The 524,774-nt window shown below is 51.7% G+C and overlaps 18 protein-coding genes, 1 long non-coding RNA gene and 1 other non-coding gene across 46 annotated transcripts; 14 read left to right on the top strand and 6 right to left on the bottom strand.

Annotated features, from left to right (window-relative positions):
• Window positions 1–7,129: 7,129 nt before the first annotated feature.
• Window positions 7,130–10,837, top strand: LOC133766487 (uncharacterized). Its single transcript, XM_062200162.1, has one exon. The coding sequence runs from the start codon at window positions 7,130–7,132 to the stop codon at window positions 10,835–10,837; it is 3,708 nt and encodes a 1,235-aa protein (XP_062056146.1).
• A 3,929-nt stretch (window positions 10,838–14,766) lies between these two features.
• Window positions 14,767–26,691, top strand: CAMKV (CaM kinase like vesicle associated). The gene is made up of 11 exons (XM_062200161.1): window positions 14,767–14,832; window positions 23,660–23,768; window positions 23,884–24,015; window positions 24,168–24,242; window positions 24,426–24,564; window positions 24,701–24,821; window positions 24,961–25,036; window positions 25,121–25,257; window positions 25,416–25,494; window positions 25,734–25,821; window positions 26,113–26,691. The coding sequence occupies exons 2-11, from the start codon at window positions 23,674–23,676 to the stop codon at window positions 26,689–26,691; spliced, it is 1,521 nt and encodes a 506-aa protein (XP_062056145.1). The 5' UTR covers window positions 14,767–14,832; window positions 23,660–23,673.
• A 2,656-nt stretch (window positions 26,692–29,347) lies between these two features.
• On the top strand, window positions 29,348–53,772 carry TRAIP (TRAF interacting protein). Of its 2 annotated transcripts, XM_062200903.1 has the most exons (15): window positions 29,366–29,546; window positions 33,446–33,503; window positions 35,104–35,187; window positions 39,952–39,991; window positions 40,606–40,733; window positions 41,948–42,042; window positions 42,539–42,652; window positions 43,325–43,412; window positions 43,998–44,087; window positions 44,537–44,625; window positions 49,940–50,095; window positions 52,828–52,876; window positions 53,128–53,277; window positions 53,376–53,426; window positions 53,641–53,772. In XM_062200903.1, exons 1-15 carry the CDS (start codon window positions 29,449–29,451, stop codon window positions 53,770–53,772), a joined length of 1,422 nt encoding a protein of 473 aa, XP_062056887.1. In that variant the 5' UTR covers window positions 29,366–29,448. The 2 variants fall into 2 exon arrangements, with proteins under 2 accessions (XP_062056888.1, XP_062056887.1); XM_062200904.1 differs by lacking the exons at window positions 33,446–33,503; window positions 35,104–35,187 and having other exon boundaries at window positions 29,348–29,546.
• A 15-nt stretch (window positions 53,773–53,787) lies between these two features.
• On the top strand, window positions 53,788–76,381 carry UBA7 (ubiquitin like modifier activating enzyme 7). Of its 10 annotated transcripts, none has more exons than XM_062200896.1 (25): window positions 53,788–53,874; window positions 66,102–66,270; window positions 66,355–66,489; window positions 66,600–66,706; window positions 67,018–67,108; window positions 67,212–67,347; window positions 67,542–67,639; window positions 67,718–67,858; window positions 68,294–68,476; window positions 68,652–68,759; window positions 68,914–68,994; window positions 69,082–69,237; window positions 69,338–69,503; window positions 69,588–69,784; window positions 69,883–69,947; window positions 70,038–70,221; window positions 70,294–70,368; window positions 70,596–70,779; window positions 71,310–71,392; window positions 71,629–71,721; window positions 71,813–72,004; window positions 73,506–73,598; window positions 73,681–73,781; window positions 74,235–74,469; window positions 75,225–76,379. In XM_062200896.1, exons 2-24 carry the CDS (start codon window positions 66,124–66,126, stop codon window positions 74,362–74,364), a joined length of 2,946 nt encoding a protein of 981 aa, XP_062056880.1. In that variant the 5' UTR covers window positions 53,788–53,874; window positions 66,102–66,123; the 3' UTR covers window positions 74,365–74,469; window positions 75,225–76,379. The 10 variants fall into 10 exon arrangements, with proteins under 10 accessions (XP_062056880.1, XP_062056882.1, XP_062056885.1 ...); XM_062200899.1 differs by lacking the exon at window positions 53,788–53,874 and adding an exon at window positions 65,817–66,031 and having other exon boundaries at window positions 66,102–66,147; XM_062200895.1 differs by lacking the exon at window positions 53,788–53,874 and adding an exon at window positions 65,817–66,031.
• On the top strand, window positions 74,528–85,882 carry CDHR4 (cadherin related family member 4). Its single transcript, XM_062199953.1, has 18 exons — window positions 74,528–74,534; window positions 75,291–75,371; window positions 79,558–79,742; window positions 79,867–80,029; window positions 80,109–80,200; window positions 80,667–80,777; window positions 81,344–81,447; window positions 81,598–81,734; window positions 81,992–82,175; window positions 82,270–82,423; window positions 82,601–83,141; window positions 83,221–83,360; window positions 83,588–83,738; window positions 83,824–84,050; window positions 84,247–84,389; window positions 84,872–84,928; window positions 85,028–85,115; window positions 85,266–85,882. The coding sequence occupies exons 1-18, from the start codon at window positions 74,528–74,530 to the stop codon at window positions 85,377–85,379; spliced, it is 2,679 nt and encodes an 892-aa protein (XP_062055937.1). The 3' UTR covers window positions 85,380–85,882.
• A 4,037-nt stretch (window positions 85,883–89,919) lies between these two features.
• On the top strand, window positions 89,920–168,029 carry IP6K1 (inositol hexakisphosphate kinase 1). Of its 4 annotated transcripts, XM_062200890.1 has the most exons (7): window positions 89,920–90,085; window positions 101,005–101,123; window positions 143,661–144,010; window positions 153,575–153,785; window positions 161,233–161,414; window positions 164,188–164,363; window positions 164,832–168,029. In XM_062200890.1, the coding sequence occupies exons 3-7, from the start codon at window positions 143,788–143,790 to the stop codon at window positions 165,339–165,341; spliced, it is 1,302 nt and encodes a 433-aa protein (XP_062056874.1). In that variant the 5' UTR covers window positions 89,920–90,085; window positions 101,005–101,123; window positions 143,661–143,787; the 3' UTR covers window positions 165,342–168,029. The 4 variants fall into 4 exon arrangements, with proteins under 4 accessions (XP_062056874.1, XP_062056876.1, XP_062056873.1 ...); XM_062200892.1 differs by lacking the exon at window positions 101,005–101,123 and having other exon boundaries at window positions 143,661–143,883; XM_062200889.1 differs by lacking the exon at window positions 101,005–101,123.
• Window positions 168,030–168,409: 380 nt separating this feature from the next.
• On the top strand, window positions 168,410–171,233 carry GMPPB (GDP-mannose pyrophosphorylase B). 2 transcript variants are annotated; one of them, XM_062200887.1, is made up of 10 exons: window positions 168,410–168,529; window positions 168,622–168,755; window positions 168,886–168,966; window positions 169,056–169,104; window positions 169,237–169,379; window positions 169,551–169,709; window positions 169,795–169,873; window positions 169,946–170,073; window positions 170,649–170,831; window positions 170,894–171,233. In XM_062200887.1, the coding sequence occupies exons 2-10, from the start codon at window positions 168,627–168,629 to the stop codon at window positions 171,041–171,043; spliced, it is 1,101 nt and encodes a 366-aa protein (XP_062056871.1). In that variant the 5' UTR covers window positions 168,410–168,529; window positions 168,622–168,626; the 3' UTR covers window positions 171,044–171,233. The 2 variants fall into 2 exon arrangements, with proteins under 2 accessions (XP_062056871.1, XP_062056872.1); XM_062200888.1 differs by having other exon boundaries at window positions 168,411–168,529; window positions 170,912–171,233.
• A 15-nt stretch (window positions 171,234–171,248) lies between these two features.
• Window positions 171,249–205,703, bottom strand: RNF123 (ring finger protein 123). Of its 7 annotated transcripts, XM_062200881.1 has the most exons (39): window positions 204,926–204,988; window positions 202,054–202,171; window positions 201,719–201,803; window positions 196,836–196,915; window positions 196,601–196,695; window positions 195,463–195,517; window positions 195,265–195,350; window positions 194,963–195,049; window positions 194,671–194,738; window positions 194,420–194,545; window positions 193,936–194,050; window positions 193,747–193,851; window positions 193,240–193,365; window positions 193,030–193,122; window positions 192,879–192,952; window positions 192,021–192,138; window positions 191,747–191,846; window positions 191,500–191,561; window positions 191,287–191,358; window positions 190,982–191,102; window positions 190,225–190,326; window positions 188,955–189,061; window positions 188,525–188,723; window positions 188,051–188,196; window positions 187,723–187,806; window positions 187,041–187,148; window positions 179,152–179,329; window positions 178,025–178,099; window positions 177,789–177,876; window positions 177,608–177,695; window positions 177,437–177,521; window positions 176,077–176,216; window positions 175,795–175,983; window positions 175,633–175,708; window positions 175,423–175,507; window positions 172,048–172,190; window positions 171,820–171,914; window positions 171,658–171,743; window positions 171,249–171,574 (listed from the first exon to the last, which is right to left on the bottom strand). In XM_062200881.1, exons 2-39 carry the CDS (start codon window positions 202,133–202,135, stop codon window positions 171,445–171,447), a joined length of 3,954 nt encoding a protein of 1,317 aa, XP_062056865.1. In that variant the 5' UTR covers window positions 202,136–202,171; window positions 204,926–204,988; the 3' UTR covers window positions 171,249–171,444. The 7 variants fall into 7 exon arrangements, with proteins under 7 accessions (XP_062056865.1, XP_062056864.1, XP_062056861.1 ...); XM_062200880.1 differs by having other exon boundaries at window positions 171,658–171,914; XM_062200877.1 differs by lacking the exon at window positions 204,926–204,988 and adding an exon at window positions 205,323–205,703 and having other exon boundaries at window positions 171,249–171,914; window positions 202,054–202,234.
• On the top strand, window positions 172,807–175,155 carry AMIGO3 (adhesion molecule with Ig like domain 3). The gene has a single exon (XM_062200886.1). The coding sequence runs from the start codon at window positions 172,815–172,817 to the stop codon at window positions 174,330–174,332; it is 1,518 nt and encodes a 505-aa protein (XP_062056870.1). The 5' UTR covers window positions 172,807–172,814; the 3' UTR covers window positions 174,333–175,155.
• Window positions 205,704–205,789: 86 nt separating the features above from the next.
• On the top strand, window positions 205,790–210,298 carry MST1 (macrophage stimulating 1). 2 transcript variants are annotated; one of them, XM_062200883.1, is made up of 18 exons: window positions 205,790–205,898; window positions 206,557–206,704; window positions 206,787–206,899; window positions 206,978–207,092; window positions 207,171–207,307; window positions 207,383–207,503; window positions 207,626–207,744; window positions 207,883–208,051; window positions 208,158–208,288; window positions 208,372–208,474; window positions 208,582–208,718; window positions 208,809–208,844; window positions 208,942–209,062; window positions 209,164–209,241; window positions 209,376–209,522; window positions 209,597–209,703; window positions 209,805–209,944; window positions 210,064–210,298. In XM_062200883.1, exons 1-18 carry the CDS (start codon window positions 205,805–205,807, stop codon window positions 210,223–210,225), a joined length of 2,178 nt encoding a protein of 725 aa, XP_062056867.1. In that variant the 5' UTR covers window positions 205,790–205,804; the 3' UTR covers window positions 210,226–210,298. The 2 variants fall into 2 exon arrangements, with proteins under 2 accessions (XP_062056867.1, XP_062056868.1); XM_062200884.1 differs by lacking the exon at window positions 208,158–208,288 and having other exon boundaries at window positions 207,383–207,495; window positions 207,622–207,744.
• Window positions 210,299–210,651: 353 nt separating this feature from the next.
• APEH (acylaminoacyl-peptide hydrolase) lies at window positions 210,652–218,535 on the bottom strand. The gene is made up of 22 exons (XM_062200882.1): window positions 218,476–218,535; window positions 218,268–218,400; window positions 217,717–217,843; window positions 217,248–217,341; window positions 217,084–217,159; window positions 216,834–216,997; window positions 216,541–216,678; window positions 216,353–216,444; window positions 216,235–216,275; window positions 215,994–216,115; window positions 215,471–215,531; window positions 214,561–214,658; window positions 214,086–214,137; window positions 213,306–213,394; window positions 212,786–212,924; window positions 212,302–212,385; window positions 212,144–212,224; window positions 211,692–211,780; window positions 211,392–211,582; window positions 211,203–211,305; window positions 211,005–211,111; window positions 210,652–210,916 (listed from the first exon to the last, which is right to left on the bottom strand). The coding sequence occupies exons 1-22, from the start codon at window positions 218,485–218,487 to the stop codon at window positions 210,811–210,813; spliced, it is 2,199 nt and encodes a 732-aa protein (XP_062056866.1). The 5' UTR covers window positions 218,488–218,535; the 3' UTR covers window positions 210,652–210,810.
• Window positions 218,536–220,179: 1,644 nt separating this feature from the next.
• BSN (bassoon presynaptic cytomatrix protein) lies at window positions 220,180–331,189 on the bottom strand. Its single transcript, XM_062199952.1, has 13 exons — window positions 331,128–331,189; window positions 330,842–330,998; window positions 328,974–329,014; window positions 265,772–266,180; window positions 247,130–248,014; window positions 240,319–240,786; window positions 233,219–239,881; window positions 229,016–231,089; window positions 227,892–228,706; window positions 227,659–227,758; window positions 227,082–227,213; window positions 226,789–226,843; window positions 220,180–224,863 (listed from the first exon to the last, which is right to left on the bottom strand). The coding sequence occupies exons 1-12, from the start codon at window positions 331,187–331,189 to the stop codon at window positions 226,803–226,805; spliced, it is 11,847 nt and encodes a 3,948-aa protein (XP_062055936.1). The 3' UTR covers window positions 220,180–224,863; window positions 226,789–226,802.
• A 1,730-nt stretch (window positions 331,190–332,919) lies between these two features.
• On the bottom strand, window positions 332,920–338,486 carry LOC133766485 (uncharacterized). 2 transcript variants are annotated; one of them, XR_009866714.1, is made up of 4 exons: window positions 337,971–338,486; window positions 336,295–336,428; window positions 335,168–335,311; window positions 332,920–334,877 (listed from the first exon to the last, which is right to left on the bottom strand). It is a non-coding gene; the product is annotated as an uncharacterized LOC133766485 (long non-coding RNA). The 2 variants fall into 2 exon arrangements; XR_009866713.1 differs by lacking the exon at window positions 335,168–335,311.
• A 2,779-nt stretch (window positions 338,487–341,265) lies between these two features.
• Window positions 341,266–421,816, bottom strand: DAG1 (dystroglycan 1). Of its 3 annotated transcripts, none has more exons than XM_062200873.1 (4): window positions 421,771–421,816; window positions 412,837–412,893; window positions 362,642–363,041; window positions 341,266–346,092 (listed from the first exon to the last, which is right to left on the bottom strand). In XM_062200873.1, the coding sequence occupies exons 3-4, from the start codon at window positions 362,924–362,926 to the stop codon at window positions 343,693–343,695; spliced, it is 2,685 nt and encodes an 894-aa protein (XP_062056857.1). In that variant the 5' UTR covers window positions 362,927–363,041; window positions 412,837–412,893; window positions 421,771–421,816; the 3' UTR covers window positions 341,266–343,692. The 3 variants fall into 3 exon arrangements, with proteins under 3 accessions (XP_062056857.1, XP_062056856.1, XP_062056858.1); XM_062200872.1 differs by lacking the exon at window positions 421,771–421,816 and adding an exon at window positions 421,604–421,700; XM_062200874.1 differs by lacking the exons at window positions 412,837–412,893; window positions 421,771–421,816 and adding an exon at window positions 421,604–421,698.
• A 28,046-nt stretch (window positions 421,817–449,862) lies between these two features.
• Window positions 449,863–453,162, top strand: NICN1 (nicolin 1, tubulin polyglutamylase complex subunit). The gene is made up of 6 exons (XM_062200160.1): window positions 449,863–450,076; window positions 451,060–451,236; window positions 451,495–451,608; window positions 452,066–452,137; window positions 452,450–452,554; window positions 452,629–453,162. The coding sequence occupies exons 1-6, from the start codon at window positions 449,945–449,947 to the stop codon at window positions 452,668–452,670; spliced, it is 642 nt and encodes a 213-aa protein (XP_062056144.1). The 5' UTR covers window positions 449,863–449,944; the 3' UTR covers window positions 452,671–453,162.
• A 1,121-nt stretch (window positions 453,163–454,283) lies between these two features.
• Window positions 454,284–459,606, top strand: AMT (aminomethyltransferase). Its single transcript, XM_062200159.1, has 9 exons — window positions 454,284–454,380; window positions 454,480–454,647; window positions 455,125–455,205; window positions 456,122–456,253; window positions 456,632–456,710; window positions 457,017–457,162; window positions 457,933–458,113; window positions 458,469–458,624; window positions 458,732–459,606. The coding sequence occupies exons 1-9, from the start codon at window positions 454,291–454,293 to the stop codon at window positions 458,908–458,910; spliced, it is 1,212 nt and encodes a 403-aa protein (XP_062056143.1). The 5' UTR covers window positions 454,284–454,290; the 3' UTR covers window positions 458,911–459,606.
• A 51-nt stretch (window positions 459,607–459,657) lies between these two features.
• On the bottom strand, window positions 459,658–462,906 carry TCTA (T cell leukemia translocation altered). Of its 2 annotated transcripts, XM_062200869.1 has the most exons (3): window positions 462,454–462,897; window positions 462,070–462,124; window positions 459,658–461,229 (listed from the first exon to the last, which is right to left on the bottom strand). In XM_062200869.1, the coding sequence occupies exons 1-3, from the start codon at window positions 462,674–462,676 to the stop codon at window positions 461,187–461,189; spliced, it is 321 nt and encodes a 106-aa protein (XP_062056853.1). In that variant the 5' UTR covers window positions 462,677–462,897; the 3' UTR covers window positions 459,658–461,186. The 2 variants fall into 2 exon arrangements, with proteins under 2 accessions (XP_062056853.1, XP_062056854.1); XM_062200870.1 differs by lacking the exons at window positions 459,658–461,229; window positions 462,070–462,124 and adding an exon at window positions 462,131–462,290 and having other exon boundaries at window positions 462,454–462,906.
• Window positions 462,907–463,139: 233 nt separating this feature from the next.
• Window positions 463,140–522,130, top strand: RHOA (ras homolog family member A). Of its 2 annotated transcripts, XM_062200867.1 has the most exons (6): window positions 463,141–463,282; window positions 468,561–468,635; window positions 509,785–509,942; window positions 512,641–512,761; window positions 520,076–520,206; window positions 521,232–522,130. In XM_062200867.1, exons 3-6 carry the CDS (start codon window positions 509,787–509,789, stop codon window positions 521,403–521,405), a joined length of 582 nt encoding a protein of 193 aa, XP_062056851.1. In that variant the 5' UTR covers window positions 463,141–463,282; window positions 468,561–468,635; window positions 509,785–509,786; the 3' UTR covers window positions 521,406–522,130. The 2 variants fall into 2 exon arrangements, with proteins under 2 accessions (XP_062056852.1, XP_062056851.1); XM_062200868.1 differs by lacking the exon at window positions 468,561–468,635 and having other exon boundaries at window positions 463,140–463,282.
• On the top strand, window positions 514,953–515,084 carry LOC133767373 (small nucleolar RNA SNORA31). The gene has a single exon (XR_009866857.1). It is a non-coding gene; the product is annotated as a small nucleolar RNA SNORA31 (small nucleolar RNA).
• A 1,076-nt stretch (window positions 522,131–523,206) lies between the features above and the next one.
• Window positions 523,207–524,344, top strand: GPX1 (glutathione peroxidase 1). Its single transcript, XM_062200866.1, has 2 exons — window positions 523,207–523,508; window positions 523,758–524,344. Exons 1-2 carry the CDS (start codon window positions 523,266–523,268, stop codon window positions 524,115–524,117), a joined length of 603 nt encoding a protein of 200 aa, XP_062056850.1. The 5' UTR covers window positions 523,207–523,265; the 3' UTR covers window positions 524,118–524,344.
• The last annotated feature ends 430 nt before the right edge of the window (window positions 524,345–524,774 follow it).

Genomic DNA, 524,774 nt, shown 5'->3' with positions numbered 1-524,774 from the left:
TTGGCACAGCTCCAGCCATTGCGGCCATTTAGGGAGTGAACCAGAAGTTGGAAGACCTCTCTGCCTCTCCTCTCTCTGTGTAACTCTGACTTTCAAATAAGTAAATAAATCTTAAGAAAAAAAAAAAAAAAAAGGCAGGGGGTTTGAAGAAGCTAATGGCCAGGATCATGGGACTTGGAGCCAGTGCTGTGGCGTAGATGGTTAAGCCTCTGCCTGCAAGTGCCAGAATCCCATATGAGTGCCCCCCCCCTTTTAAAGATTTGTTTATTTGAAAGTCAGAGTTAAACAGAGAGAGGAGAGGAAGAGACACAGTGAGAGAGAGAGAGAGAAAGAGAGAGGGAGAGAGAGAGGGAGAGGTCTCCCATCCACTGGTTCACTCTCCAATTGGCAGCAATGGCCGGAGTTGTGTCGATCCAAAGTCAGGAGCCAAGAACTTCTTCTGGGTTTCCTACATGGTTGCAGGGGTCCAAGGACTCGGACTGTCTTCTACTGCTTTCCCAGGCCATAGCAGAGACCTGGATCGGAAGTGGAGCAGCCAGGACTTGAACCGGTGCTCACATGGGATGCTGGCACTACAGATGGTGGCTTTACTTACTATGACACAGCACCGATTCCCAGTGGGTGCCCTTATGAGTCCCAGCTGCTCCACTTCCCATCTAGCTCCCTGCTAATGCTCCTGAGAAAGCAGTGGAAGATGGCCCAAGTACTTGGGCACCTGCACCCACATGGGAGACCTGAAAGAAGCTCCTGACTCCTGGCTTCAGATTGGCCCAGTTCCGGCTGTTGTGGCCATTTGGGGAAGTGAACCAGCAGATGGAACAGAGATTCTCTCTCTCTCTCTCTCTCTGTCTCTCTCTCCTCCTCCCTCCTTCTCTCTTTGCCTCTGGCTCTTCTCTGTAACTCTTTCAAATTTATTTCAAATAATAAATAAATCTTAAAAAAAAAAAAAAAAAACACAAGAAGATCATGGGATTCAATCAGCTTTGAAACCAGCGCTGCCTTCCTCGCATCACAAGTCCTTCCTGGGATGTTACAGCCCAGACCACAGAGAACTAAAGCCCCCACCCACGCTCCAAGGCAGTAACCGTTCTGGCCAAGCAACGGATGCTGCTGACAGGTCCCTTAGGCCAGGGAGCCCCTTCTCCGAGGAGTAGGAAACCTTGGGGTAGCTCAGGCACCGCCCTGGTCTCTCTGACCCAGTCATCACTTGTGTCTTATTTATATAGTGTGTTTTCATTTTGTTTAAAGTCAGAGACCAGGATCTCCCATCTGCTGGTTCACTCCCAAAATGCCCACAACAGCCAGGTCTGGACCAGGTCAAAACAGGAGCCAGGAACCTAATCTGGGTCTAACACATAGGTGGCAGGGACCCAACTACTTGAGCTATCACCTTCCTCCCAGGGTGATATTAGTGTTATTAGCAGGAAACTGGAATCAGAAGCGGGGCTTGGACTTGAACCCAGGCACTCCTATATGAATTACAGGCATCCCAAGTGACATATTTTTTTTTAAAGATTTTATTTATTTATTTGAGAGGTAGAGTTACAGACGGTGAGAGGGAGAGACAAAGGTCTGTCGTCCATTGGTTCACTCCCCCAAATGGCCACAATGGCTGGAGCTGGACTGAAGCCAGGAGCCAGGAGCTTCTTCTGGGTCTCCCATGTGGGTGCAGGTGCCCAAGCACTTGGGCCATCTTCTACTGTTTTCCCAGGCCACAGCAGAGAGCTGGATTGTAAGAGGAGCAGCTGGGACTAGAATCGGCACCCATATGGGATGCCGGTGCCGCAGACAGGGGATTAACCTGCGCCATGGCACTGGTTCCCCCATGCAACATCTTAACTGCAGTGCCAACCCCTGTCTGTTCTTAAGGTCACTGCCACCTGCCCTGGGCCTGGGTTCGGTGAGGCCCCAAAAGAAGGCAAGTCTTCTCCCAGCCCCTCGGCTGGCCTGGCTGCTCTCCTCTGAGCAGGCTCGAAGCTGCGTGTGCTTCTGGCAGCACTGCCTTCCCCAACCTGTGCTGCTCCTGAATGGGGGGGGGGGGGGCTGCTCGCAGGAAGGGGTGAGCAGCTCACCGAGCCCCTAAACCAGCTGTGGGCTGTACTCAGGGCGGCTGTGCTGTTGCTCTCCCTTGGGGCTGTGCGTCTGGCCATCTTTCACGAAGAGTTACGTAAGCTTGAGTCAATTGGGGCTCAGAGCGGTTCATTGTGGGCTATTTTTAAGCTGCAACACATCACAGCAGAGGGGTCACTGCACCGCCGGCTTGCAGGGAAGGTTGTTTAAACATCTGTTATTTAAATTTCTCTGTGCCTTGGAGCTCAGATGCCACATCCTCCCGGCACTGATGGGTTCTGCCTTCCTCATCCCAGATTAGGAGTGGATTACTTCCCCCAACCCTGCCACACATCCCTAGGGCTGGGCTTCTCTGTCCCTGGCTGCTTCCTCTGGGGTCAGGCAGGGAGGCCGGGGACCAGGGAGCAGGTGAGCAGCTCCTTCACAACATGGTCCTGCCTCCGTAGAATGGGTGCATTCCAAAAGGAATGTCAGGGAAGTCCCCCAGGGTCTGGGGCCCGAAGTCACTTGGGTAGCTCCAGGGAGAGGTGGGCAGGAGAGGAAGGCACAGACAGGGCGCTGGGAGTAGAGCTGAGGCTGAGAGCCTGCCCCTCCCTGTTGGGGGCCTGGGTTCTTCATCAGGACCACGGGGCTTGAGTCACAAGATCATCCTGGGTGTTTCAGAAGCCTGCCTTTGCCTGGCTCTGCCCCTGCTGGAGTGTCCTCCCCTCTGCAGCCTCGGGGGACACAGGCCTGTTTGCCCTGGGAGCACTTTAAGGCTCCCTTCTGATCCTAAAGTTTTGGAGCTGCCCCGAGCCTTCCTAGGGGCACAGAGAGGGGAAGGCAGGTAGACTGGAAGCCGCCTCCCGAGAACTCAAGGGTGCAGAAAATAGGTCCGTGCTGGAGAAGCAGGTCCGGCAGTCTCGGCCCATCCCAGAGCTCCTGGTATAAGGCAGTCTTCTCTGCCCCTTCCCTTCTTGTCCTTCCTGCCACCTCTCCACTGTCCTTAGGGCCTGCTAGGTGGGAGGAGGGTACCCCAGGGTGACTCCACCCTCTCCCGCAGGGCTGCCTGGAGGGCCGAGGTGAGGGAGGAGTGGAAGGCGGGCAGGACTGGGACTTGCCCTCACAGAAGAGGCTCTGTCCAGCTTGGCCCTCAGACTCAGCTCCTTCCAGCTCCTCCTTGCCACCGCGCAGCCCTCAGCTTGGGGAATGGGCTCAGCCTGGGGGAGGGGCTCTCCAGGTTGCCATGGCAACGTGTTGGCCCTCCTCACTTCCCAGAATCAGAAATAGAATTGGACGCCCTTCTTCCTGGTGAGAGACTATTTAAAAACGGGGGTGGGGGTGGGGGTGGGGGGAGGGATGGGGTAGGGGGAGGGCACAGGGGGCTATCCCTAGGGGCTAGGCAAAAGGGGACTGGCCTGCTGCCCCTTCCTGCAGCTGGATGAGATGAGAACGTCCTTCAGCCAGCCAAAGACTGAGTGCAAAAGACTCAGCCTGGCCCCACGGGGTGAGCAAGTGGCCGGTGCTCAGCACCACCAGGTTCTTGGGAGGGTACTGGCTTAGTTGGCACCACCAGGGAAAGTACCAGAACTATCTGCTAAGTTATGGGGAGGAGGAGTAGGGCCTTGCAGGACTCAGCGGGGTGTGGGGCTTTCGGGCTGCAGCACCCAGAATGGAGTCACAGTGGCTCTATTCCAGCAAGGCCCATGCTCACATGGCACCCAGTGGTGGCACTACACTTCCTGATGTGTGGGTCCAGAGCGGTGACCCGGCTCTGGATTCTAGTTCTACTCCGCACTAGTGAGACAGACCTCTCTCCCACTCTGCCTTGATTTCCTCATCTATAAGAAAGGTGTGGTAGCCCAGCTCGTTGAATGGCCACGAGGCTGGGTTACACATGCTCTACCCTCAGCTGGCCCCAGGGGAAAGATCCAGTTGATGTCAGTCATTGTGATTATTCCTAGAGGAGGTGCCTGCTTCCCGGGAGTTGGGGGGGTGGGGGGGAGGCCACTCTCCTGGCTGCGTCCTGTAGCTCCTCCTTGGTTGGCAGCTCCTTCAGCCAGCTCTGCTTCCTGCCCCTAGGAGACCCTGGGCCAGCTGCTCACAAAGGACCCCAGGCCCAGAAAACAGGGCTATGCCTCACCTGTGCAGGTGGTGGAGGAAGACCCAGTGGTGAAACCAGCTGGGGGCTTTTAGGGCCTCCCTCTTGCCTCCCCACCCCTCCCAGCTCAAATGCCAGGCAACAACAAGAGACTGCTACCGGCATCTCTGTGAGGAACAAACAGCACACAAGAAATAGCTCGCCCAGGCCAGAGACAAAAGAAGTGAAGAGTGCTCAGTGCTCAGCAAGCGTGCGTGCCCAGGACACACACACACACACACACTCACACGTGGGCCACAGACCCTGGGGCCCAGCACCAGGGTTCAAGTTCCTCCTGGGTGTCCAGGGCCATCTGTCCCCCTTCACCGAAGGCAGCATCTGGGGGGAGGGGCGGGGCCCAGGGGCTGACTCTGAAAGGTGCAGGTACAGCACACCGTTGAGCCCTGGTCCTTGGCCACAAAGCCTCCCACCCACCCTGGCCTGCCACAGATGGTTGACCTCTGTGCAGACACACTGCTTCTGAGGGCAAACCCACGCTGCCTGCTCCACAACTCTGTTTCCTGAGCGACACAGCCCTGGACGAAAAACCGAGGATGCCCGGAGCTCAGAGCTGGGAGGAGGGAGAACCACGGAAGTGGGTGACTCTCAAAAGTGCTGCCTACAGGCAGCCACTGTGCCACAGAGGGTTCAGTTGCTGCTTAGGACACCCACATTCCATATCAGAGTGCTGGGGTTTGAGTCCTGCCTCTGCTTCTGATCTAGCTTCCTGCTGATGTGCACCTTGGAAACCAGGAAGTGATGGCTAAAGTACTGCAGTGCTGGCATCCCATATGGGCACCGGTTCTAGTACCGGCTGCTCCACTTCCGATCCAGCTCTCTGCTACGGCCTGGGAAAGCAGTAGAGGATGGCCCAAGTCCTTGGGCCCCTGCACCTGCATGGGAGACCCGGAAGAATTTACTGGCTCCTGGCTTTGGATTGGCATAGCTCCGCCATTGTGGCCATCTGGAGAGTGAACCAGCGGATAGAAGATTCTCTCTCTGTCTCTCACTGCCTCTGCCTCTCTGCAACTCTGCCTTCCAAATAAATAAATAAATAAATCTTTTTTTTTTTTTAAATACTTGGGCCCTGGAATTTTGAGCTCCTGGACTCAGCCTGGACTAATCCAAGCAAATTGCAGACATTTGGGAGTTAGCTAGCAGATGAAAGAGTTCTCTGTCAGCTGCCCTTCAAATAAATAAAAACAAAATGAAACAAAACAGAAAACCCTGCTGCCTAGGCCCATTCTGTGTCTGAAGACAGCTCCGATAGCTCTGGGCCTAGGCTGGGGGTCCTGGCAGGTCCCACTCCTCCCTGGCTCCCTTTTCCCCACCTACAAAATGGATCTTAAAAAAAAAAAAGAGGGGCCAGCGCTGTGGTATAGTAGGTAAAGCTGCCGCCTGCAGTGCTGGTATCATATATGGGTGCCAGTTTGAGTCCCAGCTGCTCCTCTTCTGATCCAGCTCTCTGCTATGGCCTGGGAAAGCAGCAGAAGATGGCCCAAGTCCTTGGGCCCCTGCACCCGCATGGGAGACCCAGAAGAAACTCCTGGCTCCTGGCTTTGGATCAGTGCAGCTCCGGCCATTGTGGCCATTTGGGGAGTGAACCAGCAGATGAAAGACCTCTCTCTCTCTCTCTCTCTCTCTGCCATCTGCCTCTCAGTAATTCTGCCTTTCAAATAAATAAATCTTTAAAAAATAAAAAACGGAGGGTGGGGCGGGACACTGTAGTACAGTGGTTAAACCGCTGTTTGAGATACTTACATCCCATATCAGAGTGCTGGTTCAGTTCCCAGCCACTGCATATTCCAGTCTGGCTTCCTGCGAATGCACCTGGGAGGCAGCAGATTTTGGCCCAAGTCCTTGTGTTCCTGCCACTTACGTGGGAGCCCAGATGGAGTTCTTGGCTCCTGACTTTGGTCTGGCCTAGCTGTGGCTGTTGTGGGCATTGTCGGGGGTAGACCTCAGTGGATAGGTCTCTCACTCTCTCTTTCTCCCTCTTTTTTGTGTTGTTCCGCCTTTATTTTAAAAGAATTGGAGGGTTCCTTTGGTCCAGTTTGTCCTTCCTACATGTGCAGCTCTGTGTCTGCTCGTACTCAGTCCTACACCCATTATGTTACCACTGTGTGGCCAGACCTGTGCCCACCATGCCCCCACTATGTAGCCAGTCTGATGCCCACATTGTCCCTACTGTGCCCCATCCCATAATTGCCACTTGGCTGGCCCTGTAGCCACTGTGACCTAGCCCCGTGCCTAGCGCTCTGGTCCCCTTATGGCCAAGGTGAAGCTGACACAATGGGATAAGAACTAGAACATTCTGACTTGAGGATTCTGAACAGAGGTCCCACCCCCACCCCTACCATGCCATCCCTACCCCTATGGGATACTGGTGCTGGGCTTCAGGGACATGAGGCTCTGGGGAGGGGGTTCTGTGAGGCACAGGCAGAGGAGAACCATCTGGAGCAACAGAGATTGCCAAGGAGCTACTGTCCCTGGAGCGGGAGCTGGGGAATACAGGGGAGGAGAGCTTGGGCCTGAGCCCGAGCCCCTCATTTTCTTCTTCTGTCTCCCAACTAAATGATAAATAGACCCCACCCACCACCCTTCAACAGAGCTGCGGGCTTCCTCAGAGTCTCCTCTGCCTACCTTTCTCCCTGGGTATACACTGGTCCCCCAAGGCACTGTTCTCACTCTAGGGCTGGCCTTGGCAGAGTAGTCACACGGCCGGTAAGGGGAGAACAAGCTGACCTGTGGCCAACTAACTTCACTGGGCTTCCTGGGCCTCTCTGCTTTCCAAGGTCTCTTGAGCAGGCCTCCTTTCCTCGGGGGTGGGGCCCCTGGTTTCCCACACTCTGTCACCCCCCAGGTCACTGGGAGCTATGATGTGTGGGGTTGCCATGGCAGTGAAGTGGGGGCAGGGCACCTAGGGCATGGAGCAGGACTATGGAAGCCACCAAGAAGGTGGGGGGCCCTGATCCATCGGGCCCCCAGGGCCACCCCTTGGTCAGCAGCCAGCATCTGGGGGGTAGTCTCAGAAGGTCCCAGGGACCATGGGTAAGCCCAGGATCTCTATACTTCAAGCAGGGTTTGTCACTGTCTAACGAGACTGTCATTGAAGGGGCCTGTGGCCCCATCTCCCAGGCCCACATCCCTGAGCCCATTCACCAGCTACTCCAGGACTCTGTGCAGGTCGGCTCCCAGCGTGACAGTGAGCAGGCTTCCCAGGATGCCTCGAGACTCTCTTCCACCAACCCGTTTCCGAGTCCCATCATGGGAGCCCAACAGCATCTCAACGTGGAGGAGGGGACCCTGTTACCTGTGTGCAGGCACAGTGGCAGCACCAGTGACGTGGCCCAGCATGGACCCTGCGGCCCCCGACTTCAGGTGCAGATTGGGAGAGAGGTCAAGGCTCCCGCCAAAGTCCTGGTAGGCTGGGGCAAAGGGCCCTGCAACCCCGACCAGATGGCCCCCATGGTCACCAGGAAGAGTCGGTGGCTACCCTATTTCCTCTCAGCAGAGGATGGTCTAGTCGAAAGCCAACGTCCTCTTCTGGCTCCAGCTCAGGCTCTAGCTCAAGATCAGGGCCAGGGCAAGCATCCCGGTCCAGCGCAGGCTCCTACCCTGTCTAAAACTTCTTTTCTGTCACTGGCTCCTCCAGTGACTCCAGTGGCTCCAGCTCAGGTGACCACTCCAGCTCTGGATGTGACCCCGACGCCCGCTGCAGCTGAACCTCATACCCTCGAACCCATGAATGAAACCAGTGCGGTCACCAAGGCCCTGTCTCAAGACCTCCTCCTCAGGAGGTGTGGCAACCAATGGTCAGTCCTCATGGAGTCCTCCAAAGTGGTCACATCTTGCCAGGACAAAGTGAATTTTCACTCTAAAGAGGAGACTTCCACTGTGACACCTACTCAAGAAACATTTGTGGAGCATGTCCAGGAGTGTGAGGTTGTCAAAAGGCAGGTGACACCTGAACCACCTGAGAAGTTGGTGGAGAAGCCCCCGGTCTACACCTCTAGGCCTGGCAGCCCAACACCAACTGCAAACGCCCCAGGAACCCCCAAGACCCAGAGGAGTAGCCAGGAGATCTGCAGTTCTCAGCCAGAGAAGCAGCCACCCAATATCTGCAGCAAGACCTGCACCAGTGTGCCGCTGTCTGCCTACCAGGTCACCTGCCACAAGCAGCCCCCACCCCAGTTTCCCAGAGAAGCCATTCAGATCCCCGCCTCCAGTGCCCCCACCTGCCAGCTCCGAGAAGCTGTGGAAGACCGTGTGCTGGTGTTTGATATGGCCACAGGCAATACCAGGATAGGGCTGCTATGCCATGACCCTATGGGCTCCCGGGCAGTGCTGGTGGGCCTCATGCCCAGCCCTCCATCCATCTATGCTTCTGACACTTTGCTGTCCACCCGGCCACTGGCCAGGCCCATCCTCTCCCCTGACAGCAATCACTCCAACTTCTGGTCCACCACGCCCATGCTATCCAGCCCTGTGCCCTCCAGCCTCTCATCTGGTAGTTACCGAGAGGTAGCCCTGGTTCCCAAGGAAGCCAGGCTCAACCTGGAGTCACGGGACTCCACTGGTACTGAGTCACCCATCAGAGTTGGGATGCTCACTGGGCCTGTTCCCCTTGGGATGCCGCTCCAGTTTGGTGAGAGGATACTGACACATGTCCCTGATCCTGGCTGGGCCAAACCTGATACTGAAAAAAATGAACCTAGTCGCACCATCTGGATGCTGGACTCCTCCAGGGTGCCAGATGCCCCCATGATCCAGGCCAAGAAACTACAGTGGATGAACTCAGAGTCTGCTTCAACAACCAACGCACAGCCAGCACCTGGCTCTTTGCTCCAGGAAGATTTATCCAGCCAGAAACAGAAAGAGGTTGTTACTGCTCACCCTGATAGCTCTCATGCCAAAGATGCTGGGCAGGTCTCTCATTCCGGTCAGACTTTCCTCAGTGGGCAGACCCTGCTTGCTGGACAGACACCGCTAACTGGCAAGCCCTCGGGCACCAAGCAGGACGCCCCTCCTGGCCAGCTCCCTCTCACTGGGCAGATCCCTCTTGCCACACAGCTTTCCCTCACTGGGCAGGTGCCCCTCACTACGAAGCCCCTCATCGTCAAAGAGTCCCCCCACTCAAGAGGGCCCCCCACCACTGGGGGACCTGGACAGCCCTCTGCCCAGGAAGGTGAGCCCTTGGACTTGCCTGCCCATGTTGGGGTGCTTCGGGTGCCCCTGGCCCCCGAGGAGACCTGTATCTATGTGAGCAGAGACAAGGCTGGCATCAGCAGCACCCAAAGCACCAGCATGCATCGGCTCTCATCCTGGCAATCTGGCAACGCCCATGGGGCGCAGGAGGAGCAGCTTTCCTTAATCACGTTTACCACACCTGGCAAGGTCTTGCCCATGGCCATAGTGGATGCTGAGCCCCAGAACGCCCGGTTCAAGCTGACACCAGAGGACATTACACACTCATCCATGGTCACACACCTCGGCCTGCTCCGCGGCGCCTGCTATGAGCTGGTGTCCACCATGGACGCAGTACCGGTGCAGTCACCAGTGCTCTGCCGCCACTCACTGGGCCCTTACCAAAACATGGCGGCTGTGGTGATTGACACAGGCACAGGATTCACCAAATGTGGACTGGCTGGAGAGGATCACGTCCTCAACGTGGTCCCTTCCCGAGTCCAGCTGCTGCAGCACCCAGTCCAGGGCCAGCCCCGGTACGCAGTACCCGAAAACCAGGAGGGCTCCTACCCGATGCTGAACAGAGGCGTGGTCTCTGACTGGGATGCGCTGGAGGTGCTATGGCAGCACCTGTTCTACTGCAGGCTGGGCGTGCAGCCCGAGGAGCTGGCCGTGCTCGTGGCCGACTCGCCCATCTCACCACGGACCAATCGAGAGAAGGTGGCCGAGATCCTGTTTGAGCGCTTCCGAGTGCCAGCCATGCAGACTGTGCACCAGGCCCTGCTGGCGCTCTATGCCTATGGGCGCACCACCGGGCTGGTGCTGGGCAGTGGCCATGGCACTTCGTATGTGGCGCCCATCCTCACTGGGGACCTGGCCCCACTGGACACCTACCGGCTAGATGTGGCCGGCGGGGACCTCACTGACTATCTGGCTCAGCTGCTGCTGGCCGCTGGCCACTCACCACCTAAGGCAGGGCTGGTCAACCAGATTAAAGAGGCCTGCTGCTACGTGGCCATGGATATGACGGCCGAGATGGCCCGTACCCAGGCCCAGGCCCGAGCGGACTTTGTGCTCCCGGACAAGCAGGTTATCACGCTGGGCTCTGAGCGATTCTGCTGCCCTGAGGCCCTCTTCCAGCCTAATCTGCTGGGCCTCAACCAGCCCGGCCTCCCGCAGTTGGCCCTACTAAGCATCAGCCGGCTGGAGGCCAAGCAGCAAGAGCAGCTGCTGGCCAATGTGGTGCTGGATGGAGGCAGCACCCTGCTGATGGGCTTCCCTGAGCGCCTGAAACAGGAGCTGGGCCCCAGTGCCACCGTGCTGAGTTCTCCCCACCGTGCAGTGGCCGCCTGGCTTGGGGGCTCCATCATGGCCTGTCGGGAGTCCTTCCAGAGCCTGTGGCTCAGCCGTCGTGAGTACGAGGAAGAAGGCCCATGGGCTATCTACAAGTACCAGCTGTAAGCACATAAAAGTTCTGGTTCTGCTTGCATTAAGCATTGTGGCGTGTTTCTGGAAAAGGGTGGTGTGCAGGAAGCAGGAGTCCAGATCTGGGACTCAGGGGCCCTGGCAACCTGCTCTTTGTGGGGAGTCCCATAGCCCCTTGGCTGGCATTGGCTCTGATCTGGCCTGACCTTTACTGCACCCCAAGGGCAACTACAGAGAGTGGCTGCTGTGGGTTTTACCCTGTTGCCCTGACGACAAGCGCAATTACCCTTGATTGCCAGCTAGTTGCCATGGCAATTTCAAACATAATGTAATAACCCACACAGCTTGGAGTGAGTCATGAGATGGGGGTTGGGGGAGCAGCCCCCTCCCCTAGCTCCAGAGGGAAAGACTGCTTGCCCTCCCCCATTTGGAGCCCTCTTCTGGTGGCTGAAGCCAACCACATGGACAACAGCTGAGCAGTTCCAAAGATGGCTGGGGCCTGCAGTGTTGGCCTTAAGGGAGGGTCCCCTCAGAGTTTTGGTCCTTGGGGGTGCTGGCCTGGTAATACATGGACTTCCTGGAGGCAGACTTGGCTGCAGCTCTATTCTGGAGAGCAGGGGCTTCCATGGTCTTGCCGGAGTAGGAGGGGGTCAGGGTACTGGCTCTCAGTCGTCAGGAGCAGGGAGTGGAAGGGGCAGGTTAAGTCCTAGGTCCTGGTCCTGGGTGGTGGCCCAAGCCGAGCTGAAGATGAGACTCGGGCTGCTCTGTAGCCTTTAAGGATACTGAGCTCACGTTTGATCCTGCCCCTCTGACTTTCTAGCTTGGGTGGGAGCCAGAGCCATAAGCTTCAGACTCCTCCTCCCCCAGCCTCCCAATCTGGCCAGCCCCTGCTTGCAGGGCGACCAGGGTACAGGCTTCCTCCAGAGGGGTCTCATAGAGGTTACTGGGCAATGCCGATGCCAATAGCCTCTGTCAAAGTGCCTCCCACCATTCCTCTGACCAGTGGGAGAGGGGCAGCAGTGGGTAGGGGAGGGTTGGTTAGCTAGAAGCCAGTCCCCTGACCCTGGCTGGTTCTGGATAGGGGGTGTGAATGAAGCTCAACAGGGACCCAGGCTGTGGCCTGGAGTTATGGGAGGGTGGCATTCAGCGGGCATTATTACTCCCTGTCCAGACAGAGCTGAAAACACCGAAGCTCATCCCACTGGCCTGCGTGAACTGGGCTGAGGGCCACACCATGCCCACGTATACTGGGCTGAGGGCCACGGCATGTCCTAGCCCCGTCCCTGGGTTCTTGTCTTCAGGTTGCCCTGCACAAACAGCAAAAGGCCTGTCTACCCACGCACACGCCCCAGAGCAAGGGGCTGCCTGGTGGGGTGCTGGAAACAGCTGATGGTGTTGGCGTCCCAGACCCTGCCGGCTGTTGGCATGGTTCAGCTGCTTCCTGTGTCCTGCTCTTAACAGCCTGTTTCAGCCTCCACAAAACTGAGACTTGTGTCAGGCAGGAAGGGGACTGGCAGCTCCAGGGACCAGCTACAGCGTCCATGTACACGTGCCAGGAAGCACGCCTGGGTGCCCGTGGAATGCAGACACACGTGCCCCTGGGCACTAGTGCACGCACATTGTGCTGTTGCCATTCTCCTCAGTGTAAGAGAGCACACACACATACACGTGTGCATGCACGCCCTACCATGTGCTCTCACCCACGTGCACACAGAGTGTGCACAGAACCCAGAAGAGGTGGAGTACTGCCAGCAGCAAGCAGTGAGCCACCCCTTTCCCCTGCCTTTCCGTCCCCATCCCAGCTTCTCCTCAGCCCCGATGCCTGGATAGCCATGACTCTCAGGAAAGAAAATGTGTGTGTCCTGTGTGGGGTCAGCAAACCATGGCTTGACTGTGCCATACAACTCACAGACCCATTGTTTTCAGAACAGTGGGCACTTGGCAGGGAAGGCCGAGCGCCAGGCCACTCATTCATTCTGTAGACGTTAGCTGAGCGTGGTGAGATGAGGTTCCTATCCAGCCACGGGGTTGGTGCTGTGACCAAGATCACCCAGAGCCCACGCTGCCCCGAGGCAGACACAGCCTGGCCCGGAGGAGATGACCCAAAGCCAAGGAAGGCTGTGAAGGGGGCTTCTCACCATCCCTCTGGAGGAAGGCTTTAAGTGGCCTTGTTGGGGCAGCCACTTCCCAAGCTAGCCTTCCAGCCTCAGCACCAGCTTCTTCCCTGGATGGTCCCTCCATCAGCAGCCATGTGTCGCCATGCAGGGGAACATCACTCTGCAAAGAGGAGGGTTTGGGAATGACCTTGTTTCTTCTCATCCCGAGGCAGAGGCAAAAGGCTCACTGGGTGGGGTTGGAAAGGACAAGACCAGCTCTAGACATCGAGAGAGTCAAGTCTGGCTTTTGGACTCTGACCAAAGGATGGTCCTCAAGGCTTGAGAAGACTGGGGCAGGCACTGGGCCCAAGTGGACCCAGCGCCTGCCTGGCAGGGGACAGAGCAATGGCCAAGGACATCCTTCAAACTTTCCTCCCAGCAGATCTGAGCCTCCAGGTAGGAGACAGGCTTGGTGGGGCACGGTGGCGCCACAGTTCTCCTGTGTTCCCGTACCGTAGCCCAGGCCACTTAGGAAGCTGCTGTTCTCACAGTGTTAGAGGGTGATTAGATGGGGAGGAAAGCAGTCTGTGTCACATTATACGTGACTTTCATAGTTTGGGAAATTCAGTGTCACAAAAGAGAGGGCAGACAAGGCAACTTTTTTTTTTTTTTTTTTTTTTTGACAGGCAGAGTGGATAGTGAGAGAGACAGAGAGAAAGGTCTTCCTTTTTGCCGTTGGTTCACCCTCCAATGGCCGCTGCGGCTGGCGCATTGCGCTGATCCGAAACCAGGAGCCAGGTACTTCTCCTGGTCTCCCATGTGGGTGCAGGGCCCAAGGACTTGGGCCATCCTCCACTGCCTTCCCGGGCCATAGCAGAGAGCTGGCCTGGAAGAGGGGCAACCGGGATAGAATCCGGCGCCCCAACCGGGACTAGAACCCGGTGTGCCGGCGCCACAAGGACAAGGCAACTTTTTTTTAATTTGTTCATTTGAAAGGCAGAGAGAACGAGAGAGATCTTCCATCTGCTGGTTCACTCCCCAAATGCTCACCACAGCCAGGGCTGGGCCAGGCTGAAGCCAGGAGCCAGGAACTCCATCCAGGTCTCCCACGTGTGTGGAAAGTACTTGAGCCACCATCTGCCGTCTCCCAGGGTGTCCACTAGCAGGAAGCTGGACCTGAAGCAGAGCTGAGACTTGAACCAGGCAGTGGATATGGGAGGCTGGCACCTTAAGGGTGACTTAAGTGCTGAGCCAAACGCCTGCCCCTGCCTGTGACTTATGATTGGGAGACTTTGGCTTGCAAGAGTTGGGGGTAAGGGAGATAGAAGGCTCTGCTACCGTACAGGGCTACATGCTGCCCACTTGCATACACCTTGTGTGTTTACCACTCGTCAGGGGAGGCCCCTGTGTACTGCCCAGCGACTGTCCATGTGGTCCCTCTACATGTGACCTGCCCTTTGAGTCAGAAACCCTCCGAACCCCCCCCCCCCCCGCCCAGATTACTGCCTGCCAAGATTTACGTGCAGCTCCAAGCCTAAGGCTTTCTCCCCATTCCCAGCCCCCGCCCAGGAGCCAGGAGGCCAAGGGGCTAAGGGAGCTGTTGAGAGCCTGGCTGGGGCTGGGCAGGCCAACGTTCACCAGCTCCGAGGCTAGCCAGTGGGCGCCTGCCCTCGAGTGGGACTCCAGCCTCCGGCTCCTCCAGGGTCGGGGCGGGGCCGGCAGAGAGGCCCCGCCCCCAGCCCGCCCCCGGCCCAGGGTGCGAATCCGGTGCGGGCGAGCGACTGGCGATGCTGGAGGTTCGTGAGCCAAAGCGGCTGCAGCTGGCGCCGCGTCTGCCCCGCGTGCCCGGAGCGGATTCTGCCCGCCGCCCACGGACCCCTCGGCGCCCTGCTGAGCCCGCGATCCTTTCCTGCCTGTGACCAACCGGCGCTGCAGGTGCGAGGCGGGCCCGGCCGGGCTGGGGTGGGGTGGGGGGCGCCTCCTGGATGCATGCTGTGGGATTTTGGGGAATTGTTCCCCCGGCTCCAGGTTCTGGGCGCAGAGTGCGCGGGGGAGCTGCGAGGGTTCGAAGTCCCCGCGGGGGCAGAACGCGCGGGCTCTGCAGATCCCGGGGGCGGCTTGCGGGGTCGGGCTAAAGTTCCTCATTGCCTCGGACAGCTCCAGGGCCCCAGGGGAAGCCTCTGCGGCTCCGATTGTAATAGCATTTAACCCTCGAAGATTCGTGGTGCCCCGTGAGGGTAGGGGCCTGAGCCGAGCCGTCCCTCCCCGCTCCCTGAGCCGCTCCGGCCCCTCCCAACTGCCCCCGGGTCCCCTCCCTCCCGCTTAGCAGTCACTAATTTCCATGACAACGGAGAGTTCTTTCTGGGCGACAACCCGGAGGGGGCTGGGCGGGGCTGCTGCGGGGTGGGGGAGGAGGCCCCAAGACCCCGGGGACTAGCAGCCCCCTAGCCACGATCCGGTTTTCCAGCCTTCACGTGAGGGCCAGCCTGGGGGTCCAGCGCAGCGACGCACGTGCGCGGTTTCGGGGGGAGGGGCGCACATGTTCCTGCTGGGAGCTGCGGGCTTGGTGCTCACACGTGTGCCTCCCGCATGTGTGTTGCTGTGCCAGCGGGGGCGAGCCAGCAGCACTGAGGAAGGGGGTCAGGGTGGCGCCACGGGGAAGAGCAGGGCCCTAGGCTGGTGGTGATGTGTAGGGAGGGGACAGATAAAGCCCTGAACTTCTGCCGTCCCCAGGCTGTACTGCCTGGTAGAGACCCTAGGCTCCCCATCCCCAAGTAGCTCTGACAAATTGCTTTTGTCTGCACCCCCCATGCAGAGCCTGCTCCACCAGGTTCCTTCCTAGGAGTAGGGCCCGCTGTCCCTCACCAAAACCTGAGCCTGCATTCATCCATCCCCTGGGCTGCCCCTCCCAGATGCAGGTGTTGAGCCCCCCAGGCCCACCATCAGAGACCTGGCTCCCTCCACCCCTGCCAGCTCCAGCATCTGAGACTCAGTTTACCCCACTGGGAGGTTTGTGTATCCCCTTCCCTCAGAGTCCAGCTGGTCTCCCCAGGGTGGGGTTAGGGTTCCTTCCATTCTCTCTGAGCTTTGGTATAGAGCACAGGCGCCTAGGCTGGCCCCTCAGGAATCTGCAGCCTCCCTTCCTCTCCACTCCACGCCTGCCCACACTCCCCAGCAGGCAGGCAGGCTTCCACCCTGGGAGGCCGTGGGGTCCCTGATCTCTGTTCAGGGAAACTGAGGCATGGGGACGGGAGGGGTGATGCGGTTGTTCTGCTGTTTCTGGGTTGCTTAGGGAGCTGTTTCTGGCCCTCCTGTCAGATCCGCTGATTGTTGGTGGGGTGGATGTGACAGGATTAAGCTGAGCTGTAAGAGAGGCTCTGGGGACCTTGGGCCTGAGAGGATGGCAGATGGTGGGTCTTGACTGGGAGATGGCTAGCTGGATGGGCCAGCTGAGAGGAGCGATGGATCGTGAAGGAGTCTTCATCTCCATCCTCCATGCTTGTGCCTTCAACACGTTGGATGTACCCTACACTGCCGCAGTGGCAGGGAGAGGGGCTGGGGAACTGTCCTGACTGGGGGCTGCAACAGTTGGCTTCTTCCCCACCAGGAGAGCCAAAGAAACTGGCTGCTTTTTGCCTGTGCCTCCCACACCAAGTTCAGTGTCTGGGGGAAATAGGAGGATTCAGACTTGAAGCTCCTGGCCCAGGGGTTCAAAAACACATAGCCATCGGGCCTTTGGGCTTTGACAGGCACCCATGGGCCCCTTCAGAACCCCCCACCCCCTCCACCTCCCTCCTGCCTCTCTCTTGTGTCTGTATCCCTTTTACCCTTCCATCACAGCTTCTGCTTTTATCTGTGTCTCTGCCCTCTCTCTCTCTTTTCTAATGTCTCTGTCTCTCCACCTCCCCTTCTTTGATGGGGACCAGGGTTACAAGAACCCATGGGAGCAGCAGCCAGACCAAAGTCTCAGGAAATCTTAAAGAAGGGACCTGGCCATCACCTCTCCCCTCCCCCTTGCCTGTTTTAAAACTTCCATCACCATAGCAATCCTTTACTCCAGTGCCTTCCTCTGCATTTCCCCTCCTCCAACCACAGTGGAGACTCTCCTCCAATAGATTCTGGGGCTCAAAGATTAGGACCCCAGGTGCCTGGGAGGGGCCAAGGAGCTGTAGACTCTGCCTGCTTGTTGAGGGTTGAACTTTTTGGAGGTAACACCAGACTCTCTAAGGCTGGGAGGGATCCCTCCCTCCATATTCCCTCATTAGGTTGGGGGAGAGTCAGCCCCAGGAGTTGTTGACTGTTTTTCGTGGAGCTTGAGGCCCAGCCAGGGGAGCCCCTACCCAATCTCCTGAAGCTGTTGGAAAGTGGGCTATAATCTTGGCCCTGCCTCCTGACACCGGACTTTGTGAGTGAGGTCCCCAAGTCCCCTGGTCTTCTGGGTGAGGGCTCGACTGTGAGCAAGGCAGGGCTTGGGCCTGGGCATGTCCACTGGAGCAGGAAACTCAGCCCCAGTCCCTGAGAGAAGGCAGCAGGGGAGGGGAGGGATGCCTGCAGGCTGGAGTTCACAGCTGCCACTAAATTGGGAGGTGTTGCCTACAGTCACTGGGAGGCGGTCAGAGGCCTCCTGGGCCCCTCCTGGCCTTCCTAGACCCACTGCAAGCTCTGCAGCCCCACATAGCAGGAGCCCAGGGCAGCGGGAAGCTCCTGTCTATGGCTACGACCCAGTGGGGAGACTATAAGTCCCTGATGAGGGGCCTCCTGGCTCTGTCCCATGTGGGCTTTTCCTGTCCAGACTTCCTAAAGATGCACTGGAGCCCCTAGGAACCCTTTGTAACTGCAGCACCGACCACAGAGGCTTCCTCAGGGTAGCCTGAGGCTGGATTCCCTGAGCCCAGTGGTCAGTCCCCAGGAGCAGGCAGAGACCAGGGAGCACTTGGCTCTCCGGCTCCCTGAGAACCAACTGGAGGGCAGTGGCAGTGGCAGGTCCTGTACTGCCTCCCACCCCCAGTCTCCCTTTGGGCAGCCCCGGATGCATGCTGTTTATTTCTTCTGCAGTGAGTGGGGGGAGCTGTGACCAGGGAAAGAGCTGCTGTGACAGGGACTCCTGTGCGCTTCCATGGCCCTGTGCAGACCTGCCTGAGGTGGGGCCCAGGTCCTGTGTTGCTGGGTGGAGAGCTGTTTCCTATTGGGTGTTGGGTCTGGGCCATGGGGGCGAGTTTGAGAAATGCAAACCTCTTTCTGCTTGGCCTCCCACTGCTCTTAGAACTGTCCTTCGACTGCTCCTCCAGCTTCAGGGCCAAGGTCCCCCTGATGTTCTTGGTGCACATACCCACAGCTTCCCAGCTAGTGTGAGTGGGTAGCAGATGGTAGAGTGGGTGGGGGTGGGACCGAGGTGCTAATTGCAAGCATGGCCCCTCTTTCTCCTCTTCTCACCCTAGGGCCAGTGAATGGTGAGAAGGAGTAGTAACTGGCTGAGATCAGTACAACCATGATGGGGGTGGGGGGTGGGGCAGATCTGTGCCTGTCCCAGCCTTGAGGCCTGCAGGACCTGTTGGTTCCAGGCTGATGTTACTGTGAGCAGAAGCTCAGCTTCCTGTGGTAGAGAGAGACCCCCCTGGGTGCCTGTGGCCATGAGTGCTTATGCATAATCAAAAGCTGGGGCCAGGATCAGGGACAAGCATATGTGAAACCTGCCACCCACGCCACGCTGGCAGAGCCAGGAGCTGTTGGAGTGGGGTGAGAAGTGGAGGTTGTGGAAGGTATCCCAGAGAAGGGCCATTTTGAGTCTGGCCTTGGAGCATCAGAATTGTTAGAGATAATTTGTTGTACAACCAACCTCCTAACACCAGAAATCGCAATGAGAGGAGAGATCCAGCCTAGGTCTTAGCACCTTGCTCCTCGGAGGCTGCTGCACAGGGAAGCCAAGGTGGGCAGCACCCTGGCCAGGCCCACACTTCCTGCCATTGAGGGGATGCAGTTGAGCTAGCGAGTCACCTGTTGGATGTTGAGGTAGTTGCCGATTTTTTTTTTTTAATGTTATAAATAACTCTGCCGTGACAAATAGGATTCTGATAGGAGGCTTTGGGGGAAGGGCGTTCCTGCCAGGGGGAATGGCATAAGCAAAGCGACAGAGCTGGCGCACAGGAGTTTCCTAGCCCTCCCGGGAGACCTGCAGGCTCAGGTGCCACCCTCCTGCCTCGTGCACGGCCCTCGGATTCCAGCCTCGGAAGGGAATGGCTGCCCTTTGGTGCCAGAGGAGGGCTGCGGTGGGCCCCTTCCCCCCGCCCCCCAGATGTTATGTGTGGAGCTGGGTGACCAGCAGTGGTGGGTGGCTGTGCCCCTGCTCAGCAGCGAGAATGGGATTCTAGCCTCAGGCTCTTCCCCAGCGCACACAGGAGCAGGGCTGTGGCCATGGCAGCAAAGACACGCAGTCGGCGACAATCTTCAAAGCCTCTCGTTTGCCTCTGCAGCGCCTCACAAGATGGCTTAAGCTCTGGTTTGAATAACACTTTTGTGTTTGTGTTCCGGGAGCCCCAGCGACCCAGATGAGGGAATGATGGCATTTGTTTCCTAAGGCTGATGGCAAATTTGGGTGTCTGGCCTAGAGATGCCTGGGAGGAAGAGAGTAGCAGCAGGGCTTGCGGTGGGGCTTGTCTGGGTGCCGGTCTTTGACCCTGGCTCACAGAGTCCCTGGTGTTAAGCTGCCCCCTTCCTCTGTTTTCTACTCCACTGAGGCTGTGAGTGCATCCAGAGAAGGGAACATCTAGGTGCCCAAGGCCCCTGCCCAGCAGGTGCTAATTGACACTGAAGGAGAGCATGACACAGGCTAGCAGGGGCAGAGCGGTGTCGTGGCTCCTCAGCAGAGCTTCCTGCACCGTGACCAGGCGTCCTCGGAATCGCACCTGTGGAGTCACCAACTCCCCTGTCCCTGAGCAAGTGTGCCAGTGCCTTCTGCTTTGGGTTCTGGAGCCAACCTGCAATCAGCACGATGAGGGTCAGGCCGTAACTGGCAGGGTTGCAGATACGGGGTTCCATGCCCCAGGTGCGCAGGGTGTGTGGAGCCCACGCAGCCAGCTGTCCCAGCCCCCTGCAGGCTGCAGCACTCAACAGGCTTGCCTTGCTCCTCCTGACCTTCACCCCTGTATGCTTCCTGACAAACCCTCCCCTCCTAGCCCAGCCCTCATGCTACGTCTTCCTCCAAGCTCTTCCTCGCCTCCCCCCACAGATGGGCATTCTCTCTTTGAGGAATCCCCCAAGCACTGCACCTGGATGCAACATTTACTAAATCAATCGAAGTAAACATAGCAAAAATTCTAATAGGAAAGTGATCAATAAAAGGTATAATCTGTCCCTTCACCATCCAATTCTTTGCCCTAATGAGGACTCTTATTTCCTTTGGTGTCTTTCTAGAAAAGAGTTTGTGCGTATATACCAGTATATGAGCTTTAAAAAGCTTTCCCAAATAACAGCCCCCTCTACCCATCATTCTGTCCCTTGCTTTTTTTTTTCCCCCTAATTTATTTATTTGAAAGGCAAAGTTACAGAGAAGCAGAGGCGGAGAGAGGGAGAGAGAGAGGGACAGAGAGAGAGTCTTCCATCCACTGCTTCACACCCTAAATGGATGCAACAGCCGGAACTGAGCCAATCCAAAGCCAAGAGCCAGGAGCTTCTTCTGGATCTCCCACACAGGTGCAGAGGCCCAGGGACTTGGGCCATCTTCTACTGCTTTCCCAGGTCTTAGCAGAGAGCTGGATTGGAAGTGGAGCAGCTGGGACTCAAACCAGTGCCCATATGAGATGCTGGCACCGCAGGAGGTGGCTTTACCTGCTATGCCACAGTGCCGGCCTCTTTCCCTTGGTTTTTCACTTAACTCTCCCATCATAGTACATTATGCTTTAAAAAAAATATTTTTGTGTGTGTGAAAAGCAGAATGAGGTGAGGGAGGAGAGAAAGAGAGACTTCCATTCACTGGTTCACTCACCAAATGGCTGCAACAGCTGGAGCTGAGCCAGGCAGAAGGTAGGAGCCTAGAGCTTCTTCTGAATCTCCCACATGGATGAGAAAGGCCAAGACTTGGGGCCATCCTCCACTGCCTTCCCAGGCACATTAGCAGGGGGCTGCATTGGAAGCAGAGTAGCTGGGACTTAACTGACACTCCTATATGAGATGCCTACGTTGCAGGCAAGAGCTTAGCCCATTGCACCACAATGCCCATACTATGCTTTTTTTTTTTTTTTCCTTTTTTGAGATTTATTTTATTGGGGCCAGCACTATGGTGCAGTGGGTTAAAGCCCTAGCCTGCAGCGCCAGCATCCCATTTGGGCACCAGTTCAAGTCCCTGCTGCCCCTCTTCCAATCTAGCTCTCTGGTATGGCCTGGGAAAACAGTAGCAGATGGCCCAAGTCCTTGGGCCCCTGCACCCATGTGGGAAACCTAGAAGAAGCCTCTGGCTCCTGACTTTGGATCAACTCAGCTCTGGCTGTTGTGGTCATTTGGGGAGTGAACCAGCAGAATGGAAGACCTCTCTCTCTCTCTCTCTGGCTCTACCTCTCTCTGTAACTCTTTCAAATAAATATCTTAAAGACAGAGTTACAGAGAGAGGTAGAGATGCAGAGAGAATGTCTTGCATCCATTGGTTCACTCCCCAAATGGCTGCAATGGCTGGAGCTGAGCCAATTCGAAGCCAGGAGCTTCTTCTGGTTCTCCCACGTGAGTGCAGGGGCTCAAGCATGTGGGTTATCTTTTACTGCTTTCCCAAGCCAAAAACAGAAAGCTGGAAAGGAAGAGGAGCAGTGGGAACACTAATCAGCACCTATACGGGATGCCAGCACTGCAGGCTGAGGCTTAGCCTACTGTGCCACAGTGCCAACCCCAACACACTATACATTTTAATGCTTACAAATTATTCAGTAGTATGGATGGCCCTTGTTTTTATCAACATTTTTATTGTTATTTTTTTAAAGATTTAATTATTTGAAAGTCAGAGTTACACAGAGAGAGGAGAAGCATCTCAGAGAGAGACAGAGAGAGAGAGAGAGAGAGGTCTTCCAAATGATGGTTCATTCCCCAATTGGCTGCAATGGCTAGAGTTGCGCTGGTCCAAAGCCAGGAGCTTCTTCCAGGTCTCCCACGCTGGTGCAGGGGCCCAAGGACCTGGGCCATCTTCCACTGCTTTCCCAGGCCATAGCAGAGAGCTGGATTGGAAGCGCAGCAGCTGTTCAGCGCCCATATGGGATGCCGGTGCTTCAAGCCAGGGTGTTAACCCGCTGCACCACAGCGCCAGCCCCAACATTTTTTATTGTGAAATATAACCCAATTATATGGTGTTTACCACATCTGTATGTATGTTTATTAATTATTATGGAGCAAACACCTGCTCAGGGTCACAAATAGACCTTCCAGGCTGCACTTCCCTTTCTTCAAAAAAGGAACTATTATCTGACTCTTGGTAATTATTTTCTAGCTTTTCTTTATAGTTCTGCTACTAGGTTTGTATTCGTAGACAACATAGATGAGTTCTCCCTGTTTTTGAACTCTGTTTTAATAGGATCCTATTATATGTATTCTTGTGTGTGTGTGTGTGTGCATGTAAGATTCAACATGGTGGGGCTAACATTGTGGTGTGGCAAGTTAAGCCACTGCCTGTAATGCCAGCATCCTGAATAGGTGCTGGTTCAAGTCCTAGCTGTTCCACTTTCTATCCAGCTCTCTGCTAATACACATAGGGAAGCAGCAGAAGGTGGTCCAAGTGTTTGGGCCCCTGCCACCCACATGGAAGACTCAGATGGAATTCCTGGTTCCTAGCTTTCACCTGGCCCAGCCCTAACTGTTGTAGTGATTTGGGGAGTGGACCAGTAGATGGACGATCTCTCTCTCTCTCTATCTGTAACTCTGCCTTTCAAATAAATAAATAAATAAGTATTTATTTAAAAAAGACTTGATATGCCGTTGGGTCCAGCAGCAGCTCTTTCATTCCCATTGCTATGCCATTATGTGAGTGTGCCACAATACACCCTGCTAGTAGAGACAAGCATGTTTCCTAAAGATCATGGCAAGTGCAGTTAAAAGATAAGCTTTTCTTGGTACAAAACTTTTTCAAATCTGTTCCTAGTTTTTCATAATATACATTTTTCATTACCGGTTTGAAAATCCGCTGTATTTGATCTCTGTCCGATTTTTGGCAGTTATGAATGTAGCCACTATGAGCCACCTTTTACGAGTGTCCTGGTACACACGTGTCTGCCTGTCTGTGGCGCATCCGTGAAGGGGGATGATGGCTGGGTCCTGGGGTGTGTTTGACATCTGTGGTTTTACCACACTGCTTCCCGATGGGGAGACTGGTCCTCTCCCAGCAGGGCTCATGTTCTCCACATCTTCACCAATGCTTGGGATCTCCAGACCTTCAGAACTGAGTATCTGGTGGGTTGGCCATTATAGTCCTCTTCATCTGTGAAGCAGCTAAAATTTAGAGAAAGTCTTGAAGTCTTTTGAGTGTCGATAATGGCAAAACTATCCCCTAAAACGTCAGTTTAACACATTTTTCATAAATGGGGGCTACTGTAGTTCAGGAAGTCAAACTAGGTGTCTGGATTTATGACCCAAAAAGCAGGGGTCAGAACTGAGTCTGCCTGCTCTCGAGCCGCTCCTCGTGCTGTCTCTGCCCCTGTGTGGCCCGAGCCAGGCTGGGATCTCTCAAAGCAGCCGCCATGTGGTGGGAGGAAGTGGGAGTAGCACAGCTGAGCCAGACCCCTCCTGCCCACAGCTTATTGCCTGGCAATGCCGTTTGGGTGTGTGACTCTGGGGGACAAGAAGAACTATAACCAGCCATCGGAGGTGACCGACAGATATGACTTGGGACAAGTCATCAAGACGTGAGTGCTTCAGGCCTGTCGGGCAAGGGCGGGTGGGCGGGCAAGGACTGAGGAAGGGGGACTGGGGTGCAGCCCGTGCTCAGCCAGGGCTGAGGGGATCGCCTGTTGGCTGCAGCGAGGAATTCTGTGAAATCTTCCGGGCCAAGGACAAGACAACGGGCAAGCTGCACACGTGCAAGAAGTTCCAGAAGCGGGATGGCCGCAAGGTGCGGAAGGCAGCCAAGAACGAGATAGGCATCCTGAAGATGTGAGTGTAAGGCCTGGGGAAAGGGTGGGCTGGCAGGGAGCAGGCAGCTGGCCTCGGGATTGGCCCGCCTCTGGCCGGTTAGTCTGCTGGAGCTGCTGTAGTGACCAGGGGTTTACCCAGCCCTGACTACTGGCTCCTTTTCCTGCTGCCAGGGTGAAGCATCCCAACATCTTGCAGCTGGTGGATGTGTTTGTGACCCGCAAGGAGTACTTCATCTTCCTGGAGCTGTGAGTGTGGGCCTGGAGTCAGAGAGGATTCCCCAGTCCCCAGGGTCTTCCCTCGTCCTGCCTTCTGCAGCTAAGGAAAGCCCCCTTTTCTGAACCCTTGGGGACCCAAATGCAGCCCACCCAAGTGCTCCTGCCCCACCCCCGATCCTGCCCACGCCGGGCTCAGGGGCTGGTGTCCCTCAGGGCCACGGGGAGGGAGGTGTTTGACTGGATCCTGGACCAGGGCTACTACTCGGAACGAGACACGAGCAACGTGGTGCGGCAGGTCCTGGAGGCTGTGGCCTACTTGCACTCACTCAAGATTGTGCACAGGAACCTCAAGGTGAGGCCAGGGCCAGAGTCAAAGGGAGTTGGGCAGGCTTGGGCTGGGCTGGGTAGCACTTTGGGGTCTTGGTCAAGCCCCTTATGTCTACTCATGTCTGCTTCTGGCCACCCCATGCCATTCCTGGCCGGAGCAGCTGGAGAACCTGGTTTACTATAACCGGCTGAAGAACTCAAAGATTGTCATCAGTGACTTCCACCTGGCTAAGCTAGAGAATGGCCTCATCAAGGAGCCTTGTGGGACCCCCGAATATCTGGGCAAGCAGATGGTGGGGCAGGGGCGGGATGGGGGGCAGCCTTTCTGGGTGGGGGGGAAGGGGTTCCCCATTCGAGGAAGTGGGTGTGGATGGTACTGGACCTAGTCAGACCTGATACTAACCAGCAGCATTGTTTGTAGCCCCAGAGGTGGTAGGTCGGCAGCGGTATGGACGCCCTGTGGACTGCTGGGCCATTGGAGTCATCATGTACATCCTGTGAGTAGACTAGCAAAGCAGCCTTGGAGCCAAGTGGAGTGGGGCCTGTGTCCGTGCTGTCCTGGGTGACCCTGCCCCACGCAGGCTTTCAGGCAACCCACCCTTCTATGAGGAGGTAGAGGAAGACGACTATGAGAATCATGATAAGAATCTCTTCCGCAAGATCCTGGCTGGTGACTATGAGTTTGACTCTCCGTACTGGGATGATATTTCGCAGGCAGGTGAGGAGGTGCCCAAGCACGTGAGTGCAGAGTGGTGGGGAGGGGGCCTCTGCTCCCAGCTTCTTCAGCTGGATTCTTCTGCCTCGCTGCCCATTCACCACCTGTAGACAGTGAGATTGGGGCACCCATGCCTTCCCCCTCCCTGGCTTTGTCCGCAGCCAAAGACCTTGTCACAAGGCTGATGGAGGTAGAGCAAGACCAGCGAATCACTGCGGAAGAGGCCATCTCCCATGAGTGGTGAGCAGGGCCCAGGGGAAGATGGATAGAGAGACCAGGGCTCTCTTGATTCCAGTCCCCCCCCCCCCAACACATACCTAGTAGCCCCGTCCTTGAGGCCCTGAGTGGTGATGGCAACCAGAGCTCAGCTAGCCCAAAGGTTCTGAATGGCTCTCCCTGGATCCCAGGGGGAAGGGCTTTGCAGGTTCTCCCCAGAGGCCTACACCCCTCAGGTCCGAATGTATTTCCACTCTTTCCAGGATTTCTGGCAATGCTGCTTCTGATAAGAACATCAAGGATGGTGTCTGTGCCCAGATTGAAAAGAACTTTGCCAGGGCCAAGTGGAAGGTAAGACTTGTGTAGCTCCCTTTGTTGGACTGATCCCAAGTGCTGCTTCTGGCACTCACGGTTTCTTGCCTGCTGCACGGCCCTGCAGCCATATATAAGCTTCGCTCGGGCCATCAGGTCTAGCTGTAGCCATTGTCATTATCTACGTTAGGAGTGCTGGGCAGCTGGGTCCTTGGCCCTGGGGTGGTCAGAGGCAGCTGAGAGCACCATGGAAGAGGCTGGCTTTGGCCCAGCCAAGGAATGGATCTGGCAGTTGTCACCCTGAGCCTCTCTCTGCTGTCTTCCTTTCAGAAAGCTGTCCGAGTGACCACCCTCATGAAACGGCTCCGGGCGCCAGAGCAGTCCGGTGCGGCCGCAGCACAGTCTGCCTCAGCCACAGACACGGCTACCCCTGGGGCTACAGGTGGGGCCGCAGCTGCGAGTGGAGCTGCCCCAGCCCCTGGGAGCAGTGCCACCCCAGCCACGGAGGGTGATGCTGCATGTGCCGCAAAGAGTGATAATGTGGCCTCCGCAGACCGTAGTGCCACCCCGGCTACAGACGGCAGTGTCACCCCAGCCACTGACGGCAGCGTCACCCCAGCCACCGATGGGAGCATCACCCCGGCCACTGACGGCAGTGTCACCCCAGCCACTGACAGGAGCGCTACTCCAGCCACTGATGGGAGAGCCACGCCAGCCACAGAAGAGGGCACTGTTCCCGCCACCCAAAGCAGTGCCACGCCAGCTACCAAGGCAGCTGCCACCACTGAGCCGGCTATGGCCCAGCCGGACAGCACAGCCCTAGAGGGCGCCACAGGCCAGGCTCCACCCTCTAGTAAAGGGGAAGAGGCTGCTGGCTCTGTCCAGGAGTCTCGGAGGGAGACCAGCTGAGTGGGCAGCCTGGTTGGGGGGTCAGGGGACGGGCAAGAGGGTGGGCAAGTAGATGAGGGGATTCTCATGTACATAGAGTCACTGGCATGATGCCCTCACTTCCCCACGCCCCCTGCATCCCAGTGGGGCGTACCTGGGGGCCACGGGAGAGTAGTCTCGTCTCCTGTGTATACGTGTGTGTGTGAGTGGTGGGCAGGCCAGAGGCAGGGCCAGCCCCAGCCCTTGCATGGATTTCTCGTGGCTTTTTCTGTCTTTTGCTAGCTTCACCAGTTTCTGTTCCTTGTGGGACACTGTTCTAGGGATACTCAGGGGGGTCCCCGCTCTCCTTCCCCTTTCTTTCCGGCCTCACCATTCCCCCAGGCAGGCCCTGCAGGTCCCATACTCTCCCAGGCCCTAAACTTGGTGGCCTTGCCCTGAGAGCTGGTCCTCCAGCGAGGCCGTCAGTGGTCTCAGGCTCCTGTGCATGAGGATGTGCGCCGTAGTGTGTGGGCTGCTCTAGGAGTGGACACAGGCTGGTAGCGAGGGTGCAGAAACCTAGGGCAGCATGCTTTAAGTCAAGACCGGTCACATGGCTGGGGGCACTGCTCGTTAGCTACGGGGTTCCTAAGAATTGGAAGAAAACGGTAGGAGGGTAGAAGTTTCCATCTTTGTCCGTGGGAAGTCCCTCCTAAGACCCTTGCGTTATTTGCCCTTCTGAGCCCTAAAGTGGGTTGCCCTGGACCCTGAACTTCCTGAGCCTCTAAGAGAAAGGAGGAGCAATGAGGGTGTGGCAATGAGACCTGGGAGAGCAGAGTATAGGCCCAGCCCTCAGTGTCTCAGCCTAGCTGGGTCCTTACCCTGGGCCACACAAGGAGAGCTGTTATTCCCTTGCTCGTCCTAGATGCCAGCCCTCACGGGCTCAGCCGACAAGTCCCCTCTGTACCAGGGGGCCTACTGCATGGCAGTACCTTGGGGGTTTGCTATTCACAGAGGCAGATTATTTTGTTTTGTTTTGTTTTCAGTTCATCAACAAAATGGAGAGGAACCTCCTCTATTTCTATGGCTTCTATCAGAGGCCCGGGTGCCTCTGAGCCATGTTGAGTTGCTTTTGCTGGGATGAGGAAGTAGAATAAGACTCGCCAGTTCCCTGAGGGAGGTTCCCGACAGGTGCCCTTTGTCAGACCCCACCACAGCCTGGACAGGCAGCCATACTGGTCCTTGCCCTTGCTCGGCACTTGTGGTGGTCCTGCCCTTCTCCCTGCATGCCCGTGGGTCTGCTCTGGTATGTGAAGGTTGGTGGGCTGTGTGCCTGCTGAACCTGGCAAATAAACGTCACCTGCAAAGCCTCCGGCTGCCCTCTTGCCTTTGCTTCCTCTGTCTAACCGGGGAGGAGCCCCTAGGAGGCAGTGCACAGGGGAGAGGCTGGGAGAAGGCTCACATGTTGTGGCTGCTGCTCAGTGCCCTGTGGGTGGCTTGGTCTGGGGTGAAGACCATCCTGATTACTCTGTTCCTCGATGATGGTGGGGGGTCCTCTGAATTCTAGAAATCAATGTGGGTGGTGGGTCCTGGGCTAGGTTTGGGTCAAGGAACACCCCGTGGGCTGTTCTGACTCCTGTTGACTAAGAAGTCTTTGTCTTGACCTGGGCATACAGCTGGAACCCACTCAGTGCCAGCTGCCACAAAGAGAAAACTTGCTCATGGCCAAAGCAGGCTTCCCTGGGCAGGAGCTCAAGAGGATAGGGCAGTGCACAAAGGTTCTTTTCTGCCGTGAGGCTATTAGTTGACTGCCCCTGTGAACACCTATGCTTTCCACATAGGCCCAAAGGATTACACTCTGGGTTTCCTCCTGGAACAGATCAGTTTTATAGTAGGGGGCTATGCCTAGGGTTTCTTATGGGGAGGGGGAGTAACACTGCTAAAAGGCCCCCAAGGAGACTTACCCCAGCCCAGATGGGCCTGGGTACTGCTCTTTTCTCCAGGAGGACCTCAAAGATAACTCCTCTGATGTAGGAATAATAAAATAATTTGTTAGTTCCTAGTCTTTAAACCATCTAGGCCTCCAAAATTCCAATCCTATGCCAGCTTCAGGCATAACAGTCCTCATGGGAGCTAAGCTAAAGTCAGGGTACTTCCTGCCTCACTTGGATAAACCCAAGGTTAGCCTGGGTGTCCTCGGAGGCTGGCACCTTTGTGTCCATTTTCGAGGTTCACTCAGAACAGAGGGCTGAGAAGGTGGGGCACTCTTTTGGTCCAGGAACCATGGGGTGCCAGCGCACCGTCCCTCACTGCCCAGAACTCGGGGGATCTGTTCTGTTTTCTTGTGGCCGCAGTCTCCTTGACTAGTAAAGTACAGAAAGAACAGAGCTGAGGGATGCAGGCCCCTATCACCGATGCCAAGCTCTAGCTTGGGACCACAAAACCTGCCTTGTCCTGGGAAAAGGTACAGATGGTGATGCCACTGCTCTTCGCCCCGATTCAAAGATGCGCTCCCGAGGCGCTGGTCAAGCCTCCCCAGACAGACACCTGCAAGCTATCGCGCGACACCACAGGGCTCTCTACCGCCCCCAGGCCTCCAAGTTCCGCCCCTGGTCACGCCCCCCTAGAGCTTGTCCAATGAGGGGCAAGCATTCAGGGCCCGCCCCGGTCCTGTGTTGTCATTTCCGGTCCGCTCCCGGAAGTCGCGCTGTGGAGCCAAATTTGAAGAGAGCGGGGTCGCGTCCAGGAAGCTGGAGCTGTCGCAGCTTCCTTGGCTACCTGGGCCTCTTGAGTCTAACAGTCATGCCTATCCGTGCGTTGTGCACTATCTGCTCGGACTTCTTCGACCACTCTCGAGACGTGGCCGCCATACATTGCGGCCACACCTTCCACCTGCAGTGGTGAGTGACCGCGGTGTCGGGGCCGTGGGGTGAGGGGTCTGCAGGCCGTCGGTCCCGGGAGCCCAGACGGATGATGAGGCTTTCACTAGACAGAGCCCCACAGGAGCTTCCCACCCTGGGCAGAAATGGGTCAGGGCAGGCTTCTGGGTAGAGGCAGTAGCTGAACCGCGCCTGGGGTTGGCAGGGAGGCGGAGTTGGTCGAGTGAAGATAGAGGAGGTGCTTCCTTCATCACCTGTGCAGTTATGCCTTCAAAATTATTAGCCTGAGAGGAGGTGAACTTTCTCCGTATTGAGGAGCCCTTTTATTTCTTCCAAATGGAAACCTGTTCGGCTTCTGGCTACCAGAGAGGGTTTTGTAGTGGTTTGCCCGATGGTTTGGAATGATTCTAAGCAGTGATCTCATTGGCCAGACACCTCAGTGTATTTAGCACGCCAACAGACCCAGCTTTACATGGACGGGGAAGGGCCAATCCAGGGGTACTGCTGATTGTGTAGGACCGTTCTGTTGAGTGGGAAGAACTTCCCGTGGACACACTGATTTAGAGTGCCCAATTAAAGAGTGCAGAGAGACCCTTGAGAATGGTGGTCCTAATAGTCACAGGAGGCTTCTAGGGCGAGTGGCCCCAGGAAAGAGGGAGCCAGGCATAGCCCTGAAGGCTGCTGAGCACTCCCTAATTGGAAAACTTTATATAGACTTGCAGACTGGTATTGTTAACAGCCAGAAGCCCAACCAGGCGGAGCCACTGGTATTTGGTGAGCCTGGAAGCGAGCTCAGCTCTGAGAATGCTTTAGTTACTGTTTGCATGCTCTGTTTTATAGTCCTTTTACTTTAGCTTTTCTGTGTACTGGTATTTTACATATGTCTCCTGAAAAAGGCATTTACTTGGACTTTTAGAAAAAGATTATTTGGAAGGCAGAGAGACTAAAAGGGAGGAGGACAGAAAGAGAGATCGTCCCTGCTGGCTCCTTCCTCAAATGACCGCAGCAGCCTGGATAGGCCGGGCTGAAGCCGGGAGCTCTGGGTCTCCCATGTCGATGGCAGGGACTCAGGCAGTGGAGCCATCATGCGCTGCCTCCTGAGAGCAGCAGCAGAGGGCTGGATTGGTGCTCTCGCCCCGGCACTCAGGTATGGGACGCAGTTGTTCCAGACAGTGGCCTAGCCCTCTGTACTACAGTGCCCATCCCAATTCTGTGTGTTTAATTTATTTTTTTAGAGATTTAATTTATTGGGGCCAGTGCTGTTCCGTAGGGGGTAAAGCCTCTGCCTGTGGCGCCAGCTCCACTTCTGATCCCGCTCCCTGCTAATGCACCCAGAAAAGCAGCAGAAGATGGCTCAAGTGCTTGGACCCCTGCACCTGCCTGGGAGAGCTGGAAGAAGCTCCAGGCTTCTGATTTTAGATTGGCCCAGCTCTGGCCATTGTAAGCATTTGAAGAGTGAACTAGCGGCTAGGAGATCTTGTTCTCTTTCTGTCTCTCTCTCTATATATAAATTTGCCTTTCAAATAAGCAAATAAATCTTTAAAAAATTTTTTTTATTTACTTATTTGAAAAACAGAGTGACCAGAGAAAGGGAAAGAGAGAGGAAATGTTTCATTTGCCAGTTTACTCTCCAAATAGTCAAAATAGCCAGGGCTGGGCCAGCCCAAAACTAGGAGCCAGGAAGGAATTCCATCTTGGTTTTCCACGTGGGTGTCAGGGACCCAAGCACTTGGGTCAGCTCCCACTGCCTCCCCAGGCACATTAGCCGGAAGCTGGATCCAAAATGGAGCAGCTGGGACTCAAACGGACATTCCAGTATGGTATGCCAGAGTCGCAAGTGGTGGCTCAACCCATTGCACCACGATGCTGGCTCCCCTCTGTATTTTAAACCAAACTCTTTGTTGAGAGTAAATTTTATTTATAGGCAAGTTGTGATGATAGTGCAGAGAGTTATCGTGTAACCTTCACACAGCTTTCTCAGTGTTAATATCTTACATAATCATGGTGTATTTGTTGAAAAAATTAACTCTGGGGCTGGCATTGTGATGTAGCAAATAAAGCTGCCATCTAAGATGCTGGCATCCCATATGGGTGCTGGTTCAAGTCCCAGCTGTTCCACTTCTGATCCAGCTCCCTGCTAATGCACCTGGGAAATCAGCAGAGGATGGCCCAGGTCCTTGGGCCCCTGCACCCAAGTGGGAGACCCAGAAGAAGCTACTAGCTTCTGGCTTCAGTCTGGCCCACCTCTGGTCATTTGAGGAGTGAACCAATGGATGGAAGACCTTTCTCTCTGTCATTCTTTCTGTCGGTAGCTCTGCCTCTCAAATTAATTAATTATCACTGGTATACTATTAACGAAACTATGGAGTTTGTTTAGATTTCACCAGTTTTTCTATGGTTTTTTTTTTAAGTTATTTTATTTTATTTATTTGAAAGGCAGAAAGAGATCTTCCACATACTGGTTCTCTCCCCAAATGCCCACAAAAGCCAGGGCTGAGCAAGGCTGAGTCCAGGAGCTGGGTTACCTATGTGAGTGGCAGGAACGCAGACATTTGACCCATTATCTGTTATCCCCTGCTGTATGCATTATGAGGAAGCTGAAATTGAGAGTGGAACCAGGACTCTCACACAGGCACTCTGAAGAAAAATGTAGGCATCGCAACCACCAGGCCAAATACCTACCCCAAGAAGCAGAATATAAAAGAAATTTCCTTAATTGTTTTTCCAGTTACCCTTGTCAACCTCCCTCCCACTCGTCTACATAAAGGTGACTATCATCTTGACTTTAACAGCATAGATGAGTTTTGTGTACATTTTTGCTTTTTGTAAATGGAATCATACATAATATATGTTTTTTCCCATCAGATCTCTCTTCCTCAGTGTTTTGTGTTTGTGATTCATCTATAATGTTCTTAGTTGTAAATTTATTCATTCTCCTTGCTAAGGTAGTATTCCATTGTGCCTGCTTAGCCTTAATTATATGTTGCACATGATATTTGAAAAGGTATTTATAGGAAAAAAAATCGAAGCCTAGGATGATGGTATCATCTTCTAGAGGTTTTTTTTTTTTTTTTTTAAATTTTATTTATTTATTTGAAAGAGTTACACAGAGAGGCAGAGAGAGAGAGAGGTCTTCTACCTGCTGGTTCACTCCCCAACGGGCTGCAACGGCCGGCGCTGGGCTGATCCGAAGCCAGGAGCCAGGTGCTTCTTCCTGGTCTCCCACGTGGGTACAGGGGCCCAAGCACTTGGGCCATCCTCTACTGCTTTCCCAGGCCACAGAAGAGAGCTATATTGGAAGTGGAGCAGCTGGGTCTTGAACCGGTGCCCATATGGGATGCCGGCACTGCAGGCAGCGGCTTTACCTGCTACGTCACAGCGCCGGTCCCAAGAGGACTTTTGTTTCTCACAGGTCCCTAGGGGTGGGAGAATCTGTTAGTGGGAGAACACATTAAAATTTAAGGGTTGAATTTTGCTAGACCATCCATCATCTATTGATGATTCATAGCTGACCTGTGGTTTGCTTTTACCACTGCTTACTTTTACTTCTGGTTGACCCTTATTTTGAAAATATGGTCTTCAGGGTCCCAGTTTAAAGTGAGGATGTTATCAAGGTCCCCATCTCTGAGGGACAATGTTCCCTCCCCCACCCCCTCCAGTCAAAGCCCAGAAGCTTGTCAGAAGAGTATGTCTGGACTGGCCAAAATGGACAAAAAAAAATAAGGGCCCATCGATCTGAATGCTGAGTACCAGTCAGATCTTGCCAGTGTGCCCTAAGGTTGTGTGGTGCTGTCCTCCTATGAGAGTAGGCATTGAGTTAAGGAAGAACAGGACAGACCCTGTTGTGGTCAGGATGACTGCCTGGCCTGTATCTCCAGCCAACCCAGGGCTTACCACTCTTGTTCTGTGTCTCATTCTAGCCTGATTCAGTGGTTCGAGACAGCCCCAAGTCGGACTTGCCCACAGTGCCGCATCCAGGTGAGCCTGTTATGGGACCACATCACCCAGAGATATCATTTCCTTGCCAGGGAGCAGGAAAAAGATCGCTGAAACTGAGCAATTTCTATGAGCTTTTTGACTCTACTTTTTTTTCTTAATTACCCAGGTTTAATTTTTTTTTTTTTTTTTTGCCAGACAGAGTTAGACAGTGAGAGAGAGAGACAGAGAGTTATAGACAGTGAGAGAGAGACAGAAAGGTCTTCCTTCCGTTGGTTCACCCCCAAATGGCCGCTACAATCAGCACTGCACCGATCCGAAGCCAGGAGCCGGATACTTCCTTCTGGTCTCCATGCGGGTGCAGGGACCTAAGCACTTGGGCCATCCTCCGCTGCCCTCCTGGGCCACAGCAGAGAGCTGGACTGGAAGAGGAGCAACCGGGACTAGTACCTGGCACCTCAACCGGGACTAGAACCCAGGGTGCCAACGCCACTGGTGAAGGATTAGCCAAGTGAGCCACAGCGCTGGCCACCCGGATTTAATTTTTAAAAAATATTTATTTATTTGAGAAGCAGAGCTTCTCAAATATATAAATAAATATTTATTTATTTGAGAAGCAGGGAGAGGGAGAGATAGAGAAAGAGGTCTTCCATCCCCTGGTTCACTACCCAAATGGCTGCAGTGGCAGGAGCTTTGCCCTTCTGAAGCCAGGAGACAGAAGCTTCTTCCTGGTCTCTCACATGGGTGCAGGGGCCCAAGCACTTGGGCGATCTTCTACCGCTTTCCCAGGCCATAATCAGAACTGGCTTGGGGCCAGTGCCGTGGCTTAACAGGCTAATCCTCCGCCTTACGGCGCTGGCACACTGGGGTCTAGTCCCGGTTGGGGCGCCAGATTCTATCCCGGTTGCCCCTCTTCCAGGCCAGCTCTCTACTATGGCCCGGGAAGGCAGTGGAGGATGACCCAAGTGCTTGGGCCCTGCACCCGCATGGGAGACCAGGAGAAGCACCTGGCTCCTGGCTTCGGATCAGCGCAATGCGCCGGCCGCAGCGGCCATTGGAGGGTGAACCAACGGCAAAAGGAAGACCTTTCTCTCTGTCTCCCTCTCTCACTATCCACTCTGCCTGTCAAAAAAAAAAAAAAAAAAGAACTGGCTTGGAAGAGGAGCAGCCAGCACTCTAACCAGTGCCCCAGTGAGATGCTGTTGCCTCAGGCGGAGGCTTTGCCCACAACACCACAACACTGGCCCCGACCCTACTGGTTTCAGACCAGTTGAGCTTCACTTGTGCCCGTGAGTAGTTCAGAATGCTTGTGTACACTTACAGATTGCTGGCAGATGCACTTGGTGCCTAGGCCAGTCTTCAGCTGGGTATATCTGGCCTTTTCCCCTGCCTTAGCACCTACAGTTGGGGCATCTTTGAGTGCTCGCCACATGGTTCTGCCATGACATGACTTCAGCAACCACCAACCCAGCAGTCCCAGCGTGGGCTACCTGCAGGGTTGAAGAGGTCTGCTGATTCCAGAGAACATACTTTGGAAGATCAGGCCTGGCGTGTGTGGCAGGCAGGCAGGCCCACATACAACCCTTTCTCCTTGCCCGTGACCCAGCTATGTAGTCATACTCTATCTTGTTTGCTCATCTAGGTTGGCAAAAGAACCATTATCAACAAGCTCTTCTTTGACCTTGCCCAGGAAGAGGAGAGTGTCTTGGATCCAGAATTCTTAAAGGTATCCAAAAATTTTTTTAAAGATTTGTTTATTTGATAGAGTTACAGAGAGAGAGAGATGGAGAGGCAGAGAGAGAGAGATTTTCCATCTGTTGGTTCACTCCCCAAATGGCCACAACAGCCAGAGCTGGCCCAGGCTGAAGCCAGGAGTCAGGAGCTTCTTCCAGGTCTCCCATGTGAGTACAGGGGTTCAAGGACTACATTCCAGGCACATTAGCAGGGAGCCAGATCAGAAATGGAGCAGCCAGGACTTGAACTGGTGCCAGTATGGGTTGCCAGCCTGCAGATGCCAGCCCAACCAGCTGTGCCACAGCTCTAGCCCCAAGGTACCCAGAATTTGTCTCATTCCACAGAACTGCAAGCTCTCTGGACATTTACCTTCAACTGTCACACAGGGAGGGTGCTTAGAGTATGGAGAGGAGATTTCGAGGAAGGGGCAAGGAGAGCAGGGGACAAGTGATGATGAGATGGTCACGAGAACAGTAAAGGAAGAAGGCTGCCACTGGACTGAGAGTGTCCACTTGGGATTCCAGGGCAGTTCTGAGCAAAGAGCTGGTACCCTCACTTTATGAATGACCTGCAGCCATCCCATTCAGTCCATTTTGCTGGTGGACTGGGAGTGACAGATCAGAAAACTTGCATCCCTAGCCAGGGAAGATGTGTCAACCCATTGTTCCCAAACCTCACTATACCTCAAAATTCCTTAGCTTGGTGTGAAGTTATATACCTGGGCCTTCCCAGACCAGGGACAGAGGGCGGGGCCTCTGAAGTCAAGATTTGCAGCTCAGGTAGAAAGCTACACTGCAGGACAGGATGAGTAGGTTCTCTCCTATGTCTTCCTATATCTTTTTTTTTTTTTAAGGAAAGTAGAGGGACAGAATGAGAGAGAAAATGAGATCTTCCATCTGCTTTTTTTTTTTTTGACAGGCAGAGTGGACAGTGAGAGAGAGAGAAAGGTCTTCCTTTTGCCGTTGGTTCACCCTCCAATGGCCGCCGCGGTAGGCGCGCTGCGGCCGGCGCATCTCGCTGATCCGATGGCAGGAGCCAGGTGCTTCTCCTGGTCTCCCATGTAGGTGCAGGGCCCAAGGACTTGGGTCATCCTCCACTGCCTTCCCGGGCCATAGCAGAGAGCTGGCCTGGAAGAGGGGCAACCGGGATAGAATCCGGCGCCCCGACCGGGACTAGAACCCGGTGTGCTGGCGCCGCAAGGGGGAGGATTAGCCTAGTGAGCCGCGGCGCCGGCCTTCCATCTGCTTTTTAACTTTCTAAATGCCCACAACAGCCTGGCTAGACCAGGCTGAAACCAGAAGCCTGAAACTCATTGCGTGTGTCTCACAGAGCCATAGTCTGCTACCTTCTAGGGTGCATATTAGCAGGAAGCTGGATTGGAAGATGAGCTGGGACTTGAACCCAGGCACTCACATATAGGGTGCCAGTATCCAACGTCATGTTAACCGCTATGTCAAATGCCTCCCCTTTCCTACTAGACTTTTATTTTTTTTAAGATTTATTTTTTTTACTTGAAAGACAGTTAAAGAGAGGCAGAGACAGAGAGAGAAAGGTCTTCCATCTGCTCCCCAGATGGCTGCAACGGCCAGAGCTGCGCTGATCTGGAGCCAGGAGCCAGGCGCTTCTTCCAGGTCTCCCATGCAGGTGCAGGGGCCCAAGGACTTGTGCCATCTTAGACTGCTTTCTCAGGCCATAGCAGAGGGCTGGAGCAGCAGAGGAGCAGCCAGGACTAGAACCGGCGCCCATATGGGATGCTGGCGCTTCAGGCCAGGGCGTTAACCCGCTGCGTCACAGTGCCAGCCCCCTTTCTGGCTTTCAAAGCTGGGTCTTTGAGACTGAAAGGCAACATCTTTTGATTTTACTGTTTTATATATTTTTTATTTTTATTTTTTTTATTTTATTATTTTTTTATTTTTTATTTATTTTTTATTTTTTCGACAGGCAGAGTGGACAGTGAGAGAGAGACAGAGAGAAAGGTCTTCCTTTTGCCGTTGGTTCACCCTCCAATGGCCGCCGCAGTAGGCGCGCTGTGGCTGGCGCACCACGCTGATCCGATGGCAGGAGCCAGGTGCTTTTCCTGGTCTCCCATGGGGTGCAGGGCCCAAGGACCTGGGCCATCCTCCACTGCACTCCCTAGCCACAGCAGAGAGCTGGCCTGGAAGAGGGACAACCGGGACAGGATCGGTGCCCCGACCGGGACTAGAACCTGGTATGCCGGCGCCGCAAGGCGGAGGATTAGCCTAGTGAGCCGCGGTGCCGGCCTGTTTTATATATTTTTTATTTTTAAAAAAAGTTTATTTATTAGGGCCGATGCTGTGGCTCACTTGTTTAATCCTCCACCTGTGGCGCTGAAATCCCATATGGGCGCTGGTTCTAGTCCCAGTTGCTCTTCTTCCAGTCCAGCTCTCTGCTGTGGCCCAGGAAGGCAGAGGAGCATGTCTCAAGTGCTTGGGCCCCTGTACCCATATGAAAGACCAGGAGGAAGCACCTAGCTCCTGGCTTTGGATCGGCATAGCTCCGGCCGTAGCAGCCATTTGGGGGGTGAACCAATGGAAGGAAGACCTTTGTCTCTGTCTCTCTCTCTCTCACTGTCTAACTCTATCTGTCAAATAAAAAAGAAAGTTTATTTATTTTCATTTGCTTAAAAGGAAGAAAAGTGGAGAAGGAGAGAGATCTTGCATTTGCTGGTTTACTCCCCAAATGTCCCCAACTTCCAGGACTGGACCAGGTCGAAGCCAGGAGCTTGGAACTTCATCTGGGTCTCCCCTGAGGGTGTCAGGGGCCTGAACACATGAGCCATCATCTGCTGCCTCCAAGGATGCATTACAGAGAGCTAGATCAGAAGCAGAGATGCTGGGACTAGAACTGCAATATCTGCTCTGGGATGCGGGTGATCCGAATGGTGGCTTAACCTGCTACACCGTAATGCTCACCACTAAGAGGCAACATTTTTCAGAGTTTGGAGCAAGGACTTGGAAGGCACCCTGCTAGGATATGGAAGAGCTGAGGAACTATGAACACTAGTGCAGCAGTCTTGGACTGGTGCCTTTTCCCAGGTGGCACCTATGTGCCCTTCCCTGTGGGCCATTTCCACTCCCAGCTGTTCAGCTTATACTTACCGACCCAGCCACAAAAAGCTCCTGTCCCCGTATCCTGGATAGAGAATTTGACAGCAAGCAGTTTATCCACTCGCTTGGGCTGGGCCTTAATACTGACCTCATGAATTTGTGAGTCTTGTGTTGACTTTGGAAGGGTGATTTGGGCGTTGGTGTTTAGTGCAGCAGTTAAACCATCACTTGGAATTCCTGAATCCCATATCAGAATACTTGAGTTTGAGCTCCATTTCCCTGTCAGTTCCATTTCTCCCTTGGAGGCAGCAGGTGATGGCTCAAGAACTTGGTTCCCTGCCACCTCTGTGAGAGACTCAGATTGAGTTTTGGGCACCTGGCCCCACCCTGGCTGTTGTGAACATTTGGGGAATGAATTAGCGGATGGAAGATCTTTCTCTCGCTGTCTCTTTTTCTTTCTCTCTGCCTTTCAAATAAAGCATGAAAATTAGAATAAATAAAAATTTAAAAAAAGAGGCTGGCGCCGTGGCTTAACCGGCTAATCCTCCGCCTTGTGGCACCAGCACACCGGGTTCTAGTCCCGGTTGGGGCGCCGGATTCTGTCCCGGTTGCCCCTCTTCCAGGCCAGCTCTCTGCTATGGCCCGGGAAGGCAGTGGAGGATGGCCCAAGTGCTTGGGCCCTGCACCCGCATGGGAGACCAGGAGAAGCACCTGGCTCCTGGCTTCGGATCAGCGCAATGAGCTGGCCGAAGCAGCCATTGGAGAGTGAACCAACTGCAAAAAGGAAGACCTTTCTCTCTGTCTCTCTCTCTCTCTCACTGTCCACTCTGCCTGTCCAAAAAAAATAAATAAATAAATAAATAAAAGAATTATCTAGAGGAAGCTTTGCTGGGATTTCATCCAGCAGCCACCATGGACCCTTGAACAAGTGTTTCGGCTCTGTAAAGCCTTGACTTTCCTGTTTATGGAATAGGCACCTCACATTCTCACAGATGTTTTGAATTCCCTGGACTGCTGGGTTTAATTCTATCTTGTTCTTTCAGTGGCTCTGCATGTGCAACTCTGGAAAATATGTAAGGGCTTTAGGAGGCTCACTTGACTGTCATGACAGTGTAGTAAAAACCTAGCACAATGAAGTTTCATACAGGGTGTGCAAACCTGTCCTGGCTTACCTCCTTCTGTTGGATTCTGGGAATGGAAGGTTTGTGGTACACAAAGCCAACTTAGGGCTTGAAGGGAGGTGGACTGGGAGGCAGATCCAGGGCTAGAAAGGAGTGGTGGCCCAACATCCTTGACCATTCCCATTGTGTTCCGCTGGCAAGTACCACTGATGCCCAGAGAGGAAGAAGCTAGGTCAGGGCCAAGGAGGCGATAGAAACCATTGTTGTTGAGATTGGTCACACAGGCCCAGCTTTGCTTCCCTGGTCCCTACTCCCTCCCTGGAGCCTTGCCCCTAACATTACTTTCCTTCATCTTACCTGTTTTTTGGAAAGACACAGTGGAGATAAAGCAGTGTTTCCCTCTCTGTTGTAGGTTTAGCAGAATCTTAAGGTACAGCAGGGTCCGTGTCTCCCTAGATCTACAGGCCTCGTTGTCCTATCCTTGGGCTCCCCACAACCTGATGGGAGGCCGTGTGGAGGCAGGCTATGATGCTTTTCTGCTGCTTATTGTGAATATTGCCTTTGCAGAATGAACTGGATAACGTCAGAGCCCAGCTTTCCCAAAAAGGTGAGTTAGCAAGCAACTAGGGTCCCTGGGAAGCCCCTGGCTTGGGAGCCAAAGGGAGGAGCCCTAGGAGGAATGCCCAGCCTTCTGGCAGAACTGGGGCTCTTCCTGCTTTCTGTGTCCAACAGTCCTGCTAGCTCTTGTGACTGGCAGAAAACGGGAGGGAAAGGAGGTGACCAAAGCTGCCCCTCCTTGACCAGGTGGACCTCTTTTCTCTGTCCAGGGCTTCCTGCCCAGGACTCAGCCTGAGAAGGGACTATGGGTGGGACAAAATATCTCTAAAAAGAGGGCTCAGATGCTGAGTTTCACAGAACCTACCTGAGTTATGGGTTAATGAACAAATTAGTCCCATGGAGATGGAGGAAGAGTAAAATTTTTTCCCAAGTAGTTCAAGCAGTAAAAAGAGGGCTTGCACCCTGAACAGTGGCTCTGGTTCAGCTCCTCTGGTTTGGTGTATGCCAGAGAGCAACAAGCTACCCAGCTTTCCCACATGAACTTGTTGCTCACCAGGCTCAGGGAGTACATACTCCAGGAGCCCCAGGGCTCCCAGTTCTCGTGAGTTCTCATGTTGCTGGGTGTCTGGGTCTCTCTCTTTCCTCCCTCCATCCCTGCTCCAGAGAGGGAGAAACAGGACAGCCAGGCCATCATCGACGCTCTGCGGGACTCACTGGAAGAGCGCAATGCCACTGTGGAATCTCTTCAGAAGGCCTTAGGCAAGACCGAGATGCTGTGTTCCACTCTCAAAGTAGGTTCCCAAGTTCTCTGGGCACAGAGTTGGTGGGGAGGTATGGCCCAGTCCTGGGCTCACCAAGCTGATCTTTTCTGCCTCAGTTGATACCTTGGTTTGTGCAATTGTAAAAGGGAGGTAAATTGCTTCCCTCCCAAACCCTCTCATACTGTACCTATCCAGCCCCTAAGAGAAAGGCCATATTGGCTGTGATTGTGGATTTTGTACTAGGTAGTTTAGAGAGGTAAGATTTTCCTAGCACTTCACAGAGGAGCTGCTCAACAAAGGCCTTCGTGAGGCTGGGCCACGTTTCCAAAAGTGGCTCATACTCCACAGATGAGGCCAGCTTGAAGAATCTTCCATTAGCACTCCAGTCCTTGGCTGGGCTGCTCTCTGGAGCCAGATCAAACAGCATCCCAGGGAGGAGCAAGGGCCTTTGAAGTCGGCTGTGCTGAGCTGACCAGACAGATCAAAGCCTGTAGAGCGAGCAGCCCTAGACCCAGATGAATTTTATATCAACCTGGGCCGGTGAGCCTCTTGCTCTCCAAGGGGCATGAGGCGATTGATCTGAACCCACAATTGATATTCTAGCCTTGTACGCAGGAGCAGTCCTTGCTGGATGCCATTTGAAAGGGAAAGGGAACCATCCTTGTGAGCAGGCCCCAGGATATTCACTGTCTGTTCCTGCTTGGGGGCTGGGCTGGATCACATGGCCTCGCCGGTGGGAGGGAGCGAATCAGCACCTGGCTGCAGAGCAGGAGTCTTTGATGGCATTCCCGGGTCAGAGATGGAGCGATCTTGTGCTAAGGGCTCCTGGCTAAGTTCTCTTATCCTAGCAACTTCCATGGGTCTGAATAGGTGATGGTAAGGTCTAGGTTTGGGGTCTGCACTTCTTCAGCTGCCTGCATAACACATACCATGAGACCTGGACCACTGAACCTTGACAGCCCACAATGGCCATGTGGATGCTGGCAATGGACTATGCCTATGTAAAATGTATCCCAGGAGGAAGCAGGCAGAGAGACGAGGAACCAGTTGGCCTAGGGCCTCTTAGCCAGATAAAGCAGAAACTAGATAGGGCCCAGCAGCCCTACGTCCTGTGGTTTAGGGATGCATGGTTATCAGCATTTTGAAAAGATAGTGCAAATGCTAGATGGTTCCACAGCATCTCCCAGTGACTTTAGCCCTCCAGGAACCTTCAGACAACCTGTGTGGGTGTGTTTGCTCTTCAGAAGCAGATGAAATACTTGGAACAGCAGCAGGATGAAACCAAACAAGCACAGGAAGAAGCCCGCCGGCTCAGGAGCAAGATGAAGACCATGGAGCAGTGAGTTGGAGCTGGGACCTGCTGTGTGTGTTTGCCCCCAGGGCCTCAGGTGATGGAGCTCTCAGGACTGCAGCTGGGTGTGGAGTTGGGTCACCTCTGTGCCTCAAACCTCTGTAAGCCACGGAGGGCTCAGAGCAGCTGAGAATGGGCACAAGTGTCCTTCTGTGGCCTCTGTATGGACTCTTCCAGTTTCTTTGGGAATCTTGCTACACTCATCTGACCCATTGCCTGTGACCTGATGTCCTGGCAGATCTTTGCCTCCAGGAAATCCCTGACCCTGAGGCCCTCTGTTGGCACCTCTTGCTCAGCAGCATCCCCAGGGCTGTGCTCAGCTCTGCTGTGGGGCTTCTTTCTCCATGGACACAGCCACCTGCTAAAGCTTCCTGGCAGCCCAAGCTGTTACCATAGCAACGGCAGCAAAGGGAGGCAGAGCTGTACTGGTACCTAGCTGTCAGCCTCCGGATTTCAAATGTCGTGGGCTGGGTATGTTTTTCAGGATTGAGCTTCTACTTCAGAGCCAGCGGCCTGAGGTGGAGGAGATGATCCGAGACATGGGTGTGGGACAGTCAGCGGTGGAGCAGCTCGCTGTGTACTGTGTATCCCTTAAGAAGTGAGTAATTTGGCCCCTCTCAACAAGCCCCAGAGGCCGGGGGACCCTAGTTGTGCCTCTACTGCTCATCTCTTGTAAAGCAGATGGAGTTAAGGGGCAAGCTGCCTGCATTTAAACTGACTCTGCCTCTTACCAACTATGTGGTCTGGAGCCAGTTTTTTGGCTTCTTTGACCCTCAGCTTTTTGAATGGAGATAGTAATAGACAAGTCTCCTAGGGTCATTGAAAGACTTGAGTGTGAACTAGAAATGTCATTTCTAAGGGAGCTGACATAGCTCTTTGAGCTCCAAGCCCCATTGTGATAATTGGAAGCCGTTTCCCATCAATGCTGTTACTGTCCTTGCCTGGCTTGGATCAGAAACTTTGTTCATATTTTTCACTGGGGGGGGGTGAGATTGGTGGGAAGAGGGCCACTTGGCTGACAGGCCTAGAGGGTCTAAGGCAGTGTAGGGGTATCCCAGTGAGACCAGGGCTTCCTGTACACCCTCTCAAGTCACCCTTGCCCAAAGGATAGGCCTGGAACAGTCACCAGGACACTCCAAGGCACTATGTGGCTTCAGACTAGGCATGAAAATGAGCTGGGGGTTGAATGGGGCCTTGTGTTGGGTTGATGCTGCGGGCTGGTCTGATTGGCACGATGTCCTGTTCTGATATCTCTATGGCCACTTTGCAGAGAGTACGAAAATCTAAAAAAGGCACGGAAGGCCTCAGGGGAGCTGGCTGACAAGCTGAGGAAGGACTTGATTTCCTCTAGAAATAAGGTAACTCAGCAAGCGGCGGCGGGTGAAGGGAGTGGTGGCTATCCTTTAGTCACACATGCTCAGGTCTTCTGAGCAAGTCTGTGGGACCTGATGGCCCAGCTGATTCCATGGGGCTGTCACCGGTCCTTGGTGGGCATTGGGAAAGACTGTGGGACTTGTCCACTTGGGGTAGCATTTCATGGAGGTATTCCCCCACATGTGTGCATGCTTATGCTCCCCTCTGCTATTCCTGGTTCCTGGTACACCTCAGCTGGTGCAGAGCACAGGCCCCAAATGTGATAGCTTCAGAGACTTGTTTTTGTACCAGGCCCAGTGTAAGAGGGCTCATGGAAGCTGAATCATCTGCTTTCACTTCTGGCATGGTGAATCCATGAACCGCAGGAGGGCAGGAGCAGCTTTGCTCCAGGGCAGCACTGGACATGCGTTGCCAGTCGGAGGCCTGGGCTCACACAACTGGGGTCTCCTCCCATGTCCCCATTGTCTGCTGGGCCTGAAGCTACTCTGACCACTCACGAGCAGCAGCAGATGGGGCAGGCCACATGGCCACCGTTTGATTTGTCCTTTACTCCCTATATTTTCTTACAGTTGCAAACAGTCTACTCTGAATTGGACCAGGCTAAGTTAGAGCTGAAGTCTGCCCAGAAGGACTTACAGAATGCTGACAAGGAAATCATGGTGAGGGAACCCCTAGCCTTATAGGATTGAGGGCTGATTTGTATCCCCTTCAAGAGCAGTTGGGCTGTGTCTGTCCAGAAACGGGGCTGTCAGTGGTGGTGAGTCTGGGTTTCCTAAATCTCCCCAGGTTGGGGTGGGGGATGGGTCAGGGTAAACACTTTGGCCCTGGTCTTGTCTGGAGTCTGGGCTTCCTTGGCAGAGAGTAAACAGTAGCGTTTCCCACTGTTCTGTACCTACATTCCTGAGATCCTTAGTTACCAAGAGCAGGCTCTTCAGCCCTGTAACTGAAGCTTGGTAGTCTCGGCCTCTTGAGCCTGCTGGTGGAGTTTCAGGCCTGCTCCATTCCCAGTGAATCTGCAAAGCCTTCATGTGTGCTGCTCATATCCTCTGAATCATCTTTGAACTTGATGCCTCAGCCTTTCTCTCACACTCTTCTTTTGTTCCCCAAGAGCCTAAGAAAGAAGCTAACAATGCTGCAGGAAACCTTGAACCTGCCACCAGTGGCCAGTGAGACTGTCAACCGCCTGGTTTTAGAAAGGTTTGTTGACCCTCTGGGGTGGTACAGGAGTTACAGACTGGGATAGCTCCTTGGTAAGGGTCTTCAGTCTTCCTGGCTTTGGTTGGCAGAGTGGCCTGTGTGGACGCCTGCCCTAGAAGCCAGCCAAGATTTAGCTGGAAAGCAGCTTTGAGGCAAATTCTGGGTTCTGACAAGGAGCGACCAGGGAAGGCCATAGAGGACCTCGGGTAGGCTGAGGCGGTGGGGGAGGGCAGGAGCACTGACCCTCTAGGGACATCCTGTTTATGGAGTGGCTTGCTGCAAGCTTCTCCATCTGCCCCCAATTCTGAAACATGAAACCACTGTTAAGATCCCTCTTGGGTTGCAGGAAATTGTGCTTTGAAACTGCCAGCAGAGGGCGCCAAGAGGCAGAGGCATCTCTGCCAGAAGTGAGCCTTTATTCCTCTTCCTGGGAAGAAATAGATTGGCTGAGAACATCCTCAGGGCTCTCTTCGGCCTGCAAGAGGACCTCAGCTGAGGACCTAGATAGAAAACACACAGCTCCTGTCAGTGACCCAGTCTTATTTGAGCCACTTTTCAATATCCTTTGGAGAATCAATATATTCTCTTCTCTACATCTGGTCAGTTGCTGGAACCTGCCCATCTCACTAACCCCTGTGGTACCTCCCCGCTCACTCCCTTGCACAATCTCCATGGGAGGTTTGTGACCTATTCCCTTGCTCTTCTGTGCCTCATGAATCAGCCTCAGAAATGTCCCTAAAACAACCCTGAGCATCACACTGTTCCCTGCCCCTGCCCCACCCCACCCCCAAGCACCTCCCAGGCCTCTTGGCCTATGCCTGGGAAACACTCACGGAGCCAGCCTTGTGGGCTGCAGTGAAACACTGTCCACATCACATAATACCTCCTCCCTCCCTGCCCCTGTACCTGGGCTCAGTCCTTTTCCATCTGGAAGGTCCAGCTGCCCTCAGAGCTCCCAGTTTGCCTAGCAGAAACAGCTGCCCTTGTCTGCATGGGTAGCACTTCTTAGGTCCGCTGCCATGGGCCACAAAAGTGCTTCAGAGTCCTGCTGGAGCCACGGCACCCCAAAATTGTATGGGCCATCCTCCACTGCTTTCCCAGGCCATAGCAGAGAGCTGGATCGGAAGTAGAGCAGCCAGAACTCGAACTGGCGCCCATATGGGATGCTGGCACTGCAGGCGATGGCTTTACCCACTACACCACAGCACCGGCCCCTTCATTATTCTTCAAGTCAGCAGGACACTCCGTCTGAGGAGCCTGCCTCTGTCCAGAACTGGGCAGGGTTGCCCATCAAACTGCAGGATGACTTAGTTCTCCTTTTTCTCCCACTATTTTTATTGGCATAAAATTTAGGGTTGCAAGTGTTTTGCTTTTAGTGTTTTCCTCCTCCTCTGTTTGAAAATATATATTTATTAAAAAGAGTGGCAGAGAGGAGAGAATCTTCAATGCTGCTGGTGCATTCCCCAAATGGCCACAACACTGGGGCTGGTCCAGGCCAAAGCTGGGAACCTGGAACTCCACCCAGGTCTACCATGTGGGTTACAAGGGCCCAATCACTCGGGCTATCTTCCTCTGTTCCCAGGCATATTAGGGGGGGGCTTGATCAGAAGAGAGCAGTTAGGACTTCAACTGCACTGTGATGTGGGATGTTGGTGTCACAAGCAGCAGCTTAATGTGCTGTACCACAATGCTGGCCCCCTTGTAACCATTTTTTAAGGATAGTTGTGCTTTTTAAAAAATATTTTATTGTATTTGGAAGACAGAGTGACAGAGAGGGAGAGACAGAGAAAGAAAGAGGTCTTTCTTACATTGGTTTACTCTCCAGATGGTAGCAAAGGCAGGGCCTGGATCAGGCTGAGACCAGAAGCCTGGAACTCCTTCCAGGTCTCTCATATAACTGGCATGGGCCCAAGTACTTGGGCCATCTTTTGCTGTTCTCCCAGGTGTGTTAGCAAGGAGCTGGATTGGAAGCAGAGCAGCTGGGACTTGAACCTGCTCCCTCATGGGATGCTGGCATTGTAAGCAATGGCTTAACCCTCTGCACCACAACATCAGCCCCTTCAGTAAAAAGAGTTTTGTGCCATTAAATATATTCTCATGCTGTGCAACCATCAGCACCATTAATCTCTAGAACTTTTTCATCTTCCTAAAATTAAATTCTGTACCCATTAAAGAGTAACTCCCCATTGCCCTCTTTCCCCAGCTCCTGAACCACTGTTTGTGAATTTGACTACTCTAGGAATCTCATATAAGTGGAATCATATAATATGTGTCCTGGCTTATTCTGGCTTATTACACCTAGCATGTCTTCAAAGTTTATCCATGTTGTAGTATGCATCAGAATTTCCTTCCTCATATTTTAAATTTGCAAGTTTTTTTTTTTTCTTGCTCTCTGAGTATATTCTTTGCAGTATACACTGTTCTTGTTTTATGTCCTCACCTTTCTGTTTGTATCAAGGTCAGTGTTTGTGTATCACAGCCTTTTTCTTGAGCTTGCCTCCCACTAGTGTCCTTGGCTGCCTACAGCCCTCTCATTATGGGAAACTAGGAAGGCTTCTTGGAAGCCCAACTTCTCTGGGGTGGGTTTAGGGGCAGTGTGCAGTGAGTTGGCATCACGCTGAGTCTTAACTGAACCCAGGATGCAAAAGGCTTTATTATCCGATATTAGCTGCCCCAGGTCACCACAAGTGGTTAGTTTTGTGTCTTTGGGAAAGGCTCTTCCATTTCCTGACCCAAGGTAGCAGTCTGACTGCCTAGTATTCTTTCAGTACAGATGTCAGAAGGGGTGGAGCCGATTTCACACCTTCTATCACTGCCCCAGTTTTCAGGCTGCTTTAAAGGCTCTATCCTTTTATTCACAGCCCCTGCCTTGTGCGTTCTGGCTGCTGTGTTAGTCTCCAAACCCCTGGCCATGCTCTTTCCCCCAGAATTTTGTGGGACTCTCTGGGTTCTGATTGTGGCTGCCCATTCCATTTGTTACAACAGGATTTCTGCAACAATTTTAGGGAGGCCTCAGGAAATAGACACTGCCCCAACTATAGAGGGGGATGTTAGGAAGACTTCTTATGGGTTTCAAGGGCCCCTGACCCCCAGACTGGAGAGTTGGGGAGGCCTATGCTTTTGGTAGGGCCTCCACAAGATGGGAGTTCGTGGAGGAAACACTGACTGGTCCTATGGCTCATAGAAAGTGGGTCTGCCCAGGGCCTCAGCTCTGTTTTGGAAGGCAGGCTTGGATCATCTGGCCCCATTTCCTGAGGCTCTGGCATGAGTCCGTGTAAGGTACCATGGGTGTATATTTCTAGAGTGGTGATGGTATCACCTGGATGGCCTCAAGTTAGCCTTCAGCCGGTGAAGGAACTGCTACTGAACTGAGGCTTTGCCTCCTCACAGGACAGACAGAACATGGAAAGGAAAAGAGTGGGCCCCAGGCAGGAAGGGAAACAGGCTTTAAGCTCATAAAGGAAGAAGGAGGTACCAGGAACAATTTGAGAAAACAAGAAATGTGTTCATGTGGGCCAGATGTGGGTGCAGGGGATGAGGGAGGCACTGAAAACTTCCTGAGTCTTGAGCTGATTGTTGTGAATGGCAGTTGGTGCAAATGACAGAGACTATGTTGGCTTAAGTCAAGGGTGAGCATGTACCTTGGGAACTGTTGGTCAAGGCCTGAGAGGGTAGTGGTGGGAAGTCTTGCCATGGGCCACTTGGAGGGTAAAATGACTGCACCCAGCCAGACCCTTGCCTGCCTCTTGAGTTCACCTTTCACAGCCTGAGCCTGAGCTTGCTTGAGTTGGTAAATCGCACAGAATGATGGAAACCATAAAAAAGTTAACTGCTGCCTTATGCTGTGGATCCCAGGGAGAAGCAAAATAACCCATTGGAGTTAGCATGAGGAAGGTTTGTGCAGCTTTCATTTCCACTTGTGGGCAAAGAAGAAGAATAGAGCTTCGAGGGCCTGACCAGGGAAAGGAGATGGTCCAGGTTCTCTCTGTGGCTTCCCCATCCAGATCTCACTGACAGTAGCTCCCTTCCCTCTGATCTGCACACCATAGTGGGAGTGGGCTCTAATGCAGCCCTAAAAGTTCTGAGGGAAGGAAAGAGGGGGTATCCTTGAAGCTCCTCCTGCCAGTCCCCAGGGTTGTCCTCAGATCTGCTCCTGCCAGGTCAGGTGGGCCAGAAGAATCCCACTGACCACAGTTTTCTAACAGAATTCAACTCCCCCCACCTTCAATAATATAAAAGTAAAAACCTGCCTGTTGAGAATTTGGAAAATATAGTTAGCACAGAGTAGTTACTGTTGGACATGTAGTATATTTCCTTCCAGTCCTTTTTCTACATGTGAAGGTCAGGATGGGGTTGAGGAGTAGCATGTACTCCAAATCATGTGATTGCATTCTGTTGCATATTAAATTCAATATACGAAAGTCTGGTGCTGTGGTGTAGCTGGTAAAGCCACTGCCAGCAGTGCCGGCATCCTATATAGGTTCGGTTCAAGTCCCAGCTGCTCCACTTCTGATCCAGCTCTCTGCTAATGCGCCTGAGAAAGCAGAAGATGGCCCAAGTAGTTGGACCCCCACACCCATGTGGGAGACCTGGAAGAAGCTCCTGGCTCCTGTCTTCGGCTTGACCCAGCCCTGGCCAATGCTGCCATTTGGGGAGTGAACCAGCAGATAAAAGATTCTCTCTCTCTCTCCCTCTCTCCCTCTCCCTCTCCCCCCGCCCCCGCCCCGCTTCTCTGCCTCTCTGTAGCTCTGCCTTTCAAATAAATAAACATATATTTTTTAAAAATTTAACATATGAACATTTCCCCATGTTCTTAATTTTACTCTCCAGAAATACTACTTTAATGCCTACATCATATTCAAGCTATAGAAGTGCCATCCCCCTAGGGAAGTCACATTGATGGCTTCATACCCATACTCATACCAATTGCCGTAACAAGTAGCAGCACTACAGGGGGACAGAGGGGAACAGGGCCTCATTGATTAGTGCAATGTCTCTGGCTACCCCCTTGCACTGCACACGGAGAAATGAGGCTCCGTGTTAAAGGGCAGTAGTCTTTTGTTTCCTCACAGGGTTTTGTCTCGGGTTTTGGTTGCTTGCTTTCCTGTCTTCTAGACATTCATTGGTCCTGTGACTGTAGAAGACTGGCCCAAGTGGTGTATTCTCTAGAGACCAGGGCTTCCCTGAAGGTGGGCCTGAGTCAGGAGGTGGTTTCAGGTGGAGCTGAGCCGAGCTGTCTCTGATGTTTGAAGGGCTGTTGTCCTTCTGGAGTGCCCCTGTGGTCCCAGCTAATTGGGCCCTTCTCTGTCTTCAGCCCAGCTCCTGTGGAGATGCTGAACCTGAAGCTCCGCCGGCCATCCTTCGGTGATGATATTGACCTCAATGCTATCTTTGATGTGAATACTCCCCCAGCCCGGCCCTCCAGCTCCCAGCATGCCCACTGCAAGAAGCCCTGCATGGAGAAAGCACAGTGAGTGTTGGTTCCTGGCACTGTCCGTGTTCTGGAGGAAGAATGGCTAAGGCCTATCTGCAGGCATTCCTCTGATAGCTCTGAGTGGCTGACGGGGCAGTCAGGGCTGCCTGGCTTTGGTTCCAGCCGACTCTTCTTCCTTCTTCTGAGCACTTAACCCGTGCAAAGTTCCTCTCTGGCTTGTCTCATTGATCCTCACCATCAGCCTTCAATGCAAGGTGTTGAGATGCCAGTTAGAGCACAGGGATCCCTGTAGGGGCAAGTCTGGGCTAGTGCTGTTCAGGTGTTGCTCCCCGTCCCTTGATTGCCTGCCCATCAGGTTCCTGAGCCAGGGATTCTGAGCTTCCTGTTAACATTTTGTGCCTTTAAGACTCATGCTTGAGACAGAATCTTCTTAAACCATAGAGTCAGGGCCCCATCACCCAAGGGAGTAGCCCAAAAGGGTAGGGCCAGCACCACGGCTCAATAGGATAATCCTCTGCCTGCGGTGCCGGCACACTGGGTTCTAGTCCCAGTCAGGGCGCCGGATTCTGTCCCGGTTGCCCCTCTTCCAGTCCAGCTCTCTGCTGTGGCCCAGGAGTGTAGTGGAGGATGGCCCAAGTGCTTGGGCCCGGCACCCCATAGGAGACCAGGAAAAGCACCTGGCTCCTGGCTTTGGATCGGCGTGGTGCCATTGGAGGGTGAACCAATGGTGAAAGGAAGACCTTTCTTTCTGTCTCTCTCTCACTGTCCACTCTGCCATGTCAATAAAATGAAATGAGCAGGCATGGTCTGTGGAGCTGCAGTGAGGCAGATGGGAACTGGACTATGGGTGTAGTGGGACTGGGAAGAGAGTCTGTTTCCTTGGCCAGGCGTGCCATGTGTGGTTCTTATGAAGACAAGAACTCTTCCCACTTATGCCTGAGGGTATATGCTAAGGAAATTTAAGGCTGATCAGATTTCCTCTTAATCAAAGAGTGAGCGTGAGAGAAAGAAATTGAGACGGTAGTCAGTGGGGGTAGAATAAGACAAGGCAGCTGGACTGACTGCCTCTTCCCAACTGGAGGGGTATTGGCACCCCTGCTATATGGGGCCCAGCCTCATAGCAGTGAGAAACAAACCTAGGGCTTGTGGGTGGTAGTCAGGAGCGTATCAGTGCCTGCTCCATAATCTGACTTCCTCTTCTTCAGCTGTGAAGATTGAAGATGGGCACCTGGGGTCTTCAGAGGCCCTTACCCCACTTTCATGGTCCGTGGGGCAGTGAGGGAGCGCAGGATACATTTAGCTCAGCTTTCCTAGAACCAGTAAAAGCAGTTTTCTCACAGCTGTCATGCAGCTTCATTGCAGGCTATGGGGACAACAGCATAGAGTCCAGAGTCAGCTGGTCCTGATCTTGTTCCTGTCCTCATGACATGAGGAGCCAAAGAGTCAGACTTAGGTGACCATCCTCCCACTTGCCTGGGAAAGTACCAGGAGAAAATATCCAGCTTCTAGGATCCCTAAGAATGGGGTGGCAACATGTTGCCCAGCTCGGGCTGGGAGTGAGAGTCCAGGGCCTGAGACCCTCCTGCACAGATCCTCTAGGGAGATGACCTGACTTTGTGGTCTCTGAGCACTTTGTGGGGCACCTTACTAAGGGTTTCATGGAGGTAGTACCTCTTTTCTAGGCAGACACGACAAGACCTGAGATCAAGACCTTCTGCCTCTTGTGTGACTGCTGCGCATGACTGGGTGGTGAATTAGAGTTTTGTATTGCTTATTAAATTTACATGGAGTTTTGTAAGTTTTTTTAAGATTTATTTATTTATTTGAAAGGTGGAGTTACTGAGACAGAGAGAGATCTTCCATCCACTGGTTTACTGTTCAAATGACCACAACAGCCAGGGATGGGCCAGGCTGAAGTCAGGAGCCTGAAACTCCATCTAGTTCTCCCATGATGGGTGGCAGGGGCCCAAACTATTGGGCCACCTTCCACTGCTTTCCTAGGCACATTAATAGAGAACTAGATGGAAAGTAGAACAGCCAGGACTTGAAGATGCTGGCATCTCAAGCAGTGGCTTAATCTGCTGTGCCACCATGCTGGCTCAGGGGTTTTGTAAATTTAGTGTTCATGTAAAACCTGAGACATGGTGATGATAACATGGACCTGGGAAACAGAATTTGGCTCAGGGCCGGTGCTGTGGCATAGCAGGTAAAGCCACTGCCTGCAGTGCAGGCATCCCATATGGTTCAAGTCTCAGCTGCTCCACTTCCAGTCCAGCTCTGCTGTGGTCTGGGAAAGCAGTTCAAAATGGCCCAAGTCCTTGGGCTCCTACACCTTCATGAGAGACCCACAAGAAGCTGTTGGCTTCTGGCTTTGGATTGCCACAGCTCCAGCTGTTGTGGCCAACTGGGGAGTGAACCAGCGGATAGAAGACCTCTCTCTCTCTCTCTTTCACTCTCTGCCTCTCTCTCTCTCTGCCTCTCCTTCTCTCACTGTGTAACTCTGACTTTCAAATAAATAAATAAATCTTAAAAAAAAAAAAAAAAGAATTTGGTTCTGAGTGGAAGTCACCAGAGTAGGACATGGTCCCGTCTCCCTGCCTCCACCACTCTTTGGCTGTGGCTGTCCATCTACTCCCGGACCTGCATTTGGGTTGGGGGAGCACTGACGCTTCATAGCCATGCTATGCAGTGGCGCCCCAAAAGCATGTGCTGAGCCTGGCCTTGATGTCTTGCTTACCCACTTTTGCCTTCATGTCTCGTTTTCACAGCTCTCCTGATCAAGACGTCTCCAAGAAGGTAGCCAAAGGCTCCAAGCAGGTAAGGGCTTCCCAGAAGCAGCTCAAATGGTCACCAACTCTTGTCAGCACTGGGCGTGGAGCTACATGTCTGGGAGGGCAGGATCTTCCTAGAGCCCTCTCACTGCTGACCCAGGACAGACATTTTGGAGTAATCCTTGGGTCCCTACCCAGTACCTTCCTGTCTGCTGGTGAGGCGTCAGAGATCCCAGTCTTGTTCCACTACCCTTCCTGCTTTGTGACCATCTGGTGCTCTGGGTCTCTCCCCTCTAGGAGCCCCAGCTCTTGCTGGGTGGCCAGCGCTGTGCAGGAGAGCTAGATGAGGAACTGGCTGATGCCTTCCCTGTCTTCATCCGCAATGCTGTCCTGGGCCAGAAGCAGCCCAAAAGGGCCAAGACAGAGTCCTGTCGAAGCACAGATGCTGTGAGTGTGGCTTCCCACAAGTGCCCAGGGGCCAGCCCTCTCAGGTGGGTTGGGAAGCCAGTCTCCTAACCTAACCTCATCTCTTCCTTCTGCCCTAGGTAAGAACAGGCTTCGATGGGCTTGGAGGCCGGACAAAATTCATTCAACCTGTATCCTTGTTCTGTGGTGGTAGTCTGAGCTGCACTGTGGTGCCCACATGTGCCTAACCTCTACCCCCAGATCCCAGCCTGCCAGTGCCTGCAGCCTCAGATGTGCAGAGCTGGGACTTGCTCCGTGTAGCAGGGCTCCCCACCCGCAAGCCTGAGCTCTCCTGCCCTGCATTCCAGTCTCCTCTTCAGGCCTCTTCCTTAACATCTCCTCCAGACTGACATTGCCATGATCCGCCCACTACCTGTTAAACCCAAGGCCAAGACCAAACACAGAGTGGGAGTGAGACCTCTGAACCCTCCCTCCCAGGCCAAGATGGACACTTTCCTGTGGCAGAGAGACCAGTGAATCTGAGCAGTGCTTCTGACTTGTAGGTCAAGGACTGGCCAGGCCAGGGTTTTGGGGGGATGGTCCCTCTTCACCAGTCTTGGGAGCAAGGACAGCAAGCAGGTGAGAGTGACAGTGACACCCAGACACTATGCTCTTGCTGCACTTACCCTGCCCCACTCCCATCAAGCTGGTCCTGTCTTTTGGAGCTTATGTGATCAATTCACTGTTCTTGTCAACAGCCCGTTCCTGGTTCTGGGATTCTATTTATAGCCATTATTAGATGTGGTTGGGTTCCTTCTGGTCCTAGAGACCAGGCTCATGTGTTGACTGGCTTTATGGACCAAAATGCTTGAGGACTTTAATCTTCTACCTGCCTCTGACCTGCTAGGCATGACTGGGCAATAGGGGATGGTGTGGGGAGAGGATCATGGAAGATTTCTATGTAAAATAAAGAAAGAATCTTCTTCCTGGCTCTGGGAGTATAAATGTGCACCCTTTAGAAAACTGTTTAACATGACTTTATTTTTTTAAGATTTATTTATTTATTTGAAAGGCAGACTAACAGAGAGGAGGGAGAGAAAGAAAGATCTTGTATCCACTGGTTCATTGTCCTAATGACCACAACAGCCAGATCTGGGTCAGATGGAAGCCAGAAGGCAGGAACTCCATCCAAGTCTCCCACATAGATGACAGGGGCCCAAGCACTTAGGCATCCTCCACTGCCTTCCCAGTTGAATTAGCAGGGAACTAGATCAGAAGTAGAGTAGCCAAGACTCAAATACAGCACTCTAATATGGATGCCGGCGTTGGTAATGATGGCTTAACCTGCTGTACTATAATGCCAGTGCCCTACCATGGCTCTCTGAAGCAAGCACATCACCCAGACTGATCCAGCAGTTCCTTAGGCATGTGCCCTTTCACAGGGAACAGGGAGATTTTAGCAAGAATGAGATCATGGCAACTTTGTCCACAGGCACAACAAAAGGCCATAAGCAGAAAATAAATGGGTAAACCAGGATCTTTCCCACAGCAGGCTCATAGCAAGCACAACAAATCACTAGTGTCTACTGCCCCTTCCTCCCCACCTCTAAGCCCTGACAGCCAAATTGCTAGTCTTTAGATTTCACTGGACTTAGAAAAGTCTATTGATTCCTTACAACTGGAATTTGAAACTGAATACACAATACCACTTACACCAAAAAAAGAGAAATATTTAGGTGTAATTCTTTTGTTTTTTTTTAAGATTTATTTATTTAAAAGAGTTACACGGAGAGAGAAGCAGAGGTGCAGAGAGAGAGAGAGGTCTTCCATCCACTGGTTTACTCCCCAATTGGCCACAATGGCTAGAGCTGGGCCGATTCGAAGCCAGGATCCAGGAGCTTCTTGCGGATCTCCCACACGGGTGCAGGAGCTCAAGAACTTGGGACATCTTCTACTGCTTTCCCAGGCCATAGCAGAGAGCTGGATTGGAAGTGGAGCAGCCAGGACTTGAACCAATGCCTGTATGGGATGCTGGCACTGTAAGCAGCAGCTTTACCCACTATGCCACAGTGCCAGCCCCTAGGTGTAATTCTAAGAGAGTATATTCAAGATCTATGTGATAAAAACTGTAAAATTCTAGCAAAAGAAATAAGACCTAAATAATGGAGAGAAGCTCCATGTAGGACCTTCAACATATCAGTTCTGCTCCAGGGAGCCCCAACATGGGTGTGATGGCATCGAGTTGCAGGCAGCCCAGGAGCTTATTGAAGCACCATGTCCAGAAGCTGGTGTGCAACACTCGGCCCAAGTATCAGGAGGGACGCTGACCCTGTGCTACCAAGTTGTACACAATCAATTTGGAGTCTCAGTACTTATTAATAACAAGGCATTCATGCAGTGGGAGCCATGAAGGAATTAGTTGAGCGATTTGCTCTGTATGGTGCAATTGAGAAGTGCAATGTTTAGATGAATACCCAGCAGAGGGTTTAACAGAAATCTGTCTAGAATTGGCATTTACAAAGTGCAAGGATGGCCAAGAGAAAAATGGATGAACCAGAGCTGCTTTGGTGGATTGCTTCACATATGCTATGCTCCAGAATTTGAAACAGTTGAAGAAACCAGGAAAAAGTTAGAAGTGAAGACAGCTATATAGCAAGAACCACTAAAAGTAAACGTAATTTCATCTATTCCAAAGCCTTCGGAGGACAAGCTGGAATACAAGTGCATACAAGTCACCCATTGAAACAAAGAAGGAGAATATGAACTGTTAGCAGAACAGTACACCTAAATAGAACATTTCTTATTTTTAGCCTTTAAGAGATTTTGCTGCCTTTTTTTTTTTAAACAGGCAGAATGGACAGTGAAAGAGAGAGACAGAGAGAAAGGTCTTCCTTTGCTGTTGGTTCACCATGCAGTCAGCACCATGCTGATCCAAAGCCAGGAGCCAGGTGCTTCTCCTGGTCTCCCATGGGGTGCAGGGCCCAAGCACTTGGGCCATCCTCCACTGCACTCCCGGGCCACAGCAGAGAGCTGGACTGGAAGAGGGGCAACCGGGACAGAATCCGGCACCCTGACCGGGACTAGAACCCGGTGTGCCGGCGCCGCAAGGCGGAGGATTAGCCTGTTGAGCCACGGCGCCGGCCTTGCTGCTAATATTTTACAATGCACTATTATGGTAATTTCTTTCAAAATATATGTCTAATTTCATCCAAAAAAAAAAAATCAGTTCTTCCCAACTTGATCTATAGATTCTACACAGTCCCAAAAAAGCTCTAACAAGTTATTTGACAGATATGGACAGACTGGTTTTAAAGTTTAACTGGGCAAGTGAAAGCCAACACAGTACTGAAGAACAAAGAGGAGTGACATGACCTGACTTTAAGACTTCAGATAAAGTTACAGAAATCAAGACAGATGTATTGGCAAAAGCAGACAAATAGATCCATGGAACAGAATAAAGCCCGAAGTAGATTCACACAAATACAGTCAACTGATCTTTGACAAAGGAATAAAGGCAATTCAAGGAGAAAAGGGTAGTTTTGGTGGTTTTTTTTTTTTTTGGGGGGGGGGAGGGGGTTAAGGGGTCGTTTAAAGATTTACTTATTTGAAAAACAGAGACCTTCTATCTGCTGATTCACTCCTCAGATGGCTGCAACAGCCAGGGCTGGGCCAGGAGCTACTTCTGGGTCTCCCACGTGGGTGTTAGGGGCCCAAGCACTTGGGCCATTCTCCACTGCTTTTCCCAGGCCATTAGCAGGAAGCTGGATCAGAAGTGGAGCAGCCAGGACACAAACTGACCTCCATGTGGGATGCAGGCATTGCAGGTAGTGGCTTAACCTGCTATACCACAATGCTGGCCCCAAAAGGGTAATCTTTTTAAATTATGTTTAAAGAAAAAATTGTGTCAAAGAAGATGGGGTAGGAAGGGGGACAGAAAGTTCTCAGAATCCATCCATCTACCGAAGAAGCCACTTTGGAAACCTGGAATCTTAATAGAACACTTTCAGTATCCAGGCGAGAGCTTGATGAAGAGGCTGGTTTATTTTAACTTTTCTCATAGCTGCAGCTACCCTGAGTCTACCCTGAGGCTGGCTGCCGGTGAAGAGCAGAGGTCCTGTATTCCCCTCCCCCACCTTTTCCCTATTGAAGGACATCTTGGTTGTTCTCAAGTTTCGGCATTACGAATAAAGCTGGTATAAATATTCATGTACAGAATTTTTTGTGTGGATATAAGCTTTTTAAAAAATTCATTTGGGTAAAAGACCTAGGAGCATAATTGCTGGGTTATAAGGCTATGTTTAGCTTTGTATGAAACTGCCAAAGTGTCTTCCAAAATAGCTGTACCATTTTGTGTTCCCACCAGCACTGAATTGGAGTTCTTTGCCAGCATCTGGTGTTGTCCAAGTTTTAGATTTTTAGCCTAATAGGTAGTGCTATCATATTATTGGATAAACCAGCAGTTCTCTGAGGACATACAATGCTGAATATCTTTCCATGTACTTATTTGCCATCTGGGTACCTTTGGTGAGGTGTGTGTTTGATCTTCTACCCATTTTAAAAATTGTTTTCTCATTGTTGAATTTTTTTTTTTAATTTTTATAAGATTTATTCATTTGAGAGGCAGAGAGGTCTTCCATCTGCTGGTTCACTCCCCAAATGGCCACAGTAGCTGGAGCTGAGCCAATCCAAAACCAGGAGCCAGGAGCTTCTGGGTCTCCCACATGGGTGCAGGGCCCAAGTTCTTGGGCCATCTTCCACTGCTTTCCCAGGCCATAAGCAGAGAGCTGGGTTGGAAGAGGAGCAACTGGGACATGAATTGACACCCATATAGGATGCTGGCCACCACAGGCAGAGTCAACCTACTACGCCACAGAGTTGGCCCCTGTTGTTGAGTTGTAAGAGTTCTGGCTGGCGCTGCGGCTCACTTGGCTAATCCTCTGCCTGTGACACCGGCACCCTGGGTTCTAGTCCCGGTTGGGGCGCAAGATTCTGTCCCGGTTGCTCCTCTTCCAGTCCAGCTCTCTGCTGTGGCCCGGGAAGGCAGTGGAGGATGGCCTAAGTGCTTGGGCCCTGCACCCGCATGGGAGACCAGGAGAAAGCACCTGGCTCCTGGCTTTGGATCAGTGCAGTGCGCCAGCCGCAGGACGTCAGCCGTATTGGCCATTTGGGGGGTGAACCAACAGAAGGAAGACCTTTCTCTCTGTCTCTCTCACTGTCTAACTCTATCTGTCAAAAAAAAAAAAAAAGAGTTCTTATATACAGTCATGGTTAACAGTGGGGTTACAGTCTAAGAAATATGAAAGGAACTTCCTCCTCGTGAGAATATGATGGAGTGTACTTAAAACTAAGATTGCTTCGTTGTTGCCAGGCAATGTAACTTGATGTGGGGGGAGGACACCATTTAATATGCAGTCAGTCCATCATTGACTGAAATGTTGTTATGTGACACATGAGTGCAATGTGGATGCCAGACCTTCATCAGATACATTTTCCAAAGATTTTCTCCCAAACTGTGGCTTGTCTTTTTTCATTGTCTTCCATAGACCAGAAAATTTTCATTTTAATGAAATACAATTTGTCAGTTTTTTTCTGTCGTAGTCATGCTTTTGGTATTATGTCTAAAAAGTCAACACCAAACTCAGAGTAACCTGGGTTTTACCCTGTGTTATCTTCTAAGAGATTTGTTTTACATTTAGATTACAGTCCGTTCTGAGTGAATATCCCCTGGATACTGAAAGTGTTCTAGATTCCAGATTTCCAAAGCAGTTGCTTCAGTGGAGGGATGGATTCTTAGAGCTTTCTGTCCCCCCCACCTACCCATCTTCCTTAACATGACTTTTTCTTTTGTAAATGTATTCATTTGAAAGGCAGAGTTACAGAGAGGCAGAGTGAGAGGAAGAGAGAGAGCACCTTCATCCACTGGTTCACTCCCCAGATGGCCGCAATGGCCAGAGCTGCACCAATCAGAAGCCTGGTCTCCCACGTGAGTGCAGGATCCTAATGACTTGGTCCATCTTCCACTGCTTTCCCAGGCCTCAACAGAGAGCTGGATTGGAAATGGAGCAGCTGGGACTAGAACCAGCGCCTATATGGGATGTTGGCACTGCAGGCAGTGGTGTAATGGGTAAAGCCGCTGCCTGCAGTGTAGGCATCTCATGTGGTTGGAGTCCTGGCTGTCCCACTTCCCATCCAGCTCTCTGCTATGGTCCTGGAAGGCAGTACAAGAAGGACCAAGTCCTTGGGCCCCTGCACCCGCATGGGAGACCTGGAAGAAGCTCCTGGCTCCTGGCTTCGGACTGGCGCAGCTCCAGCCATTGCAGCCAACTGGTGAGTGAACAAGCAGATGGAAGACCTCCCTCTCTCTGCCTCTCCTTCTCTTACTGTGTAACTCTGACTTTCAAATAAATAAATAAATCTAAAAATAAATAAAGCTAGCAGAAGGAAAGAAATAATAAAGGTTAGAGTGCAAATAAATCAAATAGAGAATAATGGGGCTGTGTTGTGGCACAGCAGGTTAAGTGGCTGCCTGTGATGCCAGCATCCCATATGAAACCTGGTTCGAAAATGCTATGAATAATTGTATGCGATTTTGCTGCCAGGCTGTCACCAGCTTAGCTCCTGATTCCAGCTTCCCGTTAATGTGCATTCTGGGAGACAGCAGATAATGACTGAGATACTTGGGTCTCTGCCACCCATGTGAGAAACCCAAATTGAGTTCCCGGTTCCTGGCTTTGGCTAGTACCCCCTACCCCTATCTTTTGTGTACATTTGGAGAGTGGACCAGTAGGTAGGAGATCTGTCTGTCTGCCTCTCTTTCTCTGCCTTTAACATAAATACCTAGAAGTTTTAAAAAGAAATTACCAAAAAAATTAGAACCTACTACAAATTCTATCAATCAAAATGGTGTAGTACTAGTATAAGGATATATATATATATATATATATATATATATATATATATGGAATACATTAGCCCAGAAATAAACAATCACATATATGTTCAATTGATTTTTTTTTAATCAATGAAAGGTAGTTATTTGAAAGGCAAAGTTACAGAAAGGAAGGGAGAAAGAGATCTTCCATCCTCTGTTTCACTCCCCAAATGGCCACAATGACCAAGGTTAGGTCAGGCCAAAGCCAGGAACCAGGTACTCCATCTGGGCCATATGATGCTGCTTTCCCAGGTTCGATAGCAGGGAGTTGGATAGGAAGTGCAGCAGCCAGGCCTGGAACCAGTGCTCCTATGGGATGCTGGCTTTGCAGGCAATAGTTTAACCTACAGCGCCATAACTCCGGCCCTGACAATGGTTTCTTAAGTATGACATTAAAGCATAGATAAAAGAAATAAATAGGCTGGCATCATGGGATAGTGGGTAAAGCTGCCTCCTGTAATGATGGAATCCCATATGGGCACTGGTTCACAATGTCAGCTGCTCCACTTCTGATTCAGCTCTCTGCTAATGGCCTGGGAAAAGCAGTGAAAGATGGCCCACACAATTGAGCTCCTACTACCCACATGAGAGACCTGGAAGAAGCTCTTGGCTCCTGGCTTCATCCTAGCTCAGCCTTGGTCATTGTGGCTATTTGGGGAGTGAAGCAATGGACAGAAGATCTCTGTCTCCTCCTTTCTGTAGCTCTGACTTTCAAATAAATAAATCTTTTAAAAAAATAAATTACAATTCTATCAATTTTAAAAAATTTCCTATGTCACACAGGACTTTCAAGAAAATGTTGAAAAAATATTCAATACAATTAGTCATTAAAAAATACAAATCAAAACCACAATGAGATACTACTTCACATTCACTAGGACAGCTATTATCAAAAAGATGGAAAGTTGGGGCTGGTGCTGTGGCACAGTGGGTTAACACCCTGGCCTGAAGCACCGGCATCCCGTGTGAGCGCCGGTTCGAGGCCCGGCTGCTCCACTTCCTGTCCAGCTCTCTGCTGTGGCCTGAGAAAGCAGTGGAAGATGGCCCGAGTCCTTGGGCCCCTGCACCCACAAGGGAGACCTGGAAGTAGCTCCTGGCTCCTGGCTTCGGATCGGTGCAGCTCCAGCCGTTGCGGCCATTGGGGAGAGAACCAGCAGATGGAAGATTCTCTCTCTCTGCCTTTCCTCTCTTTGTGTAACTCTGACTTTCAAATGAATAAATAAATCTTTAAAAAAATATGGAAAGTAGTATTGGCAGGGCTGCAGAGAAATTGAAGTCATTGTGTATTTTTTGTGAGACTGTGAAACAATGCAACCACTGTGAAACATAGTTTGGCAGTTCATCAAAATAAACAGAATTACCATATGATCCAGCAGTTCTGCTCCAAGGTATTCAAAGATACTTCAAAGAATTGAATTAGCAAGGACTTTAATAGGTATTTGCTCACCAGTGTTCAAATAAGCATTATTCACAATAGCTAAAAGGTAGAAGGAAGCCAAGTATCCATGAATGGATTAACAAAATGTGATCTATACACACAATGGAATATTACTTAGCCATCAAAAGGAATGAAATTCTGATATGAGCTTCAACATGGATGAACCTTATGAACCTTGAAGATATTATGCTAAGTGAATTCGGTCAATCACAAAAGGACAGACTATAGGATTCCACCATATTAGGTGGAATATTAGTCAAATTCATAGAAAGTAGATTAGACATTCCCAGGGAATTAGACATTCTAATTAGACATTCCCAGGGAATAAATTTTTTAAAAAAAGCAATATACACACACACACATGTTCCTATTTTAATGAAAGTTTTTTTAAAGATTGATTGATTTGAAAGTCTAAGTTACACAGAGAGAGAGAGAGAGAGAGAGAGAGAGAGAGAGAGAGATCTTTCATCCACTGGTTTACTCACTAGATAACCACAATGGCCTGCACTGGGCCAGGCTGAAGCCAGGATCCAGGAGCTTCATCCAGGTCTCTCATGTGGGTGGCAGGGGCTCAGGTACTTGGGCCATCTTCTGCTTTTCCCTGGACATTAGCAGGGTGCTGGAACAGAAGTGGAATAGCCAGGATACGTACTGACGCCCATATGGGATGCCAGCATTGCAGGAGAGGCTTGACTTGCCATGCCACAACACCAACCCCTTAATGAAAGTTTTCAAAAATTAAGAATGGATATTGGATTTCCTGAAACACTTTGTATAGCCTATTAGAGAGAACATTTTACTTCAGAGTCTGGTCCTGATTTCTTTGCCTGGTAATTCTGACACACTCAATAAATGTTTATTGAATGAAAACAAGAAAAGACCACAATAACCAAGGTGGTTTTTGCTTTTTAAAAATGTATTCAAGAGGCAGAGGGAGAGACAGACGGAGAATCCCCATTCTCTGGGTACCCCCACGAATGGCCACAGCAGCCAGGACTGGGCTTTCTAAAGCGGAGAGCCTGAGAACACAATGCAGGTTTCCCACATGGGTGGCAGGGACCCAGTCACTTGAGGCGTCCCCTCTGTGTCCCAGGGTCTGCAGTATCAGGAAGCTGGAGTCAGGAGCAGAGCTGGGCATCAGACCCAGGCACCCATATGGGACTTGGGCATCTGAACTAGCATTTCGACCACTAGGCTAAGCCCCATATAACTCTTTTCCCATATAATTTTGTTTAAAAGGGAATAAAGGAGGCAAGTATTGTAGCACAGTGGGTCAAGCTGCCACTTGGGATGCCTGTTTGCATCATGTATTAGAGTTCTGGTTCAAGCCCCAGCTTCTCCAATTCTGATCCAGCTCCCTGTTAATGCACTGGGGAAGCCGTAGATGATGGCTCAAGTACTTGGGTTCCTGCCACCCATGGGGGGAGATCCAGATGGAGTTCCTGCCTCCTGGTTTTGGCCTGGCCCAGCCCTCGCTATTGTGGGCTTTTGGGAAGTAAATCAGTGGATGGAAGATCTCTGTTATGCTGCCTCAAAATAAGTGAATCTTAAAAAGGAAAAAAAAAAAAAAAAGGAAATAAAATAACCAGTGTTAGCAATGATAAAGAGAAATAAAAACTTTTTTACATTGCTGGTGAGAACATAAGTTTAAAAAATTATTTTCTTATTTATTTGAAAGGCAGAGAAACACAGAGATATTTTCCATCTGCTGGTTTACTCCCCAAATGCCTGCAACAGCTGGGGCTGGGCCAGACTAAAGCTAGGAGATAGTAACTTAATCCAAGTCTCCTTCAGAGGTGACAGGGACCCAGTATTTGGGCCGTGGGTACCTCCCAGGATGCCCACTAGCGGAAAGCTGGAATCAGAAGCATAGCTGGGACCTGAACTGCATGTGCTCCAAGTTGAGTTTTAGCCTCTGTGCCAAATCCACCTCAAGAATGTAAGTTGTTGCAGCCATTGTGGAAAATAGTTTGATCAAAAAGCTAAATATAGGGGCCGGCACTGTGGCATAGTAGGCTAGGCCACCGCCTGCAGTTCTGGCATCCCACGTGGGCACTGGTTCAAGTCCCAGCTGCTCCTTTTCCAATCCAGCTCTCCACTATGGCCTGGGAAAGCAGTGGGAGGTGGCCCAAGTCCTTGGGCCCCTGTACCTGCATGGGAGACCAGAAGAAGATCCTGGCTCCTGGCTTCAGATCAGCTCAGCTCCAGCCATTGCAGCCATTTGGGGAGTGAATCAGAAGATGGAAAACCTCTCTCTCTCTCTGCCTCTGCCTCTCTCTAACTTTGCCTTTCAAATAAATAAATGTCTTCAAAAAAAAAAAAAAAGCTAAACAGAATTATCACATGATCCAGCCATTCTATACCTAGGTAGATATGCAAAATAATTGAAAGCAGATACTCAAGAACTTATTTAATAATGATAGGGACTGGCGTTGTAGGGTAGGTAGGTTAAGCCACCAGCATCCCATATGGGCTCCAGTTTGAGATCTGGCTGCCCTACTTAAGATCCAGCTCCCCGCTAATGGCCTAGGAAAAGCAGCAGAGGATGGCCTAAACCCTTGGCCCCTGCACCCATGTGGGAGACCCAGAAGAAGCTCTTGGCTCTTGGCTTCCATCTGGCCCAGCCCTGGCTGTTGCAGCCGTTGGGGAGTAAACCAGCAGCTGGAAAATTTCTCTGTCTCTCCCTCTCTAACCCTGCCTGTCAAGTAAATAAAATAAATCTTTTTTAAAAATGATAGCACAGGGGCTAGCGCTGTGGCACAGCAGGTTCATGCCCTGGCCTGACGCGCCGGCATCCCTTATGGGCACCGGTTCGAGACCCGGCTGCTCCACTTTCGATCCAGCTCTCTGCTGTGGCCTGGGAAAGCAGTGGAGGATGACCCAAGTCTTTGGGCCCCTGTACTCACGTGGGAGACCTGGAGGAAGCTCCTGGCTCCTGGCTTCTGTTCGGCACAGCTCTGGCTGTTGAGGCTGATTGCGGAGTAAACCATCGGATGGAAGACCTCTCTCCTCTCTCTGTATAACTCCTGACTTTCAAATAAATAAATAAATCTTTTTTAAAAAATGATAGCACAATAGCCAAAAGGTGGAAACAACCCAGATGTCCATCAGTAGATGAATGGATAAACAAATTGTGGTCTACAGATGCAATGGAATAGTATTCAACCATAAAAGAAAGAATGAAATATTGATACAGGTTACAACTTGGATGAACCTCAAAAACATCCTAAATGAAAGAATGTAGACAGAAAAGGTCATATTTTAAATGATTCCTTTTTTTCAAATATTTATTTTATTTTAAATTTATTTATTTGAAAGGCAGAGTTACGGAGAGGCAGAGGCGGGGTGGGGGGCCCTCATCCACTGGCCCACTCCCCAGATGGCTGCAATGGCCAGAGCTGCACTGATCAAGCCAGGAGCCAGGAGCTTCCTCTGGGTCTCTCACATGGGTGCAGGGGCCCAAGCAGTTGGGCCACCTTCCACTGCTTTCCCAGGCCAGAGCAGAGAGCTGGATCGGAAGTGGAGCAGCCGGGACTAGAACCGGCTCCCATATGGGATGCCAGCACTTCAGGTGGCAGTTTTATGTGCTGTGCCACAGTGCCGGCCCCTGTCATTCCTTTTCTATGAAATATCCCAAGGAGGCAGATCCCTAGAGACAGAGGCATACTAGTGTTCCCCTACAGTGAGGGTGGTGGTGGTAGTAAGTATTGAATGTGTTTGGAGTTGATGAAAAGTTTTTTAAACTAGAGAGAGGTAACACTTCTGCAACATTGTGGTTGCACTGAATGCCACTGAATCATGTATTTAAAAATAGTTAACTCTATTAAAAACAACAACAACAACTTGTGACAGCACTTGGTTTAGCAGTTGTGGAGTTTTGTGGAGAACTGTGGTCCATCCTCGAAAGGATTGTCCCCAAGTTCCATGAAGGCAAACAGGTGCACTTGTGAAAGGTGCAAGGATCTCTCTGTACTATTTTTGCAACTTTTGTGAGTCTGTAATTTCAAAGAAAAGTTTAACAGAAAAATAAGACCCTTGTGACTGTGGTTACCCTCTTGCCTCCCCCTCTTAAGTCTGACACCCAGAGATGGAGCTGTTTCTTGGAAGTCCTGGAACTCATCCCTGGCGACAGACCCTGAGCGGCCAACGACGTAGGGCTGGCATCTGTCCTGGCCCGAGGGGCGGGGCCAGGAGCCGGCTCAGAGTCTGGTTTCAGTTTTGTTTCCCCTGCGGCCTCCACTCCTTCCGCATTGGTGCCTGATTGCACTGCTGTAGCTGAGCAGCACTCAATGCACGGAGCCTGCTGACACCACTCGGCACACAGAACGCCCTCTCCGAGCGCTGCAGCTACTGTCCAGCCCGAGGCTGAGGATGTCCGCCCCGCGGCCCTCCCAGTTACTGGATGAGGAGCTCTACTCCAGGCAGCTGTGAGGCTCGAGCCGGGCGGGAGCGGGGCGGCCTTCTGATCTCTCCTGCCTGCCTTCTTTACCTCCACAGGTACGTGCTCGGCCCACCTGCCATGCAGAGGATGCGGGAAGCCAAGGTGCTGCTGTCAGGCCTGCAGGGCCTTGGGGCTGAGGTGGCCAAGAACCTGGTCCTGATGGGTGTGGGCAGCCTCACTCTGCATGATCCCTGTCCCACCTGCTGGTCTGACCTGGCCGCCCAGGTGAGGGCTCTGGGGAGTTATCGGCTCCCAGACCCGGGTGAGACAGGGGTCTCTGGGTTCTGATTGCACTGGGTCTCTCCCTAGTTTTTGCTCTCAGAGCGGGACTTGGGAAGGAGCAGAGCTGAAGCCTCTCGGGAACTCTTGGCTCAACTCAATGAAGCTGTCCAGGTGTCTGTCCATCTGGGTGACATCACCGAGGCCTTCCTGCTGGACTTCCAGGTGCCTCCCCCAGCCCCACTTTCCAGGCCACCCTAGCCCCCTCATCCAGCCCCCAACAGCAAGGAAGCTAGGCAAGGCTTTGAGCCCTGCTGATGATGGCATCCGCCCAGGTGGTGGTGCTGACTGCCTCAAAGCTGGAAGAGCAGCTGAAGGTGGGCGCCTGGTGCCACAAGCACGGGGTCTGCTTCCTGGTGGCCGACAGCCGGGGCCTCGTGGGGTGAGTGGCTGCTGCCAGCCCACCGCATCGCAGTCAGCAGCTGGCCCCCATGCTGTCCTCAGCTCCACGCTTGCTCTGGTGACCCTCCACCCTGCCCAAGGCCTGGCCCCTTCCCTATTCTAGTTCCCAGTCCCACCCACCTGCTTCCTCCTCCCCAATCTCTAGACCTGCTGCAGTTACCCTCAAATGCTCATGCCCAAGCCTCTCCCAGAATTCCTTTTTCTAATTCTGGCCCTCCGGGCCTGCCCTAGTGTCCCGTATTCTTAACCGCAACCTGCAAGCCGCCTCAGTGACCTTGCCACCCGCCCTAGGCAGTTGTTCTGTGATTTTGGTGAAAACTTCACCGTCCAGGACCCCACCGAGGCGGAACCACTGACAGCCACGATTCAGCACATCTCCCAGGTGGGTGCTGAGGTGTTGGCCTTCGCTAGCTGATCAGAGAAGCTGCCGAGGGCCTGAGGAAGGCAGGTACAGACACTTCTGAGCCAGGCCACCTCCTACCCAGGGCTGCCCTGGCATTGTCACTCTGCGAAGAGAGACTGTCACCCACTCCTTCCGTGATGGGCACTTGGTGACTTTCTCAGGCATTGAAGGCATGGTTGAGCTCAATGGCTGTGATCCCCGGCCCATCCGTGTGCAGGGTAAGCCAATCCCACCCCTACTCCAGGCTCAGTGCCCCAGTGCCTGTTGGGAGTGAGCAGTTGTCCTTCGGGGCAGGTTCTCCCTCCATTGTCCTCAGGGTTCAGCGATGTCTGGGACCCAGATGCCAGATGGGATGGGGCATGGGAACCACTCGGTTCAGCAGCCATCTTTACCAGGCTGGATCTGCCCCCAGAGGACTGGTCCTTGGAGATTGGGGACACAGCAGCCTTCTCCCGTTACTTGCGTGGTGGGACTGTGACAGAAGTCAAGAGAGCTAAGACCGTGAATCACGTGAGTACAACGGGAGCTTGGGCACCTTTAGGGGCCTGCAATGTTCTGGACCCACCCTGAGCCAAGTGGCCCATGCAGAAACCCCTGGAAACAGCCCTGCTGCAGCCCCAGGTCATGGCCTCGAGTTCCCAGCACCGTGCCCACTGCCTGCATCAGGCCTTCCGTGCGCTGCACAAATTCCAGGACCTCCATGGCCGGCCGCCGCAGCCCTGGGATCCTGTGAGTAGCCTCTTGGGCCCCACTCCCAGCCTCTGTCTTCTTGGGGTCTTGTCTGCCAGGAGGCAACAAAGACCACTCACAGATCCAAGCTGAGATCCCAAAGGCAGTTTCCTCACTCAAAATAGGGAAATGAAAAATGCCCACCACAGGAGGCCAGGTCCATAGGAAGTGCCAGGCACCACAGCCCGGGGACCCCTGCCACATCCCAGCCCTTAGATCCCGACTGGAGACTATACCCAGACTGGTGAAGCCTCCGGAGTCTCTGGTGCTCGGCAGCAGGTGGTGCTGCCCAGGCTGGCAACAGGGCCAGGCCTTCCCCCTCAGGTTATGGTTCCTGCTCTGTGGGGTAACAGGCTACATGGCCGCCCGACGCGTTTGAGCAGGGCTGTGGAGCTCAGGCTAAGGCGAAAATGCCCACAGAGTCCCACAACACAGGTTGATGCAGAGGCTGTGGTGTGCCTGGCCCGGGCCCTGGGACCACTCAAGGGGACAGACGAAGAGCCGTTGGAAGAGCCACTGGATGAGGCCCTAGTGCGGATCACTGCTTTGAGCAGTGCTGGCAGCTTGAGCCCCATGGCAGCCTTGCTGGGTGCAGTGGCTGCGCAGGAAGTGCTGAAGGTGGGCACAGGCACAGGTGGGGAGAGGGGAGGTTCTGGGAAGGTGGGGCGGGCAGTGTGTGCCAGAGGGCACCTGGCACCAGACAGTGGCTCTGGAGGCTGGATGTAGCCTCCGGTCAGCATCTGAGGGTGTGGGGAGGTGGCAAGGGCCCCCAGGCTAAGGTGCCAGCCCTCAGGCAATCTCGGGGAAGTTCGTGCCCTTGGACCAGTGGCTGTACTTTGATGCTCTCGACTGTCTTCCGGAAGATGGGGACGTCCTTCCCAAACCTGAGGACTGCATCCCGGTGAGAGCCTGGCGGGGGGAAGGTACGGCTTTGCTCAAGATCAGGGCAGAAACATGAGCTCTGGTCCCCTGGTCCTGATTCAGAAGGCTCCATGTAAGAAGATGCAGGGCAGGCCAGCAGCCGTCACTGACGGACCTCTCCGTGTGTCCCCTAGAGAGGCTGCCGCTATGATGGGCAAATAGCCGTGTTTGGGGCTGGATTTCAGGAGAAACTGAGCCGCCAGCACTACCTCCTGGTGAGCTGAGGGATGAGACCGCTGATGGGGAGCGTGTCTAGCAGGGGCTGGGGCAGGCCCTCTGGCTAAGGCTGCTCCTGCCGGCAGGTAGGTGCTGGCGCCATTGGCTGTGAGCTGCTCAAAGGCTTTGCCCTAGTGGGCCTGGGAGCTGGGGGCGGCGGAAGTGTGACTGTTGCCGACATGGACCACGTAGAACGCTCCAACCTCAGCCGTCAGTTCCTGTTCAGGCCCCAGGACATTGGTGTGAGTGACATCTCCCTCCCGTCCTGGTCCATGTCCCACAAGGCCCCAGTCTTCCCACAGGCCCCTGCCCTGACCCAATATCTTCTGGCCTGCTTCCCAGAGACCCAAGGCAGAGGTGGCTGCCGTAGCTGCCCAGCGACTGAACCCAGACCTACAGGTGACTCCACTCACCCACCCGCTGGATCCCACCACAGAGCATGTCTATGGGGACCACTTCTTCTCACGTGTGCATGGCGTGGCTGCTGCCCTGGACAGTTTCCAGGCCCGTGAGTGCCTGATCTGACCTTGGAGCTCAGCCTCCTGCCCAAGGCTGTGCCAGGCCCAATTCTGACACTCTGCCCCCTTGCCAGGGCACTATGTGGCTACTCGCTGCACCCACTATCTGAAACCACTGCTGGAGGCAGGCACAGAGGGCACCAAAGGCAGTGCTGCAGTGTTCGTGCCATACGTGACCGAGGGCTACAAAGCCCCGGGCTCAGCTGAGGACACCTCTTACCCGGTCTGTACCGTGCGGCATTTCCCGAGCACAGCTGAGCACACCCTGCAGGTGGGAAGCACCCTGGAGATCCCACCCCACGCGGCCCTGCCCCCTAGCTATGCACTTGTTCCCCACCTGACACCTCATCGTTCCTCCCTCCGCCACAGTGGGCTCGGGATGAGTTTGAGGGACTCTTCCGGCTGTCTGCAGAGACCATCAACCGCGCCCGACAGTAAGGACACCAACAGAGGCGGGTGGAAGGCCAGGGCTACAAGCACCAGTGTCTGCCGAGCTCAGCCTCAACTTCCTTCTCTGTCCGTAGGGCGCCCCCTTCCCTGGCAGATATGGACGGGCCACAGACACTGGCCTTATTGCGGCCAGTGCTAGGTGTCCTGAGGGCACGGCCACAGACCTGGGAAGACTGCGTGGTGTGGGCCCGTGGCCACTGGCAGCTGCGCTTCCACTATGGCATCATCCAGCTGCTGAGTCACATCCCCCCTGATAGAGTGGGTTACTGGGGTCGGGGGGCTGAGGGCTCAGAGGGACCAGACTGAGCACAGCAGCCTCCGTCTCCCTAGGTGCTTGAAGATGGAACTCTGTTCTGGTCGGGTCTCAAACAGTGTCCCCAGCCCCTGGAATTTGCCATGGACCAAGTGAGTGGAGTCTCCTAGGGAGCCCCAAGATAGAGATGTGGCGCCTCAGAGCACAGAGAGGCACCCTCTGCATTCTGCAGAGACGCACACATGCCAAGAAAGAGCCTGGGTGTCCCCGTGCGAAGCAGAGGCAGGCAAGAGATCCACAAGTGGACAGTGACCCGTCCACTTGTTCCCGACGTGCCTGCCTGTAACATGGCCCTGCCCCTACTCCCATGTGGCCGCAGGAAAACCACCTCCTCTTCGTGCTGGCAGCTGCCAACCTGTATGCGCGAATGCATGGCCTAGCCGGCTCACCGGGCCTCACTGCACTCAAAGGGCTGCTGAAGTCGCTGCCACAGACTGACCCTCAGCTGCTGGCCCCCATCCTCGCTATGGCTCCAGAGCGGGCTCAGGCTTCTGCTGAGTTTGGTAAGGCCCCTGGCTCTGGAGCGCTCCTCCCCCAGTGCTGCCATTCAGCAGCCTGCCCTGTCCTCAGCCTGTGCTGAAGAAGGAAGTTGGGACCTGGGGGCCCTAGTGTCACTTTAGCACCTCTCGGGCTCCTTCTATGTTCGACTCCATCCTCTGGACCTCAGTAGGTCCTTCCTGCTGCTGACACCTTGTCCCAGTTCTGGCAGATTCTCAGCAACAACAACAATAGAAAACAAAAACAAAAACCCATCGGGTCCTTGGAATTGCCCAGCTATGGTCCCTAGGAGAGGAGTCACATAGTTCACATGTGTGTGCACGTATGCAACATGCGTGCTCTCTCTCTCTCTCACACACACACACACACAATTGGGGCTCCTGGGGAAGAAACTGCAGCATCAGAGAAGAGGTTACCTGACTTGATCCAGGAATTGTAAGCAGCAGGCTTGGCAGTGACCGAGAATAGACACCAGGCTCCGGAAGAGGACAGAAGCTAAGGCTGAGGACTGCCCCAACACCCCTTCCTGCGACAGGCCCTGAGCTGTTGAAGGAGTTGCAGGAGGTCCTGGAAGTATGGAGCGAGCACCCTGCTCTGAACCCTCTGATGTTTGAGAAGGTGGGCACTCAAGTGGGGGCGAGGAGCCAGGCTGAGGGGATTGTGCAGGAAGGTGAGCAGCCAAGAGGGCGGCTTGGGGGCCCCTTGGCCCGGGTTCTTCTGGAACAGTCCCCTCTCCCTGAGCCTCAGCCTGGTTCTGTGATGGGTGGGGAGAGGGCGGGTACCTCCACTGAACTGTATGTAGACGTGCGCCCCGGCACCCACTAAGAGAAACGGATGTGATTCGGCTGTCACAGGATGACGACAGCAACTTCCACATGGATTTTGTGACAGCAGCAGCTAACCTGCGCTCTCAGAACTACGGGATCCCACCTGTCACTCGGGCCCAGGTAACCCTGCCCCTTGGGGCTCATGTCAGAAGGTGTAGTCAAGCCCTAGCCCTACACCTTGGGCCCAGATTAAATCTCCTGTTGTTGGCAGGGCAAGCAAATTGTGGGCCGGATTATCCCAGCTATCGCCACCACTACAGCAGCAGTGGCAGGCCTGGTGGGCCTGGAGCTATATAAGGTAGTGGATGGGCCACGGACCCTCGGTGCCTATCGTCACAGCTATCTGCACCTGGCCGAAAACCGCCTCCTTCGCTGGGTACCTTCCGCACCAGCCATCCAGATGGTGAGCCCTTGACACCCCAACCAGACCCTCATGAGGCCAGGATTTTCCTCAGGCCTACTCAGTGGAACAGGCCCCACCCTAGCTGCAGGCTCTCTCCTGAACCCAGACTGTGGGGGAGTCCTCAAGACTCCCTCCAGCCTTTCTCCTGCTGGGAAGCCAGGCTGGGACCTGTCAGACACAGGAAACAGCCGTCAGCCATGCCCCCCCCCCCCCCAGCCCTCTAAAGTCCTGGGTCTGGGGGAGCTGCAGCTTTAACTCATTAGTGGAGCCAGACATCCCCCACAGCCCCTCCTACCCAGGAGTACCCCTGGGGGAGGTGGTGGGGAGGAGGGACTAGGCCCCAGCACCAAAAAAAAGGGTCTGTCTGCCCCCTGCACGGCCTCTCCAAGCTGTGTTCAAGAGCAGCAGGCTTGCCACAAAAGGGGGTGAGGGCTGCAGCCCTAGTGGGGAGGGTGCGTGTTGTGCATTAATGTCACAGGTGTGGGTGCACCGAGATCTGGGCACCCCTGGTGTGTGGGCATGGAGGGAGCAAGCTCGCACATCTGTGTACCAGATGGGAGTGCATGGATGTGCTTGAGTGTACACATGGGTGTTCCTGTGAGTGCAAGCCCAGGAATGCCTCCAGCCGTGTGCTCAGGCTCTGCAGCAGTTGGCATTTCCTGAGGCACAGGAGGTGGGGGTGGAGGGAATGCCCCCACCAGGAGAGAGGGCAGAGGTCATGGTCCAGCCCTGGGCTTCTGCTGAGCAGCCCGAGGGTCCCTCTGGCCACAGTACACAGAGCCCCTCTGTGAGGTGCCCCACCTCTAACCAGCACACAGCCTGCCTTTGTCCACAGAGGGGACAGGGAGGGGGAGGAGCAGGAGTCCCATCTTGCCTCTAGCCTAGTCTCAGTTCGACCCTCGATGTGTTTCCGAGGGGGGCTGCCAGGGCCCTTGTGTCCTGGCTCTGGCTGCCTGCTGCCCTTCCGTACTCAGCTCTAAGCACCAGAAACCCGACTCTTGAAACAGAAGGAAAGTGGAGACAGGAAGAGGGGCCTCTAGGGACCGTGTCCCCTGGTGGGATCTCTGGCCTAGTGGGTCCCTGATGGTCACTGTGCCCTTAGCACCTGGGTGCCCTGGCAGTAAGGCTGGGGGAACAGGATGTGCCCCTGGCTTCCAGCCTCGCATCTGAGGAGCCAGCAACTTTATCGGAGATTGCAGCAGCCTCGCTCTGGCTTCCTGAGGAAGCCCCACCTCCTCAGCCCCCCCAACACAACTGGCCTGTGTGATGGATAGTCTGTTTCCCTGTGTGGGCCCCCCGGCCCCATTTCCTGTGCTGGCCCCAGCATGGCCGGGGGTGGGGGCTGAGACTCTGGGCCCAGATCCCACCTTCCACCCCCACCGCTGGCTCCTGCTTCCTGCCTCTGGTCCAGCTCCTCCCCTAGGAAAAGCTGCTAGTAACGGGATAGGGGTTGGGGGTTGGTGTGAGAAGCCTCTCACTCCTCCCCATTGCCACCCCCTAGTTCCAGAGCCTGGAGTGGACCTGTTGGCGCCGCCTGAAGGTGTCTGCTGGGCAGCCCGAGAGGAGCCTGCAGTGGCTGTTGGCCCATATCCAGGTGTGCCCTGTCCCCTCCCTGCCCAGCCGTGCCCCAGCCCCAGCCCCCATGGACGCACCCGGAAAGCATGATCTCTCTCCAGGAGCAGCATGGGCTGAGGGTGAGGATGCTGCTGCATGGCACAGCCCTGCTGTATTCAGCCGGCTGGTCACCTGCAAAGCAGGCCCAGTTCCTGCCCCTCAGGTGAGCCCATACCCGGGACCAGACCCACCTGACCATGGAGGGTGAGGAGGGGGCCGCACAGCCTCTCCTCTTCCTATCCCTATTCTGGGCCCCTCACACCTTCCTGAACTATTCTTTCACCAAATGGAGCTGGCAAATGGGCTGGGGGCGGGGCAAGGGCTGAGACTGAGGAGGGGCCCTCAGGAGCTGCCTGCTTGGCCAGCCCCACTGGCTCCCCCACCCCCTGCCCAGCCCCACCCCCCACAGCCCACTCCCAGGGGACCCACAGCTTCCTGCCTCCTAGGGCAGCGCCAGCAGCTCCTAAAATAGTTTCAGATGTTTCCTGTCTTGAGTTGCTCCCGCTCCTTGCTTCTGGCTGTGGCTCCCGATGGCTCACCAGCACCCTCTGGTCCAGGCCAGGTTGCCCTCTGTCTGCCACAGCTCACCTACCCAATAACCCTCTCTTCCCACCAGGGTGACAGAACTGGTTCAGCAGGTGACAGGCCGTGCACTTGAGCCTGGCCTTCGGGTGCTGGTTCTGGAGCTGAGCTGTGAGGGTGAGGAGGAGGACACTGCCTTCCCACCTCTGCACTATGAGCTGTGACGAGGCAGCTGCTGCCGCACCGTCCAGCTCGACCAAGCCCTGCTTCACCAGCCTTGCTTCTTGAGCCTATAGTAGGCACTCAATAAATGCTCACCGAAGAAACGTGTAAGTGGAGAAAATGGACAGAATCCCATGCAGTAACACACACAGGCGTGACACGGACATGACAGGTACCCTCTCATGACTCGTTCGATCTGCCTGCCTGCCTGAGCTGTGCCTCGCAGGGCCGAGGCTGTCTCCTGGAGCCTCAGAGATAAGAGCCTGGAAGGTCTAGAAAAAGGCCTTTATTGCCCCCAGCTGGAGGATAGGGTCAGAGGTAGCTGACATCATTGCATATGATGGGCTGCCGGCTGCGGCAACTCATGAGTGCTGCAAATCGTGACACGTCCGTGGGCAGCTCGGGTTCTGGGCGAGGCGGGCAGGACAGACGCTTTCCTGCCATAGCTGCCCGCCGGGCCCTGGCCAGCCGGCGCCGCAGCTGCTCAGAGAGGCCAAGGAGGAACTGGGGGGGCCGAGCGCGGGCACGGGGTTCACCTCTATCACCCGCCTCACTTGCTGCCTCGGGCAGCTCCATCCAGTTATGAACCAAGTCAGCAAAGCAGTTGTCCCCTAGCACTAGGGGCTGGCGACTGCGACCCCTGTTCAGCAGGGCTGCTGTCCAGTCTTCCGCTTCCAGTCCCTGCCAGTGCTCCAGGCAGGCATCTGGGGTGGACTTGGGCCGTGGACGGCAGGCAGGTGGTGTACGGGCTACAGATGCCCTGCTGGGCAGAACGAGGCCACTGACGGAGAAGCGCTGGCTATGAGGGGGCCGTGGTGGGGGTGCTGGGCGCTGGAGTACAGGCAGCTCTTCCTCTCGCCAGGTGCTGCCTGACACCTCGGAGAAGCCAGAGTCCCAGTCCAGAGCGTGCTCCCTGGGGCCCCCTGAGGCTGCACCCTGGTCTTCGGTCACCACCGCTTCCTCCTCCTCCTCCTCCTCCTCCACACAGCAGCTAGAGTCCTCTTCCAAGGCATCTGACCCCCTGAGGGGGTGGGTGGTGGTCTGCACACCTGGGCCACTTTTGGGAGGTAGATGCAGGGGGCCAGGCATCGGTGGTGAGCCTGTGTCCCGGCCACACAACTGAAGTGAAAGAGAGGGCAGAAGTCGGGGGAGTGTTGCTTGTCACCCTGGCTGCCCGGCCAAGCCAGCTCTAAGAGCAGAGGGTCCGGGAGAGCTTGCTAGGCCTTCTGGCGTGGGCAGCAAGACCGCCTGCGAGCACAGGGCCAGCATGGGGGCGCTGGCATGAGAAGCTCATGTGGCTCCCATTTGCCGACCTGGTGGCAGTCCGGCATGCTGCGGCACGCTGGGCCGGGCAAGTCGGCACCCGCCACCAGGCCGGCGGGCAGGGTTACGGGCCTGCATCGGGAAGTAGGTCCTGCCAGGGCCCGGGTGGGGGATGCGTACCGTGCCTCTTAGGGGGATTCAGCTCCCCAAAGCCCATAGCGGCTTTTAGAGGAAGACAGCGCTTTGATGGTGAGGAGTATGGTACGAGGTGCAGGACGGCCTGGCATGAGAAATGTCCACAGCAGCGCTGGCACCTCCTTAGTCCCTTGCCTCCCGTGCCCCGCCCCAAAGGAAGTCCCCCCCTTCCCTCCTCCCCAGCAGCGTGGCCAGCTGGGCGGCTGTTACCTGATGCCCAGCGCAGCTCCCGGCCCTCCGACATCCGACATCCGACGCGGGCCATCTGGGCCATCTGCCCCGCACCTCCCCGCCCCCATCCCGCCTGGGAGGGGCGCTCGGGACGATCCCCTATCCTTTCATTGTTCCGGCCGGACGGCAGCCGGGCACCCCACGCAAGTCCTCAGGAGCCACACCCGCCCGCTCCCCAGCCTCACCAATTCCCAGCGCAACTGGTTCAGGAAGCTGTCAAGCCGAGCGCTGTGCATGTCCACGCCGGAGCCCCCGCCGGGCCTGCCAGCTCCTATTCGAGTCCCGGCGGGAGCGGCGCAGAGAGGGCCGGGCCGGCCGGCCAGCGGCGCCCGCACCCCGCGCCTCGCTCCGCGGCTGCTAGGTCTGTGTAGCGCCCGCCGCCGCCGCCCCAACATCTGGCAGCCGCGCCCCGCCCCCATAGGCTGCGGCGCCGGACGCGGGGCGGGGCTGAGACGGCCCCGCCCCGCTCTGCCGGGCCGGGGGCTCGGCGACGGCTCGGGCCAGGGCGGGGCTGCAGCTGGAAGCCGGACGGGGGCGGGCTTGGGACCCCTGGACGCTCCGCGCGACAGAGCTGTCCCTGCGTTCACTGCTGGACGCTTCCCGCGGTGACCTCGGCTTCCCCATTTGTCCCATGGGGAAATACTGGGCGCTCCTACAGTAGGGCCCCCCGAGCTGCGCCCACGTGTGGGCAGACCCACTCGGAGCCTGGCCCGTGCCCGAAGCCGGCTTGCACAATCCCTGGAAGTGATGTGAGCGGGGTTCGGCCCTTCTGAGGACCGCAGGACTTCGCGCCGTGCGGCGGGCCCGCCCCCTAGTGGTGAGCGGCGGCCGACGGCGAGTGCCTCTCAGACCGAGGGCCGGGGCGGGGCTGGGAGAAGACGACCCTGGATGCCTGGAACCGGCAGTCTGTCCTCAGAGGCCGTTTGAGCAGAGGTTGGGCTCGAGGGTAGAGTCCCCCTGGAGAGACTGGGCATATCAGCAGGCGGGGAAATGCCCTGAAATGAGAGAGATGGGCCAGCTTGGAGGAGGGGACACCCAGAAGAGGTGATATCCAGATGCAGTCCCAGGGCGACCCTGTGGCATAGCGGATAAAGCCATCTCCTGCGACGCCGGCCTCCCATATTGGCACCGGTTGGTGTCCGGGCTGCTCTACTTCTGATCCAGGTCCCTGCTAATGGCCCGGGAAAAGCAATGGAGGATGGCCCAAGTGCTTGGGCCCCTGCACCCATGTGGGAGACCCAGATGGAATTCCAGGTTCCTGGCTTCAGCCTGGCCCAACCCCTGAAGTTCCAGCCATTTGAGGAGTGAACCAGTGGATGGATGATCTGTTCTCTCTCCTCCCACCGCCCCCATCACTTTGTCTTTCAAATAAAAATATCTTAAGTAAAAAAAAAAGGGGGGGGGAGGGGGAGGTAGAGTTTGGCCTAGTGGTTAAGACACCCAGGTCCCACATCTGTGCACCTGGGTTCTATTCCCAGCTTTAGCTCCCTATTGTGGCATCCTGCTAATGCAGACCCTGGGAGCCAGAGCTGACGGCTCAAGTAATTGGGTTTCTGCCCTCCTTGTGTTTCCAGTTCCTGGCTCTGGCCCTGGCCCAGCCCCTGCCATCTCAAGCATTCAGGGAGGGAACCAACCAGAGATGGAGAGCATTCTTCCTCCCTCCCCCTCCCTCCCCATCTCCCCCTCCCTCCCCCTCCCCCTCCCTCCCCCTCCCCCTCCCCCTCCCTCCCTCTCCCTCCCCATTTCCCTCTCCCTCTCCCTCTAACTTTGTGTGTCTGTGCCTGTGAAGTGAATGATGTTTTAAGGAGCATCCTAGGCAGAGGCATCAGACAGTGTCAAGGCACTGAGGGGCAGGCGTGGGGGTGCATTGGGTTAAGTCTGGCACTGGAGGCCTGCATCCCATCGCTAACTGCCAGTTGGAGTCCTAGCACCACCGCTCCTGTTCCAGCTCTCTGCTAATTCTCTCTATAAGGCAGAAGGTGATGGCCCAAATGCTTGGGCCCCTGTCACTTGTGTGAGAGGCCCGGATGGAGTTCCTGGCTCTCCTGGCTTTTGCCTGGCCCAGCCTAAGCTGTTGCAGCCCTTTTTGGAGCAAACCTGCAGATGGAAGACTTTTCTGATTCTGTTTTTCCCTTCCTCTGTCACTCTTTAAAATGAATAAATCTTTTTAAAAAGCCAATTAGATCTAAAAAAAATGAAATAAATACAACAAAAGGACAAATCATAAAGATGCATCTCAATAAATGTTACAACCTGCAGACACCTGTGCAGCTGCCGCCCAGATCAGGAGAGAGAACACCCCTCGCCACCCCAGGAACTTACCTGTTCCCCTCCAGCTGATAGTCACCAAACATAACCATTCTTTGTTACTGTCACCACGGGTTCCTTTGGTTTGTTGAAAGTAGAAAACTTCTGAGTGATTTGGTTGATAGGCTCAATTTTTAAAAACTTTTTCATCTTTTTGAAAGGCAGAGTAACAGAGAGAGATAGAGGTATCCTCCAACTGCTGGTTCACTCCTCAGATGCCTGCAAAAGCCAGGGTTGGGCCAGATGGAAGCCAAGAGCCTGGAACCCAATTAGGGTCTCCCATGTGGGTGACAGGGATACAAGTACTTGGGCCATCATCTTCTACTTCCCAGGGTGTGCATTTGTAGGCAGGTGGATTAGAAATGGAGGAGCCAGGATTCAAGTAGCACTGTGATATGGGATGCAGGCTTCCCGTGCTGCGACTTAACCACCATGGTAAACATCGGCTCCTGGGCTCAGATGTTATGCGCAGGTAGTGTTCTAATGGGGGGACAGCAGGAGTTCGGAGCAAGGGAAGCAGCAGGTCTTGGGCTCAGTTTTCCTGGGCTCTGTTTGTGCTCTGTCTCTGAGGGCTGCGTGACCAGTGTAGACCCGTTTCCTCCCCTCACAGCTCCTTAGGGCTGAGCTAATGAAAGGGAGAATTCACAGGGGAGTGTGGAAAATGGGATTTCCCAGGCTCTGGAAGCTTGCCGGGGGGGGGACCACAGCTCCAGCACCAGGAATGGGCGGGGCTGGAGCCTGCAGGCCCAGGAGCTCCGCCTGCCCAGCTGTGTTTGAGCAACTGACCTGGCAACGGTTTGGGCCTGGTGGACACCCTCTGCTGCTGTCTACCCTGAGGCCACCATGTTGCTTCTCGGGCTCCTGGTGCTGCATTTTGCTCTGATGGTCTCTGGTGAGGATCTGGTGGGTGAGGGAACCCCAGGTTTTCCTCAAAGTCTCAACCCCTCTCCGATAAGGTCCAAGAGGGCAGGGGCTGGGGGAGAACCAGGAAAGGGTTAAGTCTGAACCCCTGACCCTCACTCTTTAATTTGACTGCTTCAAATTCTTACTCCCCATGTGTGAAAGTGTCAGGGGCCAGGAAGGGCCTTGGCTGCTTGAGCCCAAGATAACTGCCGGGGTCCTGGGGCAGAAGGGCGGAGCTGTATCCATGGAGCTGTGAGCGCAGAGGGCCTCCGGCCTGAATTCTCTGCTCCCCACAGACCTCAGCGGCCTGCCCTGGTTCATAAATGTCTCTGAGAGCCAGGGTCCGGGCACTGTCCTGCAGCCGTTCTCCTTCAACTGCTCCTCCTCCACGGCCAGCCTGGAGTTGCTCAGCGTGCAGCCACCCACCACCTTCTTCAATCCACCCAGTCTGACCAGGTGGCAGGGGAGCTACGTGGGCAAGGTAGTGTCACGGGTACACCTGAGGACGGTGGGGGCACAGGGGCAGACCGGAAATCCCCAGAGCCAGCAGTGGTAGGAGGGGCTGGAGAGCCTGCACCCCACATGGCACTGCCCACCCACCACAGGTGACCTTGAGCAGCTCAGCTCGGCTGGACGCCCTGGAGGTGAACCACTATGAGCTGCAGCTGCAGTTCACGTGTGGCAACCAGGTGACGCGGGGGCCACTCTCTGTGGATGTGCAGCGGGACCCCAGCCGTATCCGCTGTGCTGGTCGGTTTGCCAGCCCAGGTGAGCCCAGGGGCAGCAGACAAGGGGGCAGGGGCAGGCGCAGCCTGAGCAGATCCTCCCTGACCTGCCCTCTGCACAGCTGGGGAAACCATTCAGGTGCTGGAAACAGTCACGCCTGGGGCCCGGCTCTACACTCTGCTACTCCCAGGCTTAGAACTCCAGGGCGCTCAGGTGAGCTCAGCGGTGCGCAACAGAATGATGGGGCCAGGGAGAGCGAGCCCAGCCTCTGCCTGGCCAGGCCCCGCCTGCAGAGGGACCCTGCAGGACACAGCTGAGCCTCTGAATGATGTGTGTTCCGGGAGAGAACCACCGAAGGCCGCCCATCTCCCAGTTACACAGCTCTTCCTGTAGGGACATCCCAGGGACTGTGTTCTTTCTCTTACGTATTCTGAGTTCTCCGTGACAATTCTATCACTTTTGTAATCCAAAGAAGAAATTAGTTTAAAAGCAAAAGAGTAGGGTTAAAAGCAGAAAGGACAAAGGATTAGGGCCAGGGCTTAGGCTGCGGTAAGAGTCACCAGCAGGGCATGGGAAAATTGTGTGTGGGCAGGTACCTGCTGGGTTGTTGGAGGATCTTGACAGGGCTCCTTGGGGCACTGGAGGGTGGGTGGGGTCACCTGCATCTCTGTTTTGTCAGATGAGCATTATCAGTGCTCAGGACCCCCCACACTTCCCTGGACCTTTCTCCATCAACGAGCAGGGATGGCTGCGAGCACCGCCTCAGGGCCTCAAAGGCCAGGCTCAGAAGGTGAGTATGACTGGCCCCTGGGGGTACCCACGCACTGGGCGGAGCCACCAACTTCGGGAAGGCTTCCTCAGCCTCCTCCTCGAATATTGCCTCTCCCAGACCTCCTGCACCCACTCCCCTATGCTGGCTCTGTCTCCTACCTTGTCCTGGTTCTGTGCTGGGCCCTGGAGTTCTAGGAAGCAGAGGGCACCCTGGCTCTAGGATCTCACAGGCCCTCTACTAGCAGGGAGAGGACACTGGATAAAGTGGCCAGTGCAGTCTGGACAAGCTTAGAGAAATTCCCTTCTAAGAAGTTCCAGCTCTCAGTGACTGGCTCTGGGCAACTCTAAGGTGGTAATTCCCATCTTAAACGACTCCTAGCTGTGTTTCTTGGGACTTACAACCCGGTCCGCAGGTGCAGGGCTGGAAGGGATACTTGTCAGCAGAGTGACAGATCCTAAGAAGGGGTGAAAGTTGGGGTTCCTTGAAGTGCTCCTGAGGGGGGCTACCTGCTTGTTGGGAGATGTGGGTGTAAACGTAGGGGAGGCTGCACCCTGTGGTTCTCTCCCATTCTGTGTGCACTGCAGGTCTTCCAGCTGCGGATCTCAGTATCCCTTAGACAAGGCCAAAGCTGCCAAGGGATGGTGACAGTGAAGGTTTTGCCTGCTCCCTCCAGCCAGGTCTCTTTCCTGTAAGCGTCCCCAACCTGGATCAGTGGGAGAGGCAGGACCTAGCACCAAGGAATCAGGAGTAGGGGAGAGTGTATCCCCGCTCCCCTGGGAGGGGAGCCACAGGGAAGGAGCCTGTGGACCCTGCTGAGAGGGCCCCCATTTTGGTTCAGGCAGCAGGCCCAGAATATCACCATTCCTGATAACCTGGACCCTGGGAGAGAGGTGTTTCACGTCCAGGCACGGGGCTCCGACGTGCGCTACGAAATCCTCTCCCCGGTGCCCAGCCCGTTCTACTCCATCGGCCGCGGTGAGGGGCGTGGGGCTGCGGGCACTGTGATGCCTCTGTGACCAGCCCAGAGGTGACCCTTGCTACCTCCTCACCCTCCTGAGAAAGGAGGCCAGAGCCAGGGCTGAGACTGGGGTGACGTTGGGTTTTGTGGGCCTGGCCTTGGAGGAGAGGTGGCAGGAGCGATCAGCCCCTTCTGGATGAAACCAGCGGGAATGGTGAGTGGGAGTGGGGCAGGGCTGAGCTCTGCGTCGCTGCCCTCCCACCTTGCCCATCAGCCGACGGCGTGATCCGGACCACTGCGTCCCTGGAGCTGGCTCGTGCCCCAGACGCGGCAGTCACCAGGCTGCAGGTGAAGGCTTTTGAGCGGCTCCAGCCGTGGGCCGGCGCTGAGCTCGATCTCACAGTGATCGTTCAGGCGGCCAACCACTGGCCCCCACGCTGCTTCCCGGCACTCCTGGTGTGAGTACGCGCTGGGCTGTGGCGCGAGGCCGGTGGGTGGTTGACAGCCAGGCCAGACTCCCCGCCTGGCCACCCACCTGCCCTACCCTCCCAGGACTCAGATCCCTGAGACTGCACCTGTGGGCATGGTGCTGCGCACGCTGGACTGCACTGACCCGGACGCTGCTGACACCATCCTCAACTACCAGCTGTGGTTCCACAGCTCTCTCAGCCCTGCCAGCCTTCGCCTTCGAGACAGTGCCCTGGAGGTGCCCGGCCCCTGGCTCCCAGGCCCACTCGCAGGATGCTTGGGGCCAGAAGCCTTGGATGGGCCAGGGGGCTGGGGGAGGGAGATGGTGGGGGAAGGGGCCTGGCAAACGGCAGCCAGGGTGGCTCACGGCTCCCTCAGGCCTTGACTGGGCCTCCTCCTCTGGCCCCCTGGCCAGGTGAATGCCACCCTGGACTGTGACGCTCCTGGGGCCTGCATGCAGCTTGCAGCCTCCATCCTGGTGCTTGATGGTGGTCAGCCCCAGATGACCAGTGAGTGTCCATGCCCAGGACAGGGCTTCCCCATTCCCCACTTCCCATCTGCAAAACAATTTCTCTCCCTCTTTAGAAACCAATGGGGCAGGATCCTCTCCAGTGCAGACCGCAGGGGTATCTTAGACTCCAGCTGGGGTGGGCTTTCTTCTCCAGTCTCCCTCCAGACCATCTCCCTCCTTGGGCCCCCAGGGCAGGGCTGGGCATCCCAGGCCAGATTTCTGACTGTCAGATGGCCCCCAGCTGAGGTGCCAGTATTGGTGATGGTGACACCCGTCAATGAGTTCTCCCCAGCCTGTGTGCCACAAACGTTCCGGGTTCGGGAGGATGCAGGGCCCCACACTCTGCTGGGCTCCGTGGTAGGCACAGATCTGGATTACCCACACAACAGCATTGAGTACTACGTCTCAGGTGGGCCTGCCACCTTCGCCGTGGACCGTCTCAGTGGTACTTCCACCCAAGGGCTGGGAGGGAGGGCTGGGGCCAGCTTGGCTCCGCAGGCTGAGGCTGTGGCCACCCCCTGCAGGAGAGGTTCAGCTCCTGGGGCCTCTGGATTATGAGCAGCAGAGGTTGTACAGGCTGGCTGTCCTGCTGATTGACCAAGGCCAAGACCAGGACCCCACTTACCAGCGCTCAGGCTCCTGTACCATTACCATCGAGGTGGAGGTGATTGAGCCCTGAGGCCTTGCGAGGGCCTGGAAAGACAAGCGTTCAGATTGCCCTTTGGCGTTCTGCTTTTCCATGCTGGGCCTCAGTTTCTTCCACTGGTTGGCTGGAAGGGAGTGGGAATGATGCCTAGGCTCTGGCTGTGGTGGTGGTGGGGAGTCCGAGGTGCTGGCCTGGGGGCTTGGGGAGTGGCTGTGCCCGTGCCTAACCTGGCCGCCTTTCTACAGGACGTGAATGACCAAGCCCCTGAGTGTGAGCCCCCCTTTCAGGAACTCACCATCTACCCTCCCCCGGGCCGTAGCGTGGAGGTGACTAAGATGTCATGCCAGATCCCCCAGGAGCCCCAGCGCCTGGCCTTCTCCTACAGCATCGTGAGAGGTGGGGTCTGTGGGGACACCAAGGCTCTGGGAGCCGGGCAGGCCAGGCCAGCCAAGGAGCCCTCCGGTCGCTTCTCTGCTTTCAGGGAATAGCCAGAGGCGATTCAGCCTGCAAGGGGCAGTCCTCATGCACAGTGGCCCTGTGTTGGGGCTCCTGTGGCCAGAGCAGCCCCGTACCTATGAGCTGCTTATCCGTGTGGTGGACACAGGCCCCTCCAGCCCCCACCTCAGCACCACAGCCACCGTTATTGTGCATCTCGTTCCCTGGAGGGCCAGCACAGTGGCTACCAGCACCCACAGAGCCACAGTGAGGGTATCGTCAGGCCCTCAGGGTGTGGGAGAGAGGACCTTGGAGGGGGGTGAGAGGTGCCAGTGTGTCCAGTGGAACAATGGGGAAGGCATTCCAGAGAAAACTGTTGATTGTGGAGAGACTGATGTGGAAGAATGACCCTGGGGTGTAGGATGGCCGGACTTCTGCCAGGGCAGTGGTGAATTTGTGCCCCTTTCAGGTTTCCTCAACGATGACACCCCTGCTTGTGACAAGCACAGAGGTTGTCTGGCAGCCAGAGCCCTGGTTTGTGGTGGTACTGACAGCGACTGGTGTGCTTGTCCTCTTGGCTCTGAGCTGGCCCCTTAGCAAGCTCACCCAGGGGTAAGGCTCCTATCCCTGAACCCTCTGCCTGTGTCTGGCCTGCCATGGCTGTAACAGGTGGTCTCACCCAAGATTTCATGACAGTGCCCACACTGGTGGGCAGACAGACTGAAGCTGAGGAGGGCCTTTCCTCCAGAGGCCTTCTGATGAAAGAGAACACTAGGAGGAAGAAGCTCCCCTCGCTGGCAAAGTCCAGTCTTGGGGTGGGATGGATGGGGAGGAGGCTCTGGCCTTGGTCTGTTGTCCACGGGGCATTTATCTCTGTTCCTGACCCCTGCCCTCCACTTGAAACCTGCCTGTCTCCTGTAGGCTCTTAATTCCTTGTGGGTATAGGACTGAGCCCAAGGAAGAAGGGTGACAACGCCAGCATCACATACAGGCATTGGCTGGCCCCGACATAAAGAGACAAATGAGTGGTGCTAGCTTGTGGAGCCAGCAGGCTTGCTTCCCTCACTGTTTGGTTCCTCCTGCTGGCATTTTAGGTTGACCCAAGTGCTGCAGGCACCAAGCAAACCAGCCCAGGCCCTGTGGCTGAACAGGTCAGTCTGCTTTGCACTCCCATGGCTGGGGGCCTCCCCACTTAAAACTCAGGCTGAGCTCAAGCCTTGTCCTATACTCCTGTTCCTCCTCTTCCCCAGCATCCAGGGAGCTGACGGGTCCTTTGAAGGGTTCATGGAGGCACCGAGGATGGAGCTGCCCCAGGCACCAAACGGCATCATGAGCTTGGTATATCAACTCCCCATCCCAACCAGGGGACACTAGATTTGTTCCAGGCACTTCCCAGCCCCTGCTGCCCTCCCTGCCTCTCCAGGGTGGGCCTCCATCTACTCCCCTGTGGGCAGGGTTCAACTCACCCCACCCTCTCCTTCTCTTCAGCAGCATTTTGATGGCAGAGCACAGGACTCTTCCCAAACCCTTTTACACAGGGGCCCTCAGCTCAACTCAGGATTTCCTGCTACCACCAAGCACCTACCACCTGCTTTTTCCTGAATGGGGTATGCTCTCACCCCTACTCACCCTTCAGCCAATTTGTGCCAAATACCAGTGGGACCTGGTCCTGTCCATGGTGGGAAGGGAGATGGTGGTCAGGGGAGAGGCCCTCAGAGGCACCAGTGGCACCAGTGAATGGTGACAGAGAAGTCTGATGCTGGCCTAGGGAGCCAGTGTCCAGTTATAGAGGCTCAGACCTGAGAATCCGCTGAGGGGGAAGGGGGAGGACAGGGTGAATCCCAGGCGAGGAGGAGGTCACATCAAGGGTCCTGGAATGTCTTCGCTTCCCCTTGGGCGGGGGACAGTTCTGCTGATGCCAGCAGGGCCCTCCCCCTCTTCCTGTTATCTGGGCTTGGGTACAGGCCGAGACCACCTGTTCAACATGCACACCAGAGCCCGGCGCTGGTTCTGAGGCCAAGCAGCTGCTCCACTATGGGTGGAATTTCTTTTTCCCGTGATCATGGGCTATGTTTCCAAGTTGATTCAATAATAAACAAAATTGCAAACAGAAAAGTCCCAGCCTTGTCAATGCCTGTGGGAGAAGTGCTGAGATCTGTGCCTCCTTGTTCTCCCTTGGAGAAGCACTCTTTGGGTGCACTCTAGGGAGAAGCAGGTTATTTTTCTTGGAAGAAGGCATTGTGCCACGTAAGAAATGACGGCTATTACATTTGTCATTGTCTGAGGGGCCAGTTCATTCTTGCCTGCAGAGGCCGCTTGCTTCCGTTTCCTACTAAGGGGAGCACACTATTGCTGTTTTTTCTTTTTCTTTTAATAAACTTATCTTTTAATTCCATTTTCCCACAAACTTTTGAAGTTTATTCATTTTCATTGTATTTGAAAGGCAGAGAGACAGAGAGAGAGAGACACAGAGAGAGAGGTCTCTTCCAATGGCTGGTTCAGTCTCCAAATACCTGCAGCAGCCAGGGTTGGGTCAGGCAGAAGCTGGGAGTCGAGTGCCATCTGGGTCTCCTGTGTGGGCAGCAGGGGCCCAAGCACTTGACCACATCTGCTACCTCCCCAGGATGTGCCTTAGCAGGAAGCTGGAAGTGGAGTAGCTGGAATTTGAACCCAGGTGCGCCAACACTGGATGCGGATGGCCCAAACAGTGACTTAACCGCTGTGCCAACACCTGCCCATTGTTGTTTTCTGAGTGCACGTTGCCAGCTCTGTGTAGTTTTCTTGGGAAGACTCCGGAGCTTCTTCTCTGAGTTGAGTAACAGGACAGACTTAAGGACCCTGTAGTTTGGCTGCTCCTGGTGGGATTGATGGAAGCCCCTTTCTGAGAGGTGTTCCACTTTCTTCCTGATATTTCTCCTGCTCCCTCTGCCCTTGACTCTCTCTGTGCTTAGCTGAGGTGGCCAGGTTGCCCACAACAACCTGTAGGAGGGCAGGCTTGCTGGACACAGCGCTGGCCCCCTCCCCATGCCAGCCTGGCGTCAGGTCCCAGGCTGCTAGTAGCTTTCAGTTACCATGAATGTGATGTCCCAGGTTATCTCAATCTTCCCTGCTCTGTCAAGTCTGTAGCCTGAACCATCTCAGGGTCCTGGAGGGCCCCCCTTTCTGAGCCAGGCGCAAGAAGAAGCTGAGGCTCTTTTGGGAGAAAAACCCCCTTCATAGGTCTCCCATCAAAGTGCAAGCGTTCGAGCAGCCCTCGGGGACAGCCACGGGAGCAGGGTGATATAGAAAGTGGCTGCAGGTGGATTTTCCTGCTCTAAGTGTTACAGGAGCTGGCTGGAATGCAGGTTCTTGCCTTCCCATAAGAAAAGGGTCTCAGATGTGAGACAGAGAGTAGTGGTAAGCAAGGCAGCAAGTTTCAACGAGGAAGGACATCTGTCAGAGCAGCTGGGCACCTCTGCAGACAGAGCTGAGAGAGTGCCCATTCGGGCTGGTGGAATGCATGGTCACAAAGCTTAATGAAGAGAATGCACCTGACAGGCCACGGGACCCTCAACAGAGAACTGGGAGCTGAGAGCTGGGAGCACAGCCTGCACTCAGATGGCTGCTGATAAGCAAAAGGGATCCAGGGTCTTATCACCATTCTCCCTCCCTCTAATCTCTTCTCCTGGAAAAAACAAAAACACTTGCTGGGGGTGAAACAGGTGAAACTCCTCCTAATTTTATCACCTGATGATGATGACGATATCAAACTGGGTAGCCCTCTTGGGAGTGGGCAGAGAGGGTTTTCCTGGAGTGCTTACCTTGGGGGGAAAGCTAGGACCACCTCTAAAGTTACTGGGTTACACTTTGTTGTGTAACACACTGGCCTGCTTCCACCGCACAAGGTCTGAAGCTGCTACTTGTGTTTGCTTTCCATAGGTGCTGTTTTCTTTAGGCCCTTTTCCTACACAAAGGCTTATTCCTATCTTTCTACCTACCATAAGGGCTCATTTAATTTTTAAAAAAGATTTATCTATTTATTTGAAAGGCAGAGTTACAAGGAGGCAGAGAGAGAGAGAGAGAGAGAGAGGGAGAGAGGGTTTGTTTTTTTTTTTTTTTTTTGATAGGCAGAGTGGACAGTGAGAGAGAGAGACAGAGAGAAAGGTCTTCCTTTGCGTTGGTTCACCCTCCAATGGCCGCTGTGGCTGGCACGCTGCGGCAGCTGGCACTGCAGGTGGCGGCTTTACCCGCTGAAACACAGTGCAGCTCTCATTTTCTTTTTTAAAATATTTATTAATTTACTTGAAAGGCAGAGTTACAGAGATGCAGAGGCAGAGAGGTGGCAGGTGGGGGTGGGGAGAGTCAGTCTTCTATCCACTGGTTCACTCCCCAGGTGGCCCGGCCCCCTTCTTAAGTAGGAAGTCAGAAATTGAGCTTCTATGCATGTGTGAGACAGGCCTGAAGACCAGCACCTACTGCGGAAGCTCCAGAAGCCCAGTGTCTTGCACCTCAAAGTCCTGCCCAGACCCTGATAACCTCCCAGGTGCTCCCAGCCCTTCCCCCCAGGAGAGCTCCCAGGAGAATTCTCTCTCAGGACCAAATGGTTTACCTGACCTGATAACATGGGGCAATAAAACCTTCACAGACGCCCTAAGGGAAGCCCCTCTACACTGCCCAGCTCCAGCAAATCTGGGGAGGAATTTGCTTATTTTCACCCAACAAACCCTTCCGCTAGTACTTCCCATCCTTTGTCCTGGAGTGTGTGTGTGTGTGTGGGGGGGGGGGGGGGGGGAGGTGGGTAAACAGACTCCCTTAAAAACCTAGGGAGTCCAAACAGCAGCTCAGCCCTCTGCCTCTGCTGAGCCATCTGTCCGCCTGGCCTGCCCAGGTGTGTTCTTTCCATTCAACTATGTGACCCCGTTCTCCTCCAGTCCGAGACACTGGGCGCTGTCTCTCTCTGTTCTGACAGATGCCCTATCTCCAATAAAGCCTTATCATTTCGCTGTCTCACGCCTGAATTCTTTCTTGTGTGAGCACAAGAACCCCATGGCTTCCACAGCCTCTTCTCCAGTGACAGCCTGAGCTGAGCCAATCTGAAGCCAGCAGCCAGGAGCTTCTTCCAAGTCTCCCATGTGAATGCAGGGGCCCAAGGAGTTGGGCCATCTTCCACTGCTTTCTCAGGCCATTAGCAGAGAGCTGGATCCCTGGCTTTACCCGCTACACCACAGCACTAGGCCCCCTTCATTTATTCTTTATCTCTAAGAAGCTCAACATATGTCACTTTACAGATGGAGCAACTACGTGTAAGAGAGGCTAAGGCTCACAAGTCAGAGTTACCTACTGGGCATCTGGGTGTGGCCCCAAGGGGTGTGACTGCATGAAGTACATTAACTGAAGTTAAGCCCCAGGTTAGATGCTGTGCTTGAGAAATAAGGGATGATCAACTTCCTGCGACTCCCAGGTGTGCCTTGGAGGCAGGAACAGGTAAGACGCTCTCAGGCAGAGATGTCCGCCGTGTGCCGGGGCTTGTGTTAGACTGAACTCCAGGCAGGACAGTGTGGGTAAAGTGCCAGAGGCTGCTGGGACAGCGCCCAACAGCGGCGCTTGTCGCGGGTGAGGGGCAAGGCTGACCAAGACGCCAGGAAGAGGTCCGTAAGAGAGGTAGGAGACCCAGTGCCTTCACTTCAAGAGGTGGCGCGACCTTGGTGGTGGGCTCCCCTCTCACAGCCCCACAGTGCAGCAGGGGCAACAGCCCCCTTCGGGTGAGTGACAGAAAAAAAACAGCACACCACGGACATTCCCCGTGTGTGTGTGTACGTGTGAAGATGCCGCCAGCTCCTCACGGTGCACACGCACACAGATAAGCCAAGGGCGCTTTGGCCTTTGAGTCGCTAAAGATCCGCCGCCAGCACCTTACGGAATCGCGCGCATGCGCCAACTCGTGCCGTCACAGTCACGTGCCTCGGGCGTTCGGCACGGGCCTTGAGAGAGAGGCTCTGACTGACAGGCCAATCGACCTGTCAGCGAGAAGCACTTCCCCAGGCGTCGGGCAAAGAGACTGTTGATTGGGGATATCCTCAGTTGGGGGCGGGTTCTTTGCCATGTTGGTTACTATGACGCCCGGCCCCCGCCCCCTCGGCTGGCCGCCATCTTGTTGTTGATCCGTACCCAGTGGGCAGCGCCGGGAGCTGGACCGAGCGGCCGGTTTGGGCCGCTGCTGCGGGGCTCAGCCGCCTGTGCTGCCTGCCAGGGGGCGGGCCGAAACCTGGAGGCCCGGGGGCCCCAGCTCCCGTCGGGAGCCGCGGGCGTCTGCTGTCCGGGCCGGGCCGGTGAGTGACAGGAGCCGGGCCGAAAGACCAGCCTGACGCCCGCGGGGAGGGTGGCGGCCGGCGCGGGATTGGAGCGGGCGCGCGTGTGGCGGGGGCTTCGGCAGAGCATCCCTGCAGCGCCGTTCGAGCGTCCGGACTGGCCGTCTGCCGAGCTGCTCAGGTGCTGGCGCCGAGGCCGGGAGGACAGCCGGGGTGGAGGTCGGAGAGCCGGGCGCTCCGGGGCCAGCCGGCGGGATAGCGGGAAACCAGCTCTCTGCGGGAAGCCCGGGGCTCCGCTGAGCCGCAGCCCTGAGGCGTATCCAGTGCCAGCGTGATGCTCTCCGGAGCGTAGCGTCGGTTCTGGGTGGGACAGACGCGTACCTCTTCTAGGTATCGCTCTTGCGGTGATGTTCACTCCGCTTGAATTAATCGTAGACGGAACGCCGAGGCGCCCGCGAGCCGGGCAGGCCGGTGTGGCGGTCCTGGGACTCGGGCAGGGCCAAGACCCTCTGCCTCCTTCCCGAGACGCCCCGGGAGCCTCACGTGCTGCTTGGAGCTCCCCGTTTGTTTCCTTTCTAGGGGCCTAGTTAAATGCCCGAATTTTATTTTGGACATGATTTCTTTGGTTCTCGACGTCCGCTTTTTGGACTGTGTGCTTTAGGAGCAAGTCAGTATTTTACCTGTCTGAGGAGAGATTGTGCCAGTTTGATGAGACAAAGGAAATACAGGAGTGTTCGATTTGGAAAAATAAATGTGTTAGAATTGGAAAAATGAAACTTGTGGGCGGTCTTGAACTGGCGGGTTAACTTTTAGTAGTACTGAGTGTTTTCTGCGCAATGAAAACAGCCAGGCACCATTCCTGGGAGGCGCGAGGGTTGGAGATTCAGGGCAGAGTGTGTGTGTCTAGGAGGAGTTCTGACTTTTCCAAAACGCACTTTTCTGCCTTTGGCCACTTGGCTTCCCTGCACGGACCTCTTGTGTGTGCTCCGACAAGGCCTGCATGAGACCACTGAGAAGTCAGGCAACAATACTTTGTGCATTTCTGGTGGGATCTTGTCCCCTCTGATAGTTCGGTTTTGAAAGAAACCAGCTTCCTGGCCAGTACAAACTTTTCTTGAAAAGTAGGTGGTGAAACCGGAGGAGGCTGGCAGCTTGTTGCTGTTCTGATACTGTACTTGGAAGAGGGAAAAGTTGAGCCTGCCTGCCTGCCTCCCTCCCTCCCTCCCTCTTTCCCTCTTTCATTTTTATTTTATTTATTTGAAAGATACAGTTACAGAACGAGGTAGAAACAGAGAGAGGTCTTTCATCCGATGGTTCACTCCCCAGATGGCCACAGCAGCTGGCTCTGCGCCGATCCAAAGCCAGGAGCTTCTTCCAGGTCTCCCACGCGGGTGCAGGGGCCCAAGGACTTGGGCCATCTTCCACTGCTATCCCAGGCCATAGCAGAGAGCTGGATTAAAGAGGAGCAGCTGAGACTAGAACCGGCGCCCATATGGGATGCTGGCGCTTCAGGCCAGGGCTTTAACCCTCTGCTCCACAGTGCCGCCCCCCCCCCCCTTTTTCTTTTAAGATTTATTTTCTTTCTTTATTTCATTGACTTCCTTCAGGGCCATTTTCTGACTCTTTAATGATTTTTTAAGAACTTTTTAAAAAGTTGATTTTCATGTGCTTGAAAGACAGTTGACAGAGATACCTTTTTATTGGTTGATTTGATGGGGGTGGGGTGGGGTGGGGAGGGGAGAGATCTGTTCCATCTGCTGGTTCACTTCCCAAATGGACACATGGCTAGGGGAGATCCAGGCAGGTATCCTGCGTGGGTGACAAGAGTGTAAGTACCCCGGTCATCTTCTGCTTTCTCAAGGCACATTAGTAGGGAGTGGATCCAAAGCCGAACGGCCTAGACAGGAACTGGTGTTTGATTTTGGCATGCTGTCATTGCAGGTGGGATATCTTCCATCCACTGATTCCCTCCCCAAATGCCCTGCAACAGCCGGGAGCCTGGAACTCACCTGCAAGCACTTGAGACACATTGTGCTGCTGCCGAAGATGCAGGTGTAGGAAGCTGAGTAGGAAGTGGGGTAGCTGGAGCTCCTAGCTGGCACTGCGGTAGAATATGCAGGTGTCCCAAGTGTAGCTTAACTTGCTGTGCCATAACACCTACCCCAACACGGACTTTTATTTTAGGAGGTTCACAAGAATCTATTAAAGCCCAGCTAAGGGGGCTGGCGTAGTGCTCCAGTTAGGCCACTACTTGAGATGCCAGCATCCACCGTCAGAGTGCCCATTAGAGTCTGTTGCTCTGCCTTCAATCAAGTTCTTGATAATGCATCCTGGAAGGCAGTGGGTGATGACTCAAGTGCTGGGCCTGTGTAAGAGACCTGGATGGGGGCTGGCGCTATGGCACAGCAGGTTAAAAAGCCCCAGCCTGCATCCCACATGGGCGTCAGTTCTAGTCCTGGCTGCTCCACTTCCAATCCAGCTCTCTGCTATGGCCTGGGAAAGCAGTAGAAGATGGCCCAAGTGCTTGGGCACTTGCACCCATGTAGGAGACCCAGAAGAGGCTCCTGGCTCCTGACTTTGGATCAGCGCAGCTCCGGCCATTGCAGCCATTTGGGGAGTGAACCAGCGGATGGAAGACCTCTCTGCCTTTCCTCTCTCTCTCTGTAATTCTGTTTTTCAAATAAAGAAAGATATATCTTAAAAAAAAAAAAAGACCAGGATGGAGTTCTGGGCTCCTAGCTTTGGCCTGGCCCAGTCCTGGCTGTTGGTGGGCTTTTGATAGGTAAACTGCTCACTCTCACTATGCCTTTCAAGTAGATGGGAAAAAAAAAAGTGAAAAAAAATTTCATCCATGGTTTTATCCTGTGGTAGAGCTTCTGAACCAAGGAAGCCATTAGAATATCCAAGAGCTGGGGACCGGCACTGTGCTGTAGCAAATAAAGCCTCTGCACGCAGCGTCGGCATCCCGTATGGGTGCTGGTTTGAGTCCCGGCTGCTCCTCTGCCAATCCAGCTCTCTGCTATGGCCTGGGAAAGCAGAGGAAGATGGCTCAAGTCCTTGGACCCTTGCACCTGTGTGGGAGACCTGGAAGAAGCTATTAGCACAGCTCCTGCTATTGTGGCCATTTGGGGAGTGAACCAGCAGGTGTAAACCTCTCACTTTCTGCTCTGCCTCTCTGTAACTCTGCCTTTCTAATAAATAAATAAATCTTTAAAAAAAAATCCAAGAACTTTTATTGCTTTTGTTTAATGCTTTAATACCTCGTGAATATTTACGAGTAGCGGATGATGCTTCATTCAACATAGTTATTACCCGGAGGAGGCTAATAGTGCTGAAGTGAATGTTACAGTAGTGGACTGTTACAGTAGTGGACCCTCCATTCATCTGTAAACTAACATTTTTAATAACTATGGGTGGTGCCAGCATTAGCAGGGTAAAGATACTGCCTTGGACGTTGGCATCACATATGGCCACTGTTTCATGTCCTGGTTGTTGTACTTCTGATCCAGCTCCCTGCTAATTGCCTAGGGAAAGCAGTGGAAGATGACCCTAATGCTTAGGCTCCTGTCACCCACATGAAAGACTGGGATGAAGTTCCTGGCTCAGCCCTGGCTGTTGTGGTCATTTGGGCAGTGAACCAGCAGATAGGAGATCTCTTTCTGTCTGTGACTCTTCCTCTCTCTAGCTAACATGAATGAATGAATAAATAAATAAATAAATCTTATTTTAAAGAATGACCGTAGGGGCTAGCATTGTGGCACAGCAGGTTAACGCCCTGGCCTGAAGTGCCGGCATCCCATATGGGTGCAGGTTCTAGTCCCGTCTGCTCTACTTCTGACCCAGCTCTCTGCTGTGGTCTGGGAAAGCAGTAGAGGATGGCCCAAATCCTTGGGCCCATGCACCCGTGTGGGGGACCTGGAGGAAGCTCCTGGCCCCTGGCTTCGGGTCGGTGCAGCTCCGGCCATTGTGGCCAATTGGGGAGTGAACCATCGGATAGAAGACCTCTCTCTCTCTGTGTAACTCTTTGAATAAATAAATCTTAAAAAAAAAAAAAAAGAATGACAGTAAACACATTTCACAGACTGGAGATCCTATCTTGAATCAGCTGTTTCAGGCTTATGGGGTGAGATCTGTGTTCCGATGTGGCATTCAAGGAACTACTGCCCAGCTGGACCCAGCCTGCCTCCCCAGGGTTTTATTAGTCCCTACTAATAAATGGTTTTTAAAATATTCTGGATGTGTTGTTTCTTTTTTAAAAAAATATATTTACATTATTTGTTTGAAAGGCAAAGTTAAACAGAGGCAGAGAGAGAAAGTCTTCCATCCACTGGTTCACTCGTCAAATGGCCGCAACAGCCAGAGCTGGGCTGATTCAATCTGAAGCCGGGAGCCAGGAGCTTCCTCTGGGTCTCCATATGGGTGCGGGATCTGAACTGGATAGGAAGTGGAGCAGCCGGGACTTGAACTGGGATGTTGAAATGGGATGTTGGCACTTGTGGGTGGCGGCCTTACCTGCTAAGCCACAGCACTGGCTCCTCTTATTATTTCTTGGCACAGTTCCTCTTGCCAGCTGAATTCAGTGTCCTTTGCCTCCTTCTCCTTCACTTCCTCCTCCACAGTCCGGTTTAGTTCATACTTCTTTATGAAACGCCCCTAGAATACTTGAGCTCCTGGGGATATTCTGCTCCCTCTGAGCTGCAGTAGCAATATTGCCCTTGAACAAAAAATAGTATTTTTTCTTTTAAGAATAAAAGAATATAGGGGCTGGCACTGTGGTGTAGTGGGTAAAGCTGCCGCCTGCAGTGCCTGCAACCCATATGGGCACCATTTTGAGTCCTGGTTACTCCACTTCCGATCCAGCTCTCTGCTATGGCGTGGAAAGCAGTAGAAAATGGCCCAAGTCCTTGAGCTCCTGCACACATGTGGGAGACCCGGAAGAAGCTCCTGGCTTCGGGTCGGTGCAGCTCCGGACGTTTTGGGAGTGAACCAGCGGATGGAAGACCCCTCTCTCTACCTCTCCTTCTCTCTGTGTAGCTCTGCTTTTTAAATAAATAAATAAATAAACCTTAAAAAAAAGAATATATATATATATACATATATAGTGGTGGCAGGTGTTTGGCTTAATGATTAAGGCACTGCTTGAGATACTTGTAACTAGGCTCTCAAGTCCTGGCTCCTCTGCTTCTAGTTAGGCTTCTTGCTAATGCACACTCTCGGAGGCATCAAATGAATGTTCAAATACATGGGTCACTGCCATCCATGTGGGTGACCCAGATGGAGTGCTTTGCTCTTGGCTTCAGCCTTTCTGAGCCTTGGGACTTTGGGCATTTGGGGATTGAACCAGCAGAAAGAAGTGCTCTCTCACAGTCTGTGTCTCTCTGCCTTTCAAGTAAGATGACATTAGATCCCAAATTAAAAAAAAAAAATTTTTTTTGATCTTGTCAGACCTAACGTCTTTTCACAAAAGACTTTTTTTTTTTCCTACTTCAGGCAGAGTGGATAGTGAGAGAGAGAGACAGAGAGAAAGGTCTTCCTTTTTGCCGTTGCTTCACCCTCCAGTGGCCGCTGTGGCCGGCGCATCTCGCTGATCCGAAGCCAGGAGCCAGGTGCTTCTCCTGGTCTCCCATGCGGGTGCAGGGCCCAAGGACTTGGGTCATCCTCCACTGCCTTCCTGGGCCATAGCAGAGAGCTGGCCTGGAAGAGGGGCAACCGGGATAGAATCCGGCGCCCCGACCGGGACTAGAACCCGGTGTGCTGGCGCCGCAAGGCGGAGGGCGGAGGATTAGCCGGTTAAGCCATGGCGCCGGCCGACTTTTTTTTTTTTTTTTAAGATTTATTTATTTATTTGAAAGAGTTACACGGAGAGAGGAGGAGAGAGAGAGATAGGTCTTCCTATAAGTAAGTAGTAGTGTTTGTTGTCTGTCATCCCAGTGGTACCCTGACACTTCAGATGATGAGCGAAGCTGGAGAAAGACTGCAAAATGTAGTGTCTGGCTTTGGGCAAGAAGCAGTCAGACATTTTGTATTACACTGGATGTGTGCTTTTGTACTACTTCTCTGTGTGTGTATTTTTCAAGATTTATTTATTTGAAAGGCAGAGTTAGAGGAGGGAAGAGAGAGAAAGAAAAAGAGGTCTTCCATCTGATTGTTCACTCCCCAGATGGCTGCAACGACTGGAGCTGTGCTGATCTGCTGATCTGAAACCAGGAGCTTCTTCCAGGTCTCCCACGTGGGTGGAGGGGCCCAAAGACTTGAGCTATCTTCCTCTGCTTTCCCAGGCCATAGCAGAGAGCTGGATCAGAAGTGGAGCAGCTGGGACTTGAACCAGAGCCCATATGGGATGCTGGCACTGCAGACAGTGGCCCCACCCACTAACCCACAGCGCAGACCCCTGTACTACTTTTTTTTTTTTAATTTTAATTTTTTTATTTTTGACAGAGTGGACAGTGAGAGAGAGAGAGAGAGAAAGGTCTTCCTTTTGCCGTTGGTTCACCCTCCAATGGCTGCCGCGGCTGGGGTGCTGTGGCTGGCGCACCACCCTGATCCGAAGGCAGGAGCCAGGTGCTTTTCTTGGTCTCCCATGGGGTGCAGGGCCTAAGCACTTGGGCCATCCTCCACTGCACTCCCGGGACACAGCAGAGAGCTGGCCTGGAAGAGGGGCAGCCGGGACAGAATCCGGCGCCCTGACCGGGACTAGAACCTGGTGTGCCGGCGCCGCAGGCGGAGGATTAGCCTATTGAGCCACGGCGCCGGCCCCTGTACTACTTTTAATTACAACTTTTCTTCCCTCCCTTCCTCTCTTCCCTTTTTTTTTTTTTTTTAAACATTTAGTTTTTTATTTGAAAGGTGGAATTAGAGGCAGAGACAGAGACAGAGACACACAGAAAGGTCTTTCATCTGCTGGTTCACTCCACAAATGGCCTCAGTGGCTGGTGTTGAGCCAATCCGAAGGCAGAGATTTTTCCGAGTCTCCCACGTGCGTGCAGGAGCCCAAGGACTTGAGCCATCTTCCACTGCTTTCCCAGGCCATAGCAGAGAGCTGGATCAGAAGAGGAGCAGCTGGGACTCAAAATGGCTTCCATATGGGATGCTGGCAATGCAGGCAGTGGCTTTATCCACTATTCCACAGCGCTGGCCCCTCTTTGTTTCTTCCTTCCTTCTTTTTTCTCTTTCTTTCCCTCCCTCCCTCCCTCCCTCCCTCCCGTCCCTCTGTCTCTCTGTCCATCCGTCCTTCCTTGAAAGGTAGAGTTAGAGAGATATCGAGATCTTCCATCCACTGGTTCGCTCCCCAAGTGGCCACAGTGACTGAGGTGGGGCCAGGCCAAAGCCAGATGCCAGGAGCTTCATCTGGGTCTCCCATGTGGATGGCAAGGACCCAAGTCCTTAGTCCATTCCCATTCTCCACTGCTTTTCCCAGGCGCATTACCAGAGAGCTGGATTGGAAGTAGAGCAACCAGGACTCACCCCTGTGTTCCTAAGGTATGCTGGCATTGTAGGCGGCAGCTTAACCTGTGCCACACTACCAATCCCAAATTCCCTTTTCTATATCAGGATTTGAACAATAGATTCTGAGTGGGAAAATATAAAATATCTTTACTCTTTTATGAAAGATGATACAGATCAAGACTTTCATATTTCCTGCTATGGTTTGCAGTTAGATTTATGTAGGAGGCATAAAAAAGTGAATTTTATTGGGAACACACGTTCACTTCAGTGCTGAATCTCCATTAGGGACTTTTTGTTGAGTACTTAGAAACTCGACATCTGATCTGTTCTGTAAAAGTCTTACTTGTGGGGGCCGCTGTTGTGGCATAGTGAGTAAGGCTGCTGCCTGTGATGCTGCCATCCCATATGGGCACCGGTTTGTGTCCTGGTTGCTCCACTTCTATCCCAAATCCCTGGGGAAAGCAGCAGAAGATGGCCCAAGTATTTGGCCTCTGCCGCCCATGTGAGAAACCTGGATGTAGCTCCTGGCTTCAACCTGGCCCAGCCACAGCCATTGAGCCATCTGGGGAGTGAAGTAGCAGATGGAAAATCTCTGTTTCTCTCTGTCTGTAACTCTGCCTTTCAAATAAATAAGTCGTCGTCGTCTTTTTTTTTAAAGCTTATTTGTGGCTTTAGCTCATTTATTCCTCTGCCGTAATTATATAAAAAGAGGACATGGGAGCAGGTCTGGGTCTGAACATTTTTTAAGTCTAAAATTTAATGTCAATGAGTAAAAGTGCCTGAAGTCTATAAAACTCTGAATGTATTATGATTGAACGAACAGTTATTAAATGGCTTATTATGTAATCAGAAAGAGAATGACAAATGTTGATGGGGATGTGGTGAAACTGGAGCTCTCATACATTGTTGGGGTGATGTAAAATGGTACACCCACTTTATAAAACACTTTGATAATTCTTTCAATGGTTAAATAGCAGCAGGAGATGTGTCCCAGCAGTTCCTCTCCTAGGTATTTACCCAGGAGAAGTGAAAACATGTTCACACTAAAGTTGTTTTTTAAATGTTTATTAGCAGCATTATTCATTAGCAAAGGGAGAAGCAATCACGTGTCCATTAGCTGAATAGATAAAATATAGTATATACATAAAGCGGACCATTATTCTGCAATAAAAAGCATTGAAGTAGTGATGGCGTGGTATAGCATGAGTGAACCTTAAAATACACATGTGGAAGGAGCCAGACAAAGTCCACATTTATGTGAGTCCATGATGTGAAATAACCAGAATGGGTAATTCTGTATGATGGTTGTTTAGGGCTTAGGGGTGCTTAGGAATCTCTGTGGCTTAGTTCAAGCTAGTTGTTTTATTATCAGATCTCCAAATGCCTGTAACAGCCCGGGTTGGGGCAGGTCAGAGCCAGGAGCCCCATCTGGGTCTCCCATATGGGAGGAGAGACCCAAGTACTTAGGCCATCATTTGCTGCCTCTCAGGTGCATTAGGAAGCTAGAATGGAAGCCAAGGTGGTATGCCATCTCAGGCACTCCAGTATGGAATGTGGGTGTCTCAAGTGGCAGCTTAACTTACTGTGCCTAAACACCCGCCCCCAGTGTCTACTCTTTGACGTCTAAGCTGTGTCATTGTATTAGATTAACTTTTCAGCTGGATCAAGGCATACTTTCCACACAGCATTATGTATCCGTTTTAAGTATTCATGTAGTTAAATCGGTTTTGACAAATATGTATGCATGTAAATACTTCAGTGAAAACATTTTTTTAAAAGATTTATTTATTTATTTGAAAGGCAGATTTACAGAGAGGCAGAAGGTAGAGGGAGAGAGGTCTTCGTCCCCTGGTTGCAACGGATAGAGCTTCGCTGATCCAAAGCCAGGAGCCTGGAGCTGCTTCTGCGCCTCCCTTGTGGGTACAGGGGCCCAAGGACTTGGGCCATGTTCTACTGCTTTCCCAGGCCACAGCAGAGGTGGACCGGAAGTGTAGCAGCCGGGACTTAAACCAGCTCCCATATGGGATGCCGGCACTTCAGGTGGTGGCCTTACCCGCTATGCCACAGCACCAGCCAACAGTGAAAACATCTTAATCCATCACAGAAGGTTCTCTTATTTCCCTTTCCAGTCAGCCACAGCCTGTTTCCTTGGGCACAGCCATGATCTTTCTTTCACTGTAGATTAAATTTTACATTGTTTAGAGTTTCACGTAAGCAGAATCCTAATTTGCAGCCAATCTTTATGCATGGAGTCTGCGTTTTTGAGTTTGCCTATCTGCCTGCATTCCATATCAGAGTGCCTGGGTTCAGATCCTGACTGCTTCTGATTTTGACTTCCTCCTGATGCACATCTAGGGAAATAGCAGGTGTTATTTCAAGTACTTGGGTTCCTAACACCTATATGAAAGACCCACATTGGGTTCTGGGCTCCAGCCTGCAGCCTGACCCCATCCCTGCTGTTGTGGGCATTTGGGGAGTGAATTGTAGATTGGAAATTTCTTTGTGGACTCTTTCAAATAGTAATGAACATTTCTTAAAAAAAAAGTGTAAAAATGTTCAGGCTACACAGCTAGGAAGTACCAGTGCTGGTACATTGCCCCTGCTATATCATAAATAGACTTTGCCTTCCAATGTTAGTTTAAGCCCAGAATTTTTAATTAGAAAAATTTTATTTGAAAAAGAGACAGCTCCCATCCACAGGTTCACTCCCTAAATGGCCTCCATGGCCAGGGATGGAGTAGGCCAAAGTCAAAAGCCAGGAACTCAGTCCAGGTCTCCCATGTTAGTGACAGGGACCCAACTACTTGAGTCATCACCTGCTGCTTTTCAGGGTGCTCATCAGTGAGGAGCTGGAATCCAAAGTGGAGCTGGATCTCTAGCCTAGGTCCTAAGCACAGATTTCCACCCTCTAAATGATGAACTTGCCTTGCCTGCTTCATCACAATGCCTGCCTCAAATTTATTTATTTGAGGGACAGAGCTATCCTCGTATGTTCTGGCATTTTATTTATTTATGTTTTTAAAGATTTATTTATTTGAATGACATGTTACAGAGAGAGAGGGAGAGTCAGGAGGGGGGTCTTAATCTACTGGTTTACTGCCCTTTGGCATTTTATACCCACAATGACTGGGACTAGGCTAGGCTGTGGCTGCCACATGGGTGGCAGGAACCCAATTACTTTTTCCCCCCTTTAATAAAAGTTTACTTGTAAATGTCCAGTAGACTGCACAAGATGACACTTCATTCTAGCTATGTTTGGCAGAAGATGCTATGGAGGGAGTACAGATGTTTAGGAGTAGAATCAAGGGTCATCATCACTTCAGGCACAAGGAATAGCTTTATCTTTTGCCAGATTGCCTAATTCCACCTGTGGCCAGGGGGCTCTTCCCTGTGGCCTTTGCTTTTATCTGCCTGAGTTTCTTCTGCTCTTTTTGTTTTTGTTTGAAAATCTTATCTTCCTCATCCATCTCCTTGGCCTGTTGGGCCCTTTCCAGGGTTTGCGGTCTTCCAGGCCAGACATGACGCCTGCCATTGAAACTCAATTACTTGAGTCTTCATCGTTGCCTCCCAGAGTCTGCATTAGAGTGAGGAGTGAAACTGACATCAAACCCAGGTACTCCAGTATGGGACATAGTCATCCTGAGCACCATCTCAACTGCTAGGCTAGACACCTTTTTTATAGTGATTTTCTTAAGCATATTTGGTGGGTGAAATGTGAGCCTAGTTTTGAAACTCGGTTATCCTGACCATTCTCTCCTTCATACCCTATGCCTGTACTTCCTTACATCGTGAAAAAGCACAGAAATGGTGATGTCTCTGTTGTCTGAAAGGTTTTGGATTCCTACATCATTTTTCTTTTTCTTTTTTAAAATTTTATTCCACTACCTCCTTTTATTCTAGTTTTTTTTTTTTTTTTTTTGACAGAGTTAGAGACAGAGAGAAAGGTCTTCCTTCCGTTGGTTCACCCCCCCCACAAAATGGCCGCTACGACTGGCACTATGCCGATCCGAAGCCTGGAACCAGGCACTTCCTCCTGGTCTCCCTTGTGGGTGCAGGGGCCCAAGCATCTGGGCCATCTTCCACTGCCTTCCCGGGCCACAGCAGAGAGCTGGACTGGAAGAGGAGCAACCGGGACTAGAACCCGGTGCGCATATGGGATACTGGCACTGCAGGCAGAGGATTAACCAAGTGAGCCATGGCACCGGCCCCTCCTACATCATTTTTCAAACTATGAGCAAATGATCCCACAGTTACTACTGAGAGCACTAACCTCATTCAGCCTTGCAGCTGAGTAACTGAGTGATGCTGGCTTTGCGGACTGGACTGAAAGGACAGATGTTGGTGCTCTCCTAGGAAGCAGGCAAGGAAAGTGAATGCTGCTCTTCTGATGACTTTGTAGCTGTGGAACCTGACTTAAGCAAGACTTTGGTGTCTACTACTTTTTCATATTACTGAGTTGAGGATACCTACTTTCCCTACCTCACAGAGTTGGTTAGATGAAAAATTGTCAAGTGATTAACTTATTACTTGCTATAGGATTTTTTTAAAGATTTATTTATTTGAAGGAGTTACACGCAGAGAGAGAGAGAGAGAGAGAGAGAGAGAGAGAGAGAGAGAGAGACACCCACCGAGACCTTCCATGCAGTGGTTCACACAGCTACAATGGCCAGAGCTGGGCTGATTCAAAGCCTGGAGCCAGAAGCTGCTTCTGGGTCTCCCATGTGGTTACAGGAGCCCAAGTACTTGGACCATCTTCTTCTGCTTTCCTAGGTGCATTCACAGGGGGCTGGATCAGAAGTGGAGTAGCTGGGATGCAAACCCTGGTGCCCATATAGGATGCTGGTGCTGCAGACCATGGCTTAAACTTCTGTGCCACATTGCTGGCCCCTGTGCAGATTTTAACTTTTTTCAATTCTTAAATTTTTTTTTTTAGAATTGGTATTACCTCTTCTTCTTCTTCTTTTTTTTTTTTTTTACAGGCAGAGTGGACAGTGAGAGAGAGACAGAGAGAAAGGTCTTCCTTTTGCCATTGGTTCACCCTCCAATGGCCGCCGCGGTAGCGCGCTGCAGCCAGCGCACCGCGCTGATCCGATGGCAGAAGCCAGGTGCTTCTCCTGGTCTCCCATGGGGTGCGGGGCCCAAGTACTTGGGCCATCCTCCACTGTACTCCCTGGCCACAGCAGAGAGCTGGCCTGGAAGAGGGGCAACCGGGACAGGATCGGTGCCCCGACTGGGACTAGAACCCGGTGTGCCGGCGCCGCAAGGCAGAGGATTAGCCTAGTGAGCCGCGGCACCGGCCCAATTCTTAAATTTTTCTAAAAATTTATTTGAGTGCCAGGGAGAGAGAGCAAGTGAGCATTCTCTATTTATTTATTTGAAAGTTACATAGGAGAGGCAGAGAGAAAGAGAGAGAGAGAAAAAGTCAGTCTTCCATCTGTTGGTTCACTCCCCAATTGGCCTCAACAGCCAGAGCTACACCGATATGAAGCCAGGAGCTTCCTCCAGGTCTCCCACATGGGTGCAGGGGCACAAGGACTTGGGTTATCTTCCACTGCTGTCCCAGGCCTAAGCAGAGAGCTGGATCGGAAGTGGAACAGCCAGGACTCGAACCAGCGCCCATATTGGATGCCAGCACTGTGGGTGGCGGCTTTACCAGCTATGCCACAGTGCCGGGCCCTGTATTGAGTTCTAGGTTCCGGGTACATAGCTTTGCCCTGGATCAGTTGTGGCTGTTATGGGTATTTGGGAAGTAAGCAAGCCAGAGGATGGAGGTACTCTGTCTCTCTGCCTTTCAAATAAAATGCAAATGAATAAAATTTTTTTTTTTTTTTGGACAGGCAGAGTGGATAGTGAGAGAGAGACAGAGAGAAAGGTCTTCCTTTTTTTGCCGTTGGTTCACCCTGCTGCAGCCGGCGCATCTTGCTGATCCGAAGCCAGGAGCCAGGTGCTTCTCCTGGTCTCCCACGTGGGTGCAGGGCCTAAGGACTTGGGCCATCCTCCACTGCCTTCCCGGGCCATAGCAGAGAGCTGGCCTGGAAGAGGGGCAACCAGGATAGAATCCGGCGCCCCGACCGGGACTAGAACCCGGTGTGCTGGCGCCGCAAGGCGGAGGATTAGCCTGTTAAGCCACGGCGCCGGCCTTCAAATGAATAAATTTTTTAAAAAATGCGTTTTTAGTCAGGGACAACTTCTGTTCTGAATTTTTTAAAAAAGATTTATTTATTTGGAAGGCAGAGAGAGATATGAGTCTTCGATCTGCTGGTACATTCCCCAAATGGCTGCAACGGCCCGGGCTGGACCAGGCTGAAGCTAGAAGCTTCTCTGGGTCTCCCAGAGGCCCAAGGACTTGAGCCATCTTCTGCTGTCTTTCCCAGGCATGTTGTCAGGGAGGTGGATCAGAAGTGGAGCAGTTGGGACTCAAACCAGCATCCATATGGGATGTACTGCAAGCAGTGGCCTAACATTCTATGCCACAGTGCTGGCCCCCGTTCTGATTTTTTTTTTTTTTTAAATCACAGATTTGTTTAGCATGTTCTAAAACTTAATATAAATGGAGTCATACTATATGTATTATTGTGTTTGCTGCCTTTCACACAGCCTGATGTTTTTAATGTATCCATGTTGACGTCTGTATCTGTAGTTTATTGCTGTGTAGTTTTTCATTGCATGAGCACTTCAGTTCATTTATTGTGCTAATGGATATCTGGACTGTTTCCAGTGTTTGCTTTATTAGTGAAGCCTCAATGAAATTTTTTGTATTAATGTTTTTGTGTGCATAAACATTCATTTCTCTTGATGGGAGTAAAATTGTTGGGTCACAGGATAGATATACAAGAGTACTTTAGAGGGCCAGCGCCGTGGCGCACTTGGTTAATCCTCCGCCTGAGGTACCAGCGTCCCATATGGGCGCCAGGTTCTAGTCCCGGTTGCTCCTCTTCCAGTCCAGCTCTCTGCTGTGGCCTGGGAAGGCAGTGGAAGATGGCCCAAGTGCTTGGGCCCTGCATGCGCATGGGAGACCAGGAGGAAGCACCTGGCTCCTGGCTTCGGTTCAGTGCAGCGTGCCGGCCGTAGCAGCCATTTGGGGAGTGATGTGAACCAATGGAAGAAAGACCTTTCTCTCTGTCTCTCTCTCTCACTGTATTAAAAAAAAAGAGTACTTCAGTAAGTTTGTGGAGGGGCAGGCATTTGTTGTAGTGATTAAAATGCCACTTGGAACATCCACATCTTCTGTAGGAGTGTCTGGGTTTGAGTCTAAGCTCTGCTCTCGATTCTAGCTTCCTGTTTATGTGCACTGTGCCAGGCAGCAAGTGATAGCTCAAGTAGTTGGGTTCTTGCTACCCAGGTGGGAGACCTGGATTGGGTTCCTGGCTATTGGCTTTGGCCTGGAACAGCCCTGGCTTTTGAGAGCATTTGAGGAATGAACCAGCAGATGGGCTCTCTGTAACCTTGCTTTTCAAATAAATTTTAAAATTTAACAAGTTCATGGAAAATGCAATTTAAAAAAGGTGAGTTTTGGGTAGGCACTTGGCCTAGCAGTTAGTACACCTGTATCCCACATTGGAGTACTTGTGGTCAGCTCTTAGTTTTGGTTCCTGATTCTAGCTTTTTGCTGATGTCTACTCAGGCAGACAGTGATGATGGCTCAGATAGTTGGGGTACCTGTCACTTATTTGGGAGATCTAGATTGAGTTCCTGGTTCCTGGCTTTAGCCCCCTGTGTGTTGCAGGGATTTGAAGGCTAAACTAGTAGAGGGGAATTATCTGTTTCAAAAAATTTTTTTTAAAGTTAATTTTGTTGCAAAAATTTTAAAACTCCATTCATAGCTTTTTTATAGTACACATTTTGCACAGATTCTTTGAAGATCTCTTACACATGGAGTTAACAATTTTTTTTATACCAACTTACCTGTTTAAGAGTTATTTATTTCTGGGGCCATCACTGTGACATAGCAGATAAAGCTACCTCCTGCAGTGCCGGCATCCCATATGGGCCCCGGTTTGAGTCCTGGATGCTTTGCTTCCAATCCAGCTGTCTGTGTGGCCTGGAAAGCAGTAGAGGATGGCTGAAGTCCTTGGGCCCCTGCACCTGCCTGGGAAGACCCGGAGGAAGCTCCAGGCTCCTGGCTTTGGATCAGCTCTGCTCCAGCCATTGTGGCCAACTGGGGAGTGAACCAGCGAATGGAAATCCCTCCCTGAGGCTGAGGCTGAGGCAGAGGCAGGGTTCCTGGAACACAATCACTTGAACCATCACTGGTGCCTCCCAGGGTCTTCAGTAGTTAGCAGGAAGCTGGTGTCAGGAGCCAGAGCTGGGAATCAGACCTAGACAGTCTAGTGTGGGATGCAAGTGTCCCAACTACTAGGCCAAATGCCTGCTCTTATTTGTGTACTTTAATACGAAGCTGTAACTAGGGGCTGGCGCTGAGGTGTAGTGGGTAAGGCCACCGCCTGCAGTGCTGACATCCCATATGAGCACCTGTTCAAGTCCCAGCTGCTCCACTTCCAAACCAGTTCTCTGCTATGGCCTGGGAAAGCAGTGGAAGATGGCCTAAGTCCTTGGGCCCCTGCACCCGCGTGGGAGACCCGGAGGAGGCTCCTGGCTTCAGATTGGCTCAGCTCTGGTCGTATGACCAACTGGGGAGTGAACCAGTGGATGGAAGACCTCTCTCTCTCTCTGCCTCTCCTCTCTCTGTGTAACTCTAACTTTCAAATAAATCTTAAAAAAAGAAAAAAGCTGTAACTGTTTTTAAGATTTTATTTATTTGTTTATTTTTAGATTTTTATTTTATTAATTTGAGAGGTATAGTTAAAGAGAGAAGGAGAGACAGAGACAGGTCTTCCATCTACTGGTTCACTTCGCAGGTGGTTGCAGTGGCCGGAGCTAGGCCAGTCTAGAGCCAAGAGCCAGGAGGAGCGAGGAGCTTCTTTGATGCTGCCCATGTAGGTGCGGGGGCCCAAGTGCTTGGGCCGTCTTCTACTTTCCCAGGCCATTAGCAGGGAGCTAGATCGAAAGTGGAACAGCTGGAAATTTTACTGGTGCCCATATGGGATGCCAGTGCCACAGGCCGAGGCTTAACCTACTGTGCCACAGCACTGGCTCCATACTTAGAAGTTTTACAGTTTTAGCTTTTGCTTATAGATGTCTGACCCACATTGAATTACTTTTTGTGTATTATGTGAGATTGGGGTTATGGCTTATTTTTCCTCCCACATAATTATCTGGTGATTGTGGTACCAGCAACATTTGTTGAAAAACTTTTGTATTTATTATCTGTTGCTGTGTAACAAATTACTCCAAAATGTAGCTTAAAATAGCAAACATTTATTACCTTAATTTCTGAGGGTTAGGAATTCAGGAGTGGCTTCCCCAGTGGTTCTGAGTCAGTCTCTGAAGAAGTTAGATTGAAGATGTTTCTTGTAGTCCTGTGAAGGCTTGCCTGGGGCTAAAGGATCTGTTTCCAAGGTGATTTAACTCACACAGTTGTGGCAGAAGGCTTCCGTTCAATACAGAGGCCTCCGCACAGGGCCCTCAGAGTGTGATTGTGGCATACGGTTACCTACTCTAGAGTGAAGAATGGAAGAAGCCCCTTATATCTAAGTCCCACACTGTCCATTCTGCCATATTCTTTTTGTTGAAAGTGACTCACTAAGTTCAATCATATTCAAAGGAAAGAGCAGGGCTCTACCTTTGGGAGGAAAGATGTTAAAAAAATTACAACCACCAAATTTTGTTTTGCTTTGGTGCTTTTGTCAAGAAAGAACTGACTGTATAGGTATGGGCCTATTTCTGGAATCTCTGTCCTTCCTGTATGTTTACATGCTAGTACCTCACTATTGTACCTTTATAGCAAGTGTACAAGAAAAGTAGTGTAAATCCAATTTTATTTCTCTTTATCAAGAGTAACTCAACCATTCCAGGTTCCTTGTATTTCCATATAAAATTTAAAATTAGTTTTGTTGATTTGTATAAAAATACCCTCTGGCATTATGTTTGGGATTTCATTGAAACTGCAGGTTGATTAGGGCAGAAATGACATTTTTTTTTAAAATTGACTTATTTATTTGAAAGAGTTACAGACAGAGGCAGAGACATAGACAGAAAGGTCTTCCATCTGCTGGTTCACTCCCCAGATGGCTGTAACAGCTGGAGCTAAGCCGATCCAAAGCCAGGAACCAGGAGCTTCCTCCTGGTCTCCCATCCGGGTGTGCGTGGGGGGGCCAAGGACTTGGGCCATCCTCCACTGCCTTCCCAGGCCATAGCAGAGAGCTGGCCTGGAAGTGGAGCAACTGGGACCTCAATCAGCATTCGTATGGGATGCTGGCCCTGCTGGCAGCAGCTCCACCCACTTCACCATAGCGCTGGCCCCAGCAATGACATCTTAACAGTGTTGAGTCTTCTATACAAATGTTGTATCTCTCTATTTAGATTTTTGGTTTCTCCGTGCTTTGTTTTCGAGTAATGAGATCCCCCCCCCCCTTTTTTTTTTAAGAGAGGTAGAGTTACAGAGGAAGAGACAGAGAGAAAGGTCTTCCTTCTGTTGGTTCACCCTCCAGATGGCCACAACAGCCGTAGCTGCGCCGATCAGGAGCCAGGATCTTCTTCCTGGTCTCCCACACGGGTGCAGGGGCTCAAGCACTTGGGCCATCTTCTGCTTTCCCAGGCCAAATCAGAGAGCTGGATTGGAAGAGGAGCAGCTGGGACTAGAACCGGCGTCCATATGGGATGCCAGCACTGCAGGCGGAGGATTGATCTGTGCCATGCCACCGGCCCTGCCTTTTTTTTTTTTTTTTAAAGATTTATTTTTTATTTATTTGAAAGGCAAAGTTACAGAGAAAGGGAGAGACAGAGAGGTCTTCCATTCACTGGTTTACTCCCCGAGTGTTTATAACAGCCAGAGCTAAGCCAGGATCCAGAAGCTTCACCTGGGTCTCTTAAATGGGTCCAGGGGCTCAAGCACTTAGACTACCTTCTACTGCCTTCCCAGGCCATCAGCAGTGAGCTGGATTGGAAGTTGAGTAGCCGGGTCTTGAAGAAACTGCGCCCCTATGAAATGCCAGTATCACAGGCTGTGGCTTTCTTTTACCTGCTATGCCACAATGCCAGTCCCCACATATTTTGTTGTATTTATCCCAAGTTATTTGATTTTTTTGATGCCATTGTAAATGAACTTTGTTGTGATAACTATACATGATAAAATTCAACATTTCAACTTTTTTTTTTTTAAAGATTTATTTATTACTTGAAAGTTACACAGAGAGAGAAGGGAAGGCAGAGAGAGAGAGAGAGAGAGAGAGAGAGAGAGAGAGGTCTTCCATTCGCTGGTTCACTCCCCAATCAGCCGCAATGGCCAGAACTGCGCCGATCTGAAGCCAGGATCCAGGAGCTTCTTCTGGGTCTCCCATGTGGGTGCAGGGGCCCAAGGACTTGGGTTATCTTCCACTGCTGTCCCAAGCCTAAACAGAGAGCTGGATCAGAAGTGGAGCAGCTGGGACTTGAACCGGCGCCCATTTAGGATGCCGGCACTGCGGGGGGGTGGCTTTACCCACTATGCCACAGTGCCGGCCCCTCAGCCTTTTTTTTTTTTTTTTTTTTGGTAAAGATTTATTTATTTATCTGAAAGTCAGAGTTAGACACATAGAGAAGTTCTTCATCCACTGTCTCACTCCCCAGTTGGCCGCAATGGTTGGAGCTTCGCCGATCCAAAGCCAAAAGCTTCCTCCGGTCTCCCACGTGGGTGAAGGGGCCCAAGGACCCAGGCCATCTTGTACTGCTTCCCCAGGCTACAGCAGAGAGCTGGACTGAAAGTGTAGCAGCCAGAACTCAAACCGGGACCCATATGGGATGCCAACACTGCAAGCAGAGACTTTACCCATTATGCCACAGTGCTGGCCCCTTAACCATTTTTTTTTTTTTTTTTTAAATTTTTGACAGGCAGAGTGGACAGTGAGAGAGAGACAGAGAGAAAGGTCTTCCTTTTGCCGTTGGTTCACCCTCCAATGGCCGCCGCGGTAGCGCGCTGCGGCCGGCACACCGCGCTGTTCCGATGGCAGGAGCCAGGTGCTTATCCTGGTCTCCCATGGGGTGCAGAGCCCAAGCACTTGGGCCATCCTCCACTGCACTCCCTGGCCACAGCAGAGAGCTGGCCTGGAAGAGGGGCAACCGGGACAGGATCGGTGCCCCGACTGGGACTAGAACCCGGTGTGCCGGCGCCGCGAGGCGGAGGATTAGCCTGTTGAGCCACGGCGCCGGCTAACCATTTTTTTTTAAAGACTTATTGGTCGACATTATGGTGCAGTGGATTAAGCTGCTGCCTGCAGTGCTGACATCAATGGGTGCCATTCTGAATCAGTTCCCCTTTACAGTGCCTGGGAAGGCAGTGGAAGATGGCCTAAGTCTTTGGGACCCTGCACTCAGGTGGGAGAACTGAAATTAAGCTCCAGGCTTTGGCCTTGCCCAGCATCAGTTGCTGTAGCCCCTTGGGGAGTGAGCCAGCAGATGCAAGATCTCTATCTGTGTGTGTGTCTCTGCCTATCTTTCTGTAACTCTGCCTTTCAGACTAGATAGACAGACAGACAGACAGACACACACACACACACACACACCTCTTCCATCCACTACTTCACTCCCCACAGGGCCACAAGGGCTGGGGCTGAAACCAGGAGCCTGGAACTGTATCCTAGTCTGTCATGTGGGTCACAGGAACCCAAGTACTTGAGCCGTCTTCCTCTGCCATCCCTGGCCATCAGCAGGGAGCTGAATTAGAAGCAGAGCAGCTGGAACTTGAATCGGCACTCTGGTATGGGATGTGGACATTAAGTAAAGGCTTAACTTGCTGTGCCACAATGCTGACCCTGACATTCTAACCCTTTTTAAAATATACATTAAAGAGTCATTGAGTACATTCACACTGTTGCATAACCAGCGTCACTAACTGTTTTTTGATTAACATGAAATACTTATACATTTTTATGGGATATAGCACCATACTTCGTCATATGTTTACATATATACGCATGCAGCGTAACTGATAAATCAGGCAACTTGCCTTTTCATTTTCTTTTCTTTGTGCTTGAAGACTACCAGCATCTCTTTCAGTTCTCTATGTGGAATACAATACATCATTGTGTGTGAATCATAGTCACCCTATTATGCTGTGGAACACTGGAACTTGTCACTTCTGTGTGCTGGTGCCCCTTATCCAGTATCACTGTCTGTCTGGAGGACTTTTTCATTATTCAAAATGGAAACTTTTATTATACAATACTGCTCTCTATTTTCCCTTTACCCCAGCCCCTGGTACACTCTAATATGCTTTCTGTTTGTATGAATTTGCCTGTTCTAGATGTTTTATGTAAGTGAAATCATACAATTTTTGTTCTATTTTGTCTGGCTTATTTAGCAGAATGTTTTCAGGGTTCATTTATGTAGCATGTCTAGAATTTCATTCCTTTTTAGGCTGAATAATGTTTCTGTATAGATAACTTTTTTATTTTATTTGTTGACAGACTTAGGTTATATCTGTCTTTTTAGCTATTCTGAATAATGTTTCTGTGAACATTGTTGTATAGATGCCTGTTTGGATCCCTGCTTTCAGTTGTTTGGCTATGGACCTAAAAGTAGAGCTGTTGAATCATATGGTAATTTTGTGTTTAGGTTTTTTAGAAACTGTTATATTCTCTTCTATAGCTGCTACATCTTTTATTATTATTATTATTATTATTATTTTATTTGACAGAGTTAGACAGTGAGAGATACAGAGACAGAGAGAAAGGTCTTCCTTCCCTTGGTTCACTCCCAAATGGCTGCTACAGCCAGTACTGCACCGATCCAAAGCCAGGAGCCAGGTGCTTCCTCCTGGTCTCCTATGCGGGTGCAGGCACCCAAGCACTTGGGCCATCCTCCACTGCCTTCCTGGGCCACAGCACAGAGCTAGACTAGAAGAGGAACAGCTGGGACTAGAACCGGCGTCCATATGGGATGCCAGTGCCGCAGGCGGAGGATTAACCAAGTGAGCCATGGTGCCAGCCCCGCTGCTATATCTGTTTACATTCTAAGGTGTTACAAGTTCTCCACATTTTGTCAGCATTTATCTCCTAGTTTTTGTTTTGTTTTACATAATAGAGTATGAAGTATTTTATCATTGTGGCTTTGATTGGCATTTTCCTAATGACTGATGATAGGGAACATCTTTTTTGTTTTGTTGCTATTTGTAAATCTTTGGAGCACAATCTGTTTAGGTCCTTTGCCTGTTTTATAGTTTTTATGGAAACTATTAACATTTTTGTGGTTTTTCTAACAAGAGACATTGAAACTTCTCAACAAATCAGGATCTGGGTGGTGAAGCAGTTACTTTTTTTGTCCTTGGATTATTAGTTTCATGTTCTTATATTATTAGGGCAATCTATTAATAGACTTAAAAAGGGGGGGAGATGTGGGGAGCTGGTGCTTTAGTGTAGTAGGTAAAGCTGTTGTCTGCAGTGTTGGCATCCCATGTGGGCACCAGTTTGAGTCCTGGCTGTTTGACTTCTGATCCAGCTCTCTGCTATGGCCTGGGACAGCAGTGGAAGATGGCCCAAGTCCTTGGTTCCTTGCACCCGCGTGGGAGACCTGGATGAAGCTCCCGGTTCCTAGCTTCAGATCGGTGTAGCTCCGGCCGTTGGGGCCACTTGGGGAGTGAACTAGCAGATGGAAGACCTCTCTCTCTCTGCCTCTCTTCTCTCTATGTAACTCTGACTTTCAAATAAATAAATAAAAAAAAGAGAGAGAGTGCTCACTTGTTCTCTCTCCCTGCCACTCAAATAAATTAAAAAAATTTTTTTTAAGAATTGAAAAAATTGGCCGGCGCCGCGGCTCAATAGGCTAATCCTCTGCCTTGCGGCGCCGGCACACCAGGTTCTAGTCCCGGTCTGGGCACCGATCCTGTCCCGGTTGCCCTTCTTCCAGGCCAGCTCTCTGCTGTGGCCAGGGAGTGCAGTGGAGGATGGCCCAAGTCCTTGGGCCCTGCACCCCATGGGAGACCAGGAGAAGCACCTGGCTTCTGCCATCGGATCAGCGTGGTGCACCGGCAGCAGTGCGCCTAACCGCGGCGGCCATTGGAGGGTGAACCAACGGCAAAAGGAAGACCTTTCTCTCTGTCTCTCTCTCTCACTGTCCACTCTGCCTATCAAAAAAAAAAAAAAAAAAAAAAGAATTGAAAAAATTAAAATCTGCACAGGGGCCAGAGTTACAGAGACACAGATCTTCCATCTGCTGGTTCACTCCCTAGATGGCCATCACAGCCATCTCTGAGCCAGGCCAAAGCTTGGAGCAAGGAACTTTGTCTAGGTCTCCCGTGTGGGTACAGGGGCCCAAGCGTTTGGGGCATCTTCTGCTGCTTTTCCAGGCTATTAGCAGGGAGCTGGACTGGAAGTGGAGCAGCCAGGACTCGAACCAGAGTTCCTATGGGATGCTGGCATTGCAGGCGACGGCTTTACCCACCATGCACAGCACTGGCCTGATACGCTTTCTTCTAAAGTGAAAAGTTTTAGCTCTTATGTTGAGGTTTTTGATCCATTTCATTCTTTTTTATGTGGCTATCTAGTTTTCCTAGCACCATTTGTTAAAAAGACTGCCGTTTCTGCAGCTAAGACATGGAATCAACTTAAATGCCCGTCAACTGAAGACTGGATAAAGAAATTATGGGGGGCCCGGTTCTGTGGCATAGTGGGTAAAGCCACTGTTTGTAGTGCCATCATCTCATATGGGCACCGATTCGAGTCCTGGATGTACCACTTCCAATCCAGCTCTCTGCTAAGGCCTGGGAAAGCAGTAGAAGATGGCTCAAGTCCGTGGGCTCCTTTATCCACATGGGAGACCCAGAAGAAGCTCCTGGCTTCTGATTGGCGCGGTTCCAGCCACTGTGGCCAACTGGGGAGTGACCCAGTGGATGGAAGACATCTCTCTCTCTGCTTCTCCTTCTCTCTCTCTCTCTGTGTAACTCTGACTTTCAAATAAATAAATAAATCTTTGAAAGAAAAAAAAGAAATTATGGGATATGTACTAGGTGGAATACTGCACAGTGGTTAAAAAAAAAAAAGGAATCTAGTCATTTGCAACAAAATGGATGAATCTGGAAATTAGTTCTCCCTGATCTGTGATAACTAATAGAGCACCTAAAAGGAAATCTGTAGAAGTGAAATTGACACTTTAAGAAACAGGGTCTTGAACAGCCTTTGTCTTGACTGTGGAAGAACATTTTTTTTTCCTCCGTACTATTTCTTAAACTCTTTCTTTAACATAGATAATCGTATGTGTATAAGGTCAATTGAAAATAGATCTGAGTATGGCCAACGCCACGGCTCAATAGGCTAATCCTCCGCCTGCGAAGCTGGCACCCCGGGTTCTAGTTCTGGTCGGGGCGCCGGATTCTGTCCCGGTTGCTCCTCTTCCAGTCCAGCTTTCTGCTGTGGCCCAGGAGTGCAGTGGAAGATGGCCCAAGTTCTTGGGCCCTGCACCCGCATGGGAGACCAGGAGAGGCACCTGGCTCCTGGCTTCGGATCAGCGCGGTGTGCGGCCGCAGCGGCCATTGAGGGGTGAACCAGTGGAAAAAGGAAGAAATTTATGTCTCACTGTCTACTCTGCCTGTCAAAAAAAAAAAAGGAAAAAAAAAAAGAAAAAAAAATAGATCTGAGTAAAAAATGAGTGGGAATGAGAGAGGGAGGAGGAAGTTTATTAACTGTAAAAGCTGTATAGTTTTGCATACAGTAAATTTATGAACTTAATTCTAAGGGTACAGTTTAAAAACTTGCCATGGAACCCTAAATCTCATTAAGCTGGGTGGTAAAATTATCATCTTAAGTTTTAAAGTAAGGCCGGTGCCGTGGCTCAATAGGCTAATCCTCCGCCTTGCAGCACCGGCACACCAGGTTCTAGTCCCGGTCGGGGCGCCGGATTCTGTCCTGGTTGCCCCTCTTCCAGGCCAGCTCTCTGCTGTGGCCTGGGAGTGCAGTGGAGGATGGCCCAAGTCCTTGGGCCCTGCACCCCATGGGAGACCAGGAGAAGCACCTGGCTCCTGCCTTTGGATCAGTGCGGTGCGCGGCGGCCATTGGAGGGTGAACCAGCGGCAAAAAGGAAGACCTTTCTCTCTGTGTCTCTCTCTCTCTCTCTCTCTCTCTCTCTCTCGCTGTCCACTCTGCCTGTCCAAAAATTAAAAAAAAAAAAAAAAGTTTTAAAGTGATCATTTTAAATGTTAAAGTGATCATACAGATATGATGTTAAAGGGATCATATAAATAAGATCAAGTGTCTGATAATAGTAATAGATAGAATTAAAAAGGAGGGAATGTTCTAACATGGGAACCAGTCCACACAGCAGATTGACCTCAGAATCAACCTGTAAGGCACTCTGCTCTGGCTGAAAAGTCCATAAGAGCATTTCAGGCATGGAAAAGCTGAAACATTCTGGCAAAAAAAAAAAAAAAAAAAAAAAAAAATCCTATATGAAGGATCTCTGTGAGAGAGACCCCAGTGGAAATCTGTCCTCAATGAGTTTGTGTGTGTGTGCATGCACACACATATACTTAGTATAGAGTTGGTCTTCTGTGTATAAAGTTAATTGAAAATGAATATTAATGGAGAATGGAACTGAGAATGGGAGAGGGAGGAGGAGGTTGGGTGGGAGGGTGGGTATATTCCTAAAGTTGTAATAAGAAATTTATACTTATTAAATAAAAGGTTCGTTAGGGAAATAACAAAAAAATACTGCCATATCTTTTGTTTTTGTTTTTGTTTTTTAGATTTATTTATTTATTTGAACGAGTTACACAGAAGAGAGGCAGAGAGAGAGGGAGGGAGGGAGGGAGGGAGGTCTCCCATCTGATGGTTTACTTCCCAGTTGGCCACAATGGCCAGAGTTGCGCCAATCTGGAGCCAGGAACCAGGAGCTTCTAGGTCTCCCACGCGGGTGCAGGGGCCCAAGGACTTGGGCCATGTTGCACTGCTTTCCCAGGCCATAGCAGAGAGCTGGATCGGAAGTGCAGCAGCCAAGGCTTGAAACAGCTCCCACATGGGATGCCAGTGCTTCAGGCCAGGGTGTTAACCTGCTGCACCACAGCGCCAGCCCCGCCATTTCTTTCTTTCTTTCTTTTTTTTTTTTTAAACAGGCAGAGTGGATAGTGAGAGAGAGAGACAGAGAGAAAGGTCTCCTTTTTGCCGTTGGTTCACCCTCCAATGGCTGCTGTGGCCGGTGCATCTCGCTGATCCGAAGCCAGGAGCCAGGTGCTTCTCTTGGTCTCCCATGCGGGTGCAGGGCCCAAGCACTTGGGCCATCCTCCACTGCACTCTCAGGCCGTAGCAGAGAGCTGGCCTGGAAGAGGGGCAACCGGGATAGAATCCGGCGCCCCAACCGGGACTAAAACCCTGTGTGCCGGCGCCGCAAGGTGGAGGATTAGCCTGTTCAGCCATGGCGCCAGCCCCGCCATTTCTTTTTTAAAAAGATTTACTGCAGCTGGCGCCGGGGCTCAATAGGCTAATCCTCTGCCTAGTGGCGCCGGCACACCAGGTTCTAGTCCCGGTTGGGGTGCCGGATTCTGTCCCGGTTGCCCCTCTTCCAGGCCAGCTCTCTGCTGTGGCCCGGGAGTGCAATGGAGGGATGGCCCAAGTGCTTGGGCCCTGCACTCGCATGGGAGACCAGGAGAAGCACCTGGCCCCTGCCTTCAGATCAGCGCGGTGCACCGGCTGCAGTGCGCCGGCCGTGGCGGCCATTTGAGGGTGAATCAGCGGCAAAGGAAGACCTTTGTCTCTGTCTCTGTCTCTCTCTCTCTCACTGTCCACTCTGCCTGTAAAAAAAAAAAAAAAAAAAAAAAAAAAAAAAAAAAAAAAAGAAAAAATTTATTTATTTGAAAGAGTTACAGAGAGGTAGAGATAGAGTGGTCTTCCACCTGCTGGTTCACGCCCCAGATGGCCACAATGGCAAGAGCTGAGCCGATCCAAAACCAGGAGCCAGGCACTGCTTCTTGGTCTTCCACATGGGTGCAGGGTCCCAAGGACTTCGGCCATCTTCTACTGCTTTCCCACTTGCATTAGCAGGGAGCTGGATAGGAAGTAGTGGAGCAGCCAGGACTTGAACTGGTGCCCATATAGGATGCTGGTGCTGCAGGCCAGAGCTTTAACCTGTTACACTGCAATACTGACCCCAAGACTGCTGTTTCTCCATTGAATGAGTTGGCATTTTTGTTTAAAATCAACTAACCATATATGCGAGTTTTCCTCTTGGCTCTCCACTGTATTCCATTGGTCTTTTTTTATGCCAGTACTGTACTGTTTTGGTTACTGAAGCTCTGTACTTAGTTTTGAAATTAGGAAATAACTTTACTCTGATTTAGTCCATCATCTTCAAGAATGTTTTGGTTATTTCAGGGTCCGTTGTAGTTCCACATGAATTTCTGGATAGATTTTTCTATTTTCACAAGAAATACTGTTAGAATTTTTTTTTTTTTTTTTGACAAGCAGAGTTAGAGAGAGAAAGGTCTTCCTTCTATTGGTTCACCACCCAAATGGCCACCACGGCCAGCGCGCTGCGCTGATCCGAAGCCAGGAACCAGGTGCTTCCCCCTGGTCTCCCATGCGGGTGCAGGGCCCAAAAACCTGGGCCATCCTCCACTGCACTCCTGGGCCACAGCAGAGAGCTGGACTGGAAGAGGAGCAACTGGGACAGAATCCGGCGCCCCAACCAGGACTAGAACCCGGTGTGCCGGCGCTGCAGAGGATTAGCCTAGTGAGCTGTGGTGCTGGCTAAAATACTGTTAGAATTTTGAGGGAGATTGCATTCAATATGTAGATCTGCTTGGGTAGTATTATCTTTTTTTTTTTTTTAATTTAATTATTTATTTGAAAGAGTTACGCAAAGAGAGAGGTCTTCCATCCGCTGGTTCACTCCTCAATTGGCTACATTGGCTGGAGCTGCGCTGATCCAAAGCCAGGAGCCAGGAGCTTCTTCCAGGTCTCCCATGCGGGTGCAGGGGCCCCAGGACTTGAGCCATCTTCCACTGCTATCCCAGGCCATAGCAGAGAGCTGGATGGGAAGAGGAGCAGCTGAATTAGAACTGGCGCCTAATGGGATGCCTGCGCTTCAGGCCAGGGCTTTAACCCGCTGTGCCACAGCACCGGCCCCAAGTAGTATTATCTTAATATGGGGAATTTTCCTTTGTGTCAACATGTGATTTTTTTCTATTTATTTAGATCTTTAATTTCTTTCAGCAGTGTTTTTGGTTTTTAGAAGGTAATCTTTTACCTCCTTGGTTAAGTTCATTCCTAAGTATTTTATTTTTTTGAAGATTTATTGATTTATTTGAAAGTCAGAGTTACACAGAGAGAGAAGAAGTTAGAAAGAGAGAGGTCTTCCATCTGCTGGTTCACTCCACAGTTGGTTGCCGTGACCAGAACTGTACTGATCAGGAGCCAGGAACCAGGAGCTTCTTCCAGGTCTCCCATGTGGGGCAGGGGCCCAAGGACTTGGTCCATCTTGTGCTTTCCCAGGCCATAGCAGAGAACTGGATTGGAAGTGGAGCAGCCGAGACTTGAACTGGCACCCATATGGAATGCTGGCACTGTAGATGGTGGCTTCACCAGCTATGCCACAGTGCCGGCTCCAGTATTTTATTCTTTTATACTATGGTAAATGGAATTGCTTTCTTAATTGCCTTGATGGATGGTTCATTGTTAATGTATAGAAATGCATTTTATTTTTGTGTTGCTTGTATCCTGCAGGTTTTCTTCCCTCCCTCCCTCCCTTCCTGTAAAGATTTATTTATTTGAAAGGTAGAGTTAGAGAGGGACAGAGAGAGAGAGAGAGAGCGCTTCCATTGCTGGCTCAAATGGCTGCAACACTGGGACTGGGTCAGTCTGAAGCCAGGAGCCCCGTCCAGGTCTCACATGGGTACAGGGGCCAAGTTCTTGAGCCATCCTCCACTGCTTTCCTACATTAGCAGGAAGCTGGATTGGAAGTGGAGCTGCCAGGAGTTGAACCAGAGTCCATATGGGGAGACATTAACTTAACCTGCTGCACCACAATGCTGGCCCTCCACCTGCAGATTCTCTGATTCATTAGTTCTAACAATATTGTGTGTCTGTGTGTGTGTGTGTGTGTATAGGGGGGAGTATACATTTGGAATCTTCCTGGATTTTTATGAAAGATTATGTCATCTGCAAACAGATGATAGTCTTCCTTTCCCATATGATTTCTTGCTTAATTGCTGTGGCTAGAATGTCCCTTGTGATTTACTTACCTTTATTGTCTTAAAATTTTCACTTATTTGTGAATTTCTCAATTTTTCTTTCTTTTTTTTTTTTTTTGTTTTTGACAGGCAGAGTGGATAGTGAGAGAGAGACAGAGAGAAAGGTCTTCCTTTTGCCGTTGGTTCACCCTCCAATGGCCGCCGCGGTAGCGCGCTGCGGCCGGCGCACCGCGCTGATCCGATGGCAGGAGCCAGGTGCTTATCCTGGTCTCCCATGGGGTGCAGGGCCCAAGGACTTGGGCCATCCTCCACTGCACTCCCTGGCCACAGCAGAGAGCTGGCCTGGAAGAGGGGCAACCGGGACAGGATCGGTGCCCAGACCGGGACTAGAACCCGGTGTGCCGGCGCCGCAAGGCGGAGGATTAGCCTAGTGAGCCGCGGCGCCGGCCTAATTTCTCAATTTTTCTATTGACTTTGTTTCATTCTATTGTTATTGGCAAACTTTATGATTTTAGTCTTTGAAGTTTACTAGGGGCCGGTGCTATGGCATAGTGGGTAAAGCCACCACCTGGGGTGCCAATATCCCGTATAGGCGCCGGTTCGAGACCCGGCTGCTCTACTTCAGATCCAGCTCTCTGCTATGGCCTGGGAAAGCAGTAGTAGATGGACCAAGTCCTTGGGCCCCTGCACCCACGTGGGAGACCTGGAAGAAGATCCTGGGTTTGGACTGGCACAGCTCCGGCCGTTGCAGCCATCTGGGGAATGAACCAGTGGATGGAAGAGTCTCTCTTTCCTTTTGCTCTCTCTGTGTAACTGACTTTCGAATAAATAAATAAATCTTAAAAAAAAGAAATTTACTAAAATTTGGGGTTGCCGTTTGGCCTAGCAGTTAAGATGTCCCACATCCCATATCAGAATACCTAGGTTTGGGTTCTGGCTCTGCTTCTGATTCCAACTTCCTGCTAATGCATACCCTATGAGGCAGCAGGTGATGGTTCAAGTATTTAGATCTCTACCACCCACATAGGAAACCTTGGCTGAAATTCTCAGCTCCTGCCAGGCTAATTTCAGGAGCCAGGAGCTCCATCCTGGTCTCCTCCATGGGTGGCAGGGGCCCAGGTACTTGAGTCGTCTTCACTGCCTTCTCGGGCACATTAACAGGAAGGTGGATTGAAAGTGGAGCAGCTGGTACTCAAGCCAGCACTCCAATAAGGGATGCTTATGGGATTCCAGCATAACAAGCATCTGTTAACCCACTGTGTCACAATGCCTGCCCCTCATGTATGTGAGGAATCACTTGTCTCGTCATTTTAAATACTATTTGTTTCTTGGACCAGCATGCTGTATGTTTGCGTCCTAGCTGCTTTGCTTCTAAACCAGCTCCCTATAGATTTGCCTTGGAAAGCAGTGTAAGATGGCTCAAGTACTTGAGCCCCTGCCACTGACATGGGAGACCTGGTTGGAGTTCCAGGCTCCTGGTTTTGGCCTGGCCTAGTCCCAGCTAGTAGTTGCCATTTGGGGAGTGAGCCAGCAGATAGAATATTGGTCAACCTGCCCCGCCCCACGGCCTTTCAAGTAAATTAAATCTGTAAAGAAATTATTTGTCTTTGAGTCTCAACAATTTTATAATGTGTTTTTATTTTATAGTGTGTCTCATGTGGGTCTCTGAATTTATCCTGCTTGGGGTTGTGGGATTCTTGGGGTCTGTGGGTGTGTATATTCATGTCTTTTCCTCAGATTTGGAACGTTTTTGGCCATTCTTTATTTTTTTGAGAGAGAGTGTGTGCATGTGTGCTTCCATTTACTGGCTCTCCTCAAATACCTGCAACAGCTGGGATCAGGCTGGGACTAGAGTCAGTTTGCAGCAATGCAACCTAAGTCTCATGTTGGTGGCAGGGACCCAGTTACTTGAGCCATCATCTGCTGCTTCCCAGGGTCTGTATTTTAGGAATCTGGAATTAGGAGCACAGCCAGGAAATCAACCCCAGCACTTTGGTGTGGGAGATCAGCATCTTAACTTCTAGGCTGGCTTTCTGGCACCCTTTCTCAGAATATTTTTCTGCCTCTTTTTCTCTCTTTTCCTGAAATCTATCTTCCTTCCTTCCTTCCTTCCTTTCCTTCCTTTCCCTTCCTTTCTTCAGGCAGAGTGGATAGTGAGAGAGAGAGAGACAGAGAGAAAGGTCTTCCTTTTTGCCGTTGGTTCACCCTCCAATGGCCGCTGTGGCCGGCGCATCTCGCTGATCCGAAGCCAGGAGCCAGGTGCTTCTCCTGGTCTCCCATGCGGGTGCAGGGCCCAAGCACTTGGGCCATCCTCCACTGCCTTCCTGGGCCATAGCAGAGAGCTGGCCTGGAAGAGGGGCAACCGGGATAGAATCCGGCGCCCCAACCGGGACTAAAACCCGGTGTGCCGGCGCCGCAAGGTGGAGGATTAGCCTGTTAAGCCACAGTGCCAGCCCCTGAAATTTCTATACTGTATTTGTGTATGTTAGCATGTTTGATATTGTTTCACATGGTCTTCAGATTTTTTTCATGTTCATTCTTTTTGCCTCTCAGATGGAATAATACTGGTTGTCTTACCTTCAGGTTTGTAGATCATTTCTTCTGCCTGTTCAGATCTGCTGTTGAGCCCTTTAATGATTTAAAGCTCTTGTGTTCATGCTCTCATTGATTTTTTCTTTTTTTAAAGATTTTTAAGTTTATTTTAGAGGCAGAGTTAGAGAGAGACAACTCCTCTATCCACTGGTTCACTCCCCAATGGCTGCAATGGCTGGGGCTGGTCCAGGCCAAAGCCAGGAGCCAGGAATTCTATCTGGATCTCCCATGCAGGTGATAGGGATCCAGTTATTTGGACCATCACTTGCTTCTTTCCCAGGTGTGTTGGCAAGAAGCTGGATCATAAGTGGAATAGCCAGGGCCGGAGCCGTGGCTCACTTAGTTAATCCTCCGCCTGCGGCACCGGCATCCCATATGGGCACCGGGTTCTAGTCCTGGTGGCTCTTCTTCCAGTCCAGCTCTCTGCTGTGGCCCAGGAAGGCAGTGGAGGATGGCCCAAATACTTGGGCGCCTGCACCCTCATGGGAGACCAGGAAGAAGCACCTGGCTCCTGGCTTCGGATCGTCGCAGGGGTGTGAACCAAGGGAAGGAAGACCTTTCTCTCTCACTGTCAAATAAAAAAAAAAAAAAAAAAAAGGAATAGCTAAAACTCCAGTTAGTACTCTGATATGGGATGCCAGTGTTGTAAGTAGGGACTTCACTGGTGCAGCCACAGTGCTGGCCACTGCTTTGTAATTTTTTTTAAAAAGATTTATTTATTTATTTGAAAGAGTTACACAGAGAGAGGAGAGGCAGAGAGAGAGAGGTCTTCCGTCCAGTGGTTCACTCCCCAATTGGGCGCAACAGCCGGAGCTGCTCCGATCCGAAGCCAGGAGCCAGGAGCTTCTTCCAGGTCTCCCACGCGGGTGCAGGGGCCCAAGGACTTGGGTCATCTTCCACTGCTTTCCCAGGCCATAGCAGAGAGCTGGATTGGAAGAGGAGCAGCCAGGACTAGAACTGGCGCCCATATGGGATGCCGGCACTTCAGGCCAGGGCGTTAACCCGCTGCACCACAGCGCTGGCCCCTGCTTTGTAATTTTTTAAGAACTGCACATTTGAGTATTACATAGTGGTAACTTAATTCTGCTCCTTAGGGATTGGTGATTTTTTTGTTCATCGAATGCTAGAGCCTCCCTTGTGGCTTTTCAAACCAAATTTGCGTATATGTGTTCCTTATTGTGTGTGGCTTATGTTCCAGTGTCTCTGTGGTTAGCCAGTGATATATTAAAGATTTCCTTGAATGGCTGGCTCCCTAAAAAGGAAAAAATAAAAACAAGTACAGTTATCTTAAATTCCCTGGAAGCTGTTTCAGCCTGTTGGTGTTGAAACAGTGTTCATGAGCTTCCTTTTCCTGCTGCTCAGTGAGCAGAAACAGCTCTATCATCCATTAGATTTCACAGCCCTTGTATTTGGAGGTCAAGAGCCTTATTGCCTATGCTCGCTCCTTCAGGACTGCAGGCAGCCATGCCCACTGCCTCATGCCATGGAGCAGGGGATGGGAGTGGGGGTCTGGGTAGCTACTTAAAGACTTAAATTTGCCAAAATTTACCAGAATATTTATCAAGCTCTCCTTATCTGCATGTTTTCAGCAAGACCACGGAGTTCTAAAATGCAGTCTTGCCCTGTTTAACAATGTTTTGGTTGATGACGATAGTGGTCCTTGGATTCTTTCACCTAGTGATACCATAGCCATTCAGTTTGAGTACTGATGAAATTACCTAGCCATGCATTTCTCAGAATGGATGCCTGTCCTTAAGTGATGCATGACTGATTGTAGTCGTTTCTGCCAGCAGAAAACTTCCTGCTCTGCCATCTTCTATGATACCAGTCCTATGAATTGTTTTTAAATCTTGTTTTCCAGTTATTTTCTACCAGCATATGAACATGTAACTGTTTTTTTTTATTATCTTTTTTTAATTTTTTTTATTTTTGACAGGCAGAGTGGACAGTGAGAGAGAGAGACAGAGAGAAAGGTCTTCCTTTTTGCCGTTGGTTCACCCTCCAATGGCCGCCGCGGTAGCGCGCTGCGGCCGGCGCACCGCGCTGTTCTGATGGCAGGAGCCAGGTGCTTCTCCTGGTCTCCCATGGGGTGCAGAGCCCAAGCACTTGGGCCATCCTCCACTGCACTCCCTGGCCACAGCAGAGAGCTGGCCTGGAAGAGGGGCAACCGGGACAGGATCGGTGCCCCGACTGGGACTAGAACCCGGTGTGCCGGCGCCGCAAGGCGGAGGATTAGCCTGTTGAGCCACGGCGCCGGCCGTAACTGTTTTTATATTGACCTTGAATCCTATGAACTTATTAAATTTACTTATGAGTTTTAGAAATTGTTTTGTAGATTACTAAGGATTTTTATACAGTCATGTTATTTTTACATAGAAAAAATTTTATTTTTTCCTTTCTTGTATTTATGCTTTTTATTTCATTTTTTAAAAGATTTTTTTATTATTATTTGAAAGTCAGTTACAGAGAGAGTTGGAGAGACAAATCTTCTATTGACTGGTTTACTCTCCAGATGGCTACAACATGTGAGGCTAGGCCAGGCCCAAGCCAGGAGTTTTTCCTGGGTTTCCCACATGGATGGCAGGAGCCCGGGCTGCTCTTTGGGTATCTTCCTCTGCTTTTTGCGGGCCATTAGGAGGGAGCTGGATAGGAAGTGGAGCAGCCAGGACTCAAACCAGTACCCATATGAATGCCGTCATTGCAGGCAGTGGTTTTACTTGCTGTACTACAAACGCCAGCACCTTCATTTTTTTTGTTACTGTGCTGGCAGATACAGTGTTCAAGAAAGTTGTGAGAATGGACATCTTTGTCTTATTTCTGAGAGAAACATTAAGAATTCCACATTGAATATGATGTAGATTTTTCATAAATGTAGATTTTTCATAAATGCCTTTTATCACATGGGGAAGTTTTTCTGTTTATATTAGATTGTTGAGAGAGTTTATGAAAATTTGAGAGTCAGGCCGGTGCTGCGGCTCAATAGGCTAATCCTCCGCCTAGCGGCGCCGGCACACCGGGTTCTAGTCCCAGTCGGGGCACCGATCCTGTCCCGGTTGCCCCTCTTCCAGGCCAGCTCTCTGCTGTGGCCAGGGAGTGCAGTGGAGGATGGCCCAAGTGCTTGGGCCCTGCACCCCATGGGAGACCAGGAGAAGCACCTGGCTCCTGCCATCGGATCAGCGCGGTGCGCCGGCAGCAGCGCGCCTACCCGGCAGCCATTGGAGGGTGAACCAACGGCAAAAAGGAAGACCTTTCTCTCTGTCTCTCTCACTGTCCACTCTGCCTGTCAAAAAAAAAATTAAAAAATAAAAAAAATAAAAAAAAATTTGAGAGTCAGAGAGCTATATAGATAGAGAAGTGCTGGTTCACTCCCCACATGCCCCCAACCGCCTAAACTTGATCCAGGTCTCACTCGTGAGGGGGCAGGAACCCACAATTGTTTGGACCATCAATGCTGCCTCCCAGGATATTATCTGGAAGCAGAGCCAAGTATTGAACTCAGGTGCTCAGATGTGGGACGTGAATCTTTTAATCTCTAGGCTAAATGCCTACCTCTGTTAGAAGTTTTAAATGCGAAAAGGCGTTCAATTTTGATTTTCTTGTATTTTTGACCATATCTTATGTTTTTTCTCCTTGTTTCTGTTAGTATGATGAATAGCATTTTATTGATCCTTCTGATGTCTCAATCTTTCACTACCCACTTCATTACCATATATTGTGTATCATTGCATTTGTTGTCCTAAAAAATTTTTAAGATTTATTTGTTTATTTGAGAATCATTAAAGATAGATGGAAGAGAGAAAGATATCTTTGATCCACTGGTTCATTACCCCAAATGACTGCAATGACCAGTGCCAAGTCAGGCTGAAGCCAGAACCGGGAGCCTTTTCAGAATCCCTGACATGGGTGCAGAGAGCCAAACACTTGGGCCATCTTCTGCTTTCCCAGGCTATCAGCATGGAGCTGGATCAGAAGTGCAGCAAGCGGGACTTGAACTGGCCCCTGCTAAAAGCAAAAGATTTTTTGAAGATTTATTTATTGGAGAGTTACAGTGAGAGGGAAAGACAGAGGTCTTCCTTCTGTTGGTTTATCCCTCAAAGGGCCGCGACGGACAGAGCTGCACCGATCTGAAGCCAGGGGTCCAAGGAATTGGTCCATCTTCTACTGTTTTCCCAAGCCATAGCAGAAAGCTGGATTGGAAGTGGGGCAGCCAGGACTTGAACCAGTGCCCATATGGGATGCCAGCGCTACAGGTGGAAGATTAATCTATTGTGCCATGGTGCCGGCCCCTCACATTTTTTTTAAAGAATTTTTGTGTCTATGTTCATGATGGTTATTGATACGTAATTTTTTAAAAATTTAAGTAAGTAAATTTTTTTTGTTAACAGTGATAGTTGACTTCATAAAATGTTAGAAATTTTTCTTTTTCAATTATCAAAAAAAAGTTTGTAGATTGATTTTGTTTCTTCTTTCCAACCTAGAATGAATACAGGTAGTTGAAATTAGGATGAGTAACAAGACTTCTTGTTTTGTTTCTGTTTTGAAATACCAGATTTTATTCAAAAGATGTTACGGTGAAATAGAAATCCTCAGAGGGTAGGCACGTTCTCGTCTCCCAGTCACCTCTGCCTCAGTCATGTCAGTTTGCCCTCACTGTGCTCAGCCTCTAATTTAGTTGCACTACAGTAGGACTGAAATGAAGAAAAAGAATCAGATTTGATTTGGTCAGGCCAGAAACCTAGGTTGTGACAGTGGGCCTGGGACCATCCCCTTACTTCTTTCAGTGGTCAGAAACTTCTCTCTTTTGCTTTTGTCTTCAGTGAGAATGATGGTAGGAAATAAATCCAGGAAGCTCCCATTCCATATTTTAGACACCTCATTTTAAGTGCTGTGATACTGTGTGTGTTTTTTTTAAGCTTTATGTATTTACTTGAAAGAACTACAGAGAGAGGGAAAGATAGAGATCTTCTATTCGCTGACATTCTCCAGATGGCCTCAACAGCCAGCACTGGGCCAGGTTGAAGCCAGGAGCTCCCTCCTGGTCTGCCATGTGGGTGCAGGGGCCCAAGCACTCCTCTGCTACTTCTCCTAGGCCATCAGTAAGGAGGGAGCTGGATTGGAAGTGGAGCAGCCAGGACATGGAACAGTGCCCTAGAGGATGGCTTGGCAAGCAGCAACTTTATCCTCTGTGAAACAACACCAGTTCGGCCTCCTTGTGTTGCTTTTAAACCATTGCTGCCATATTTCTACACATCTAGCTTTTTTTTTTTTTTTTTTGACAGGCAGAGTGGACAGTGAGATAGAGAAACAGGGAGAAAGGTCTTCCTTTACCATTGGTTCACCCTCCAATGGCTGCTGCGACTGGCGCACCACGCTGATCTGCAGCCAGGAGCCAGGTGCTTCTCCTGGTCTCCCATGTGCGTGCAGGGCCCAAGCACTTGGGCCATCCTCCACTGCCCTCCCGGCCCACAGCAGAGAGCTGGCCTGGAAGAGGGGCAACCGGGACAGAATCCAGCCCCCTGACCGGGACTAGGTGCTAGTGCCACAGACGGAGGATTAGCCTATTGAGCCGTGGCGCCGGCCAACACATCTAGCTTTGACCATATTTAGATTGACCTATAAATGTGCTGGGTGAGACTTAGCTGATTCAGTTATTGCTCACCTGTACTTAGTCACAGTGCAGCCATTCCTGTGGCTTCTTGTTGAAGCATAATCAGGAGCAGAAAATGTTTCAGGTGGGAAGGATGGGACACTTGTGTTTCTCATTTTGATTTCCTCTAGCACTTCGGAGCTCTAACCTGAAAATTCTGTCCTTGAATACCCCTTCTCTCCCACTTAGCACAGTTGAGACAGCCATTTTCCAAAGGATCTTTACTAAAGAATGTATTTGAGGAAGCACAGATTTTTTTTTTTTAAGATTTATTTATTTATTCGAAAGTCAGAGATACACAGAGAGAGCAGAGGGAGAGAGAGAGTCTTCCATCCCCTGGTTCACTCCCCAATTGGCCACAACAGCCAGACCTGCGCCAATCCGAAGCCAGGAGCCAGGAATTTCTTATGGGTCTCCCATGTGGGTGTAGGGACCCAAGGACTTGAGCCATCTTGTACTGCTTTCCCAGGCCATAGCAGAGAGCTGGATTTGAAGTGGAGCAGCCAGGACTCGAACCGGCACCCATATGGGATGCAGGCACTGCAGGTGGTGGCCCCAGCACAGATTTCTAATATAGAAATCCAGCAAAAACAGGAAGGAGACTCACTGGACTCCAGAATCTTTCCTTGTCCTGAATTAATTCTGTGGTAGCTCTTCGTTGATGGGCTGGCGCATCTCAGGCCACCTCCAAGATTCCTTTCCTCCTTTCTTGGGATGCCACTGTTACCCAGCTTCTGTGATAGGACCCAGAAATCTAAATAATCCTTCATCTTTTCTCTGTGGTCAAATAATAAAACAAGCCTTTTTTGACTTTGTGTGTTACACCTCCCAGATTGTTCCCGGGCTCTGTACACAGTTCTGGATTCTAGTTCAGGGATGTTTCAACCCTGGTAGATTGGTAGGTTCAGATTGGCAGTCCTATTTAAGTCAAGACTGTTTCCTAATTTCCCTCCTCCTCAAAGGCAAGTGGCAATGGCAGTGGCATCCATCTGTTTGAGACAGTCCATGAAGGTGGAGGGAAATAGAGTATTGTCTCACCCTCATAACTGATCTGTATCAGCACCTGCAGTTTCACATGCAAAGGCAAGAATGGACTTGAAACTTGTGTTTAAGAAGGCATTAGTTCCTTCCCTTACGTGTTTTCTTGTTAGCTTTCTGATGTAGGTTTTTTGTTTTAAGATTTATTTATTTTTTTGAAAGGCAGAATGACGTGGGGAGAGCGAGAGTGAGAGAGAGCTATCGATCTTCATCACTGGTTCTCTCCTTAAACAAACACAGCATGTTTCTGGGTCTAGGCCAGCATGAAGCCAGGAGCTAGGAATTCCATCTGGGTTTCCCATGTGGGTAACAGGAACTCAAGTACTTGGGCTTTTTATCTGCTGTCTTCTGGACACATGATCATTAAGCTGGATCTGAAACATGGAGTAGGTGGGGCTTAAGCAAGACATTCATATAGGATGTGCGCATCCCAAGCTGGAACTTCACCCACTGTGCCCTAATGCCTGCCCTGCTGTAGTTTTTTGGCCCATGAATTTGAAGGTGTTTCATTATCCTTTCCTGTCAGCCCATATTGATGCTTGCTTATTTCTGAAGTAAATTAGAAGTTAGTTTTCGGCCGGCGCCGTGGCTCAACAGGTTAATCCTCTGCCTTGCGGCGCCGGCACACCAGGTTCTAGTCCCGGTTGGGGCGCCGGGTTCTATCCCAGTTGCCCCTCTTCCAGGCCAGCTCTCTGCTATGGCCCGGGAAGGCAGTGGAGGATGTCCCAACTCCTTGGGCCCTGCACCCGCATGGGAGACAAGGAGAAGCTCCTGGCTTTGGATCAGCGAGATGCGCCGGCCGCAGCGGCCATTGGAGGGTGAACCAGCGGCAAAGAGGAAGATCTGTCTCTCTCTCTCACTATCCACTCTGCCTGTCAAAAAAAAAAAAAAAAAAAAAAAGTTAGTTTTCATGAAATCCAGATTCATGCAACCCAAGTTTTATGTATTCTGTTATAGTGACTTATCATTGTGTTCTAAAATGACAGTAATTTTACTATTTTCCCCTTGGATTATATCAGATAATGAAAAACAATCAAAAACACATTTGCCAAAACCTTCAGGAATACTATTGCCACAGTTTTATTTAACATTCCGAAGTTAGCAAGCTTAACGTCAATTAAAACATATATATTTATTTATTTATTTGAAAAGCAGAGACAGAGGAAGGCAAAAATTTCCCATTTATTGGTTCACTCCCCCAGATGCCCACAACAGCTGGGGCTGGTCCAAACTGAAACTGGGAGCTGGTAACTCAGTCTAGGTCTGTCTTGTGGGTATCAGGGACTCAGGTTATATGAACCATCTCCTGCTGCTTTCTAAGGTGTCCATGAGCAGGAAGCTGGAATTTAGGAGTAGAACTGAAACATAAACCAAGATACTTGTTTATGGATGTGAATATCTAAAGCAATATTTTAACTTTTTTAAGAATATGATTTTTAAAGAACATGATACTTTGTCATACTTTGCATGCTTAAGTGGTACTATTTAACTTTAGGAGAGGTAACAGAAATGCTGGGTTTATAAACCAACTTTTTAAAAATTGCATTTGTTTTATTTTTCACCGGTTCATTCCTCTAAATCAGGGGCGTGAGAATCTTTTTTTCTTTTTACTTTTTCTTGCTTGCTTTTTTTTTTTTTTTGGACAGGCAGAGTGGATAGTGAGAGAGAAGAGAGAAAGGTCTTCCTTTTTTTTTTGCCGTTGGTTCACCCTCCAATGGCCGCCGCGGCCGGCGCATTGCACTGATCCGAAAGCAGGAGCCAGGTGCTTCTCCTGGTCTCCCATGGGGTGCAGGGCCCAAGGACTTGGGCCATCCTCCACTGCACTCCCTGGCCACAGCAGAGAGCTGGCCTGGAAGAGGGGCAACCGGGACAGAATCCGGCGCCCCAACCGGGACTAGAACCCGGTGTGCCGGTGCCGCAAGGCGGAGGATTAGCCTGTTGAGCCACGGCACTGGCCCTTTTTTTTTTTTTTTTTTTGACAGAGTTAGAGATAGAAAGGTCTTCCTTTCCATTGGTTCACCCCCCAAATGGCCGCTACAGCCAGGGCGCTGCAGCCGGCGTGCTGCGCTGATCTGAAGCCAGGAGCCAGGTGCTTCCTCCCGGTCTCCCATGTGGGTGCAGGGCCCAAGCACTTGGGCCATCCTCCACTGCCTTTCCGGGCCACAGCAGAGAGCTGGCCTGGAAGAGGGGCAACCGAGACAGAATCTGGTGCCCCGACCGGGACTAGAACCCGGGGTGCCAGTGCTGCAGGTGGAGGATTAGCCAAGTGAGCCGTGGCACCAGCTGGAATCTTTTTTTCTGCCAAAGCCATTTGGATATTTATAATATCATTTATGGGTCATAGAAAATGATCAGGTTAAATATTAGCGCTCCCCCCCCCCAAATGAATAAATATTAGCCTGCTATAGAGTTACTGAATTTCCCCAAATCCTGTCTGTGGTTGCTGTGGCAGAGCCAAACCAAATGATATCTCCAACCTTATACAGCTCATGGTCCACACATTCCCTACCCTTGCCCTAAATGCTCACAACAGCCAGAAATGGGCCAAGCCAAAGTCAGGAGCCAGAAACTCAATCTGGGTCTCTAACCTGAATAGCAGGAACCCAAGTACTTGAGTCATTGCTACCTTCTCAGGGTATGTGTTAGTGGGAGGCTAGATCAGAAGTAGAGCTAAGACTCAAGCCAGGCACTCTAATGAAGGGTGTGGGTGTCTTTTAACAGCTACACCAAATGCCTGCTTTTTTTTTTTTTTTTTTAATTATTTATTTAAAAGGTAGAGTTACAGAGAGACAGGGATGGAGAGAGGTCTTCCATCTGCTGGTTTACTCCGCAAATGGCCACAACAGCCAGGGCTGGGCCAGACCAAAGCCAGGAGCTTCTTCCAGATCTCCCATGTGGGTGCAGGGGTCCAAGCACTTGGATCATCTTCTTCTGCTTTCCCAGGCCATAGCAGAGGCAGCTAGATTGGAAGTGGAGCAGCCAGGACTTAAGCTGACGCAGGCGGTAGCTTTACACGCTACTGTGCTACAGCGCTGGCCCCCAAGTGGTATCTTCATTGCAGCACCAAGCAACCACCCCACATCCTTTGGATGGCCCCAGGGCTTGGCCCCTGCCTGCCTATTAAACCAGTTTCTTAGAAAATTTTGAGGTAATTTACAGAAACATGTGAAATATGAGGGTACTAATAATGCTTTGCTTTACACTATAAAAAGATGATCAAACACAAGTGAATTTGGCATTTTAACTGAGTTTGTCAGAGTACATTCTGGCTGATCTGCAGTTTTTGTCTGTACCTGCCTGACTGAAGAATCCAGTAACCAAGTATTGTCTTCCAGTTGCTGTGGAGACAGTGCCTTTCTGTTCTTAAAATAATCCTGACCTTGTTGGCCCCGTATCTGATTGCAGTTGTTCTTTGTTTGCCAGGGCTTTTATTCATTGCTACTTTCTAGGCTTGCTGTGTTCTTGAGTTAAAACAAATAAACAAAACAGAACAAAAAACGCTACATACATTATATCTCCTAAATTTGGTTCAATAAGTTCTTTGATCTGGGCCATCCTTTATTGTGAAGATTATTTGTATTTGCTTCATTTTACTGCCTTTGTTTCTCTTTTGTATCATTGATAAAATTATCTAATCCTGTTCTTCAAAAGCTATCTTCTTTTTCCTTCCATATTTTGCTTAGGTTTTTGTTGTTATTCTTTTATCTAGGTAACATTTACACTCCTTTATTCTCCATAAATCAAGTCTGTTTGAGTCAAAGCACATAATTTTATGTTGCCTTTATTTGCCAGTTTGGAATTGCCACTTTGTTCTTTGTAAAGCCATGTTAACTCTTTGTTCTTGTTTGGTAGGTCTAAATTAGAAGTTTATTGAATTCTTTGGGCTTTCGTTAGTTTTTTTTTTTTTTTAAACACTTTGTTTCTTGATGAATTTTTTTAAAGATTTGTTTATTTGAGAGGTAGAGTTAAAGACAGAGAGAGGGAGAGACAGAGAGAAAAGTCTTCTACTCACTGGTTCACTCCCCAAATGGCAGAAACAACCAGGGCTGGGCCAATCTGAAGCTAGGAGCCAGGTGCTTCCTCTGGATCTTCCACATGGGTGGAAGGGCCCAAGAGCCTGGGCCATCTTCCACTGCTTTTCCAGGCCATAGCAGAGAGCTGGATCCTAAAGAGGAGCAACTGGGACTGAAACTAGCGCCCACGTGGGATTTCAGCACTACAGGTAGAGGCTTAGCCCACTATGCCACTGCGTTTGGTGGCCCCTGAATGTTTTTCGTTATGTTACATACTTATTCTATATACATCTATTCCATAAATTGTAAACGTTCATTCATTTATTCAGGTAAATACATTGTGTGACCACTGTGTGCCAGGCACTGCTCTGGTAGAGTGAGCAAAATGTATAGTGAACAAAATGGACAGTGCCCTACCTTCATGCATCTAATATTATCATAATAAATAATAAACATCATCAGTAAGTGAAGCATATAGTATGTCAGAAAGGCAACAGAACCATGGGGGAAAAGGAAACCCCAAGATTAAAGGGGAGTGGAGAATGCGGGTGGGATTGCAGTTGGGAGGGTAAGGTAAACCTTGCTGAGAAGAAGCGTTTGATCAAAAACTTTTTTTTTTTTTAAGATTTATGTATGTATTTGAAACACAGAGTTACAGAGAGGCAGAGGCAGAAGGCCTTCTGTCTGCTGGTTCACTCCCCAAATGGCCGCAACAGCCGGAGCTGGGCCGTTTAGGAGCCAAGATCCAGGAGCTTCTTCCAAGTCTCCCACGTGGGTGCAGGAGCCCAAGGACTTAGGCCATCTTCCACCGCTTTCCCAGGTCATAGCAGAGAGCTGGATTGGAAGTGGAGCAGCCAGAACTAGAACCCCCACCCATATGGGATGCTGGCACTAGCGGCGGTGGCTTTACTCACTATGCCACACTTCTGGCCCCAGTCAAAGACTTTTTTTTTTTTGACAGGCAGAGTGGACAGTGAGAGAGAGACAGAGAGAAAGGTCTTCCTTTTGCCGTTGGTTCACCCTCCAATGGCCGCCGCGGTAGCGCGCTGCGGCCGGCGCACTGCGCTGATCCGATGGCAGGAGCCAGGTACTTATCCTGGTCTCCCATGGGGTGCAGGGCCCAAGCACTTGGGCCATCCTCCACTGCACTCCCTGGCCACAGCAGAGAGCTGGCCTGGAAGAGGGGCAACCGGGACAGGATCGGTGCCCTGACCGGGACTAGAACCCGGTGTGCCGGCGCCGCAAGGTGGAGGATTAGCCTAGTGAGCCGCGGCGCTGGCCCCAGTCAAATACTTTTGAAAGAGTTAGCCATCATGTGTCTGGGGACAGAGCATTGTAGGCAGAGCGGATGGCTGGTACAGAGACTAAGTACGAAGTGCTAAGATGGGAATATGCCTGGTGTTGCAGAACCGCAAAACCTGGATCTCTGCCCAGAATGCAGTTAGTCAGTTACTGGCACAGGAGTGATAGAAGAAAGTAGGTAGTTACTGTTGCAAAGCACAGAGCAAAACTGAGGGTGACCAGTCTTACAGACTGAAGGGGTTGAGAAATGTATGCCTGTGTGCAGGTCTCTGGTTGGTCCACAGTGTTTGTGGCCCTTTTTTGATTGATCAGTGTTAGAATCGCAGTTGTGTTGTTTTGGTAATTTTGATGATAGCAAACTGAGCTCTGGTCAGTATCAGGGCTATCTACAGTTGATTGTTAATTTTTGCTTAGGGCCTAGAGTTCCTGTAAACAATAACAAAACCCTTAAAACAGAACCTGACATCAAGACGTTATCAATAGGCTCATCAGTGACTTCATGAGTCTTGTGATCTGGGACCCTGTGAGGCTGACTGGACCTAATGTACCTCTCCCTCAATTCAGTGAGTTAATCTTAGCAGCATGTGGATTTGCTACCATCAAAGCAGGGTAAAGGAACTTTAAGCTAAGGGAGGAAAACAAAGACCTACATTAGAGACACTATGTAGGGACTTGGGTTCCCTGTGTGAGGAACAGCATGGAGGCCAGTATGACTGGAATGGGATAATCAGCAGGTGGCAGAGGGGTAGGAAATGAGGTCAGAGGAATGTGTAAGGAGTAAGGAGTTGGCTTTTTATTCACAGTGAGATGGGAGCCATTGTAAGGTTCAGAACAGAGAAAGTCATGTGCTCTGACTCTCCTCTAATCACCATGACTGTTGTGTTGCGAAAAGACTCCTGGAAGGCTGTAATAGAAGGGAGGCCAGTTGGTTAGACGTGAGAAGTGCTGGGGCGGGCGCTGAGGCATAGCTGGTAAAGCTGCCACCTGCTGGCCAGCATCCCATATGGGCACCGATTCAAGTCCTGGCTGCTCAACTTCTGATCAAGCTCTCTGCTGTGACCTGGGAAAGCAGTGGAAGATGGCCCAAGTCCTTTGGGCCCCTGCACTCGTGTGGGAGACCCAGAGGAAGCTCCTGGCTCCTGGCTTCAGATCTGCACAGCTCTGGCCATTGTGGCCAGTCAGGGAGTGAACCAGTGGATGGGAGACCTCTCTCTTTCTCTCCCTCTGCCTCTCCTTCTCTCTTTCTGTGTAACTCTGACTTTCAAATAAATAAATCTTTAACAACAACAAAAAGAACTGAAAAGTGCTAGGGATCATACTAATATCAGAGTATGAGTTGCCAATTATATTAACATATGCTTATTAATAAAATCAGAATATTAATAAAGCCTGTTAGTTCTTGCCTAATATTCAGAGAATTCAGAATACTGGCACAAATGAACGAGGCAGGATTATAAGTTTTACAGCTTTTTATTCTGTGAGAGAAATGCATAGGAGAGTGAGGGCCTTATCTAAAGGATAGAGAAATCTGGATTCATACTGAGTACCAGGAGCCAGCCACGTGTAGGAGCATGCAGGCCAGGAAGCATGGGGCAGGTGGCCCAAAGGCCACGCGCCCGAAGGCACAGGGCAGCAAGGGCCCACAATGGCAAAAGGACCAAAAGGGGCCAAAAGGGCTGGGCCCACCATGTCCCAGGCCTTTAAATCTACTTCCAAAGGGGAGTGGTTAATTAGCCTGATTGACTGGTGGGCACACAGGTATGGTCAGGAGGGGGTTATGAGGTCACAAAGGGGCATGGTGAAAGTGTGGTCTTCCAGCTCACAAACCTGATCAATTTTATTCTGTATGCCCACCCATGGCAATACCATGGCGGTCACACTGAAGATAGTAAGAAGTGGTTGAAATCTGGGAACATTCTGGGTTGATGCTTAATGGGGTTTGACAGAAGAATCCAGAGTGACTGCCAGGTTTTTGGTGAGACCAGCTGTAAAAGTGGAGTTGTGATTTTTATATTTTATGTCTTGTTTATGGAATTTTCCCTAATTTTTTGTAGAAAGGCATTTAAAATTTTTTTCTATATAAGTTTTATTTTGCACATTTACATACTTTTTGGGAATTCAATTTGGAGACTTGTTAGAGGTGGTGATGTAATTATATCTATGTAGATGAAGATATTTCAGAAAATTTGTGATGACATCGGAAGTGGAGCAGCTGGTACTTGAACCAGTGCCCATATGGGGTGCCAGCATTGCAAATGATGGCTTTACCCGCTACGCCACATCGCTGGCCCCTGTGGGCCTCCCCCCCTTTTTAAAGATTTATTTATTTATTTGAGAGGTAGAGTTACAGACAGAAGGAGAGAAAGAGAGAAAGGTCTTCTGTCCATTGGTTCACTCCCCAATGGCCAGAGCTTTGCCAATCCAAATCCAGGAGCCAGGTGCTTCTTCCCAGTCTCCGACATGTGTGCAGGGGCCCAAGGACTTGGGCCATCTTCTACTGCTTTCCCAGGCCGTAGCAGAGAGCTGAACCAGAAGGGGAGCAGCCGGGATTAGAACGGGCGCCTGTGTGGGATGCCAGCGCCTCAGGCCAGGGCTTTAACCCTCTCTGCCCCTTTTTAATATTTTTCCAGAGTAAGTGCAATTGTGGTCTCCATCATCATTTTGAACTTTGTTTAAGTAGGATTATACCACGTGATGAGTTTTGTGTCTAGATTTTTTGTTGCTACATCATGCCTGTGAAAGTCACCAGTATTATGTGTGATAGCAGTTCTTTTTAATTTCTATATAGTATTTAATTTCTATGTAGTATTCCATTGTGTGAATATGCTGCGATTTTAATGTTTTTATAGAATTAAGTATCCCATTTAATTTATGAATAATAATAAAAAGTGATAATCATTTCCCCTTACCAATAGCTCTTGCTTTGAAAATGGAAAACAAATCAATATACAAATTTCAGCAATGTCAGAAACTTCATTTTACTTGGAAGAGACATAATTCATTTTGGAGTTCAATTATTTGTTCACAAAGTTTCTTGAGGGGCTGGTGCTGTGGCTCAGGAGGTTAAACCACTGCCTGTAACACTGGCATCCCATATGACTGCCAGTTCAAGTCCTGGCTGGCCCACTTCTGACCCAGCTTTCTGCTAATGTGCATAGGAAAGCAGTGCAAGATGGCTCAAGTTCTTGGGCCCGTGCTACCTACATTGGAGACTCTAACGGAGTCCCAGGTTCCTGGCTTTGGCTTGACTAGCCCCAGCCGTTGTGGCCATTGGGGAGTGAATCAGTGGATGGAAGATTGCTTGCTCACTTGTTCGCTCGCTCACTCTTTCTGCCATTCAAATAAATCTTAAGAAAAAATTTGGTTACTTTAATGAGAAAGCCAATATACTATTTTTTAACTTTTATTTAGTAAATATAAATTTCCACAGTACAGTTTATGGATTACAATGGCTTTCCCTCCCCATAATTTCCCTCCCACTCACACCCCTCCCATCTCCCGCTCCCTCTCCCATTCCATTCACATCAAGATTCATTTTCAATTATCTTTATATACAGAAGATCGATTTAGTATATATTAAGTAAAGATTTCATCAGTTTGCACCCACACAGAAACACAAAGTGTAAAATACTGTTTCAGTACTAGTTACAGCATTACTTTACATTGGACAACACCTTAAGAACAGATCCCACATGAGGAGTAAGTACACAGTGACTCCTGTTGTTGACTTAACAATTTGACACTCTAGTTTATGGCATCAGTAATCTCCCTAGGCTCTAGTCATGAGTTACCAAGGCTATGGAAGCCTTTAGAGTTCGCCGACTTCGATCTTATTCCGACAGGGTCATAGTGAAAGTGGAAGTTCTCTCCTGCCTTCAGAGAAAGGTACCTCCTTCTTTGATGGCCCCATTCTTTCCACTGGGATCTCACTCACAGAGATCTTTCATTTAGGTCTTCTTTTTTTTTTTTTTTTTTTTTTCCCAGAGTGTCTTGGCTTTCCATGCCTAAAATACTCTCATGGGCTCTTCAGCCAGATCTGAATGCCTTAAAGGCTGATTCTGAGGCCAGAGTGCTGTTTAGAACATCTGCCATTCTATGAGTCTGCTGTGTATCCCTCTTCCCATGATGGATCGTTCTCTCCCTTTTTGATTCTGTCAGTTAGTATTACCAGACACTTGTCTTGTTTGTGTGATCCCTTTGACTCTTAAACTATCAGTGTGATCAATTGTGAACTGAAATTGATCACTTGGACTAAGGAGATGGCATTGGTACATGCCACCTTGATGGGATTGTATTGGAATCCCCTGGCACGTTTCTAACTCCACCATTTGGGGCAAGTCCGATTGAGCATGTCCCAAATTGTACATCTCCTCCCTCTCTTATTCCCACTCTTATATTTAACAGGGATCACTTTTCAGTTAAAATTTAAACACCTAAGAATAATTATGTGTTAATTACAGAGTTCAACCAATAGTACTAGAACAAAAAAAAATACTAAAAGGGATAAAGTATTACATTGTACATCAACAGTCAGGACAAGGGCTGAGCAAGTCACTGTTTCTCATAGTGTCCATTTCACTTCAATAGGTTTCCCCTTTGGTGCTCAGTTAGTTGTCGCAGATCAGGGAGAACATATATCTGTCCCTTTGGGACTGGCTTAATTCACTCAGCATAATGCTTTCCAGATTCCTCCATTTTGTTGCAAATGACTGGATTTCATTGTTTTTGACTGCTGTATAGTATTCTATAGAGTACATGTCCCATAATTTCTTTATCCAGTCTACTGTTGATGGGCATTTGGGTTGGTTCATGTGTCTGTTGGCCATTTGGATTTCCTCTTTGGAAAAATGTCTGTTGAGGTCTTTGGCCCATCTCTTAAGTGGGTTGTTTGTTCTGATGTTGTGAAGTTTCTTGATTTCTTTGTAGATTCTGGTTATCAACCCTATATCTGTTGCATAGTTTGCAAATATTTTTTCCCATTATGTCAGTTGCCTCTTCAGTTTCCTGTTTCTTTTGAAGTACAGAAACTTCTCCATTTGATGCAATCCCAAATGTTAATTTTGGCTTTGACTGCCTGTGCTTCTGGGGTCTTTTACAAGAAGTCTTTGCCGGTACCTGTATCTTGCAGGGTTTCTCCAATGTTCTCTAATAATTTGATGGCGAACCATCGGATGGAAGACCTCTCTCCTCTCTCTGTGTAACTCTCAAATAAATAAATAATTAAAAAAAAAAAGAGGTAGGCATTTGGCACAGTGGTCAAGACACTGCTTAGGCTGTCCACATCTCATGTTGGAGTACCTGATTTCCTTTCAGTTCCAGTTTCTTTCTAGGGTATACTCTATTTTTTTTGGGGGGGGACAGGCAGAGTTAGAGAGAAAGCTCTTCCTTTCATTGGTTCACCCCCCAAATGGCTGCTACGGCCTCTAGGGTATACTCTAGGAGGCATCTCTATTACCTAGGTCCCCACCACCCATGTGAGAGACCCAGATTGAGTTCACTGGCTGTTGGACCATTCAGGGAGTGAACCAGTAGATTGAAGAGCTCTCCTGTCTGTCTAAGTCGCTCTCTGCCTTTCTGAAAAAGTTGTTTTTTTTTTTTTTTTTTTTTTTTTTTTTTTTTTTTTGACTGGCAGAGTGGATAGAGAGAGAGACAGAGAGAAAGGTCTTCCTTGTTGCCGTTGGTACGCCTTCTAATGGCCGCTGTGGCCGGCGCATCGTGCTGATCCGAAGCCAGGAGCCAGGTGCTTCTCCTGGTCTCCCACGTGGGTGCAGGGCCCAAGGACTTGGGCCACCCTCCACTGCCTTCCTGGGCCATAGCAGAGAGCTGGCCTGGAAGAGGGGCAACCGGGATAGAATCCGGCGCCCCGACCGGGACTAGAACCTGGTGTACCGGCGCCGCAAGGTGGAGGATTAGCCTGTTAAGCCACGGCGCCGGCCTGAAAAAGTGTTCTTAAAAAAATTTAGGGGCCAATGTTAATGGCCGAAAAACGTTAATAGTGAAAAAGCTGCCGCCTACAATACCAGCATCCCATATCAAAACACCAATTTGTATCTCTGCTGCTCTACTTCTGATCCAGCTCACTGCTGATATGCCTTGGAAGACAGAAGAGTGCTTCAGCACTTGCCACCCATGTGGGAGACCCTAATGGAATTCTGGGCCCCTGATTTCAACCTGACCCAGCTCTGACCTCTGAATCCATTTAGGGAGTAAACCAGTGGATGGAGAGATCTCTTAACCAAAGTATCTATTTTGGCAAACCAAAACCTTGCTTGGTGCTATCGTTTTCCTGCCTTCCCTGGTTCTGATTCAGACCCTAACATGAAGAACATGAACAACCCAACAAAAGGAGACATAGTAATCAGAACACAGATCTAATGTATAATTATCCTATAATCTTGACTTCATTTCTGTTTTCTTTTTTAAGATTTTATTTGTGAGGTAGAGTTACAGTGAGTGGAAGAGACAGAGAGAAAAGTCTTCCTTCTGTTGGTTCACTCCCTAAATGGCTGCAATGGCTGGAGCTGCGCTGATCTGAAGCCAGGAGCTTCTTCCCATGTGGGTGCAGGGGTCCAAGCACTTGGGCCATCTTCTGCTGCTTTCCCAGACCATAGCAGAGAGTGGGATTGGAAGAGGAGCAGCCAGGACTAAATGGGTGCCCATATGGGATGCTGGCGCTTCAGGCGGCGCCGGCCCCCATTTCTGTTTTCTTTTTTTGAAGATTTATTTATTTGAAAGATGGTGTTACAGAGAGGGAGAGACAGAGAGAGGCTTTCCAGCCACTAGTTCACTCCCCAAATGGCCACAACAGCTGGGGTTGGGCCAGGTGGAGCCAGGAGCTTCTTCCAAGTCTCCCAGGTGGGTGCAGGGGCTCAAGCACTTGGACCATCTTCCACTGCTTTCCCAGGTGCATTATCAGGGAGCTGGATTGGAAATGGTGCAGCTGGAGCTCAAACTGGTGCCCATACAGATTTCTGAGTTGCAGTCAGCAGCTTTACCCACTGTGCCACAGGGCTTGCCCCCCCCCCCCCATTTTTCTTTTCTGAAATTTTCTTTTTAAAAAAACTTATTTGAAAGGAAATGAGCTAGAGATCTTCCATATGCTGGATTACTTTCTAAATGTCTGTAACACCTGGGCAAAACCAGGAGCCAAGAACTCCTTTTAGGTCTCTAATATGGGTAGCAGAAATTGATGTGGGGACTGGCACTGTGGTATAATGGGTAAAGCCACCACCTATGGTGCCAGCATGCCATATAGGCACCGGTTTGAGTCCTGGCTGCTCCACTTCTCATCCAGCTCTCTGCTATGGCCTGGGAAAGCAGTAGAAGGTGGCCCAAATCCTAGGGCCCCTGCACCTATGTATGAGACCCAGAAGAAGCTCCTGGCTTCTATCGGCTCAGCTGCAGCCATTGCAACCATTTGGAGAGTGAACCAGCGGATAGAAGGACCTCTCTCTCTCTCTGCCTTTGCCTATTTGTAACTCTGCCTTTCAAATAAATCTTTAAAAAAAAAAAAAAAAAAAAAAAAGGCCAGTCAGTGCCACGGCTCACTAGGCTAATCCTCCGCCTGTGACGCTAGCACCCCGGGTTCTAGTCCTGGTCAGGGCGCCAGAATCTGTCCTGGTTGCTCCTCTTCTAGTCCAGCTCACTGCTGTGGCTCGGGAGTGCAGTGGAGGATGGCCCAAGTGCTTGGGCCCTGCACCCACATAGGAGACTGGGAGGAAGCACCTGACTCCTGGCTTCGGATCGGTGCAGCACTCCAGCTGTAGCAGCCATTCTGGGGGGTGAACCAGTGGAAGGAAGACCTTTCACTCTGTCTCTCACTGTCTAACTCTGCCTGTCAAAAAAAAAAAAGAAGCGGAAACTGTTTTGATGGGGCCAGCATTATGGCATAGCTGGTAAAGCCACCCCCATCATCAATGGTGGCATCCCATGTGGGCACTGGTTTGTGTCCCAGCTGCGCCGCTTCCAATCCAGCTCCCTGCTAATGACCCAGGACAAGCAGTGGAAGATGGCTGAAGTGTTTGGGCCCTTATTACCCATGTGGGAGACCCAAAGAATCTCCCGGCTCCTGGCTTTGGCTTGGCCCAGCCTTGGCCATCTGGGGAATGAACCAGCAGATGAAAGAGATCTCTCTCTCTCTCTCTCTCTCTCTCTTTCTAACTTGACTTTCAAACAAATGAATCTTTAAAAAAGGAAAAAAAAAAAAAACTTGCATGACATATCACAAATTCTTCCTGTGGTGCCTGTGGCTGCCTAGATAACATCTGAGCAGTGGAATTAATTTATTTAAAAATTTATTTGAAAGGTAGATTTACAGGGCGAGGGGGTGGGGGACAGAGAGGTCTGCCATCTGCTGGTTCACTCTCTAAATGGCTACAACAACCAGGGCTGGGCCAGGCCAATGCCAGGAACCAGGAACTTCTTCCCAGTCTCCCACATGGGTGCAGGGTCCCAAGCATGTGAGTCGTCCTCTGCTGCTTTTCCAGGAGCTTTAGCAGGGAACTCGATAGGAAGTGGAACAGCCAGGAGTAGAACTGGCAACCATATGGGATCCCAGAGTTGAAGGCCATGGTGGCTTAACCTACTATGCCACAACACTGACCCCAAGCAGTAGAATTTAAGTGGCTGTTTTTTATACTTAAAAACCACCCTTTACTTCTTTCCTTGGCACACTCTTGCCAGCACAGAAGTCTATATTTCCATGGATTTCCCAGAGAAAATGTTACTGGGAAAGTAGTACAAGACAGGGAACTTGAGAACACATTACACAACTTGATGGCAGTTACCCTGTTACTTGAGTCATCATCTGCTACCTCCCAGAGTGTGTGTTAGGAAACAGGAGCTGGGACTCCAACCAGACACTCCAATATGAGATACAGGTGTCTTTCCCAAGTAATGTCTTCACTGCCACACCAAATGCCTGCCCTGCTTTGTAGTTTATGAAGAATTGTCAAGTCTTTTGCTAACACTTGTTTAATTTAAGTCTAGGAACATCTATGAAAGCTGTTGGTTCCTTGAATGACAAACTTCTTGAAATAAAGTTAGTGTCTGTGGGTGTTTGGCACAGGAAATGGGGCACCAGCATCCTCTGTTGGAGTGCCTAGCTTCAGGTGCTGGTGCTCCTGTGTATCCAGCTTCCTGGTAGTGCACATTCTGGGAGGCAGCGGATGGCAGCTCAAGTACTTAGGTTCCTGCTATCCACGTGGGAGACCTGTAGAGTCCTGCTGGTACTGGATGTTGTGGGGAGTCTGAACTGGGCAGTTGTTGCCGCCTTCTTTTTCCTGATTCCATCTTTGTGAAGTAAACTGAGAGTGGCCCGCCTGATGACTGTAACATTCTGTAGCTCTAACATCAACTCCTTAGAGCAGGTACTGTGATTACAGCACCTTGGGATCCCCGCATCCCATGTCAGATTGCCTCGTTTGAGTCCTGGCTATTCCATGCTTCTTCTTCTTCTTCTTCTTCTTTTTTTTTTTTTTTAAATTTTTGACAGGCAGAGTGGACAGTGAGAGAGAGAGACAGAGAGAAAGGTCTTCCTTTTGCCGTTGGTTTACCCTCCAGTGACTGCCACGGCTGGTGCGCTGCGGCCGGCGCACCGCGCTGATCCGAAGCCAGGAGCCAATCGCTTCTCGGCCTTTTGGCTAAGATCAAGTGTGAAGCCAGGAGCCAGGTGCTTCTTCTGGTCTCCCATGGGGTGCAGGGCCCAAGCACATGGGCCATCCTCCACTGCACTCCTGGGCCACAGCAGAGAGCTGGCCTGGAAGAGGGGCAACCGGGACAGAATCCGGTGCCCCAACTGGGACTAGAACCTGGTGTGCCGGCGCCGCAAGGCGGAAGATTAGCCTGTTGAGCCACGGCGCCGGCCTATTCCATGCTTCTTATCCAACTTCCTGCTAAGTCGTCTGGGAGGCAGCAGATGATGGCCCAAGTATTGGGTTCCTACCACCCACATGGGAGGCTTGAATGGCGTTCCTGGCTCCTGGTTTCAGCCTGGCCTAGTCTAAACTCATCTGTTGGGCATTTTGAAAGTGAGCCAGTGGATGGAAGATCTCCCTCTGTCATTCTGCCTTTTTTATAAATAAATCTTAAAAATCCTTTGAAGACTTTGAAGGGATCTGAGGAACTAGTAAAGAAAAAGAAAGTGGGCGTGTGAAAAAGATGTATGGTGGAGCCCAAAGTTGCACCATTCAACAGAAATTTACCAACTGCCTCTCATGTGCCAGGCAGTGTTATATGTGCTGGGGATGTACATAGTAGAGAACAGAACAGTCCCTGTTCTCACTCATGGAGCTCTTAGGGAAATGGTGATTTGCCAGGTGTTTTGATTGCCTCTTCCTCTCTTTTCTGTAGGACACAATAATAAGCTGAACAGCTCTGACCATTGACTTTCAGCTCACCAGAATCTACAACCTCAATCTGCTTTTGTGGCCCATGTGCTGCATCCTCTGCCCTCAGTGTGCAACCGGCCCCCAACGCAATGTGTGTTTGTCAAACCATGGAAGTGGGGCAGTATGGCAAGAACGCAAGTCGAGCTGGAGACCGGGGAGTCCTCCTGGAGCCCTTCATCCACCAGGTGGGCGGCCACAGCAGCATGATGCGCTACGACGACCACACTGTGTGCAAGCCCCTCATCTCCCGGGAACAACGCTTCTACGAGTCCCTTCCTCCAGAAATGAAAGAGTTCACCCCTGAGTACAAAGGTCAGTCACTGGCCAGTTTTGTGAGAGTAGCAGCCTTGGGTAAATGGGCTCTTGGCTCAGTTTTTCCTGTTTGCCATTTGATGTGATTGTACATGACTGTTGTCTCAAAGCAGTTAAGTCATTTTGTTTGGCAAAGCCTGAAACTAGAAGCAGCAACAATATCTTTAGACATTGAAGATTGAATTCATTGATAGATAAAGGTGAGAACAACAGTCTTAAGCCCTCTTGGTGATAGGAGGCTTGCGGTTGTCAGGGAGATTCCCTGTTTGGGGGTCCAGGAGAGACAGGGAAGTACTTTTCTGCACCAGAGGAGGACAGATTGATGCATTCCAGGATGGGTGGAAAGGAAGCTCCAGGAGCCTATCTTGAAGAGCTGATGAGGAGTTCAGAGGATTTGTGGGTCCTGGAAGTCACAGCATTTCAGGGAAAAACAGTTTGTTTCAAAATACAAACCAGCTTTATAGAAAAGAGCCCTATGAATGTCATAATTTTATTTTATTTTATTTATTTTTTGTTTTTTTGACAGGCAGAGTGGATAGTGAGAGAGAGAGAGACAGAGAGAAAGGTCTTCCTTTTTGCCGTTGGTTCACCCTCCAATGGCCGCTGTGGCCGGCGCATCTCGCTGATCCGAAGCCAGGAGCCAGGTGCTTCTCCTGGTCTCCCATGCGGGTGCAGGGCCCAAGCACTTGGGTCATCCTCCACTGCCTTCCCGGGCCATAGCAGAGAGCTGGCCTGGAAGAGGGGCAACCGGGATAGAATCCGGCGCCCCGACCGGGACTAGAACCCGGTGTGCCGGCGCCACAAGGTGGAGGATTAGCCTGTTAAGCCACGGTGCCGGCCCGTAATTTTAATTTAAAATGTGGTCAGTATCACTGTATATTCACTTTTGTGATGATTAAAAAAAACTATTTTTTTTTTTTGACAGGCAGAGTGGACAGAGAGAAAGACAGAGAGAAAGGTCTTCCTTTGCCGTTGGTTCACCCTCCAATGGCCGCCGCGGTTGGCGCGCTGCGACCGGCGCACCGCGCTGATCCGATGGCAGGAGCCAGGTGCTTATCCTGGTCTCCCATGGGGTGCAGGGCCCAAGTACTTGGGCCATCCTCCACTGTACTCCCTGGCCACAGCAGAGAGCTGGCCTGGAAGAGGGGCAACCGGGACAGGATCGGTGCCCCGACCGGGACTAGAACCCAGTATGCCGGCGCCGCAAGGCGGAGGATTAGCCTAGTGAGCCGCGGCGCCGGCCAAAAAAACTATTAAAAAAAAAAAAAAAAAAACTATTTGAAGAGTTAGAAAGAAAAAAAGACAAAGGCAGAGAGAGAGAGAGAGAGAGAGAGAGAGAACGAGAATGAGCTTATTTCTGCTGGTTCATGCCCCAAATGCCTGCAATGGCCAGTGCTGGGCCAGGCTGAAGCCAGGAGCTTGGATCTCCATCCCAGGCATGTTAGCAGGGAGTTGGATTGGAAATGGAGCCTACTGGACTTGAACTGGCACTCATATGGGATGCCAGCATTGTACTTGGTGGCTTATCCCACTGCGCCACAACACTGGCCCCTGCATTCTGCATTTTAACTTTTTCTTTTCTCCCTCTCTCTCTCTCTTTTTTTTTTTTTTTTTTAATTTTAACTTTTTCTAAGCTAAATGATTTCAGACATATTAATATCATCCTTAGGGGAGTTACAGTTAAGAAAAATCAGTTCATTTTAGAAATAACTTTAGTTTCATTAATTTTTAAAATTGTGGTAAGGTATATATAGCATAAAATTTACCATTTTAAGTGAATAGTGATGTTAAGTACATTTCTAGGGATGGTGTTGTGACATAGTGTGTTAAGCTGCCACCCCACTGGCATCCCATACCAGAGTGCCTGTTCAAGTCCCAGCTGCCTCACCTGTGGTCCAGCTCCCTGCTAGTGTGACTGGGAAAGCAGCAGAAGATGGCCCAAGTGCTTGAACCCCTGCCACCTATGTAGGAGACATGGATGAAGTTCCTGGCTCCTGGCTTTGGACTGGGCCCAGTCCTGGCCAGGAGTGAACCAGTGGGTGGAAGATCTCTTTCTTTCTAACTGCCTTTCAAATAAATAAACCTTTAAAACAAAACGAAAGAAAGTACATTCACGCCAGCGACGCGGCTCACTAGGCTAATCCTCCGCTTGCGGCGCCGGCACACCAGGTTCTAGTCCCGGTCGGGGCGCCGGTTCTGTCCCCATTGTCCCTCTTCCAGTACAGCTCTCTGCTGTGGCCCGGAAAGGCAGTGGAGGATGACCCAAGTGCTTGGGCCCTGCACCCGCTTGGGAGACCAGGAGAAGCACCTGGCTCCTGGCTTCAGATTGGCACGTTGCGCTGGCTGCAGCGGCCATTTGGGGGGTGAACCAATGGAAGGAAGACCTTTCATTCTGTCTCTATCTAACTGCCTGTCAAAAAAAAAAAAAAAAAAATCACAGGATTCTATAGATATGACCACTGTCCATTTCAGGAACTTTTTAATTATTTGAAATGGAAACACTGGACTTAGTAAACAGTAACCCAGTAACCTTTTTTTTTTTTTTTTTAAGTTTAAACAGTAACTCTGACCTGAGCCTCTGATAACCTCTAATCTACCTTATGTCTCTATAGATTTGCCTGACATTTTTGTCTTTTTGTGTTTGACTTATTTCATTTAGCATAATAATTTTTTTTTTAAAGATATATTTTATTTGTTTGAAAGACAGAGCTGCAGAGAGAGAGGTCTTCCATCCTCTGGTTCACTCCCCAGATGGCCAAATGGCCGGAGTTGCACTGATCAGAAGTCACGAGCCAGGAGATTCCTCCAGGTCTCCCACATGGGTGCAGGGGCCCAACAACTTAGGCCATCCCCCACTGCTATCCCAGGCCATAGCAGAGAGCTGGATTGGAAGAGGAGCAGCCGGGACCAGAATTGGTACCCATATGGGATGCTGGTGCCTCAGGGCAGGACTTTAACCCACTGTGCCACCACGCCGGCCTCCTTAGCATAGTTTATCCATGTCATAGCATGTATCAGAACTTGATTCTTTTTTTTTTTGGCTGAATAGTATGTCACTCTAAGTAGGTATCCATTTGTTTATCCATTTATCTGTTGATGTTGATGAACACTTGATTTGTTTCCACCTTTTGACTATTATGAATAATGCTGCTGTGAACAATAGCTTTGTGATCTGAGTCCCAGTTTCAGTTTTTTGGGGTGTGTGTATACACAAGAATGGAATCCCTGGGTCATACAGTAATTGTGTATTTACCTGTTAGCCGCAGTGACTGTATCATTTCACATTTTCTTTCTTTTTTTTTTTTTTGACAGGCAGAGTGGACAGTGAGAGAGAGAGACAGAGAGAAAGGTCTTCCTTTGCCGTTGGTTCACCCTCCAATGGCCACCGCGGTTAGGCGTGCTGCGACCGGCGCACCGCGCTGATCCGATGGCAGGAGCCAGGTGCTTCTCCTGGTCTCCCATGGGGTGCAGGGCCCAAGCACTTGGGCCATCCTCCACTGCGCTCCCTGGCCACAGCAGAGAGCTGGCCTGGAAGAGGGGCAACCGGGACAGAATCTGGCGCCCCGACCGGGACTAGAACCCAGTGTGCCGGCGCCACAAGGCGGAGGATTAGCCTAGTGAGCCGCGGCGCCGGCTTCATTTCACATTTTCACTAGCAGTGTACAGGGTTTCTATCTCTCCACATCCTTGTTAACGCTGTTTTCTAAAAAAAGAAAGAAAAATTATTTTCATTTTTATTTGAGAGGCAGAAAGACAGATGGAGAGAAATTTTCCACCTACTGGTTCACTCCTCAAATGGCCACAAAAACCAGGGTTAGGCCAGGCCAAAGCTAGGAGCCAGGAATTCAGTCCAGATCTCCCATATAGGTGGCAGGGATCCAAGTATTGAGCCATCATCTACTGCTCCCAGGATGCACGTTAGCAGGAGGCTGGTTCTGGAGTGGAGACAGGGAGTGGCTGCTTAACCTGGTACACTACAGGGCCTGCCCCCACCCATTGGTTGAATTTTAAAAACGCTATGATGTGTTAAAACGTATGTGCTGGAGTAATGGTATTTGGCCTTGTTAAAATGCCTCCATTCCATATTAGAGTGCTGAGTTTGATGCCCTGTTCGGGCTCCCAGTTCCAGTTTCCTCCCAGTGCAAACCCTGGGAAGCAACAAGTGATGGCTCAGTTGATTGAATACCGAGACCCAGATAGAGTTCCAGGTACTTGTAAGCCATTGTTGACAGCAGTTTTCACAGTTGTCAAAGGGTAGAAACAATGCAAGTGTCCATCAACAGATGAATGGATGAACAAATGGGATATATACTTGAAATAGCATACTGTTCAGAAAAAAAATCCTGATACTTGCTATGACATGGATGAATCTTGGAAACATTACATTAAATGAAATAAGGGCTGACGCCGCGGCTCACTAGGCTAATCCTCCACCTAGCGGCGCCGGCATACCGGGTTCTAGTCCCGGTGGGGCACCGATCCTGTCTCGGTTGCCCCTCTTCCAGGCCAGCTCTCTGCTATGGCCCGGGAAGGCAGTGGAGGATGGCCCAAGTGCTTGGGCCCTGCACCCCATGGGAGACCAGGATAAGCACCTGGCTCCTGCCATCGGATCAGCGCAGTGCGCCGGCCGCAGCACACCTAACCGCGGCGGCCATTGGAGGGTGAACCAACGGCAAAAGGAAGACCTTTCTCTCTGTCTCTCTCTCACTGTCCACTCTGCCTGTCAAAAAAAAAAAAAAGAAATAAACCAGACACAAAAAGAATTTACATGATTCAACGTACATGAAATATCATCAGTAGGCAAATCTGTAAATACCAGAAGTAGATTGTGTTACCAGAGGCTAGAGGAAAGGGGAAATTGGGAATTTAAGAAAGTCTCTGTGAGTGGCGATGTAAAATATTAATACCAAACAAAATTTTTTTAAGCCAATAGATTATATGATTCATTTACTCACCAAATCCAGGCACCGTTATGCCCTCCCCATTGTCATTTCTCCCCTGATCAGGTATGATGCTCTTTGTCTGCCAGTCTGTTGGAGTGCTCAGTGGTATATACTTGAGAACAGATTGAAGGTTTCTAGTAGAGCAATAGATGGTGCTACAAAACAGAAAAAAGCTAATTGTAAAAGGATACAGTAATGCTTAGTATGTGACTGTAAAATTAAAAAATTAGATTCCTCAAAATATAGCTCTAGTGAAAATGAAGAGGTATTTGCAACAGATGTAACTTAGAATTTGTTTCCAAAATACATAATAAAATAAAATATATGTAAATATTCAGGGTGGCAGAAAGACACAACCGTTACCTTCCACTGATTCACTCTTCAGGTGTCAGCAACAGGCAGGCCAAAGCCAGGAGCCAGGCCTCCCACATGGGTGATGAGACCAAGTACTTAGGCCATCTTCCCACTGCCTTCCTATTATGGATGCCTGAGTTGCTTAACCCATTGTACCACGCAGCGCAGCTCCTCTACATTCATTCTTGATAAAACAATAGCAGCAAAAACTGTCAGCAAACTAGAAATTGAAAGAAACTTCATCAACCTGATATAGAGCATCTGTGAAAAGTTTACAGTGTGCATGCTAGTTAATGATGGAATGATTGCCTTTTCCTTAAGTCCAAGTAATGAGATAAAGTTGTCCACGCTCTCCACTTTTGGGGAACATTTCACTGGAGGTTCTGATCAGTGTAGTTAGATGAGAAAACAAAGTAACAAGAATCAAGAAGGGGAAAAGTAAAAGGGTAATTGCAGACAAAATGGAATTCTGTCTTCATTAAAGGACTCAAAATTGACCTCTGGAACACACATGTTTTTTTAAGTTTAAGACATTAATTTACTTGAAAGGCAGAGAGAGGAAGAGGGTAAGACAGAAAGATCTCTTCCATCCACTAGTTAAGGCCTCAAGTTCTCATTACGGCCAGGGCTGTGCCAGGCTGAAACCAGGAGCAAAAGGAACACCATGCGGGTCTCCCCATATGGGTAGCTGGGGCCTGAGTACTTGGGCCGATATCTGCTGTTTTCAGGAGCATTAGCAAGAAGCTGCATTAGAAGCAGAGTAGCCAAGACTGGAGCCAGGCACTCTAATATGCAATGTGGATGTCTCAGGTTTTAGCTTAACCTGCTGCACCACAGCACCTGCTCTCTGAACATTGTTTCTTCGGTGGTTACTGAGGATTATTACAGCAAATAAGGAATAAATCAAGTTGGCTGGGGGTGGGGCAGAAGGGAGGCTGGTGGAAAGAATGGCTGTCACTCCTGGTCAGCTACAGCAGCCTGGGAGCTGTGTAGCAGCTGGGAGGACGTGTGAGATCAGAATGTGACAGGGCCTAGGAACCAAGTCTGATGACCACAAGGCTGTCTGGTAAAGACAAAGGTGCAGCCTTTGAAACCTCCCTCTCTTCTAAAGAGCCAGGATATTTGTGAAGCATGCGTTTAAGCAACATCTGGGGCTATAAGAAAGAAGAAAGGGGGCTGGCACTGTGACATAGCATGTGGCGCCAGCATCTCATATGGGCATCGGTTTGAGTCCCAGCTGCTCCACTTCCAATCCAGCTCCCTGCTTCTGTACCTGGGAAGTCAGTGGAAGATAGGCCAAATGCTTGGGTCCCTGCGCCCACATGGGCGACCTGGAGGAAGCTCCTGGCTCCTGGCTTTGGACCAGCCCAGCTCTGGCTGTTTGTGGCCATTTGGGGAGTGAACCAGCGGATGGATTTCTCCTCTTCTCTCTCAAACTCTGCCTTTCAAATAAATAGATAAATAAATATATTTTAAAAAGAAGAAGAAGAAGAAGAAAGAATCCATTTCACTTTGATGTTGGAAGGAATTTTCTTCTCCAAGGACCCAGGGATTGAATAGCAGTCCTCATTTGGAAGAAGAAATGGGCCAGAGAGAAGGATATTCTTGTCCTGGAATATTTACATACTCATAAATGCTTTCCAATAGTTTTCAGGTTATAGCAGCAAGAAAGTAAAAGTAGAAATATAGCTGACAAGCAAAAGGTAGGATGTGGAAGTTGGATAAAGAGCAGGTGGGTAAGTCCAGTGCCTGTGGTGCCAGCATCCCATATGGGCACTCATTTGAGTCCCGGATGCTCATCTTCTGATCCAACTCTTTGCGGTAGGCTAGGAAAGTGGTAGAAGGTGGTCTGAGTCTTTGGGCCTCTGCACCTGTTTGGGAGACCCAGAAGAAGACCTTGGCTCCTGGCTTTGGATCGGCACCATTCCGGCCAACTGGGGGGTGAACCAGCAGATGGAGGACCTCTCTCTCTCTCTCTCTCAATCTCTCAATCTCTCAATCTCTCAATCTCTCTCCCTCTCTCCCTCCTTGCCTCTCTCTCTGCCTCTCCTTTTTCTGTGTAACTCTGACTTTCAAGTAAATAAATAAATAAATATAGGCTGGCGCCGCAGCTCACTAAGCTAATCCTCCGCCTTGCGGCGCCGGCACACCGGGTTCTAGTCCTGGTCGGGGCGCCGGTTCTGTCCCGGCTGCCCCTCTTCCACGCCAGCTCTCTGCTGTGGCCAGGAAGTGCAGTGGAGGATGGCTCAAGTGCTTGGGCCCTGCACCCCATGGGAGACCAGGATAAGCACCTGGCTCCTGCCATCGGATCAGTGCGGTGCGCCGGTCGCAGCGCACCAGCCGCGGCGGCCATTGGAGGGTGAACCAACGGCAAATGAAGACCTTTCTCTCTGTCTCTGTCTCTCTCTCTCTCTCTCTGTCCACTCTGCCTATCAAAAAATAAATAAATAAATAGATCTTAAGGGAAAAAAAAGCAGGTGGGGCCTTTTTTTCTTTTGTTTCTCAAAACATTTTCAGGTTCGATTTCTGGGTATTGTATATATCTTTCTTGGTAATGATCCAGAAAACTGTGAACAACCTGTTTGACAAAAATAGATAAAATAAACTCTTTTCTGTAGGGATAGCATGGAAAACAGAAAGGTGTTTCACCTTGGAGATGCTGGGGCAGAAGGTTTGTGTGGTGTGGCTAGAATAACCTGATGCTGCTCAGTGCAGGCAGAACACATTTTTGGGACTACCTTGGAAGGAGAGGTGTTGATATCTATCTCCAGGTGACACTACCAGATCTAAAAGAGAACATGGGGGGCCAGCATTGTGGTGCTGTGGGTTAAGCCACCACCTGCAATGCAAGCATCCCATATGCATGCCGGTTTGAGTCTCAGCTGTTCCACTCTGATCCAGCTCCCTGCTAATACACTGAGAAAGCAGTGGAAGATGGCCTGGATGGAGTTCCAGGCTCCTGGCTTTGGCCTGGCCCTGCCCTGGCCATTGCAGCCATTTGGGGAATAAACCAGCAGATGGAAGATAGTTTCTCTCTATCCCTCTCTCTGTCTTAAGTCTTTCAAATTTAAAAAAGACTACATTTTAAAAAGATATTTATTAATTATTTGAAAGGCAGGCAGAGTTACAGAGAGACAGAGAGAGGTCCTCCATTTGCCTGGTCTCCCATGCAGGTGCAGGGGCCCAAGCCCTTGAGTCATCCTCCACTACTTTACCAGGCTGTAACAGGGAGCTGGATCAGAAATAGAGCAGCTGGGACTTAAACCTGCACCCATATGGCCCCAGAATATATCTTTTTTAGAAAGCATAAGAGGGGCTGGCACTGTGGGGTAGCGGTTAAAGCTGCTGCCTGCTGTGCCGGCATCCTATGTGGGTGCCGATTCAGGTCGCGGCTGCTCCACTTCTGATCCAATTCTCTGCTATGGCCTGGGAAGGCAGTAGAGTATGGCCCAAGTCCTTGGGCCCCTGCACCCATGTGGGAGACCTGGAAGAGGCTTCTGGCTTCAGATCAACCCAGCTCCAGCCATTGTGGCCATTCTGGGGGGTGAACCAGCAATTGGAAGACCCCTCCCTCCCTCCCTCCCTTCTCTCTCTCTCTCTTTCTCTTTCTCTCTCTCTCTGCTTCTGCCTCTCTCTAGCTCTGCCTTTCAGATAAATGAATAAATCTTAAAAAAAAAAAAAAGGGAAAGCATAAGAAAAAGAGGATGGGAAATATAGATTTATCCAAGTTCAAAGGTAAACAGAAATCTTAGTGTTGGAGTGTTTAATATATTCTGGGTCTGAGGCCAGCGCCGTGGCTCAACAGGCTAATCCTCCACCTTGCGCCGGCACACCGGGTTCTAGTCCTGGTCGGGGCGCCAGATTCTGTCCCGGTTGCCCCTCTTCCAGGCCAGCTCTCTGCTATGGCCCGGGAGTGCAGTGGAGGATGGCCCAAGTCCTTGGGCCCTGCACCCGTATGGGAGACCAGGAGAAGCACCTGGCTCCTGGCTTAGGATCAGCGCAATGCGCTGGCCACAGCGGCCATCAGAGGGTGAACCAACAGCAAAAAGAAAGAAAGGAAGATCTTTCTCTCTCTCTCTCTCTCTCACTTTCCACTCTGCCTGTCAAAAAAAAAAAAATATATATATATATATATATATATATATATATTCTGGGGCTGGTGTCACTGCAGTTGATATCTGTGTGCTGTGGGAAAGCATGTGTGACAGTCTATTGCATTGACCCCATCTGTGTTGCTGTTTGTTGACTGCTGCCTTTTTTTCAATAGGTGTGGTATCTGTCTGTTTTGAGGGGGACAGTGATGGTTACATCAACTTGGTGGCCTACCCATATGTGGAAAGTGAGACCGTAGAGCAGGATGACACACCAGAACGAGAACAGCCTCGGCGCAAGCACTCCCGCCGCAGCCTACACAGGTCAGGCAGTGGCAGTGATCACAAAGAGGAGAAAGGCAGCCTGTCCCTCGAGGCCTCTGAGAGGTAAGTGGGTGTGGAGCGAAGCTGCAGCTGTATGTTGTGTCCTCCTGGCGTAAGTATTCTGGGCATCCCTGGAGTCCTGACAGAACAGGGGAGCAGGGCTTGAAGTTGGGAAGGTGGCTGGTGTTCTAGGGCCACCCACACAAGTGTGATCTCTTCCGTGTGTTGCATTACTCCAGTGATGCCTCTTTCCAGATGTTTCTGTACCTGGCTTTGAGAGAGTAAAGCCCTCTCATTCCTCTGGAAGCAGGGATGCCCTGTGATGGTGGTAACCAGTTTCCTGGCTTTGTAGCTATAGGGTGGGAGGCTGAAATGCATTAGTGCACAGTGAGGCCCCAAATGCCTTCTGACCCACAGGCTGTAGAGTCCTTCGCACTAGTGTTCCCTAATGGTTTGTTCTCAGCCTGAGAATCTGATGTTAATCTTTTTTTTTTTTTTTTTTAAGATTTATTTATTTATTTGAAAGTCAGTTACACAGAGAGAGGAGAGGCAGAGAGAGACAGAGACAGAGAAGTCTTCCATCTGATGGTTCACTCCCCGATTGGCCATAGTGGCCGGAGCTGCGCTGATCTGAAGCCAGGACCAGGAGCTTCTTCTGGGTCTCCCACGTGGGTGCAGGGGCCCAAACACTTGGACCATCTTCTACTGCTTTCTCAGGCCGTAGCAGAGAGCTGGATTGGAAATGGAGCAGCCAGGATTCGAACTGCGCCCATATAGGATGCTGGTACTTCAGGCCAGGGCGTAAACCCACTGCGCCACAGTGCTGGTCCCTGATTTTAATCACTAATCCTTCCCTTCACCAAAATTAATTGCATTAGAAATTTATTTTTTTCTCATAGTTTATAAAAATAGTGTTTATGAAGAGTTATGGTTCTTGGTATTTCATGCAGGAATTAATGTAGACTGCTTTAGGATGGTTGTAATCAAAAGGACAGACAAGGGGTGTTGATGTGGTGTGGCAGTTAAGATGGTGCTTGGAGCACCTTCATCCCATCCCATAATTGACTACTTGGCTCAAGTCCCAGCTCCGCTTTCTGTGCTGCTTCTTGCTAATGTGTTCTGGGAAGGCAGAAGATAAGCTCAAGTACTTGGGCTCCTGCAACTCACATGGGAGTCTTGGATGGAGATCCTGCCTCCTGGCTTTGGCCCAGCCCAGCCTGGGCTGTTTGAGAGCATTTAAACCAGCTAGTAGAAGATTGGTGATCTCTCTCTCTCTCTCTCTCTCTCTGCCTCTCATCAAGATTTTTCTATTTATTGTAGAGGTAGAGTTACAGAAAGAAGGGGAGACAGAGAGAAAGGTCTTCTATCTGCTGGTTCACTCCCCAAATGGCCACAATGGCCAGAGCTGAGCCAGTCCAAAGCTAGGAGTTTCCTTTGAGTGTCCCATGCTGGTGCAGGGGCCCAAGTAATTGGGCCATCTTCCACTGTTTCCTAGGCCATAGCAGAGAGTGGGATCAGAAGTGGAGCAGCCGGGACTTGAACTGGTGCCCAAAAACCCAAAAAATGGGTTGCCGGCACCACAGGCAGAGGCTTTAACTCACTATGCCACAGTGCCAGCCCCTCCCTCTCTGCATTTCAAATGAATAGTTTTTTTTTGTTTTGTTTTGTATTGTTTTTTGACAGGCAGAGTGGACAGTGAGAGAGAGAGAGAAAGGTCTTCCTTTGCCGTTGGTTCACCCTCCAGTGGCCACCGCGGTTAGGCGTGCTGCGGCCGGCGCACCACACTGATCCGATGGCAGGAGCCAGGTGCTTATCCTGGTCTCCCATGGGGTGCAGGGCCCAAGCACTTGAGCCATCCTCCACTGCACTCCCTGACCACAGCAGAGAGCTGGCCTGGAAGAGGGGCAGCCGGGACAGAACCGGCGCCCCGACCGGGACTAGAACCCGGTGTGCCAGCGCCGCTAGGTGGAGGATTAGCCTAGTGAGCCGCGGCGCCGGTCTCAAATGAATAGTTTTTTTAAAATGACAGACGATAAAAGTGTTGGCAACAATGTGGAGAAATTTGAACTTTTCTACATTGCTGATGGGATTGTAAAGTGTTAACAGCCGCTTTGGAAGCAATTTGGCAGTTCTTTGAAATGTCAAACCCAGTAATTCAACCACTTGATATATGCCCGAGAAAATTAAATACATTTATTCACCCAAGACTTGTATATGAATATTCCTAGCACTATTTCTAATAGCCAGAAAGTGAAAACCACTCAAGTGTCTATCATCTGGTGAATGGATAAATAAAATTTGGTATGTCCATACAATGGAATATTTAACCATAAAAGGAATAGAGTTCTGATACATTCTGGAACATGGGTAAACCATGAAGACATTTGTGTTCTTTCACTTAACATAAAGAGAACATACTGTATGATACTGTTTGTGTAGTTTTCAGAACAGGCAAATCCATAGAGAGAGAGCAGTTTGGTGCTTACTTTCTGTTAGTGATTAGGAGGCCAGAAATAGTTAATGAATAGGGGACAACTGCTAATGATAACAAGGTTTACTTTTGGTGTGATGAAGATATTCTGAAACGTAATGGTACTAGACGAAGATTTATGTATTATGTATGTATGTCTATGATTGAAAGGAAAAGTGACAGGTGATCTTTTTTAAAAAAAATTTTTAAATAAAGACTTCATTTATTTGTAAGTCAGAGTTACAGAGAGAGAGGTCTTCCATCCACTGGGTCACTGTCCAGATGGCTGTGCTGATCTGAAGCCAGGAGCCAGGAGCTTCCTCCGGGTCTCCCATGCTGTTGCAGGGGCCCAAGGACTTGGACCAGCTTCTACTGCTTTCCCAGGCCATAGCAGAGAGCTGGATTAAAAGTGGAGCAGCCCAGACTTGAACCGGCACCCATATGCGATGCTGGCACTGCAGGCAATGGCTTTAACTGCTGTGCCACAGCGCCAGCCCCAGATGATCTGATCTGCTAGTTCACACCCAAATGGGTGCAATACCCAGGGCTGAGCCAAGAACTCCTTCTGGGTCTCCTACATGGGTGGCAGGGATCCAAGTTCATGGGCTGTCGCTTGCTGCTTTCCCAGGTCATTAGTAGGGAGCTGGAAAGAAACAGAGCAGCCAGAACTTAAACTATCATTCCAGTGTGGGATGCCGGAGTTCTAAGTGGTGGCTTAATCTGCCACAGCACAGTGCTGCCTCTGGTAGTGGTGATATTTTACAACCTTGTGAATATAGTGAAAAAAGAATCACTGAATTATAAAAATAAGAATTTTTTAAAAAAATAGTTATTTTACTTGAAAGAGTTACACAGAGAGAGAAGGAGGCAGAGGGAGAGGGAGAGAGGTCTTCCATCTGCTGGTTCATTCCCCAAATGGCCGCAACAGTCGGAGCTGCACCAATCCGAAGCCAGGACCCAGCAGATTCTTTTGGATCTCCATGCTGGTGCGGGGGCCCAAGGATTTGGGCCATCTTCTACTGCTTTCCCAAGCCACTGCAGAGAGCTAGATCGGAAGTGGAGCAGCCAGGTCTAGAACTGGTGCCCATATGGGATGCTGGCACTGCAGGCAGCGACTCCACCTGCTATGCCACAGCTCCAGCCCTTAAAAATAAAATGAACCAGGGCTGATGATGTGGCATAGGGGTTAGAGCCGCCACCTGTGATATCAGCATCCCATAAGGGCACTGATTCATGTCCTGGCTGCTCCACTTCCAATTCAGCTCTCTAATGGCCCTGGGAAGGCTGCAGAGTATTGCCCACGCGCTTGGGCCCCTGCACCCACGTGGGAGACCCAAATGAAGCTCCTGACCCCTGCCTTTAGCCTGGTTCAGCCCCAGCCGTTGCAGCCATCTGGGAGGGTGAACCAATAGATGGAAGACTTCTCCCTCCCTCTCTCCCTCCCTCCATAACTTAGCTTACTAAGCCACATCACTGGCCCCTAAGGATTTATTTATTTGTAGGAGTCCTAGAAGGAGAGGGAGAGACACAGATAACTTCCATCCACTGGATCATCCACTGGGCAGGGCCAGGCCAAAGCCAGGAGCTTCATCCAGGTCTCCTATGTGGGTGCAGGGACCCAGTTACTCCAGAACCCCTGCCCCAAAGCACTTCTTTTAGTGCTTCCCCTTTTCTCCCGAGCGGCTTTTCTTGACTGGTGACTGAGGAGGCCTAACTTGGTCATTCAAGAGACAAGCAGTGTTCTCCTAGTCCCCATGTAGCTGGTAGCTGCTGATAATCTCTGAGCAGCTCTTTGAAGTGGGCTTGCTTTTGTTCTCTTGAGGTATAGAAGTTGCTTCATTAGTCACCTGGTGAAGAGCTAGGGAACATAGTAACAGGAAGGTCTGCCTGTGCCCAGGTTCGAGGCCCTGTTCTGAAGGTGGCAGCTCTAGACTGCAGTGACTAGACTTCTTAGCAGAGAATCTAAATTTTCCAGGAAACAGTCTTATTTCTTTATGAGGGCTAGACTTTTAACATCAGGTGTCGTGTCTAGTGCCACAAGGAAACTATCCAGAAACAGAGGATTTACTTGGGTTTACTTGACACATCAGTCAATCTTGTGTTTCCTATAGGGGGTCACAGAAAAGGTATCCCAGTCTCTGCAGTGCCCCACCAGAAGGAAATGAGGGTTTTGTTACGCTGAGAAGCACGGGTGCGCTCCTGTACAGCCAGTGTTTCACTGCTCGCCCAAGTACCTGACCCTTTGGGGAGGGTCACCGTTTCTGGCACATAGAGTAGCTTGAAACTAGGATTCGTTCTGCAGCGGGAGGAAAGGCCAGCAGTTCCGCAGTGGAGAGAGGCAACTGAACTAGCTGTAGGGTTCTGCCTGTGCTGTGAGCTGCAGACTTGCTAGAAGATTCCAGGGCACATGACTTCATCAGTGGTGTGATTTTTTTGGCCTATCAGTGTAGAAAAACAGTACTGATAGTTCAAGCAACTGTCTATGTTTGTGTATAATAAAATTGTGGCAAAGTTCCATTATTTTCTTTGGAGTTAATGTCTCCCCAAAATTCCTTTATGCTATAATTTTTTTTTTCCTTTTTAGAAATAAAATTTTCAAGTGAAGGTATTTGGTGCAGTGATTAAAATACCCTGCCTGGGATACCTGCATCCCATTTTGGAGTGGCTGGGTTCAAGTCTTGGTTCCACTTCCAGTTCTAGCTTCCTGCTAATAATATGTGTACCCTGGAAAGCATCAGGAGATGGCTCAGTTGGATCCCTGTCCCTCACATGGGAGACCTGGATTGAGTTCCAGGCACCTGGCTTCTGCCTGGCCTGGCCCTTGCTATTGTGGGCATTTGGAGAGTGAACTAGTGGATGGAATATCTCTTTCTCCCTGTCTCTATCGCTGCCCTTCAAGTTAAACAAAAATAAATATGAAATAAAATTCCTTGACTTGAATAACTTTGTGTCTTCAGTGGGCAAGAACCTTATCCTAGTCAGCCCAGGGTATATGACGTCTTGTATTTTTTTTTTCTGCCATCCTCCTCTCAGGCCTGATGCAAAGACACTCAGAAGCATGATGTCATATGCTTTCTCTGAACCTTATTAAAGGAAACTTCCAGATGTTATGGACAAGTATAGAACGGTTACTCATGTCCATGTTCCACCTTGCTTTTTTTAGTGTGAAACTGCATTTATATCACATAATTAAAATTTTATTGCTATAAAATATACAAAACAAAGTTACCACTTTATTAAATTTTTTATTTATTTATTTATTTTTGAACAGGCAGAGTGGACAGTAGAGGGAGACAGAGAGAAAGATCTTCCTTTCTGCCGTTGGTTCACCCTCCAATGGCCGCCGCGGTAGGCACGCTGCGGCCGGCGCACCGCGCTGATCCGATGGCAGGAGCCAGGTGCTTCTCCTGGTCTCCCATGGGGTGCAGAGCCCAAGCACTTGGGCCATCCTCCACTGCACTCCCTGGCCATAGCAGAGAGCTGGCCTGGAAGAGGGGCAACCGGGGCAGGATCGGTGCCCCGACCAGGACTAGAACCCGGTGTGCTGGCGCCGCAAGGCGGAGGATTAGCCTAGTGAGCCGCGGCGCCGGCCCACTTTATTAATTTTTAAGTGCATGGCTCAGTGGTATTGAGGGCGTTCACGTTGCTGAGCATCTGCCTCCCCCCCCCCCCCCCCCCGACCAGTTTGGGAATAAACTGTTCTATTTTTTAGTTCTATGAACTTAACAGTTACTTCATATGAGAAGAATCATAGAATATTTGTTCTATGGTGTCTGGCTTAAGTTCATCTACACTGTAGCATATATCTGAATAGTATTTCATTGTATGTGTATACCACATTCTGTTTGTTCCTTTGTTGATGGATACTTGGGTTGTTTCCACCTTTTGTTTATTGTGAGTAATGCTGCTGTGAACATTGGCATACAAGGGTAGGTTTGAATCCTTGCTTTTAATTCTTCTAGGTAAATTGCTTGGTCATATAATTCTATGTTTAACTTTTATTTTATTTTATTTTATTTTATTTTTGACAGGCAGAGTAGATAGAGAGAAAGGTCTTCCTTTTTTTTTTTGCCGTTGGTTCATCCTCCAATGGCCGCCGCGGCCGGCGCACCGCGCTGATCCGAAAGCAGGAGCCAGGTGCTTCTCCTGGTCTCCCATGGGGTGCAGGGCCCAAGGACTTGGGCCATCCTCCACTGCACTCCCGGGCCATAGCAGAGAGCTGGACTGGAAGAGGGGCAACCGGGATAGAATCTGGCGCCCCGACCGGGACTAGAACCCGGTGTGCCGGTGCCGCAAGGTGGAGGATTAGCCTGTTAAGCCACAGTGCCAGCCATGGAAGACCTTTCTCTCTGTCTCTCACTGTCCACTCTGCCTGTCAAAAAAATTTTTTTTTTATTAGACAACTCTTGTTTGCTGATTCACTTCTCAGATGCCTGCAGTGGCTGGGGCTCAGCTGGGAGCTGGCATCACAATCTGGGTCTCCCATGTGGGTATCAGGAGCCCAGTTCCTTGAGTCCTCATCACTGCTTTTCAGGGTGTGCATTGGTGGGAAGCTGGAGTCAGGAGGCAGGAGCAGGAATTGAATCCAGGCACTCTCATGCAGGACACCGGCATCTTAGCCCCTAGGCTACACACCTGCTTTCTGGTTAACTTTTTCAGGAACGGCCAAACTATTCTTACAGTGGCTGTACCATTTTACAGTCCACTAGCAGTGTAAAAGGGTTCCTGTTTCTTCATATTCTGGACAACACTCATCCCAGTTTTTTTCTTTTGATGATAGCTGTCTTCAAGGATGTAAAGTGGTAGATCATCACATAATTTGACACAAAAAATTATTTTTCAGGCAGTTTTCATAGACATAAGGGAAAAACCTTGTGTCATTCAGTGACCTTCGTTGTATCCGGAATCCTTGTACCACCTGTCAGCTGGGTTAGTGGGTGGCAGATTGGGCCTGGCCCAAGTCTCCCCTACTCTTTGCACTGAGACCCAGAGAATGACTTACGAGAATTCCTTGGCAATGTGTGTATTCTTCCTTCTTAGCTCCCAGGAGGCAAAGAGTCCAAAGGTGGAGCTACACTGCCACTCCGACGTCCCTTTCCAGATGCTGGACGGCAACAGCGGCCTGAGCTCTGAGAAGATCAGTCACAACCCATGGAGCCTGCGCTGTCACAAGCAGCAGCTGAGCCGCATGCGCTCCGAGTCCAAGGACCGAAAGCTCTACAGTATCCTTGTGGCCTGTGGCTGAGGTCCTTGTCTTTCCGGGGACACCTCTCTGACCTCACTTCCCTGTTCATAGGCTCTTGCTTTCCTTCCATTAACATGTTGTTTTTTCCGCATGCTTTTCAGGTAAAGCTGACTGAAGGTTCCTAAGACTTGGCAACCGAGAATAGTTCTGTCTCTGTAATGATAGAAACACTCTGTACCTATGCTTTTCAGTGTGGTAGTCACTGGCCACATTGCATAGCTAAAATGTATGTATTGTGACTCAGGCACATTTACATTGTAATTAAAATTTACATTTAATTACATTTAAGTCACATGTGGCTTGTGGCTATCATGTTGATAAGTGTATGTCTGGAATCAGATTTGTGTATGTGTAGTTCTCCTTCCAAAAGATGGATAACTAAAAAATAATACATTTGCTTTTTTTAAAAAAATGATAAATACTATGCCTGTGAAACATAAAATAATGAGGTTTTGTTTTCAAATGAATTTTTAAAATTTAAAAAATTTGAGAGGCAGAAGGAACATAGAGCTCCCGTCTGCTGGTTTACTCCCCAAGTGCCGTGAACTCAATTCAGATCCCCTGTGTGAGTGGCAGGAACCCGATTAATTAAGCCCTCACTGCTGTCTCCCAGGGTCTGATAAGCAGGAAGCTGGGGTCAGGAGCTGGAGTGACATGTTGAACCCAGTCAGCCCGGCATTCCTAATTGCCAAGCCAAACACCTGCCCCATAAAATTGATTGTTTTTTAAAAAATTTTATCTAATTGAAAGGCAGACTTACGGAGAAAGAGATCGAGATCTTCCATCTGGTTCACTCCCGAATTGATGGCAACAGCCAGCTCCAGGCCAGGCTGAAGCCAGGAGCCAGGAACTCCATCTGGGTCTGCTACATGGCTGCAGGAGCCCAAGTACTTAGGTCACCATCTGCTGCTGCGGATTGGAAGTAGAGCTGCCCAGGACATGAATTAGTGCTCCCATGGGGTGCTGGCATCACAGGTGGTATCTTAACCCACCGTGCCTTGATGCTGGCCCCTAATTTCGAGATGCCAAAAAGTATGGTAAGTCTTACATGTACCATACTGAAGCAGTAGACATCTAATACCAAATCCCGCCCGAGAAGCTGAGGGAAAGCACATGAAGTACTTCACATGTAGACAGTGCGGTTAATTTGCACAGCCATCTGTAGAGGGAGGTTGTGATACTGATTCCCATTTTACAGATAAAGAAGGGGCAGCGTGGGGTGAAATGTGCCTGAGCTGAGGAGTGACGAAGCCAAGATGAAGAGCCTTTGCTCTCAGGTGCTGTTGGGAGTTCCTGCAGCCACCCCAGCTTTCGTCATAACTGGCTTCCAGGTACAGCAGGTGATGGCATTGATTACAGGCCAACTTTATCGGTTTTCTGTTAAGTTTCTTTTCAGAGAATTGGGAGGTGTTAAAATGTTCATCATCAGAGTGGTGCCGAATGTCTGTCCTCAAAAATGTGATTGCCTTCCAGCATCCAGATGTGGCTTTGCAGCCTTGGCACGCATGCAACAACTCCCTACCTTTTATACAAAAGCTCAAAGAAAGAATGCTGCAAGTGGTATATTTGGATGAAGATATGAATGTAAATGCCAGGATATTAGGGCTATAGAGCTATTTTGAACAGTAGATCCTAAAGTATTAAGTTTGAGTATATATTCTACTGGCTTGAAATTGAGTGAGATCCAGCGTTTTCTGAACTTTGCCATTTGAGCCATTAGAAGCTTTGCCATTAGAAACTTTGCCTCATTTTTATAGTGATGCTGTGAAGCTAACTTGCTTAGATCTTAGGCTTGGGTGAGGTGCTGGTTTACTGATGATAAGGAGCTGTCCACATCTGTCCTGGCTGCTTGACTGTGTATTGCCTGCAAGACAGATCTGAAGGGTAAAACATGAGTGGGCGTGGTGTGAGCACACAGTGGGAACTTATTTAGCCCTGGAAAGGAGGGGCTTCTGGTACGTGCTCATAGCATGGTGAACCTTGAAGACACTGTGCTGGATGAAATAAGCCAGATGCAAAAATGGCTGCTGGGAGGGCCGGTGCTGCGGCTCACTGGGCTAATCCTTTGCCTGCGGCGCCAGCACCCTGGGTTGTAGTCCTGGTCGGGGCGCCGGATTCTGTCGCAGTTGCTCCTCTTCCAGTCCAGCTCTCTGCTGTGGCCCGGGAAGGCAGTGGAGGATGGCCCAAGTCCTTGGGCCCTGCACCCCACGGGAGACCAGGAGAAGCACCTGGCTCCTGGCTTCGGATCAGCGCGATGTGCTGGCTGCAGCAGCCATTGGAGGGTGAACCAATGGAAAAGGAAGACCGATCTCTCTCTCTCTCTCTCACTGTCCACTCTGTCCAAAAAAAAAAAAAAAAAAAAAGGCTGGTGGGATTCCACTGACGTGGTACCTAGATTCACAGAGGTGGAAGGGAGAACAGAGGTTCCCAGGGACTGCAGGGAAGAATGGGGAATTAGTGTTTAATGGGCGTAGAGTTGCAATTGAGGAAGATGAAAAAGTTAGAGATGGATGGTGGTGATGGTTGTGCATTGTGAACTGTGTGTTTTAAAAAGGTGAGATTTATGGTGTGTATATTTTACCACAAAACATTTTTATTAAGAAGCCAGAGCATGTAGCCCACACGAGAGGCGGTGAGTTGAAGACTGATCACATCAGTGGAGAGCACCCTCTCCCAGGAGAGATGCTCAGTTGCGCTCTGCTGGCTGGGCGAGGCCAGTGTTCTTGTCATGCTCCTTGACCATGGCTCAGAGTTCCTCCTGCTTGAAAACGTGGTGCACCACTTTAAGTACCCCTGCGTGCTGGACCTGAAGATGGGCACGCGGCAGCATGGTGACGACGCGTCAGCCGAGAAGGCAGCCCGGCAGATGAGGAAGTGTGAGCAGAGCACGTCCGCTTCGCTGGGTGTCAGGGTCTGTGGCATGCAGGTGAGTCGCCCCTGGAGGGAGCCTGGGTGCTGCTGCCTGCCACCCATGCCAGGTGTCCTGCTCCACGTTTTTTGGTCCAGAATTCCTCTGAGAAGAGTCACGGGGGTGTCCTTAGGCGTGTCTTGCTGAGCCCTCTGTCCTTACCTGTTGACCTTGATCTGGGCTCCAGATACAGAGCCGCTCTGAGAGCCTCCTGCCTCAACTTTGGGGCAAGAGAAATTCTTGTCTGTCAACAAGATGTTCTGAATTGGAGACTAGCTGAGCCCCATAGCAGCTGGAAGGAGGGCTCCCAAGGTGACGGCAGGAAACCCGGCACCTGCTGTTGGCTGTCTTGGCGCTGGATGGGAAAACCTGACAAGGTGGCTCTCCAGCTGGGGTAGGTGGTGAGTGGAAAAGCTCAGGGCCATCAGAGTGCCTTCCAGAGCATGCTTCCTGGTTACTCACCCTGTCTGTCTTCTGGGGTTTCAGGTATACCAGCTGGACACAGGGCATTACCTCTGCAGGAACAAGTACTATGGCCGAGGGCTCTCCATCGAAGGCTTCCGCAATGCCCTCTATCAGTACCTGCACAACGGCCTGGACCTGCGACGCGACCTCTTTGAGCCTATCCTGAGCAAACTGCGGGGCCTCAAGGCCGTGCTAGAGCGGCAGGCCTCCTACCGCTTCTACTCCAGTTCCCTGCTTGTCATCTACGATGGCAAGGAGTGCCGCTCTGAGATGCGTCTCAAGCACCTGGACATGGGGCTCCCTGAGGTGGCTTCACCCAGTGGCCCCAGCACCAGCCCCAGCAGCACCAGCCCTGAGGCAGGCCCTTCCTCTCCACCCAAAGTGGATGTCCGTATGATTGACTTCGCACACAGCACATTCAAGGGCTTCCGAGATGACCCCACCGTGCACGATGGGCCGGACAGAGGCTATGTGTTTGGCCTGGAGAACCTCATCAGCATCATGGAGCAGATGCGAGACGAGAACCAGTAGGCCTGGTTCTGGGCCCCCAGAACCCTGTCCTCTTCACCCGCAGGCAGGGACCATTGCTCTGAACTCGCCGGGAGGACACACAGACTTGCTTTTAAAGGGTTATATTTCTCTTTGGTGTAAACTAAAAGAAATGTTTTTAGCTGTAGCCTGGAATCCATATATATAAAATGAAGGAGGGCAGAACATACGTCCTCTCAGCCAGGCTCCTTAGCTCTATGGCTCTGACTGCTGTGTCCAGGCTGATGTAGGAAGGCAAAGATGCCCCCGGTGGGCGTGGCAACAGGTACAGGGTGCCCTGGGACATTGGTTTCTCTTGCCTGGATCTCTGGCTACAGAGCCCTGCTGATTGTAGGGTGAAGCCCTGGGCTGGCGCAGGGCCCCTCCATGCCCACTTATCCTTTGTTCCTCTGAATTAGAGAGGATTGGCCATCCACCTTTTGGGGGCTTTCCAGTCTCCTGCAGGTGTCAGCCAGCTCTTTAACAGGTGCCTCAGGGCACCGCAGAGCTGATGCACACTGCATCCTTCTCAGTTTGGCCCCTGGCGTGGGGCGAGATTCATGAAGCTGAGCTGAAGCCAACTCACAGCAGTGCGCAGGCCCTGGGTTCCTCAGGCACCCATTGGCAGGCCAACCTGCTCCTCTGCCCGCAACCCCGGCCAGCCTGTCTCACCGAGATCCCTTGCCTAAAGAGGCCACTGCTTTCTGCCCCACTGAAGGGGACACAGCTCTGTGGGCTGGCCTCAGGGTCTCTGGTGTCTCTGGCCCTGACAGTATTTGCAGCTTGCCTGCTCTGGGTTGGAGGCTGCTGCCTCTAGTTAGGGTAGCTGTGCTGCCTCTGGTGGGCCACTCCTGCCAGGGCACAAGGGCTGTGGTCCACTCAGGGTCTCACTTTCCCCCAGGCCACGCTCGAGACAGCAGCCTGTTGGGAGGCAGCCCAGATCCTGGGCTTGGAGGAAGAACCTTAAGCTTGTCTATTCATAGGGACATGGGCCCTGGGTGCAGGTGCCCAGATTCTGCTAACGAGAATGTCTGTTCGATCCTGGGCTCCATCAGTTTGTCCGTTTGTTCGCCTACCCGCCCCTGTCTCCTGGAGGCTCCCCCTGGGGAGGAGCGTTGGTCTTCAGCGTGTACTGATTTCCTTCATGCTCTCCTCAGTGCAAGATTCTCTTGGCCATTTCTGAGGTGAGCTCTTATGCCGGTGCCCTTCCTCAGCAGGTGCTGTGTTTCAGAGACCTGGTAACAGGACGGGTTGTAGGTGGCACTTCCCCGCTGGCCGAGCGCCTCCCCAGGGGCCTGGAGCGTGGCGGCCTCAGCACTGACTGGGGCAGTGAAGGCTCAAGAAGCCAGCCGCCTTTCCCATCCTTGTCGTCGTCCCTGCTGCCTCTGACACGGGTGGCCAGGTGATCCAGCACTCGGCCATTGCCAAGGTTAGCACCCTCTCCTCCAAACCTGGGGCCGCCATCGTCCCCTGGGGCTTTGTCCCTGTTCTGGCGTTAAAGGTTACCTGCTGACCTGTGTTAGTGAACGACCAAGTGGTCCTTGGCAGTGCAGCTTCTTGAGAGGGCTCCTTGAAGGACCCCATCCCCCCGCCCTCTGAGCCTGGTGCCCGTGGGGCAGGTTCCCATTGCTTGGGCCTGGGAGGGGCAGCTTGCCTGTTTCTGGTTTGTAATGACCATCTTCTCTCTTGTACCATTCTGTGGCTTCCTTAGTGTAGACAGTCGTTCCCTAGCAGGGTAGGGGATAGGACAGAGGGTCTGGGGCCACTCTGGACTGCCCCGATTGTAGATTTGGGAGCAGATGCTGCCCTGTTCTGCTGCTGCTCCCAGCGAGGGAGGCTGTAACCACGTACACTCAGTGTTTTCCTGGCACTAAGAAGAGTGGAAGGCCTGGAATTTCCTGCTGCTTCCCAGGGCAGGGCCCCTCTTTTCAGCACTTTGACACCTGCGGACAGCCCTGTTAAGGGGTGAGGTGTGTGCGTGCACATACATTCACTTCCTGCCAGGGCTGTTTCTCCCTGTCCCTGCTAGGCCCTGCCTCCCCAGCCCCAATTTGGGACCAAAGTGCAACGTGGGATCATGGGTTGGGGCCCTCAGGTGACCCCTCTCTCTAGTGCTTTCCTGGGACAAGGTGACACCAGCCCCCGGGATTGGGTGGGAGTTGGGTGGGATGGTGGTGCTTAAAGAGGAAGGGGACCAGTGTAGCAACTTGCCAGGGGCCCCGCCCCTACCCCTCTGGGCCTGTGCAATGGGCGTGGGGATTCCCAGCAAAAGCCAGGGGCCTGCGCTAGTTCTGTAGCTGCTGTTCACGCGCTCACACCTGGCCACGTGCACGTTCCCTAGATGCAGATTGCTTTGAACTTTAAAAACTGTACCATGTGGTTATGTTTGTGTCGATTTAAATTTTTAACGGGAAAAAAGCGGAGAACCCTGGGAAGGGCTTAGTTTCTTTGCTTCTCGGGGGAAGTTCTGGGAATCGCTCTCTGCTCTTTCACAGAAACTCAGCCTGTCCACGCCTCCCGAGGCCTGCGTCACATTCGACACGTGGCTCCGCCGGCTCGGCGCAGTCGATTTTTCTCGGGACCCTGCGTGTGGGAGGGGTTGCTTGGGCCGAGCCCGCCCCTTTCTGTGCACCTAGCGCTGCCCGCCCCGCTTGTGTCTGAGATCGTGTATGTCCAAATAAAGCCGCTAGAAACAAGTGTGCCCGCGTCTTTGTGAAAACCTCGTGGCTTCCGGAAAGACCGGCCTAGCAGGCTGCCAGCCTCATCGCCGCCGCCGGCTCTGTTCTCGTCCCGCTCGCCCGCGCCGAGGCTGGGAGGCGGTGCCGGGCGCAGCTGCGTCGCGGTGGACGCTGGTGGGGGTGGGGGAGGAGGCCGCGCCCTTGCCGCCAGTTCCGCCTTTGGATCCGCCAATAGGGAGCTGACCCGCTGGGTCTCATGTGGGTCCCCATAGCAACCCGGCGCGCTCAGCCTCTCATTGGCTACGTCGGTTGCTGCGGCGCAGACCGGCGCTCCGACGCCGCGGCGGTGCCACGTATGCGGCAGCTGATTGGTGCGCTCCAGGATACGTCACTGGCCGCGCCGGGTCCGGCCCGAGTTCCGGGCCCGCGGCCCTCTGCCCCGCGTCTGCTCCAGGTTTGTGGCGGCCCGGCCCTGGCGTCCGGCGGAGAGTGGACCAGGTGGAACCAGAGTCGGTCAGTCTGGCTGGCAGAGGGCGCGGGGCGGGGCACGGCCGGGCGGGCCGCACCGCCTTGGCTCCTGGGACTGAGCCTTCCGTCGCCCGCAGGCGCGATGAAGGCACTGATCTTGGTGGGCGGCTATGGGACACGGCTGCGGCCGCTGACGCTGAGCACTCCGAAGCCACTGGTGGATTTCTGCAACAAGCCCATTTTGTTGCACCAAGTGGAGGCCCTTGCCGCGGTGAGGTCCGGGGACAGGGTTGGGCCAGGGAGGACGAAAGGTGGCTGGCGACAGGGCCGGCGGAGGGGTAGGTGGGTGCCTGTGCCTCCCCTGCTGAGCCCTCCTGCCGGTCCGCTGTGCTGTCCAACAGGCAGGTGTGGACCACGTGATCCTGGCTGTGAGCTACATGTCGCAGGTGTTGGAGAAGGAAATGAAGGCGCAGGAGCAGAGGGTAAGGCCTTGACTCTTGCCCTTTTCTTTAGTTCCTGGCCAGCTTCCCACCTTGAGGGAGGACTTGACCAGGTGATTTCTCCTTTCCAGTTGGGAATCCGAATCTCCATGTCCCATGAAGAGGAGCCTTTGGGGACAGGTCAGTGCAGACAGGAAGGCCCCTTGGGGAGGGTTTAGAGCTTTCGGGAAAGGGAAAGACTTGGCCTGGGTGGAGTCCTGACCCAGGTGTTCAGAGCCTTAACAAGGCGGCAACTTGGTCCTGTTTCCCTAGCTGGGCCCCTGGCCCTGGCCCGGGACCTGCTCTCCGAGACGGCAGACCCTTTCTTCGTCCTCAACAGTGACGTGATCTGTGATTTTCCCTTCCAAGCCATGGTGCAGTTCCACCGGCACCATGGCCAGGAGGGCTCCATCCTGGTAAGAGACCAGGTCTTCCTGCTCTAACATTCCCTCTCCCCGTGCCCAGCCTTGAACCACCTCCTTTCGTTACGGGTATGGAGCTGTGCAGCATGTGTCTTTGAAGAGATTAGAGTGTGCACATCCAGGTTCAGGAACACTGGACTGGGCCTGGGGTCCCCCTGTATTCAGGTGACCAAGGTGGAGGAACCCTCCAAGTACGGTGTGGTGGTGTGTGAGGCTGACACAGGCCGTATTCACCGCTTTGTGGAGAAGCCGCAGGTGTTTGTGTCCAATAAGATCAACGCAGGCATGTACGTCCTGAGCCCTGCCGTGCTGCAGCGCATCCAGGTGTGTAGGAGGCAGCTGCCGGGGGGCTGGGCTGGGACAGGCCCCTGGCGCCATGACCCTGCTCACGAGCTGCCCACTCCCACAGCTGCAGCCCACGTCCATTGAGAAGGAGGTCTTCCCCGTTATGGCCAAGGAGGGGCAGCTATATGCCATGGAGCTGCAGGGTGAGGCAGGGAGGCACAGGGTGGGGGTGGTCTGTGGCTGGGCTGAGCCCCCTGATGCACCCGTCCCTGCAGGCTTCTGGATGGACATCGGCCAGCCCAAGGACTTCCTCACCGGGATGTGCCTCTTCCTGCAGTCGCTGAGGCAGAAGCAGCCCGAGCGCCTGTGCTCGGGCCCTGGCATCGTGGGCAACGTGCTCGTGGTGAGCTCCCTGCCCAGCCCCTGCTGGTTTTTAAAGATTTATTCATTTGAAAGGCAGAGTTAGAGGCAGACGCAGAGAGACGTCTTCCATCTGCTGGTCCACTCCCCAAATGGCCGCAATGGCCGGAGCTGAGCTGACGGCAGCCAGGAGCTTCTTCTGGGTCTCCTGCGGGGTGCAGAGGCCTGAGCCCTTGGGCCATTTTCTGTTGCTTTCCCAGGCTGTAGCGGAGCAGCCGGGGCCAGCGCTGTGGCATTGCCTCCTGCAGTGCCCACATCCCATATGGGTGCCGGTTTGAGTCCTGGCTGCTCCACTTCCAATCCAGCTCCAGCCATTGTTGCCAGTTGGGGAGTGAACTCATGGATGGAAAACAAATCTCTCTCTGCCTCTCCTCTAACTCTGACTTTCAAATAAATAGATCTTGGGGGGGGGGGGAGGGAGGGGAGCAGCCGGGACTCGAACCGGCGCCCATATGGGATGCTGGCATTGCAGTCAGTGGCTTTATGGGCTAGGCCACAGCGCTGGTCCCCAGGCCTGGGTGGCATGTGGCCCACTCGCGCTTTCCCCATGGCCCTCAGGATCCAAGTGCCCGGATTGGTCAGAACTGTAGCATCGGCCCCAACGTGAGCCTGGGGCCTGGTGTGGTGGTGGAGGACGGCGTGTGCATTCGGCGCTGCACGGTGCTGCGGGACGCCCACATCCGCTCGCACTCCTGGCTCGAGTCCTGTATCGTGGGCTGGCGCTGCCGTGTGGGCCAGTGGGTAAGCCCGCAGGTGGGGCCGGGTGGGGAGAGGGGCGGGGAAGCACTGTGTGGCTGACGCAGCCTGCTCTGTCCCCGGAGGTGCGCATGGAGAACGTGACCGTGCTGGGCGAGGACGTGATCGTCAACGACGAGCTCTACCTCAACGGGGCCAGCGTGCTGCCGCACAAGTCTATCGGCGAGTCGGTGCCAGAGCCGCGCATCATCATGTGAGGGGAGCCCCCGGCCAGCCAAGCCACTGTGCCCTCGGGCCAGGGTGAGGGGCGCTGGCTCGGCACCTCTGAGGGCCCTGGACTTGGTGCCAATTGGCTGGGGAGGACTGAAGGCCACCGGAGCTTGTTGGACACCTGCCTTCTCCACGGGCTCCCCGTTGGGCAGCCTGCACACAGCCCACTCCCCCGAAGAAGGGCGCGGCCAGGGCTGTCTGGAATAATAATTTAATGCGCGCTGTGGCCCTGACTCCTGTTCAGCTCAGGCAGTTAGGGCCGCGGCTAGGCTCCCACCAGTCAGACTACACACACAGGCAGGAGGCTGGAGGGGGCAGGGGAGGGGCGCTCATAAATAGGGCCCAGCCTGGGGTCTGGGCCCGAGGGCGGAGGTTCCAGATGCGTGGGCTAGGCAGCCGAGGAGGTGGCGGCGGTGGCGGTAGCACTGGCTCCCTTCTCCCAGTCCTCTACAGACACGATGGTGGCTTTGCAGAAGAAGCAGTCCTTGTTGTTCATCAGGTGCTGATCGATGCAGGCTCTGCAACACCAGGGCGGGGGCAGGGGGTGAGCGCTGCCCGGGCTCCCTGTGCCCCGACCTGCAGGTGCCTGGAGGCTACTTACTTGCAGGACTTGTGGCCACAGGGCTGGAACACGGCAGAAATGGGGTGGGCATAGCAGATGGGGCAGAGGTCCTCCTCGCTGGTGGGCTGTAGGAGGGAGCGTTAGGGCGGGCTCAGCTTGGGTGGACACTGTTGTCTGTGGGCGTGCGGCGCTCCTACTCACCAGGGAAGCAGCTGCTGCCTGGGCGGAGGCGGAGGTCAGGTGCGCCAGCATCTGTTCCACCTGGGCCAGCTCCTCAGCACTGATGTAATCAGTATCTGGGGAGCAGGAGGTGGGGTCAGGCCCAGTACGGCCCTCAAGCCTAGTGCCTCCCGTGTCCCAGTCTGGGAGCCGGCTGTTCTTGGGACTGCAGACCACGCCCAGTCTCTGGTCTTGCCCTGGGCCACTCACAGCTCTGCAGGGAGAAGCGCTTCCGGTCAGGGGCAGGCAGGGCAGCGCCAGGTGCCGGGGGCTCTGACTGCCCCAGAAGGTAGCAGATGGAGCGGAGCTGGAAGCAGGGGTCAGCCAGGAGCACGGACGTGGCTCGCTCTGTCCTAGGAAGGGGAGGGTTTAAGGGCAGTGAGAAGGCTTGGGGCCAGACAGGAGCCTCAGGGAGCAGGGGGTGTGGCAATTCAGACCATCCTTAGCACCCACTTTGGCCTTTTCATCTCCCTGCTGCTTAGCCAACCCTCCAACTGAGGTCCCGGATTCCAGAAAGATCCTACATAGCCAGGCCACCGTAAGATACTCAAAGCCCACAGTACATTAACCCTTCCAAGCTATTTCAAATAAACACAAACCCGAATAGCAGCTTAGAGACGTTCTTGCCGGATTCCCAACCACTGCCCTTGGAATAGTGGCCCTCTGCTCGCGCCCCCTCTGGCGGCCACCCGGGATGCAGCCGCTCCGCCCCTTGCGATGGAAACCAATGGGAGCCGAGCGCCCCGCCCCCTGAGCCATGGCCTCCCGGGGAGTATTTAGGAGCCCGAGCAGGGAAGCACCGGGAGAGGGCTAGGAGAGCCGACACGAGTACAGAGTGCAGCGCGGCCCCGCCTCCCGCTGGGGGCCGTGGAGCGGGTGCAGCGCGCCTGGTGCCGCCTCGGCCATGGGCCGTCCCTTGAACCACGGCGAGAGTGGGTGAGTCCAGGAGCTGCGACCCCCCGGCCACTGCCGCCACCATGGCCTGGCTGTTGCTGGGCGCAGTGCTGTGCATGCTGCGTGTCGGGCTGGGCACTGAGGGCTCCCTGCCTGCTGCGCCCCACAACTGCCCTTACAGATGCGTCTGCGCCGCCGACCTGCTGAGCTGCGCAGGTCTGGGGCTGCAGGACGTACCGGGCGCGTTACCTGCCGCGGCCGCAGACCTCGACCTGAGCCACAACGCGCTCCAGCGGCTGCGCCCCGGCTGGTTGGCGCCCCTCTCCCGGCTGCACACCCTGCGCCTAGACCACAACGCGCTGGATGCGCTGGGTCGCGGCGTCTTCACCAACGCTAGCAGCCTAAGGCTGCTGGATCTATCGTCCAACGCACTGCGGGTCCTTGGCCGCCACGACCTCGACGGGCTGGGGGCTCTGGAGACGCTGTTCCTGTTCAATAACCGCCTGGCGCACCTGGACGAGCACGCCTTCCATGGCCTGCGCGCACTGGGCAGACTCTACCTGGGCTGCAACGAACTCGCAGCCTTCTCGTTCGACCACCTGCACGGCCTGGGCGCGCCGCACCTGCGGACGCTGGACCTCTCCTCCAACCGGCTGGGGCACATCTCCGTCGCCGGGCTGGCCGCGCTGCCGGCCTTCCTCAAGAACGGCCTCTACCTGCACAACAACCCGCTGCCCTGCGACTGCCGCCTGCACCACCTGCTGCAGCGCTGGCACCAGCGGGGCCTCAGCGCTGTGCGCGACTTCGCCCGCGAGTACACGTGCCTCGCCTTCAAGGTGCCCGCCTCCCGCGTGCGCTTCTTCCAGCACAGCCGCATCTTTGAGAACTGTTCGGCTGCCCCAGCCCCGGGCCTCGAGCCACCGGAAGAGCTGCTGCACGCGCAGATGGGGCGGTCCCTGAGGCTACACTGCAACACCAGCACCCCGGCCGTGCGTGTCGCCTGGGTGTCACCGCAGCACGAGCTGCTCGTGGCGCCCGGCTCTCGCGACGGCAGCATTGCGGTGCTGCCCGATGGCAGCTTGGCCATAGGCAAGGTGCAGCAGCAGCACGCAGGCGTGTTCGTGTGCCTGGCCGCCGGGCCGCACCTACACCACAACCAGACCCTCGAGTACAACGTGAGCGTGCACTTCCCGCGCCCGGAGCCAGAGGCTTTCAACACGGGCTTCACCACGCTGCTGGGCTGTGCCGTGGGCCTGGTGCTGGTGCTGCTCTACCTGTTCGCCCCGCCCTGCCGCACCTGCTGCCGCTGCTGCCGCAGAACCTGCCGCTGCTGCTGCCCCTGGCCTCGCGCGCCCAGCCCGCTGCAGCAGCTCAGTGCACAGTCCTCGGTGCTCAGCACCACGCCCCCAGACGGACCCAGCCGCAAGGCCAGCGTCCACAAGCACGTGGTCTTTCTGGAGCCGGGCAGGAGGGGCCTCAATGGACGCGTGCAGCTGGCCGTCGCCGAGGACTTGGAGCTCTACAACCCGGTGGGCCTGCACCTCAAGGCCAGCTCCGAGTCTGCCAGCTCCACGGGCTCTGAGGGGCTCATGATGAACTAGGTGGCCCTGCCCCTGCCGCGGGCAGAGAACTGCCAGAAGCTGCTGGAAAGCTCCGCAGGGTCTCCCAGCATCCCGTGTGGGCCGCGACCTAAACCACGATGGCCTCGCGTGCGGGCAGAGGGGGCGGCCTTAGCGCGCCTGCGCCTCGGCCTCGCAGGGCCTGTAGTGCTGCTCTCCCCGCACGCTCCCTGCGCCCGCCCGGCAGGAACTGAGTGCTGTTAGCGCCCTGGCACTGCAGCTCCAGGCCTCCCAACAGGCTGCAGCAGCTTGCCCAGGAGGGTGGCTCAGATCTAAGGAGAGGCTCCGAGGGACAATGAGCCCCTCCCCTTCCGGACGGCAGGGAGACAGACCTCTCCTCGGGACGACACAACTTGCCCCTCCCCGCCACCTCCCTGCTGAAAGCTTCAGCATGTCAAGCGGCCAGAAGCGCCACCCACAGCCCGTGGTGCCCGGCTGAGCCGCAGCCCGAGCGCCATGCCCTCTGGGCAGAGCGTCGACCACAGCCTGTCCCTTGGGCTCATGGGGCCGCAGTGCAGGGCATCCAGCAGTAAAAAGCCTGCCGAGCTCTCCAGGCTGGGAGCGCGGCCGGAACTCCACGTCCCTCGAGGGCAGGGGCCTCTTAAGCGCTGGCGCGGGCTGCAGTCTAATAGCTAGGGCGGTGCCGGGCTCATGTGCATCTCAGCACTGCTAGAATCAGGGAAGCAGGAAGGGGGCCTGGGGAGCCCTCGAGGCTGGGGGTTGAGTTGGGAATCCACGGGTGTCCTGGCCCCTGCGGTTGTGGAGTTTCTTAATAAAAGACAGTGCATGCTCATGCCGGAGCCTTGGCAGGTGCGGGGGGCACTGCGCGTCCGAGGCCTGGGTCCAGCAGCGCTCCTTGCCAGTGAAGGAGGCCCTGCCCCTCATCCTGCTCTCCCACCCTGCCTGAGGCACGGCCACAAACCCTGCCCTGCGCGGGTCCCTGCTTCTGCCCACCGGCTGTTTGGGCAGTTCAAGCCTCACCCTCTTCCCTTTGCTCCAAACCCTGTACTGAGTCCCATCTCCACGACAGACAAACGCAGCTCCCACAGGGGGCCCCGCCCCCAGCACTCACTCTGAGGACGGACCATGCACCAGCAGCCGCACCAGGATGCCCGTCACTGCCACCAGAATGGGGTAGTGGTCCACGCTCTCCAGGCCTAAGGGAAAGGTAGGGAAGGGATGACCCCGGGTGGCCCACAGCCCCAGGCCTGGCTGACTCGAGGGCAAGCCTGGCCGTCCTGCTGCAGACAGGCCGCCGGGAGCCGGGCATCCAGGTCCTCACCAGGCAGCCGCAGGGTGACCACACGGTCAAACAGGTTCCGCTCAGCTGTCACCCGGTTCAGCACCTGGTTCAGCAGCTGTGAGGGCATAGTCCATTGGTGGATGGGTAGGCTCGCATCGGGGCGTCCCTGGGGTCCCGCCCTCGTTGCCCAGATGGACACACCTGTGCCAGACGCCGCAGCAACATCTCAGAGGTAGGCCGGGCCCAGTCGAGGAATATCTCGGGCACCAGGGTGATGGTCATCTCCAGGACACGCAGCAGGCTGACCGAGAGGTCAAAACAGGTGGCACATACCTTGAGCTGCCGGCTGTCCACGAAGTTTCGCTCCAGGCGCTCAGCAGCCTGCTGGATCTGAGCCCCCAGCACATGAACGGGCAGCAGTGACAGCCCGACTGACCGCAGAGGCCCCGCGACCCCCTGGCCCGCAGCCCCACCGCGGCCCACCTCTTGGATCATGCCGATGAACTCAGAGAAGGCCCAGTTGAGCTGGTTCAGGACGCTGTTGAGGAAGCTGGGCGCCACGTCGGGGCCCTGCCGCAGCAGGTCTGCCATGTGCTGCTGTAGCAGCGTGGAGGGGCAGGGCTCTGCGGGACACAGGCAGCTGGCGTCGGCAGGGGCTCCAGGACAGGGGCCCCTGCGGTCCGTCCCCACTGCCCTAAGCACAGATGGCCCCTGGGAATGCTCAGGTCATGAGGACAGGGGCCGGGGTTTAGGGCTAAACCCACCCTCTCCCTTGGCTGTACGACCACAAGCTCCCGCAACACAGCCCTCTCCTAGGCAGAGAGTAGCTACACAGCTCTGGGCCCATCTCTGAAACTCTGGGTCAGACCTAGACAGGGTGACTCGGATCCTTCCCGCTGATTTCAAAGCCACCTCCAAGAGCCGACTCCTATTCCTGTTGTCCTCTGTTGTGCTCCTCTGCCGCCCTTGGCCCGGCCTTGGCACGCAGCCGAGGAGGTGGGCGCCACGTCTGGGCTGGCGGGCAGCAGTAACCAGAGCTCTCAGCCGCAGCTGGCCCGCACGCCTCCCCTCCTGTCCTGGTGCCAATCAATAGTCCCTACCGCAGCAGGCTGGTATCCGCTTGCGGTTCAGTTCCGCCCCGGAGACAGGACCAAGACAATCGGCAAGGACTTGCTGTGTCTTTGTACAAGGCACTTGGCGTCTGTGGGGACACCTCTCAGACCAAGACACAGTCCCCAAGGGCAGAGACACAGCAGGTGGCCGAGAGAGCCACGTGGCGGGCCCTCTGCAAGCTAGACAGCCCAGAACCCTGGGCCAGGCTGTGGTGAAGGGCTTAGGCTCGCAAGACTTTGCTGGACCCTCGACAGCACAGCCTCTGTTCCCAAATGCCCCTTCCTCCAGGAAGCCCATGAGCACCCTCTGGGACTCTGGCCGGCCTCCAATCTGTGCCTCCATGCCCTCGCCATGTGTCCAAGGCTTAAGCCAAACCCTGGTTCTGGGACCAGCAGATGACAAGGAGCAAAAGGACATGGTGCTGGGACAAGGCCAGAGGTCAAGGAGCTGGCTCGGAGGGCGAGGGAAAGAGCTCACTGCAGGAGCTGCGGGGGCTGGAGGGATGGGGCCTCCTCACAGTGACCCCTGCAGGTGTGCAGGCCCAGAAAGCACACATGGGGCTGAGGAGCAAGAGGGAGCAGCCCAGAGTCCCTGGGCTGGAAGGACACGGAGAAAACGGAAACCCCAGAGGACAGGCAGGGGCTCCGGGCCTAGCACAAGGCCAGGAGAGAGGCTGGTAGGGCCTCCAAGAGCCCAAGAGCAGTGGGCACTCACCTGACCCGATACTTACTCTGCAGGCTGGGCAAACTGGCATCCTCGGGCTTGGTTTTCAGCAGGTGTGGCAGCCGTGTGTAGCGGTACCCGAACCCACAGCCCTGGGGGACGGGACGGTAGTGATCAGCAGAGCAGGGCAACCTCTCCATCCAGCTGGCCACAGCCACCTCCAGCCAAGTAGGCTTACCCTCCAGAGTCGCACCAGGATCCAGTTGGTCTGCGCCCAAGGCCGCTGCTCATAGGGAGCCAGGAGGCTCCTCACCATGGCAATACGCCTGTGAGGGCAAATGGGTGGCAGGCCCAGGGTGAGGCTGGGCACGGCGTGTGCAGGGCAGGGCGTGTGTGCCTCCCCCCAGACCCCCACTCACTGCTCCTCGGGGATCCGCTCCACAGCCCGTAGGGAGTGTGGGTAGCACACATAGCTGGCCAGGGCCTGCATCAGCGAATCTCGGATGTCTGCCAGGATAGGCCGGGCCTCAACAAGTGCCTGGCCAGAGCCCTGGCCACACGTCTTATGCCCAAAAGGCTGCATTCTGAATGGAAAGCAGCCCACCAGGGCTGCCAGCCCAACCCCATCCCCTGGGCCCTCTGTAGGGCTTCTCACCAGTGCCCACGATGCGGGTGTCGGCAAAGTGCTTGGCAAGGATGGCGGCCAGGCGTGTGAGGGTCTCTTCGTAGCCTGCAAGGGTGTGTAGTAAGAACTGGGAGCAAGGGGCTGGTGCCAGAGCTCAGTGGGTTAAAGCCCTGGCCTGCAGAGCCAGCATCCCATATGGGCACCGGTTCTAGTCCCACCTTCTTCACTTCCAATCCAGCTCCCTGACAATGCACCTGGGAAAGCTGCAGAGGATGGTCCAAGTCTTTGGGCCCCTGCACCCGTGTGGGAGACCCAGGGGAAGCTCCTTGCTTCAGATAGGCTCAGCTCTGGCCATTGTGGCCATTTGGGGAGCGAACCAGCGGATGGAAGACCTCTCTGCCTCTACCTCTGTAACTCTTTCAAATAAATAAATAAATAAATAAAAACAAAAAACTGGGAGCTGGGAGTGGGGGATCCTGAGGCAGGAATGCCCCTGGCAGGGTGGAAGGATCCAGAACGGGCTCCCAGCGCCAGTCTGGACCAAGGGTGGCATCGGGGGACATGGCGCATGGCACTCACTGGCCGCTGGGGAAGGGGCAAAGGCACAGACTCACGGGAGCGGGGAGGACAGGTCCTGGACTCAAACCCGTGTCAGCACATGTACCTGATGAGCTGCACCCACAGCTCTGCCTCTGTATACAAAGCCCACGCCGAGGCCAGGGTGCAGCACCAGGCAGGCCAGAGGCCCGACAGCTCACAGCCCGACCTAAACCTCAGGTGCCCGGCCCGGCCCGGCCCGGCCCAGCCTGGAGTCAGTGTCTGCTAGAAGCCCCGAAGTGAGCCATTCCACGCTGACCCCTGCCACACTCGGGCACGGCAGCCACTTGGCAGAACCAGGAAGGGGAGGAAGTGGGGGTGAAGGCCGTGGGTCCCTCACCCTGCACTCTGCCTGGCCCGGGGAGGAGCACTTGGTCCTGAGGCTGCAGGTGCCAGGGAAGAGAGCAAATGTCGGCTGTGGGCTGACACAAGCAGGAACCTGCTGCCCCTTGTCCCTGTGGGGTGCACGCTGCGGGGCAGGGGTGGCCCAGACCAGGGCTCGTGCTAGAGGCCCCCTTTGTGCCACTCTCCCCTCGCCCCAGCCAGAGTGGTCCCGTTACCTGGGAGCTCCTCCATGCTGTGCACAGGGCCAAAGTAGTTCTTGAGAGCACTGTAGCTGTTGATGGCCACACTCAGGTAAAACTCGGGCATGAAAGCAAAGAGAGAACCCGTGCGGTCGCCATGCTCGATGGTGCGCAGGCAGACGCGCAGCAGCCAGTAGATGTCCAACATCTTCTCCTGCAGAGAGCACACGGGGGCCGCTGGGCTGCTAGGCACAGCCAGGGGATCAGGAACGACCTCCCTGGGGCCAGAACATCAGACGGAGAACTGGACTGCACGAAGTGTGGGCAGGGGCAGGCAACAGGCGTGCATGGGGCCTGGGGAGGGCAGCGCTGAGGACAGGTGAGACCCAGGACTGCAAGAGGTGCTCACGACCACAGGTGCCTAGTGCAGGGCAGGACAGGCCGTGAGGGAGCCACAGCCTCGGCCCGGCCCAGGCTGGGAATGCACCGCTGCGCTGTGGGGTCCATGTGGCTTGGCGTAGTGGGGCCTCCATGGAGGTCAGCAGCACTACAGAAGCAGGCCTGCTGCTGGGCAGAGGGGGTGTAGCTCAGACCAGAGCAGGGGAAGTGGCTCAGAGCAAGGCAGGGCGGAGCAGACAAAGAGAAATTGTGTTCTGCAGCTCCAAGGAGAGGAAGATGGGGGTGGGGGTCAGTGTGAGCGCCACAGGGCGAGGCCACAGAAGACAGACAAAGCCTGCCAAAGACGGCAGGTGGTGTGGGGCAGGGGCAGCAGGGTACTCGCGGCTAAGGCGGCCAGCAGCCCACACGGGAGGCCTGGTTCGAGTCCCAGGTGCTCCATTTCTGACCCAGCCTCCTGCTAATCTAAGGGGCAGCAGAGCATGGTCCAAGTGCTGCCACCCATGTGGGAGCCCCAGACTCAGCTCCAGGCTCCTGGCCCCAGCCTGGCCCAGTCCTGGCTACTGCAGGCATCTGGAAAGTGCACCTCTCTCTCTCACTTTATCTTTCTGCTGCTTTGCCTTTCAAATAAATGGAAATTAGAAAATTAGCTGGCGCCGCGGCTCACTAGGCTAATCCTCCGCCTTGCGGCGCCGGCACACCGGGTTCTAGTCCTGGTCGGGGCGCCGGATTCTGTCCCGGTTGCCCCTCTTCCAGGCCAGCTCTCTGCTGTGGCCAGGGAGTGCAGTGGAGGATGGCCCAAGTGCTTGGGCCCTGCACCCCATGGGAGACCAGGAGAAGCACCTGGCTCCTGCCATCGGATCAGCGCGGTGCACTGGTGGCAGCACGCCAACCGCGGCGGCCATTGGAGGGTGAACCAACGGCAAAGGAAGACCTTTCTCTCTGTCTCTCTCTCTCACTGTCCACTCTGCCTGTCAAAAAAAAAAAAAAAGAAAGAAAGAAAAAGAAAATAAACTTTTGGGGCTGGCGCTGTGGCACAGTGGGTTAACACCCTGGCCTAAAGCGCTGGCATCCCATCTGGGCACTGGTTCGAATCCCAACTGCTCTACCTCCATCCAGCTCTCTGCTATGGCCCGGGAAAGCAGTAGAAGATGGCCCAAGGCCTTGGGCCCCTGCACCGGCAAGGGGGACCCAGAGGAAGCTCCTGGCTCCTGGTTTCGGATTGGCGCAGCTCTGGCTGTTGCAGCCAACTCCAACTGAGGAGTGAACCATCGGATGGAAGACCTTTCTCTCTCTCTCTCTCTCTGCCTCTCCTCTTTCAAATAAATAAATCTTAAAAAAAAAAAAAAAAGAAAAAGAAACTTTTTTTTATAAAGGTCATGGAGGGGGCTGGCACTGTGGGCTGCAGGTTAGGCTGCTGTTTGCACTGCCGGCATCCCATATAGGCACTGGTTTGAGTCATGGCTGCTCCACTTCCAATCCAGCTCCCTGCACATGTGCCAGGGAAGGCAGCAGAGGATGGCCCTGGGCTTGGACCCCTGCACACAGGTAGAAGACTCAGATGGAGCTCCAGGCTCCGGGCTTCAGCCTGGCCCAGCCCCAGCTGTTGTGGCCATCTGGGGAAAGGATCAGTGGATGGAAGACGGCTCTGCCTTTCCTTCTCTCTGTGTAACTCTACCTTTCAAATAGATGAATGAGGCAGTTAGACAGTGAGAGAGAGAGACAGAGAGAAAGGTCTTCCTTCCGTTGGTTTACCCCCCAAATGGCCGCCATGCTGCGCTGATCCGAAGCCAGGAGCCAGGTGCTTCTCCTGGTCTCCCATGCGGGTGCAGGGCCATCCTCCACTGCCCTCCAGGGCCACAGCAGAGAGCTGGACTGGAGAAGGAGCAACCGTGACAGAACCGGTGCCCCAACCAGGACTAGAACCCGGTGTGCCGGCGCCGCAGGCGGAGGATTAGCCTAGTGAGCTGCGGCGCTGGCCTCAAATAGGTGAATGAATTTTAAAAAAGTCATGGAAATCTGGACCGAAAAGATAAATCAAAAACAAAACAAAACTGCTAAGGGAAGGCCACAGTGTGGCTCCCGGAGGCTGTGTCAGGCCTCTCCATCCCAGAGCTGTAGGGGCGGGGCGTCTGGACACGCCCTATGCCTGTAAGCAGGAGGTCGCAGGGTGGGCCTGGGCGGGAGGAGGTGATGACAGCAGTGCAGGCGGAGGCCAGCAAGCGCGGGGACGTGGGCAGAAGGTGGGCAGAGACAGACCGACCGACCGACCGACCGACAGGACTGTTTCTGGAAAGTGAAGACCCCGGGCCGGCAGAGCGGGGAGGCAGGGTGAGGGAGCTGAGACACGGAGACACGGCAGCTGTAGGCGCAGGCAGTGGCAAGGAAGGGCCTCCTGGGGCTTCTCCTTCCCTAACAGGAGAAGCTGAGTGAGGAGACGCCTAGTGCTGAGGGCAGGGCGGGGAATACAGAAGCTACTTTAACACAAGAAAGGTCAAACAAGAAAAGGCCTGCAACGCCAGTGCAAGCCTGCAAACTCTAAGGCTAAGAGCAAGGTGAGAATGTCTGCTTCCTCTGTTTCTATTCACCATGTAACTGGAATACCTAGCCAGAGCAACTAGGCAAGAAAAAGAAATAAAAAGCAGCCAAACAGGAGGAGAATGTGGTTCGCAGACACGAAGTGAAATGGAGAAAACTCTAAGGTCACACACACCTGTCAGAATCAACAAATCCAGCAAAGTCGCAGGACACAAAATCAACACACAAAAAATAAGTTGTGCGTGTCTACACCAACAAGGAACCACCCAAAAGCAAATCAAGATAACAATTTCACTTATAATAGCATCAAAAATAGCGAAATACTTAGGAATAAACACAACCAAACAAAATGTGGCTGAAACAAGTTAAGCATCTAATGAATGGAGGGAAACCTGTGTTCATGCACTGTGAGCTTAATGTTGTTTTTTTTAAAGATTTATTTATTTATTTTTACTTGAAAGAGTTACACAGAGAGAGGAGAGGCAGAGAGATTGAAAGAGAGAGGTCTTCCATTTGCTGGTTCACTCCCCAATTGCTGCAAAGGACGGAGCTGCGCCAATCTGAAGCCAGGAGCCAAGAGCTTCTTTCAGGTCTCCCATGCGGGTGCAGGGGCCCAAGGACTTGGGCCATCTTCTACTGCTTTACCAAGCCACAGCAGAGAGCTGGATTGGAAGAGGAGCAGCCGGGACTAGAACCGGCGCTCATATGGGATGCTGGTGCCGAGGCGGAGGATTAACCTACTGCACCACGGCGCCGGCCCCGCTTAATGTTGTTAAGATATCAACACTGCCCAAAGGAATCTACAGGTTCACTGCAATCCCTATCCGAATCCCAACTGTATTTTTTACAGAAAGAGAAAAACCCACCCATTCCGGTGCAGTGGTGTAGCAGGTGAAGCTGCCTCCTATGAGGCTGGCATCCCATATGGGCGCCAGTTCGTGTCCTGGCTGCTCTACTTCTGATCCAGATCTCTGCTAATGGCCAGGGAAAAGCGGTAGAGGATGGCCCAAGTGCTTGGGCCCCTGCACCCGTGTGGGAGACCTGGAAGAAGCTCCTTGGCTCCCGGCTTCAGCCTGGCGCAGCTCTCGCCGCTGTGACCATCTGGGGAGTGAACCAATGGATGAGAGCTCGCTTGCTTGCTGTCTCTCCCTCTCTCTCTGTAACTTGACTTTTGAATAAATGTCTTTTTTTTAAAAAAAGAGAGAAATAAAAACCCATCCAGAAATTCATTTGGAATTGCAAAGGACTTAAAACAGGTGTGGGAAGTCTCACGCTCCTGATCTCAAACTTCGCAACAATAAAACATGTGAGGTGGCAGGCGTTTGGCCCAGCAGTCAGCCCCTGCAGCCCACCCCGGAGCGCACGCTCCAGCTCCTGACTTCAGCCTGCAGACCCTCAGAGGCACCAGGAACTGGACTCCTGCCGCTGCAGAGACCTGGATGGACATCTGGGTCCCTGCCTGACTCAGCCTAGTCTCCGTCATTACAGGTATTTGGGAAATAGATCAGGAGATGGGAGCTCTTTCTGTGTTTCTCAAATAAATTTAAAAACCAAACAAACTTTCAGAATCACAATGCAACAAAAATTTAAAAACAAGGAGGTGTTTAGTCCAGTGGTTAGAATGTCAGTTGGGAAGCCAGTGTCCTGTATCAGAGTGCCCAGTTCAAGGCCTGGCTCCTCTGCTTCTGAGCCGGCTTCCTGCTAACGCTCACCCTGGGAGGCAGCAGAGGACGGCTCAAGTATTTGGGTCTCTGCCAACCTCACGGGAGACTTGCATCCATTTCTGGGCTCCTGCCTCAGGCCTGGCCCAGCGCTAGCTGTTGCCTGCATTTGGAGAGTGAACCAGCAGGTGGAAGATCTCTGCTACTGCTTTCTGCCCTTCAAATAGAATAAAAATAAACAAATTCTTCAAATTAAAAACAAAAAACAGATCAAGACCATTGGATGGAAGATCTGTCTCTCCCTCCCTCTCTGTAACTTGACTTTCAAATAAATAAATCCTTAGTACTACAAAACAGCATAGCATTGGCATATGGGGATGTGTCGTACCAGGATAAGCCTCCACTTGTGGCACTGGCATTCCATATGGGCACTGGTTTGAGTACTGCCTGCTCCACTTCCCAAACAGCTCCCTGCTAATGGCCCGAGAAAGCAGTGGAAGATGGCTGAAATCCTTGGGCCCCTGCACCCCCGTGGGAGACCTGGAAGAAGCTCCTGGCTTCTGGCTTCAGATTGGCCCAGCTCCAGCCATTGCAGCCATTTGGTGAGTGAACCAGCAGATGGAAGACCTCTCGCTCTGTCTCTACCTCTGTAACTATGTGTCTCTAGATAAATAAATCTTTAAAAAAAAAGACACACACACAGACCTATGGGATAGAACAGATAGCCCAGAAATAAACCTGCAGATATATGCTCAAATCATTTTTTTCTTCCCAAGATTTATTTCATGATGTTGGATTTGGCACAATGTAGCATTTGGCAATGATACCATGGATATGATACCAAAAGCATATGCAACAAAAGAAAAACTAGATAGACTGGACAGAATCAAACCTAAAACTCTCAGGGCTGGTGCTGTGCTGTAGTTTAAGCATCTGCCTGCAGTGCCAGTTTGGGTACCAGTTTGAGTCCTGGCTGCTCCACCTCTGATCCAGCTCCCTGCTGATGGCCGGGGAAAGTGGTGGAAGATGGCCCAAGTCCTTGGGCCCCTGCATCCACCTAGGAGACCAGAAGCAGTTCCTGGTTTCAGAAAAACCCATCTCTGGCCGTTGCAGCCCTCTGGGGAGTGAACCAGCAGATCAAAAGAACTCTCCATCTCTCCCTCTCTCTGTAACTCTGCCTCTTAAGTAAATAAATAAATCTTAAAACAACAACAACAACAACAAAAAACCTAAAACTCTTTGTGCACCAAAGGACACAATCAATGGAATAAAAAGGCCACCCACTATTCACGAATCATGTATCTAATATCAGGGGCTAATATCCAGGACACACAGAGAATTCCTACAACTCCACCACAACAAACCAAACAACCCCATCAAAAATGGGGAAAAGCACTTCTCCAAAGATGATGCCCAAATGACCAATAAGCACACAAGAAGATGCTCGACATCAGCAGTCGCTAGTGGGGCAGAGGCGCCGAGTCGGCCTCATTAGGACGGCTGCTATCACAAACACAGAAGACGAGCGCTGCAGAGGCTGTGGACCAGCTGGAACCAGTGTGCACTGTGAGTGGGAAGGTGGAATGGTCCAGGCATTGGGGAAGACGGATGGGCAGGTCCTCAACAACTTAAACACAGAACTACTGCCTGGCCCACAAGTCCCACTCTGGTTACATCCCCTGAGTGCACATCCAGGCACATGGGGTAAGCTGCTGCTTGGGGTACCTGCACTTCATAGGCATGCCAGCTGGAGTTCTGGCTGCTCCACTTCTGATCCAGCTTCCTGCTAATGCACCTGGGAAGGCAGCAGAAGATGGGAGACCAGGATGGAGTTCAAATAACTTATTTATTTGACAGAGAGAGAGAGATCTTTTATCTGCTGGTTCACTCCACAGAATGCCCATGAGAGCTAGGTCTGGGCCGAGCAGAAGCCAACAACTCTATCCTTGTCTCCCACGATGTATTCCAGCCGCATTAGCAGGAGGCTGAATCAGAAGCGCACAGTAGCCAGGACCCCAAAGAGGCACTCTGATACGGGACACAGGTGTCCCAAGTAGCAACTTAACTTGCCATGCCATGATGCCGTCCCCATCATGTACACTCTATCCCAATTTAAAAAGAAGGGAGGGGGCTGGCGCTGTGGCGTAGCAGTAAAGCTGTGCCTGCAGTGCCAGTATCCCATATGGGTGCCAGTTTGAGTTCTGGCTACACCACTTCTGATCCAGCTCTCTGCTGTGGCCTGGGAAAGCAGTAGAAGATGGCCCAAGTCCTTAGGTCCCTGCACCCATGTAGGAAACCTGAAAGAAGCTTGAGGCTCCCGACTTCGGATCAGCGCAGCTCCAGCTGTTGGTGGCCACTTGGGGAGTGAACCAGCAGGTGGAAGACCTCTCTCTCTCTGCCTCTACTACTGATTCACCTTTAAAGTAAATAAATTAAAAAAAAAGGGGGGGGCAGAGAAATAGGAAGGCAAGGGTCCAGAGAAGATGGTGTGAGAAGGGGTAGCCAGACTGCCTAGGGAGGCCGGTGGTCCCCGTGTGAGAAGAGGAGGTTCCTCCGCAAAGATCATCTGCAGGAGGCGAGGCTGTGGCAGCAGGGGGAGGGGCAGGTAAAAGGAGGCAGTGGAGCTGGAAGAGCCACCAGGAGACGCACCCAGCAGAGATAGGGACACCAAGGGCCTGTATCCCTAAGCTCTGGGGCAGGGCACACCCAAGACAGCAGATGCCCTGACACGGGCACTTAGGACAGTCCCGGAGCACAGGCTGGTGGGGGAGAGCTGCCAGCAGGCAGAGGAGACAAGTCCAGAGGGCTGGGCCCAGGTCAGGCTTCAGCCAGTCTGTCCATCCGCACAGCCCAGCAGGCCTGGAGCCCTCGGAGGGCGAGGGCTCCCTTCTCTTTCCCTGCCACACATCTCTGGGGTCCAGGACGCCACGTGCACAGTCCAGGCTTGGGGTTTGTCACTGAACGAATGAGCAGATGAATGCATGGGCGGGCAGGGAACACACGTGCCTGGGGAGTGGCAGGTGCGTCGCGGGCTGGGGTTCAGGGAAGACCACAGAGCCCCTGATGAGCTGGCAGAAGAGGCAGGCAGAGACAGACCTTGTCCTTGAGGCAATGATGCATGAGCTGGAGGCATACCAGTGGTCCAGAAACGGCCCCTACTCAAATCCTTGGGAAGTGGCACGAGGCCACGGAGGGTCTCAAGGGGAGGGGCCTCTGCACCAGAGGCCTGAGCGCAGGGGGCTTCAAGGGTCCTGGCACGACCCTGCCTAGTCCACGGTCCTACAGTGAGGCTGTGGGGGGAAGCCCCTGGCCAAGGTCACGCCGACTCACCTGGGAGTAGACAGTGGCATGCACCCACGCGAGACGGCGGCTCAGGTGGTCAAGCTTCTCCGAGAACACCTTCTGGCTCTTGGTCAACTCTGCAAGGATGTCCTTCCTCTGGCAGCCACAGTGAAAGGACGCTCAGGACGCTGCCCCAGCCACCAGCGCCTGGGGGCTGGGCTCTACTTCGGCTCTGACCCGCTGGTGACCTCAATAGCTCTCAGGACGCGGAAGTGAGGCCCAGCTCGGGCCTCTGCAGAGCGCGGAGGGGAAGTCTGCCAGGGAAGCCCAGCCCGGGCACACTGGCCCCGCTCCCCAAGCCAGGGACGGTGTGGCGGAGGGGCTCCGGGGGCAGGGGCTGGGCTCCACTCCTGCTGACTCTGCGAGCGGCTGCAGAAGCACTCAGGGCGGATCCATAATTGACGAGGAGAGTGGTGCAGCAGCACTTAGTGGGCTGGAGGGAGGCCACCCTGGCGCGACGCTTGTTGGATGACAGGGCTCAGGTCAGGCCCTGCTGCCAGCCCCGCTCTCACTGGTGTGTTTGGTCAGGGTGGGGCTGGGGACGAGGAGAACTAGGGGGCAGTCCCCGGAAGCAGATTCCCTTTGCAGGCTGCCCTAGAAGCCCAGCAAGCTCCTGTCCCTGCCTGACCCCCTCTCCCAAGACCTGCCTGCCTGCCTGTCCGAGCCTTACCCGCTTGGGGCACCGGCGGATCTTGTCCTCTGTGTCCCTCAGGGCCATGGCATACTCGTTCACGTCGTCAGACACACCCACCATCTAGCAAGGGACACCAAATGTGCAGGGCGACCCTTGGTCACCTCACGCAGGCTGCTGCAGACCCAGCCTGCACCCCGGCCCAGCCTAGTTCCCACTCTGGGGCCCAGGGCAGCCCCTCCTCAGAAGTCAGCCAGCTCAGGCCTAAGCAGTAGTGGCAGAGAGCGGTCTTGGTGCACGCTCACGTGCTGCCCCTGGCACACGCACCACACCCCCGCCCAACAGGCAGGGGCCACCGCTGAGAGACCTTGCCCAGCTGCTGGTGCACGCTGAGGTTATACATCATGATGGCGCCATCCAGGACTTCCAGCAGCGAGTTCTCGGTGAGCGGCTGCTCAGGCTCCTCAGGGGGCCGCCCCAGCAGCAAGCCTTCGTTCCAGTGGCTGCCCTCAACTGCGAGCGGAGGGCAGGCAGGTGAGGGTCGGGGCAGTCGGGTCCTTAGCCTGAGCCTGTGCAGGCTGGGTGGGCCCACCGCGAGACAGGGAACCCTCTCCCCCTTCCTGAGCCCAAGCTGGGGCCTGCAGGGAGCATGTGGCTGGCGGGGGAGGGTGGCAGGGCGAGGCCTGGCAGCACCAGGAACTATTTCTGTAGCATTGATTTCCTGCGCCCTTGGGAGGCTGCCAGGGCTGAGGGGCGTGGGGCGGGGGGGGGGGGGGGTTCTCTGGCTTTGCTGGGGGCGGGGATGCCCTGCCGCGTCCTCCCGGCCACACCCAGCACCTACTGTCCTCCCGGGTCCTTTGCTCCACGCTCAGGGTGCGGACCTTCACTTTCTCCGAGGTGCTCAGGGGCCGCCGTGGGGTCATGAGGCTCACGGCTGCTGTGCTGAGGAAGCGGTTAGCTCGGCCCAGGGTTGGAGAGCTGAGCCAGCCGGGCCGAGGCAGGGGCAGGGCGCCCCCCACGGCGAGGGCCTGCACAGGGCGCTGCAGTAGAGAGAGGGGGACAGAGCAGCTCAGCTCCCCGGGACCAGGGCCCGCTCAGGGTTCCCCTGATCTGCGGGGTTGGGGAATGGAAGGAGGAGTTCCTCCTCCCCCCACTGTGGCAGGTGCCTGGCGAGAAGCCTCTTGCTGCGGAGGGGATGGCCCTGTGACACTCGTGAACATCTGAGGAGGAGAAGCCCCCTGGGAAGCCCCCGGCCTGTCCCTCTGCAGCACCTGGGCCGCAGCAGGGGCTGGCTCCTCATCCTCGTCCAGGTCGTCCATGGTGGTCGCCTGGAGCTCCAGCGGGTCGATCACGATGTTGGCTTTGGAAGCAAGGTCATCTAGGAGGAACAGCAGGCCTCTTAGGCCGGGGTCGGGTTGCCCAGGACAGCATGGGGTCACCAGGCTAGGCAGGAGGCCTTGGGGGGCCCTACACACCACTGTGCCTGTCCCTCAGCCCCCCATCTACCCCAGCCCAGCCTCCTCTCTGCATCCCAAGGGCCCCGTGCTCAGCAGCAGCTCGGCCGCAGGAGGCATCCCCCCCGCCCCATCAGGCCCTGCCTTTGTTTCCCTGACCTCTTGCTCTGCTGGGCCTCTTCTCCTCTGCTCCCTAAACAAGAGGAGATCCCTGGGCTGCCCAGGCCTCTGCTCGCCCCACTCTGCACACTGCCCTGGCAGTCAAGCCTCAGCCTAGGTCAGTCCCCTCCACACTGACAGCTGCCTGCACCAACTCTGGCTGCAGCCCAGGCCTCACTCCCAGTCACAGCCCTGGGCACCACAAACATACAACAGCCGCCACTGAACTTGTCACCTCAGACCCCTTCTGCAGCCCCTGTCCCTGATGGTGCTCCCTCCACATGACCTCTGGCAGGAAACCTGGGGACACCTGACTCCCCCCTTCGCCTGTGCCCTTCTCCTACATCTCTGGCACAGCTCTTACCCTGCTGCCTGGACACCTGGGCTCCCTGCCTCCTTTTGCAGCCCCTGCACTGTTTCCCACGCTGCAGTAGCCAGTGCAGACCCCAGCCTCAGTCCCTGTCTCTGTGACTTCCAAAGCGGCCTGAGTCCACACCTGCTTTGTGGCCGCTCAGGGTCCTATCTCCCAGCACCCCCTGCCTCCACAGCACTGCCCACCACCTCAGGCCGTGCTGGCCGTGCTGGCGCACCTGTCTTCGCTCACCCTCTGCTCCCAGCCTTTCCCCCTGCAGCTACCTGCGCTCAGTCCCGCAGGCAGCACCTCTATGTCCCCCGCCCCCAGCCCACCCAGATCCCGGGTCCTGTCAGCACGCCTGACCCTGGTTCGCGACAGCCTTCCCAGCCTTCCTTGGGGCGGGTACTGCAGGGAAGGGGGAGCTGGCTGAGCGGCAGAGGCTGGGCCAGCAGAGCACACCTCCTGGCGGAGAGGGTGGAGAGACGCGAGCGCCCTCTGGTGGGCCCAGGATAGCTCAGCACTCACAGTGGAGCAGGCTCAGGGACTGCTCACTGCCCAGGGGACTGCACACACCTTTGAGGGTCTTCCGAAGATGTGAAAGGAGGCCCCCGAGGCGCTGCAAGTCAAAGTAGTCCACTTTGCCATTATAGAAGACCTGGGGTGGGATGTAGGCCTCTGCAAGGGGTCAGGGAGACCGAACCGTCAGTCAGGGCCCAGCAGAAAGACCCTCCCCAAAGCCCCCTTCTCCCCAACTCTGGCCTAGCACAGCCAGGGACTTCTGGCTTTGGCCACCCACCCACCAAAGCAGAGAATGGGGCCGCGAGCCTAGGCCTCCCCTACCTCCCCCACCCCATTAGCAACAATGCAACTAGGGAGGAAGGGGGAGTTCTTATCATCAGTCACTCACGGGACAAGCAGTGAAGGCCCACCCCCAACCCTCGGGACGCCCTCATCCAGGGTGGCAAAGCTCCCACTGACCCCTGGGGACTCTGTCCCACACAAACACAAGGTCCCCCAGCACCCACCCAAGGCAGCCTTACGAAGGACTGCACAGAGCTGGGTGGGCTAGGGACCGAGGACAAGAGCCCGTAATGGGAAGGAGCCTGTGGGGACAGTGAGAGCAAACGTGGGCTCAGCAGTCCTGGAGGGCAGGGCTCCTGCTGCCCCAGTGCAGAAGCCACCTGTAGGTAGGGAAGGACTCAGCTGGGCGGGAGGCGAGGGACAGCCCCCTCCCCCACCCCCTCAGCTCAGCGCTCCACACCAACACTATAGACTGCCCTGGGCTGGGCTCTGCCCAGCCTCGCGGACCTAGGGCCCTGGCACCACTCACCCTCACTGAAGGAAGCACGGGGGTTGGAAGCCTTGTATTCATCCCAATAGTACCGCAGGGCGGAAATGAGCCGGTGCAAGAAGCAGACCATGTACTCAGGGGGGCAGAGCGTGGGCATGTTCTGGGGGCACAGGGAATACAACAGGCATCGGTGCCAGGCCAGAGCCCAGCTCACCCTAGGCCCTGCCCCGGGACCCTGGGGTGAGCAGGACTGCTGCGGCCCGAGAGGTGCTGGAAGCCAGGGCGCAGGCCCTGCAGCAGAGTCAGGGGTCCCCAACAGGCAGGCAGGCCTTGAGGGCACCTACCCCCCGGCCACTGGCGTTCTCTTGCAGAAACTTTCGAAACTTGGTCAGGAAAATGTACCTAGAAGCTTCACCCTTAAAAGCAGAGGGAAAAATGAGCCTGAGATGAGCAGAGAATGCTGGCCCAGCCCAGACGGGCTCAGTGTCCCCTGGGTCTCGGGGCCCAGCACACTACCCTCCTCCAGAGACCCTGCCGGGCGTGTGGGAGTCACTCACCCCATTGTCATCTTTATTGTCCAGCAGCAGCTTCAAGATCTGGACCTGCAGGGCTTCCACCACTAGGGGTGGGCAGCGAACAGGGCCCTCAGCTCCCAGGAGCGGGAAGGGGTAGCAGGTCTAGGAGAAGCCTCCACCCACCACTAGGGCTCCTCAAACCCAACCCAGGCATGGTCACTACCAAGCACCCCCCAGGGACAACCACCAGGGACAACCACCAGGGTCCCCCGCCCTCGCCAGGGCCGACCTTCGATGCGCTTCTTGAGCCGCTGGCAGCCCCGTTCGTAGGCCCGCCGGCGGGGCCGCTCCTCCGCAGCCTCTGCCCGGTCCTCCGCGCTGTCTTTGCCCTGGACAGGAACGGGGGCACACACCACAGAGAGTCACCTAGCACTCACCTAAGGCTACTTCAAAGACCCACCCCAGCCCCTGGACTGCAGGGACCAGAGCTGGGGAAGAGCTCTCATGAGCTAAGCGCCAGGTAGCTTGGCTCCCCTGAGCCACCCTCACGGGACGCTGCTCACCTCCCTGCTGGAGCGGTGGGGCCACCAGGTGGTGGGAATGAGCTCCTGCAGGCCAGCCTCCTCCACACGCAGGGGGCTCTTGATGTAGAAGAAGACCACTGACCGGAGCACGTCGAAGCTGGTGGCAGTCAAGGCACAGCTCTACTCACCACGGTGGGCCCTGTACACCGTCATGGGACCACCTGGGAAGTCCACACCAGGACGCGCCCACCAGGGCTCTCCCACCATCCGGGTTCCACTGCCACTATGTGCCTGTCTCCCCAGATCACGAGCCTCAAGAAAGACCTCTGGCTGCCAAGCCCATCAAGCCCAGTACCTAGCAGGCGCATGGCAAGGCTTGTCACAGGAACAGACGCCTGTGGGAAGGGAGGCAGAGAGGCCCTGGGTCCAACCCTGGTCCCCGTATCGTCCAACTTTTTCTGCCTCTCGAGGCCAGAAGACCCAAGAGCAGGAAGATGACCCTAAGGTTAGGCCTCCCAGCCAGGGACCCAATGCTGGGTCCTCTAGATCGATGCACATCTCAACATTTTGGGGAAGCAGCAAGGGCTACCGCCCCAATCTCCGTGGCAGAACACGGTCAAAGGGACAGGCACCTGCAGAGGACAGGCCTTGGTGGCCCTGCCCCCGCTGCCACGTAGCCTGGAGCCTGCAGTCACCCACAAGCCCTTACTTGGGTGGGCTGCAGGCTCGGGTCCTCTGCCCTGTCTTTCCTCCGTGGCTGGCCCTGGGACAAGGGCTCACATACTGGGCAGCTCTGGGCCTCCTGAGCCTCCCGGGGGACTGATCACTGCCCTCCCTGGCCTCTGCTGACCCCACAGTGCCACATGTCTCGCCTGCCTGGTAGCAAGGGGAGGATACAGGACGTTGCTAAGCAGAAATTTGCGGGACTTCTGATGTCTCAGGATGGCGATAGTGAGCCGCAGGTAGTGGATCTGTGGAGAATGGGTGCTCAGGGCGGGTGGGTGAGACCCAAGGGGCTCAGGGCAGGGACAGGTTAGGGTGCTCCCACCTGCAGGCCCAGGTCCGGGACGATGGGCGAGAACCGGTACAGCCGCAGCAGAGACATCATCAACTGCTTGAGGCAATCCTGTACCTCGTAGTCCTGGGGGGCGGGGTGGGGGGGAGCTGACAGGGCAGCTATTTCAAGACCCTCCCCTACCTCTCCCTCACCCCAGCGGAGCCTGACGGCCTAGCCTGAGGTTGGGGTCCGGAGCCTCACCTCCATGAAGAGCCACAAGAGGTCCAGGATCTGGTGCACCACCGACTGTGCCTGTGTGGGTGTGGCCTTCTCCACGATGCCCAGCAGGAAGCTCATGAGCACAGCCTCCACCAAGTACACCTGGTGCTGCAGCGAGAGCAGGCGGTGAGGGGCGGGCTGCCTGGGCACGTGGCCGAGGCCCTGCTGAAAGCTCGGGCCTGTGGCAGAGCCGTGGGTCCCCCCAGCAACCCCGACACGTGGATGAGCCCTTCCAGAGGCTAACAAAGGGCCAGGAAGGGTCTCTGTCCCATGGCCCTTCTCGGGCTCAGCACACGCGGTTTTCTCACCACCCTCCAATCCTTTCTCGATGTCCCCTCCTCCCTGGGGAACGGTCCTTCAGGTCTGAGGACTCCATGCCCATGGGGATCCTGCAGTGGGCACTACTGGGCCTTGCACACCACAGCATCCCAACCCCTGGCACGGGCGTGTCCAGCCAGACATGTCTTCCCGTCTGTGAGGTCCCCTCACCAGGAGCGGGGCGAAGCGATGGAAGATGTGGGCCAGTGTGAGGAGGACAGTGGGCTGGCCCTGCAACTGCCACTCAGAGCTCTCCTTCTCTACCAGCCGCCCTTCCTGGTGGGGGACACAGGGAGAGAGGGCTGTGAGGCCCTGAGGGCTGTGCAAGGCCCCAGAGTACCCGGCCAGCCCCTGGCTCACCATGGGGTCCAGCTCCACGCTAAGCACTGCCCGGAAGCAGCCCAGCAGCCTCTGTGCCCGCGTCAGGTCAGCACACGGGGGGTCCTGCAGGGGCCGGTAGCCCGCCACAGGGTAGGTGCCACAGAGTTAAGGCAGCAACACCTGATCCGCGCTCAGAGGCAGCCCGCCCTCCCCTGGAGTCCCGAGGAGGGGTCAGGGCCCCAGGGCAGGGCCGTGGTGTCCGCTCTGCGTCACTGCTCCCCACTGGCTCTCTGCGGAGTGAACGTTCTCTTGCCCACTTCATGGTCGACATCTATTCAGGGGAAGCAACAGAGCTCCCCACCCAGCCAGGTGGCCGCAAGGCTGTGGTCCTCGGCACCCACCTAGGCTGCGCCCTCCCACTCCTCACAGCAGCAGCCCACGATGCTCCGGACGCAAGAAGCTTCTCAGCCCAGGTTCCCTGGGAGCTTCCAAGCGGCCCACAGCCACCTTCCCAAAACGATATCGCAGCGGACGGCTGCCGAAGTTGAAAGCCACGGACTCCTTGAAAGACAGGCTGATGGCAGGGAAGTAGGCCATCCCCAGACCCCTGGACAGGTTCTCAAAGGCGGTGCCCAGCGACACACCATTTCTGGAGGAGAAGGGGGGTGTTGGGAGCCAGTGCTAAGAAGGGCGTGGCTGCCCACCCTCAGGCTCCCCTTCCAGGCACAGGGAACCTGAGGCCGGTCTGCGGACGCTGTGAGGTGGGAGACTCACAGGCAGAAGGAGAGAGTGCCATCGTCCAGGTCGATGAGGCAGCTTACAATGTCCCCCGCTGCCCATGCCTGCCACAAAAGGTGGCCCTTAAGACACAAGCAGCCCAGCGGCCCACTCCCTCTGCAGTCCCAGCTGCGCTTCCGGGACCACCAAAGGACCGCCCAAAGAGACTGGCCACACAAGGACAGAGGTGCCCCGCAGTCTCTCCTGCCGGTCCAGTGGCTTCAGATTAGCTATGGGGATGGTCACAGGGCAGGTGACCCAGCTGGCCCATATGAGGCTTGGCTCTCACCTTGCCGTAATTTGTGGTGGTCACGTTCCACTTGCGCACCCGGTTGCCATCATAGGCGTAGGAGTTGTGTGTGTCGCCCACCCCCTCCTAGGGAGGAACTGCCCGTGAGGTTGGGGGGCAGGACCAAGCCCACCCGTCACCACCCTCAGACCCACCTGGCTCTGGAGAGGGCAGCTGATGCATTCAGGAAAGGGGAGAGGGGTGTTCTCTGGGCTGGGGGCCCTGGGATGGGGGGGACACACTCCTCCTCCAGAGAGAAGGCCAGGCCCGAGGGCTGCCAAAGGTCCCTCCACCGCGTGTACCTCCTGATTGAAGCGGCAGTTGATGGTGCACCAGCCAATCTGCATGAGCCCCTGGGAGGAGATGAGCACCTCGTAGACCCACTTCCCTGGAGAGAGCCGAGTCAGGCGTTACGGGTGGACAAGGACCGCCTCTCGCCTTGGACTTGGGTCCTCAAACTTCCTCCCGACTCCCTGGGCTGCAGCAGAGGATGGCCTCACCTTTGTACACACACGTGGTAGAGCGGATGGTGCCAAAGTTGCTGTGTCCAATCACCTGGATGAAGGAGAGGGGTGGTCAGCTTCCTTTCAGCTACACAGACTTCCTTCCCAAGGGTCGAAGATCCCACCTCCACCTGAGCTGGCCCTGGGGTGCTTCCCTCCATGGCCAGCACCACACTGCACCTGAACAGTGTGGCAGAGGCTAGGCCTGTGTCAACAGGGAATCTGGGTCAGGGCCATGCTGGGAAGACCTTGGGGCTGGGGATACCTCAAGAGGGTTTCAGGGCTATGTCTGCAGGTTTGGGGGCTGAGGACATCATGGGCTGGGGCCAGAGCAGGACCAGGTTAGAGCTGTGGCCCCATCCAGAGGAGTGGAAAGACCAGGGCCACATCAAGAGAAGCCTGGGCTATGTCGCAAGGAGATGGACAGGACTGGTGCTGTGGTGCAGCAGGCTAAGCCGCTGTCGGTAGTGCTGGCATCCCACAAGGGTGCCAGTTACAGTTCTGGCTGCTCTTCTAATCCAGCTCTCTCTGCTAATGAGCCTGGGAAAGCAGCGGAAGACAGCCCAAATCCTTGGGCCTCTGTGTCCACAAGGGAGACTCAGAATAATCTCCTGGCTCTTGACTTCGGTCTGGCCTGGTCCTGGCTGTTGTGGCCATCTTGGGGAAGGAACCAGCAGAAAGGAGACCTCTCTATCCTCTCTCTCTCTTTCAAATAAATGAATAAATCTTAAAAAAAAAAAAAAAAAAAAAAAAAAAAAGGCCGGCGCCACGGCTCAATAGGCTAATCCTCCGCCTTGCGGTGCCAGCACACTGGGTTCTAGTCCCGGTCGGGGTGCCAGATTCTGTCCCTGTTGCCCCTCTTCCAGGCCAGCTCTCTGCTATGGCCCGGGAGTGCAGAGGAGGATGGCCCAAGTCCTTGGGCCCTGCACCCCATGGGAGATCAGGAGAAACACCTGGCTCCTGCCATCGGATCAGCACAGTCTGCTGGCCACAGTGTGCCAGCCGTGGCGGCCATTGGAGGGTGAACCAGCGGCAAAAAGGAAGACCTTTCTCTCTATCTCTCACTATCCACTCTGTCAAAAAAAAAAAAAAAAAAAAGAAGATGGACCTGGGGCCCCCATTTCACCACACTCACCCCGAGGAGGTCATCGTCCACGAGGAGAAGCCCTTCAAAGCCACCCGTGTGGTCCAGGACCACAGTGGATGGGCCAAGCCGCCCTTCAACCTGTCCTGCAAAGGGGAGAGGTGTGGGGTCAGGCAGGGCAAAGCGTCTGACAGAACGTAGAGAGGGTACTGAGCTCACCGGAAAAGTCTCCAGGGCCCTCCAGGTCCCCGTTCTGCACCCCAATGCACTCCAGGCTGTCACATACCCTCGCTTTCTTCATCTTCACTGTCCACCTGCAGCAGCTGGTCCAGGTGTTCTGGAAGGTTCTGGAAGTTCAAGGGTTTCCTGGGGAGAGTGAGAGGCTGCCAGGGGCCCACAAGTCCTTGAAATCAGCCGGATGACACTAACCCCTGACTCCTCTCCCTCCCCAGAGCTTCAGAGGATGGCTGCCTAGATCCCAACATGCAGGAGTGTGGAAAGCTGGATTATCCTCTACACGCAAAATGGTAACAAATCCTACTCTGCACACCGAGGACTGTTAAACGTGACAGTTCCTCTAGGCCCTAATCCCCTAACTGTACAGAAAGAGTGACAGCTCCACGTCAGAGACACTGAAGAGTCTAGGAAACACACATGTCCTGGGCAGAGCCCAGGGCTGTGCACTCTTGCAGGTGGTTGTGTTGATATTTGAGCGAAGGCTGGAGAAATTCCAGTCCCCGCAGTGGCCAGCACCAGGCTCACCTGGGCCAGCCCCTGACCTAGGCCCATGGTTCCTTTACGGGCAGATTTCCAGTCTCCCACCACCCAGCCAGGGGAATCTGTGCGGACTCAGACATGTCCTGGCATTAGCTGCTGTGCTGGCTCTGTCCATTTGTCCATAGATGGCCAGCAGAGCACAGGGCACACCTGTCTGACACCTGCTGCAGCCAAAAGGCTGGAAAAATCCGCCAGGGCAGCCCCATGATCCTCTTAGTACACGTGCTCAGAGGAGAGAAAGGTCACTGTGAAGTGCTGGCCAGCTCTGTCCTGAGCTCAACTGCTAAGAATAGCAGAGTACGGTGGTGGTAACCAGCGGGACTTGGAGCAGAGGCCTGATGCCCCTCTGCAGCCAGCCCCAAGACTGTCAGCACCTGCCCTGACGCCTTTAATCCCAGTTCCCATCCCACTCATCCGACCAGACAGTAGGCTCTGGAAGGCAATGCGGATGGGTCAAAGCACCAGCTCTGGCAAGGTAGACCAGGCTTGGGGGACCAAGCCTTTCCCTGCTGTAAGCTGCTACTGACCCTGAGCTGCAGGAGGTGGACATGTGTCAAGGTCCCTCCTCACCCCTGCTGAGCCCCAGGCCAAGCCACGTGGTGCCCAGCAGCATGGAGGGCTAAAGCCAATCCCATCTTTGAATACACAAATGGGCCCAAGGGGAAAGGAGGTTCCTCAAAAGCAGTTCTTGCCGGCCCACACTTGAGAGAACTACAGGGCACCATCCCCCAAAACAAAGCTCCTGGCTGCCCCAAGAACTGACCCACAGCTGTGGGCAGTCATCCTGAGACAGCCTCCCGGAGTGCCCGCAGCACCACAGTTTGGCCAATCCCAGCACTTGCCTGCCGCTTCTGGATTTCCAGGTCCCAGCCCACAACCACTGATGGACGGCCCTGCCACCTGCTCTCCCTCCTGGCGGCCACAGCGCTGGCAGCAGGACCATCTCTGGTGTCAGACGAGGTAGGGCTCAGATGGCCCTGGAAACGGGCCAGGACTAGGGCTGGGTACAAGTAGGAACCCTCTGATCATCACAGCTACGGAAATATAATAGGCAATGACACAGCTTTTGGGGGGGATGGGGGCAGGGAGAGCCTCTATAGTTCTTTGAAATCATTTGGCAACCATCTTAAAGTGATTGGGGGGTGGGGGCAGTGCTGTGGCGTAGCGGGTACAGCCACCACCTGTAGTGCCAGCATCCCATATGGGCACCGGTTTGAGCCCTGGCTGCTCCACTTCTGATCCAGCTCTCTGCTTTGGCCTGGGAAAGCACGGGAAGATGGCCCAAGTCCTTAGGCCCCTGTACCCATGTGGGAGACCCAGAAGAAGCTCCTGGCTCCTGGCTTTGAATCGGCCCAGCTCTGGCCATTGCGGCCAGTTGGGGAGTGAACCAGTGGATGGAAGACCTTTCTCTCTCTGTCTCTCCTCTCTCTGTTTAACTCTGACTTTCAAATAAATAAATAAATCTTAAAAAAAAAAAGTGATTGTGATTCACTTCATCCACATGACTCCTACCCTGGGCATCCTCACAGCACCGTTTACAACAGCAAAAGCTGCTCCAAACCAGGGCAGTGGTATGCACCACAGCAGACCCTGGCCCTAACAGATGCCAATGGAGATGAATTTATAATGGGGAAGGACACTCATGGGATAACGCTTAATGATAAAAAAAAAGGACTCAGGGACAAGGGTTTGGCCTAGTGGCTGAGACACTGCTTGGGTTGCCATGTGTCACTTATCACAGTGCCTAGATTCAAACCCCAGATCCACTCCCAATTCCAGCTTCCTGCTAGTATACACCCTGGGAGACAGCAGGTGATGGATAAAGTATTTGAGTCCCTGAACCAGGTTACGGGATCCCAGCTTTGGCCTGGCTCAGCCTAGCCCTGGCTGTTGCAGGCATTTGGGGGCTATTGCAGGCATTTGAACAGTTGACAAGGTCCCTGTCTCTCAAATAAATTATTTTAAAGATTTATTTATTTACTCGAAAGTCAGAGTTACACAGAGAGAGGAGAGGCAAAGAGAGAGAGAGATCTTCCATCCAACGGTTCACTTTCCAATTGGCCACAACGGCCGGAGCCAGGAGCTTCTTCTGGGTCTCCCATGTGGGTGCAGGGGCCCAAGGACTTAGGCCATCCTCCACTGCTTTCCCAGGCCATAGCAGGGAGCTGGATCGGAAGTGGAGCAGCCAGGTTTTGAACCAGCATCCATATGGAATGCCGGCACGTCAGGCCAGGGCGTTAACTCACTGTGCCACAGCATCGGCCCCTCAAATAAATTTTTATTTTTATTGTTTTTTTATTTGACAGGTAGAGTTACAGAAAGTGAGAGACAGAGTCAGAGAGAAAGGTCTTCCTTCTGTTGGTTCACTCCCCAAATGGCCGCCACGGCTGGCGCTGCGCCGATCCGAAGCCAGGAGCCAGGTGCTTCTCCTGGTCTCCCATGCGGGTGCAGGGCCCAAGCACTTGGGCCATCCTCCACTGGCTTTCTGGGCCACAGCAGAGAGCTGGACCGGAAGAGGAGCAACTGGGACTAGAACCTAGCGCCCATATAGGATGCTGGTGCTGCAAGCAGAGGATTAACCAAGTGAGTAACAGCATCGGGCTCCCCCCTGCCAAATAAATTTTTAAAAAATGTTTTTATACATTAGAAGTAGACAGTGAAAAAAAATTTTTTTAAAATGGATTCTGGGGCTACCACTGTGGCACAGCAGATTAAGCAGCATCCATATGGGTGCTGGTTCAAGTCCTGGCTGCTCCACTTCCCATCCAGCTCCCTACTAATGTACCTGAGAAAGCAGTGGAGGATGGCCCAAGTGCTTGGGCCTTTGCCACCCATTTGGGAGACCTGGAAGAAGCTCCTGGCTCCAGCATGGCTCAGCCGTGGCTGTTGCAGCCTTCTAAGGAGTGAACCAATAGATGAAAGACACCTACCTCTCTTTTTCTCTCCCTCTTTCTCTGTAATTCCACCTTTCAAATAAATAAATCTTTTTTATTTAATGGAAAAAAAACAGAATTAAAAAGATCACACATATAAAATTAATCTTTTTTAAAAAGATCATGTGTATTAGAAAAAAATAAGAATCAAATGTCTATAAACTTCCAGAAGTGAGGGCTGTTCATTACCTCCACGGTAATGATGGCTTCACAGGTTACGTGGATATTAAAACCTACTGAGCTGTTGCTTTAAGTGTGTTTTTTATTCTAATGGTAGCTCAGTAAAACGCTTCCTTAAGGGTGCCAATTGCAGCACAGCAGGTCAAGCTCTAGCCTGTGATGCCAGCACCCCATATGAGAACCAGTTAGAGCCCCAGCTGTTCTATTTCCCATTGAGTTCCTCGCTAATGTGCCTGGGAAAACAATGGAAGATGGCCCCTGCACCCATGTGGGAGATCCAGATGGAGCTCCTGGCTCGAGGCTCCAGCCTGGCTCAGTCCCAGATGTTGTAGCCATTTGGGGAGTGAACCAATGGATGGAAGCTCGCTCTGTCTCTCACTCTCTCTCTGGGACTTTTTCAAATCAAATAATTCTTAAAAAAGGAGGGGGAGGCAGCACTGTGGTGTAACTGGTTGAGCTGCTGCCTACTCTGCAGGCACTCCATACGGCACTGGTTTGAGTCCTGGCTGCTCCACTTCCCATCCAGCGCCCTGCTAATGCACCTGGGAAAGCAGTGAAGGATGGCCCAAGTGCGTAGGACCCTGCACCCATACGGGAGACCAGGATGAGGCTCCTGGCTCCTGGCTTTGGGCTGGCACTGCCCTAAACGTTGCAGCCATTTGGGGAATGAACCAGTGAATGGAAGCTTGCTCTCGCTCGCTCTTTCTCTTTCAAATAAATAAATCCTAAAAATAAAAAATAATTGAAGGTGCCAGAAACATTTAAGGCTTTCTGGACAGCATAGTCTGAACTATATCCATTGTGAGATAAAGGAAACAGAAAGGAATCATATTCAAGTGGTCACATTAAAACAACAAAGTGACAGACCCTGTCCTTCTGCGTCTAAGCTTCTACTGAAGTGTACTTGTATCTTTCCCACATTAAACTCACGAGGAGGAGAGCCTGGTGAGGTTTGTATTTACAGGTTCAGATGGGCTACAGTGGGCCGGGGTGGGGCAGAGGTGTGGGCAGGCACCTGGGGAACCCGATGCTGAGTGCAGAGTAGGTGCCATGTGTTACCTGGGTACTGAACCTGTGCCGTGACCTTCACAGTACCTGCAGAGAGAAGGAGCTAGACTGTCTGCAGAGAGGAAGAAGTGGGTCCACAAGGCAGCCTCTCTGGCCAGAGGTCTCAAAGCTAAGAGCAGCAGAGTGAGGCCAGAGCCCGAGCCCCCTTGCCCACACCTGCAGCCTCTGGGCTGGCCCAGCATAATGAGGAGGGGCTACCACCCGGCCGTACCTGCTGGTGGCTGTCGGTGTTGTGTGGTCGGGAGAGGAAAAGATGCGGTGCAGGTAGTCATTCAGCAGCTTCTCGTGCACAATGCCTGGGCCGCAGGTCAGAGAGAGAAAAGGTTACAGTCAGTGTGGCTCCCGGCCCCTGCCGGCCCCGCAGACCACTGGTCATAGGGCAGCCACGGCGGTCAGAGAAACAGCCGTGCTGGGTGCACTGCCCCACTGGAAGAGCTGGCTCACACCAACGGGAGCAGCAAGTCCTGAGGCTCTCGGGACCTGTTTCTCCCTTCCTTCTCCTGTCCCCAGCACACGGGGCCTCCTCCCTGCCCTACCAGCCCTTACCTGTGACCCTGGATGTCTCCGCCTCTGAGGTCAGCCTATAGCTCTTGCGGGAGAGAGACACGCCGGCCCCCTTGGACGCCATCCTTCATCTCCCATGGGCAGTCAGTGCTCCTGGAGGCTGAGCCAGACGCAGAGCCCGTCTACTCAAGGCCTGCCAAGGGCCCCCACACCCGACCTCCGCCTGCAACGGCAGGAAGGCTTGGGAGCAGGCGAGACCAGAAGCACACACGCGTACCAGTACCGGGCAGGGGAGAGCAGAAACTCCCAGCTGCCCACACGGGGAAGGCAGGTGGGGTCTGGGCCCATCGGCAGCAACGATGCCTTCCTCTGCTGTGTCCCAGTGCTCAGCACAGGACCCAGCAGAGTGCAGGTGCCAGGCATTTGTTCGCCGAACCATACTAAATGTCTCAGCTCTGCGGAGAGCAGACCAAAGCAAGATGACCCAGGCAGAGCCCCTGTATCCATGTCTGTCATAAGCTACACTGGGCCCAGCTCATACTCAGGACAAAGAACCCCACAGCACATTCCCGCAAGTGCAGACATGGCTGACCGGTCCATCCTCAGCCACAGGCCCAGTTACACCGCTGAGGTCAGGACCTCTTCTCAGGCCCGGTCCCACCAGTTTTCTCATTGCCACTCACACATACGACTTCCCACTCCATGCACGCACCACGCCTGCTCAGCCCTCATTGCAGGCTTCATTGTTCTTCCCACCATGGTCAAGCCCTCACATGTCATTTGCTACAGCTGCTCCAGAACCTGAATTAAGTTCCTGGAGCTGGCCTATGACCTACAGCTGTGTTGCCCAACACAGTGGTTGTTTAAACCTGAATTAAAGTTTTAAAAATTAAAAATTCAGGGCTGGGGTTGGCGCTGTAGCATAGCGGGTGGAGCCATCACCTGCGGTGCCGGCATCCCACATGGGCAGCAGTTCGAGTCCCAGCTACTCCACTTCCAATCCCGCTCTGTGCTATGGCCTGGGAAAGCAGAAGACACCCCAAGTCGCAGGGCCCCTGCACCTGTGTGGGAGTCCCAGAAGCAGCTCCAGGCTCCTGGCTTTGGGGAGTGAACCAGCAGATGGAAGACCTCTCTCCCTCTTTCTCTGTCACTCTCTGTAACTCTTTCAAATAAATAAATAAATCTTTAAAAAAAAAAATTCGGGGCCATTGCTGTAGCAAACCACATTAACCTGCTGCTTGCAACACAAGTATCCATATAAGAGTACAGGTGCAAGACCAGGTTGCTTTGTTTCTAATCCTTCCATTAGCTCCCTGCTAACGTGTCTGGATAGGCAGTGGGTGATGGCCTAGGTGTCTGGGCCCCTGCCATGCATATAGCAGACTGGGAGACCCAGATGAAGTTCCTGGTTCCTGACTTCAGTCTGGTCCAGCCCTGGCTGTTGCAGCCATTTGGGGACTGAACCAGCAGCTGGAAGATGGATATCATGCCCTCTCTGCCATTCTGACTTTCAAACATAAGTTTTTTTTTTTTTTTGACAGGCAGGGTTAGACAGTGAGAGAGAGAGAGACAGAGAGAAAGGTCTTCCTTTTTCCATTGGTTCACCCCCCAAATGGCCGCTACGGCCTGTACTGCGCAGATCCAAAGCCAGGAGCCAGGTGCTTCCTCCTGGTCTCCCATGCGGGTGCAGGGCCCAAGCACTTGGGCCATCCTCCACTGCCTTCCCGGGCCATAGCAGAGAGCTGGACTGGAAGAGGAGCAACCGGGACAGAATTCGGCGCCCCAACTGGGACTAGAACCCGGGGTGCTGGCGCTGCAGGCAAAGGATTAGCCTAGCGAGCCGTGGCGCCGGCCTTCAAACATAAATCTTTTTTAAAAATTAAAAATGTGGGCCTAGCCTTGTGGCACAGCAGGTTAAGCCACCACCTGCAATGCTGGCATCCGTATGAGTGCAGGTCTGAATCCAGCAGTTGCACTTACCATTCCGCTCCCTGCTAATGTGCCTGGGAAAGCAATGGAAGATGACCCAAGTATTTGGGTCCCTGCTGCCCCGCGTAGGAGACCTGCATGAAGCTTCTGGCTTCAGCCTGGCCCAGCCCTAGCTGTGTTGGCCATTTGGGGAGTGAACCAGCGGACGGAAGATCTCTCTTTTCTTTCAAATAAGTAAACAAATATTTTAAACAAAATTAAAATTCCAGTTGCTCAATTAGCCCCACTTCAAGGGCTCAGCGACCACATGTAGCTAATGGCTACCACGCCGGACAGCACAGCTGGAGCGCATCTCTGCCATCACACAAAGTTCTATCAGCTCCCTTCTAGAGCTCGGCCCTCCGGCACAGCCTTAGCCAGCACGCCCTTCCCTGCAGCCCAGCCTCTTATCTCAGCCCAAACAGGCCCTCTGCTACCCTCACGAACCCTCGCCTCCCCGCACCACCCTTGCCTGCTGGGTGATTCTCCCGCCCTGCCACCCATCTGCGGACCCTCGGCGGGCGTCCGCGATTAGAGCCCCGCCTCCTCTCACGCCAGAGCAGCTGTGGCAATGATCGGACGCGGGCACTCCTGGCCAGCGAACCTTGTAGAGAGCCCCCACCCCAGCTGTCAGGCGCTGAGGACCCAGGTGAAAGGCGGACCCTGGCCCTGTCCGAGGACTCCTTGCCCCGGCCATCCTGCCCAGTCCCGCCGGAGGACTCCGTCTCGGAGCCCAAGGACGCCGAGGGCAGCAGCGCACGGCTCCCCCAAGTCGCCCCCGTCTAGCCCCAAGCTCCAGAAGACCTGGCAGGACAGCACCCGCCCGCAGCCCGCACCGCAGGCCGCCATTCCACGCGCGGCGGGCGCCCTGGCACTGGACACGCCTGGGCCGCGAGGGGAGCCGCGGGGACCCGCCCCGCTCGGAGCCCGGCCTCCCCTCACTCACCCCCAGCCTCGGCCGCCGCGACCGGCTCACAACATCCGCCCAGCCTCTCCGCTACGGCGCCCGTCCAGGGCCAAGCCGCGCGCCCAATCGCGCGCCGCCGTCCGCGCACGCGCACCGGCCCGCGATCGGCCTCCGCGGGGAGCGGGGAGCCCGGTTCCGTGGCCACCTGCCGGCTGCTTCCTGGCACTGGCTTCCCGAGAGGGTCCACCTGTTTTTGACCCCTGCGTGCCCTGGCGCGCTCCTAGCCCGCACGCGATTTCCCATCGGGGACCCTAGACCACCTGTCAACTTCTGCCTGACCCAGATGTCCCCCAGCCCGTCTGAAAGGCCCCGCAGCAGGAGTCCCGCTGCCTGTCACCCCCTCCCCGATTTAAGGCCAGCGCACGCCCTTACTCACCTTCCCAAGATGAGACTTCTGGCAGGTGGCGTGGGCCTCCCTGGGTTCGGCTGCCAGGGGCGTGGCCTGCCTTGCCTACAGCTGGGGCAGATAAGGCACCAAAAGGGGGTGGCCGTGCTGCGGTTGGGGCAGGCAATGTTCCCCACATCACAGGGGAAAACTGAGGCTTGGAAAATGTTCACGTTACCACGCAGGGGCTAGAACCCAGGCCTCTGGCAGCTGCCATGTCCACAGGTTCTCTGGTAGTCTAGGCTTGTTCACCCCTGGCCCGCGGCACCTCAAGTGTCCTCACTTCCTGACACCTGCCGGCTACATAGAGAGGCCTCTTAGGGGCCTAGCTGTGCCAGGATGAGGCTTCTGCATCTGACTCACGGAGCCTGAGGCCTGGGCCCTACTGGCTCCTGCCACAGGGTCTCTCTGCCCGTGGGGGCGTGGGCCTCGAGCCACCCAATCCCGTAGGGACAGGTTTCACAACTTCCCGGATGGGGCTGTGGTGGGTCACAGTGCAGCCTCCGGCAGGCAGGATGAGGTGGCTCCCACTGTTGCTGCTTCTGACGTGGTGCTCAGGGGCCCCTGGTGAGTGCCCCCTTCCCCGATCCCTGTCTGCATTCAGGAGGAGGTTGGCCTTGGGCCCACGCTAACCTGACCGCGAGGTCAGTTTCCGGCTGGGCATGGCCAGGTGTCCTTGACTTCTTGCAGGGAGCTGGGAAGCCCTGGGAACGCACAGACACGCTGTCACTGAGGCCTCCATCTGCTGCAGCACTGAGGCAGTGCTGGGACCAGAGGCACCCACACAGCAGGCAGAGACCGCCCCGAGCCTGCTCTCCCCCCTCACCTAGCATGTGCCATTGTGCTCATGACAGCCCAGACACGAAGTGGGACTGCCTAGGCTGGGTGCCTGCCCGGAGGCACCAGGGTTCTGAGCTTTAGCATTCTCCTTTAAGAGATGAAATGGGACGCGCTTTATAGAGCAAGCCCCATCACCTAGTGCTGCCATGGAGTGTACATGTTAAACCTGAGCCCAGTGCCTACTGGGAACCACTGTGTCTGGGCCTGCTTCTCCCACCCTATGCAGGGGGCACTGAGCTGGCCCTGAGAGTACACACAGGACCCATCTTGTATCTTTGATCCCCTGAATGAACAGTGTGTGGTCACGCCAATACACACACTGTGACTCACACTATGACATGTGCTCCCACCTGCCCTGTGCCCACCACTGTTGGCTACCCTGCAGGGCAGCGGTCACCACTGAACGACTTCCAAGTGCTCCGGGGCACAGAACTGCAGCACCTTCTCCATGCAGTGGTGCCTGGGCCTTGGCAGGAAGATGTGGCAAATGCTGAGGAGTGTGCCGGGCGCTGCCAGCCCCTATTGGACTGCCGGTGGGTGACCAAGGGACCCAGATGAGTCCAGGCACATGGGAACTGGGGGCACTGGGTAACTCGGTGCTGCCTTTCTGCCCAGGGCCTTCCACTACAATGTGAGCAGCCATGGTTGCCAACTTCTCCCATGGACCCAGAACTCGCCCTACACATGGTTGCAGCAGTCTGGGCGCTGTGATCTCTTCCAGAAGAAAGGTTGTGCGGAGGGGCAGGGGCAGTGGGATGGGGCTCTAGGGTCTCAGTCAACGTTGACCTTCGATCTCTTTCTCCCAGACTATGTACGGACCTGCATCATGGACAATGGGGTTGGGTACCGGGGCACCGTGGCCACAACTGCAAGTGGCTTGCCATGCCAGGCCTGGAGCCACAGGTTTCCCAATGACCACAAGTGAGACAGGCATCTTCCCTCTGTCCCTATCCAGAGCCCACCCCCAGCTAGCGCTAGAGTGACACTTTCTGGCCCCAGGTACACGCCCACACTCCGGAACGGCCTGGAAGAGAACTTCTGCCGGAACCCGGACGGGGACCCTGGGGGCCCCTGGTGCTACACGACAGACCCTGCTGTGCGCTTCCAGACCTGCGGTATCAAGTCCTGCCGGGAGGGTAAGTGCAGTTAAGCCCGGGGAGGGAAGGACAGGCCCAGGCCGGTCCGCGAACGCTCGGGCCCTGGGTCTCCAGCCGCTTGTGTTTGGTGCAATGGCGAGAATTACCGAGGCGCGGTGGACCGCACGGAGTCGGGACGCGAGTGCCAGCGCTGGGACCTGCAGCACCCGCACGCGCACCCCTTCGAGCCTGGGAAGTAAGTGCGAGCAGGGGCCCTCCGGGGGCGGAGATCTCTATAGAAGGCGACTGGGCGGGGCCAGACGGGGCCTGCCCCCGCCCCACCCCCCCCTCGTGCTCACGCCTCCCTGTCGCCCCCAGGTTCCTCGACCAAGGCCTGGACGACAACTACTGCCGGAATCCTGACGGCTCTGAAAGACCCTGGTGCTACACCACCGACCCGAAGCTGGAGCGGGAGTTCTGCGACCTCCCTCGCTGCGGTAGGGCCGAAGGGACCCCGGGCCCCGGACGTGCAGGGGAGGGGCGAGGGGCTGGGCGTGGCCCGGCGGCGGGTCGGGTCCCAGCCACAGCTCCGATCCCCTCCCGCCCTGGTTCCGACCCGCCTCGGTCCGTCCAAGGTTCTGAGGCACAGCCGCGACCCCAAGCTACGACTCTCAACTGCTTCCGCGGGAGGGGTGAGGACTACAGGGGCACCGTCAATGCCACTGCCGCAGGCGTGCCCTGCCAGCGCTGGGACGCTCAGAGTCCGCACCAGCACCGTTTCGAGCCTGCGAAATACGCATGCAAGTGAGGCAGTGGGCGGGGCGCACCCCACGGAGGGCCCCCCCCCCCCGGGGGCTGGCTGGTGGGCCAGGTGGGATCCCGTCCCCCGCCAATGGCAGTGTCTGCTCAGGGACCTTCGCGAGAACTTCTGCCGGAACCCCGATGGCTCGGAGGCACCCTGGTGCTTCACCACCCGGCCTGGAATGCGTGTGGCCTTCTGCTACCAGATCCAGCGCTGCACTGACGACATGCGGCCAGAGGGTGAGGTCCTGAGCAGAGGGGCGTGGAGTTGGAGAGCTGGGTTGAGGCAGAAGCTGACAGCTGTCCTCGCCTGCCTGTTGCAGGCTGCTACCACGGCGCAGGGGAGCACTACCGCGGCCGGGTCAGCAAGACTCGCAAGGGCATCCCCTGCCAGCACTGGTCGGCAGAGACGCCACACAAGCCGCAGTGAGCCCGCCTGAGGCCTTAACCCTGGGCTGCATGCCCTGCCGTGCCCTCCTGGCGCCAGGCGAGGGTTTGAGACTAGCCGGCTGACTGCTCCCCTTCCCGCCTAGGTTCACGCCCACCTCAGCCCCACAAGCTCAACTAGAGGAAAACTTCTGCCGGAATCCGGACGGAGATAGCCACGGGCCCTGGTGCTACACTACCGACCCAGGGACCCCATTTGACTACTGTGCCCTGCAACGCTGCGGTGAGGCTGCTGACAGTCCCCCTAGAACCCGTGGTGAGCAACCATGGCCAAGGGCTGTTTTCCTTAACCTGGATGAACTTGGTGTTTCAGATGATGATCAGCCACCGTCCATTCTGGACCCTCCAGGTATGAACCCTGGTCAGTCGCAGGTGGACGCCCCTTTATGCTTTTCCTCCACTCAGCTGGGGTCTCGCTGCCTACCACCCGCCCCCTCCCTCTCCAGACCAGGTGCTGTTTGAGAAGTGTGGCAAGAGGGTGGATCGGCTGGACCAACGGCGCTCCAAGCTGCGAGTGGTGGGGGGCCAGCCAGGGAACTCACCCTGGACCGTCAGCTTGCGGAACCGGTGAGGACAGCAAAGGCTGAGTCCTCTGTGGTTATGCCAGAAGACGGCAGTCCTACACTCGTCCCAAGACTCACGGTTCCCTCTCCTAACCCCCACTCCAGGCAGGGCCAGCATTTCTGTGGGGGGTCCCTGGTGAAGGAACAGTGGGTACTGACTGCCCGGCAATGCTTCTCCTCCTGGTGAGCCCCGCTTGGTCCTGGGGTCCCAGACCCACCCCCTTGCCCTGGTACCCGCGTCCCCCCCCCCCCCCAGCCACCTGAGCCTGGGACAGCAGACTGGGTGTCTGAATGACCCAGGAGAGCCTCTTTCCCAGCCATGTGCCTCTGGTGGGCTATGAGGTATGGCTGGGCACCCTGTTCCAGAACCCCCAGCCTGGGGAGCCAGGCCTCCAGCGGGTCCCAGTAGCCAAGATGGTGTGTGGGCCCTCGGGCTCCCAGCTGGTCCTGCTCAAGCTGGAGAGGTATGTAACAAGCTGAGGGGTGAGGCGGTGCTGAGCCTCACCTCCGACCCTGAGTGCCTTCATTCCTGCTGAAGACCGGTGACCCTGAACCAACGTGTGGCCCTCATCTGCCTGCCCCCGGAGCAGTACGTGGTGCCTCCGGGCACCAAGTGTGAGATCGCAGGCTGGGGCGGCACCCAAGGTAAGAACAGAGTGCACAGGAATATGCTATGCCGTGCCGGGAGGCCCAGCCCTGGACCCTTCCTGAGGGCCCGCTCCTCTTCCTCATTCCCCTTGCCATAGGGACAGGGGATGACACGGTGCTGAACGTGGCCTCGCTGAACGTCATCTCCAACCAGGAGTGTAACGTCAAGCACCGCGGACGCGTGCGAGAGAGTGAGATGTGCACTGAGGGCCTGCTGGCCCCCGTGGGAGCCTGTGAGGTCAGTGGCCAGCTCCCGGGCCAGCCCGGGGAGACCTGTGCGGTCGGCAATGACATCCTCACCAAGGGGGCTAGTCACTGCCATGGCCCAGCATCCTCACCCGTTCTCTTACCTGCCAGGGTGACTACGGGGGCCCACTTGCCTGCTTTACCCACGACTGCTGGGTCCTGGAGGGACTTATAATCCCCAACCGAGTGTGTGCACGGCCCCTCTGGCCAGCCGTCTTCACGCGTGTCTCTGTGTTTGTGGACTGGATTCACAAGGTCATGAGGCTGGACTAGCCTGGCTCCGACCCCATGTGCCCTGGGGAGGACATAACTTCCTGTCACACATAAAGCCACCTTTCCTCTTCAAGCCTCTGTTTCCAGGGAATGAGTCGGCGACTCCTTGCCTGGACCCGGGTGGTCTGAACCTAGGCCTGACTCGGCCTGTGGGTGCCATGGAAGGGCAAGGGCTCACTGGTCCTCTGGTCACACTCTTGGGAGGAGGAGGGTGCTACGCAGCAGCTTCTAACAGGCAGGGCTGTGGCGACAGAGCTAGCCAGGTCAGAGTCCTAGCTGGCCAGGACGGCAGACTGAGCCACTCACTGCCTTTCCTCTCACTGGATGCAGATGAAGCCCTCATGGCTGCCATACCCAGGACCTGGGGTCTGTGAGCCCCGAGGGGGCCTAGGGATGGCCTGGTACAAAGTACCAGCAGGAACCAGCTCTCTGTCCCCATTTATTGTAACTACACAGCCCACATTCCTTTGCCCACCCATCCACGGAGTCCAGATCCCAGGAATCCTTTCGTGGCTCTGCCAGACCCTGGAGCTCCCCAGGAGCAAGAGGACATGGGCTGACCAGCGTGCGTAGCATGGCAGGGCTTCAGGTGCCCAAGTGTGTGCGCAGCCAGAGCACAGCATTCATGAAGCTGTCTGATTCCACCTCCACTTCTGAGAGTGCGTGCGTGCTTTTGGGATACAGCAAGAGCCTGTAAGAGGTGGGCAGTACTACTGTCAGACTGGAGGTTCTCATGCTCACCTGCCCACCAGCTGCCAGGGCTGTCCTGCTGCACTCACCGCACAGGCACATTCCGGGCCTTGAGGGCACGGTAATACTCTATGCCCTGCTTGAAGGGCACGCGCCGGTCCTCCTGGCCCAGCATCAGTAACAGGGGCGTCTTCACCTGGGTGTGTGGGGTGGGGGTGGGGTGGCACGTGAGTTGGGCCCTGGGTCTGGAGACACGCGTGCGAGTGGCCCAGAGGAGGTACACGTACCTGAGGGATGTACTTGATGGGTGACTTGTCCAGCATGTCTGCCCACACACTGAGGTCTGGCAGGCAGTCGCTGCTGTACGGGAAGCCAGCCTCCACCACACACCTGCAAGATTTTGCACTGCTGCATCCCCCAGAATCCGGGGGCCTACAGAGTTGGAGAGAAGGGCAGGGGCCTGTGGGCACACCCACCAGTCAGGGATGTCCGTGGAGCCCATCATGGAGGCGATGTTGGTCACAGGGTTCCTGGCCACACAAGCACCGTAGGTCTCTGGGTACTGGCCAATCAGGTGGCAGGAGAGGAAGCCACCGTGGGAACCACCCATAAGGGCTATGCGGCCTGTGTCAAAGCGCTCCTCCTGGAGAACCTGCTCCACTGCGAACTACAGGAAGGGGCAGAGCACACTGCAGCCAGCTGCCTGCCCAGCTGGACGGAGCCACCTCGACAGCCCACCCTCCAAGCCTGTCCTGGAGGAGCCCAGTTTCTGCTACCTGGACGTCTTTCACATCCTGGTGGCCCACATTGCCTGGGAGGGAGAGGATGCTGTCCTGGCCAAAGCCCGTTGAGCCACGATAGTTCACTGGAGGCCAGGGAGGGACCAGACAAGGTGATCAGGCCACTGTCCTGGCCCCGAGACACCCTTCCACCCATCCGGGCAGTGGGTACTGGGACCCGCTACATCTCAGACTGGGGGAAGGAGCCTGGAGATTTGAAGCTACAACCCAGTGACCACAGCAACCTTTCCATGAAGTCCCAAGTTAGTTCATGTTATTACCACACCATGGAGCCAGAGGCTGGGCACAGGGAGTTCCTGGGAGTGCTTACCAGGTCAGGTTACAGAAAGGCCCAGAGACTGGAGTGGCAACCACGGTGCTTGTACAATCCAGAACCACCCATCGCTCCACCACAGTCCTAACAGAGCCACAGGTCCCTGCTCACTCACCTAGTAGCACTGCAAAGCCCATCTTGCAGAGCATGGCTGGGAACAGCATCCAGGCAGTGACAAAGGATGAATGGGGGCCCCCTGCAGACAGGGAGCAGAGGGTAAAAAGGCCAGCTGGGCTGGCTGGGAGGGCAAGGGCTCTTGGGCTCGATGCCTACCGTGGGGCATGACCACCATGGGCACCTGGGTCTTATCCGAAGGGCTGCCGGGCTGCAGAAGGATGGCTTCGAAGTCGAGGCCAGCTGCAGGAAGAGGGCAGCAGTCAGCAGGGCAGGCAGGGCCGTCCTCATGGACAGCTGCAGGTCTGGGGCTGACCTCTGGAACCAAGTCCTGACCAAGGCAGCCCACCCGGCTAGGTGAGGACCCCAGAACGCTCATGTCCCTTCTGTCCTGGTCAGGGAGCCAGCAGCATCCTGGAAGAGGTGTGGTCACAGAGGCCTCGGTTTCCCCACCACAGATGCTCTGGCCTGGTGTTGCTCAGTTCTGATGTTCAGAGCAGGTGCTCAGAGGCCTGGATGCTGCTCCGCGTTACCACCCACAAAGGGAACGGCAAACTTCTCAGAGGCAATCGCAGGAAACCCCGTAACGTGCAGACGGGACGCTGTGTGCTGCAGGTGTCCCTCTGCCCAAGGCCCAGCTCACCGTACTGCGCGTTCTCTTGCTCCGGTGGTGGCTGCAGCACCCGGATGCCCCAGTGAATGTCAGGAATGGGTTCGGCCTCCTCCAGAGACACCCATGACACTGACTGCTCCTTCCCTGCAGGAGGCAGGAACCCCACTTTCTGCCAAGGGGGAGGAGTGTGTCACAGGTGGTCTAGGTGTCCCCCTGCTCTGCTGCTTCTGCCCCGAGTGGGAGGTGGGCAGCTCCACTCCAGAGGATGTGGCACGGATTCCTGTTCGAACTGGTGACTACCAAGGTGCTCATGGAAACACACACACCCCTCCCTCCTGAGGGTCCAGCCTTTGCTGTCGCCCTGGGCCCTGTAGTGACTTTGTACTGGCCACTTCCCCAGGTACCCTGTCCTATACACAGCAGTACCTTGCCCAGCAGTTCCTCCCCATGAGGGCCAAATCCTATTGGACTACACTGGACTGGTGTGTTGGCCTCTAGGGCCACAAGGAGCTCTGCCCTCCCTCTTGGCCTGAGACCCACCCATACTCACCAGACTTGGGGGTAGGCTGGGGGTGGAAAACTGGGCCACCATGAGGTCCTGATCAATTGTGAGCAGCTTCCAGCTCCCACCGGAACCCCCTGGAGAAAGCAGATGCCACTCACTGTCTGGCAGGGGCCACCTCCTTTCTCAGATGCTGAGAGTCCCAGGCCAGAGGTTCCATGGACAGCTGCCCCCTCACAAACACCCAGCTGCACAGTGCCTCGCTCACCTGGCCGACACTGGGTGTGCCCAGGAACTGCCCGGCTTGGGGACGCACCAAGGTCCATCCGCCCAGCTGCATGACTACAGTGGGCAGGAGTGGCAGCTGGGCCCGGGGAGCGGGGTGGGGTGGGGGATGGTGCTGATTCTGAGGGGGGCTCCAGATAGACGTTTAAACAGGCTTAGAGCAACCCTTTGGGAGCTCTGTGCAGGCACAGGTAGAGGCAGGACAGGTGGAAAACTCAAAAGATATTTCAAGGACAGAATCACCAGGCTTGAGGGTGGGACAAATGGGAGAGTCAATACCCAGCTTCCCCTGGGCACGGCTGCCTCTGCCTGAGATAGGGCCCCCAGGGTAAGGGGAGGGAACAGAATGACTCTGGCAGACCTTGGCAAGGGACAGTTTGTGGGTTTTAGGCGCAGGGGTGTGGCCAGGCTAAGGCCGAGCCAGGCCCAGGAGCAGAGCTGCGTACTGCGGGCAGGTGAGCAGCAGAGGTAGACGTCGGCTGGGTAAGGTCTGGCCCTGCTGCAGAGCACCAGGCCTACCCACCACCCCGGCGGCCTGCTCACCAGCTGTGAGGGAGGTCACACTGCCCGTCTGCGTGTCCACGACAAACAGATCCTGGAGCAGAGACAAAGCCTTCTGTGGAACCACATCTGAGAGCCCCATGGGTCGCATCCCACCTTCTCTCTACTCTCTTGGGAACTGCTGGGCTAGGCCAGGGCTCTGAGCAACCATGGCAACAGGGAAGGAATGCCTCTGAGCCAGCGCAGGAGCAAATGATAGCACACTCAGGAGCCTGGCACACTGTGGTGCCCTGGCCCATCCCTGGGGGATGGACAGTCCTCTCCCCACGAGCTGCTCTTTGAGAGCATCCAGGGGCATGGGAGGCTTCTGTCATGGGGCACCAGCAACCAGTCCCTTCCAGGATGAAAGCAGGCAGGTTTGAAGGGGCCAAGAAGACCCGTGCTGGGCACTGAACCCCAGGGCCCAGGCTGCTGGGGGCTCATCACGGTGGCCGCCCCTCAACACAGGGCACCTTACCTGCCGGCTGCGCTGAGCGGAGTCGAAGACCACTCTCTGGCTGTCAGCCGACCAGCACCCCAGAGGCAGAAGGCTGCAGTAGATTCCAGAGAAGTTCTCTGCAAAGACGGGAGGCTGGGGGCTCATCCAGGAGTGGAGGCTTAGAGGTCAAGACTACAGGGCAGGCTGGGCTGTTGGAGAATACACCTGGGACCCCTGGGCCCCTGCTCAGCTGCCAGTTGGGCCCCTGCAGTCCCACACACGGGCATGTCCGGGGAAGAGCAGCAGCCTGAGTAGAGGCTGAGGAGCCAGGAAAGGCAGAACCCAAGAGCTTCTGAGAGAAACCACGGGTGCTCAGGAGAAAAGCACTGGTTTCCTTGAGGGCTGCTCCTGTTGGGCCCCCGGCAGGGGCTTTAACCAGGTTAGGGTAACACCTGCCTGCTCAGCACAGCGCCTGACACAGGGTGCTACCTACCCTTTCAGAGCAGCCCTCACTCAACCCGACAAAGAAGGCAAGGCAACCACCCCCTCCACAGATGAAGCGGAGGCCTGGGGCCGGGGCCGGGGCCACACAGCTAAGTCAGGACAGAGCAGGGATTGGGACTCGGCTCCCACCACTGCAACCTTGCGGGAGAACGGTGAGCCTCCCGGCGACGGCATTCCTGGGGACTGATGGGCTGGCCTGAGCAAGCAGGCGCCTCTCTGTGACAGAACTCACCCAGGGCCCTGGCTGACTGAATCAGGAGCCGGGATGGGATGGCAGGACAGCACCCCCCCTTGGGCCCGGGGTACGCTGTGGACCTAGGGTACTTCCTCCGACCCACTCGAAGGAGCAGCGGCCCTCAGAAGGATCGCAGGGCAGGGAGGGAACAGACGGCAGGGCAAGAGCTGGCTGCAGCCTCCACGCCACCGCCCGCCAGGCACCCCTTACCTCCCAGCTGCCGAGGCACAATGTCCACGACCACCGAGGTGACCTTGGTGTACCAGTCGTACTGCAGAAGAACACGACAGTCAGGTCCACCGGGGCACGGACAGTGTCCTGCTCCCCTTCTACGACAGCCTCAGAAGGAAGGGGCCTGAGACGAGCCCGCCTCCTTTCCAGTGATCCGGACCAGATGCCTGGAAGGGCCTCAGACAGGCCCGGCCCTGACTTCTTCCATTGGTGCCGAAAGCTCTTCCTGGACAGGGACTGGGACTATGTAACTTCCCACCCTACCTAGGCCCACACAGAGCTGGCTACACGCAGAGGAGAACCATGGGGACAAGCACTCCTGTCCACGAAAGACACGGTCAAGGCAGCGGCGCTCACGGTGAACACAGTGAACGCCCTCTGGGCCAGCACTCAGCCTCTAGGCCCTGCCCACATGACTGCCCACAGGACAGGAGGGCATCCGCTGGGGGCCTCTGGGGAGAGGACACTGGTCCTTCGGCTTGCATCCCCTCCTCCAGCTTACCAGGCACAGCTGGCTACACTGATGATGGGGGACCAGAGATGGGTACCGCAGGTATACAATGCGACACTGGTCTGGGCTCAGCCGTGGAGAAGAGATGGCCAGGGAGTCATCTGAGAGGAGCTCTGTGCCAAACGGAAATGTGGGCATCACACAGGCAGGTAGGGCCCATGTGTGCCAGCAAAGGTGGGTGCAGGCAGGTAGGGCCCACGTGTGCCAGCGAAGGTGGGTGCCTGCCACTTACCATACTTCCCCCCAGTTAGGTCCACATAGTACAGGGCTGACCTGGAACCGCCAGAGAAGACACTCAGCTTCAAGGCCAGCTGGGCTGCGGGGGCTCCTGCCCAGTCCCACTACCTCACCTGCGATTGGTGCAGAAGCGGATGCCTAGCCGGAAGGGCTCATGCCACCAGCCCACAAACACCACACCCGTGTCTCCAGGGGCCCAAAATGCCTGTAAACAAGACCACGGGGCAGGCATGGTTAAGGGGCCGTGGCTCAAGCAGGGACCCTAGGCTCCAGGAGGAACACAGGACAAGACGCTGCTGACCTGGCCAGGGGACACGTTTTCAGGGACCCCTTCGAGCACAGAGATGTTGCCGCTCTCAACATCCAGGACGCAGAGCACAGGGGTGCTTTTGGACACCATGTTTTCTCCCCAGTCTTCATAAAACACAAACTGATCCCCCTGAGAACACAAGACCATCAACGCCCAGCTTGTCCGCAAGACCCTGCCCTGCCGCCTTAGAAGCCAGTGCCTCCCCGGTTCTGGCAGGCACAGCGTGGCAAGGGAGCACACTGAGCCCTGCAGGGCCTTCACGGACTGGCCACGGCCTCGAGCACCTTGATGGCCTGGTCTGGCTTCTTCGGCCTGGCCGTCTCGTCCTCGCCGGCGCTGACGTCCAAGGCCTTGGTCTGAAAGAAGGACTCGGCCTTGGGCCGCTTCTTCTCTGCCACATACAGCAAGTGTGTCTCTGAATGCGACCAGGACAGGCAGCCGAAGCAGTCTGGGCACAGGGAGGGCCAATGAGGGAGGAGGCAGGGCTACAAGTGCCCTCCCGTCCACCTGCCTGCTCGCCAGCGGGCGCCTCACCGTCCTCATAAACAGGCCCATGCTTCTCCAGCGCCGACAGGTTGAAGCTCTTGAGTTTCCGGTTCTTCTCCCAGACCTGAGGACACACGGGTGTCAGGCTGCTGGCCCCCGCCCCCCCAGTCTCCTCTGTGGGGCCTCCGCCATCTGGCCCCAGGGGGACTCACCTCCAGGAACTGCTTCTCCTCCCCGGGGCTGGTGCCTCCAGCCTTGCGCAGCACCGCCTTCAGGGTGCCTGAAGGGGACTCTCTGCTCAGCAACCTTGGGGAAGGTGTGGGGTGGGCGGTCAGGAACGCCTCCCCCCTCAGCAACAAGCCCCGGCACGCATCCCTACCTGCCACAACCTCCCAGAGGAGATTCGTGAGGTTCTGGCCCACACCAGCCCCGACAGCACCTCGGGGCTCCCCAACGCCCACGGCAGCTGGCCTAGCCTTTCCCTGGGCTTCTGGGGGCTCCGGTCCGGCCCATGCCTCTGGTGCGGATCACGTCACCGGAGAGCCGGTGAGCTCCCAAGGCAGGAGCCCGGCTCCTGGCCTCGTTCTGGGCCCACGCACAGCCAGGCACCTGGTGAGCCTTCGTAAAGGCTTGCGTTAGACGGCGGTGGCCTTGTCCGTGACAGTCCTCCCTCACACTTACTCCCCCCGGGTCTCCACGCTGCTGCCCGCAGGCCCTGCAAACACCACTGAATCCTCATCGTGGAACACCAGGTACTGGCGGCAGAATCGGATGTTCTCCATGCGTTCCAGGTCCCTCTGCGTCCATTCTGTGAGGGAAGCGCGAGACGGCTCAGCTTGTCTTGGCCAGTCCCGGCCACTGTCCCTTAGCCCAGGCATGTCCGGATCCACCTTCCCCAATCGCTCTCCAGACACCCTGGGTGCAGGCTGGCCCACAGCTGGCCACAGACGACTCACTACTGCCTCCTGCACCCAGCCTGGAATCTTGAGGGCAGCCTGGCACGTGACCGAGGAAGGCCCACACTCAGCACCCAGGTCAAAGTTCGACTCCCACACCCTCAACTCTCGCACTCCTAGGCACACCCCTGTGCAGGGACCTTGGGGGGCTTACCCTCCAAGCCCCGGCTTCTCCACACACTCGCGTGCACGGTCACGCAGCGAGCCCCACACGCCCCCTCCACGCCCCCAGAGTGTACGGCCCCGCTGCCACCCAGTTCCCCACTGTACACACACCAGTGTGCACTGTCCGGTAGCGGCCCCCGTACTGCGTGGTGACATCCGGGCCCAGGCAGGCGGCGCTCAGCGCGGGCTGGCGGCTAAGGACCCGGTACAGCGCCGCCGCCTCCTCGGGCTCGCTCAGCAGCACCTGCGCAGGGGACACACCAGGTTCAGGCCCGGCCCGGGCTGCACGGACCACGGGGACCGCGGGCCGAGCCCTCACCTGACGCTCCATAGTCTCCGCAGGCGGGGAGAGCGGCGCGTGCAGGCGCCCGGAAGTGAGGCCTCGCGGGGCGTAGCCTGCGGCGGCCCGGCCGGCTTCCGCTACGGCCCGGAGGCGATCCCTCGACGAATGGGAGCGCGCCGCTGGCAGACGGGGCGGGACTGGAGGGACAAGTCCGGGGAGGAGGGCCGCCGGCCTGCAGGGGCAGGGCGAGCCGGGGCTGCTGGGAGGCGGGGTCTGGAGGTCGAGCCGCCCGCCGCCCACTGACAGGGGAGGCCGTGGGATCTCCGAGAAAGGGGCGGCCCTGCAGGGGCAGGTTGTCGGGGAGGATCGACAGGGCCAGCGTGAGACTAGGGTGAGGCCGGAGCGCTGGGGGGGTGGGGCCTGAGAGGAATGCCGACCAATGAAGAGTTGAGGAAGCGGGGTGGGGCGGGCCAGGTGGTCTGTAGGGCCGGTTGCAGGGTCGCTCCCCATCCTGGGGGCCTCCCGGGCGGCTAGATCGGGGCGGGGCTCACAGGGTGCTGTCTGGGCTTATCGGTCACCAGGCCTGACCCTTGAGTTATCAGTCCCCGCAGCCCTCACCGGCTCTTCGCAGTGGCGCCTTGCTGGGGATGGTGAGCCGGTGGGCCCGAGCTCTTGGGTGCAGAGGGCCTGGTGGGGGTCAGGCCCCTAGCTGCCTGTGGGAACAAAGATCCTGGACAGGCAGGCTTCCTCAGCAAGTGGCACGGGACTGGAGAGGCTGCGCAGCAGTCAAGCCAACTGGGACGGCCCCTTCTTCTTCCCCGCCTGCTTTCACACCCGGGTCCCTGCACGCTGCCTTGCCTTTGACTGACATTCCACTTGCCTGGCCTGCAGCCTCCCCTTCCCTAACGGCGACATCGTTACTTGAACATTAGTGGCTAAGTCAAAACCATCCCTGCATTCAGAGGTCACCTGCATTTATTGAGCACTCAGTGTGTGCAGGACTGTTAAGGCCAGAACCAGGAGTCCAAGAGTGACCCCAGCCATCTCTGGAAACCAGGAGGTTCATCAAGCGTTGTTTGTTTTAGGAAAATGGAGTATATGGTGCCTGTCCCTCGGAGTGTGTGCAGCAGACTGGCTGTAAACTCCCCTGGTGTGTCTGTGGGGTTGGGCACTGGGCAGTGAACACGTAGAAATAAACGGAAGGCTAGCAAATAGGATGTACTGCACCTCTGGCCTCTGTTGAAGGTGAAAGACAGGAAGGAAGGATATGTCTCAAGATGTTAACTCTAGGGGAAGGTCCAGAGAGGGGATGATCGACAACAGACGACGGTATTCCTTTTGTTTATCTGTGTTTTTAAATTTTTCTGGCAACTCTGGGTTACGAGGGTGGGAGTTGGGAGTAGGCAGAGCAGGGCAAGCAGATGTAGGACTCGTTGCCAGCACCAGGGGGCAGCACCTGCTCACCTGTCTTCCCAGCACAAGATCCCAGAAAGCTGTGTGTGCAGTCTGGATGCCCACTGTCGCTCGACAGCCCGTGCAGGTCCAAGCTCGGAGCCTCCACCTCTGTGGGGGATCCCTTGTGGCTTGACTGACTTGGTGCGAATTCAGCCACAGGCATGCCAGCCCTTCTGCATCTCTTCCCTTTAACCATGACACAAACTTGGTGATTTGCTCCTTTGGTGAAGCCTTGCCACTTTAGAAACCAACCGAGACAGTGTGTGGATTGTTTATATCAAGTCTTTTTATTCTGATACCACAGAATTACCTTGTCACAATGCAGGGGGGGACACTGAAAGTACCACAAGTTCTCACAGAGCACAGGAGGACGGCACACAGTTCACAAGGGCGGCTGGAGGACTCGGGTCATTGCACTTACAACTGTAAACTTGTTTGTGTGACTTTGTACAGCACTCTTCCCCCCTCAAATGAAGAAGGAGAGAAAGAAAGAAGGGAAAGAGGAGGGAGGAGGGAGGGAAAGCCAAAAACAAGACGTGGAAGCTGGAGGAGAAGGTGCGGATGGCCACTCCTCTCCAGGTGCTGCCTGGGCGAGGAGGAGCTGAATGAGACAGACACGCACACGCGCACACACACACACTCACACATAGGTTCGCGTGCACACTCTCACGATTTCCATGGCTCTCCAGGGCCTCCCCAGTGTGCATGGCAGCAGGGCTGCAGGCACCCAGGGAGACGGAGCTGGCATCTCGGAGGAGTTTCGGTTCATTAGGCCTGTCCCTCTGACCCTGTCAGAGTCCACGATGACAACTATTTACAGCATGGCGGGGGCTGGGCGGAGGAGGAGCCGCTAGGGTAGGAGCACACTGTCATGGCAAAGAGCCTGCCCCCACAGGCTCCAGGAGAGGGGCCACAGTTGCTGCTATTGCTGCCCTTTCGTTGTTGGCCCTGAGCCCTCACACTCCACCCGAGGACTAAGAGGATGGGGGTGGGGCTGCCACCTGACATGTGCACTGGGGCCTGGCGAGGGCAGAGGAGGCAACACCCTGGCTGTGACGCAGGGGAGGGAGGTACAGAGAAGGCCTCGATCGCCTCTCAGAGACCCCTTGCCCATTTGGAAACAGGTCTGCTGTTCCCTGCTTCCCAAGGCACCAAATGCTGGTCACTCAGCCTCCGGCTGCATTGCCCCCAGAGTCACAGGGTCCAAGACACCTACAGCCCAGATGCCTGCCCCAGCCACCTCCACAGAGAGGCAATGACGTGTCCTGGGGATACAGAGGGGCATGAGGAATGGCAGATGTCAGGTTTTTCAAACTCAGAGACCTTGGCCAGGAAGGAAATCTGCTAAGAAGTTAACACTTCAGAGTCAGACTGGGCCTGGTGGAGGCGGACCTGCTGACATCTTCCCACCTGCACCCTGCTCCTAGCCCACCCCTGGCCTTCAGTGGAAAGGATCACTGCTCTGGCCTCCAAGTATCTAGGTGCATCCCCACAGAGACCCGGCCCCAGCCTCCCTTAGCCAGGCGCATCTTGGGGATGAGCAGGTGTCCCACGTGCAACGTGAAGGCTACAGCTGCTTGTCCCATCCTAACCACCAGAGGTGGGCCAGGATCTGCCTCGGAGGGGCGTGCAGACGTTATAGAAAACCAGGAGAAACATGGACCCCTGAGAAACGCACGGTGCAAACCAGAGCACTCTGGAGGCAGATCAGGCCTCAAGGCATCAGGCAGCTCCCGCCTGCCATGCTTCAGCTCAGTGGTGGAGAAGCTAATGAGGATGGGTGGGCTTCAGAGAAGGCGATGGGCAGGGAAGATACGCCCTGGCAACAGAGGCAGCAAGGGCCGCACAGGACCTTCAGGGACGTTTTGCTATTGAGAAACTTCCCAAGAAACTCTACTTGAAGCCATTGTCTATGTAAATAGTTCATCTGCTCTGGTTCCAGAAGACACTGTCAGCCAAAGGCCACAAGCACTAAAGGTTCAGCTCTTCCCGAGCACCCACTGACCTGCTGGCTACAGCCCATGTCTCCTGGGCTCCCAGTCCCTCCAGGCCTCCAGCCACAGAGGAGAGGCATGCAGCAGCTGCACTCAGAAGCTGGGGCCCATAGAGCATAGCCAGGTTCTGTCTTTGGCCTCTGCCTCTCTGACTATGAATGCTTCCCAGTTCTGCCCTTAAGCAGTGCCCCACTGGGAAGGGGCAGTCAGATGCCTCCGGTCTGGGGCTCGGGTAGGAGGAGAGAATGACATACGGATAGCAATCCTACAGCAAACCTTCAGAACATTCGCACACATGCATCCTGGGCAGGCTCCCACCATCGTGTCTACTCCACGGACTCCTTTTTACCTGCTTCTTGGACGAGAAAGCTGCAGGGTATGTGGGGCCTCACACTGCCTGGCCCGCAGCCTGGCACGCTCAGGCGACAACTCTGGTGGGTCCTCACCAGCTGTGCAGAAGTCAGCTAGCAGTGCTCCTGAAGGAGAGGTTCTGAGGCAAAAAGAACTCCAAGCAAAGGGGTCGAGCGTTTAAGATGGATGAAGTCGTGCAAAGAGGCTGCGAGCTGCGCATGCTCCACGGCGGGGCAGGCGGTGGCTCGCCCGACAGCAGCGAGTCCTGCCGCAGGTCAAGCATGCCACAGACAGAGAATTTCACACACACGGGAGAGGGCCGGTGGGGGGGGAAGGAGGGGATGTGAGCAGATCTATCCAGTTTCTCAATTGCACGGTTGCAATTAACTCCTTATACATAACATGGAATTTATTAAATATTAACAGTTGTCTTTGAGGGTTTATATTTCATTGCATAGAACATCAGAGATGAGACTTGTGGCTGTGCCCAAGATGAAGGGTGGCCCCCAAGGAAAGGGTCCTGGGGAGGAATGCCACCCAGGCCACCAGGTGGAGAAACGGTGCCACGCTTCCCCACGTGGGGCTCCAGGCCTCTCCCTGGGCTGGCAGAAGCCCTGGCCCCTCTGTTCTGAGCACACGCACTGGTGATGGCTTAAGAAGGACTGGGATTGCACAGTAAACAGAGGCGGGCGGGGGGCCTCCCTAGACCTCGCCCCGGGGTTGTGCTCTTGGTGGCAAGCCGCCCCCTATTGCTTCTGAGTCAACATTCTCCCCGTGCCGAGCAGGGGCAGAGCAGAGAGAGAACCAAACCGTCAGTCACAATGTGGTGCTGCAGGGAGAGGCAAGGGGGTGAGCAATGAGAAGAGAGAAAGGGAGAGAAAAACGAAAGTGAATGTTTATGAGGTATACACGTAAATCAAAGCGGAATGATTAAGGCTGTTCTCGAAATCAAAAGAAATTCCCAGGTGTCAGGATGAGGAGGAGCCGGCTGGTAGAGACAATGGTGGTGCCGCTGGGATGCTCACGATGGGTAGGGGGATGGCTTTAAGATGATGGCTGGCGTGCTCGCACGCTGCCACCAAAGGGCTGGGAGAAGCCTCAGCCGGCGCCCACGCTGCTTGTCGGTGCTATGGCCTCTTAGTTCAGCGATGAGACAGTGTTAGGTCCTAATGTTTGTAAAGTTCTCCCAACCCTACGCTGGCCACTAGAAGGTCTGCTCCCATGTCACCCAGAGGGCAAGGTATGGGGGCAGGGCCCTGTGGCCACAGAGGGATCTGGGCCAGCTGGAATGTGAAGGAAACGGAGCCCAGGGCCCCCAGCCCTCAGGCAAAGCCCCTCTCCAAGGCTGTGGAAAAACTTCTGGCATCTCGGAGGGAGGGCAGTGTGTGTCCAAACTCTGCGTATAACGCACCGGGGCAAAAAGGCGGCTGTGGGACTCGCGGCAAGACAGCCATGGTGCAGGCTGCTGCAGAGGGCGCCTCCCTCCCAACGGCCGATGGCTGTGCCTCAATGGCGGTGCCCTGAGGAGAGCAGGGTCTCGGCAAAGACAACCAGGGTTCCCCCAGGCCAGTGGTCCCACTCGTCCAGCAGGTATCTCACGCAGGCAGCTGCTGTCAGGTAACTTCCCGTCCTCAACTGAGGCCAGCCCGCCACGTCCCACCTGGTGTGAATCTTTGGGCCAAGGGTTTGCTAGATTGCAGATGCTTGGAAGAGATAAGGAGGGAGGGAAGGAAGAAGAAAAAGAAAGAAGGATTTTGACAAGAATCATGGATGGCTGCTTCCCACTCCCACACTCATCTCAACCATCTGCCTGGGTATCGGGGGCCCACACCACTGAGGCCCGGGGGGGTTGGGAACCTGGCAGCATGGAGGTCACAGAGAAGGCAGGAAAAAAGAAGGATCAGGCTCTGTAACCCGTAGTACGTACAGCTATCACCTTTCAGTGAAAATACAAGGCGTGGGGCAGGCGTTTGGCCTGGCAGTGAGGTTTGCATGCCTGTGGCCCACACTGGAAAACCTGGGTTTGAGTCCCAGCTCTGCTCCTGTTAATGCACACACTGGGAGGCAGCAGGTGATGGCTCAAGTAGTTGGGTGCTTGCCACCCATGTGGAGACCTGAATGCTGGCTCCTGGCTTCAGCCTGGCCCAGCCCTGGCCACTTGGGGAGTGAACCAGTGGATGGGAATTCACTCCGTCTCTCTGCCTCTTAAGCAAACCAATAAATAGAAGAATCGGATCAGCCGGAAAGGGACGTTTCTTTTAACGTGACAGAAGTTCCTCGTGTTTTGCTTAAGAGTGAAAGAGATGGCGCCATGTTTAAAATGGCAAGCCTCTCCCAGCCCGTCCCTGAAACTTCCAGAAGGCACCAGACAACGGGCATTCACTGCAGTGTTGACCACTTGGCTCCATCATGAGCCAAATGCTAGAACTGGAGGGTGATTCCTTTAACTGGGAAGTCAGTGGCAGGACACAGAACAAAGCTATATCTGTGCTCCCTTTTCCTTCTCAGTAACGGGGAGCTGGCCCTGATCCAAGGTGGGACTGCCATGCACCAGGGCCACGGGCTGTCTCTCCATCTCTGCCTGCAGCTCCACGTCGGAGTTCATGTCTGCTCCAGGGCAGCAGCTGCAAGGAAACATGTGGATGAGAGGGGGCAGCAGGGCCCCCTGGCGGGTGAAGGCAGGAAAACCACGGGGCCTGCACTGTGGCGACCGTTATCAGAATACATTCAAGGCGCAGCTGACTCCCACCCCCCTCAGACTTCGCCCCTGGCCACCTCTGCCCTGTGCTGTGGTTCTGGCTGTGCTGGCTTGTGCCGTCCCTGAAATCCAGCAGTCCATCAGAACCTCCGCTGGGGTGACTCCCTCAGCCGGCCACAGCTCTCAGCTCCTCCCCGAGGCCTCACCTCCACTCCTGCAGCTCTGACCCCTCCTCTAGAGCTGGCCCGCCCTGCTCCCACAGCCCTGCTGCACCAGCTCCAAAACCCTGATCACGTCAGAAATCACCTTTCTAATTTAATCTTATTTTCTAATCTGTTCATTCTCTGTCTTCCTATGTGGACCGTCGGCTTTGGAGGGCAGGAACTTAGTTTTGTTCCCTGCTGTATTCCCAGTGCCTAAACTAGGGCCTGGCATACACCGGAGCTTGGCCAGCATCTGCCAAGTAAATGGGCAGAAACGGGGCTGCCCACCGCCCCTCCACACAGAAGCCCTCTTGGCACCACACCCAGCTCCTCCCTTTCCATAAGCGGCTTGGCCTGGGCAAGGGCTCCTTTGAAGTGACCTGTTTGCTGACTGCCAGGCCCTGCCGCGGGTACCACACACACACCTGCCCATGTGAGAGTGCCCAAACTTCCATCTTCTTACTGTGGCTGCAGGATGGGGGGAGGTGGTCCCCAGCTGAGCACAGAGCAGCAGTATCGACAGCCAGGCTACCAGCCTGCTCCAGCCTAGATGATGTTCTTCCCTCCTCCACACAGCGAGGCAGGGACAAGGCCAGCGGCAGGGCAGGCCCCAGATGACCTGCCTTGGCTGCTGCATGCCACACAGAGCCAGGGCTGCTGTCCTTAGGCCCTTCTACTCTCTCCCTGGGCTGACAGCCTGAGACCGAGGCTGCCTATCTAGTGACTGCCCTTTCTTTTGAGTTCCTTTCCTGTCTGCCTCTCTGCTCATTCTACTCTTCCATCTTGTGGATGAAAAGCTCAGCCTGGGAAGCCAGCAGTGTCTGGACTTCACACCCAGAGCCACGACGCCCTGTGGGGTCTGGGAGCTCCAGCCTCTCCCCATTGGCTGGACCAGAGATACCAGGGAAGGGGTGCGTCCCCCAACAAGAGCCACAGGCTGCCCTGTCCTCCACAATCGTGGACTCAGTGTCCAATGCTCTGAAAGCTGTGGGGCACAGCTGGCGCCGCGGGGCCCTTCCCCGAGTGCACCGCCTGACTCATTGCCACCGTCTCAGCCAGCTCAATGGCACTGGCCCAAGGGCTGCTGGACGCACCACACCCTTTCTAAGGCACACGCAGACTGGATGGCTGTGTTCAACCAGGTCACAGCCCTTTACCCCCTTCTCTGCCCATCCCTCCCTGGCGCTGAAACTCACTGTTATACGCAGAGTCCAGAGCTGCGCCCAGATCTCTGCCTCCAGAGATTTTTCCACAGCAATGTTATCAACTCTCTTCATCTCTTCAAGAGCCTGCGGGGCATTTATAGGGGAGGGTTGGGGAGGAGCAGCTCCACAGTGGGTCCCACCCGGAACCGGATGCCAGCCCACTGCTGTGACAGCCCCACAGGGGGACAGAGGAGGGTGAGGAGGACGACGGGATGTTGACCCTCTTCTTCCTCCTGGGGCTCTACCACACTGGTCCTGAGTCAGGAGTCTGTGCACAATCCCTCATCCTTCCGTATCGCAGGAGTGCACACTGCAGCTCTGGCCATACCACCTGCTCAAGACTAGACTCCTCCCAGGAAACCCGCTGGGACCTGGAGCTCAGCCCCCCCACAGTGCCCCAGGCCTTGGCCAGGAGAGGCCAGGAACAGGCTGCTCATACTCACCCTGCCGGGCGTGGTCACCAGAATGAGGAGAATTTTTTGCCAAAAGCAGAGACAGCTGTAACACAGAAAGAGAGAGGCATTAGGGAAATTAGGGAGGCCAGGTCCCTTCTCATCATGGCCATTGGTGTAGTGAAGCCAAGTACAGCCCAAGGGACAGGGACTGGCCACAGGACCACTGGGTGGCAGCAGGTGCACCCTCTGGCAGGCCAGTGCCCAGGTGCCTGAGTCTGGAATCGTCCACAGACCCCACTTCGCCATCCCGGGGCCCTGGCCACAGGCAGTGCAGTGCATACCTTCCGTCAGTTTGCCAGCTTGTTCTGCTGCCCCGCCAGGGAGGATCTTGGAGAGCACGCTCTCCCCATCAGCACCCGACTGGCCTGCAGGAGCCCCTGGAGGGCCTCCAGGCCTGGCTCCAGTCTTCAGGCCTGGGGGAAAGAAACCACCAACACGGGTCTGAGTGGGAGAGTAGCCATGAAGGACTCTGAACCCAGCTGTCCTGTGAGAGGCAGGGAGGGGGAGGCTGGAGGAACGTGAACACAGAAAGAGAGCAGGGAGGAAGAGGGAAGTAGGCAAAGAGAGGAAAAGGCACGGGACCAAAGGAAAGGGAAAAGAAGGGAGAGTAAGAATCTAGAGTCTTGGCCCTGGGCTCACCATGCCCTTCTGGGTTCTCCACCCAGAGCTTCTTGGGCCCTAAGGCCCCAGTGCTGGTGACACCATCAGCTCACTCCAACCCCAGGCTCTGGGGAGGTCTGCAGCCCACTGGGCACCTTCTCAAGGGTGAGTGAGGGGGACTTGGGCACAGGTGGCTGTGTGGGGAGAAGAGTCTGCACACTCGGGGCTGTGACCGAGGGAACCAAAGGGTAGGCTTACCTGCAGATCCAGGTCCTGGTGTCGACTGAGCCTGAGGAGCCCTCCCCTGTTGGGGTGCCTTGGCTGTGGCTTTAGAGCCATTTGCTTGTTCTGCCCGTGGCTGCAACACAGAATCCAGAGCTGAGATTCTGCCAGTGGATGCCACCCACACCCGGCTTGGAATCCAGAAGATGCCTGAACTTCAGTTGCAGCACCCACCCTGGGTAGGATCCATACACGACAGCCCTACTTACTGGTCCTGCTGGCTGGGGGCCTGCGGCTGCCGTGGGGCCTGGCTGAGGTTTCCCTGCTGGCTGGCTGGAAGCAGGGGCCGGGCCCCTGGCAGATGGCTGGCTCTGCTGCTGCAGCCGAGCCTGTGGCGGTGCCTGCTGTGGAGGCTGCTGTCCAAGGCTTTGCTGCTGCTGCTGCTGCTGCTGCTGCTGCTGCTGCATCTGTGGCTGGCGTGTGGCTGCCCCTGAAGGCAGCTGTCTGGATGGCGGTGGCTGTGACTGCTGTGGCCCTGGAGTCGTCTGGCGACCTGGAGCTGCCTGTGGCTGTGCCTGGGGTTCTGGCTTTGGCTGCAGGGCAGCAGGCCCGGAGTGGGCCTGCCGGGAGCCCTTCTTGCTGTCGGAGGCATGATGGTATGCTGACGGAACACGTGGTGGCTGTGAGTATTCTGCAGAGCTGGGGTACCCAGGCTGACCCTTCTTCGGCATGGCTGGGGCAGGGCTGGGTTGAGGGTGAGGCCGGGCCTCGTGGCGACCCATGTCCCGAGCGTGCGGTTTGGCGGCACGCCGTCCTGGCTCCTCGCCAGTGTGGCGACTCGAGTGCCGCCCATGGTCACTGTGATGCCGGTGTTCCTTGGCTGAGGCATGGCGGCCAGGGCCACCCTCATCGGGAGCCCACAGGCCCTCCTCGGAGGGTTCGTCGTAGTCATGGTAGCTGTGCCTGGCAGGGCCTCGCTTCTGGGAGGAGGAGACTGCATGGCCCCCATGGTGCCTGAACCGGTCGGAGCGGGCATCCCGGGGCTTATCAAACCAGTCTGTCTCCTCCTGGCCCAGGTGATACGCTTCAGAGACCAAAAACAGAACACCATCAACCCCCGGGCTGGCCACAGGGGGAGGCCTAGCTGAAGCCATGCAAGGACACCAGAGAGCGGGCACCACAGCCGAAAGCAGATCACTGGACCCCCAGCCCCCCGCCCCCCTCAGCCGGGGCACCAGGGCGCAGGTGGAGCAGACAAGGGCAGCCTGCGGCAAGGCTCACTGCACGAGGCGCCAGGTCAGACCCTGCTGGGACATCTCGGGGCCCAGGGACCCACGCGCAGGCAGGCCCCCCAGGTGCTGAAGCCGCAGAAATCACCCCCAGCTGCCATTACCTTCGCTGTCGGAAACCACGCAGTGGGAGTCATCCAGGATGTAGCCCTCCTCACGCTTATACGCGTGGGCCCGAGGCCCGTCCTTGACGTGCTCCTGGACGTCAGGCATGGAGTGGCTGGAGCAGAACTGCGGGCAGCTATCCCCAGGAGGGAGGGTCCCCCCGGCAGGGCGGGGCCGTCCCAAGGGGCTGACGGGGCTCTCCTCTTCAGAAGCCTGGCTCCGCATGGGGGGCCGTCCCCGGCTGTGGGCCATGCTTAAGGACGAGGGCTTGGGACCTGCTTTTTGAAGTCGCTCCACAGTCTCCCGTTCCTGTTCGTACCCCTTGCCTCGGCCACTGAAGTCGTGGCTCGACAGCTTCTCCCCACTGTAAGCGGATGCCCCCCGGGACCGGCTGCTCCCACCATACATGCGGTCATCCTCCTCCACTGCGTCCCGGCTGGACACCCCGTAGTACCTCTGCTGCTCATACACGTTCTTCTTGAGCCCGTAGGTGATGTCGTCCTGGAACTTCCTGCCCCGAGAGGCCAGGCTGCTGACGGCAGAGGGGGGGTAGGAGGCCAGGTCTGACTCCACGTCTTTGGCCTCCTCAATAGGCGAGAACTTGGAGACCTTTTGCCCCATTCCCTGCTTCCGGTGCTTGCTGCGCTTAGACGGCACAGCAGCGGGGGCCAGGCTCTTGGAGGGATGCTTGGGTCCTGAGGGCCCCGGACCATATTTCTCCGCCCGGGCCCCATGTCTGTAGTCACTGTCACTGTAGTAGTGGGCGCTGGCTGGTCGGCCATTGCTCTCCATGCTCTGGTGGTGGCCAACCTTCCCACGGGGCTCGTAGGAGTCCTCCTCGGATTCCTCCTCCCCTCGGGCATAGCAGCAGGGCAGTGCCGAGCCCTCAAGGACGCCAGGCTCTCCAGGCTCTTTCCCTGGACGTCCGCTGCCACCTGGCCCCGAGGGATCCAGCCGCTGGCTCTCTGGGGCCGTGGAGGTGCTGTCCTTGGTCAGCTCACTGATGTCGTCGATCATCACGTAGTTCCGAGGAACATTCTGCTCCAGGCTGGTGTAGTGTGAGTCAGGAGGGTAGGTGGGGGCTGGGCTCTGGCTCACACCGCTACGGTCACTGGCCCGGGGCAGCTCAGGGACCTTGCCCTGCTCGTAGCTGCTGCTCACTGCTGGGCCACTGTAGCTGGTTTCAGAGGTGGCTGAAGACATGGCTACAACGGGGCTGGTGATCACCTCGTAGTTGGTGGGCACCTTCTGCTCCAAGTCAGCCAGTGATGTCTGGCGTGGCTTCTGGTGGAGGGCACGGCTGTCAGCTGGGACTGGAAAGTGGGTGCTCTGTGTGGCTGGCATGGACGTTTGGGCTGTATAGTGGCCTGTGGGACGGAAAGCCTGCTGGTTTGTCAGGCCAGGCTCAGTTGGGTAACTGGTGCCAGGAGGAAAGGCAGGTGCTGGATAGGTGCTAGAGCCAGGGTAGGTGGGTGCCTGGTGGGCTGGGACTCCGTTCTGAGTCAGCCCACCACTGCCTGCAGTGTACTGTGGGGCCGGAGGTGGGAACCGTGGCTGCTGGAAGGCAGTGGGGCCAGAGGGGGTGGCAGGAGCAGCGGCAGTAGCAGGGAAGTCCCCATACTGTCCGGCTGGAGCCGTGCAGCCCTGGAGCCGCAGCTGGTTGAGCTCACTGTCTGACAGGTAGTCACGATGCTCACCAAGACCACGCAAGGGTGGGTAGTCACGGCCACCCCGGTCTTTGGCCAAAGACTCTTTGCGCTGTGTGATACCCAGCTCCAGGTACTTGAGCTTGGCGTCAATCTCCTTCTCCTCCTCATCCAGCTCTGCCTGCTTCTTGCGCAGCTTGGTGGACTCATGCTCCACCAGCCGCAGGTCCCGGTCCAGCTCCCGGAGCAGGCTGGCCTTGGTAGCAGGGACAGCGGTGGGCCCCGCCAGCCCTCGCTGCAACAGGCTGGCTGCATACAGCTGTGGGGGGGCCTGGCCAGCCAGGGGAAGGTGAGCCTCCTCTGGAGGGGGGCTGGGCAGTGTCCGCTTCACCTTGCGGACCAGGCCGTTGGGTGGCAGCGCCGACACCTGAGACAGAGGGAAGGGTGGGCAGCACTGAGACCCAAGGTGTGGGTGACTTGGCGGGGTGTGGGGTCTGAGAATGTGGCTTGGGCTGGGGTGGAGCTGGGCTCCACACGTTTTGGTGCACACCAGGCAGCTTTGAGACCTACCCTGCCCACCCACTGGCCTTGGAGAGAAGGCCCATGATCACTCTAAGGTTCTTCTCTTCCCCAGAGCTCTGTGCACTGGGAGGGCAGGGAAGGGGCAGGATGCCCTTTTGTATGGGTTTCCAGTACTAGCCCGGCACATGTGGCTTTGAGAACCCCTGCACATCTCCAGTGAGCTTGCCACCCTCTGCCTCCTACTAACACGAGGAGAAGACAGGTCTGGCTCGGGATTCGGGTTCTAAGCAGCTGCTGGGAGCTGAGGGCAGTGGAGGGCATGGACAAAGGAATGGGTGGGTCCGGAGGCTCCCTAGAGGATTGTGGGAAGGGGCACATGCTGACTGCAGGTCAGCCGTTGCAGGCTCTGAGTCTTCTCCTTCCTGCCCACCTGCCTGCTCTCCACTCTCATCACTGTGCCTGCACCACCCTCTGTCAAACCCTCCAGGCTGCATTTGTGGTGCAGCCCCCAGCTCCCTGCACATCCTTCGGTCAACTGCTGCTCTCTGGGGCAGTGGGCACACCTCTAGGTACCCTCTGGCGCCATCTGTGGCAGCCTGGCTTGCTGCCCGAGACTCTCTGCAGCGCTGTCTGCCTCCCCACTTGCCTCCGACGCTCTGCATGGCCTGCAGGGCCACATCACCACCCAGTTCACTCTGGTCCTCCCTTTATCTCTAGCTCCTGGCCTCTGGAGAATGCTCCATGGTCTCGGGGGGTCATGGACCACCCTGATCCCCCAAAATACTAGGACTGACATCAGGATTCTTAACTTTTCACCTTGCTAAGTAACTACATAAAAACCTCCTACCTACTTTCTCCTTAGGTCACAAAGGAAATGACAGAATGCTCCCCAAATCTCAGAACAAAGGGTGACCTTTAATGAAGTGAATTTAACTTCTGAACTCCTCACCCTATTGTCTGTCTTTCCTTATTTTGGCCACAGACCACCAGTGTGCACGATGGCCTGGCCCCACATGGCCAGCCCATGGGAACCTCTGTGCCTGGAGCCAGGACCCCCTGCCCCCACCCCTGCGACCTGCTTTCCCTGCCAGCCCAGACTCCTGCACCCATCCCCACCCCTCCCTGGCCTGCACACACCAGGCTCGTCACTGCTAACCTCTCCGCTCCCTGCATCCCACCCAGAACGTGGGCAAATACACCTCACGACATCTCTGGCCCCTACCTCCTCTCCCCATGATCTTCACTGCAGCCTATGGGCCCACATTCCATCCCAGAAATGGAAACATCTGCTTTGTCTCATCTCTCTTCTGCCTGGAACCTCCAGGAGCTCAGCCTGGCACCGGAAGTCCTTGGCATTGAGCCCTCACACCCCTATCCTCACTGCACTGTGGCCCACAGCCCCGAGTGCATCATTGACAATGAAGGCTGCAGCCAAGGGCACGTTTATGCTCCAGGAGCCTTATTATAGGGGCAGACAGGTACGTCAACTGAGGGCTGGGTCGGGGCAGGGAACTTGAGGCGGCAGGGAACACACTGCAGCATCTGGGACAGGCCTCAGGGGTGAGGCCGCTGGGCTCGGGCTTACTGTGAGGCAACAGGAGCCTGGCCAGGGCTGGGAGATGGGCAGCAGCTCACTCAGATACACGACTGACTTTCCTGGGGACATTCAGAGATGAAGCCTGGAGTACAAGTGGCCCAGACTGCAGGTGAGGGCTGGAGCGACCTGAAGGGGAAGGTGGCAGGGGTGGCACTAGGTAAGGGCGGTAAAGGGACGGTGCTGGGGAGAGGCTGAAGTTACTAAGGGGAGTCTGGAGGAAGGCTGTGAGGCCCGCGTGCTGCCTGTGTTAGCCCCGGCATCCCTGCCGGGCTGCAGGCCCTGTCAGACATGCATCCGGGAGGCCTGCTCCTGACTCCTCCTCGGAGCCTCTGGAGGCAGAGGAATCTCCACTCCCACCCCAGGAGCCCCTCCCTGCAGGGCCCCTCGGGCTAGGCAGAGACCCCTGTCCCACCCTGGACCAGCCCCGGTGCCCATACCTGGCTACCCAGCCCCCCCTGGTGCTGGTAGAGGGAGAATCTCTCTTTGGCAGACTCCTCGGCGGTGGGGCTGAGGGGCTTAGGGTCAGACAAGGACCGCTGCAGGGTCTTCATGGGGCGAGGCAGTGTCTGCTGGCGGAGAGTGCTGTCAGCTGCGAAGTGCTTCTGGGGACTCACGTGAGCCTTGTTCAGCCTCTCACTGGAAGCAAAGGAGGTGTCCAGGAGCCGGTGTGGGGACAGGGGCGACACTGGTGAGTAGAGGACCTGAGGGGACTTGGGAGGCTGGCGGCTCACGAGCTGTGAGAGGGACTCCGGGGGCAGGTGGGCCTGGTACCCAATCTCCAGGGGATCTGGCTTCTTTTTTTCAAATCTGCCCAGGGGCCCTGGGGTGACGATTTGGATGCCAGGCAGGTAGGGGCTGATGGCAGTTGGCCCTACAAGCTGTGTCCCGGCCACAGCCTGGGCCTGCGCATCCGGCTCTGTCTGGCAGGCCAGGCTTTCCCCGCGCCCCGTCTTCTCTGGCGCTGATATGTACTTGACGATCTCCACCTTGGGGTCAGTGGCAGCTGTGATGTGGATGGCTGGAGAGACCCTGGGCAGTGGGTCGGGCTCCGTCTGCACAGAGCAGTCACTGATGGTCTGGATGCCCACGCTGCTCACGGCCCTCGCAGCAGCAGAGGCAGTGGATGCTGAGGCGGTGGCCTCATGCTTGCTGTCGGAGCTGGAGTCTGAGTGGCGGGACAGCCGGGTCCTGCGGCGGCGCACAGGCTGCTCCCATTCAGCGTTGTCCTCGTCGTCGGTCTGCACGCTGCAGTCAGCACTGCGCCGTGTGCGGCGCCGCCGGGGCAGGAGGTAGCGGCCCTCCCCGTCTTCGTCATCCGTCTGCACGCTGCTGTCTGCAATCCTCCTGACGGTGCCGGGCTCAGGTCCCGGCTCTGACTCACACGCATCCCGCAGGCGTGGCATGGAGTGCCGCTTTTTGATGCCAGCCCGGCTTGTCTCCCACTGCTCCTCAGTCTGCAGGGACATGTCTGAGGCGGAGCTGGGGAGACCCCGGTGCAGCACAGGCTCACGAGGTTGCCCAGGCCCCTCAGGCCCTGCCACAGCAATGAAGGCTGTGTGGCTTAGGGGCGGCCAGTACTGGCCATTCTGGGCCAATTCAGGTGCAGCCGGGGGAGGCCCTCGGCCGGGTGCCTCACAGACTGCGGGGAAGGGAGCCTTCTGCCGCTGCTTCTGCTCCTCTAGCTGCTGCTGCAGTTGCTGCTGCAGCTGCTGGATCTGCTCCAGCTGCAGGCGCTGCTGCGCCAGCTGCTCCCGCTGCAGTGCAAACTGAGCCTGGCGCTCCTCCTGCTGCTGCTGCAGCACGTGGTGTTTGATGGTCTGCAGCTCCTGCAGCTCCCGCTGCACCAGCAGCTGCTCTTCCTCCCGGTGCCGCTGAAGCTCCACACGCTCCCTCTCCAGCTCCTCTTGCAGCCGCAGCTGTCGCAGCTTCTCCAACTCGACTCGCTCCCGCTCCAGCTGCAGCAGCTGCTCCTGCTGCTTCCGCTGCCTCTCCTCCTGCGATGCGTCCTCCTTCTCGGGCCCTGGCCGGCTGAGGGCTGCACTGCCAGCCCCGGGAGCAGCATCTCCTGGCGGCTTCTGGCCAGCTAGTGGGGCAGAGGCTGGGGCGGCCACGGCCTCCTTAACGGCAGCTGGGGTGGTGGTGCTAAGAGGTTCTTCCCGCGCAGCCCCTGCTGGCAGCTCTGGCCGTGGTGGGCCTCCAGTCCCAGGGGCCTTGGCAGCAGCAGGTTTCCCCAGGTAGACAGGCCCCTCAGCAGGTGGGACACTGGAAGCAACGGGGAATCTACCCGGTGCAGGGTATCGGAACAGGCCTGGGGGCCCAAGAGGTACCCGGGGGGCAATGATGGGCATGCGTGTCAGGCTGGTGAGGGGCACAGCTGTGACCCCACCAGATGCATAAGGCCTGTACATGCCACCACGCACCATGGGCCGCAGGACTGAGGCAGGCTGGGTGGTGATGGGCAGTGTTGCAGCAATTGGGGTGTTGATAGTAGAATAGATCATGCCATCAGCGGCACGCACAGTGGCTGTGGACGGCAGCAGCTGTCTGACTGCTGTTCCCTGGCCTGCCGCAGGTCCGTACTGGGCCAGGTTCCCAGGACTCGGGTGGCCCTCTGGGAAGGTGGGGTTACCAAGGAGGCCAGGTCTGAGGGGAGCCAGAACCTGCGGAGCACTGAGTCCAGGCCCATGCTGGGGCTGGTACTGCGCAAGGTCAGGGCCACCACCACTGCTGCCACGTCGCCCGCCGTACTGGTCCATGGAGTTGAGGGCGGCACACATGCGGCTGATCTCACGGGCCGTGGTGGCACTGTACTGGGCCAGGCTGGCCTCTTGGAAACCAACTGCATCTCCCCGTGCGCCATACCTGTGGTCTGAGTAAATGTTGGACACTGAGCTGTAGCGCCGCATGGGAAGCGGGTGAGTCAAAAGATCCGTGGGCTGACGCAGGTCTGTAAACGAGCCGTACTGCAGGCCCTGCCCTACGTAGCGTCCGTCTGTGAAGCCCAGGCTGTAGGAGTGCTTCAGGGAGCTGAGGTCCATGGCTGAGTCTCGTCCAGCACCCTGGAGGAGCTGCCCAATCCTGTGGGTGTGGTAGTTGAGACCAGCCTCAGCCAGATTGGTGTCAGACATGGAGGAGTACAGTCTTCCAGGGAGGCCCTGTGGGTAGGGCCTCTGTTCCTCATGGGGCCCAGGCCCCATGACTCCCTGTGCCCGGTAGGTGGGGGGCTCGGGAGGCTCGGAGTCCCGGGGACCATAGAAGGGGCCGCTGCTTTGGCCAGGTGGAATGGCATCTGACACACTCTTCTCAGGTGCACTGGGGGCAGGGTGGAAGGTGCCAGTGCAGCTACTGCCAAAGGGGAACTTGTAGACCATGTCACAGCATGCCAGCTGGCTCTCTGGTCTCATCCCCGTAAGGTCCAGGGCACCTGCTGGCTCCTCTGGGAGCAGAGTGGTCACAGTGCCTGCTGTGCCCTCTCCCATCTGCACCACCACTGTGTGTGGCTTCCTGGCACCTGGCAGAGCATGTGACCGCAGCTCTGCTGGGGTGACCCGGTGGGGCTCAGCTCTGGGCTCTGGCACTGGCCCTGCCTTGAGGCCCACGCTCTGGGCAGTGCCCATTTGAGTGATCAAAACATCTCTTCTGGCCAGAGGTGCCATCTGGTTGGGTAGGTTATACCTAGCAAACTTGGCCTCCCTGGGTCTTCCCCGGGGTCCCCCTCGGTACGGGGCTGTCTGGACAGCTTGTTCTACCTGCTTGACCTGGGCCAGGCACACGGGGCTCCCTGCACCCTGACCAAAGTCAAGCCGGCTCTGGAAAGGGTCTCCATAGACCACGGGCTGCTTTTGCTGAGCCATGAGCACAGAGGAGGACATGGTGATGCTCACGGTGGTGGCAGTGCCGAGAAAGGTGTGGGTCTGCTCCTGGGCATTGAGGTTGATAACCAAGGGCTGCACAGCGGTCGACTGCCGTCCTGGAATTGGATCCAGAGCGAGGCCATACTTCCTTGCTTCCGCAGCAAGAGAGGTCAGGTCCATGCCCTGGTCAGTGAGGATGATGGGCGTGGGCTTGACAGCTGTGCGGAGGTCCACCACTGCACTGCCAGGAGGCCTGGGGCCCGGCTCAACCCTGGATGTTCCAGGGACAGAGGAGATCCGGCACAGGGAGATGTTCTCAGCAGGGAGGGCGCCCCAGCCATACAGGGCCAAGGGCCCATCTGCCCCGGCACTGGGTGCCCGTGGGAAGCCGGGGGGCCCAGGTGGCTCTGGGGGCATCTGAGACCCACTGGGAGGTGTTGTCTGGCTGTAGCTGTGGGCGGTGGGCTGGGTGTCTGTAGGTGAGCTGAGTGGGGAGGTAGAGGCGCTGGCATGTACCATCCTGGTCTGGCTAGAGGCGTCTGATGCCAGGGTGATGACCATAACGGGTGCCTCCTGAGAGGACTGCTGCCATACCAGGCGAGGCGTGCTGGGTCGATGTGGTGTTTGTGTGCCCTGGGCTACCATGGGTGTCGAGGTGGGGGCACCGGGGCTCTGTGGCATGTCCAAGGCAGGCACTGCGCTTGGCGTCTGTGTAGAGAACTCTGCTGTGGCCCGTGGACCCAGCTTGCCGGGGGAGAACGTGGGACTCTCCGAGGGGGACGACGGGGAGACTGGTGGGCTGGAACCCACAAAGTAGGAATATCCCCGGGAAGTCTGTGGAGCACCACTGTCACCATTGCCCCCGCTCAGGGACTTCTCTCTGGAAGCCCGTCCACCTGCAGCAGTGCCACCGGGGGCCTGGGGCAGCTCCTCGGTTTGGGACGCATAGTTTGCAGTGCTTGGGCTTGGGCCATAGCCGTGGCCTGCAGAGGATGGTGGAGGAATGCGCTCAGAGCCAGCAGCAGGGGCCGGAGTTATATACCCTCGTGGCAGACCAGCTGGACAAGGAGCCACAGCTGGTGTGGCTGGCGCCCCAGGGCCCTGGGACACGGACATGCCTGCCTCCTTGGAGGCAGAGCTGGGGGAGGCAGCAGAGCTGTGCAGCCTGAGGGGTTCCTGAGGCTCCTTTGCGAAATGCTGAGTGACGCGGACATCGGGGATAACCCGGCCTCCGCTGCTGTCTGAGGGGGTGGAGGTGGAGAAGGACACGGGGGCAGCGAGCTGGGTGGGACTGGTTCCTGGCGTCAGTGGGCCACCATTTTGCTTCATTGGGTCCATGTATGCACTGTCGGCATTCAGAAACTGCTTCTCCTTCTTCTTGTCCTCAGCGAAGGCCAGGTCCCTCGAGGAAGCCTGCCGCATGCGTGCGATGCTTTGTGATGTCTGAAGGATCTCCTCGTACACAGCTGTCCCCACGCCAGCTGGCGGGCCCTCGAGGGCAGGCTGAGCGGCCCTGCCATAGTCACGGTCTGGGGTGTCCTGGTAATCAAAGGCGCTCTGGCCCCGGGGGCCTGCGGGCTGAGACGGGCCTCCAGGAGGGCCCCTGGCCCCCGCCCCCTGGCCCTGCTGCCGCTGCAGCAGCTCAGCCTTCCGCATCATCTCCTCATAGGCCTCCTCGGCACTCTTGAGGGGCCGTGCAGCACTGGGCGTGGGGGCGCTGCCCACAGGTGTCTCGGTTGGTGAGTAGAGGGACATGAAGGTGGGCAGGTTGTACTCACTGCCGGACTTATAGAGCCGGCTGGGGCCTCCGTCCAGGGCTTCGGCCTCAGAGTCGAGGGAGGGCGAGGGCGAGTACTCGGAGCACGAGGAGCGGTGCAGCTCCTCCATCTCTGCTGCCTGCCTCAGTTCCTCCGTGGGGGACGCGTCCTCGATGGGCGACAGGTTGCTGGGGGGTGTTTTGGAGCGCTCGCGCCGCCGCTGGGCCCGCAGCTCCTCCTTGTCCCGCCGGGCCTTGCGGGCCGTGCTGCGGATGCGCTGCTGCTCCACCTCCCGCATCTTCTCCTGCTCCCGCAGCAGCTCCTCCTCCTCCCGCAGCTCCTCCTCCTCTGAGGAGTCCTCGATGGTGGGCAGCAGGGGCCCATGGGAGCGGTGCCGGGCCTTGCGCTGCTGCTTAGCTTCTTCTAGTCGCTGCCGGCGGCTGGGGCTGCTGTCACTGTCCTCCTCCAGTGAGGACAGGGAGGTGGGGGAGGTGCCTGACGTGTAGCTGGGTGTGGAGGCGGGCAGGGTGGAGGAGTGCTCCCCGCGGGAGCGGTCCTCTGGCGAGCCCGTCAGGCTCTCCATCTCCAGCTCAGGCTCCCGGTCAAGGCTGGGGTCAGGGCCTTGGCCCAGGTCTAGCTCATGGCCATAGCTGCCTGTGCTGTTAAGCTCAATGGTCTTGAAGCGTCGGAGTCCCCCCTGCAGTGACCCGCTCCCATCCGTGTCCTCTGCTGGCCCCCCCTCAGAGAGCAGTTCCTCATAGCCAGTCGTGGCATTGTGGGGCAGGCGCCTCTTGGGCAGGGCTACTGGTTCTTGGCCAGGCTCAGGCCTGGTCCTGGGGCCGCCCTTCTGGGTGCCAGGTTTGGCCAGGCTGTGCGCGGAGGTGGCAGTGTCATCGTCTTCTAGGTTGTCCTCCTCAGCACTCATCTCCAGGATCTGCCGTCGCATGAACTCCTCATCAGTCAGCTCAGCGGCCCGGGCCGGGGGCTGCGGTGGGACAGGGGACAGGCCACCCTCGCTGCTGTCCTCCACATAGTCGTGCCTCAGCTGGCTGCCGAAGTCGTCCGAGGACTCGGCGGCATCCCGCTGCTCCCGCTGGCGCTGCCACTGCAGGGAGCCCTCCTCCTCCAGCATATCCTCCAGCTCCTCGTCAGAGTCGAAGGCCTCGGGCGTGATGGACAAGGAGTGGGGCCGCCGCTTCTGCTCCTTGCCAGTGCTGCTGCTGGGGGCCTGGCTCCGCTCAGCACCACTGGGGGCCAGGCCCTGCGTCTCCAGCAAAGGACGCACGCTGCTCCCTACCTTGTGGAGCTCAGAGGGGCTGGGCGGCCGTGGCCCTGTCACCCCCGCGCTGTCCAGCTGCTCCACCTCCTGCCGCACCACACCTGTGATCTCACTCTGGGAGCTGGAGATGCCGTCGGAAGAATAGCCTGTGTCGCTGAGGCTCTGTGGGCTCCGTGACAGGTCCTGAGGGTAAGGCTTGCCCACCGGTTCCTGCAGTAGGGCAAGAGCAGACATTGACTTCCGTGGCAGCTCGAAGTGGAGCCCAGCCCTCCCTGTCAATCCCAGGGCCTCGGGGAAGGGAGCCCCCATTTCCCAAGGGTCTAGGGCCTGCCACCCAGCCCCCCTCTCTGGCCTTAAATAACTTGCAGGTTCCATGGCAAACCTCAAACAGTCTTAGAGATTCAAAGAGCTTTACTAGACCAAAAGGCGTCCAAACCCATCAAGGCACCAGACACAGGTCACTCTCAAACTCAGAGCCCCCAGGCCTGCCAGAGCTTTATTCAGGCTTTCCTTCTGCTGGGGCAACCCTGCCCTCCTCTGTGGCTCCACAGGGCCTGACCCAGGCCTGCATCCTCAGTCTCCCAGGGAGGCAAGCCTGAGACTGTCCCAATCTGGCAAGTAAGGCTCATGGGAATGAATGGACTGACCTCTGCTTCCCCACCCTTGGGGGCTTCTGGAGCTGCCTTGACGACAGGGGGGGCAGGTTCAATCCTCCTCACCCCGCTCTTTACTTTAGGAGCCCCAGGGGGCGGGGTCGTTTCTGGAGGTGGCTTCGGCACAGACTCAGCTTTTGCAGGGACTCCTGTCTTCTTTTCCTGGGCACTGCTTGGGGTCTTGCTGGGTTCAGAAGCTCTGAGGGGCTTGGACTGGGTGCTGGCCTTTGTGGGCAGGGGGCTAGTCTTGGTGGGTAGGGGGCTGGCCTTGGCAGGCAGAGGGCCTGATGGTTGGCTGGGCCCCTGTGGCCCTTTCTGCTTCGGAGAGGCTGCTCCAGCGGCACGGTGAGGGGTCCCCGAAGGGGGCTGCTGTGAGGTGGGCAGCGGCAGCGGGGTCGGCTCTCCCAGGCTGCCCTCCAGCAGCCGCTTAGTTTGGCAGTTCAGACAGAGCCACTCTGTTTTCTGCAAGCAAATGGGAAAGACAGTTGATGAAAATCACAGAGACACTGAAGTACTCAGAGTATTTCCAAAACTGCTCCCACAACCTTAGGAAGAAAGAGCACGACGCCAAAGCACAGGGAGGAGATGATGGCCGGATTTACTTTCTAGTCTTTAATTGAACATACACAGTCAAAATGCAAATGACAGACAAAAGAAGGGTCCCTTCCTTACCCTACAGAACTTGTAACATGGACAGAAAAGGAGAACCGTGGGGGAGGGAGGCCACAAGCAGAAGCACAAGGGCCTGGTACCAAAAGCGCAGAGGAAGCTGGGTCCCCCCTCAGGGAGTGACCCGCTGTTTGGGGGCTGGTGTGGAGTCCAGCCACTGGGAACCCTGGCGGAGCAGGGATGGTGCTGCCCCTCCCCGGCCTTGTAGCTCTCAGCTCTGACAACATTCTCCTCCACACCATCCCCCAAGTAAAGGCTGTGCTGGGGAGCGGCAGACTCCTGGGCAGGGGTACAGGGGAGGGGTACAGACGCGAGACACTTCGCTTGGCAGGCAGGGCTGAGCGATCCTCTGCTCAGATGCTCGGCCCAAATCACCTGAGCTACGGCTAACAAAGACCCTCAGGCAGAGGCCCCCTCTTGCCCCAGGACTCCTCAGATGGGAGGTGTGTGTGGTCGCCCTTGGCCAGGGGCTCTACTCCTTTCAGAGCTTGGCGACCAGTCCACCACTCTCAGGGTCACCATTCTGTTTCAGACCCAAGGCTGCCACAGCTCAGACAGGGACCAGCATGCAGTGTTCTTGGAGCCCACAGCCCCAAACAGGTCACGAAGAGTGTGACATGGTTATTAATCAATGATGAAGACCCCAGAACACCACAAGTCAAAGTTCCCCGGCCCCAGCTGCCTATGCAGGCATGGGGTTTGGGCACGCCAAGCCCTCCGTGAGTGATTCCTGCAGCTAGTCTCAGGCTGACAGTGGCAGGTCTTCCAGGAACCTCGTAAACAGTGAGGATGTCAGGCCCTGCCCTGACCCACGTGGGATGTAAGGAATGAGGGTTGGTGCAGTCTAGAGTGGGGCCCCACCAAAGCCATGGGTACAGAGCCCTGACATTGTCTCCTTCCTGCTGTTCCTCCTCCTGGGTCCCTGGGCACTCAGGCTCAGGCTTTGAACTGGGAAGGGCCACTATGAGAACCAGAGGGTCACAGAGAAAAGGAGGGCGCAGGGAAAGGAGGTGGCCCTTGGTCCTTGTCAACCCCAGACAGGCCAAAAGCCTTAATACCCTCACCCCACACAATGCCTCCAGGCCCAAGTCAGATCCTGGCCCACCTGGTAGAGCCTTGGAAGCCTGGTACACCCAAGGTAGCTGCCCTCAGGGTGAGATCCTCAGGACACCATGGCTGATCACATCAGTGATGCTGCCCTGGGCCTCAGCAGAGACCAGGCTGGCCCGGTAGCTGGGCCGTGGTGTGTGCTGACGGACAGGCCTGCTCCAGGCTTACTCACCGTCTTGAGGCTGCTTCCCTGAGACTAGAGCTCCTGCTCATCCCTGAGGCTTAGCCCCAGGCACAGGTTCTGGATAGGGGGATGTGCGGTGGGGTCTAGCTGTGGAGGGGGACCCTTTAGAAGCCCTACATATACTCACCCTGTTCCCTGCAGGGCTCAGCCACAGTACCCCTCTGACAAACTCCCCTAGGCCTCAACTGATGCTTTATGTATCGCGCACAAACCCCTGTGAGGTGCTTACCACTGGCTGGCCCTTCTGCTTACCTGCCCTGGCAGGGTCTACCCTTAGAAGTGCCTAGGGAGAGCATAGGACAGAAAGAGACCAAACCTTAAGAGGGACAGGGCACGGGAAAGCATGGAATCTGATCTAAAAATCCCAGCCTGCAAGTCCCAGCATCATCTGGGGACACAGCAGAAATCCCCCGTGTCATAAAGGACCATGAGTGAGCAGAAAGACCCGGGGGGTAGGGGGGACTGAAAGCAGAGGCCAGGAGAGAGTTCTAGAAATGAGCAACAGCCCATTTCCAAGCCCAGGGTCACCTGATGGGGTTAGAATCTGGGCACATACAGGGGGCGAGGCCAAGGCAATGCTGTCCTGACCCCTCCCTGGGTCCCTGCACACAACTATCTGAGATTAGTCTTCTTAAAGGTGGATCATAGGTTGGCAAACATGTGACCCACCTTTGGCCTGAAGACCTCTCTAATAAAGCTAGGGTTCCTTGGAAAGTAGTCTAGATGGAGAAGGCAGACTCAATGCCATGTGCTCAGAGCCAGCCTCCGAAGAGGCATGCTAACCTGAGCCCAGATGCCCAACCCACCACAAAGCATGTCACTGTGGTCACATACTCCCTGAGGTTCTACTCCTCCATGCACTGATTCATGGAGACAGCCAAGTTGCAGAAGGAGCTGCTCAGTCAGCCTCCTTGCTCCTGGCTCTGCTCTAAAAGGCAGTGGGGGGAAGGGCGAGCAGGGAGAAGGAGGCTCAGGAAGTAAGCTAAAAATAAACACTTGACCTGGTTCCTGGGGCAGGAGGGGGACGAAGGGTACAGGGTACTGGGACCAGTATGGGTGAAGCCAGGGGAGACCTGGCCCAAGCCTGAGGCTTCTGGGAAGTGGGATGGTAGAAGGCAGCCCGTGTAGAATCCCTGTGCCAGTCGTTAAGGTCCTAATTCTTTTATTTACTCTACTCTCATCTCCCTTCACCCCAGAGTGCTCCCAGCTCTGCCTAATTATTCATTCTCTTCAGTGGTAATCCTCCATTTGTTCATTCACCCATTAGCACACAGTCCTGCTCTCCCTCAACCAGCCCCAACAGGCCCCAGCCCTGGGGAAACTGCTTTCTGCTAGTCCCCTTGGCAAGTGGGCAGGGCGCACATAATGGAGAGACTCTCATGACCACTTCTACCTTGCCTCCCTCTGTCCAGTTCCTTTCTGGGGGCAGGAAGGCACCATTCCCCCAAGAGCAACCATCACCTAAAAGTGGGAGGTATAGGGGTGTACTCCACCGATGGAGTTCAGTGACTCAGGAAGCGGAATTGAACTGAGAAAGTTGGAGGGGTACCCCACAGGTGGGATAGACCTGCTGCTTTCTGGGCCCACAGGCCAAGGGAGCCCAGGGGGCTGTGCAGGATGCTGGGCAGCCTCCCTGCACCATCTGCCATCATCTGAGCTGCAGCCTGTCGCATTATCTCAGGGCATAAGCATCTGAGGTTCGCACCTTACCTGGTCCCCACAAGAGCCTCAGTGGGATGATTACTGCTCCCATTCCACAGGGAGGGGATGGGTCTCTCTGAGGTCACGTATCCCGAGGCAGCCTGAGGCACACGGGGAGCACCGGCAGCTGCTGGCCTCCTGCCTGATGCCTCACCATAGTCCCTGCTCAGAAAACCTAGCTTAGACCCATATATCACAGGTGCCAGGCCCTGGCCCAGGCAGGCTGACTTCTCAAGGGTATAGCTGGTATGGCAATTATAGTATGCTAACAAACTGGCAGTGTTACTGTAACAATCCCAATTCCAATTCTTCAAAAACTCTACTTCGAACTGAAAGTCAATTAAAAATTATGCCAAAGGATGTTATTATCCTTCAAAAAGATAAATAGGTAAAAAAAAATTGGAATCAACAACTCTTAATTAAGAAATGACTCACTAAATAGCAGTATGGTTATTTTCAAAGGAAAAAGGACCCAATTGTGTTGCTGCCTCTGTTACATGCTCTGGACTCCCAATCTAGAGAGGAAGAAAAAATTTTTCCAGCTCAGGGATGGTAAGGAATATTCCCGACCTATTAGTCCAGACAGTTGGCTCTGCCCTCAGGAGGAGTCCCAGTGGGGAACCAGTGGAGCTGTGAATGGGGCTCCCCTGGCTCCCAGCCTGCCTCACACTGTGCAGACACAGCAGTCTCCCTGAGCCTGGCACCCCAGCCTTGGCCAAGCCAGGTGCTGGGAGGGACAGCCATTGCAGGCCCTGCCAGCTCACTCCCAAGGTAGGACGGATGTCAGAGGGCCCTGCTGAGAAATCAGAAGCCTCGAACCAAGAATACACGAAGTAGGTCACAGGGAAGCACAGAACTGCTCCGAACACCAAGCGGCCATCACTGAGGGGAGATCAAAGTGAGCCACGGCTGCGGAAGCGAGGACAAGTGAAGCTGGGGCCTGGGCAGGAGCACAGGGGGCACTGGCCTGTCCCCAACAGCCCTCACTAGACCCGCAGCAGGCCACGAGAAGCCACGAGAAGGCTTTGGCCACTGTGCTGGTCATGGAGGACAAGGAAGGGCGGAGAGGAGAGGCCAGCCAGAGTCTCCTGAGAGTGGGGATGTGGAGCTGGCAGGCTTGGTCTGCAGAGTGGATGCTGGAGGGAGGGGAGCAGCTGGCATCTCTGAAGGTAGGTGAAGGTGCAGTCTCCATGGTGGGAACCGTGGGAAGGGGCCTAGCTGCCTGTCTACGCCCTCCCCAGAGCAGCCATAGGCCCTTGGGACAGCAGTGTTGGCAGGGAAAGCCGTGAGGGGAAAGGGGTGAGGGAAGGGTACCATCCTCGGAACTGCTGTTAGGAGCAGCAGGCAGGGAAGCAGAGCCTGGGCTGGGCGGAGCTAGGACCAGGGCATTCATCAGCTTTGCTCTCAGACCCATGGAACCCATCAACCCCTGTGGAGGCAAGAGCAGTCCTGGGCAAGGAGGTGGCAGTGCAGAAGGGCAGTGAGAAGGTAGAACTGGTGGGGCTGGGGCGGGGCAGGGCAGTGCAGGGGACAATGCTGGCCACAGAGAGGCACAAGCTACAGGGTCCAGGAAAGCCAGAACAAACCAGCTAATGAGAGGCTTAGATCAGAACCCAGATGCCTCACCTAGAGTCAGCATGTGACCGAGACACTTGTGTTTGGCCTGATTCAGCACTGCCGTGCCTGGCCTAGGGGCTGCCAAAAGGAGCTGTCAGGAACACTTACACTCCTGGACAGAGGCAAACTGCCTCCTCTTTGCATATCTTGCTCAGTGAGGAAATGTAGGCTGAGAAGTCTCTTGGGGACAAGGGTCCTCCAGGCCAGGCCAGCTCAGGAGTCCATCAGGCCTCATAGTCCTGCAGTGTCAGGGTACCCCTGCCAAACCAGGAGCGAGCTTGTGCATGGAGGTCTCTGGGTAGAGCAGCCAGCTGGGGCTCCCCTGGCCCTACAGTGACCCCTTAGTGCATACCTCAATTCCCAAAGCAGCCAGGCAAGCTGTCCTCCTGTGAACCACCGGGCCTACAGCTTAGGAAGGCGGCAGTGTGGAGCCTGAAGGGCCACATGGCTGTCACATGAGGGGTCACTTGTCTGTATCAGGAATAACCCCTCTGCATGTTGGGAAATATGGCCATCTTCCTAGTCACACCGAGTGTCTCCCAAGAAGGTCTGGCCCAAGGGAAAGAGTCAGTTACACACTTGAGAGGGAAGGGCACCCCTGGTATGCTCAACAGCCATGCCGTGGTTCACTTAGGTGCCCCCGGGCATGGGATAATGGGTGAGGAGGTTGGGGGAGGAGCAGAAGCAGCCCCTGGGCCCAGCATGGTCCAGTTCTGCCAGGGTCCAGAGTCTCCACCTCCACCTTCCAGAGTCTCCCTGGCTGGAGTCCAAACTCCAAGAGAACAGTAAACCCAATGCTGGGTCTCTGCTCCCTCCCACCTGGTTCTGCACAGTGCCCAGTGCTAACAAGGAACTGCAGAGAAGCTTGTACCAACCCAGCTCTCCTGCAAACCTTCCTACAGGTAAGAAGAGCATTTCTGAGCACCCCCACAAGCAGCCCCAAGGAAAGCCAAGGCCCAGACAAGGAAAAATACGTGGTTTTCATGGGCAGACATTAACAACTATGACTTCAGAAGAGAGGACTGAGTGGAGTCCAGCTGGTTTGGCTGGTGCCCCACCATGGGAGAGCCTCCCACCCCACCCTGGGCATGGAGCACCCCTGTGAGGGTCACAGACGGAGGGCAGGGTGGGACCCTAGGTTCTCCCAGCTTGAGCAGGGGAGGTTGTCACCTTTCATCAGGACCATGACCGTGGTAGCTGGCAATGGGAAAGTCAGCTCAGGGCTTCCCAAGCCCAGCTACCACTGGGAGCAGACTCAGGGCACTGGCCAGGCAGTCGGAGACAGTAGGCACCACTGTCTCCAGCTACTGTGCCACTTTGTTTAATGAGGAAAGACTGGTGCCTGAGGCCGGGACAGGAAAGAGAGTGCAGCCCCTTTGAAGCACTGTCTGTTAGGAGCAGTCCCACGCCTGCTGCAGACCCAGCAGTACTTTGCAGCCCTTTCTGGTACCCATACCCCACACCATCCCAGGCCCTAGTCCCTTGCCAAGGTTCAGGGGAACATGCTTGGTACAGCTCTCTTACCTCTACCAGGTGGGGTGTTGGGTTAAAGCCACACAGGTTGCACACCTGGAGCTTGCAGGTGGTGCAGGTGTTATAGTTGGCTGGGCCCTTGGTGCCCACGTTGAGCTCAGCTTGGCACAGTGGGCAGGTAGCCCTTTCCTTCGGCATGGTCTTTGGCTTGGCAGCAGCCTTGGATGCTGCCTGATGTTCTGCTCTGCCATGCTTTGGACTGGTTGTTCCTCCAGTTTTTGCCAGGGCTCCAGGCCCTGATCCAGGGCCTGTTCTAGCCCCAGGCTCAGTTTTGGCTCCAGATACTGGTCCAGGCCCAGGTCCTGAGCCTGGAGGTCTTGGACCAGCCTCCTTGCTGGCATCGCTGAAGACGATCTTGGGCGGCCCCTTACTGGGAGCAGGCTGGCCCTGGGGGTCAGCCTCAGGCTGCACAGACATGAGGGTGCTTGCCTGGGTTAGCAGTGATGCGCCAAGGCCGAAGAGCTTCCCAGTGAGGCCCTCTTGGGTCTGCTCGGCAGCACCAGGCCCAGAGGGTGCTGCAGTGGCACTTTTTGCTGGGACCTCTCCTGCAGGTGGCCTAGGCTCAGTTGTGGAAGGCTTGGTGGGGTGAGGGGGCTGAGGAGATGCCCTCCCCACCTCTGGAGAGGCAGCTGCTTGTGCAGGCCCCGGCACTGAGGTGGCCCTGGCTGCCTCAGCCTGGCGGGGGTCAGGCTGCGGTCCCCCTGGGCCTCGAGATCTCTCTTGCTCTGGCTTCCCCAGGGGCTGTTTGGCTGGGGAGTGGGCAGGAGACATGGCTGGGGAGTGCAGCTGCTGCTGGCTCTTGGAGCGAGGCGCAGTGGTCATGTCCATTCCCAGAGCCCTCTGCATCTGACAGTTCAGACAGAGCCACTCCTTCACCTGAGGAGAGAAGTATCGTGGTCAGTATGTAGCCATGACTGGTGGTGCTCATGACCCAGAGCACTGCAGGCCCACAGTGGCCAGGGCTAGCTCCCAGCTCAGGCACAAGCACAATGCTCTGCTCAGGTGTTCCCTGGCTGCCATGGGGCAGGGCACTTGGCACTGCCCTGCCTTCTAGGAGCTTCCAGGCACATGGGGCAGAGCAGAGGCTGTGCAATCCTCCCTAGCCACCCTCATGCTCAGCCTGCTCCCTGCTGGACCCTCTTGTTCGAGAACCCTCCCTACCCAGAGGCTGTATCCAAGATCTGCGTATGTCATTCCACCTCACCAGTCCATGCCATTGACCTCCTTGCTGGATGGCCTCAATAGCCTCCTCACCATTCCCCATGCCTCCTTTCGGCCATTTCTATTTTTAAAGATTTATTGTGTCCGGCGCTGTGGTACAGCAGGTTGAAGCCCTGGCCTGCAGCACCACCATCCCATATGGGTGCTGGTTCAAGTCCCGGTTGCTCCACTTCCAATCCTGCTCTCTGCTATGGCCTGGGAAAGCAGAGGAGGATGGCCCAAGCCCTAGGGCCCCTGTACCTATGTGAGAAACCCGGAAGAAGCTTCTGGCTCCTGGCTTCAGATCAGTTCGGCTCCAACCAATGCAACCATTTGGGGAGTGAACCAGTGGATGGAAAACCTTTCTCTCTCTGTAGCTCTTTCAAATAAAATAAAATAAAATTTTTTTTAAATTCATTTTTATTTGAAACACAAAGAGGAGAAAAGAAATCTTCCATCCCCAAATGGCAGAATAAAATAAGCATTTTTCCCCTTAAGGAGTATGAGATTTTTACAGAAAATGGGATAGTATCTGCCTCTAGAACCAATGAGACACGTGCTACTCTTTACAAGGTGAACATGCTCCTTCCCTCTGCCAGTAACCCTGTGCAGGAACAGGAACGGGCTCTGACCAACAGGGCCAGTGAGAGCCCTCCAAGTTATCTGGCCAATGGCTGCCAGGCAGGGGAGGCCCTTTCTCCTGGATTATCAGACAGAAAGATGCAGCCTGGAGGTGGTCAGCCACCTTCTTCTTCATCATGCAGAGAGATGCTAAGAATGAAGTCAACAGGCAGTTGGAAGTGGAGCCAAGAAAAGAAGAAAAGAGCAGATGTGATGGCTTCATTTAATTCCCTGGATAAAGTTGTGCCTTAGTCCGCCCTTACACTTCCAGTTTCATGAGCCAATAATATTTTTTCCTCCAAAACCTACATGCAAATTAGAGCATATCACTTACTATTGCATCACATTTTTAAAAAGATTTAGTTTTTTATTCGAAAGGCAGAGTGACAGAAAGAGGGAGAGCTCACAGCCCCAGGATCTACCCCAGCCTCCTCCTCTCACTGGCTCCTTTCCCTGCTATCTCCTCTCGGTTATCTCAGCCCAGACACCAGGGCCCCTGTTCTGCCACGTGCTTCCCTGAGCTCAATTCTGCACCAGGCTCTCTGCACTCATGGTTCCCTCTGCTCCTCGGTCCCCGGCTTGTTGTGTAGAAATCGCTTCCCTCAGGCTGGGCCAGGTGGGACTGGGCTGGCGCTGTGGATAAGTGGGTAAAGCTGCCACTCATGGTGCTGGCATCCCACATAGGCACCGGTTTGAGTCCTGGCTTCTCAGTTTCCAATTCCATTCCCTGCTGATGTGCCTGGGAAAGCAGTGGAGGATGGCCCAAGCACTTGTATCCACATGGGAGACCCATAAGAAGGTCCTGGCTCCTTGCTTCAGACCAGCCCAGCTCCAACCATTGTGGCCAGCTGGGGAGAGAACCAGCAGATGGAATCTCTCTCTCTCTCTCTCTCTCTCTCTCTCTCTCTCTCTCCCCCTGTAACTCTGCCTTTCAAATAAAAGAATACATCTTAAAAAAAAAAAGGTATCATTTCCCCATAAATGCCTCCTTGGGCAACAATGTGAGCCCCATCCTCTTTCCCCATATTTTTATTTTTCCTAAGAGCTTATTCTATCCCAAGGTACCTACTAATTAGCTCACTGGTATCCCCTGTGCCCCAAACCTCAAGCTCTGGTAGACGGGGCATTTCTGGGCTGCACACGGTGTGTGGCACAGAACAGACCTCATCCCAGAAAGGTCTGCCTAGAAGAGAAATCCTGATGATGAGATGTGGGCGCAACTCCCACCAGGCTGAAGTTATGAGGTCAGGTGCCTCTACAACCAGAGCCGAGGCTGGAGGTCATGTGGTTCCGCTGTCTGTGGTTTTGAATCCACCCTGGCTGCCCATTCACCACCTGGACGAGATCCAGTCTGATCTTGGGGCAGAATATCCTTGCGTTCACCCTCAAGAGAGCCTCCAGCCCTGCTCTTTGCCACAGAGCCCTGGGCGGCATTATCAGGTGAGGACCCGGGCACAGCGTCTCGCCCCAGCAGCCCAGGAGCAGCATCCAGGACGAGAACACCTTGGTGAGCACTCCTTGTGCCCAGCACCACATCAGGCACACTCACAGGCATTCTCTCATTTTGCCAAGTAGAGAAAATCAAAGTTGGAGATGAATCAGCAGCATGCTCTTGTGGTCACCTGCCACGACAGCCCTGACAACTCTGCCCAGCTCCTGAGCCACAGCATGGGGAGCCCGGAGCCAAGGCCACTCAGCAGCATGCAGGCCAAGTGAGGGGTCCGGAAGTTACCCTTGCAAGCCCTGGCAGAGCCCCACTCCGGAAACTCCAGAATGGCAAGGTGCAGAGCTGTCCCCTAGGCGGGAACTGCAAACCACCACAAGCTCATGGAGCCCCAAGGCAGCTTTGTCCGTGCCTGGGCAGAGAAAGCCACACAGGAAACAATTCCAGTTCCTGAGGCTCACTCTGAAGACCCCCTGGGAAGGTCAAACTTGGCAGGGAGGGATTCGGCCCCATCAAACGGGAGTTCCCAAGGGCAGGTGGTTTCTGCGCATCTTGAGAGAGGCCCTGAAAGGATCGTGTTCCTGAGGTGAGGCCCCACTCTGGTCCAGGGGGGCAGGCGCAAATTCAGATCCTGTGGTGGGGACCTGCCTACACTCAAGATCCTACTCTGCCACACACCTGCGGTCTGCCCTGTGATGAGGCTTCCCGAGAGGGGACCTGGGAAGTAAGTTTCCGCTTCCTGGGGTTCTGGATGGGACTGAACAAAAGCACGTGCTTCACTCCTGCACTCCGCACAGAAGCTTCCTCTCCCCAGCCCTCATCACCCAGGCTGTCACAGGCGTCTCACCTAAAATAGAACCTCTTCAAGAAAGGGCTCAAACGCCCTCCGTGACTCATTGCCCAGATGGGTGCAGCTATTTCCATCCAGTCTCTTCAAACAGTGAGGCGCCTTGACCACACCCTGTCCCAGCCCCTCCCAGGCTTAGGCTCAGGCTCAGGCCCAGGCCGAGAGCCCCAGCGTGCAAGTCCTCCCCAGGAGGACACTGACTGAGGGAGCGCTCTGAACCCAGGGGTTCCTCTCGTGTCACCCCACAGATCCCAGGAGCCTGCTGGGAGGGCCCAGAGGGAGGTCTCCCTCCCTGCTGCAAGGTCTCTGCCCCTGTGCAGAGGGGTGGAGGCTGCCCACTGGATAGGAGTGGGAGGACAGGCTGTGGCAGACTCCTCTGATCTTGGGACTAGCAGCAGTGGAACCTTCCAGAGCTGCCCAGGTATTCTCCTAGCTGGCTGCCCACCAGAATTAGAGGGACTGACCTACTAGTGTGAAAGGAAACCTCTCTTATGGTCCTGTTGTCCTCACCTAGCTCTTGGCCAGGAGATGTGGAGGTCACCAGGAGCCACAGATGGAACAGGGCTACCCTGAGTATCCACCAGATACTAGGCTGACTAAGCCCACTTTTAGTAAGAAAGCCCATCCTACCATCTCAGAGGGCTGGCAAGGACCTCCTGTGGGTGCCCATGCACCCCAGCCCCGCAGGAGCATGGTTGGCAGGCTAGGAAGGCTCTGCGTGCTATGCAGGGTCAATAGGTGGTCTGGGGGGCAGAGGAAGCAGAAGCTTAGACATGAAAGGGGCTTCCCGTAGAGAGCCATTGCCTACCCTGCCAGGAGCCTGCTAGGGATTTGGAGAGGTAGGGCCATGGGCTCTGTGGCTCTCAGAGGACTTGCTCCCTGAGAAGTCTTTCCAGTTGTCCTCTTCCTCAGACCTTTCAGTGCACAGAAGGACAGCTAAGGCAGCACTGCCCACCAAGAGTCCACTCTGTGAACATCAGCTGAATGAGCAGCCACCAGTGGCCTGTCTGTGGCGGTCACTCCTGCTGTGCCCTCCAGTGGGCTCTGGGGCAGTTCTGTGAAGAGCTTCTACCTCTTCCCCACAGGAACAGTGGCAGCAGTGGCACTCCCCTGTGGTGTCTCAGCCCCACACGGTGGCCTTGCTTGCCAGATCTGGCACCAAAGGATCCTCCCAAGGAAGAGCCTGACTCACGGTCACCTCCGTGGCTACCGGGACACACTAAGGACCCCCTGCAACAGTGGGTTCTCTTCCCAGGCCCTTCACCAGCAAGGAAGAAGGAGCCTTGCAGACATCACTTAGCCTCCCTTCCTGTGGAGCAGCCGCCAGCCTCTGAGAGCAGGCATTCAGGGTGTCAGCTCGATCAGCACTGACATCATGCCTTACACCACATTCATGCCTCGCCTTCAGGTACAAATTGAAACACCATAAAGGAGCCTCCCTGCTGGTACCAAACCCAGAGGTTCCTATAAGGGACCCACTCTGGCCAGTGTGACTCTCTGCCTTTCGGGGCTATGAGTCACTGGCCAGGCCTCAATAGGAGGGGCCCTTGGACAAGGTCAGGCCAGAAGGAAGGAGTCAGGGTTGGCCGGGCCCTCCCATTCCCACGCCAATGGACATATCACCTGGTCCACGTGGCAATGGCTTCCCTGCATCTGCCTGCCATCTGCTTCACCTGTCAGCTGGCTGACCTCGGGCTCAGGAAGCAGGCACCAGAGTCCCAGAGTGCAACGGCACACTGCACTGACCCAGAGCTGGCTCAGATAGACATGGCTCACAGGGGAGGCCTGTATACCACCCCGGTCAGGCCTGCAGGGAGGCCTTGGGTACCTGTCCAGCATCTGAGGCCAGGATTTGGGGGACAGAGGCAGGGCCTAATCACCCCTTGGGGCTGGAAGGCCTCAGTGACCTGGAGCCATGAAAAGGACAGAATCTATTCCTGGCTGATCTGTAGGCACATTTGCCTCTCCATCTCCCAGTATCCCTTAACTTTCCCTATGCTGCTCTGGACAGCCCCTCACTCCTGCCCCAGGTATGTCCACTGTGGTCTGTAATACACTCTGTCCACCCTACTCAGCTCCTCCCCCAACACACACATGCACATAAACTCCACTTGGGCCCTAGTCACCCTTCCTGAGAGAGGCTGCACTCCCTGGATTTGATTCAGCCTTTAAAAAAAAATAATTTTTCTATGTAAAAGAGTTAATGCAGAGAGAGGGAGAGACAGAGAGCTTGTCCATTTGCCGGTTCACTCTCCAGATGGCCACAACGGCCAGGGCTGGCCCAGGGTGAAGCCAGGAGCCAGTAGATTCACCTTGGTCTTTCACATGGGAGGCAGGGACCCAAACACCTGGGCCATCCTTTGCCCTTTTCCAGGCCATTAGCAGGGAGCTGGATAGGAAGTGGAGCAGCTGCTACATTTTAAAATCCCTGGGGGGTGGGGGGTGGGGGGGGTATTGGGATGCCTGCATCCTATTCCATATTGGAACGCCTAGGTTGGAGCCTGGACTCTGCTTCTGACTCCAGCTTCCTGCTAATGCGCAGCCTGGGAGCCAGCAGGTGACAGCTCAAATGCTTGAGTCCCTGCTTCCTACACAGGAGACCTGGACTGAGGTCTGGCTCTTGGCTTTAGCCTGGCCCAGCCTCAGCTGTCGCAGGAATTTGGAGAGTGAACCAGTGGTTGGAAAATCTTTTTCTGTCTCTGTCTTTCGTTCTTTGTTTCTTTGCCTTTCAAATATAAAGAAAATACATAAATAAAAATTAATTTAAAAATCCATCTTTAAAAAACCATCAAATTCCTGGGAACCTTGGAGTTCATTACTTGGCTGCCCTATCCCTTTTCCCCTCCTGGGTTCTGCTGCCTTCCAAGCCTCTTCATTCTGGCCTCTTGGTCTTGAAAGTCTTTGGCCCTTCCATTGAGCTGAATCCCACAGCTACTGCAGATGACCTGCACTCCCCACAGGGCTGACCCACTGGCACCTCCTCCAAGCTCACTGAATAGTATTTTTTTAAGTGCTGTACACTTCATATATGTAAGTTTCACCTTAAAAAGTTAAATAAATACTGAACTCTAGTTAATGATATGCTTGCCGAAGTGTTTTGTGGCAACATCCTGATATCTGCAACATACTTTGAAATTTAGCAAAAAGAAAAGGTCGCTGGACACATGGACACAGAGAGAGTTTGACAAAAAGATGGATATGTGATAATACAGGAAGAGTAACAGGTTAATTATAAATCCAGGGGATGGATTTGAGGGCGTTCCTTGCAACTATTTCAGATCTCCTGCAGGTTTAAAGGTTTTTGTAATATGATGTTGGGGGAAAAGAGTCACCCACCTTTCCATTCAGTGTTGCTCCTCTCAGGCAGGCATAGAGAACTCTCTGCTGGGCCACCTGCAACTGACTCCCCACCCCCCATGCTGGACTCCCTGAGCCCAACTTGCTGGTCTTTCTGCTCTTCTTGCTTATCCCCTCCAGCCACCTTTGCTGGGTTCTTCTTTGTAGCGTTGGATCCCAGATCCTGGCCCCCTTTTCTGTCCACCTCTGCTCCCACGGCACTTTCAATGGCTGCTCAAACAGAGGTCTCTATCCCAGCGTGTCTGCATGCCAGAGTCTTAGATTTGCCAGAGGAGTGGCCCCTGACACTTGGAATCTCACAGACACCTTCAACTTGACATTGCCCAAACAGAACAATTCTCTATCTTCATCTCCCGCTCTGCATGTACTACTACTTCTTCTTCTTCTTCTTCTTCTTCTTCTTCTTCTTCTTTTTTTTTTTTTTTTGACAGGCAGAGTGGACAGTGAGAGAGAGAGACAGAGAGAAAGGTCTTCCTTTTTGCCGTTGGTTCACCCTCCAATGGCCGCTGCGGCTGGCGCGCTGCAGTCGGCGCACAGCACTGATCCGATGGCAGGAGCCAGGTGCTTATTATCCTGGTCTCCCATGGGGTGCAGGGCCCAAGCACTTGGGCCATCCTCCACTGCACTCCCTGGCCACAGCAGAGAGCTGGCCTGGAAGAGGGGCAACCAGAACAGAATCCAGCGCCCCGACCGGGACTAGAACCTGGTGTCCCGGCACCGCAAGGCGGAAGATTAGCCTAGTGAGCCGCGGCGCCGGCCTGCATGTACTTTTAAAATCTGTCAGTTTGGTCACCAAAATATACCAAGAATCTGTCACAGCCATCACCACCAGTACCCCAGCCCTTCTGGCTCCGGAACCCACTCCTGTCCCGCAGAGCAGTTCGTGTGTGTGTGGTAGTGGTGGTGGTGGTGGTGGTGGTAGCGGTGGCAGTGTTTTGGTAAGTATATACAGGGGTTTCAGAAAGTTTGTGGAAAGATGGAATTAATAGACAATCAAGTTTTCCATTAACTTCTTGAATCCCCCTCATATATGCATACACACACATTTTTGTGGTATATATGTGCATTGTAAAATAAATATAACAAAATCTGTCATAGTAACCATTTTTAAGTGTTCAATTCAGTGGCATTTATTACATTCAAAATATTGTGCAGGGTAGGCACCTGGCCTATCAGAGTACCTTTGGTACCTACCTCTGGCTCCAGCTTCCTATTAATGTCCACCCTTGGAGGTAGCAGGTGAGGGCTCAGCTGGGTCCCTGCCACTCACGTGGGAGACCTGAATTGAATTCCTGGCTCTTGGCTTCTGCCTAGGCTAGACCTGACTATTGCAGTCATCAGAGGGAGAGAACCAGCAGATAAGAACTCTATCTCTCATATAAATAAATAAAGTTTGGCTGGCGCCACAGATCACTAGGCTAATCCTCCACCTGCGGCGCCGGCACCCGAGGTTCTAGTCCCGGTTGGGGCGCCGGATTCTGTCCCCATTGTTCCTCTTCCAGTCCAGCTCTCGGCTGTGGCCAAGGAAGGCAGTGGAGGATGGCCCAGGTCCTTGGGCCCTGCACCCCATGGGAGACCAGGAGGAAGCACCTGGCTCCTGGCTTCGGATCGGCGCAGCGCACCACTCGTATTGGCCATTTGGGGAGTGAACCAACAGAAGGAAGACCTTTCTCTTTGTCTCTCTCTCTCTCTCAATGTCTAACTCTGCCTGTTTAAAAAAAAAAAAAAAGTTGTACAATCATCACCACTGTCCATCTCCAGAACTCTGTCCTGTAAAAGTAAAAATCTGTGCCCAGAAACAATAATTTCTCACTGTCCCCTCCTCCCAGGCCCTGGCAACCATCATTCTACTTTGTGTCTGATTTTTGAGTCCTCTAACTGCGCTATATAAATCGTACTGTATCTGTATTTTTGTGACTGGCTTATTTAACTTAGCATATTGTCCTTGGGGTCATCCATGTTACAGCATGTCTCAGAATTTCCTTCCTTTTTAAGGCTGAATATTATTCAACAGTATGTGCATACATTTTGCTTATCAATTCATCTGTTAATGAACACTTAGCTGTCGTCTGTGTTTCAGTTACTGTGATAATGCTGTTATGAACATGGGTGTACAAAAATATGTCTTCAAGACCCTGCTTTAAATTCTTTTGGGTACAGACCCAGAAGTGGAATTGCTGGCTCATACGGTAGTTCTATTTTTAATTTTTTGAGGAACTGCCAAAATGTTTTCCACATGGCTGCACCTTTTTATATCCCCACCAACAATGCACCAGAGTCCTAATTTCTCCACATCCTTGCTAACATTTGCTATTTTCTGGGTTATTTTGTTTTTCATTTCTTAAAGACTTATTTATTTGAAAGGTAGAATGACAGAGGGAGGAGAGAACTTCTGTTCACTGGTTCACTCCCCAAATGGCCACAACACCAAGCCAGGGCAGACTGAAGCCAGAAGCTAGGAGCTCCATCCAGGTTTCCTATGTGGTGGCAGGAACCTACCTGGGCCATCACCTGCTGCCTCCCAGGTGAATTAGCAGGAAGCTGTATTAGAAGTAGAGGAGCTGGAGCCGGCGCTGTGGTGTAGAGGGTAAAGCCGCCGCCTGCAGTGCCGGCATCCCATATGGGTGCCAATTCAAGTCCTGGCTGCCCCACTTCCGATCCAGCTCTCTGCTGTGGCCTGGGAAAGCAGTGGAAGATGGCCCCCAAGTTCTTGGGACCCTGCAACCATGTGGGAAACCCGGAAGAAGCCCTGGCTCCTGGCTTCAGATCAGCACAGCTCCAGCCATTACGGCCATCTGGCGAGTGAACCAGCAGATGGAAGATCTCGATCTCTCTCTCTCTCTCTCTCTCTGACTCTCCTTCTCTCTCTCTGTGTAATTCTGACTTTCAAATAAATAAATAAATCTTTAAGAAAAAAAGAAGAAGAAGAAGAAGAAGAAGAAGAAGAAGTAGAGGTGGGACTTGATCCCAGATACCTAAATGGGATGTGGACATTAATGAATGTCTCTACCTCTCTCTGCAACTCTTTCAAATAAATAAAAATAAATCTTAATTTTTGTACATTTTTTAACACAAAATTGGTCAAAAACCTAAACATAATAGCTAATTATACCACATAATACCTATTATACCACAATGCTTGCCCTGTTGGTATTTTTTGTCTTTGTTTTCTAAAAAGACTTGCTGTTTTTTTAAAAAATAGTAGTTATTGTAATGAGTGTGAGGTAATAACCCATTGTCATTTTGATCTGCATCTCCAGTGATGAGTGATGCTGAGTGCATCTCTTTCTGTGTTTATTGGTCATTAGCACATCTCCTTTGGAGAAATATCAATTCAAGTTCTTTGACCAATTTTGAATCAGACTGTTCTTTTGCTGTTGTTGTTGAGTTGTAGGATTTCTCTGTAAATTCTGGATATAAATTCCTTATTTAAGTATATGATTTATAAATATTTTCCCATTCTGTGGGTTGGGTTTTTACTCTGTTGACGTCTTTCAACACACAACATTTTAAAATTTTCATGAAGTCCAATTTGTCTGTCTTTTTTCCTTTGCTGCCTGTCTCTGGTGTCCTCTCTGAGAAATCACTGTCAAACTCACTGTCATGATAGTTTTGCCCCGTACTTTCTTCTAAGAGGTTTTTAGTTTTAGCTATTATGTTTAGGTTTTTGACCAATTTTGTGTTAAAAATATGTACAAAAATTAAGATTTATTTTTATTTATTTGAAAGACAAAGTTGCAGAGAGAGGTAGAGACAGAGAGAGAGGTCTTCTATCTGCTGGTTCACTCCCCAGATGGCCACAGCGGCCGAAGCTGTGCCCATCTAAAGTCAGGAGCCAGGAGCTTCTTCCCAGTCTCCCACGCGGGTTCAGGGGGCCAAGGACTTGGGCCATCTTTCACTGCTTTCCCAGGACATAGCAGAAAGCTGGATCGGAAGAGGAGCAGATGGGACTAGAACCGGCACCCATATGGGATGCCAGTGCTTCAGGTCAAGGCTTTAACCCGCTGCACCACACACGGGCAACATGTATATGGTTTAAGGTAAGGGTCCAACCTCATTCTCTTTCACATGGAAATCTAGTGCTCCCAACATCACTGTGCTTTCCCCGATGAATGGCCTTGATGTTCCTGTCAAAGAGCATTTGACGGGTCAGCACTATGGCGTGGCGGGTAAAGCTGCTGCCTGCAGTGCACTGGTTTGAGTCTCGGCTGCTCCGCTTCCGATCCAGCTCTCTACTATAGCCTGGGAAAGGAGTGGAAGATGGGCCCCAAGTCCTTGGGCCCCTGCACCCACATGGGAGACCCGGAAGAAGCTCCTGGTTCCTGCCTTGGGATCGACGCAGCTCTAGCCATTGTGGCCATCTGGGGAGTGAACCAGCGGATGGAAGACCTCTCTCTGTCTGTGCCTCTGTCTCTCTGTAACTCTGCCTTTCAAATAAATTTTAAGAAAAATAGTTTTTTAAATAAGTATTTGATCATATTTCTGGACTCTATTCTATTTCATCAGTTTCTCTGTCTGTTCTTAAGCCAATATCACACTGTTTTGACTACTGCAGCTTTGTAGTAAGTTTTGCAGGAGGTGTGAGTACTCACACTTTGTTCTTTTTTGTTTTTGCTAATTGGAGTCCCTTGAAATCTATCCGAGGGATGTTTTTAAAATGCACATCCGCCTTTCCCACTGTCACCTTCCGAAGCCTCTGGAGTCCTACCTGGAGACCCCAGCAGGCACAGCAGAATCCGCATGCCCTTTGGTCTTGGCTTGTGGCAGCCAACACCCTGGACCTGGCTGCCCCGGGGCCTCTCCAGTGGGCCAAGCCTGTCCCCTCAGGCCTCCCTTTCTTCTAGCTGCCTCCTAGTCAGCTCATTCTAACCTCTGGCAGCCCAATGTCCTCCTCACTGGAGCCCCGAGCAGTCTGCTATGGCATCCGTCAACTCCCCTTGCTCCTCAGCCCTGCATGCGGAGTGTGGAGTTGGCGTGTGTGGTCCGGAGCTGGGCAGTGTGGCTGCTTCACTGCTCTCTGTTGCTCCAGAGCCAACGGCAGCTCCTGTCTCATCAGAAGGACTCAGGAACACTCTAGAGGTTGGGAAGAATGGGAAGGAGGGAGGCAGTCGCACTCTGAGTGGAACCAGCAGGCCTGTCCAAGACAAAGGCTGGGCCAGAAACAAAAACAGGAATAGCAAAACCGCCAGGTTAGCAGCCCACCCCCAGTCACTCTGCTAAGATTTCCAGGGTCCTGCCTCTCCCTGCCTTGGCTCTCTCTCCCTCCCCCCTCTTTCCTGCCTCTTCTCTCTCTCTCTCTCTCTCTCTCTCTCTCTCTCTCTCTCTCTTTTCTCAGTTTGTATAACTTATTGCAGTTAGCACACAGTTTAAAAATTCAGCAACACACCAATAGTACAAAACTAAACAGCATTATAAATTATCCCCCCCCTCAGGAAAAGAAAACATACTATCCTTGTCAAAGCTAGATGTCAGTCTAAGTTTTAAAACAAAGGAAGAATGTGAAACTAAGAAAAGGATAAAGCAACCACTCACAATGACCACAAAAGAAAATCCAAAGAAAAGTGTTTTCTCACAGACATTGTCTTCTCTAAATTAATAAAGATCATTTTTAACATAACCTGTATTTAAAGAAAAAACCTAGAAATTCTTCAAGTAGCTAAAGATAATGCTACAAGGACATTTTCGCAGCTTTGTTTGTTTGCTTTAAATGCCATGACAGCCAAATTAATACATATCTGACCAAATATTTTCAAAACAGTCCAGCAGCACACAGTGCAGCTTTCCATTCAGCACTGCTTCTCCCCTCTCTGGCCTCTCCCCCCTCTCTTCTCTCCGTGCAGTTTACTTATTTCTGTTTTTCTTTATCATCCAATCTCTTTTCATTCTGTTTCCTTTGCCCTCACATATGAAAACAACCGTTTGAAGAATAAAATGTCATATTTTCTGTTCTGAACTAATTTTACATTCATTGTTAGCTAACCTCATAGCCTTCTTTCATGGCTGAAAGGTAGGCTTCTCTGCCTGCTGGCTCTTGTCATGAAATAGCTCCTGCCCCAGGGCAACTGCCTCGGTGGCTCTGGCCTCCACCCTGCAGCGGTCCTAGCAAGTAGGCCAAATTCACTCTGTGCTGGGAACTTGGTCTGCCTGGGACGGGAGCCTGTACTAACAGACGAGGGGCGCTTCCAGCACTGACTAAAGGGTGGAGGATATTTCCCTGGTTTTTAAAAATTTATTTATGTATTTATTTGAGAGAAAGGGAGACAGAGATACAGCTCCCATCTGCTGATTCTCTCCCCAAATGCCTACAATGGCCTGGACTGGGCCATGCTGAAAATGGGAGCCAGAAATTCAATCCAGGTCTTCCTTGTGGGTAGTAGGAACCCAACCACCTGAGCTGTCACTGTTGCCTCTGAGGGTCTACATTAGCAGGAAGCTGGAGTCAGGAACTGGGAATTCAACCTGGCACTGCAATGTGGGATGTGGGCATCTTAACCAGTGTCTCCAGTGTCGGCCCCAGCATTTCCCTACTCACGTGGAGACAGTTTAGGTCAAAGCAGCTATTCGAAGGCAAACTGCCCAAGGAATAGACATGGAGGCAGAGGGTCTCCTAAAGGGCCTGATACCTGGAGATTCACGTCCAGGGACAAGGAAGGCTCAGGCAGGCAGACACCTTCTCCTGGGCCCAGTGAGGAGGCGGACACCTTTGTCTTTCCTCGGCGCATTGCAGGTCCCATGTCCTTCCAATATCTGCTCCTCATTCCTGTCTGGCTCAGGCAGCAACGAGGCCAGGAGGAAGCAGGGGGTGGGGACAAGGCTGCCGGCTGCAGTGGAGGGATCTGTGCTAAACTCACAGCACCACCCCCGGGCCATCTGGTGCCCTGGCCCTTTCTGGAAAGGAGAGAGATGTAGGCAGTAGAGGGAGAGGCTTGGAGCCATTGCATTATTTCCCTCCCTTCCCACACCATCCAACCTGGGTAACTGCCCAGGCTCAAAGCTTGCCATTGGGTAGCAGTAAGATGTATGGTGGTTTAAACATCCTTGGCTTGGTTTCAGTAAAGTCCAGACCTTAGAACACATAAGGGAAGACCATGCTCATTCCTCTATAGTTTCCTTACAGGGGCTTATCTGTGATTCTCACTAGAGCAGGGAGGGTGAGAGGCAGAGATGCGCTGCCTGCACCTGACGGCTGGAGATGCTGCTTCCCACTGGGGCAGAGGAAGGGCCTCCCATGTGCAGGCTGCAGCCTCCCTGGGTGGCACCTTAGCAGAACTCAGCTGAGGTGACCAGAAGTCAGCCTGCCTCTGCACTGCACTCACCCCTGAATACTGTCCCACAGATGAGGACCCACATGATCTCGGGGAGCTCCAGGCTGGGGTGTGCTGCTGGACTGCTCAGAGTGAGGCAGAGAAGTGGCTGTGCCTGCAGTCATTGTGCCTATGCTCCAGCAGTTCATTCCCAGCCTGCTACTCTGAGATCCTTCCCCAACCTCGCCTTCCCATGCCCTACCCAACAGGCTCATGCCCAAGCCTTGTCTCCTTCCCCCGGCTAGCTTCCAGAACAGAGGCCTCCCTCCTGGTGGAGATAGGATGGCAGGACCGAATATAAGTTACTGAGGACCGGAGAGGTGGACAAACAGCCTGAGCAGGTCCATGGCATCAGCAAAACCTGGGCTCCTGCTCTCCGTCAGAGCCACGAGATGTCCAAAACCCCACATTTAGGGAGAGAGGGAGGGGAGCCATCTTCTCGCCTTTTTCCCACACTGGCCACTGAATGCCAACACTTCTGGCCTCCGAGTGTCAGTGTATTATCAGAGGAAAGGTCTTGTGTGGGTGGTGAGAGATGTACAGAGCCCAAAAAAGACCACCCCATCTCTGTCTGTGGTTTCAAAAAGGTGAAATCACCAGCCCCAAGCCACCATGACTGCAGAAACCCAGGGAGAAACCACCTCCACCAAGACAGGTGGCTGGGACAGCCCTATTGGCTCTGAGCCAGCCTCAGCTTGAGCATACATGGAATATGGATGGGTGAAATGGAGCTGGGAGTCCTTGGGGGAGAGCTGGAGACTTAGCCAGTGGTTCTGAGGTCACAGATCTTTTGGTCCAGAATGACCTTTCTAAGACAGTCTCCTTGTTTGCAAACAGCTCCTTCCCCAGTTTAAATGAGCTCTCCATACTCAGAAACCCAGCAAAGTGCACAGACAGGCCTCCTCCTCTCTGTGTAGCCATGAGAGCTGGTCAGCTTGGGCATGGGTGCAGCAGTGTGCACCATGTCTGTGTGAGTGTTGAAGCTACCCTGGGACTCACAGGAGAAGCCTGAGTTTGTGAACCAGAAAATCCACAATTTCAGATCTCAGACACTGCTTCTGGCCAGACAGGGGTGACTGTTCTACCTGTGCAGGATTCTCATCTCTAGACCTGCTCTGCTGTTTTAACAGCACCAGCTGAAGCACTAAGACCCTGACAGAAGCTGAGACACAAAACCCAAAACACTGACTCCGGGGAGCACTGCTCAGCAGCGCCTGGTTCTTCCTCTCCTTTGTGCTCACGTGTCCTCACACAGCCACCTGGTAGAGCGGTTCCATCATACTCCTCAGCTGCACAGCCACTGCACTTACAAGCCACTCAGTGAATCTCTGCTTGGAACACACATGAAAAAGTTTCGAATTCCATGCTTTTTTCCAAACACCCAAGACTCGCTTCATTAGCAGTCTCAGAGAGGTTTGGAAGCCCTCATGTCACCTATGTGGCACTGGCCTCTCTCTGGAACTGCTAGATCCCTCCTGCCAACAGGAAGCTGGGGAGAAATGCACCTGCTGATAGGCCTTGGATGCAGGCCCTGGGCTGCCAGCCCTCCTACTAGGGCTCAGTGTTGCCCACACTGCCAGTGCCAGGGACAAGCTCCACCTCAGACAGGGTCCCCAGGATGCTCCCCCATGGCCAGTGTGTGCAGTGCTCCTACCCTTCCCTATTCCAATTGGACTACTCCTGGGAAGAGAGAAACTGAAAAAGGAGTGAGGGCTACAGTGAGTTTGCTGGAGAAGGTCACACTCCCTGACTCCCTGCCACCAAGACACACTTGACCTCAGAACCAGCCCCGGTATAGACCCAGAACCTCAGCTGGACACTCCTAGAAATGGCTCTCTTGGCAAGCTCCAGGTGACCAGAACAGATGTGCTCTGACTGGGATGGCTCTAACAGCACGTGTGTGCAAGCAAAGCCTGCGTATCACGTGGAAGCACAGCCAGGGCATGGCTCGGTTCTGAGCAGTATGACACGGGACTGACGCTACACCACGCACCTCGGGAAAAAAAAGGCTCTGCTTTCTTGACAGAAAAGCCAACTCTGGAAAAGCAAAGGTTCTGCCTGGAGACCACAGGAGAAAAGAGGTGTGGATGGAGAATGGACTAGGTCAGCTTCCCAAGCTGGGTGCCATGAGACAGCAGCCCCTGAAAGGAGCCCAGTGATGCCCTCCAGATGCGGAAAGCCCCAAGGAATCCTGCAGCAAAGAGCCATTTCCTTGGTGCGGGCCAGCGTTTGCTTGAGGAACTTGGCTCGGAAGGCTGGTTTCCCCAACACTGTGCCTCTGCAGTAAGGTTGAGGCCGCCTTTCCTCCTGGCCCTGAGCCTTGGCTTCCTCTCCACACGGTGAGGCAGATGGACTGAGTGGCTCCAGAGCCCTCCCACTCTGCTGTTTTTCCAGGCACAGCCAAAGGCTGACTCCCTCCCACCTCAGCGAAGGTCCTGGGTCTGAGGGAGTCCGGAGGCAGAGGCTGTGGTATGCTGAGGGCTGGGACGGCCTCCAGGAGCTGGTGGGACGCAAAGGGCAAGGCCAGCACAAAGAGGAGGTGCCCCACAGCCAGCTACCAAGGCTCCCCGCTCCCCTGAGACCAGGCACTTCTGGCGAACATCCCCGGCCTCAGTCACACTGTTCTAAATACTGAAAGGCAAACACTTATCTAACTGATCAGCCCAGGGACGGGCCTGTTTCTAATCACAGATGCAACCATCACGAGCACACACGCCTCCTCAGGAAGCCTCCACACTCCAGGAGCAACTCCAAGGCACTGAGTCATCTCCCCACGCTGATAGCTCCCTCCTTGGAATCTCGCACTTACCTCTCACAAACCACACATCCCACACCCACAGCACCTCATGGCATATATAGACCCTGACCTGTGAACAATAATTCTCACTCATTCTCCCTCCCACACAGTCCAAACAGCTCCAGCTGCTGGTAATCGCAAGGAGGCCAGGCCTGTGCTGGCTGTCAGCTGATCCCTGTCCTATCCGAGAGCAAAGCCTTTGGGGGAGAACCAGAGACTTTCATGTGTTACCCTGGAGGAGTAGGGGGAAGCCAGGAAACCTACTCAGTTCATTTGAAAGGGGTGGCCTGGCTCATCCCATACATAGGAGCACTCAGCCTCCAGCTCAGCAAATAAGGCCTCCTGGGGCAGGGCAAGGCATCCCACAGCAACGCACAGCACCCGGAATGAAGTCACATGTGTGTGTGTGTGTGTGGGGGGGGTGCTGTGGATTCAGAGTCCTTGGGGGAAAGAGGCCAAACTCATGGAACTGGTCCTATGGTGGCCTCTCGATGGACATGGGAAACTGTTACCCTCTGTGACCGCCTGGCACGGCGTACTCAGCCTGGGCACGCGTAGCTACTCCCGAGCTAACCGGAACAGAAGCCCAGAAAAGGAGTGTCCCAAGCCCAGCTGGAAGGAGGGAGTTAGGGAAGCTGTCGATGGCTACCCATGGGCTTCTGGGAGTCTTGCCCCTGAGCCCTTTTCTCCTCACCAGCACCCCTCCAGGACCCACTATTAAAGAGAGAGGCAGACCTCGGGCCAGGGATGTCGGTCTCCCTTTGTGCCCTCCAGCTGCCCATTGGCCCTCTCCCAATGAGTGTACATTGGGAAAAGTTGTTCTACGATGGCCTTAGATGTCTCCTAGACCATTTGTCCTGGCCAAACTTAGACCAGCTAGGGAAGCATCTTCTACTGAAAGCTGCCCAAGCACTCAGGGTATGCAGGAATCCCTCAGAAGATGTAGAGCCAGCACTGCCCCTCCCCCCGGAAGACAAGGGAAATGAGTGGGAAAGGAGAGCTGGAGAAAGAGCAGAAGGGAGCAGGAGAGGCGTGGCAGCGTGGCGGCGCAGAGGGGGTTTACCTGGGTGAGATGAGGGTTCGGGTTGAACCCACACTGGTTGCAGACTTTGTTGTGACACTGGGTGCAGGTGTTGAAGTTTGGCTGGCTGGGGGTCGACGTGAGGTCCGAGGTCTTGCATATGGGACACAGGGTGCTGCTGGGAAGAGGGGCAATCTGGGGGACGGAGTAGGGTGATGTGGGGGTGCTGCCTCTGTCCGGCGACACTGAGGGGGACCGCCCTGCTCTCTGCGTCCTGCTGTCTACCTGCAGCGTCCTGCGGGGGCCATCAGCCTCCTGGCCTGCTGGGCCCTGTGCCCTCGTCTCCCGGGGGCTCTCTCGGCCAGGAGCAGTAGTGGAAGCCTGCTTCGGGGTTGGGGAAGCTGCTCTCTGGCTACCCACGGGTTCCTTGGGGTCCAGTCTCCGGGAAGCGCTGAAATGACATTGAAAATGACTGTATTAGAGACACATCTTAGAGAAGCAGCCTGCAGAGAGGACTCTGTGAAGCTAAGCAACGTTGCCAAGCCCCACCACCACCCTCATCCTCCTGCCCAGTGGCATCATCTCAGCCACCATTCGCTGTGCTCTGCTGAGCCCTGACAAGCACCTCCTGCTTGAACCATCAGTACCAGGCCATGTGGCAGGGTCTCGAGTGTCCCTCTTACATCCTGACAGAGTGTGGATCCCCAGTCAGTAGGTCTGGGGTCAGCTGAAAAAAAATTTTTTTAGATTTATTTATGTATTCAAAAGGTGGAACTATAGAAGAGAGGCAGAGGTAGAGAGAAAGGGAAGTCTTCCATCCACTGGTTCACTCCTCAAATGGCCACAATGGCGAGGGTTGGGCCAGACCAAAGCCAGGAGCCAGGAGCTTCATTCGGATCTCCCGCATGGGTGCAGGGGCCCAAGCACTTGGGCCATCCTCTGATGCTTTCCCAGGTCCATTAGCAGGGAGCTGGATGGAAGGAGAGGACCCAGGACTCAACTGGCGCCCATATGGGATTCTGGTGCTGCAGGTGGCAGCTTAATCTACTATGCCATAGTGCCAGCCCTGGCTGCAATGTTTTAAAAAGATTTATTTACTGGCTTATTTGAAAGGCAAAGGGGACAGCACTGTGGCAAAGAAGCGCCTGGGCCTCTGCACCCACATGGGAGACCTGGTAAAAGCTCCTAGCTCCTGGCTTTGGCATAGCCCAGCCCTAGCTGTTGCAGCCATTTGATGGAAGATTCTCTCTTTTCTCTCTCTCTCTCTCTCTCTCTCTCTCTCTCTCTCTCTCCCCACACACACTCTCTCTTTCCGGTCTATTTCTGCTTTTCAAATAAATAAATAAACTGTTTTAAAAACAGAAAAATTAACAAAATGAAGGGCAGAGCAACAGAGAGAAAGGGAGAGACAGATAGAGATCTTCCATTCACTGGCTCACTCTTTTAACGCCAAGTTGAAGCCAGGAGCCTAGAATTCCATCCTGGTTGCCCATGATGGATGGCAGGGACCCCAGTGTTTGAGCCATCTTCTGCCCCTTCCTAGGTACATTATTAGGGAGCTGGATCAGAAGCAGAGCAGCCAGGACTCCAACCTGCATTCTGATATGGGATGCCAGTGGCTTAACCCACTGCACCTCAATGCCGGCCCCCTCGGCTATATTTTAATAAGTTCACAAATCCTGGTCTGTGAACCACACTTTGAGTACCAAGGCTCTACACCAGGGGTAAAGGAACCTTTTCTGCCAAGGGCCATTTGGATATTTGTAACATCATTCACGGACCATACAAAATTACCAAGTAAAAAATTAGCCTGCTAATAGGTGTATTAATTTTCAAGTCCAGCCAGACTAAATGATTTCATGGACCTTATATGGCCCACAGGCTGGATGTCCCAAACCCCTGCCAAATCAACACAGTAGAAACACCTAGGGTGATTTTTCAACTTCAGATCCCCAGATGGATCACATCAGATTTTGTGGGGAAAGCCTCTAAGCATTAGTAGTTTTCTCTCCTTAGGTGATCCAATACACAGCCCAAGTTCAGTGCTACTGCCCTGGACAGTCTGTTGCTTCTTATTTGTCACCTTCAGAGGCTGACCCCAGACTATGGGCGATACCAGCAGTTAGCAGAGCCCAGGCCCATTTCTCCCCACCCTATCCCTTTTGCCAATCAGGTAAACTGCTCAGGGGTGTGGCCCAGGCCATTAGGCCCACCTGGAAACCTACGTGACCTTCAAGCTGATAGGAGAAGCATATTGGCGCCAGTATTGGTTCTGTCCTAAGTCAGTGTCCCCGAGTTAGTTAGGCCCCTTCTCCCTGCTTTTTAAAAAGCCTACGTGGCTGTTAATGAACGGACATGTTCATCGAAGCCTGTCCACGGTGTTTCCTGGTGGAAAGGACACTGCCCCCTGCTCTCCTTGACCGTGTGGCTTTGAAGAACCAAGCTGCACCAGACAGCTGGGCGGAAGGAGGGGCATTTAATGCCATTTCCAGCAGGGATCTCAGTATCCAAAGTAAGCCTGATTCCAAACCCAGTCTAGTAAGATAGGATGAGGGTGACTTTTGCATGAGTGCAAGGCTGGGTAGGACTGGAGCTCTGCAGCGCGGTCATTGAGAAACCAGCTGGCCTGGCTGCAGGAGCCTGCAGAGTTGGGAAGTTCAATAAAAGGCAAAAAACATCAAACAAAAACTCAATCCCCTTATATTCCTTCTCCTTTGATCCAAATTAAGCTTACTTCTGCCAATTTTCTTCTTTTCCAGTTTGAAAGAGGCTGAATACAGAAAATCAAAAGCAATGCTTTAAATTGCTTCCCTGAAATTCTCTATTTACCTTGGACTGGGTTCATCTGGGTGGATGCTGGCATCCGGGAGTCAGAGCAGACATGCTGAGAGCAGCTACCGAAGCCCGGCCACAGCTGCCTGCCGAGCAGCCTGCCTTGGCCCTTTTGCCCCATCTCCCCAGTCCTTGGAGGCTCTGCTCCCAGCTGAAGGCCATCTAACTTGCCAAAAAGATCCAGGATGCAAATAGTAGTGACGTCTTTTTTTTTTTTGGCAGGCAGAGAGACAGAGAGAAAGGTCTTCCTTTTGCCGTTGGTTCACCCTCCAATGGCCGCCGTGGCCGGCACGCTGTAGCCGGTGCACCACGCTGATCCGAAGGCAGGAGCCAGGTGCTTCTCCTAGTCTCCCATGGGGTGCAAGGCCCAAGCACTTGGGCCATCCTCCACTGCACTCCCGGGCCATAGCAGAGAGCTGGCCTGGAAGAGGGGCAACCGGGACAGAATCCGGCGCCCCAACTGGGACTAGAACTCAGTGTGCCGTGCCACAAGGTGGAGGATTAGCCTATTGAGCCACGGCGCCGGCCACGACGTCTTAGGTCATGAGTAGAGAAGAGGAGCCCACCACAGGAGGCTCAGCCTGAATCACTCCACAGGTGGGCCTCCCTTCTGAATAAGTGGGGGTAGAGACACATGTCAGTCCAATAAAGATCCTTCCAGAAAAAAGCCACGCTATTAAATGTCCATCAAACATTCCTTCCATCAACATGAACATGCAGCTAACCACACAGTCACAGGCTTGCCATTTCCTTTAGAAGTAAGACACCAGAGAGTGAGTCTAGAGTCTCTGGGCCACCTCTGTCCCAGCTGTGGGGTGTACCCTGGTGGGGGCGCAGCCTGGTGGGGGCACAGCCTGGGGGGGCACAGTCTGGTGGGGGTGCAGCCTGAGGGGGCACAGCCTGTGGGGGTGCAGCCTGGGGGGCACAGCTTGGAGGGGGCACAGGCTGGGGGGTCAGCCTGAGGGGGCACAGCCTGGGGGGGTGCAGCCTGGGGGGCACAGCTTGGAGGGGGGCACAGGCTGGGAGGTCAGCCTGAGGGGGCACAGCCTGAGAGGGATGCAGCCTGGGGGGGGTGCAGCCTGGAGGGGGCACAGCCTGGGGGGGTGCAGCCTGGGGGGCACAGCCTGGGGGGTGCAGCCTTGGGAGGCACAGCCTGGGGGGTGCAGCCTTGGGGGGGCACAGCTTGGAGGGGGGCACAGGCTGGGGGGTCAGCCCGAGGGGGCACAGCCTGGGAGGGGTGCAGCCTGGGGGGGCGCAGCCTGGAGGGGGCACAGCCTGGGGGACACAAACTGGTGAGGGCACAGCCAGGGGGGCACAGTTGGGGAGGGTGCAGCCTGGTGGTGGCCACAGCTTGGATGAGGCGCAGTCTGGGGGGCACAGCCGAGCGGGGGCCACAGCCATGCTGGCCCACATACAGAGCGTGGGCTCCTCTATGGTCTTTCAGGAGACTGATTTCTAGGTATCCTAAAGAAAGATTTCCTATTTGTTAAATTAATGTTTCATTTTCTCACTTAAATTATTTGTGGCTGGAATTTAAAAGCAGCGCTTGAAAGCTAATCAGAAGCAATGGAGAGTTCTTTATTAGGGGAGAATGGGCCACAGCCCTCCCCCCAGGCCTCTGAGAAATGTAGCAATCGCTACTTCTTGTGGGTTGACTGGCGAGTGACAGGCGATCTTTTGTGTACACAGTGACTTTTTTACTTGAATATTGTATCACAGTGGAGACGTTTTCTCCAGATCCATGGCCTGGCCCAAACCAATATGTATTTTCTGAATGGACAGGCCACAGGCACATCATGGCTCAGAACAGTCAAACGTGGCCCCAAAGCGTCGGCCTGAGGAACTATGGGAGGGCCCAGCACAGCCCTCAGCCCTCTGCAGATGGCCTCATGCGGTGGAGCCCTGCAGGCACAGTTCCCGGAGCCCTCCCTGGCTCAAGCCCACCGTAGAGGGTTTTCTGCTGACAACCACAGCGGTAATTTTGTTGCAAGACACCTGTCACATACCAACTGGGAAGCCTCACAGAAACTCCACTGGGTAAGGATCCATTCTGCTCATTTTACAGACAAAGAAACTGCCATGCATACAAGCTAAGCAGCTTGCAAAGCCACCATGACTTTCAGGTAGTAGAGCTGGGATTATGGGATCCAGTCCGCCTGGCCCTGTCCTTAACCACCATCCTGCACTCTGTAGACAAGCACAGCATAGCTGTTGAGGGGGTGAGAAGCAGTGCAATTTGTGTTCTTTGTATTCTTGTTCCTTATTTCCTCAAGAGCTGCTTAAGTGGAAGTTCTGCAGGAGGCGGTCTCTGACCACTTTGATGCCCATGGCATTCCCAGACCCGATTTCATGCACATGCAAAGGGAACAGAAAGGTGTGTGAACAGTAGAGTGAGCCACAAAACATAGCCAAGTTGGGGCAGTGACATCATTCAGTTATGGTCATGTTGCCTGGAGCATGCTCAACAACACCGAGAGACTCACAGAGAAAATGACTCCAGTAACAGATATTCGTTCATGCATCCATTCAGGCATTTGTTCCATCTTTCAGTTATTCATATACATTTACTGATTCCTGGACCAGTTTCAGGCCCTGTGATAGGTTTTGAAGGTATAAAGGAATCAGTAATGGGATCAGAAATGGGATGTGGGGCCACAAGTGTTCATTGTATTGTTATTCTTCACATCTTACACATATTTTATAAGCCTTCTTGTTAAATACCTATTCAATATTTCATTAAAATACATTTTTATAAAAGTGAACCAGACAGGGATCCAGTCCTCCAGGGGCCTTCCATCTCGAGTAGAGACAGGTGTGCACGCAGATCACTGCCCCATGGTCCAGGGCAGAGGCAGAAGCCACAGAAGGCTTCAAGGACATGGAAACATCTAAATCAAGTCTCCTCAAGAATGGGCTGTGCTCCCAAGGTGAAAGGGAAAGTGCCAGCACACACAAAGACTCAGAGGTGGGTCAGAGCATGCTTGGCCTGGTGGTTGTACAGGCAAGCATGCAGATGTAAGCCACTGCTATTCCCAGCATCTAGACCAGTTCCAGCTCTACTGTGTAGTGAATGACCTGTGTCAAATGGGATGTTCAAAGTTAAGTGAAAAGAACCAGGACAGCAGGGCCTGTAAGGCTTTCAAACAGGGAAGTGTTTGGGCTCGGTGTCAGGGAGAAGATGGTGGAGGTAGGCAAGCCAGTAAGAAGGCAACAGCCCAGGAAAGTCCGAAGGTTGGGGGAGGGAGGGAAGGGACAGCAGGAGTGCTCTGCCTTGAGCCCCTTTTCACTGAGATGGGAATCCAAAGAGAGAAGCCAAGGGGTGGATGGGGAGTGTAATAGCAAAACCAAAAGTTTGAGTTTGGAGGCTGGGGATCCAAGAGGTATCAGGAGACAGGCCATAGCTTGGGCTTAATTCACATCAGTGTAGACATGTTTATATGGAAGTTAAAAGTTGGCAGGCGCCATGGCTTAACAGGCTAATCCTCCGCCTTGTGGCGCCGGCACACCAGGTTCTAGTACCAGTTGGGGCACCGGATTCTATCCCGGTTGCCCCTCTTCCAGGCCAGCTCTCTGCGTGGCCCAGGAGTGCAGTGGAGGATGGCCCAAGTGCTTGGGCCCTGCTCCCACGTGGGAGACAAGGAGAAGCACCTGGCTCCTGGCTTAGGATCAGCACGATGCGCTGGCCGCAGCGGCCATTGGAGGGTGAACCAATGGCAAAAAGGAAGACCTTCCTCTCTGTCTCTCTCTCTCACTATCCACTCTGCCTGTCAAAAAAAAAAAAAAAAGTTAAGTGCACAGACCCTTCTCAGGGACAGAGATTACCGAGAGAGCAGTGGTTCAGGAAAGCACCAGCACTTGTGGGAATACAGGAGATGCCAGAAAGGGAGCAGCCCCACAGGACTAGCTGTTCCCAGGAGGAAGAGCACTCAGCAATGCCATGTGTTGAGTTTATACATCTGAAGGCTGAAAAAGGCCACACACACAGAGGTCACCCACAGTGAACGCCCAGTTCCTTCATAACCCAGCCCAGCTCAGGCGCTGTCAGCCGCTCTCCTGTTGAATACACCGGTCCACCACGCAGGAGCTGCAAGGGTCATGGCAGTCTGTGGACACCAGTTCCAAAGGAGCCAGGAAGGAACAGCTGGAGGCCCCCTTAGGAGGAGAGGGTGAGCTTTCTAGAGAGAGGCAAAAACAAAGATCTCCACCAAAACATGACTGTGGGAGTAAGAGAGAGAGGGAGGTGCTTTCAGTCAGGGTGCAGCCCAGCCCGGAGGAGGACCTGCGTCCAGGGTAGAGGAACCATCTCTCTCACCACGGGAGGTGGGTCCTGCAGAGAGGCCCCTTGAGCCCAGAGCTCCTGACTGCAGCCTCAGGGAGCCCTAGTACTTGGGGGTCTGTAGGGAGGGGAGGGGACACTGCCATAAAGCAGAAAAGACCCAGGCAGACAGGCAGGTGGAGATGGAAGGAGAAAGCAGAGACCTGAAGCAGTGGCTAGAAGCCAGAAAGGGAGACCAAAATATCTTTCCCAGGGATAAGCATTTTTTAAGAGGGCCACAAAGAACAGAGGCCATAGAAATAGCTGGATTTCTGCCAGCTTTCCTTCACGGCAGCATTAGGGCTATTAACTGATCAGAAACAACGCAACTCAAAGCTGTTTGCCAAGGAAAGAAGGCGCCCTCTGGCCCCAGAAGGGCTGCTGGAAAGAGGGCAGAGCCCTCTCCATCAGTCCCTCTCTCACCAGTCCTCTGTAGCTCCGGGGCCCCTTGACCCACACCACAACCACTTCTGGGAGAAACCACACAGGTGGTGCTGAGCGGAAGCTGGGCTCCCCTGTTGGGCACCTCCCAGACAGGTACAAGGCCAACAAGTTCCTGTGGCTAAGAAGACACTCCAGACACCAACTATGTCCATAGGGCACCCTGGCTGCCCTGGTGTCTAGTGGGAAAAGAGAGAGGAGCCACTTGGGAGAGAGGGGAGCTGCTCTCAGGGAGGGCCTGCGGGGCTGAGGCAGACAAGAGGCAAAGCAGGAAGGTTCACGGAGGAGCCCATGGCTCCACCTGGCAGTTTTCTAGGGCATGCCCCCACTGCCTGCACGCCACCACCTGAACATTCCGCAGTAATGAACGGCCGCCTTTGTTCACCAGTGGGGGGGGTGGACTGAAGAAAACTGTCTAAGAGCAGCAGGACGGGCTGCCCGGCTTCAAACAAGGTTGTGATAAATTCATGGCTGACCTTTCTGTAATGGGCAATTACAGTGGGCAGACGCTGCAGGGCGGGAGGCACCCACTCCTCTGGGGCCACCGCAGTGATCCCTGCACATCCAGGAGGAACCAGAGGCGGTGGAATGGGGGTGCTGGGCTCCTCTAGCAGAAAGGAATGTGAGAATTCAGGAAGTTGGTGCCAAGAAAACATTCCAGTTCTCACACACGAAAGCATTTCCTGACCACACCACCCCGCCGTGCCCCGCCCAAGCTTTCAGGCCTGTGGACTCTTACATTTTTCTTGGTCATGTGCCTCTATCTAGATAACACCCCAATGCAAGTGTTTATTCACCAGTTCTGTGCTTAATATTGTTGATGAAACCTATCTTCCCAGACGGAAGAGCCAGGAAGGATGAGGTAGAAAATCAACACCAAACAGTTTTCATACTTTCTGCCTGTTCCTTCTTCTGGACATAGGTGCCCAGGTTAGAGGCCGAAGTCATGGAAATTCTGAAACTCCCAGGCCTCCGTCTTTAAAGGAGTCTTGTTGGTTGCTTAGATCAGATGCTCTCCTGCCCCCAGCTCTGCTCCATGGGAGATGTACATGGGGGCAGTGACAGGGAGGCCCCGGCTATCAGAAGCCAGCCTCACCAGACTCCTTGACTATCTATGGACCAAACAGAATTTGCTCTGCTGTTGGCAACAGCACGGGACAAGGATCTTTGTGTTCTGAGTCACAGCACTCACGGGGAGCCATTGACTGGATAAGGAGCTGGCACCATGGCGTCAGAGCTTCGAGATGCTGTCTTGGAGCCAGGGGATGCCCTGCTGGCTGAGAAGGGAAGGCATCCTACCCAGTCCTCCAGGGCAGAGTTTCCCAAGAGCCTAACACCTTTCTCTCCTAATTTCCCAGGTTCTTGAAGCTGGAGCCACATCTTAAGGGTAAGTTTCCAAGACCTAAAAGACCCCAGAGTAACCCAGAGAGCTAGCTCCTCCTTGGTACGAGTGGGGACAAAGCACTATGCTGGCCTGGTGACAGACCCCAAAGCAAGTGTGTACTAATCACTTGGACATACATGTACTCACACCTTCCCCAGACAAACACAAGAAGGAAGCACTAGTGCTACCCGGGCGCCCACCACCTCCACTCATCCCTTCCACTCAGACACCTGGAAAGACTCTTCCTATTGCCAAACAACAAGCTTCGGGCAGGCTCAGGTCAGTCTGTGCAGAGAACACGCTGACAGCAGCGAGCGCTGACTGCGTCACTGAGAGACGGAGTCTGGGGTGAAACTGCAAGTGGGTCAGGCAGGAGGGCCTGGGAGAACCCAGAGCTGCTGCCATCAAACGTGGCCTAGCACAAGCTGCCAGCAAGGTGGGAGCCAGGCCATCACTGCAACAGGAGTAAGCCCTGGGGGGCTTGGCCTGCAGGGTTAAGCACCTCTCTCAGGACAATCTGATATGGCTGGGTGCTTTCCAAGACTTGCCAGTTTCCAGAATCCACATCAAGGGTGGGAAATAAGGGGAACTTCCAATAACCCCAATTAATTGGTGATGACTGCATGGAAGGCTGGGCTGCGAAAGGAATAGTGGGAAAGCATCTTGTCATTGATGAAGCACAAAAGGCCATGGACTTATGATCCACGATGTAAAATAAAACCAAACCCTTAGACCTGCTTGAGGGATATTCAGCTTCTTGGAGTGTCTCACTCTGACCTGGGTCAGGCCCACCTCAGTCTAACTTCATCTCCCACTGGAAAGGGACCTCTCGGTATATAGTAGTTCATGTTGTGTTTATCTTTAACCTTCCTTGAGCCCCATTTTCACCTCTATCCTGTGGCTTTTCCCGTGTCACCAGAGCTGCCTGTGGGCATCAGTCAGTGGAAGCATCACATGCCATGAGCTCAGTGTAACTCGAAGGCTGAATGTCTCCTGCACCTGGTGCCTGTGACAGGCATTGTGAAGGCCAGCAAGTGCCGGATGCAATCCTCTCAGCTTAAGGGGTCACTGTGGAGGGGTCACTACTCCTTTGATTAAGCTTCTCCATTGATGTCTTATGAGTTCATCTCTATAAATTTATTTTTTATTGCCATTTATTTATTTTCATTCTATTTGTAAAGCAAAGATTATATGTATATATATATATATATATGTGTGTGTGTGTGTGTGTGTGTGTAGAGAGAGAGAGAGAGAGAAACAGAGAGATCATCCATCTAGCAGTTCACTTCTCAAATGCCTGCAATAGCTGGGGCTGGGGCTAGGGCTGGGGCTGGGCCAGGCCAAAGCCAAGATTCCCTCTGGGTCACCAGCATGGGGGCTGGGGCTGGCACTCAAGGACAGGAGCCATCACCTGCTGCTTCCTGAAGAGTGTGCACCAGCAGGAAGTGGGTGGGAAGGGGAGCTGGGACTCCGATACGGGATGTAAACATCCCAAGCAGCATCATAACTGCTGTGTTCCCAGAAAATTTGACCTATTCATTCAGTCACTTAAAAAGAACTCACAATAACAATTATTCTCTGAGTTCCTGAATGTCTGAACACATCTTTGTGACCTTTAAATCGGAACAACAGTTTGGCTGAACATAAAATCCTAGGCTTATACTTTCTTTCCTCAAGGACCTTGCGATATAGCCACTGTGTTTTTTGTCACTATTTCTGCAGAATGCTCTGGACCAGCCTTTGTCTCCTACAGATGTATTAACTTTTTTCCTCTGGATGCAATAGAACTTTCTTTCTCTTTGACATTTAGTATTTTTTAAAAGATTTATTTATTTATTTGAAAGTCAGTTACACAGAAAAGGAGAGGCAAAGAGAGAGAGAAAGGTCTTCCATCCACTGGTTCACTCCCCAACTGGCCACAATGGCTGGAGCTGTGCCCATCTGAAGCCAGGAGCCAGGAGCTTCTTCCGGGTCTCCCACATGGGTTCAGGGGCCCAAGCACTTGGCCCATCTTCCTCTGCTTTCCCAGGCCATAGCAGAGAGCTGGATTGGAAGTGGAGCAGCTGGGACTCAAACCAGCACCCATATGGGATGCTGGCACTGCGGAGGCTTTACCCGCTACGCCACAGCACTGGCCCTGACATTTAATATTTTAAAAGATGTGTTTTAGACTTGAATATTCCATATTTATGCTTCCTGAAATTCAGTATGTATTCAGATTTATTTGTTTATTTTATTTCTGGGGGAAAGTTTTCTTCTATTACATCTTTGAATGTTTCTGTGTTCCCTATGTGTTTTGCTCTTTTCTCCAGGGATATCAATTATACATATTTTTAATTTCCTTTTTCTTCCCACTAATGGCAGCTCCCATCTGTCTGTCCCTATCTGTACCCCACCCTACTCAATTCCTTGGGCAATGCCACTTCCCTAGTAATTCTTTGACATCACACAGGGTTCAAGGACACTCCCCAGTTTCTCCCATCTGTGCGGACCAAGAAGGGATTCTAAGCCCTCTGCCTTAGTCTCACAGAGGAAAGCACCCCCTCCTAGGGTTCTCCCTCATCTGGACTGACTTTGCTGTACTTGAACACTGTTCTTTATTTATTGTGCAAGTATTTCAAGTATTTCAGGTCATAGATGTTGGTAGCTTTGTTGAAGGTAGAGTTTTCTATTTCTTGTTCTTGTAGTTTTTTCATTAATTCAGAAAAGAGATTGAGTGAAAGGATGCTTTTAATTAATCATACTTAGCCAGAAGACGACCAAAAACAAATGCCATTTCCTCTGGTTTTCCACTTGTGCAAATTCTGAGTTTTCTAAATCATGAACCCTTTACAATTCTGATTTAAAATAGAGATTTTTGGGGCCAGTGATGTGGCATAGCAAGTTAAGCCACCGCCTGCAGCGCTAACATCCTATATGGGTGCCAGTTTGTGTCCCAGCTGCTCCAGTTCTGATCCAGCTCCTTGCTAATGTGCCTGGGAAAGCAGCAGAAGATGGGCCAAATGTTTGGGCCCCTGAACCCATGTGGGAAACTTGAATGAAGTTCCTGGATCCTGCCTTTGGCCTGGCCCAGGGATAGAGAGAGAGAGAGAAGAGAGAACCTCTATCCACTGTTCATTTCCCAAATGCCTACAACAGCCAGGACTGGGCCAGGCTGAAACCAAGAGACAGGAACTCCATCTGGGTCTCCCCTATGGGTGACAGGGAGTTAAGCACTTGAACCATCACCTGCTGCCTCCCAGGGTGCTCATCAGCAGGAAGCTGGATCAGAAGCAGAGTAGTCAGGACTCAAACAAGGGACTCTGATAAGGGATGCAGATCTGCCAAGTGGCATTTTAACTGCTGCCCCAAATGCCCACCCCGAAGACTAGCTTTATACAAAGGAGTAAAAGAGCTGGTTTCTTCAGCTAGAACTCAGAAGGAGAGGGTTACAGTTTTGCAACCTAATGCTCCTTTCCCCACTTATTCATCAAATGTGGGCAACAGCTCATTAGCAGGAGATTCCTGGGGAAGTCAAAACAGTGAGGACCTATGCTGGGAGCCAAAAGGACCAGAGAAAAGAAGAGATGGCAGGCAGGTGGCCAGGCCAGACTCCCTACCAGAACCAAGATCCAGTTCCTTGAAGGGCTCTCCTATCACCTCCCAGGCTTCCCAGATGGCCCTGACCTGGGACACCAGAAAAAACAAGAGCCCTAATCTTAGGGACTCTTTCCTTTGGAAACCATAACGACTGAACCCAAGAGGCTGACATCTGTCTGGGCAAATCACAGTGCATCCTTGCCCTACATCATGTACAGCATTTGGTCTGTAAGGAGCTTTCTGGCTCCAGTGTGTACTGGAGGGACCCCCTACTAGAGTGTTCCAGGCTAACCAGATCTCTCTGTGGACTACCCTACCATGCCCAGCTTTCTGAGAGGGCGCTGGCTGCCAGGAGAAGTTTCAATCACCTGTCCACGGCCGTCTCAGGAGCCGTGGCCCCTGTGCTAAGCCTCTGTTCACATTTCCCCGCTTCTGTCTCTTGGGAGGGCTGCACATCTGCACTGGGACCCCACACAGGCACAACTTTGAGCTGTGTACTGTCCCAGTTTTCTGGCTCCAGGGAGAGTGCCTAAAGATAGGGAGCTCTCATCAGGAGTCGGAAGTCATTACAGAAAGCTGAGTCAGCTGTCCCGAAGTTCCAGTTACTGCAAATTCTATTACTACAGCCCTTTACCAAGGGGACAGCACTATGCTTGTCAGCTTGCTTCCAAATTCTGCTGCAACCAGGAAGTTGAGATAAGCTAAGAGAAAACTGCAAGCTTTTGTGACTATGGAGAAAGCAGGCCCTGCTCCCCCTACCCCAGTCCCCAATTCTGGCCCAGAAACCTCCAGTTCTTGCCCAGTCTTCAGACTCAGCATTCAGCCTGCCCTCAGGGGCTGCCAGGATACAGTCTCAGTCCACAAAGATGGCTAAGGGTCTACTTCATACCAGCCCTGGTCTAGGCACAGGAAGGAAGACAGGAATGCAGCTAGCATCACTAATACGTGAATTAGCGGAACACCTGCTATGCTCGGCAAACAGCCCTGAGCCTGCTGCTGGAGAGTTCCAGGTCTCACCTAGCCTGAGACCCCTTGACTCCTTTCTCACAGGAAGTCAATGGAAATGTGAAACTTACATCTGGGCAAGGTCAGGCCATGGCTCGGGACGCCCACAGCCCATACCATCATGACTAGGTTTGGGTCCAGCTCTGCTTCTGATTCCAGCTTCTTGTTAATGTGAGCACTCAGAGCAGCTAGTGATGCCTCAGCTGATTGGGTTCCTGACCCCCATGTGAAAGACCTTGACTGAGCTTCAAGTTCCTGGCTTCTTCCTGGCCCAGCCTCAGCTATTACAGACATTTGGGGAGTGAACCAATGAATGGCAGTTCTGTCTCTCTGCCTCTCAAATAAAAATATAAATATAATGTGATAAATATATAGATCATGTGATATATATATATGTATGTATCACATTATGTTTATTATCTATTTTGGGGAGAAACACCAAAGTAACATCTGCCCATTCCAAGTTAAAAATCTGGCTGTCCAGAAATCAAGCCTACTTTAAAAAAATTTCTCTGTGTATTTATTTATTTGAAAGGCAGTGACACAGAGTAAGAGAGAAGGAAAGAAAGACAGAAAAATAGAATTCTTTGATTCACTGGTTCACCCCCAAAATTCCACAACAGTCAGGTTTGGCCATATGGAAACCAGGAACACCATCAAAGGCCCCTGTGTGCATGGCAGGGACCGAAGAACTTGAACCATCATTTGCTGCTTCTCAGGTGCATTAGCAGGAAGCTGGACTGGAAGTGCAGAAGCCAGGACTAGAACCAGCATTCTGATACGGGATGCCAGTGTCACAAGTGGCAGCTTAACCTGCTGTACCACAATGCCTACCCCCAGCCTACTTTTCTTTAAAATTTAAATTAAAATAAATTTTACTAGCAATAGCCTGCTTGCTTTTCATGTTTCTAGAAGAAAATGAAGAAAAAATTATCTGTGACTCAAAAGCAATAAAGGAACATTATGACTGGGGATTACCTATGATCCTTAGTTTTAGCTTAGAGTAAAACAATAGAAGAGGTCAGATTTTCCCACCGCTCCTCAGCCCCTAGAGTAACACTGTTGGCACCTTTTGTCACCTGCAGCCACAGGCTGGGGCACTGTGCTAGCTCTTGGGCAGGGCTGTTCCCACAGCTGAAGGATGTCACTTTTGAACAAAGGGTCTGCAGCACTGTTTGGCACCAGAAGGGATAGGCTGTAAAAGCAAAATGCAAGCCCCAGACCTGTACCATTGCCTTGCAATTTCAAATTTACTACAAAAAACTCACTCAAAACAAGTATTCTCACACACAAAGCTCCATCTATCATGTGCAAAAAAGTGGAAACTTGAATGTGCACCTGTGTGTGTGTAGGGGCTGTGGCCAGGTGACAGAAAAAATCCTGCAGGAAGATGTGGGAAAGGAGAAGGGATCCAGAGAAAAGTGGGCCCTCTGGCTTTCCTCCACACATGGTCACTACCGAGTCCTCAGTGGTTGGCCCAACAATGTTTGTGGGCTGAATGACCAAAGGTCAATGGGCTGGTAACTGATCAGGGAATCGGAGGCTGTCCATGGTGTCGGCAGAAGGAAACCCCAATGCAACAATCCTGACATGTGCCAGGCATCCCAGGTAAGTGGCAGACAAGTCTAGGAGACAAAGAATTCTGAAATCTGAGATAGACATGATGGTATGTTTGTCTAGGAGTCTCATTCACAAAGCCCATTTGAAAAAGGGCCTGGTATGCAGCCGGTGTTGTGGCACAGTCAGTTAAGCCACCACCAGCAACCGTGGCATCTCATATAGACACACCGGTTCAAGTCCTGCCTGCTCCACTTCAGATCCAACTCCCTGCTAATGTGCCTAAGAAAGCAGCAGATGATGGCCCACATCTGTATGGCAGACCCAGATGGAGTTCTTGGCTTCTGACTTTGGCCTGGCCTACCTGGCTGTTACAACCATTTGAGGAGTAAACCAGCAGATGTAAGATCTCTCTTCATTCTATGTCACTCTGTCTTTCAAATAGATAAATATATAAATATTTAGAAAAAGGCATGGCTTTTCCTGTGGCAGGTGCCACAATTCATAGCCACATGGCGCAAAGCCCACACAGTCACACAATCATATTATGCTAGCTGCTTATTCTTCCTATCCAAGGAGTCACAAGGGCAATGCCATCAATCCCACCCTAGCAGGTGTAACACTGCTCAGCAGCCAGTGCCAGGGTTACCACCCCACACTTGGAGCACTTGTCCACAGCCTCCTGAGCACTCTACTAGGCAGGTAGAGTGAACCCCTGCACTTCACCCGCACCCCTACCTGCTCACGTTCTAGTCTTACTCTACAAGGCTCCTCCCTTAAAACCCAATTCAACTTCCAAAACCTGGCTCAAGCTCCCAACCTTCTACACCCTTCTCCAAATGCCCCACCTCACAGAAATCTGCCATGCCTTACTACAGATTCCTCATGGCCTCCTACAGGCAGGGCTCCTCGTATGCTTGTGGGCCCTTCTCCAGCCTCACCCTCTCCCCTCAGCTGCCTTTAGCATGAGGCCAAACACCTGAGACAGGGCAGGTGGGAGGAGTGCTGACCTGCTGCCTGCAATTGTTTATAAGGTGTGAGAGACACAAGAATGATGACATATGGCATCTCAAGCACGATGCATGATTCCAGCAAAAGAAGCATCCCTGCTTCCAAACAACACTCACAACATCAAAGGACATCAAAGAGGAAAGCCACCCACCCTCGTCACCGGGGCCACTGTTTTGCACGCCTGCCTGCTGACTGCGCATGGACCTGGCTCCTTTTCCTTTCCTGCCAGCGGTGCAGCCTTCCCTCTGTGGCTTCCTTGCTTTTCACTCTGACCGGGAATCTGATGTCTACCTGTGGCACTCTGGCTCCCACCCCCTCCTCCCTCGGGCTGCACGACAGGAAGTGCTGGGGGTCCATTTCTAGATCTCTTCTGTGGATGATTCACCTATCAACCCCTGGTGAGTATGCCCAGGAACAGGGTTTCTGCGGGAGCTGCCCCCACCTTCCTCTCTCCCCCTTTCCCACACATCCCTCACTGTTCTGCCTGCCGTGGGGGAAACTGAGTCTCCCTATGTATGGCTCAAGGCCCAAACCTCTCATCCCAGGAACCACCAGTCCTGACCCAGCCTGATCGGGAGAGGCCCTCTCTCAGGCTGACCTCCAGGAGCTCCTGCTATTTACTTCCTCTTCCCAGGGCTCTGTCTGCAGGACAAAGGCCCGGGGGTGCCCACACTGCCACCTGATGTGGTGTTTCACATGTTGGGAGTGTTGAACTCAGTGACGCAGGCTTAAATTCCATCAAGATAGATATGCCTGGGCCCGGTGCTGTGGTGCAGTGGGTTAATGCTCTGGCCTGAAGCGCTGGCATCCCATATGGCATCCCATATGGTTCGAGCCCCGGCTGCTCCACTTCTGATCCAGCTCTCTCCTATGGCCTTGGAAAGCAGAAGATGGCCCAAGTCCTTGGGCCCCCTGCACCCACGTAGGAGACCTGGAAGAAGCTCCTGGCTCCTGGCTTCAGATCGGTGCAGCTCCGGCCATTGCAGCCAATTGGGGAGTGAACCATCGGATGGAAGACCTTTCTCTCTCTCTCTCTCTCTCTCTCTCTCTCTCTCTCTCTCTGGTTCTCCTCTCTCTGTGTAACTCTGACTTTCAAATAAATAAATAAATCTTAAAAAGATAGATATGTCCACAGAAATGTGCCTGCCATGGGGCTGGTGCTGTGGTACAGCAGGCTAAAGCCCTGGCCTGAAGCACTGGCATCCCAAATAGGCCCTTGTTCTAGTCCTGGATGCTCCTCTTCTGATCCAGCTCTCTGCCGTGGCCTGGAAAAGCAGTAAAAGATGGCCCAAGTCCTCGGGCCCCTGCACCTACATGGGATACCCAGAAAAAGCTCCTGGCTCCAGCCTTCGGATCAGCGCAGCTCCAGCCATTGCGGCCATCTGGGGAGTGAACCAGAAGATGGATGACCTCTCTCTCTGTAACTCTGTCTTTCAAATAAATAAAAATAATTCTTAAAAAAGATATGTGCCTGCCTATGGTTCTGATTAAGACCTGAGAGAGGGGGCTGGCACTGCGGCATAGGAGGTAAAGCCACCGGCTGCAGTACTGGCATCCCATATGGATGCCAGTTCAGGTCATGGCTGCTCTACTTTCAATCCAGCTCTCTGCTATGGCCTTGGAAAGCAGCAGAAGATGGCCCAAGCCCTTGGGCCCCTTCACCCACATGGGAGATTTGGAAGAAGCTCCAGGCTCCTGGCTTCAGATTGGCCCAGCTCCGGCTGTTGCGGCTGTTTGAGGGGTGAACCAGCTGATGAAAGACTGCTCTCTTTCTCTGCATCTGCCTCTCTGTAACTCTGCCTTTCAAATAAATAAATAAATCTTTAAAAAAGAAAAACCTGAGAGAGGGGAGGGAGAGTAGGGTGGGAAGTATCACTGTGTTCCAAAATCTGTCTATATGAAATACATGAAATTTGTATAACTTAAATAAAAAAAGTTTAAATGCAATGAAAAAAATACTCTACACACACACACACGCACACACACAAAGACCTGACAGAGGGCCCAGTGTTGTGGCACAGCAGCTTAAGCCACTGCCTGTGTTGCTATGATGCATATGAGCGCTTGTTCGAGTCTCAGCTGCTCCACTTCCAACCCAGCTCCCTGCTAATGCACATGGAAAAGCAGCAGAGGATGGCCCAAGCACTTGAGCCCCTGCACCCATGTGGGAGACTCAGATGGAGTTCCAGCTCCTGGCTTTGTCCAATGTAGTCACTGGGGAGTGAACCACTGGATGGAAAATCTCTCTCTGTCTCTCCCTCTCTCTTTCTCTGTATAACTCTGCCTTTCAAATAAATCTTTTTTTTAAAGAAAGACCCGAGAGAAAAGCATGATGGATGCCATATGCATGTTTATGCATGTGGGCACCAGCGGGTGCTCATACGTGAGTTTGTATGTACACTAAATGCCTGTGTAAGCATGTGAGTGCCCATGCGACCACATTTTCCAGGGCATGTGGCTAACTGCTGAGTGATGAGTATGATGCCTCCTAGGAGGGCTGCTCCCAAAGGAAAAGGCAAATGGACAGAGGAGGGCCTCACCCAGACCTGAAGCACCATGCAGAATGCCTGGGCCAGACTGGGCCCTCGGTAGGCCCAGCGCCACCAGCACAAGGCAGTGCAGTGCCAGGGGCACAGAAGGCACTGATGAAAGCACTTGCCGTCCTGCCTTCCTTTCCTGGCTTGCGAGCAAGCAGAGTGGGCAGGAGGCCTGGGATTCGATGCCAAAGTCTCAGGGAAGAGGGAAGTAATGAGAAGTCCAGCCAGCAACGCTAAGCAAAAGTGTGTGGCCTATGTCTGTCAAGAGAAGAGAGACCAGGGTTTGACAGCCAGCCTCAGGCAGCAAGCCCAGAAGACCCCCAGCCCAGAGGAACAGACAAGTGGGTGGGGGTCCAGACCTCCCTGCTGAAGGGGTGAAGGGAATACCACGGAGCCAAGCATGCCCAGGTTTCCACCTGGCAGGAAGTGAAGGCCATGTCTGGGGAAGCCGCTGGGGACCCAGAGCAACTTGGGGGTTCCAGAGAACAGAAAGGGGTGCCTGGAATAGAGGATGTGGTGGGGTGCAGGTCCAAATCTAAGAGGGAGTGATGGAAGGGGTTAGGGCTTTGATGGTGGCCAGAGCAGCACATATATGAACATTAGAAACTCATCAGGAGCTACGGGGTGCCTTGCATGGGCTGCACTGCGGACACTGACTACCTACAGTGAGCACAGCAGACAACCATCAGCTCACAGAACTTTCTTTCTGCTTCAAGATTTGGGGAGTAGACCAAGAAGACAAAGAGGGAGCCAGATTCCTTCAGGGCATGACAGGTGCTTAGAAGAAGACTGAGGAAGAAGGGAGACCACCCTGGTGGGTAAAGGGCACTTCTGAAGACCCAAGGCATGCAAACATCCTGGGAGGGGCAATGTCAAGGCCCAGGAAAGGGCAACCCAGGGAGAGAGATGGCAGGGCCCTGCAGGCAGAATGCAGCAAGCAGGCCATGTGAATGGAAGGGTGTAGGAGGCAGAATTATGGAGGGTGGCGGTAGAGGTGGAAATTTAAGTCCAGGAGGCTTGGGCATAGGAACAGACACTGCTTCTAGACCCTCTCTGAAGCTTAGAATCTCATCTTGGGTTCCCTTCCCATGTCTCTGGGCCAGTTGTTCATCAAGATTCAATCCAGAATCCCAGCATTATTCACAGAAGTCTTGGGCAGAAGCTACCCAATGCCCATCAGTAGATGGCTGGATAAACAAAACATGGTATACACTTATGATGGAGTGGTGTCCAGTCTTATAAAAACAGGAATACAGTTCTGACACATGCTACAACATGGGTAAATCTTGAAGACACTAAGAGAAATAAGCCATTCCACAAAAGGGCAAATGTATGATTCCACTTATACGACATGAGCCTAAAATAGTAAAATTCATAGAGGTAGAAAGTAAAACAGTAGTGGGGCCGGCACTGTGGCGCAGTGGGTAAAGCTGCCAGCTGCAGTGCCGGCATCCCATATGGGCAGTCCTGGCTGCTCCACTTCCAATCCGGCTCTCTGTTATGGCCTGGGAAAGCAGTAGAAGGTGGCCTAAGACCTTGGACCCCTGCACCCACAAGGGAGACCCAAAAGAAGCTCCTGGCTCCTGGCTTCAGATCAGCACAGCTCCAGCCGTTGTGGCCATCTAGGGAGTGAACCAGCAGATGAAAGACCTTTCTCCCCCACTCCCCCCGCCTCTGCCTCTCTGTAACAACTATTATTTTAATAGTAGTTACCAGGGGCTGAGGAGTAATGGGGAGTTGTTGTTCACTGGGCACACAGAGTTCCAGTTTGGGATGATGGATGTGGAGGTGGTTCACAACAATGTGAATGCACCGAATGCTACTGAACTCTACACTTAGAATGGTGAAAATGGTGCATTTTATGCAATGTACAATTTATCACACACACACACACACAAAGATAAAACAAAAAAACTCAGCACTGACCCATGCTACAGTCTAGAACATGATGGTAAGTGACAGAAGCTGAAGCCAGGCACAAAAGGACACATACTGGGGCCGGTGCTGTGGCACAGTGGGTCTGCTGCTTAGGATGCCTACACCCACTCCCAGTCCAGCTTCCTGCTAATGTGCACCCTGAGAGGCAGAAGATAATGGGTCAAATCCTAAGGTCCCTGCCATCCATATAGGAGACCCAAATGGAGTTCCTGGCTCCTGACTTCAGCCTAGTCCAGCCTTGGATGTCACAGGTAGTTGTGGAGTGAATCAGCAGATGGAAGACTTATCTAGCTATTGTCTCTATCTCTATTTTCCTCTGTCTCTCAAATAAATAAATACACGCATGCATACAAACAATTGTTAAAGAGAGAAGCCCCCCCGCTCCAGCCCCAGCTCTCTGGCCTCCAGTATGGCCATGTGACCTCTGCATACACTCCTGACATTATGCCATTAGGTATCACCAGAATCTGGACCAATGGGGCTGCCAGATCTTGGTCTTCCAACTTCCAAAACTGTAAGCTAAATAAAACCTCTTTTATTTATAAAGTAGTCTGCCTCAGGTTATTTCATTATAGTAACAAAAAGCTGACTGATACAAGTTCCCAGAAGTAGAAGTGTCAGGCCAGGCCGCAGCCACCAGGGACAGCAAGTACAGCCAAATGGGTCAGGGCAATCTGCTGACTAGGTGCAACCCTGCAGGGAGCTATGGGGCTGTCAGCAGCTTCTGTGCCGCGCCCCTGACTCAGAGCGCACCTCTCTGACTCTGCACTTGAGAAGGATCTGTCACTGGCAAAGGCACAGTGTGCAGAGAGGAGCGGGCCAGACCCTGGGGGAGGGCAAGGCTCCTTCCACCCAGCATTTCAGTTAACCCTCCCAACCGCTCCGCCGCAGAGGTCTAGATGAGGAGAGGAGGAGACACGCACCAGGCAAAGCTATCACTGGTACCTAGGACTCCTCTTCCCCTCCCTCGTGCTGCTTCATGCTCCCATGACCCTTCCTGACTTAGGAACTGCCACCTGCCCTTGGAGAGCCAATCCAGTCAGAATGGGTTGTCTTGCTGCCCCAGGGACACAGCAGGCTGGGAGGACCTGAGGAAACCATCCCTGCACTGGACACTCCTCTTTCTGACACTCAATGGGCAAACCCAAGGCACTCCACGAGAAAGGCGGCAGAACTCAGTGGACAAAGATCCCTTAGCTCCTGCCCCTGCCCCAGCTTGCCCGGCATGGGCGGCTCATTGCAGGGATCTCAAGCTGAAAGGCTCTCAGGAAAGAGAGCCACCTCCTCTTTAGTTGGACAAGGCTTGTGCCTGACAGGGAGGGCCAGTCATGGTGAGCTCACGGAACACCAAGTTCTCCTGTTTCCCTTACAGCTCAGTCACACAACAGAACTGGGGACCACGCAAAGATAACAGATGGAGTCCTCTCTATTTTAGCCAAATGCTCTGACTCATTTAAACAATCCTACCATTTTCAGAAATCTAATAACTACCCCCTACTGAAAAATAAAAGGATAAGTTCTTCAGAAGCAAACTATGCCAGTGATAGATAGAAAAACCTGGAAAACTCTTTTCCTGGTGCCATTTTGAGCCTGGTTGTACGCTTGGTCTTGGCCAAAGGGCCGAGAAGCAAGATTGGATGTGAGGTAGGCGAGACTCGGAGTCAGTCGTCACTCTGAAGGAGTTGCAAGGAGCAACTTCTGGAGGAAAATGGCCTCAAGGAGAACCTGATCCTCCCCAACCCCTCAATCCCCTCAACCCATGCCAACACCAGAGCCTGGAGGCTCTATGTGCCAGGCTTGGCCTCACCTTCGGCCTTTTTAGTCAAGACACAGAGCCACAAGGTAGCACTGAAGGCGGTGGCATACTCAGAAGACCAACCTCAGAGAAGCCGTGGGAAAGGAAGCAAAGCAGATCACAGGGGCTGCCATTGTGCCAGCAGTGTGAGTAAGAACCTCCTGGTTGCCTGCAGCGATCCCCTGGGCAACGTGCAGGCTCTCATGAGCGCTACCTCTTCTGTCCTTCCAGTTCTCCGGGCCAGCCATGCAGGCCACTCTATCCTGGCTTCCTTGCTCTGCAGTCCAGGGCCTTCCCCGCTTGCCTTCCTTCTGGAGAACCTGTCTGCTCTAGAGAGGGATTTCTCTGATGCCGACTGGAGCTGCCTTTATCACGGGAGCTCAGGAACAAGAACTGAGGCTTCCTGCTCTGCCTTGACCAAACCTTGAAGATTCTCTTCACCTTCTCCTTCCTCATTTCCTGCGGGTCATTCTTTGTTTCAGATCCAAGGTGGGTCTCTGGGCTGTGACTACAGCCTTCACGGCACCCACCCCAATAAACTTATATTTTAATTCAATTTCACACAAACATTCTTGATACCCCTCCATAAGACATAACAAATTAGCATATGAAGAGATGTTCAACATCAATAGCCATTAGGCAAAATCAAATCAAGATTTACTAAAAATTATAATAATAACTAACAGTTTTAAAAAGGATATTAAATGCTGACAAGGATGTAAAGAAACTGGATCACTCATACACTGCTGGTGAGCGATAAATGACACAGCCAACCTGGAAAAGAGACGGGCAGTTTCTTGAAAATGCAATAATGCAGGAGGACAGTGCTTGGCGTACAAGGCAAAACTACCACCTACAGTGCCAGCATCCCATATGGGTGCCAGTTCGAGTCCTGACTGCTCCACATAGCTCTCTGCTATGGCCTGGAAAGTAGCAGAAGATGGCCCAAGTCCTTGGGCCCCTGCACCTGTGTGGGAGATCCGGAAGAAGCTCCTGGCTCCTGGCTTTGGATTGGCGCAGCTCCTGCTGTTGCGGCCATATGAGGAGTGAACCAGCAGATGCAAAATCCCTCTCTCTGCATCTGCCTCTCTTTAGTAACTCTGCCTTTCAAATAAATAAATAAATAAATATTTAAAACAAACAAACAAAAAACAAAAGTAATAACGCAGAGGTTGGTGCTGTGCTGTAGTAGGTTAAGCTTCCACCTGTGGCACCAACACCCCATATAGGTGCCAGTCCAAGTCCTGGCAGCTCCCTGCTGATGGCTTGGTAAAGCAGTAGAAGATGGCCCAAGTGTTTGGGCCCCTGCACCCACATGGGAGACCTGAAAGAAGCTCCCGGCTCCTGGCTTTGAACTGGCCAGCTCTGGCCATTGAGGCCATTTGGCAAGTGAACCAGCAGGTGGAAGATCTCTCTGCCTCTGCCTCTCCCTCTCCCTTTCTGTAACTCTGTCTCTCAAATAAAATAAATAAATATTTAAAAAAAAAACAGTAATCATGCAGGGGCAGGTGTTTGTCCCAGCAGTTAAGCTGCAGATTAAGACACCTGCAGGGCCGGTGCTGTGGCATAGCGGGTACGCCGCCTGCATTGTCAGCATCCCATATTGGCGCCAGTTCAAGTCCTGGCTGCTACACTTCCGATCCAGCTCTCTGCTATGGCCTTGGAAAGCAGTAGAAGATGGCCCAAGTGCTTGGGTCCCTGCATCTGCATGGGAGACCTGGAAGACCCTCCTGGCTCCTGGCTTTGGGTCAGTGCAGCTCTGGCCATTGCAGCCAACTGGGGAGTGACGCAACAGATAGAAGACCTCTCTCTCTCTCTCTCTCTCTCTCTCTCTCTCTCTCTCTGCCTCTCCTTCTCTCTCTGTGTAACTCTGACTTTCAAATAAAATAAATAAATAAATAGACACCTGCATCCCATATCGAGAACCTGGATGCAATTCCTGGCTGCATCTCCTGATTCCAGCTTTCCGGTAACGTGGACCCTGGGAGACAGTGGTGTTGGCTTAAGTAATTGGGTTCCTGCCACCCATGTGGGGGACTTGAATTGAGTTCCCAGCTCTAGGCTTTGACCTCCAAGTTGTTGCGGGCATTTAGGAAGTGGACCAGCAGATGGGAGCTATGTCTATCTTTTTCTTTCTGTGTGTCTCTCAAATAAATAAAAACTGAAGAAAAAAAAGGCAACCAAACAAAAAAACCTAAACATACAGGTACCCAGAAATCCAGCAATTACACACTCCTGGATACTTATCCCAGAGAAATGAAAATGTATGTTCAAACAAAAACCTGTGCAAAAAAATTCACAAAATGGTTATTTGCAATAGATCACACTGGGATCAGCCCAGATGACATTCAATAGGGAATGGCTGAAAAAACTGCGATACATACATACCACAAAATATTATTCAGCAATAAAAAGGAATGAACTACTAGCAGATGCAAACTTGGGTAAATCTCTACAGATTTATACCGACGGAAATGTCAACCCTAAAAGGTCACACAATAGATGATTCCACTTACGCAACATATTTTTTTTAAAGATGTATTTATTTTGTTTGAAAGGCAGTTACAGAGAGAGAGGGAGGGAGAGACAGAGAGAGACAAAGATCTTTCATCCACTGTTTCACTCCTCAAATGGCCCCAATGACTAGGGCTGGGCCTAGCCAAAGTCAGGAACCTGGAGCTCCAGCTAGTTCTCCCATGTAGGTGGCAGGGGCCCACGCCCATCTTCCACTGCCTTCCTTGCACATTAGCAAGGAGCTGAATCAGAAGTGGAGTAGCCAGGACATGAGCTGGCACTCATATAGGATGTTGGTGTCACAGGTGGAAGATTAACTTGCTACACCACAACACTGGCCTATACAACATCCTTGAATTACTAAATTTTTTAAATGAAGGGCAGATTTGTGGTTGTCAGGAAGCAGGGATGGGTGAAAAGGAGGGGCAGAGGGAGGTGAGTGTAGTTGTAAAGTGACAACACAAGGGATCCTTGTAGTTGAAACTGTTCAACAGTTTGACTGTGGCAGTAGATACACAAATCTACGCAGGTGATAAAACTGTATTTAACTTAAAAGTACATATACAAATGAGTACAAGTTAAATGGGAAACCTAAATAAGATTGGTGGATTGCATGCATGCTGATACTACAGTTTTACAAAATGTTACCACTGAGAGAAATTGGGAACAATGTAAAAGAAACCTCTATATTATTCCTCACAACGGCATGTAATTTTACAATTATCTCATTTTTTTTTAAAAAATCACCTATGTTTCAAATTATTCTATTCCATTGACTTGCCATTTTTAAAATTGTGAGTAAGATATGTCTTGATAGTTCCTCATTTCATATTACTTTGTCTGAAGTTCTCAATCTTACCAGAGCTAATAATCTTTTAAACAATAAATCTTTAAAACAAAAAGCTAATAATCTTTTAAACAAGTACAAAGTGAGCTTTAAAAATCTCCAGAAAAAAACTAATAATTTTCAAATGAACACACAAAAAATATACTAACAGATAAACAAAAGAGAAAAAGTCGTTGACAGCAGGTGGCCGTACAGGAAATGATAAAGGAAGCTCCTCAAGCAGAAAGCAAGTGACAGCACAAGGTGATCTGAGTCTGCACAGAGCCAGAGCGCTGGGTCCGGGCGAGCATGGAGGAAATATTTAAGAAACACCCCTGCATATTCCTTCTCTTTTATTCTCTTAATTGATTTAAAAATAAACTGCAGAAAACAATATATATTTATGTGTGTGTGTATCTATGCAGTTGAGCTTATAACACAGAGAAAAGTAATGTTTTATGAAGAAAACACAGAGAGGATGGGTGATAACAAACCTGTATTGAAGAAAGGAAATAGCATGAGATTGTAACTCAAATAAATTCACAGGAAAAATCAGGAGAATCACAAACAGAAAACAAGAAGATGAATACAGGGGCTGGCATTGTGGTGCAGTAGTTGAGCCATAGAAGAGCTGGTTCAAGAACCACTTCTGGGGGCTGGCACCGTGGCTCACTTGGTTAATCCTCTGCCTGCAGCACCGGCATCCCATATGGGCACCGGGTTCTAATCCAGCTCTCTGCTGTGGCCCGGGAGGGCAGTGGAGGATGGCCCAAGTGCTTGGGCCCTGCACCCACATGGAGATCAGGAGGAAGCACCTGGCTCCTGGCTTCGGATCAGCGCAGTGCTGGCCGTGACAGCCATTTGGGGAGTGAACCAACGGAGGGAAGACCTTTCTCTCTGTCTCTTTCTCTCTCACTGTCTATAACTCTACCTGTCAAATAATAATAATAATAAAAAAGAACCACTTCTGATCCAACTCCCTGCTAATGTGCCTGGGAAAGCAGCAGATTATGTCTCAAGTGGCTGCTGTGGGCATTTTGGAAGTAAACCAATAGATGGAAGATCTCTCTATATCTGTCTCTCTTACAAATAAAAACTAAGTAAGTGGAGCCGGTGCTGTGGCATAGCGGGTAAAACTGCACCTGCAGTGCCAGAATCCCATATGGGTGCAGATTCGAGTCCCGGCTGCTGCACTTCCAATCCAGCTCTCTGCTATGGCCTGGGAAAGCAGCAGAAAATGGCCCAAGTCCTTGGGCCCCTGCACCTGCATGAGCTCCAGGAGCTCCTAGCTTCTGGCTTTGGATGGGCAGCCATCTGGGGAGTAAACCTGAAGATGGAAGACCTCTCTCCCTCTCTTCCTCTGCCTCTCTGTAACTCTGCCTTTCAGATAAATAAATAAATCTTAAAAAAAAACTAAATTAATAAGTTTGAAATATATGTCTAATTAAAAATGTAAGGAGGGGCCAGCATTGTGATGTAGTGGGTAAAGCTACTGTCCACAAAACCAGCATCCCATGTACGTGCCAGTTCACATCTCAGCTGCTCATTTCCGATCCAGCTGGTTCAAGTGCTTGGGTCCCTGCAACCCACTTGGGGAGCCAAGATGGAGCACCAGGCTCCTGGCTTCAGCCTGGCCTAGCACCGGCCATTGAAGCCATTTAGGGAGTAAACTAGCAGACGGAAAATCTGTCTCTCTCTCTCTGTAACTCTGTCTTTCAGATAAATAAAATGAACACATTTTTAAAGATTTATTTGTTTATTTATTTGCAAGTCAGAGTTACACAGAGAGAGAAGGAGAGGCAGAAACAGAGAGAGGTCTTCTATCCACTGGTTCACTCCCCAGTTGGCCCCAACAGCCAGAGCTGCACCATTCCAAAGCCAGGAGCCAGGAGCTTCCTCTGGGTCTCCCACACAGGTGCAGGGGCCCAAGGACTTGGACCATCTTCCACTGCTTTACCAGGCCACAGCAGAGATCTGGGTCAGAAGTGGAGCAGCCAGGACTTGAACCAGTGCCCAAATGAGATGCCGGCACTGCAGGCGGCAGCTTTACCCTCTACATCTCAGTGCTGGCCCCAATAAATATTTTTTTAAAATATTTAAGGAATTGAAATATTACATTAGGAAGTGTCCATATAACAAAAAAGGCAGTAAAGGTTGAAGAAAGGAACAGAAAAGTATGAGACATAGTAAACAAAAAGCTTAAAGGTAGATGTAAATCAAACCATATCAGTAATATTAATTAAATGAAATTAGATTAAATCATCTAATCCAAAAGCAGAGATTGTCAGACTTGATTTTTTAATAAAAGATTTATTTTATTTACTTGAAAGACAGAGTTATGAAGAGAGAAGAGAGTGAGATCTTCCGTCCTCTAGCTCACTACCCAAATGGTTGCAACAGCCAGGGCTGGGCCAGGCCAAAGCCAGGAGACTGGAATTTTATCTGGGTTTCTCACATGGATGCAGGGGCCAAAGCCCTTGGGCCATCTTCCATCACTTTACTAGGTGCATTATCAAGGAGCTGGATGGAAAGTGGAGCAGCTGGGACTCAAACTGGCACCCACATGGCATGCCAGCATTGCAAGAGATGGCTTAACCCACTGCACCACAATGTTGGCCCCTAAACTTGATTTTTAAAAAAAAAAAAAATCCAACTATGTATTATCAAGAATACTTTAGACTAAAGAAACAAATAGGTTGAAATTTTTTAAAACAAGAATAGATCACCATGCAAACAGCAGCCATAGGAGAACTGCGGTAGCTATACTAATATCAGATGAAATGGACTTTTAAAGGTTACTACTGAAGATGAAGACTGATGAAAGGGATAACCCATTAGGAATGTAACATTAGGTATAAATACCTAACAACAGAGCCTTAAAACACATGAAGCAAAGCAGACAGAATCGAAGGCAGAAATAGACAATATAAAAACCACAGCTGGGGGCTAGTACCATGGCATAGTAGGCTAAGCCACTGATTGCGGCGCTGGCATCCCATCTGGGCATTGATTCATGTCCCGGCTGCTCCACTTCCAATCCAGCTCTCTGCTAATGGCCTGGGAAAGCAGTAGAAGATGGCCCAAATCCTTGGGCCCCTGCACCCACATGGGAGACTTGGAAGAAGCTCCTGGCTCCTGGCTTCGGATTGCACAGCTCCAGATATTGCAGCCATTTGGGCAGAGAACCAGCGGATGGAAGACCTTTATCTCTATCTCTTCTCTGTCTGTAACTCTACCTCTCAAATAAATAAATAAAATCTTTAAGAATAAAATAAAAACAATAGTTGGATACTTCAATATCTTATAATAATAAGAGAATGAAGCAATCAACAAAGAAGACTTGAAAAACACCGGGACAGGATCGGTGCCCCGACCGGGACTGGAACCCGGTGTGCTGGCGCCGCAAGGCGGATGATTAGCCAGTTAAGCCATGGCGCCGGCCTAGAAGACTTGAAAAACACTATAAATTAACTAGAACTAACAAGCATCTATAAAACACTCCACAAAATAATACAAAGCATATTATTCTCAAGTGCACATGGAAGATTCTCCATGTTAGATCACAGCTAAGCTAAAAAGATCTCAATACACTAAAAAGGACTGAAGTCACACTCAGTATGTTCTCTGAACCGAACATAATTAAATTAGAAGTCAGTAACAAAAGAATTTGTGGAATTCCCACAAATTCCACATTTGTGGAATTTAGGAGTGTGTGAACAACACACACTCCTAAAATGGGTTATATAAAAAGTTCATGAGGTGGGGCCAATGGTGTGGCACCACAGACTGAGCTGCTGCCTGCAATGCTGGCATCACTGGCATACCATTTGGGCTCTGGTTTGTGTCCTGGATGCTCCTCTTCCAATCTAGCTCTCTACATATGGCCTGGGAAAGCAGTGGAAGATGGCCCAAGTGCTTGAGCCTCTGCACCTGCATGGGAGACCCAGAAGAAGCTCTTGGCTGCTGGCTTCAGATCTGCCCAGCGCCAGCAGTTGTGCCCATTTGGGGAGTGAATCAGTGGGAGGAACACCTTTCTCCCTCTGTCTGTAACTCTGTCTCTCAAATAAATAAATAAAGCTTTTTTAAAAAAGATATTACAGATTAATCTTCCTTATGAATAGAGATGAAAAGATCCTCAAGAAAACAGTTAACTATTAGCAGCATCTTATAAAGATGATATGAGTCTTCAAAAAAGTGTATTACAAAAAACTACTTGCCAATTTCTAATTTTTTTGCACCAAAATAGACTTAAGTTTTAATTCCATTTTCCACAAATTTTTTTAAAAGATTTATTTATTTATTTGAAAGGCAGAGTTACAGAGAGGGAGAGAGATCTTTCATTTGTTGGTTGACTCCCCAAATGGCTAAAGGGCCCAGGCTGGGCCAAGTCAAAGCCAGGAGCCTAGAAATCCATGAAGGTCTCCCACATGGGTGGCAGGGGCCCAAGCACTTTAACCACCTTTTGCTGCTTTCTCAAGCACACTAGTAGGGAGCCAGATCAGAAGTGGAGCAGCCAGGACTTTAACCAGCATTTGTATGGGATGCCACTATGCCACAACACTGGTCCCCACAAAATTTTTGAAGTACCCTGATATATCACACCCAAGTGAGATTTATTCCTGGAACACAGGTTGGCTGAACACTCATCAGTCAGTGTAAGATACCACATTATATAATGAAGTGGGAAAAAACCACATGCTCCATCTCAATGCAGAAAAAGCATTTGGAAAACCCAGTATCCTTACATTAAAAAAAAAAAAAAAAGAACACACTCAATAAACAAGGAATGGATGAGAATTCTTCAGTATAAGGGGCACTTATGAAAAACCCACAGGCAATATCATATTCAGTAGTGAAAAACTAAAAACCTTTCCTTCAAGATCAGAAATAGAACTAAGATGTCCAAGGATGTCCCACCCCTTCCATTTAACGTAGTGCTGGAAGTTCAAGCCAGACCAATTAGGCAAGCAAAAGAAATAAAAGATATCCAAATTGGAAAGGAAGAAGTAAAATTACCTCTATTTGCAGACAACATGATCTACACACAGAAAATCCTAGGATACTACCACAAAAGTTATTTGCAACTGATAAACAAATTCAGCAAAGTTGCAGGATACAATATCAATACCAAAATCAGCTTCATTTCTGTACATGAACAATGAATACAATGATATTAAGAAAATAATTCCATTTGCAAATAGTATCAAAAAGAATAGAACATTAGGGAATAATTCGCAAAATATTGATAAGATAAAAAAGACACAAATAAACAGAAAGACATCTTTTGCTGATGAACTGGAAGACAATATTGGTAAAATCTTCAGATTCAATTTAATCCATTAAAGCCCCAACAGCATTTTCCTGTGTTTTCTTCAAAAGTAGAAAAATACTAAAATTCTGGGGCCAGTGCTGAGGTGTAGCGGGTAAACTGCTGCCTGCAGGGCTGGCCTCCCATATGGACACCAGTTCAAGTCCTGGCTGCTCCACTTCCAATCCAGCTCTCTGCTATGGGCTGGGAAAGCACTAGAGGATGGCCCAAGGCCTTGGGCCCCTGCACCCATGGTGGGAGACTTGGAAGAAGCTCCTGGCTCCTGGCTTCGGATCAGCACAGCTCTGGCTGTTGTGCAAAAATTAATTCAAAATGAACCAAACATTGAAACATAAGGGCCAAAACCTTAAAACTATAGGGTAAAAGCTTCATGGCATTGGATTTGGTGATTTATGAATTTGACACCAAAAACACAGGAAACAAAAGAAAAAACAGATATATTGGACTTCATTTAATTTAAAACTTGTTCATCAAAGGACAGAAAAGATAACACATGGGATATTTACAAATCAAATAACTGATAAGAGAGCAGAATATATAAATATAAAATATAAAAAATCTGTACAACTAATAACAAAAGAATCAAACAACATAACTTAAAAATAGGTAAAGGACTTGAATAGACATATCCCCACAAAAGATACTGCATATTAATGACTAGTGCCCACCATTGTTAGTAATTAGAGAAATGCAAATCAAAACCCCAGTGAGATAATACTTCACACTCTTTAGGACGGCTGTTACTAAAAACTAATAGAAACAAAAAGTGTTGACAAAGATGTGAACAAACTGGAAGCCTCCTACAATGCTGCTGGGGATGTGAAACAGTGCAGCTGCGTCACTTGAGGAACTTTTTGGCAGTTCCTCCAAACACCCAATCAGAATCACCGCCTGATCCAGGAAGTCCACTCCCAGGGACCCATCCAGAGGAAGTGGAAGCAGGAACTCAGATGTAGAAGGTCAGTGTTCACTGCACTTTTATTCTCCATATTTGCAAAGTAGGAATAACCTGTGTCCATGAGTACATGAATGGATAAACCAAATGTGGGGACACACACACACACGAGAGGACTTCCCAAAGCTTGTGGGAAATGGAAATTAAAACTCATGCATACAAGGGGTCTTCAAAATGTTTGTGGAAAATTCAAATTATGAAAAAACTATGCACTGATTTCATTTTTTGCACCAAATTAATTTTTAACTCCATTTTTAAAATTAGCTTTTTGAAGTACTCTCATATTGTTCAGTCAGAAAAATGAACAGTTTTTTGTTTAGTTTTTGTTTTAAAGATTGATTTATTTATTTGAAAAGCAGAGTTGCAGAGAGGCAGAGGCAGAGGCAGAGAGAGACGGGGGTAGGAGTGATCTTCCATCTGCTGTTCACTCCCCAAATGGCCACAACAGCCAGAACTGAATCACGCTGAAGCCAGAAATCAAGAGCTTCTTCCAGGTCTCTCAGGTGGGTTAACTGACCCAAGCACTTGGGCCATCCTCTGCTGCTTTCACAGGTGCATCAGCAGGGAGCTGGATCAGAATGAAGCAGTTAGGACCTGAACCAGCACTCATACAGGATGCCAGCATCGCAGGCAGTGGCTTAACCCACTATACCACAGCACTGGTCCCTGGAGTTGTTAATGCTTATTTATTAATCCTTTTTCTGAAAGGCAGATCAACATAGAGTCAAACAGACAAGAGACCTCTTCCATCTGCTGGTTCACTCCCTAAATGCCCACAAGAGCTGAGGCTGCAGGCCAAAGCCAGGAGCCAAGAACCCTATCCATCAGGGTCTCAGGGTGGCAGGGTCCCAAGTACTTAAGTCTTCATCTACTGACTCCCAGGGTGCACATTAGCAGGTCGCTGGATCAGAAGCACAGGCAGGACTCAATACAGAATGTGGCGTCCCAGGCAGCAGTTAACCTCCTGTGTCATAATGCCTGCCACAGGAATGGAGCTCTAATACACACTGAGACATAGATGAACTGGAAAAATACGTGCTAAGGGAAGTAAGCTAGACACAAAAAGATAAATATTGTATAGTTCCACTTACTTGAAATACCTAGAATAGGCAAATTCTAGAGACAGAGAATAGATTAGATGTTACCTAAGGAACTCTTTCCACCAAGAAGGAAGTTCCTGCCCCTCCCAAAGGCAAAGCAAAGGCTTTGAAGGCCAAGAAAGCTGGGGGCCAGCATTGTGGCACACTGGGTTAAGCTACTGGAGTGCTGGTATAAATACTGGCTGCTCTGCTTCTGATTCAGCTTCCTGCTGTATCTTCCTGGAAAACCAATGGAGAAAGGTTCAAGTGCTTGGGCCCCTGTCACCCATGCAGGAGCCCAGGAAGCAGTTCCTGGCTGCTGGCTTCAGCCTGGCCCAGACCTGGCAATTGCAGTCATTTGGAGAGTGAAATAGCAGATGAAAGAATTTTATCTTTTCCTCTCTCTCTGTTCCTCTACCTTTTAAATAAATAAATAAATGCTAATTTTTTTTTTAAGATTTATTCCTTTTACTTGAAAGGCAGATTTACAGAGAGGGAGAGGCAGAGTTAGAGAGAGAGAGAGAGAGAAAGAGAGAAAGAGAGAGAGAGAGGTCTTCCATTCACTGGGTCACTCCCCAAATGGCTGCAACAGCCAGAACTGGGTCAGTCTGATGTCAGGAGCGAGAATCCTCCTCTGGGTCTCCCACATGGGTGCAGGGGCCCAAGTACTTGGGCCATCTCCCACTGCTTTCCCAGGCACATTAGCAGGGATCTGGATTGAAAGTGGAACAGACAGGACTCGAACTGGTGCACAGATGTAATGCCAGCACGGCAGGCAGCTGCCTAACCCACTATGCCACAGCACTGGCCCAAGTAAATGTTAATTTAAAAAGAATAATGTAAATTCAGAGTGGCTTAAAAAATAAAAAAGAACATAGTGCTAAAAGGTTTCCACAGCCACACACACACAAAAATCAATGGCTCAAGACACTATGGCTATCCTCAGAAGAGCATCCCCAGAAGAAAAGCTTGACCAAGATCCCCCTGACCACTAAGTCTGCCACGGAGACAGAAGATGGCAACACATTGTTCATTGTCAGTGCCAAGGCCAACAAGCACAAGATCAGACGATGAAGGAACTCCAAGACACTGACATGGCCGAGGTCAATGCAAATACCTGACCAACTCCTGATTATGATACTTTGGATGATTCCAACAAAATTGTGCTAGCCTGGATGGGCACTGTGGTGCAGTGAGTTAAGCTGCTGCTTGGGATACACACATTCCATAGCACAGTGCCTGCTGAGTCCTGGCTCCTCTACGTGTGATCCAGGTTCCTGCAGCGCATACCCTGGGAAGCAGCAGCAGATGACAACTGATGCTGCAGACCGGGACGGAGTTCCTGGCTCCCAGCTTCAGCCTAATCCATCCCTAGCTATTTACTGCAGCCCTTTGGGGGAGTGAACCAGCGAACAGATTTGTGTGTGTGTGTGTGCATCTCCCTCTCTCTCTCTTCCTTGCTGTTACTCCACTTTCCAAATAAATAAATCTTTTTTAAAAATGGTTAAAATGGCCAATTTTGTTATTTATATTTTACCATAATTTTTAAAAACCAAATAATATACAATAAACCACTGAATTATATATCACAAATGAGTGAATTATGGAGCATATGAATTATATTTTCTTTAAGAACACTTTCTTTTTGGTGGAAATATCACTTTTTTAAGACTTATCTATTTTTTAAAAAAATGTATTTGAAAGGCACAGTTACAGAGAAAGAGATCTTCCATCCACTGGTTCAATCCCCAAATGCCTGCACTGGCTAGGGCCAAAGCCAGGAGCCAGGAGTTTCTTCTGGGTCTCCCAAGTGGATGAAGGGGCCCGCGGACTTGAGCCATCATCTGCTGCTTTCCCAGGCACATTAGCAGGGAGCTGGATTAGAAATGAAGCAACCGGGACTCAAACCGGTGTCCATATGGGATGCCAGCATTGCAGGCACCTGCTTTACCTGCTATGCCACAATGCCAGGCCCTAATTATATATTAGTAAAGGTGTTTAAAAAGAAGGAGTAGCAGTTCCTCAAAAACTTTTCCAAAAAAATTCAAAAAGAGGAGCTACTTCTCAATTCATTCATGAGGCCACTATTATTCTGATATCAAAACCAGACACAAGGCCGGGTATTGTGGTACAGCACGTTAAGCCTCCACTTGGGATATCCACACCCCATATCAAAGTGCCTGGCTTGAAGCCCACCTCCACCTCTGCTTCTGACTCAGTTTCATGGCAATGTACCTGAGAGGTAGCAGATAATGGCTCAAATGCTGAGTCCCTGCCACCCACATGGGAACCTTGGATGGAGATCGTGGCTCCTGGCTTCAGCCTGGCTCAGCCCTGACAGTTGTAGGTCTTTGGAGAACGAGCCAGCAGATGGAAGATATCTCTCTCTCTCTCTCTCTCTCTCTCTCTCTGTCTCCCTCTCTCTCTCATTTTACCTTTAAAATAAATAAAAATGAATAAATAAATTTTTAAAAAGACATAGATATCACAAGAAAAACAGACCAATGTCCCTTAGAAGAGATGCAAAAATTACTGAAAAAAAAAATGCAAGCAAAAATTTTTAGTCCATTAACATTAAAAGAATTTAAGATGGGTGTCTCTCTCACTCCTTCTGTCTATCTCCTGATCTCTCTATCTCTCTCTTGATCTCTCTTACGCTCTCCTTCTCCCTCTTTTCCTTCTTCGCCTCTTCCCTCCAGTCTGTCAGGTTTCCCCCAATATCTCTTAAAAAAATAATTTAAGATGATAAAAAGGATTTACTCTGGACATGAAAATATAGGTTTTTTTTTAATTTTTTTTAACTTTTATTTAATAAATATAAATTTCCAAAGTACAGCTTTTGGATTACAGTGGCTTTTTCCTCCCCATAACTTCCCTCCCACCTGCAACCCTCCCATATCCTGCTCCCTCTCCCATTCCATTCACATCAAGATTCATTTTCAATTATCTTTATATACAGAAGATCAATTTAGTATATATTAAGATTTCAACAGTTTGCACCCACACAGAAACACAGAGTGTAAAGTACTGTTTGAGTACTAATTATAGCATTAAATTACATTGTACAACACATTAAGGACAGAGATCCTACACGGGGAGCAAGTGCACAGTGATTCCTGTTGTTGACTTAACAAATTGACACTCTTGTTTATGGTGTCAGTAATCACCCGAGGCTCTTGTCATGAGCTGACAAGGCTATGGAAGCCTTTTGAGTTCACCAACTCTGATCTTATTTAGACAAGGTCATAGTCAAAGTGGAAGTTCTCTCCTCCGTTCAGAGAAAGGTACCTCCTTCTTTGATGGCCCGTTCTTTCCACTGGGATCTCACTCACAGAAATCTTTCATTTAGGTTTTTGTTTTTTTTTGTTTGTTTGTTTTTTGTTTTTGCCAGAGTGTCTTGGCTTTCCATGCCTAAAATACTCTCATGGGCTCTTCAGCCAGATCCGAATGCCTTAAGGGCTGATTCTGAGGCCAGAGTGCTGTTTAGGACATCTGCCATTCTATGAGTCTGCTGTGTATCCCGCTTCCCATGTTGGATCATTCTCTTCTTTTTAATTCTATCAGTTAGTATTTGCAGACACTAGTCTTATTTATGAGATCCCTTTGACTCTTAATCCTATCATTATGATCAATTGTGAACTGAAACTGATCTTAGTGAAATGGACACTAATAGTTTTTTTTTAAAAAATTAATTATTTATTTGGAAGACAGAGACAGAGATCTTCCATCTGCTGGTTTACTTCCCAAATGGCTGCAATGGCCAAGGCTAGGCCAGGAGTATCATCTAGGTTTCCCATGCGGGTACCAGGGGACCAAGGACTTGGGCCATCTTCCACTGCTTTCCCAGGCACATGAGCAGGGAGCTGGATCAGAAGTGGAGTAGGGGCTGGCACTGTGGCATAGCAGGTAAAGCCACCACCTGCAGTGCTGGCATCCCATATGGGCGCTGGTTCAAGTCCTGGCTGTTCCACTTCCAATCCAGCTCCTCTCTCTCCAACTCTGCTTTTCAAATAAAATAAATAAATCTTAAAAAAAAAAAAAGTAGAGTAGTCAGGACTCGAACCAGTGCTCATATTGATGTTGACACGATAGGCAGCTGCTTAATTTACAACGCCAGCCCCATAAGTATGGCTAACATCTAAAAGTCAATGAATGTAACATACCATTTTAATAGAATAATGGACAAAAATTTTATGTTTATCTCAATAGATTGAGAAAAAGCATCTGACACCTTTTCCAACCTAATGTCTTCTCATTATTAAAAGAAATTAACAAAATAGGGCCGGCGCCGTGGCTCAACAGGCTAATCCTCCGCCTTGCGGCGCCGGCACACCGGGTTCTAGTCCCGGTCGGGGCACCGATCCTGTCCCGGTTGCCCCTCTTCCAGGCCAGCTCTCTGCTGTGGCCAGGGAGTGCAGTGGAGGATGGCCCAAGTGTTTGGGCTCTGCACCCGCATGGGAGACCAGGAGAAGCACCTGGCTCCTGCCATCTAACAGCGCGGTGCGCCGGCCGCAGCGCGCTACCGCGGCGGCCATTAGAGGGTGAACCAACGGCAAAGGAAGACCTTTCTCTCTGTCTCTCTCTCTCTCACTGTCCACTCTGCCTGTCAAAAAAAAAAAAAAAAAAGAAATTAACAAAATAGATTAGAACTTCAATCTGTAAATAGCATCTATGAGAAACATACATCTAACATCAACTTAGGGATGAATGTACAAATAAAATGCGGCATATTCATACAATGGAATATTATGGGTAATAAAAAGGAGTAAAGTTCTGACAAATGCGACATCATGGATGAGCCTTGCAAAACATTATACAAAGTGAAAGCAATCAGACCAAAAAAAAAAAAAATACACACTGCATGATTCCACTTATACACAATGTCCCGATGAACAAGTCCAGAGAGGCAAGACCAGTGGTTGTCCAGGGGAAGAGGGAAGGGAGAAGAGCAGGACGAGATTGCTGATGGGCCTGGGTTTTCATTCAGGGGTGATGAGAATATTCTACACTGAGATTGTACACGTCTAAAAACACCAAAAACCACTGAGACGTATATTTAAATTAGGTGAATGTGAATTTCATAGTATGTGAATTATATCTCAAAAAGACATTTAAAAAAGAATATTGGAGTATATACTGACCAATATGCAGTATTCATTTCCAAATTTTAAGCATGAACTACTGTGCTAATATATTAATCACTCAGAAATTAGAAAACAAGCAGTGGTATTTAAGGTTGGGCATTTAGCCTAGCAGCTGGAACCGCAGTCAAGACACCCATGTCCCACATCAGAGTATCTGAGTTTGATATGCTCTGGCTCTTGACCCCCCTTCTTGCTAATGCAGACCCTGAGAGGCAGCAAGTGATGGCTCAGGAGGGCTCCTGACACCCACCTCGGAGACCTGGATTGAGTTCTTGGCTCCCAGTTGCAGCCCTCCCAGCTGTTGCAGGCATATTGGGAAGGAACCAGAGAATGACAGCTTATCCTCTCCCTCTTTCTTTCTCTCTCTCAAATACATTTGTTTATTATTTATTTTTTTATTTTTTGACAGGCAGAGTGGACAGTGAAAGAGAGAGACAGAGAGAAAGATCTTCCTTTGCCGTTGGTTCACCCTCCAATGGCCGCCGCGGCCGGCGCACCGCGCTGATCCGATGGCAGGAGCCAGGTGCTTCTCCTGGTCTCCCATGCGGGTGCAGGGCCCAAGCACTTGGGCCATCCTCCACTGCACTCCTGGGCCACAGCAGAGAGCTGGCCTGGAAGAGGGGCAACCGGGACAGAATCTGGCACCCCGACCGGGACTAGAACCTGGTGTGCTGGCGCTGCAGGCAGAGGATTAGCCTAGTGAGCTGTGGCGCCGGCCACTAGCATAGTCGGCACACGGGGTTCTAGTCCCGGTTGGGGTGCCGGATTCTATCCCCATTGTCCCTCTTCCAGTACAGCTCTCTGCTGTGGCCCGGGAAGGCAGTGGAGGATGGCCCTGTGCTTGGGCCCTGCACCCGCATGGGAGACCAGGAGAAGCACCTGGCTCCTAGCTTCGGATCAGCGAGATGCGCCGTCCGCAGCAGCCATTGGAGGGTGAACCAACGGCAAAAAGGAAGATCTTTCTTTCTCTCTCTCTCTCTCTCTCTCTCTCTCACTATCCACTCTGCCATCCAAAAAAATTTAAAAAAAAAAAAAAACAATGAAAAGAAAAAAGTGACATGTACAGTGAAAAAAAAAAAAAAAAGCTATAAAAGCCAGGAATGATTTCAGTGCCTTTCGCCTTTTGTTGCTGGGAGTCAGGACAGGGACACAACCACCCAGCTGCAGCTACTATGTTCCCAGCCCACTCTGTGTGCCAGGTTCTCCTCTTACATAACAACCACACAAGCAGGTATTCCTATCATTGCTTTTTTTTTTTTTCCAACAAGAAAAGTGAAGATTAAGGAAACAAAGTAGCACAAGTTCAGGAGAACAGGCAGTGAGGCTGGGACCTGGCCTGGGAAGGGACCCACAGCTACCAGGCACTGCTCTGACCCTCCCAACCTCCAAAACGAAGACGCACACCGGGAAGGCCAGTGCCTAGGAAACAGGTCTCCCAGGTGTTTGCCATTTCATAGAAGATGAAAACGTTTCTTCCTAGTAGGGTGGAATTTGAGTTCAAGCCAGGGGCAAACAGATGATTGGATGGGTTGGAAATTCAGATGCACCTTTCTGGGACAGAAGCCTCCCACAAGCAGTGCGGAAACCAGCAAGATGGAGAAAGCTAGGAGCAGGACACGATTGGTAGCCAACAATTAAGACTGCCTAGAACAGTGTCCAGCATGTACTAGGTGTCCAATAAATATTTGTTGAATGAATGAATGACCCCAAGCACTACTCTGCCCTACAGAAAAGATCTGATCCAAGATAGAGCTGGGTTGCACTAGGGGGAAAAAAAGTCCAAATGCCAAATACCAAAACATTTAGTGGGGAAGAGTCCAGAGAGACAGTGACTGCCCTTCAGGTGTGGAATTGAGGCTCTGAAGGGACACAGGCGATGTATAATAATACAGGGCTTCAGCTGGCATCAAGAAGAAAGGCAGAAGGCTGGCTGCAAATGTCTGCTCATGCTACAGTGCCCTGCTCTCAGCAAACCTCTATAAGCAGTCTTCCGCTCATATGCTTATCAGTCTCTGCAAGGCCACCTGCAGAAGGTGTGGATAAAGGAAGTGAATTTACACCCCATGCCAGGGAAGAAAAAAGAACTTCTTGGGGCCAGTGCTATTGTGTAAAGGGTTAAGCTGCAGTCTGCAGTGCCTGCATCACATAAGGGCGCTGGTTCGAATCCTGACTGCTCCACTTCTAACCCAGCTCCCTGTTAATGTGCCTGGGAAAGCAGCAGAAGATGGCCCATGTCCTTGGGCCCCTGCACCCGTGTGGGAGACCTGGAAGAAGCTCCAGGCTCCTAGCTTTAGCCTGTCCTTGTCCCAGCCACTGTGGCCATTTGAGGAGTGAACCAGCAGATGGGAGATCTCTCTCTCTCTCTCTCCTTGTCTCTCTGTAACTCTGCCTTTCAAATAAATAAATATTTTTAAGAGAGAGAGAAAAGAAAAAAGAACTTCCTAGGGGCCTTTGCATGCAATAAATGCTCCAGGTCAGAAAGGGAAAAGTTCTCTGGAGTCCAGAGCTGGAACCTCAGAGACCAAGCCAGTGTTTCACCCCGGTAGCTCATGGTGACCTCAAAGGTTGAGCAAGCAGATGTCCAACTGGGATGGAGGGTACAGTAAACTGCTTGGACACATCTGGGACTCAAAGGAGAAAACAGCCCTGGGAAGACATCAGGGATAGCACCCATTCAGGAAAGGATGAAGTAGCAAAAAGTTACCTGGGGCTGAAAGTTCTGATTCTTTGGAAAGTGAGAGAATGAAGGAGAAGCATCTTCCATATTCAGTGGAAACAAGCAAGCTTCAAAGCAGTGTATTCAGTATGATCCTATTTCTTCAAAAAAGTGTGTACATGTGTGTTTGTACACAGAACAGATTCCTGGATATGTCCATGTACAGAGAATGATCTTGGAAATATGCACAGAAAAGGAATAATACTGGAAGAGGAGGAGAAAATATATGTTTTATTACATATATGACTGAAATATTTTAATATTAAACCAAGAAAGGTTTTATGTCTTACCTGTATAATTTTAAAATAAATGTTTAAGATTTATTTACTTATTTATTTAAAAGTCACAGTTACAGAGATAGAGGGAGTGACTGCGGGATCTTCCATTCTTTTTTTTTTTTTTTTTTGATAGGCAGAGTGGACAGTGAGAGAGAGAGACAGAGAGAAAGGTCTTTCTTTGCCGTTGGTTCACCCTCCAGTGGCCGCCGCGGTAGCTGATCCGATGGCAGGAGCCAGGTGCTTCTCCTGGTCTCCCATGTGGGTGCAGGGCCCAAGCACTTGAGCCATCCTCCACTGCACTCCCTGGCCACAGCAGAGAGCTGGCCTAGAAGAGGGGCAACTGGGACAGAATCTGTCGCCCTAACCGGGACTAGAACCCGGTGTGCTGGCGCCACAAGGCGGAGGATTAGCCTAGTGAGCCGCGGTGCCAGCCAGGGATCTTCCATTCATTTGTTCACTGCCCAGATGACCACAAAAGCCAAGACTGGGCCAGCCCAAAGTCAGGAGCTTCACACAGGTCTCCCATGTAGGTGCCAGGGGCCCAAGCACTTGGGCCATTTTCCGCTCCTTTTCTTTTCTTTTTTTTTTTTTTAAATTTCTTTAAAAATTTTTTTTCTTTGACAGGTACAGTTATAGACAGTGAGAGAGAGAGAGAGAGACAGAGAAAAAGGTCTTCCTTCTGTTGGTTCACTCCCCAAATGGCCGTCACGGCTGGCGCTGCGCCGATACAAAGCCAGGAGCCAGCTGCTTCTTCCCAGTCTTCAACGTGTGCAGGGGCCCAAGCACTTGGGCCATCCTCCACTGCCTTCCCAGGCCACAGCAGAGAGCTGGACTGGAAGAGGAGCAGCTGGGACTAGAACCGGGTGCCCACATGGGATGCCAGCACCGCAGGCAGAGGATTAACCAAGTGAGCCATGGCGCCGGCCCCACTACTTTTCCATTAGCAGGGAGCTGGATCAGAAGCAGAGCAGCCAGAACATGAACCAATGACATATGGAATGTTGGCATCACAGAGGGTGGTTTTACCCACTACATCACAACACCAGCCCTTAAAATAAATTTTTTACGATTTATTCATTTATCTGAAAGGCAGAGTTACAGAAAGGGAGAGGCAGAGGCGAAGAGACAGAGATCATCCATCCACTGGTTCACTCCCCAAATGGCCACAACAGCCAGAACTGGCTGATCCAAATCCAAGAGCCAGGAGCTTCTTCTGTGTCTCCCATGCAGGTGTTGGACTCAAGCACTTGGGCCATCTTCTGCCATTTTCCCAGGCCATAGCAGAGAGCCGGATCGAAAGTGGAGCAGCTGAGACTCCAACTGGAGCCATAGGGGATGCCGGCACTGCAGGCAGTGGCTTTACCTGCTACGTCACAGTGCCAGCCCCTTAAAATAAATTTTTAAGCCAAAAAACAATTGCCAAAAGAGTCTCATCAATGTAGTTAAAACTCAAAAACACCTGGACCTAAAGCTCAGGAGAGTGATAAGGAAGGGACACTAGGCACACAGACAGAAAAGCTGCAGTGGCAAGGAGAACCCACTCAGTAAGATCGTGAGAGCCAGGGTGAGCAAGGTCCAAAGCGGGCCAGGAGGCAACCCCAGGCAAGTCTCCTTCCCAAAGCTGCTGCTAAGCAGCCAGCACCACTCTTGGCAGGGCCCCTCCCTACTTGGTACTCAGCACCCAGGGCCCATGTGAACCAGTCTGGGAAGGGAATATAATAAACAAGCTCCCCATGCCCCAGTCATGCTAAGTGACCATTCAGTTAGCCCTGTGGTCACCTGAGGGAAGCTCCCGGGCTTTCTTGCCTCAACTCTCCAATGCACCTCCGGTCTCTGGCCTCCATGTCTCCTTTTCTTCGTGAACTTGACCAGACAATGAGGTGAACTCTGGGGAACTCTTAGATCTGTCTGGAGGCCTGGTCTTAGTTTACCAAGGGTGCGGCTTGTGCTGCTGGAGTGTTAAGAGGCTCATTCGCAGCCCAGTTGGAAAGGAAGTTTACCCTGTGAGCCCTGTCACAGGATGGACGAGACCACCGGGCTTACTCCAAGGTGCCCTTGCTGCTTAAAGAGGAGGAGACCCCACAGGACAGGCCAAGCCTCCCACTCAGGAGAAACGCTTGGGCCCACCCACTGCCAAGGCTCCTCCACAGGGAGGCCACAGCTCACAACGGCCAACCCCGAGTTCTACTCCTCCCTAGTGTTTCTTGATGGCCAGCACAGAGCTCCTGCCCCTGAGAGCCTGAGGAGTGATCCCCGGTAACTGCTTACAGCTGTTCAGCACTGTTTTGCCACCAGAAAAGGAGGGAGCACAGCCTTTCCCTGCAGGTACACCTGCACCAAGCTTCTGGACTGCTTTGGCTTGTGTATTGTGTCCCCTCCAAAAATCCATGCTGGACTTCAATTCCAACGTACTAGTAGTTTTGAGGTGACTAAGGGACTAGCTGGGCCCTTCTGTGCCCTTCCATTTCTCTTGCCCTCCGGAGGACACAGCAACAAGGCACCATCTTGGAAGACAAGCCCCTCACCAGATACTAGACCTTTCAGCCCCTAATCTTGCACATACAGCTACCAGCTACTGTGAAAAAATAAATTTCTTTTTTATGTAAATTACAGTCTCAGGTACTCTGTGGTGGCAGTGACAGTGAACCAAGACATGGACACAGCAACAGCCACAGGCAAAGGCTCCATGCCATGGGGAGGGCGTATTTACAGAAGAGGGAATGGGAACAGAGGCCAGGACCTGGCTAGGGAGGCCTGGAGCTTGGAAGTCCCAGAGTGGAAAAGAGCAAGCAAGCACACTCATAGCCCCAGAGCACAAGAGGAGGCCTCAGAAGCAGGCTGCAGGGGTGGAGGGGAAAGACTTTGCAACGAAACCCATGGGAGTCTGTGAGGATGGAAAGCAGTGGCAGCCTCAGGCTGCGAGAATATATTCTGTCACCCAACAAGCGAAGGACAAGGCTCGAGAGCCATCCTCTAGTCTCTAGAGCACGTGCCCTGGCCATTACCCTGACACACCTAGCCTTTTCTATCCCACCTGGACAGCATGTCCTCCAAAAGACAGAGTCCCCCAAATTCATCGCTTATCTTACTCTCTCCTGTCCAATGGCAGAGGCTGCCTTTCGTACTACCCCTAGATCTGCACAGGAGTCCTGTGCAGATGGTATAACTGCAGCCCCAGCTGCACTCCAGCTCAGACCTGGTGCTGGCCCCTGGCCCACTCTGAGCCTCAGTCTCCCTTGGAAATCTGAAATGGAAAGAGAAAGGAAAGCAGAAAGAACAGGTGAGCTGTGAGTTGCTGACACTGCACTGGGAAGCTGGAGAAGCCAGAAGGGCTACAGAAAGAGAGAAAGAAGCACAGAGGCCCAGAAGGGGCACAGTGTCCCCAGTTCCTCATCCCTGTCTGAGTCCTGGCTCCAAAATGCCCTCGGGTTCTGAAGAACACCACTCTGGTTGTAAAACATGGCTCTCTTTTTTGGCCTAAGGCTGTCCAAGTTGACCCTTTATTTCCCACCAGAAGCATTCTCAGATCCAACAAGCACACACTATTCAGTTGCTCCCACTAATCTTGGGGCCCAGGGAAGCCCAAGCCTGGGACTGGGAAGAGGCTGTATTCAAAAAAGAGAAGAGGAGAGGAGAGGAAAGGAGAGAAGAGGAGAGAAGAGGAGAGAGGAGAGAGGTGGGAGGAGAGAGGAGAGAGGTAGGAGGAGGGAGGAGGGAGGAGAGAGGAGTTCTGGGCCTCAGGCAGGCACACAGCAGTGCCACAGAGACTGAGAAGTGAATAAGGAGGTGCCACCCAAACCTAGAGGACAGGCACTGTGGGCAGCTTGGGATACCCTCACCCTATATTGGGGTGCTGCATCAAGTCCTGACTACTCCACTTCTAATCCAGTTCCCTGCTAATCTGTCTGGGAAACAGTGGATGATGGCCCAAGTACCTGAGTTCATGCCACCCACATGCGAGACGAGGATGGAGTTCCGGTCTCCTGGCTTCTGCCTGATCCAGTTTGCCTTTCAAATAAATAAATCTTTAAAAAAAAAAAAGAAAGAAAGAAAGAAAGAAGGGAGTTTCCAGAAGGAAACTCCGAGGGGTCTGAGCCACGGGGAGGTCTAGCCAGCTGAAGACAGGAAAGTGCCCACAGAACCTGGCCCATGGGCTATCACGGGAGCCCTGGGATAGCAGCATCAGGCCACATGTTTGCATTCGTGCACGTGTGCCTTTGTGTCAGGGGAGGAACGGCTATAACCTGAGGCTCAGGCCCACCCAAATACAAAAGAAATTCTCCCTAAGACTGGCAGGACACCCAGGGGGGCCCGGAGAAGTCTTGGAGTCCCTTTGTGTGAACTCCATGGCTCTGGTTGAGCCCTTGTGTCCCTCCCAGCCTGTGGGATCCCAGTAGGCTGACTGCTATGTCTCCTCTGTGGATGCTGTGCCTGGGCAGCCCAATGATACACTAATGAATGGACAAAGAAACAATTTTCTCAGTGAGGCTGCATCTTCTGAGAAGCAGAGCCTTTCTGAATACAGCACAGGGTCTCTGAAGAGACTAATTTGTTGGGGTTGGGGTGGTGTCCCTGAGCACCCCCACTGCATCCCCTGAATCTGCATGGTGTAACTCTCTCCCATGAAGGCCGGCAGTCTGTACACCTCGATCACGCTGGCTTGTTACTGGGGTGTCCCTGAGTCCATGCAGTTCAAGGGGGAAAGAACTGAACAATCTCTGTCATTCCGAAGCTGAGCTCTGCGGCCCGGACTCAGCAGAGGCCTGGCCTCGTCTCTTCTTTTGGCCCAAGGCAATCCTGAAGCCAGTCCCTGCTCCCCAGCCCCAGTCTATTCAACCAAAAGGCCTGTTCTCCCTGCGACAGGGACAGGAAAGGTGCCAGTCCTGCACACCCCTATCCTTTCCTGGACACACAAAAGCATCCTCTTCCCCCAGTGGCCAGGGAAGTTGACAAAACAGAGATTGGAGCAGGGAAGCCTGAGCTCCTTGTCCCTGGCCCACTCCTGACTTGCTCTGTAATCAGTCTTTCCAGCCCAGCAGTGACCCTGAGCATCTATTAGCCGAGCAATGCAGAGAAGAGACGCAGCTTGTGAACAAAAGCCCTCAATTACCACAGGGGCTGCTGCTGTCTTCAGGTGCCGTGTCTGCACCTGAGCTGCTCGGTTTTTCCCGAGTCATGGTAGGGACTAAGGAAAAGGAAACTGAGGGAGGTTAACTGGAGTCTACAGTCCTACCGAACCTTGCTGAGAGGTTCTGCCCTGGTCATCACTGGGCTCACTGCCCCTCCACTGCACAGGCCTGAGTCCCACAGTAAGCACTCATGTTTTCCCAAAGGCAATGCGTCTAGTTTGCTCTTTCTACTCACCCCTGACCACAGGTTCTTAGCACCACTAGGCGAGCCTGGAGAAGTGGGCCAGAGTCTTGGCACTGGAAGGAGAGATGTCATCCCAGGGGTCCCCACCAGCTCTGCAGGTTGAGGGCAAAGAGCGCATTTTTGCTTTCCTTGCTCACCACTCAGGGGCGTCACGGTTTTGTTACCTCTTAGTAAAGGAGCTGATCCTGTGGTGCTGACATCTGTTCCTGGAATCCTGGATGGGCTTCCCAGGACTCCTCGCACCTAGCTGGGTAGCTGGGCAATGACAGTGCCAGGGCTCTGTGCCTGCTACTGTGCAGGCTCTGTGCTTCCATGGATCAGGCAAGCAAAGGGCTACAAGATGGCCAACTGATGCAAAGTATCAACAGCAGGGATACTTGGGAGGGCTCTTATATGCACCCTGACAGAGCTGGGGAGTAAAGGGTCGGGGCCAGGCAGCAGGGCCGACTTGGTCTGTTGGGAGCACCACAGCAAGCTGCTGGGTCTGTTCCCTTCCTCTTTCTCCCACTGGACCACCCGTATCCCAACTGCCTGAAAGTACCCTGGCAGGACACCCCTCTGACTCTGCCCACGGGTGGTGTATCTCAGACTCTCAGGCAATCAGCACAACACAGCATCATTTGCAAAAAGTGCTTTCAGCACAGCAGGGGAGCAGGGATCAATGCTTGAACATTGGGGAAGTTCTATTCCAACCCACTGGCATCTGAACCAGCCCCATGTGCCACAGTGTGTACCCTGCACCCTAGGCACGTGAAAAACACATGCCAGAGTGAAACGATGGTACCTCTACCCCAGCTGCCCACCAGCAGATCGCAATCCCAGAGCAGCAGCCTTAGACCTGGAGCTCCCTCCCTCCTGCTCTCTTCCCAGTCCCCAAAGTCTGCCCAGCCCACTCTCACTCTAGCCAAAGGCTAACATCCTTAGCCCAGCTTCACTGAGTTTTACCAACAGGCATGAGGGCTAACGAGTCAAAGTGACACTTTCCCCAGTGTTCTCTGAGGCTCTAATGGTCTAGCCTTCAGCTGCAGATCCTGAGAGGCTGCAGGATGGGCCTGGCCTCAACCTCAAATTCTGTCTGATGTAGCAGGTATCTTTGAAAATGAGGGAGATGGACCATGGTGGGCCCCCTGAGCCCTCAGACATCCCCCCACTGAATCAGATGCAGTTCCAACATGCTCTGGGGTAGAAAACAGGAATTGCTCATCTACCTTATTATCCTGTGCTGAGCTCTAGGCATGAACCTGACATCAACCTTTAGGCATTTAATGTCAGGCCTCAACATTTTGTTTGATAAATGCTTTTGAATTGAATGTGCCTGACTCACTTTTTTTTTTTTTTAAGCTTTATTTATTTATTTCTTTGAAAGTCAGAGTTACAGAGAGAGGAGAGAGAGAGTGTGTTCCATCTGCTGGTTCACTCTCCAGTTGGGCCGCAATAGCCAGACACTGCACCGATCTGAAGCCAGGAGCCAGGAGCTTCTTCCGGGTCTCCCACATGGGTGCAGGGGCACAAGGACTTGGGCTATCTTGTACTGCTATCCCAGGCCATAGCAGAGAGCTGGATTGGAAGTGGAGCAGCCGGGCCTCAAACCGGCACCCATATGGGATGCCAGCACAATTCAGGCCAGGGCGTTAACCTGCTCTCCCACAGCACCAGCCCCCTCACTGTCTTAAAACCCCAGCATTGGCCGGCGCCACGGCTCAATAGGCTAATCCTCCACCTGTGGCGCCGGCACCCCAGGTTCTAGTTCCAGTTGGGGCGCCAGATTCTGTCCTGGTTGTTCCTCTTCTAGTCCAGCTCTCTGCTATGGCCCAGGAAGGCAGTGGAGGATGGCCCAAGTGCTTGGGCCCTGCACCCGCATGGGAGACCAGGAGAAGCACCTAGCTCCGGGCTTCACCAGCCGTGGCGGCCATTTGGGGAGTGAACCAATGGAAGGAAGACCTTTCTGTCTCTCTCTCTCACTGTCTAACTCTGCCTGTAAAAAAAAAAAAAAAAAAAAAAACACACAACAGCATTGCCACAATTTCCTCCTCTTCCTTATATCTTTTTCAGAGTACTTGTAGGAACCAAGTATCATTAATTTTTTTAAAGATTTTTTTTATTTTTTATTTTTTAAAATTTTTTTTGACAGGCAGAGTGGACAGTGAGAGAGAGACAGAGAGAAAGGTCTTCCTTTTGCCATTGGTTCACCCTCCAATGGCCGCCTTTATTTATTTATTTATTTATTTGAAAGGCAGAGTTACAGAGAGAAAGGGGAAGGGAGGCAGAGACAGAGATTTTCCATCTGCTCATTCACTCCCAAATGGCCGCAAAAGACAGAGCTGGGCCAGGCTGAAGCCATGATCCTGAAACTCCATTTGGGTCACCCACATGGATGCAGGAGTTCAAGCACTTGGGCCATCCTCTGCTGCTTTCCCAGGTACGTTAGCAGAGAGTTGGACCAGAAGTGGAGCAGCTGGGACTAGAACTAGCAGCCAAATGGGATTTTGGTGTTGCAGCAAGTGGCTTAGTCTGTTGTGCCGCAGCGCCAGCTCCAGGGTAGTATTAATATTAAAGCACTTGCAGGTGCAGTGCTTCCTCATTTATCCAGCCCAGACTTGAAGACACAGCTAACTACCTAACATCTCATTTGAATGTCTCTAAAATGCAACTTGTAGGGCAGGCATTTAGTGTAGCATTTAAGACCAGCTGGGATATTGCATCCCATATTGGAGTGCCTAGGTCCAAGTTTCAGCTGTGCTCACAATTCCAGCTTCTTGCTAATGTGCACCTGGGAGGTAGCAGGTGATGGTCAAGCAGCTCAGTCCCTGCCACTCACCTGGCAAGTCTGTGTTGCTTTCCTGATTCCTGACCGTTACAGACATTTGGGGAGTAGGCCAAGGCCAGTGGATGGGTGCACTCTCTTTCTTTCTCATAAATAAATTAAAAATTATTTCTAAAGAAGGACTAAGTCCTAAAAAGCAGTACAGCTCTCCATCTGTTTTCCCTTCCCATGCTTTCCTCACCACTGGGCCCTAGAAACCATGCTGTGTAGAAGCCAACATGAGCCTTCATGGAGAAATACTGAGGCCCTCAGCTAGCAGCCAGCATCAGCTGCCAGACATTAAGCAATGAGCCTTCAGATGATCCTACACTTCGGCCTTTGAGTCTTCCAGTGGATACTCCAGACATCACAGAGCAGAAATAAGCCATTCCGACCATACCCTGCCAGAATTCCTGACCTACAGAATCTGCAACCAAACTAATGGCTGTTTTCCATCACTAAGTTTTTGGTAATTTGCCATGCAGCAATAGTAACTGCAACAGCATCCCCTCAACTATGGGCTTAACCATGAATTGCTTTGACTAACGAACTACTAGCAGGTGTGAACATAATGTCAGAGGTCTGAAACGGGCCTGTGTGGTTAGGTACACCCTCTTATGCCCCTGTCAGAACCACGGAAAGAACATGCCCCACCTAGCCTGCTGTCCAAGGAAGATGAGAGACAACAGAGCAGACCTGGAACCCAGTGCAGCTCAGAGCCCAGCCTAGATCAGTGAATTCTAGCTAGCATGCAAATGCATGAATGAAAATGAAAAATTGCTATTTGAGGGCAATGGACTTTGGCAGACTTACTGTGCAATATGAAAGTAGCAATAGATAACTGACCCAAGATTGGCACTGTGATATAGCAAGTTAAATGTCTACCTGCAATGCTGGATCCCATCTCAGAGAGCCAGTTTGAGTCTCGGCTGCTCTGCTTCCAATCCAGATCCCTGCTAATATGCCTGAGAAAGCAGTGGAGACTGGCCAAAGTACTTAGACCCCTGCACCCACATGGGGAGACCCAGATGGAGTTGAAAGCTTCTGCCTTTGCCTTGGCCCAGCCCCGACCATTGCAGCCATTTGGGGAGTGAACCAGAGGATGGAAGATCTCTTTCTATCTCTGCCTCTCTCTGTCACTCTGCCTTTTAAAATAAAAGCAAAACAAACAAACAAAAAAAAGCAATCCTTACAAATTGAATACTAACTAGAAAAAAAATCTTAGTTTTGTATCCTGTTACTAGCATAACCAAATAGAGAAGAATCATTTCTAATATTTCTAAAACACACAACTATGCATCTCTAGAGAGATATGACCCAAGGACAAAAGAAATCATAACATTAATTAGTATTATTGCCAGCAATATATATCCGTTAGTGTTTTTTTTTTAAAGATTTATTTATTTGAGAGTCAGAGTTACAGAGAGAAGGAGAGACAGAGAGGTTTTCCATCTGCTGGTTCACTTTCCAAATGGCCGCAACGGCTGGAGCTGCGCCAATCTGAAGCAAGGAGACAGAAGCTTCTTCTGGGTCTCCCATGTGGGTGCAGGGGACCAAGGACTTGGGCCATCTTCTACTGCTTTCCCAGGCTATAGCAGAGAGCTGGATTGGAAGTGGAGCAGCTGGGACTAGAACCAGCACCCATATGGGGTGTCAGCACTTCAGGCCAGGGCGTTCACTCACTGCGTCACAGTGCTGGCGCCCATTAGTGTTATGTCAGTGAATATATCTGTATTATTTTGAAACAAATACACACATTTTCATACACACAATAGCACCAATGAAATATTCTTGTCAAAAAGACTGAGTCTGAAATATTCTAGAGACAAATGTCTGGATTTCTCCACCAAATAAATGACATGGATTAAAAAAATTAGTAAGAGAGACAGTTAAGAGAACACATCAGCAAAATGTAATGTGTAGACAGTGTTTGGATCCAGATTTTAACAAACTGACTCTCAAAAGTTGTTTTTGAGACAATCGAGGAAAACTAAACATGGACAAGATATTAAATTATACTAAGAAGTTATAGCTAACTATTGGCTGTGATAATTTCATTGGATTAAATTTAAAATACTGTCACAACTAGAGGTATATCCTAAATTATCTGTAAGTGAAATGATATGTTTGGATCTGGAATGAAATACAGCAGCTAGGGGCCAGGGCTGTGGCATAGCTCGTAAAGCCGCTGCTTGCAGTGCCGGCATCCCATACGGGCACTGGTTTGAGTCCTGGCTGCTCCACTTCAGATCCAGCTCTCTCCCATGTCCTGGGATAGCAGTAGAAGATGACCCAAGTCCTAGGGCCCCTGCACCTGCATGGGAGACCCAGAAGAAGCCCCTGGCTTTGGATTGGCACAGCTCCAGCCAACTGGGGAGTGAACCAGTGGACAGAAGACCGACCTCTCTCTCTCTCTCTCTCTCTGCCTCTCCTTCTCTCTCTGTGTAACTCTGAGTTTCAAATAAATAAATAACTAAATCTTTAAAAAAGAAAATACACCAGCAAAAAAGCAAAAATTTTGGAGGAACATGGATGAGACAAGTTGGCAAAACATGGATCACCACTGAAGACAGGTGACAGCTTCATGGGAGGGAGTTAATCATATTAGCCTTTCTTTCTTTCTTTTTTTTTTTTTTAAAGATTTATTTTATTTACTTGAAAGAGTTACAGAGAGAGGTAGAAACAGAGAGAGAGGTCTTCCATCCACTGGTTCACTCCCCAGATGACCGCAACAGCCGGAGCTGTGCCGATCCAAAGCCAGGAGCCAGGAGCTTCTTTCAGGTCTCCCATGTGGGTGCAGGGGCCCAAGGACTTGGGCCATCTTCTACTGCTATCCCAGGCCATAGCAGGGAGCTGGATCGGAAGTAGAGCAGCCGGGCCTTGAATAGGCGCCCATATGGGATGCTGGCACTTCAGGCCAGGGCATTAACCTGCTGCACAACAGCGCCGGCCCCCATACTAGCTTTTCTACTTTCTGTGTGTTTTAAATTTTCATTTGTACAGCACTTGCTACTCCTGGGGACATCAACCCAAAAGAGCCAAAGAAAGACTAGCATTATATGAGCCTCCAGGAAAAGACAGTCCTGAACAGGGCCTTGCTCTGTAATGCCTAAGGGCTGCCCTGGCAAGGCTGCCCAGGGTGGTCACCTCTCCAATCCAACCCTGGCTCCCCAGCTCTCCTCAACTAGCACCACTCTAAGCCTAGGCAGGCAAGAAGAATCCAACACTGGGCACGTAAAGGTAAATGCAGGGGGTTGGAAAGTGGGCTCTCGGGGCCATAGGAAGGGGAGCAGGCCTCATAGAAGGATTCCCAAAACAAGCACATAGCCTCGGTTGCTCTGAGCAGTTTGTGGAACAGAGTCAGGATCCTAAAGGCTCTCACTAAGTTGGAAATTATCTCAAGTGCTACCAGCAAAGACACAGCAGGGACCATGCCAGCCCCCACAGATTCACACCTGCTCTGCACATGTCCAGAATCTATGCAGAGATGCCAAGCTGGACACGTGTGGGAGTAGCAACCAGGAAGCTCAGAAAGGCGTAGGAAGCTGTCCCCATGCAGCCTGAGTAAGTGTCTCTCATCCTTCAGATTATGTCACTCACAGTCCATGTGACAGAGTCCATGTGACCTGCCGAGCCCTGGTCCCTGTCCTCAGGACACTGACACTATCAGGAAGGGCAATCCAGCTGGGCAAGGGCCCCAGACTCCCATCACAGCCATCGTAGCTGGAGAGACCAAGTCCACAGAAGAAAGGGGTTGAGGAGGTGAGAGCATAAGGGCCCTCCACTCTGGCACACAGCAGGCCCAGTGAACACCTGCTAAATCTGTGAGCAGGTAAGTCCAAAGAGCCAAAGGGCACAGCCAGGGCCAGCATATGGGAAATATAAGGAGATCCACTTCAGATAGACAGAAAAAAGCACTTCCCAATGGTGGCGTCACCTGTCTGGATGGGACCAGAAGTCACTGACTAGGCTGTTCACACCAAGGCAGAGCCTGTAAAGAGTGTGAGAGCAGACATTCTGGTATCTGTTAGGGGTTGGAATCGATGCTCAAAATGAAAGGGGAGGCCGGCACCGCAGCTCAATAGGCTAATCCTCCGCCTTGTGGCACCGGCACACTGAGTTCTAGTCCTGGTCGGGGTGCCGGATTCTGTCCCGGTTGCCCCTCTTCCAGGCCAGCTCTCTGCTGTGGCCAGGGAGTGCAGTGGAGGATGGCCCAAATGCTTGGGCCCTGCACCCCATGGGAGACCAGGAGAAGCACCTGGCTCCTGCCTTCGGATCAGTGTGGTGCGCCGGCCGCAGTGCGCCGGCCACGGCGGCCATTGGAGGGTGAACCAACAGCAAAAGGAAGACCTTTCTCTCTGTCTCTCTCTCACTGTCCACTCTGCCTGTCAAAAAAAAAAAAAAAAAAAAAGAAAGAAAGAAAGAAAGGGGAAGGGAGCAAACACATCTCCTGCTGAAGCTAGACTACATTCCTGAAAAAAGTAGGTTCATAGGCCAGACCTCAACACTGGAGAGACCTAGCCTGAGCCCACAGAACCCCTAGAGTTGCAGAAGCTGCAGAAGGTACCACATCCCCCTCTTACTCTACAAATGAAGAAGTCTGTCCACCTGCCCATCTGAAGGGTGCAGAACTAGTCTCTTTCAAGTGAGCCTTTTCCATTCCCCTCCCCCCACCACTGCAAAGCCAACCCGGCTTCCCTGGAAACCACAGGCATACTGGCTACTTCCAGAGCACCTGTAAGGAGTGGGTGGAACAGCACTCAGGATTAAGCACAGCTGGAAAAAAGGAACCTGCAGCAGGCTCCACAGGCCTAGACAGAACCCTTGCTGGCTGGTCAACTGATCCACGCAAGGAGGACAACAGCTTTGCAAGGGTACCTGCCTTCCAGAAGCAGGCCAAAGGGACAGGCATTGTGGCACAGTGGGTTAAGCTGCCATTTGGGACACCCCCACTCCATATTGTATCTGGTTCCAGTCTTGGCTACTCTGTTCCCAATACAGCTTCCTGCTAATGTGCACACTGGGAGGCAACAGGTGATAGTCCAAATGCTTGGGTCCCTGCCACCCATCTGAGAGACTCAGACAGAGTCCCTGGCTCCCAGCTTGGCTTTGGCCTGGCCCAGCCCTGGATGTAGTGGGCATTTAGGGAGTGAGCCAGTAGATGTAAGGCCTCTTTATGTGTGTGTCTGTGTGTCTGTGTGTGTCTTTCTCTTTGTAGTTCTGCCTTTCAAGTAGATAAAAAATAATATATTTTTAAGGCTGGCACCGTGGCTCAACAGGCTAATTCTCCGCCTGTGGCGCTGGCACCCCGGGTTCTAGTCTCGGTCGGGGCGCAGGATTCTGTCCTGGTTGCCCCTCTTCTAGGCCAGCTCTCTGCTGTGGCCAGGGAGTGCAGTGGAGGATGGCCCAAGCGCTTGGGCCCTGCACCCCATGGGAGACCAGGAGAAGCACCTGGCTCCTGCCTTCAGATCAGCACGGTGTGCTGGCCACAGCACGCCGGCCACGGCGGCCATTGGGGGGTGAACCAATGGCAAAGGAAGACCTTTCTCTCTGTCTCTCTCTCTCTCACTGTCCATTCTGCCTGTCAAAAAAAATAATATTTTTAAATGTATTTCAAAAAAAATAAAGCAGCAGCGCAGAGGCAGGGTGCCAGCCAACCCCTCTCCTGGGTCCAGTTTAATTAAGTGGTCATGTTGTCCATTCTGAGAAAATGCCCTCCAATGTGATAGAAAAGCAATCCATCTAACGACCCTGAAGAGTGCATGCTGTACTTCCAATTTATGACCTTGCTTTCACATCATCAAGGGGGCTCAAGAGCAGTGGCAAGTATCACCTTTCCTTTTAGTCATCTCACAGAAGATGGCTGTCAGAGCAGAAGGCACTTTGGATACTGTCTGGTTAAATCTCTCATTTTACGGATGAAAAACTGAAGACCTACCCTAGCCAGCTTCCAGCACCATTAAGATTGATGAAACCCTGAACTGCGGACCCCCACCCAGGGTGACTCCACTGCTCTGCACCCTGCACCCCACCCCACCCGTCCTCTGCTCCACACCCTACTTCCTGGTCCTTCTTCCCCCCTCAAAGCCCTCCCCACCCTCTGGCTGCGTCTTCCTTCTTCTCAGAACGGAGGCAAGGAAGTGACACAGCTCTCCAGCTGCGCTCAGTATATGCTACTCTGCTCTGCTGACGGCTGCTGGCTGCTTTTCTTCTCAATCGCTCATCTTAGGCCTTTGGAGCTCCCGACAGAATAAGTTAATGTTGTGAATGTGTTTTGTAAGCTGCAAAACACCATGCAGATCTAGGCTCTACTATTTTAGAAAATGAAATAATACAATCCCTTTTAATCATGCTCTCATTTATCTTCTGCAAAGACTAGGCAGTAACAAACTCTTAAGAGAGAGTTGAGGGTAAAATCTCCATCCCAGACTGTGAGCCTTTGAGGGCAGAGCCCATATTGTCCCTTACTTTGTTCCTGACATGTCACCCAGAGAAAGGCATCCAATAGGTACTCAGCAAAAACTTCCTAAATCCATGTATACAATTTCACTTTAAAAGCTTTCTAGGGGCTAGAGCTGTGGCACAGCAGGTAAAGCTGCTGCCTACAATGCCAGCATCTCATATGGGCGCCAGTTCGAGTCCTGACTGCTCAACTTCCTTTTTTTTTTTATTTATTTTATTTACTTGAAAGAGTTACAGAGAGAGGTAGAGACAGAGAGTGGGGTCTTCCATCCGCTGGTTCACTCCCCAACTGGCTGCATCAGCTGGCACTGCACCAATCCAAAGCCAGGAGCAAGGAGCTTCTTCCAGGTCTCCCATGCGAGTGCAGGGGCCCAAGGAGTTAGACCATCTTCTACTGCTGACTAGACTAGAACTGGCACCTATATAGGATGCCAGCACTTCATGCCAGGGCTTTAACCCACTGCACCACAGTGCCAGCCCCTGGCTGTAGAAGCAGTAGAAGATGGCCCAAGTCCTTGGGCCCCTGAACACGGAAGAAGCTCCTAGCTTCAGATCAATGTAGCTCCAGCCATTGTGGCCATCTACAGAGTGAATCAGTAGATGAAGACGTCTCTCTCTCTCTCTCTATCTCTGCCTCTCTGTAATTCTGCCTTTCAAATAGATAAATCTTAAGAAAAAAAAAAAAAAAGCTTTCTGGGGCCAGCATAGTGGCATAGCAGATTGAGCCACCTGTGACACCAGCATCCATATGGGTGCTGGTTCATACCCTGGCAACTCCACTTCTGGTCCAGCTCCCTGCTAATGCACCTGGGAAAGCAGCAGAAAATGCAGAAGACAGTCCAAGTGCTTGGGCCCCCACATCCACATGGGAGACCTGGAAGAAGCTCCTGGCTCCTGACTTTAGCCTGGCTCAATTCCAGCGTTGCAACCATTTGGGCAGTGTACCAGCAGATGGAAGATTTCTGTCCCTCTGTGTCTCTCCCTCTCTCTCTGCCTTTCAAATAAATAAATAAACCTAAAAACAAACAAACAAACAAACAAAACTTTCTACTGGGACAGGTTAGGTTGCTGCCTTCGAGGCTGGCCTCCAATAGAAACACTGGTTTGAGTCCTAGCTGCTCCACTTCCAATCCAGCTCCCTGCTAATGTGCCTGGGAAAGCAGCAGAAGATGGCCCAAATGTTTAGGTCATTGCCACCCACGTGGAAGACCCAGACAGAGTTCCTGGCTCTTGGCTTTGACCTGGTCCTGCAACAGCTGTTGCAGCCATTTGGGGACTGACCCAGCAAATAGATGGAACACATTTCTCTCTCTCTCTCTCTCTCTCTCTCTCTCTCTCTCTCTAACTCTGCCTTTCAAATAAATAAGTAAATCTTAAAAACAAAAGAAGAAGAAAAGACATCTGTGTCCCAAATCAGAGCAACTGGGTCTGATGTCCAGCTCTGGCTCCTGACTCCAGTTTCCTGCTACTGCAGACCCTGGAAGGCAGCAGTAATGGCTCACACAGTTGGGTTCCTGCTACCCACATAAGAGACCTGGACTTAGTTCCCAGTTCCCAGCTGTTGCAGACATTTAGGGAATGAACCAGAAGATGGAAGTTCTCTATCTGTCTCTCTGCTTCTCAAAGAAGGAAATTATTTACATTGACAAAATTTCATATATCATGTATAATGTGTACATATTGTAGAATTGTGACTCGAGATAATTAGCTTATTAATTACATTATATACTTGTCTTTTGTAGTGAGAACAGTTAAAATCTACTCTTGGGGGGCTTGCATTGTGGCATAGCAGGTAAAGCTGGCAACTGCAGTGTCAGCATCCCATATGAGCACCAGTTCGAATCCTAGCCGCTCCACTTCTGATCCAGTTCCCTGCTAATGCACCTGGGAAAGCAGCAGAAGATGGCCCAAGTGTTTGGGCCCCTGCACTCATGTGGGAAATTTGGAATAAGCTCTTGGCTTCTGGCTTCAGATAAGCCCAGCTCTGGCCAGTGCAGCCATTTGGGAAGTGAATCAACAGAAGGAAGATTTCTCTCTCTCTCTCTCCCTCTCTCTCTCCCCCCTCCCCCTCCCCCTCCCCCTCTCCCTATCCATGTAACTCTGCCTTACAAATAAATAAAGAAATCTTAAAAACACACACATACACACACACAGATAGCAATATGTCTGTGGTGAAACAGCCACCCAGTATTGCTAGTTGTAATTATTAGGACAGTTTTGCCAATATACCTCCACAGGCAGCTCCAACTTATTGCACATGACCCAGGAACAAACTTCCCTCAAGGAAGGGCCAGTCCAGTAGGTTAAGCCACTGCTTGCATCAGTGCACCCCATATAAAAACACCGTTTCAGATTCCCACTGCTCTGCTTCTGACCCACCTCCCTGCTAGTGTGCCTAGGAAAGCAGCGAAAAATGGCTCAAGTCTTTGGGCCCCTGCTCCCCATGTGGGAGACCAGGATAGAGTTCCAAACTTTTGGCTTTCGCTTGGCCCTGCCCCAGCTGTTGCGGCCACTTGGGGAGTAAACCAGCAGATCAAAGATCTCTGCCTTTCCCTTTTATATCTTCTTTTAAAAATTCCTTCGAGGAGGCTCAAATGGTAGGTTCTGGCCCTCCCCCACCTCTATCACAAGTTAAAGGGAAGGGCCCATTCAGAAATGCAGGACCAATGACACAGGGGAGGATTTACTGAAACTCCTAAATCCTATCTCCTGGTAACTTCCTACCCACCTATGAAAAGGCAGACCCAGGGGCCTCTGAAAGTTTCCCTTAAACTTTTTAAAAAATATATATTTATTTATTTGAAAGTCAGAGCTACAGAGAGAGAGAGACAAAGATATCCTCCATCTGCTGGTTCACTCCCAAGATGGTGACAATGGCCAGGGCTGAGCCAGGCTGAAGCCAGGAGCTTCTTTCTGGTCTCCCACATGAGTGCAGTAACAATAGCAGGGAGCTGGATTGAAGTGGAGCAGCCAGGACTTGAACAGGAACCCATATGGATGCTAGTGTCGCAGGCAGTGGCTTTACCCAATACACCATAGTGCCAGCCCCCCTGCCTTAAACTCAAACTCAGAACAAAACTGAATGAGAGGGCAGAACTTTAGAAAAGGAACAGAAAAGTCACCTACTGCATTGTTCTTTGACTCCCAAATCAGTCCAAAGCCTGACTCCACCTTCAGTGATCACCCATCCTCTCCATGTCTGAAGCCTTCAACAAACCCTTTCTTAGAAAGCTAGAACCTTGGGGCGGTGCTCTGGCACAGTGGGTTAAGTTGTTGCCTGCAGTGCTGGCATTCCATATGGGCACTGATTTGAGCCCCAGCTGCTCCACTTCCCATCCAGCTCCCTGCTAATGCTCCTGGGAAAGTAGTGGGCCCCTGCACCCATATGGGAGACCCAGAAGATGCACCTGGCTTCAGTCTGGCCTAGCCCCAGCCCCTTGACTGTTGTGGCCATTTGGGGAGTGAACCAATGGATGGAAGATGTCTCTCTTCTCTGTCTCTGTAACTCTGACTTTCAAACAAATAAATGCATTCCTTACCACTGCGCTCACGGCCTGGGCACATGAAGTTAAAAAAAAAAAAAAGAAGAAGAAGAAGAAGAAAGAAAAGAAAAGAAAGCTAGAATCTCACAGGAGCCAAGATGCCACCTGGGACAATGGCATCCCAGGTAGGCTTGACTGGATTTGAGTCCCAGTTCTGCTTCTGATTCCAGTTTCTTGCTGATGCACACCCTGGGAAGCAGCAGGTGATGGCTCAGGTACTTGGGTCCCTGCCATCCACCTGGGAGACACAATTTGTTTGAGTTCTGAGTTCCTTTTTTTTTTTTTAATGTATTTGACAGAGTTAGACAGTGAGGGAGAGAGAGAAAGGTCTTCCTTCCATTGGTTCACCCCCCAAGTGGCTGCTACAACAGAGCTAAGCCAATCCAAAGCCAGGAGCCAGGTACTTCTTCCTGGTCTCCCACGCGGGTGCAGGTGCCCAAGCACCTGGGCCATCCTCCACTGCCTTCCTGGGCCACAGCAGAGAGCTGGACTGGAAGAGGAGCAACCGGGACTAGAACTCGGCGCCCATATAGGATGCCAGCACCACAAGCAGAGGATTAACCTAGTGAGCCACGGTGCCAGCCCCAAGTTCTCAGTTCCTTTGACCTGACTCTGCTCCCCAGCTGTTGAAGGCAATTGGGGGCAAACCAGAGGATGGAAGATCTCTCTCTCTCTTCTCTCTCTCTCTCTTATTTCAAACAAATAAAAATAAACAATTTTTAAAGCAAGAATTTCTTGGCCAAAAGAATAAAGTTTGAAAATGAATAGCTTCTAGGTATAATGCCAGCTTACAGGAAAAATATGGGACACATATCATAGATGACATCACAGGGAAGTAATCAGCATGACCCAGAATCTGGGAAACCACAGGGCAACATAGTTCTCTAATATAAATATTGCAGGGGTAAAAAGAAGGAACCAACAGATGTAAGGAAATTGCAAATACGGATCAAACAAATGCAATGTGTAGATAACCATCCAAACAAGTGAACTTCAAAAAATAAATTCAAGGGGGCCAGCGCTGTGGCGCAGCGTATGGGTGCCGGTTCTAGTCCCGGCTGCTCCACTTCTGATCCAGCTCTCTGCTGTGGCCTGGGAAAGCAGTAGAAGATGGCCCAAGTCCTTGGGCAACTGCACCCATGTGGGAGACCTGGAAGAATCCCCTGACTCCTGGCTTCAGATCAGCCCAGCTCCGGCTGTTGCAGCCAGTTGGGGAATGAACCATCAGATGGAAGACTTCTCTCTCTCTCTCTCTCTCTCTCTCTCTCTCTGCCTCTGCCTCTCTATAACTCTGCCTTTCAAATAAATAAATAAATAAATGTTTTTTAAAAAATAAATTCAAGCCGGCGCCGCGGCTCACTAGGCTAATCCTCCGCCTTGCGGTGCCAGCACACCGGGTTCTAGTCCCGGTCGGGGCACCGGATTCTGTCCCGGTTGCCCCTCTTCCAGGCCAGCTCTCTGCTGTGGCCAGGGAGTGCAGTGGAGGATGGCCCAAGTGCTTGGGCCCTGCACCCCATGGGAGACCAGGAGAAGCACCTGGCTCCTGCCATCGGATCAGTGCGGTGCGCTGGCCACAGCGCGCCAACCGCGGCGGCCATTGGAGGGTGAACCAACGGCAAAGGAAGACCTTTCTCTCTGTCTCTCTCTCTCTCACTGTCCACTCTGCCTGTAAAAAAAAAAAAATAAAAAATAAATAAAAAATAAATAAATTCAAAAGACAATTAGAAAAATTGTCTGGATATATGTTAGTATTAAGGGGTTGTTATCCTATTTAGATGTGATTGTGGTACTATGGTTTCACTTAGGCAAAGTCCTTATCCTTGTAAAAACACACTGGAATTCTTAGGATGAAATTTTTGGATGTCTGGAATTTGCTTCTGTGAGGAGGGGGAAGTGAGGGAGGTGAACACAACTTGACTGACTACAAGGTGATGGTATGTATGGCCAGCAACAGGAACACAGGAGTTCCTCTGACCATTCTCTATACTCATATATTTTAGAAATTTTCCATAATTTTTTAAACAGATAGCCTTTCTTCTCCAATATCCCAATATCCTCACTATAAGTTCATTATTAGTTTTTTAACTCAACAGCATCTTATCAGTCCTACTAGCATTGGGAGCAACTACATTATCAAAGCTACCCCTCTTTCTTGCAAAAATGGTTGCCCACTTTGGGTAAAATTTTGACATTATTGCCATTCAGAGGTGAGATCACTTTAATGCATTCCCTATTCTCTTCCTCTCTCCCTGTCACTCTGCCTTTCAAATACTAAGTAAATAAGCCTTAGAGAGAGAGAGTGAGTGTAGTTCTCAGAGCCTAGCCCACCTTCTAGCAAATATCCAGGTTCTCTGTACTCAGCTGGCTTTCGCTCAAAATATTTCCATGGTGTAGGAGGTAAAAGTGAGCAGAGGAGACCTAGTTGTTGATCATGGATTCTGACAGGTAAATGAGGGAAAGATGCCTCACCTGGCTTTGCCATAGCTCCTGCCCAGCCCCGTCATTCAGCCTCATTCTTTGCTCACTGTCCCTGCCTACACAGACCATACTCCCATACTGTTTCTCTCCACCTCTCCTAACTCCATCATTGTTCCAGGATGTCTCAGGTCTCTCTCTATCCAGAAGCTTGCCTCTGCTTTTTTTTGTAAGACTTATTTACTTATTTATTTGAAAGTCAGAATTACAGAGCGGGGGTGGGGGGGAGACAGAGATGAAGATCCATTTGGTTCGCTCCCCAAACGGCCACAATGGCCAGAGCTGGGCCAGTCCAAAGCCAGGAATCAGGAGCTTCCTCCAGGTCTTCCATGTGGGTGCAGGGGCCCAAGGACTTGGGCCATCTTCCGCTGCTTTCTCAGGTGCATCAGCAGGCAGGGAGCTGGATCAGAAGTGGAGCAGCAGGAACTTGAATCGGCGCTCATACAAGATGTGAGTGCTGTAGATGGTGGCTTTACCCACTATGCCACAGCACCGGCCCCTTGCCTCCACTTTCTACTCCTCCTACTTGACAAGTACAAAGCTGCCCACAGACTCTCTCCTGGGTTTTTCCATGATGTGGCTCAGCAATAGCCAAAAGCCAAATATGACCAATCAGACTGTGGCAGTATAATCATGTGTGTCTGTATAGAGGAAAACTCCATTAACTAGCATACCTCACTGTACATTGGACATATATTCCTAAATAAAGAAACCAATGAATGAGTGAATGAATGAATCATGCCCCTTCCTCTAAGAGGATGCAGCCCACACTGCGGCACATAGCTCGGAGGTGGAACAGGAGACAGAGTTCAGCCTTCTCCCAATCTGAAAATCCTTGGGAAAGACACTGCCTATACAACAGTACATGGCAACCCTCATGGTTCAGAAACAGAAAGCCCTTCCTTGAGGATCCTGACGCCCAAAACTCCCTATCATCCTGATGGCTAAGAGGCAACACTATGGGTGTGGCAGCACTGCTGCTCGTGGGATTCAAGTCAGGCTCTTCCGCAGCAAACGCTGGAACCACCCCCTCACAGAGCCCAAGTCAGTTCAGTCTGAGGACGACAAGATGAATTCAGCCTGGGGGGACAAGGGAATTCCAACTCCCCAGAACCTCTGTTCCATTTCCCTCTGGGGTTAGTAAAATGACTTCTCCTTTACCTGACCCCTGCCCACTCTGGGAGGTTTCTGGCTGCTCCAAAATTCACGGTCTTGCTGGAAACAAGTATGTCCCTGTGCCAATACTCTTTCCTGAATGCCCAGAAGCACTTGCCACAGGGTTCTTTCTCCATCAATGGGCCAATCTGTTCAGCAGCATCTCAAAACAGAACATGCTAAATTTGGCATCAGGTACCTGAGACGCTCTGGTGAGAGGAAGTAGGAGCCATTCTGACACTGAAGGAGAAACAGACCGTGGAGGTGCTGCTCAGCCGAGGGGCTATGCTAAGCTGGAAGAGGAAGTCCACCTCCTGAAGGCCCCTAGTGCTATGCTTTGGTGACAAACAGCCAGCTCATCTCCTGGACCTGAGAGCTGCAGGACGTCAGCACCACAGACCCATGTGTGGGCCCTGCCCACAGCCAAACGAGAGATGGTGTGACTGTTAAACCCAGCAGGGGCTCATGGTTCCCCTCACCCACAGCAGTCTGCCCTGCAGCAGAATGCATAGAGGAAACACTGACTAGGATTATGAACAGTGGACAGCAGTCTCCTTTCTGTCGCTCTGACCCACCCAAGTCTTTCCAAAATACTTCACGTGCTTGGTTCTGCAACACCTGAGAAGCTACAAGCAGAGCAGCCTGTTTGGTTACTGGATGAATAACGCCAAATTCTCCATGTCGAGAACTCCCCCAGAACGAGGTGTTTTTCCATTCAGCTGTGGCAGGTTCCCTTTGGAGGGAAAGCACTACAGCCTGGGTGAGGCTTGCTCAAGGTAAAACCCAAACAGCAACTCAACACGCAGCAAAATGGACAGGGCTGGCTGTGCTAAGAGCCGTGTGCCAGGCAGCTGCATTACTGTAATGGCCAAGGTAAAATGCACAAATGCCACCTCTAAAAAGGGCGCTCCCAGGTTTTCTTGTCTGTGGCAGGTTTCAGGCTACCTAAGAGCCCTTTATGACTACTGGCCGTCTAAGACAAGACTTCCGAGGAAGTAAACACGCGAGACGCACAGCTGGACGGCTGGAGAATCCAGAATTATGCTCCCTCAGGATGGATGTGCTCCCACACAGAAAAGCCAGCAGACACAGAGCGTGCAGCAAGGGCCCCCTCCTCCAGGTTCTGCTACTCCCTAGGTCTAGCTGCTGTCAAGAGGATGCCTCCCATTGTATCCTGTGATGTCTTGGTCCTTCCCCTGAGTCTTTAGTTCACTGACTTAACACACTTTGGCATTCCCCTGCACTGCATTCACTACCACCTGATTATTTTTGCAGGACCTGGGTTGGCATACATCTAAAGCAAGTTGATTCCGTAGTATTTGATCAGCTCTGTTCTGTGTAAAGCATTCTCTGTGGGTTTCAGCTTTTCCATCGGTTTGAGGTGGCGATGTGAATCATGAGGCAATAAGAATATATCTGGTGCTGGAGGATTCCATAGCATTTTGCTTCACCCCGAAGTGCTTCCCTAAGCCAAAGCACATGACCCTTTGAGTACGGTTGGGCCTACTGGTGTACAGTGGGCAGTTTTCCTTCTCCCAAAGATGGTTACAGCCACTAAATGCCTGAGGGAAGCGCGAGACCAAGTTCATGGTTCAACTATTTCTCTATCTTTCCGTTCCTCCCAGTGACACTTATCTTCCGTGACAGCCACTCCCATTGTGCTCTTTCGTCGGCCCAACACAATGGACATATGCAGACACTGGCAGGCAGGGAGGACGTTTTCCATCCCACTGCTTCCCTGTGCAGAGGGACCAGGCTAAGGTTACATAAGCCCCTCCTGGGCGGTTGGGCCCGGCTACGGGGGGAAGTGAATTTGGGGTTCGTGACGGAGTCACGGTCTGCAGGCCCCGACTGACCCTGTGCTCGCCACACTCCCTTCAGCAAGGCAGGGCAGTCGGAAAGGAAAAGCCGCTTCCCCGCGACCACCCGGCTCACAACAGCCTGTCAGGGTTCAAAGCATGGCCTGACGTGGAACCTCCCCGTCCACCCCAGATCGCGGGGTCCCGAGCTCCGGCCCGGCCTCAGGCTGCAGCTCCCCGCCCCCCGGTCGCCGAGACGCGCGCTTACCTGCCCGAGCCCGAGCTGGGGCCGGGGCCAGGGCCGGGGCCGGGGCCCGGCGGTCCCGCGGTCGCCCGCGCCGCACCCGCCGTGGGGAGCTGTCCGCCGCCGGCTGGTGCTGAAGGCGGCTTCCCTGCGCCGGGGCCCGGGCCCGGCCCGGGGCCTCCTGGCGGCAGCGGCCCGTCACCAGCGCCGCCTTCTAGGCTGGCCTCGTTGCCCATGGCAGGCAGGCGGACGGGCGGGCAGCGGTGGGGTCGCGCTACGCCCAGGCGGGCGGCTCCCGGGTGGTGCTCACACTCTCGGAGCCGCCGCCGCCATCTCCCGGCTGGGCTCGCGCCGCCGTCTGCCACTGCGCATGCGCGTCGCGCTCGCCCCCCCCCTACACACGCCCACCCCAACCCCCGCCCCGCGCGCGCTCCCGCCAGCCCGCGAGAACGCGTGTCCACGCGCCAGCCTCGGGGTCGCTGGGAAACGGCCGCCGGCGCCCGCGCATGCGTTCTCCAGGGTAGGCGCGCTCCGACTGGATCCCAGCTGGGGTTCTCCGGCCGTTCCTACCGCACAGGTGCGGAAGGTCGCCGGCAGCTAGATACGGCCGTGGGAGCGTAGCGTCGTTCCCTGCCCAGGAATTAGTGGTGCTCTCGGCCCCGGGGACTCGGGACTGGGGACTCTCCTTCGTATATAACTTGACTGCCGCAGCGGGTGGGAGCCGTGGGGCCCCCAAAAGATGCATAGGAGTTGGAAAGGCAAATGAACGAAGATGCTCAGAGACCTAAGAGATGCTGGGTAGTAGGGCCCGATTGCGAGGGTTTCTTAGGCCAGCCGGGGAATGAAGTCTTTATCCAGATGGCCGTGGGAACCATCTGGGATGCATGCTGAGGCCTGGCGCCCAGGAATCCGAGTCTCGGGAAGTGCCCCGGGGAAAAGATGGAAGGTTTGTCAGGGCTGGCCTGACACCAGCTGGAAGGTTGCCTCAACAGGCCCTGGGACACTGACCTTGGGGATGGGGGAGAGGAATTGATGTTTTTTTAGCAGCCTTGAGCTGTGGCTTCCAGAGATGTCTAGATGACAGGCTACAGGTGGTCTGTGCATTTCCAGCTAGCCCTACCTCGTATTTGCAAACTACTCAGGAGTCTGCACTTACAAAGGGAGGGTGTTTCCTAGAAGATCCAGACCATGTTCCAGACCATCTCTGGCTTCATAAATGTAAGAAAATGCTTTATGGCTTGTTTTCAAAGAGCATGACCAGTCTCAGGCCATAACGTGGACTTCCAGCTAAAGGTATTGTAGTTTTAAAACAAAGTGAAAGGGCTGGGGCTGGAGCTTAGCGGGTGGGGCTGCTGCTTGCAGCACCAGCATCCCATATGGGTTTGGTTCGAGTCCCGGCTGCTCCACTTCCGATCCAGCTTTCTGCTATGGCCTGGGAAAGCAGTAGAGGATGGCCCAGGTCCTTGGGCCCCTGCACCTGTATGGGAGACCTGGAAAAGGCTCCTGGCTCTTGGCTTCAGATCAGTGCAGCTCCAGCTGTTGCGGCCATTTGGGGAGTGAAACAGCAGATGGAAGACCTCTCTCTCTCTCTCTCTCTCTCTCTCTCTTTCTCTCTGTAACTCTACCTTTCAAATAAATAAATCTTAAAAAGTGAAAGAAACCTCAACTGCTAAACTTGCTAAAACAAGAATCTATGTAATCCCTAATGCAATCTGTAACCATAAGGCTCCTGTTCTTGGTGTAGTTCTAAGCAAACAGTTTAACAAGTCTTCCAGTACAAGGCCTCTGCCACAGTCCTGTTGGCCCAGCAACAGGTCTGGAAACCCAATCATCTGCTCCATCTTGGGCTGCAGATTGTGACTCCCAGAGTACTGAGCCAGTGAGGAACTGGGGGAAGGGACAAGCTCACTAGGAGATAAAAGGGTGCTTGGTTCCTGCAGGGTCATAAATAAAGTCTCACTTCTCGCTACCTTCCTGTGTCTGAGTGGGTAGGTGGCTCAGGTGGGTTTATTTCCCACAATAAATCATGACCGTGTAGAAGGGCTTGAGTAACTTGAAGCCATTTTTTTTTTTTTTAAGATTTATTTTACTTGAAAGGCAGAGTTACAGATAGAGAGGGGGAGAGAAAGAGAGAGCTTCCATTCGCTGGTTCACTCCCCAAATGGTGGTAACAGCCAGGATAGGGCCAGACAGAAGCCAGAAGCCTGGAAGCCCAGCCAAGTCTCCCAGGTGGGTGACAAGGACCCAAGTACTTGGGCCATCTTCTGCTGTTTTCCCGGACACATTAGTTGGGGGAGGGGATGAGGCTCGAGTGCTAATGGAGCAGCTGGGACTCGAATTAGTGCTCATATGGGATGCTAGTGTCACAGGCAGTGGCTTAACCCACTATGCCATCATGCCAGTCCCAACTTGGACGCATTTTACAAACTCACTTCATTCTAATGATGTGGGCTGTGTCACATGGGAATTCAGCAGGTCCAAGCTGGCCTGGAGTAATCCAGGGATCCTAGTGGGCACTGATAGCCAGTGTGATGGACAGATCCGTGCAGTGTCTGTTCTGGGGAGGAGTCCAGGGCCTGCCCCTGTGCCCTCCTGAGCGGCTCCACCCAACAGAAAGGGAGAAATGCAGAGCCCCACCCACTTCCTCGTGTTCTCTGCTGCCCTTCAGGCAAGCCTTGTTGGGAGTAGCCCCTCCCCGCACCGTGAACCTTGCTGGGTTTCCGCCTGAGCTGAAGGGTGTTTGATTCAGCTTTGTGAGTGTCTGCCAACTACATGTACACATTTAGGCTCCACAGAGGTGCACGTCTTATCCCTGCCACTCCCCAGATGGGACCTTGGTGACTTCCTAGTCGGCAAAGTTAGGATATCAGTAGCCCCTCCAATATGGGAGTGTGTAAGGGTGGACAGGTGCCTGGCATACACATGACGACTCTATTGCTAGTTGTCCCTCTGGTGGGATTTGAAGGCTGTGCCACACCTTTCCTCCTGGCAAAGACGCACACACACACACACATGCACGCACACACACACACACAAGCACTAAGGGCGGGCCAGTAGCCTGACCTTGTCTCAACTCAAACTGTTCTGGCTTCAGAGACACCAGTCAGTAGGGGTTGGACTACCTGGAAGGGGAAAAAGGATGTTTACTTCCTGCTTTGGTAGAAGCCACAGGAGCTGCGGCTTTCCATACATTTAAATCAACAGGGCCCGGTTGGTTCCTGCGGGGGTAATTAGCCCTACCCAGCCAGGGGGCCTAGGGAGTTGCCCTGCTCAGAGTAGCAGACCTCCAGAGTCCTCGCTGCCTTGGTGACAAGGAGCACAGCACAGAGTGGTTTTAGCAGTGCCCCTCTCCTCAGTTTTCCCCAGTTCCACAGTCTGCAGACCATCCCCAGGAACAGGCCTGCCCTGTCCACGTCGGCCCTGGCATTCAGCCCGGAGACTCCTGCCAACCACAGTGTGGCGCTGGCCTCCAGCTTACTGGGTCTCTGATTCAGTCTCCCATTTTTATTCCCTGTCCCAAGGGTAATTTCCTTCCTCTTTAACTCAACTGGGGCTGCTCCACAGAAAGACCTTGTCTGACCTGACCTGTCCCCTGGGCTGGGCCTCAGCAGGCCCTCAGGGGCTGATGTTTGGGCTGAGTTCTCCAAGCTGCTCTAAATATTTCCCTGACTGCACTTCCAAGGGGTTCACCAACCACCAGGCTTTAAAGCAGCCCAGAGAGACTTCTGGTTACAGCTCCTGCGTCACCGGGTCTCGGCTGCTGATCCAATACATAAGATGCTGAGGTTGCATTTGGTTTATCCGCATGGAGAGTCCAGTTAATGAGCTGTCTTCACTCACCCAGGAGAATTCGCTCCCTGAACTTGATGACAAGTGAATGAACACATCTCTCAGTCGGTACAAACCAGCTGAGCGGTGTGTCTGGTCCTGCTGCCTCCTGCTGTACCACCAAGGACAGAATGAACTTGGAGACTGCAAGAGTTTCTCAGCCTTCTAAGCTTCAGTTGCTGGAAGTTTCTTCTTCCCAAGGCAGCTTGACATGTGACACATGGCAGCCATTCTGGAGAAAGGTCAGAGAGAAGTAGAATCAATCCACACACCCAAAAAAAAAAAAAAAAAAATCCATCCTGGTAGGAAAAGGCCCAGTAAGGACCAGCTGGGATTAGTGGGAATGATTAGTTACTGGAAGGCAAATCGTGGGGAACTGAAGGGGTGGCAGACCCCAGGAACTGCAGCCAGAGGCCAGCTGGTCCTCAGACAAGCTACCATGCAGATCAGCAAGAAGCATGGAAAGCTGCCGGTGAGGGTGGGAGAGTGGAAGAGAATCGGGAAGGGTGGCTGAGGACAGACCCGGATGATGCCCCGCCAGGCTCCGGCCCTTCCCAGAGGCTGCTGGCTGTGCACGGGGCTCCCTGGACCCTGGGCCCTTCTTTCTGCTACTGAGGACTGTCTCAGGAGTTGTTTCCTGGTAGCAGGTCTCCTTGCCCACGCCTGCTGTGGGAGGGAAAAAGAACTGATAAGGAAAAAAGCAAGGAGAAGCAGGGGCTCCGCCTCCGGGCTGGGGTTTGTCAGTGCTACCCAGGACATGCGGGAGAAGGCGGCTCCTCAGTCCAGCCTCAGATTGGAATGTGGCTGCAACAAGAGAGCTGGTTTTTGTCTCATTCAGAAGCCCATAAGGCTGCTCTAAATAACCTCACACATACGCTAGGATCTTCAGCTGGCCAGGGCCCTTGGGAGAGCAGGGACAGGGGAGAAGGCTGGGCGGCACAGAATTTGCTTGAGGTCTTGCCTGCGTAACTCTTTTCCTGTGGCAATGTGCAAATCTTTACTTGCATTATTTGAAACAAGGCAGTAAAAATTGTCAGCAATGTTTACCACCAGCCTAACCCTACCGCCCATGCATTGCTACCAAGAAGGCTAATTAAGGCCCATCGCTATTAGAGTTACACACTTCTTCAGGCTTGTTATGACAAGAAAAAATAATGAAGCCACCATTCCTCCAAGTTGTAAGCGTCGAAGTCAAAACATGCTGCTTTCCTGGCCCCTCTCTTCTTCCCCACACAGGCCCCTGCCTACTGCCTATCTCACTCACACATGCACTCATCCTGCATCAGCGAGGGCACACCCCGCTCCCACTCCAGGCCAGGCCCAGACACGACGTGGGGCCTGCTCTCATGGAGCACTGTTCACGGCAGGGGAGACAGGCACATAAACTATAGAAAATCCCTATTGTGATGGTTCCCACTAGGATCCCAATTCCCATGGAGTGCCCTCCACCCACCTCCATCCCATGGATGGGGCACGGCTGACCCAGGTGGCAAGTGATGCCCCTGTGCCCCTCCTGCCCGAGGTGGCTGGGGGAAGGGGCAACCTGCTTGGCCCCTCCATCAGGCCAAGTTCTGCTTGGCTACAGAAAAGTCTCTTAGAGAGGCCCTTCTTCCTGACCCCCTCGTGGCTCTCCTACTAGTGAGAAACACCTTGTACGCCGGGGACCTCAGGCCATGGGACATGGTCACTCTCTCCCCTGAGCCCCATCGCTGTCCTGGCCGGAACGGAGTTCAGTAGGGCTTCTTTGTCGTCATTACTCAGTGGTCACAAGAGCACTCGTCATCTAGGAAAGATGGGCAGAATGGGGCAGGATGTGAGGTTGTGCCGTAGCAAGTGGAAAAGGTTCCAAGACCTCTGCCAGGATGGACGATTTCAATTCAGAAGAATTGAGCGCTTGCTGAGTCCTAGGTTGAGGGCAACACTGTGCTAGGACCCAAGGATACAGCAGAAACCAAAACTGTGGAGTCTACTCTGTCCTCACCAAGCCTGTGATCTCCAAGTTGAAACAGGCCCTGAACCAGGAGGGCTTGGCTCCCGGCCCTCTGTGGGGACCACTATCTTGCCTTGCAGTGGCGGGCGTGGCCCCAGCATCACCAGGCCAGGCTGGGAGGCTGAAGCCGTACTCGGGCGTCAGGGTTGTCTGAGGAGAACCCTCCCAGGTTCTGCTGCTGCATGGCAGCAGGTATCAGTTGAATAGCAACATCTGGGTTACCACTGCTATTTAGGTATTAATAACCCCCTCCAGCTGGGAGGCCCGGCGTGGGCATCAGCTTTCCGGGAAGGCAGCCTTTCTGACAATGAGCTGACAGTGCAGACAGAATTCCTAGTAAGGCTGAGCAAAGGATCTTCATCCCCCATCTGCTACCAGGAGAGCGGAAAGGTCAAGTGCTCAGCGGAGCCCTCCTCCCACCTTGGCTAATGCTAATTCTAAGAGGCCCACCCGCCAACCCCAGCTCTGCTCAGAGATCTGCTTAGGGTGCGCAGGGTGAAGATGTCCCTCTCCCTGCCCTGCCTGCCTCTCTGAGGAGCCTGGCGTCCCATGGATGAGCTGACGTGCTGCCTGGGAGCCAGGGCAGAGCCTGAGGGGCACAGCGGTTTCTGGGTGAGAGCCGATGGAGTCACATTTGCACTCTGGTCTCTACACTGGACATAGGAAGACAGAGCTGGCAATGCCTCTGCACACACACATCATGTGCTCCTCAAACAAGCACAGGACTACATCCCTTTCAGCAGCCCCTGTGCCCAGTTCTTTGGGCAGCCAAAAAAGCACATGCTTCCTGAAGATGGATTCATCTAAGGCAAAGCTAGCGCCTCCCCTGGGCAACTCCAGAGACAAGCTGCTATCACCCCACCTCGCGCTGTTATGGCTGGAGCCAGCCCCCTTAAAAAAAAAAAAAAAAGTTTTGTTGGAAATGTAGAGTCAGAGAGAGAGAGAGATCTTCCATCTGCTGGTTCACTCCCCAAATGGTCACAACAACCAGGGCTGAGCTGGACTGAAGTTAGGAGCCCATGAGGGTGCAGGGGCCCAATGACTTGAACTGCCATCCCAGACACACTAACGGAGCTGGATGGGAGGTGGAGCAGTAGGGACTGGAACTAGCACTCATATGGGATGCCAGCATTGCAGGTTGCAGCTTAACCCACCGTACCCCAACGCCGGCCCTGAGCCAGCCCCTCTGTGCACCTCTTTCTCCCACCCTTTGCAACAGAGGAGCACTGACTGCATTTCTCTGGAAAGGGGGTCCCAGTCAGGCCTCAAACCCGGGCTTAGTCTGCCCTCTGCAGCCTAAGACTGCTGCGCCACGAAGACCAAAGATAACAGTACCTTCGGGCCCGGCCCTGGAACCCTGGCCAGCTGCCAACTAGACGCACGGTCCCGGCTGTCTCTGTGCCTGGAGCTGTGGCGACAGCTTTGGAAGAGGTGTTACCTGAGGCTTCAGGGTAAACGAGAGACCAGCTGCCCCATTCTCATCTGCTTGTAGTGCCAAGGACACAGACTAAGGGGGACCCCAACCTCACAAGCAGCGGCGCCTGGCCTCATCTGGGACCCTGACAGGTCCCGCAGTTCGGTTGGAGGTCATACCCCGCCTGCACACGGTGCCCTCAGGAGCTCTCAGGCTGGAAGAGAATTAAGAAGAGCAACAGGCGCCGAGCTCCACTGTGTGCAGGTCCGGCGCGGGGCACGAAGCCCGCGGGCGGGCAAAGGCAAAGCCGAGGGAATGCGCAAAGGAAGGGTTCTTACTGGTTCCTGACCACAGTCATCCGAATCCGGGGTCTGCTGGCTGAGCCCCAGCTCGCCCCGCCTATTCCCTGCCAGCTTCCCTGTCCGAGGGAGCAGGGCTGCGAGGGCGCTACAGGTCCCGGAGCCCCGCCCCGGCCCCGCCCCGGCCCCGCCCACAGAAGCGCTCGGCCCCCGCCCCTTCCTGGGCTTTTCATCCAGTCCCCTGCCGTGTCGGCTCGGCTGTCGGCCGGGCTCCGCCTTCTCGTCCTAGGAGCCTTAGTCCCGCCTACGCGCCGGCTCTTCCCGGCTCTCTTCCAATCCAGAACAGCGCCAGTCCTAACTCCGCCCACGACTGGCGGCTCGGTGCTCTGGCGCCACCTCCTGGGAGCCCGGGCGCTATCCCACCTCCGGCCCAAAGCTGGGGGCAGCCCACTCCGCCGGGCTCCCAGGAAGGAGGGTGTGGGCGGGGGCAGCTGGAGCCATTAACAAAGCTGAGAACTGGCCCATCCCCGCCCGAACCGGCCCGGCGGTCTGGTCCTGGCCACACAGAAACGCACAGCTCCCCACCTCAGCTGAGTCTCCGTCAAAGCTGGGGGCAGTGGGGCTAGTGAGTGCCCCAGCGGCCAGGTCTCGGTGCTGCCCCAGCCCCAGCCCGCCCCCGAGCAGGACAGGCCTCCCCTGCAGGAGCACCCCAACCCTGGCAAATGGGTACCTCCACTTTGAACTCCTTGCCTCATCTCCTCCTTAGGTCGTCCAGGATCCCCCCCGCGACCACCATCCCTCAGTAGAAGTTTCAAATAACTATGCAATTCTGCAATACAAACACAATTTTATAATCAGAAAAAACCCTAGGGGTAGGCGTTTGGCGCAGCTGCTTAAGTCACTGCTTGGGATGCCTGCATTCCATATCCGAGTGCCTGATTGGAGTCCTGGCTCCTCTGCTTCCAATCCAGGTCCCTGTCAATGCACAAATACTGGAGTCCTTGCTACCTACGTGGGAGACTCCAGAATGAGTTTTGTGCTTGACACCAGCCAAGCCCAGCCCTGGTTGTTGGTGGGCATCTGGGGAGTGCACGATGGAAGCTATGTCTGCTTTTCCAATAGAAATGGAAATTTAAAAACCTAAAGAGTTTGTCACATTTTGCATGGCACCTGCCTCACACTGTTGCTAGACCTGACCAGTCATGCCCTCAGTCACTCTGCTTCAAGACAAGGTGGAGAAAGCCGCAAATCAGGGAAAGTATAAGCTACCGACAAATTTGGAGTTTGAAGATGAGAGGAGAATGAAGCTCACCCTGGAGTCGGGAGGCTTGGGTTGTGTCTTCCACGTTTTAGAGGAGCTGGGTAGAAGCCCCTCCCTTCTGGCCAGGCTGGCCAGAACTTCTAGACACCCAAGATTCTCCGGCCAAACAGCCCTGGCCTAGGACTGGCCCATGGAAGTGCCTTAATACCCGGAGAGATTCCTCCAGCCTCACTGGATTCTGCCCCTACTGAGGGGTAACCCACTGTCTCAACCCCACCTACGTTCCCAGAACTCCTTGGAGGCTGATGCTGTCTCTATAGATATGAAAGCCAGGTCAAAGGGATCCTAGAACTTGCTCTGGTCAGAGGCAGGTGGGAAGGCTGATTCCTGTCCGTCATAACAGTCCTTTACTTCCTGTCCCTCCCCTCTGCTACCCTCTCTGGAACTCCAAAGAGCTGAGCAGTCCCCACCCCCACTACTCTATGACAAGAAGTCAGAGATCTGGCAGGAATGCTGGGGCAGGAGTCTACTCGGCCTGACCGCAGATGCTCCCCCCACCTACCAAAGGAGGCAGGGCAGGGGCCACGTGTCCTTGCAGTTTCTCTTCTTCCTGTCCTGCTGCTTTACTGTTCCTTATTCGAATTTAGGAGACATTAAGCAGGATTTCCTGAGGACAGGGCCATGGCTTTTAGGCCTATGGGGTGAGACCTGTGTCCCTAAACACATGCTAGGGACAGCCTTTGCTGGCACCTTCCGCACCAATGCACGCCCAGGTCCTAACTCCACAAGCAGTCACTTGACCTTCGACTCAGCTCTGCAGTATGGGATCAGTCTCCTCTCTGGAACTTGAAGGCTGTGAGCTGGCCAGCTGAGCCCAGAAGAGGCAGCAGTTGTTCTGTGACCGATGGCCTAATCCCCTTCTGAAAACAGCTGCTGTAGCTCCTGCTTCCCACACTCCAAGCAGTATCCCAGGATGGCCCATCTGCCTGCCCCTTGCTAGGCACCGCTGCTCATGCTTAGCCTACCCTACTGCCTCTCCATCCCACGCCAGGTGCTCAGGATCAGCCACCCAGAATCCACAGGCCCAACTGAGGCAGAGCAGCCTGACCAGAAACCATTCTCCCCTTCTGTCTGATCCAAGCCCAATGCCAAACCTACCTTGAGACCACCAGGGAGACCGGCCAGCCCCAAGCCCACAAGGCAATGAGGGGAGGAGCTGGGGCGAAGCTGCAGTCAGAAGCATCCTTAAGAGTCCCAGCCTCGCAGGGGCTCAGCCTAAAGCACACCCGGCCCTGGAGCTGCAGGGGCCGCTGCACTCTGGGGCAGAAAGTCAGTGTCAGGACCTCTCCCCTGTACCCCACCCACAGGAGGTAACCGAGGACCAGGCAGCCTTGTCTCAGCCGGCTGCCTCACAAGCAGGGGTGCTGGGGTGGCAGCGGGGGGCAGGGTAGGGTGTGTGTGATGTGTTGGCAGAACTTCCGGGGCACACACTCAGCTGCCCCAGGGACGTGGAAAAGGCAAACTTCATCCGGAGGCTGGCAAGACACCTCCCAGCGGGCCCGGCACGGGACTCTCCTCTCACAGTCATGTTCAGTCTCCCGCCACTCCCGTTTGGAAATGGCAGGGGCCAGGGAAACACGCTCAGAGGCCGTGGCGTTGTAATAAAGACACTGCTTTTATTTAGTTTGATATGTTTCTATACAGAATGCAGAAAACACATCTTAAAATCATACAGAAGGAAATAAAAACACATCAGTGGTTGGTGAACACTTGAATGTGAGATTGGCTCTCCGTCTCACAGAGTCCAACAGCCATCGCCAGCCCAGCGCTCAGGGGAGGAGGCTGCCTGCAAAGGCATTGTTGCTCTTGTTATTCTGTTCACTGCCCCTTCGCCTCCGGTTGCTATGGCAACAGGCCATTCTGGGCCAGCCACGTCTCTGTGTGGCAGTGCCCGGTGGTGGGGTTGCTAGAGGCAACGGAGCTATTTGGAAGGCCTTTCAAAGCCCTCACCTGAAACAGTGGGAACTGTTTATTTTTTGACAAGGTCATCAGAAATCATCTCACCAGGTCAGATTCCGCTTGCGCTCCTGACTCTGGGGCGTCAGGGAAACTCCGGCTCGGACCAGGGCTTGGAGGCTCGAGGCCTGACAGTCACTGACTATCTGCTGAGCCCCAGGCACAGGCTCCCCACAGGGGCACACCGCTGGTTCCGGAGCACCCTGCTAGGGTATGGGCAGGGGAGAGGGGCTGAGCCCTGTGGGAGCAGAGGGAGGGGAAACGCCCTCCAGAGAACAGCAGAATGGAGACCCCTCCCCTCCTGGCCAGCCCTCCCCTCCTGAGGCAGCACACACAAATCCTCTGCAAAACAGTCGATATGGCTTAGAAAGTAGCTGCTCCGTGTGCAAAGGGAGCCTGGGTCCACCCACCCATCCTAGATCAGGAAAGGGAAACATTATTGCGAAAGGCATTCCTCCCTAAAAGGGACCCGAAATAACTCAGACACCAAGAAAAGTCATGCTCAGAATGGTTTCTTCCAAAGGAGGAGAATCGAGCAGAGTGGGCGCCCCTGAGTCATGGGACAGAGATGCAGATGGACGGACGGATGTTCTGCTAAAAAAGGCAAAAGCAGCCCAGTGTAATTCCAGAATTTAAACTGTTAGGAAAAGGTGGGGGGGAAATCAAAACGAGCAAAGCCGTCAGTTCCATGGAGTCAACACTAAGAGCTTGTACAAACTGCTGTAAGCATCACCGTTTTTAATCTATTTTTTAATAAAACAATTTGAGGCTGTATAAAAACTTTAGTAAAAAATTAGCTTTGAGAGCCCACAGATTGTTTACTATGAACTATTGCTGGCACTCCTCCCCAGCCACCAGGCCTTTTCCAGCCGTTCAGGCCCAAGGCCTGGGACGGGAGCGCCAGAGAAGAGGGATGGGGTGGATCGGGGCGGGGCTGTGGACTGTTGGGACAAAGTGGCCAAGGTCAAGTGAGGAAAGAGCATCACATGACATAAAAATATTGCATCTTCACCAAAATGTCCCCCACTGAGTGTTTCAAAAACCGTGATATTCCTTTTAGGAGGGGTGGGGAAAAAAAAATAAAAGGTGAAAGGAAACAGGTTGATGTGGTCGAGTCCCTCAACCTCCCCAGGCGCCCCCACGAGCAGCTGGCCCACCTTGGAGCACCCGGGGTGGGGGCTACGGCCACCACTGCCTCTTGGAGTCCCTTTTCCATGGAAATGAAGACCCCTTGGTGGTGGGCCACTAGCGTGCATGGGGTGGAGGTGGGGATGTCCACGGCCCGAGAGGCCCCTCCAGCTTCCAACTCCTGCCAACAGCAGGAGAGCAAACCCAGCACCAGGACCCTGGCCCCCGAGCCAGGGCCAGGAGGCCCCCGATCGGGCTCTGGGATATCAGAGCAACCAAGTTGACATAGTGTGAAAAAATAGGATTCCTTTGATAAAAAATACTGTCCCTTGGTCTTCTCTTAAGTTTGAAACACCCTGGGAGCTTATTTTTAGCAAAGCAATTCCCCATACCCACCCAAAAATTATACATACAAGTTTAGGTAAACAGCAGATTAAATGTAAAAACTTAACCTTAACTTCTGAAAGTCCTTTGAATTTAATCTTTAGCTACTGTTTTCCATGTTACATCCTGCAGCTAGACACACGTGAATAGAAAAAACAGTACAGTTAGTGTTAAAGGCAAAACGCAGAGAGCCGGGGGGCTGCCCAGCACTGCCTGCGAGTTCATCCACGGCTCCTCGCTCCCTCCCTCTACCTCTACTCCAAATGGTGCTTTCAGAGCCAGCCATCAAAAACGCAGCGAAGAATTTTCTATGAACAAACAAAAAGCTGTTAGGCAAAAAATAAAAATAAAAAAGTCCCCAAAGTCTCTCCAGCTGCTTTGGGGTTTGGGAGGACCAGAGAGGGCGGGCTTGTCCAGGCCCCGTGTGCCAGTGTGTACTAGGTCTGGTGTCAGCGCCCAGTGGGCGATGGTCTGCGGGCCACCGGGCTCCACAGACAACACTGTGTTGTCCCCAGGCCCCTGCCCTACCCCTGCCTCCACCCAGGCGCTTGTGGGTTAAGGGGGGACATAAGGAGGGGGTGACCGGTAAGGGGTCATGTTCTTGGGACGGGAGCCCTTGCCCTCCATCGGGGCTGTGAAGGGTGGGGGGGGCTGGTAGGGAGGCGCATTGGGATCCTCATCCCGAAGGGGCGTGTACTCCCCCACAGTGTCCTGGTTCAGAGGCGTCGTCTCGGGCACGCTCTGGCTGGGATACTCTGGAGGGGGAAGGGGAGCCTTCTCCTCCTGCAGGATCAGCGGCATGCTGGAGGAGGGCGGGGGCTTGGAGTCGTCCAGCTCGTCTGCAAAGATGATGGGTACCCCCTTCTTGATGAAGGTGGCCTGGTCCTCAAGGGTGAGCTTGCCCTTCCGCTTCTTGCGGTAGCAGATCATGGCAATGATGCCAGCAATGAGCAGGATGGCCGCCACCACCACAGCTGGAATGACTGTGTGTAGGTAGACGTCATCCTCACTGCTCTTCTCGGGGTCCCTGTCTGGCACCTCCGTGGGTGGTGTCACCGAGGACGGGATCCCAGGCGGTGCCACGGGGATAAACTGCAAGTGCCGACAACTGCCAGAGCCTGTTATGGCGATGCTCACGGCCTTGAAGTCAGGCTCCAGGGCATTGGTGAAGGCTGGCCGAGGCTGCCCATTGTCCTCGGCTATCCTCCGGCTCAGCCCCGTGATCTGCTCCTTGGGGCAGGGCTCCAGCGGCAGGGTGTTGTTGGTCCACTCCACCACAATGGAGCCGCGGGTGATATTCTGCAGGGTGATGGTGCTGCAGTTGCGATCCCCAAAGGCAAAGGCCAGCTTCTTCACCAGGGCAATCTTCTTGTGGATGTCATTCACCACTGGGGCTGGGTCACCCACAAACTTGGCTTTGAAACGAGCAGGAGCTTTGTCCCCTTGAGGGCGCTTGTGGACATGGATCTCAAAGGCATCCACGGCGGACAGGCCTCCCTTGTCTGTGGCATGCATGAAGTACTCGTGTTTGCCCACGTGGCTGCTGTCGGGCAGGCCATACATGAGCTGGCTGTTGCTGTTGAACTGTACCCAGGACTTCTCGCCCACCAGCTGCTGCTCCCGCAGCTTCAGGGTCAGCTTGAGCTTGTCGGTGGTGGTATCCTCCTTGTCGTAGAAGGTATCGGATGGGATCTTCACCTCAAAGTAGGTGCCGACCCAGGCGTCCACCCTGTCGATGTGGTTCTTGAGCTCTGGGCGCTGGTTGGGTTCTCCCCCGCGGGGCACCCCGCTGGTGGTGGTGCGGATACGAGTAGGTGGGGAGGCCGTCTCCAGCCTGGTGATGGGAGCTTTAGTGGTGACCCGCGGCACTGGCCTGGGTGTCCGTGGCTTCTTGGTTGGCCTGCGAGTCGTGGTGGCTGAGTCAGTTGAAGGCGTTGCTGGTTTTGGTGTGGACACTCGTGGCTTTTTGGTTGTAGTTGTGGGAGGGGTGGCAACTGCTGTGGGCTCCACGTAGCCAGGAATGGTCACCGTTGCACGAATCTGGCCAGAAACTACAGTGCCAGCTTCTGACACCCGAGTGGGCTGGATGGGGCCTAGGGTAGGGGTCTGAATAATGGCACCTCGAGTCCGAGTGGTGACCGTGGGCTTCCCAGGAACAGGATCCCTGACTGGAGGAGCCATCGTCTCTGTGGGAGGAGCAATGGCTGGAGAAGTGGGGGTGGGCACGATCCTGGATGGCGGCTCCTGGATGGCCGTGGTTGGGGGCCCAATGGCAGTGACAGGTGTGGGTGTGGCATGGATCTGCCTTCGGATACGCTTGGGGAGAGGTGGCTTCTTGTTGGCAATGTGCCAACCCACCACAGGGTAGCCAAGCTGGGCAGACATAGTGCCCTCCCTGGCAGGGGCCTCCACACCACGGATGTCAGGCACACTGTTCTGGTTCAGGGAGCAGCCCAGCTTCCAGGAGAGCAGGGCCCCATTCTCTACCACCTTTTTGGCGTTTCCGGGGCCGGCCATGAAGGCAGACATATCAAACAGTCTGTTGTTCACCACTGGCACCAACTTCATGTTGTGGAGCTCCACCTCTGAGAAGCTCTGCATCCTGTGCAGGAGGTCGATCCTTTGCTTCGGAGTCATCTTGGTGAGATCGGCATCCAGAATCACGGTCAGGACGGTCACGGGCTCCTCAGCAGCACAGGCAGACGCCGCCGCCTCGCCCAGGTCCGGAGAGGCCGCCCGCACAGACTGCGGCTCACTGTGGTCTTCGGGGTAGACCTCGATGGAGAACACACTGGAGGCCTGAGGGATGTGGCTCCCGTTGGCGTCCAGCTGTGCAGCACTCACCGAGATGTAATGCACACCCTTATCCGTGTCCAGCGGAAGGCCCTCCAGGGTGTGGCTCTGTGGATCCCAATGCAGCCATGATGGCAAAACCTCCTTCCCCGCCGTGGATACCTACAAGAGACACAAACGTGAGCTGCAAGGGCTGCCACCGCTGCGTAACAGCAAAGCCCTGGCCCCGCCTGTTCTGTGTCAAAGGCCTGAAAGACACTTTGGAATTCCTGCTGGGGAAGCCAACTCCTCTCCCCGAGAGGGTGCAAGCAACCTCATTTACCTGTCGGGAAAAGCCTGGGGCTGCTGGATGGGCTAGCTTGGAGGGCAGATAATTCACCCCAGGCCACACAGTGAGGAGACAGAAGCACTGGCACTCGGACACGCTTCATCCCACAGAACCGATGTCGTGCAACACGAGAATGCTGTGGCTGTTGATGCCAGTGGCGCACCCTGCCGCCCACCTGCAGAACCAAGTCAGTGCCTCCCCAGCTCCCAGCACTCCCGCTGTCAGCAGACACCACGCCTCTGCTCAGGACACAGCCTGGCCCGGATGCCTTCTTGTCCAGCAGTAGAAATGCACACGGGACTGGGTACAACAGGGGAAGGCTCCACACCCCAAACCTGACTCACTCTACAACCACCAGCTTACATTCACATGCAGGGAAGCACACTTGTGCAGCAAACCCGGTCAGTTTTACCTAATGTCTGAATTAACCCTCTCAAACCTCAAGAAGCACTTGCCTGGGGAAGGGTGATGGGCATCAGCTGTCCACAAGTGTTCAACAGAGGCACCCCAAGGCACTGAGGTTCCCCAAGGACAGTGCCTTCAGTCAGTCAAGCACGGGCCACGTGCAGACTGCTCGCGATCTTCCAGGGCACAGGTTCCACCCAAAGCACCTCCCAGACTTCTCCCGGGGTGGGGTGGGGAGTCCTTGTCCACAGGGACGTAACTGGTAATATTCAGAGCAGCAAAGGGAATGCCACCACAGAAACTCCCTCTAACAGCTAACAAGCGGGAAGGAAGGCTCGCCTCTGTCCAAGCCTCATTGGTGGCTCCTCTTACCTCTGGCCAACACTCATCACCAATACAAGAAAGGGAGCACACTCTCTAGCCTGCATGGAGGTGCTCACGAGTCCCACTGTCCCGAGTCCAAACAGTGGCCAACAGAGGGCACACCTCGCCGCCAGGGATCGAGCCAACCCGCCCCCGCAGGGACTGCCCCTCAGAGCCCTGCTAGCCAGCAGACGGTCCTGCAGCAGGACACAAACTCCATGCCTGGGGGGCTCCTCAGCGGCTGACTCCTTGGCTTTCACCTGCCAAAAGCCAGGTACCCTGAGTTAATGGAGAGGAGGCCCTTGGCTTGCACGTGATATTCCTCGCCAGGATGCAGGTATCCAGGCTGCAAATTAGGTATTTCACCCCCCTTAAAATGGATTTACACAGGTTTGTACATCCAGGAAAAACCCATGAGGGGACAACTTAGATTATTACGAGTCATTATCGGGGTGATCCTTTCTCTGTGAAGGAGGAGTGTTTGTGCTCTGACTCCACAAACCTAAATTCTCTAACGTACCACTAAGGACTTCCCACCCCAGCACTTGCCATCAAGCAGAAATGTTAAATATCTATAAACATAGCTATCTTCAAATCCATGAAAAAGGGCAGTACTTTTTTTAAAGATGTATTTTTTTTAAAGAATTAACTCTTTATTTTCTGCCTTTTTATTTATTTTTTCTTTTTTTTTTTTGACAGGTGGAGTGGATAGTGAGAGAGAGAGAGAGAGAAAGGTCTTCCTTTTGCCGTTGGTTCACCCTCCAATGGCCGCTGCGGTCAGCGCATCTCGCTGATCCGAAGCCAGGAGCCAGGTGCTTCTCCTGGTCTCCCATGCAGGTGCAGGGCCCAAGCACTTGGGCCATCCTCCACTGCCTTCCCGGGCCATAGCAGAGAGCTGGCCTGGAAGAGGGGCAACCAGGATAGAATCCGGTGCCCCAACCGGGACTAGAACCCGGTGTGCCGGCACCACAAGGCAGAGGATTAGCCTGTTAAGCCACGGCACCGGCCTAAAGATGTATTTATTAAGTTGGCAGGTACCAATGCCATCTTACTAGTTAAAGTGATCAGTTTAAGTTCATAACTGATCATAAAGATAGGACTGTCAAAGGGATCACATAAATAAAACCAAGTGTCTGCTAATGATAATGGATAGAATTAAAAAGGAGGGCCGGCGCCGCAGCTCACTAGGCTAATCCTCCACCTGCGGTGCCAGCACCCCGGGTTCTAGTGCCAGTTGGGGCGCCAGTTCTGTCCTGGTTGCTCCTCTTCCAGTCCAGCTCTCTGCTGTGGCCCGGGAGTACAGTGGAGGATGGCCCAAGTCCTTGGGCCCTGCACCCGCATGGGAGACCAGGAGGAAGCACCTAGCTCCTGGCTTCGGATTGGCACAGTGCGCAAGCTGTAGCAACCATTCGGGGGCTGAACCAATGGAAGGAAGACCTTTCTCTCTCTTTCTCTAATTCTGCCTGTCAAAAAAATAAAAATAAAAATAAAATAAAAATAAAAAGGAGAGAACGGTCCAACATGGGAAGCAGGACACACAGCAGACTTATAGAATGACAAAAAGCCCTAAACAGCACTCTAGCCTTACAATAAGCCCTTAAGGCATTTGGATCAGGCTAAAAACGCCCATGAGAGTATTTCAGCCATGGAAAGCCAAGACACTGTAACAAAAAATGACCTAAATGAAAGATCTCTGTAAGTGAGATGCCGGTGGAAAGAAGGGGCCATCAAAGAAGGAGGTACCTTTCTCTGAAGGGAGGAGAGAACTTCCACTGTCTAAATAATGTCAGAGTTTGTGAACTCAAGAGGCTTCCATAGCCCTGGCGGCACATGACAAGCGCCTCGGGTAATCACTGACGTCATAGTTCTTAAATCAACAACAGAAGTCACTGTGCACTTGCTCCCCATGTAGGATCTCTGTCCTTAATGTGTTATACTGTGAGAATTAATGGTAAAATTAGTCTTCAAAAAGTACTTTATATGTCTGTGTGGGTGCAAACTGTTAAAATCTTTATTTAGTATAGAGTTGATCTTCTGTATGTAAAGATAATTAAAAATGAATCTTAATGAAGAATGAGATAGAAGAGGAAGTAGGAGGTAGGATGGTTTGGGTGTGGGAGAGCAGGTATGGGGGAACAGCTATAATCCAAAAGTTGTACTTTCAAAATTTATATTTATTAAATAAAGTCTTTCTTTTTTAACTTTTATTTAATAAATATAAATGTCCAAAGTACAGATTATGGATTACAATGGCTTTTTCCTCCCCATAACTTCCCTCCCACCCGCAACCCTCCCATCTCCCACTCCCTCTCCCATTCCATTCGCATCAAGATTCTTTTTCTTTTTTTTTTTGACAGGCAGAGTGGACAGCAAGAGAGACAGAGAGAAAGGTCTTCCTTTTTCCGTTGGTTCACACACCCCCCATGGCTGCTGCGGCCAGCGCGCTGCACTGATCCGAAGCCAGGAGCCAGGTGCTTCCTCCTGGTCTCCTATGTGGGTGCAGGGCCCAAGACAGAATCCGGTGCCCCAACCGGGACAAGAACCCAGGGTGCCAGCGCCGCAGGCGGAGGATTAGCCTATTGAGCCGCGGTGCCAGCCAAGATTCATTTTCAATTATCTTTATATACAGAAGATCAATTTAGTATATATTAAGTAAAGATTTCAACAGTTTGCACCCACACAGAAACACAAAGTGTAAAGTACTGTTTGAGTACTAGTTATAGCATTAAATCACATTGTACAACACATTAAGGACAGAGATCCTACGTGAGGAGTAAGTGCACAGTGACTCCTGTTGTTGGCTTAACAAGTTGACACTCTTGTTTATGGCGTCAGTAATCACCCGAGGCTCTTGTCATGAGCTGACAAGGCTATGGAAGCCTTTTGAGTTCGCTGACTCCGATCTTATTTAGACAAGGTCATAGTCAAAGTGGAAGTTCACTCCTCCCTTCAGAGAAAGGTAGCTCCTTCTTTGATGGCCCGATCTTTCTGCTGGGATCTCACTCACAGAGATCTTTCATTTAGGTTTTTTTGTTTGGTTGTTTGGGTGTTTTTTGTTTTTTGTTTTGGCCAGAGTGTCTTGGCTTTCCATGCCTAAAATACTCTCATGGGCTCTTCAGCCAGATCCAAATGCCTTAAGGGCTGATTCTGAGGCCAGAGTGCTGTTTAAGACATCTGCCATTCTATGAGTCTGCTGTGTATCTCGTGTCCCATGTTGGATCATTCTCTCCTTAATTCTATCAGATAGTATTAGCAGACACTAGTCTTGTTTATGTGATCTCTTTTACTCTTAGACCTATCATGATCAATTATGAACTGAAACTGATCACTTTGACTTTGACTAGTGAGATGGCATTGGCACATGCCACCTTGATGGGACTGAATTGGAATCCCCTGGCATGTTTCTAACTCTACCGTTTGGGGGGCAAGTCAGATTAAGCATGTTCCAAATTGTACATCTCCTCCCTCTCTTATTATTCCCACTCTTATATTTAACAGAAATCCCTTTTCAGTTAAATTTAAACATCTAAGAATAATTGTGTGTTAATTACAGAGTTCTATAATCCAAAAGTTATACTTTCAAAATTTATATTTATTAAATAAAAGCTTTCTATTAAAAAAAAAAAAAAGATGTATTCATTTGAAAGCCAGAGTTACACAAGAGAGAGAAGGAGAGGCAGAGGGAGAGGTATTCCATCCACCAGTTTACTACCCAGATGGCTGCAATGGCCGAAGCTGCGTTGATCTGAAACCAGGAGCTTCTTCTGGGTCTCCTACGTGGTTGCAGGGGCCCAAGGACTTGGGCCATCTTCTACTGCTTTCTAGGCCATAGCAGAGAGTTATGTGGAGCAGCCAGGACTCAAACTGGCACCCACATGGGGTGCCGGTGCTGCAGGCAGCAGCTTTACCCATTACGCCACAGCGCCAGCCCCAAAAGAACAGTATTGTGGTGTAGTGAGTTAAGCTGCTGCCTGCAATGTCAGTGTCACCTATGAACCCAGGTTCAAGTCCAAGTCCCAGCTGTTCCACTTCTGATCCAGCTTTTATGCTAATGTGCCTGGGAAAGCACCAGAAGATGGTTCAAGGGCTTGGGCCCCTTCCACCCATCTGGAAGACACAGATGGAGTTCCTGGCTCTTGGCTTCAGCCTGGCCCTGCCCCAATGGTTGTAGCCACTTGGGGAGTGAATCAGCAGATCTATCTGTCTCTCCCTCTCTCTCTGTGACTCTGACTTTCAAATAAATTAATTTTTAAAAATTCTAAATAAATTTTCCTAAAACCTTTTCTAGCTATAAAAATAATTCTTATTTCAAATGTTTTAGCCAAAAACTTATGCTTAAAAATGTTTTTCATTGATTTATGCTGAATATGAAAACTGTCATATCCACAAGTAAACACATAAAGCAAAAGCTGAACGCTCTTATTTCTGCGAAAAACGGGCAGCAAAGATGTGGCGCCCAAATGAAGTGTTCATGGAACTATGTGATGTTTTACAGCAGTGGGGTCCAAGCAAAGGTCCTGAGGGAGTGGTGTAGGTGAGTTAAGGCATGGACTCAGGTTTTCAGCCACCCACGGCTGTTTCCCAACCCCATGCTGTCCCATTGCAATGGAGCTCACGCGACAGAGAGAAGTGACAGAGGAGGCCTGCGATGGAGCTCTGGGTAAAGACAGCCAAGGAGAAAACACCTGTAGAGAAAACTAAACAGGACCAGAAGAGACCAGGAGGCTATCAACTGGCTGGCCACACCTATGGGACGTTCCTGAATAGTCAGGCAGCTGGGACTGTGCCCCACCCTGTGCACTCCATCAGCACAGAGAGGTGAGTAGCCAGTGCTTCTTCGCCAAGTCTCTCCAGCAACACTAGGGCACTTTCTAACCCAGAAAACAGAGAAGGGCCCCACCCCCTCAAACCTTCCCAGTCTGGCTCACTTCCTATTCTGCTGAGCCAGCAGCCAAGTTCTGCCGTCAGACATTTCCTACAGAACAAATGCAGGCCACTCCACGACCGCCAGACTGGGAAGCCACACACATTATGACACGCTAGTATCGGATAACGTAGAACACAAGTATCAAAGGAAACCCCAGGCATCAGCAAACCAAGTTGTGATGCTCAACTTCAGATTAGGAGATGGGAGATGAGAACTGGTAGTTTCATTTTGATCAACGGGAATAAATTCTTTCACTGTTGTCTACTCACAGATTTACAAACTTTTTAGGGCAACCAAGGACAGAAGAGGAGCGAGGCCTCTGCTGAACCCGCACACCGCTTCTCCTCTGCAGCCTCAGGTTCCCCCTGCACCATCAAACCTGGATGTGCAGACCTAGCGCTTGCAGTGCTCCCAAGAGCATGGATCCTCCTCGGGAAAGAAGGAAAGTGCAACCTGAACTCCCTGTCCCCTGCACCTCTAGGTATCTTTGTACTTTTTAACTTTGCAGAATATGAAAGTTCCTTCAGACAGATGCAGCCCCTTCAGGACGGGACTCCTCCATGACAAGAGCCTCAGCTCTCACTCCAAGTCCCAGCTCTGTGCAAACTGAGCCTTGACAACCTCAGCCCTAGTGTCTGCAAGTGTAAAACGGGGCAAGTGTAGGCTTACAGCACCAGGCCCAGGCTGCAACTCTGGTTCCCACCTGTTCCTGTGGGCTGAGAGAGACCTGGACAGCAATGTGAGGACGGCCGCGCCAAGTCCGGGCTCTTTCCCGAATAGCCTTGGACCCACTGCACAGTGAGGACCTTTTCTCCGTGCATACCCCGGAGCACATGGGAGTTAGGGATGCTTCAGACAAGAGGAAGACAGGCTCCTGCGGGGGAGTAAGGCTGAGGCTGGGGAGCCCTGAAGGAGTTGCCTGCCAGCCAAGAGTCACAGGGCGATTAGAGGCTCTGCTACACTGAGCCCCAAAGCAGCATTCACCCCTTCAGTCCTGAAACAGGTGGACAACATGACACAACCAGAGACCCGGAAGCAGTAACCCACAAGTCCTGGTTTTGACCTGGCCCAGCCCTGGCCACTGCAGACATTTGGTGAGTGAAGCAGCAGATGGACGCGCTCTCCCTCTCTCCCTAATTCTGCCTTTCTAATAAATAAATGAATCTTTAAAAAAAAGGGTGGGGGGGGGCTTTCTTCCCTAGCTGTAGCACAACCATTCACATCTACTCCTCTAAGTGAGGCTGCCAGGTCAGCAAGGGCACGCAAGAGGCAGGAGCTGGGGCTCTAGGGTGCTCAGCAGCAGCAGCACACAGCCAGTTCCAGGCATGGGACTCCAGTGTTCCAGGTCTCTCAACCCCACGCCAGCAAACACAAACACTGCCGTGGAGCCAAGGGAAGCAAGGCCTGCCAACCCTGTAGCTGCTGTCTTGGAAAGGAGGCTTCAGGTAGCTGGTAGGCACATTTGCAGGAGGCAGAAACTGCAGAGGGAAACCTAATTCAAGAGTATCATGGACCCTAGTTCACAGGTCAAGTAGACAAGAACCCAAAAGCTTTCGAATTTCAGCAATCCTTGGACAAGATGAGATGGAAGGTGAGCTCAGCACCAAGAAGAGCAAGATCTCAACCAGCCACGTGTCTAGCTTCAGATTCCAAAAACATTAGAAATCAAAACCACACAACATGAGTAGAGCCACAAAGAGTTCTAAACACTACCTGCCCAACAGCGCCATAAGGAATCACCAAGACCAAAGACTGGGCAACTTCCAGATCAAAGTTTGGGTAGATACACCCCAGTCTGTTCTACCAGGTCACTAGCAACTGACTCCTGGCTCAGTTCCAGGAAACTCCTTCCAGCTGCTGCCGTGAAGACCATGGCCAACGGGTCGTAATCTGAACACGCTCGCGAGCCCAGTCACAGCTATGAAGCGTTTTCGCTCATGTGAAGTGGTCTCAATGGAACACAAAGATCAACCTTTTCTGGGGTGGGCGTTGGGCCTGGCAGTTAAGACGCCTGCATCCTCCACTAGAGTACCTGTTGTTTGAGCTCTTGTTTCTTACCCCAGCTTCCTGACAATGCCAACCCTGGGAGGCAGCAGTGATGCTCAAGTAACAGCGTTCCTGCCCCTCTCGTGGAGACTGGACTGAGTTCCTGGGTCCTGGATTCAGCCCCAGCCAGAGGCCACAGTGAGCATCCCGCAGAGTGAACTAGTGGCTAGGCACTTGCTTGTTTTCTTTCAAACTTTAATTAACTGCTACCCCCAAAAAGGGGCAGTTTAACACAATTTAGTCACTAATACTCAGAATTGGTCCTTCAATCTGAAGACCTGACATCACGTATCTTCAGTCTCTCATGTTCTTAGTCCTTGTCGCTTTTTGTTTAAACACAGAAGCCTGTAGTTCCAATAAGCATTTGAGTTGATGAGTCCGGGCAAATGCCATCCTGACAGTCCACCCCCAAGGATGCCTTTCTTCGCCAACCCCTATTTCCCGGTGTGCTGTGTTCACAAGGGGTCTATTCAGAACTGGGGAACACCCACTGGAGGCAGGAAGAAACTGCAGTTCATCTCATGCAGGCGGGGTCACCACAAAGCTCTCAAGCTTCCAAAGAAATGCTCCTTTCATGAACTCCCCTTCCTGGCCAGAAAGAGTGCTCATTGTTCTTGGAGAACAATGGAGGGCCCACGCCAGCAGCCGAGAGCACAGTCCTGGAAGGGCTGCTTCCAGCCGGCTGACATCTTGGGCCAAGGGAAAGCCCACATTGTCCACAGGCAAGGAGCTGAACGAACAGGCCAGTAAAGCCACCCTCCTCGCAGGCTCTACTACAACAAAACATCTGAGGGTGCTCTAGAGGGAGCAGCCCAGTCGTTTCATGAGATGCGAAGACATCCCTCTCTGAACATCCCAAGGAGGAGGGGTGGGAAGCTCTCTGGGACATATGTGCTTTCCTGGGCAGGCCCTGACCAAGTCAGGGCAGAGGTGACTACAGGGAGCCAGCAGCAGTCCCAAGTGGCCAAGAGTCACAATGGTGACTTATACTGCAGCCAACCAAGGATAGACTGGGATCCACCAGGGACCAAGCTGGGCTCTGTGCGATCCATCCCCACAGGCAGGACAGGGAGGGAGGGCAGTCTCGGATCCAAAGGCACCTGTGAAACCAAAAGAGAACTTTGGGTACAGGCACCCAGTCAGACCCACGGGAGCATACACCAGGACTATCTGCTTTTGGCTATCCTGAGGCCACATGCGAGGAGACAGGAGCCCCATTGGGCAGGCCTCTCAGCACGACTGTGTTAGCTGTGAGGACCCAGAGGCGGTCCCGTCTTACAACATCTGCTCAAGGGAGTTAAGCTGGAGTTAAAAAACAGCAAATCAGTTGCTGCATTAATTGTGTGAGAAGTCTAGAGAAACGGGTTCTCCTCTAACATAATCTGTGCCTGTCTGCTCGTGTCCCCTGTTTTTTTTTTTAAAAAAAGGGGGGGGGGGTGCTGTGGCATAGTAGCTAGGCCTCTACCTGTGCTGGCATCCCATATGGGCACCAGTTCTGGTCCTGGCTGCTCCTCTTCCGATTCAGTTCTCTAAGGCCTGGGAAAGCAACAGAAGATGACCCAAGTCCTTGGGCCCCTGCACCCACATGGGAGACCCATAAGAAGCCCCTGGCTCCTGGCTTCAGGTCACCTGGGCTCTGGCTGTTGCAGCCATTGGGGAGTGAACCAACCGAAGGAAGACCTTTCTCTCTCTGCTTCTCCTTCTTGCTGTTTACTTCTTTCACGTAAAATAATAAATGAATCCTTAAAAAAATCAATTCTCAAGGTGGGGGTTGGCATGGTGGTGATGCAGGTACAGCCACTCTGAACAATGCCAGCATCCCATATAGGCACCAGTTTGTGCCCTGGCTACTCTACTCGTAATCCAGCTCCCTTCTAATGCGCCCAGGAAAGCAGCAAAGGATGGCCCAAATCGCTGAGGCCCAGTACCCACATGGGAGACCTTGAAGAAGCTCAGTTCTGGCCATTGCGGACATTTAGGGAGTGAGCTAGCGTATGGAAGACCTCTCTCTCTTTCAAATAAATAAGTAAATCTTGGGGACGGGGGGATGCTCCAATGGCGCAGATGATGTCCTTGTTGAACCTGAGACAGTTGTACCCATACTGAAAGAAGAACCAAAAGCCTGGGAAGAGGCGGAGCCCGGGATGTTCATGGGGCAGAACGGAGCTGGTGTGGCCAGGACAAGGTAAGCAAAGGAGGTGGATCAGACTGAGCTCAGTAACAGGAACTCTGAGCACATGGAAGCATTAGGAAGATAAAGTCGGGTCTTGCGGCAGTGTAGAGAACAGACTGGCCGGGGAAGAGATGATATGCAGCAGCATGGATGAAGGACGATAGCAACGGGACCCGGATACGATCTAGGATCACTCCACCAGAATATGGAATGTTCCTCATACACACACACACACACACACAAGGCAGCCATTAAAAGTTAATTTCTGAGTAACATTCAATGACTCTGGGGACTAACTCGAGTCACAGAAAACGAAAAACAGCTAAAAAATATGCTGCGTACGCTCCCAGGTCTGTCTAAGATGTGTGTTTATGTGGCACGGACACCTCTTGATGAACACATAAAATGACGAAGGAGTCCACTCTGAATGGTACAAACTACAAGAGTTTTTTTTTTTTCTCTTTTCTGAAGTTTCCACAGTGCACATTGATGCATCATAATTGTAACAAGAAAAAAAATACCTCCTTTAATATTGAGACTTTCTCAATCGTGTTTTACAGAGGGTACAATCCAAACTCCAGGTAGAAGAGGTAGAAGACCAGGCTTTCTGGCCTGTACAGTTCCGATGGCTGAGACTGGGATGAAGGGTCACACATCATCTGGCTTTCTGCAGGCTCATCGGCTACTAAATTGTCTGCTCTCCAAAGATAAATATGCTCAGATGAAATCCTGTTTTCCCAGTAAAATCTCTTTATTTCCTTTGCTGAATAAGCCTGTTAAGTGTCTCTTTGCCAGATACAGCAAATATCCAGCTCACTGTATTAGTTCAAGGCACGTCTGGTCAAGACTAATCCGTGTAAAACATTCCAACGGCCATGGGAAAAAGGGAACAATTGCAGGAATCGGATACTGAGAATCAACTCTGAAGTTGGGCAAGAAATGCGCATTCTTGAACCGACACTCTATCTAATGGTCAGACCAGCATCTGGCTTACCAGGACATCATGAAGCTTACATGGAAACCTAGACAGACACTCCATACACTACACAAAACCAACTGTGGCCCTTAATCAGGTCTCATATGAACCCCCAAACTCTAAAGAGCCCTGATGTGTTCCCCATTTGCTTCCCTAAAACCTCCCCATCCTACTCTTTAGCAACACGTTCCAACCATAACAGGTTACTGAATCGGCTGGCGCTGCGGCTCAATAGGCTGCTCCTCCGCCTGCAGCACCGGCACACCGGGTTCTAGTCCCAGTCGGGGCGCCGAATTCTGTCCTGGTTGCTCCTCTTCCAGGCTAGCTCTCTGCTGTGGCCCGGGAGTGCAGTGGAGGATAGCCCAGTTCCTTGGGCCCTGCACCCGCATGGGAGACCAGGGGGAAGCACCTGGCTCCTGGCTTTGGATCAGCGCGGTGCACTGGCTGTAGAGCGCTGGCTGCGGCAGCCACTGGGGGGGTGAACCAATGGAAAAAGGAAGACCTTTCTCTGTCTCTCACTGTACACTCTGTCAAAAAAAAATAAAAATAAAAATAAATAATAATCAAAAAGGTTACTGAATCCATTTTTTTAAGATTTATTTATTTGGGGCCAGCACTGTGCAGATGCAGCTTAAGCCACTGTCTGTTGCACCGGCATCCCACATGAGCGCTGGTTCAGATCCCGGCTCCTCCACTTCCAATCTAGCTTCCTGCTAATGAGCCTGGGAAAGCAGAAGAAGATAGCCCAAGTACTTGGATCCCTGCACCCATGTAGGAGACACAGATGAAGCTTCTGGCTCCTGACTTCAGCTGACCCATCCCTGGCTGTTGTGGTCATTTGGAGAGTGAACAAGCGGATTTCTCCCTTCTGCCTCTGTTACTCTAATAATAATACTCTAATCAATAAATTGCCCTAAACCACTATTTCTTTTTCTTTTTTTTTAATTTTTTTGACAGGCAGAGTGGATAGTGAGAGAGAGAGACAGAGAGAAAGGTCTTCCTTTTTGCCGCTGGTTCACCCTCCAATGGCCGCTGCAGCTGGCGCATCTCGCTGATCCGAAGCCAGGAGCCAGGTGCTTCTCCTGGTCTCCCATGCGGGTGCAGGGCCCAAGCACTTGGGCCATCCTCCACTGCCTTCCCGGGCCATAGCAGAGAGCTGGCCTGGAAGAGGGGCAACCGGGATAGGATCCGGCGTCCCAACCGGGACAAGAACATGGTGTGCCGGCGCCACAAGGCGGAGGATTAGCCTGTTAAGGCACGGCGCCGGCCAAAACCACTATTTCTTAAGTTGCTTTTACAGGCTTTACTATCAACCTGGCCTAAATCAGTTTTAACTAGATCCAGGCCGACCAGCTGGGTGACACATGCGCACCAGAAAGAACTATAACCACAGATGTCACCCAGAACCAAAGCTGTGCCCCTGCACAGAACCAAGAACTGGTGAATGAGCAGAACAGAGGGGCAGAGTGAGAAAGTGAGGGCTCTGACGAGTACAACAGCCACGGACCGCGCTCTCCCTCACACTGATGTCATACATGGTAATGCCATGGGCCCCGCCAATCAGAAACTGTCCTATCAACGTGTTCCACATCCTACCTTCTCTTCCCTGACCCTTAGAACTTTCTCCAGACCTTGATGATCAGGGAAGCAGATCTGGGTTTTACCCTGTCTTCATCCAGCAGGCCATGCCTATAAAGCCTTTCTTGTCTTAAAAGACCAGTGCCAGAGACTACGCTAGTTGGGCAATAGCAGGAAGAAGTGAGCTGTTACATCAGCCACTCCTGAGATCATGAGGCCACCATGAGAATACACCATGACCTGAAGAGCAGAGGGCCAAAGGGAAAAGGAAAGGAGCACAAGAAGGGTGCAGGCGATGGAGAGGTGCACGCAGACTTGAGGGGAAGGCCCACAGACTCATCTCTCCAGGAGAAGAATGGCATAGAATGTGTGACCATTTCTAATCTAGACGCCTGGGACTTGTAGGTCAGAGGAGGGCAAGGTGGCAAGGATCCACCAGAGCTTGAATGTGCTTCCGACCAATGGAGTATAAAGGAAATGTTGCTGTGCAAATTTCCAAACCTAGGCCTTATGGGATTGGCAGCTCCTACTTCCTGTTTCTTGGAATAGCCAATCTTAAAACCCAGGTGGGAGCAGGCATTTAACACAGAAGGTTAAATCAATGCTTGGTACACCCTCTTCCCCTAACAGAGTGCCTGGGCTGCAGCCTGCCTCCACTTCCTGCTGATGCACATGGGGGCCGCAGCGGATGGCTCCAGTACTGCCATCCGTGAGGGAGACCAGAATGGAGTTCCTGGCTCCTGGCTTCAGCCTGGCCCAGCCCCAGCAGTTCCAAGCATTTGGGGAGTGAACCAGTGGACAGAAGATCTGTCTCTCCCTGTCACTCAGCAGTTCAAATAAATAAGTAAATAAATCTTGAAACAAACAGTTGTTATATTGTGAGAAAAATCCCAAGCACAGCCCATGGAGGTATCTAAGAGGAAGACAACTGAGGAACCAGCTCAGGCCTGGCAATAAAGAGCATGAACCTGCCAACCACTGATGAAACGTACAAGCGGGTTCTCCACTCCTAGATGAGCTGCTCAAAATAGCTCCATGTGATGCAGGAATCAGATGAGTTCCCAGATAAGCCCTCAATTCTGGCCATAAAATTTTGAGCTAAAAATAAGTTGTTTCAACCATTAAGTTTTCGTGGTTTAAATATACCAACAGGTAGCTAGAACACTATGTACAAGCAGAAGGTCTAAATGCTGAGCAGACAGAAAAGCACCATAATGAAGTACAGTTCTTAGAATATTTTTGGTTAATTTCCAAGCCACCCCTCTAGGGGAAAAAACACTGTAGGGCAGGAGTCAGCAAACTATGGCTGTGAGCCAAATCCGTTTGCCACCTGTTTGGTGGGGGGGTGCTTTATAAAAGGAAAGTTTATCTGAAGCTGCCAGCAGCTTTGGGGAAAAAGACCCCCTGTTTTTTGTAGAGCACATGGTTTCCATATTTTCAAATTACTGAAAATAATAATAATAATAATAATAATAATAATAATAGTTATGTGAATTAACAAACATCCAAATTTCTGTTTCAGTATTCATAAATAAAGTTTACTGGCGAACAGCCATGTCCACATTATCTAGGGCTAACTGTGCATTACACTAGCAGAGCTGAGGAGCTCTGACAGAAACACATGACGAAAACGTATGGCCTTTAAAACCTAAAATATTTACTGTCTGTCCCTTTAAAACAAAGTGTGCTGACCTCTGCTCCAGATAATGTTCAAAATTTAAGGTGTACACCCCATTCACCTGTTGTAGTAGTCAACTTTTATACTAGAACTAAAATACCAGAGAAAAGCTTCTTAGAGGGGCTGAAAATGTGGTACAATGGGTTAAAGCTCCAGCTCCTCCCTCCCTCCCTCCCTCCCTCCCTCCCTCCCCCTCCCCCTCCCCCTCCCCCTGGCTCGCTCGCTCTCTGGCTCTACCTCTCTCCGTAACTCTGTCTTTGAAAATAATTCTTTAAAAAAAAAAAAAAAAAAAAAAACCACTTCTTAGAAAGGAAGATTTATTTCAGCTTACAGTCTTGGTCCCGAGACTGACTGGGTGGCCCTATTAATGTGGCTTCTGATGAGGACAGTGGACGGTGGAGTACAGGCGTAAGGGAGGATGCCAGGGTGAGCCAGGAAGCAGACACACGGGCATGCTCTTCATCTACTCTTCTGTTTGATCTCCCAGCCGTCATGATTCCACTCCTGGGCTCCATCACAGCTACCTAATCCAATCTAATCACTTCCTAACTGGATCAAGTCTCCACAGCAATGTTTTTAGCCAGTAATTCATTAACCATTAACGCTAAGATTTTGAGGTTTAAACATCTACAGGAGTTTTGGGAGCCAAATCCTGTTCATATCACAATACCTGTCTACCCACTCAGGATCTACAGGAAATTCCAAGATTCAACAAACATAGCCAGACATTGTTTCTTCACATAAAAGCTTCAGTTCAGCTAAGACATTCTTCTGTATAGGGGTCTTAGATCCTCTTGTTCTCTGGATTGCTCTCCCAAAAGCACACGGAACAAGGCTGACATCTTGGTTTAGTGATCAAACACATTAGTAAACAAAAATCACCCAATTAGAGCAGAATTTTGCATCTCCTTTTTCCCCTTTTTTTTGAGAGGCAGAGAAAGTGAATCATACTGAGAAAAAGAGCTTTCATCTGGGGCCAGCACTGTGGCACAGAGGGTTAACGCCCCGACCTGAAGCGCCAGCATCCCATGTGGGCGCTGGTTCAAGACCTGGCTACTCCATTTCCAATCCAGCTCTCTGCTATGGCCTGGGAAAGCAGCAGAGGATGGCCCAAGTCCTTGGGCCCCTGCACCCCTGTGGGAGACCCGCAAGAAGCTCCTGGCTTCGCTCTGGCTGTTGCGGGCAACTGGGGAGTGAACCATCAGATGGAAGACCTCTCTTTCTCTCTGCCTCACTTTCTCTCTCTGTGTAACTCTGACTTTCACATAAATAAACAAATCTTAAAAAAAAAAAAAAAAAAGGCCGGTGCCGCAGCTCACTTGACTAATCCTCTGCCTGTGGTGCTGGCACCCTGGGTTCTAGTCCTGGTTGGGGAGCCGGATTCTGTCCTGGTTGCTCCTCTTTCAGTCCAGCTGTCTGAAGTGGCCTGGAAAGGCAGTGGAGGATGGCCCAAGTGCTTGGGCCCTGTACCCACATGGGAGACCAGGAGGAAGCACCTGCCTCCTGGCTTTGGATCAGCACAGCACACTGGCCGTAGAGGCCATTTGGGGGGTGAACCAACGGAAGGAAGACCTTTCTCTCTCTCTAACTCTGCCTGTCCAAAAAAAGAAGAAAAAGGGCTTTCATCTGATGGTTCACCCCTAAAATGCCTGTGATGGCCAGGAGGTTGAAATAGGAGCTGGGTGCTCAATCTAGGTTCCCCATTGGGGGGCAGGAACCCAATTACTTGAGCCATCACTACTGCCTCCCAGGAAGCTGGGGTCAGGAGCTGGGAAAAAAAAAAACCCCGAGGTATTTCCACATGGATGCAGCTACTTAACTGCTAGGCTAAACGTCTGCTCCTATAGTTTTATAAATGCATTCAAAGATTTAAAAGTTCTACATTTCTTGAGTTTAACATCATGATATATGAAAGGCAATTTCTTCTTATACACAGGACAGGCTCTTCCATCACATCCTTAAATCAATAACCGGAAGACCCTTCAAATTATGGCACAAAGGACTTTTTATAACGACACCCTCAAAATGAGAAAAGAACACAGTTTCAGATGCTCTTCTAAGATACACAGAGATCCTCTTGTGAAGATCAGTGGCTGCGATTCTCCTGAGGGACACTGAGCAGGTTCTGGAAGAGCGGAGCTCAGGATTGCTGGAGCTTAGAACTGAGAAGGAAAAGGCATCCCATCTAAATGGAAGGTAAGAACTTGTCCTCATTTATACTTTGTATCCAGTCTCACCTTGATGACTTCTCCACTGGAGCCAATTAAATCTGTTGGAATGGTCACTCGAAACGAGCGCCCAACAACAGCCGTGCCGTCAGGAATGCCAACCACTGTGGGAAGGGCTTCGTGGAGGTCTGAGAGCACGGAGTGCATGGATGCCTCCAGCTGGTTCTCCCAGTCCCTGACAGCCTCCGAAGGTTCACTGGGCCAATGGGACTGAGCCATGGCCACAGAGAGGAGGAGGAGAAATGTCCTCCCCCACAAGGGGAGCAGCAGTGGAAGGCCCACAGACATCCTCATCCCAGGCCAAGTTCGCTCAAGCCGAAGATCTTGCTAAGGAAGGAAGCAAGTGACTTGATCCCAGAGCCGGGTCCTCACCCTCTGCACACCTGCTCCATCCCAGAGCATCGAGAGCCTGAAAAAGAAGAAGAGCAGATTCAGAGTTCAGCAATTCCCAGGAGGTCAGTCACGCACTGCGTACAAGTAGTCCTGCCACAAATATCTATCCTGCACTGGATCAAGCCTCTTACCCTGGCATGGAAGCCGCTACCTGCTCAGTACTGGATACATGGCTGGTCCACCAAGTATAAAATACACATTGGATCTCAAAAACTGTGCATGAAAAAGTTGACAAACTACCTCATTAATACTTTTCAAATACTGACCAATACTGAAATGTTTTGGGAATAATAAAATATATTAAGTAGAATATATTAAATAAGAAATATTAATTGTAAATAATAAAGAAGCATTAAATAATTAATAAAATAATTTTACTTGCTTTTGTTAATCAAGTTAAAATCAGGAAAACTTAAATGAAACACGGCTCATATCGTATTTCTGTTGGGTAGCACCGCTCTAGACCTAATTTCCAATTTACAGGGAATGTGGGTTAACAGGGAAAGACTATCGGTCAACTCTAGAATTTGAGACCCTCTAACAAGATAACTGGCCTGGTCTCTCCAAATGTTTACATACCTAAACACAGGTGACAACTGCAGACTTAGAGATAGCAACCAGACGTAATGTGTGAATCTTGACTGCCCCTGGACTTACTTTTTAAAAAACACAAAGCTCCCAAATGGGCAACTGGGGAATTTTGTATGTAGATTGATAATTTTCTTAGAAGATATGACAGTGGTATGCCTCTACAGGAAATTATCCTTAATCTCATGAGTTGTATTGTGAAGTATGTAAGACTGAAGAGCCGGCCAGCACCGCGGCTCAATAGGCTAATCCTCCGCCTGCGGCGCCAACACCCCAGGTTCTAGTCCCGGTCGGGGCACCAGATTCTGTCCCGGTTGCCCCTCTTCCAGACCAGCTCTCTGCTATGGCCCAGGAGTGCAGTGGCGGATGGCCCAAGTCCTTGGGCCCTGCACCCGCATGCGAGACGGCAAAGGAAGATCTTTCTTTCTGTCTCTCTCTCACTGTCCACTCTGTCAAAAAAAAAAAAAAAAAAAAGCTAAAGAGCCAAACACTGTGCAACCCATCTTGAAATGGTCCAAGGGGAAAAGAAAATGTATGCATGCATATATAAAGCCATGTGGAAATTAATAAAGCCTGTAAAATATCTTTGTAAAGACTAAATAACAAGTAATCTGCATAGAGAAATGTAGTTACTGCCTACTCCTCTCACCCCAAGCATCAATCCCATGACGTGGTTATTAGATGCACATTTGCTGGAGCCAGTGCTATGGCACAGTAGGCTAAGCCTCCACCCACGGCACCAGTACCCCAAAAGGGCAGCTGGTTAGAGTCCCGGTTGCTCCTGTTCCAATCCAGCTCTCTGCTTATGGCCTGGGTAAGCAGTGGAAGATGGCCCAAGTGCCTTGGCCCCTGCACCTGCGTGAGAGACCGGGAAGAAGTTCTGGGCTCCTGGCTTCGGATCTGCCCAGCTCTGGCCACTGGGGTCATTTGGGGAGTGAACCAGTGGATGGAAGACCTTTCTCTCTCCCTCTGTCTGTAGCTCTACAAATCAAATCAATAAATAAATAAAATATTTTAAAAAAATAAATGCACATCTATGAACCCCAGCCAGTGTACAGATTTATTTGGCCTCTCTTGCTCCCCAACCAACAGTGACAGAAACCTGTACATTATCCTCTGGTCCCCCACTGGCTTCTGGCACTTTAGGACACCTGTTCTAAGGCAAGCAGCCATACACATGCATTGTGGGACTTGGCAGGTGACCACAACCCTGAACTTTGCCATTCTGGTAAGATTAAGCCCTGCCCTGAGCCCATGCTGCCAAGGGTGACATGACATTTTTGACCTAGGTAATGCAAGTTAAACACAAAATGGCTTAAAGAAAGCAAGGCCATTGAAACAGGTGGCATACTCAAATCAATGCAAATTCAAGCCAATTCCAACAGGGTTTTATTTACTGTCAATTTTGCTTTACTTTTTATTTTGTTTTTACACTAAAGTTCATGGGACAGAGCCAAATATCAAGAGAATACAACGAAGTTGGAAGTGTTGTTCTACAAAAAGATTATCAGAAAGCTGCTACATTTAAGTTAGTGTCATATAGGGCAGAGCGGTCAGTAGACTGGGGAATCAGAGCAGAAAGCCAGCTTGGAAAAATGCCAGGAAATGCGGTCATCTACGCAAAAAACAAATGCAGTTAGGTTCCTCACTTATTCCACCATCACAAACAAGATAAACCCCAGTGGATTAGACGCACAAATGTAAAACACACCACTTTAAAATGTTCAGAAGAAAACACAGTGTCAAAATACAGAACTTATTTAAGGAGCCAGCACTGTGGTATAGCGGGTAGGGCCACCACCTGCAGCACCAGCATTCCATATAGGCGCCAGTTCTAGTCCTGGCTGTTTCTCTTCCGATCCAGCTCTCTGCTATGGCCTGGGAAAGCAGTACAAAATGACCCAAGTCCTTGGGCCCCTGCACCTGCGTGGGAGGCCCAAAGGGAGCTCCTGGCTCCTGGCTTCGGATCAGCACAGCTCCGGCCATTGTGGCCATCTGGGGAGTGAACCAGTGGATGGAAGACCTCTCTCTCTCTGCCTCTCCTTCTCTCTCTGTGTAAGTCTGACTTCCAAATAAATGAGTTTTAGATTTATTTATTTGAAAGTCAAAGTTACACAGAGAGAGGAGAGGCAGAGAGAGATAGGTCTTCCATCCACTGGTTCACTCCCCAGATGGCCACAATGGCCGGAGCTGTGCCGATCCGAAGCCAGGAGCCAGGAGTTTCTTCCTGTTCTCCCATGCAGGTGCAGGGGCCCAAGGACTTGGGCCATCTTCTACTGCTTTCCCAGGCCATAGCAGAGAGCTGGACTGGAAGAGAAGTAGCCGGGACTAAAACCGGGGCCCATATGGGATGCCAGCACTTCAGGCCAGGGTTTTAACCCGCTGTGCCACAGTGCCAGCCCCAATAAGTAAGTCTTAAAAAAACGAAAAAAAATAAGGAACTGGGGCTGTAGCATAGTAGGTAAAGCTGCCACCTGCAGTGCCGGCACCCCATATGGGAACCAGTTAGAGTCCCAGCTGCTCATCTCCCATCTAGCTCTATGCTATGGCCTGGAAAAGCAGTAGAAGATGGTCCAAGTCATCAGCCTCCTGCACTTACGTGGGAGACCCAGAAGAAGCTCCTGGCTCCTGCCTTCAGATAGGCGCAGCTCCAGTTGTTGCAGCCATCTGGCAAGTGAACCAGCAGATAGAAGATCTCTCTCTCTCTTTCCCTCTGCCTCTCTGTAACTCTGCCTTTCAAATAAATAAATAATCTTAAAAAAAAAAAAATAGAAAAGAAGGAACAACATAGGGGTGAGTTTTCCAGGTTTTCTTTTTGCTTCGTATATCACAGAACTGGACTTGAAAAAGCAGGAAACCCAAATATGCCAACAAACAAAACCAAAAATATTCCAATGGAAGTCTGCTCTTTTTAGCCAAAAGAACAGAAAAGGGGCAGCCTACAACACATAGAACTTATGGCGGTAACAGCTCTAATCTAGTCACACACTTACAGAAGAGAACTATGGCTCCATCCCTAGCCATACTGGCAAAGGCTAATGGGGAGCCAAGACTTCCACCCTCACAAGGCTGTAACAAGGTTTTCCGAACATCCCCACTTAGGCAGTGTCAGAGGAAGCCAAGCTAAGGTCTGAGATGCTCACTGCCACTGGCCCATCCTGAAGTCTTCCTCCTCCAACCCCACATGTCAGTGGAAACCACAAGGGGGGCCTGGATTCCCATCTTCACCCAGAAATAACACTTTCCTGCGGGGATGGTAGCAGAGCAGCACCAGTGGACAGAGTCAGAATCTCCACCACTGACCAAAGGAACAAGTACCTGCCCCTGCACTCAGCTGTCAACAAACTGGACTTTTACTTCCACTTGGCAGTAATGAGGAGGCACCTTCCTCTGCCACAGCAGTGACAGGAAAAGCCAGCGAACACAAAATGCAGAATTCAGAACAAAATACATAAAAGCCCAGATTTCAATAAAAGAAAAATCACTCAACATGCCAAGGAGGAAGATCTTATTGTGGTGTAGTGGGTAAATATGACCACCTGCAGTGCTGGCATCCCATATGGCTGTTAGTTCAAGTCTCTGCTGCTCTTCTTCCAGTCTAGCTCTCTGCTTCCCTGCTAATGCATTTGGGAAAGCAGTGGAGCAGGGTTCAAGTCACTGGGCCCCTGAATCCACGTGGGAGACTCAGAGGAAGCTTCTGGTTCCTGGATTCAGTCTGGCCCAGCCATGGCCGATGCAGCCATTTGGGCAGTGAACCAATCGAAGGATCTGTCTCTGTCTCTTTGTAACTCTGCCTTTCTTTCTTTCTTTCTTTCTTTTTTTTTTTTTTTTTTTTTTTTAATTTGACAGAGTTAGGTAGTGAGAGAGCGAGACAAGAGAGAAAGGTCTTCCTTCTGTTGGTTCACCCCCCAAATGGCCAGTATGGCCACAGCTACACCGATCCGAAGCCAGGTGCTTCCTCCTGGTCTCCCATGTGGGTGCAGGGGCCCAAGCACTTGGGCCATCCTCCACTGTCTTCCTTGGCCACAGCAGAGAGCTAGGCTGGAAGAGGAGCAACCGGGACTAGAACCCAGCACTCATATGGGATGCCGGCACTGGAGACAGAGGATTAACCAAGTGAGCCACGTCGCCGGCCCCATGCAACTCTGCCTTTCAAATAAAGACACCAAGATGACAGAATCAGTAGAATTACCTAACAAAGAAAGGCTGAAGTAAAAGGATGGAAAAGATGTATCGTGGAAATATCACTTAAAGGAAAGCAGCAGGGGCTTTCCATGGTGTAGCAAGTAAAGCCATGGCCTGTAGGGCTGACATCGCATATGGGTTCCAGTTGGAGTACGGGCTGCTCCACTTCCAATCCAGCTCCCAGCTCCCTGCTGATGTGCTTGGGAAACCAGTGAGGATGGCCCATGTCCTTAGGCCCCTGTACTCACATGGGAGACAGAGACGAAGTTCCAGACTTGTGGTTTTGTCTCATCCCAGTTCCAGCCATTGTGGCCATCTGGGAAGTGAACCAGCAAATGGAAGATCTCTTTCTTTCTGCCTCTGCCACTCTGTAACTCTGCCTTTCAAATAAATTAATTAATTTTAAAAAATTAAAAAGGAAATCAAGAGTGGCTTTATTATTACCACATAAAATAGACTTCAGAGCAAAGAACATTATTGTAGACAAACAGGGACATTAAATAATGAAAAAAGGGTAAGCCCACAAAAAGACAGCTACCTAAAATACATATGCAACAAGCAACAGAACTGCAAAATATGTGAAGGAAAAGCTGACAGATCCAAAAGGAGAAATGAACAAACCCCAATCATAAGAGGACTTCAAAAAGTACACAGAAAAAATGAAATTAAGAGATAAGGTGAGGCCCAGTCCTCTAGTATAGTGGGTAAAAGCACTGCTTGCAGTGCTGGAATCCCACATACGAAGCAGTTCAAGTCCCAGCTGCTCCACTTCTGATCCAGCTCTCTGCTATGGCCTGGGAAGAAGACGGCCCAAGTCCTCAGGCCCCTGTACCCGTGTGGGAGACCCGGAAGAAGCTTCTGGGTCCTGGCTTGGGATAGGCGCAGTTGCAGCCACTGTGGCCATTTGGGGAGTGAACCAGCGGATGGAAGACCTCTCTTTCTCTCTGCCTCTAACTCTGCCTTTCAAATAAGTAAGTACTAGGCAAAATGCCTGTTCCCCAGATTTAAAAAAAGAAAGAGAAAAAGAGATTTAAAAAAAAAAAAAAAGGAAAAAGAAAATGCACCATAAGATTTATTTTATTTATTTGAAAGACAGTTACAGAGAGAGGTAGAGACAGAAAGAGAGGTCTTCCATCTGCTGGTTCACTCCCCAGATGGCTGCAATGGCTGGAGCTGTGCCAATCAGAAGTCAAGAGCCAGGAGCTTCTTCTGGGTCTTCCATGTGGGTGCAGGGCCCAAGGACTTGGGCCATCCTCCATGCTTTCCCAGGCCACAACAGAGAGCTGGATTGGAAGAGGAGCAGCCAGGTCTCGAATGGGCGCCCATATAGGATGCCAGCGCATCAGGCAGGGCTTTAACCTGCTATGCCACAGCGCCGGCCTCAGGGTGCATTTTCTATGAACCCTTTGAAGTACCCTCCTACAGCTGGAATCTTCAACACTACCTTTTCAAAGATGGATGGGACAAGAAAATGAGCAAGGATACAAAAGAACTCGAAATGCCATCAATCACATGATCTATTCAACATTTAGAGTACTCCATTCAACAGCAGAAGACATATCCTTTTGAAATATCCTCAGAACATCTACCAATATAGGTCAGACCAGAGCTGCAACATAGGTCATAACCATAACAAATTGAAAGGCACTGAAATAATCATGGGGATGAGCTGGCAGTGTATCCAGCTCCTGCAAATGCACCTGTGAGGCAGATGATGTTCTAAGTATTTGGGTTCCTGTCATCCATGTGGGAGGCCCAGGTGCAGTTTCTGCCTCCTGGCTTCAGCCTGGTCCAGACACAACTGCTGTGGGCATTTGGGGAGTGAACAGTAGATGGGAACACTCTGTATCTGTCTCTGTCTCTCAAGAGAGAAAAAAAAATTAATTATATTTCTATAGAATGCAATGAACAAGCAGACTCAAAAGTTAAAAATATAATACTACTGCCGGCGCTGTGGTTCAACAGGCTAATCCTTCGCCTTGCGGCGCTGGCACACCGGGTTCTAGTCCTGGTTGCCCCTCTTCCAGGCCAGCTCTGCTGTGGCCTGGGAGTGCAGTGGAGGATGGCCCAAGTGCTTGGGCCCTGCACCCCATGGGAGACCAGGAGAAGCACCTGGCTCCTGCCTTCAGATCAGTGCGGTGCGCCAGCCGCAGCGTGTCAGCCGCGGCGGCCATTGGAGGATGAACCAACGGCAAAGGAAGACCTTTCTGTCTCTCTCACTGTCCATTCTGCCTATCAAAAAAAAAATATATATATATATATATGAGTATATATATATGTGTGTGTATATATATATATATATATATATATATATACTACTTAAATCATTTTAAAAATGAGGGCTAGTATGTGGTGCAACAGGTTAAGCCACCACTTGGCGGCACTAAATCCCACATCACATTGCTGGTTTGATTCCTGGCTATCCTACTTCCAATCTAGCTCCCTGCTAATGTGCCTGAGAAGGCAGTGGATGATGGTTCAAGTATTTCAAGGGGTGAGGCCAATGGTAACACTAGGCCTGCAGTGCTGGCATCCCGTATGGCACTGGTTTGATTCCTGGCTGCTTCACTTCAAATCCAGCTCCCTGCTACAGCCTGGGAAAGCAGTAGCCCAATGCTTGGGCCCCTGCTCCCACATGAGAGACCCAGAAGAAGCTCCTGGCTTCTGGCTTCAGACCGGCCCAACTCCAGCCATTGTAGCCATCTGGGGAGTAAACCAGCAGATAGAAGATATTCCCTCCCTCCCTACCTCTGGTTCACTGTATTCAGCCTTTCAAATAAATAAATAAAAACATATTTTTTTTGAAGTCCTGGAAGGGACCCTGGCACCCACACAGGAGACCCAGATGGAGTTTCTGGCTCCTGGCTTTGGTCTACTCCAGCCCTGGCTGTTGCAGTCACTTGGGAAATCAAACAACGGACAGAAGCACTTGCTCTCTCTTCTCCCTGAAGCTCTGCCTTTCAAATAAATAATCTTTTTATTTAAAAAAAATCACTTAAAATGAAGTTATTAGATGTACATCTAGCAAAAAGATGGATAGAATCTGTACACTAAAAACTATCAACTATACAATGCTGGTGGAAAAGAAAAAGATCTAAACAGAGAGACATACTTTGTCCATGGACTAGAAAACTCAATATAGTAAATAAACATGTCAATTGGGGCTGGCATTGTGGTGCAGCAGGTTAAACAGCCACCTGCAATGCCAACACCCCATATGAGCAGATTCAAGTCCTACCTGATCCACTTCTGATTCACCTGGGAAAGAAGAAGATGGCACAAATGCATGAGCCCCTACCACCAACATGGATTTCCAGGCTCCGAGCTTCAGTCTGGCCCAGCACAGCTATTGCAGCCATTCAGGGAGTGAACTAGCAGATGAATGATCTCTCTCTCTCTGTGTCTTTACCTCTATCTCTGCCTTCCAAATAAAATAATCTTTAAAAACACTTCCACTGTAGTTTAAAAAAAAAAAAAAAAAGGCAATACTGCCACGGGGATATTACATTATCTGGAAGGCTCCTAAATCCAATCATAATTGTCAGAGGGTGATCATACACACAAGACAGGGAAAAGGTTGTGAAACCTGATGCAAGGAGTAAAGTAAGACAACCACAAGCCAAGGAATGCCAGTAACCACCAAAGCTGGAAGGCATGGATCCTCCCCCAGGGGTTACACAGGAAGCTCAGTTCTTACTAACACCTTGATTTTAGACTTCTGTTCTCCAGAACCATAAAAGATTAAATGTGTGAGTATGTGTTTAAGACATTATGGTTTTGATAATCTTTTTATAGCAACCCTAGTAAACAAATTTAAGATTTCTTGCAATTCAAACAAAATCTCAGAAAGTTTTTTTTGCAGATCTAGACAAGATTATTCTAAAATTTTTATAGGCAAGTCAATAGAACCTAGGATAGTCAAGGCAATTTTGAAAAAAGAGGCATCACTTTATTTAATGTTATGAGTCAGATATTTAGACTGTTTTGGTGGAGGGACAGACTCGCAGATCAACACAACAGAAGAACCCAGAAACAGATTATAAAAATATGTGCAACTCATTTCTGACAATGGTGCAAAGGCAATTTGATGGGTGTGGGGAGAGGCACTCTCTTTTCAACAAATTTCCTTTAGTAGGTTAATGACTAAAACAAACTGGTACATCCACACCATGGAACACTAATGAGTAATAAAAAGCAATGAACCACTTACACACTCAACAACTTAGATAAATGACCAAGGAATCCTGTTTAGTGAAAAAATACCCATCTCAAAAGGTTACACATGGGGCTAGTTTGAGTCCCACTGCTCCACTTCTGATCCAGTTCCCTGCTATGGCCTGGGAAAGCAGTAGCCCAAGTCCTTGGGCCCCTACACATGCATGGGAGACCTGGAAGAAGCTCCAGGCTCCTGGCTTGAGATCCGTGCAGCTCCAGCCATTGTGGCCATCTGGGGAGTGAACCAGTGGATGGAAGACATCTCTCTCTCTCTCTGCTTCTGCCTTTCTAACTCTGCCATTCAAATAAATAAAACAAACCAGCCCATAAATCAATCCTAAAAAAAAAAAAGTGGGGCCGGCGTTGTGGCTCAGCGGGTTAATGCCCTGGCCTGAAGCGCCGGCATCCCATATGGGCGCTGGTTCTAGTCCCAGCTGCTCCTCTTGTGATCCAGCTCTCTGCTATGGCCTGGGAAAGCAGTAGAAGATGGCCCAAGTCCTTGGGCCCCTGCACCCACAGGGGAGACCGGGAAGCAGCTCCTGACTCCTGGCTTCAGATTGGCGCAGCTCCGGTCATTGTGGCCATCTTGGGAGCAAACCAGCGGATGGAAGACCTCTCTCTCTGTCTCTACTTCTCTCTGTAACTCTGTCTTTCAAATAAATAAAATACATCTTAAAAAAACAACAAAACAGGCCGGCGCCGTGGCTCAACAGGCTAATCCTCCGCCTTGCGGCACCGGCACACCAGGTTCTAGTCCCAGTCTGGGCGCTGGATTCTGTCCCGGTTGCCCCTCTTCCAGGCCAGCTCTCTGCTGTGGCCAGGGAAGGCAGGGGAGGATGGCCCAAGTACTTGGGCCCTGCACCCCATGGGAGACCAGGAAAAAGCACCTGGCTCCTGCCTTCGGATCAGCGCAGTGCACCGGCTGCAGCACGCCAGCCGTGGCGGCCATTAGAGGGTGAACCAACGGCAAAGGAAGACCTTTCTCTCTGTCTCTCTCTCTCACTGTCCACTCTGCCTGTCAAAAAAAAATTTTTTTTAATTAAAAACAAAACAATAAATAATGCAGAAAAAGCTGACCAAATCTTTAGACAAAGGTTTTTCAATGCATCAAAAAACATCAGATAGGGACTGGCATTGTGGTACAGCTGGTAAAGCTGCCACCTGCAACACTGACATTCCATTTGAGCATGGGTTCGAGTACTAGCTCCCCACCTCCAACCCAGTTCCCTACTAAGGCACCAGGGAAGCCAGCAGATGATGGTCCAGGTACTGAGGCCAATGCCACCCACATGAGACACCCAGATGTAGTTCCAGGCTCCTGGCTTCAGCACAGCCCAGCCCCAGCCACTGCAGTCATTTGGGGAGGGAACCAGCAGATGGCAGATCTCTCTCCCCCTCTCTAATTCTGTCTTTGAAATAAATAAATTATCTTTTTTACATTTTTAAATCAGGCAAACGAAAAAATTAAAAATTGGTTAAGGGGCCAGCGCTGTAGCACAGCAGGAAAAGCTGCAGCTTGTGATGCCGGCATCCCATATGGGCACTGGTTCCTGTCCCAGTCACTCTAGTTTTGATCCAGCTCCCAACTAACGGCCTGGGAAAGGCAGAGGAAGATGGACCAAATGTCTGGGCCCCTGTTATCCTCATGGGAGGCATGGAAGAAGCTCCTGGCCCCGGCCTGGCTCAGTGCTGAACAGAGAAGCTCTGGGGAGTGAACCAGCAGATGAGTCATTCTCTCTCTGAAACTCCTTCAAATGAATAAATACATCTTTAAAAAATAAATAAAAAATGCCTGAAGACAGGAAGACAAAACAACAGGTAATTCAGAGAAAACGAAATTCACATACAAAAAGATGCTCAATCTCACCAGTAATCGGGGAAAAGAAAATTAAAACATGAAAAAGCTCCCCACATAAATTAGCTGGGCCAAAACATTCCAATTTGCTATCACTGATGGGAAGGAACTAGAAAGCTCCTGGTGGAAGTGCCAGCTGGTCCAGCCAGAGCCTGGAGAGGGCACACTGGCCACCAGTGCCCTTCCACTCCTAGGCACACACGTACATGAGATGGCATAAGCACATTCACTGCCAACACTGGAAAGCGAGGAACCACTCAAAGTCCATGAACGGGAGACAGACAGCATCACCAGGTTTTTATGGAGGGTCATGGAACTCTGCAGGAAAATTAAAATGAACTAAAACTGTTACCATCAAGATGGATAAATATCAAGAGAAAGTGTTTAACAAAAAGCACAACCACTGCATAAAGATTTAAAAGTTTAATAAGCAATACACTGTTTTATGGATTCATATGTAGTAAGAAATAAAATCATGCATGGGATCATAAATATCAAATTCAGGATTGTAGTCACTCTGGGAAAAGAGGGCAAGAATTAAAAAAAAGCAAAAGAGGGGCTTATAAGGGTCTCTGACTTTTTAAGATTATTTATTTGAGGCCAGCACCGTGGCTTAACAGGCTAATCCTCCGCCTTGCGGCGCCAGCACACCGGGTTCTAGTCCCGGTTGGGGCGCCGGATTCTATCCTGGTTGCCCCTCTTCCAGGCCAGCTCTCTGCTATGGCCCAGGAAGGCAGTGGAGGATGGCCCAAGTCCTTGGGCCCTGCACCCGCATAGGAGACCAGGAAAAAGCACCTGGCTCCTGGCTTCGGATCAGCGAGATGCGCCGGCCACAGCGGCCATTGGAGGGTGAACCAGCGGCAAAAAGGAAGTCCTTTCTCTCTGTCTCTCTCTCACTATCCACTCTGCCTGTCAATAAAAAAAAAAAAAAAGATTATTTATTTGTAAGGCAGAGTGACACAAAGGAAGAGATAGATCTTCCATGAGCTAGTTCCCTCCCCAAATGCAATAGCTAGTCTCCCAGCTGAGCAGCAGGAACTCCATCTAGGTCTCCCAACTGGACAGAAGGAATTCAAGTCCTCATCTACTGCCTACCAGGATGCATTCACAGGAAGCTGCATCTTAGCAGCCTGGCCTCCAACTGGCACTCCAGTGTCCCAAGCAACAGCTTGACCACTATGCCACGACGTCCAGCCCCTAAAACAGATTCTATAGAAACAAGGAACAGGTGGGTTAAGCCACCATTTCCTAAGCTGGCATTCCCCAGCATCCCATGCTGACATGCTGGTTTGTTTCTTGGCTTCTCCACTCTCCATCCAGCTTCATGCTAATGTACCCAGGCCCATGTGCTTGGGCCCCTGCCATCCATATGAGAAACCCAGATGAAACTCCTTTGTCTTTCAAATAAATAAATAAATAATTTAAAAATACTCATGAGGGGCCGACACTGTGGCACGGTGGGTTAAAGCCCTGGCCTGCAGTGCCGGCATCCCATGTGGAGGGAGGTTCGACTGCTGGCTGCTGTACTTCGCTCCTGGCTCCTGGCTCCAGATCTGCTCAGCTCAGGCTGTTGCGGCCATTTGGAGGGTACACTATAGATGGAAGACCTCTCTCTGTCCCTGTCTTTGTCTCTCTCTCTGTAGCTCTTTCAAATAAATGAAATAAATCATATATATATATATATATATATATATATATATATATATCTGAGGTCTTGTAGCACAGCGGGTTAAGCATCCACTTGAGACACTTGTACTCCATTTCAGAGTGCCTAGGATGCAGTCTTGCTTGTTTCTCCTCCAGATTCCTGATTATGTACCTGGAAAGCAGCAGATGATGGCCCAAAATACCTGGGTTCCTGCCACTCTTGTAGGAGACTTGTACAGAGCTCCTGGCTTTAGCCTGGCCCAATGCAAGCTATTGCAAGCATCGGGGGAGTGAACAAGTAGATGATATCTCACCCACCCTCAGTCACTCAGCCTTTCAAATAAATAAATTATATTTATATATATAAATCAGTTTTAAAAGTAATAGAGGCTGGTGCTCTGGCGTAGTGGTTAAAGTTGCAGCCTGCAGGCCGGCGCCGTGGCTCAATAGGCTAATCCTTCGCCTAGCGGCGCCGGCACACCAGGTTCTAGTCCCGGTCGGGGCGCCGGATTCTGTCCCGGTTGCCCCTCTTCCAGGCCAGCTCTCTGCTCTGGCCCGGGAGTGCAGTGGAGGATGGCCCAAGTCCTTGGGCCCTGAACCCCATGGGAGACCAGGAGAAACACCTGGCTCCTGCCTTCGGATCAGCGCAGTACACCGGTTGCAGCACACCGGCCACTGGAGGGTGAACCAACGGCAAAGGAAGACCTTTCTCTCTGTCTCTCTCTCTCTGTCCACTCTGCCTGTCAAAAAAAAAAAAAAAAAGTTGCAGCCTGCAGTGCTGGCATCCCATATGGGCGCTGGTTTGAATACTGGCTGCTCCACTTCCAATTTAGCTCTCCGCTATGGCCTGAGAAAGCAATAATAAAATGGCCCAAATCCTTGAACCCTGTACCCACATGGAAGACCAGCAAGAAGCTCCTGGCTTCGAATCAGCCCAGTTCTAGCCATTGCAGCCATTTGGGGAGTGAACCAGCGGATGGAAGACTCCCCCATCCCTGCGGCTGCCTCTCTATAACTACCTTTCAAAAAAAAATAAATCTTCTAAAACAATTAGTAATAAAAGGAAAATATGACAGATAGTAAAGTGTGACAAAATTGGGAAGCAGATAACCGGGTGTGTGTGATGTTAGTTTATGTTTTCTGCTGAGTACTTAAAACATAAAGCTGGGCTGGGGCTGTGGTGTAGCAGGGTAAAGCAGCTGCCTGCAGTGCCAGCATCCCATATGGGCGCCAACCGGAGTCCCGGCTGCTCCACTTCTGATCCAGCTCCCTGCTAATGTACCTAGGAAAGCAGTGGAAAATGGCCCAAGTTCTTGGGCCCCTGCACCTGCATGGGAGACCTGGAAGAAGCTCCTGGCTCCTGGCTTTAGAATAGCGCAGCTCTCGTCTTTGTAGCCACCTGGGGAGTGATCCAGCAGATGGAAGACCTTTCTCTTTTCTCTCTCTCTGCCTCTGCCATTCTGTAACTCTGCCTTTCAAATAAATAAATAAATAAAAAAGAAAGAAACATAAAAGTGAAGAATGTGGCTGAATCCTGTGACCTCAAAACTTAAAAAAAAAAAAATCCAAAAATTGGTCAGTACCTCTCACGTCTGGGTCTTCTTCACCAGCTTCTTAGGACCCAAAAGTCCTGTCCCTTAGAAATGTATTTAGGGGGCTGGCGCTGTGGCATACTGGGTAAAGCTAGCCCCTGCAGTGCCAGCAAGCCATATGGCCGCCAGTTTGAGTCCTGGCTGCTCCTCTTCCTATCCAGCTCTCTTCTATGGCATGGGAAAGCAGTGGAAGATGGCCCAAGTCCTTGAGGCGCTCCACCGGTGTGGAGCAGCTCCTGGCTCCTGGTTTTGGATCAGCCCAGCTCCAGCCATTGTGGTCATTTGGAGAGTGAACCAGGAGATGGAATAAGACCTCTTTCTCTCTCTGCCTCTCTGTAACTCTTTCAAATAAATAAATCTTTAAAAAAAAAAAAAAAAAAAAAAGGTGTATTTAAGGGCTGGTGCTGTGGTGCAGCAGGTGCCGGCATCCCATATGGGAGCTGGTTCACTGCAGCCATTTGGGGGTGAACCAGCAGATCGAAGACCCCTCTCTCTTTTTGCCTCTCTGTAACTGCATTTCAAATAAAATAAATTTAAAAAAAAAAAGTAAATTTAGAAAATCCTGAATGGCAACCTAGCCAGCTCTCAGCCCCTGGGAATTCTGCCATGCCCAGCCCAGTCTCTCTCGGTGCCCATGTCACTCACATTTATACACACTCCTGCCCCAATAGTGGAGACTACATGCACCCCTAAGACAGCACATGCCCCAAAGGAATCAAACACATTTTGTTGCTCTACAAAGGTGTAAAGAATGGAACTGAGGGGCCTGTGTTGTGGTGTAACAGGTTAAGCCACTGCCTGTGATGTTGGCATCCCATAAGGGCACAGCTTCTAGCCTCAGCTGTTCCACTTCTAACCTGGCTCCCAGTTTCACGTGCCCAGGAGAGCAGTGTAGGATGGCCCAAATCCTTGGGCCCCAGCACCCACGTGGGAGACTTGGATGGAGTTCCAGGCTTCTGGCTTCAACGTGGCCCAGCCCCAGCTTTGCAGATTTTTATTTGGAGAGAAAACCAGCAAACGCAAGATCTCTTTCTTTCAAGTAAAATGAAAATTAACTACAAATCTTTGTCTAGGGCCGGCGCCACGGCTCACTAGGCTAATCCTCTGCCTTGCGGCACCGGCACACCGGGTTCTAGTCCCGGTCGGGGGCACCGATCCTGTCCCGGATGCCCCTCTTCCAGGAAAGCTCTCTGCTGTGGCCAGGGAGTGCAGTGGAGGATGGCCCAAGTCCTTGGGCCCTGCACCCCATGGGAGACCAGGAGAAGCACCTGGCTCCTGCCATCGGATCAGCGCGGTGCGCCGGCCGCAGCACGCCTACCGCGGCTGGTTCATTGGAGGGTGAACCAACGGCAAAGGAAGACCTTTCTCTCTGTCTCTCACTGTCCACTCTGCCTGTCAAAAATAAAAAATAAATAAAAATTAAAAAATAAAAATAAAAAATAAAAAAAACATGACATGTTAAAAAAAAAACTTTGTTTAGGTCTTTTGTTGCATATTCTCTTAAACTATTGTAACTTCAGAGTTTTCTTTAACTTTTACATAATGCTCCTTTTAACAGCCTTTTCCTTTCTTATGCACTGTAATTCTTGTTTAGGTAATGTCTCAGCTCAATCCACAACCTAACAAGACTAAGTTGTGGAATGGCAGAAATACTTGCTGCAGTTACTAATGCATGCCTGGCACGACACAGTGCTAGACACACACCTGATATAGGACTTTTTAAAAATAGCTTTTTTGGGGGCCAGCGTTGTGGCTTAGCAGGTAAAGCCCCAGCCTACAGCACCAGCATCCCATATGGGCACCAGTTCGAGTCCCAGCTACTGCACTTGGAATTTAGCTCACTGCTAATGTGCCTGAGAAAGAAGTGGAAGATGGCCCAAGTGCTTTGGGCCCCTGGCTCCTGATCGGCCCAGCTCTGGCTATTGCAGCCAATTGGGGAGTGAACCAGCAGATCGAAGACCTCTCTTTCTTCCTCTCTGTCTCTCTTTCTCTCTGTGTGTAACTCTTTCAAATAAATAATTTAAAAAACAACAACAACAACAAAAAAAAAGCTCTTTCTGGGGCTGGTCAAGCTGCTGCCAGCATCCTACATGGGCAATCAGAGTCCCAGTCGCTCCACTGGCCATCCAGCTCCTTTCTAATAAATCTGGGAAAGCCCCTGCACCCACATGGGAGACCTAGAAAAGCTTCTGGCTTAGGTCTGGCCCAGTTCTGGCCATTGCAGCCATGTGGGGAGTGAAACGCAGGATGGAAAATCTCCCTCTGTAACTCTGCCTTTCAAATAATAAAACTTTCTTTAAAAATAGCTTTTTCCTTGGTTTTTACTCTTTACTTACTTTCCCTCTTATTAGATAACTGACCTTTTACTTTTCTATTCTGGTTCTCAATTTTAAAATTCTCAGCTTATCTGAAAACAGCCTCAGTTATGAGACACACCCTGCCCTACCAGGAGCATAAGCTCAGCCTGCTATCTGAGGACACATGACGACACGGTGTCTGTTTCATGGTATGACTAAATGCTCTGCATTTAGCAGGCAGGCAATGTCCAAGGCACAACTCCAACTACTATGTGTTGGTTTTCCATGCTCTGGGGAAAAAAGATCTTTTTGCAACTTGGCAAAAAACAGACTTGTGTCTTTCTGATGATTCTTTCCCACGAGCAATGGTCATTTCTGCACATCCTAGGAAACTGTAGGCTCCATCCACATCTCTGTATTAGGACATCCTTCTGGAAGGTTTTTTTACTCACAGTCTCAAACCCACCCTTAGTCACTGCAGAGGGATCGAGGCTCAGAAAGAGCCTGGTGTGGCCAGAGGATGGGGTAAGAAGAGTATCCAGGAACCTGGACAAAGGCCATGCAGTCTCCCTGAACGGAATAAGCCCTATCGTACTCCACATACACATATCATACTTTCTGGAACACTAGGAAGAGCTCAAGCAATCTCAGCTGAAATCTGCACTGACAATGACAGCTGACAGAGCTCCTACTGACAAACAGAAGAGGAAACAGAGAACTCACTCCCTGGCCAGTACCCAGTGCAGTGCCCATTACCGAGACTGAACTCTCGGTGCTGCCCTAGAAGCCAGTGAAAACCACACTCATGAAGAATAACCCTCCCAAGGCTAGTGTTGTGGTGCAACACGTTAAGCCACTGCCTACAATGCTGGCATCTCATTACCAGAAGGCTTGTTTGAGTTGCAGCTACTCTGCTTCTGATCCAGCTCCCTACTGATGCACCTGAGAAAGCAGCAGAGGACGGACCAAGTTCTTGGGCTCCTGCTACCAACTTGGGAGACCCAAGAGGAGTTCCAGGCTCCTGGCTTCAGCCTGACCCAGCCCTGGCCATTTGGGGAGTGAACCAGCAGATGAAAGGTCTTTCTGTCTCCCTCTATTACTCTTTGAAATAAATGTGTGTGTGAGAGAGAGAAACAGTATGTGGTATTAAGTATATTAAAAAATTAAAACCTTCCCAGCAGCAATTCCATCCCTCAGTCTTGGACAGTGCATCCCAGGGGCAGAGAACTTCGAAAGTACTAGAGCCCACAAAGCCTGGACAGGGACACTGCTGCCCCAGAAGCAGCCACCTGAGCGGTCTTCTCTTGCTCCCTCTTCTCTTGTTAAGACCTGTGCTCCTGACCCAAGAGTTGCCAACATCTGAGAGAACCTCACAGGCCCCTAGAAACCCATCCAAAACCCCTCTCTGGGCCAGGCTTACACGCTGTACCTAATAGCACCACGGAGGCAGCACTTCTACAGAAGTCAGCTGGGGAGCCGGAGCTGTACTGTAGTAGGTTAAGTATCTGCCTGCAGTGCTGGAACCCAGGTCCCAGCTGCTCCACTTCCAATCCAGCTCCCTGCTGATAGCCTAGGAAAGCAGTAGAGGATGATTCAAGTACTTGGGCCCCTGCACCCACGTGGGAGACCTGGAAGAAGCTCCTGGCTCCTGGCTACCGATCGGTGCAGCTCTGGTCTTTGTGGCCATTTGGGGAGTGAACCAGCAGATGGAAGACCTCTCTCTCTGTCTGTAACTATGCCTCTCAAGTAAATAAATAAATCTTAAAAAAAAAAAAAAAAGAAGAAGAAGAAGAAGAAGAATACCTGAGCAGGGGGCCAGGGGATCTCCACCAGGTTCCTGGCCAGCAATTCCCCAACAATGAAAGGACTTGCTGGGTGGGTGCCCAGGAACCCCAAGACCCTGAGACTCCCAGCAGGGATGTACCTGTGCCCAAAGGAAGCAGAGTTAACTGGGGTGGCAAGCCCCCCACATCTGCCAATAGCTGGACCAATGCTTGCCCACTACCCCACCTGGCAATGCTCAAGTGAAGAGCAAAGTTACAAAATCATATCTTCACTACTGCCTAAAAGGTGGTGTCCTTTGTGAACTAAATATGTGAAAGCTGCCCTGGAGTTAAGTACATACAAAGGTTCCTAGGTCAGTCACTGCAAAGCACTGTACAGGGACCGGCAAGGACCCCAGGCACTAAGGTTCCGCAGGAAAGGAACCTCTGGCCCCTCCTGTCACCAGTACCAGTGCCAATCCCTACATGGATACACGTGGCAACACAGTCATCGCTGGAGGCCAGGGAACCACGCATGAAGCCCAGGCCCTTAGGACCCACTCTGTCCAGATGGCCCAAAGCCCCTGGCAAACAGAAAGCGCTCCCCAGGAACCCTAGCTCCTGGAGAGGGGCAACTCCATTTCTCTCAGGCTGTCTCCCCAGACCTATCCAGTGATGGTGAACACAAGAGGCTCAGGTCACTCATGCTCTCCACTCAGCAAATGCCAGAAACAAATCTGTACGTGGCACAAACAACCGCAACACATTTCACGTTTCCTCATACATAAAAAACTCACAGTGAATCAAACTTTCAGATATCCAAACCTCACAATTTTGGAAGAACAGCTTTCTACTGGTTTTTACTCTCCAAGAATGAAGGAAAAGTGAGAGTCAACCCATTATTCGCCACACAAAATAAAGCACAGGTAGCCCACCCCACCAATCCCAGGAACCCAGAACTCCCCAACTGTTATGCTACCAAAAAAGAGTACTTAAACTGTCAAACTGCTACCGGGCACCACAGCAGTTACATTTAAGGAAGATAAAATTTTTATTTTAAAGCTAAATTAAAATAAATTCCATGTTCCTGTTTTAAATGGTTTTAGAAAAAGTAAAAAGCAGACACACCTTAACTAAAACAACCATTTTAGGTTCTATGCAGCACATACTCTTAGAAGTTAAATATTAACTGCCAGTCTAACATTAATACAAAAAAATTCTACAGGGTCAACCAGCTTAAAACAGCTTAATCTGATTGATGACCAAGAGGATGTGCTCAACACAATGGAAACAATGATATAATGTCACTGCTTATTTGGGTTCCAAATACCAAAAAACTGTTCCGAGTTAAAAACAGGCCTTTTTTACTCCTTGACATCAGGTGAGGAAAGTCTTAAATAAAGTCACCAGTGAGGATTCCAGATACCAGCCTCAAAGTGCTCTCCATTCAGGAAGCAGATGAGGTTCCCCTGACCCCAGACAAGCTCCCACCAGCCCTATGGGGGCGAGCACGAGGACTCCACAGGGTCAGGGTCACACACACAGCGAGAGATTTAAAGGAAAAACTAGAGAAACAATGACCACCTCTGAGAAGCAACCAGGGCATAGCAGTCCATCAGACAACAGCTACGCTGACCATTTCTCCCAGGTGGGAAATCCTTGCAAATTCTCACACATCACAGACACCAAGCAGAGATCCACAAAGGGCAGTGGTTTCTGCTGCTGGTGGTCTGGGCTTTTCCAACAAAGGCAGTAAAGTGAAGAAGGATTAATAGATGGGGATAAAGTCACCCAAGTGCAACCACCTCAAGAGAAAGGAAAGAAAAACAAGGCTCAAACCCCGGGATGAATAGCCGTTCTCCACTGGACCATGGCTTTTAACCTGAGTAGATTTTTAACAGTTTATGTGATGGGGCTCACTGAAAAACAGTTGCCTCCACACTTCACTGAACTCTATATGCTGCTGTAAAACATTACTCACTGCTAAACAGTACACCTCAAACTTAAGATGGTGATTTTTTAAAATTTATTTTCACTTGTTTGAAAAGCAGAGAGTAGGTGAGACAGAAAGGAATCTCCCATCCTCTGGTTTACTCCCCAGATGTCCACATCAGCAGGAGCTGGACTAGGCTGAAGCCAGGAGCCCAGTAACATCCAGGTCTCCCATGAGGACGGCAGGATCCATTAGTTGATCCCACCTCTCAGGATAACATTAGCAGGAAGCTGGAACAAAAGCAGAGAAGACAAGATTCAACCCAGGCACAAAGATATGCGATGCAGGCATATCAAGTAGCAACTTAATCCACTGTGCCAAAAACGTCCACCCCAAGATGGTAAATTTTATATTATGCTTTTTACAATTAAACAAAATTGTGTGGGGCCAGCTTTGTGGAATAGTGAGTAAAGCCATCTCCTGAGACTCCACGTAACATATGGGTGCTGGTTTCTGTGCCAGCTGCCCCACTTCCCCAACCCAGCTCCCTGCTAATGTGCCTGGGGAAGCAGTGGAAGATGGCCCAAGTGCTTGAGCCCCTGCCACCCAGGAGGGAGACCCAGCTGAAGCTCCTGGCTTTGGCCTTGCCCAGCCTCTGCCATTGTGGCCAGAGAGAGAGAGAGGTTAAACTGAGCCCAAAGACAAGACTGCTCCTAATCATCCATTTGGCCACAGCAGGTCAAGGGGGAAGTGGAGTAGCAATGGAGAATGAAAGGTGTGCGGCCAGTCTCAGCAGAATCCAAGTGGGAATGAATGAACGACCACATCTTCAGGCCCTTCTGAAACCAAAAGAACCCAATGAAAGCAAACTATAATCATCCCAAGGCAGCCTAATAATTAACCTTTTACTGCATATTTACTGAGTACCTACCCTATGCTAGGTGTGAAGCTTCAGATGTTATGCATACCAGTCCTTCCAAACTTCACACAAAAATATTCAATTAAGATTTAAATGTATTACTAAATCATAAAACACACTGGGAATAAACTAAGTGCTCACATTAATAATCAGACATTTTCAAGTAAGTGCTTCCTGGAAACTCAAAGTTGCCTTCCCACTCGCCAAGCCAGCCCAACTGGGTACAAAGGTACATAGTGGGGCTACTCACTGGGGACAGGCTGGACAACAAAGGCTGCCCTGGGGGGAAAGGAGCAGAGGCTCAGGGCAGGGTCCTACCAGCATTTACTCTGCTGCTGTCCCCCAGCAGATGCCTGCCACCAAGCAGGTGCTCAGCAGACATCGCCCTGGGAAAAGCTTCCAACTAACTCCCCAAGATGCTTCACCGCACGTGAAGGCAATCGCCACATCATTTCACTTTTCTTTTTTTTTTTTTAAAGATTGTATTTATTTGGGAGTTACAGAGAGAGGTAGAGACAGAGAGGTCTTCCATCCACTGGTTCACTCTCTAGATGGCCGCAACAGCCAGAGCTGTGCCAATACTAAGCCAGGAACCAGGAGCTTCTTCAGGGTCTCCAGGTCTCCCACACGGGGCAGGGGCCCAAAGACTTGGGCCATTTTCTATTGCTATCCCAAGCCATAGCAGAAAGCTGGATCGAAGTGAAGCAGCCGGGACTAGAACCGGCAACCATATGGGATGCCGGTGCTTCAGGCCAGGGCTTTTAACCTGCTGTGCCACAGCACCAGCCCCAAAACTTTTTTTTTTTTTTTAAGATTTGTTCATGTATTTGAAAGTCAGAGATACACAGAGAGAAAAGGAGAAGCAGAGAGGGGGGACGGAGTGGGAGGCAGGCCTTCTATCAACTGGCTCACTCTCCAATTGGCCACAACAGCCAGAGCTGCACCAATCCAAAGCCAGGAGCCAGGAGCCTCTTCCCAGTCCTTGACACGGGTGCAAGGGCCCAAAGACTTGGGCCATCCTCTACTGCTTTCCCAGGCCATAGCAGAGTGCTGGATCAGAAATGGAGCAGGCAAGACTAGAACCGGTGCCCATAAGGGATGCTGGCACTGCAGGCGGCAGCTTTACACACTATGCCACAGTACCAGCCCCTTCACACTTTCTTTTTTTTGACAGGCAGAGTGGATAGAGAGAGAGAGACAGAGAGAAAGGTCTTCCTTTTGCCGTTGGTTCACCCTCCAATGGCCGCCGCGGCTGGCGTGCTGCAGCCGGTGCACTGCACTGATCTGATGGCAGGAGCCAGGTGCTTCTCCTGGTCTCCCATGGGGTGCAGGGCCCAAGCACTTGGGCCATCCTCCACTGCACTCCCTGGCCACAGCAGAGAGTTGGCCTGGAAGAGGGGCATCCGGGACAGGATCGGTGCCCCGACCGGGACTAGAACCCGGTGTGCCAGCGCCGCAAGGCGGAGGATTAGCCTAGTGAGCCGCGGCGCTGGCCCCCTTCACACTTTCAAGTTGTAAGTTGAGACTTCTGATTTTTTTTTCCATTCCATTACAAAAGATTAAAAATAGTGCCACAGTTCAAAACAAATATGCTAATCTGATTTCAATGAATTAAGCTGGAGAAAAGTGTGCCCACTTGTGGTCTTCCTAACTAGTTCATCAGACTCTAAACCAGGGGAGATGAGCCATCAGGAAGGATCTGGCCACCCCTGGCTTCCTGCTCAGGACTCCCTACTGCGGCCCTGACTACCAGCCACCCTGAGCCCAGGCTTCTGGCTGTCCAAGCCCTGGGTGACTGTGAGTTGTTCCAGGTTCACTGAAAGATGCCACCTTATCGAGTTTTTATCTAAGCAAATTCATCAACTCTCAGTGTGTGAAGCTGCGGTTTTTTAGCCGCATTCTTGTTTTTGGCCACATTCCTCAGGCTCTACCACTAGGAACATTTCATTCATGCCAGAAATTGCCAGATCAACACACCTTGTTTACAAAAGGACAAAACTTGCACCTACTCCCTTTGCTGAGTTCTTCCTGCTAGAATTCCTTCCTCCCACAGATGGCTCTAATTTGCCTTTCACCTGCTCCAGTCTTGCCACAGCTGCCAATCTGAATGATCACACACTTGTTTCAGTGCAGACTCAGAAGCCCTGCTGTGCAAAGCCAGGGCCTCTCTAAGACTAGCCAGTGAGGTGGTGGGCCAGACCAACCGAGAGCAGGACAGGGATGCCCTCCAGGCCTGACTTTAGTACCAGGCTTGCCTAGATGGACACCTGAGAGCAGACTCCCAGGGAACAGATGAAGGAAAGGTGCCTAGGCCAGACCCTGCCAGCTGCATTATTGCTACCCCCTCCCTCCAACCCCAGCAGACGACAGTACACACATACAGAGAAGTGTATCCAGTTCAGGCATCTCCATACCAAGACCCAAAGGGGCTGGTGCTGTGGCATGGTAGGTTAAGCCTCCACCTGCAGCGCTGGCATCCCATATGGGCACCAGTTCAAGTCCCGGCTGCTCCACTTCCAATCCCGCTCTCTGCTACGACCTGGGAAAGCAGCAGAAAGTGGCTCAAGTCCTAGGACCCCTGCACCCGTGTGGGACACCAGGAAAAAGCTCCTGGCTCCTAGCTTCGAATCGGCTCAGCTTTAGCCATTGCGGCCATTTGGGGAGTGAACCAGAAGGTGGAAGACACTTTTCTCTCTCTGACTCTGCCTTTTGAATAAAAAAAAATATTTAAAATAAGAAGAGTGAAGGAGAGAGAAAGAAAGCAAGCAAGCAGGAGAAAAGAGATCTTCCGGCTGGCGCCGCAGCTCACTTGGCTAATCCTCCGCCTGCGGCACCGGCACACCAGGTTCTAGCCCTGGTCGGGGTGCCAGATTCTGTCCTGGTCACTCCTCTTCCTGTCCAGCTCTCTGCTGTGGCCTGGGAGTGCAGTGGAGGATGGCCCAGGTCCTTGGGCCCTGCACCCACATGGGAGACCAGGAGAGGCACCTGGCTCCTGATCAGCGCGGTGTGCTGGCCGCAGCGGCCATTGGAGGGTGAACCAACGGTAAAGGAAGACCTTTCTCTCTGTCTCTCTCTCTCTCACTATCCACTCTGCCTGTCCCAAAAAAAAAAAAAAAGAGAGAGAGAGAGAGAGAATATCTTCCATCTTATCCCAGCCACCCACCTGAGAAACCCAGATGGAATTCTAGGCTCCTGGCTTCAACCTGGCCCAGCCCTAGCTGTTGTGGGCACTGTATACCTATTCCTATGCTGATGTCATTGACTGGGGTCATAGATCCTAACCCACTCACTGTACTCTGCTCCACAGAATGGAAGGCAGCCAGCATGGTTAGGAGCTCAGGCCACATGGAGAACAGGTCCTGAAGGAACTGAGAGCGGGTGCAGCTCAGAATCAGAAGGGCAAGGACTTGCTCCCCATCCACACTCCTGAGCAGTCCTCCCCAGGGCAAAGACTCCTGTACTGAAACACCCACAAATCCCAAATCTTCCAGATGTTTTTCCCACATGTTCTGGCTCCCTGCACAGCACATGTGCTCAGAGGCAGCACTGGTGCCACGCAGAACACCCCTAAGCAGTACTGGGTCTGCTCTTCCTCCTGCTCCCGACCCCGGTCCTCAGCAAGGCAGCAGCTGCTAGCAGAGCCTGGCTCCACCTGACCCTGTGGGTGTGACTGAAGCACCTGAAGCACCTCCAAGCAGCTGCCTGCTAGTTCTCCTCAGTGAAATGGGGACCAGGCGGTCACAAAAACACCACAGACTAACAGGGTGACACAGCAGCCAGTCTCCTGCCCAGGAAGACGAAGTACTCCATAACACCGCCTCTTTCAGGGACCACCGTTTTCTCTGCACTTGATGGCCTTAAGGACTGTCATGTTCTGGATGTTGCAGCATCTTAAGGCCAGCATGTGACCCTGCATGCTCACAGTGACATTGCTGAGCAGCTAAAGTCTCTTTTATGACATGAAGAAACTGAGAAACACACCAAGTCAGAGACACAGCCAGAACTTGAAACCCAGTTCACCAGATTAACCTGCCCAGGCAACAACTCTATCACCTGGATCCAAGCTGTCACAGCTGCTGCTCAACCAATAGCCAGGCTTAATACTCCATACAACTACACTTGGACACATAATAGGTCACTTGTTCAATTCCATGTGTACCCCGAGCTCCCAAAGGAAGATCAGGCATCCCACTGGCACCTGCACACACTGAGTCCTCCATTTCATGCTGCCTGTCTTCCCCCTTAGATCCAGAGCTCCTAAACCCATCCATCATCCCGCTGACGTGCCCAATGCAGCACCAATCACACTGCTCCCTGTACTCAGGGTACAGGGCCTCCTCTTCTTTGTGCTACCCTCACTGGCTGGCACAAAGAAAATATCACAAGTATTTCCCAAGTGAAGTTTCTTCAAACCCCCTCTCCAGGTCTCGGCCAACTAAATGACACTTCCTTAGGAAGTACGCCCAGCTGAGTCCTATTATCTGACACCTTTCCTTCTTCATTCAGTTCTCAGAAGAGTGGCAGCAGGGCAGACTGGATTTGTGCACAGTCTAATGGTGGCACAGGGTGGTCACAGGTCAGACCCAGCCTTTCCATGACACCAGATCCCACGTGTGGAGAATCACATCGAAGACCACCAGCAACACAGCTTCTAGGGACACTGCACCATTATCTCAAAGCCCTGACAACAGTACAAATAGCACCGTCTCACAGAAAGGGGTGTCAGGCAGCCAGCACGTCACCAGAGCAGGGGTCCCTGGTGCTGATATTCAGGTGTACCCTTTCTTCTTAGAAGTCAACCCAGTAGTTCCAATTATTTCTCACCAATTAAGTAGAAATAAAATATTTATAAGGCAGGCAGGGCCTGCTTTTATTTTATTTTATTTTATTTTTTTTTGACAGACAGAGTGCACAGTGAGAGAGAGAGAGAGAGAGAGAGAGAGAGAAAAAGGTCTTCCTTTGCCGTTGGTTCACCCTCCAATGGCCGCCGCGGTAGGCGCGCTACGGCCGGCGCACCGCGCTGATCCGATGGCAGGAGCCAGGTGCCTATCCTGGTCCCCCATGGGGTGCAGGGCCCAAGCACTTGGGCCATCCTCCACTGCACTCCCTGGCCACAGCAGAGAGCTGGCCTGGAAGAGGGGCAGCCGGGACAGAACCGGCGCCCCAACCGGGACTAGAACCCGGTGTGCCGGCGCCGCAAGGCGGAGGATTAGCCTAGTGAGCCGCGGCGCCGGCTTATTTCATTTCTAAAATCTACCCTATTCTGCTAATACCATGTGCTTGCTCTTTTACTTTGAATAAAAATTAGACTTTGTTATTCAACTGCAACATGATTAACTGAGTACAAAATCAGATTGTTTTTTAAAGATTTATTTATTTGAAGGGCAGGGTTACAGAGAAAGAGAGGAGAGAGGATAAGAGAGATCTTCCATCCACCGGTTCACTGCCCAAATGGTCACAACATCTGGAGCTGTGCTGATCCGAAACCAGGAGCTCCTTCCAAGTCTCCCACATGGGTGCAGGGGTCCAAGTGTTTGGGCCATCCTCCACTGATTTCCCAGGGCATTAGCAGGGAGCTAGATGGGAAGTGGAGTAGCCAGGACTCAAACCAGCACCCATATGGAATGCCAGTGCCCACTTTACCCGCTACAAGACAGAGCCAGCCCCAAAATCAGATTTATTTTAAAAAGACTTTCAGTAAATAAACATGTACCATGTACCCTTATCTCAGTTTCTAAACACCACTCCAACTAAACTAAAAAGAAACTGATGCCAGCTAGGGCAAAGGAACTTGAAATTTTGCTGTGCCAAAAAAATCAGAAGTGATCAATGAGGAATATACCTCAAATGAACAATCTGCTCACTCACCAAATCTGAGACAATCTGGGCATCAAAATGAGTGATGACAGAAATGAGTTATCGCACATTAAATACGTTACCAAGATGAATTAATATGTAAGTAAACCAAACAGTATCTAAGGTAGGCGAGGAGAAAGCTCTCCCATGGGGTGGGCATTCTGGCCCAGCGGCTTTAGCCACCACTTGATGCTGACTGGAATGCCAGTCTGCGTGCTGGCTACTCCGCTTCCAAGGCAGATCCCTGCTAACCCATCTGGGAGGAAGCAGATAATGGTTCAGGTTCTTGGGTTCCTCCCAATTCCTGGCTTTGGCTACTGCAGCCATTGAAGAGTGCCCCAGCAGATGGGAGATCTGTCTCTTCATCTATCACTCTGTCTTTTAAATAAACACATCAATGTTTTTAAAAAATGGTCCTTCCTTCGAGTAAGATGACAACTGATACAGAAGGAATGATGGACTTAGAAGAATCGCTAGAGGCAGAAAGTAGAAGCTTTGTGCTGAGGGGTGGGGTGGGGTAGGCAGTGAAGCTGGTTAAGTCAGCACTTTTGACAGGTGAAGAGCTGGTTTAGTCCCAGCTACTCTGCTTTGGATTCAGCTCCCTAATAATACCCCTGGGACAGCAACAGAAGATGGCCCCAGTACTTGGGCCCTTGCCACCCACATGGGAGGTCTGGTTTGAGTTCCTAGCTCCTGGCTTCACCCTGGACCAGCCCTGGCTGTTGTGATCATTTGGTGAGCGAACCAGCAGATGGAAGATTGATCAATCTGTCTTTCAAATAAACACATTTTTCTTTTTTATTTTAACAATTGTTTACTTTTTTAAAGTTTTATTTAAGTTAAATAAACAAACTTTAAAAATTTAAAGGAAGTTTGGTATGGAACAGGATTATTTTATATAAGCTCAAGTGCCTGCTCCTTCCATGACACTTACTAACTACAAAAGGAAAAACAGCAACTGTACCGTGGAGGACACTGCCAGGAACCTCCTTCTTGGGAGCTCATTATCAGGACAAACCAGTGCCTTGTGCCCACCCAAGTGGAGATATCAGCTCAGGAAATGTGAATATGGATTGCAGATTAAACTATTAGACCAAGACCAAATTTCCTGATTTGTTGATGCTACAGTGTGGCTACGTAAGAATGTTCTTACTCTTAGGAAATGCACAACAATTTAGGAGTACATGAGCATGACATCTGCCAATTACTAACATGGCTCAGAAAAAAATGCATAAATAGAAAACAGAAGGGCTCGGTGTTGTAGCACAATGGGTAAAGCTGCCACCTGCAGTGCCAGCATCCCACACTGGCGTCAGTTCAAATCCCAACTGCTCCACTTCCATGCTATTATACCTGGGAAAGCAGCAAAGGGTCGCCCAAGCAATTGGGCCCTTGCACCCACATGGGAGACCTCGAAGCAGCTCCTGGCTTCAGCCTGGCCCAGCCCTGGTCATTGCAGCCATTTGAAGAGTGTGCTAACAGATGGAAGATCGTGATTGCATTCGCTCTCTCTGCCTCTAACTCTATCTTTCAAATAAATTAATTAAAAAAAAAAACAGATGACAAAACAAACAAGACAAAATGTAAACATGCTCAATCTAGATAAAGAGCATTTGGGAATTCTCTGAATTACTCTTGTAACGTTTCTCTAAAATTTGAAGTTATACAAAAATGTTCTAAAGTTAAAAAAATATATGTCACATGAAATAGGAAAAAAAAAAAAAAACTAAGTGGTAACAGGGAAGAATACAGGGCATGGTCCAACCCAGGACCTCAGGACCTCCCTGGCTATTTATCAACAGCTGTGAAGTGCAGTCAGCAGGTGAGCTCTGTAAGCTGTGACGGCCCACGGGACCCTCACCCTACCACTCACCTTGCATCCAGTGCTTCCTCCACCAGGGCCCCAGCTTCCAAGCACCACACCTCCAGACGGCAAGATTCAAAACACAGACCACATCTACACTTAGGAGGGGATGTCAGGATATTTAAAAAGCATTTCTTCCAGAAACACTACGGATACAAAATATACCCCCACAAAAGGGGGTGGGGGGATTTTGTTTGTTTTAAAAGTGACTGGGTTATAATGGAAGAAAATGTTACACTGGGACTTGAAATTACTACATTGAGCTATGTTTGCTTAAGATTAAAAATAGGTTCATCTTCCCTTCCCAGGAGCCTTCCTCCCAGAGGAAATCAAACCAGACCAGATCATCACAAAATTCAGGTCTCACAGCTAAAGGCAAGATCAGGGCAGGCAGCATGCAGTGTCTGCCGGAAACAGATTCCCTACTGTTGATTCAAGTCAGCCTCACGAGCACACCATCAGCTGTCTGGTCCTCCCTTTCTGACTTAATGCAATAAAGCTCACAGGGAGACAAAACAAAGCCCAATGATAAAAGAAAACAAAGGGGAAAAAAATGAGAAAGAAAAAAAAAAAGCTCAACAACGCACTAAGGCACAAGTGAAATGCAGCTCTCCTTCCCGGCCCACAGGGAGTGGCTACATCTCTCCAGTCGTCCTCTACAAATGATACATTTAATGGAAATCTTTTTTTTTTTTTTTAATTTTTTTTTTTTGGACAGGCAGAGTGGATAGTGAGAGAGAGAGAGACAGAGAGAAAGGTCTTCCTTTTGCCGTTGGTTCACCCTCCAATGGCCGTTGCGGCCAGTGCATCTCACTGATCCGAAGCCAGGAGCTTCTCCCAGTCTCCCATGCGGGTGCAGGGCCCAAACACTTGGGCCATCCTCCACTGCCTTCCCGGGCCATAGCAGAGAGCTGGCCTGGAAGAGGGGCAACCTGGATAGAATCCAGCGCCCCAACCAGGACTAGAACCCGGTGTGCCGGCGCCGCAAGGCGGAGGATTAGCCTGTTAAGCCATGGCGCCGGCCTTAATGTAAATCTTTTTTTATGAATTATCTTTTCCTCTTTTTTTAAAGATTTATTTTATTTATTTGAAAGACAGAGTTACAGAGAGAGGTAGAGACAGAAAGAGAGGTCCTCCGTCCGCTGGTTCACTCCTCAGATGGCCACAACGGCCAGAGCTGCACTGATCTGAAGCCAGGAGCCAGGAGTCAGGAGCCTCCTCGTGGATGCAGGGGCCCAAGCACTTGGGCCATCTTCTACTGCTTTCCCAGGCCACAGCAGAAAGCTGGATCAGAAGTGGAGCAGCCAGGACTCGAACCAGCACTCATTTGGGATGCCGGCGCTTCAGTTCTGGGCTTTAACCCGCTGCGTCACAGTGCCAACCCTTAATATAAATCTTTAAACACATACACAGGTACAACTCTTTTTATTTCAATTCTTAAAGCTCAAATGAAACCGCACACTTCCATAACTGTTCCTTCTTTAAATTTACTAAAACTGGGAGACCTCAGCCCAAGTGAGTAGATCCTCTCCTCACCATTCTGCCGGTGTGCACATGAAGCGTCTAAGCACCCTGCGTGTTTTGCTGCATGTTTTGCTCTTAAGGATGCTCTTTCTCACACTTTCCCATGCATTCATCTGTAAACACATCTGAGGATAAAATCCTAGATGTGGAGTTGCTGGGTTCAATGCGTGCACACTGGAATAGACAGACACTGGCAAATCACCCTGCAATTTACACTCCCTCCTATGAAGAAGTGAGTGCCTTTTCTCTTATTCGCACTAACACTGAGATACTGTCAAACGCTTTCATTCATAACACGAGGTAGAAGAGGAAGGAAAAAAGGTGAAGCAGGTTGAAACAGCATGAAATAGCAGTTTTCCCTTCCTGCACTGTTTGATGAATGTGTAGGTGGGCAGCAGGGGTCATAAATTCAAGCGAGGAGTGACAGTAGTTAATAGTTAGCCAGCATGAGAATATGGGAGGAGACCATCTAAATGACGAATGAATCAAAACATGGTGCTATGTTTTTCTTGTCAAACTTGACTACCTCAGAGGAAAATTGCTATCAAGAATTTATGGGCTAATTACTCCCAGTAATAAGGAACCGCTGGGGCTCTTTCCTCCTGTTACTGCCTCCCTGTGTGGTCTCCTCTGAGCCAGTCCTCTGGATCAAGATGCCCTCCTGGGCCAGACCCAGAAGAACTTGGCTCAGGGCAATGGGAAGGCAAACACAAGTACAGAGTGGAAGGAGGACAAGAGAGGGAGATCAGAGGTTTTTGAGCTCTCAAGTCTAATCTTTATGCTGCAGTTTCAATGTTCTGAAAAATATTAACCTTTTCTAAATCATATTTCCAAATCCAAGTTTATTACCTTTTGTCTTCCAAGCAACGGACAAGGTCTGGGAAGAACACTAGGACCCAGCATTTCCAGAAGTGAAGCCCCAGGCTCGAGTCACTGAGGAAAGCAACCCTCTGTCCCAGACCAGAGCACCCACCTGGGACAGCCAGTGGTGCCTAAGCACAGAGGAAGTACCACCAGCTCACTTCCATTTCTTATCTTTCCCTCAGCTCAGCCTAACTGTGCACATGCACAACTAACCCAAGAGAAACTGGTGCCACAACGGGGACTGACATTCCCAAATCCAAAAACACCTGCCCAACTCTACACCATTTTTGCTCCTTGTGCAAACACTGCCTGGAAAGACCACGTGAGCTCCGCACCTTGACCGAGATCAGCAGTGAACAACTCTGGGAGCCACCAGTCCTCAAACACGAGGACCACGCCGTGAAAAACCAGGACCAGAGGAAGAGCACGAAGCTGTCAAAAGATGTGTGGTTACATTATTTTTTTTTTTTTTTTTTTGCAGATACACTAAACTACTTATGGATGAAATAACAGATAGCACAGTATTTGTTCAAAATAACACGAGGCAAAGAAGTGGTTACAAGTCTGAATAGTGCAAGACTGACCACATGTTGACACTTGTTGGGACTGAATGTGAGATTCATTGTACTAGTCTTTGAACATATTTTAAATTCTCCATAATAAAAAGTCCAAGAGCCAGCATTTTAGCCTAGCAGTTAAGACACCCACACACTACACTGGAGTCTCGGGGTTCAGGTCTCAGCTCCAGGTCCTGACTCCAGCTTCCTGCTCATGTGCTCCCTGGGAGGTAGCAGACAATGGCTCAAGTACTTTGGTTGCTCCCACAGGAGAGACCTGGATTGAGCTCCCAGCTCCCTGTTTCAGCCCGGCACAGACCCAGCTATTACACACATTTGGGGAGTGAATCAGTGGATGGCAGTATTTGCTCTCTCTTTGCCTCCAAAGTTTAAAACAAACAATAAAGATTCAGAAGCAGAATATGAGGCGAGAATTATGGCACAGTGAGTTAAGCCACTGATTATGATGCCAGCATCCCACATGGGGACCTGCTCAAATGCTCTACTTTTTTTTTTTTTTTTTTTTTTTTTTTTTGAAAGGTATAGTTACAGAGTGAGAGGGGAAGAGAGAGACAGATCTTCCATTTACTGGTTCACTCTCCAGATGGATTCAACAGCCAAGGCTGGACCAGGCCCAAGCCAGGAGCCTCATCCAGGTCTCCCACATAGGTGCAGGGGCCCCAGCAGTTAGGCCGGCCTCCACTGCTTTTCCAGGCACAAAAGCGGTAGCTGGATTATCGAAAGAGCAGCCAGGACTCAAACACACCCATATGGGATGTCGGCATCATGGCAATGGCATAAATCACTGAGTCATATGCCCTTTTTTTTTTGTTTTGTTTTTTGTTTTTTGGACAGGCAGAGTAGACAGTGAGAGACACAGACGACAGAAAGGTCTTCTTTTCTGCTGGCTCAATCCCCAGTGGCTGCTGCGGCCGGTGCACCGCGCTGATCCGAAGCCAGGAGCCAGGTGTTTCTCCTGGTCTCACATGCGGGTGCAGGGCCCAAACACTTGGGCCATCCTCCACTGCCTTCCCGGGCCATAGCAGAGAGCTGGCCTGGAAGAGGGGCAACCGGGATAGAATCCGGTGCCCCAACCGGGACTAGAACCCAGTGTGCCGGCGCCGCAAGGCGGAGGATTAGCCTGTTAAGCCATGGCGCTGGCCTAATCTAAACCTTTTTAAAATTTGCAGGCAGCAGCTTAACTCACTATGCCACAATGCTGCCTTATCGCGCTCCTTCCCTCTTCCCAAAGATTTCTTTATTTCAAAGCCAGAGTTAGAGAGAGAGGGAAGGAGAGGCAGAGAGATCTTCCACCCACTGGTTCACTCCCCAAAAGGCCACAATAGCTAGGGCTGAGCCATGCTAAAGCCAGGAGCTTCTTCTAGGTCTCCCAAATGGGTGCAGGGACCCAAGCATTTGGGCCATCTTCTGCTGCTTTCCCAGGCACATTAGCAGGGAGCTGGATCAGTAGAAAAGCAGGGACTCAAATCAGCACCCATATAGGATGCCAGTGTCACAAGCGGCAGCTTTACTTGCTACACCACAACACCAGGCCCCCTGCTCCAATTCTGACCCAGCTCCCTGCTAACGCACCTGCAAAAGCAGTGGAAGATGGCCCAAGGACTTGGGACTCCTGCCGCCCATGTAGAAAACCTGCATGGAATTCTTGTTCCTGGCTTCAGCCTGGCCCAGCACCACCAATTGCAGCCATTTGGGGAAAGAACCAGCAAATAGAAGAATACAAGAAGCATAGAAACAAAACTTCCAATAATGAAAATATCAAATATATTCAACAATCTCCTGTTAAGTATCTACCCAAAAGACACAATCAAGATCAGTATTATTCATGACAGTCAAAAACTGAAAACAATCTAAATGACCAGCTACAGGAAAAACACTAAACTGTGGTATATTCATATGTAGAATACCACAGAACAACAAATGAGAACAAGCTGCAACACAGAACCACAGGGAGGAATTTCAGAAGACAAACACAAGAACACATACACACCTATGATTCCACTTACATAAAGGTCAAGAACAGTAAAAGTGAGCCAAAGGACAAAAGTCAGAAAAGTGGTTACGTTTAGGAAGCTGTTGATTGGGGAAAGACATGATGGAACCTTCCAGAAATACTGAGTGGTATTCACATACATAAAAATATATAAAGCTGTGCATTATGTTTTACGTATTTTACTAGATAAAAATGCTTCAATTTATTTATTTGACAAGGAGAGAAGAGAGCATACACTCCCATCTGCTGGTTCACTCCTCAAATGTTAAAATGGTCCCAAGCCAGCCAGGAAGTAAGCCAGGAGCTGAGAATTCAATCCAGGTCTCCCCATATGGGTGGCAGGAGCCCAGTTACTTGACTCATTACTGCGGTCTCCCAGGATCTGCGTTAGTTTCAAGAAGGCAGAATCAGATGCCAGAGCCTGATATCAAACCCAGGAACTCCTATGTAAGACAGGGGCATCTTTTTTTTTTTTTTTTTTTAAGATTTATTTTATTTATTTGAAAGAGTTACAGAGCGAGGTAGAGCCAGAGAGCGAGAGAGATCTTCCATCCACTGGTTCATCCCCCAAATGACCACAACGGCCAGAGCTGAGCTGATCCAAAGGCAGGAGCCAGGAGGTTTTTCTGGGTCTCACACGCGGGTACAGAGGTCCAAGGACTTGGGCCATCTTCTACTGCTTTCCCAGGCCATAGCAGAGGGCTGGATCGGAAGTGGAGCAGCCAGGACTTGAACTGGCGCCCAAATGGGAGGCCGGCACTGCAGGCTGCGGCTTTAACCTGCTGCGCCACAGCACCAGCCCCTGCAGGGGCAACTTAACTGCCAAACACCTACCCCCATCAATTTTTTTTTTTTACCCCCATCAATTTTTAAAAACAGTGGGGCTGGTGTTACAGCTCAGTTGATTAAGCCAGCAACTTGGGTTGCTCGCATCTCATACCGGGGTGCTGGTTCAAGTCCTGGAAACTCCACTTCTGATCCAGCTTCTGCTAATACATCCTGGGAGGCAGCAGATGATAGCAGACGTGCTTGGATCCCTGCGCCCCAGGTGGGAGATTCAGATAGATAGAGTTACAGAGAGGGAGGTAGAGACAGAGAAAGAGGTCTTCCATCTGCTGGTTCACTCCCCAGATGGCCACAATGGCGGAGCTGCGCCCATCTGAAGCCAGGAGCTTCTTCCAGGTCTCCCACATTGGTGCAGAGGTCCAAAGACCTGGGCCATCTCCCACGACTTTCCCAGGCCATAGCAGAGAGCTGGATCAGAAAGGAAGCAGCCAGGCCTAGAACCAGCGCCCATATGGGATGCCAGCCTCAGGCCAGGGCTTTAACCCGCTGTGCCACAGCACCAGCCCCAGATTAAATTTTAAGCTCCTAGCTTCAGACTGGCCTCGTACATGCTATTGTGGGTATCAACCAGCAGATGGGAATCACTCTTTCTCTGTCATCATGTCTTTAAAGTAGATGAAAAATAAATACATTAAAGAGGGAGGGGAGGCAGGCAGCACTGTGGCGTAGCAGGTAAAGTCGCCACCTGCAGTGCCAGCATCCCTTATGGGCACCAGTTCAAGTCCTGGCTGCTCCACTTCCGATCCAGCTCTCTGCTATGGCCTAGGAAAGCAGCGGAAGATGGCCCAAGTGCTTGGACCCCTGTACCCATGTGGTAGACCAGGAAGAAGTTCCTGACTCCCAGCTTCAGATCATCTGCCCAGCTCTGGCTACTGGTGCCATTTGGGGAATGAACCAACAAACAGAAGACCTCTTTATTTCTCTCTCTGCCTCGCTGTAACTCTACCTTTCGAATAGTAAATCAATCTTAAAAAAAAAAAAAAAGTGACAATAAAATCAAACACTACTGAGGCCAGCGCTGTGGCGCAATGGGTTAAAGCCCTTATCTGCAGTGCAGACGTAACATATGGGTGCCGGTTCAAGTTCCAGCTGCTCCACTTCCCACCCAGCTCCCTAGTAATATGCCTGTGAAAGCAGTGGAAGATGGCCCAAGCCCTTGGGCCACTGCACTCACATGGCAGACATGGAAGAAGCTGCTGGCTCCTGGCTCTGTTTTGGCTCAGTTCTGGCCGTGGTGGGCCATTTGGGGAATGAACCAGAGATGGAGGACCTGTCTCTCTGTCTCTCCCTCTCTATATAACTCTTTCAAATAAATAAATCTTTTTTTTTTTTTTTTTTTGACAGGCAGAGTGGACAGTGAGAGAGAGAGACAGAGAGAAAGGTCTTCCTTTTTGCCGTTGGTTCACCCTCCAATGGCCGCCGCAGCTGGCACGCTGCTGCCGGCGCACCGCGCTGATCCGATGGCAGGAGCCAGGTGCTTATCCTGGTCTCCCATGGGGTGCAGGGCCCAAGGACCTGGGCCATCCTCCACTGCACTCCCTGGCCACAGCAGAGAGCTGGCCTGGAAGAGGGGCAACTGGGACAGAATCGGTGCCCCGACCGGGACTAGAACCCGGTGTGCCGGCGCCGCAAGGCGGAGGATTAGCCTGTTGAGCTGCAGCGCCGGCCTCAAATAAATAAATCTTTAAAAAAAAAAAAAAAAAAAAAAAACTACAAAGTTACTAGGACATCCACTGAAAAATATTTATATAAGCAGATTTTCAAAGCCCCAAGAATAAGAAAACTCAGCCTCTGGCCCAGGATAATTTTGTTTGGTACATGAAATATGCCTGTCACCCACAGACAACTGAGCTGAAGGCAAGGGCTCCCTCCAAGGGAGCTGCCAGCTGATCACAAATACCAGAGCAGCCCACACCAGAAATTACATTAGCTGCTCCTTCAACATCTCAACAAGTAGCCATGGTTGTGGTCTCACCCTCACCATATTTTAGTAATTCCATTTTTAAACATGGTGGTATAAATCTCAGCCCTCCCCTCACTACCCAGCCTGCTGCTGGCAGCCTGACCCCCACTCCTACAGGCAGCTCCTGAGCAGTGCCCAACAGCGGCTCCAGCCCTCCCTCCATCACGGCCCACACCTCCCTGACTCTGGAATTCCTTGCATTCCCTAAAGGACAACTCCAGAAAAACTGGATTCAAATCAAGGAAGCGAAACTTAAGTCTACCACCTTAGTCCTAAGCAACCTTCGTAGATACACAAAATGCAAAAATCTGAACTTACTTGGGTTCAAAGTTATTTAAATATTAAACAAATGCAATGTTATGTGTATGAATAACAGCAAAACAGACAGCATAGGCTCACCTTACATGTCTCAGCCTGAAAGGCAAGTCTCTGTACCTAGAAGTTGTGACCAGCAGGTGAGGCCATGAACACAGCTCAGAGCCTTGCCGTCTCCACCTTTCACCCAGCCTGTGAGGCCTGACAGCACAAACCTGAGGCAAGACCAGGTTCCAGCTGCTCGCATGTCTCCACTTCCCTACAGCTGGGGCTATCCTCTGTACGGAGAGGCAGGAAAATCCTTTAAAACAGCTTTCAAACACAGAAAAAGGCTGTAAACAGAAAAGCTGTCAGGACTAACCTCTCATTTCATAGAAGTGGAAAGCTAGGCTTCCTTAGTTCCCCAGATGGTGAGCAACCCCGCAGTTTGAGAACCCGGCTCCTACTCCTCAACTCTATTCCAATCAGAGCACTACATGGTAAAAGGGGAAAGGAAGAGAGGAAACGGAAAAGAGCGAACACCGTGGGGAACAGACAGTAAAATGCAGGGAGGCTCTGAGACAGGGGAAAAGAGCAATGTGCAAGGAGAGAGCCTGGGAGGGGAGCCGGCTTCCTGCCATCCACGCAGGACAGCTGCACGGAGTTCCCAGCTCCCCTCTGCTTCAGCCCAGCCTCGCCCTGCCTGGCCACTGTGGACTTCTGGGAAGTTAATCAGACAATCTTTTGGTCTTTCTAAATCTCTCAAATAAATAAGTTTTTCTAAAAGTCAGGTAGGGAGTCACCTTCGGAAGAGAGGTAGGAAAGAACTCTAATAGGGGCAGCAAAGTCTATTTCCGGACTTTATAATTCACCACACTATACTTTTGTTCTCTTATTTTCTCTACTTTTTACACTTATGACGTTTTTTAAAAGTTTGAAAATGTATTTTAAAAATAAGACATAAACATAAAACCATATATCCCTGAAAGAGCTGAGACACTTTATAAAGGAATGGAGCCAGATGTGGAAAGGTGAATAGAGGGTGGTTCCCCAGGCAGCCAGGCAGGTACCTTTCTAATCCTACATTTCAGCTTTAGGAAATCCCTAAAGGCCATTCATTCAGGTCCCACCCTCCAAAAACCAGCTGTTATCCAGCTGATGATGTGACCACTACCCTGGCTCTTTTAGCCTTCACTCAGTTGGTTCCCAGAGAGGGGATAAGGGCTATTTTTATTTATTTATTTTATTTATTTTGTTTAATTTTTATTTAGTCCAGAGGCAGAGAGAGACCCTCCAAAGCAGATTTTCCCGATCCCACAGACTGAGGGGTTTTAACCTGCTACCCTGCCAAAGTCAACCAGGACAGCCTCTCAGGCTCCAGCCTCAGGCCCAGGCTAGTCTGAACGCACGGCCTTCACTTCCGCTCAGAGGCTGGCTCCATCTGCTCTGCCACAATTCCATTCTGAGGGCTGGCTGGAATCTGTGCCCATCTCCCAGCCCTTCTGCTAGCCCATGAGGACCCTACCCCACTCACTGTCCCGAGACAATAACCTCTGGCCTCCTACTTCCTCTGAGTGATAGGGATTCAGAGAACTAAGCCAAGTTCTTCCACTGTGAGTTATCTTCCCATTCCCCGCCCAAAGGTTTAGCCTCTCTAATTCTCCAGCCCAATCTCTCTCTACAGCTTCCCCATTATCCCTCGAAGGCCTACCTAGCCTTTCCTGAATCCCCACCATAGCAAGGAGGCCTCTGCAGTCCACTCTGGCTCACTCTTGGAATCCCATCTCAGCAGCCCTATGAAGGCCCTCTGTCAAGGGCACAAAATGGTTCAACAGGTCACACACATCTGCGTGTGCCCAAATGACAGCCTTTTTTTAAGATGTATTTATTTACTCGAAAGAGTTATGGGGTGGAGGGAGGGGATAACTTCCATCTGCTGGTTCATTCCCCAGTTGGTCGCAGAGCAACCAGGGTTGGACCAAGCCAAAGCCAGGAGCCTCTTCCAGGTTTCCTACAAGGGTGCAGGAGTCCAAACACTTGAGCCATCTTTTCCCAGGCTACTAGCAGGGAGCCAGATGGGAAATGGAGCAGCCTGGACACAAACCAGCACCAATATGGGGTTACAAGCAGTGGCTTTACCTGCTATACCACAACACTGGTCCCTCAGCTTGACTATGAAAAAAAATAATCTAAAAAAACTGCATGCCAGCTCCTCCAAGGTCCTCTCTCTCTTCTCTCACCTTACCCTCTGAGGTAGGTCCACCTCCCCAGTCCACCTTACAACATAGGCATCAGAGGCCCTCCAAGACTGTTTGTGGTCACCTGTGAGGGGCAGGAAGCATCCCCACATCCCATGCTCTTCTAAAAACTAACACTTCTCCCTCTTCTGCCTGGTGAGGGTAGGAACAGAGCACATACCCATCTCCTCCACCTCCAGATCCATCACCAGAAGCTAGCACAGTACCAGGACATGACATAGACTCAAAAACCCCTTCTGCGGAGGGCGCTGTGGTGCAGCAGGTTAAAACACCACTTGGGATGCCTGTATCTGAGTCCAAGCTACTCTGTGCTTCCAATCCAGCTTCCTGCTAGGCATCTGGGAGGCAGATGATGGCCTAAATGCTTGGGTTCCTGCCACTCGTGTGGAAGACTTAGAAGGAGTTCCTGGCAGGATCCTGGGTTTGGTCTGGCCCAGTCTTGGCTGTTGCAGGCATTTGGAGAGTGAAACCAGGGGATGGACAGAAGATCAGTCTGTCATTCTTCAACTGAATAACCGTTTAAAAAAACTAAGGGGCCAGCACTGTGGTATAGCGGGTAAAGCCGCCACCTGCAGTGCCAGCATCTCAGATGGGCACAGGTTCGAGTCCCAGCTGATCCACTTTCAATCCAACCCTCTGCTATGGCTTGGGAAAATAGAAGATGGCCCAAGTGCTTCGGCTCCTGAACCCATGTGCGAGACCTGAAGAAGTTCCTGGCTCCTGCCTTCAGAACAGCTAAGCTGCATGAGAAGTGGAGCAGCCAGGACTCGAACCGGCGCCCACATGGGATGCCGGCACTGCAGGCAGCAGCTCCACCTGCTATGCCACAGCGCGGCCCCCAAAACAAAACTTTCTAACTATATGAGGTGACAGATGTTAGCTTGACTGTGTTAATCACCTCACAATGTATATGAGCATCAAAACATGATGTTGTACACCTTAAACACACAATTTCTATTTGCCAATTATACCTCAATAAAGCTGGGGAGTGGGATCATCACCTACAGAATGAGTGAATGAGTAACTAAAAGGCTGCATAAACGTGACTTGCCCAGTGGGAACCGGCTGACGGGCCCGCCACAGTCCACAGGCTAGACTGTCACTCATGGCTACTTGATGGTACTTAATCTTAAACTCTTCCTAGATCAAATTCCTCCTTTCTTTAATCTTTTCCAACTACAAACACAGATTCAGTAAGTGAGCTAGCATGTATAAACACCTAGGAAAATACCTGACTATGAATAAACACTTTAAAATGTATACACAAGAGCAGGCATTTAGCCCAATGGTTAAGATACCAGACAGAACACCTGTGTCCCATATCAGAGTACCTGGATCTGATAACCGGCTCTAGCTCAAGTAATTGGGTCCCTGCCATCCATGTAGGAGACCTAGACTGAGTTCCCAGCTACAAACCACCCCAGCCATTGCAGGCACCTGTGGAGTGAACCAGCAGGTGGGAGCTCTTCTCTCTCCCTGTCTCTTTACTTCTCAAACAAACAAACAAAATACAAAACACCTAAACCCAGGCACCCATTATCTCTTACGGCTGTGACATTTGTTTGGATACTCACAAACGCACTAGGATACAACACACTGGACACCAGCAGACTAAGGACCACAGTGTGAGTATGTCCATCACAGAGCATCCTGCTTGCTCCTCCACAGCAACAAGGAGTCTGGGCTTCTGGGCCTGCAGCAGAAATGGACTTGCAGACCAGCGCTGTGGCACAGCAAGTAAAGCTGCCGCCTGCAGTGCTGGCATCCCATATGGACCCCAGTTTGAGTCCTGGCTGCTCCACTTCCAATCTAGCTCTCTGCTATGGCCTGGAAAAGCAGTAGAAGATAGCCCAAGTACTTGGGACCCTGCACCACGTGGGAGACCTGGAAGAAGCTCCTGGTTTTGGATCAGCACAGCTCCAGCCATTGCGGCCAGTTGGGGAGTGAACCAGCAGATAGAAGACCTCTCTCTCTGTGCCTCACCTCCTCTCTGTATAACTCCAACTTTCAAATTAATAAATAAATCTTTAAAAAAAAAAAAGCCACCGTGTGCAATGCTGGCATCCCATATAGGCACCGGTTCCAGACCCAGCTGCTCTACTCCTGATCCAGCTCTCTGTTATGGCCTGGGAAGGCAGAAGATGGCCCAAGTCCTCGGGCCCCTGCACCCATGTGGGAAACCCAGAAGCAGCTCCTGGCTTTGGACTGGCACAGCTCCAGCCATTGTGGCCATCTCAGGAGTGAATCAGAAGATGGAAGACCGCTGTCTCTGCCTCTGCCTCTCTGTAGCTCTGCCATTGAAATAAAGAAATAAATCTTTAAAAAAGAAAAGAAATGGGCCGGCGCCGTGGCTTAACAAGCTAATCCTCCACCTTGCGGCGCCGGCACACCGGGTTCTAGTCCCGGTCGGGGCACCGATCCTGTCCCGGTTGCCCCTCTTCCAGGCCAGCTCTCTGCTGTGGCCAGGGAGTGCAGTGGAGGATGGCCCAAGTCCTTGGGCCCAGCACCCCATGGGAGACCAGGAGAAGCACCTGGCTCCTGCCATTGGAACAGCGCGGTGCGCCGGCCGCAGTGCGCCTACCGCGGCGGCCATTGGAGGGTGAACCAACGGCAAAAAGGAAGACCTTTCTCTCTGTCTCCCTCTACTGTCCACTCTGCCTGTCAAAAATTTAAAAAAAAAAAAAAAGAAAGAAAAGAAAAGAAGTGGGCTTGCCTCCACACAGGGCTTCACCTGCTTCTAATCATATCCTCATGAGCTCCTGTCCAGGGGCCTCCTCTCTGCAGTTGCCCCAGCACCACTCCAGGGCTCCCCTCCAGCCTAGGAGAGGATTAAGAGTGAGCATCTGGGCTCTCAGGCAGCTGCCCTCTGGCAGTATACTCATCTTGTCTGGTAACAGCCAGCAGCTCTACTCTTACCTGCCTGACACACAGGCCAGAGAAGACAGTCTCCACTGCGGGGAAATCACCCGCCACCTTCTCTGCTCAGAACCCAGAACTCAACAACCCCAGCAGGAAACCGCACACATGATGCTTTCACCGCCTGGAGGCTGAATCCTATCTCTGGCCTTAGTGGGGTCATTCTCTGCTATGAGGCTGGACACTGGTGCCTGTACCCTGGTCTTCTCACTAACACGTTTGCTCCATTTGTCCCTCAAGAAGTCAGGAAGCTCCAAACTGCTCATGTTTCAAGGGAATATGTTGACTTCTACACAAAGTTCATATATTCAACACTACATTCAACCTATTAACTTAAAACAACCTTCAAAATTTCCTATTTTAAATAATTCCAGGGGCCAGTGTTATAGCATGGCAGGTTAAGCCACCACCTGTAGCGCTGTTACACCATATGGGCACTGGTTCAAGAACGTCCTAGCTACTTCATTTCCAATCCAGCTCCCTGCAAATGCACCTGGGAAAGCAGTGGAGGATGGCCCAAGTGCTTGGGCCCCTGCATTCATGTGGGAGAACAGGAAGAAACTCCTGGCTCCTGGCTCCAGCCTGGCTATTGTGGCCATTTGGGGAGTGAACCAGCAGACGAAGACTTCTCTTTCCCTCTCTCTCTATGGAAGACTTCTCTCTCCCTCTCCCTCCCTTCCTCTCCTTCTCTCTCTCTCTCTCTCCTCTCTAATTCTGCCTTTCAAGTAAATAAAATAAACCTTTGAACAGTCAGAGTTACACAGCTCAGAATTCCATGTTCCAGATACAGAATCCGCTGCTGCCCAGCACACAGCACAAAGTCAGTTTAAAGGTCACCCAGCCACGAAGTCACATGGGTAAAAAAACAGTGAGCACACTTGGCTAATCCTCCACCTGCGGCGCCAGCATCCCATATGGGTGCCGGGTTCTAGTCCCGGTTACTCCTCTTCCAGGCCAGCTCTCTGCTGTGGCCCAGGAGGGCAGTGGAGGATGGCCCAAGTGCTTGGGCCCTGCACCCACATGGGAGACCAGGAATAAGCACCTGGCTCCTGGCTTCGGATCGGCACAGTGTGCTGGCCGCAGCGGCCATTTCGGGGGTGAACCAACGGAAAAGGAAGACCTTTCTCTCTCTCTTTCACTGTCCACTATGCCTGTCCCCTCCCCACAAAAAAAAAAAAAAAAAAAAAAAAGTATGATCCTTCACTCTAAAGAATTATTTTATTTGATTAACCAATTTTTTTTCTAATGAGGAGGTAGCAAACTATCATCTCAAGAACTACTTTTTTTTTTTTTTTTTTCCTTTTTTGACAGAGTTATAGAGAGACAGAGAGAGAGAGAAAGGTCTTCCTTCCGTTGGTTCACGCCCCAAATGGCCAGTATGGCCAGAGCTACGCCAATCCGAAGCCAGAAGCCATGTGCTTCCTCCTGGTCTCCCATGCGGGTTCAGGGCCCAAGCACTTGGGCCATCCTCCACTGCCCTCCCAGGCCACAGCAGAGAGCTGGACTGAAGAGGAGCAACCGGGACTAGAACCTGGGGCCCTTGTGGGATGCCGGTGCCGCAGAAGGAGGATTATATTTTATTTATTTGAAAGACAGAGTTACAGAGAGAGGTAGAGACAGAGAGGTCTTCCATCTGCTGGTTCACTCCCAAGATGGCCACAACGGCCGGAGCTGTGCCGATCCGAAGCCAGGAGCCTGAGCTTCTTCCAGGTCTCCCACTTGGGCGCAGGAGCCCAAGGACTAGGGCCTTCTTCTACTGTCTTCCCAGGCCATAGCAGAGAGCTGGATCAAAGAGGAGCAGCCGCGATTAGAACAGGTGCCATATGGGATGCCAGGCTTTACCCCACTGCACCACAGTGCTGGCCCCCCTTTACTCATCTTGACAGATCACACATAAGACAGCAAGATGCCCCATCACTCAGAACTTCAGTCAAGCTAGGGCTCCTTGGGAGGTACCAATAGGCTCAAGTCCAGATTTTACTTTTTCTTTCTATAAGGTATTTGGTACATATAACCTATTTTGTATGTAATTATAAGATGTAACAAACACTCTGAATCCATAACTCAAGAGAAGAAATACGTCCACAGTTTCTATTACACATCAGATCCACACCAGAATGAAAAAGGGCAGGCAACAAGCAGTCATTAGGGAGCACTGCCAGGCCCTGCACAGGGAGGGTGCAGCAGGAGCAGTCATTTTTTCCTCGGTTACCTATAGGGAAGATACCTATCCCAATTTTATTGAGGCAGAAAAGTCGAAGGGCCACAGTGGGATGAGATGGTCCCAGGGAACTCAGCTCCTCTGGCAGATTCCTTCCCCAGGCCCAAGTTTCTAGTGCTCAGCAGTCAGTGTTTCCATTGTCCAATGTAATGACACCCATGCCGAAAGTGTTGCCTATCTTGCCAAAAGGCAAGGGTCTTTAGTAGGTAACAGTTCACACCCTAGGAAGTAATGGCTAAAAATACCATAGTACAACCAGGCCCTGTCAAAGAATTCTCCTTTCAAAAACTCAATACCATCTTCTAACAAATGCTGGCATTTGCAGTGTGATCTCAGCATGGCAAGTATGTTTATTTCCTTATTTGATAAAAATGAAATGCCACTCCCAATCCTAAAACCAAGAATGAAACACAGCACTCAGCTCAGGAAGAAAGACAAAACTGGCTGGGATTTTTTTTTCTATAATTAAAAAAGGATGAGAAGAAGGTAAATACCTGGGCCAATGCCAGTACCAGCTGTTCCTATCACTAGACACCGCTACGGAAGACAAAGAAATCATATACATAAAGCATCTTAGAAATGAATTTTTTTACTCATATGATCAAGAACAAATTTCAGGGCCGGTGCCGTGGCTCAACAGGCTAATCCTCCGCCTAGTGGTGCCGGCACACCGGGTTCTAGTCCCAGTTGGGGCGCCGGATTCTGTCCCGGTTGCCCCTCTTCCAGGCCAGTTCTCTGCTCTGGCCCGGGAGTGCAGTGGAGGATGGACCAAGTGCTTGGGCCCTGCACCCCATGGGAGACCAAGAGAAGTACCTGGCTCCTGCCTTCGGATCAGCGTGGTGCACTGGCTGCAGCACGCTGGCCGCGGCAGCCATTGGAGGGTGAACCAACGGCAAAGGAAGACCTTTCTCTCTGTCTCTCTCTCTCACTGTCTACTCTGCCTGTCAAAAAAAAAGAAAAAAAAAAGGCCGGTGCCGTGGCTCACTAGGCTAATCCTCCGCCTTGCGGCGCCGGCACACCGGGTTCTAGTCCCGGTCGGGGGCACCGATCCTGTCCTGGTTGCCCCTCTTCCAGGCCAGCTCTCTGCTCTGGCCAGGGAGTGCAGTGGAGGATGGCCCAAGTGCTTGGGCCCTGCACCCCATGGGAGACCAGGAGAAGCACCTGGCTCCTGCCATCGGATCAGCGCGGTGCGCCGGCCGCAGCGCGCCTACCGCGGCGGCCATTGGAGGGTGAACCAACGGCAAAGGAAGACCTTTCTCTCTGTCTCTCTCTCTCACTGTCCGCTCTGCCTGTCAAAAAATTTAAAAAAAAAAAAAAAAAAGAGAAAAAAGAAAAAATTTCAGAATCATTGCAAAGTATACCTATCTCGGGGTCAGCACAGTGGATTAAACTGCCACTAGTGACACCAGCATCCCATATCAGAGTGCCAGTCCCAGCTGCTCTGCTTCTGATCCAGCCCTCTGCCAATGCACTTAGGAAGGCAGCCGAAAATGGTCCAAGTACTCAGGTCCCTGCCACCCACATGTGAGATCTGGACGGAGTTCCTGGCTTCTGGCTTTGGCCAGGTCCAAGCCTGGCTATTGTAGCCATTTGGGGAATGAACCAGTGCATGGAAGATAATCTGTCTCTCTTTCTCTGCTTTTCAAATAAATAAATAAATCCTTCAAAAAATATTTTCTTAGTTTATTTGAAAGGCAGAGTTACAGAAATGGGGGAGAGCCATCTTCCATCTGCTGGTTCACTCCCCAAATGGCTGCAACAGCCAAGGATGGGCCAAGCTGAATCCAAGAGCCTAGAACTCCATTCAGTCTCTCATGTGGATAGCAGGGCCCCAAGCACTCAGGCCACTTTCCACTGATTGCCCATTCACATCAGCAAGAGCTGGATCGGAAGTGGAGTATCTGGGACTCCAAACAGCGCTCTTATGGGATGCTGGTGTCGCAGGTGGCAGCTTGACCTGCTGTTCCATAATACCAGCCCCAATAAATAACTCTTTAAAAAAAACATTACAAAGTCTACCTATCTGGGTCTCAGAGAAGCAAATTCCTCAGCAGCTATCCATCTGCTCATACAGAGAAGGCTTGTCACTTCCAAGAGCCCGAAGAGGACTCCTCCGAACGCACTCCCCAAAGCTCACCCACCCACTTGTTGCAAGGATCTGCCAAAGCACTGCAGCTAGCCACACCCCTGGAAAGAATGAGGTCAGTGTCTATCCAATCACTGAAACCATACTCTCATACAGTTTTTTCCCGGGGACATGACTGGCCTAGGGTTAGAAATGGAAGTGTCTGGTGAGCAAAGAATCTTCCCCCCCCCCCCCCAAAGATTTACTTGTTTGAAAGTGAGAGTTACAGAGAAGGAGGGAGAGACAGAAAGATCTTCCACTCCCCAAATGGCTGCAATGGCCAGGGCTGAGCCAGGCCAAAGCCAGGAGCCAGCTACCTCACCCAGATCTCCCACATAGGTGCAGCAGCCCAAGCACTCAGGCCATCCTCCACTGCTTTCCCAGGCCATTAGCAGGGAACGGATTGGAAGTGGAGCAGCCAGTACTCGAACCAGCGTCCATATGTGATGCTGGCACTGCAGGATGCTAGCGTTGCAAGTGGCAGCTTTATCCACTATGCCACAACGCCAGCCGTGACCAAGGCATTTTGATCTCAGGAAAAGCACTCATACCCAGAACAAACCCGTTTTTTAAAAAGCCTCTGGCTTCCCCTATCTGAAGAACCATGTGACATTTCACATATTCAATGAGTTCTAACATTACTTAAAGGGGCCCGGCACTGTGGCGCAGTGGGTTAACACCCTGGTCTGAAGCTGAGGCATCTCATATGGGTGCTGGTTCAAGACCTAGCTGTTCCATTTCCAATCCAGCTCTCTGCTACGGCCTGGGAAAGCAGTAGAAGATGGCCCAAGCTCTTGGGCCCCTGCACCCACGTGGGAGACCCAAAGAAGTTCCTGGCTCCTGGCTTCAGATCAGCACAGCTCTGGTCATTGTGGCCTGCTGGGGAGTGAACCATCGGATGGAAGACCTTTCTCTCTTCCTCTCCTCTCTCTGTGTAACTCTGACTTTCAAATAAATAGATCTTTGGGGAAAAAAAAATTACTTAAAGTCAAGATAAAGAAAACAAGAATCTAAAGCCCAATTTCATTCAAAGATCAATACTATACTTCCCAGGAAAGGCCCAGAAGGAGTGAGCACACAGCCTCCTATGACTAGGCACTCCGCCACCTCTGGGAGCAGCAGGCCTTGACCTGCATCACAAGGAGCTCAGGCCAGCAAGGGATCTGCAACACTGCTTATCAAAACCTAACAAAACAAGGGTAGACCTGAGGGAAAACAAAATCTAAGTACCATCCTTGAGAACACTCCTGAGCACACAGCAGCAAGTGAGGCAGAGACGGCTGGCTGGGCTCTCAGCCCCTCGGCACCCAGAACCACCGCAGACCGGACACAAAGGCCACATCAGGCCCGACACTGAAGCAGAGGGCTGTGCCTGAAGGCACGGCCTACAATGGGCCCCATTCTCCCTGAAGTCCTTGGCAGGATGGAAGAGGGGAGGCCAGGACATTCCTCCACCCCCTCACACAAGAGGGAAAGGGCACAGGCAGCCCGGGGCACCAGAGGCCTGCGCAGGAAGAAAGCATAAGCAGCTGTCTCCCTCTCCAGCTGTTAGAATCCAAAGGGAAATCCACCAACCCAAAACAGAAGGGCAACCTGAGGTACCATCAGATTACTGGTGGACCAGAAAGCCTTCACAGAAGGCCTCTCTCTGGCTGGCCACGTCCAACAGAGGGAAAAGCAGCTCAGGGCTGCGAGGAGACAGGGGACCCCATGGGCCTGCCAGCTCAGGACCAGCAATGCACACACAAGAATCAACTTCTCTTGCTAAGAATTCCTTCCCTATGCCCAGAAATCCAGTCTCTTTCTAAATTCCTTTTGAAACCTGGGCGGGAGAGAGGGGACATCTTCAGAATGGCAAATAGAGTGTTTAGGTCTCATATATGGACCCTCTGACAAAATATGGTGATTTCTTCCAGGTAAGCAGAGCAACAGCTATCTGCCTAAACTCAGAGCTGGAGAGAGCGAGACAGGAACCCTACTGTTATCTATTTGTGACTTTGATACATTCTATTTTTAGATTTTTAATAAAGAGCTTCTCTTCTAGTCTCCTCCTACCAAATTTCTCCACTCCAGCAATTCAATCTTTCCAACACTGCTCAAGTCTAAAAATAAAAGATACTTTTTCAATCATACCTCACATAAGCAGAATTGCCTTATTTTCCCCAAAACTCAGAATTTACCCCTTTTCAAGAACTACTCACCAGGCTGGACTCCATTATGAAACATTCCTATGAGAATGCTTCCTGGGAGCAGGGGACCTCCCAGCCCAAGCAGGAGTATGCACAGGGCACTCACAGTGATGAGATGCAAATTTCATGGACACATTCCATAGTGAAACTGGGACCCAGAAATGGATGGTGTCCCAGGTTCTGATTAATAGCTAAATAAAAAGGAAATGCCATTTGGAATGCTATTTGGAATTCCATTATTGACTACATCATTTTTCTTGGCAAAGATTGGCCAGAAAATCAACTCAGCACCAGAAAACCACCAAGCTAATTAAGCTTTTTATTCAAAAATTTATTTATTTACTTGACTGAGTGACAGAAAGATCTTCCTCCATTCACTGGTTCACTCCCCAAGAGGCCACAACTGCCAGAGCCAGTACAGGCCAAAACCAGGAGCTGGGAACGCCATCTGGGTCTCCCACATAGGCGGCAGGACCCACGTACTTGGTCCACCTTCCACTGCTTTCCCAGGCACATTAGCAGGGAAAAGATCTGAAATGCAGCAGCCAGAACTGGAGCCGACATTCCAATATGTTGCTGGCATCACAAGTGGCAGCTTACCCCGCTGGGCCACAAGGCCAGGCCTAATTAATGCATTTATGACAACCAAGGAAGAACTGGTCCACTCCTGCCATAGACAGCCCTGGGAATCTTCTTAAGCAATCCCTGGTCAACCTTGGGATGCCTGAGAGGAAAAGCCCAAAAGGGAAAATGGAATACTTGCAAAATCAAATTCCACTGTTCTGTTTCCACACGCACACCTCATTTGGTAGAAAGAGCTCTGTAACAGGAGCTTCTTGTTTGTAGATTCCCATACTCAGGTACAAAACATCCACAGAGATGAAGAGCAAACGCCCAACCAGAGAACCAACAGGGCCCTGCCCACCATATCCCTGGATACAACACACCCTGTCTTTGGGCACCCCACAACTGGCACGCCTCCCCTACACTTAGGTATCCAGGAATGTGGCTGCATGTGCCCCCCCAGGGCACAGAACACTGAGACTCTACAGTATTTATGCAGCTACAACAACTGGAAATCCACGACTCTCTGGGAAGTCGTCACGAGAGCTGAGTGGAAGAAATGTTTCTTTCACTGGGGGCACAACGGGTTTTTCCTTTCCTTCACACTTTTATCTTCCACATTTCTTACTTTAATTATACAGATTACTGGATAGTGCTTTGTCCCTACAATTCGTGTTTGAACATTCTGTGGCTAACAGTCTTCCCAAGGACACGATTATTCCTCCACTTCCTTTTGGAGAAATCTGTTTTCAGGTACCTTACCTCTCCTTCTAGTGTTAGGCAGCCTTAAAAGCTTTATCTTCCTGAAAAGCAGAGGCCCTGGAGGAAAAGAAGGAAACAACACTGGTGAATGCCCATGAGTGAACCCGAAATATGCCACACCGACCAACTCGAAAGGAAGCAGGGAGTATCACTCAGACTCTTGCCCACACCAATTAATCACCCAAGACCAAAAATTACAAATAATTTCAAAGGTATAAAATTAATTCCAATTAATGGACTTCTGATCACAGGAAAAAATTAGTTTGAGAAGGTATAACTGAGAAGCAGTCTCAAACACTATTAAATGTACCCATTACAGGCAAGTTAGACATTTTTAACATTTAGCTGATTATTCCCACTACAATCCTGCTTTCAAAATATAAATTCATGGGGCAGGTGCTGTGGCATAGCGGGTAAAGCTATCGTCTGCAGTGCCAGCATCCCATATGGGTGCTAGTTCAAGCCCCAGCTGCTCCACTTCCGATCCAGCTCCCTGCTATATTGCACCTGGGAAAGCAGTGGAGGATGGCCCAAGTCCTTGGGCCCCTGCACCTGCATGGGAGACCTGAAGGAAGCTCCTGGCTCCTTGCTTTGGATCGGTGCAGCTCCAGCCATTGCAGCCATCTGGGGAGTGAACCAGCAGACAGAAGACCTCTCTCTCTGACTCTAATTCTCAAATAACTCTGCCCTTCAAATAAACAATAAATCTTATACATAATATTATCATTATATATAATATCTATTATATATAATACGTTCTGTCACAATACTGCTGGAATTTCATTCAGATTTGCTTCACTTCAGCTAAGAGAACAGTACAGTTTCAACACTGACACCTTGGTTTATGATCTTGGACTCTGCATCGTACCCATCTTCCCATCCTGGACCCAGAGTAAAAAGACTAAGCAAATGCTTAGCTGTCAAACCCAAGCAAAAAGCAAAAAGAAAACCCTATTTATTAAGGCTAAATTAAGCCCTCTGGCTGGTGTAATTTTGTAAACTACTCCAAGTCTCTATTAATAGAAATTGCTATCTGAGCAGTATTACTGACTAATGATCAGAGTGAAGGGGACGGTCAAGAGGCAAAGCAGGTTATACGACTCCTGGGAAAACTACTTTAATACCCAAGGGCACACGCGCACAAAGATCTACTGTGAAGGAGCACATTAATCACCAGTTTACTCAAAACTGCCATCATGGCCGGTGTCCCGGCTCACTAGGCTAATCCTCCGCCTGCGGTGCCAGTATCCCAGGTTCTAGTCCTGGTTGGGGCGCCGGGTACTAGTCCTGGTTGCTCCTCTTACACTCCAGCTCTCTGCTGTGGCCCAGGAGAGCAGCGGAGGATGGCCCAAGTCCCTGGGCTCTGCACCCACATGGGAGACCAGGAGGAAGTACCCGGCTCCTGGCTTCAGATCAGCGCATTGCCAGCCGTAGCAGCCATTAGGGGAGTGAACCAATGGAAGGAAGACTTTTCTGTCTCTCTCTCTCACTGTCTAACTCTGCCTGACAAAAAATTAAAAAAAAAAAAACAAAAAAACAAAAAAAAAACGCCATCATTTCACTCCTGGCCTGGAGTGTCAACTGCTGAAAAGCAGGGGGAGGGGCTTAAGAAGCACCAGCACAGGGCCAACATTGTGGTGCAGCAGGTAAAGCTGCTGTCTGTGATGCTGGCATCCCAGCAGCTCCATTCTGATCTAGCGCCCTGCTAATGGCCTGGGAAACCAGCGGAAGATGGCCCAATTGCTTGGGTCCCAGCTACCAGTGTGGGAGATTCAGAAGAAGCTCCCGGTTCCTGGCTTCAGCCTGGCCCAGTCCTGACTGTCGCAGTCATCTGGGGAGTGAACCAACAGAAGAAAGATTTCTATCTCTCCTTTTTCTCTGTAACTCTTTAAAAAAAAAAAAAAAAAGGCATAAGCACAGTAACATGGGCAAAGGCACAAAATGCTCTTAAGCCACTGCTGCCCGGGACATCCACATCTCTTATCAGAGTGTCAGTTCAACTCCTGGCTGCTCGGCATTACCAACAAGAGCTTCCTGCTAATGTGCCTGGGAGGCAGAAGATGATGGCCCAAGTACTTGGGCCTCTGGCACCCACAGGCAAAACCAGAATGGAGTTACTGGCTCCTGGCTTCGACCTGGCCCAGCCCCAGGTGTTTCAGGCATTTGGAGAATGAACCAGCATAAGGAAGATCTCCCCTCTCACCGACCCCTCTGTGTCACTCTACCTTTCAAACAAATTAAAAAAAAAGTTCAAAGGGAAAAAAACTAACTCCAAAAGAGGAAAAGAAGAAATCCTGACTGGGGCCAGTGCTGAGGGCAGCAGGTGAAGCCATTGCTTGTGACATCAACATTACTTATCAGAGTGCTGATTTCAGTCCCAGGCACTTCACTGCAGATCCAGGTTCCCGTTAATGCGCCTAGGGAGGCAGCAGAGAATGTCCCAAGTACTTGAACCCCATCAGCTATGTGGGAGACCGCGATGGAATTCTTGGTGCCTGACTTCCACTTGATCCAGACCTGGCTGTTGCAGCCGTTTAGGGAGTCACCAGTAAATGGGAGATTGCCTCTCTGCTTCTCCTTCCCTATTTCTCTGCCTTTCAAATAAATAAATCTTTAAAAAAGAAGGAAGGAGGGCGTGCATTGTGGTGTAGCAAGTTAGCCCAGCACCAGCGTCCCGTATGAGTGCAGGTTCATGTCCTGGCTGCTCTACTTCCAATCCAGCTCCCTGCTAATGCACCTGGGAAAGCACTGGAAGATGACCCAAGTGCCCCTAAATCCACATGGAAAACCTGGAAGAAGCTCCTGACTTTGGCCTGGCTCAGCCCGTCCTGTTGCAGCCATTTGTTTAGTAAACCAACAGAGAAGACCTTTGTCTCGCCCTCTAATTCTCCCTGTCAAATAAATAAAAAACGAATCTACAGAAGTGGTGGTGGTGGTGCTGTGGTATAGATTAAGCCTCCACCTGCACCACCAGCATCCTGTATGGGTGCCGCTTCCTGTCCCAGCTGTTCCACTTCTGATCCAGCTTGAGAAAGCAGTGGAAGATTGCATCTGCATGGGAGACCCAGAAGAAGCTCCTGGCCCCTGGCTCCTGATCAGCCCAGCTCTGGCCATTGTGGCCATCTGGGGAGTAAACCAGCAGATAGAAGACCTCTGTCTCTCCCTCTAACTCTGCATTTCAAATATATTTTTAAAAAACTACCAAAAGGGGCCGGCGCTGTGATGCAGCAGGTTAAAGCCCTGGCCTGCAGTGCCAGCATCCCATATGGGCGCCGGTTCTAGTCCCAGCTGCTCCTCTTCCAATTCAGCTCTCCGCTATGGCCTGGGATAGCAGAAGATGGCCCAAGTACCCTGCACCCACATGGGAGACCCGGAAGAAGCACCTGGCTCCTGGTTTAGGATCGGCGCATCTCTGGCTGTTGCGGCCAATTGGGGAAGAGAATCAGCAGATGGAAGACCTCTCTCTCTGTCTCTACCTCTCTCTGTAACTGTCTTTCAAATAAATAAATCTTTAAAAAAAAAACTACCAAAAAAAGAAAGAAAGAAAGGCAGTTACTGGGGGAAGGGAGAGCTCCCATTCACTGGTTTACTCCCCAAATGGCCTAACAGCCAAGGCTGAACCAGGGTGAAGCCAGGAGCCTGGAACTCCATCTGGATCTCCCAGGTGGCAGAGGTCCAAGCCCTTGGGCTATCTTCTACTGCTTTCCCAGGCACATTAGCAAGGAGCTGGATTGGACGTAGAGCAGCCAGGACGCAAACTGGTGCTCATTTGGGATGCCAGTGTTGCAGGCAGAAGCTTAATCTGCTGCACAACACAGGCCACAACAGGCTAATTTTTAAGTTGATAATTCTGTATGGTCCGCAAATGATGTTATAAATATCCAAATGGCCCTTGGCAGAAACAAGGTTCTCCATCCCATATGGTGTTTCTTATTTTCTCTCAGATACTCTGGGAGTCTGCAACCCCCGAGCAGCTACACTCTGCAACTGCTCAAGTCTAAATGATACACAAGGAAACCTGAATGTTGACCCAAACTTTTAATTACCACTTTCCTACACAGACTAGGACACACACACACACACGCACACCCTCACTCTATAATTTCTGCCCATCCATGAAATGAGTCTGTCGCATTGTCCAGTAGGCTAACTGTCTGCCTCTAATCGAGGAAGTTAGGACTCAGGGCAGCACTCAGGACACAGCCTGGAGGGCCTGCATCCCACAGTGGAGGCTCTGAGACTCAGTCTCAACCTCCCTCCTGATTCCAGCTCCCTGCTAATGCGGGTACCCTGGAGAGCAGCAGTTCCAAATACTCAGATAGTTCAGATACTTAAGGTCTCTATCACCCAACATAATAGACCAAGAATGAGCTCCAGGCTCTGGCTTCAACATTTGGGAAGTTAACCAGCGGATGGAAGATCTTTCTCCTTGCCTTTCACATAAATGCTTAAAAAAATTTTAAGGTAAAACCACATCACCCTCTATGATGATTCTAATTCTCCCAAACTAGAGCTGTTTTTCTTATTTTTTAAAGATTTATTTATCTGAAAGCGAATAACAGAGAGGAAGAGGGATCTTCCACCTACTGGTTCATTCCCTCAATGGCCATAATTGTCAAACCTAGGCAAAGCTGAAGGCAGATGCTCCATCTGGGTCTCTCACATGGATGGCAGGGCCCAAGTAGTTGGGCCAGTCTGCCACCTTCCCAGGTACATTAACAGGAACCTGGACTGGAAGTGGAGCAGCCAGGACTTCAATCAGCACTCAAGATATAGAATGGCAGCATCACAAACAGTGGCTTAACCCACTGTGCTACAATGTCAGCCCTTTTTAAATTTTATTTACTTTCATTTTATTTAAAAGGCAGAGACACACGGAGAGACAGATGAAGAGAGACGATCCATCTGTGTATGTGTGTGCGCATGCTTCTCTGCCTCTCAAATACATTAGAAACAAAAATACTGCTCTCTGCTTTCTTACCCCTTCCTGCAGGAGCACAGACTCCACTCTACCCCAGTGAGAGCTTCTAGGGGCTCCCCAGAGGCTCAGCTCAGCCTTCAGGTCAACCTTCTGTCCCCTATCCCCAGAGGACACCTTACTCCAGCTCCAGCCTATCCACACCTTGGTCTTCCACACATGGTCACCCAAGGACAGCTTGGTGACATCTTCCTGCCTATCTCAAAGACACGAGCTGTGCTCCCTTCCTGCAGCCTAGAAGGCTGCTCTTTGCTCCAGGTCTCTCAGGGTCTCCTGGCTGATGCTGCCTGACTTCATCTTCCCACCATCACTTAGCAGAAGGCACTTGCGGATAGCTGCATCGTTTAAACCCCTAACATTTGCAGAACTTACTTATCTTGAGCCTTTTCTCCACCCCACAGTTGACCACTGTCCTTGTTCAGGTCCACTGTCTCCCTCAATGGACCGCATCACCGAATAACAAGCCTCTAGCTCGGCCCAGGCTCCAGTCTCACAGGAGGCCTGCCTCTTAAAACCTGGAGTCAACCCCACAGCTGTGCTGAGACCTTCGAGGCTTCCTGCTGCTACACAACAGCAAACTCCTTCATGCTGCACTGTGGCCCCAATCCAACCTTCCAGAACACCCCAAGAAAACTGCCCATTCTTCTCCTTCCCGCCCTGAATCTGCTTACCTCTTTCCCAACCACACAGCTGTGACGTTCCTGTCACTGCCTCTTCACCACTCAAACCACGAGCCTCCCCCTAACCGCCACTTTCACAGGTTTCAAAGTAAATAAAAACACTAGCCCTTCTTGAAGGTTCAGTTCAAAAGCAGACCTCCCCTAAAGTCTGCCTCCACTCCTTGACTAGGACCCAGGCTCCTTGGATGACTTCAGCCCAGTCCCTAGAGCAAACAGCATAGGGACTAGGAAGACTCCAACAGGCCCTTGTTTCTGAGAATGGCCCTTACAGCATGTTCGCAGTCTTTGAGGTCCCTGACTGAGACTCGTAGGCCTGGTTTTCACTGAAGCACCCTTCAGGGACCACCACTATCAGTTTGATGCAACATAAATACAAACGGCTATAGACAGCCCAACATAGGCTCCACGTCACGGTGCAGATTTAAGCCACCTCTGATGCCAACACCTCCTAAGAGTGCCAGTTTGAGTCCCGGCAGTTCCACTTGGGATCTGCTTCCACTATGTGCCTGTGAAGAAAGCAGAAGATGGCCCAAGTACTTGAGCCCCTGCAACCACATGGGAAACCCGGATGAAGCTCCTGGCTGCTACAGCCATTTGGAGAATGAACCAGGGGATGGAAGATCTCTGTCTCTAACTCTGCTTTTCAAATAAATAAATCTTAGAAGGAAAAAAAAAAAAGGCCAAATATTCAAACTGAGTTCAAATGATCCGAGTTATTTAACCTTGGGCACATTCCTTCTCCTGTGACTCAATTTCCTCAGCCAATAAACAAGCTCTGATAACTACCAGTGATGAACAGAGAGCAGAAACAGACGGCCCTGGGCTGCAGTGACACAGGTCCCTCATGTCACTGACCTAGGAAGCAGGAGAGGTTGCAATAATGGTGAGGTGAAGGACTGAACATGCTCCCATCCTCCTCAGCAAGGAGGAACACACCTCTACTCACAGGTTTAGACACCTGCTATGCCCAAGAGGAAATGTAATGCCCCAGGTCAAGCAGGAGACAAGGTTTTTAATCAATCAAATGCCAGACTTCTCCTTTCCTAAGCATCGCCTGCAGTCTAAGTAGCCTCCACCATTGCTAATGTTTAACAAGACACTAGCAGATCTCAGGGCCACTGCATCTGGCAGCCAAGAGGTGTTTTACAGTCTTCTGGGCCAGGCATTCCTGAACGCAGGCTCCTCCCCCACCACAGCTGGCCATTCCCTCTGCACTACCTTTTCAGCACGCTCAGGAGGCCCCTCCCCCTTCCTCACCTCTCCTCAGTCGCTCGACTGGACTGCCAGAAGTCCTGACCCTGTTCCCTCAGTGGCCACCACTTTTACCTTTCTAAGCACACGTCTGGATTATGCCACGGCGCTGATTGAAAGCATTCCGAGGTCCGAGGCTCCTGCACCCTAAGTAGGAAGAACTCTTGAGCACAACAAGGCAGGCCTGGGCCTCCCACCTGCCGAGCTGGAAGACTCCCAGGTGCTATTTTGGGCAGTCCCATAGGGCGCCGTGCTTCCCTGTGTCCTGGCCTTGATGTCCCTCAGCTAATTCCTGCTGGCCCTGAAAATCACAGCTCAGGAATTCCCTCTCTTCAGCCTGCCACGTGAGCACATTTAGTGAACAGTTGCTAGTAAGCATGGATTCTCTCTGATCCTCACTGGCCCCCAAACTGAGTTCCTTAAGGGCAGAACTAGACGCTTACACAAGGGTCCCCAGGACCTACCACAGAATGTGCCAGGTAGTGAGGCCAAATATTTGTTAAGTGAACAAGCTCACTTTGCCAAATCAATTTTTTTTTTAAATAGCAAGGAGCTGTCCTCTGCCCTTCAACAGAAGCATTCGTGTTCCAACCAGGTGTTTGTTATCTACACCGTGCTGCTCACTCTGACCTTTACACAAATTCCCACAGGCCAGGAACAGGCGCAAGCTATGCATCCAACTCCCCACTGAAACCAATTTCTCCAACAAACAGCTCCTCAGCCTCTCGCAAGCATGCAGGCCAGGAGCGCTTTTTCCTTGACTGCAAAGTAAAAAAAAAAAAAAAAAGTTCAATTCCACTTCTCCAATATTCCAACTACGGATTTTACGGATTTTTACGCCTCCAAAATGTGGTAAGGTCGAACTCGTTTTTAGAACAGGAACATTACAAAATTATCATGTCTCTGAACACTAAACATAGCACAACCTGATAAAATTGTAACATCCCCTCTACGCCAGACTTTTCAAAACATCTGGAAGTATATCCAAGTCTTTTATCAGGCCCTAAGTCCACAAACACGGCTCTCTCTTCACGGAGCTTGGCTTCCACGCCAAGAATCACTTCCACTCGCTTTTGTAGGGAACCAGCAGGTCTGACTTTTAAGTTTCGCCCTAGCCTCTATCCAGGCAAAACTCCTTCAAGATCATCACCATTAAAACTCAGCCAGAAGTAACTCAATGTACAACCGCAAAAGCTTCTCAAGAGACTAAAAAGGCATTTGAAGTGAACAGCTGAGTTTGTTAAGGAAATTAACTTGGGCAGAAGGACTCTTCGTATTTTCTCTGGGGACACCTCCCGACACACTGGCGGGTGAACCTGATCTTGCCATTACCAAGTGAAAAGAGGCAAAGGTGGCAGGCAGCTTTCCAAACGAGCTCCAGCTGGGGAGGGGGACCCCCCAAGGCTCCGAGCCGTTCAGGCCGAGAGGCGGCGGCAATGCCCTTCCCTGCCTCCTGCAGGGGCTCCACGCCTCCCTCACAGTCGGATCTGGCCCAATTGGGCCGCGACCCCCACTGTGGGCCCCGGCGGCGGCCCGCAGGCCGCACACACCCGCGGCAGGCGCGCAGGCCCCGCGTCCCCGGCAGCGCGGGCCGGGCTCAGGCCTGGCCCATCTCCGCTGCACGCAGCCCGGGCCTCGCCGCCGAGACGCTCCGAGCTTTCGCTCACAGCCCCGAGAGCAGAGGGGCGGCTCCGCCGGGGCGGCGCCGCCTCCTCACCCGCAAGGACGTCCGCGGCCGCGTCCCCGCCCCGGGCCGAGCAGCGAGCAGCAGCAGGTGTTCCGCGGAAGGCTCGGCCAGCAGCAGAGCTGGGGGCCGGGGCAGCCGGGCACAGCGGCGGGGGGCGTGCGGCGCACTCACCCAGCGCCGGCGGGCGGGCCCGGCAGGTGTTCGGTCCTCGCAGCCCCAGGACGCCGCCGCCACCGCCGCCGCCGCTCCCCCGGGACTCGGCGCCAAGCTGCCTCTGCTGCCGCCCCCGAGCCCAAGGAGCGCGAGCGCCGCGCCGCAGCCTCCGCGCGAGCACGTACCGGGCGGTGAGAGGGCGCCGAGCGCGAGGGCGGGGCGCGCGGCCGGAGCCTAGCAACCGCCTGACACGCGAGTGCCGCAGCCAATCCCGCGGCCAGCTCCGCGAGGCGCCGACTGGCCGTCCGCGCGCCGCCAGCTTCTGCCTGCGTCGGCCGCCCCGCAGCGCGCCGCACCCGCGCGCAGGCCCCGCCCACGCCCGGGCCTCTCTGCTCATTGGCCCGCCACTCCCCCGCCCGGCGGGCCACGCCTCATCGTGGAAGCCCCGCCCCCTCGGCCAGCCAGGTCCGTTCCGAGACACGCCCTGGCCAGTCCTGCTGCCCCGGAACTCTGAGGAGCGGGAAGGGGGAGGGGCGCCCCGCCTAACCTCAGGCCTTTGGGCCTCAAACCTAACCGGCGACGTTCAGGCCGGTGGGCCAGCCCGGCCAAAGCTGGCCACCTATAGACTCGGCTCGGCCTCTCTAAATTCCCTCGAACGCACATCAAGAGGTGTTTAAAAGCCATGAAAATAATTAAAAGCGTTCTCTGAATTGCAAAGGATGAAAGCCTGGCTGCCTGGCCCGTACACAGATGGGGAAACTGAGGCCAGGGCCCAGAGGAGCTAGCCCTTCTCCTACGGCCTCGCCAGAGTCCAGGAAGCACCACCTCAAGACTTTCCCTCATCCCCTCCCCCTGCTTGGAACGCCAGAATCCAGGGCCTCCTCGGGCGCCCAAAATAGCTCTGACCGCCAGAGGCACAGGTCACTGGCTCCCAGTGGCCTGCATTCTTTGGGTGGGGGTAAGAGAGTGTACGAAGTGGGGCTTGCCGCTGGGGTCCCTCTTTCCTTCAAGGGCAAAATAGGGCAGGGTCCTTGCGCCCTTCTACCCCCATCCCAAAAGCCTCAAACCTGACAGTGGTTGGGGTCTGGGAATGGGATCTGCGGTGAGCTCTGCCCCCTTCCGGTCCCCACCCTCTGGCAGAATGGGTCCATTCACTCTTTGGCATGTGACCAGGCTGGAATTCTGAGCGCATTCTGAACCCAAAACTGCCACCCGCCAGGGGGTTGTTCCTGAATCCCAGACAGTTCTGGGGCTCCCCTCTTTCCACCTTCTCCTCAGGAGTGTCTGAGAGAGGCAAATTTCAGAGAAAACAGAAAATGCCCCACCTCCCAAACCCACATGCTTGTTTGCAACTGTCTATACTTAAGTGCAGGGGCTCCAAGCCTCATTCAGACACCAGAAAGGGAAGGAACTAAAAACCAGAGGAAAGGCCTCAAATCATACCTTAGATGTTTAAACTAAAAGAATAATGACTTCTCAAATCCAGTTGTAAAATTCTGCTGCTTGGAAAAGCCGCTAAGAATGTGGGAAGTCATTTGGGTTCTTCCTTTACCCCTTCAGCTCAGTCTGCCGCTCACCTCAAACACAACAGGCACTGCTTTGCAACCCCAGGTTCTGCTGGATATTTTCACGTCTGACTGTATAGTTATAGATCTGTTTTCCAAGGCAAAAAACATCAGAGGGTACAGACCTCGAGAGGCACCTCCCAGGTACTGCTCTGTAGACCTCACTGTCCATCCACAGACGCCAGACCATACACAACCCCAGTTTTCCTTTTTGACATTGGCCTTGGCAGATAAGGCCCCAAGTCCTGGCCTCCAGGGTCCCAGTGCCTAGCGTCTGAGTAGCCCTAGAGCCGTGGTTAAGAGAAGTGCTCTGCCTAACTGGTGTCCCAGGGCGGGTGAGACTGGGAACCCGGAGAAGGAGACAGAGTTTGCTTGAAGTCCTCACAGTGAAGTCCTTTCCAGCCCTGCAGGTTTCCTGGCTCAGTTGGAGGTGCCAGGGCCCCAGGCTGGCCCTGTGCTTCCAGGCTCCCTCTCCTCCTGTCCTCCAGCTTTGGCAAATCCTGCCAATGCTCCTTTCCCCCAGGCCAGAGCAGCCCTACACTCTGGGCCTCATTGTGCTCTGTTTTCATCTTTGTCTGGAGTCAGAGTCCCCAAACCTTGTGTTCCTTCAGGTCCTGGAAGTCACAGCACCTGGCTAGCCAGATATGAACCAGCCTGGGCCTAACTCCATGAAGTTTTGAGAAGTGAAGTCTTTCCTCTCGCTAGGGCCTGCATAACCCACTCTGGGAATCAGCACAAGGTCTTGGAAACCTAGTGGGTCTAGGGCACCCTAGGCCAGGCCTGGTATTCACAGCGTGCTGGAGAACAAAACCAACAGTGACATCCAGGGACTGTCCAGGAGCAGCTGTGCAAAAGGCGCATGGAGTGTGGGCCTGAGGGAGACTGATCAAGATGACAGTCCTCTCTCAGCTCTCCTGAGCCTTCAGCCCCCAGTGCTGCTGCCATTAAGGATCTGAGGTTCCAGGAAGACTATCTGATTAAGATGTGTCCCCTCCACTGCAGTGTAAGCCCTTCATCAGAGACTAATTTGCTTGGCTCCATTGCTTTGCAACTATTACCTAATAGCCAGCACATCGTAGAGGCTCAACTTGTTTGAGAAGGAAGGAATTGTCTTGCCTCCTGTTTGATGGTCCTCCCCAAAGGTCTAAGCTCCGTGCAAGGTTCAAGGCAAATGCTCCACTGTTTGCTTGGGGGTAATATGATTTAAGTTAAGACTTTATTTCTAGCTCCAACCAAATCCAGTAGACACTTAACGTGCACCAAACAGTCCTCTGGTCCTAGAATTCCAGGGCTTTTCATTCTGGCATGTTCCTGAGGAACAGTGCTGAACCTCAGACTCTCCCTGTGGGGGAGGAAGGCTCCTGCTGCTGATCCTTCCTCCAGGCCTGATCAAGATGAGCAGGAGCCAGTGCTGACCAAGGGTGGAGGCTCCTGACCCAAATGCCAGACCTGAAGACCTAACTGGGGAGGTGGGCTGGGTCAGCCAAATCAGGGCTTTTGTCTGGATTTAATAGAAGGCAGATTGTCTGGCAGCTCTGCCAGAGATAAAGGGCTGGGGAGTTTATCTGGGGGAAACTGCAGTAGGCATGTTTGCTTGTTACAACTAGATTTTCCATGAGCCAGTTCCTTCCCTAGTGGGGCCCTCCTCCCTAGCACTTGATCAGATCCCCTTTATACATAGCTGGCACAGGGACTTCCTCCAGTCAGCTTCCACACCTGGCCATCTAGAAATAGTCCTGTGGGACAGGAACCTCATAGCAAGGGCAACTGTTGGTTGAATTAATAAAAGACAGGGCAGGTGTTTGCTACAGAAGTTAAGATGCCACTTGGGCTGCCATATTCCATATCAGGCTGCCTGGTTCCCTGTCCCAGCTCTGCTGCTAATTCCAGCTTCCTGCTAATGTATACTCTGGGAGGCAGGAGGTGATGGCTCGAGTGCTTGGGCCCCTGCCACCCATGTAGGAGACCCAAATTGAGTTCCAGGCTCCTGGCTTTGGCCTGGACCCACCCTGGCTATTGTGAGCATCTGAAGAGTGAAACAGTAGCTGAAAATTCTCTCTGGCTTTCAAAAATATGAAAATTAATAAATAAAAATTAAATAAATAAAAGATATCCAGTGCCTCCTCCTTCAGCTACCTTCTACTCCCTCCTGGCCCTGGGATAAGACAGTCTCCCAAGGCCAACTTTGGGTAGCTTTCCCAAAACACTGGGCCCACGGCCTTGAACATTGGACTAAACACCAGATTAGGTATAGTCTAGCTGGCCAGGCAGTGGCAACAAACAAAGCTGAGGGGCCCATTTGTTGATTGTCTTCAGTTACTGACCGCTTGAGCCAGAGTCTTGGGGGCAGCCACCCATACTCACGTAGTTCTGACAGGCATAGCACCTTCTCTGGGCTCACTCGCATATCTAGACTGGCTCAGTGCTCTCCTGGAGGCTCCTGGAAGAAACATCTCCTTCTCTAAGGGCTTACCTGAAGACTGGGTTTATGCGTCTCAATTAGCCTGGGCACCCCTCAGTGGTCCCTCAACCGGAGACACTGGCAGATTCCCCCGTAACCCCTGCTTCGGATGCTGGTATCACGGTGGAGAGCCTGCCCTGGGAGAACTGTTAAATGTTAGAGCAAGTGAACAGATAACCTTTGCTCTAGGCTGAGTGCTGACAGAGACTCACAGAGCCTCTGGGAGCCCTACCTCTGGTCTGCGGAATTCCCAACATTTCTAGAGTCAATGAGAAGGGTCCCTCCAGTCATCTTGAGGAGAACCAAAAAACAGGTAAAGGGTCAATCTTTGATCATCAGTGTGCCCATGTAAGGAGTAAGCCCCTGCTGAAACCCAGACCTGACTTCCCTGTGACCCTGTAGAAGCTGGTCGCCCTCTCTGGGTCCCTTGGTCACTCCATCTTCAGATGATCTCATATGTGGCCTGTGGTCCCGCCTGCTCGCTGAAAGGGACAGAAGACCATGTTATATGACTGAGTCAGAGCCACGGTGACACATCCTCCACGCGTTGGTCAACCCACAGATATTTAATGAGTCTTCTGTATGCGGAAACAGAGCAAGGAATAAAAAAAAAGATCTCCTCTTGTGGAACCCAAATCCTAGCATAATAAGAGATGGTAAATAAAATAAGTAAATACCAGGGTAAGAATTGGGGGACAGGAAGGGGCTAGGGTCGGCTGTACAGTGCAGGTGCTCAGGGCAGTGAGGAAGGAATCTCTGGGGTTTTCTAGGAAGGAGTGCAAGCCGCCATGAAGGCTGGGAGGAAGTGGACGGTGTGCAGGTCTGAGGAGCCTGGGAGCACTGCAAAGTGGGGAGGAAGGAGAGAACACCTGCCGGGAGAGCAGGCAGCTGAGCTGGATTTAACGAGGCTGGGGGCTGCCAGCAGAGTAGGACCCCAGGAGCAAGGGCCATGGAAGCGGGATGGTGGGAGCACAGCACGGAGGAGGGGAATGGGGAAGGTGCCCTCGGGCCAGCTGCAAGGAATGTGGCGGTGGGGTGAGGGGTGAAGGGGCAGCAGCTGACCTGCAATCCTCAGCCCCTCCTTTCTCTGGGAGGTGGGGAAAGAGAGACCAGACAACAGAAGAGGGGTGGGGGAGGAGGGGGGGGGGAGCCGAGATGGAGGTCGTGCTGGGAGGGGCACCAGGCAGCTTGGAAGTCAAGTCGGAACAAGCGAACAAGCAGCGTGGGTTTAGAGAGAAACTTTCTCATTTTCCCCGCCTCCACCTTGGCTGGAATGTGGAGAGGCTGCTCCTCTCCTTCCAGCCCCAGGGGAGGAAGGTCGAGGGGGGAGGGACACCCCTATGGTGGGAGGAAGGGCTCTACTGGGCTTGGGCAACTGCTGATAAGTTCTGCAATAAGGGCTTCAGAGGAAACCCTGCACAGCCACCCAGGGAGGCGCAGACCCCACTGCTCAGGGAAAGGAAGCCCCTGGCAGAGGTGGGGAGAAAGTGGAGGGAGTGGGGGGCAGGGGAGTGGTGGTGATGGTCCTGACACAAGAGAGATTTCAGGGCCTCGACAGGTGCGGTGTCATCTAGGGGGCATAAGGCCGCAGCAGCTGTCCTGTCCCATCCCCCTCCTCACTGTGCAGGCTGGTGAGCTTCAGAGGGCCCTTCCAGCCGCTGCTGCTACTCAAGCTTAACCAAGGTCCCGGCTAGGGTCACCCATGAATGAGTGTGACCCCAGAGAAGAGGCTATGTCCATCAGATGGGTTCACTGGACTGGACTTGGCAAGGGACCCCAAGAATTAAGAGAGCCTGAAATGAAAAGGACTTGGGGTGAGCCTCAAGAAAGGCCCTTATAAGAAGGAGGGGCTTGGGGCCAGCACTGTGGCATAGCTGGTAAAGCCACTGCCTGCGATTCGAGTCTTAGCTGCTCTATTTCAGATCCAGCCCTCTGTTATGGCCTGGGGAAACAGTAGATGGCCCAAGTCCTTGGGCCTCTGCACCTGCATGGGAGACCCGGAAGAAACTCCTGCTTCCTGGATTTGGATCAGCCCAACTCAAGCCTTTGCGGTCATTTGGGAAGGGAACCAGTGGATGGAAGACCTCTCTCCCTCTCTCTCTCTCCCTCTGCCTCTCTGTAGCTCTGCCTTTCAAATAAATAAATAAATCTTAAAAAAAAAATGAAAAAAAGGAGGGGCTGGTGTTGTGAAGCTAGCATCCTGTATCAGACTGCTTCCAGCACAGCTTTCTGCTCATGCCCCTGAAGGAAGGCAGCAGAAGCTAGCCCAGGTCCCGGGCACCTGCCACCCATGTGGGCAACCAGGATGGAGTTCTTGGCTCCTGGCTTCAGCCTGGCCCATCCCTGGCTGTTGTGACCATTTGGAGACTGAACCAGCAGGTGGAAGATCTCTTTCACTCACCCTCTCTGTCCCTCCCTCTCCCTCTCTGTCACTGTGCCCTTCAATTAAAATAAATAAATGTGGGGCCACTGTTGTGGCATAGCAGGTAAAGCTGCTGCTTGCAGTGCTAGCATCCCATATGGGTGCCAGTTCAAGTCCCGGCTGCTCCACTTCCAATCCAGCTCTCTGCTATGGCCTGAGAAAGCAGTAGAGGATGGTCCAAGTCCTTGGGCCACTGCACCTGTGTAACTCTGCATTTGAAATAAATAAATAAATCTTTAAAATAAAATAAACAAATCTTAAAAAAAAAATTAAAGATAAGAGACCTCAATTTGAAGCCAGGACTTCAGGGGCAGGCATGACTGACCACAGCATGTGGGTGACTCTCTGCAGAGGCCTCTACGTGTCCCCAGGACCACACAAAGACCCATTCATGGTGAATGGAGGGGTTTTCCAAAAAAGGTGAAAAGAAACATTTCGTCATCTCTGTGCCGCAGGGCAGTTGAGGGAATGTGGCAACTGGTGTAACACAAAGGTGGGGACAGGGGGATGGGTGGAAGGCTGCCCTTAAAGGGGCTTTGGGCCTCCGAGCCAGGGCCTAGCAGCTGCTCCTCTCACGCTGGGAGGAGCCCGAGCAGAAAGGCTGGCCTCAGCTGACCCCCTACCTCCCTGTGCTGCCTGGGACCCTCAGCCCTGAGCCTGGTGTTGAGGTGGGCAGAAAAGCAGGAATATACAGCTGCTGCACCCCCAACCACTAGACCGGACTCACACAAGGCAAAACCAGGGATACCCCAGGCCCACTTGCTCTTACAGCCAATCGGTACCACCGGGCAGCCCAGGTGCAGGCCCCAAGGGCTGGTTGTACACAGGCAGTGGAGCCCTGGTGCCTGCCTCTGGCTGACTGGAACCTTGAGCAAACCTTTCTCTCTCTGCTCTTGTGGACCAGAGCTTTCCAAAGGGCCCTTGGGAATTCTGGGTTCTGTTTTCTTTCCTACCTTGAAGGGCAAGGCCAGGACACAGGATGGATAAGGTGCAGAAGAGGGTGGTGGAGGGGAAAATCAACCCGAGGACAGGAGAGAGTGTGGGAGGGGTTCTGAGGGAGGCAGTGCAGCAGGAGGATGGTCTTTGGGGAACCAACATGAGAGGAGAGTAGTTGGCTCCCTCCTAAGCCCCTTAGCCCCCATCCCAATCTTTCCTTCCCAGTTGGAATCCACATACATTGGAATGGGGAGCCAGGCCTGTAAGTGCTTCTCCCCTAGTTTCCCCCAGAAGTCCCTCTGAGTCCCCTCCCCCCATGCCCTTCTATCCACACTGGGTCTCCATTCCCACGGTTCCCACACCTGCTGCTGTCTGCCTCTCTCCCTCTGCTGTGCAGCTGTTCTCAGACAGCTGTATCAGAGTGTGACACTGCCCCCGGCCGAACTGCCAGGACATCCTCCTGCCCTGCCCGACGGCTCTGCTGGCCCACCCACAGCCCTGCCTTTCCAGTGTCCTTGGTCTTGGAGCCTGCAGGCCACCACAGCTGTGGGCTCCTGCACCCTTGCCAGGAGCAACAGCTGCTGTTGCTCCCAGGCTCCTATCGGCGTGAGAGTGAGGTGCCAGTCTCTACCTCGCACTGCCCTCCTGCCTTCTGGCACATCGGTCTCCTGAACACTTTCTCCCATAGAAGCACGGTGGCCTACAGAGAGCAGGAAGACAAGGCCTGTCCTCTGCTGGGGACTGCGTTCAGCACTCTGCTAACCAGCCATTGGTGCGGCAGCCAGAGCCAACTTCCGAACTGATTCACCTGAGATCCTGCCCTCCTCGCTCGGGTTTCCGGCAGAGGATCAGGATCCCTCACTTCACACTGACCTGCCTGGTCCTTTCCTTTCTTCCATTTTTTTGTTTCTTTGCTTGTTTCTTAAAGATTGATTCACTCATTTGAAAGGCAGACCCACAGAGAGAGGGAGGGAGGAAGGGAGAGAGAGAGAAAGGATCCTCCATCTGCTGATTTATTCCCCAAGAGGCTGCAATGGCCAGGACTGGGCCAGGCTGAAGCCAGGAGCCTGGAACTCCTTCAGGGTGGGTGGCCCAAGTACTTGGACCATCTTCCACTGATTTCCCAGGCACATGAGCAGGGAGCTGGATGGGAAACAGAGCAACTGGGACTCTTACTGGCGCCCATATGGAATGTCACAGTCAAAGGTATTGCAGGCAGTAGCTTTTTTCTTTTTTCTTTTTTTCTTTTTTTTTTTTTTTTTGGACAGGCAGAGTAGACAGTGAGAGAGAGAGACAGAGAGAAAGGTCTTCCTTTGCCATTGGTTCACCCTCCAATGGCCGCTGCGGCCAGCGCGCTTCGACCGTGCTGATCCGAAGGCAGGAGCCAGGTGCTTCTCCTGGTCTCCCATGAGGTGCAGGGCCCAAGAACTTGAGCCATCCTCCACTGCACTCCCGGGCCACAGCAGAGAGCTGGCCTGGAAGAGGGGAAGCCGGGACAGAACCGGCGCCCCAACCGGGACTAGAACCCGGTGTGCCGGCGCCGCAAGGCGGAGGATTGAGCCGCGGTGCCGGCTGCCCCTCCACTTTTATTTTCTCAATTCCTTTCTCCCTACCTCCTTACCCCAGGGTTTTGTTTGTTTTTAAATATTTACTTATTTTGATTTTTTAAAAAGATTTATTCATTTACTTGAAAGGCAGAGTTACAGAGAGGCAGAGAGAAAAAGAAAAGTCCTCCCTTGGCCGGCGCTGCGGCTCACTTGGCTAATCCTCTGCCTGCGGCACCGGTATCCCGGGTTCTAGTCCCGGTTGGGGTGCCAGGTTCTGTCCCGGTTGCTCCTATTCCAGTCCAGCTCTTTACTGTGGCCCGGGAGTGCAGTGGAGGATGGCCCAAGTGCTTGGGCCCTGCACCTGCATGGGAGACCAGAGAAGCACCTGGCTCCTGGCTTCCCATCCATGCAGTGTGCTGGCTGAAGCACACCTGCTGTGGTGGCCATTTGGGGGGTGAACCAACGGAAGGAAGACCTTTCTCTCTTTCTCTCTCTCTCTCTCTCTCTCTCTCTCTCTCTCTCTGACTGTCTAACTCTGCCTGTCTAAAAAAAAAAAAAAAAAAAAGAAAAAAAGAAAAAAAAGTCCTCCATCCTCTAGCCCACTCCCTAGATGGCCGCAACAGCTGACGCTGCACCGATCCAAGCCAGGAGCCAGGAGCTTTTTCCAGGTCTTCCAAGTGGGTGCAAGGGCCCAAGGATTTGGGCCATCTTCTACTGCTTTCCCAGGCCATAGCAGAGAGCTGGATCAGAAGTGGAGCAGCCAGGACTCGAGCCGGTGCCCATATGGGATGCCGGCACTGCAGACTGGGGCTTTAATTCGCTGTGCCACAGTGCTGGCCCCTAATATTTATTTATTTATTTATTTGAAAAGCAGAATGACAGAAATGGAATGAGAAAAAGAGAAAGAGAGATCCTCCATTCACAGACTGACTCCCCAAATGGCTACAACAGTCGAGTTTGGGCTATACTGGAGCCAGGAACCAGGAATTTCATCTGGGTTTCCCACATAGGTGGCAGGGGCCCAAGTAGTTAGGCCATCATCTACTGCCATCCCAGGCACATTAGCAGGAAGCTGGAGTTTTGGAAGTGGAGGAGCAAGGACTTGAACCAGCACAGTGGTAGGTGATTCCAGCATCACAAACAGCCGCAGCTTAACCGCTGCACTACAGTGCTGCTCCCACCCACCCCAGGTTTTCTTTGCACATAACCCAAACCACACATAATCTCCAATCAACCTGCCAAGTGTCTGCCAGCTCCCCTCAGGTCTGCCCACAGCACTCTTTCCTACTTGGTCTACCTCTCTCCTGCTCATCCCGTCTCAGCTCTGGCCAGGGCAGGGTGTCCCTGATCTGAAGCCCTACTTAGCACACTATACTATTATATTTGATTTGGGCAGACTGGACAGTCTGTACCTATTCCCTCCCCCACCCAGGGAACCTCAAGTGCCTGAGGTAAGGCCTGGAACTTAGGAGACACTGAATAAAATCAGAATGAATGTACATCTCATTGCAAATGAGGACTCCTGGGGCTGGAGTTGTGGTGTGGGGGGTAAAGCCACCTGTGACTCCAACACCCAATATGGCGCCGGTTCAAGTCCCAGCTGCTCCATTTCTGATTTAGTTCCTTGCAAAAAGCTGAGGAAGATGGTCCATGCTTGGGCCCCTGCCACCCAAATGGAAGACCTGGAAGAAGCTCCTGGCTCCTGGCTTCAGCCTGGCCCAACACCAGCTGATACAGCCATTTGGGGAGTGAACCAGCAGGTGGAAGATTCTCTCTCTCTTTCTCTCTCTAATTCTGACTTTAAATAAATAAATAAATCTTTAAAGAAAGAAAAGGAAAGAAACGGAGGCCTCCTGGAGCATTATGTTTGTAAAGGGCTCTCAGAGAGTCCAACTGGCATTTTGGAACCCAAACCACACAAGCCCACATACCTCCAGCCACCTACAGAATAAATTCAAGACCTACCTCATTCTCCCCGGGGCAATTGGAACTGCTCAAGACGTACCAGTCTCCTACCCTCTCCTTGGGCCCTGCATACCTCCCCCCACAGTGAGGATCCCTCCACCTATCCATGTCCTGCTTATCCCATTCAAAAACAGTACCTCAGCCGGCGCCGCGGCTCACTAGGCTAATCCTCCACCTTGCGGCGCCGGCATACCAGGTTCTAGTCCTGGTCGGGGAGCCGGATTCTGTCCCGGTTGCCCCTCTTCCAGGCCAGCTCTCTGCTGTGGCCAGGGAGTACAGTGGAGGATGGCCCAAGTGCTTGGGCCCTGCACCCCATGGGAGACCAGGAGAAGCACCTGGCTCCTGCCATTGGATCAGCACGGTGGGCCGGCTGCAGCACGCCTACCGCGGCTGGTTCATTGGAGGGTGAACCAACGGCAAAGGAAGACCTTTCTCTCTCTCTCTCTCTCTCTCTCTCTCTCTCACTGTCCACTCTGCCTGTCAAAAAAAAAAAAAAAAAAGTAAAAAAAAAACAAAAAAAACAGTAACTCTTCCTCATGGGGCCGGTGCCATGGCTCTCGTGGCTAATCCTCCGCCTGTGGCACCAGCACCCCATATGGGTGCCGGGTTCTAGTCCCGGTTGCTCCTCTTCCAGTCCAGCTCTCTGCTGTGGCCCGGGAGTGCAGTGGAGGATGGCTCAAGTGCTTGGGCTCCTGAGCCTGCATGGGAGGCTGGGAGTGGGGGGCACCTGGTTCCTGGCTTCGGATCGGCAGAGCGCTGGCTATGGCGGCCATTTGAGGGGTGAACCAGCAGAGGGAAGACCTTTCTCTCTGTCTGTCTCTCTCTCACTGTCTAACTCTGTCAAATAAAAAAATAAAAAATAAAAAACAGTACCTCCAAGCCTTCCTGGTATCTGATTTCCTATTGTCTCTAGGTGACCCCAAGCTCTAAGAGGGCAAAGATTGCCTTGATAATAACAGCTACCATCAATCTCTGTCCTCAACAACACCTCACCATGCCTGCCAACAACTCTGCTGCAATTGTTATTATTGGCCCCATGTTACAGATGAGGAAACTGAGGCACAAAAGTTAAGCCATTTACCCAAGGTCACCCCGTCAGTAACCGGCAACTGTGTAAAAGTGTATGCATTTTTGCAGCCTTTGCTGAGCCTGGCCTAGGAGAGGAAACCATTGATGGTTGCTCAATGAGTGGATACAACTGCATCAAAACTTCAGCTACCAGAACCCATTTAACCCCAGGGCCCAGGATACAGAGGCCCTGGGGACTTGCAAGGGGCTTCCAGGCCAATCCAGACTGACCAGTGGAGAACAGGGCCAGGTCCCTCCCCTAGGATACACGGCCAGTAGCCACTTTGGCCTCTCTTTGTCCTAACTTTGGTGGGGTCTTAAAGTGTTTGAGTTATGGGAGGAGGCTGCAGAGAAACCTCAATAAGGAAGAGAAGGCAGAAGCTTCCAGGTTAGCCAGCTCCCTTCAGAGAGTAGCAAACAGCCTAGAGGCAGGTAGTTGAACAAAGATATTCTAAGGGTGGCCTTATTACAGGGTATTCTGCTGTTCTGAGGTGTGGTCTAAGCTTATTTACATCCTTATTTGTCAAGAGGATAAGAACTGGGGGCAAAGCAGAGGACCCCCAATTCCCAGACAGGCAAGAAGGCCAAAGGCAAAGAAATAGAAGTGGCAGCCCGGACAGCTGAGAAGCATGTGTTTCAGCTCCCTGGTGGGGAAGCGGCACCCAGGAAGCAGGAAGGTGTGAGGAGGCGTGGTCTGCAGAGGCAAGCTGGGGGAGAGATCCCAGCACAGTTTCCTGTTGGTTTTAGTGAATTCCCAGGAGGGGGCTCAGCACTAGCAGGGCATGTCCCTGCCTGGCCAGATGGATAGGAATGGGGCAAAGGTGACTACCCAAGCAGGCCCCAACCAGGCGTCCTAGACTCTGCTGGGACTTGCCTGACTCTGAGCAGAAGGAACTGGCGTGAGGGCCAAGGGAGCTGACAGGAGAGAGCCAGCTGGATCCTGCATTCCCCCACAGTAAAGTCATCTCATTCTGGATTCCTTTCATAATGGGATAAAGGCGCCAAAAGTGAGGCCCAGAGCTGGCCTCAGAGCACAGTGACTTCAACTGCAGGATATGGGTCCCAGGAAAGCCAAGGCAGCACAGGCATTCCTAGGCTTCCTGTTCCCAGCAGCTGCAGGAAGCTGCTCCAAGCCCCCAGCTCTCCTAGCAGCCCCAAAGACTGGAGAAAATCTGCCTCCTGCCCTCCCGGTGACTCGACACAGAGTCCTGAGTGGGGGCGGTGGAGTCCTCCATGGTGGGCCCCAGGGGAATGCTGGGGCGTCCAGCCAGCATTTGGGAAGGCAGGGCGGACCTGTCTGGAGATGGAGACTGGGAAGGGAATACCACAGATTTCATGCCCTGTGGCAGAGTCCCCAGCCTTACTAACCTCTGCTATCTAAAGAGCTATTGACAATTTCCCAAGAAAAACACTCTGTGTACCCACTATCTTGCTTAACATGTAAGAGTTCCTGAATGTCCTGCAATACATGCAGAGACTGCAGCCTTGGAGCCCTTACAGTGTGCTAAAGGTCAGAAACAGCCCTAGGAGTCTTGGGCCAGCTCCTGCCCATGTTGGCTTGCACTGCCCTCTAGAGTCTGAGTGCTTGGGCTAGGGGAGGCTCAAGGAGCCAAGCTGTTCTCCACCTCCTCGGAGCTACTTCAGACCCTTCTGCTGAAGACAGTGTGAAAGAAAGGGCCCCTGCAGACCCAGCTGAGATACAAGGTCTGCGGTGGTCAGCACTGGGCTGTCCCACTCACACTAGGCCTCCCTAGACTCCTGGCAGTATCTGCTTTTCCTCTACTTTCTGCCTATCCAGATGGCTCTGACTGCCAACTTATGGGATAAGTAACTAAAAGTTTTAAGTTTTCATTTATTTTGATGTGAAAGGTAGAGCAGGAAAGAGAGGGAGAGAGGTGTCATCCATCTGCTGGTCCACTCCCTGAATGTGTGCAACAGGCAGGGCTGGGTCAGACTGAAGTCAGGAGCCATGGAGATTCAGCTCCCATGAGAGTGGCAGGGACTCAAGCACTTGGGCCAGCACCTGCTGGTTCCCAAGTTGCATTACCAGGAAGCTGAATCAGAAGCAGAGTAGCCAGGACTCAAACCACATTCTAGTACCGGATGCAGGAGCCCCAAGCAGCAACTAAACCCTCATGCTTCTGTGTCCAGTCTTGTTGGTTACTTCTTGCTACCTCCTGCTGTCAGTCCTATTTCTGAAAGAACTGTCATTTGCCCTAGGATCCAAGAGATTTTTTTTAAAGATTTGTTTTATTTATTTGAAAGACAGAGTTACAGGGAGAGGTAGAGACAGAGAGAGGTCTTCCATCTGATGGTTCACTTCCTAGATGACCGCAATGGTCAGAGCTGCGCCAATCTGAAGCCAGGAGCCAGGAGCTTCTTCTGGGTCTCCCATGCAGGTGCATGGGCCCAAGGACTTGGGCCATCTTCTACTGCTTTCCTAGATCATAGCAGAGAGCTGGATTGGAAGAGGCGCAGCCAGGACTAGAAGTGGTGCCCATATGGGATGCCGGCACTTCGGGCCAGGGCATTAACCTGCTGCGCCACAGCGCCAGCCCCAACCCAAGAAATTTTTAGCAAAGTGCTCTTTATGAGAGATGAGCATTGGGTGCAGAAATGAAGATGCCCAGGGCCGGTGCTGTGGTTCAGCGGGTTAACGTCCTAGCCTGAAGCACCAGTATCCCATATGGGCGCCGGTTCTAGTCCCGGCTGCTCCTCTTCTGATCCAGCTCTCTGCTGTGGCCTGGGAAAGCAGTAGAAGATGGCCCAAATCCTTGGGCCCCTGCACCTGCGTGGGAGACCTGGAAGAAGCTCCTGGCTCCTGGCTTTGGATCAGCGCAGCTCTGGCCATTGCAGCCAATTGGGGAGTGAACCATCGGACAGAAGACCTCTTTCTCTCTCTGCCTCTCTTCTCTGTGTAACTCTTTCAAATTAAAAAAAAAAATCTTAAAAAAAGAAATTAAGATGCATCTTGGGACACCAGCACCCCATATGGAAGTTCCTGGGTTTGAGATCTTCCTCCATTTCCAATTCAGCCTCCTGCTAATGTACAACCTGGCAGGTAGCAAGTGATAGTTCAAGTACTTTACTGGGGTCTCTGCCATCCGTGGAAAAGAGCTGGATTGAATCCTAGGCTCCCGGGTTCAGACTGGCCCAGCCTGAGCAGTTGTGGGCGTTTGGGGAGTGAACCGGTGGCTGGAAGATCACTGTCTGTCTCTCTCTCTTCCTCTGCCTTGCAAATAAATAAACATTCAAAAATTAAATTTTGAAGCTGGCCAGGGTGAATGCTGGCAGGGATTCCTTGGAGGTGGTTCTTGCTCTTTGTTTTTCGGAGTGCCTACCGCTACTAGACATTACATACACACTAATTTGTCTTGGCGCCTCACCTAGAATGAAAACCCTGCGGCAGCAGAGGCTTCTGTTGTCTGCTGTTGGCCTATGTGCAAAAAAGTTCTCAGCAAATATTTGTTAGATAAAAACTTTCAGGGAGGAGAGGCATTTGGTTCTCCACAGTTAAGATACCACTTTGGATGCCTGCATCTTATGTTGGGATGCCTGGACTTGCGTCTCAATTCTGCTTTCAATTCTAGCTGTCGGTTGATGAGTAGCAAAGCAGTAAAGGATGGCTCAAGTACTTGAGACCCATGTGGGAGACCGGGATTCAGTGTCTGGCTCTCAGCTTCCACCCCACCCAATCCCGGCTGTTGTAAAGTGTTTGTGTAATGGACAAGCGGGTATGAGTGCTCTTCTCCCTGAGTGCCAGTCTTTCTCTCTGTATTTCTTTCTGCCTCTCTCAAAAAAAAAAAAAAAAAAAATGAACACGAGGGGTCAGAACTGTGACAGAGGGGCCAGTGTTGTGACTTGGTGGGTTAAGCCGCCACCTGCAACACTGGTATCCCTTATGGGCAGCTGCTCCACTTCTGATCCACATCCCTGCTAATGGTCCTAAGAAATCAGCAGAAGATGGCCCAAGTGCCTGGACCCCTGCGCTGATGTGGGAGACCTGGAAGAATCTCCTGTATGGTGTGGCCATTTGGGGAGTGAACCAACAGATGGACGTTTCTCTCTCCCTCTCTATTTCTCTCTAACTTTGCCTTTCAAATAAAATAAATAAATCTTAATAATAAAAAAAAGGTTCAGCTATCCCTTGTGATGTCAGTGTTCCACATTTAAAGTTCCAGCAGCTTTGCTTCTAAACCAGCTTCCTGCTAATGTGCATTTGAAGGCAGCTGGTGATGGCCCAAGTGCTTGGCCCTTTGCCACCCTTGTGGGTAACCATGATGGAGTTCCTGACTCCTGGCTTATGCCTGGCCCAGCTCTGCTGTTGCAGCGATTTGGGAAGAGAATCAATGGTTGGAAGATCTTTCACTCTCTCTCTGTGACTCTGCCTTTTGAGTAAATAATTAATTAATTAATTTTTCTCTAAAAAATCATGAGGGCCAGCTTTGTGGTACATCAGGTTAAACCATTGCTTTCAATGCCCACATCTCACATTTCAGGGCAGGTTCTAGTCCTGGCTATTCTACTTCTGATCCACCTTCCTGTGAGCATGCCTGGGAAAGCAGTGGAGCATGGCACAAGTACTTGGGACCCTGCCACCCGCATGGAAGACCACAGTGAACTTCCTGGCTCCTGGCTTCAGCCTGGCCCAGACCTGGTTGTTGCAACCATTTGGGGAGTGAATCAGCAGTGGGAAGACCTCGCTGTGTCTCTCTCTGTCTTTCCCTCTCACTTTGTCACTCTGCCTTTCAAATAAATAAATAAATCGGGGCCGGTGCTGTGGCGCAGTGGGTTAAAGCTCTAGCTTGCAGCGCCAGCATCCCATACGGGCGCCGGTTCTAGTCCCAGTTGCTCCTTTTCCAATCCAGCTCTCTGCTAAGGTATGGGAAAGCAATAGAAGATGGCCCAAGTCCTTGGGCCCCTGCACCCACGTGGAAGACCTGGAAGAAGCTCCTGGCTCGTGACTTCAGATTGGCGCAGCTCCGGCCAATGTGGCCATCTGGAGAGTGAACCAACGGGTGGAAGACCTCTCTGTCTCTACCTCTCTCTGTAACTCCATCTTTAAATAAATAAAATAAATCTTTAAAATAAATAAATAAATCTTTGAAATGAAGAAATGTAATTGCTATTAGGAACCCATTGTGCCATTGGAATGAATGGAAAGCATCATTCATTCAGCACAAGTTTTTTTTTTTTTTAATTTTTTATTTTATTTTATTTTTGACAGGCAGAGTGGATAGTGAGAGAGAGAGACAGAGAGAAAGGTCTTCCTTTTTGCCGTTGGTTCACCCTCCAATGGCCGCTGTGGCCGGCGCACTGCGCTGATCCGAAGCCAGGAGCCAGGTGCTTCTCCTGGTCTCCCATGCAGGTGCAGGGCCCAAGCACTTGGGCCATCCTCCACTGCCTTCCCGGGCCATAGCAGAGAGCTGGCCTGGAAGAGGGGCAACCGGGATAGAATCTGGCGCCCCAACCGGGACTAGAACCCGGTGTGCCGGCGCCGCAAGGCGGAGGATTAGCCTGTTAAGCCACGGCGCCGGCCATTCAGCACAAGTTTATACAAACTTACTCTGAGTGCAGAGTAGAACAGAGCAACTATGGGCAGGCTTTGTGAATTTCTGTGTTCTCAGACAACAAAACAATGTGTGTGTGTGTGCGTGTGCACGTGCCCGTAACACAATCTTGGAAGAGATTTATTTTCTTTAGATTTTTAAAAGGCAGGCCGGTGCCACAGCTCCCTTGGCTAATCCTCTGCCTGCAGTGCCGGCACCCCAGGTTCTAGTCCGGTTGGGGCACCGGATTCTGTCCCGGTTGCCCCTCTTCCAGGCCAGCTCTCTGCTGTGGCCCAGGAGTACAGTGGAGGATGGCCCAAGTGCTTGGGCCCTGCACCCCATGGGAAACCAGGAGAAGCACCTGGTTCCTGGCTTTGGATAGGCGCAGCGCGCCGGCTGCAGCATGCCAGCCATAGCGGCCATTTGAGGGGTGAACCAATGGAAAAGGAAGCCGTCTCTCTCTGTCTCTCTCTCTCACTGTCTAACTCTGCCTGTTAAAAAAAAAAAAAAGAAAAGGAAAAAAGAAAAGAAAAGAAAGGCAGAGACTTAAGAAGAGCTGGGCAAAAAAGCAGGCATGCAGGACACAATTCCCGGCAGTTATTTCCACATTTCCACAATTGGGGTGGTGTGGACCCTGTGAAATAACCCCTGGTGGCTGGCGCTGTGGCTCAATAGGCTAATCCTCCGCCTTGAGGCGCCGGCACCCCAGGTTCTAGTCCTGGTCGGGGCGCCGGATTCTATCCTGGTTGCCCCTCTTCCAGGCCAGCTCTCTGCTATGGCCCGGGAAGGCAGTGGAGGATGGCCCAAGTGCTTGGGCCCTGCACCTGCATGGGAGACCAGGAGAAGTACCTGGCTCCTGGCTTCGGATCAGCGAGATGCGCCGGCCACAGCGGCCATTGGAGGGTGAACCAATGGCAAAGGAAGCCATTTCTCTCTGTCTCTCTCTCTTCTCACTGTCCACTCTGCCTGTCAAAAAAAAAAAAAAAAAAAAAAAGAAAAAGAAAGAACCCCTGGCACAGTTTTATTCTTCACCATTGGTGGGATCCTTTTTTTTGGGGAGTAGTAGTTGTAGTGTAACAATTTCCTGTGTTCATTTATTTTAAAAGGTTTACTAATTTACTTGAAAAGCAGAGTGACAGAGAGAGAATGAGAGAGGGAGAGAGAGAAAAAAAATCTTTCTTCCCTTAGTTCACTCCCCAAATGATCCCAAGAACTGGAGCAGGAATTCCATAGGGTGTCCCACTTAGGTGGCAGAAACCCAAGTATTTGGGCCATTAATTGCTGCCTTCTAGGCATGTTAGCAGGAAGTTGGTTAGGAGGCAGAGGTGGAGCTCAATCCCAGGCAGTCTGTTTTGGGATGCATGTGTCCCAAGCAGCAGCTTATCACACTGCAGCACAAAGCTCATCCTCATTTATTTTTCTTTGAAAGACAGAGAAATAGACAGAGGCAGAGCTTTTCCATCCGCTAGCTCCCTCCCCAAATGCCTGCAATAGCCGGGCTTGGCCAGGTTGAAGCTAGTGAACAAGGACCACCATCTTAGTAAGTGGCAGGGGCCCAAGCACTTGTTGCACTAGGAAGAAGCTGGGCAGCACTGAAGGTGCCAGTTCACTAACCAGGCCTTTAGTCTCCGACGCAGGTGTCCCAAGCACTGGCTTGCCTGTGTCACAACATCCACTCAAGGATGGGATTCTTTATATAATGGTTGCCTTGGTGATAGGAGGAGGTAAGACTTGTGTAATACAAGGAGATAAGAGCTCGGGGATACCCTTGGAATGTTGAAGATCCAAGGCTCAGGTAAAGAATATCAATCCAGGCACCCAGAACTGATTTCCTGTGTATGCCAGTGCACCAGTCTTGGGTGGAATTGCTGATTCTCAAAGCCAAGTGGCTTGTTATCAGCCAGCAGATGGCGCTAACTGCTCTGTTTTTGCCTGAGGGTTGCCAGGAGACCAATTCTCAGAGAACCGGGATGGGGGTTACTGGGTTGGGCACCAGTTCCAGGCGATGGGTGCCAGGGATGCAAATCCACTCCATTGGTTCACTTTCAACAAACACTATTGAAATCCTATGTGCCAAACCCTATTATAGGAGCTGGAAATTTGGCTTTGAACAAGACAGATCAAGTCCTGGCTTTTTACAGGGTGTGCATTTTGAAGAGTGAACACAGGAAATTTGGCTAGTCCAAAATGCACTGTGCTACAAGTGTAAAAAACACAACAATATCAAATATTATAATGTTAACTATATAATTTTTAAAGGTTTATTTATTTATTTGAAAGAGTTACACAGAGAGAGGAGAGGCAGAGAGAGCCTATACAATTTTTAAAAAGATTTACTTACTTATTTGAAAGGCAGAGTTAGAGGGAGGGAAGTGCGCACACATACACATACACACACAGGTCTTCCATCCACAGTTCACTCCCCAAATGGCCTCAATGCTGGAACTGGGCCAGTCTGAAGCCAGGGGCTTATTTTGGATCTTCCACATGGGTAGCAAGGGCCCAAGCACTTGGATTATCTTCCACTGCTTTCCCAGAGGCATTAGCAGGGAGGTGGATCAGAAGTGGAGCAGCCAGGACATGAAGCTTCACCTCTATGTGATGCTGGTGTCAAAGGCGGTGGCTTTATCTGCTGTGACACAACCCTGCCTCTAATTTATTTTTTAAAAGCTTCATTTATTGGGGCCAGCATTGAGGCCCAGTGGGTTAAGCACTGCCTCCAACTTCAGCATCCTATAGGAGTGCTGGTTCAAGTCCTGGCTGCTGCACTTCCAATCCAGCTCCCTGGAAGTATGCAAGGGAAAGCAGCAGAAGATGGTCCAGGTACCTGGGCCCCTGCCACACAAGTGGGTGACTCAGATGGAGTTTCAGGCCCCTGGCTTTAAAAATAAAAAATAAAAGACTTCGGCCAGCGCCGTGGCTCAATAGGCTAATCCTCCGTCTTGCGGCGCCAGCACACCAGGTTCTAGTCCCGGTCGGGGCGCCGGATTCTGTCCCAGTTGCCCCTCTTCCAGGCCAGCTCACTGCTGTGGCCCGGGAGTGCAGTGGAGGATGGCCCAAGTGCTTGGGCCCTGCACCCCATGGGAGACCAGGAGAAGCACCTGTCTCCTGCCTTCGGATCAGCGCAGTGCGCCGGCCGCAGCACGCCAGCCGCGGTGGCCATTGGAGGGTGAACCAACGGCAAAGGGAAGACCTTTCTCTCTGTCTCTCTCTCACTGTCCACTCTGTCAAAAAATAATAATAAATAAATAAATTAAATTAAATAAAAGATTTACTTATTTATTTGAAAGGCAAAGCAACAGAAATAGAGGGAGGGTTAGACAGAGATCCACATCTGCTGGTTCACTCCCAAATGGCACTCTGATATGGGGTACTGACATTACAAGTAGCAGTTTAACCTCCATGCCACACACTGGCCAGGTAACTTTTTTGTAATAAATTTTGAAATCAGCAAGTATTAATCCTTTCATTTTTTTTTTTTTTTTTTGACAGCGAGAGTGGACAGTGAGAGAGACAGAGAGAAAGGTCTTCCTTTGCCGTTGGTTCACCCTCCAATGGCCGCTGCAGCTGGCGCACCACGCTGATCCAAATGCAGGAGCCAGGTGCTTCTCCTGGTCTCCCATGGGGTGCAGGGCCCAAGCACTTGTGCCATCCTCCACTGCCCTCCTGGGCCAGAGCAGAGAGCTGTCCTGGAAGAGAGGCAACCGGGACAGAATCCGGTGCCCCGACCGGGACTAGAACCTGGTGTGCCGGCGCCACAGGCGGAGGATTAGCCTGTTGAGCCACAGCGCTGGCCTGATTTTCTTTTCTTACAAGACTGTTTTGACTGTTAAGGGTCCCTGCAGTCATATGTGAATTTTGGAATCAGTTTGTCAATTTTCTTTTTTTTTTTTTTAAAGATTTATTTATTGATTTGAAAGGCAGAGTGAGACAGAGAGAGAGAGACAGAGAGAGATATACAGAGAGAGAAAGAGATCTTACATTCACTGGCTCACTCCTCAAATGGTTGTCACAGATCATGGACCAGACAGAGCCAAGAGCCTGAAACTCCATCTGGGTCTCCCACATGGATGGCGAAAGCCCAAGTACTTGGGCCATTTGTCTTTGCCTTCCCAGGTGTAATAGCAGGGAGCTGGATCGGATGTGGAGCAGCCGGGATTAGAACGGGCACTTATATGAATGCTGGTGTCATAGGTGGCGGTTTAACCCACTGTGCCACAATAATGGCTCTGCATATTCTTTTTTAAGAGTTTATTTATGGGGGCTGGCATTGTGGTGCAGTGGATTAAGCCTCTACCCGTAACACCAGCATCCCATATTGGCTCCAGTTCAAGTCCTGGCTGTTCCAGTTCTGATCCAGCTCCCTGCTAATATTCCTGGGAAGGCAATGGAAAATGGTCCAAGTTCTTGTGCACCTGCATCCCTGTGGGAGACTGTGATGAAGCTCCTGGCTTTGGCCTGGTTTAGCTCTGGTGGTTACAGCCATTTGATGAGTGAACAAGCAGAGAGAAGATCTCTCTATGTCTTTCCCTTTCTCTGTAAAACTCTAGCTTTCAAAATAAATAAATAAATCTTTTTTAAATGCACTGAGCATGTCGTTTTTTTAAATAAAGATTTATTTACTTATTTGAAAAGCAGAGTTACAGAAAGGCAGAGGGAGAGAGAGAGAGAGAGAGAGAGAGATCTTCCATCTGTTGGTTCACTTCCCAAATGGCCACAACAACTGGAGCTGGGCCAATCTGAAGCCAGGAATCAGGAGTTTTTTCCAGGTCTCCCATGCAAGTGCAGAGGCTCAAAGACTTGGGCCATCTTCTACTGCTTTCCCAGGCCATAGTATAGAGCTGGATCAGAAATGAAGCCAGCGCCCATAGGGATGCTGGCACTGCAGGTGGTGGCTTTACCCACTACTTCACAGCACTGCTCCCAAATAAATAAATATTTTAAAAATAGTTTATTTTATTTAGTTATTTACTTTTACTGAGTTATTTTTATTTTGAAAGGCAAGGCAACAAGGAGCCATAGTGTATGTGTGTGTGCATGTGTGTGTGCATGTGTGTGTGTTTGTGTGTGTGTGAGAGAGAGAGAGAGAGAGAATCTTTCATCTACTGGTTCATTTCTCTCTTTTTTTTTTTTGACAGGTAAGCGTGGACAGTGAGAGAGAGAGACAGAGAGAAAGGTCTTCCTTTTGCCGTTGGTTCACCCTCCAATGGCCGCCGCAGCCGGCGCACTGCACTGATCCAAAGGCAGGAGCCAGGTGCTTCTCCTGGTCTCCCATGGGGTGCAGGGCCCAAGCACTTGGGTCATCCTCCACTGCACTCCCGGGCCATAGCAGAGAGCTTTCCTGGAAGAGGGGCAACCGGGACAGAACCTTGGTGTGCCGGCGCCACAAGTGGAGGATTAGCCTATTGAGCTGAGGCGCCGGCCATCCACTGGTTCATTTCTCAAATGCTCACAACAGCCAGGGCTGGGATAGGGTGAAGCCAGGAGCCTGGAACTCAATCTGTGTCTCCCACATCAGTGGCAGAGACCTAAATATTTGAACCATCACCTGATGCCTCCAAGGCTCGTTAGCAGGAATCTATCAGAAGCGAAGCAGAACTGTTTTACATGCTGTAACATGGGATGTGGGCATCCAGAGCAGTACATTAACTGCTGTACCAAATGCCCACCCCCAAATTTATGTATTTTTAAAAAAGTATGTTTTTTTTTAATTTTTTTTTAATTTGAAAGGTAGAGTGAGGGGCCAGCGCTATGGCACAGCAGGTTAATGCTCTGGTCTGACGCGCTGGCATTCCACATGGGCGCTGGGTTCCAGACCTGGCTGTTCCACTTCCCATCCAGCTCTCTGATATGGCCTGGGAAAGCAGTAAAAGATGGCCCAAATCCTTGGGCCCCTGCACCCATGTGGGTGACCCAGAAGAAGCTCTAGGCTCCTGGCTTCGGATCAGCACAGCTCTGGCCATTGCAGCCAATTGGGGAGTGAACCAACAGATGGAAGACCTCTCTCACTCTCTCTCTGCCTCTCCTCTCTCTGTGTAACTTTCAGTTTCAAATAAATAAATAAGGCCGGCGCCGTGGCTCAATAGGCTAATCCTCCACCTTGTGGTGCCGGCACACTGGGTTCTAGTCCCGGTTGGGGCACCGGATTCTTTCTTCCAGGCCAGCTCTCTGCTGTGGCCCGGGAAGGCAGTGGAGGATGACCCAAGTCCTTGGGCCCTGCACCCGCAAGGGAGACCAGGAGAAGCACCTGGCTCCTGGCTTCAGATCAGCGCAGTGCGCCGGCCGCAACGCGCTGACTGTAGCGGCCACTTGGAGGGTGAACCAATGGCAAAGGAATACCTCTCTCTGTATCTCTCTCTCACTGTCCACTCTGGCTGTCAAAATAATAATAATATAAATCTTTAAAAAAAAAAAAGAAAGGTAGAGTGATGGAGGGGAGGGAGGGAGGGAGAGAGAGAGCAAGCGAGCGGATCTTTGACTCGCTGGCTCACTCCCCCAGTTGCCTACAATAGCGGGGACTGGTCTAGGCTGAAACAGGAGATAGGACCTATATCCAGATCTTCTACATGGGTGGCAGGGATCCAACTGTTACTGAAGATAACTGGAATAAAATTTCTTGTCTTCCTGTAAGAAAAGAAGCTCAGACATGAGACAGAGAGTAGCGGTAAGCAAGCTGGCAGACTTTAATGAGGTAGCCCATCTGATAGCCAACTCAGCAGAAGAAGCTGGGAGTGCTCAGGCTACATTCAGACGGACTGGTTTATAAGGTTTGGGGTACACTTCTTGCTGTTTCTCCTTCCCCTCCTTCTTCTTTGGAGATATTGCTGGGCCAAGGAATTTCTGAGTAGGAAGTTAACCTCCCAGGGTTTTATTATCCAGCATTATCAGGCCAGGTCAGGAGTATTCTTCTGGGATGTCTTCAGGGGTCAAGGCTGGGACCACCTGCAAAGTTCTATGGAGACAGGCAGGACTCTGGTGTGTAAATGCCTTCCTGCCTTGCGTGACCTGCTTGTTTTTTCCTTGCCCTCTTTCACACCCGTAGGCTGATGGCTAACTTCCTAACTCTACGACTTGAGCCATCACCTGCTGCCTCCCAGAGTGTGCGCTAGGAGGAAGTTGAAATCAGAAACAGGGCCAGGACTTCAATCCAGGTGCTGAAATATGGGAGGAGGACATCCCAAGGAGAGTCTTACTGCTGTGCCAATGAACATCTGCCCGTCTAAGTACTGGGCATGGTGCCGTGTGAATTAGGAGGGCTTTTACTAAGGCTGGTGGCAACAGACGGTTTCTGGCTCTTAGAAGAATCTGGAGATGGTTATCTCTTACTCTTCAGAGAGGTTACTTCCTTGGCCTTGGGTGGTTTCCTCACAGGGAGTGCTGATTCCTCCCTGGAAGCTCCTGGAGATCTCTGCAGTTCTGACCTCCCTAGCAGAATTCTAACCCACTTTGGCTCTCCAAACTGCCAGCGTTGTCTTTTCAATTCAGGGAGCCTGGTGTGCTCCATCTGTGTTCCCCCTCAGTGCACTTGGAAACTCTCTCTGGAGTTTGTTTCTCTTCTCTTAGTGCTCATTGTCTTGTGCTGCCTGATGTATAGTGTCTTTCACGTATTTTTCTGGTTCTTAGTTTGGTCAAGTGGGAGGGTAAATCCTTTTCTAGTTACTCCACCTTGGTTTTAAGTCGAAGTTCCTTAAATCAAACCATCATTCGTTCACTTGGAATGTAATATGATTGAGCACTTGCTGTGTCCATCAGGATGCTAGGAGACACGGCATACAGCTGTTAAGTAATCCTCCCGTCTCCACATAGACCAGTGGTGAGAAAGAGGCGTTAGATGACAGTTACAATAAAATGCTCTGATAATGTACAGTGATCTAATTAGTGTAGGCGATTGAAAAAGGACTTCCTGAAAAATGAAAATTTAAAACTAGGGCCAGGCATTTAGCTTAGTGTTTAAAAACACGTGGGATGCCTGCAGCCCACACCAGAGTGCCTGGATTCAAGCCCTGGTTCCATTCCCCATCCAGCTTCCTGCTAATGCACACCCTGGGAGGCAGCAGGTGATGGCTCAACTGGGTGGGTCCTTGACACTCATGTGGTCGATCTGGATGAACTGCTTGGTTCCTGGGGCCCGTGCTGTGGCACAGTGGGTAAAGCAGCAGCCTGCAGTGCTGGCATTCCATATGGGTGCTGGTTTGAGTTGCAGCTGTTCCACTTCTGATCCAACTCCCTGTGAATGGCCTGGGAAAACAGTGGAAGATGGCCCAATTCCTTGGGCTCCTGCATCTACCTGGGAGACCTGGAAGAAGCTCCAGGTTCCTGGCTTCAGATAGCTCCAGCTCTGGCCATTGCAGCCATTTGGGAAGTGAACCAGTGGATGGAAGATCTCTTTCTCTGCCTCTCTCTAACTCTGCCTTTCAAACAAACAAACAAACAAACCTTAAAAAAAAAAAGTATTTGGTTCCTGGCTTCAGCCTGGCCCAGCCCTGGCTATTTCAGACATTTGGGGGGGGGGGGTGAATCAGCAGATATAAGATCATTCTCTCTCTGTCTCTCCCCCTCTCTCTGTTCTCTGCCTTTCAAATAATAAATATTTTTTAAAAAAATTAAAAATAGAATGGAAGAATGCAAAGGTGGGTGAGGAGTAAGCTGTTTGTCCATTTCTCTGCCTTTTTTCCCCTAAAGATTTATTTATTTTTTTAAATTCAGAGTTAGAGAGAGAGAGAGAGAGAGAGAGAGGTCTTCCATCTGCTGGTTCACTCCCCAGGTGGCCACAATGGCCAGAGCTGAGCTGATCCAAAGCCAGGAGCCAGGAGCTTCTTCCGGGTCTCCCAAGTGGGTGCAGGGGCCCAAGCACTTTGACCATCTTCTACTGTTTTCTGAGGCCATAGCAGAGAACTGGATCGGAAGTAGAGCAGCAGGTCTTGAACTGGTACCCATATGGGATGCCAGCACTGCAAGCGGCGGCTTTACCGCTATGCTATACTGCCGGCCCCACTCTTTGCCTTTCGAGTAACTATAAAATTAAAAATTGAAAATAAAAAAAAATTGGAGGGCTGACATTATAGTAGAGCGAGTTAAGCCACCACTTACTGGAGTGCCAGTGCCAGTCCTGGCTCCTCCACTTCCAATCTAGCTTTCTGTCAATGCACTTGAGAATAAAGTGGAAGATGGTGCAAGTACTTTTGTCTCTGCCACCCACAGGGAGACCAGGATGGAGCTCCTGCCTCCTGGCTTCAGCCTGTCGGAGATCTGGCTGTTGCAGGCATTTGGGGAGTGAACGAGTCAGCAGATGGCAAATTCTCTCTTCCCCTTACTCGGTCACCCTGCCTTTAAATAAATCTTTTAAAAAATTAAAATATTTTCCCGGTTGCCCCTCTTCCAGGCCAGCTCTCTGCTGTGGCCAGGGAGTGCAGTGGAGGATGGCCCAAGTGCTTGGGCCCTGCACCCCATGGGAGACCAGGAGAAGCACCTGGCTCCTGCCATCTGATCGGCGCAGTGCGCCGGCCGCAGTGCGCCGGCCGCAGCGCGCCTACCGCGGCGGCCATTGGAGGGTGAACCAACGGCAAAAAGGAAGACCTTTCTCTCTGTCTCTCTCTCACTGTCCACTCTGCCTGTCAAAAAAATAAAAAAAAAAAATTTAAAATATTTGAAGGTAGAATAGAAGAGCGGAAAGTGGTGAGGAGTAAGCTATACTGTCCGGGGCAGACAGTGGCCTGAGAGCAGGCAAGGAAGGCAGCATGCAGGAGGCAACTGGACTGAAGATGCTAGGGACGGGGGATGGCAGAAGTTTTTATTATACTATTTAAAAATGTTTTGTTTCAGGGCCCGCACCGTGGCTCAACAGGCTAATCCTCCACCTTGCAGCGCCGGCACACCGGGTTCTAGTCCTGGTTGGGGCACCGGATTCTTCCCCGGTTGCCCCTCTTCCAGTGCTTGGGCCCTGCACCCCATGGGAGACCAGGAGAAGCACCTGGCTCCTGCCTTCGGATCAGCGCAGCACGCTGGCCGCGGCGGCCATTGGAGGGTGACCCAACGGCAAAAGGAAGCCCTTTCTCTCTGTCTCTCTCCCAATTGGCCACATGGCTGGAGTTAAGCCAATCCGAAGCCAGGAGCCTGGAGCTTCTTCCTGGTCTCCCATGCTGGTGCAGGGGCCCAAGCACTTGGGCCATCTTCTACCGTTTCCCCAGGCCACAGCAGAGAGCTGGAGTGGAAGAGGAGCAGCCGGGACTAGAACCAGCACCCATATGGGATGCCAGCGCTTCAGGCCAGGGCGGTAACCCGCTGCGCCACAGCGGCCACAGCGCAGGCCCCAATTTGTAGGTTTTTTGTTTTTTTGTTTTTTTTTTTAATTAAAACAAGCAAATAACAACAACAACAAAACCCAGGCATCCTTTCAGGGGCTTATTCTGAAATTGCCTATTAAAATACTTGGGCTTTTTTCTTTAATAGCTAACATCTGCTTTTGCCTTTAAGGTCAGCCAGTCACTACGCTCATCTGTGTTCTTGTCTTCACATGCTTTACCTGACGACAGCTCTCCGTAGTGACACAAAGGAGCGAGACCAGAGGCGCTGAGAGGGCCCAGGGTATACTAGGGCCTGGAACAACTCGGCCGTTAGGGGCGCGGCCTGCACTGTGCTCTAAGGCTCCAACTGGGATGGGCTGCAGGGGGAGGTCCCCAGGCACTTCCGACTTCCGGCCCGCCCTGAGCGTCGGTGATTGGCTGGCCTGGCTGAGCGCGATGGCTCCCGGGAGTTGTAGTTCTTGGGATTAGACTCGAAACGCCCGAAAGGACCGGCGACTGGAGCCCCCGAGCGGTGGTTGCGCTTGGTCCGTGCTGCTGGCACCATGTCGCGGGTGTTGGTGCCCTGCCATGTGAAAGGCACTGTAGCCCTGCAGGTGGGCGACGTGCGGACTTCCCAAGGCCGGCCTGGCGTGCTGGTCATCGATGTCACCTTCCCCAGCGTCGCACCTTTCCAGGTGAGCAAGCCCAGTGGGCGCGACCGGGCCTCCCGGGCGGGGCTGACCCGGCAGGGCGTTTCCCAGCCACTTAGTATTTTATAGAGTCCCAGCAGTGTCGCTTGCCCTGGCGGATTTGTTAACCATTCATTTGTTTATTCTTTCGGTTATCACCTAGACTAGAACTTCAACATCTGTTCCCTATCTCCAGAGATAGGCGAGGGGTCATTTTGTCCCTGGCCACAGCCTGGGACCTTAAACAATAATTCACTCCTAATCCTGCCTCTTCATTCCTACAACCCTGGCCCCAAGTGGTCAGATGCAACCCAGCCTTCATCAGAATCCTTCTAAGTGGGTGACTCACGTCTTCAATGCAGAGGACAAAGCCTGGCATTTGGAGTCACTCTGCTCCTTTGCTACCTCCCAGCCCCATGTGCCCTGCGTGGTCCTCCCCTAACCTGTTCCTTTCTATTTTCTGGGACACTTAAATTAAAGGGCCCAACCCTGGAAATCCTGATTCAGTATGTTTGAGGTGGAGCCTGGACACCCGTGTTGTTAAAAAATTTTCTTGGGTGATTTTGATGTGAGCCCAACAAGGGCAACCACTGCGCTAGCAGGCTGAATCACTGCTGCTGCAGGGGTGGCCGGTTCCCTCCCCATGTGCTGCTGCTTCAGGTGCTGCTCTTATATTACCCGTAGCAAAATCCTCCTCTTTGATGCCTCTGTTGTGCACTTTCCACCTCCTGCAGGGTTGGGCTCTGAGCTCTGGCAGCACCTTGGGTGTGTGGCAAGAGCCCAGTCGTGATTTATTTGTCTGGCCTATTTATTCACACTGTGAGGACCTGTAGGGAAGTGAGATCGTCTGTGGGCCCCAGTGATGCTTATGGAGTTGTTGAATGGAAGCCTGTCTTCCAAAAGGATGGAGGAGATGGTGCCTTTGAGTCTGTTGGGGCCTGGACCTGGGTCTGGGTCTGAGTCGTGGTGGTGGGTTGTGTGTGTTCTAGCTGCAGGAGATCACCTTTAAGAATTACTACACGGCTTTTTTGACCATCCGTGTCCGACAACAAACTGCACCGCACACACCAGCCAGATGGGTGACCTGCCTTCGAGACTACTGTCTGATGCCCGACCCACACAGTGAGGAGGGAGCCCAGGAGTATGTATCGCTGTTCCACCACCAGGTCAGTTGGGCCACAACATGGCCAGGGCAGCCCAGAGGCGAGGGCTGTGGACTGGCCCAGTATTCCGGGAGGGAAAAGGGGGACAGGACTAGCCTGGGCTGTGGCTTTCAGGCAAGTGCCGTGGGGAGCGGCAGGAGGACTACCGTCCTTTCTGTCCCAAAGGCCTGGGGAGGCACCATCTTGTCTCAGTGTTGGTTGGGAGGCTCCTGGGCAGTGAGCTGGGTGGGTCCTCTCTGGGTCCTTGTGTATGTGTGTCAGATGCTGTGTGACATGGCCAAAGTAGTGGAGCTGCGCCTGATTCTGCGGCAGCCATCGCCACTGTGGCTGTCTTTCACGGTGGAGGAGCTGAAGATCTACCAGCTTGGACCCAAGGTGAGTGATGACCGCTCAGAGATGTTGGCTGGCACCTTTTGCAGGGGGCCTCCCCGCTGTGGCTGGGAGAGCTGGGGCAGTGGGCAAGGTAGGGGGCGATGGATAAGGACGGTAAGACTCAGGAGGCAGCCACCATGGAAGTTAGCCAGGTATGAATGCTAGAAAATTCATGAAGAGCGGTGAGGCCATGTCCCTGTGTCCCATGAACTCTGGGGCCACCTGCCACTTTCAGAGTGGAGCCCTCAGGTGCTGGGAGACGCGTTAGTGGTTTATGTTCCTGGCACTTGCTTCTGCATGGCAGGAGAGCTGAGGTAGTTTGTGCCTTTGGACCTCCCAAAAAGGGTTTCCCCAGTGTCTGAGGCTCGAGGGCCCTCCTCTCTGCTCCCAGCACCCCAACATCTGGTCCCGGAACTCTCCTGCTCCATCGCACTCAGAGCAGTCTGCCTTTGTTTCGCAGAGTCCCTCCGTGGCCTTCCCCAAGTGGCTTTCCCACCCAGTGCCCTGCGAGCAGCCTGCCCCACTCCTCGAGGTAAGCTTTCACCCTGGGTGAGAACTACGTGTCCAGCGCAGGCCCAGCTCTGAGGCTGGGCTCAGGGCCCTCGGTTCCCTTTGGGCCCTCCTCCTCTTGGGTGCTCTGTGGCATTTGAGGCATCTGTGGTATGGGGCTGGGCTGCCTATTGAAGAGCAGGCCCCAAAGCTCATGTTTCTGAAGTCCTCCGAGAATGTTAGGAGTCTCAGCCGGAGTAGCCCTTAGGCCAGCTTGACCTCTGGAGAGCTCTAAGGGCAGGCACCGCTGGGGAGACATCCAGGGCCACTGACACCCCCCCCCCTTCTGGTGCAGGGTTTCCCAGACCCCAGCAGGGTATCCTCCAAGGTGCAACAGATGTGGGCGCTGACAGAGATGATCCGGGCCAATCACACCTCCACGAGGATCGGCCGCTTTGATGTGAGTGATTACCTCCTTCTCCCTGGCTTGCATCGCTTGGCGAGGGTCAGACCTGACCATCTTCTGTGTTGCAGGTGGATGGCTGTTATGACCTGAACTTGCTCTCCTACACTTGAGCAGTGACTCCTAGCCACAGCATTGGCCTTTCCCGAGCACCTTCCGGGCTTGATTTGGGCCACCACAGACTGAAGTGTGTTCCCTGTGCATTCTGAGTGTTGTCTGCATAGCCATTGTGTCTGGACCACGTCACAGATTCAAGATCGCCGGGGGCTCACCATCTTGCTGCAGCATGAACTCCTGGCAGGGGTGTGCCTCTCTCTGCACTTGGCTGCTTCTGTCTTCTTCTACCCTAAAAACACTCCAAGAACTCCCAAGTGCCCTCTGCCAATGTGCACACCCTGACTTCTGCCTGTCCCCTCACCCTGAGTGCGCTGGACTGGGATGACCTACTCGAACCTCCTTCATGTAACACTGCAAGACCACTGCTGCCATAGCACTCCTGGAGATGAGGAAGCCTGAGGAAGAAACAGAAACCCCATTTCTTCCTCCGCATCTTCTTGCCAACTTATTTCCCTTTGTGTTATGCCTACAAAGAATAAATTTCCTGTTTAAACTCTTCTGCTGCCTGCCTAGGAAGCAAAGCTGGGATTTGGATAGCCTGCGTCCACTGGCCCCTGTGCTGGCTCCTGGATGTGTGTTCCCACCTCCTTACAGTCATGATTAGCATGATGAGGGATCAAGCTTGGTGGGGGTGGGCCCGAGGGAGGGTTCTCATTGGTGTCTTTAAAGAACAGCTGAGGTGTTGCATTACCCAAAAGCCAACCACTGAATGCCACAGGCTGTGCTTACGTGAGAAAATCCTGCTTCCCCTTGTTCTTCCTAGCTCTGTGCCTGGGAGTTATTACGAAGCAGTACAGCAAAGTGTCTTGGATCCGGAAAATTGGACATATACATTGGCTTAAATTTTCTGGGGGGAATTAAGTCACCTTTTGGGGCCCACCCTCTGTCTTCAGCCATCAGTGCTCTTGCAGGCAGTATGTTTACCTGCAGAGTTGTTTACTTAACTTTTGCTGAAAGGGTGATAGCCACGGTCCCATGTAAAAGGAGCAGCTGGGTCCTGTGCATGTGTGTGTGTGTGTGTGTGTGAAGGAGCTCGGGTAGGGTAGCTGGGACCCTGCTTCCTTCACAGCTGTGTCCACACAGGAGCTGGGCAACAAGATCAGTAAACACTTGTGAGATGCAGGACTCCGCTGGCTGTCTGGGTCTGCCAGGAGAGGGAGTTGGGGGCCCTTACAGGAGGCAGTGTTCTGCCCCTGGGTCTTGTTCCACCCTCCAGCAGCCTCTCCACCCTCCCAACCCCCCCTCGACCTTGCACTTCTAAAGTCTTGAATGTGCATTTCAGTCTTCTGCAGACCTTTGACCTCTGGAGGCTGGGAAGTTCTGCAAGGGGGAAGGTCTTGACCCCAGCTCTGGCTCTGGGAAGGCCAGTCTGCTCTGGATCGCCTGCTCTGCCCCAATCAGCCTGCGGGAAGAGCCCGAGGCCGCTCCCCTGCCCATTGGAGTTTCTGGCTTTGCGGCTTTAAATCCCAGCCTACCCTCAGGGCTACCCGCCCCCTCCTCTCATTCCTCCCAGCGTGCCAGAGAGACCTGTCCGAGCTGAGGCCCGGACTACATCTCCCGGCGTGCCTGGCAGAGTGGTGGCCTCTCTGTGCCGGCTGCACGGGTTGTGGGCGACGATGCGGCGGGCAGTGAGCGTGGTGGCCCATCTGGGCTTTCGCCTGCGGGCGCTCCCGTCGGCCCTGAGTCGTCAGCTCAGTAGCGCACAGGTGGGATAGAGGGTGTTGGGATTTAGTGCTGATCTTGGAGGGGGCAGGGGGTCGGCCAGGGATTAGGGCCCTGGTGACACCAAGCTCGGCTGCCTGCAGGATGTGCTCCACCGGACACCGCTGTATGACTTCCACCTGGCCCACGGAGGGAAGATGGTGGCATTTGCGGGTTGGAGTCTGCCCGTGCAATACCAGGACAGTCACATGGACTCGCACCTGCACACGCGCCAACACTGCTCGCTCTTTGATGTGTCTCACATGCTGCAGGTAAGCCAGGGCAGCTCACCGGCCTCTGGGCCGGGCCTTCCTCCCCATCAACTGTGGTGCACCCCCAGCTTTGCTGCCTGGGAACTGGATTCCAAGGACAGCAGTCTGAGGAGGGCTACGGCCCTGAGGAAATTAACTTGGGGGTCCCCCTCTCTCACTTCTCTACCATGTTCCCACCGGCGGTGTGTCCTGTCCTGGGACTTTCAGGGCTGCCCTCCACTCTCATTACTGGGTATTGGTTTGGAAAAGGGGGTATTTTCAGAGAGGTGCTGGGTCCTCCCAGTTCCCCTGACCTCTCCTAGTCACACCACGTGCTGGGGAGTGTAGCAGAGTCAGGAGGTGGGACCTTGCCACCTGCAGACCCAAAAGACTGCTCCGTCATTTCTGGGCTGGACTGCACCGTGCACGGTGTGATGCCCAGTGGCCTTTCAGGCTGCGGCGGTAACAGTGGCCTGTGGCTTTCCATCTCTTCCGCAGACCAAGATATTTGGTTGTGACCGGGTGAAGCTGATGGAGAGTCTAGTGGTTGGAGATATTGCGGAGCTAAGGCCAAACCAGGTGGGCCCTTCTCTTCCTTCTGTTCAATGAGTGTTCCGAATCATGAGCCAGCAAGTGGGCCAGGTCGTTTTCTCAGGCTTGGGGGGGGGGGGGACACAGAAATGGTCAGACACAGCTTCCCAGGGCTTGCAGTCTTGGGGACAGTCCAGGGTCATTTCCAGCGATCTGTGGGGGAGCCTACCTCCACGTTGCCACATCGGGCTGAGGTTTACGTGCTGCCATCTGACCTTGTATGTTTATGCAATGCTGCCAAACCCCCCGCTGTACAAAGTGTGGTCCCTAACCAAGCCTCACTGCTTGGGGCTTGTTAGGACAACAGTCTCAGGTACTGTTCTCTGCCTGTTTGATCAGAGCCTTTCTTTCAACAAGATCCCCAGGTGTACAGGAAAATGAAAAATGAAAAAAAAAAAAAAAAAAAGCTCCCCAAGGTGATTCCTGTGACCTCTGAACTTCAGGCTCTTCATCTGTCCAGTGGGGAGGCTGAAGACACCCTTAGAGTGCTTGGGGGCATCACTATGCAGTGCTGTGGGGGCACCTAGGATCACTGAGATGGGCTTTGAAGCTTTTTATCCTTTTATCCTGAGTTGTCCTGGGTCTAGGTGGCAGGAGGTAACCAGTCTTCCCATAGATAGGTGTTATAGATTGAGTGTGACATAGGGCTCAGTACGGAGTAGGGAGGGGGTATAGGGACCCCAGTAGATCAGGGAGCCCCCCTTCCCAAAGGTGGGGAGAGAGTGAAGCTTACTTGGTACATGAGGATCAAAGACCCTAGACTTGGGCCTAGCCTCGTACCCTGTGTACACTGAGCATGAGGGTTCATGAATTTGTGGTGGCTGAGGGGGGCCAGGGATGTGTGTGTGACCCTTGGCGTTGGCTTCCTGGATCTGGAGGCAAAGATGCTTCCCTTTGGTGCTAGGGGACACTGTCGTTGTTCACCAGCGAGGCTGGAGGCATCTTGGATGACCTGATTGTGACCAACACTTCCGAGGGGTACCTGTATGTGGTGTCCAATGCTGGCTGCTGGGATAAAGATTTGGCCCTCATGCAGGTAAAGTCCTTTTGTGTTCTAGGTACCTTGTCTTTCTTGTTCATGCAACAGCATTCTTGTTGTCCTGGACAGGCTCAAAAATTGGCTCTTCGAGTACATGAAAAGCTGTGAGACTCAAGAGCAGGCCTGCCCTGGAGCATGTCAGGGTTTGGTGGTCGGGGGCTCAGGGAGGTGGGGAGAAGCTGACTTTGGCTTCTAGGTAAGCACCCTCTGGTGAGGGTGTGAGCGGTAGCAGACCTGGGTTTCGGTTATCCCTACCACTTAGTAGCTCTGTGACTGTGAGAAGGGAAGCAGGCTAGCTCTGCAGCGTCTAGCCCATGAGAGGTGCTCAGGACGTGGTCCCAGAGGCTAATGTGGTGTTTCTGTCTTTCCTTTCAGAACAAGGTCCGGGAGCTTCAGAACAGGGGCAGTGACGTGGGCTTGGAGGTAGTGGATAATGCCCTGCTGGCTCTGCAAGGTGAGAGGGCGAGGCTGGGTTTGGCGCTGACCTTGGCTTTCCTGGCTTCGTCTAAAGCTCATTACAGAGCCCATGCTGAGGAGGCTGTGGGTGTGTGTTGTCTGTGTGGCAAAACTCTAAGCTTGTATTTTTCTGCCTCTCCCCGCCCCCCACCCAAGGCTCCATGGGCTAGGAATAAGGGTATCTTTTCCTACTGGCAGAGTAGGACATGTCCAGGGTTTGTCCTGGTCCCTGGGTAAGGGCTGTAGTCCAGTTTTGAGGGGGCACTGGGATCTGGATGCTTGACCACTTGCTCCCTGGGCCCAGGCCCCACTGCAGCCCAGGTACTGCAGGCTGGTGTGGCACATGACCTGAGGAAACTGCCCTTCATGACCAGTGCTGTGATGGAGGTGTTTGGAGTAGCTGGCTGCCGTGTGACCCGCTGTGGCTACACAGGAGAGGATGGCATGGAGGTATGTCAAGACGGCGTAGGGGCTGGCATTGGGTGCAGTGGGTTGGGTTTCCACCTTCAGTGCCTGTATCTCACCTCACGTCCTGGCTGCTCCACTTCTGATCCAGTTTTGTGCTAATGTACCTGGGAAGGCAGTGGAAGGGGGTCCAGATGCTTGGGTCACTGCACCCACATGGAAGATCCAGATGGAGTCCCAAGCCTGGTTTCAGCCTGATCCAGCCCCTGCTGTTGTGGCTCTTTGGAGAGTGAATCAGTGGGTTGAAGGCCTCTCTTTATCTCTTACTCTTTTCTAACTCAGCCTATCAAATAAATAAATAATAAATCTTAAACAAAAAATCCAAAGCCCAAATTAAAAAAAAAAAAAAAAAAAACAGAAGTGGTTATAGGGGCTGGCATTTGGCACAGTGATTAAGATGCAGCTTGAGATGCCCGCATCCATATCAAAGTGCCTGGGTTCAAGTCCTGACTCCACTTTTCATTTCAAATTCCTTCTAACATGTACCCAGAGAAGAAGCAGTGTTGGCTCAAGTACTTGAGTCCTTGCCATCTACTTTGGGAGACCTGGATTGAGTTCCTGGCTCTCAGCTTTAGCTTGGTTCATCCCTGGTGTTGGAGGCATCTGAACCAGCAGCTGGGAGATTTCTTGCTCTCTCTTTACCTCTCAAAATAAATTTTAAAAATTAACAAGAAGAATGCGTACAGGGCAGTGCCGGGGACATGACTTGGAGGGGGACAGCTGACCACCTGCGTGCTTTCTGGTGTCCCATGCAGATCTCAGTACCAGCAGCAGGGGCGGTTCGCCTAGCAACAGCTCTTCTGGAAAACCCCGAGGTGAAGCTGGCTGGACTGGCGGCCCGAGACAGCTTGCGCCTGGAGGCAGGTCTCTGCCTGTATGGCAATGACATTGATGAGCACACTACCCCTGTGGAGGGCAGCCTCAGCTGGACGCTGGGTAAGCCAGGCTGGTACTGAAGGACAGGGTCCTGGAGGTTTGCCTGTGACTACTCCCATGGTTGTGTGGCCTACAGCAAGTGACGTGGCTTCTCTGAGCCTCCATCCCCTGAATGTGCACCTGTGGCTCTGCCTATTAAGAGCTGAAGACCCTCAGAGGTCAAGGTGGACAGCACGGCCTCCAGGGGATAGAAGGTGGCCGACTGCAGGGATTGCAGGGAAGGCATCGAGCCTGGGAGAGCCCAAGGGAAGGGGCCTTGATGCTGGGTCAGTGTCACTTGGGGTCCTTGGAGCTACAATCTTCTTTGGCCAGTGTTTTTATGAGCCGTGGCTTAGTCTGGTGTGTTATGTCCCAGGGAAGCGCCGCCGAGCTGCTATGGACTTTCCTGGAGCCGAGGTCATTGTTCCCCAGCTGAAGGGCAAGGTGCAGCGGAGGCGTGTGGGGTTGACGTGTGAGGGGGCCCCCATGCGGGCACACAGTCCCATCCTGAACGCGGAGGGCACCAGGATTGGTAGGTGGATGAGGGCAGCTGGGGAGGGAGCCCTTGTCTCTTCCCCAGGAGGGTGGAGGGCACCAGGCTGGCTGGGTGGTGCTAATATACGGCCTATGCTTGGACAGGTACTGTGACCAGTGGCTGCCCCTCACCCTGCCTGAAGAAGAATGTGGCCATGGGTTATGTGCCTTTGGAGTACAGTCGGCCGGGAACTCCGCTGCTGGTAGAGGTGCGGCGGAAGAGGCAGATGGCTGTGGTCAGCAAGATGCCCTTTGTCCCTACAAACTACTATACCCTCAAGTGACGAGGGCTCAGAGCAGAGCCGTCCCCTTCAGGAGTCTTACCCAGGAGGGTGTACTACAAAGGGCTAGTCACCACTGTGGGTGGGAACAAGAGGAGGCGATGGCTCTAGTCTGGTTGAGGGGGCCATACTCTACCGATTGCCTCCAACTTCATGTTGACTCCAATTTAGGACTCTATTTCCAAGTGACTGACCAGCTCACCAAATGCTGTTATAGTCCATGGTCCCACTGACCCCATTCTCATCTCATGGAGGCAATAAGTTCTGCTTCTGCCATCTTGCCTACCCTGCCAGGTGCTGGCTGTAGAGCCAAGCCTCACCTTTGAAGGGAGGATACACCTGCCTGCCAACCTACCTCACCATGGTTTTTCACAATGCCAAGGGTTGTTACTGTGGGCAGTGTGGGCTTAGGCCACCGCTTCCAGTTTGCTTTCCATGAATGCAAACTGCCGCCTCTCCCTGGGCAGGAATGACTCCTGACTCATGGGATGGCTCAGTAGGGCTACTGTGCCTGTACTGTGAACTTGGAGGTGACATGGGCTTGTTCTTCAACGTTGCCAGGTTGGCCTAGCCATGGGTACAAACCATGGCAGGCTCACCACCTCTTTTCAGTCCTATGACTCTTGTAGGGCAGACTGGCTGCTTCCTGGACTGACCTTTGCCCTGGGGCCCATTACTGGACATTGACTCCTAAAAAAAAATTAAATGAGCTTCCTTCCTTCTTACTTGCTATGGTCTTTAGCTTTATTGTTCTTTGTCCACAGGCTTCCTGGCCTCCAAGACAGGCTAAGAGCAGGTTCCCCTGGAGAGGGCACAAGTCTGTGAGAACGAGAATATTGCCCCTAGTGGGCACCCCACTACCTCTCCACTTCTGGGTCCTGAGGGGCAGCAGGTGCCAGGATGTTCCCTCTCCAGTCACCCCTGTGCATGCATGCCCTTGTCCCGTCTGAATAACCACACGACTGATGCACTTCCGTGTTTAATAAGCCATGTCCCCAGCAGAGCCTGGGGTGAAATGTGAGGCCTGTATGGTGATGTATTTGGGGTGGGCCTGTGAAGACCACCATCCTGCCAGCCAGAAGACATCTCTAGAATGGGTCTGTGTGAATGAGCTCAGTGCACGTCCACTTCTGGCACACTTCTGCCACAGGGTCAGCCTAGGCAAAGGCTGTGAGATGGAAACATCTAACAAAGAGCAAACGGGCCGTGGGATACTGAGGTGGCTGGTGATCCAGCAGAGGCAGGCAGAAGTGTGGCTATTGGGGAGGAGGCAGGCCCAGGGCCACACGGTGTTTCTGTGGGGCATTTGCCACCTGCCCCTCTGGAAGCTCCCCTGGCACACAGTGCAGGAGGCTTGTGGGTCTTTCCCTTGAAGGTTCCTGGCTGAGATGGTACTTCTGGGGAGGAACTGAGACTGGGCTCTTAGGAGGATGCCCTGCCTGTTCCAGGTCAAGATGGGAATGGTGCAGCTGCAAGCACCACGGGGCTGCTCTGCAGTCACTGCTTAGTCCACCCTACGAGAGGGCAGGGGACACCTAAGACCCCATGGGCACTTAAGCGGAGGGAGTGGGAGGTCATTCCAGGGGCTCAGCTGGAGGGCTGTGCCTCTTCCAGGCACCAACTGCTCCCAAACCCCGGCTTTCAAGAAAGACAGAAATATGAGCAGGACAGAAATATGAGTTGGAAATGACTATTTCCTGTGCCTGGCTCACACTGGGAGGGCCACGGCAGTAGGTGTTTAGTGCCAGCAAGGACATCTTGTTGATACCTGAATGACCAAATAAGTGACCACAGGACAGAAGGCCCGGTCTAGGCCAGGACTCCCTGGCTCCCTGGCAACAAAGCAAAAGCAAAGAAATCCAGAAAACTCAGGGCTTAGGGTAGAACAGTCTTCCCTTCGAAATCTTAGTCAGTCTTAGATTTCCTCTCAGACGGACAAGTCTTTACAGGGTCACATCCCAGTGCACTGAGAAGAGGGACAGGGAAAAGCCAAGACGGAAAAGGGTCTGTTGGCCTCCTCAACCCAAAGGAGTCTCCTGTGCTCTGACCCCAGGAGGAAGCACATGCCTTCTCCCCCTTTAAGGCACCCAGATCAAGGGAGAGGCAAACTCTTCACTCGCCCAGCGCCTGGGGCTGTTGGAGGCAGGGCTAAGGGCAGTGGAGACCCAGTCCTGCAGTACTGGGCGCTCCTTGCCCCCAACCCTGAGCCTCTGTGTTGTCCCTGGGACCTGAGTAGCAGCAGACCCAGTGATGCCCCGTGGAGACCTCTCTGCCTTCCTTTATTCTCTGTGGGTTTTGAGAGGTTCGTTTGCTGCCATTTCCCTGAAAGTGATGGAGAAAAAGAAGGGTTATTCCATGGGCGGCAGAATGGTTTCTGCTGCTAGCTCTCCCCAGCCCTTTCTTGGAGGCTAAGCTGGGCTCAGTAAGGTTGCATTGCAGTCTAGACCTGTCTGCTGATACAGCCCACCCTGGGCCCATATGGGCACCGGGTCATGTCCCAGCTGCTCCACTTCTGATCCAGATCCCTGCTATTGCACCTGGGAAAGCAGTGGAAGATGGCCCAAGTCCTTGGGCCCCTGCGCCCAAGGGGGATACATGGAGGAGGCTCCTGGCTCCTGGCTTTGGATCAGCACAGCTCTGGCCATTGTGGCTGTTTGGGGAGTGAATCAGCAGATGGAGGATCTCTCTCCCTCTCTCTAACTCTGCCTTTCAAACAAATAAATAAATCTTAAAAAAAAAAAAAAAAAAAAGGAAAGAAATAAAGAAATCTCCAGCTCCTGCTGTGAGCAGGGCCTGGGTTGTCATTGTTTTCTGGGTCTTCCATAGCCCCCACCAGAGATTAGCTTTATAAATGACCCCAGTGAGGTCAGTTGGTGGGCTAAGTACAGCGGCTCCTGCCTCCCAACTGAGGCTTACAGGGAGTGGGATCTAAAAGATGTTAGTTTATCTTCCTGAAATTATGACAGTACCACCTCCCCCACCCCTGGGTAGCTGAAGTGGTGATGGACTTTCCAGACCTTGGTGTCATGCAGACCTGAAGCTTGCTGCCAAGGCCACTGTGCTGCTGGATTTGTGCCCTGACAACTACCCACCCCATCACCAGCACGGGCGTGCTCTCTGCCTGCCATGCACGGGGCTGGGATGGGGGACAGATCTACTCACCACGAAGGGAAATGTGTGGAGCCATCAGGTGTGGATCCATTCTGGCCGCCCAGACCTGAAGGCAGGAACACAGCCAGAGCTGCAGCAGACTGGGGGTGGGGATCTGGGCAGGCATCAGCCCAATTCAGGTTAGGGGCCGCTAGTGGAATCTGCCGGGGGTCCCGAGTCTGGTGACGGTTCTAGAGATCAGTTACAATGTGATGGGCGGAGCGGTGGGGATTCTGGCATAAAATGATACAGTATGATAGCACAGGTCAGGGTAAAATACTAAGTTCTGACGATTTCGTGGACTTCTGGTAGTCTAGGGGGATTCTGAGGAACCCAATGGTTCAGTCTGGTGGGGGCGGGGGCGGCCAGCTCACGGAGGTTCATAGGGAGCCTCACCTGGGCGGTGATACAACCCGGTCACCGTGTTCCCGTAGAACCCCCACGCCAGCTGGATGCCCAGGAGACTTAACACCAACCACAGCAGCAGCAGTTTGAAGAGGGTCACACGCATGTCCTGCGCCTCCCACTCCCGCAGGAACTCGCTGCCCAGCGCGCCCAGCGCGCCCAGCACCGTGGCCGGCAGAGCCTGCAAGGACTGTCCAGACCAAGACTCCGCCATGACCGGCCCGCGCCCCACCCGGGGTACTGTCACCGTAGTGCACACCGCGCAGGCGTGTGGTCTTCCGGGGCTAGGCCCGTTAGTGCGCACGCGTAGAACCAGGCAGGGCGGGCCTACCTCGCTTGGGCGAAGAGTTGGCAGTTTAGGGAGGAGTATTAAAACCGCGCACGCGCACTTAGCCCCACCCTGCTCCCTTAAAGCATGAGTGACTCCCGGAGTATAAAATAGCAACCGGGTCTTTTATAGCCCCAGAGTTCCCGTGATGCCCCACGCGGCTGTAATGATTGGTTGAGCGTCTTGCTGTTAGGGCGTGGACGCGCGCCTGAGCAATCGTGGCTGAGATGTGAGTGCGCGCGCGCGCGCGGGGCCGCGACCAGGGCCGGCTCGAGCCCGCTGGGCGCTCGGGGACGCGCACGTCGCTCCCCGCCCTCCCGCCGCCGCCCGCCCTCGCTCGCTCGCGCTCCCCGCCCGCCACCCGCCGTCCTCCGTCGGTTCTCTCGGTAGTCCGCCGTCGCCGCCTCGGCTACCCGCCCTCGTCTCCGAGCTTGCGACTCGCGGACAGGCGTCCTCGGCGCGAAGAGGCCGGACCCGGAGTCGCCGCCCGAGGTGAGCGGGGGGAATCCCCTCCAGGCGCCGCGGCGCCCCGGGCCCGCCCGCCCGCCCGGCACTTTTCCGGCCGCCCGCCCCGCCGCCCCGCCGCCCCGCCGCGGCCGCGCCCCACCTGCTGCTCCCGCGCGGCCGCCCGCCGCCCCGGACCCTCACCCCGCCCGGGGCCCGCGCCCCGCTCCCGCCGCCCCGCCCGCGCGGCCCCGGAAGCGCGCCCCGCCGCCTCCAGCGCCCCTTCCCCCGCCCGGCCGGGCCTGCCGGAGCCCCAGCCGCCCGCCCGCCCCGGAGCTTCCTCTCAGCGCCGCGCGGGGCTGGGCGGGGGCTCCTGGCCGCGCGGCGCTGCCGGCAGCCGCCGAGCGCTCGCGGCTGTCGGAGTTGGAACGGGAGAGAAACTCTCTACAACTCCATCTTACCTTTTCCATCTGCCGTAGCGCGTGAAGCACACCGTGTTATGCAGAAGTCCGGCTGCGCTTGGAATAGATTTGCCTTTTTTTTTTTTTTTTTTTTATGCGGTATGCTTGGAGAGAGTCTTAAGTGAAAAAAAAGCTTGTGTTGAGGTCTTAGGACTGCTGCCTGAATTGGGGAGGAAAAGGGTGTTTTCCAGTTGAAAATTGTTAATGATTTAAACAACGTGGCATTAAAATGCAGGTAGTTTTGCCTAGTGGGAGTTGCTGCCTTTTATTGGGACTCACCTAAACGTCTGCCCCTGGTTTGGGATAGGATACACAGTTACAGGGTGTCTGCGTTACATAGCATTGTTTGCCCCCAGGCCGATTTCGTTAAATGCAGTGTTTTGTCATTTCTGGTGGAAGCTTGCATCCTTTTTACCTCCGTGTTGCTTCCTGTTGTTGTTTCCTAGTAGTCCTGTTCTCAAAATGTTAGCTCTGTTGGTCACTTGCCTTTAAGACGATCTTTTGAAGTAAATGTGTCTTGCAGGTGTGTAATCAGATTAGATTCCTCTCTGCCAAATCTGAAGGGGAAAAAAATGTCAAAACAAAGCCCCAAGCCTCCATATTGTAAAATGGTGTATATGGTGAGAATTTTTCAGCCGCTTAGTGTCACACACCCAGGTGTTTAAAAGACATGGCTGGGTTGGTGGAGATGTTGTATGTGGCACAAATGACATTGTTTGGGCTGAAACTTACAAAGACTAGTCCTTAATTGAAGCATCTCTTGATAAATTTCTAGAGACCTTTTAAAACTACAAATCTAAGGTGAATTTTAGACTCTTGTGAGTCTGTGCTACTTGTCATTGTCACTAGTAGCCATAATGCAGTTGGACCCCATGTGTTGTCTTTAGCAGTCCATCAAGTCCAAATCAGTTCTAAAAGTTTAGGTTAGGTTTAGGTTAGTTCCATCTACTTTTGTAGAGCACTTTATGGCTCTTGGGGACATAAAATATGTAAGATGGAACTTGGTTTTAGTCAAAGTCTAGTACTAGGCTTACCGTCTCTGTTCTCATAAAAAATCTGTACTGGAGAGAATAGAGTAGGATTATAACATCGATCAATTATCTTCATAGACCTAGTACTAAAATGAATTAAAATCTTGTAGTCCAATCACATCTGGAGATGAGGAAACTGAGTCCCAGAAACTTAATTAAGCAGGATCATACTGGTATTATCTAGCTAGAAGCAGGCCAGAACTGTTTGCTCTACAGGATATTCTCAAATACACTCCCAAACAGCTGACCTAGAGTCAGCTAAACTTCGGGACTTACTCTACCGTTTTCTTCTTTTATACCTTGCTGACTTTACATAGATTGGGAGAATGTGAACATTGATTTGCCAGCCAGATTTCAGTTCCTTAGCTGTCACAGCACTCTCCTAACTGGATGGTTCCGCTGCAGTCTCTTGTGAGAAATACCTGAATCTACCTGCAAGGTCCTTGGCTGCCTATTCCTGGCTTTAGGTGTTTGGGTCCCAAGCGACCAATTTCCGGAGAGGGGCCCCGGGCCTGGCTGCTCCAGAACCAGCCTGATGAGGTCAGGCTGAGATGTTTTCAGACAACTGCGGGCTCTTTTGTTGACTCCTGATGGGGCAGGCTGAGGAAGGAACTGTATATATCAGGGTAACAGTCCCCTGTGCACATATGTGTTGTGGGTTTTGTTAGAGTATTTTCATAGTTTTGGTTCCTGTGCTGTCAGCCAGTTAAGTTTTAAAAGTTTATCCTAGGTATATGGGGGCGTGAGTTATTAGGAAAGTAAAAACGGGCAGATCTTTAGGTGTGTGTTGTCGATGGGGTGGTATGCAAGTGGTGACAGGAGGCCGTTAGTTGCTACTTTGGGTCTTCTTAATTGTCTTTTTTTTTTTTTAAGATTTTAAAAATACATAATTTGCAAGGCAGAGTTAGAAAAACAAATATTCCATCTGCTGGTTCGCCACAACCAAAAGGCTACAACGTCTGAGGTGGGGCTAGACCAAAGTGCGAAGCCTAGAACTCTGTCCAGGTCTCCCTGGTGGGTGGGTGGCAGGGGCCTAAGCACTTGAACCATCCTCCACTGCCTTCCCAGGCACGTTAGCAGGGAGCTGGATCGGAAGTGGAGCAGCCAGGACACGCTTGTCTTAGCGAGCTGAGAGATATATTAACTCTGAGAGCTAAACTAGAGAATTAATTTGGGCTTGCTGGACTTCTACAGATAGCACATTGGGTTTAACAGAATTACAGCTACTAGTGGTAATGATAAGTGGCACATAATAACTAAATTCCAAAAAGGACCTTATATGTTTGTGGTTTTAAAAGGTCTTGGGAATTTTGTCATCTATTACCATTTAGTTTATCCTTTCATGCACTTGTCCATTGGAACTCAGTTTGTACTTATATATTAATATAGCTAGGTTTCTTTCTTTTTTTATTTTTTCTTTTTTTCTTTTTTTTTTTTTTGACAGGCAGAGTGGATAGTGAGAGAGAGAGAGAGAGACAGAGAGAAAGGTCTTCCTTTTTGCCGTTGCTTCACCCTCCAATGGCCGCTGCGGACGGCGCATCTCGCTGATCCGAAGCCAGGAGCCAGGTGCTTCTCCTGGTCTCCCTTGCTGGTGCAGGACCCAAGGACTTGGGCCATCCTCCACTGCACTCCCTGGCCATAGCAGAGAGCTGGCCTGGAAGAGGGGCAACCGGGACAGAATCTGGCGCCCCAACCGGGATTAGAACCCAGTGTGCCGGCGCCACAAGGTGGAGGATTAGCCTGTTGAGCCACGGCGCCGGCCTATTTTTTTTTAATTTTCGACAGGCAGAGTGGACAGTGAGAGAGAGACAGAGAGAAAGGTCTTCCTTTTGCCGTTGGTTCACCTTCCAATGGCCGCCGCGGTAGGCACGCTGCAGCCAGCGCACCGCGCTGATCCGAAGGCAGGAGCCAGGTGCTTCTGGTCTCCCATGGGGTGCAGGGCCCAAGCACTTGGGTCATCCTCCACTGCACTCCCTGGCCAGAGCAGAGAGCTGGCCTGGAAGGGGGGCAACCGGGACAGGATCGGTGCCCCGACCGGGACTAGAACCCGGTGTGCCGGCGCCGCAAGGTGGAGGATTAGCCTAGTGAGCTGCGGCGTCGGCCTTTTTTTTTTTTTTTTGACAGGCAGAGTGGGTTGTGAGAGAGAGAAACAGAGAGAAAGGTCTTCCTTTTTGCCGCTGGTTCACCCTCCAATGGCTGCTGTGGCTGGCGCATCTTGCTGATCCGAAGCCAGGAGCCAGGTCTTCTCCTGGTCTCCCATGCAGGTGCAGGGCCCAAGCACTTGGGCCATCCTCCTCTGCCTTCCCAGGCCATAGCAGAGAGCTGGCCTGGAAGAGTGGCAACCGGGACTAGAACCTGGTGTGCCGGCGCCTCAAGGTGGAGGATTAGCCTGTTAAGCCACGGCGCGGGCCATAGCTAGGTTTCTAATTTTACTCATTTTAAAATGTCAGACTGGACACTGCAGTAACAATCCTTTTTAAAAAATATTTTAAAGATTTATTTATTTATTTATTTGAGAGGTAGAGGGTTGGTTCACTCCCCAAAGGACTATAGTAGTTGGGGTGGGGCTAGCCCAGGCTAAAACTGGGAACCACATCTTCTATCTGGGTATCCTGCATGGATGACAGGGACTCAAGTACTTACCCAGATGCAGTAGAAAGGACCTAGAGGGCCCGGCGCCATGGCGTAGTGGGAAAAGCCACTGCCTGCAGTGCTGGCATCCCATATGGGCGCTGGTTCATGTCCCAGCTGCTCCACTTCCAATCCAACTCTTTGCTATGGCCTGGGAAACCAGTAGAAGCTGGTCCAAATCCTTGGGCCCCTGCACCCACATGGGAGACCCAGAAGAAGCACCTGACTCCAGATTAAGCCAGCTCTGTCTGTTGCAGCCATTTGGGGATGGAAGACCTCTCTTTCTGCCTCTGCCTCTCTGTAACTCTGCCTTTCGAATAAATAAATTAAAGAAAATAAAAAGGCCTGGATTGGAAGTGCTGTGCCACAACTCCGCCCCTATAAATAAATTTTAACATTGTTAGTGTTAGATGCTTTTTGGGGGCATACTCACTATTAAGTAAATTAAATTTTGCAGGACAGTTTGAAGTTAGTAATTACTATAAAATCCCTATTTCAAGTGACTCATTTTTAATCTGTAGTGCTGTAGTATTGAGTGAAGGCCTTATATACTCATAATTATGGTAGTCATGTGACAAAATCAGATAGGCAGTGAAGCTGCTCTTCTGGGTGTTGTCACTTTATTGGTGCTTCTTCCAAATGATTTTGAATATATTTTCATAGCTAGTAATAAACTATGATATACACACTGTTAAATTGCAACTCAGTTGATACCATACTGAGCTTGTTTTTTTTTTCCCCTAATTACAGAGTGTAAGTAAGCACCAGAGTACTTAAAAGTGGGTGAAAATGGAATTTAAAAATCCTTATTTTGTTACAAATATATTTTGAAAAGTTCATGCTTAGTTCTTTCATAATACATTTTTTTTCCACGAACGCTCGAGAGACCCTGCATATGCATGGCTTTCAAAAATTTTTTGTACCGAAGTAAATATCTTGAAACAAATTTTTATTTATTTGAGAAGGGGAGCGTGCGAGAGTATGAGATCCAGAGAGTGCATTCACTTTGGCTCCCATCCACAGGTTCACTCCCCACGTGGTCTCAGTGGCTAGAGCTGGTCAAGGAGAAGTGTCAGGAGCCCACTCAGTTGAGTAGTGCTGGCCCCGTTTCCCTCTCCTGGACTGTTCACTGAGCACTTACTTCACTGAACTTTGCAACATGCTTATTCACGTTCTGTCCTGATGTTTTCTGTATTTTTATAGCCTTTCATCTGAGACATTCAAGGTACTTTACAACTTCTGCCACACAGGTCGTGCATCTTGCAGTACATCTGTAAGGTATGTAAATAGAAGTTTTTGTCATTTTTTGAATTTTTGAACATTTTTGTATTTTGAGAGAAGGCTTCCATTTGCTGGCTCATTCCCCAGATGCCTGTCATGGCTGGTTGGGGCCTGGACCCAGGAGCTGGGAACTCAATCCAAGTCTCCTGTGTGGGTGGCAGGAACTGAATTACTTGAACCCTCCCTGCTGCCTCTCAGGATCTGTGTTGGTGGGAAGCTGGAATTGGAAGCTGAAGCCAGGAGTTAAACTCATTCACTCCAGTGTGGAATGCAGGTGTCTTAAAAAGAGAGTGACAGAGAAGGAGCGAACTTCTGTCTGCTGGTTTAGTCCCAGACAACCCCAACAGCCAGGTCTGGGCTGAAGTCAGGAGCCTGAAACTTCATACAGGTTTCCATGTACATGTGGGGGGCAGAGACCCAAGGCACATCATGTGCTGCCTTTCCTGGCACATTAGCAGGAAGCTGATTCAGAAGCAGTGTAGCTAGGAATTGAATGAGACACTCCTATGTAGGATGCAGACATTGCAAGTGGTGGTTTAACCTGTTGCTTGATAATGCCTGCCTGTGGGATGCTGGCGTCTTTTTTTGTTTTTCTTTGTTTATTTATTTGAAAGGCAGAGTTAGAGAGAGGTCTTCATCCGCTGATTCACTTCCCAAATGGCTGCAATAGCCAGTGCTGGGCTGATCCAAAGCCAGGGGCCTGGAGGTCCCTGCTTGGGTACAGGGACCCAAGGACTCAGGCCATCCTCTGCTGTTTTGCCAAGCCATAGCAGAGAGTTGGATTGGAAATGGAGCAACTGGGACACGAACTGGTGCCCATATGGGATGCTGGCACTGCAGATAGGAGCTTTAACATGGTATGCCACAGTGGCCCCGGGATACGAATGTCTTAAACTGACCTTTAACCACTAAGAGAGAGAGATCTTGCATCTGCTGGTTCACTCTCCAGATAGCCTTAATAGCCAGGGCTGGACCAGGCCTGAGCCAGGAGTTTAATCTTGGTCTCTCATGTGTGTGGCAGGGACCCAAGCACTTGGACCATCTGCTGCTGCTTTCCGAGGTGCATTAGCAGGTCCTGGATTGGAAGTGGAACAGTCGGACTCAACTGGTGCTCAAATGGGATGCTGGTGCTACAGGCAACAGTTTAACTCACTGCACCATGGTGCTGACTCACCCCCCCGCCCCTTTTAACTTTATTTATTTGAAAGAGTGTCAGAGAGGGAGAGGCATGTGTTGGTTCACTTCCCAGTTGGCTGCAACAGCCATAGCTGGGCCAATCCGAAGCCAGGAAACAGGAGCTTCTTCTGGGTCTCTCATGCAGGTGCAGGGGCCCAAGGGCTTGGGCCATCTTCTGCTGCTTTCCCAAGCATTGGCAGAGAGCTGGATCCGAAGTGAAGCAGCCAGGACTTGAACTGGTACCCATATGGGATGCCGACAGTGCAGGCAGCAGATTTACCCACTACACCACAGTGCCGGCCCCCCCATATACTTCTTTGACTTCTGGACCATTTCTGTTTTATTCTGTTTTTCATTTTCTTGATTGAGTAGTTTAGTTATATAGTTTATTGTTTGTGCTATATAGATATGTCTGTTTATCAGTAGAAAATGAGTCAGCTGGAGTGTAAGGATCAAAGGACAGTCCTCCCTTTTACAGGAGGCATCAGGAGTGATACCGGCTTTGGAGAGGGCGTTGTAAACAGCAGTACAACATTTTGCCCGGAGCTGTTCAAATACATTTCTTTCCTTTTTTTAAAAATTTTTAAAAATTTATTTATTTTAAAAATTTTTTTGACAGGTAGAGTTAGACAGAGAGAGAAAGAGAGAAAGGTCTTCCTTTTTCCATTGGTTCACCCCCCAAGTGGCCGCTACGGCCGGTGCGCTGCGCCGATCTGAAACCAGGAGCCAGGCGCTTCCTCCTGGTCTCCCGTGCTGGTGCAGCGCCCAAGGACTTGGGCCATCCTCCACTGCACTCCTGGGCCACAGCAGAGAGCTGGACTGGAAGAGGAGCAACTGGGACAGAATCCGGCGCCCCAACCGGGACTAGAACCTGGGGTGCTGGCACTGCAGGCTGAGGATTAGCCTATTGAGCCGTGGCGCCGCGCCCCCCCCCCTTTTTTTTTTGTAAAGAAAAATACATTTATGTAATTTTTATTTTATTTTATTTTATTTTATTTGACAGGCAGAGTGGACAGTGAGAGAGAGAAAGGTCTTCCTTTACCGTTGGTTCACCCTCCAGTGGCTACTGCAGCCAGCGTGCTGAGACTGGTGCACCGCACTGATCCAAAGGCAGGAGCCAGGTGCTTCTCCTGGTCTCCCTTGGGATGCAGGGCCCAAGCACTTGGGCCATCCTCCACTGTACTCCCGGGCCACAGCAGAGAGCTGGCCTGGAAGAAGGGCTACCAGGACAGAGTCCGGCGCCCCGAGCGGGACTAGAACCCGGAGTGCCATCGCCACAGGCGGAGGATTAGCCTATTGAGCTGCGGCGCTGGCCCTATTTTATTTTTTTATTTTTAATTTTTTTTGACAGGCAGAGTGGACAGTGAGAGAGAGACAGAGAGAAAGGTCTTCCTTTTGCCGTTGGTTCACCCTCCAATGGCCGCCGCGGTAGGCGCGCTGCGGCCGGCGCACCGCGCTGATCCGATGGCAGGAGCCAGGTGCTTCTCCTGGTCTCCCATGGGGTGCAGGGCCCAAGCACTTGGGCCATCCTCCACTGCACTCCCTGGCCACAGCAGAGAGCTGGCTATTTTATTTTTTTAAAAATTTAATTTAAGGAGCCAGCACTGTGGTGTAGCGGGTAAAGCCGCCACCTGTAGTGCCAGCATCCCACATGGGTGCTGGTTAATGTCCTGGCTGCTCCACTTAGGATCCACCTCTCTGCTATGGCCTGGGAAAGCAGTGGAAGATGTCCTAAGTCCTTGGGTCCCTGCACCCATGTGGGAGATCTGGAAGAAGCTCCTGGCTCCTGGCTTTGGATTGGCACAACTCTGGCAGTTGCAGCCAATTGAGGAATGAACCAGTGGATGGAAAACCTCTCTCTCTGCCTTTCCTTCTCTCTCTGTGTAGCTTTTTCAGATAAATAAATGAGTCTTTAAAAAAATTTTATTTGAGAGACAGAGAAGGAGAGACAAAGAGAAAGATCTTTCATCCCCTGATTCACTCCCAAATAGCTGCAATGGCCATATCTGTGCCAATCCGAAGCCAGGAGCCAGGAGCTTCTTCTGGGTCTCCCATGTGGGTGCAGGGACCAAGCACTTGGGCACTCTTGTACTGCTTTCCCAAGCCATTAGCAGAGAGCTAGATCAGAAGAGGAGCAGCCAAGACTCGAACTGGCACCCATATGGGATGCTGTGGCCCCAGGTAGAGGCATAGCCTATTACCACACAGTGCCAGCCCCCTGTTAAGATATTTTAAAACTGGTTACAAAATAAGGGAAATAGAAATTTAATTTTAACATAAGTATCCTGTTACTGTATCATTTTGGTAAAAATGATACAGTTTTTAAAAATTTATTGTTTATTTGCAAGGCAGAGTTAAGGAGAGAGATGGGAAAGGGAGCAGGTTCATGCTGCAACAACCAGGGCTGGGCCAGGCAGAAGCCTGGAGCCGGGAACTTTACTTTGGTCTCCTGTATGAGAGGCAGGGGCACGAGTTTTGAGCCATCATCTGCTGCATTAATTCCAGGTGCATAGATTGGAGCTGGATTGGAAGTGGAGCAGTGGCCTGCTTGAGTCCTGACTGCACGTGCATGCAAGCTGTCTCTGTCTCACCATCTCTCTCTAACTCTGCCTTTCAAATAAATAAATAGATCGATCTCTAAAAAAGTCTTACCTATAGTATATTGGTAAGTTGTTGAAGTTTTTTCTTTTTCTTTTTGAAAGGCAGAATGAGAGACATTTATTTTCTTTTTTTTTTTTTTTTTTTTTTAATTTTTAACAGGCAGAGTGGACAGTGAGAGAGAGAGACAGAGAGAAAGGTCTTCCTTTGCCGTTGGTTCACCCTCCAATGGCCGCCGCGGTAGCGCGCTGCGGCCGGCACACCACGCTGTTCCGATGGCAGGAGCCAGGTGCTTCTCCTGGTCTCCCATGGGGTGCAGAGCCCAAGCACTTGGGCCATCCTCCACTGCACTCCCTGGCCACAGCAGAGAGCTGGCCTGGAAGAGGGGCAACCGGGACAGGGTCGGTGCCCCGACCGGGACTAGAACCCGGTGTGCCGGCGCCGCAAGGTGGAGGATTAGCCTGTTGAGCCACGGCGCCGGCCGAGACATTTATTTTCTATTCGGTTGTTCATTTCCTCAGATAACCACAGAGGTGGGTCTATGTGAAGCTGAAGCCAGGAACCCAAAATTCAATCTGGGTTTTCATGTCGGTGGCAGGAATCCAAGTACTTGAGCCAACACCTGCTGCTTCTAGGGTGTTCATTAGCAGGAAGCTGAATTGGAAGTGGGGATGAGATTCCATCCCAGGCGCTCCAGTTTGGAATATGGGATGTGGGAGTGTCCCAAGCTTTGGTTTAACCTGCAGTGCCAAAATGCCTGCCCACATGTAGTGTTTTGATACATCTATACATTTGGTCATATTCATACCAGTGTAAACATTATCTGTACTCCCAGCATTTATTATTTTTCTATTGTTAAGACATTAAAAATCCTTTCTTCAGTGAACTTTTTTGGTTTCAGAAAATAACACAGTACATTACCTATAGTCCTCGTACTGTGCTACAGAATACCAGAACTTTTTGTCCTATTTAATTGTAACTTCGTACCTGTTAAGCAAGGTTGCTCAGTCCTTTCCTCTCCTTTGCCTCTGGTAACTGCCATACTAATCTTGGTTTCCTTGAGATCAGTTTTAGATTTTACATGAGTTAGATAATCTTGTGGTACTTCTCTTTCTTTGTCTGGCTTATTTCACTTAACATACTGACCTCCAGTTCCATCCATGTTTTTGTAAATGACAAAAGTTCATTGTTTTCAATGGCTGAGTAGTAGTATTTTGTGTATCTATATGTATCACAGTTTCTTTATAATGGAGGCTCTTGAAATCCAGTGATAGATGATGATAGTGACTTGGATAAGAGAAATGACAGTGGAGGTGGTTGAGATTCTTGATACATTCATTGTAAAGCTGACATGCTTTGTTGAAATTGGAAGATGTGGCCCTGATCCATTGTCAGATAAGTCCATACAGCTGGCCTTTGACCACTGGGCGTGATACACTCTGGCTTTTCCATGAGGCTTGAAATGACTTTTTTTTTTTTTTTTTTTAAAGATTTATTTATTTACTTTAGAGTCAGAGTTATAGACAGACAGGCAGAGACAGAGAAGTTGGTCTTTCATCCGCTGGTTCACTCCCCAGATAGGCAGAGTTACAGAGAGAGGGAGACACAGAGAGGTCTTCTATTTGCTGGTTTACTCCCCAGAGTAAACCACAGTGTCCAGAGATGGGCTGATCTGAAGCCAGGAGCCAGGAGCTTCTTTCGGGTCTCCCATGCAGGTGCAGGGCTCCAAGGAATTGGGCCATTTTCTACTGCTTTCCCAGGCCATGGCAGAGAGCTGGATTGGAAGTAGAACAGCCAGGACTGGAACCCGTGCCCATAAGAGGTGCCGGCACCCTCGATGGTGGCTTTACCCCACTACTCCACAGTGCCCAGCTTTGGGCCGCTTTGGTGCCTTTTGTATGGAAGAGGAAATACTGTGCCGTTGTTCTGGGGACTTTGACATAACCCTGTTGTTTGTGATATCTGCTTTGAGAGCCTAAGGAAGTAAGTTTAAAATAGATATTTGATGGTGTAAAACCTTGTTGATAATTAGATTTTTCCACATGATAATTGTTTTAAAAGACTTATTTTTGGAGGCCAGTGTTATGGCATAGGGGGTAAAGGGGGAGGGGTAAAGCCACTGCCTGTGATGCCGACATCCCATATGGGAACCATTTCGAGACCCAGCTGTTCCACTTCTGATCCAGCTCCCTGCTAATACACCTGGCAAAATAGTGGAGGATGGCCCAAGTGCTGGGGCCCCTGCATCCATGTAGGAGACCTAGAGGAAGCTCCTAGCTTTTACCTGGTCCAGCCCAGTTGCTGTGGCCATTTTGGGAGTGAAATAGATGATGAGATTGATCTCTCTCTCTCTCTCTCTCTCTGCCTTTCAAATAAATAAATTTTTTTTAAAGATTTATTTATTTATTTAAAAAAGCAGAGTTATGGAGATGGCAGGAGACACTGAGAGAGAGAGATCTTCCATCCACTGGTTCACTCCCCAAATAATTGGAATAGTCAGGGCAGGGCCAGACCAAATCTTGGAGCCAGGAGCTTCATCTGGGTCCCCTACATGGGTTCAGGGGCCCAACACACACTTGGGCTGTCTTCTGCTTTTCCCAAGTCCTGCTTCCCAGGGACCACTGAGAGAATTTATTTGAAAGATAGAATGACAGAGAAAGGGATCTTTGATCTTCATCCACTGGTTCACTCCCCAAACGGGTACAAATACTGGGGCATGGCCAGGCTGAAGCCAGGAGCCTGGAACTCCACCTGGGTCTCTTATTTGTACAGGGGCCCAAGCACTTGAGGGCTCATTTGCAGGGAGCTGGATCCAAAGTGGAGCAGCTGGGACATACACCCTCAGGTAGAGGATGCTGTCATCACTATACCCACTGCACCACAACTCTGGCCCCAGTTACGTTTTTTAATCACCTCATGGAGGTATAACTTGCTAACCTTAAAATGTACCCATTTGAAATGGTAGCTTGATAAGTTGATAAATATTAAGTATAATTGCCACTTAATCAAGATAAAACATTTTCTTGAGGCTTTAAAATTTTTTATAAGTAGATTTTTTTATTTAAAAAATATATGCCCTCTGGTGAACAAAAAATTCTAAAGAAAGTTTGTAATAAAATGTATATTCTCTCATAGTTTTGTTTCCTGTGGGTTTTTTTTTTTTTTTAAGATTTATTTTAATTATTTGAAATAATTAGAGAGAGGTAGAGACAGAGAAAGAGGTTTTCCATCCTCTGGTTCACTCCCTAGATGGCCGCAATGGCAGGAGTTGTGCCAATCCAAAGGTAGGAGCCAGGAGTTTTTTCTAGGTCTCCCACTTGGATGCAGGAGCCCAAGGACTTGGGCCATCCTCTACTGCTTTCCCAGCCCATAACAGAGAGCTGGATTGGAAGAGGAGCAGCTTGGACTAGAACTGGCGCCCATGTGGGATGCCAGCATCTCAGGCCAGGGCTTTAACCTGCTGCACCACGGTGTCATCCCCTCCTGTGGGGTTTTTTAACTTAATTGAGGTGCTAGTGTCGTGACACAGTAGGTTAAGCTGCCACTTGCTGTTCTGCTTCTGATCCAGATTCCTGGTAATGTGGCCTGGGAAGGCAGTGGATAATGGCTCAAGTGTTTGGGTCCCTGCCACCCAAGTAGGAGACCCAGATAGAGTTCCTGTTTCTTGGCTTTGGCTTGGACCAGCTTTGGCCATTGTGGCCATTTGGGAAGTGAACCAGTGGATGAAAGACCTCTCTTTCTGCTGTCTGCTGTCTCTTCCCCCACCCCTCCCCTGTCATTCTGCTTTTTAAATAAAGAAATAAGTCTTAAAAAAAATTTAGCCAGGGGCTAGGTAAAGCATTTATGATGGTAAAGCACCCAGGCAGTTGAGTCCTTTCTTCACAGAAAGCCAGTCAGCATTTTCTGTGGGTCCTTCCAGGGATGCTGTCTGTGTCTGTGCTTGCATTGCCTTTTCCTCATATGCAGACTGTTACACCTCACGTTGTTGTTTACTCATTTAACCCACTACACCACAGTGCTGGCCCCCACTTTTCTTTTCTTTCTTTTTTTTTTTTTTTAATTACAGAAGATTTATTTGAAAGAGAGAGTGAGTGGAAGAGACAGAGAGAGGCATAAATCTTCTATCTACTGGTTTATACCCCAATGGCTACAACGGCCAGGTTTGGCCAAGGCTGAAGCCAGGAACCTGGAACTTTATCCTGGTCTCCCACGTTTGTAGCAGGGACCCAAGTACTTATGCCATTTTCCCTGCCTTCTCAGGTATGTTAGCAGGGACCTGCATCAGAAATGGAGTAGCCAGGACTTGGGAGCCTGGGTGGGGCATCACAGGCAGCCCAGCCTGCTATGTCACTGTGTCACTGTGCCAGCCCCAATGAGGAAAATTTCGAAACTACATAGAGGTGTTGGTTGGTCAATATTTTAAACGTGCTGAAAACCAATAAATTGTACACTTAAAAAGATTGTTTCCTTTGTGAATTTCACCTCAGCTGAAAGAAGGGAAAATTAATGCAGATATTCAGGCCCTACACCAGAGTTTTCACTCTAGAAGAGGGTTCAGGTGAAACCTTTGCTTTTTTTTAATTTGAAAGCGAGATAGAGAAAGACAAAGAGGTGGTCCATCCACTGGATTCACTCCCTAAATGACTGCAATTGTCAGGATCAGGTCAGACCAAAGCCAGCAGTCTGGAACTCTATCCAGGTCTCCCATGGGGGTGGCAGGGACCTGAGTACTTGGGCCATCTCTGCTGCTTTCCCAGGAGCATCAGCAGGGAGCTGGATCAACGTTCAAGTGGCCAAAACTACAACCCACGATCTGATATGGGATGCCTGTGTTGCAGGCAGTAGCTTAATCCTCTAGAACACAACACTGGCCCTGGTCTGTTTGTATTTTTTAAATAGATTATTTGCTATTGTGTGGTTCTTACTATCAAGTTGGGCATCCTATTTCTGTGGTTGAATTTTCTTTTTTAAAATTAATTAATTTATTTGAAAAGCAGAGTTGCAGAGATAGAAGGAGAGACAGGAAGAGAGAGAGAGAGGGGGAGAGAGGGAGAGATCTTCCATCTGCTTGCTCACTCCCCAAATGGCCACAGTAGCCAGGGCTGGGCTAGGCTGAAGCCAGGAGCTTCATCTAAGTCTCCACGTGAGTGGCAGGGGCCCTTGGGACATCCTAGCCACTTTCCCAGGCACATTAGCAGGAACTGGAATGGAAGTGGAGCACCTAGGACTCTGATGCCAATATGGGATGCCAGCATCACAGGTGGCGGCTTAACCTGCTATGCTACAGTGCCTCCCTCCCCTTCCTTTAGCATTTTATTTTTTATTTGAAAGTCATCGTGACACAGATGGGGGGGGGAGATAGAGAAAGAAATTGATTCATACAATGGTTTATTCCCCAAATACCTGCAACATCTGGGGCTGGGTCTGTAGTTAGAATTCTATCCTGAGCTCCCACATGGGTGGCAGGGATCTAAGCATTTGAGCCATCATCTGCTGCTTTCCCAGGTACTTTAGCAGGAAGCTGGATCAGAAGCAGAGTATCTGAGATTTGAACCAGCACTCCAGTATGTGATGTGGGTGTCTAGCAGCAGTTTAACCTGCTGCTCCACAACACCCACCCCAGGTGTTTTTTTTTTTTTTTTTTTTTTTAAATCTAGTTGTAGAGCTTGGAGAGGAATGAGCCCTGATTGAGATACTTGTGCCAGCATACTGAAACATTCTAACGGGCTATTAGGTAGTTTTTTGAGGCTACCTTATGCTTTCTTCTTCGCTGTGTTAGTCCTATAGGCAAGCGTTGTCTTAGGGGAAGTTTGAGTAGTTAGACTGCATAGATTTACCCCTTATACAGTGCATCTGTTTATGGCTAACTCTGGGATATTTACCTTCTAGGGTGAGTGATCTGGTGCTCTTACTTAGGAAACCTGAAGGTGTGTTCCTTCGGGAAGTGTTCTTTGCTTTCCTCTGCCTAAAGAACTTAAGTTTGGAGTGATTCTTGTGGGGAACCGCAGGCTGGCCACCTGTGAGAACCTCCTCATCTGCATAGCTTGCAGCAATCGAAAACAAGGTGAAACAGATGAAACAGAATGGACTCTGCATAAACAACTAGGAAGAACCAGGTGAAACAGATGAACTTTCAACCTGAGACTATTCACGCCCTTTCATCTGATTGGACGATATCAGCATAAAGGGACATTGGGATCTGGGCGGGCCGGCGCGGCCACCACTGCCCCTCCTCTTCTTTTCTCCTCTCCCCGCTTTCCTTTTACCCCCACAAGTAAAAGTTCCTTGAGAACCGATGAACAGTGACCGTGTGGTGACTACGTTGGACCCTTGCTGGCGAGGGCCTGACAATTCTCACTTGAGACTGTACTGGAGGTTTTCTTCACTGTTCTTTGTTTGCCTCCATGGGCCTTAGGCCTCCTGCTCTTGATCTCCAAGGACCCTTATTGTTGCAGAAAGGAAAGCTGTTGAGCTGCCATCAGCCCTTGGCAACTGCTTGATCAGGACGGCCAAATGATGACACCAGGCTCAAGTTAATGATGGGCAGATGGTATTTTAGGCCCTTTTGCCAGGAATTTGTATATAAGTTCATAAACAAAATAAGTGACTTTGTTTTCAGCTTCATTTCCTAAATGTTTAATGGTGTTTCCTGTGTGCAAGCGCATACCCAGTGTAGGTGAACTTGGAGTTCATAACACAAATTTCTATCAGTTGTACAGAAACAGTGTATATGAGAGTACATAATTGAAGTGTAGAAAAGTATACATTTAAAATGAACAGAATGCATACTGCTCCATTAAGTTAGGAAAAGCTCTATGAAAATACTTCAAAAAGTTGATAGGGAAAAAGTTTGTGGAAAGGGAAATAAAAGATAAACTAAGGGTTGGGAATTTGTAGCGGTTAAGGAGCCCTTTGGGATGCTTGCATCTACCCCTTATTGGAGCGCCTGGCTTGGAGCCTGGGCCCTGCTTCTGATTCCAGCTTCCTGCTAATCACACCTGATGGCTCCAGTACTTGGGTCCCTTCACTTAGGTGAGAGACCTGGGTTACAGTCCCTGCCCAACCTTAGCTATTGCAGGCATTTGAGGAGCAAACTCCTAGATGGAAGCTCTGAAACTGTTTCTCTCTGTGTTGCTCTTGCTCTCTGCCTTTCAAAAGAAGTACAGTAAATAAAAGTTTATTTTGTTACAAAAAGATTTTTGAACCCATGCATATGAGGAATCTTCAAAGAGTTCTTGAAAAATATATATTATGAAAAGACTATGGATTTCAAAATTTTTTTTTGCCAAAATAAGCTTGTGTCTTCATTTTATTTATTTATTTGATGGCAGAGAGACAGATATCCTCCATCCACTGGATCCACCCTAAATGCCCATGATAGCTAGGGCTGAGCCAGGCTGAAGCCAGGAGCCTGGAACTCATTTCAGTTTCCACATTGGTGGCAGGGACCCAAATATTTGAACCATCATCTGCTGCCTCTCAGGTGTACATAAGCAGGAAGCTATAGCAGAGAGCCAGGACTCAAACCAGGGATTCCAGACTGGAATGTGGGTGTCCCAAGTGGCATTTTAACCACTGCACCAAATGTCTGCCCATTCATTATATTTTTCCATAAACTTGGCAGTGCTCTCATAGAGCTTTTCTTCCTCTGGTTGAATAAAGCAGTGTATATTCTTCATTTTAGGTGTGAACTTATTTCCTTCAATAAAGGAGAACAGTGGAATGGAGAGTTGGGAAAAGGAGAAACTTTAGCCCTTCTTTGAGCAGGATTTATTGTTTGAACAAAATTTGGTTCTAGTTTGGTCCTTGTAGGAGTGACTAGAAGAAAGGTTGTATTTTGACTTTTATTTTGAGTCTTATAAGTCTCCCTGATATCTTTGCCCTAAGAGATGCAGTCTGGGGCATTCTTGGAGCTTTTGTGGAGTTCCTTTGCAGTTTAGTTGGGGGGAGATTCCTATAGAAATCATTAAAATAGTATCACTGGTTTTTAATAATTGAAGCTTGCCTCTTTAAGGTTTAAAACTTCTTGTATGTCTCTAGTGGATGTCTTTTTCTCTGTTTTAGAGCTTTTGTGTATAATGAGTGAAGGCTTTTCTCCTAAGGATTTTTTTTCTGCCTTTAGGGTTTGTTGCCCTGGTTTGGAACCCTCTCCATCCTGACCTAAATAGCACCCCCTTCCAACCCTGTTTTACTTTTCTGAACTGGCTTTCATAGTGTTCTCTGTCTTCTGTATTGTTGCGGCACCACTTTTTTTCCACCAACACATGTTTTCCTTTTTTTTTTTTTTTAAATTATCATTTATTTATTTGAAAGGCAGAATGAGAGAGATCTTCCATCTGCTAGTTCACCCCCAAAATGGTCACAAGGGCCAGGGATGGTCCAGGCTGAAACCTGGAGCCTGGAACTTTATCCAGGTCTCCCACGTGGGTGGCAGAAGCCCATGTGTTTTGTTTGCGTCATCTTCTGTTTCTTTCTCGGGCCGGTTATCAGGGAGCTGGATTGGAAGCAGAATAGCAGGATTCAAACCAGCACTCCCAATCTGAGATGTCAGAGTCATGGCCAGCAGCTTAACTCACTGCCAGCCCCAAAGCATGCATTTTTCTAAATAGCTGTGAACTCAGCTACTGGCCATTTAGACTTACTGGGTTTTCTAAAAGCAGATGAGCTTTGGGCAAAGAGGTTAAGATGCCACTTGAGGGGTTGGCACTGTGGCATAGCAGGTAAAGCCACAGCCTGCAGTGCCAACATCCCATATGGGTGCCGGTTCAAGTCGTCTGCTCTGTTTCCGATCCAGTGGGTCTGCTATGTCCTGGGAAGGCAGTAGAGGATGGCCCAACTCCTTGGGCCCCTGCACCCATGTGGGAGACCTGGAAGAAGCTTCTGGCTCCTGGCTTCAGATCAGCACAGCTCCAGCCATTGGGGCCAGCTGAGGGAGTGAACCAGCTGATGGAAGACCTCTCTCTCTCTGCCTCTCCTTCTCTCTCTGTGTAACTCTGCCTTTCAAATAATAAATAAATCTTTTTTTAAAAAAGCCACTTGGGACACCTACATCCCATGTTAGACTGGCTAGGTTCAAGTTGTGACTGCTTCATTTTTTAATAGTGTGATAGCGTGAGTTTTAGGGACAGGTATTGTGGCACAGCAGTTTAATACTAATAAGCTGCTGCTTGGGATGCCTGTATTTTGTGTCTGAGTGCCTGGGTCAAGTCCCAGCTACTGTCTGCTGCTTATCCAGCTTCCTGCTAATGTGTCTGATAATGGCTCATGTACTTGGGTTCTGCTACCCATGTGGAAGACTTGAATGGAGTTCTGGGCTCCTGGCTTTGGCTTGGCCCAACTATGGCATTTGGAGAGTGAGCCTGCAGATGGAAGATCAGTCGATCTCTCTCATTTTCTTTGAATTTTAAAATGTTTTTATTTGTTTATTTGAGAGAGAAATCTTCCACCCACTGGTTTACTCTCCAAATGCCTGTATTGGCTGGGGCTGGGCTAAGGGCAAAGCCAGGAGCCAGGACTCCATCTAGGTCTCCCACACAATGGCAGGAGCCCTGTTAGAGCCAGGAGCCTGGGACTCAGGTATTTTAACTGGTGGGCGGCTAAGTACTCATTGCGTACACCACAACCCCCTCCCCCTGTGAAGTTTTTGAAGACCCCTCACATAGGGGTTTTATCACATGTTAATGTGTTGAGATTTATGATTATGACAGAGTGCATATGCAGTACGACACTTTGCATTCAGATTTCAACCAAAATAGTTTTGTACTGCTTGCATTGACACTATTCCTTCTTGGAGAAGCTAACACTGATAAAAAACACAATTGAGAGGAAGTTTTTATTTTTACCCAGATTATCATTCTTTTAAGAAAATTCACAAGATTTTTATGTGTCTTAAAATTTCCTTTAATTTCTACAAGTTTTCCAAAAGATTAAAGAAGTTTTGCTTTTTTAATAGTCAGCTGTATAGAACTGATTTATAACAACTGATTTGAAAAAATTAAAAACGTATAAAGTTTCAACTGGGTAATATAATTAAGGAATATGAATGTGAACAAGGTTAGCTTTTATGAATTCAGTGATTTCTCATCTGTTGTTTCCTCTGTTTGCTGTTATTTATTTTTTAATGATTTTGTCATCCTGATTTTTATGGAGCACGCATCTTCTGTTTGTCCAAATATCTAACATTTTTTTAAAGATTTATTTTACTTAGTTGAAAGTTACAGAGAGGTAGAGACAGAGAGAGCTCTTGCATCTGCTGATTCATTCCGCAGATGGCCATAATGGCTGGAGGTGGGCCCATCTGAAGCTTGGAGCTTCTTTCGAGTCTCCCACGTTTGTGCAGGGGCCAAACACATGGGCATCTTCGCTGCTTTCCCAGGTACCTAAGCAGGGAGCTGGATCGGAAGTGCAGCAGCCAGGACTCGAACCAGCACCCGTATGGGATGCCAGCACTGCAGGCAGTGTCTTTACCTGATATGCCACAGCACCGGCCCCTGTTGTTCTCCTTTAATGTTTCCATGATACATCTTCCATCCTTTTACTTTCTTTCTTTTTTTCTCTTCTTTTTTTTTTTTTTTGACAGGCAGAGTAGACAGAGAGAGAGACAGAGAGAAAGGTCTTGCTTCTGTTGGTTCACCCCCCAATGGCCGCTGCGGCTGGCGCACCGCGCTGATCCGAAGCCAGAAGCCAAGTGCTTCTCCTGGTCTCCCTTGCGGGTGCAGGACCCAAGGGCTTGGGCCATCCTCCACTGCACTCCCTGGCCACAGCAGAGAGCTGGCCTGGAAGAGGGGCGACTAGGACAGAATCCGGCGCCGCGACTGGAACTAGATCCTGTTGTGCCGGCACCGCCGTAGGTGGAGGGTTCGCCTATTGAGCCATGGTGTCGGCCCATCCTTTTACTTTCAACCTTTTCTTTCAGGCTGAGGCTTTAACCCACTGTACCACAGCACCGGCCCCAAGTATCTAGCATTTTACACTTGATCTTAGCCAAAAGGCCAAGAAGTGATTATCTAGCATTTTAGATTTTTAAAGGATACATTAAAAAGTGAAAATTAGGAGCTGGCGCTATAGTTCGGAGGGTTAAGTCGTTGTCTGCACTGCTGACATCACATGTGAGCGCTGGTTTGAGTCCCAGTTGCTTCATTTCGATCCAGATCCTTATTAATGTGCCTGGGAAAGCAGTGGAAGATGGCCCAAGTGCTTGGGCTCTTGTGTCCATGTGGGAGACCCAAATGAAGCGCCTGGTTCAGCCCTGGCCATTGTAGCCATTTGAGGAGTGAACCAGTGTCTCTCGTTCTGTCTCTCTAACTCTTTCAAATCAATAAATCTTAAAAAAAGGCTAAAATTAGTAATTGACAAAGTTGTGCTATAGATTTTATACCTTGAGTATTTGAAAAATGGTAGAAAGCTTGCTATATTCAATACTGTTTCTTTTGCATAATTAGTCCTTTGAAGAATTATGATCTAAAATTATAATTATCATAAGTATGCTGAATTAGGCATTTTTAAAGCCATGATTATTTTATCTGTGTGAAAATGTATTCATTATCTTTCCAAAATATTGGAAGATCTTGATCCAGCATAAGAAGTAGCTATTCAGTTAAAATATTTCTACTTTAGTTTCTTGGCAGGAGAGCTGTATTGTGCCTGTTTATAAGGAACATTTGGCTAATAAGTGTCTTTACAATGCATTCATTATAACCTAGTAGCACTACTTCAGACATGGATGATGGCTTCTCCTATGCCAAAAATAAGTTAAATACAAAGAGGCATTTTTGCTGTGAGTTTAAGAAAAGTGTTAAAAAATGTATAGACTTAAACAAGTTATTAAACTTATTCAGCTAATTTAGATTGTGGAGTTCAAATTTTTGTCCATCCTGCTTTTAACCTACTTGTGGAGCACATCCAATTCCCAACATACCTGTCTAGAACCTACTTTCTTTTAATTTACTATGAGAAATATCAATTGAGGGTTCAGTCTGTTTTTCTAGCTCTCTTTTTAAAGATTTACTTATTTGAAAGGCTGAGTTAGAGACAGAGAGAGAGAGAGATCGATCTTCCATCTGCTGGTGCACTCCCCAAATGGCCACAATAGCCAAGCTGGAGCCAGGAGCCAGGAACTCCATCCTGGTCTTCCATGTGGACTGCAGGAAACCAGGCACTTGGGTCTTCATCTGCTGCCTTCCCAGGCACACATTAGCAGGAAGCTGCATTGGAAGTGGAGCAGCTGGGTCTGGAACCAGCACTCTGATATGGGATGCCAACATGGCAAGCAGCTCTTTACCCCACTGTGCTACAGTGTTAACCCTTCAGTCTACTTCTCTAACAGCATGGTTGTCATGACTTGAAGGCACTGGTGTTTCCGTGCAGTCATTGATGTGAACCCTTGAATGGAAGCTTGCTTGCTCGCTTGCTCTCTTGCCTCCCCCTCCTTTGTTCCTTTCTCTCTCATTCTGTCCTTCATAGAAATAAGCAAATAAATCTTAAAAAGTATAGAGAGGGATATGATTGTGTGTGTGTGTTTTAAACACATTGGCAATGTTAAAAGATGTTCATAACTGAAAACTCCACACTCATTTGAATGAAAAATGGGCATTTGAGGAGTGAACTTTAACTGATACAGACTTGTTTAGTTTTGTTAGTTTTTTTTTTTAAAAGATTTATTTGAAAGGCAGAGTTAGAAGGAAAAACAGCAGATAAAGGAGATCTTCCATCTTCTGGTTCAGTCCCCAAATGGTTGAGGCTGGATCAGGCCAAAGCAAGGAGCTTGAAACTCCATCTGCATCTCCTAGGTGGGTGGCAGGGGCCCAGGCACTGGGACCATCATCCACTGTTTTCTCAGGCACATTAGGGAGTTGAATTGGAAGTAGGGCCGCTGAGACTTGAACCAGAGTGCATATGGGATGCCAGCGTTGTAGGTGACAGATTAACTCTCTGTGTTGTGATCCTTGTTCCAAGTCTTTATCCAACTTAGTGTGAATATTACTTTGTTTTACTGAGGAACTATTAACTCACTAGATGTGTTTTATAATATTTGACATTTTCACCATATTACCTTTCTAAAATCTAAAAAATTCTGTTTAGAAACATTTGAGAGGCTGTCGTTGCAGTGCGGTGGGTAGCCTGTGGCACTGGCATCCCATGGGGTGCCTGTTTGTGTCCCAGCTGCTTCACTTCACGTTCCAGCTGTCTGCTAATGGCCTGGGAAAAGCAGCAGAAGGTGGCCCAAGTATTTGGCCACTGTCACCCATGTGGGCGACACAGATGAAGCTCCTGGCTTTGGCCTGGTCGAGCCCTGGCCATTGTGGCCATCTAGGGAGTGAACCAGTGGATGGAAGAGCACTCTCTCTTTCTCAGGCTTTCACTCTAACTCTTTCAAGTAAAAATAAACAGTAATTCTTTAAAAAAATCTAACCCCTAGGCTTTTTAACAGATGAGGAAAGCTCCCATCCACTGGTTCACTCTCACATGCCCACAACAGCTGCAGCTGGGTCATGCTGAAACCGTGAGCTGAGAAATGTGGGTTGCTGGGACCAAAGTACTGAATTCATACCTGATGCCCCCCATGGTCTGTATTAGCAGGAAACTGGAATCTGGAATTTAGGCAAGCGTTGAATCCAGGCACTCAATATAGAATATAGACATCCTAAGCAGCATCTTAAAAGTGCTAGGCCAAATTCTGCGGTACTCTGACCCCAAGGCTTTTAGATGAAGAATTGTGGGCAGTGGAAGATAAACTAATTTTTAAAATATTTTTATTTATTTCTTTAAGAGGCAGAGTTAGAGACAGAAAGGTCTTCCGTCTGCTGGTTCACTCCCCAAATGGCTGCAACAGCCAGAGCTGGGCCCATCTGGCTGATTTGAAGCCAGGAGGTGGGTACTCCTTCTGGATATCCCATGCTGGTACAGGAGCCCAGGCACTTGGACCATTGTCCACTGCTTTCCCAGGCCATAAGCAGAGAGCTGGATTGGAAGAGAGTAGTTGGAACATGAACCAGTGCTCATATGGGATGTCGGCGCTGCAGGCAGAGGCTTAGCCTACTACGCCACAGTGCCGGCCCCAGATAAACTAACTTTTTAAATTATTTATTTATTTGAGAGAGCACTTGCTTCCATCTCTTGGTTCACTCTTCAAATGCCAGAAATGATCAGGACTTGGCTGCGTTGAAGCCAGGAGCGAATAACTCCGTGCAGGGTTCCTACATGAGAGACAGGAACCCAATTACTTGAATGATCACCACTGTCTCCAGGAGACAACAGAAAGGTAGAGTCAGGAGCCCTTTGCTTTCTCAGGCATATTAGCTGGGAACTGGATCGGGGTGGAATATCTGGGACATGAATCTGCACCTGTGTGGGATGCCAGCATCACAGGCAGCTCTTTATCCACTATGCCACAGTGCCACCCACCCCGCCCCACCCCATGATTATTTTTTTATTTGAAAAGCATCCACTGGTTCACTCATCACATGGTCCCAATAGGCAGGGCTAGGCCAGGCTGAAGCCAGGAGCCCAGAACTCAATCTGGGTTTCTCACATGGGTAGCAGGGAATCCCAGTATTTGAGCCACCAGTTGCTGCTCATAGGCTGTGCATTAGCAGGAAGCTGGAATTGGAAGTGCAGTTGGGACTTGAGCAACCGAGAAGCTTGAATATGGAATACAAACTTCCGAAGTGAAGATTTAAAACACTGCACCAGGCCGGCGCTACCGTAGCTCAGTAGGCTCATCCTCCGCCTGCGGTGCCGGCACACCGGGTTCTAGTCCCAGTCGGGGCGCTGGATTCTGTCCCGGTTGCTCCTCTTCCAGGCCAGCTCTCTGCTGTGGCCTGGGAGTGCAGTGGAGGATGGCCCAAGTGCTTGAGCCCTGCACCCCATGGGAGACCAGGATAAGCACCTGGCTCCTACCATCGGATCAGCGCGGTGCGCCAACTGCAGTGGCCATTGGAGGGTGAACCAACGGCAAAAAGGAAGACCTTTCTCTCTGTCTCTCTCTGTCTCACTGTCCACTCTGCCTGTCAAAAAAAAAAAAAAAAATTAAAAAATAAATTAAAAAAAAAAACTGCACCAAACACTTAGCTAAATGTTTTCTATAGGAAAGAACAGGGTAAGAATTTGGATAAATAATTATTGTCTAGATTGCTAAAAATTTCGTTTTTGGAAAACACCATTCTTTTCAGTTCAGGCAGTGTGGTATACAAGCTTTCAAATTCTAGACAGTTTGAAGGAGAGTGTTGCCCTCTGTTCACAATAAAACCTAAATAGGGGCGGACATTTTGTGCTCTGTTAAGCTACCACATAGGTTGCCTGCATCCCACATTGGAGTGCCTGGTTTGAGTCCCAGCTATGTTATGCTTCCAGTCTAGCTTTCTGCTGATGCTCCTGGAAGGCAGTGGAGGATGGCTCAGGTAATTGGTTCCCTGCCACCCTTCTGGGAGACCTGGATGGAGTTCCTGGCTCCTGGCTTGAGCATGACCTAGCATTCTCGTTTGCTGCCTGTCCTCTGTCACTCTGCCTTTCAAATAAAGAAATAAACTTTTTTTAAAAAGGATCTGAAAAATGACAAATGTTCACTGAATACTTACCACTCTAATCTCTTTCTTTGTAGTATTTGATTTGATCTCTATACCAATCCTGTTGAAGGTTGTTACCTTCACTTGATAGAATAGGGAATAGTAGTAGAAGGGTCAAAGCACATGATGGCTAAGATTCCCTCTCATATAGTGTGGCTCTGAACTGACTTTTTACTCTGTTGCAACTTTTAACTAAAATTAATTTCTAGTGGAGCTCTTTACTTTGGGTTATCTACATGGGACTTGCCTATGTAATGAGTATTTCTGATTTTATTGAGTAGATGCTAATACTCAAAAGACACATGTTCAGGGTGGGATTCGATTTTGAAATCCAAGTGTGTGATATTTGGTCAAGTTGATGATAGTGTTTTGGTGATTGAGTGAGGTAGATCAGAATCACCTGGAGATCTCTTAGAACATGTCAGTTGGGGGTTCTCATTCGGCATAGAGGTTAAGATGAAGCTAGGGGAGGGAGGGCAGAGCGGTGCTGAGACATAGTAGGCTAAGCTTCCGCCTGCAGCGCTTGCATCCCATATAGCTCCCAGTTCCCAGCAGCTCCACTTCTTATACAGCTCCCTTTAACAGCCTAGGAAAGCCATAGAAGATGGCCCAAGTGCTTGGGCCCCTGCACCCATGTGGGAGACCGCAAAGAAGCTCCTGGCTTCGGGTCAGCCCAGTTCTGGCCATTGTGGCCATTTGGGGAGTGAACCAGTGAATGCAAGGTCAATCTTTTTTTTTTTTTTTGACAGAGTTATAGATAGAGAAAAGTCTTCCTTCTGTTGATTCACTCCCCAAAATGGTCGCCACGGCCGGCGCTGTGCTGATCCAAAGCCAGGAGTCAGGTGATTCTTCCTGGTCTCTCATGTGGGTGCAGGGTCCCAAGCACTTGGGCCATCCTCCACTGCCCTCCCGGGCCACAGCAGAGAGCTGGACTGGAACAGGAGCAACCGGGACTAGAACCAGTGCCCATATGGGATGCCGGCGCTGCAGGCAGAGGATTAACCAAGTGAGCCATAGCACCAGCCCCGCAAGATCAGTCTTTCTCTTTGCCTCTGCCTCTGACTTCTCTGTAACTCTGCTTCTCAAATAAATAAATCAATCTTTTTTTAAAAAATGCAGCTTGGGAAACCTGCATCTCACATCACCTTGCCTGAGTTTAAATCCCAGCTCCACTTCTGTTTTAGCTTCCTCCTAATGTTCACCCTGGGGAGCAGCAAGTGCTTGGGTTTCTGCCATCCACATGGGAGATTTAGATTGAGTTCCTGGCTCCTGGCTTTGGCCCGGCCCAGTTCTGGCTGTTGTGGACATTTGAGGAGGGAACTAGTTGTCTAGATCTTTGTCTGTCTCTTTCTCCCCTCTCCCTCCCTTCCTTTCTCTTCCTTTCACAAAAGAGAGCAAGCGAGCATATGTGTCTGCTGACCCCTTCCAGAATCTGTGGATGCGATAAGAGTTTGCATATGATTACACCTTCCACCAGGAACTACAGTAAATAATCCTGATTATTACAAGGTAAGATACGGTGACAGCGATGGACAAGTTCTAGGCCCCCTGAATTGATTTATTTGAAAGAATTACACAGTGCGGAGGAGGATAGAGAGAGAGCTTCCATTTGCTGGTTCACTCCCCAAATGGCCTCAACGGCTGGGGCTTGGCCAGACCAAAGCCAGGAGCTGCTTCTGGGTCTCCCTTGTGGGTGACAGGGCCCCAAACATTTGGACAGTCTTCCGCTGCTTTTCCCAGGTGCATTAGCAGGGAGCGGATCAGAAGTCGAGCAGCTGGGACAAGAACTGGCACCCATGTGGGAGGCTGGCATCACAGGCAGTGGCTTAACTCGCTATGCCACAATGCTGGCCCTGACTCTTCTCTTCTACTAGAATATAAGAAAGAAATACTGCAGGAAAAATATGATTGTTAAACTGGGAAAACCTTAATTACACAAAAAATACTATTATACTCAGGTAATCTTGACTCTGTTCCAATTTATAGGAAAAATAATTTGCAATCTGTAATGCTTTAATCATTAATAACATTCTTTTTAATCCTTCATAATCCCTTCATTCTGGCAGAAAATTGCTCTCTAGAATATTTCAAAGACACTAGTCTCAAGGTCTTTTTTCATGGTGATAAGATATTCAGTGTCGCCCCTCCTCCCATGTTTTTTCTTTTTTTTTTCCCCCCCAAGATGTATTTATTTATTTGAAAGGCAGAGTTACCTAGAGGTAGAGGCAGAGAGAGAGAGAGGTCTTCCACCCACTGGGTCACTCCCCAAATGGCCGCAATGGCTGGAGCTGAGCCCATCCAGAGCCAGGAGCCAGGAGCTTCTTCCAGGTCTCCCATGTGGGTGCAGGGGCCCAAGGAGTTGGACCATCTTCACTGCTATCCCAGGCCATAGCAGAGAACTGGATCGGAAGTGGAGCTGCTGGGGCTCAAACCAGCGCCCATATGGGATGCCAGCACTGCAGGCAGCAGCTTGACTCGCTGGCCCCCATGTTTTTCTTTCATATTCATATATGAATGTAGGGACTGCAGAGTTTTATGTTTAGGTGGTTCCATACTTCCATTCTTGTTTGGAGAGAAGTAACTTCCTGTTTGAATAATGAAACCAAAGGCCATTTCAGAGAAGAAGGGAAGTAACTTAAAGGAAGTAAATTTGAAAACTAGTGCCTATTCTTAGTAAGTTGAGCTTTTGAAAATTTCCTTTCAAAAATTTAGACAATTAACTCTTAAATGCCAGCACTTTTTTTTTTTTTTTTTTTTTTTTTGACAGGCAGAGTGGATAGTGAGAGAGAGACAGAGAGAAAGGTCTTCCTTTTTGCCGTTGGTTCACCCTCCAATGGCCGCTGCGGCCGGTGCATCCTGCTGATCCAAAGGCAGGAGCCAGGTGCTTCTCCTGGTCTCCCATGCGGGTGCAGGGCCCAGGGACTTGGGCCATCCTCCACTGCCTTCCCGGGCCATAGCAGAGAGCTGGCCTGGAAGAGGGGCAACCGGGATAGAATCCGGCGCCCCAACTGGGACTAGAACCCGGTGTGCCGGCGCCGCAAGGCGGAGGATTAGCCTGTTAAGCCACGGCGCCGGCTGCCAGCACATTTTATCCATTGGCTTAGGAAGACTAAGTATGCTGCCCTTAATTCACTGAACGTAGGCTTCTATTCAGTGTTTTTTTTTTTTTTTTAAAGATTTACTTATTTATTTGAAAGATTGAGTTAGAGAGAGTGACAGAGAAATTGATTGATCTTCCATCTGCTGGTTCACTTTTCAAATGGCTACAGTGAGTAGGGCTGGGCCAGCCTGAAGCCAGGAACCCAGGAGCTGCTTCTGGGTCTCCCATGTTGTTAGCAGGGGCCCAAGCACTTGGGCCACCTTATGTTACTTTGCCAGACCCATTAGCAGGAGGCTGAATTGGAAATAGAGCAGCCAGCACATGAACCCCTTACCCTGCTATGCTATAACACTGGTCTCATGTTCACTGCTATTTTTGATCTGCTAGGCAGGGCATAGAAAAATGAAGATAGGGTCCGTTACACTAGAGCTTATAGATGGTAGCATCTACCACTTAAACATTAGCTCTTTGATGCTACAAATTGTGTATCCAAATGCTTTCATTTAATATTTACCATTATATGAGGGAAGAGAGCATTCTTTTCCCTATTGGGACAGATGGGGAAGTAGACAGGCACAGAGGGATTAAGTAAATTGCCCAAAGTAATACAGCAGCTTTGAAACTGGAGTGCCTGGCTCTAGAGCCTTAATGCCTTCTCTAACAGAACAGAGAGAGAAATAATTCAAGCTAACATAGTCATTTAAGAAACAGGACTGAATAGACCAAATAATGTAAGAATTCAGGAATGAAAAAAATCTTGTGCAGCAGTAGCCAGGAAGGGCTTTGTCAGGAAAGATTCCACTCTTGACCTTCAAGGAGGTAGAAGGGAGTGTTATGAGTAGTGGGAATCACCCTTGGTTTGAACACAGATTATATATATATATATATATATATATATATATATATATATATAAAATCTTTAAATATATATATATATATATATATTTTATTTGAGAGGTGGAATTACAGACAGTGAGAGGGAGAGACAGAGAGAGGGGTCTTCCTTCCGTTGGTTCACTCTCCAAAAATGGCCGTAATGGCTGGAACTGTGTCGATCCGAAGCCAGGAACCAGGGGCTTCTTCCAGTTCTCCCATGCGGGTGCAGGGGCCCAAGGACTTGGGCCGTCTTCTACTGCTCTTCCAGGCCATAGCAGAGAACTGGATTGGAAGTGGAGCAACTGGGACTAGAACCGGCGCCCATATGGGATGCTGGCGCCGCAGGCAGAGGGTTAACTTACTGTGCCACGGCGCCGGCCCCTATATTTTCAATTTTGTTATCTGTATTGAAAACGTAGTAGTTTCATTTCATAAATTTAGACAGTGCAAGATGATACATGGACACTGGAGAAAATCGTAATGAGAGTTCTTGTGTATTCTTCCAGTGTGTCTCTGTACCAGTGTTCATCGTTCTTCAGTAAATACTGTGTACCTCTGCCAAGCCCTGCTGCATGTCATCCCACTGTTATACAATGGGATACACTCTTCGCATTAGTAATCCTCAGATCATTAAAAATTTTTTTGGTTACATAATTAACCATTGTATGGGTGTATTATAAGATATTTATCCTTCAAAAGGAGCATGTAGTTTGTTTATAAGTATTATATAATTGTATACTATTATAATTATACTGTTTTATACTTATTTAAGTATGTAAGTATACTGTAAGTATTATACTATTATAAGTATTTGTAAAGTGAGCATTCTGGCATACTAATCTTTGCATCCATGTGTAACTGCGTTTGTAGGATGAATTCTTGTAAATGTAATTACTAATTCCAGTGGTGTTTGTAGTTTTTATTTTGTTCAGTGTTGCCAGTTGCACTGCAAAGAAGTTATTCAAATGCTTTTTTTCTTGGCTCTTTATTACTCATTTTCTGAAGTTCTTCAGCCCCAATGGGGCTTGAAATCCATTGGTTGTATTAACTTTTCAGTGCCCCTCACTTTCAGTTTATCATTACAGTTACCCCCATATATATTCTCAACTCCCTTTCCCCTTTTACCTTATCTGATTAAATCTAACTCTTGATTCTGAGCTCTTTTTTTTTCCTTTTTTTTTTTTTTTTAGACAGGCAGAGTGGACAGTGAGAGAGAGAGAGACAGAGAGAAAGGTCTTCCTTTGCCGTTGGTTCACCCTCTAATGGCCGCCGCGGTAGCGCGCTGCGGCTGGCGCACCGCGCTGTTCCGATGGCAGGAGCCAGGTGCTTCTCCTGGTCTCCCATGGGGTGCAGAGCCCAAACACTTGGGCCATCCTCCACTGCACTCCCTGGCCACAGCAGAGAGCTGGCCTGGAAGAGGGGCAACCGGGACAGGATCGGTGCCCCGACCGGGACTAGAACCCGGTATGCCGGCGCCGCAAGGCGGAGGATTAGCCTGTTGAGCCACGGCGCCGGCCTGATTCTGAACTCTTAATTCCGAACCTGTAACAGTATGGTAAGAGAATTTTTAATTCGGCACCTCTAACCTCAAAGGTGGCCCTTAGCACTGCCCAGAATTCCCACTAAGATTCCTTAGTTTATTCTGTTTTTAGGACATTATAGCACCACTTCCATCCAACCTTATTCCCCTTCCCAGTCTCACTATCAGCTGATCATATTTGAAACAATGGAAACAATTGGAAGTTTGCCCCTCTGTCTACCCATAAAACCTACACTTGGCTGACTGTCCTACCTTCTCTTGTATTGTGGACCAGTATTTTGGGAGTCCATAATCCTATCCAGGGTTGGTGCACTTGGGTGCTAAATTGCATACCCCTCTTACTACAAAATACTGCTCTGGCAATTCTTCCCTCTTCTCCATCATCATCAGCTGCCTCTGCTGCTGTTACTACTGCTGCTTTTAAAGATTCACTTGTTTATTTGAAAGGCAGAGTTAGAGAGATCTTCCACCTGGTGGTTCACTGCCCCAAATGGGTGCAACCTCCAATACTGGGCCAGGCTGAACCCAGGAGTCTGGAACTCCATCCAGGTCTCCCAGTTGGGTGGCAGGGGCCCAAGCAGGTAGGCCATCCTTTTTCCGTTTTCCCAGGCGCATTAACAGAGAGCTGGGTCAGAATTGGAATAATAGGGACGTGAACCTGCACTTATGGGATGCAGTTGGCAGTTTAACCTGCTGGACACAAAGCTGACCCCTGCACCATCAACTTCAGCATTCAGCCCATTGGCTGGGGTTTAACAACCCCACTCAATTGTAATGGGTACTGAAAAATTGAATCTTTATTAAGTGACAGTCGTGTGACCAGTAAAGGAAAAGATAGGCATCGAAGCAGACAGTGAGCATTCAATCTCTGCCATACTTGCCAGTCTACTTTAAAACAAACATTTGGTAACAGTTTTACTGAGATATAATTCACAAATCACAGTTTATCCATTTGAGGTAGACAGTTTAGTGGATTTTAGTATATTTGTTTTAGAATGTTTTTATTACCCCAAAAAGAAGCTCTGTGCTGTAGAGCTGTCATATGTAAATCTCATCACCACCCCCAGCTTATATAGTCACTAATATATTTTCCACCTCTCTAGATTTGCCTATCCCAAACATTTCATATAAATGGAATTATAATATTTTGGTTTTTCTGATCTCTTTCACTTACATTAAGTTTTCAAGGTTTATCTATGGTGGCCAGCGCTGTGGCTCGATAGGCTAATCCTCTGCCTTGCGGCGCCGACACACCGGGTTCTAGTCCCGGTCGGGGCACTGGATTCTGTCCCAGTTGCCCCTCTTCCAGGCCAGCTCTCTGCTATGGCCCGGGAGTGCAGTGGAGGATGGCCCAAGTCCTTGGGTCCTGCACCAGCAAGGGAGACCAGGAGAAGCACCTGGCTCCTGGCTTCGGATTAGCGCGATGCGCCGGCCGCAGCAGCCATTGGAGGGTGAACGAACGGCAAAAGAAGACCTCTCTCTCTCTCTCTCTCTCTCACTGTCCACTCTGCCTGTCAAAAAAAAAATTTATTTATTTATTTATTTGAAAGATAGTTTTATAAACAGAGAGAGAAATTCAGAGAGAGAGATCCTCTGTCTGCTGGTTCACTCCCCGAATGGCCACAATGGCAGAGGCAGGCTGATCTGAAAACTAGGAGCCAGGAGCTTCTTCACTTTCTCATGCCAATAGCAGGGAGCTGGATTGGAAGTGGAGCAGCCGGGACTTGAACGCGCCGCAGGCAGAGGCTTAGCCTACTTCGCCTTTCCTAACTTAAAAGAGCATTTTATATCCGCTATCTCAGTGCACACATCTCCTCAGTCCACTGCAAACTACCCCTCCCTGCAGCTAGAAGAAAGGATATTCTGTTGCTGGAAGTCACCTGATTGGCCATTCTATGTACTTCTTGCTAATCTTACAGTCTAGACCTTATCAGATCTTCTGCGACTAGTCTCTACAAACATCTCTGGCTTCTTCATAACCACTTCTTTTCCTGTTGCTAACAGTCTCTGTGGCTAGATCACACACGGACCCACCACGTTTCACGCACCTGAATGGTATGGTATTTTTACCTGGATTAACAGGTAACCCTCCATAGGTTGTGCCTATTCTGTTCTGTTATGCTTCTTCCTCTGCCTGGGCACTCTTATACCCTCACTATGGTCTTCTCATACTTGTCCAGTTCACTTCCCAGTCACCTTTTATGTAGCTGCCCAGGCCCCTTTTGTAAATCACAGATAAAATCATGCCAGTTCAGTTGCTTTCCCTTCCTTAGGGTAGAATTCAGGTTGCTAGCCTGATACTCCAGTGTAACCATCACCCATCCTTCCAGCCTCATTTTTCTAGTTCTTCTCTAAATTCTTATACTTATTTGATCATTTCCTCACCTTGGAAAATATTCTTGCCACCATTCTTTCTTTCTTTCTTTTTTTAAGATCTATTGATTTGAAAAACAGAATTAGAGGGAGAACATCTTCCATCTGCTGGTTCACATCCAAATGGCTGCAATAGCCAAGACTGGACCATGCCAAAGCCAGGAACCAAGAGCTTCATCTGGGTCTCCCATGTACTTGGGCCATCTTCCACTGCTTTCCCAGATGCATTAGCAGGGAGCTGCATCAGAAGTGGAGCAGCCAGGACTTGAACTGGCGCCTATATGAGATGTCAGTGTTGCAGGCGACAGCATAACCCACTGTTCCACAGTGCCAGCCCTGAGAGAGTTTTTAGACACATCCAAAATACCTGTGAAAGAGGACAAGGCTCCATCTCAGAGCTTTTGTCAAAAAGACTGAGACTGTGGCCTCATCCCGGACAGAAGGCCCAGGCCACACTTAGCAGAAGCCGCTGCTGGTGAGCCACCACTCCTTTCATCTTTTTCCAGGGACTTGTCCACCAGATCCAAGTCATGTTACCTCCTCTGAGGCCCTCTGTAAGAATTACTCTTCTTCTTTTTCTTAAGAGTGTCTTGGCCCATAGAAGACCCGTGGTTTGTGATTCTGTGAAGGAGATAAGAATTGAGATAAGGCTACAAGGTCTGGTGAAGGAGATAACTTGTATGCTGCAGTCATGGGTGAAGAGTGACTAACTGGAGAGGAAGTATGAAGGATGGATGGAAATGCTTACTAGAATTTATCTTTGAAAGACCTGGGTGGGGGCCAGTGTTGTGGCTTAACAGGTTGAACCACCCCTGTAGTGCCAGTTTTAAGTCCTGGCTGCTCACTTCCATCCAGCTTCCTGTTAGTGCACCTGGGAAAACAGCGGAGAATGGCCCAAGTCCTTGGGACCACGGCACCAATTTAGGAGACACACATGAAGCCCTTGGCTCCTGTCTTCGGCCTGGCCCATTCCCAGCCATTGCTGCAATTTGGGGAGTGAACTGGCAAATGAAAGATCTCTCTGTCTTCTCTCTCTGTCTGTCTGTGACTCTGAATTTCAAAATAAATAAAATTAAAAAACAAACAAACAAACAAACCTGGGTGAACATTTATCCTAGTGGTTAGGACACCAGTTGAGATGCCCACATCCTATCTGAATACATGGGCTCAGTTCTGGGTCCAGGCCCAGATCTTGACTCCAGCTCCCCACTGATAGAGAACCCTGGAGGCAGCGGTGAAGGTTCAAGTTGAGTGGATATCTGCCACCTGTATGGAAGGTCTTTCTCGAGTTCCCAGCTTTGGCCCAGCCCAGCGCCAGTTGTCATATTTGATGTTTTTGGTGAAAAAAGCTTTTGTTTAAAAATCTTTCCTTTTTTTAAAGTTTTTAAAATTTATTTGAAAGACAGAGGTAGAGGTCTTTCATCCTTTGGTTCACTCCCCATATTACTATAATGGCTTGGCCCAGGCCAGAGCCAGGAGACTAGAACTCCATCCAGGGTCTCCTATGTTGGTGGCAGGAGCCCAAGCACTCGGACTGTCTTCCACTACTTTCCCAGGCACATTAACAGGGAGCTAGATAAAAGTGGAGAAGCCAGGGCTTGAACCACTGCTCATATGTGATGCCAGTATCCCAGGCTGGGGCTTAACCTGCCGCACCATGATGCTGGCCCCTAGGAAAATCTCTCAACATGACATTATAGATATATATTTTTTGACAGATCTTTGTATCATGGATAGAAGCAGAACACTGAATTAGAATCCTGTTTATGTCAAATAGCCATGGAAGAATTTAGAGTAGCCCTATCTAATAGGCTTTCTGTAATGCTGGTGCCTGTAACAACCAGGGCTGGGCCAGGATGGAGCCGGGAGGCAGGAACTAATCTGGATCTCTCCTATGAGTGGCAGGAACTCAAGTATTGGGACCATCACTACTGCTTCCAAGGGTGCATATAAGCAGGAAGCTAAACTTGGAAGCAGAGCTGGAACTTGAACCCCAGTATTGGATGTGGATATCTCAATGGGATTTTTCTTAATTAATTAATCTTTTATCTACTTGATAAAGGCAGAGTGACAGAGAAATCTTCTGTTCACTGGTTTACACCTCAAATGCCCAGAACAGTCAAGAGTTGGACCAGGCTGAAGCTAGGCGCCCAGAAATCCACACAGGGGAGCCATCATCTGCTGCCTCACAGGGTACCCATTAGCTGTAATTAGCTGTAATGTGCACCATGGCAAGACAACAGTGATGGCTGAAGGAGTTGGGTCCCTGCCAACCAAATGGGATACCCAGGTTGAGATCCCAGCTCCCAGCTTTGGCCAGGCTAAGCCTTATCTGGTCTGGAGCTTTGGAGAGCGAACCAGCAGATGGGAAATCTTTCTGTCTTTGTCTCTGTCTGTCTTTCAAATAAATGCAAAAATAAATATGAATAATAAAGTTTTACAATTGTGCAAGAAGTGATTTCCTGTCATTTTTTACAGGTAAATAGTCTTAGAATGACTTTTAATTTTTGAGAAATGGAGAAATGTTGATAATTTTTTAAAAAATTTATTTATGTATTTGAAAGAGTTACATACAGAGAGAGAAGGCGAGGTAGAGAGGTCTTCCATCTGCTAGTTTATTCCCCCAATGGCTGCCAATCTGAAGCCAGGAGCTTCCTCCGGGTCCCCCACATGAGTGCAGGGTCCCAAGTACTTTGGGCCATCCTCTACTGCTTTCCTAGGCCATAGCAGAGAGCTGGATCAGAAATGGAGCAGCCAGGACTCAAACCGGCACAGCTATGGGATGCCGGCACTGCAGGCGGCGGCTTTACCCCCTACGCCACAGGGCTGGCCCCAAAACATTGATTCTTGAGGGCAGTTCTTTGTTTTTAAAGATTTGTTTATTTATATATTTATTTATTAAAAGGCAGAGTTATAGAGAGAGAAGGCGAGACAGAAAATCTTCATCCACTGCTTCATTCCCCAAATGGTCACAATAGCCAAGACTGGACCAGGCCAAAGACAGGAGCTTCATCAGGGTCTCCCAAGTGGGTGGTAAGGTCCAAGCACTTGGGCCATGTTCTGATGATGCTTTCCCAGGTGCATTAGCAGGGAGCTGAATCAGAACTGGAGCAGCTGGACATGAATTGGCACCCATATGGGATGCTGACCTGTAAAGGCAGTGGCTTAACCTGCTGTACCTCAATGCCAGCACCTAAAGGGGAGTTCTTGAAACCCAGAAGGTATCAGCTTGTGGATGTCTTTGTGACATAAGCTTAAATTTCTGAACACTGATTCTTTTCTTTCTTTCTTTCTTTCTTTTTTTTTTTTTTTTAAAGATTTATTTATTTATTTGAAAGGCAGCGTTACAGAGAGGGAGAGGCATCACTCCCCACATGGCTGCAATGGCCAGAGGTGGACAGATCCAAAGCCAGGAGCTTGGAGCTTCTTCTGGGTCTCCCATGCAGTTGCAAGAGCCCAAGGATTTGAGCCATCTTCTACTTTCCCAGGCCACAGCAGAGAGCTGGATCAGAAGTTGGGTAGCCGGGACTTGAACTGGTGCCCATGTGGGATGCCGGCACTGCAGGTGGCAGCTTTATCTGCTATGCCACAGCACCAGTCCCAAGCATTGATTCTTGAATGGTATTTTCTGTCTGAGCATGCTTCTTAATTAGTTGTTAGCTTAATTGCTTAGTAAAGCCAACTTTGTAAACAATTGGATAGTTATTAATGGTTGTATAGAAATAATTCCTGTCTCCAACTCCTGATTTGAGCTTCCAGCCAGTGCAGACCCTGGGGGGCAATGGTGATGGCTCAAATAATTGGGTTCTTGCCACTTAAATGTAAGATGTGGATTTTTTCCTGTTCCTGGCTCTAGGTCTGGCCATTACAAGTGTTTGGGGTGCCAGCGCCGTGGCTCAATAGGCTAATCCTCCGCCTTGCGGTGCGGCACACCGGGTTCTAGTCCCGGTCGGGGCACTGGATTCTGTCCCGGTTGCCCCTCTTCCAGGCCAGCTCTCTGCTGTGGCCCGGGAAGGCAGTGGAGGATGGCCCAAGTGCTTGGGCCCTGCACCCCATGGGAGACTAGGAGAAGCACCTGGCTCCTGTCATCCGATCAGCGTGGTGCGCCGGCCGCAGCGGCCATTGGAGGGTGAACCAACTGCAAAGGAAGACCTTTCTCTCTGTCTCTCTCTCACTGTCCACTCTGCCTGTCAAAAACAAAACAAAACAAAAATAAAAACAAAAACAAGTGTTTGGGGAGTGAACCAGCAGATGAAAGCTCTCTGTCTCTCAAAAAAGCAAAAAAAAAAAAAAAAAAGGAAAGAAAATTTCCTTAGAATCCTGAGCAGAGGATTAAACCATGATTTCTCCAGTAAAACATAATATTTTACTTTCATTTTTATTTGAAAGAATGGTCCCTCTATCCACTGGTTAACTTCTCAAATACCTACAGATAAGCAGGGCTATGCCAGAAACCAGGAACTCTTATGTGTTCCATGTAGATAGAGGGACTGAAGTACTTGAGCCATTCATCATCTACTGCCTTCCAGGGTGTGCATTAGCAGGAAGCTGGATCAGAAGTGGTGGAAGAGCCCGAATTTGAACCAGATGCTCTGATATGGGGTGCTTCCATCTCAGTTTATGTCAGCCTCTAGGAAAATGCCTGCCCCAACTTTTGTTACATCTGTTATTTTCTTACTGCATTCACTGGCCAAACTGACTAGTATCAGGGCTAGCTCTGTGGTATAGCAGGTTAAGCTGCCACCTGCAATGCTGGCATTGCAAATGGGTGCTATTTCACATCGCAGCTGCTCCACTTCCCATCCAGCTCCCTGCTAATGTCCCTGAGAAAGCAGTGGAAGATGACCCAAGTACTTGGGCCCCTGCCACCCATGTGCGAAACCCAGATGGAGGTCCTGGCTTCTGTCTTCAGCCTGACACAGTCCCAGCTGTTGTTGTGGCCATTGGGGAGTAAACCAGCAGATGGAAGTTCTCTCTCCATCTCTGCCTCACTCTCTGCCTCACTCCTTCTCCTCCTTTCCCTCCCTTTCTTTGTAACTCTACCTTTCAAATAAATAAACATTTAAAATAACAAGGACGAAAACAACAACAAACTATTTCAGGTAAGGGCAAGGTTAAATCTGATATGAGCTGATTGCCTCTCACAGCCTGCAGACACTAGATGGACAGGCATCTGCCAACAAAGAGGAGGTGAAAGGCTCCTGTTTTATTAAACTGGTTTTCCCTGTCTTCTAAATCAGTGTACAAACTTGGGCCTGCTGATCATTTTTAGTAGTTTGAGGTCACTTCTCTTTTTCTGTAACTTTTATTCATTCTGATGGAATTCTGAGATAGAACAAAGCTCCTGAGACATAGTAAGAAGTATCATGACCTTTTTCAGCAAAGGAAGTCCATTAAGGATGTGTGGCTGGAAATAGATACTGCCACACAAAGCTTATTCTAGAATAAATCTTTCTAGGATAAGCTAGGGCATCTGAGGAACAAGGCCAAGTGAAACTAGTAGGCACCTACTTTTTTTACCCCTTTTGCCTTTTTTGTGATTTTTTTTTTAATCAAGGGTTTTTTATTTATTTGAAAGCAGAACAATGGAAAGAGATCATTCATCTGCTGGTTTACTTCCCAAATGGCTGCAAAAGCCACCTTTGAGTCAAGCCAAAGCCAGGAGCCAGTTTAATTCTGTCGCTGTCTCCCACTTGGGTGGCAGAGGCCCAAGCACTTGGGACATCTTCCACTGGTTTCCCAGGCATGTTAGGAACTCGGATCAGAAGCAAAGTAGTTGGGATCTGAACCAGCACTCTGATGTGGGATTGCCAGCATTGCAAGCAGCAATTTAACATACCATACCACAGCATCGCCCCCCTAGTAGGCTCTTCTTGGCAAGCAATTGAACAGCGCCTAACTTAATGTACAGATTATTATTTTTGAATTTTGTGCAGAGAGGCCCCTTTCCCCATTACTGTCAGTCAGGCAACCTCTAACCTACTCTGGATATTTTATCTATATGGAATGACTGGCTTCTTTTATTTAGTATATAGTATTTTTAAGATTAATCGATGTTAGAATGTGTCAGTACTTCATTTCTGTTCATTAATGTTCCTTGTATGGCTAGATATTTGACTTTAAAAGGATTATTTTGTTAATTTAAAACTGTTGAGTAAACTAATAGAAATATGGTACATTTAAGTTAATCATCAGTGCCAAGGATGGGCATTTGACCCAACAGTTAAATTGCCACTTGAGATACCCACATCTCATAGCAGAGTGCTTGGTTATTGTCCTGGCTCTTCAGCGTCCATATCTGCTTCCTGCTTAGCAACTGATGAGTTAACTACTTGGGTCTTTACTAGTCACATGGGATCTCTGGATGGAGATTTGGGCTTTTGGCTTCAGTCTGGCCCAGTCCCATGTGTTGCAGGCATTTGGGGAGTGAGCTAGTAGATGGAACATCACTCTGACTTTCAAATAAAATCAATAAAAATTTTAAAATAATTATTTGTGCCTTGGGATATTTGCTTTTCATCAAATGAGCAGTTATTCAACTTTCCAATTCATTTACTAAACTCTAAGCTAACTTCATTAAAGTTCCAGAGGCTTTCAGGAACCTGTTCAGGCAAATGTGAGTCAACACCATGGTCACACAGACATGAGGAAATCACCCGAGACTGCTGTGTGATACGGAAGGAACTGCACATGAATATATGATTGTGGTTTACCTACTGAAGTGCCATGCTGTAAACAAGGCAGGCAGGAGTGCAAATGGAAACAAAGAAGTGTGAAGAGAGTTGGCCACCACTTTATTGTTCTTTCTTTTTTGAAAGATTTATTTATTTATTTGAAAAATGGAGAGACGGAGAGGTCTTCCATCCACTTATTGGCCGCAACAGCCAGAGCTGGGCCAGTCCAAAGCCAGGAGCCAGGAGCTTCTTCTAGGTCTCCCATGTGGATGCAGGGACCCAAGCACTTGGGCCATCTTCTACTGCTTTCCCAGATGGATTAGTAGTGAGCTGGATCAGAAGTGGAGCAGCTAGGACTTGAACCAGCACCCTTATGGACTTTACCCGCTTTGTCAAAGTGCTGGCCCCTATTAATTCTTTCTACAGTATAATTTCCTGAAGCCCAGAAAGCTGTAGCCCTTGCTTGACATCATCTGTCCCCCAACAAAGGTAAACAGACTTCAGATGGAACAGGCTTTCAGGAACCTGTCCAGGCGAGTGAGAGTCAACATCATGGTCACACAGATATGAGGAAATCACTGACTTACAGCAACTCAGAACACTTGACGTTTTGCATTCTTTCCTCCTCTGTTACATATATGTGATGTTCTGAAAGGAATGTATGCAAAGACATCATAGAAGCTAGGAGGCTGATTAAACAGGTTAATTTATTTATTTGAGAGATTGAGGGAGGGAGGTTGATGGGGGAGAACTTCCATCCATTAGTTCACTCGCTAAATGACCACAACAGGCAGGGCTGGGCTAAGCTGAAGCAGGAGCCAGGAATTCCTTCGTGGTCTCCCATGTGGGTGACAAGGGCCCAAACATTTGGGTCATTGTCCGTTGCCTTCCCAGGCACGTTAACAGGAAGCTGAATCAGAAGTGGAGTAGCCTGGACTCAGACTGGCACGCTGATGTGGGATGCCAGCATTGCAGATAGTAGCTTAACCCACTGCACCACAAATGCCCATCCTAACTTTTTTTTTTTTTAAACCCATGTAGTCATATTGTATATAAAATATATTTTGATCAAATATATTAAAAACTCAGCTTGAGAAATAATTGAAACTGGTCAGTCACGCTGTTACAGTAATTCTTTCACAGTGTCAGCAAGGCTTGCCTTGAAATGCAAAGGAGCAAACTACACCACAGCTATTGGTTTGATTCTCTTGATATTAGGGGAAGACAGAAGAGGGCAAGACAGTGGAATATTGAGTAATATGGACTCTGAAACAGATTGTTTAGTTCATTGACCAGTTCTGCTTTTTACTATCTAGCTGTATAACCTTGCACAAATTAGGCTTTCAGGTAGTTCAATTTCCTTGTCTGTAAAATGAGATTTTATTTATTTATTTATTTTTTTTGACAGGCAGAGTGGACAGTGAGAGAGAGAAACAGAGAGAAAGGTCTTCCTTTGCCGTTGGTTCACCCTCCAATGGCCGCTGCGGCTGGCGCGCTGCGGCCGGCGCACCGTGCTGATCAGATGACAGGAACCAGGTGCTTGTTCTGCTCTCCCATGGGGTGCAGGGTCCAAGCACTTGGGCCATCCTCCACTGCACTCCCTGGCCACAGCAGAGAGCTGGCCTGGAAGAGGGGCAACCAGGACAGAATCCAGCGCCCTGACCGGGACTAGAACCCGGTATGCCGGCACCGCAAGGCAGAGGATTAGCCCAGTGAGCCGCGGCGCCGGCCTGTAAAATGAGAATATTAAGACTTGTCTCAGGGCCAGTGCTGTGGCATAGTGGGTAAAGCCACCGCCTGCAGTACCGGCATCCCATATGGGCACCGGTTGTGCTATGGCCTGGGAAAGCTGTGGAATATGGCCCAACTCCTTGGGTCCCTATACCTGCATTGGAGACCTGGAAGAAGCTCTTGTCTTCGTATCAGCACAGTTCCAGCCATTGTGGCCATCTGGGGAGTGAATCAGTGGATGGAAGATCTCTGTGCCTCTCTATAACTCTGCCTTTCAAATAAATAAATCTTAAAAAAAAAAAAAATTAAAGACATGTCTCATGAGACTCTCATGAGTATTAAGTATGTTAAATGTAGTAGAAAGTTTGTAACAGCATTAAATGTTTCGGGCATTTTCCCTGTTACCTTCAAAAAACTTGTAGAAACAAGGGCATAGGAAACATTTTGACTACAGTCCACAGTGAGTAACATTAGCAGTGCCTTAAAAAAGCAAAGTGTAAAATTAACCAAAAAGTTCCCAAGAATCCACCCAAAGCAGAGCCTCAAACAAGAACTGTTTGCAGTATTAGAATAACTAGGTAGGGAAAAATAAAAACACTTAACGTGTCCCATCAGCAAATGAATGGATAAATATTATTCAGCCATTAAAAGGAAAGAAGTTTTTTTTTTTTTTTTAAAGATTTATTTATTTACCTGAAAGAGTTATACAGAGAGAGGGGAGGCAGAGAGAGAGAGAGAGTCTTCCATCTGATGTTTCATTCCCCAATTGGCCACAACAGCTGGAGCTGTGCCAATCCAAAGCCGGGAGCCAGAGGAGCTTCTTCCAGCTTGCACGGGCCCAAGAACTTGGGCTATCTTCTACTGTTTTCCTAGGCCATAGCAGAGAGCTGGATCGGAAGTGGAGTAGCCGAGACCCAAACCAGTGCCCATATGGGATGCTGGCACTACAAGCGGTGGCTTTACCTGCTATGCCACAGTGCCAGCTCCCAAAATGTTGTTATAGGGTGCATAGTTATATATTGAATCTTTTTATTTTTTATAAGGATCTATTTTTGTTCAGTTTCTCCTCTCTTCCCTCAATTTTTTTTCTGCTTGAAAGGCAGAATGACAGGTTCACTTGCCAGATGGCTACAACAGCCAGGGCTGGGTTAGACCAAAACCAGGACCCCAGAACTGCATGCAGATCTCCTACGTGGGTGGCAGGGGCCGAATATTTGAGCCATCATCTGCTGCCTTCCGGGGTGCATTAGCAGGAAGCTGGATTGCAGGTGGAGGGGCTGGGACTCAAAGCACACTCCAGCATGGAATGTGGACTTCAAGTGTCGACTTCACCCATGTGCCGCAGTGCTCACTCACCCCAATACACCCAATCTTGACATGAATTTGAGAGTATGAAAAAAGCAGAAAAGAGTTTATCGATCCTGTCATGTTAACAGATTGAACATAGCCAAAGGATTTTTTTAAAGCAGTAAACCCATCAACGTCTGTGCCTTACATTATTTCAGAGAACCAAAATGAGCTGAGCTATCTCTTCTCATTTTTTAAATTTTATTTATTTGAAAGGCAAAAAGAGAGAGATTGTTCGCATTTGTTAACTTACCAAATGACCAGAATAGGCCTGGGCCAAAATGGGGAGCCTGGAACTCAATCTAGGTCTTCCAGCTGGATGACAAGAACGCAGTTACTTGGTCCTCACTACTGTCTCCCTTGGTACACTTTAATAGGGAGCTACAGTCAGGAACTGAAGGCAGATATCAAATCCAGAGATAAGCCCTAAGCCAAATGCCCTACTTTGGTTTTTGTGGTCCCCCCCATCCCCCATCAGCTTTAAATTTACTTAGTACTTACTACATGCCCACTAAGGTGCTGGTTTTTTGTTTTGTGGGGTTTTTTTGTTTTTGTTTTTGTTTGGGACAGGCAGAGTTAGATAGTAAGAGAGACAGAGAGAAAGGTCTTCCTTCTGTTGGTTCACCCCCCAAATGGCTGCCACAGCCAGCGTGCTGCACCGATCCGAAGCCAGGAGCCAGGTGCTTCCTCCTGGTCTCCCATACGGGTGCAGGGCCCAAGCACTTGGGCCATCCTCCACTGCCTTCCCAGGCCACAGCAGAGAGCTGGCCTGGAAGAGGAGCAACCGGGACAGAATCCGGCCCCCCAACCGGGACTAGAACCCGGATGCCAGCACCACAGGCAGAGGATTAGCCTAATGAGCCACTGCACCGGTCTAAAGTGCTGTATTTTACAGGCTCTACAAAAGAATTTAAGATATGATGTTTGCCCTGGGATGATTTGCAGTCTGATTGAAAGACAAAATGAAAATGCTAGACCTTGAGATGTGTCCCACATCCATTGGGAGTCCAAAGCCGAAACTGAGTGAGAAGTAGACTGTAGTTAGTCAGCTGGACTCAGTACAATACAGTGTTTTGTTTTAAGATTTATTTATTTGAAAGTCAGAGTTAGAGAGCAGGAGAGACAATGAGAGGAATGTTTCACTCACCAAATAGCCACAGTGGCCCTGGCAGGGCCAAGCCAAAGCCAGGAGCTTGAAATTCCATATGAGTCTTGTACATGGGTGGCTGAGTACTCAGACCATCTGCTGCTGCTTTCCCAGGCACGTTAGCAGGGAGCTGGATCAGAAGTGGAGCAACTGGGACACAAATCAGTAGTCGTGGTATGCCAGTATTTCAGGAGGCAGCTTGACTTTCTGTAGCACAGTTACAGCCTCTAAGATTTATTTATTTGAAAGGCAGGGTGACAGAGAAAGATCTTCCATCCTGCTGGCCCACTCCCCATATGGGTACAGTGGCTGAGATTGGGCCAGGCTTAAACCAGGGTCTAGAACTCCATCTGGGTCTCCCACATGGGTGGCACAGACCTGGGCCCTAGCCCAAGCACCATTGTCTGCTGCCTTCCTAGGCACATCACCAAGGAGCTGGATCTGAAGCAAAGCAGCTGGGACTTGAATAGTGCTCAGATACCGGATGCTGGTGTAGCATGTGGCTGCTTAACCCGCTGTACCATACTAGCTAGCACCAGTACAATACATTTTGGGTTGCATGTTTCTGTTGTTTAAAGAATTATATTAAGCACAAGTTTCCCATGTGGGTGGCAGGAATTTAATACTGGTTCTACTTCCTGACTCCCAGGGTCTGCCTTAGCAAGAAGCTGAAATCAGGAGTCATAACTGGGAGTTGAATGCCAGGCACTCAGGAGTGCAGACAACCAACATCAAGTACATGTATATTTGAAAGGCAGAGAGAGAGAGGCTGGTAGGCAAATAGAGACCTCCCATCTGGTGGTTTACCACCCAAATGCCCAGGAACCAGGAACACAGTCCAGGTCACATGGATATCATGGACCCAAGTACTTGAGTCATCACCTGCTTCTTCCCAGGGTAATAATTAAGAGGAAGCTGAAATCAACACTAGAACAGGACTCAAACTCTGACACTGGTATAAGATGCAAGTATCTTCAACTGCTGCACCAAATGCCCTCCCAGCACCATTTTTTTGAAAATGACCATAAATGGTACAGGCTTACTTCTGGATTCTTGGTTGTATTTTGTTGGTACATGTGTCTTTCCTTCTGCTATTACCACAACATCTTAATTACTATTGTTTTGTAGAAGTTTTGAGATCAGGAAGTGTGAGTTCTGAAAACTTTGTACCTTTTCAAAATTGTTTTTGTCCTACATTTATTTAATTTACATAGAATTTTCTAGGCAGCTTGTTGATTTCTACAAAGAAGTCAGCTGATATTTTGATAGGGGTTTGAGTGTTTTATACTTTTGTTGTTATTACTAAGTATTCTCTTTGATACTATTATAAATGGAACTTTTTTGGGAGGCAGAGAGATTCATAGAGTGCTTACGTGCTGGTTTATTCACCAGATATTCACAAAGACCCCTGATGGGCCTGAAGCTGGGGACCAGGAGCTCTATCCAGGTCTCTCACACGAGTGGCAGAAACCCAGTTACTTGAACCTGTGACCTCTACCTCCCAGAGCCAGCATTAGCAGGAAGCTTGGAATCAGGAACCAGAGCCATGTATCAAATCCAGCCACTCTGATATGGACAATGGGGTACCTTAACCACTAGGCCAAACACCTGTCTCTGAAATTGTTTCTTAATTTCATTTTCAGATTATTCCATGCAAGGGCATAGTAATAAAGTTGAGGGGCAGCAGACATTGTGGCTCAGTGGGTTAAGCCACCACTTGGAATGTCCACATTACACAGTGGAGTACCTGACTCAAATCCCAGCTGCTCTGCTTCGATTCAGCTTCCTACTAATGTGCCTAGGAGGCAGCAAGTCATCACTTGGGTCTCTGCCACTCATGTGGGAAACCTGGATAGAGTTTCTGCCTCCTGGCTTCAGCCTGGCCCAGTCCCATTGTTGTGGATGTTTGGGGAGTAAACCATCAAGTGGGAGATACCTGTCTCTGTCAGTCTACTTTTAAACTAATTAATTGATTAAAGAAATATACAGCAGGGCCAGCGTTAACTTAACAAGTAAAGCTGATGCCTGCAATGCTGGCATCCCATATAGATGCTGGTTCAGTTCTCAGCTGCTCCACCAGAATCCAGCTCCCTACTAATGGCCTGGGAAAAGCAACAGAATATGGCCCAAGTACTTGGGCCCCTGCCACCCATGAGGGAGACCTGGAAGAAGCTCCTGGCTCTGGCCTGACCCAGATCTGGCTGCTGTGGCCCATCTGGGGAGTGAACCAGGGATGGAAGACCTTTCTGTGTCTCTCTGTAGCTCTGATTTTCAAAAGAATAAATTTTTTAGAAAAGATTGATTTGAGTCACAGAGAAGGGAGTAAGAGATCTTCCATCCCTGATTCACTCTCCAAATGGCCACAATAGCCAGGGTTAGGCCAGGCAGAAACCAGGAGCCTGCAAATTCCATTCAGGTCTCTCATGTGGGTGGCAGAGGCCCAAGCACTTTGGCCATCTTCTCCTTTCCCAGCTGCAATAGCAAGGAGCTGGTTCAGCAGTGGAGCAGCCAGGACTTGAATCTGCCTTCATATGGGACATGGGCATTGCAGGCACTAACTTAAGCTGCTTTGCCATAGCGCTGGCCCCTAAATAAATAAGTCTTTAAAAACAAAGAAAAAGAAATACTGCTGACTTTGAATGTTAATCTTACATTCTGCCATCTTGCTGAATGGATCTGTTCTAATAGTTTCCTAATCAATTCCAAAGGATTCGCCACATACAGGATTATGTCATGGGCTCACTTTTCTTACCTAATTCCCAATATTGTGTTGGATAGATGTGGCAAAAACAGATATCCTTGTGGATCTTTGAGGGAAGGCTTTCAGTTATTAACCGTGCAGTATAATGTTAAGCTACGAGGTTTTGGTGTATAGCCTTTTGGTTCCAAGTGGAAGAGTGAAGTAGAATTAATTAGGGTATGCAAATAGAAGCTTGTGTTCCATGGTCAAAAAATGTGTCATAGCCTGAGGCTATTCATGGCTTGTTCGTTCCAGATAAAACCGTTTCTTTTATGTTTCAGCGATGGCTGCCATCCGGAAGAAACTGGTGATTGTCGGTGATGGTGCTTGTGGCAAGACGTGCTTGCTGATAGTCTTCAGCAAGGACCAATTCCCAGAAGTGTATGTCCCCACAGTGTTTGAGAACTATGTGGCAGATATCGAAGTGGATGGGAAACAGGTGAGCACACTTTTTGTTACAGCTGGTGCCACTTTGCATATTAGGCTGTGTGTAGATCTTTAAAGGTTTAGGCCTTTTTGCCTCTTAGTACAGGTATTAACAAAAATGTTGGAAAGAGGGCCCAGTATTGTGTGGAAGGTAATGCAACTCCAGCATCCCATATGGGTGCTGTTCCATGTCCCGGCTCCTCTGCTTCCAAACCAGCTCACTGCTAGTGGCCTGGGAAAAGTAGCGGAAGGTGGCCGGAATGTTTGGGCTCCTGCACCCATGTGGGAGACCTGAAAGAATCTCCTGGCTTTAGCTGGCCTAACCCCAACCATTGTGGCCATCTAGAGAGTGAACCAGTGGATGGAAGATCTCTATCTCTCCCTCTCTCTGAAACTGTGCCTTTCAAGTTAATAAATAAATCATTTTAAAAAAATGTTGGAAAAAAATTTTGGAAAGAATAATCTCCTCTCACTTTGCTGCTTTAGTCCACATTTGATCATTTTCCTATCATCTGAACTTTATCCACATTCCTATGTATTTCACACAAAACAACCTTTGTAGTGTATGTGCCCTTTTCAGATTCGTTAATATGAGAAATATAGTTTGTTGCCAAATAGATAGTGCTCAAATGAACTTCTTATTGATGAACTTTTTTTTAAGATTTATTTTTTATTTGAAAGAGTTATAGAAAAAGGTAGAGACAGAGAGAACGAGAGGTCTTCCATCCGCTCGTTGACTCCCCAAATGGCTGTAGCGGCCGGAGCTGAGCCGATCCGAAGCCAGGAACCAGGAGCTTCCTCCAGGTCTTCCAGATCTCCCATGTGAGTGCAGGGACCCAAGGACTTGGGCCATCCTCAGCTGCTTTCCCAGGCACATTAGCAGGGAGCTGGATCAGAAGTGGAGCAGCCCGGACTCAAATTGGCACCGATACGGGATGCTGGCACTGCAGGCAGTGGCTGTACCAGCTACACCACAACACCAGCCTCTATATATTGCTTAAGCTAAAGGCAGAGACAGACTTTTGCTGTCAGCTCAGGTCTCCCCTAATATTCAAGATGGTTTCTTTTTTTTCCTTCTAAGATTTATTTATTTGGTGTTTATTTGAAAGGCAGAGAAAGTGTGCCTCCAGCTGCATTCCCGAAATGGCTGTAATAGCAAGGGCTGGCCCAGGCTGAAGCCAAGAGCCAGGAACTCCATCTGTATCTCCCACTTGGGCCATTATCTACCACCTTCCTGGAGCCAGAACATGAACTGGTACTCCAGTGTGGCAAGCAGCAGCTGAATCCATGCTACCACCACACCAATCCCATCTTTTTTTTTTTTTTTTGTGACAGGCAGAGTGGACAGTGAGAGAGAGGGAGAAAGGTCTTTGCCGTTGGTTCACCCTCCAATGGCTGCCATGGCCGGCGCGCTGCAGCCGGCACACCGCGCTGATCTGAAGGCAGGAGCCAGGTGCTTCTCCTGGTCTCCCATGCGGGTGCAGGGCCCAAGCACTTGGGCCATCCTCCACTGCACTCCCGAGCCATAGCAGAGAGCTGGCCTGGAAGAGGGGCAACCGGGACAGAATCTGGCGCCCCGACTGGGACTAGAACCCAGTGTGCCAGTGCCGCAAGGCGAAGGATTAGCCTATTGAGCCACGGTGCCAGCCACACACCAATCCATCTTATTTATATTTACTATTAATAATTATTTGAGGCCAGCGCCATGGCTTAACAGGCTAATCCTCCGCCTTGCGGCGCCGGCATACCGGGTTCTAGTCCCGGTTTGGGGGCCGGATTCTATCCCGGTTGCCCCTCTTCCAGGCCAGCTCTCTGTTGTGGCCCGGGAAGGCAGTGGAGGATGGCCCAAGTCCTTGGGCCGTACACCCGCATGGGAGACCAGGAGAAGCACCTGGCTCCTGGCTTCGGATCAGCGCGATGCGCCGGCCGCAGTGGCCATTGGAGGGTGAACCAGCGGCAAAAAGGAAGACCTTTCTCTCTGTCTCTCTCTCTCACTATCCACTCTGCCTGTCAAAATAATAATAATAATAATAATAATTTGAAAGGCAGAGAGACAGATTTGTGTTTGCTGGTTTACTACCTTGGAGTCCAGAATTCAGTCTGGTTCTGAACATGTGTGGTAGAGACTCAACTATTAGAGCCATTACCTGCTGCCATCCATGATGAACATTTGCAGAAAAGCTGGATTGAAAGAAGAGTACCCAGCAGTCTGTCCAAACTCTCTGATACGGGATGTTTCAGTTATTGAAGAGAGGGGCACCGAGAAGAAATTGTTGTGTTAGAAGTATTAAGGTAGTGAATTTGGTATTTCCCTATCTTGCCTGTGTACCTGGTAAAATGTTATTTACATTTTAAATGTTATCTACATTTTAACCTCCTCTCTTGTCTAGTCAATTTATTTTCTAGTAGAATGTTACTTAAACATGTCTTACAGGAGACAAAGTTATTTTTTATTTGGCATTTTAAATTATGCCACTTTGTTCATTTCTAGTAACTATTTATAAAATTTGTAATTTTGAGAAATTTCAACTTAAAAGACTGAGCACAACCTGTTTGTTTGGGCTTGAGTCTCATCAAAGTGAGTATTTCCTATGTCTTCCTATTTTTGAATGGTTTGCCATTTGCATGTACTGTCACAGATGTCACTTTTTCTAAGTGGGTTGTGGGATTAACCTTGTACTCTTGTGTTTGGTTGTTTTTTTCCATCACAGGTAGAGCTGGCTTTGTGGGACACAGCTGGCCAGGAAGATTATGATCGCCTGAGGCCCCTCTCCTACCCAGACACTGATGTTATCCTGATGTGTTTCTCCATTGACAGCCCTGATAGTTTAGGTAAGTGCCCCTGCAGCCTACTGTTTGTCACTGCCTTCATGACTGACATCTGACTTCTGAGGACTTCTGGGGATCCAATGGCTGAAAATTAGACTTGGCTGTCAAATAAATAAATAAATAGAGACTTGAGCTTGTGGAAGAGTCATCACTGGCTGGATTCCTAGAGCCTTGGGACTGTAGAGATAGACCACGGATCACTTTTCACCATAAGTCTCCATGGCTACTATAAAATGTATCCACTTGTAAAGTACATGGGTTTCAAATGCAAAGCCATCTCTTAGACTGAGATTTGAAAATGGCTTTTTGGTTTCCCACATCTCTTATCAGTACTTCGTATTTAGCCAGGTACCTCACAACATTGAGACTGGTGATTTGCTTTTCTAATTATTTTTTAAAAGCCTTAGTTTAGCTCTTTTCTAAGAAAAGTGTCTTAACTTAGAGAGACTTGAACCTGACCATTTCAGAGGCCCAGGAGGCCACACACTTCAAATGTCATATTTCAGAAAAAGACTAAACAGTGCTAACCACCTCAGTCTCACTTTTTTAAGAACATGTTTTCAAAGGAGGTATTTGGCTTTTAATTAGTCAATTTATTTATTTATTTATTTATTTATTTGAGAGGCAGAGAGAGAGAGGGAGGTTTTCCATTGCTGATTCACTCCCCAGATGGCCACAGTGGCCCGAGTAGTGCCGATCCAAAGCCAGGAGCCAGGAATTTTTTCTGGATCTCCTACACAGATGCAGATGCCCCAAGGACTTGGGCCATCCTCTGCTGCTTTCCCAGGCCATAGCAGAGAGCTGGATTGGAAGTGGAGCAGCCAGGACTCAAACCAGCACCTGTATGAAATGCCAGCACTACTGGCGGCGGCCCCAGGTCTTTGGCTTTTAACACCTGCATGTTACTAGCCACTTCTTCTTTCTTGGTGCTCCTGCTGCAAAGGGTATACCCTCGGAAAGAGCAAAGTCAGAAGGTAAATAGCAACAAGAGTTGGAGCTCCATCCTGCAGTACAAACCACCAAAGGATAGGGTATGGATGCTGGAAAAGCTGTGCTGTCACTGGCCGTTACTGCAGGAGAGTTTGATGGTGGGTGGTCCCTTTTGCTGAGTGGACTGAACTTGGGTAATTTTCCTGTGGGCCTTTTAAAAGTTTTCACTTACCTGTGTTAGGGAGTGAGGGCAGAATCCCACTAGTTTACCCCCAATTAAATGGCATCATGAGAAATCAGAAGTCTTTTTTTTTTTTTTTTTTAATAATTTTTGACAGGCAGAGTGGACAGTGAGAGAGAGAAACAGAGAGAAAGGTCTTCCTTTTCCTTTGCCGTTGGTTCACCCTCCAATGGCTGCTGCGGCTGGCGCGCTGCTGCCGGCGCACCGCGCTGATCCAAAGGCAGGAGCCAGGTGCTTCTCCTGGTCTCCCATGGGGTACAGGGCTCAAGCACTTGGGCCGTCCTCCACTGCACTCCCAGGCCACAGCAGAGAGCTGGCCTGGAAGAGGGGCAACCGGGACAGAATCCAGTGCCCCAACCGGGACTAGAACCCGGTGTGCCGGCACCGCTAGGCGGAGGATTAGCCTGTTGAGCCACGGCGCCGGCTGACCAGAAGTCTAAATCAAGAAACTGAGAAGCTAATGTTAACCCCTTTCTTTCCTCCCTCCCTCCCTCCCTCCCTCCCTCCCTTCCTTCCTTCCTTCCTTCCAAGAAAGAGAGAGAGAAAGGTCTTTTTGGTTCACCCCCTAAATGGCCGGCACATTGCGCTGATCCGAAGCCAGGCACTTCCTCCTGGTCTCCCATGCGGGTGCAGGGACCCAGGCACTTGGGCCATCCTCCACTGCCTTCCCAAGCCACAGCAGAGAGCTGGACAGGAAGAGGAGCGACTGGGACAGAATCTGGTGCCCCAACCAGGACTAGAACCCGGGGTGCCAGCACCACAGGCAGAGGATTAGCCAAGTGAGCCATGGCGCCGGCCAATAAAGTTAATTTTTAAAAAGATTTATATATTTATTTATAAGACAGCAGTAGAGCGAGAGAGAGCATGATCTTTGATTCATTGATTCACTTCCCAGATGACTGCAATGACCAGGGCTAGGCCAGGCCGGAGCTATGAGCCGTGAGCTTGCAGGTCTCCCACTATGGGATGCTGGCATTGCAAGTGGCAGCTTTACCTGTTTACACCACAATGCTGGCCTCTTCATGCGTCTGTTTGACAGATCTGGAGCAGTACAGTCAGCTGTTGAGATTTGCTCTACAGGTGCAAGGAAAGGATGTCCTTGTGCTTTCTTTCTGCCTGATTGTGGCAGCCAAGACTGAACATGAACAAATATAGGGGAAAAACATGGAGAGACAATCTTTGCAGTCTGGGAATGACCTTAAAAATAGTGAAGGGCTTGTTATACCCCAAAGAAGCAGCTAAAACTTGAGTTTATATAATAAGTGTAATGAAATATTCCCTTCTACTCTCACCTGGTAATTATATTTTGAAAAAAGTAAGGGTTAAAACAAGTTAACAAAAATTAAAAGCAATCCAGTGGAGAGGGTGTTATGACGCAGTTAAATTATACTTGGGGGGCCGGCACTGTGGCGTAGCAGGTAAAGTGTCACCTATAGCACTGGTATCTCATATGGGCACTAGTTCGAGTCCCAGCTGTTCCACCCAATCCAGCTCTCTGGTGTGGCCTGGGAAAGCAGTAGAAAGTGGCCCAAGTGTTTGGGCCCCTGCACTTGCGTGAGAGACCCAGAAGAAGCTCCTGTCTCCTGGTTCAGATCAGCACAGCTCTGGCCGTTGCAGCCATCTGGGGAGTGAACCAGCAGATGGAAGACCTCTCTCTTTCTCTCTGCCTCTCCTCTCTGTGTGTAACTCTGAATTTGAAATAAATAAATCTTTAAAAAATTTATACTTGGAATGCTTGCATCTCATACTAGAGTGCTAGTTCAAGTCTCAGCTACTCTATTTATTTGTGTGTGTGTATTTATTCATTTATTTATTTGAATGGCAGAGCAACAGAGACAAAGACATTAACTTATCTTCTGTCCACTGATTGACTCTCCTTACCAGCACATTTTCAGGAAGCTAGTTTGGGAGTAGATTAGCTGGAACTCTGATAGAGATGCTGGCATCACAAGCAGTGACCTTTTTTTTAAAGACTTATTCATTTGAAATGCAAAGTTATATAGAGAGGAGAGAGGGAGATCAATCTTCCATCTACTGCCTTACTTCAGAAATGTCCACAACTGCCAGAGCTTGGCCATGCTGAAGCTAGGAGCTCTGAACTCCATCTGGGTCTCCCGTGTTGCAGGCACCATCCCAGGCATTTTGGCCATCTTCTGCTTTTCCAGGCTCATTGGCAGGAAGCTGGATTGGAAATGGAGCAGCTGGTACTCAAACCAGTGCCTATACGGGATGCTGGCATTGCAGCTGGTGGCTTCACATGCTGTGCCACAGCGCCAGCTTCTCCGACTCCATTATTCTGCTTTTGATCCAGCTTCCTGCTTGAGTCCCAGCCGTCCACATAGGAGACCTGAATGGAGTTCCCAGCTGGCCTGGCCCAGTCTTGGCTTGTGCAGGCAATCTGGGGGAGTGAATCGGTGGATAGATCTTTTTCTCTCTAGAACTCTGCCTTTTAAGTAGATGAAAGTAAGCCAGTGAATCTTCAAAAGATAAATCTCCATGCAGTTTCAGCATTGCTGCTGCTGGCTAATGCTGACAACAATTTACTTTTTGGAACCTCTGCTTTCTCACAGACAGTTGATCTAGAGTCTAGATTCTAGTCAAGACCTGGGGATGGCAAACTTCTTTAAAAGGCCAAACGCTAAGTATTTTTGGCTTTGTAGGCCATGTGGTTTCTTTACAACTTTTTTTTTTTTTTTGGCCAGGCAGAGTTAGACAGAGAGAAAGGTCTTCCTTCCATTGGTTCACTCCCTAATGGCCGCTATGGCTGGCGCTACGCTGATCTGAAGCCATGAGCCAGGTACTTCCTCCCGGTCTCCCATGCGGGCGCAGGGCCCAAGGACTTGGGCCATCCTCCGCTGCCCTCCCGGGCCACAACAGAGAGCTGGACTGAAAGAGGAGCAACCGGGACTGCAACCTGGGGTGCTGGCGCCACAGGCGGAGGATTAGCCAAGTGAGCCGGCCTCTTTACAACTATTTAATGTTGCCACAACTACTTAACTTCTGCCTTTGTAGCACAAAAGCAGCCGTAGACATAAACGAATGAGTTTTGGTGTGTTCCAGTAAAACTTGACTTACAAAAAGAGACTCCAGATAAGATTTTATTTGCTGGCCTCTGATCTAGATAAGGGATTCTTTTTTTTTTTCCTTAGTTTAATTGCCAGAGCCAAAACCCCTACCGTCTACTGTAAAATTATATAAATCATAGATGATGGACATGGTGAATTAAGTTAAAATAAAAAGTGGGATTGGCACAGCAGGTTAAGCCATTGCTTGCAATGCTGGCATCCCATATTGGAGTGCTGGTTCAAGTCCTGGCTGCTTTGCTTTCTTTTTTTAAGATTTATTTATTTATTTGAAAGGCAGAGCATCCAGGAGACAAAGACATAGAGGTTGTGCGTGCCTCAGGTTCCACGAGAGGAGTTAGCTTTTGGTATAATTTTCTGTAGTCAACAAATAATTATTGAGCATCTATTAATAGAAGTTTTTTTCTAGATAAAAGGAAACAGAAGAATCAAAGCAGGAGGAAGTAAGTCAAAGAACAGTAGGGGCAGCATTGTGGTGCAGCAGGTTAAGCCTACATTTGGGATTCCCACATCCTATACTAGAGTGCCTGGGATTGAATTCTGCCTCTGCTTCCGATCCTGCTTCCTGCTTATGCACCTGAGAGGCAGCAAACGGTGGCCCAAGTGCTGGGAGATCTGGCTGGAGTTTCCGGTTCCTGGCTTTGGCCTGGCTCAACCCTGGCTATTGCAGGCATTTGAAAAGTGAACCAGTGGATGGAAGATACATAATATCTGTTGCTCTGCATTTCAAATAAATAACATTTATGGATGTGTTCTATGGCAGTATGCTGTTTAAGTAAGGTGATCAGTGATGGTCTCACTGGAAGTAGACTAGAAGGCTATAAGAAGGTCAGTGTTGATAATGAACAAAAGAGCTTTCCAAGGTAGAGGAAAGAGCAGGCACAACATCACTGAGGCAAAAGGAAGGGATCGAGTAGCTTTGGTGGCCCAGAACTGGGTTAAGGTGCTGCAAGTGGCTCCAGCATCCCATATGGGTGCCAGTTCAAGCCCTGGCTGCTCCACTTCTGATCCCGTTCCCTTCTAATATGCTTGGGAAAGCAGAAGATGCTCCAAGTACTTGGGCCCTGGCACCCTTGTGGAAAACCCAGATGAAGCTCCAGCTCCTGGCTTCCCAGCCCTAACCTTTGCGACCATTTGGGGAGTGGAGCATTGCATGAATTATCTGTCTCTGCCTCTGCCTAACTCTGCCTTTTGAATAAATAACTTAAAAAAAAAAAAAAGCTGCAGAGGCGATGAGGATGAGAGTGAGGATCCCCTCCTTTCATTGTGAGTAAGATGGAAGCTTTTGAAAGTTGGAGCAAGGGAATGATGGAATCTGATTTACCTTTTAAAGGGATCAGTGTGGCAGGTGAACTGACCATAGGGTTCAAGGATAAGAGCAAGTTTCATCTCTGGAAGCTGTTTGGTTTCACTGTTAGACATGCTGGCCCTTTTCTCTTGATTGCTCTAAGGACCAGGCTGGTGCACTTCTTTGGGAATCCCTGTATTCCAGAGTACATCTTTGAGTTTCATGTCACATTAGTGATGTAATTGACTGTATAGCTGCTGTAGGAAAGGAATGGTTGAGTCTCCATCTGTGTATTGAGGAGTGGAACATTGAGCTATGAGATTTTCCCTACCACATTTCCATAGCTTCTCTGCCTTTCATCCAGAAGACAGAACATCTTTCCACATTCTGAGTAACCCCTACCTTTTGGTAATGTGTCTTGAAGTCAAGGAGTGAATAATTTATTTTTAAAATATAGTCTCAGATGACAGTACCATCTGAACGATCATCATACTAAGTACTTCATATGCATTGACTCAGAGTCACCCTAGGCAGGCTAAGTATTGCTGTCTCCATTTGATAGGTCATCCCTGCCACAGAAAGGCCACTGACTGTGTCCTAGAGATTCAGCTTGGGGCCCTCATCCACCATGATGCATTATACAGCCTTTCCAAATTGGTATCATGTTGCCTAGAAGCTATAGTTGGTTATCTTTTGGATGTTTTCACAGTCTTTTTCACCCTCCAATGGCCGCCGTGGCCGGCACGCTGCAGCAGGCGCACCACACTGATCTCAAGCCAGGAGCCAGGTGCTTCTCCTGATTTCCCATGGGATGCAAGGTCCAAGCACTTGGGCCATCCTCCACTGCACTCCCGGGCCATAGCAGAGAGCTGGCCTGGAAGAGGGGCAACCAGGACAGAATCCAGCGCCCTGACCGGGACTAGAGCCCGGTGTGCCGGTGCCACTAGGCGGAGGATTAGCCTGTTGAGCCACGGTGCCGGCCATCACAGTCAGTCTTGATCTACTTGAATCCAAGGGTGGAGGTCCATGAGCAATGATAGAAAGATAACCTGTGAGGACTGAGCCTCTGCCAGTGGCACCAGCATCCCATATGGGCACCACCAGTTCATGTCCCGGCTGCTGCACTTCTGATCCAGCTCTCTGCTTATGGCCTGGAAAAGCAGTGGAGGATGGCCCAGGAGCTTGGGCCCCTGTAACCATGTGGGAGACAGGAAGAAACTACTGGCCCCTTATTTCCAACCAGCCCAGCTCTGGCCGTTTCTGCCATTTGGGGAGTGAACCAGAGGATGGAAGGCCTCTCTGTCTCTCTCTCTCTCCCTCTCTTTAACTCCGTCTCTCAAATAAGTCAGTCCTTTTATCTTTTAAATAAAAAACAGAAATGACATGTGGACCTTGGTCCAGCTGCTGCCCCAGAATAGCGACCCCTTTTGTAAGCTGCATTCAGAATTGTCTGCCACAAAGATCTGTGGGAAGTCTCCCTAGGGCTATTGTGGAGCTTCTCTGTGTTCTAGAGCCTCCGTGCCTTCAGAGCCCTTACTTGGGCCCTACCTCCGCGGGAGCTTGGCCATCTCTCTTGAAAAGCCTGTGGCTCAGTGTTTAAGGGAGGGACTTAGATTTTGCCTTTTTCTGTCATTTTTAAAACTAGTAGGATTCCATTAAATGTTCAGCATACTTCTGAAGCAGCAAAGGAAGTATTTGCAATTTAATTAGAGCTGAAGGATATTCTTCAAGATGGAATTATTTGTAGCCCCGTATTTGTGCATTTTTTCTTTCAGAAAATATCCCAGAAAAATGGACCCCAGAAGTCAAGCATTTCTGTCCCAACGTGCCCATCATCCTGGTTGGGAACAAGAAGGATCTTCGGAATGATGAACACACAAGGCGGGAGCTAGCCAAGATGAAGCAGGCACGATCTGGGGGGCTCTGTCTTCTGTAGCAGTCTTGAACGAGGGCCCCAGGGTTGGCTGTTCAGGGAACCCAACAGAAAGCCTCACAGGCCAGGTTGTTTTAGATGCCTAAAAGCCCCTCTCTATCCATCTGGCCCTCAATGACTTGCGACCTTAACACATGATCGATCCCTAAGACTCCTTACTCCTATGAGATGGGCTCTCTTAGGCAGTAGCACTGTGCCATCCATCCAGGAACCATCCCAGTAAGTAGTCAAGGCTTCTGAGGTAGGAACTGGAGGTAGCATCTTGGCTTTTTAGAATCTAGTCAGGTGGCAAGCTGGGTGTTGAGCACAACATGTAAGGCACTGCTTTACATTGCCCATATCCATGTTGGAGTGCCTGGTATGAGTCCTGGCTCAGCTTCTGATCCAGCTTCCTGTTAATGAACACACTGGAAGACTTTAGAGGATGGCTTAAGTATTGGGGCCCCTACCACCCACATGGGAGACTAGGAGGGAGCCCTGGCAGTTACAGACATTTGGGGAGTGAGCTTTTAGACCAAAGATCCCTTCTCTGCTCTTCAGATAAAATGGGAATGAAAAGTTCCAAGAGGCCTAATGGCAGGGCTTCCTCCAGAGCAGGAGGAATGTCGAGGTCTTCAAACCAAGTTCTCCCACTGAGGTCTGAATGTAAGGACAGTCTCAGTTTCTTTCTGTGGCATTCAGTCCTCTGTGGAAGACTAGTGCTTGCCCTAGATAGGCAGCTTGAGTAATTTAATTGGTGATTCTTTCCTTAGCTTTCCTCTGACTTCTTCCCTCTTCCTAATTTCTTCCCAAAAAAGCATGTTTAATAAGATTTTATATTGGAAAAGGAGTAGTCACTGCATTTCAGTTTCAAAATTTCACAAGACAGTTTAAATTTGGGACTTTGGCAACTTAGAACTTTGAGCTGAATCTGAATTCAGATTGAATTCAGCTGAATCTAGAACTGCTTTCTGTGTGTATTTAACACTGTTAGCTGACAGCATTCTTCTTTGTTGCAGGAGCCAGTAAAACCTGAAGAGGGCAGAGATATGGCAAACAGGATTGGCGCCTTTGGGTACATGGAGTGTTCAGCAAAGACCAAAGATGGAGTGAGGGAGGTTTTTGAAATGGCCACGAGAGCGGCTCTGCAAGCCAGACGTGGGAAGAAAAAATCCGGGTGCCTTGTCTTGTGAAAGCTGGCTGCAAGCACAACCCTCACGCGGTTAATTTTGAAGTGCTGTTTATTAATCTTAGTGTATGATTACTGGCCTTTTTCATTTATCTATAATTTACCTAAGATTACAAATCAGAAGTCATCTTGCTACCAGTATTTAGAAGCCAACCATGATTATTAACGATGTCCAGCCCGTCTGACCCGCCAGGGGCTTCTGACACTGCTCTAACAGCCCTCTCTGCACTCCCACCTGACACACCAGGCGCTAATTCAAGGAATTTCTTAACTTCTTGCTTCTTTCTAGAAAGAGAAACAGTTGGTAACTTTTGTGAATTAGGCTGTAACTACTTTATAACTAACATGTCCTGCCTGTCACCTGTCAGCTGCAAGGAATCTGAGTTAGCACCTCAGAGCTTGACTCCTTCAAAGATGGCATTCGGCATAGCTCTGGGGTGGGCATCCAGTTTTTTTTTTAAAATGTGCTCAGCCAGAAAGGTCCGAGTCGTTGCAGCTGTGGCAGAGTTACAGTTCTGTGGTTTCATGTTAGTTACCTTATAGTTACTGTGTAATTAGTGCCACTTAATGTATGTTACCAAAAATAAATATATCTACCCCAGACTAGATGTAGTATTTTTTGTATAATTGGATTTCCTAATACTGATATTTGTCATCCCCACAGAAAGTGTATTGGTTTTTTAAAAAAAAAGAAAGTGTATTTGGAAATAAAGTCAGATGGAAAATTGATTTTTTAAATTCCCGTTTTGTCACTTTCTCTAATAAAAGATGGCCATATCGCCCCACCTCAGCCCCACGTATCCCAGTGCCCCTCTCCAGAGCTGGGTTAAGTACGTAGGAATTTGGTTTTCAACTGTGGAAGGTGGCATAGCCTTTCTCCTGGACTGCAGGGTCTGGCTGATTCACAGCGCTCTTTCTCCTCACTGCAAGAGGAGCCACCCACCTCAGAGGCGGCACCGGCTTCTCTGCTCTCCGCCGACTAGACCTTTACTGTGTGCCAGTTACGTTTTCCAACTACTAACAGAATAAAGGCAGTTTTCCAAACTTGAGTGTCTTGGTGTTTGTGTCGCTCTCTCCAGGGCTGAGGGCAGGAGGATCGGAGGACTCCGCCCTCTCACCCCGGGCCACCCCTCGGGTTCCTTCCCCCCCAGAGAACACGGACAAGATTATTCTGTGCCACTTTCAAGAGTGGGTGGGAACGCACTCCTGGCGGCTTCTCAGCGCTGGTGAGGGTTCTGGGCGACACCCGAGCCCCAGGCTTTAGGGCACTGTTCTGCTTAAAACCTGTGTCAAGGCAGTGCAGCCCTGGGGCCGAAAGGGCAGAGGCAGACTGGGACCCGAATGGGAGCATGCTCTTGGCAGCCGCACCGGGCGGAGCCTGGAGGCCCGGGTGGCCCTCGGCGCTCCCGCCCAGCGCCAGGGAGCCCGCAGCGCAGAGCTGCTGCCCACTGAGCTTCACCCCGTCTTCACTGCGGGACAGCTGGCGACAGTAGGGCACACGCTGCAAGGGGAACACGGCAGAGGAGAGGGCGCTCTGCTGGACCCGTCTGCCAAGGCTCACACCCTAAGGAGCTTTTAGGACAGCTTCCAGGGGCCCCTCGGCGCTGAGACCCGGGCGCCAGCCTCCGGGCCGGTGTGGGGTTGCCGTGGCCGGACCTTGGCTCCTCCTGGCCGCCCCTTCCCTCCCGTCCCCAGCTGCGGGAGGGGCCGAGACCCTTCGGGGAAGGCGGAGGCCGGAGGAGGCGGGACCCTCGGGCCCGGAAAAAGTGCCTGCGCCACGTGACCCTGCCGCCGACCAGTTAAAAGGAGGCGCAGCCGAGCACCCCGACTCCGCGCTTCGGAAGCTCCGCTTTGTCTCGCCACCATGTGTGCGGCTCGTATGGCGGCGGCTGCCCAGTCGGTGTACTCCTTCTCGGCGCACCCGCTGGCCGGCGGGGAGCCCGTGAACCTGGGCTCCCTGCGGGGCAAGGTGCTGCTCATCGAGAATGTGGCGTCGCTCTGAGGCACTACGGTCCGGGACTACACCCAGATGAACGAGCTGCAAGAGCGCCTCGGGCCCCGGGGCCTGGTCGTGCTCGGCTTCCCGTGCAACCAGTTTGGGCATCAGGTGCGCGGGGCGGGGGTAGGGGGCGCTGGCGGGGCGGGGGGCGCGCAGCCGCGGTCAGGGGCGCTGGCGGGGCGGGCCCTCGCTCCCTTCCCTTCCCCAGTGCGTCACGACTGGAATGCAGGCCCACACCGGGGTTGGGCTCCGAAGGCCACTTCCTGGTGACTCATCAAAAGCTCCTTGTTTGTGGTTAGAAGCTTCCGTGCCCTCCCTCCCGCGGCCCCGGGTCCTAGCTGCCCTTCTCTCCTCCAGGAGAACGCCAAGAATGAGGAGATTCTGAATTCCCTCAAGTATGTCCGGCCTGGAGGCGGGTTCGAGCCCAACTTCATGCTCTTCCAGAAGTGCGAGGTGAACGGCGCCAAGGCGCACCCGCTCTTCGCCTTCCTGCGGGAGGCCCTGCCGGCGCCCAGCGACGACCCCACTGCGCTCATGACCGACCCTAAGTTCATCACCTGGTCCCCGGTGTGCCGCAACGACGTTTCCTGGAACTTCGAGAAGTTCCTGGTGGGCCCTGATGGCGTCCCGGTGCGCAGGTACAGCCGCCGCTTCCCCACCATCGACATCGAGCCCGACATCCAAGCCCTGCTGTCCAAGGTGTCTGGCGGTGCCTAGGGCGCCCCCCTACCCTCGCTGCTGGCCAGTGGCCTGCTGCTCTCTGGGGGTTTCATCCATGAGGGCGTTCCCCCGAAAACAAATGGAGGAACGCCTGATGTCCGGGAAACCCCCAGGTGGGCGCTGGCCCTGTCCATCCCTGCCTCTCCTCTGCCAGCCTGAGGCGAGCTTCTTCGCTAATAAAATGCTGAGTTCCAGTACACCTGCGCTGTGTCCTGTGTCAGTGTCAGCTTGGGGACACCTTTCCTATTACTGCATTGGGTCTTATCTCTGCTAGGTCATGCAACAGGGCCACCCCAGGTTCAGCCGCAACAGAAAACCCTTACTGCGAAAGAGGAAGACCTATGGCTCAGCCCGCCTGCCCGTCCTAGTAGAGGCCATTCCTGTCTGTTTCCTGGACACTGAGATGACCACCACAAACTCAGGTCCCCACTGGCTTCAGTCTGGCCTCTCCAAGTGTTAGGCCACACAAGCCCCTTGTACACAGGTGGAAGCTCATGTGATCTAGTTGGCCAGGTCTTTCCATTTTGTGACCCAGTGCTTGACCTGCTCAGGGCCAGTGCTGTGGCGTAGCAGGCTAAGCCTCCGCCTGCAGCACCAGCATATCCCATATAGGCACTGGTTCATGGCCCAGCTGCTTCTCTTTAGATCCAGCTC

This window comes from Lepus europaeus, chromosome 9 (genome assembly GCF_033115175.1).
Source record: "Lepus europaeus isolate LE1 chromosome 9, mLepTim1.pri, whole genome shotgun sequence".
Taxonomy (NCBI): domain Eukaryota; kingdom Metazoa; phylum Chordata; class Mammalia; order Lagomorpha; family Leporidae; genus Lepus; species Lepus europaeus.
The sequence above is the reverse complement of the archived record's forward strand: the minus strand, read 5'-3'. Positions and strand labels throughout refer to the sequence as shown.

What these genes read in the sequence shown, in the direction of transcription:
- LOC133766487 (XM_062200162.1), top strand. Translation starts at nt 7,130, where the DNA reads ATGGAAGCCACCAAGAAGGTGGGGGGCCCTGATCCATCGGGCCCCCAG.
- CAMKV (XM_062200161.1), top strand. Translation starts at nt 23,674, where the DNA reads ATGCCGTTTGGGTGTGTGACTCTGGGGGACAAGAAGAACTATAACCAG. An exon ending in TACTTCATCTTCCTGGAGCT is followed by an intron (nt 24,243 to 24,425) that starts GTGAGTGTGGGC and finishes GGTGTCCCTCAG; the next exon opens with GGCCACGGGGAGGGAGGTGT. An exon ending in TGGGACCCCCGAATATCTGG is followed by an intron (nt 24,822 to 24,960) that starts GCAAGCAGATGG and finishes CATTGTTTGTAG; the next exon opens with CCCCAGAGGTGGTAGGTCGG.
- TRAIP (XM_062200903.1), top strand. Translation starts at nt 29,449, where the DNA reads ATGCCTATCCGTGCGTTGTGCACTATCTGCTCGGACTTCTTCGACCAC. An exon ending in AAGATGAAGACCATGGAGCA is followed by an intron (nt 42,043 to 42,538) that starts GTGAGTTGGAGC and finishes TATGTTTTTCAG; the next exon opens with GATTGAGCTTCTACTTCAGA. An exon ending in CCCTGCATGGAGAAAGCACA is followed by an intron (nt 50,096 to 52,827) that starts GTGAGTGTTGGT and finishes TCGTTTTCACAG; the next exon opens with CTCTCCTGATCAAGACGTCT.
- UBA7 (XM_062200893.1), top strand. Translation starts at nt 66,007, where the DNA reads ATGAGGAGCTCTACTCCAGGCAGCTGTGAGGCTCGAGCCGGGCGGGAG. An exon ending in GTCACATCCCCCCTGATAGA is followed by an intron (nt 70,222 to 70,293) that starts GTGGGTTACTGG and finishes CCGTCTCCCTAG; the next exon opens with GTGCTTGAAGATGGAACTCT. An exon ending in CACCTGTCACTCGGGCCCAG is followed by an intron (nt 71,722 to 71,812) that starts GTAACCCTGCCC and finishes TGTTGTTGGCAG; the next exon opens with GGCAAGCAAATTGTGGGCCG.
- CDHR4 (XM_062199953.1), top strand. An exon ending in CGCCGTGGACCGTCTCAGTG is followed by an intron (nt 83,142 to 83,220) that starts GTACTTCCACCC and finishes CACCCCCTGCAG; the next exon opens with GAGAGGTTCAGCTCCTGGGG. An exon ending in CAGGCCCTGTGGCTGAACAG is followed by an intron (nt 84,929 to 85,027) that starts GTCAGTCTGCTT and finishes CCTCTTCCCCAG; the next exon opens with CATCCAGGGAGCTGACGGGT.
- IP6K1 (XM_062200889.1), top strand. Translation starts at nt 143,788, where the DNA reads ATGTGTGTTTGTCAAACCATGGAAGTGGGGCAGTATGGCAAGAACGCA. An exon ending in GTTCACCCCTGAGTACAAAG is followed by an intron (nt 144,011 to 153,574) that starts GTCAGTCACTGG and finishes TTTTTTCAATAG; the next exon opens with GTGTGGTATCTGTCTGTTTT. An exon ending in TCAGGGTCTGTGGCATGCAG is followed by an intron (nt 164,364 to 164,831) that starts GTGAGTCGCCCC and finishes CTGGGGTTTCAG; the next exon opens with GTATACCAGCTGGACACAGG.
- GMPPB (XM_062200887.1), top strand. Translation starts at nt 168,627, where the DNA reads ATGAAGGCACTGATCTTGGTGGGCGGCTATGGGACACGGCTGCGGCCG. An exon ending in AAGTGGAGGCCCTTGCCGCG is followed by an intron (nt 168,756 to 168,885) that starts GTGAGGTCCGGG and finishes GCTGTCCAACAG; the next exon opens with GCAGGTGTGGACCACGTGAT. An exon ending in GCTGCCGTGTGGGCCAGTGG is followed by an intron (nt 170,832 to 170,893) that starts GTAAGCCCGCAG and finishes TGGCTGACGCAG; the next exon opens with CCTGCTCTGTCCCCGGAGGT.
- AMIGO3 (XM_062200886.1), top strand. Translation starts at nt 172,815, where the DNA reads ATGGCCTGGCTGTTGCTGGGCGCAGTGCTGTGCATGCTGCGTGTCGGG.
- RNF123 (XM_062200877.1), bottom strand. Translation starts at nt 202,135, where the DNA reads ATGGCGTCCAAGGGGGCCGGCGTGTCTCTCTCCCGCAAGAGCTATAGG. An exon ending in GCTCAAGAAGCGCATCGAAG is followed by an intron (nt 191,562 to 191,746) that starts GTCGGCCCTGGC and finishes GCCCACCCCTAG; the next exon opens with TGGTGGAAGCCCTGCAGGTC. An exon ending in TCCGCCGGTGCCCCAAGCGG is followed by an intron (nt 187,149 to 187,722) that starts GTAAGGCTCGGA and finishes TGTGGCTGCCAG; the next exon opens with AGGAAGGACATCCTTGCAGA.
- MST1 (XM_062200883.1), top strand. Translation starts at nt 205,805, where the DNA reads ATGGGGCTGTGGTGGGTCACAGTGCAGCCTCCGGCAGGCAGGATGAGG. An exon ending in CTGTGCCCTGCAACGCTGCG is followed by an intron (nt 208,719 to 208,808) that starts GTGAGGCTGCTG and finishes TTGGTGTTTCAG; the next exon opens with ATGATGATCAGCCACCGTCC. An exon ending in AGGCTGGGGCGGCACCCAAG is followed by an intron (nt 209,704 to 209,804) that starts GTAAGAACAGAG and finishes CCCTTGCCATAG; the next exon opens with GGACAGGGGATGACACGGTG.
- APEH (XM_062200882.1), bottom strand. An exon ending in AGCGTGGAGACCCGGGGGGA is followed by an intron (nt 217,342 to 217,716) that starts GTAAGTGTGAGG and finishes ACCTTCCCCAAG; the next exon opens with GTTGCTGAGCAGAGAGTCCC. An exon ending in AGTGTAGCCAGCTGTGCCTG is followed by an intron (nt 215,532 to 215,993) that starts GTAAGCTGGAGG and finishes GTTCTTCTGCAG; the next exon opens with TACGACTGGTACACCAAGGT.
- BSN (XM_062199952.1), bottom strand. Translation starts at nt 331,189, where the DNA reads ATGCGCAGTGGCAGACGGCGGCGCGAGCCCAGCCGGGAGATGGCGGCG. An exon ending in CGAACCCTCATCTCACCCAG is followed by an intron (nt 248,015 to 265,771) that starts GTAAACCCCCTC and finishes TTCTCTCCTCAG; the next exon opens with GTGAAGGAGTGGCTCTGTCT. An exon ending in AGGGGGGGCTGGGTAGCCAG is followed by an intron (nt 231,090 to 233,218) that starts GTATGGGCACCG and finishes CCTCTGTCTCAG; the next exon opens with GTGTCGGCGCTGCCACCCAA.
- DAG1 (XM_062200873.1), bottom strand. Translation starts at nt 362,926, where the DNA reads ATGAGGATGTCTGTGGGCCTTCCACTGCTGCTCCCCTTGTGGGGGAGG. An exon ending in CCAGTGGAGAAGTCATCAAG is followed by an intron (nt 346,093 to 362,641) that starts GTGAGACTGGAT and finishes TGTCTCTTGTAG; the next exon opens with GTATCCACGGCGGGGAAGGA.
- NICN1 (XM_062200160.1), top strand. Translation starts at nt 449,945, where the DNA reads ATGTCGCGGGTGTTGGTGCCCTGCCATGTGAAAGGCACTGTAGCCCTG. An exon ending in AGCCTGCCCCACTCCTCGAG is followed by an intron (nt 452,138 to 452,449) that starts GTAAGCTTTCAC and finishes CTTCTGGTGCAG; the next exon opens with GGTTTCCCAGACCCCAGCAG. An exon ending in CGAGGATCGGCCGCTTTGAT is followed by an intron (nt 452,555 to 452,628) that starts GTGAGTGATTAC and finishes TCTGTGTTGCAG; the next exon opens with GTGGATGGCTGTTATGACCT.
- AMT (XM_062200159.1), top strand. Translation starts at nt 454,291, where the DNA reads ATGCGGCGGGCAGTGAGCGTGGTGGCCCATCTGGGCTTTCGCCTGCGG. An exon ending in CAGCCTCAGCTGGACGCTGG is followed by an intron (nt 458,114 to 458,468) that starts GTAAGCCAGGCT and finishes GTTATGTCCCAG; the next exon opens with GGAAGCGCCGCCGAGCTGCT. An exon ending in CGCGGAGGGCACCAGGATTG is followed by an intron (nt 458,625 to 458,731) that starts GTAGGTGGATGA and finishes ATGCTTGGACAG; the next exon opens with GTACTGTGACCAGTGGCTGC.
- TCTA (XM_062200869.1), bottom strand. Translation starts at nt 462,676, where the DNA reads ATGGCGGAGTCTTGGTCTGGACAGTCCTTGCAGGCTCTGCCGGCCACG. An exon ending in CGGGTTGTATCACCGCCCAG is followed by an intron (nt 462,125 to 462,453) that starts GTGAGGCTCCCT and finishes TCCTGCCTTCAG; the next exon opens with GTCTGGGCGGCCAGAATGGA. An exon ending in TCCACACATTTCCCTTCGTG is followed by an intron (nt 461,230 to 462,069) that starts GTGAGTAGATCT and finishes CATCACTTTCAG; the next exon opens with GGAAATGGCAGCAAACGAAC.
- RHOA (XM_062200868.1), top strand. Translation starts at nt 509,787, where the DNA reads ATGGCTGCCATCCGGAAGAAACTGGTGATTGTCGGTGATGGTGCTTGT. An exon ending in TCGAAGTGGATGGGAAACAG is followed by an intron (nt 509,943 to 512,640) that starts GTGAGCACACTT and finishes TTTCCATCACAG; the next exon opens with GTAGAGCTGGCTTTGTGGGA. An exon ending in TGACAGCCCTGATAGTTTAG is followed by an intron (nt 512,762 to 520,075) that starts GTAAGTGCCCCT and finishes TTTTTCTTTCAG; the next exon opens with AAAATATCCCAGAAAAATGG.